At 43.7% G+C, this 457,727-nt stretch overlaps 1 protein-coding gene across 1 annotated transcript; it reads left to right on the forward strand.

Moving 5' to 3' along the window:
* Positions 1 to 625: 625 nt before the first annotated feature.
* LOC138642825 (lipoxygenase homology domain-containing protein 1-like) lies at positions 626 to 303,057 on the forward strand. The gene is made up of 28 exons (XM_069731356.1): positions 626 to 782; positions 3,045 to 3,264; positions 14,663 to 14,817; positions 27,347 to 27,560; positions 50,748 to 50,929; positions 57,719 to 57,926; positions 58,015 to 58,169; positions 77,886 to 77,964; positions 102,466 to 102,594; positions 113,273 to 113,454; positions 128,667 to 128,753; positions 132,048 to 132,180; positions 144,639 to 144,790; positions 154,905 to 155,163; positions 176,407 to 176,645; positions 184,311 to 184,437; positions 187,091 to 187,233; positions 213,572 to 213,770; positions 216,691 to 216,750; positions 218,744 to 218,916; positions 220,204 to 220,426; positions 248,816 to 248,964; positions 250,948 to 251,023; positions 251,166 to 251,241; positions 258,004 to 258,298; positions 282,077 to 282,155; positions 291,663 to 291,738; positions 302,179 to 303,057. The coding sequence occupies exons 1-28, from the start codon at positions 630 to 632 to the stop codon at positions 302,231 to 302,233; spliced, it is 4,278 nt and encodes a 1,425-aa protein (XP_069587457.1). The 5' UTR covers positions 626 to 629; the 3' UTR covers positions 302,234 to 303,057.
* Positions 303,058 to 457,727: the final 154,670 nt, after the last annotated feature.

The following is a 457,727-nucleotide window of genomic DNA, read 5'->3' on the forward strand; positions in this document are numbered from 1 at the left end:
CCTCCAGTCCGTTACTGCATCCCGCAACCTGCTCACACAAAAAAAATATCAAGTTAAGGTACCAGCATTTTTGTCCAGGCAATTTTCATTAGTGTTATTATTTTTCTGTTGAACCACAATTTTGAAGCAATGTCTGATTTTCATTAGTTGATATTCAGTGAAGATATTTGGAAAAATATTTTGTTAGCTTCAACTTATTTCAGTGACCATTGTGGGTTTTTCTTACTTTTACAGAAGATACCAACAATTACGTCCTTGTGTGTATATCACAGTACATAGCAGACTCCAGAATCAATTCACAGAGAATTTGTCTGATGGTGGGGCCTGTAGTTCGTATCTCTCTTGTCCTGAGCGATCCGCTCAGCTGATTTATGACCAAACAAAATGTTCAGCTGTTATCAGATGCAAACAGTAGTCCAACTGTATATTATAAGTTAATTGGATCCATTAACCAATGACATTACTCATTACACAAAGTTTTGCATAGTTTTCAAAAACAAGAATGTGTGAGACCAGGACCATTTTATACGTGTACTTTTGTAAAGCTGCCATTCCTACCTGTCTTTGTTATTATATATTATATATAATGGTCACATCCTATTCTATTTGTTGTAGGAAAACTTTGGAATATGCAAATAACAACCGCCAATGATTCCTTACGGAGTAATGAGATGAAAATTAATGTCATTATTTACGGATCAGATGGGAAAACAAAGGACATTTTTCTTTTGCAAAATTCTGAGATTCAATATTTATTTCCCGGCTCTACAGATGAGTTTTCGGTAAGTAAATACAGATTAGACAAGCATAAAACTATAATAGTTCAAACTAGCAGTGTGCCAAGGGTGCAGTAAAGGTAACACATATTTATTGTGATTGGTAACTGGCATAACAAAGAAAAACAATTAAAACAGTGTTTCTCTGCATTCCATAAAGGTAGAATAATTAGTATTAATCTAACAGCAGCTCGATCACAAAAACAAATAACAGGTATACTGTCCAAAAAATAAAAAGCAGTTGGACTATGAAAAGTCAAAAAATAAAAAAAATATTTTGGCTTACAGCTTCCCTCATTTGTACGGTATGTTCATACCTGCTATTTTAAATTTTTTTTTTTGTTCCTTCTTGGCACAAAAGTAGCATGCAGGCAAAAAAAATACAAAAAAAAAACAGGCGAAACACGACGTATTAGAAAAACTTTCGGCCTCATTCTGACGGCTGATTTTCGCATACATTTTATTATCCATGATTTCAAGGATAGAACGCGTACCAGTTATAATCTATGAAGCTGATCATATGACTTTTTTTTTTTTTGCATCTGTTCACAAAAAAATCAAGGAGACGTCTGTTTTTTTTTTTTTTTTATCACTGATGAAAACTAGCAGTCTTTGCAGTTTATTTACTTTTCCACACGGGAAAATCACTGATGAAATACTACTGGTAAATACTAGCCAAACTCTGATGAAATTTGGATGAAAAACACTGATGACACTCAGACTCAGTGACATCTGATTGAGGCCTTAGAGCCATAGTTATTGGATATTGATGGATATTGAGGACTAAGGAGCCGAACTTACACTCCCAGGCCCATATGATTCTGGAACTTGCCCTGCTAAGCCTCGTTGCTTGGGCCCACATAGTTATATTCCTTTAGAAGAAATGCTATATACTCAGCTTGTACTTATGTGACTGCTGTAAATGTGTAAAGTTATAGACTAAAAAGAAAAATCAGCTAAAATAACATTCAATAGTCCCTGTACAAAGTACCATGCATTCACTTAGTATGTTACTGGCCTTTTAATAGTATTATGGTGTCTATTGATCGTACACATATTGATTTGCTGTAGTATAAGTTACTGCATATTGCTTGTGTTCAGCTTCCACATGTTCTCAAATGACAAATGACATTATATTAATCCATTCACTTGACACGGCATGTTCTGAACACCAGACTGTTAACTGAATGCATCCTCCGTCTGTTTAGTAACTTACAGAAGAAAGCAGAGCTCATTATATCAGTTACATTTTATAGCAAAAAGAGCGATAATAGACTAATAAAGTCTAGCATGTGTATGGCTGGAAGGGCCCATTTTAGATGATTAGAAAACATATATTAACTGCCGGTATTATCATTTTTATTGAATAATTAAACAGCATTCACTGCAGACTATTCCAGGCCTATTTCCTACTGTATATGCCATTCACTGCACTTGTATCAGCCTTTACATTAGGCACTGATCTCAGCCTTAAAGATTCAATCCAGCCTTACTGAGCTAGCATAAATGGACAATCATGTCACCACAAGACAAGCCTAGGAAGATGGCAGAGAATGTCAGACTTGGATAAGCCAAAGATAATCTGAAAAATATTCTCTATACTTGTCAAGCAAAGGGTGACATAGACGGGGTCCAACACCAGGTTACCTACATTAACCTAAAGAACCGAGGGCTGAATGGGGATAAAGAGATAGAATTCAAAAAACATATGTTGTGCTTCCATTCATTATCCATAAAACTTTTTCTGCTTAATGATGTATGAACTATTAGTAGTAGTATAATATATCATGTGTTACTCAAATATAATAGACTGTCACCACATCACCCTCCACCTCAGACCTCAACGCTCGTTTCACCCCTACTTCATCTGGTACTCCTTGGTAATATTCCGCTATCTGGTGACTATGCTCTATACTGTAATCTTATTTGTATTATTTTGTGTCTCTCATCGACCTCCTGTTTCTTTCATCGTTCCTTGTTACATTTTATTGTTACTGTGTAATTGTGTCTCAATAAAATATTTATGGTGCGTATATATACATTTGTCTGATTTTTCTATTAATTGGTAGTAACACATAATATAGGAGGCTTTTTCTGTGTGTGTTTATCTATATTGGAAGGAATTATAGGATTATAGGCTTTTAACTCTCTCTTCCTTATTAGTATTATAGGAGTGAGGTTAGATCTCAAAGACATGTCAGTTTCAGAGAATGATATTTTATATTTCACAATTGAATTGACTCCACTAATTGTATGTAAAAAAAACAGGTAACAATCGAAGATATTGGAGAAATATATAAGCTGCGTCTAATCTGCGATCACTTACCCACTGCACCAGGATGGCATTTGGAAAAAATTCAAATGGTGAATGAAGAAACCAAACAGGATGTGCAGTTTGACTGTAACTCTTGGCTCCTTGTAGACTGTGAAGAAGAGGAAGCCATAAAAGAATTTCGGGTGATCGGTAATCAACAAGAACTTTTACCTGGTAAATATAAGTGAGACTACATTAAATGTTTGAATGTTACTGGAATTATTGTCAAAATCAAGGGCTTTGCTAGGGTCTTAAAATATCAGGGGCCAAAGTCCCAAGGGATAAGTCTCTCCATATGCTACCACTCCCTGGCCACCTAAAGTCAAAATATGTACTGTTCTGAACAAAACTCGCTATACAAAGACTGTTATTATCAATAATTTTTATATATAAGAGGCATCGTGATTACTCGCTAATCCCGCCCCCTGCACAGTAGCTCCGCCCCCTCCACATCACCACACATAATCCCACCCCCCACCTCATTACCACACATAATCCCGTCCACACACATTACCACACGAGGCTCCGTCCCCACAAATTACCTCACGAGGCTCTGTCCCCACACATTATCACACGAAGCTCCGTCCCCACACATTACCACACGTGGCTCCATCCCCACACATTACCACACGAGGCTCCATCCACACACATTACCACACGATGCTCCGTCCTCACACATTACCACACGATGCTCCGTCCTCACACATTACTACACGATGCTCCATCCTCACACATTACCACATGAGGATCCGTCCCCGCACATTACCACACGTGGCTCCGTCCCCACACATTACCACACGTGGCTCCATCCCAACACATTACCACACGAGGCTCCATCCACAAACATTACCACACGATGCTCCGTCCTCACACATTACCACACGATGCTCCATCCTCACACATTACCACACGAGGATCCGTCCCCGCACATTACCACACGAGGCTCCGTCATCACACATTACCACACGAGGCTCCGTCCCCACACATTACCGCACGAGGCTCCGTCCCCACACATTACCACACGAGGCTCCGTCCACACACATTACCACACGAGGCTCTGTCCACACACATTACCACACGAGGCTCCGTCATCACACATTACCACACGAGGATCCGTCCCCGCACATTACCACACGAGGCTCCGTCCCCACACATTACCACACGAGGCTCCGTCCCCACACATTACCACACGAGGCTCCGTCCCCACACATTACCACACGAGGCTCCGTCCACACACATTACCACACGAGGCTCCATCCACACACATTACCACACGAGGCTCCGTCATCACACATTACCACACGAGGCTCCGTCCCCCACATTACCACACAAGGCTCCGCCTCCCCACACATTACCACACGCAGCAATTCAACGACTTCAGCCAAGGTAAACGTACATTTAATTGCATAATCACCAGCAGCGTTAATTAGATATCAATGAGCGTGCCAAGCGTTAGCTGGCTGGAAACAGCTAGTACTTATATACAAGGCCATAATAATACTGTCTGACTGTATCACCTACCATTGCCACTACACAGTGAATACATAACACTGCTACAGAACAAAACATGCTGTACAAAGAGCAAAGACAAACTAACAATAATAAAACCAAAACACACACAGTATTACAATATAGTTTTATACAGTGACTTACAGGTGATGTTGGTTTTGATTGGGGTCATTTGCTTTCTCCATTTTGTTCTCATTTGGCTCAGACCACCATGGCAACTTCTTGATGACTTTCATCTTCAGAATTTGTAACACAGACACATTTCCATCATCATCCCCACCTACTCTAATCCTGAACAAACTCTCCATCCTGCTCCCCAAGAGACTAGACAATTGCACACCATGAAGACCATGGATTCACCTTTTTAGAGTTATTTTTTTTTGTATTGGCCAAGGAGTAATGCCCCCGGTGTGCCCTATTATAACTAACTAGATTGTGGCCCGATTCTGACGCATCGGGTATTCTAGAATATGCATGTCCCCGTAATATATGGACAATGATGATTCCAGAATTCGCGGCAGACTGTGCCCGTCGCTGATTGGTCGACGCAACCTTTATGACATCATCGTCGCCATGGCAACCATTATGACATCTACATCGATACTGTGCCCGTCGCTGAATCAGAAACGTGAGATGTCTACGTCCTTTATGACATCATCGTCGCTGTGCCCAGACAGACAGACAGACAGACAGAAAGACAGACGGAAAATCCCTTAGACAATTATATATATAGATCAGGAGGACTGGTCAATACAGAAGTGTCAGGAGGACTGATCAATACAGAAGTGTCAGGAGGACTGATCAATATAGAGGTATCAGGAGGACTGATCAATATAGAAGTGTCAGGAGGACTGATCAATACAGAAGTGTCAGGAGGACTGATCAATATAGAGGTGTCAGGAGGACTGATCAATATAGAAGTGTCAGGAGGACTGATCAATATAGAAGTGTCAGGAGGACTGATCAATATAGAAGTGTCAGGAGGACTGATTAATATAGAGGTATCAGGAGGACTGATCAATATAGAAGTGTCAGGAGGAATGATCAATACAGAAGTGTCAGGAGGACTGATCAATATAGAAGAGTCAGGAGGACTGATCAATATAGAAGTGTCAGGAGGACTGATCAATATAGAAGTGTCAGGAGGACTGATCAATATAGAAGTGTCAGGAGGACTGATCAATATAGAAGTGTCAGGAGGACTGATCAATATAGAAGTGTCAGGAGGACTAATCAATATAGAAGAGTCGGGAGGACTGATCAATACAGAGGTGTCAGGAGGACTGATCAATACAGAAGTGTCAGGAGGACTGATCAATATAGAGGTGTCAGGAGGACTGATCAATATAGAAGTGTCAGGAGGACTGATCAATACAGAAGTGTCAGGAGGACTGATCAATATAGAAGTGTCAGGAGGACTGATCAATACAGAAGTGTCAGGAGGACTGATCAATACAGAAGTGTCAGGAGGACTGATCAATATAGAGGTATCAGGAGGACTGATCAATATAGAAGTGTCAGGAGGACTGATCAATATAGAAGAGTCAGGAGGACTGATCAATATAGAGGTATCAGGAGGACTGATCAATATAGAGGTATCAGGAGGACTGATCAATATAGAAGTGTCAGGAGGACTGATCAATACAGAAGTGTCAGGAGGACTGATCAATATAGAGGTATCAGGAGGACTGATCAATATAGAAGTGTCAGGAGGACTGATCAATATAGAAGAGTCAGGAGGACTGATCAATATAGAGGTATCAGGAGGACTGATCAATATAGAGGTGTCAGGAGGACTGATCAATATAGAAGTGTCAGGAGGACTGATCAATATAGAATGTCAGGAGGACTGATCAATATAGAAGTGTCAGGAGGACTGATCAATACAGAAGTGTCAGGAGGACTGATCAATATAGAAGTGTCAGGAGGACTGATCAATATAGAAGTGTCAGGAGGACTGATCAATATAGAGGTATCAGGAGGACTGATCAATATAGAATGTCAGGAGGACTGATCAATATAGAATGTCAGGAGGACTGATCAATATAGAAGTGTCAGGAGGACTGATCAATACAGAAGTGTCAGGAGGACTGATCAATATAGAAGAGTCAGGAGGACTGATCAATACAGAAGTGTCAGGAGGACTGATCAATATAGAAGTGTCAGGAGGACTGATCAATATAGAGGTGTCAGGAGGACTGATCAATACAGAAGTGTCAGGAGGACTGATCAATATAGAGGTATCAGGAGGACTGATCAATATAGAAGTGTCAGGAGGACTGATCAATATAGAAGTGTCAGGAGGACTGATCAATATAGAAGTGTCAGGAGGACTGATCAATATAGAGGTATCAGGAGGACTGATCAATACAGAAGTGTCAGGAGGACTGATCAATATAGAAGTGTCAGGAGGACTGATCAATATAGAGGTATCAGGAGGACTGATCAATATAGAAGTGTCAGGAGGACTGATCAATACAGAAGTGTCAGGAGGACTGATCAATATAGAAGTGTCAGGAGGACTGATCAATATAGAAGTGTCAGGAGGACTGATCAATATAGAAGTGTCAGGAGGACTGATCAATATAGAAGAGTCAGGAGGACTGATCAATATAGAGGTGTCAGGAGGACTGATCAATATAGAGGTATCAGGAGGACTGATCAATATAGAAGTGTCAGGAGGACTGATCAATATTGAAGTGTCAGGAGGACTGATCAATATAGAAGTGTCAGGAGGACTGATCAATATAGAAGTGTCAGGAGGACTGATCAATACAGAAGTGTCAGGAGGACTGATCAATATAGAAGTGTCAATCAGACTGGCGGCCTCGACCAATCAGAGACGCGGGATTTCTACGTCGATGCTGTGCCGGTCTCTGATTGGTCGAGGCTCAATATAGAAGTGTCAGGAGGACTGATCAATATAGAATGTCAGGAGGACTGATCAATATAGAAGTGTCAGGAGGACTGATCAATATAGAAGTGTGAGGAAAACTGATCAATATAGAAGTGTCAGGAGGATTTATCAATATAGAGGTATCAGGAGGACTGATCAATACAGAAGTGTCAGGAGGATTTATCAATAAAGAGGTGTCAGGAGGACTGATCAATATAGAAGTGTCAGGAGGATTTATCAATATAGAGGTGTCAGGAGGACTGATCAATATAGAAGTTTCAGGAGGACTGATCAATATAGAATGTCAGGAGGACTGATCAATATAGAAGTGTCAGGAGGACTGATCAATATAGAAGTGTCAGGAGGACTGATCAATATAGAAGTGTCAGGAGGACTGATCAATATAGAAGTGTCAGGAGGACTGATCAATATAGAGGTATCAGGAGGACTGATCAATACAGAAGTGTCAGGAGGACTGATCAATATAGAAGTGTCAGGAGGACTGATCAATATAGAAGTGTCAGGAGGATTGATCAATATAGAAGTGTCAGGAGGACTGATCAATACAGAAGTGTCAGGAGGATTTATCAATAAAGAGGTGTCAGGAGGACTGATCAATATAGAAGTGTCAGGAGGATTTATCAATATAGAGGTGTCAGGAGGACTGATCAATATAGAAGTTTCAGGAGGACTGATCAATATAGAATGTCAGGAGGACTGATCAATATAGAAGTGTCAGGAGGACTGATCAATATAGAAGTGTCAGGAGGACTGATCAATATAGAAGTGTCAGGAGGACTGATCAATATAGAAGTGTCAGGAGGACTGATCAATATAGAGGTATCAGGAGGACTGATCAATACAGAAGTGTCAGGAGGACTGATCAATATAGAAGTGTCAGGAGGACTGATCAATATAGAAGTGTCAGGAGGATTGATCAATATAGAAGTGTCAGGAGGACTGATCAATATAGAAGTGTCAGGAGGACTGATCAATATTGAAGTGTCAGGAGGACTGATCAATATAGAAGTGTCAGGAGGACTGATCAATATAGAGGTATCAGGAGGACTGATCAATACAGAAGTGTCAGGAGGACTGATCAATATAGAAGTGTCAGGAGGACTGATCAATATAGAAGTGTCAGGAGGACTGATCAATATAAAAGTGTCAGGAGGACTGATCAATATAGAAGTGTCAGGAGGACTGATAAATATAGAAGTGTCAGGTTGACTGATCAATATAGAAGTGTCAGGAGGACTGATCAATATAGAAGTGTCAGGAGGACTGATCAATATAGAAGTGTCAGGAGGACTGATCAATATAGAGGTATCAGGAGGATTTATCAATACAGAAGTGTCAGGAGGACTGATCAATATAGAAGTTTCAGGAGGACTGATCAATATAGAAGTGTCAGGAGGACTGATCAATATAGAAGTGTCAGGAGGACTGATCAATATAGAGGTATCAGGAGGACTGATCAATATAGAAGTGTCAGGAGGACTGATCAATATTGAAGTGTCAGGAGGATTGATCAATATAGAAGTGTCAGGAGGACTGATCAATATAAAAGTGTCAGGAGGACTGATCAATATAGAAGTGTCAGGAGGACTGATCAATATAGAAGTGTCAGGAGGACTGATCAATATAGAAGTGTCAGGAGGACTGATCAATATAGAAGTGTCAGGAGGACTGATTAATATAGAAGTGTCAGGAGGACTGATCAATATAGAAGTGTCAGGAGGACTGATCAATATAGAAGTGTCAGGAGGACTGATCAATATAGAGGTATCAGGAGGACTGATCAATATAGAAGTGTCAGGAGGACTGATCAATATAGAAGTGTCAGGAGGACTGATCAATATAGAAGTGTCAGGAGGACTGATCAATATAGAAGTGTCAGGAGGACTGATCAATATAGAAGTGTCAGGAGGATTGATCAATATAGAAGTGTCAGGAGGACTGATCAATATAGAAGTGTCAGGAGGACTGATCAATATTGAAGTGTCAGGAGGACTGATCAATATAGAAGTGTCAGGAGGACTGATCAATATAGAGGTATCAGGAGGACTGATCAATACAGAAGTGTCAGGAGGACTGATCAATATAGAAGTGTCAGGAGGACTGATCAATATAGAAGTGTCAGGAGGACTGATCAATATAAAAGTGTCAGGAGGACTGATCAATATAGAAGTGTCAGGAGGACTGATAAATATAGAAGTGTCAGGTTGACTGATCAATATAGAAGTGTCAGGAGGACAGATCAATATAGAAGTGTCAGGAGGACTGATCAATGTAGAAGTGTCAGGAGGACTGATAATATAGAAGTGTCAGGAGGACTGATCAATATAGAGGTATCAGGAGGACTGATCAATATAGAGGTATCAGGAGGACTGATCAATATAGAAGTGTCAGGAGGACTGATCAATATAGAGGTATCAGGAGGACTGATCAATATAGAGGTGTCAGGAGGACTGATCAATATAGAAGTGTCAGGAGGACTGATCAATATAGAATGTCAGGAGGACTGATCAATATAGAAGTGTCAGGAGGACTGATCAATATAGAGGTGTCAGGAGGACTGATCAATATAGAAGTGTCAGGAGGAATGATCAATATAGAGGTATCAGGAGGACTGATCAATATAGAAGTGTCAGGACTGATCAATATAGAGGTATCAGGAGGACTGATCAATATAGAAGTGTCAGGAGGACTGATCAATACAGAAGTGTCAGGAGGACTGATCAATACAGAATGTCAGGAGGACTGATCAATATAGAAGTGTCAGGAGGACTGATCAATATAGAAGTGTCAGGAGGACTGATCAATATAGAAGTGTCAGGAGGACTGATCAATATAGAAGTGTCAGGAGGACTGATCAATATAGAAGTGTCAGGAGGACTGATCAATATAGAAGTGTCAGGAGGACTGATCAATACAGAAGTGTCAGGAGGACTGATCAATATAGAAGTGTCAATCAGACTGGCGGCCTCGACCAATCAGAGACGCGGGATTTCTACGTCGATGCTGTGCCGGTCTCTGATTGGTCGAGGCCTGGCGGCCTCGACCAATCAGAGAGCCGGGATTTCCAGGACAGACAGACAGACAGACAGACAGAAAGACAGACAGACAGACAGACGGAAAAACCCTTAGACAATTATATATATAGATCACTTTTCTAATATAGTTTCATTAAAAACTCCCTACCGTTCCTTCTGTCCCTCTTTACTCTATCTTACTGCTTTTTTTTATTTCCATTTTCATTACATTTTGTTTGCGAATTTCCAATAAAGGTTGGAACTCAAAGATGTTTCTAATAAAAGTATTTCCTGTTGTAAAGAAATGGCATTTTTACTTTGTCGCTATCAGGCTTTATTCCAGCAACTATTTATGTGTAATTTTTTTGAGAGAAAAATAGAGTAATATGTTAGTCGGTTAGATGCCTAATTTATGAGTTATTTTTTTGCTTTTCTTTGTATTTTAGGTGCTTAGTTTGAACAAAGAGTAAACCATTTTAAAAGGACTTCAGTAGCACTAATTGCACTATTTTATTGATAGATTATGTAAAAGGTTTTTCATTAATTAAAGAAGCACTCCCTTCATCAAAATGGTTATCCTCTTAATATATTGCAGTCATCATATTACACAGCACTGTGTACTTACAATTACTCATTTTGCCTTTCTACCCAGTTAATTATTCTCTTTTCTCTGTTCTATGTAGAAACAGGAAGTCTCTTGTTCCTGAATGTATCAGTCCCCTCTTTAACATCTGACTCAGCTGCTTTTATTTCCCCTGTTAGGGATTTTTGCAGTGATGCAGGGAAACTTGACCTCCTGTTTCTTTATAGATCTAATGGAAAACAGAAGAATTAACTGGATAGAAAGGCAGAATGAGGAATAGTTAGTGCACAATGCTATACAATCAGATGATGACAATATATTAAGAGGAAAAACATTTTCATAGGAGTGTTTCTTTAATATTTTGATGGTTAAGGACTCCAAAAATTAAAAATAACAAACTCAGCAACACAAATGGCTCAAACACTGTTTCTTCTCTGCTGCCCTTAATCTAGTTGCTAGGTATCATGACTACAGCACATGACTGCTGCAGCCAAACTCTTGGCTTGTGGATGATGCCAAGGTAATCTGTACAAATCACTAAACACAGTGATTAGCTGCAGGGGTCGTGCGCTCTGAAATCATGAATAGTGTTGAGCATTCCGATACCGCAAGTATCGGGTATCGGCCGCTACTTGCGGTATCGGAATTCCGATACCGAGATCCGATACTTTTGTGGTATCGGGTATCAGTATCGGATCCATAGTGAGGTGTAAAATAAAGAATTAAAATAAAAAATATTGATATATTCACCTCTCCGGCGGCCCCTGGACATCACGCGGGTAACCGGCAGGCTTCTTTGTTTAAAATGAGCGCGTTTAGGACCTGCGGAATGACGTCGCGGCTTCTGATTGGTCGCGTGCCGCCCATGTGACCGCGACGCGACCAATGAGAAGCCGCGACGTCATTCCTCAGGCCCTAAATTCCTAGAATGAGCGCGTTTAGGACCTGAGGAATGACGTCGCGGCTTCTGATTGGTCGCGTGCCGCCCATGTGACCGCGACGCGACCAATCAGAAGCCGCGACGTCATTCTCAGGCACTAAACTCCTCATTCTAGGAATTTAGGACCTGAGGAATGACGTCGTGGCTTCTGATTGGTCGCGTGGCGGTCACATGGGCGGCACGCGACCAATCAGAAGCCGCGACGTCATTCCGCAGGTCCTAAACGCGCTCATTTTAAACAAAGAAGCCTGCCGGTTACCCGCGTGACGTCCAGGGGCCGCCGGAGAGGTGAATATATCAATATTTTTTATTTTAATTCTTTATTTTACACATTAATATGGATCCCAGGGCCTGAAGGAGAGTTTCCTCTCCTTCAGACCCTGGGAACCATCAGAATACCTTCCGATACTTGGTGTACCATTGACTTGTATTGGTATTGGATATCGGTATCGGCGATATCCGATACTTTTCGGGTATCGGCCGATACTATCCGATACCGATACTTTCAAGTATCGCACGGTATCGCTCAACACTAATCATGAGTCATCGCTGCAGCCTGTCAACAAAGAAGTGGAGCAGCAGTGGAGAAACAGCACTGGAGCAAAGATAAGTAAATATAATTGTCTTTCTTGTATTTAACCTCAGAGAATCTTATCACTAAAAAAATGAATGCTAAGAAAACCCTTTATCTATGGATAAGATAGAAATGAGCTGTAGGGTATACAGTTGAAACTAGAAGTTTACATTCACAATATAAAAAGACACATATGCATGTTTTTCTCAGTACCTGACATGAAATCATCTATATAATTGTCTAAGGGTCACTTCCGTCTGTCCTTCTGTCTGTCTGTCTGTCACAGATATTCATTGGTTGTGGCCTCTGTGTATCATGGAAATCCAAGTCGCTGATTGGTCGCCGCAAAACAGCCATGACCAATCAGCGACGGGCACAGGCCCGAAGAAAATGGCCGCTCCATACTCCCCGCAGTCAGTGGCTGGCGCCCGCTCCATACTCCCCGCAGTCAGTGTCCCCTACGCTCCGCTCCCTGCAGTCAGTGTCCCCGGCGCTCCGCTCCCCGCAGTCAGTGTCCCCGGCGCTCCGCTCCGCACAGTCAGTGTCCCTGGTGCTCCGCTGCTTACTCCCCGCAGTCAGTGTCCACGGCGCCCGCTCCATATTCCCCTCCGGTCACCGCTAACACAGGGTTAATGCCGGCGGTAACAGACCGCATTATGCCATGGGTAACGCATTCCGTTACTGCCGCTATTAACCCTGTGTGTCCCCAACCTTTTACTATTGATGCTGCCTATGCGGCATCAATAGTAAAAAAAAGTTATGTTAAAAATAGTAAAAAAACCTGTAATACTCACCCTCCGTTGTCAGCTGAGGTGCTCGCGCCTGCCGCCATCTTCCTTTCCCAGCGATGCTTTGCGAAATTACTCAGAAGACCTAGCGGTCTCGCGAGACCGCTAAGTCATATGGGTAATTTCGCAAAGCATCCTGGGAACGCAAGATAGCGGCAGCCGTGCGCCCATCTGCACAGCGCCGTTGGATCCCAGGAGGCGGAGAGATGGGACGCTGAGGAGCAGCGACTAGAATGGTGAGTATGTTAAACTACAAGGGGCCTTCGGATCGTTAGGTGAGTATGTTTATTTTTTATTTTTTTAACCTGTGACATACTTGGCTCGGTAATATACTACGTCACTGGGCAATATACTATGTGGCTCTGTGCTGTATACTACAAGGCTGGGCAATATACTACGTCGCTGTGCAATATACTACGTGGCTCTCTGCTGTATACTATGTGGCTGGGCAATATACTACGTGGCTGGGCAATATACTACGTGACTGGGCAATATACTACGTCGCTGTGCAATATACTACATGGCTGGGCAATATACTACGTCGTTGGGTAATATACTACGTCGATGGGCAATATACTACGTGGCTGGGCAATATACTACGTGGCTGGGCAATATACTACGTTGCTGGGTAAGATACTACGTTGATGGGCAATATACTACGTGACTAGGCAAAATACTACGTGGCTGGGCAATATACTACGTGGACATGCATATTCTGGAATACCCGGTGCGTTAGAATCGGGCCAACATCTAGTATATTAATAATTATGGTAATCCGAATTGACCTAAAACGGGAAAGATCTATTCTGATTTCATGTCAGATATGGAGAAAAACATGCATATGTGTCTTTTTATATAGTGTATGTAAACTTCTGGTTTCAGCTGTAACTATTGTTTGTACACTTAAAAAATAAGGTTCACATATAAGCGTTCTCCATACAACATAAAGCTGTCCATTGAGAAAATTAATATATGACAGACACTGTAAAAAGCTGGAGAATTTATGAATAGCTTTATGCTGAATTTACTCCCAGATATGCTAAACTTTCAAGAATGTGTATTTCCAGATTTGTAATTTTCTATTTATTTTTCTTATGAATTGGAATGAGACCATTTGCTTACAAAAGTATCTGTTGTTGAGGAGGAATTGTAGACTTTATCCGTACTATAATAAGAGTTACATTAAGTCCCAAGAATTACAAATGATGTTTTCTTTTCTAGTGACTTTCTGACTCATTTCCTTTCAGTTAATCAGTATATAGTATCTGTGCACACTGGTGATCATTGGGGAGCAGAGACATTCGCTAATGTCTATATAACTCTCTACGGAGAGCGAGGAGACTCAGGTGCAAGAAAATTACAGAAATCATCCATCCCTGGAGACAAATTTACACGAAACAAGGTAAACTTGGGTTTTAATACTCAACTGTGTTATTTCCTTTACGTATGCTGTGGAACAATGTAGTGAGTGACTTCATTACTGTATTAAGAGGATAAATTGTAATCAATAAGTAACCATAAAAACATACAAAAATGACAAAAGCAGGGTAAGACTTATAATACATAAAGTGGAGGACAATAAATACCAGATAGTATAGTTTCCGTAACCATGAACAGCTACTGAGGAATATTGTAGCAATATTAAGCACTATATTTCTAAATTAGTAATTCATGGAATAACGTTATTCCCATAATCCTCAAGCAGCTGTATTAAGAGTAAAGTGCAAAAAGTGCCTACTACAGCGTTTTTAGCAATGGAAGATGCATATGCCCCCTATTTGAGGAAGCCAGTCAGGCGAAACGGCGCTGTCGGGGTCGTTGTGGAACTCTATTTACCAGATTGCTGACTATGTAAGTTTACCTTGCCTATACACTATAGGTCAGCTTTACACTATGTAATGTGCTTTGGGTAGTGGCGTTTTATTATATGGCAGGGTATGGAGCCCTATAGGAGTTAGCACTATGCAATTTTGCAGTATGCATCTTCCATTGCTAAAAACGCTGTAGTAGGCACTTTTTGCACTTTACTCTTAATACAGCTGCTTGAGGATTATGGGAATAACGTTATTCCATGAATTACTAATTTAGAAATATAGTGCTTAATATTGCTACAATATTCCTCAGTAGCTGTTCATGGTTACGGAAACTATACTATCTGGTATTTATTGTCCTCCACTTTATGTATTATAAGTCTTACCCTGCTTTTGTCATTTTTGTATGTTTTTATGGTTACTTATTGATTAAAATTTATTTTTAATATATTGAATATGCCCTCTTTTGTTCCTTGCTGATAGTTTGAGGAATATTGGTTTATGAATATGATTCTGAGGTGTGCTATATATTTGAGGACTTTTGATAAATTTGTATTAATAGGATGTAATAATATAGAGTCCTTACAAACTACCCCAGAAATCCAAACATTGTGTCACTACAGTTTTTTTGCCCAAAGATCACAAGATATTGTATCTAGTGTAGTCTTAGGCTTAAAAAGGTTGTCCACTAATTTTTCATTGATGACCTATTCAAATCAGTTGGAGGCGGATGTTCAGTACCCTGCCGTGGCGACTATCAGAAGACAGAGCAGTTCCGTAACTGAGCTGCTGTGGCCAGCGGCCACCACCGACCCCGAAAACAGCTGATTGGTGGGGGCGCCCTGACCATTCAGACATTGATGATGAATCCTAAGGATAGATCATCAATGAAACAGTAGAGGACATTTATTTATATACATATATTTAACGATAGTGGCGTAACTAGCGTCCGATAAACCCAGTGCAAAATTTGGACCTATTACCGCCCCCCCACATGTGGGTCAGAAGTATGGGCCCTTATAGCATTCTAAACCCTATAAAGACATAAATGTTAACCCCCAGTGTATATGCCCCATTCCTAGGCCCCTTCCTGGTATATACAGTCATGGCCGAAAGTGTTGGCGTCCTTGAAATTGTTTTATAAAAAGGAAGCATTTCTCCAAAAAAATTGTTGCAATTTCACATTTTCTTATTCACATAAAAAAGAAGCAAATTAGACATAATTTCACACAAAATCCCCAAAAAATGTCTCACAAAATTTTTGGCACATTTAATTTAATATTCAATTGCTTCCTATAACCATCAGCATGCTTTTTAAAACTCTCAACTGGAATTTTGGACCATTCTTCTTTTGCAAACAGTAAATGATGCGCTTTACCAATAAGCCTTACTTGGTCTCATCTGTCCACAAGACATTTTCCCGTAAGACTTTTCATCTAGTTTCAGGTGTGATTTTAATATTGCCCACACCTGTTACTTGCCACAGGTGAGTTTGAACAAGCATCACTTGCATGAAACAAAATTGTTTACTCACAATTTTGGAAAGATGCCAACAATTTTGCCCTGCCTTTTTTTGGGGTCTTGTGTGAAATTATATCCAATTGGCAATTTTTTCATTTTTTTGTGTGTTGTTCAAAGACTCTGGTATTGTGGTACATTGTTATACTGTTCAGAGACATCTGCACAAATATGGCCTTCATAGAGGACTCATGAGAAGAAAACCTCTCCTGTATCCTCACCACTAATAGTGTCAGAAGTATGCAATAGAATATCTTAACAAGTCTGATGCATTTTGAAAGTAAGTCCAGTGGACCGATGAGATTAAAATAGAACTCTTTAGTCACAATAATCAAAGGTATATGAGGATAAAAAGGGGCACCAAATTTCAGGAAAAGAACATCTCGCCAACCATTAAGCATGGGGGTGGATCTATCATGGTTTTGGGTTGTGTTACAGCCAATGGCACAGGGAAGATTTCACGAGAAGTGGGAAAAATGGATTCAATTAAATTTCAACAAATTCTTGATGCAAACATAACACAATCTGTAAAAAAGCTGAAGTTGAAAAGAGGATGGCTTCTACAAATGGATAATGATTCTAAATACAAGTCAAAATTCACAATAGATTACTTAAAAAAGGTGCAAGCTGTCATACTTTCAAAAGGGGGGTACTAACCATTCATGGTGCCAAACTTTTGCATCTTTTGCTGCCGACTTCTGATTATTCAATGGCATGCATTGCAGCCACATAGTCCAAGGACTCACATCCAGCACTGGCGTCGATGGCCCCCCCTCCAGCATGTTCCTGTTTGTGGTCGCAAATCATTACACCCATGCTTATGGAAACTTTCCAAGGAGTAAGAAGTATTTATCATTTCTCTGAGAAGTTAAAAATAATAACAGAAATGGCACCCACCCTCAATGATACTCCTTCGGCCCAATTCCGGCACTTGCCCGATTCCCACTAGTCTGCACGTTCTGTCCCTGTCTTCTATGCTGACGAAATGGCCAGAAATTCTCACTCAGCAAATCAATGACCAAAGATTTTTGGAGCCATGCATTGTTAAGCATGATGAAATGCAGGTACATGATACCTTGCTGACAGAATAGGTGGAAGAGCTTTCTTACCAAAGCAGAAAACCAGTTGCCCCAGGTAGAATAATGAAAGCATCATATATGCAAAAGATGAATAATACCAATACACCAAAAAGAAATGTGCCAGACACAAATAATACAAAATAAAAATATATATTTTATGCTTTATCTTGCATAACATTAAATAATGAAAAAAAAAACAGACCATTTAGACAGACAGAGAAATACTTGGGGACCCTAAAAAGTCCAGGCATAGCAAAGGCATGCTGAGTAAATAATAATGAGAAATCATGCATGTAGGTGATGTGCAGATGAACTCACTAGAAACTTGTGAAAGTGGTAACAAAAGTGCCAATAGGTATTGCAAATACAAAAGAAGTACATGACATAAAAAAATCATAAATGTAATTATATTATAGGCAGAACATACACTCACTGGAAATAAATATTAAAATAATGCAAATTTCAGGTTCCAAGAAGTAATGATACTAACCCTCAGCGATTCCCCTCTGGTCTCAATTCGGCACTTGCCCGGTCACCGTCTTTGCTCCCCGGTCCTGTGCGTGACACTACAGAAATAAACAGAAATTCTCAATCGTCCAATCACTAGATGAAATGTGTCGATCTTCATGCCCTGATTCATCATTTGCATTTTTTTCATTTGTCACATTCCTTTTTTGTCTTGTGGTATAAGTTACTTTTTTGGCACCAAATTCAAAATGGAGCAAGCGATTCATGAATTTGGCACAAAGATAAAAATGGTCTTTCTTTCTTTCTTGAAATGTTTTTGCTAATTTTGACTTCAAAAGTCGCAAAAAACTGTGTCCAAAGTTTTGCATCGCAAATTGATGAATCCGGCCGAATCATCTGGAATTACTAGACTCCTCCAACAAAGCAAAAAACAAACAAAAACAGGCTACCACATATAAAATAGACTTAAAAAAGCACAAATAGAATAATGAATTGGATGCAAAAAAATGTGCAAAATACACAAAACTAAACAAAAAAACAGGCGCAAAGACAATGATGAATCGGGACCTCTGTGTTTTCAAATCAGGATGAAAACCAGCTCCATAACACATTGGCGATAAAACAGATGGAATGAATTATTTGCCAACCAGAAACCAGTTGCCACAGGTAGCTAGTAATATGACGTATACTAGAGGAATGTACGTGGATAAATGATGAATGTCATGGAACAAGGAGAAAAAATACACCCACCGTGGGAACACACATCCAAAGCACAATTTGCTAAATATCTTTGTCCATATATTTAAATCCATTTTGCCCCAATAAATCAGATCTATAAAGCAACCAAGCTGCCCATGCTATGGAAAATACAGTTAATTCAAGACAAAAATCACCACTTTGTAGAATACTTTTTGTTAGAAAGTCCCCAAATAGTCAATTGGTGCTGGAACCCAATGAAAGGTCAGCAGTTATTTGGGCGGAACACAGCAGCAAGTGCTCAATTTTCGTGTGGTACTGCCACTTTGGAAATAAAACATTACAAGACCTCTTGAAGAGATAAGAGATATGTTTTATTACACTGTATAATGAATTGCACTACTTAAATATGAATTTGAAGGCCTGACAATTTGCATGCACTTAGTTGGGGAATAGATAGAATTAATAGTTGGGACTAGCCCAGACTGGGATGGGCTATGTGGGAAGACAGAAGACAACTTCATGATCTCTAATTAGTGCTCAGTGTTCAGCAAAGACAGATCTAAGGTGTGACAGTTTTTAGACTGACATGTTACATGTGATAGTGTGTTCTGTGTAAGGAAAGATGACAGGACATCAGATAGTACGTCCTAAGTACCAAGGAAATGTGAGGAGATATCTGACAGAGAGATTTGATAGAGAGACTCCACAGATTGAAACCTAGGCTAGGGAGGCCACCTAAACAGTAAGAAGCTTAATCAAGGTGAAGTAGGAGGCCCACTTAAGGTAAGTAGAACAAGAAGGCATTGTATCAGTAGGACTTTAGCAAACAGTTGTCTACAGTGAAAGGAAGCTCAATTGTGTGGATTGAAAGGAATCAATGGCCACAATATTGGGACTTAAACTCTCCTACGGAGAACAGTGGACTTTCAAGCTTCTACTGAGGAATCATACCGACATAAATCAAGCGGTCGGATCCTCATTAATTAGTTAGGAAGTGAGAGTAGCTGAGAGCGGCCATAGCGTTACACTTCGACATATGCGGCCCTTTCAGCAGAAGACAAAGTCTTCCCTAATTGTTTACTGGATTGTTATGAGAAGCAAGAGTGCGAAAAGAAAGAGAAATGAAGTGTTATTAAATGAAACTACGAAGAAACATGGCTATTATCTGATGTTCAGTAAACACAAGTTTATTGTTGGACTTTTGTCTCCTTCAATATGTTCTCTAACATCTGGTCCTGGCTTGCCCAACATAATAGCACCATGCGGTCTGCACAGGTGTATTGCTCAGCTAGCAAGAGCACACACACAGCCAGGAGCCCCATTTTCATGTAGCATGTCGGGGGCATGGAAGACGAGTTCCTCGACCACAGCGGCCGCCCTGCGCCACTTTACAGCCACTCTCAGATCTGGCCAATAAATGAAGGTCCTTATTGGATTTACCCACTTTATTAACTCCCCATTCAATAAAGAATATTTGAGAATACGTTTTATAAATAACACAACACCTTGAAAGTAATCCTATCATATCATAAAGCTATTATGATTAAAAACAAAGTTAAAGAGGCTGTTCTAAAAATAAAGAAGCAAATGTACAATTATTAAGGAAAAGTACACCAGTATATGAGTGCTGAAGAGTCATAGGACTAAGTGCGGCATATGATTGCTACAGCGATAGATTACTGCTGTACAGTCTCACAGCTGTTAATTGTATTATTCACTGTACTGCTGAACATTTACTATTAAACACTTTTTGTGCATGGTATATGATCACTTTTTCTATTGGTAAAAATGTATAAATATTGAAGTAAATGCAGAAGAACATTAGCATCTGATAGTGTATTCACTATAGTTTATTAACGTTAGGTCAGTCACGCATTATATTCAATGTTTAATGTCAGTAACGTTACAGAGTTTTACTACTGATGTATAGTGGTGCCACTCATGTATCAATGTGAACACTAATGTGTAGTTTCACTAAGGGAATCTGTCTACACAAAATCAAACAAACCAGCCTTCTCAGGATCCTGTAATGCCAAAGCTATCCATCAAAGCTGAGGAGGGCAGAGATAAATGATATGTAAGTGGTAAGGTGCACGGAGCTTTGAAAAGTCCTTTTTGTCCTGACGGGTTCCCTTTAACATTTTAAGTCAACATTTAATATTTGGACATAGATAAGGGCTATGTGTTTAGTATTGTTACATTGCATAACATTTTGATTATAATTGTGCAAACTGTCTCTTTAGAGAGGAAGACGACTAGAACTCTAGTGCCAGCTATAGGAAATAGCAATCTTAAAAGTCAAACTCGACCCTTTCATGAGGGTACTGCCCCTCATCAGTGAAAAGTGTGAGATCTGGTTTGGTTGTGTGAGAGGTGTCTGACCGAGATCCAAAGGATAAAGTTTCTCATTGCAGAGAGTGACACATTAAGCATGCTGAGATAAGAATACTTTTAAGCTGCAATGCTCCTCTGGGAAATTTGCAAATTGTCTCTTCAGAGAGGAATAGGACTAGAACGTTAGTGCCACCTATAGGAAGTAGCAATCCTAAAAGTCAATGTCGACCCTTTAATGAGCCTCCTCATCTCGGCATGCTCAACATGACACACTCTACAAGGAGAAGCATTAACTTGGATCCTTGTTATACAGTAATTGTAAATGTTAAAAGGGTTGTTCACTGCACAGACTGGAGTGGAGTTAAGAATAGGCTGTCTTAATTTTATACTAGGGAATATGGTGATTGAGAAGGGATTACCTTTGCACAACATCTTTAATGCATCAGGCAGAGCCATGGACAACAGTGCACATAAAAAACATATACAGCTTCATATAAGCAATGCTTAAGGAGAAAATATTAGTATACATACTGTGGTATATCGGCTCACTCGGTTGGACGCAGATGTAGAAACAAAACACTGTCTCTTTAAGAAAGTTCTTGGTTTTTTAAGTGTGGCATAGGCCAAGCTGAAAAAATAAACATGGCCCTCTGGGCAAAACAAAACAAGTGCAGGGATCAACCTGCTTAGGGTTAGCAATGTCCACTGTTCAGGTCCTTTAATACAAACACTTCTCTGGTGTGTTCCTCTCCAGACACTGAACAACTACTTAGAATGGAATGCAGCTATTTAAGCCCCAGACCACACCCTGAGGTGGAGATAAGGTGGACAACCTCCCACACTATGGTCATCCACTAAATATCCAGCCCTTGATTTAAATTTGCTTCTACCTCCTTGCAACACTTAGCGTGCTGAAGGAACAACTTCTGGGTCTCTAGATCACTGAAGCCATGAGCCTCAGCGAAACATATCTCCCCTCCAGCACCTTGCCATTGACTTTGTCACAATACAAAGAATAAAGGGGCATGGCATGAAGCAAAAATCATATATGCCTCTGCATGAAATTGGATTGATGTAATGTACTTAAATCATATTTTCTTTACCTGTTACACCCAGACATTTACCAATATCTAGCAAGCCTTTTACAAGTTTTCCCAAGTTGGATGCCAGCTCCTACACAAATGTGCTACTATGTCACATAAGACCAACCACTTGTATGACAAGGCCATTTGGCAGTCCATGAGACCACCCAGCCATTATCCTTCTCTAGAATTACTATTGACCATAATTAACACTGTTCACAAACAGAGTTTCCACCTCTTTCAGAGTGTCACTTCAATAGGAACTCAAGGTCCGACTTGACAGTAACTTTGCTATTACTATTTGCTCTTCTTCTTAATAGTAACTTTGATTTACTCTAAATTACCGACACTGCAATATTACCGGTAAGTCTGCACATGCCAGATTGATGAACCTTCAGGCTATGTGCACACGTTGCGGATTAGGCTTAGGAATTTCTGGTGCGGATTCTGCCTCTCCTGTCGAGTTTTCATCCAGCTAGAGGTGGTTAGAAGACTTCGGATTCCTGTCAGATCCCTGGAGACTCCTCGACAGATAGCTTCGGTCGATGGTCAACCCCTGCGGGAGTCTGTTACTCTGGTCACCGAAGAATTGGAACTACAGATCAGAGTCCGGCTCCGGGAGAGAATTGTCTTTTACATGCTACCCTCCTTGTCTCATGCTATTCTGCTCAGTCTTCCTTGGTTGAGAACACATGAGCCTACTCTCAATTGGCAGTCCGGGGACAATCTACGTTGGGGCAGTGCTGCCAGAACAAGTGCTTGCTTCCCGTCCAGTTTAAAGACTCCTCTCTGTCTAACTCATTGTTTCCAGATTTACCATCTGCTTATGTGGCTTTTGCAGATGTCTTCAGCAAAAAGATCCTTCCTCCGCATCGTCCATACGACTGCCCGATCGACCTTGTTCCAGGTTCTACTCCACCTAGGGGTCGGATTTACCCCCTATCCACTTCTGAGACACAAGCTATGACCGAATAGATCCAGGAAAATGTAACCAAAGGCTTTTTTCGAAAATCTTCTCCTGCTGGTGCTGGTTTCTTTTTCGTCAAGAAAAAAGATGGTTTCCTTCATCCTTGCATCAACTACCGAGGTCTCAACAATATCACAGTTAAAAACAAGTACCCACTTCCCCTCATTCCGGAAGTGTTTGACTGTCTCCAAGGAGCGTGAATCTTCATTAAATTGGATCTTCGTGGGGCTTACAACCTCATCCGAATACACCCCGCTGATGAGTGGAAGATTGCGTTCAACACCCAAGATGGCCATTACGAGTATCTCTTGGTGCCTTTTGCTTTGTGCAACGCTCCCGCTGTGTTTAAGGAGTTCATGAATGATGTTTTCCGGGATCTATTCTATTCTTTTGTGGTGATGATATTCTTATTTTCTCTCCAGATCTCTCTACCCAAAGAAGAGACGTCCGTCAAGTCCTTTTACGTCTAAGAGCAAATCGTCTTTATGCCAAGCTTGAAAAGTGCGCCTTCGAGCAATCTTCATTACTGTTTCTAGGGTATATCATATCTGACTCTGGCCTTCACATGGATCCGGAGAAAGTGTCTGCCGTACTGAACTGGCCATGTCCCCAGGGGGTCAAGGCGATCCAACCGTTCCTTGGTTTCGCTAACTACTACCGGCAGTTCAGACCACACTTTTCTACCCTGTCTAGTGCTATCTCCGCTCTGATCCGCAAGGGAGCCAATCCTGGCCTCCAGAGGCCAAAGATGCATTCCGGTCCTTGAAACAAGCCTTTGCTATGGCTCCTGTTCATCATCCTGAGATTAGCAAGCCCTTCGTTCTTGAGGTTGAAGCTTCGGCCATCGGAGCTAGTGTGGTGCTTTCCCAGAGGTCTTCCTCCGGTCGGCTTGTCACTTGCACCTTCTTCTCTAAGACCTTCTCGGCTGCTGAGAGAAACTATACCATCGGTTACAGAGAATTGCTTGCTATCAAATTGGCGTTGGAGGAATAGCGGTATTTGTTGGAGGGAGCCGTACATCCTTTTTAGATCTACACTGACCACAAGATTCTGGCATATATCCGCTCTGCACAAAGACTTAATCCTCGGCAAGCTAGGTGGTCGCTATTCTTTGCCTGGTTTGATTTTGAGTTACATTTTCATTCTGGTGATAAGAATTTCAAAGCAGATGCTTTATCCAGATCCTACCTGACTACGAATGTCGAGGAGAAACCCTCACATATCATGGATCCAAGCAAGGCCATCTTGGTTGCTCCCATCACTGTAACTTTTTTTTTTATATAGCGCTAACATATTCCACAGCACTTTACATTTTGCACACATTATCATCACTGTCCCCAATGGGTAACTTCTATACCCCCGGGTAAGACTTTTGTTCAAGAGTGCAACAGAAGGCAAGTTCTACGTTGGGGTCATGCCTTCAAGCTGGTGGATCATGTTGGTTTCAAGAAAACTCTTTCTTTGGTGTCATGTTACTACTGGTGGCCATCCCTTCCTCGAGACATCCAAAGTTTTGCTGCTTCCTGTCCATCTTGCGCCAAGAATAAGGTTCCTAGGCATCTGCCCTCGGGTCTTCTGCATCCGCTTCTGGTTCCCTCGGCTCCTTGGCAACACATTGCGATGGACTTTATCACCGATCTATCGCTTTCTTCAGGTCATACAGTTATCTTTGTAGTTGTGGATCGATTTTCCAAGATGGCTCACTTTGTTCCTCTTTCCGGATTACCGTCTGCCCCCTAATTGGCAAGAGTTTTCATGACTCATATTTTCCGGATACACCGCTTTCTTCAACACATAGTTTCGGACAGAGGAGTTCAGTTCACCTCGCGCTTCTGGCTTTCATTATGCAAATTGATGGATGTAACTCTGGATTTCTCCTCTGCCTACCATGCTCAAACTATTGGTCAGGCAGAGCGTACAAATCAAATCCTGGTCACCTATCTTCGTCATTTCTCTAACGTCCATCAAAACGACTAGTTCAGTTTACTCCCTTGGGCCAGTTTGCTTATAAAAACCACATCAGCGAATCCTCTTCCAAGTCACCTTTCTTTGTTGTTTATGGGCAACATCCTGGTGTTCCTCTGCCAGTACTCCCAGCCTCGGGTGTGCTGGCGGCCGATCTCCTGACCAAGGATTTTTCCAGGGTCTGGCAGGAGATCAAAACCGCACTCGAACAAGCTGGAAACAGAATTAAGAGACATGCCGACAAGAGACGATTGGACTTTCCATCTTTTCAACCGGGTGATAAAGTATGGTTATCTTCCAAGTTCATCCGCCTTCAGATTCCTTCGTATAATCTTGGTCCATGGTATATCGGTCCATTTGAGGTCTTAACTCATATTAACGAGGTTGCCTACAAGTTAAAGTTGCCCGTCTAGCTCCGCATCACCAACTCTTTCCACGTTTCTCTACTTAAGCCAGTCATACTCAATCAATTTCATGCCACCTCTGGTCAATCGCCTCTACTCATTTCTGATCAGGATGTCTTTGAAGTTAAGGACATTCTAGCTATGAAGAAATCTCATGGTAAAACTCTCTTTTTAATTGATTGGAAGGGTTTTGGTCCAGAGGAGAGGACTTGGGAGCCCCGTGAAAACATACAGGCTCCTCAGATTTTGGCCAAATTTCTTTCCGGTCTTAGAAGGAGAGGTGTAAGGGGAGGAGTACTGTCACGGTGCCAACTGCCGCCGCTCCTACTGCCGCGCCTGCCGCTCACTCTGCGCCGACATACTCACCCATCCCGGCGCGCTCCAGCGGTGTGCGCGCGCCTTCCGGTCTCTTCTCCTGATTTGCCACCAGTCCCCAGCCCTTGTCGGGTGCACGTGCGTGCCTCTCACTGCGCACGCACACTTCCTCTCTCTGGTCTGCAGACACTCCGTTCTTCCACTCTGATTCTGGAGGAACTTGACCTGGAAGTTCTGCAGCACTCGGTCTATTTAAGGTAACTTCTTCCTCTGCTCCATGCCTGATTGTCATTTGTCCTCACTTGAACCAGGTCCCTCTGTGCTTTGTTCTCTTCAGTGCGATACTCTGTCCGTCTTGTGTCTACACCTTACCCTGTCAGTCCTGGTCATCCCCAATATCCTGCTTGTCCAGCGTTTGCGCCATATCCAGTCTGTCCGCCATATCCTGCCCATCCTGTGTCTCTGCCATACCCTGTCTGTCCTGGGCGTCCACCATATCTAGTCTGTCCGCCATATCCTGCCCATCCTGTGTTTCCGCCATATCCTGCCTGTCCTGTGTTTGCGCCATATCCAGTCTGTCCGCCATATCCTGCCCATCCTGTGTCTCTGCCATACCCTGTCTGTCCTGGGCGTCCACCATATCTAGTCTGTCCGCCATATCCTGCTCGTCCTGTGTCTCCGCCATACCCTATTTGTCCTGAGTGTCCGACTTATCCAGTCCACTCTGTGTTTCAGTTACTGTCACTCTGTCCTGTGTCTCCGCCTTAGCCACTTCCGCGTCTTTCCTCTCCTACTTCCTGTTCCTTGGTATAAGCTTCTGCGACAATAGTCTCCCTTGGGCCTGCCCCTAACGCTCCCTGTATTGGGGGTGGTCCACCAGGCCAGCTCACCCTTGGGAGGTTCGTTGTCATGGTTCTGCGGGTTCACTTTTAGGAGATCCATAAGATCTGACACACTAATTGTAATATATCCTATAATTATGGGTATTGTCCTAAGAAAAATAGGGTATAAAACTCTACACTTCATGATCAATTCACTTTGTGCCCTTACACAATCCTCTTTTTGTTCTTCTTCATACATCATTTAGGTTCTATGTTGTCAAACAAGGGTGACAGAACCTGAAATGTCCGGTATGTAATGTATAGTAAATATGGCCAAATGGTTCCATCTGGTGCGCCGCCAAAATACATTTTTTTCTAAGCCTGATTCGATTTTTCACTTACAAAAATAGCCATCTTAACCTTATTTGTATGATTATACCTGTGTTGTTTTTCCTTTCTACTTCTCAGGTTGACAGTTTTGAACTGGAAGCCGTGTCTCTTGGTGAACTGAGGAAAGTTGTACTTGGACATGATAGAGAAGGGTATGGAGCAGGAATGTATCTGAAGATGGTCACAATTAAAGAATCTCAAGACTCGACTACTGAATGGGTTTTTCCACTTTGGAATTGGTTGGATAGTCATCTGGGTTTATGTCAGACAGTCTGCAAATTGTACACAACAGGTACAAATTCTATCCACACTAGTAAATATTTAGGAAGGCTTTAATAAGATCATGCAGTTCAGTTTATTCATTTTTTTAACCCCTTCACGATGTTTGACGGTTATGTATGTCAAAAGTTGTGTCCTTGTCTTTGATGGGGGTTCGCACACGGAGCCTGAGTCTTTCCTTGCACATAAAGGGTGATTTAATCAGACATGTGCCTTTAACAGCAGTGGGTAGAGCGGAGCACCTCCTGTGGCTGTGAACATGTTTAATGATGCTGTCAATCTGTGCCATGTATAGCACAGGAGATCAGACAATCTCAACTTCAAGTCCTCTAGGGGGACTAATACTATTAAATACAGTAAAAAGTGGAAAAACGAAAAGTTCAAATCATCCCCTTTTGCCCCATTAAAAATAAAAAAAATTAAAAATACACATATTTGGTATTGCTGTGTACAAAAAAGTCTCATCTATCAAAATATAAAATAAATTTATCAGATTGGTTCAAAAAGGTGTATTGAAAAGAAGATCAAAACACCAGAATTATGTTTTTTGGCCACGTCAATATTGCAATAAGAGGCAAACAAAACATTGTATCTACCACAAAATTGTATCAGTAAAACATCACTTCGTGGCACGAAAAGTAAGCCCTCACAATGCTCCATATCCCGAAAAATAAAAATGTTATGAGCCTTGGAAAATAGCAACAAAAGCAAAAAAATAATTTTGTTTACAAATTTTTGGAAAAAATTTGACACTTAACCCCTTTACCCCCCAAGGGTGGTTTGCACGTTAATGACCAGGCCAATTTTTACAATTCTGACCACTGTCCCTTTATGAGGTTATAACTCTGGAACGCTTCAACCGATCCTGGTGATTCTGACAGGGTTTTCTCGAGACACATTGTACTTCATGATAGTGGTAACATTCCTTTGATATTACCTGTGTTTATTTATGAAAAAAACGGAAATTTGGCGAAAAATTTGAAAATTTCGCAGTTTTCCAACTTTGAATTTTTATGCAATTAAATCACAGAGATATGTCACACAAAATACTTAATAAGTAGCATTTCCCACATGTCTACTTTACATCAGCACAATTTTGGAACCACAATTTTTTTTTGTTAGGGAGTTATAAGGGTTAAAATTTGACCAGCAATTTCTCATTTTTACAACACCATTTTTTTATGGACCACATCTCAAGTGTGACACCATTATAAAAGCTGCACCCCTCAAGGTGCTCAAAACCACATTCAAGAAGTTTATTAACCCTTCAGGTGTTTCACAGGAATTTTTAGAATGCTTAAATAAAAATGAACATTTAACTTTTTTTCACAAAAAATTTAATTCAGCTCCAATTTGTTTTATTTTACCAAGGGTAACAGGAGAAAATGGACCCCAAAGGTTGTTGTACAATTTGTCCTGAGTACGCTGATACCCCACACTGTTTGGGTGCATGGCAGAGCTCGGAAGCGAAGGAGCGCCATTTGACTTTTCAATGCAAAATTGACTGGAATTGAGATGGGATGCCGTGTTGCGTTTGGAGAGCCCCTGATGTGCCTAAACATTGAAACCCCCCACAAGTGACACCATTTTGGAAAGTAGACCCCTTAAGGAACTTATCTAGATGTGTGGTGAGCACTTTGACCCACCAAGTGTTTCACAGAAGTTTATAATGCAGAGCCGTGAAAATAAAAAATCTTTTTTTTCCCATAAAATTTATTTTTTAGCCCCCAGTTTTGTATTTTCCCAAGGGTAACAGGAGAAATAGGACCCCAAAAGTTGTTGTCCAATTTGTCCTGAGTACACTGATACCCCATATGTGGGGGGGGGACCACCGTTTGGGCGCATGGGAGAGCTCGGAAGGAGCGCCATTTGGAACGCAGACTTACATGGAATGGTCTGCGGCCATCACATTGCGTTTGCAGAGCCCCTAATGTAGCTAAACAGTAGAAACCCCCCACAAGTGACCCTATATTAGAAACTAGACCCCCCAAGGAACCTATCTAGATGTGTTGTGAGAACTTTGAACCCCCCAATGTTTCCCTACAGTTTATAACGTAGAGCCCTGAAAATAAAATATATTTTCTTTTTTCCACAAAAATTATTTTTTTAGCCCCGTTTTGTATTTTCCCAAGGGTAATGTGTCCTGAGTACGCTGATACCCCATATGTTGGGGTAAACCCCTGTGTGGGCACAAGGGAGAGCTCGGAAGGGAAGGAGCACTGTTTTACTTTTTCAACGCAGAATTAGCTGAAATTGAGATCGGACGCCATGTCGCGTTTGGAGAGCCCCTGATGTGCCTAAACAGTGGAAACCCCCAAATTATAACTGAAACCCTAATCCAAACACACCCCTAACCCTAATCTCAATGGTAACCCTAAACACACCCCTAACCCTGACACACCCCTAACCCTAATCCCAACCCTATTCCCAACCATAAATGTAATCCAAACCCTAACCCTAACTTTAGCCCCAACCCTAACTTTAGCCCCATCCCTAACTGTAGCCTTAACCCTAGCCCCAACCCTAACCCTAACCTTAGCCCTAACCCCAACCGTAGCCCTAACCCTAACCCTAACCATAACCCTAGCCCTAACCCTAGCCCTAACCCTAACCCTAGCCCTAACCCTAACCCCAATGGGAAAAAGGGAAAAATTAAAAAATGTAAAAAAATGTATTTATTTCCAAACTAAGTGGGTGATGAAGGGGGTTTTGATTTACTTTTATAGCGGGTTATTTAGCGGATTTTTATGATTGGCAGCCATCACACACTGAAAGACGCTTTTTATCGCAAAAAATATTTTTTGCGTTACCACATTTTGAGAGCTATAATTTTTCCATATTTTGGTTCACAGAGTCATGTGAGGTCTTGTTTTTTGCGGGACGAGTTGATGTTTTTATTTGTAACATTTTCGAGCACGTGACCATTTTTGATCGTTTTTTATTCCGATTTTTGTGAGGCAGAATGACCAAAAACCAGCTATTCATGAATTTCTTTTGGGGGAGCCGTTTATACCATTCCGCGGTTGGTAAAATGGATAAAGCATTTTTATTCTTCGGGTCAGTACGATTACAGCGATACCTCATTTATATAATTTTATCATATCATGTTTTGGTGCTTTTATACGATAAAACTATTTTATAGAAAAAATAATTATTTTTGCATCGCTTTATTCTGAGGACTATAACTTTTTTATTTTTTCACTGATGATGCTGTATGGCAGCTCGTTTTTTGCGGGACAAGATGACATTTTCAGCGGTACCTTGGTTATTTATTTCCGTCTTTTTTTGATCGCGTGTTATTCCACTTTTTGTTTGGCGGTATGATAGTAAAGCGTTGTTTTTTGCCTCATTTTTTTTTATTTTTACCGCGTTCACTGAAGGGGTTAATTAGCAGGACAGTTTTATAGGTGGGGTCGTCACGGACGTGGCGATACTAAATATGTGTACTTTTATTGTTTTTTTTAAATTTAGATAAAGAAATGTATTTATAGGAACAATATTTTTTTTTGGGGGGGGGGGAATTTGGGGGGGAATTTTTTTTAATTTTTTGTTACACATGTGAATATTTTTTTTTTACACCATAACATCGCCCCGTGGGGGGGGGGGCATCATGTTATAGTGTAAGATCACTGATCTGACACTTTGCTGTGCAGTGTGTCAGATCAGCGATCTGACATGCACAGCTGCAGGCTTCACAGTGCCTGCTCTGAGCAGGTGTTGTGAAGCCACCTCCCTCCCTGCAGGACCCGGATGCCCTGGCCATCTTGGATCTGGGCCTGCAAGGAGAAGGAGGAGGTAAGAGACCCTTGCAGCAATGCGATCACATCGTGTTGCTGTGGGGGTGTCAGGGAAGCCCGCAGGGAGCCACCTCCCTGCACGATGCTTCCCTATACCGCCGGCACACCGCGATCATGTTTGATCGCGGTGTGCCAGGGGTTAATGTCCCGGGAGCGGTCCGTGACCGCTCCTGGCACATTGTGCCGGATGTCAGCTGCGACAGGCAACTGACACCCGGCTGCGCTCCCCCCGTGAGCGTGGCCGATCGCTATGATGTACTATCCCATCGGTGGTCATATGGGCCCACCCCACCTCGACGGGATAGTATGTCATATGTCAGAAAGGGGTTAAAGGGAATCTGTCACCACTTTTTTTCGATATGAGATAAAAATATGGTTCAATTGTGCCTGAGCTCTGCTTTACAGCAGTACCTTTCATGTCCCCCAATTCCCCACCTTTGCTGAGAAAATACCTTTGTAATCTCTCCAATTTCATATGTAAATTACCCCTGTCCGGTCTCAGCAAAGGTGGGGAATCGGGGAATATGAAATGTCTTCGGTAAAGCAGAGCTCAGGCACAATTGAACCATATTTTTATCTCAAATCGAAAAAAGGGGTGACAGATTTCCTTTAACCCCTTTCTGATATTAGACGCACTATCCCGTCGAGGTGGGGTGGGCCCATATGCCCACCGACGGGATAGTACGTCATAGCGATCGGCCGCGCTCATGGTGGGAGCGCGGCTGATTGCGGCCGGGTGTCAGCTGACTATCACTGCTGACATCCGGCTTGGACCGCTCCTGGCACATTAACCCCCGAAACACTGCGATCAAACAGGGAAGCATCGTGCAGGGAAGGGGGCTCTTCGATGTGCTCGTGTTGTACCGAGCGTCTCCTCCCTGCAGGCCCCGGATCCAAAATGGCCACATGGCTGCACCCGGGTCCTGCAGGGAGGTGGCTTACCAGCGCCTGCTCAGAGCAGGCTCCGGGAAGCCTCTCTGCAGTGCACGTCAGATTGCTGATCTGACACAGTGCACAGCAAAGTGTCAGATCAGCGATCTTACACTATAACATGATGCCCCCCCCCCGGGGCAATGTTATAGTGTAAAAAAAAAAAATATTCAGATGTGTAAAAAAAATTTAAAAAATTCCTAAATAAAAAAATATATATACTGTATATATTGTTCCCATAAATACATTTCTTTATCAAAATAAAAAACAAACAATAAAAGTACACATATTTATTATCGCTGTGTCCGTAACGACCCAACCCATAAAACTGTCCCACTAGTTAACCCCTTCAGTGAACACCGTAAAAAAGAGGCAAAAAACAGCGCTTTATTATCATACCATCGAACAAAAAGTGGAATAACACACGATCAAAAATACAGATATAAATAGCCATGGTACTGCTGAAAACGTCATCTTGTCCTGCAAAAAACAAGCTGCCATACAGCATCATCAGCGAAAAAATAAAAAAGTTATAGTCCTCAGAATAAAGCGATGCAAAAATAATTATTTTTTTCTATAAAAAAGTTTTTTTTAAATAAAAGCGCCAAAACATAAAAAGTGATATAAATGAGGTATCGCTTAATCGTACTGACCCGAAGAATAAAACTGCTTTATCCATTTTACCAAACGCAGAACAGTATAAACGCCCCCCCCAAAAGAAATTCATGAATAGCTGGTTTTTGGTCATTCTGCTTCACAAAAATCGGAATAAAAAGCGATCAAAAAATGTCATGTGCCCGAAAATGTTACAAATAAAAACGTCAACTTGTCCCACAAAAAACAAGACCTCACATGACTCTGTGAACCAAAATATGGAAAAATTATAGCTCTCAAAATGTGGTAATGCAACAATATTTTTTGCAATAAAAAGCGTCTTTTAGTGTGTGACGGCTGCCAATCATAAAAATCCACTAGAAAACCCACCATGAATAGTAAATCAAACCCCCATTCATCACCCCCTTAGTTAGGGAAAAATTAAAAATGTAAAAAAATGTATTTATTTCCATTTTCCCATTAGGGTTAGTGATGTGAATTCTGCTCTTAGGTTCCCTCCGGTGGTTGTAGGTGGGAATGCAGTTGTCTCTGAGTCACAGTCCTGGCCAGGTGTATCTGATGATTACAATTCGGACTGAGATATTTAGGTGTGCAGGATCCTTTAGCCCGTCCCAGTTGTCAATGTTCCTTGTGAAGTGATGGATCACTTTCTGGCTTCTCCTGCTTGCTGCCAAATTCAGCAAAGATAAGTGTTTGGTTTTTTTGTATCTGTGGCACACTGCTGTGTGCTTGTTTCAGTTTTATTCCTGCTCTGATTGTAGGATTCACTGGAGTTGCAGATTTACGCTCCTACATCTATTAGTTAGATGTAGGAAGTTTTTGTAATTTCTGCTGTGGATGTTTTTGAAGGGTTTTAATACTGTCCGCACAGAACTCTGTCCTATCCTGTCCTATTTAGCTAGTGTGGCCTCCTGTGCTAAATCCTGTTTTCTGCTTGTGTGTTTTTTCCTCTCCGACTCACTGCCAATATTTGTGGGGGGCTGTCTATCCTTTGGGGATTTTCTCTGAGGCAAGATAGTATTCCTATTTCCACCTTTAGGGGTATTTAGCCCTCCGGCTGTGACGAGGTGTCTAGGATTGTTAGGTACACTCCACGGCTACTTCTAGTTGCGGTGTTAAGTTCAGGATTGCGGTCAGTACAGTGGCCACCTTCTCCAGTGAAAGTTCTCATGCAGCTCCAAGGTCACCGGATCATAACAGTACAACTGGCCAACAATGAGTTAAATGCATCTCAGAAGAAGGGAAGGAAGCTCTTGAGCCATTTTTTTCCCCAGTCTGTTTTGTGTTCTCCTCCCTCTTAATATCTGGGTGGCTGAGGAGCCTGGTGCAAGCATGAATGTTCAGGATTTAGCTTCTCGTGTAGACCAGATTGCTGCTAGGGTGCAAGGTATTTCTGATTATATTATTCAGACTCCTGCTTTAGAACCAAAGATTCCTACTCCTGATTTGTTTTCTGGTGACAGGTCTAAATTTTTGAGTTTCAAAAATAACTGTAGACTGTTTTTTGCCCTGAGACCTCGATCCTCTGGTGATTCCATTCAGCAGGTAAAGATCGTTATCTCCCTGCTGTGTGGCGACCCGCAGGAGTGGGCGTTCTCCCTGGAATCTGGGAATCCGGCTTTTCTTAATATTGACTCCTTTTTTCAGGCTTTAGGATTATTGAATGATGATCCTAATTCTGCGGATCAAGCTGAGAAGACCTTGTTGGCCCTGTCTCAGGGTCAAGAGGTGGCAGAATTGTATTGTCAGAAATTCAGAAAATGGTCTGTGTTGACTAAATGGAATAATGATGCTTTAGCAGCAATTTTCAGAAGGGGGCTTTCTGAATCCGTTAAAGATGTTATGGTGGGGTTTCCCACGCCTTCCGGTCAGAGTGAATCTATGTCTCTGGCCATTCAGATTGACCAACGCTTGCGGGAGCGCAGAACTGTGCGAGCTGTGGCGTTATCCCCAGAGCAAATTCCTGAGCCTATGCAATGTGATAGAATTCTGTCTAGAACGAAACGACAAGGTTTCAGATGTCAAAATAGGTTGTGTTATTATTGTGGCGATGCTTCTCATGTCATTTCTGTCTGCCCTAAGCGGACAAAGAGGATCGCCAGTTCAATTACCATCAGTACTGTACAACCTAAATTTTTGTTATCTGTGTCCTTGATCTGCTCATTGTCATCATTTTCTGTCATGGCGTTTGTGGATTCAGGCGCCGCCTTGAATTTAATGGATTTTGAGTTTGCCATGCGTTGTGGTTTTCCCTTGCAGCCTTTGCAGAACCCTATTCCTTTAAGGGGCATTGATGCTACACCCTTGGCTAAAAATAAGCCTCAGTTTTGGACACAGGTAACCATGCGCATGGCGCCAGCCCATCAGGAAGATTGTCGATTTCTGGTGTTGCATAACTTGCATGATGTTGTCGTGCTGGGTTTTCCGTGGTTACAGGTACATAATCCTGTGTTGGACTGGAAGTCCATGTCTGTGACTAGTTGGGGTTGTCAGGGGGTTCATAATGATGTTCCTTTGATGTCAATCTCTTCTTCTTCACCTTCTGAGATTCCAGAGTTTTTGTCTGATTTTCAGGATGTATTCGATGAGCCCAAATCCAGTTTCCTTCCACCGCACAGGGACTGTGATTGTGCTATTGACTTGATTCCAGGCTGTAAGTTTCCTAAGGGTCGACTTTTCAACCTATCTGTGCCTGAACATACCACCATGCGGAGCTATATTAAGGAGTCTTTGGAGAAAGGGCATATTCGGCCATCTTCTTCACCATTGGGAGCGGGGTTCTTTTTTGTTGCTAAAAAAGATGGTTCCTTGAGACCCTGTATAGATTATCGCCTCTTGAATAAGATCACGGTCAAGTTTCAATACCCTTTACCTTTGCTTTCCGATTTGTTTGCTAGGATTAAGGGAGCTAGTTGGTTTACGAAGATTGACCTTCGAGGGGCATATAATCTTGTTCGTATTAAGCAGGGTGATGAATGGAAAACTGCGTTTAACACGCCCGAAGGCCATTTTGAATACCTTGTGATGCCATTCGGACTCTCTAATGCTCCATCTGTTTTTCAGTCCTTTATGCATGATATTTTCCGGACTTATCTTGATAAATTCTTGATTGTATATTTGGACGATATTTTGATTTTTTCCGATAATTGGGAGTCTCATGTGCAACAGGTCAGGATGGTATTTCAGATCCTTCGTGACAATGCCCTGTTTGTGAAAAGGTCTAAGTGTCTCTTTGGGGTGCAGAAAGTCTCTTTTTTGGGCTTCATTTTTTCTCCCTCGTCTATAGAGATGGATCCGGTTAAGGTTCAGGCCATTCATGATTGGATTCAGCCCACATCCTTGAAGAGCCTTCAGAAATTTTTGGGTTTTGCAAATTTTTATCGCCGTTTCATTGCTAATTTTTCTAGCGTGGTTAAACCCTTGACCGATTTGACGAAGAAAGGCACTGATGTGGCGAATTGGTCCCCTGTGGCTGTCTCTGCCTTTCAGGAGCTTAAACGTCGATTTACTTCTGCTCCAGTGTTGCGCCAACCGGATGTTTCTCTTCCGTTTCAGGTTGAGGTTGACGCTTCTGAGATTGGGGCAGGGGCCGTTTTGTCTCAGAGGGATCCTGTTGGTTCCTTAATGAAACCGTGTGCCTTCTTTTCCCGTAAATTTTCACCTGCTGAACGTAATTATGATGTCGGCAATCGGAAGTTGTTGGCTATAAAGTGGGCATTTGAGGAGTGGCGACATTGGCTTGAGGGAGCTAAGCACCGTATTGTGGTCTTGATCATAAGAATTTGATTTACCTCGAGTCTGCTAGGCGGCTGAATCCTAGACAGGCTCAATGGTCCTTGTTTTTTTCCCGTTTTGATTTTGTGGTCTCGTATCTTCCGGGTTCTAAGAATTTTAAGGCTGATGCCCTCTCTAGGAGTTTTTTGCCTGATTCTCCTGAGGTCTTGGAGCCGGTCGGTATTCTGAAAGAAGGGGTGGTCCCTTCTGCCATTTCCCCTGATTTACGACGGGCTCTTCAGGAATTTCAGGCTGACAGACCTGACCGCTGTCCTGTGGGAAAATTGTTTGTTCCTGACAGATGGACTAGTAGAGTGATTTCTGAGGTTCACTGTTCCATGTTGGCTGGTCATCCTGGCATTTTTGGTACCAGAGATTTGGTTGGTAGGTCCTTTTGGTGGCCTTCATTGTCACGTGATGTGTGTTCTTTTGTGCAGTCCTGTGGGACTTGTGCACGGGCTAAGCCTTGTTGTTCCCATGCTAGTGGGTTGCTTTTGCCATTGCCAATCCCTGAGAGGCCCTGGACGCATATTTCGATGGATTTTATTTCTGATCTTCCGGTCTCCCAGAAGATGTCTGTTATCTGGGTTGTTTGTGACCGGTTCTCTAAGATGGTTCATTTGGTGCCCTTGCCTAAATTGCCTTCCTCTTCAGATTTGGTTCCGTTGTTTTTTCAGCATGTGGTTCGTTTGCATGGTATTCCAGAGAATATTGTGTCCGACAGAGGTTCCCAGTTTGTTTCTAGGTTTTGGCGGGCCTTTTGTGCTAGGCTGGGCATTGATTTGTCTTTTTCTTCTGCATTTCATCCTCAGACAAATGGCCAGACCGAGCGCACTAATCAGACCTTGGAGACTTATTTGAGATGCTTTGTGTCTGCTGATCAGGATGATTGGGTGGCTTTCTTGCCATTGGCCGAGTTTGCCCTTAATAATCGGGCTAGTTCTGCTACCTTGGTTTCGCCTTTCTTTTGTAATTTTGGTTTTCATCCTCGTTTTTCTTCTGGGCAGGTTGAGCCTTCTGACTGTCCTGGTGTGGATTCTGTGGTGAACAGGTTGCAGCAGATTTGGGCTCATGTGGTGGACAAGTTGTTGTTGTCTCAAGAGGAGGCTCAACGTTTTGCTAATCGTCGTCGGTGTGTTGGTTCCCGGCTTCGGGTTGGGGATCTGGTCTGGTTGTCCTCCCGTCATGTTCCTATGAAGGTTTCTTCTCCTAAGTTTAAGCCTCGGTTTATTGGTCCTGTGACAAAACACTCCGGGATCGCCTTTGCTGGGGTCAAAGGTCACGTGGTTTGTGCATTGAATTTCTGAGGCGTACAGCAGGTTTCCAAGTAGGCTGACCTCAGGTCAGATTTATTAAAGTGAAAGCAACACAGAAAAACAAACTAACTAAACAAACACGTTGCTAACTTAACAACTGGTGGGGCTTCTCCCACCCAGCTAACATCACACAATTCTTGAGCAGAGCTCTCACTCACGTTTGTCTCACACAGACAGGCAATCTGTGTGCCCCAGGCAGATGCTGGAAACCCCCAGCTGGTCATCTTTTATTCCTGCAATCATTAACCCATTAGCACCCTGAAGATACTGAGTGGCCTAATTCACATAGGACAAACACCTAGGCGAGATATACCTGCCTCCAACTACCACACCAGCATGAGTCTTACATATCCCCCCCCCTTGCTCAGGCCACTCCGGTCGAGCAAGAACACTCTTGAAACAGTGCACTCGGGATAGGGCATCGGCGTTCCCCATCTGCACCCCAGGTCGGTGCTCCACCGTAAAAGAGTAAGCCTGCAGGGCAAGGAACCACCGGGTTACCCGACTATTACGGTCTTTGTGGAGGTGCATTCACTTGAGAGGGGCATGGTCTGTGACCAGCCTAAACTTCCTACCGGCCAGGTAATACTTGAGGGAGTCGAGAGCCCATTTAATGGCTAGGCACTCTTTTTCAACCACTGCATACCTCTGCTCATGTACATTCAGTTTCCGACTGAGATAGAGGACCGGGTGTTCGACTCCGTCCCTCACCTGGGAAAGTACAGCTCCGACAGCAGTATCAGAGGCATCAGTTTGTACCACAAACTCGCTGCTGAAATCAGGAGTCACTAGTACGGGCTGAGAGCACAAAGCCCGTTTCAGGCTGTGGAAGGCCTCTTCAGCAGCTGAGGTCCATTTTACCATGACGGAACCCTTCCCCTTGGTAAGATCCATCAAGGGAGTAGCCATGGCTGCAAAATTGGGTATGAACCGGCGATAATAGCCGGCAATCCCCAGGAAAGCCTGTACTTGTTTTTTGCTCACTGGTTGTGGCCAGCCCTGAATTGCCTGTATTTTGTCGATCTGGGGTTTAACCACTCCTCGGCCAATCACGTAGCCCAAGTATCGGGCTTCTTCAAGCCCGATGTGGCATTTCTTGGGGTTTGCCGTTAAACCTGCATCTCGCAGGTCATCAATCACCGCTTGTACCTTCTGGAGATGAGTTTCCCAGTCCATGCTGTAAATTACGATGTCATCCAGGTAGGCAGAAGCGTACTGTCTGTGAGGCCTCAAGACTCGATCCATCAATCTCTGGAACGTTGCGGGAGCTCCGTGAAGTCCAAACGGCATATAGACATACTGGAACAGACCTTCCGGTGTAGCAAATGCCGTCTTCTCTCTGGCCGCCTCGGCCAGAGGAATCTGCCAGTACCCCTTTGTTAAATCCAGGGTCGTAATGTATCGGGCTTTACCAAGCCGGTCGATCAACTCATCGACCCGGGGCATAGGGTACGCATCAAATTTAGAAACTGCATTCAGTTTCCTAAAGTCATTACAAAACCGGATGGAGCCATCCGGTTTAGGTATCAACACAATTGGACTGGACCAGGCGCTGTGCGACTCCTCAATGACTCCTAAGTCCAACATTGCCATCACTTCCCGGGAGACGGCTTCACGGCGGGCTTCCGGAATCTGGTAGGGCTTCACATGAACGGTGACGCCAGGCTCTGTGACAATCTCATGTTTCACCAACTTAGTACGGCCAGGTTTTTCGGAGAAAAACTGTCGGTTCTGTAACAAAAATTGCTTAACCTCAGATTTTTGTCGTTCTGAGAGAGTCTCGGCAACTGCACCTCCGGTACAGTAGGTGAACAAACCGGACGGGGCAGATCCGCCGTTAGGGCAGAGCGGTCTTTCCAGGATTTTATCAGATTCACATGATAAATCTGTTCCGGTTTTCTCTTACCCGGCTGGTACACTTTATAGTTCACTTCACCAACTCTTTCTCGGACCTCAAATGGGCCCTGCCATTTCGCCAGGAATTTACTATCCACCGTAGGGATTAGGACCAACACCCTATCGCCGGGTGCAAATGTACGGACCTTAGCGCCTCTATCATAACTTTGCCTCTGGGCTCCCTGGGCCTGTAACATATGGTCCCTAACAATGGGCATGACAGCGGCAATACGATCCTGCATTTGTGTTACATGGTCGATCACCGTTTTAAAGGGAGTGACTTGACCTTCCCAGGTTTCTTTTGCGACGTCCAGCAGTCCCCGGGGACAACGGGCGTACAACAGTTCGAAAGGCGAAAACCCTGTGGAAGACTGGGGAACTTCCCTAATGGCAAACAGCAAATAGGGTAACAAGTAATCCCAGTTCTTCCCATCTTTGTCTATCGCCTTCCGGAGCATCTGTTTTAAGGTTTTGTTGAAGCGCTCAACCAGGCTATCTGTTTGAGGGTGATAGACAGACGTACGCAACGGTTCTATTTGTAAGAGCCTGCAGAGCTCCTTCATTACCCTCGAGTCGACATAAAGGGAGTCCCCTGGTCGGTGAGTATCAGTTTTGGAATTCCCACCCGACTAAACACTTGTACCAATTCCTTGGCGATCGTCTTGGTAGCTGTGTTACGCAAAGGGACGGCTTCCGGGTAACGAGTGGCATAGTCCACGATGACGAGGATATGTTGGTGCCCACGTGCGGATCGGGGAAGGGGCCCAACCAAATCCATCCCAATTCTCTCAAAAGGGACCCCGATGATAGGAAGGGGTACCAAAGGGCTACGGAACTGAGATTTAGGGGCCGCGATTTGGCACTCTGGACAGGACTCACAATAGTTACGCACATCATAATGTATTCCCGGCCACACAAAACAATGCAATAGCCTTTCTGTGGTTTTCTGTACCCCCAGATGTCCCCCCATAATATGTCCGTGGGCCAAATCCAGTACCTTCCGCCGATAAGGTTTGGGTACCACTAACCGTTGCACTGTGTCTTCCCCTTTTTTTTCTACCTGGTAGAGCAAATTATTTTCAAGAACCATATACAGGTACCCTAGCCTAGTGTCAGGTTCTACGGGTACCCCATCTATCATTTTTACATTTTTCCTAGCCGGAGTCAGGGTAGGATCTTTCATTTGCTCGCTGTGGAAGTCATCCACCTGGACTCCCAAATCTGGCAGGCAGGGTGCCGGATGGCTGTCTGCCTCCGCCTCTCACTGAGGTTCCTCAGTTTCCTCTGCTTCCCCCGCCATGACGGAGAAGGGGTACTGAAGGTTAGATTCACTAACCTCCCCAGCAACATCTTCCTGTGGGGTCTCCTCTAGGGACTCGGGACCTCCAGATGGCATGGGAGAAGATTCACGGGTACAGCTACCGTGAAGGAGCAACTGATTCTCCCACAACTGCCAGAAATAGGGAAAATCCCTGCCCAGGATTACATCCTGTAACAATGCGGGAACGAGTCCCACTTTGTGCTGCACTGACCCATAGGGAGTAGAAATACATATGACCGCTGTTAAGTACGAGCGGGTGTCACCATGCACACACGTCACAGAAAACTTGTCAGACGGACCAGACGGAAGTGCCACCAGACTAGCTTTCACCAGAGTCACCACACTTCCAGAGTCTAGTAATGCCACAACATTTTTCCCATCAACAGATAATTCACACAGGTGTTTCGCTGTATCATTTTGACCCGCATTCACACTCACTAGCTGTGTAACCAAAGACATGCGTTTTCTAGAGTCTATAATGTCGCATTGCATGGGTTCAGCGGTAACAGGACAGTTCGCCGAAACATGACCCTTCTCATGGCAGCGGAAACACCTAACAGGTCCCCTACTGAGACCACCGTCCAATACTCTCGGTCTCGGAGTGCGAGCAGTCCCGGACTCCTCCCCCACAGTTTTAAGCGATTTTCCTTCACCCGTGGTCCCTGGAACAGTCTTACCGATTCCACGAGGAGGAGGCACAGACCGGGGGTTGGCGGTGTTTTCGGGAAGTCCTTCTGCCACGGAATAACGCTCGACCAACTCCACAAGTTGATCCGCTGTCGTGGGATTTCCTTGGCTTACCCACCTTTTCATCGCTGGGGGTAGTACTCTCAGGTACTTGTCCAGGACAACCCGCTGGATTATTTCGGGTATTGTCAGTACCTCGGGTTGCAGCCATTTCTTTGTTAAGTAGATCAGGCCGAACATCTGAGACCGCGCCGGTTTATCTTGCTGGTATGTCCACTGATGTACCCTCTGTGCCCGGACAGCCGTCGTCACACCCAGCCGGGCCAGGATCTCAGCTTTCAGTTTCTCAAAGTCCTGAGCGACCTCCGGGTCCAAATCATGGTAAGCTTTTTGGGCCTCGCCGGAGAGAAACGGGCAATCAAATCGGCCCATAGTGCCTTCGGCCACTTCTCTCTCAATGCCGTCCGCTCAAACGTTGTCAGGTATGCCTCGACGTCATCTTCTGCAGTCAGCTTTTGCCAGTATCGACTCACATGGATCCTTCTGGACTCTGCTTCCGGGTCAGCGTCAGGCATGCTCACCAGGCGCTGCGCCACCTGTTGGAGAAGTTGGCGGTCTGCAACCGTCATGTCCACTAACTCCTTCAGCTGTGCGGCCATCAAGCGATTAGCTTCAAGCTGTGCGGCAGTGGCCTGCTGCTGTACGGCAGTGGACTGTACTAAGGCTTTCACCACGTCTTCCATGCTGTCGCCTGAGCCACGGTATGCCCTCATTCTCCACCACAATGTGACAAAACACTCCGGGATCGCCTTTGCTGGGGTCAAAGGTCACGTGGTTTGTGCATTGAATTTCTGAGGCGTACAGCAGGTTTCCAAGTAGGCTGACCTCAGGTCAGATTTATTAAAGTGAAAGCAACACAGAAAAACAAAACATAAAAATAAATCCTAGCCTGTCCGGCACTAACTAAACAAACACGTTGCTAACTTAACAACTGGGGGGGCTTCTCCCACCCAGCTAACATCACACAATTCTTGAGCAGAGCTCTCACTCACGTTTGTCTCACACAGACAGGCAATCTGTGTGCCCCAGGTAGACGCTGGAAACCCCCAGCTGGTCATCTTTTATTCCTGCAATCATTAACCCATTAGTACCCTGAAAATACTGAGTGGCCTAATTCACATAGGACAAACACCTAGGCGAGATATACCTGCCTCCAACTACCACACCAGCATGAGTCTTACAGTCCTTATAGGATTTCTGAGATTATTAATCCGGTGTCTTTTCAACTGGCGCTTCCGGCCTCTTTTGCTATCCATAATGTCTTCCATAGATCTTTGCTGCGGAAATATGTGGAGCCCGTTGTTCCCTCTGTTGATCCTCCGGCCCCTGTGTTGGTTGATGGGGAGTTGGAATATGTTGTTGAGAAGATTTTGGATTCCCGTTTTTCAAGGCGGAAGCTTCAGCACCTGGTCAAATGGAAGGGTTATGGCCAGGAGGATAATTCTTGGGTTTTTGCCTCTGATGTCCATGCTGCTGATTTGGTCCGTGCCTTTCATCTGGCTCGTCCTGATCGTCCTGGGGGCCCTGGTGAGGGTTCGGTGACCCCTCCTCAAGGGGGGGTACTGTTGTGAATTCTGCTCTTGGGTTCCCTCCGGTGGTTGTAGGTGGGAATGCAGTTGTCTCTGAGTCACAGTCCTGGCCAGGTGTATCTGATGATTACAATTCGGACTGGGATATTTAGGTGTGCAGGATCCTTTAGCCCTTTCCAGTTGTCAATGTTCCTTGTGAAGTGATGGATCACTTTCTGGCTTCTCCTGCTTGCTGCCAAATTCAGCAAAGATAAGTGTTTGGGTTTTTTTGTATCTGTGGCACACTGCTGTGTGCTTGTTTCAGTTTTATTCCTGCTCTGATTGTAGGATTCACTGGAGTTGCAGATTTACGCTCCTACATCTATTAGTTAGATGTAGGAAGTTTTTGTAATTTCTGCTGTGGATGTTTTTGAAGGGTTTTAATACTGACCGCACAGAACTCTGTCCTATCCTGTCCTATCTAGCTCGTGTGGCCTCCTGTGCTAAATCCTGTTTTCTGCCTGTGTATGTTTTTTCCTCTCTGACTCACCGCCAATATTTGTGGGGGGCTGTCTATCCTTTGGGGATTTTCTCTGAGGCAAGATAGTATTGCTATTTCCACCTTTAGGGGTATTTAGCCCTCCGGCTGTGACGAGGTGTCTAGGATTGTTAGATACACTCCACGGCTACTTCTAGTTGCGGTGTTAAGTTCAGGATTGCGGTTAGTACAGTGGCCACCTTCTCCAGTGAAAGTTCTCATGCAGCTCCAAGGTCACCGGATCATAACAGGTTAGGGCTAGGGTTAGGGCTCTGGTTAGGGCCAGGATTAGGGCTAGGGTTAGGTTTAGGGCTAGGGTAAGGGCTAGGGTTAGGATTACATTTACGGTTGAGATTAGGGTTAGGGGTGTGTCAGGGTTAGTGGTTTGGTTAGGGTTATGGTTGGGATTAGGGTTAAGGTTTGGTTAGGGTTGGGATTAGGGTTAGGGGTGTGCTGGGGTTAGGGGTGTGGTTTGGGTTAGGGTTGTGTTTGGGATTAGGGTTAGGGGTGTGTTTTGGTTAGGGTTTCAGTTAGAATTGGGGTGTTTCCACTGTTTAGGCACATCAGGGGCTCTCCAAATGCAATGTGGCGTCCCATCTCAATTCCAGTCAATTTTGCAACAACTTTTGGGATCCAATTTCTTCTCTTACCCATGGGAAAATAAAAAATTGGGGGCGAAAATATAATTTTTGTGAAAAAATATGATTTTCTATTTTTACGGCTCTGCATTATAAACTTGTGTGAAGGACTTGGTGGGTCAAAGTGCTCACCACACATCTAGATAAGTTCCTTAGGGGGTCTAGTTTTCAAAATGGTGTCACTTGTGGTGGGTTTCAATGTTTAGGCACATCAGGGGCTCTCCAGACCCGCAACATGGCGTCCCATCTCAATTCCAGTCAATTTTGCATTGAAAAAGTCAAATGGCGCTCCTTCCATTCCGAGCTCTGCCTTGCGCCAGAACAGTGGTTTACCCCCACATATGGGGTATCAGTGTACTCAGGACAAATTGTACAACAACGTTTGGGGTCCAATTTCTCCTGTTACCCTTGGTAAAATAAAACAAATTGGAGCTGAAGTAAATTTTTTGTGAAAAAAAGTTAAATGTTCATTTTTTTTAAACATTCCCAAAAAATTCATGTGAAACACCTGAAGGGTTAATAAACTTCTTGAATGTGGTTTTGAGCACCTTGAGGTGTGCAGTTTCTAGAATGGTGTCACAGTTGGTTATTTTCTATCATATAGACCCCTCAAAATGACTTCAAATGTGATGTGGTCCCTAAAAAAAAATGGTGTTGTAAAAATGAGAAATTGCTGGTCAAATTTTAACCCTTATAACTCCCTAATAAAAAAATGTTGGCTCCAAAATTGTGCTGATGTAAAGTAGACATGTGCAAAGTGTTACTTATTAAGTATTTTGTGTGACATATCTCTGTGATTCAAGAGCATAAAAATTCAAATTTGGAAAATTGCTAAATTTTCAAAATTTTCGCCAGATTTCCATTTTTTCACAAATAAACACAGGTAATATCAAGTAAATTTTACCACTATCATGAAGTACAATATGTCATGAGAAAACATTGTCAGAATCAGTGGGATCCATTGAAGTGTTCCAGAGTTATAACCTCATAAAGGGACAGTGGTCAGAATTGTAAAAATTGGCCTGGTCATTAACGTGCAAACCACCCATGGGGGTAAAGGGGTTAAGTAAAAAAAAAAAAAAGTATACATGTTTGGTATCTGTGGACTCATATTGACCTGTAGAATCATATTGTCAGAGCAGTTTTCCCATATAGTGAATAAGGAAAATAATTAAAAAAAAAAAACAGTTATGGAAATGCACCTTATTTGCAATTTCAACACACTTGGATCTTTTTCCCCATTTTCCAGTACATCATATGATAAAATGAATGATATAATTCAAAAGTACAACTTGTGCTGCAAAAAACAAGCCTTCTTATGGCTATATTGATGGAAAAATTAAAAAAGTTATGTCTTGGAGAAGGGAAGAAAACAACGAAAATGAAAAAAGGGAAAATAACCTGGGATTGAAGGGGCTATGGCTCAGTTCCCACTATGAGTATTTGGCTGGGGTCAGACTTGCAAGTTCAATGCAAGAAACTCGCATCAAGTCCCGGCACTGCCAACAGCACTCGGGACAGGAGCGTACAGCTACATAAAAATACATGCAGCTGCATGCTCTGGTCCCGAGTGTCGGCGGCAGTTTGGGACTTGATGCGAGAAGACTCGCTACACTCATCAGGAGGGCGTTAAACTAGAAGAAGAGGGGACGGGAAGAAAAACATTAGACTTGAACAAAGAAGATCCAGGAAAACATACTCAGAAGGGAGGTAAGAACATTTCTAAAACAATCCACAGCGAGGAGATTGGAACAAAACAAAATCCTCTAAACTGCATGCTCGCAAACGCCAGAAGCCTGACAAACAAGATGGAAGAACTAGAAGCAGAAATATCTACAGGTAACTTTGACATAGTGGGAATAACCGAGACATGGTTAGATGAAAGCTATGACTGGGCAGTTAACTTACAGGGTTACAGTCTGTTTAGAAAGGATCGTAAAAATCGGAGAGGAGGAGGGGTTTGTCTCTATGTAAAGTCTTGTCTAAAGTCCACTTTAAGGGAGGATATTAGCGAAGGGAATGAGGATGTCGAGTCCATATGGGTTGAAATTCATGGAGGGAAAAATGGTAACAAAATTCTCATTGGGGTCTGTTACAAACCCCCAAATATAACAGAAAGCATGGAAAGTCTACTTCTAAAGCAGATAGATGAAGCTGCAACCCATAATGAGGTCCTGGTTATGGGGGACTTTAACTACCCGGATATTAACTGGGAAACAGAAACCTGTGAAACCCATAAAGGCAACAGGTTTCTGCTAATAACCAAGAAAAATTATCTTTCACAATTGGTGCAGAATCCAACCAGAGGAGCAGCACTTTTAGACCTAATACTATCTAATAGACCTGACAGAATAACAAATCTGCAGGTGGTCGGGCATCTAGGAAATAGCGACCACAATATTGTACAGTTTCACCTGTCTTTCACTAGGGGGACTTGTCAGGGAGTCACAAAAACATTGAACTTTAGGAAGGCAAAGTTTGAACAGCTTAGAGATGCCCTTAATCTGGTAGACTGGGACAATATCCTCAGAAATGAGAATACAGATAATAAATGGGAAATGTTTAAGAACATCCTAAATAGGCAGTGTAAGCGGTTTATACCTTGTGGGAATAAAAGGACTAGAAATAGGAAAAACCCAATGTGGCTAAACAAAGAAGTAAGACAGGCAATTAACAGTAAAAAGAAAGCATTTGCACTACTAAAGCAGGATGGCACCATTGAAGCTCTAAAAAACTATAGGGAGAAAAATACTTTATCTAAAAAACTAATTAAAGCTGCCAAAAAGGAAACAGAGAAGCACATTGCTAAGGAGAGTAAAACTAATCCCAAACTGTTCTTCAACTATATCAATAGTAAAAGAATAAAAACTGAAAATGTAGGCCCCTTAAAAAATAGTGAGGAAAGAATGGTTGTAGATGACGAGGAAAAAGCTAACATATTAAACACCTTCTTCTCCACGGTATTCACGGTGGAAAATGAAATGCTAGGTGAAATCCCAAGAAACAATGAAAACCCTATATTAAGGGTCACCAATCTAACCCAAGAAGAGGTGCGAAACCGGCTAAATAAGATTAAAATAGATAAATCTCCGGGTCCGGATGGCATACACCCACGAGTACTAAGAGAACTAAGTAATGTAATAGATAAACCATTATTTCTTATTTTTAGTGACTCTATAGCGACAGGGTCTGTTCCGCAGGACTGGCGCATAGCAAATGTGGTGCCAATATTCAAAAAGGGCTCTAAAAGTGAACCTGGAAATTATAGGCCAGTAAGTCTAACCTCTATTGTTGGTAAAATATTTGAAGGGTTTCTGAGGGATGTTATTCTGGATTATCTCAATGAGAATAACTGTTTAACTCCATATCAGCATGGGTTTATGAGAAATCGCTCCTGTCAAACCAATCTAATCAGTTTTTATGAAGAGGTAAGCTATAGACTGGACCACGGTGAGTCATTGGACGTGGTATATCTCGATTTTTCCAAAGCGTTTGATACCGTGCCGCACAAGAGGTTGGTACACAAAATGAGAATGCTTGGTCTGGGGGAAAATGTGTGTAAATGGGTTAGTAACTGGCTTAGTGATAGAAAGCAGAGGGTGGTTATAAATGGTATAGTCTCTAACTGGGTCGCTGTGACCAGTGGGGTACCGCAGGGGTCAGTATTGGGACCTGTTCTCTTCAACATATTCATTAATGATCTGGTAGAAGGTTTACACAGTAAAATATCGATATTTGCAGATGATACAAAACTATGTAAAGCAGTTAATACAAGAGAAGATAGTATTCTGCTACAGATGGATCTGGATAAGTTGGAAACTTGGGCTGAAAGGTGGCAGATGAGGTTTAACAATGATAAATGTAAGGTTATACACATGGGAAGAGGGAATCAATATCACCATTACACACTGAACGGGAAACCACTGGGTAAATCTGACAGGGAGAAGGACTTGGGGATCCTAGTTAATGATAAACTTACCTGGAGCAGCCAGTGCCAGGCAGCAGCTGCCAAGGCAAACAGGATCATGGGGTGCATTAAAAGAGGTCTGGATACACATGATGAGAGCATTATACTGCCTCTGTACAAATCCCTAGTTAGACCGCACATGGAGTACTGTGTCCAGTTTTGGGCACCGGTGCTCAGGAAGGATATAATGGAACTAGAGAGAGTACAAAGGAGGGCAACAAAATTAATAAAGGGGATGGGAGAACTACAATACCCAGATAGATTAGCGAAATTAGGGTTATTTAGTCTAGAAAAAAGACGACTGAGGGGCGATCTAATAACCATGTATAAGTATATAAGGGGACAATACAAATATCTCGCTGAGGATCTGTTTATACCAAGGAAGGTGACTGGCACAAGGGGGCATTCTTTGCGTCTGGAGGAGAGAAGGTTTTTCCACCAACATAGAAGAGGATTCTTTACTGTTAGGGCAGTGAGAATCTGGAATTGCTTGCCTGAGGAGGTGGTGATGGCGAACTCAGTCGAGGGGTTCAAGAGAGGCCTGGATGTCTTCCTGGAGCAGAACAATATTGTATCATACAATTATTAGGTTCTGTAGAAGGACGTAGATCTGGGTATTTATTATGATGGAATATAGGCTGAACTGGATGGACAAATGTCTTTTTTCGGCCTTACTAACTATGTTACTATGTTACTATGTTACTAGTTTCTCCATTTGAAATTGCAAGTGTGACCCCAGCTTTTAGTGCATTTTTGATGCTTCAGAGTTTCTACAACAATTAGCATAAGTAGGCTACTTGCTTTTTTAAAGGGAACCTGTCACCTGAATTTGGCGGGACCGGTTTTCGCAATCTTGCCTTGTGCAGGCGTGTACTACGGAGGACAGAGAATGAACTTCAATCCAATATTGCGGCCAGCATGCAGCCAGAGGGTAAGGAAAGGGTGAATCAAACACCTGAAAACTCCGCCCATATGACCGAAAACTGGTCCCACCAAATTCAGGTGACAGGTTTCCTTTAATTGAGTTTTTAAGGTATGTAGTGTACACGTTAGGCAGCATTTTCAGAGCAAAATCTGGGCAGAACCTCCTAAGTTCCAAGTTTTTGAGAAATTATATTGTTTTTGAGGAGGTTTTTGGAGAGTTTCTTTGTAGTTTCTGCTCTAAAACTTCCTAAAAAGAAAATCTCTGTGATCGCATAGTGAGTTTTTTACATGAGTTTTATCGCATTTTTTTCTGTCCTGTTTTCTCTTTCTCTTCCTTTCTCCATTGCAGTGGACATCCAGGAGAAATCAGTGTTTGGAGTTTAGTCCCAACGCTAAGGCCAGGGTCACACTTTTGACTGCAATGCGAGAAACTTGCGTGAGTCTCTCGCCCCAATACCCGGAACTGCCGCCGGTGGTTCGGACCGGAGCATTTATCTACATAGAAATACATGGAGCTGCACACTCTAGTCCCAAGTGCCAGAGGCAGTGCTGGGTATTGAGGTGAGAGACTCGCTCGAGTTTCACACATTGCAGTCGCAAGTGTGACCCCAGCCTAAGTGTCCGGTATGAACCCAGATCTTTTAAGTTCGGATTCACTCTTCTGTAACTATGAACAATGCAAGCAGTGCTGTGCAGCTCAGTAACTGACCAGTTCTGTCCACCGCCAACACCGGGAACAGCTTATCGGCGGGGGTGTTATCAATGGGGGTGTCAGGTGTCGCACCCCCACCAATCAAACATTTATAACCTATCCTGCAGATGGCCTATCAATGTTAAAGTCCTAGACAACCCTTTAATTTTGGCCTTAATACTGTTGCCATAAATGAGCCCAGATGAGCCAAGATTTCGCTCTTGTGAACCTGGTCAGATTGTGAAGATTCTCTAATTTGCCAGCAGTTCTACTCCGGTGCTCTTTTTGCTCTTCCTGTTCTACAAAATTTCACATGAAAGCGAAAATATTCCTTTTTGATGGACAAAGTTACAACTGGGTATCTCACAAAGAAAAACTAAAAAGACCTGATTTGTCTAGGACAGTTTTCAAGAACTGTTGCCATGGTAACCATTAGTGCAAGACGTCTTAACCTGTAATGTGTCAAATAAATATTCCATGATTTTCTTACTCATTTTATGGTCTTTTTCTTGTATTTTTCTGTTTTCTCATGTTTAAGGCAGGAGATTATCAACAAGCCCCATACCTATCGCTCAGCTTGGCGGCTTATGGATAATTGATATTTCTGGCTCTGGATTTGAAAGTGCTGAGAATCTGAACAGTTTTTCTCTTTCATTTTATGGTAATGGGGGTAAAGAACAAATGGAAGTAACAATTAGTGGGAACACGCTGCAGGTCAAGGTATTTATAACTCACTAACAATGAATTACGCTGTATGAAAATATAAAGCAGACTTCTGTTGTATTACATCTCTTATATTTTGTGTGTTCAGGCTGTTCCTAGTTTCTACATTATAGTGATTTGTAAAAATGGGGTACGCATGCATTATGCAGCCTTGAAGGAGACTGCCATCATTTTTGTTATTTAAAGGGGTAGTGCAATAACTCACATACAGTGGGGGAAATAAGTATTTGATCCCATGCTGAGTTTGTAATTTTGACCACTGACAAAGACATGAACAGTCTATAATTTTAAGGGTAGGTTAATTTTTTAACATTGTAAGATAGAAATTCAAAAATAAAATCCAGAAAAACACATTGTATAAATTATATAAAATTATTTGTATTTTGCAGTGAGAAATAAGTTTTTGATCCCCTACCAACCATTAGTTGTAGAACAACCAGAACAAGCCAGAACAAGAGTTCTGGCTCCTACAGACCAGTTAGATGCTCCTAATCAGCTCTTTACCTGCATTAAAGACAGCTGTCTTACATAGTCACCTTTATAAAAGACTCCTGTCCACAGACTCAATTAATCAGTCAGACTCTAACCTCTATAAAATGGGCAAGACCAAAGAGCTTTATAAGGATGTCAGGGACAAGATCATAGACCTGCACAAAGCTGGAATGGGCTACAAAACCATGAGTAAGACATTGGGTGAGAAGAAGACAACTGTTGGTACAATAGTAAGAAAATGGAAGAAATACAAAATGACTGTCAATCGACATTGATCGGGGGCACCATGTAAAATCTCACCTCATGGGGTATCCATGATCATGAGGAAGGTGGGAGATCAGCCTTAAACTACATGGGAGGTACTTGATTATGATCTCAAGGCATCTGGAACCACAGTCACCAAGAAAACCATTGGTAACACATTACGCCGTAAAGGTTTAAAATCCTGCAGTGCCCGCAAGGTCCCCCTGCTCAAGAAGACACATGTGCAGGCCCATTTGAAGTTTGCCAGTGAACACCTGGATGATTCTGTGAGTGATTGGGAGAAGGTGCTGTGGTCAGATGAGACAAAAATTGAGGTCTTTGGCATTAACTCAACTCACTGTGTTTGGAGGAAGAGAAATGCTGCCTATGACCAAAGAACACATCCCCACTGTCAAGCATGGAGGTGGAAATATTATGTTTTGGGGGTGTTTCTCTGCTAAGGGCACAGGACTAGTTCACCGCATCAACGGGAGAATGGATGGAGTCATGTATAGTGTTGAGCATTCCGATACCGCAAGTATCGGGTATCGGCCGATACTTGCGGGATCGGAATTCCGATACCGAGATCCGATACTTTTGTGGTATCGGGTATCGGTATCGGATCAATAGGGATGTGTAAAATAAAGAATTAAAATAAAAAATATTGATATGCTCACCTCTCCGGCGGCCCCTGGACATCACGCTGGTAACCGGCCGGCTTCTTTGTGTAAAATGAGCGCCTTCAGGACCTGCGAATGACGTCGCGGCTTCTGATTGGTCGCGTGCCGCCCATGTGACCGGCACGCGACCAATCAGAAGCCGCGACATCATTCTCATTCACAAAACTCCTAATTCTAGGAATTAAGGACCTGCGAATGACGTCGCGGCTTCTGATTGGTCGCGTGCCGGTCACATGGGCGGCACGCGACCAATCAGAAGCCGCGACGTCATTCGCATGTCCTGAAGGCGCTCATTTTAAACAAAGAAGCCGGCCGGTTACCAGCGTGATGTCCAGGGGCCGCCGGAGAGGTGAGCATATCAATATTTTTTATTTTAATTTTTTATTTTACACATCCCTATGGATCCAAGGGCCTGAAGGAGAGTTTCCTCTCCTTCAGACCCTGGGAACCATGAGAATACCTTCCGATACTTGATGTCCCATTGACTTGTATTGGTATCAGATATCGGTATCGGCGATATCCGATATTTTTCGGGTATCGGCCGATACTATCCGATACCGATACTTTCAAGTATCGGATGGTATCGCTCAACACTAGTCATCTAATATATAATTGCCTAGAATACTACTTCCTGCAATTTGTGCCAACTTCCGTGGCTTTGTCCGGAGCTAATGTCCGGAGCTAATGTCCGGAGCTAATGTCCGGAGATTAATTGCCTAGAATACTACTTCCTGCAATTTGTGCCAACTTCCGTGGCTTTGTCCGGAGCTAATGTCCGGAGCTAATGTCCGGAGCTAATGTCCGGAGATAAGTGACGTCAACAGTGTCCAGTGTCTGATTGGTTGCCGCCTGCTGCGAGCGACCAATCAGAAACGTGCCGTACTGTGACACACTCCGCCCGCCATTTTGGTGTGATTTTTTAATTTTTACCTCACAGCAAGTTTCTACTGCGTGGAGGCGGGCCCAGTGACGTTGCTCTTCAAGCTCCTGCCGAATTTCGTCAAAAAAATGATAATACCATTTACCAAAACTATATATATTTAGTTGTGAAGTGGTTCAGTGACATTTTCACACCAATTTTGAACTTTTGTTTGGTGTTTTCTCCATATACTGCATATTATTTTTGTTCTTTCTTACTATTATTTATTAATTGTATTATTCTTACATTTGAATAAATAAAGTATATATGGATTCTAGACTCCCGATTCTTTAGAATCGGGCTGCCATCTAGTGTACCATAAAATCCTGAGTGATAACCTCCTCAGTATAGGGAAGCATCGCGCAGGGAGGAGGCTCCCTGCGGGCTTCCCTGAGACCCCCAGAGCAACGCGATGTGATCGCATTGCTCCAAGGGTCTCTTACCTCCTCCTCCATGCAGGCCTGGATCCAACATGGCCGCAGAGCTGCATCCGGGTCCTGCAGGGAGGTGGCTTACCAGTGCCTGCTCAGAGCAGGCGCCGGAAAGCCTCCTTGCTGTGCAAGTCAGATTGCTGATCTGTCACAGCGCACAGCAAAGTGTCAGATCAGCGATCTGTCACTGTACTGTGATGTCCCCCCTGGGGCAAAGAAAAAAAGGAAAAAAAAATATATTTATATGTGTAAGAAAAAAAAAATTCCTAAATAAATAATAATAAAAAAAAATTGTTCCAATAAATACGTTCCTTTATCTAAATAAAAAAAAACAATAAAAGTACACATATTTAGTATCGCCGCGTCCGTAACGACCCAATCTATAAAATTGTCCCACTAGTTAACCCCTTCAGTGAAAACCGTATAAAAAAAAAAGAGGCAAAAACAACGCTTTATTATCATACCGCCGAACAAAAAGTGGAATAGCACGCAATCAAAAAGACGGATATAAATACCCATGGTACCGCTGAAAACGTCATCTTGTCCTGCAAAAAAGATCTGTGATAGAGCATCATCGGCAAAAAAAAAAAAAAGTTATAGTCCTCAGAATAAAGCGATGCAAAAATAATTATTTTTTCTATAAAATAGTTTTTATCGTTAAAAATTGCCAAAACATAAAAAAATGATATAAATGAGGTATCGCTGTAATCGCACTGACCCGAAGAATAAAACTGCTTCATCCATTCGACCAAACGCGGAACGGTATAAATGCCCCCAAAAGAAATTCATGAATAGCTGTTTTTTGGTCATACTGCCTCACAAAAATTGGAATAAAAAGCGATCAAAAAATGTTACGTGCCCGAAAATGTTACCAATAAAAACGTCAACTTGACCCACAAAAAACAAGACCTCACATGATTCTGTGGACCAAAATATGGAAAAATTATAGCTCTCAAAATGTGGTAATGCAACAATATTTTTTGCAATAAAAAGCGTCTTTTAGTGTGTGACGGCTGCCAATCATAAAAATCTCCTAAATAACCCGCTATAAAAGTAAATCAAACCCCTCTTCAGGGCTAGGGTTAGGGTTAGGGCTAGGGTTTGGATTACATTTACGGTTATGATTAGGGTTAGGGGTGTGTTGGAGTTGGGGTTAGGGGTGTGGTTGGGATTAGGGTTAGGGGTATGTTTGGATTAGGGTTTCAGTTAGAATTGGGGGTTTCGACTGTTTAGGCACATCAGGGGCTCTCCAAACGCGACATGGCATCCGATCTCAATTCCAGCCAATTCTGCATTGAAAAAGTAAAACAGTGCTCCTTCTTTTCCGAGCTCTCCCGTGCGCCCAAACAGGGGTTTACCCCAACATATGGGGTATCAGCGTACTCAGGACAAATTGGACAACTTTTGGGGTCCAATTTCTTCTGTTACCCTTGGGAAAATACAAAACTGGGTGCTAAAAAAGAATTTTTGTGAAAAAAAAAAAAAAGAATTTTTATATTCACAGCTCTGCGTCATAAACTGTAGTGAAACACTTGGGGGTTCAAAGCTCTCACAACACATCGAGATAAGATCCTTAAGGGGTCTACTTTCCAAAATGGTGTCACTTGTGGGGGGTTTCAATGTTTAGGCACATCAGAGGCTCTCCAAATGCAACATGGCGTCCCATCTCAATTCCAGTCAATTTTGCATTGAAAAGTCAAAGTGCGCTCCATCCCTTCCGAGCTCTGCCATACGCCCAAACAGTGGTTTACCCCCACATATGGGGTATCGGAGTGCTCAGGAAAAATTGTACAACAACATTTGGGGTCTATTTTCTCCTGTTACCCTTGGTAAAATAAAACAAATTGGAGTTGAAATAAATTTTTGTGAAAAAAAATTAAATGTTCATTTTTTTAAAAACATTCCAAAAATTCCTGTGAAGAACCAGAAGGGTTAATAAACTTCTTGAATGTGGTTTTGAGCACCTTGAGGGGAGCAGTTTTTAGAATGGTGTCACACTTGGTTATTTTCTATCATATAGACCCCTCAAAATGACTTCAAATGTGATGTGGTCCCTAAAAAAAAAATGGTGTTGTAAAAATGAGAAATTGCTGGTCAAATTTTAACCCTTTATAACTCCCTAACAAAAAAAATGTTGTTTCCAAAATTGTGCTGATGTAAAGTAGACATGTGCGAAATGTTACTTATTAAGTATTTTGTGTGACATATCTCTGTGATTTAAGGGCATAAAAATTCAAAGTTGGAAAATTGCGAAAATTTTCAAAATTTTTGCCAAATTTCCATTTTTTTCACAAATAAACGCAGGTAGTATCAAAGAAATTTTACCACTATCATGAAGTACAATATGTCTCGAGAAAACACTGTCAGAATCACCAGGATCTGTTGAAGTGTTCCAGAGTTATAACCTCATAAAGGGACAGTGGTCAGAAATGTAAAAATTGGCCCAGTCATTAACGTGCAAACCACCCTCCGGGCTTAAGGGGTTAAATGAAAGAAGTTTGGGACCACCAGTAGTCTTCCTAGACCTGGCCGTCCATCCAAACTGAGAAATCGTGGGAGAAGAGCCCTGGTGAGAGAGGTTAAAAAGAACCCCAAGATCATTGTGGCTGAGCTCCAGAGATGCAGTAGGGAGATGCGAGAAAGTTCCACAAAGACAGCTATCACTGCAGCCCTCCACCAGTCGGGCCTTTATGGTAGAGTGGCCAGACGGAAGTCTCTCCTCAGAGCAAGACATATGAAAGCCCACATAGAGTTTGCTAAAAAAAAACACATGAAGGACTCCCAGACTATGAGAAATACGTTTCTCTGGTCTGATTAGATGAAGATAGATCTTTTTGGTGATAAGTCTAAGCGGTATGTGTGGAGAAAACCAAGCACTGCTCAATACCTGACCAATACAATCTCAAAAGTGAAACATGGTGGTGGCAGCATCATGCTATGGGGTGTTTTTCAGATACAGGGACATGATAACTGGTTGTCATTGAAGGAAACATGAATGCGGCCATGTACAGAGATATCCTGGATGAACACCTCTTCCAGAGTGCTCTGGACCTCAGATTTGGCCGTAGGTTCACCTTCCAACAAGACAATGACCCTAAGCACACAGGTAAAATAACAAAGCAGTGGCTTCAGAACAACTCTGTGAACATTCTTGACTGGCCCAGCCAGAGCCCTCACCTAAACCCAATTGAGCATCTCTGAGAGACCTGAAAATGTCTTTCTACCAACGTTCTCCATCCAACCTGACAGAACTGGAGAGGATCTGCCAGGAATAATGGCAGAGGGTCCCCAAATCCAGGTGTGAAAAACTTGTTGCATCATTCCCAAGAAGACTCAACGGCTGTACTAGCTCAAAGGGGGCTTCTACTCAATACTGAGCAAAGGGTCTGAATACTTATGACCATGTGATATTTCAGTTTTCTGATTTAACAAATTTGCAAAAATTACTACATTTCTGTTTTTTTCAGTCAAGATGGGGTGCAGAGTGTACATTAATGAGAAAAAAAAACTTTTTTGAGTTTACCAAATAGCTGCAATGAAACAAAGAGTGAAAAATTTAAAGGGGTCTGAATACTTTCCGTACCCACTGTAAATATAGAGAAAACAGTGCAGAATTTGGAACAAGCGCACTGTCACAATAGCTCATTTAGGTCAGCAGAAAGACAATGCTGAACCAGAATATGAGAATGCATAGCACACTAACGAAGAATGAAGACAAAGCAGATTGTTAAAATAAAGAAAACAAATGATTGCTTGCATTATAATGATTGAAGTATTGTATCTATCGGATTAGAAATTTAAGTTACCCTGTCATCCACATATCCGATTCCCATTGATTGAAATGAATAGGAGTAGTGGCTTTAACCTGCTGATGGTGCCACCTTCCTGGAAGGACCTGCCAACTCATCACCATCAGATTTACTTACCTCCCGATGCGGATATGATTGACACTGCACAACCCATTTTATTGTTTTTTCCTCTGGCATTTATTTAACCATTTACCCTCCTGTTTTAATTTCAGGATGAACTACAAGTTGGCACGTTCTTTAAGGTTCAGGCTTCTTGGTCACATACACAGGTGTTCCAGTCATGGCATTTATCCTCAATACACATGAAACACACAGTGACGAATCAGGAGATGTGGTTCAGTTTTCAATGCTGGATGAGACCTAATGAGGACAGATGTGTCGAAATACCGGCACTGTATCCATATAAAGATCCCCTCCCAGGTGAATATTGGCTTTTTCATTTTTCCATTACACATCCACATGGTGTGAAATTACATTTAATGAAAATGTGCATGAAAATTATTTCCAGTGGTGGAATACACAATTTCTATACACACCGGAGATCAAATGACTGGAAGGAGCGCAGGCCGAATGTACATCTGCATGCAAGGAGAACATGGAGAAACAGGAAAAAGAGTTCTCAATGTGTCTGGCAATGATGTCATTTCTTTAACCAAAGGACAGGTAATGCTCGGGGACAGTATTTTAGGTTGGCTGTGTAAATGTAATAAAGTAATTATGATAGTTCATTTAATTTCTCCACTCTATATGCCCATCTCAGTAGTTCATGAGTTGAATGCTCAAGGACCACACAAAAAACACAATATATTTCAATGTGTGAATGCTACCCGTGCTTTAAGTTTTGTAATTCCTCATTCTGTATTATTGGATACACCCAACTAGAGGGGTATTGATCTTCTTTTACCTTCACAACCGTAGCAATTCATCATACCCACAGATTCCATGCACACTGTCTAGATTCCTCTATCTGCCCCTGGTGAGTCGGCAGCCATGTATCCTGCAAAATAGAAATCCTCACACAACTCTGTCTACAGACAAAAAAAGTTATGGGTTTCAGAAAATGAAGACAGAGAATGATTTTTTAAAGATTTTTGTTTTGGCAAAGTAGTAAAAAAAACTAAATAAATTTGGTATTCTCATTATTATATAGACATGCAGAAAAAAGTGACATATTAATTCATTCTGCACTGGGAGTGGTATTTTAACCCCTTTACGACGTGCGTCGTACATGTACTGCGTATGTCGTGTCTCTCCCTTTGATGTGGGCTTCGGCGCTGAGCCCACATCTTTCCCTTCACGTCATCTGTTTTGCAACAGCTGACATGTGCCCCTAACAGCCACGGGTGGAATTACAATCCACCCGTGGCTATTAACCTGTTAAATGACGCTGTCAATCTGACAGTGGCATTTAATGTGATCACGCTGAAAGCGCATCACTAATCCCTCCCATTGCCACCTGTGTCACATGACCGCAGGTCGCAGATGGGTTGGCATGACAACCCGGGGTCTGTAGCAGACCCCTGTAATTGTCATTGCCAGATTGCTGTGAGCACCGCCCAGCGGTCAGCACTCATAGAAAGTGAGCATTTCTGCTACATGCAGGTGATCTAACCATCACCTGTGTGTAGCACAAGCAATTAGAAGATCAAAGCTTCTAGTCTTCCATCGAGACTATTGAAGCAAGTGAAAAGTAAAAAAAAATGTTTTTAAAAATACAAAAAATACAAAGTTCAAATCACATCCCTTTCGCCCCATTCACATTAAAACAATAATAAAAACTGCACATATTTGTTATTGCCATGTTCAGAATTGCTCGATCTATCAAGTAATAAAAAGAATTAATCTGATCGGTAAACGATGTAGCGAAAAAAAGTAAAAAAGCCAGAATTACATTTTTTTGGTCCCTGCAACATTGCATTAAGGCCGGTTTCACACGTCAGTGGCTCCGGTACGTGAGGTGACAGTTTCCTCACGTACCGCAGCCACTGACACACGTAGACATATTCAAATCAATGCATCTGTGCAGATGTCATTGATTTTTTGCGGACTGTGTCTCCGTGTGCCAAACACGGAGACATGTCAGTGTTCGTGGGAGCGCACGGATTACACGGACCCATTAAATTCAATGGGTCCATGTAAAACACGTACCGCACACGGACGTTGTCCGTGTGCAGTCCGTGTGCCATGCAGGAGACAGTGCTACAGTAAGCGCTGTCCCCCCCACATGGTGCTGAAGCCGCGATTCATATCTTCTCTGCAGCAGCGTTTGCTGTAGAGAAGATATGAATACTCCTTTTTTTTTTTTGTTTCTCGTGTTTAACATAAAGATCCATGTCCCCACCCCCCTCCCACCCCCTGTGCGCCTGCCCGCTGTTATTAAAATACTCACCCGGCTCCCTCGCTGGCATTGCTTCCTGTCCTGGCCGCAGCTTCTACTGTATGAGCGGTCACGTGGGGCCGCTCATTTACAGTAATGAATATGCGGCTCCACCCCTATGGGAGGTGGAGCTGCATATTCATGACTGTAATCGGCGGCCCCACGTGACCGCTCATACAGCGGACCTGTGAGGAGCAGGAGCTGGAAAACAGGAAATGCAGCAAGCAGGGTTTAAACCGCTGTCTGTCACATTTTTTTTCGTGGTGCTGAGGTTCCTTCCTCAACAAGTCCCCTTAGAGGACTAACAAATACAATACAAAGTGAGAACAATATTTTTAAAAGTATGAATAAAATTAAAAAAAAAAAATTTCAAATCACCCCCCTTTTGCCTCATTAAAAATAAAACGATTACAAAAATTCAATTATACACATATTTGTTATCGCTGCATTTGTAAAAGTTCAATCAATCAAAACATAAAATAATTGAATCCGATCAGTAAATAGCGTAACGAGAGAAAAAATCAAAATGTCAGAATTACATTTTTTTGTCAGCTGCAACATTGCAATAAAATGCAATAAGAGGCAATCAACACATTGTATCTATCCAAAATGGTATAGGTTAAAATGTCTGCTTAGAGCGCAAATATAAACCCTCACCATAACAAAAGAGAAAAAAATAGGTCATAAAGAGGGGATCACCAGACACAAGGACATAGTGTTAAATAGATAATTCTTTATTAACTTGACAACACAAGACAACATGCACAAAACATTAACCCCTTTACCCCCAAGCGTGGTTTGCACGTTAATGACCGGGCCAATTTTTACAATTCTGACCACTGTCCCTTTATGAGGTTATAACTCTGGAACGCTTCAATGGATCCTGGTGATTCTGACATCGTTTTCTCGTGACATATTGTACTTCATGACAATGGTAAAAATTATTTGATAGTACCTGCGTTTATTTGTGAAAAAAACGGAAATTTGGCGAAAATTATGAAAATTTCGCAATTTTCCAACTTTGAATTTTTATGTAATTAAATCACAGAGATATGTCACACAAAATACTTAATAAGTAACATTTCCCACATGTCTACTTTACATCAGCACAATTTTGGAACCAAAATTTTTTTTTGTTAGGGAGTTATAAGGGTTAAAAGTTGACCAGCAATTTCTCATTTCTACAACACCATTTTATTTTAGGGACCACATCTCATTTGAAGTCATTTTGAGGGGTCTATATGATAGAAAATACCCAAGTGTGACACCATTCTAAAAACTACACCCCTCAAGGTGCTCAAAACCATATTCAAGAAGTTTATTAACCCTTCTGGTGCTTCACAGGAATTTTTTGAATGTTTAAATAAAAATGAACATTTAACTTTTTTTCACAAAAAATTTAATTCAGCTCCAATTTGTTTTATTTTACCAAGGGTAAAAGGAGAAAATGGACCCCAAACATTGTTGTACAATTTGTCCTGAGTATGCCAATACCCCACATGTGGGGGTAAACCACTGTTTGGGCGCATGGCAGAGCTCGGAAGCGAAGGAGTGCCATTTGACTTTTCAATGCAAAATTGACTGGAATTGAGATGGGACGCCATGTTTCGTTTGGAGAGCCCCTGATGTGGCTAAACATTGAAACCCCCCACAAGTGACACCATTTTGGAAAGTAGACCCCCTAAGGAACTTATCTAGAGGTGTGGTGAGCACTTTGACCCAACAAGTGCTTCACAGAAGTTTATAATGTAGAACCGTAAAAATAAAAAATCATATTTTTTCACAAAAATTATCTTTTCGCCCCCAATTTTTTATTTTCCCAAGGGTAAGAGAGGAAATTGGACCCCAAAAGTTGTTGTACAATTTGTCCTGAGTACGCTGATAGCCCATATGTGGGGGTAAACCACTGTTTGGGCGGATGGGAGAGTTCGGAAGGGAAGGAGCGAGGTTTGACTTTTCAATGCAAAATTGACAGGAATTGAGATGGGACGTCATGTTGCGTTTGAAGAGCCACTGATGTGCCTAAACATTGAAACCCCCCACAAGTGACACCATTTTGGAAAGTAGACCCCCTAAGGAACTTATCTAGAGGTGTGGTGAGCACTTTGACCCACCAAGTGCTTCACAGAAGTTTATAATGTAGAACCGTAAAAATAAAAAATCATATTTTTTCACAAAAATTATCTTTTTGCCCCCAATTTTTTATTTTCCCAAGGGTAAGAGAAGAAATTGGACCCCAAAAGTTGTTGTACAATTTGTCCTGAGTACGCTGATACCCCATATGTGGGGGTAAACCACTGTTTGGGTGGATGGGAGAGCTCGGAAGGGAAGGAGCGCCATTTGACTTTTCAAAGCAAAATTGACAGGAATTGAGATGGGACGCCATGTTGCGTTTGAAGAGCCACTGATGTGCCTAAACATTGAAACCCCCCACAAATGACACCATTTTGGAAAGTAGACCCCCTAAGGAACTTATCTAGAGGTGTGGTGAGCACTTAGACCCACCAAGTGCTTCACAGAAGTTTATAATGCAGAGCCGTAAAAATAAAACAAAATTTTTTTCCCACAAAAATTATTTTTTTAGCCCCCAGTTTTGTATTTTCCTGAGGGTAACAGCAGAAATTAGACCCCAAAATTTGTTGCCCAATTTGTCCTGAGTGCGATGATACACCATATGTGGGGGGAACCACTGTTTGGGCACATGGGAGGGCTCAGAAGGGAAGGAGTGCCATTTGAATGCAGACTTAGATGGAATGGTCTGCAGGTGTCACATTGCGTTTGCAGAGCCCCTAATGTACCTAAACAGTAGAAACCCCCCACAAGTGACACCATTTTGGAAAGTAGACCCCCTTAGGAACTTATCTAGATGTGTGCTGAGCGCTTTGACCCACCAAGGGCTTCACAGAAGTTTATAATGGAGAGCCGTAAAAATAAAACAAAAATTTTTTCCCACAAAAATTATTTTTTAGCCCCCAGTTTTGTATTTTCCCGAGGGTAACAGGAGAAATTCGACCCCACAATTTGTTGTCCAATTTGTCCTGAGTGCGCTGATACCCCATATGTGGGGGGGAACCACTGTTTGGGCGCATGGGAGGGCTCGGAAGGGAAGGAGCTCCATTTGGAATGAGGACTTAGATGGAATGGTCTGCAGGTGTCACATTGCATTTGCAGAGCCCCTAATGTACCTAAACAGTAGAAACCTCCCATAAGTGACACCATTTTGGAAACTAGACCCCCTAAGGAACTCATCTAGATGTGTTGTGATAGCTTTGAACCCCCAAGTGTTTCACTACAGTTTGTAACGCAGAGCCGTGAAAATTAAAAAAAAAAATCTTTCCCCCCAAAATTATTTTTTAGCCCCCAGTTTTGTATTTTCCCGAGGGTAAGAGGAGAAATTCGACCCCAAAAGTTGTTGTCCAATTTGTCCTGAGTACGCTGATACCCCGTATGTTGGGGGAAACCAACGTTTGAGCGCATGGCAGAGTTCGGAAGGGAAGGAGCCCCATTTGGAATGCAGACTTAGATGGAATGGTCTGCAGACGTCACATTGCGTTTGCAGAACCCCTAATGTACCTAAACAGTAGAAACCCCCCACAAGTGACCCCATATTGGAAACTAGACCCCCCAGGGAACTAATCTAGATGTGTTGTGAGAACTTTGAACCCCCAAGTGTTTCACTACAGTTTATAACGCAGAGCCGTGAAAATAAAAAATCTTTTTTTTTCCCACAAAAAATATGTTTTAGCCCCGAGTTTTGTATTTTCCCAAGGGTAGCAGGAGAAATTGGACCCCAAAAGTTGTTGTCCTATTTGTCCTGAGTACGCTGATACCCCATATGTTGGGGTAAACCCCTGTTTGGGCACACGGGAGAGCTCGGAAGGGAAGAAGCACTGTTTTACTTTTTCAACGCAGAATTGGCTGGAATTGAGATCGGACGCCATGTCGCGTTTGGAGAGCCCCTGATGTGCCTAAACAGTGGAAACCCCCCAATTATAACTGAAACCCTAATCCAAACACATCTCTAACCCTAATCCCAACAGTAACCCTAACCACACCTCTAACCCTGACACACCCCTAACCCTAATCCCAACCCTATTCCCAACCGTAAATGTAATCTAAACCCTAACTGTAACTTTAGCCCCAACCCAAACTGTAGCCCTAGCCCTAACCCTAGCCCTAACCCTAATCCTAACCCTAGCCCTAACCCTAGCCCTAACCCTAACCCTAGCCCTAGCCCTAACCCTAGCCCTAACCCTAGCCCTAACCCTAACCCTAGCCCTAACCCTAGCCCTAACCCTAACCCTAGCCCTAACCCTAACCCTAACCCTAGCCCTAACCCTAGCCCTAACCCTAGCCCTAACCCTAGCCCTAACCCTAGCCCTAACCCTAGCCCTAACTCTAACCCTAGCCCTAATGGGAAAATGGAAATAAATACATTTTTTTAATTTTTCCCTAACTAAGGGGGTGATGAAGGGGGGTTTGATTTACTTTTATAGCGGGTTTTTTAGCGGATTTTTATGATTGGCAGCCGTCACACACTGAAAGACGCTTTTTATTGCAAAAAATATTTTTTGCGTTACCACATTTTGAGAGCTATAATTTTTCTATATTTTGGTCCACAGAGTCATGTGAGGTCTTGTTTTTTGCGGGACGAGTTGATGTTTTTATTGGTAACATTTTCGGGCACGTGACATTTTTTGATCGCTTTTTATTCCGATTTTTGTGAGGCAGAATGACCAAAAACCAGCTATTCATGAATTTCTTTTGGGGGAGGCGTTTATACCGTTCCGCGTTTGGTAAAATTGATGAAGCAGTTTTATTCTTCGGGTCAGTACGATTACAGCGACACCTCATTTATATAATTTTTTTATGTTTTGGCGCTTTTATACGATAAAAACTATTTTATAGAAAAAATAATTATTTTTGCATCGCTTTATTCTCAGGACTATAACTTTTTTATTTTTTTGCTGATGATGCTGTGTGGCGGCTCGTTTTTTGCGGGACAAGATGACGTTTTCAGCGGTACCATGGTTAGTTATATCTGTCTTTTTGATCGCGTGTTATTCCACTTTTTGTTCGGCGGTATGATAATAAAGCGTTGTTTTTTGCCTCGTTTTTTTTTTTTTTTCTTACGGTGTTTACTGAAGGGGTTAACTAGTGGGCCAGTTTTATAGGTCGGGCCGTTACGGACGCGGCGATACTAAATATGTGTACTTTTATTGTTTTTTTTTTTTTATTTAGATAAAGAAATGTATTTATGGGAATAATATTTTTATTTTTTTTTTCATTATTTTGGAATATTTTTTTTTATTTTTTTTTACACATTTGAAATTTTTTTTTTTTACTTTTTTACTTTGTCCCAGGGGGGGACATCACAGATCAGTGATCTGACAGTTTGCACAGCACTCTGTCAGATCACTGATCTGACATGCAGCGCTGCAGCCTTCACAGTGCCTGCTCTAAGCAGGCTCTGTGAAGCCACCTCCCTCCCTGCAGGACCCGGATCCGCGGCCATCTTGGATCCGGGGCTGGAGGGAGCAGGGAGGGAGGTGAGACCCTCGCAGCAACGCGATCACATCGCGTTGCTGCGGGGGGCTCAGGGAAGCCCGCAGGGAGCCCCCTCCCTGCGCGGTGCTTCCCTGTACCGCCGGCACATCGTGATCATCTTTGATCGCGGTGTGCCGGGGGTTAATGTGCCGGGGGCTGTCCGTGACCGCTCCTGGCACATAGTGCCGGATGTCAGCTGCGATAAACAGCTGACACCCGGCCGCGATCGGCGGCGCTCCCCCCGTGAGCGCTGCCGATCGCATATGACGTACTATTGTGTCCTTGGGAAGTAAAGCCCACCCCACATGGACGTCTAATGGCAGAAAGGGGTTAAAAACACTAAAAGTAGTCACACTTGTGACAATGATATCTGTAGACCAAAGGCTCATAATAGGGCCAACCGCCAATGACTCCAACAATAAATGTGCTATGCACAATAGTCTACTGCCTATATAAACAGCATATCAGGGGTCCTTGTACACAACAACTGTCAATGTGCACAATATTCTAGGCAAGGACTAACCTCTCAGAGCATCACTGTCAATTTGTGCCCTCCTGTGGCTTTATGAGGCAGAGGCCGTATTAGTGACACAAAACACAATAAACCAGTGTGAATGCACGGAATAATATGCAATGTGCAAAACATGAACAATGGCACTGTAGTGAGCAGCCTCCCTCTGTATAATGAAAAAGATGTTAAAGAGATACACGTTCAAAAAGCTGTCACTAATAAAAATCTAGGACTCTAGCAACAAAATTTAGGACATATGCAATGAGTGAGCCATTAGTCCAACCCAGGATGAGCACATAAAGGTTAAAAGCTCACACAAGATAGACCACCCATGGCCGATATCATGGAGTGGCACCAAAGATTAGAGGGAACCATAAGGAGTGGAGCCAAGGCAGAGCTGTTACCCAACGCGTGTCACCACCTTCAGTGGCTTCGTCAGTGGTACTAACCGCAAGTAATCTGTGTCATTTTATATACATCTTAATTGTAAATCTATCGCAGCTGTGCTGCTTACCAGGGAAGCGTGGAGAACGCTGTAATGGAGTCATCCATGAGCTGCATGCACTCAGTAGTATCAGCGCATGCGCCGATGACCGCAGCGTCGGAAACGCATCATCAAAGGCCCGGCATGATTACCAAGGCAACGCTTATACAAAAATGCTGTAGGCACACGGAACAGAGTAGTATAGATTACTAAGACCAATTCAGGTGCCTATATACGAAAGAGCCAATAGGCGGTGTTTAAACCATAATTTACAATGGACGTGCCATGGCAGTATAGTCCATGACTTGAGGTGACCAAAAGATTCCAAAAACTCATATGCATTAGCAACTTTTTAATAAAAAATGCTGATCCAGGTCCCAAGATATTAAATTGGCACAAGGCGGGGATAAAATCGATTCTTATGAACAACAAGTTGCATTGATGGATAACCATAATATTGGCTGTTAATAGTCACTTAAAGGGGCACTGATCTGGAGACTCATATTACCCGGTAAGTTTTACCATATAGTGAACATGGTAAATAAAAAACTTTTTTTTGCAATTTCCACACACTTGCAATTTTTTGCCTGATTTCCAGTTCATCATATGTTAAAATGAATGGTGTCATTCAAAAATAAAATTCAGCCCGCAAAAAAAAAATCCTTCATACAGCTATGTGGACAGAAAAATAAAAAGTTATGATTCTTGGAAGAAGGGGGGAAAAAACCCCCCCAAAAAACACAAGGTCATGAAGTGGTTAATATGTACAAAGAATAACTACACAACACAAAGAAATGATGGCCCCAAACTCATTTCATGTGAAGACTTGAGCCACATTGGACAATGTACTGGGTTAGCTGGGTAAGGACCAGACCGATACAGTAATGATAAGAAACAGAGCCAAGCAGCATCTCCGCTGGTTCCTACATATAATTACTCCATTTTATTAGTTCTACAGCATATTACTATTTAGAAATGAAAATCTGGTACTCTCGAATCTAATATTGTATATCTAACTCCACATCTAGAAATATGGCTTGAGATATGCGGCAAGGAAATTTCGTTTTGTCATGGCTTCCTTTCCTTGAAAATGATAAAAAAAATGATAATCTTTAGAAGCTGGCACATAGCAATGAAAAGACTTGTATTCATACGATTCTCTTAGGTTCATACAACACACGGGGTAAAGAATATGCACTGGTCTACTATTTGAAACCCACAGGCGAAGCAGTGGTGAGCGTGACTCCTTAGGAGCTGATTACTAGCAGTAGAATGGACACACATGGCTATGAACTGCTAGGTTATACTTCAACCTTCACATAAAACCTATATATACGGTGTACAGGCATTCTGCTTAGCGGCAGGAAGGTTTGTGAAGGTATATATTATTCTGTGGCGAGTCCAACAGCCTTGTGTATTATGTGATTTTCTAACATTCATAAGCTAGACAGGGAAATAACCCTACTCTTTAGCTGCATTATGTGAGCAAACAAATATATAACATCTAGAATAGGCCTAACATATTGTGAATAGATGGCTACAGATGTTTAATGGACCACTTCAGTCAAAGCTGCAAATGCAAATTAGAATAAAGACTCAGACCGGCCCAACTGAGTAACGACGAATCCCCTGGTGGGCCACTGAGCCGGGGCATAACTATTTGAGTTGCAGATGTTATAAGGGGGGCATAACTATTGCAGTCACAGATAGTGTAGAGGGGGCTTCCTGATACCAGCACTAGTTTCACCTTGGGTGCACATCCCGTTGAAAGGAAACATAGAGCAGAGAACCAATGACTCCCTGCTCCACAATACCTGTATATGCTGCCAGCCTATCAGAGGCCGATATCAGAAGGTGGCAATGGCACAATTATGACACTGCATTGTGCCGCCTGTGAGGTTCAATGGAGAGAGGAGAAAGAGCAGCTTATCATGGGAGCAGGAACAGGTGAGCGGAATGGTTCTTTTTTAATTGCCAGGTAAAGAGGGGGATATTATACTATATGGGGGCCGGCGAGGTGACATTATATTATATAGGAACCGGAGAGGGGAACATTAAACTAAATGGATACCAAAATGGGAGACATTAAATTGTATGGAAGCCAGAGAAGGAGACATTCACTATGGGGCCACAATGGTGGACATTATACTATACTAGATGGTGGCCCAATTCTAACGCATCGGGTTTTCTAGAATTTGTATGTATGTAGTTTATTTATGAAGATTTCAGAATAATGCAATGAATACACAGGATTTGGCTGGCCAGGCGCGGCCAATTAGCAAAGCGTGGTTCAAATCCCGTGCCAATTCGCAGCCGGACTGCATCTGTCGCTGACTGTTCGCGGCCGGCTGGGCGCCACCAATCAGTGAAGCCAGGGTCGGCTCCAGGTTTTTGAGGGCCCCGGGCAAAAGAGTCTCACAGCCCACGTAGCATATAACACAGCCCACGTAGTATATAGCACAGCCACATAGTATATAGCACAGCCACATAGTATATAGCACAGCCACATAGTATATAGCACAGCCACATAGTATATTGCACAGCCACGTAGTATATTGCACAGCCACGTAGTATATTGCACAGCCACGTAGTATATTGCACAACCCACGTAGTATATAGCACAGCCCAAGTAGTATATTGCACAGCTACATAGTATATAGCTCAGCCCATGCAGTATATAACACAGCCCACGTAGTATATAGCACAGCCCATGTCGTATTCTCCGAGAGAATCATTTTAAGGGAACTTTTGTGATCAAATCCTCAAGAATGTTTACAAGCAGTACTGTATGAAAGGGAACATATTAGATTGATCTTTTTCTGGATGCCTGTATGTGCCATCGATTACCTTCTATTAATGAATTGTTCTGGTTTTGAGGCACTATTTTAAATGTGTATTGTATATATGTTAATAAAGTCATAATTTTTAATTAAAATGACACTTCTTGATTCAGTGTAGTTTAATAACTAGCTCTGTAGTCAGTATGTTCATATATATATTGAAGTGTTGCCCATCCTCAGCGTAAGAAAATGGGCCTGAGCTATATGTTCATAACACTACCCATGTAGTATATAGCACAGCCACGTAGTATATTGCACAGCCATGTAGTACATTGCACAGCTCACGTAGAATATAGCACAGTGACGTAGTATATAACACAGCCCACACAGTATATAACACAGCCCACGCAGTATAAAACACAGCCCACGTAGTAGATAACAGAGCCCAAGTAGTATATAGCAATGTGGGCACCATATCCCTGTTAAAAAAAGAATTAAAATAAAAAATTGTTATATACTCACCTTCCGGCGGCTCCCGGATTCAGCCCAGGCCTTTAGCGATGCTCCTCGCAACGCTCCGTTCTCAGTAATGCCTTGCGGCAATAACCCGTGATCATGTAGCAGTCTCGCGAGACAGCTACGTCATCTGGGGTCATTGCCGCAATGCATTCTTGGGAGCGTCGCAAGGAGTGGGAAAGGCTGCCGCGGACGCCTGAAGGTGAGAATATAATGATTTTTTTATTATTATTTTGAACATTATATGTTTTTACTATTGATGCTGCATAGGCAGCATCAATAGTAAAAAGTTGGTCACACTTACAGGGGTAATGGCAGTGTTAACGGACTGCTTTAGACCGCATTATGCCACGGTGTAATGCAGTCTGTTTAACTGACTGCTAAATCGCTATGTGGGTGCTGACTGGAGAGGAGTATGGAGGGGGCACTGACTTGAGGGGAGTAAGGAGGGGCCAATTCATGCCCAGCTGGCCGCGACCAATCAGCAAAGCACGATTTCCGTGACAGAGAAACAGACAGACAGACAAACAGACGGAAGTGGACCTTAGACAATTATATAGATAGATGTGGACCAAAGAGAGGGACATAATAAGGTCACAACATTAACAATGCGCCTCATTGTGATGCAGTAAATTAACAATGTCTTCTTTGTGGCATTATCTACTATATAATTGTCTAAGGGTCACTTAGGTCTGTCTGTCTGTCTGTCTGTCTGTCACAGATATTCATTGGTCGCGGTCTCTGTCTGTCATGGAATCCAAGTCGCTGATTGGTTTCGCCAGCTGCCTGTAATGGCTGCCGCGACCAATCAGCGACGGCCACAATCCGATTAGTCCCTCCCTACTCCCCTGCCATCAGTGGCCGCTCCATACTCCCCGCAGTCACCACTCGCACAGGGTTAATGCCAGCGGTAACGGACCGCGTTATGCCGTGGGTAACTCACTCCATTACCGCCGCTATTTGCCCTGTGTGACCAAGTTTTTACTATTGATGCTGCCTAAATTTTTAGTTGTTGTTTTGCCGCATTTTGAACAAAAAAAGGCTGTAGTTTTACTTCAATTTACACAGAACCACAGTTTTGCTGGGATTATGGGCAAAAAGTGGAAAAAGCTCACAGACAAAAAAAATGAAAGGAGAAGCATGATAAACTTTATTCATTGGTTTATACAGCTGAATTGCTTGCCAGGCAGTAATTGTCCATTCCTCTCATACTCTACTTCCTGTACTTGTTCCTAGCGCCACCATCCTTCATTGATTGACAAAGTGTTTATACTGGTACGCAGTCACAGACGTGTCAATCAATCAAAAGTGGGCGGCACTAGACAGATAATAGAGTTTGAGGCTGAGGAGCTGGAAGTGCATCGTCACACCCAATGCACTTCCAGTCCTCCAGATTATAAAGGGAATAATGGCTAATCCATTTCATACATGGTTTGTTACGTTAGAAGTTTCTGAAAGGTTCTCTTTAAGAACCTGGCATTTTACTGATTTTATCAATTTGAGTAACTGTTACTAGAAGTTGTCCTTTTTTAGAAGGCCCATAATGTATAAAAATTTGAAAACCATTTTAATACAGAAATTAACCATTAAATGCATTTAAAGACATGATAAATTCATTAAAGATCCAAAGCTTGGATTGTAAACGTTGCACTCCTCACAACAACTGTAGGTACAGTGCTGCCATGGAGGCTTTGTAGATATCCACCAAGCACATGGATGTTCCCATATACACAAATACAATATTCCACCGCAGCCAGGAATACCAATTCTATACGTCTTCCCGTAGTTTCCGTGCCTCACTGGTATATAAGTATAGACTACAGGATCTGCTTCCTGTAAACAGCGGTAATTTCAGGGCTTTCACAAAACACGGGCTGTGATGAAAAAATAAAACCTGCGTACTCTCATGGGGACAGTTTATCCCTCTGTCTGAAAGATCTATTAATTAGGAATGAATAGCCGCTGATGCCCATAAACCTGAGGAACTGTTACAGGACTTTATCAGTAATTTGCAAATACGCTGGCAGCATACTGTATAAATGTTTTAAGGAATAGTAAAGCATTTAATAGCAGCCAAACCGAGCTGATGCTCCCATTATAGGACCATTAATCACAGGGAAGTATCTCATCCACACGTGAAGGAAGACAACTTTTATTCAGCTTCTGTTTTAGACAGATAACGGATATCATGTATTTTTTACACCTATTTTTTTACATAACTGTACCTAACATTATTTTTTAAGGTTTACATTTATTGAATAAGTGTAAATATATTGATTAATTCACCTTTTATGTCATCAGATTCATGCTGTCCTAACCACTGGCAGCATAAATCAGACAAAGGCGGCAGAATTGCATCTAGGTATTAAAGGGGATCTGTCAGCAGGTCTTTGCTACCTCACCTGAGAGCAGCATGATGTACAGTACTACTCCCCCTGTATATATACACTGCACAGCACCTCTCCTGTATATATACACTGTACAGCACCTTTCCTCCTGTATATATACACTGTACAGCACCTCTCCTCCTGTATATATATATACACTGCACAGCACCTCTCCCCCTGTATATATACACTGCACAGCACCTCTCCTCCTGTATATACACACTGTACAGTACCTCTCCCCTGTATATACACACTGCACAGCACCACTCCTCCTGTATATATACATTGCACAGTACTGCTCCTTCTGTCCTGTATATATACACTGCACAGTACCACTCCTCCTGTCCTGTATATATACACTGCACAGTACCGCTCCTTCTGTCCTGTTTATATACACTGCACAGTACCGCTCCTCCTGTCCTGTATATATACACTGCACAGTACCGCTCCTCCTGTCCTGTATATATACACTGCACAGTACCGCTCCTCCTGTCCTGTATATATACACTGCACAGTACCGCTCCTCCTGTCCTGTATATACACACTGCACAGTACCGCTCCTCCTGTCCTGTATATACACACTGCACAGTACCGCTCCTCCTGTCCTGTATATACACACTGCACAGTACCGCTCCTCCTGTCCTGTATATACACACTGCACAGTACCGCTCCTCCTGTCCTGTATATATACACTGCACAGTACCGCTCCTCCTGTCCTGTATATATACACTGCACAGTACCGCTCCTCCTGTCCTGTATATATACACTGCACAGTACCGCTCCTCCTGTCCTGTATATATACACTGCACAGTACCGCTCCTCCTGTCCTGTATATATACACTGCACAGTACCGCTCCTCCTGTCCTGTATATATACACTGCACAGTACCGCTCCTCCTGTCCTGTATATATACACTGCACAGTACCGCTCCTCCTGTCCTGTATATATACACTGCACAGTACCACTCCTCCTGTCCTGTATATATACACTGTACAGTACCACTCCTCCTGTCCTGTATATATACACTGTACAGTACCGCTCCTCCTGTCCTGTATATATACACTGCACAGTACCGCTCCTCCTGTCCTGTATATATACACTGCACAGTACCGCTCCTCCTGTCCTGTATATATACACTGCACAGTACCGCTCCTCCTGTCCTGTATATATACACTGCACAGTACCACTCCTCCTGTCCTGTATATATACACTGCACAGTACCACTCCTCCTGTCCTGTATATATACACTGTACAGTACCGCTCCTCCTGTCCTGTATATATACACTGCACAGTACCGCTCCTCCTGTCCTGTATATATACACTGCACAGTACCGCTCCTCCTGTCCTGTATATATACACTGCACAGTACCACTCCTCCTGTCCTGTATATATACACTGTACAGTACCACTCCTCCTGTCCTGTATATATACACTGTACAGTACCGCTCCTCCTGTCCTGTATATATACACTGCACAGTACCGCTCCTCCTGTCCTGTATATATACACTGTACAGTACCACTCCTCCTGTCCTGTATATATACACTGCACAGTACCACTCCTCCTGTCCTGTATATATACACTGTACAGTACCACTCCTCCTGTCCTGTATATATACACTGTACAGTACCGCTCCTCCTGTCCTGTATATATACACTGCAGAATTTACAATAGCTGTCACTCATAACAAGTGAAATCTGGCATTGTACTATACCTATATTTCTCTGCCATATCTGTGCATCATAAATCGGGGTATGCGTTAAAGGGGGGGGGGCCCACTGAGACTCTTTCACCTGGCGCCCTCAAAAACCTGGAGCCAGCCCTGCGCCTGTGTGTAGTAGAAATGCTCACTTGCTAAGAGAGCCGACCACTGGGCGGACCATTCTGACATAGATTTTCAGGGAAAATACAACCAGTCTCATTAGGACTAACATTTATTTAATAATTGATACAGTTTATATTGTTAAATGTGCTGACCGATCAGCCTTAAAAAAACATTAGTTTAATATAGAGGTGTTAGCTTTAGTATATCTGATGCTCCCTTTGGACAAACTGTCTATATTTGTAACTAGTATTATCCAGAATATTTATAGCGTTTACTAGTATTTTGCGGTGTAATTATAGGTGTACTAATATTGTATATAGCGCTTATGGAGTAGATTATTATACAGTGTAGTTACAGACTGCAAACATGTAATACAGTGAACTTACAGAATGTAATAGTATTATATAGTGTGTCTATGTGTTTATTTTATTACAATATTCAATATTGTAATGACAGAGTATATTAATATTATACAAATATTGTAATTACAGAGTGTACCACTTGAGGGAACTTTGAGACTGCATACATATATTGTTATTAAATGAAATCCATTAGTGGGGTCAACCCTCCTAAGCCATCTAGGCATGTAGAGCATGCAGGTTATAGAAGGTTGAATAAAATGTTACCATGATGCTTGCAATCTGATGTCTTATTCCATAGAAATCCATGTTTTTCTTAATATGTAAATTAGCTTTTAAGATCTATGGGTTGGACATAGATCTTGCTGAGAATCTGGCTCCATAGCTTATGTAAATGAAAGGCGCAGTTACCAGTGTGAGACGTAATGACTTAGGGTACCGTCACACTATAACATTTCGATCGCTACGACGGTACGATTCGTGACGTTCCAGCGATATCGTTACGATATCGCTGTGTCTGACACGCAGCAGCGATCAGGGATCCTGCTGAGAATCGTACGTCGTAGCAGATCGTTTAGAACTTTCTTTCATCGCTGGATCTCCCGCTGTCATCGCTAGATCGGTGTGTGTGACACCGATCTAGCGATCTAGCGATGCGATCCAGCGATGCGTTCGCTTGTAACCAGGGTAAACATCGGGTAACTAAGCGCAGGACCGCGCTTAGTTACCCGATGTTTACCCTGGTTACAAGCGTTAAACTAAAAAAAAAAAAAACAGCACATACTTACATTCTGGTGTCCGTCAGGTCCCTTGCCGTCTGCTTCCCGCACTGTGACTGCCGGCCGTAAAGTGAAAGCAGAGCACAGCGGCTGTGCTTTCACTTTCACTTTACGGCCGGCAGTCACTGAGTGCAGGAAGCAGACGGCAATGGACCTGACGGACACCAGAATGTAAGTATGTGCTGTTTTTTTTTTTTTAGTTTAACGCTTGTAACCAGGGTAAACATCGGGTAACTAAGCGCGGTCCTGCGCTTAGTTACCCGATGTTTACCCTGGTTACCCAGGGACCTCGGCATCGTTGGTTGCTGGAGAGCTGTCTGTGTGACAGCTCCCCAGCGACCACACTACGATTTACCTACGATCACAGCCAGGTCATATCGCTGGTCGTGATCGTAGGTAAATCGTATAGTGTGACGGTACCCTTACACTTTACTCTCATAATCACAAATAACCAAGGAGTGGGGCGGAGTAAAAGGTAAAATTGTTTCATCAAGTGTGGAAAGTATTGCCTCAGCAAGGATGCTGTGCACGAACTCCAGACCAGCTTATGGCCAGTGAAGGCAACAAGAGAAGAAAAATCCAGCATCCGCAGCAATGGGTAAAATATTAAAACATGACTTTTAATGGTGACATAATAAAAATATACATAAGAGCAAAAACATCTACAATCATAAAATATAAAAGGGGTGGGGGGAGAAAGAGAAGGACACGGATCTACACGTTTCAAGCTCAACTGCTCTTAGGCCTGACAATGTGCATGTCCAAGTCAAAAAGACTTGTAGGGAACAGGAAAAAGGAGGGACTAATAATGAGCGAACCTGCTCAGATAAGATGTTATCCGAGCATGCTCGGGTGCTAACCGAGTGTCTTCGGTGTGCTCGAAAAACATGTTTGAGGATCCGCGGCTGCATGTCTCGCAGCTGATCGATACCTGCAGTACATGCAGAGATTGCCTAACAAGACATCAGATCTCAGATATCAAGGTATCATTGAAATTGATGGCAGCAAAACATCTCAAAAAAGTTGGGACAGGGTTAACAAAAATCTGAAAAAGTGGTACTAATGTAAAAGAGATGGAGCATCAATGATCAACTACAGTTAGGTCCATATATATTTGGACAGAGACAACATTTTTCTAATTTTATTTATAGACATTACCACAATGAATTTTAAACAAAACAATTCAGATGCAGTTGAAGTTCAGACTTTCAGCTTTCATTTAAGGGTATCCACATTAAAATTGGATGAAGGATTTAGGAGTTTCAGCTCCTTAACATGTGCCACCCTGTTTTTAAAGGGACCAAAAGTAATTGGACAGATTCAATAATTTTAAATAAAACGTTCATTTTTAGTACTTGGTTGAAAACCCTTTGTTGGCAATGACTGCCTGAAGTCTTGAACTCATGGACATCACCAGACGCCGTGTTTCCTCCTTTTTGATGCTCTGCCAGGCCTTCACCGCAGTGGTTTTCAGTTGCTGTTTGTTTTTGGGCCTTTCTGCCTGAAGTGTAGTCTTTAACAAGTGAAATGCATGCTCAATTGGGTTGAGATCAGGTGACTGACTTGGCCATTCAAGAATATTCCACTTCTTTGCTTTAATAAACTCCTGGGTTGCTTTGGCATTATGTTTTGGGTCATTGTCCATCTGTAGTATGAAACGACGACCAATCAGTTTGGCTGCATTTGGCTGGATCTGAGCACACAGTATGTCTCTGAATACCTCAGAATTCATTCGGCTGCTTCTGTCCTGTGTCACATCATCAATAAACACTAGTGACCCAGTGCCACTGGCAGTCATGCATGCCCAAGCCATCACACTGCCTCCGCCGTGTTTTACAGATGATGTGGTATGCTTTGGATCATGAGCTATACCACGCCTTTGCCATACTTTTCTCTTTCCATCATTCTGGCAGAGGTTGATCTTGGTTTCATCTGTCCAAAGAAAGTTCTTCCAGAACTTTGCTGGCTTTTTTAGATGGTTTTTAGCATAGTCCAGTCTAGCCTTTTTATTCTTGAATCTTGTGAGTGGCTTGCACCGTGCAGTGAATCCTCTGTATTTACTTTCATGCAGTCTTCTCTTTATGGTAGATTAGAACATTGATATGCCGACCTCCTGGAGAGTGTTGGTCACTTGGTTGGCTGTTGTGAAGGGGTTTCTCTTCACCATGGAGATTATTCTGCGATCATCCACCAATGTTGTCTTCCATGGGCGCCCAGGTCTTTTTGCACTGATGAGTTCACCAGTGCTTTCTTTCTTTCTCAGGATGTACCAAATTATAGATTTTGCCACTCCTAATATTGTAGTAGTTTCTCGGATGGGTTTTTTCTGTTTTCACAGCTTAAGGATGGCTTGTTTCACCTGCACGGAGAGCTCCTTTGACCGCATGTTTACTTGACAGCAAAATCTTCCAAATGCAAGCACCACACCTCAAATCAACTCCAGGCCTTTTATCTGCTTAATTGAGAATGACATAACGAAGGGATTGCCCACACCTGTCCATGAAATAGCCTTGGAGTCAATTGTCCAATTACTTTTGGTCCCTTTAAAAACAGGGTGGCACATGTTAAGGAGCTGAAACTCCTAAACCCTTCATCCAATTTTAATGTGGATACCCTCAAATGAAAGCTGAAAGTCTGAACTTCAACTGCATCTGAATTGTTTTGTTTAAAATTCATTGTGGTAATGTCTATAACCAAAATTAGAAAAATGTTGTCTCTGTCCAAATATATATGGACCTAACTGTAAGTCACATTAGTAATTATAGGGTGTACTAAGTATTATACATTGTACATATGATTGTGTATTTACTTTTTAGGTGGATGTTTTTCCCATCAAAGCTGTATATCTTGGTCAACTACAGGAGATTGCTCTTGGTTTTAACAATTTAGAGTCAGGTATGTAAAATGCCACAATGGACAAACTCTTCCAGGGTTTCATGATTATATAGTTGTGTAGAAGCATGTAGTAAAGTAAATCTTTAGTTATAGGCTTAAAATTAGATGTACCGGACTACCTTCAAAATATAATTATATGCCCTTTATTTTCTTCTGTACTGCTATTTTTTTAGTTTCATTGTACTAACATGAGCTATAACCATTACGATCATTTAGTCACAGTGGAGCAATTTTATGAAAATTGTCTAATACTCAGACAGTGCAAATTTAGACTACAGAGTCATAAAATGCACCAGAATTATCAAAATGGTTCATGCTGTCTAATTTTAAGACTGTCCAGTTTACACTGACTAGTTTGCTTATTGTCACACCTCCTCCAGGACCTGTTCCTGCAACGTCTGCTTCTGTTGCTTTATACTGCCATGTTCATTCTATGTGTGGTGCTGGTGATAGAAGAGACGTCGAAACAAGAGGCTCTGGACGGCGCATGTGTTGTTCAACCAAAAAGATTGGGGTGGTTGGGATCTGCAGTGCCGTCCAATCTAACAGTATGGGTGTATGTGCTGTCCAGCTGGAGTTATCATCTCCTTGCTCCAGCCAATTGGAGAGCACCACACCCTACTTAACTCCTTCACACCCCTGCCTGTTTTCACATTCCTGACCAGTGTCACATGAGGCTACAACTTTGGAACGCTTCAATATATCCCAGTGATTCTGAGATAGTTTTTTGTGCCACATTGTGCTCCATGTTAGTGGTAAATTTTGGTCAACATGATTTGTTTATTTATGAAAATATAGAAAATTTGACAAAATTTTTTTAAAATTTAGCAATTTTCAAACTTTGAATTTTTTTTGCCCTTGAACCAGATAGTTATATCACACAAAGTAGTTAGCAAATAATATTTACCGCATAAAAATTATGGAAATCCCTTGGGGAAAGGAGAAAAATGTGGCGCTATCTAAGGCTACTTTCACACTAGCGTCGGATTCAGCCCGTCGCATTGCGTCGGGCCGAGATTCCGACGCTAGCGTTTGATGCGCCGCACAACGGGGTGCAGCGGATGCATTTCTCCGGCGCATCCGCTGCCCCATTGTGAGATGCGGGGAGGTGGGGGCGGAGTTCCGGCCGCGCATGCGCAGTCGGAAAAAGCGGTCCGTTGGCAGCAAAAAAACGTTACATTTAACGTTTTTTGCTCCCGGCGGTCCGCCACAACACGGCGCAACCGTCGTACGACGGTTGCAACGTGTGTCAATACGTCGCAATGCGTCGGTAATGTTACTCTATGGGGCAAAAACGCATCCTGCAAACAACTTTGCAGGATGCGTTTTTCCATTACGTCCCTCAGGCCAGCACCCTGGAGGACGTCCTTCCTTGACCTATAGCGGGACAGGATCATAGAGAGGTTAAAAGGACCCTCCCACCTCCACCCTCCAGTGTTTTTCCTGTCCCTACAGGGACGGTTGTATGAGAGGTTACCTGCCGGATGGTGTATTCCTTAGTTTCAACAATATATAACCCTTACTTGGGGTTAGACATCTAAGGATTTGGAATAGACGTGATCTCCTGGATGAGTAATGTGCGTACATCCCAATGCTCTGCCATTATCCATGTACTAACTGTTATTGGTTTGATCTTCCCGCAGTCCAGGGCCTCTGTCCTGCAGGTCTCCTTGTAGTACGGTAAGCTGGTCTGTAACCAAGGTTTAACCTGAGCCCAGAAGGACCGATGAAGGAACAGTCCCGTTATAAGCACATGGAGCTTATTATTGGTCGGTACAGTCCTCATGGTGTGGTGGCTGGGACTTTCACCATATTTTGCTGGGCAATAAGGTTTTCTAACCCTATTCTGGGGCTGTGATGTCTATAAGTATCTATCACAAAAAAAAAAATAACTTGCTGTGGTTCATTATTGGTATTGGAGTACAATGGGTGTATTTCACTCTCTACTTCTGATGCTTATTTCGTTTACCACATTTCATACTGAAATTGGCCATTATAGATGTATATCAGACACTACGGTGATTCTCTTTGCAGATCTCTTTAGATATCTATGGTTTTTCTGATCTTTCAGATCATTTATTTATCATCTAGTCCGGTTTTTGCCTTGGACTTTGATTCCTGGCTTTTGTACCCACCCTGGGAGAGTTGCTTTGGTATTCTCCAGGGTGCTGGCCTGAGGGACGTAATGGAAAAAGGGAATTACACTTACCGGTAATTCGGTTTCCAGGTAGTCCCTCAGGAAAGCACCCATAGTTCCCTCCTTTATGTTCCCTTTTTAGGCTTGCACGGGATTAAGCTACCGGCAGATCGTTCATCCTTTGGGTCACCATGGCTCGAAATTAAGATGGAGGCGTTAAAGGGTTTACTACACACGTGTTTGTAAGGGCATGTATAGACCATTTATTTCCATCCTTCGGTGGTACTTTGAAACAACACTGGAGGGTGGAGGTGGGAGGGTCCTTTTAACCTCTCTATGATCCTGTCCCGCTATAGGTCAAGGAAGGACGTCCTCCAGGGTGCTGTCCTGATGGACTACCTGGAAACCGAATTACCGGTAAGTGTAATTCCCTTTTTTACCCTAGACGACGCATTGCGACATATTCGAAAAAACGCCAGTGTGAAAGTAGCCTAAGTGTAGTGAGTGAATGTGTAATCATCAGGTGAGAAACAAATTGTGTGCTCACTTGAATGGGTTGTGCTAACTGAGGCACAACACTAGGAGTAATTTGCCCAAGATGCAAAGGGTGCAACAGACCTGCTGTGCTGCAGGAAGTTCCTCAAGTGAAGTGTGTGATGGCTGTGAATAATCCAGGTATGTGGCGCTCCCACAGTGGGAGGTAAAAAAAATGGACTATTGACAAAATTTTCTCCAATAAAAAAAGTTTAATCTTATTTTGAGAGTTTTAATTTTTCCATGTTTCAGCTGACAGTCATGTGAGAGCTTGTTTTTTGCGGGATGAGTTGACGTTTTTATTGGTACCATTTACTGGCGTATAACACTTTGATGTCACTTTCTACGTATTCTGATTTTTGAGAGGCAGATTGAACAAAATCCATGAATTCAGGAACGTTTTTTTAAGCTGTTCACTGAATGGTGAAAAAGTGATTATTCTTTGGGTCGGTACGATTACAGAGATACCACATTTATATAATTTATTGTATGTTTGCCGCTTTTATACAGCGAAAACTATTTTATAGGAAAATATTTGTTTTTGCATTGCTATATTCTGAGAGCTATAGCTTTTTTATTTCTCCGCTGATGGAGCTTTATGGCAGCTTATTTTTTACTGGCTGGGATGAGGTTTTCAGCTATACCATTTTTATTTTCATTTAACTTTTTGATTGTGCTTTATTCTACTTTTTGTTCGGCAGTATGGTTTGTTGCCAAGTTTTTAATTTTATTTACGGTGGTCACTGAAGGGGTTAACTAGTGTGACAGATTTATAGGTCAGGTCGTTCTGGACTCAGCAATACCAAGTATGTGTACTTTTTTTTTTTTTTACATGACAGCTGAGGCTCGGCTATCACGTAAGCCGAGCTCACAGTAGTGATCACATAGACACAGCTCCTGTGCCGCACACAATAGCCATGACTACTCATATGTCAAAGTTCGGGAACATCTATTCGACCATGATGAATGGGTATATTAAAGGCTGTAAATGGGTTAAGCTTTCAGCTTACTGCTGGAAGCTGACAGATATAGCCTTGTGTTCTTCTACTTTAGTACTATCCATCTCCTGTGTAGCGTATGTACCACTGGAGAGTGTGGACCCACTGTGCCACGGGCTGGCCTCATTCTGGAGGAGCATGACTAATTGTCTAAGTGACTAAGTGTCTACTGGGTCTTCACTAGAGCCCCTGATGGTAGGATAGGCGGGGCCGATGGTCGACATGAGGTACTACTCCAGGGCAGTCCCCTGGTCAGAAGTACCTGACTGGAAGGACAGAGACATGAGTATGAGGTACAGGAGGAAAGAGGGAAAGTCTTAGTCAGACAATCCAGGGCAGGACAGGCAGCATTTTATCAGTATAAAAAGTTGAGGTCAGGAGCAGAGAGGTCAGGATAAACCGCAAACGAGCTTGGATCAAATCAGGAGAGGCAGAACAAACATGAACCCACATGATCCAGAGAAAAGCAACTGGGAACCAATGATTGGGCAGGGAGTCATGGGAGGAGCTGCCTAATAAACCTGCTGCTGCCTAGGGATAGTCTGGGAAAGGCAAACCCTACAAGACACAGCACGGTTAAAGGGACTCTGTCACCTGAATTTGGAGGGAACAATTTTCAGCCATAGGGGCGGGGTTTTCGGGTGTTTGATTCACCCTTTCTTTACCCGCTGGCTGCATGCTGGCTGCAATATTGGATTGAAGTTCATTCTCTGTCCTCCATAGTACACGCCTGCGCAAGGCAAGATTGCCAGGACAGGATTCTCCTATTATTTGAAGTAAAGGTCTTATCCAGAGGGACATCTTTTACAAGAACAGGAGCCACTTCTATAATTTTAGCGGGGTTAAAGATGTGCTGTGATTCCTCCTCAGAATCAGACACTTCAAAGAATCAAGACAACACATGAGTCTCAGGCAAGGAAGGCAGGACTGAAGGCATGGAAGGAGTGGACTTGGGCAAAACCTTGGCAAGGCAGTTGGAAGAACACGGCAATCCCCATTGAAGCACCTGACCGGAGGTCCAATCAACAACCAGCACATGTTCACAAACTTATGGAAGACCCAGAAGAACAGAGTTTACAGAGCTAGATAGCATATAAAAAGAGATTCTCTAAGAGTGCTGGGTTCTAATCTGCAGGGTGACAGGCAGTGTGACATAATGAATAGACTGTGCCAGGGGTTGACCTTCAATGGAGGCAACAACAAGGAGATGAACTAGCTGTTGCATAGGAACCTGATGAAGCGGGTCGGGGTGAATGAGGTTGGCAACAGATCTGGAGTCTTAGTGGGTTGCCATGGAGAGATACCTTTCTCCCCAAACTAAGGTAGCTTGGGTCAAAAGTTTTGGAAAACTAACTTTCCCATCTAGGGCTGACTCTTCGACTGTCCCAAGGTACTCGAGGCCCCCGGGCCTCTCTGGTCACTGACAAACATAATGTCCCTCACTTCCACAGTACATGCACATATTGTGATGATACCTTTGCTGTCGCTCTTACACAGAGAGTTTGGCCCACTCTACCTGAGTGGCACTATAGCAGGAGATGGAACTTGTGGTAGCAAAGTTTACTGAAAGGTTGGAACCGACCTGGGAGGTTCCCCTGAAGAGAAAATACAAGTGAGCCTGTTTCAGAGCTTGCTCATGGAAATAGAGAGTAATCCTAGAAACACAACTGTCCCCTTGCTAGAAATTTGTATACCTGGCTGCTGTTCGTACAGGAACCCATCCTCCAACACATGTGTGGATGCCTGGCCTGATAATAGTGTGAATGGCCCTTGTTCCTTCTCCTCCTCCTGTGCCACCATCTCATACATCATCGCCCGAAGTGTTGTTTATCTAGGAGGCATAGAAGAGGGTTAGTAATGCTGATGATGGTGTCATCAGTACTGCCCACTTCATATCCACTTCAAGCTACTACCATCTACAAAGCCATCCATAATCTGTCTCCCCCATATATACCTGGACTAAACTTCATCTTCCTCTTCTGCCACCACCTTATCCATCATCACCTTAAGCATTTTTTTCAAGGAAGCATAGAAATGGGATAGTAACGCATCAGCGTTGGCCATGTTCATAGAGTACTTGAGGCAGTGCAAAATGACACTAACATCCCACATGGTGGCAAACTCATTAGTCATGAAGTGGTGTTGTTTCGCAGAGCGACTCACCTGTGTGTTCTGCAGCGCAAACTCCAGTATCGCCTGCTGCTGCTCACACAGTCTCTCCAGCATATGTAAGGTGAAGTTCCACCTTGTGGGGTAGGGAGGCACTAAGCAGGATGGCAGATGTGACACTGCATCACAGACAGGTGAGCAGCATCAGGATGAGAACGCCAAAAGCGCACACAGATTTCCCACACTTTCTCACCGGATGAGGAGATGGTGGAGGAAGCAGAGTAGGATGATGAGGCAACATGAACAGAGAAAAGGCTAGAGGTCAGCCTTGGTGCGCAGTAGCAGCCAAGTTTATGGCTGGAAGGCACCTTGGTGCTTTTGCACCATGCTCCCTCTTTTGCTGTGCAGCTGGGGCAGCGTGACCTTCACCTCTTCCTCTGAACTGCCCAAGTCACTTAGATGACCTTGACTCCATGTGGGGTGTACGACCTCATCATACCCCATAGCATCATCACACCTTTCCAGTCTGTCCGTAAAGGTACCGTCACACATAACGATATCGTTAACGATATTGTTGCTTTTTGTGACGTAGCAACGATATCGTTAAGGATATCGTTATGCGTGACAGCGACCAACGATCAGGCCCCTGCTGGGAGATCGTTGGTCGCTGAGGAAAGTCCAGCACTTTATTTCATCGCTGGATCTCCCGCTGACATCGCTGGATCGGCGTGTGTGACACCGATCCAGCGATGTCTTCACTGGTAACCAGGGTAAACAGCGGGTTACTAAGCGCAGGGTCGCGCTTAGTAACCCGATGTTTACCCTGCTTACCAGCGTAAACGTTAAAAAAACAAACACTACATACTTACCTTCAGCTGTCTGTCCCCGGCGCTGTGCTTCTCTGTACTCCTCCTGCATCCTGTGTCAGCGCCGGCCAGCTGGAAAGCACAGCGGTGACGTCACCGCTCTGCTTTCCGGCTGACCGCGCTGACAGTGCAGAGGAAAGCAGAGCGCCGGAGGACAGACAGCTGAAGGTAAGTATGTAGTGTTTGTTTTTTTAACGTTTACGCTGGTAACCATGGTAAACATCGGGTTACTAAGCGCGGCCCTGCGCTTAGTAACCCGATGTTTACTATGGTTACCGAGGACCTCGGCATCTGGTTGCTGGAGAGCTGTCTGTGTGACAGCTCTCCAGCGACCAAACAGCGATGCTGCAGCGATCGACATCATTGTCGGTATCGCTGCAGCGTCACTTAGTGTGAAGGTACCCTTACTCTGCTGCCCTGCTAATCCACTTTCATCCTTTGCTAATCAACTTCTGTCCTCGCTACTCCTCTGTTTCTCCCCTCTGCAAATCCCTGCTAGTCTCCTAATTCCACAATTTATCCACTTCAAGCTTCTAGCACGGTCCATAATCTATCTCCCTCATATATCTCTGAACTAATCTCCCATTATCTACCACGACATAATCTTTAGGTACCGTCACACATAGCGACGCTGCAGCGATACCGACAACGATCCGAATCGCTGCAGCGTCGCTGTTTGGTCGCTGGAGAGCTGTCACACAGACAGCTCTCCAGCGACCAACGATCCCGAGGTCCCCAGTAACCAGGGTAAACATCGGGTAACTAAGCGCAGGGCCGCGCTTAGTAACCCGATGTTTACCCTGGTTACCATCCTAAAAAGTAAAAAAACAAACGCTACATACTTACCTACCGCTGTCTGTCCTCGGCGCTCTGCTTCTCTGGTCTGGCTGTGAGCGCCGGGCAGCCAGAAAGCAGAGCGGTGACGTCACCGCTCTGCTTTCCGGCTGACCGACGCTCACAGCCAGAGCAGGAGGAGAGCAGAGCACAGCGCTGGAGGACAGACGGCTGTAGGTAAGTATGTAGTGTTTGTTTTTTTACTTTTAGGATGGTAACCAGGGTAAACATCGGGTTACTAAGCGCGGCCCTGCGCTTAGTTACCCGATGTTTACCCTGGTTACCAGCAAAGACATCGCTGAATCGGTGTCACACACGCCGATTCAGCGATGTCTACGGGGAGTCCAGCGACGAAATAAAGTTCTGGACTTTCTTCCCCGACCAGCGATCTCCCAGCAGGGGCCTGATCGCTGCTGCCTGTCACACTGGACGATATCGCTAGCGAGGACGCTGCAACGTCACGGATCGCTAGCGATATCGTCTAGTGTGACAGTACCTTTTGGTCCTCCCAAGACCTCCTTCTCTCCTCTACAATTGTACTTTCCTCATCCAATCGCCTGCAAGATTTTGCCTGAATATTGCCCCACTCTGTAGAATTCTGTGGCCCAACACATCCAATTATCTCTTACATTCGGAACTTTAAAGCGGAACTTGAAAACTCATGTCTTCAGAACAGCTTACAATGATCCAGCTGACACCTCACCAATAGGGTTGAGCGAAACGGGTCGGCAATTTTCAGAAGTCGCCGACTTTTGGCAAAGTCAGGTTTCATGAAACCCGACCCGACCCCTGTGTGGGGTCGGCCATGAAGTCGGCGATCTTCTGAATCTGGAATCGGAATTCCGATACCGATTCCCGATATGTTTAAGATATCGGGAATTGGTATCGGAATTCAGATTTAGGTGTAAAATAAAGAATTAAAATAAAAAATATCGCCATACTTACCCTCTGACGCGCCCTGGTACTAACCGGGAACCTTCCTTCCTTAGAATCAGCCTTCGAGGACCTTGCGGTGACGTCGCGGTGACGTCGCGGCTTGTGATTGGTCGCGCGGCCGCCCATGTGACCGCTCGCGCGACCAATCACAAGCCGCGACGTCACCGCGACGTCACCAAAGGTCCTGGAAGGGCTGATTCTTAGGAAGGAAGGCTGCCGGAAAGAAGCAGGGCGCGTCCGAGGGTGAGTATATTCCTATTAGGTATATACTCACCCTCGGACGCGCCCTGCTTCTTTCCGGCAGCCTTCCTTCCTAAGAATCAGCCCTTCCAGGACCTTCGGTGACGTCGCGGCTTGTGATTGGTCGCGCGAGCGGTCACATGGGCGGCCGCGCGACCAATCACAAGCCGCGTCGTCACCGCGACGTCACCGCAAGGTCCTGGAAGGCTGATTCTAAGGAAGGAAGGTTCCCGGTTAGTACCAGGGCGCGTCAGAGGGTAAGTATGGCGATATTTTTTATTTTAATTCTTTATTTTACACTTAAATATGGATCCCAAGGCCTGAAGGAGAGTTTCCGCTCCTTCAGACCCTGGGAACCATTGGAAACCCAATGCACTGCATTGGGTTTCGAGTTTCGACTGACCCCGACCCTGACTTTTTTATAGGATCGGCCGATTTCACTCGACCCGACTTTTGAAAAAGTCGGGTTTCGTGAAACCCGACCCGATCCTATAAAAGTAAAGGTCGCTCAACCCTACTCACCAACACCAGAACTGCTGGAACCCCTGAACCTCCTGTCTCCTTCCCCATTATCCTGTAGAGTGTAATGCCGTAAGTGTAGGGTCCTCTCCCCTCTGTACCTGTCTGTCAATATTAGTTTGGTCATTGTAATTTCTATTTGTGTCTTGTATGTAACCCCTTCTCATGTACATAACCATGGAATCAATGATGCTTTAAAAAAGAAATAATTATCCTCTCAGAGAAGTTTCACCCAGTCCTCACCTCTGCCCTCCTTGCCGGACTACACACAGCAGAAAGCTGCAGCAGTTGGCACCTGTGTTTCATCATCATCATCATCATCATCAGAGATGTGCTGTGGTGGTGCACTGACCATTTGCACTACCCCTCCCACTTTCTCATCCTCAAACAGAACAAGTGGTTGGGCATCAGTGCACTCAAACTCTTCCATTTGTGGGGCATGGCCAGCTGGATGGCCCATGCAACCACAGCCAGCACTGTTATTAAAAATCAGAAATGACTGACGCATGACTTGTGGTTCAGACTGCTTGCCTGATTTGCAAGGGGTTGAGGTGGCAGACAAATGCCCAAGGTCCCCATGTGCAAAATCTGCACTTTTAGCACGGGGCCAGGTGGAAGACAAAGCAAAAGAACTGAAGGTACTCTCCATCAACGAATCTAAAACCATCTCTATCAAGTCCAAAAAAAGAAGAAACAAAGTATACCCGCACTGCTGTCATTCGCGATCACCTATCGGCGTGCTACAATATGCTGTACCAGCCCCTATACCTCCTACTCAATGCATGGGCATAAGGGGTGCTCAACCAAAAAGATATATAATTCAAAAGCAAAAGAAAAAAAGTGGTTAGCACTCACCAAACCCGATGCTGTAAAAAGTCTTTATTTTGACATGGACATGGACAGGGAGAACATGATGTCTGAAGGATGACAGCTGTTTCGCGCTACATGCACTTCCACAGATCCCGATGTCAGAGGGGGGAAGTGAGGCAACTAATAAAGCAGCCCTAACACCTCCCCACTTCTGACACCACACCTGACACCTCCCATTGAACCAACTGTGATCGGGATCTGTGGAAGCGCATGTAGCGAGAAACAGCTGTCATCCTTCAGATGTGAGTGCTAACCACTTTTTTTCTTTTGCTTCTAAAACCATCTCTACTTGTTCTAACCTCACCATTCATCCAGCGATACTCAGGCCTACAAAATTACACAGAACATTCTGTAACCTGTATACACCGGAGGACGAAGATGTTCCTTTTGGTCGCATAGCAGGCATAGATCTACCACGGCCTCTCTCTCCCTGCAGCAGCTACACCACCACACCCCAGCAACATAGCTATATCCACAATTTGTTGCTCTCATTATTGTTTTCACCCAAAAAAAGAGTATTACAGTGTTTGTATACAGAGAGAGCATGGCCAGTAGATAATTACACTGCCCATTTTCAGAGTACCCCAAAAAAATCAATAGAAAAACCCAAACAGTACCTGCTCCACCTTCGACTCTTCCAATTACAATGCTATCTCCATCTCCTCCTCAACCTCCTCTTTCACTTGGACCTCCGCTTCCAAGTTCAAGATTATAATTTGTTCTTTTTTGTATTCTACATTATTTTAAGGCATTTCCATATTCACATTTGTTTGCAGGCCATTTATCCTGCTTTTATCCCCATTTAACTTTCTTTGATATCCATTTTAAAGCACCAAAGTTCAGCTTGCTATTGACTTCTATTGGATACGGGTTCGGGGTCAAGTTTGGGATTAAGTTTGGATACTGAATCAAACTTTAAACTCTACTTTAGCCGAATCTGAACATTCATAGGTTCATTCTTTCCTACCCATTACATCTCCAAGAATATCCTAATGTCATGAATCTTGGGACCCCCATGCTCCCATATGGGGTTTGCCCAGGCCAGGGCTTGTCTAGAAAGCAGAGAGACCAGGAATGCAAACTTGGTCTAGTCAAAAGGAAAAGATGAGCATGGAGAATGAAGTGGATCTGGCACTGGTTTAAGAAGCCGCAGCTCTTCTTGGGATCTCCATCAAAGCGGGACACAAGTGGAAGCTGAAGCTTAGATTCTTCACCAGACACTGGAACTCTGCAGTTCCCCTGCAAATGATGTAGACACTGAGGTAAGTGAACCTGTCATGCTTGAGCCACGACACAGAAGTGAACAAATCATGCAGCTGAGTTGCCACCCCACCACATTAATTGGCGGCATCAGTTGGTGTTGACGCTCCCATTGAGAACATACATCCTCGTACAAGACTTGTGCTAGAGACTTGGGGTCAAATGGTCTCGATTTGTCAGCAGGGACAATAGCCAGATTGTACTGGAATGCTGAAGGGTGTGGACCCACTGCCCCACAGGCCGGGTGTAGACCCACTGCGCCATAGGCTGGAATGGCATCAGTAAGTGATACAGGGTCTCCCCTAGGGCCTCTGATGGTGAGGATAGGCTGGGCCACTGGTATACACAAGGTACCACTCCAAGGCAGTCCCCAGGTCTACAGCAGCTGACAGAGGGTCAGAGACACGGGTAAAAGGTACAGAAGGACAGAGATAATGACATGGTCAGACAATCCGAGTCAGGGCAGGCAGCACAGTTTCAGTCTACAAAGCCAAGGTCTGGATAAACTGTAAATGATCCAGGTCAATTGCAGGGGAGACAGAACACACATGCACACACAGGGATCCAGAAACAAGCAACTGGAAACTAATGATCGAGCAAAGAGTAGTAGGAGGAGCTGCCTAATAAACCCGGTTGTAAAAATTATGTGGGTACTATGGAATATGATGAAACAGCTGCAGCTAGAAGTACCAAGCTGTTGCACAACTCTTTGGGTGGATAATAGAAAAGCAGCTAGAAGAGAATAACCCAATAGACTAAAACGTAACTTTTACTGTTAATATTAAAAAGTGGACAAAACAATACAACATATAAACAAAGTGCTCACGCCGAAAACCGTGCTCTATTAAAAAACTGGTTTGATCTCACCAATTATGGACGAAGGGTACCCAAACCGATGCAAAAGGGTCCCAGGGAGGGTCCAGTAGTCAGTGAGAAGTGAGTCAGCCTCACTTCTTGTGGCAGACACCACACAGGACTGCCGGTATTTGGAGGCTATACAGCCACTGCATATAGCTCCAACTTATGGACTGCTAACTACATTTATGGACTTGTAAGCTACATTTGGGCCTGTTGGCCACTGAAACTCCCCTGATGAATCTCCGAGATTGGAGAAGAAACGCGTAGGGAGGCGCTATACTACATCTTACACGGTGGAGGGGTGTCCATAGTGGGGCTGATTTGGGCCTGTCCTTGTTAGGACAGGAGTCATTGCTGGGGCACGACAGGGGATATAGGACAGAGATCCCCCGTTCCTTCATTCTTACCCCACAACTACTGGACCCTCCCTGGGACCCTTTTGCATCGGTTTGGGTACCCTTCGTCCATAATTGGTGAGATCAAACCAGTTTTTTAATAGAGCACGGTTTTCGGCATGAGCACTTTGTTTATATGTTGTATTGTTTTGTCCACTTTTTAATATTAACAGTAAAAGTTACGTTTTAGTCTATTGGGTTATGCTCTTCTAGCTGCTTTTCTACTATGGAATATGATAGTGTGGGAAAAATGAACCTGAGACCAAAGCTGAGGCAAACAAGTGTATTTAACAAAGTAAGAAGTGGAACAAAAACTAACAGAGATCTTTCTGCAATTGTAGCGAAGTACACAGCAAAATATAGAAATGTTCAGCAAACTGAATAGTGTGGCGCTACCGCTAATACAAACCAGTCCAGCAGTAATATAATGTAGGAGTGCACACAGCACTTAAACGAGGAAGTCCAGCAATAATATGAGTGAGAATGCACACAGCACTTAAACGTTGAAGTCCAGTAATAATATGATCACAAGCACGCACAGCACTTATATGTGGAAGTCCAGTAATACACTGGTGGAGCGTTAACAGGAGAAAGTCTCTAAATGTACCTTTAGGCTGAAAAGTCCCACTCAAGTCCAATACCGCAGCCCAACAGACACGGTCCGAGAAGAGATAATGATGTTAGGATTTCTTACGGACCACAATAAATCCAGAGGTGAGTAGCTCCTCACTAGCAGTCCGGACAATAGGTAACCCTGGTCAGGGTCAAGGAGCCGCACAGAGGACTGAAGGCAGCTGAATGTGGAGAGGTAGAGCACTGAGTAACAAGCAGCAGCAGGGAGTCAAGAAGCAAGGAGGATCTCCTGATCTGGACTAAAATAGCAGGACCAACAGGAAGTTCAAGGGCAGGGCGAAGTACCAGACTCCATCTTGGACAAGGGCAAAACAGGCTCCAAGGAACATCCAGAACCCTTGCACTGCTGCTGCGTACAGTTTGGCTGGGGAAGGCAAACCTTGCAGGACACAGCAGGGTTATATTACTGTAGGATCTGGCTCTGTTGCCCTAAAGTCAGGTGGAGATTCTCTTTGAGCAGAGCTGGCAGTGAGCTTAAGCAGCTCAGGTTGATGGGAAAGCAGAGTGGTGAATGCATTTAGTAGGGCAGCGTTGAGATAGCGTTCGAGACTCTGGTGTGACATGAATTTGTTTCCTGTTTTGACTGCATCTTGTTTTACTGACTATTCTTACATCTTCTGATTTTGTACTTTTCCTGCCCTCTTGGTTCTGATCCAGTTACCTGACCACTCCTGCAAGCCTGCACTATCGGATAGCTGCTTATCCTATGACCACTGCTCAGGGGCCCATGTTTAAGTCCAGATACCTTGTACAGCGATTAAAGGGTGAAAGTCAGGGAAACCCATGGGATCTGGTAAGCAGAGATGCTTACTTGTCCATGGTTTACTATTATAGAGCTGCCAGGCGACCACTGGCAGAGCCCCATTACACTTACTTTGCAGCAGAAACCTGCACCAGAATTTTGGCAAATATTTGCCTCCTTGTTCCACATGTTAATCCATGCTGCACTTTTCAACGAACCTCGTGCCCTAGTTGTTGGACAATAGATAAAAAGTGTCTAAAACACATAATTATGGTGCAAGCCATAAAAGACAGGTTTTTTTGCTGCAAATTACAGCACAATTCTCATACATTTTAGTTTGATTAATGAGCCTCAATGATTATCAGGAATCTGAAATCTAGCATACCCCCTGACCTGTGCTAACAGACATTCAAGCACTTTCTGACTGCGTTAGGCTTCTTTCACACTTGCGTCGGCAGTTTTTCAACGCATCCGCTGCCCATTCTGATGTCTGGGGAAGAGGGGGCGGATTTCTAGCCACGCATATGCAGTAGAAAATGGCGGACACGACGTACAAAAAAATGTTCCCTTGAACGTTTTTTCGTGACGACGGTCCACCAAAACATGATGGATCAATTGCACGATGGACGCGACGTGTGGCCATCCGTCGCTATTACAAGTCTATGGGAAAAAACTCATCCTGCGGGCACATTTGCAGGATCCGTTTTTTTCCCAAAACGACGGATTGCGACGAATGCCAAACGACGCAAGTGTGAAAGAAGCCTTATACTGTGATTTTGCTGTATCAGATTGGCTGATGTGTTTCTGTGTAAGCCCATTGTATGCTGAGAATTCTATTACAGCAAGAAGAGAATGATAACGAACTACAAGTACAGAAGTCGCAGCTGCCAACTTGACGGCTGACATATTATGTTTATGTTAATGTTGTAGCAGATCTCTGCTCTTTACGCTATCCATTTACCGTTGTCATTATTCTCATTTACTCCGAATAAGCAGTGCGCTCTGCAGACAACATAGGCAAGATACACTATTGCTTGTCTCAGACGCCAAGTCGATGGTTGCTACATCTGTAGACAGCTAACCAGTGAGAAAAGGCAGATCTTCAAGTGATTGGCACCTTATACCGAAGTAAACCCACTTTAGTACAGGAGATTTGATTTACATAAGTAATGTAAGAAAAAAAACTAACTAGCTCACCCTCAAGATTTGGCTATAGGGGAAGAAAAGTAAGTACCGGTACTAATTTTTCAGGGGAAGAAAAGTAAGTACCGGTACTAATTTTTCAGGGGAAGAAAAGTAATTTGACAAACTGATTTTTAGGCAAACTAATAAAATTATAGTATGAAATCACAAAAAGAAACTTTACTACAGCGGCAGCACCTCTCTTATTTGTAGGCTGCTTCCGGAATTGCAGTTCTTTACCATCTAAGTGAATATGGCCAAGCTGCAATGCTAGACAATAGTTAGCTTTTATAATAGAACCAGTCTCCTGAATTTAGGTAATACATGTAAAGTTTTATCTAAGGATTCATAACATTTCCAAATGCATTTCTATAGCTCTGCAATGTAATGTAATGCAAATGTACTGGTTAGAATTCCACCTGCTTTTCGTAGCATTTGAAGACCTTGCCGCCCCTGATTACATCATGTCGTGACCCTCTATTATACCAGGCTTAACCTATTTCTAATAGTTCATGCACTCAATCTGTTGAATAGTGAGATGATTATCACATATGAATACAAATAAGAAGTAAGATGAGCAATTTGACTAAAAGGCAAAAAATGTCCTGCATTCAATTTTATACATTTTTGTGTAATGGAAATAAGTGCTGGAAGAGTGGATACCAGTGTTTTGTAAAATCCTTGTGATTTTGCCGAATTTGTGGACTAAAATTGCATATACTGTACAATAACTCACTTGCAAAACTATCACTGCAATGGGGCAGATGCCATGACAGTGTGGAGATGATTTTGCCAGCTAATTCAATGAGAATCCTGAAGTGTTGCAGTGCATTTTTTCCTGCAGCTTGTCAATTCTTTGTGTGGACTTTTAGCGTTTTTCACCTATTGACTTCAATTGAGTCAGTCAAATCTGCAGCAAAAACGCAGGATTAAAAATGTTTACGGATTTGCTGAGTTTTTGTTTGCATTTTTACAGGCTTCCTATGGTGTTTCCCAAGCTGTCATCTGTGTGACAGGGTGGGAAACACCGGCGCGGTGGTACTGATCGGCAGTATTGTTACCGCCGGTAAGATCGCTACTGCCGTCAGAGCATTGCAGGGTCACATTATCAGATGTCGGCATGACCTCGCAGAGATACTGAGACCCGCAGTGGTGACCCGCGGTAAAAAGCTTACCACATGTCAGCAGGCGCCGACTGATGAGAGACTGCTCCTCCCATCAGGCTACATCTGCTGTCAATGATAACAGTGATAGCAGGAGCTACTGATTATTATTATTTATTTATATAGCACCATTAATTCCATGGTGCTGTACATGAGACGGGGTTACAAACAAAGTTATAGATATCGTTTACAGTAAACAAATTTACAATGACAGACTGGTACAGAGGGGAGAGTACCCTGTCCTTGCGGACTTACATTCTACGGGATAATGGGGAAGAGACAGAAGGTCGGGGGTGCAGCAGCTCCAGTGGTGGTGAGGGGGCAGCTTGGGTGGTGGTGAGGCGGCAGAATGGTTATTGCAGGCTGTAAGCTTTCTTGAAGAGATGGGTTTTCAGGTTCCATCTGAAGGATGCGATGGTGGTGGATAATCGGACGTGTTGAGGCATGGAATTCCAGAGGATGGGGGATATTCGGGAGCAGGGCCGGTTTTGGACAAAGTGGGGCCCTAGGTAAAAGTTTAAAATGAGGCCCCTAATGCTCACATATTGCACCATGACGCTCAAACATTTTGGTTGCATTTACATGCGTTGAGCTCAGACCGTTCAATGTGTGTGATTGACAATATTGAAGTCATTTGGCTCTTGCTTCTTGGCCTCTTTACACCGTCTGAGGAAGAATGATGGGGACAGAACACTAGTAGATCAATCTGTCCCCATATAGTATCATGTTATAAGCAGCAGGGCTGTATATACAGTATATATAAACTCTAGTCTGTTCAGCCAGCATTAAAAATGTGCATGGCACACACACACTCTCACACACTATTACTGTGTGTTTATACCCAGCCATCTACATATACTAATAACATATATTCAAGTTATAATAATGCAAAAAATTATATATATATATATATATATATATATATATCTTATATATAATTGTCTAAGGGTCACTTCTGTCTGTCTGTCTGTCCTTCTGTCACGGTTATTCATTCGCTGATTGGTCTCGCCAGCTGCCTGTCATGGCTGCCGCGACCAATCAGCAACATGGACAGTCCGGAAGAAAATGGCCACTCCTTACTCCCCGCAGTCAGTGCCCGGCGCCCGCATACTCCCCTCCGGTCACCGCTAACACAGGGTTAATGCCGGCGGTAACGGACTGCGTTATGCCGTGGGTAACGCACTCCGTTACCACCGCTATTAACCCTGTGTGTCCCCAACTTTTTATTATTGACGCTGCCTATGCGGCATCAATAGTAAAAAATGTAATGTTAAAAATAATTTTAAAAAAACCAAAACCTGCTATACTCACCCTCCATAGTCGCTAGCGCCGGCCGCCATCTTCCGTTGCAGGTTCCGGCGGTAAAGATGGTATGGGAGAATGGGAGGAGGACCTGCCATGACGTCACGGTCATGTGACCGTGACGTCATCACAGGCCCTGCGCGCCTGCGCGAGAAGGACCTGCCATGACGTCACGGTCATGTGACCGCAACGTCATCACAGGCCCTGCACGCCTGCGCTAGAAAGACCTGCCATGACGTCATGGTCATGTGACCACGACGTCATCACAGGTCCTGCGCTCATACCAACCCTGGGACTGGAAGCTGCCGTGGACTACAAGGGGCCCTCGGAAAGGTGAGTATATGTTTATTTTTTATTTTTTAACCTGTGACAAACCTGGCTGGGCAATATACTACGTAGCTGGGCAATTTACTACGTGACTGGCCAATATACTACATGGCTCTGTGCTCTATACTACTATTGCAATTTTAAAACGGAATAGTTACAATTGTACCTATTCACCCGGACGAAGGTTAATTATAAGAGCCTGGGAAGGAGAGTAGTAAGCTCCCAAAGCTGAAACAGTTCTAACATGCAGGCAGCGTAACTGGCTTCTTACCATCATTGACAGAAGTCCCAAGAGTGAAGTCCAAAGCAGGGGTGTCAAACTGCATTCCTCGAGGGCTGCAAACAGGTCATGTTTTCAGGATTTCCTTGTACTGCCCAGGTGATAATTTAATCACCAACTCATTATTTGTGTAGGTGATTAAATTATCACCTGTGCAGTACAAGGAAATCCTGAAAACATGACCTGTTTGCAGCCCTCGAGGAATGCAGTTTGACACCCCTGGTCCAAAGAGTGAGGGTTGCAGATGAGAGGTCCCTAGAGCTAAGATCCAGAGACAAGAGAATGGATTTGGAAGAATGGTGAAGTGAGCGGGGTTAAGTACGAGAGGAAGAATACCAGGTCACTGCAGAAAGGAACATCTGTGTGGGATGTTACTTCCAGCATAGACGAACGGTACAGAGTGTGGGATGGGGCAGAGCTCCGGCAACGGAGACTGCCAGTGTGACAAGCATGTTGCGCAGCAAATGACTCTCATATATAGGACTTGCACCTTAGTGGGAAATACCGGTGACCCTTGTAAGGGCCAGTAAAATGAGCAGAGTTTCTTAAAGGGAATACAATGATAATGGGTATAGTAGTGAGAATAACGTCCGGTGAACTGAAATAGGAATACTAAGCATACTGACCAACCACCATCTAACCACTAGATAATAAGAGCAATGTACATAAATAAAATGTTGAATACATATCATAGTGAGTTGCATCACCGTATTTTGATAGTGTAATAATACATTGTACAGTATTGACCTTGTTATTGTTTCCCACAATATTGTGCTGATTTTATGAATATAAATACTAATAACTGGATTTCCTTTTTGTGTTAGTCTAATAAATAGATTGTCTCTACATTGTCACGCACCTGTTTACAGTATAGGAGAAGTGTATAATTGTGTGCCATTAACATGCTGAACGACAAATCTGCTGATAGTTTTTTCCAGTTGGGACTTTAAAAAGAGAACAAGAAGGAGACCTAGGACTTAACACTGGAGTGAGAAAAGAAAGAAGAGCGAGAAAGAAAGATACATGAAAAGAGCAGTCAGAGAGGTTAACTAAGACAGAGCAGTATCCTCAAGGCCGGTAGAGCGAAGCAGAATGAGTTGGAGTCGGTGATCAAACACTGCAGTATTCCAGAAGAATTAGAAGATAGTAGTTGCCAATTCATTTAACCGTTGCTAGATGTTTAAAGACTCTAGTAAGGATTGCTCCTGTAGAGAGTATCGTGCATTTACACCAATAGAATTGGCTAAACACAGTTAGTAGGAGTAAACTTTAGTTTTAGTTTTTAGTCATGTAAAGTTTTGACGGCAGTGTTATGAAGGAGTATAACGCTCATTTGGTGGATTATCGGATCACTAATGCAGCATAGCACCCTGTATAAATATGGGATGTGCTGCTTGTAACATGAGACTGTATGGGAACAGACTATTTGTATTAGTATTTCTTCCTTCCATATCATTGTCAGCCTAAGCAAACAGGCCAGAAAACGAATATTGAATAACTTGTGCAAAGTTCCTCACTGTTCACAAATGGTGCATTGTCTGGCGATAGATTACTCATATAAATGCAGACACAACATTGGAGACACACTGATATTATGGGCAGGTTATTGTCAAATTATCCTTTTTGTCCGTTAGATCAACCCTGGCACTGCCTAGCATTTCTGGTTGATGTCATATACTTCTAGTGATGTCTAAGTTTGTCAACAAAGTTTAGAAACAAATTAAACATTATCACTGTGTCCAACATGTATGCTAAACCCCAACCTGGCATGGGCAATGGTTGTGGTAGGGCAATAGAATAAAAACCTAGTGTCACAGATAAGAATCTGTTAACCACTGTCGTTAGCAGAACCAAACACAGATCACATTTGGCCTACTTTGCCTCTGGCAAGCACATTAGTGGAAAGGAAGCAGAGGCCGTAAAGGAGTATATGTCTCATCACTCATGTCAACCACAGCAGGATGATGTTGCCTCTGACGGAGACACTTTCAACTGAAGTCAGTGTTCTGCTCAGCCTCCATAACACTTAATGTTGCTCATAGCAGAATCTCAAATATGTCACACCAAATTAAATTAATTAAGAGAAATTTTTATTAAAAAATTATCAATTATTTCCAAAATTGTTAGAAAATCTTATGAAGGGAGGAACTTGTGTATTATCCAGATAAATCTGTGTTCCATAACCAGGAGAAGCTTTTGCACAGTGGACCATTGCCAACTCCATGTGTGAACAGATGACCCCTTTCCAATGCCTGCACAGTCAACACTTCCACAGGTGCGAAACCTGTGTACAGGGCAGATCAAAAGGGCAACATTGTTTAAAATGATCACACCAAAATTATCCATTACTGTAATTTTATTTTTACAATATTAACAACTTGGGCAGCACAGTGACTCAGTGGTTAACACTGCTGCCTTGCAGCGCTGGAGTCCTGGGTTCAAATCCCACCAAGGACAACATCTGCAAGGAGTTTGTATGTTCTCCCCGTGTTTGCGTGGGTTTCCTCTGGTTACTACGGTTTCCTCCCACATTCAAAAGACATACTGATAGGGAATTTAGATTGTGAGCCCCATCGGGGACAGTGATGATAATGTGTGCAAACTGTAAAGCGCTGCGGAATATGTTAGCGCTATATAAAAATAAAGATTATTATTTAATTTCACAAATAACCCAAGCATCTGCAGTAGCTCCAATTAGAAGATATATGGCATGATAGCTCAGATAATTTATCTGCCAGTGCAAAACTTGATATACAGCAGTAAACATAGCTGCATCACCCAAATAGTCAGGTTCAGTTCTACCTGCAGTGTCCTTTCTCCAGCAGGTACCCTGAGCTCTAATCCCATGATTAAGATTGGATCAGTGGCAAGAACTCACCCAGTTTGCTTCGGGGGCCCTGCCATGTCCAACCTCCAGTCTACTGTTAGTAAGGGTGTTCAAAGTGGTTGGTGGCTTTGTCACACTAAAGCAGAGCAGGTTATCCATCACCCGACATTTGTCAAAATAAATCAGGAATCATTAGTGCTGAATTTCATTCACCTACAGCTGGTGTCAATGATTAAATTGGTCATGCCTCCTACCAGCCTGACTGTCCACTGTCTGTCTTCTAAATCATTCTGCCGTCAGTGCTAGAGGGCCATGCTCAGCTTGGCATCTACTCCCTGTCCATCATGTCATCTATACTGAAATACTGTTGCTACCAGGACTGACTAAACTGCCACACATGTCCTTGCATGCCACACCTGAATTCTCCACCCTATTGCTTCTGTTGCAGCCACTGCACAGTAAAACCAATCACACATTTCCTGACCACCCATTGTATGTTATAGTTCTAGACAGTAGTACTTATGCTGAGAAATTTACTCTTTTGAGGGTAAACAAACATGATACAGCTCCTAAAATAGGGTGCATTTTTGAAATGGCATGGTGTGAAGGCTCCGTACCTCGCCACCCGCCTGACGTCAATATCACATCAGCGGGGTCATGTCGTAAGGCTTCCCCAGTTGTACCAACATGACGTTGCACCTCCTGAGCACACATAAGGTTCAAATTGGTAAGGTTTTACACAGACACCCCCTGCCCACATGGGCCCAGGGAGGCACGGACAGTGAGATGATCTAGACCATGCAGACACTGATGTGGCATCGCACTCGTCCACAACCCTGACAGACTGAGAGGCCCCTCTCACTAGCACCAGTGTAACCTGGTCAGACCGGTAAGACTTCCCCCAGTTCCTCATTCGATATAAGCCTGGTGTGTTAACAAGGTTATATTGGTCCAGAAACCAGCCCCGGTATCATGGAAAATTAAACCGAAAAATAGACATTTGGATTAGTGGATCGAGATAAAAGAGCAGCCCAAGGTTAAATTATATATGTAATTGCCTTAAGGGCACAATAGACATTACACTATATACACAATGGTTATACATATACAGTAGTCACATATGCAAATACAACATCAGTAAGACAAAAGATATAAGATGGATCATGTCAATTACCGGGTGATGTTCAGTCATGTGTATGCTGGGCCTCAGGGGGCATCGCATTCCAGCTGGATCCTAGGTCCTTCACAGCACATTTCTTGATGTGACCCTGTTCGAAGTGGACTGCATATCTGAGAGAGAGAGACAGAGACCACATGGCCCTACACTAGCTTTTATCCCCTTTGGGTCACTCCCCTCCTGCCCTCTGGGCTGAACCTAAATCCCATCCCCTGGAGGTTTGTAGCAAAATCTCCCAAAACCTATGAAAGGTCATAACTCCTTTCTGGACAGTCCTAGGGTAGCAGTTCTGGCACCATGGGATCTGGTCAGGCCTCTGCTATTTCTTTAAGACCAAACACAGCTTTACTACCTGGCTTCTATTAGCTGTTCTATGTAGCTCCATACCCCTGGGTGCTAGAATGGATCGAGACTCTGGAAGGCATTCGGCCCGATCCAGAGATCATGAAAATGTAACCGTGTCCGGCCAGGGCACATGATAAACCCATATTATCCTTATGATATCCTAACTGTCTGAACAAATCAGGCGGGACCAGTTGCATCACCAGATGTCTTGTTACAGCTACACATGCTTACAGGACGATTGTGAGCTGCCATTACATCAGCCTATCCTTCACATGGTAACTATAAGGCTGCCGTCACACTAGCAGTATTTGGTCAGTATTTTACATCAGTATTTGTAAGCCAAAACCAGGAGTGGAACAAATAGAGGAAAAGTATAAACACATGCACCACTTCTGCATTTATCACCCACTCCTGGTTTTGGCTTACAAATACTGATGTAAAATACTGACCAAATACTGCTAGTGTGATGGCAGCCTCAGCCATAGCTTCTTCAATTTGAAAACAGCACTCCTGTTTAGTCTCCCATAAAAAGGGATCATTTTTATACATCTTGAGCCTTTGCAATTGCCTAATCATTTTGTTTTTTTGCAGCCCAGTTGTGAACACCCAAAAAGGGAATATTTTTACATTGTAGTTGTCAAATAATAACTTCTTCACGTTCAAAATAGTACATCTGTGTGTACCTAATTACAGTAAGACTATGTGCACACTTTCAGGATTTTTCGCAGAAAATTCCGGAGAAAAACCGGAAATTTTCTGCAAGAAATCTGCATGCGTTTTTGATGCGGTTTTGCCGCGTTTTTGCCGCGGTTTTTCCGGACATTTCCCAATGCTTTTTGTAGTGGGAAATCTGCAAAAAAAACACAAAATTAATTAAAATGCTGCGCTTTTTACCGCGATGCGTTTTTTTTGCAGAAAAAAACGCATCGTGTGCACAAAACATGCGGAATTCATTCTAAATGATGGGATACTTATTGTATGCGGGTTTTTTTGCAGTTTTATAGAGTTTTTATCGGGGAAAAACGCGAAAAAAACGCGAAAAAACAGCAACGTGTGCACACAGCCTTAATATAATTTTTGAACTGCTTGTGTAAAAAGCCTCCATTTGCACCGCCTGTTTAAAAAAAGCACAGCAACGCATGCATCTGCACCCTGTAAGAGATTTTTTAACTGTTTGTACAATATAAGGCTGCCGTCACACTAGCAGTATTTGGTCAGTATTTTACATCAGTATTTGTAAGCCAAAACCAGGAGTGGAACAATTAGAGGAAAAGTATAATAGAAACATATGCACCACTTCTGCATTTATCACCCACTCCTGGTTTTGGCTTACAAATACTGAGGTAAAATACTGACCAAATACTGAGCGTGTGACAGCAGCCTAAGTAGCTTAAAAAATGGGAAACTGCTGTGTGTTGTTAAATTGGCTGCTGGTTAACATCAGTTGCTATCTGTGTCCAGATAGGTTGAGATCATTTGGACATTACAAATGCTGTGTTTGCATTACTCACCTCAAGTTGAATAGATTCCAAGGGGAATTCAGAGTGGTATACACATATTTTCTAGGCAATTGGAGGATTGTTAACTATGCAATTTGCATAGAATAAATTCACTTCAAATCAAATTGTTAAGGAAAATTCACCAAATTTCAAAAGATCCGATCATCTCTAATTATTAACATAAAAAAAAGAAATAGGCATACATCACAAAATATCATCCGAATTACTATGATTTTCATAGCATTTTGCATGACTTTATAAAGCTTTATTTACTTACATTATTTACTTTATGAAGCTATTCTTTGGTGCAATAATGATTATCTAATCAAAGTAATAATAACAGAAAACTATATAGAGATATGGTTTTATCTAGTATATCTATCAGACCTACTAATGAGGAAATATGATTATCTGGAGACATTTTAAACATGAAAACTAATTTCCATTTGACAATTTTTTTTTGTTTAGATTTGTGGTTCCTAGAGAAAATCATTGTCAAAGAAGATTACTCTTGTACCTGTCACACATTTTATTACAATGACTGGATCACAAGCCTTTCGGGAGAAGAATTGACTGAATCTGTAATTATGCTGACAGGTAATGCCATAGTTAAGGCCCAAATTATGGTAGTTATAGCGGGTTATTCATTTTCATTCCAAATGTCTTGGTATGCTGGGTTATCTTTTTAAAAGAAACCTGTCAGCAGGATTGAGGTGAGTAACCTAAATACACTGTCAGATTGGCGCCATTATACTGATTAAAGTGATATCTTGATTGATGAAACCTGTCTTGTCGTTGTTTTTTAATCTTTATTTTCAGTTTTGAGTTAATGATATGCCTGTGCCGGCCTGTGGGGCAGGCCTTTATGTGGTGCTCTGTTTAGCTATTCATCTGTATGGCTTCTTACAGGTCATTGACCCATCAGTGACCTGCCCCTAGTTTACATAATAAATATTATATATATCTTGAAAAAAAAATCCTCTTCCGAAGACAGGCGTCACCGGTGGTGCCTGCACTGCAGCATCATCTCATATAGTGTATAACGTGTATATAATCTTTTTCTTTCATGTTATCCATAAATTCCTAAAAAAAAACAAAAAAAACAATTTTTAAATGGTGCCAGTCACGCCTGCGCTTGGCACCATCTTAGTGGAGACTAGCAATATGGATCACCAATAGCTGCTACTGCGCAGGCGCGGCCCACACCATTTTCAAACTGATTTTTTGTTTGTAAGAAATTTATGGATATCATGAAAGAAAAGGATTACATACACATTATACAGTACAGACCAAAAGTTTGGACACACCTTCTCATTTAAAGATTTTTCTGTATTTTCATGACTATGAAAATTGTACAGTGACACTGAAGGCATCAAAACTATGAATTAACACATGTGGAATTATATACTGAAACAACTGAAATTATGTCTTATATTCTAGGTTCTTCAAAGTAGCCACCTTTTGCTTTGATGACTGCTTTACACACCCTTGGCATTCTCTTGATGAGCTTCAAGAGGTAGTCAGCGGGAAGGGTCTTCTAACAATCTTGAATGAGTTCCCAGAGATGCTTGGCACTTGTTGCCCCTTTTGCCTTCACTCTGCGGTCCAGCTCACTCCAAACCATCTCGATTGGGTTCAGGTCTGGTGACTGTGGAGGCCAGGTCATCTGGCGTAGCACCCTATCACTCTCCTTCTTGGTAAAATAGCCCTTACACAGCCTGGAGGTGTGTTTGGGGTCATTGTCCTGTTGAAAAATTAATGATGGTCCAACTAAACGCAAACCGGATGGAATAGTATGCCGCTGCAAGATGCTGTGGTAGCCATGCTGGTTCAGAATGCCTTCAATTTTGAATAAATCCCCAACAGTGTCACAAGCAAAGCACCCCCACACCATCTCACCTCCTCCTTCATGCTTCACGGTGGGAACCAGGCATGTAGAGTCCATCCGTTCACCTTTTCTGCGTCACACAAAGACATGGTGGTTGGAACCAAAGTTCTCAAATTTGGACTCATTAGACCAAAGCACAGATTTCCACTGGTCTAATTTCCATTCCTTGTGTTCTTTAGCTCAAACTAGTCTCTTCTGCTTGTTGCCTGTCCTTAGCAGTGGTTCCTAGCAGCTATTTTACCATGAAGGCCTGCTGCACAAAGTCTCCTCTTAACAGTTGTTGTAGAGATGTGTCCGCTGCTAGAACTCTGTGTGGCATTGACCTGGTCTCTAATCTGAGCTGCTGTTAACCTGTGATTTTTGAGGCTGGTGACTCAGATAAACTTATGCTCAGAAGCAGAGTTGACCCTTGGTCTTCCTTTCCTGGGGCAGTCCTCATGTGAGCCAATTTCTTTGAAGCACTTGATGGTTTTTGCCACTGCACTTGGGGACACTTTCAAAGTTTGACCAATTTTCTAAACCGATTGACCTTCATTTCTTAAAGTAATGATGGCCACTCATTTTTCTTTACTTAGAATTTGTATTATGGCAAGAAAAAAGCAGCTAACAGTCTATTCAGTAGGACTATCAGCTGTGTATCCACCAGACTTCTGCACAACACAACTGATGGTCCCAACCCCATTTGTAAGGCAAGAAATCTCACTTATTAAACCTGACAGGGCACACCTATGAATTGAAAACCATTCCTGGTGACTACCTCTTGAAGCTCATCAAGAGAATGCCAAGAGTGTGCAAAGCAGTCATCAAAGCAAAAGGTGGCTACTTTGAAGAACCTAGAATATAAGACATAATTTCAGTTGTTTCACACTTTTTTGCTAAGTATATAATTCCACATGTGTTAATTCATAGTTTTGATGCCTTCAATATGAATGTACAATTTTCATAGTCATGAAAACACAGAGAAATCTTTAAATGAGATGGTGTGTCCAAACTTTTGGTCTGTACTGTATATCCCTGCCGAAGAATGCGGTCCCTGAGAATCTGCTTGGTGGCCTGATAAAAGGTCATCTAGGGCCGTAAATGGCCCTGGGGCCTGAGGTTTCCCACCCCTGCTCTATATCGTTCATTCTTGGCACATACAGCCCCCTCCTCACTATCTTATTGATGAGGGGACAGGTATGCGTCTCTGTCCTGAAATACTCTGTGCTGGAGATCCTGCCTTATGTATCTGTGTATGATTTCCCCCTTCCTCTATATCGTCCATCCTTGGCACATACAGTACAGCCCCCTCCTCACTATCTTATTGATGAGGGGACAGGTATGCGTCTCTCCTGAAATACTCTGTGCTGGAGATCCTGCCTTATGTATCTGTGTATGATTTCCCCCTTCCTCTATATCGTCCATCCTTGGCACATACAGTACAGCCCCCTCCTCACTATCTTATTGATGAGGGGACAGGTATGTGTCTCTCCTGAAATACCCTGTGCTGGAGACCCTGCCTTATGTACCTGTGTATTTTATCCCCCTTCCTCTATATCAGGGGTGGGGAATCTTTTTCTGCCAAGGGCCATTTGAATATTTATACTGTCCTTTGGGGGCCGTACAAACTCCACCCACAAAGTGCATTCTGACTCGGGCACTGGTGTCAGAACGCAATCTTTCATTGCATGCCCTTCAGTATTCAGTAGTGAAAATTGCATGTGTGTGCTAACAGAGCAAGAAGAAATTAATGAGCTGGTTGTAATCAAAATATAGCTCCCTGGGCAAGAATGCGGTCCTGAGAATCTACTTGGGGGCCGAATAAAAGGTCATCGAGGGCCGTAAATGGCCCTGGGGCCTGAGGTTCCCCACCCCTGACCTAACGGATCCATTTTTATACATTTCAATGTTAAAAAAACAGATCCAGTTAAAGTCAAGTTCTTTTACAGGACAAAAAAAATTGTGTCTGTGCAACTTTTTTGTCAATGCATTTCTTCTGGATTCATTTCAAATTAATGATAACTGAACATGTGAATTTAGACTAAGCAGGAGCTGAAACACAGGACTGAACCAGAGAAAGTAAACCTTTAACTGGCAGTGGGAATCAGAGGTTTAAGACTCGGGAAGGCGGTGTGTGTGCAAGCGTATCCTTCGTGCTTTCAGGTGGATTCTGGCTCTCTGATGGGTTGCCTCTTTTGGCAAGGGGGGGGGGTCGGCGCAGTTACTGCCTTACCTGTATACTCCATTCAAGGGGGCCTGCCTCAGGATGTGCTGTGGATGGGAGGTGGGATACCATTGCTTCCAGGTCTGATGCTATTCAGGTGACCAAGGACGAAGGATGCTGGTGTAACAAACCATAGTATACCCAGAGTCCAGATTATGCCCAGAGTTAAAGCGACCTAGGCTTCATTATACTCCAGGAATATTATGGCCTAGGCCAATTTATACTCCAGGGTATAAATTGGCAGAGGCCATTTCATACCCCCTTATGCCAGATTAAACCCTCCATGATATCAGCAGCATTGAGTGATATACACAAGAGATAAGGTACCTTCACACATAACGATATTGTTAACGATATCGTTGCTATTTGTGACGTAGCAACGATATCGTTAATGAAATCGTTATGTGTGACAGCAACCAACGATCAGGCCCCTGCTGGGAGATCGTTGGTCGCTGAATAAAGTCCAGAACTTTATTTCGTCGCTGGACTCCCTGGAGACATCGCTGGATCGGCGTGTGTGACACCAATCCAGCGATGTCTTCACTGGTAACCACGGTAAACATCGGGTAACTAAGCGCAGGGCCGCGCTTAGTAACCCGATGTTTACCCTGGTTACCATGCTAAAAGTAAAAAAAAAAAAACACTAGATACTTACCTACCGCTGTCTGTCCTCCAGCGCTGTGCTCTGCACTCCTCCTGTACTGTCTGTGAGCCGGAAAGCAGAGCAGTGACGTCACCGCTCTGCTTTCCGGCTCCCAGACAGTACAGGAGGAGAGCAGAGAAGCAGAGCGCAGCGCTGGAGGACAGACGGCTGTAGGTAAGTATCTAGTGTTTGTTTTTTTTACTTTTAGCATGGTAACCAGGGTAAACATCGGGTTACTAAGCGCGGCCCTGCGCTTAGTTACCCGATGTTTACCCTGGTTACCGGCATCGTTGGTCGCTGGAGAGCGGTCTGTGTGACAGCTCTCCAGTGACCAAACAGCGACGCTGCAGCGATTCGGATCGTTGTCGGTATCGCTGCAGCGTCGCTAAATGTGAAGGGGCCTATACTTCATTTTTCAACATCTTATTGAGGATTGAGATTGAGAAGTTATGTGAGAAGATAACTGGCTTAAATCTTAAAGTTCTAAGCACAATGAATTTATATGGTTCAAGTCTATCACTAAGAAGATTAGACTTCCTCAAAGATCTAGTGAGGTGAAAAATCCTACCGCACTTCTCAGTAGTTATACATTAAAATTAGCTGTGTGTCTGAGTATGAGAGAAAGAGATCTGCACAGTTTTCAACCAATCAGAGACAAGGTGAGAAAACCAATGAAGTGATAAGATCAAGTTACATTTGTATTCTAAAGTTAAAGCACTTATCCTAATGGACAACAATGTAGTCTCAGATGTAATAACTGTTATCAGTTACCAGTCACATTGTACTGTAACATCAATCTTCATCATGTGATTAACAACACAAATACCTTTCCACTACTATTTCCCTAGGCTATTTTACACCCATGAGTATAGTTTGGCATAGGATGGTTTATCCCCTGGGGTATTGGTAGTAAAAACATGGTGCCAAATTCATTTTTACACTTTTCCATATTGGCAGCAACAATTTTACCATTCAGCTTATGTACAGTGCCTTGCAAAAGTATTCGGCCCCCTGGAACTTTTCAACCTTTTCCCACATATCATGCTTCAAACATAAAGATACCAAATGTTAATTTTTGGTGAAGAATCAACAACAAGTGGAACACAATTGTGAAGTGAACAACATTTATTGGTTATTTAAAATTTTTGTGGAAATTCCAACACTGAAATGGGGGGCGTGTAATATTATTCGCCCCTCTAACTTAATACTTTGTTGCGCCACCTTTTAATGCAATTACAGCTGCAAGCCGCTTGGGGTATGTCTCTATCAGTTTTGTACATCGAGAGACTGAAATTCTTGCCCATTCTTCCTTGGCAAACAGCTCAAGCTCAGTGAGGTTTGATGGAGATCGTTTGTGAACAGCAGTTTTTAGCTCTTTCCACAGATTCTCGAGTAGATTGAGGTCTGGACTTTGACTTGGCCATTCCAACACCTGGATACGTTTATTTGTGAACCATTCCATTCTAGATTTTGCTTTATCTTTGGGATCATTGTCTTGTTGGAAGACAAATCACAGTCCTAGTCTCAGGTCTTTTGCAGACTCCAACAGGTTTTCTTCAAGAATGGTCCTGTATTTGGCTCCATCCATCTTCCCATCAATTTTAACCATCTTCCCTGTCCCTGCTGAAGAAAAGCAGGCCCAAACCATGATGCTGCCGCCACCATGTTTGACGGTGGGGAGGGTGTGTTCAGGGCCTTTATGCCAAACATATCATTTGGCATTGTTGCCAAAAAGTTCGATTTTGGTTTCATCTGACCAGAGCACCTTCTTCCACATGTTTGGTGTGTCTCCCAGGTGGCTTTTTGCAAACTTTGAACGACACTTTTTATGGATGTCTTTGAGAAATGGCTTTCTTCTTGCCACTCTTCCATAAAGCCAGATTTGTGCAGTGTACGGCTTATTGTTGTCCTATGGACAGACTGTCCCACCTCAACTGTAGAACTCTGCAGTTCATCCAGAGTGATCAGGGGCCTCTTGGCTGCATCTCTGATCAGTCTTCTTCTTGTTTGAGATGAAAGTTTAGAGGGACAGCCAGGTCTTGGTAGATTTGCAGTCGTATGATGCTCCTTCCATTTCAATATGATCGCTTGCACAGTGCTCCTTGGGATGTTTAAAGTTTTGGAAATCATTTTGTATTTAAATCCAGCTTTAAACTTCTCCACAACAGTATCACGGACCTGCCTGTTGTGTTCCTTGGTCTTCACAATACTCTCTGTTTTTCAAACAGAACCCTGAGACTATCACAGAGCAGGTGCATTTATACGGAGACTTGATCACACACAGGTGGATTATATTTATCATCATTAGGCATTTAGGACAACATTGGATCATTCAGAGATCCACAATGAACTTCTGGAGTGAGTTTGCTGCACTGAAAGTAAAGGGGCCGAATAATATTGCACGCCCCACTTTTCAGTTTTTGAATTTCCACAAAAATTTCAAATAAGCAATAAATTTCATTCAACTTCACAATTGTGTTCCACTTCTTGATTCTTCACATTTACATTTGGTATCTTTATGTTTGAAGCATGATACGTGGAAGAAGGGTTGAAAAGTTCCAGTGGGCCGAATACTTTCACAAGACACTGTAGATACAGCCAACTGTTTTGTTTTTTCTAGGAATTTCCGGAACACTTACAACACTAACTAGTCACAATTAGTAGTTGTTTTGGGACATCATCCACAGTTCCACATAAAATTTACAGTATGTATATTATTTCCAGTTTTACAATGAACTGTGCCTTTCTCATCTGGGTTTCATGTCATGTAACATTTTTGGGACAAGCCCTATTCCTCATTTTAGTTGCCCGCTTCTTGCTATAGCTGTGGACAACAAGTACAGTAGATAAATAAACGTGGATTATGTAGAGTTAGATAATGTTAATTGTACTTTATATGATCATAATTTCTGGAGTAGCTGAAAAACCCTTGTTAATTGCTGCAGGATTTTCAATTTCAGATTGATTTTCATTGCGGAGCCTAAATGAGCGGATCACCTGCTGTGCGAAATTCATGTCATCCATTTGCCTTATTGTTGACTTACATCTATACTAGCAATTTTATCAATTTTCTATGGGAACATATGGGAACTCTGTTTTCAGCAAATGAATCACTGACAATACTACAGCCAAAAAAATATTAATGTGTTACTAGACTCTTAATGAGGGGAATGACATACTAGCGAGTTTCTTCTGTGACTGTTCATAAAGATATTCCTAAAATCACAAAGTGGATGCCACACTAGCACCTGCAATAACAAATCTTAATAACTGATGACAGGGTCTACATTACAACACATCAAGAGAAATCCTAATTAAAAACCAACATCAAAACAAAAATCCTTGAGAATGATTAAAGCTAATGTGTACCATCGGTGAGAATTAATTAGAAAAACATGTCGTAAAATGCCGTTTTAATAATCCCTCATACAAAGATGTCATGAACATCATATTTATCGTTGTTGCCCTTTAATAAAGCAGTACAGGTAGTCCGTGCAAGTGCTATTGGACCCTGTAGGTTCCTCTTTGTTCATTGGGTAGTGAGAAGTTGTGTTGGATTCTCCCATATAAAAGAAACAATGTTAGCAAGTGGAGTGGGATGACCTTGGGGGGGCTTTCACATTGTGTTCTTGACCATGCTCAGTGGTTCTGTCAAGGCTTGCATCCGAACCTCCCACAAAATGGGATTTGGATGTATGCACCGACAGAGCCATTGACTAGAATGATGTCAACAGAGTAAATGCTCTGTAGTTCATCATGTTCAGCCATATACACCTACTGGATGTGGCACTCAGAAGTAGCAGAATGCACCTACATGTCTAGCTTCTGTTGGTGTATATGCCTGAAAATGATGCACGGCAGAGCACACGTTGACACCACTATAGTCAATGGCCAGGTCTGCACATGCGCCCAAATCCAATTTTGCCGGTGGTTCCGAAGCAAGACCAGATAAGCCCACTGAGTGTGGACAAGAACACAGTGTGAAAGAGACCTAAGGATCATGGAAATGACCAGAACTTTCTACTAATATAGGTCTTCAGAATGCCCTTAGCACAATCAGCAGTCTATGTAGCTATTGAAATAGGCACGCCGCCATAGTAGCTGAGCAATCCACCATTATTTGGTCTAGGTTTGGAGATGGGCAAAGCTCAACATTTTTTCCAATGAACCAGTTTTCTGTAGTGGAGAAAAGAAGGTCACATAAAAGACACCAGAATCTAAAATGGTGAAATACGGATCCATCTTTCAGCATCCATTCATATATATTTGAATGTAAAATTTGCTACTGAAGAACCTTCTCCACATTTTACTTACCGGTATTTATATTCAACAGGCTGTATCAAGATACCAAAGATCTGTTGACTCATCAATGTCAACATCAATGTTAATTCAACTGCTGCCCTGAGAGAACATATTTTTGGCAGATTTAGGATATAGATTACCTCCAACCAAATTTCATGAATCACACAATTGGGGAAGACACCACCAGACTGAAGGAAAAAAAAATTGGTCTCTGCTTTATTTTCTATTCGCTCATACGTTTGACTTGATATATATATATATATATATATATATATATATATATATACAGTTAGGGCCAGAAATATTTGGACAGTGACACAAGTTTTGTTATTTTAGCTGTTTACAAAAACATGTTCAGAAATACAATTATATATATAATATGGGCTGAAAGTGCACACTCCCAGCTGCAATATGATAGTTTCCACATCCAAATCGGAGAAAGGGTTTAGGAATCATAGCTCTGTAATGCATAGCGTCCTCTTTTTCAAGGGACCAAAAGTAATTGGACAATGGACTCTAAGGGCTGCAATTAACTCTGAAGGCGTCTCCCTCGTTAACCTGTAATCAATGAAGTAGTTAAAAGGTCAGGGGTGGATTCCAGGTGTGTGGTTTTGCATTTGGAAGCTGTTGCTGTGAGCAGACAACATGCGGTCAAAGGAACTCTCAATTGAGGTGAAGCAGAACATCCTGAGGCTGAAAAAAAAAAAAATCCATCAGAGAGATAGCAGACATGCTTGGAGTAGCAAAATCAACAGTTGGGTACATTCTGAGAAAAAAGGAATTGACTGGTGAGCTTGGGAACTAAAAAAGGCCTGGGCGTCCACGGATGACAACAGTGGTGGATGATCGCCGCATACTTAATTTGGTGAAGAAGAACCCGTTCATAACATCAACTGAAGTCCAGAACACTCTCAGTGAAGTAGGTGTATCTGTCTCTAAGTCAACAGTAAAGAGAAGACTCCATGACAGTAAATACAAAGGGTTCACATCTAGATGCAAACCATTCATCAATACCAAAAATAGACAGGCCAGAGTTAAATTTGCAGAAAAACACCTCAAGAAGCCAGCTCAGTTCTGGAAAAGTATTCTATGGACAGATGAGACAAAGATCAACCTGTATCAGAATGATGGGAAGAAAAAAGTTTGGAGAAGAAAGGGAACGGCACATGATCCAAGGCACACCACATCCTCTGTAAAACATGGTGGAGGCAACGTGATGACATGGGCATGCATGGCTTTCAATGGCACTGGGTCACTTGTGTTTATTGATGACATAAGAGCAGACAAGAGTAGCCGGATGAATTCTGAAGTGTACCGGGATATACTTTCAGCCCAGATTCAGCCAAATGCTGCAAAGTTGATTGGACGGCGCTTCATAGTACAGATGGACAATGACCCCAAGCATACAGCCAAAGCTACCCAGGAGTTCATGAGTGCCAAAAAGTGGAACATTCTGCAATGGCCAAGTCAATCTCCAGATCTAAACCCAATTGAGCATGCATTTCACTTGCTCAAATCCAGACTTAAGACGGAAAGACCCACAAACAAGCAAGACCTGAAGGCTGCGGCTGTAAAGGCCTGGCAAAGCATTAAGAAGGAGGAAACCCAGCGTTTGGTGATGTCCATGGGTTCCAGACTTAAGGCAGTGATTGCCTCCAAAGGATTTGCAACAAAATATTGAAAATAAAAATATTTTGTTTGGGTTATGTTTATTTGTCCAATTACTTTTGACCTCCTAAAATGTGGAGTGTTTGTAAAGAAATGTGTACAATTCCTACATTTTCTATCAGATATTTTTGTTCAACCCTTCAAATTAAACGTTACAATCTGCACTTGAATTCTGTTGTAGAGGTTTCATTTCAAATCCAATGTGGTGGCATGCAGAGCCCAACTCGCGAAAATTGTGTCACTGTCCAAATATTTCTGGCCCTAACTGTATACGTTTGTCAAAGAGAAGTTAGCATTTTTTTAATATTTTCAATAAAATAGGAATAGATATTTTAGTTCTTTGTTATCAACAAATCCCGAAGCATTCACAGTCCTAGAATTGTTCTCTTCCCATGTAGACTATTCAGCATCACTAATACAAACTGGTATAATATCCAATAACAAGATACAAATGTGAATTACTTGTTGTATAGCAGATCTGATTCCTGGATTAATATATTATTCATAAACTAAACACGTCTGTGTGTGCTTATGATGATTATGTCAAATCCCTGCATTCATTACTTTTTAGAATCCGCTGTGGAACTGAATAAGATAAATTCTTTCGACACATCAACAAAAGGAAAATGGCAACTACAAGTGCTGGGCACTCCAACATTAGAAGAGGACGTCGATTTGTCTGTCGTTGTCTTTGGCAAACGTGGGAAATCGTCACCGCAGAAAGTAACAAACATGAACTGGGATTCTTTTATGGTGCGAACTACCCTAACATTATATGTATCATGCTATATTTGCAGTTTATTAAACAGTATATGTAACATGTTCTTCTGATGTAAGATGGGTGAAGTAATGGTTCTCCTTAAAGAGACCAGCTGAAAGTTGAGTCTTACAGTTAAAGCTCCATGTAAGAAAAGTATGTAAATTGTCTTTCATAAACCTCTCAAGTACCATATGTTTGCAATATCTACACTATGTTAGTGTCTTATGGTCGACACGGTAATGAGCTTTGCAGCACAACCAAGTAAAGTACCAAGCCAAAAACTCTATTCCAGACAGATTTTTCTGGGCATTTGTCCACAATGTAGTGTACAGTCTGGCTTGGAAGATGTGCTGCCTCTATATTCTTCTGGTCTTTTTAAGGAGAATCAACACTTCACCATGTGGCATCAAGAGCTTTGCACTATTGAGCGGCAAACACCCTGTAGCAGGCCGTCTACAAATGAGTTTCTGGCTTGCCATCTATTCTTGGTCATGTCGTAAGGCTTGTTAAAGGGTCAAACATTGACTGATAGTTTATTTTCTCAGTTCCATTTCTTCTGTTGAAGCCTTTTCTCATTTGACTGCGATGCCCTCTCTCTAAATGTCATTATATCAGGATTATAAAATAACATGCACCGTAAGAAAATGACTCAAAATCAAAAAATTCAGATGTGACCATGTGTGACCAAAATGTATGGGTTGTTTCTTGGTGCTATCCTTACAGCGTTGCTGAGATAGAAACCTGCTCTTCAATATAGCAAAAAGATGACTACTGGTTATTTGTTTCCCTTAACAAAATTGTACCTCTAGAGAGAATAGATATATATTTTTATTCCTTAACAAGGCCCTAATTTTTATCCATTCGTAGGAAAAAGGCCATTTAATTCGCCAAGCAATCACTCATATGTTGGCTTTTTGGACCTTTATTAACCTGCCACAAATACATCTGAATGCTCATTTTTTATGGAATCTGTACCAAATACGCTGCTCATTTTATAAAAGCGTGTTTTAAATAATAAGGTTTGTCTATAAGGATTTCTAATATGCAACTTCCAATAAGATTAATCCACCAAAATCTACCGTATTTGTAATCATTTTTAAAATAATCGGAGCCTTTACAGTTTTGCATACTTAGGCTGTATGTATTCATTTCAATTATAATATATTTTCTAAAAATCCAACATAAAAAAAAAAATTATTTCAAATTTATGGCTTGGTGTTAAAGTTCCTCCTGCAATTGAGCAGAAGCAGGTCAGGTCTCTGGCTGTCATACACAAACAAATATACTGAAGAGAATACAGAAGCAGGTTATTAGTTCTTCTATGTTCTATTTCACTAACATCGGCACCTGCTTTTGTAAGACCTAGCAATCACATGATTGCTGGGTGTCTGCTGGCATAGCAGTGCTCCTGGGTCCCAGCAGACCCAGATCAGTTCTGTCAGTAGCTTATGTTACTGTAGTGTGCTGCTTTCCCCTTTAACTTGGACTCTATAGATGCCTAAGTTACAGTGGAAAAAATATCAGTAAAGTAAAAAAAAAAAAAAAATCAGATCTTTGATGATCTCCTGTGGAACAAATGATATGCAATATAAATATATACATAAAAACATGCAACAAAAAAATCCCCATTGCAAAGAAGTAATAAAATCAGATATTTTCATATTTTATACCTTTACAAATACATGCAAGAAAAAAAACCATACACATCAGGCATCTAGATGACCATAGTTACCTGTACAAGTAATTCAGCAGTTTTTTTGGTGTAAACTATGAACACTCTAAAATATATACCAAAGTTGAACAAAAAATCACTTTCTTCAATATGTGAATTACAAAATAAAATTATAAATTACATTTTTAATTTATATATACACCAAAACAGTGTTAAGAAGAAGAGTGATAACATTTCTCGGTCAGAAAACAAAGCCTTATGCAACAAGATCAGTGAAAAAATAAATAAAGTTATGGCTGCTGAAAAGCTATGGGCAAAACAAAAAAAATGTATGTCAGTAAGGTTACAGAAAAGTGGATTGACCAGAGGAGTATCAAATTCAAGTTGAATTTCCTTAAACTCATGGTTTCAACCAAATTTGAACACTTTGAAACTTAATTTGCAGAACAACAACAAAAATTTCCTGGCACCATTTCTCACACTGCTGAAGCATCAAAATGCTTTGTAGCTATGACATCTAGCAGATTATTGGGTCAGAATCTGGTCCATCACAGATCAGTGGAGCACAATTTGTACGGCAGAATTGTTTTCCATTTAAAGAGTCTCTAGGCAAGCCTCTTTCTACTGTAGAGTGTAAGATCTTATGGTCAACAGGTTCCTCCCTCCTGTAGAGTGTAAGCTCTTATGGTCAACAGGTTCCTCCCTCCTGTAGAGTGTAAGCTCTTATGGACAGTGGGGTCCTCTCTCTCCTGTAGAGTGCAAGTTCTTATGGTTTGCGGAGCTCTCTTCTATAAAGTGTAAGCGAGAAAATTTCACAAAACCAGCAAATTTGAATTTCCAAAAATCAACTGATCATTAATTAAGGTCCTTTTTGGCATAGTTATTATGGGGCAAAAAAGCTTAAAGAGAGAGCCAAAAAAAATAGCTCCTACATAGAAAAGATTTGCATAAACAGGATCAAGTGAGAAAATAATTATAATCACATAAAAATACATACCATAACACTACTATGGGATTCTATGATGTGTACAACTACAGAGGAGCCACAGGTCAAAGGCAAATGCTATGCAATCTAATTATACTTGCACCCTGTATTAACCTTAGAACATACACACAGAAGGTCCACTATATAATAGGACACAATATCACTATGCTAGTAAATAGCATCCAGCAAAAAAAAATCATAAAGGTTAAAGGGGAATTCCAAGGTTATTTGCAGCATATTTACCTCGGACCAGCGGTGCCACCACCCCTACGCGCATTTCTGCGTGCATGCCTTCTTCCGGCCAAAAAAAATTAGATCAGCATATGAAGCCATCTATTTTATGCTACAAAATTAGTGTTAGAGACCCAATTTTGTCCCAGAACCTGGATCCATCAGAGAACCCTCTCGTAGCCTGGGGGGTATGCTAACTCTACAAATGTAACTTTAACCGTGGCAAATGTAACTTTACTATTTCTATATTTTCACTTGTACAGTATTTAGGTTTGTGTGTATTCACAGTATTTAATCTCTTATCGCCCTATGAGGAATGTATAAGTCATGGAGCAAGTGAGGGGAGTGTGGATCATGTTCAGGAGCTAAGCTCAATCCACACATGGCAGATGCTGGCTAAGTTAACGAAAAAGAAAAAAAAAAGCCAGCTTACCTGTCCTCAGGAGAAGCACGGAACTCAATCTTGATGAATAGTGGAGTCCATGAAAAAAACAATGTTCCAGCTTCATATGAATAAAATGTAAACTCTTTAATTCAAAAATTTAAAAGATACATACTCCTTGGATCTCACCATTACCCCGTGAGGAGAACTCTCCTCACGGGGTCATGGTGAGATCCAAGGAGTATGTATCTTTTAAATTTTTGAATTAAAGAGTTTACATTTTATTCATAGGAAGCTGGAACATTTGCTTTTTCTAAGTTACATAGCCAGCATCTGCCTCTAACAGCCATGGCTGGAGCTTAACTCTGCTCACTCCTATCCATTTAGAGGTTGTTGTCAATCCCTCTAAGCCAGGCCTGAGCAAAGTGCTACCTGTGGGCCATATCTGGCCCTCTGGCTGTCTCAGTCCGGCCTGCAGACAAAGACAGCCATGGGCTGGAAATCAGAGGTCCACGGGCCGCATGGTGCCTGCCCGCTCGTTGTCTCCATGTGCAGCTCTGTTCTGCACCCACCACTGACCTCTTTGGTGCTGCACACATGGGGCAACATGGTACTGCACACATGGGGGGACATGGTGCTGCACACATGGGGCGACATGGTGCTGCACATGAGGCGGTGACATGCGGCACATGGTGCTGCATATGGAGGCAACATCCTTCACATAGGGAGGCTGTGTGGGGCTCAAGCAGTATATGGGGAGGCTGTGTGGGGCTCATGCAGTATATGGGGAGGCTGTGTGGGGCTCATGCTGTATATAAGGAGGCTGTGTGGGGCTCATGCAGTATATAGGGAGGCTGTGTGGGGCTCATGCTATTTATAGGGAGGCTGTGTGGGGCTCATGCTGTATATGGGGAGGCTGTGTGGGGCTCATGCAGTATATGGGGAGGCTGTATGGGGCTCATGCAGTGTATGGGGAGGCTGTGTGGGGCTAATGCAGTATATGGGAAGGCTGTGTAGGGCTCATGCAGTATATAGAGAGGCTGTGTGGGGCTCATGCAGTATATGAGGAGGCTGTGTAGGGCTCATGCTGTATATAGGGAGGCTGTGTGGGGCTCATGCAGTATATGGGGAGGCTGTGTGGGGCTCATGCAGTATATGGGGAGGCTGTGTGGGGCTCATGTTGTATATAGGGAGGCTGTGTGGGGCTCATGCAGAATATGGGGAGGCTGTGTGGGGCTCATGCAGTATATGGGGAGGGTGTGTGGAGCTCATGCTGTATATATAGGGAGGCTGTGTGGGGCTCATGCAGTATATGGGGAGGGTGTGTGGAGCTCATGCTGTATATATAGGGAGGCTGTGTGGGGCTCATGCAGTATATATAGGGAGGCTGTGTGGGGCTCATGCTGCATATTGGGGGAAAATGTGTGGGGCTCATGCCGCATATAGGGGGAGGCTGTGTGGGGCTCATGCAGTATATGAAGAGGCTGTGTGGGGCTCATGCAATATATAGGGAGGCTGTGTGGGGCTCATGCTGTATATGGGTAGGCTGTGTGGGGCTTATGAAGTATATGGGGAGGCTATGTGGGGCTCATGCAGTATATAGGGAGGCTGGGGGGCTCATGCAGTATATGAGGAGGCTGTGTGGGGCTCATGCAATATATAGGGAGGCTGTGTGGGGCTCATGCTGTGTATGGGGAGTGTTGTGAATTCTGTGGCCAAGCTCTCTCCTGTGGTCGAGAGTGGTACTTCGGCTGGTTCTGTCTATGAGCTTCCTTTGGTGGATGAGAGTGGTACTGCGGCTTCTGAGTTTCCTTCCTCAGGTGATGAGGTTAAGTCATTAGGTGCTGCTCTATTTAACTCCACCTGGTGCTTTGATCCTGGCCTCCAGTCAATGTTCTAGTATTGGTCTTGCTTCCTCCGGGATTGTTCCTGTGGCCTGTCTATCCTGCACAAGCTAAGTTTTGCTTGTGTTATTTTTGTTTGCTATTTTTTCTGTCCAGCTTGCTATATTGGTTTTTCTTGCTTGCTGGAAGCTCTGAGACGCAGAGGGAGCACCTCCGTACCGTTAGTCGGTGCGGAGGGTCTTTTTGCCCCTCTACGTGGTTGTTTGTAGGTTTTTGTGTTGACCGCAAGGCTATCTTTCCTATCCTCGGTCTATTCCGTAAGTCGGGCCTCACTTTGCTAAATCTATTTCATCTCTGTGTTTGTATTTTCATCTTACTCACAGTCATTATATGTGGGGGGCTGCCTTTTCCTTTGGGGAATTTCTCTGAGGCAAGGTAGGCTTATTTTTCTATCTTCAGGGCTAGTTAGTTTCTCAGGCTGTGCCGAGTTGCATAGGGAGCGTTAGGCGCAATCCACGGCTACCTCTAGTGTGGTGTGATAGGATTAGGGATTGCAGTCAGCAGAGTTCCCACGTCTCAGAGCTCGTCCTTGTTTTTTGGTAATTGTCAGGTCATTTTGTGTGCTCTGAACTTCTATGTCCATTGTGGTTCTGAATTACCTGTTCATAACAGTACTGGAGGCCCAAAGTACTAATGCTTCTCAATAGAGGGAAAAGAGAAGTTCTGAGACCATTTTTTTTTCTTTGCACTGTGTTCTGTCTTTCTTTTCCCCTTTACATCAGGGTGGTTCAGAACACAGGTGTGGACATGGACATTCAAGGTCTGTTCTCTTTGATGGATAATCTCGCTATAAATGTACAGAATATTCAAGATTTAGTGGTTCAGAATCCTATGTTAGAACCTAAAATTCCTATTCCTGAGTTATTTTCTGGAGATAGAGCTAAGTTTTTGAATTTTAAAAATAATTGTAAACTATTTCTGGCTTTGAAACCCCGCTCCTCTGGTGACCCAGTTCAACAAGTTAAGATCATTATTTCTTTATTACGTGGCGACCCTCAAGACTGGGCATTTTCCCTTGCGCCAGGAGATCCTGCATTATGTAATATTGATGCGTTTTTTCTGGCGCTCGGATTGCTGTACGACGAACCTAATTCAGTGGATCAGGCAGAGAAAAATTTGCTGGCTCTGTGTCAGGGTCAGGATGAGATACAGATTTATTGTCAGAAGTTTAGAAAGTGGTCCGTGCTCACTCAATGGAATGAATGTGCGCTGGCAGCTATTTTCAGAAAGGGTCTCTCTGAAGCCCTTAAGGATGTCATGGTGGGATTTCCTATGCCTGCTGGTCTGAATGAGTCTATGTCTTTGGCCATTCAGATCGGTCGACGCTTGCGCGAGCGTAAATCTGTGCACCATTTGGCGGTATTATCTGAGCATAAACCTGAGCCTATGCAGTGTGATAGGACTTTGACCAGAGCTGAAAGGCAAGAACACAGACGTCAGAATGGGCTGTGTTTCTACTGTGGTGATTCCACTCATGCTATCTCCGATTGTCCTAAGCACACTAAGCGGTTCGCTAGGTCTGCCACCATTGGTACGGTACAGTCAAAATTTCTTTTGTCCGTTACTTTGATCTGCTCTTTGTCTTCCTAGTCTGTCATGGCATTTGTGAATTCAGGCGCTGCCCTGAATTTGATGGACTTGGAGTTTGCTAGGCGCTGTTGGTTTGTCTTGGAGCCCTTGCAGTGTCCTATTCCATTGAGAGGAATTGATGCTACGCCTTTGGCCAAGAATAAGCCTCAGTATTGGACCCAGCTGACCATGTGCATGGCTCCTGCGCACCAGGAGGATATTCTCTTTCTGGTGTTGCATAATTTGCATGATGTGGTCGTGTTGGGGTTGCCATGGCTACAAGTCCATAACCCAGTATTAGATTGGAAATCAATGTCTGTGTCCAGCTGGGGTTGTCAGGGGGTACATGGTGATGTTCCTTTTTTGTCTATCTCATCATCCACCCCTTCTGAGGTTCTGAATTACCTGTTCATAACAGGGGAGGCTGTGTGGGGCTCATGCAGTATATGGTGAGGGTGTGTGGGGCTCATGCTGTATATAGGGAGGCTGTGTGGGGCTCATGCTGTATATAGGGAGGCTGCGTGGGGCTCATGCAGTACATAGGGAAGCTGTGTGGGGCTCATGCAGTATATGGGGAGGCTGTGTGGGGCTCATGCTGTATATAGGGAGGCTGTGTGGGGCTCATGCAGTACATAGGGAAGCTGTGTGGGGCTCATGCAGTATATGGGGAGGCTGTGTGGGGCTCATGCGTTATATGGGGAGGCTGTGTGGGGCTCATGCAGTATATAGGGAGGCTGTGTGGGGCTCATGCAGTATATGGGGAGGCTGTGTGGGGCTCATGCTGTATATAGGGAGGCTGTGTGGGGCTCATGCTGTATATGGGGAGGCTGTGTGGGGCTTATGCAGGATATGGGGAGGCTATGTGGTGCTCATGCAGTATATAGGGAGGCTGGGGGGCTCATGCAGTATATGAGGAGGCTGTGTGGTGCTCATGCAATATATAGGGAGGCTGTGTGGGGCTCATGCTGTGTATGGGGAGGCTGTGTGGGGCTCATGCAGTATATGGGGATGGTGTGTGGGGCTCATGCTGTATATAGGGAGGCTGTGTGGGGCTCATGCAGTATATGGGGAGGCTGTGTGGGGCTAATGCAGTATATGGGGAGGCTGTGTGGGGCTCATGCAGTATATGGGGAGGCTGTGTGGGGCTCATGCTGTATATAGGGAAGCTGTGTGGGGCTCATGCAGTATATGGGGAGGCTGTGTGGGGCTAATGCAGTATATGGGGAGGCTGTGTGGGGCTTATGCAGTATATGAGGAGGCTGTGTAGGGCTCATGCAGTATATAGGGAGGCTGTGTGGGGCTCATGCAGTATAAGGGCAGGCTGTGTGGGGCTCATGCTGTATATGGGGAGGCTGCGTGGAGCTCATGCTGCATATGGGGGAGGCTGTTTGGGGATCATGCTGTATATGGGGAGGCAGTGTGGGGTTTATGCAGTATATAGGGAGGCTGTGTGGGGCTCATGCAGTATATGGGAAGGCTGTGTGGGGCTCATGCAGTATATAGGAGGCTGTGCTGGGGCTCATGCAGTATATAGGGAGGCTGTGTGGGGCTCATGCTGTGTATGGGGAGGCTGTGTGGGGGTCATGCAGTATATGGGGAGGGTGTGTGGGGCTCATGCTGTATATAGGTTGGCTGTATGGGGCTCATGCTGTATATAGGGAGGCTGTGTGGGGCTCATGTTGTATATGGGGAGGCTGTGTGGGGCTCATGCAGCGTATGGGGAGGCTGTGTGGGGCTCATGCAGTATATAGGGAGGCTGTGTGGGGCTCATGCTGTATATAGGTTGGCTGTATGGGGCTCATGCTGTATGTAGGCTGGCTGTGTGGGGTTCATGCTGTATATAGGGAAGCTGTGTGGGGCTCATGCAGTATATGGGGAGGCTGTGTGGGGCTTAAGCAGTATATGGGGAGGCTGTGTGGGGCTCATGCAGTGTATATAGGGAGGCTGTGTGGGGTTCATGCAGTATATGGGGAGGCTGTGTGGGGCTCATGCTGTATATAGGGAGGCTGTGTGCGGCTCATGCAATATATATAGGGAGGCTGAGTGGGGCTCATGCAGTATATGGGGAGGCTATGTGGGGCTCATGCAGTATATATAGGGAGGCTGTGTGGGGCTCATGCAGTATATGGGGAGGCTGTGTGGGGCTCATGCAGTATATATAAGGAGGCTGTGTGGGGCTCATGCAGTATATGGGGAGGCTGTGTGAGGCTCATGCAGTATATAGGGAGGCTCTGTGGGGCTCATGCTGTATATAGGGAGGCTGTGTGGGGCTCATGCAGTATATGGGGAGGCTGTCTGGGGCTCATGCGTTATATGGGGAGGCTGTGTGGGGCTCATGCAGTATATAGGGAGGCTGTGTGGGGCTCATGCAGTATATGGGGAGGCTGTGTGGGGCTCATGCTGTATATAGGGAGGCTGTGTGGGGCTCATGCATTATATGGGGAGGCTGTGTGGGGCTCATGCATTATATGGGGAGGCTGTGTGGGGCTCATGCTGTATATAGGGAGGCTGTGTGGGGCTCATGCAGTACATAGGGAAGCTGTGTGGGGCTCATGCAGTATATGGGGAGGCTGTGTGGGGCTCATGCGTTATATGGGGAGGCAGTGTGGGGCTCATGCAGTATATAGGGAGGCTGTGTGGGGCTCATGCAGTATATAGGGAGGCTCTGTGGGGCTCATGCTGTATATAGGGAGGCTGTGTGGGGCTCATGCAGTATATGGGGAGGCTGTGTGGGGCTCATGCAGTATATATAGGGAGGCTTTGTGGGGCTCATTCTGCATATTGGGGGAGAATGTGTGGGGGCTCATGCAGTATATGGGGAGGCTGTGTGGGGCTCATGCGTTATATGGGGAGGCAGTGTGGGGCTCATGCAGTATATGGGGAGGCTGTGTGGGGCTCATGCAGTATATAGGGAGGCTCTGTGGGGCTCATGCTGTATATAGGGAGGCTGTGTGGGGCTCATGCAGTATATGGGGAGGCTGTGTGGGGCTCATGCAGTATATATAGGGAGGCTTTGTGGGGCTCATTCTGCATATTGGGGGAGAATGTGTGGGGGCTCATGCAGTATATGAAGAGGCTGTGTGGGGCTCATGCAATATATAGGGAGGCTGTGTGGGGATCATGCTGTATATGGGGAGGCTGTGTGGGGATCATGCTGTATATGGGAAGGCTGTGTGGGGCTTATGCAGTATATAGGGAGGCCGTGTGGGGCTCATGCTTTAAGCCTCGTTTCATTGGTCCATATAGGATTTCTGAGGTTCTTAATCCTGTGTCTTTTCGTTTGACTCTTCCAGCTTCTTTTTCCATCCATAACGTGTTCCATAGGTCATTGTTGCGGAGACACGTGGCACCTGTGGTTCCATCTATTGATTCTCCTGCTCCGGTTTTGGTTGAAGGGGAATTGGAGTATATAGTGGAGAAGATTTTGGATTCTCGTGTTTCGAGACGGAAACTCCAGTATCTGGTTAAGTGGAAAGGTTATGGTCAGGAAGATAATTCCTGGGTCTTTGCCTCTGATGTCCATGCTGCCGATCTGGTTCGTGCCTTTCATGTGGCTCATCCTGGTCGGCCTGGGGGCTCTGGTGAGGGTTCGGTGACCCCTCTTCAAGGAGGGGGGTACTGTTGTGAATTCTGTGGCCAAGCTCCCTCCTGTGGTCGAGAGTGGTACTTCGGCTGGTTCTGTCTATGAGCTTCCTTTGGTGGATGAGAGTGGTACTGCGGCTTCTGAGTCTCCTTCCTCAGGTGATGAGGTTAAGTCGTTAGGTGCTGCTCTATTTAACTCCACCTGGTGCTTTGATCCTGGCCTCCAGGGGAGGCTGTGTGGGGCTCATGCAGTATATAGGGAGGCTGTGTGGGGCTCATGCAGTATATGGGGAGGCTGTGTGGGGCTCATGCTGTATATAGGGAGGCTGTGTGGGGCTCATGCTGTATATGGGGAGGCTGTGTGGGGCTTATGCAGGATATGGGGAGGCTATGTGGTGCTCATGCAGTATATAGGGAGGCTGGGGGGCTCATGCAGTATATGAGGAGACTGTGTGGTGCTCATGCAATATATAGGGAGGCTGTGTGGGGCTCATGCTGTGTATGGGGAGGCTGTGTGGGGCTCATGCAGTATATGGGGAGGGTGTGTGGGGCTCATGCTGTATATAGGGAGGCTGTGTGGGGCTCATGCTGTATATAGGGAGGCTGCGTGGGGCTCATGCAGTATATAGGGAAGCTGCGTGGGGCTCATGCACTATATGGGGAGGCTGTGTGGGGCTCATGCTGTATATAGGGAGGCTGTGTGGGGCTCATGCAGTACATAGGGAAGCTGTGTGGGGCTCATGCAGTATATGGGGAGGCTGTGTGGGGCTCATGCGTTATATGGGGAGGCTGTGTGGGGCTCATGCAGTATATAGGGAGGCTGTGTGGGGCTCATGCAGTATATGGGGAGGCTGTGTGGGGCTCATGCTGTATATAGGGAGGCTGTGTGGGGCTCATGCAGTATATGGGGAGGCTGTGTGGGGCTAATGCAGTATATGGAGAGGCTGTGTGGGGCTCATGCAGTATATGGGGAGGCTGTGTGGGGCTCATGCTGTATATAGGGAAGCTGTGTGGGGCTCATGCAGTATATGGGGAGGCTGTGTGGGGCTAATGCAGTATATGGGGAGGCTGTGTGGGGCTTATGCAGTATATGAGGAGGCTGTGTAGGGCTCATGCAGTATATAGGGAGGCTGTGTGGGGCTCATGCAGTATAAGGGCAGGCTGTGTGGGGCTCATGCTGTATATGGGGAGGCTGCGTGGAGCTCATGCTGCATATGGGGGAGGCTGTTTGGGGATCATGCTGTATATGGGGAGGCAGTGTGGGGTTTATGCAGTATATAGGGAGGCTGTGTGGGGCTCATGCAGTATATGGGAAGGCTGTGTGGGGCTCATGCAGTATATAGGAGGCTGTGCTGGGGCTCATGCAGTATATAGGGAGGCTGTGTGGGGCTCATGCTGTGTATGGGGAGGCTGTGTGGGGGTCATGCAGAATATGGGGAGGGTGTGTGGGGCTCATGCTGTATATAGGTTGGCTGTATGGGGCTCATGCTGTATATAGGGAGGCTGTGTGGGGCTCATGTTGTATATGGGGAGGCTGTGTGGGGCTCATGCAGTGTATGGGGAGGCTGTGTGGGGCTCATGCAGTATATAGGGAGGCTGTGTGGGGCTCATGCTGTATATAGGTTGGCTGTATGGGGCTCATGCTGTATATAGGCTGGCTGTGTGGGGTTCATGCTGTATATAGGGAAGCTGTGTGGGGCTCATGCAGTATATGGGGAGGCTGTGTGGGGCTTAAGCAGTATATGGGGAGGCTGTGTGGGGCTCATGCAGTGTATATAGGGAGGCTGTGTGGGGTTCATGCAGTATATGGGGAGGCTGTGTGGGGCTCATGCTGTATATAGGGAGGCTGTGTGCGGCTCATGCAATATATATAGGGAGGCTGAGTGGGGCTCATGCAGTATATGGGGAGGCTATGTGGGGCTCATGCAGTATATATAGGGAGGCTGTGTGGGGCTCATGCAGTATATGGGGAGGCTGTGTGGGGCTCATGCAGTATATATAAGGAGGCTGTGTGGGGATCATGCTGTATATGGGGAGGCAGTGTGGGGTTTATGCAGTATATAGGGAGGCTGTGTGGGGCTCATGCAGTATATGGGAAGGCTGTGTGGGGCTCATGCAGTATATAGGAGGCTGTGCTGGGGCTCATGCAGTATATAGGGAGGCTGTGTGGGGCTCATGCTGTGTATGGGGAGGCTGTGTGGGGGTCATGCAGTATATGGGGAGGGTGTGTGGGGCTCATGCTGTATATAGGTTGGCTGTATGGGGCTCATGCTGTATATAGGGAGGCTGTGTGGGGCTCATGTTGTATATGGGGAGGCTGTGTGGGGCTCATGCAGTGTATGGGGAGGCTGTGTGGGGCTCATGCAGTATATAGGGAGGCTGTGTGGGGCTCATGCTGTATATAGGTTGGCTGTATGGGGCTCATGCTGTATATAGGCTGGCTGTGTGGGGTTCATGCTGTATATAGGGAAGCTGTGTGGGGCTCATGCAGTATATGGGGAGGCTGTGTGGGGCTTAAGCAGTATATGGGGAGGCTGTGTGGGGCTCATGCAGTGTATATAGGGAGGCTGTGTGGGGTTCATGCAGTATATGGGGAGGCTGTGTGGGGCTCATGCTGTATATAGGGAGGCTGTGTGCGGCTCATGCAATATATATAGGGAGGCTGAGTGGGGCTCATGCAGTATATGGGGAGGCTATGTGGGGCTCATGCAGTATATATAGGGAGGCTGTGTGGGGCTCATGCAGTTTATGGGGAGGCTGTGTGGGGCTCATGCAGTATATATAAGGAGGCTGTGTGGGGCTCATGCAGTATATGGGGAGGCTGTGTGGGGCTCATGCAGTATATAGGGAGGCTCTGTGGGGCTCATGCTGTATATAGGGAGGCTGTGTGGGGCTCATGCAGTATATGGCGAGGCTGTGTGGGGCTCATGCAGTATATATAGAGAGGCTTTGTGGGGCTCATTCTGCATATTGGGGGAGAATGTTTGGGGGCTCATACAGTATATGAAGAGGCTGTGTGGGGCTCATGCAATATATAGGGAGGCTGTGTGGGGATCATGCTGTATATGGGGAGGCTGTGTGGGGATCATGCTGTATATGGGAAGGCTGTGTGGGGCTTATGCAGTATATAGGGAGGCCGTGTGGGGCTCATGCTGTATATAAAGAGGCTGTGTGGGGCTCATGCTGTATATAGAGAGGCTGTGTGGGGCTCATGCTGTGTATGGGGAGGGTGTGTGGGCCTCATGTAGTATATAGGGAGGCTGTGTGGGGCTCATGTTCTATATGGGGAGGCTGTGTGGGGCTCATGCAGTGTATGGGGAGGCTGTGTGGGGCTCATGCAGTATATAGGGAGGCTATGTGGGGCTCATGCAGTATATAGGGAGGCTGTGTGGGGCTCATGCTGGATATAGGTTGGCTGTGTGGGGCTCATGCTGTATATAGGGAAGCTGTGTGGGGCTCATGCAGTATATGGGGAGGTTGTGTGGGGCTTAAGCAGTATATGGGGAGGCTGTGTGGGGCTCATGCAGTGTATATAGGGAGGCTTTGTGGGGCTCATGCAGTATATGGGGAGGCTGTGTGGGGCTCATGCAGTATATATAGGGAGGCTGAGTGGGGCTCATGCAGTGTATATAGGGAGGGTGTGGGGCTCATGCAGAATATATAGGAAGGCTGTGTGGGGCTCATGCTGCATATTGGGGGAGACTGTGTGGGGCTGTTGGGGAGGCTCATACGAGGGTCTGTGCTCGATTTTAAACGATTTATAGAGGGATGTCAGCATACTTAATTCTGCTCAATATTAAGTTATACAATTAATATAAATAAAATGATCAATAATATAATAATTATAATATATTGATATTAATACTGAGCAGAATTATTTTCGGCCTATTGGTTTGGCCATCCACAATGGTCATGGTCTCTCATGTAGCCCCTTGGGAAAATTAATTGCCCATGCCTGCTCTAAGCAGTATTTAAATGTAACACACAGAAATGCTCATGTGTACCACTTTCAGTATAGTATATAGTATACAGAACTGTATAAACTGTAATATCAAGCTCATTACTGTAGTATTGCAGTGTACACTAAAGTGACCAGGTAGTTGCAGGTTCAACTCCCCTGTGAAGATTAAAAAAAAAAAATATATATATATATATATATATATATATATATATATATTTAAATCACTACGTTTTCTTCCATTAAAAATACAGAAAATATAAATTAATTAACCCATACAGAAAAATCAGAATTTTCCCCCAAAAATGCAAATAGAAGATATCAAAATAGTATCAATAAAACCATCAAGCCACCACTTGCACTGACCTGGAGAATTTTGCTTTCATAATTCCGCAATTTTTACTGTGCAATGAATACTGGAAAAATAAAACCCCAAATATGACATTGGTTTCACTAGTTCATCGCAATTGGAACTTTTTTCAGATTTTTCAGTACATTGTATAGTAAAATGAATGAGGTCATTCAATATTACAATTCGTCCAGCAAACAAAACAAGACCTTATAAGTTATATGTCTATGTTGACAAAAAAATTAAAAAAGTATGCTTGGTAAAAGGGGAAATAAAAATGAAAGGGAAAAATTATCCAGTTGTTCAGCTTATAGCTAGTTAGAGGCATCCCTGATATTATCATATACCAAATTATGGATCTACAAAACATATTAACTTTATCAATATTTCTACCTTAGAAAATGACACTTACGGTACATAGATAACGTGCCATAATATTCAAAAAATTTTGCAATGTAAAAGACAAATTTTCCAGCTTCATAGAACAAATTCTATTACTTGCATTATTGTACCTAGTATTATACATAAATATTCTGATTTAGAAGTAATTTCTTATATGATCCCTTCTGACAGCTGAGTATTGGAGATATCGGGAATATAATAAAGGCCTCCTTCCTGTCCACGGGTCTGAGCTTTGAGAGAAGACTCCACTTACAGAAGGTACATGTCACGTTAATTGATTGTGATTGCTTGATAGAAATTCTACAGTGGTTCTCACCAGTAATTTCCTAAAAAGAAAAACTCTTTAAAGTCATATGCATTGCAATGAACAAATGCCCTTTGAATAATTTCCAGCCTGGTTAATACATAACAAATGAGCTTTAACTATGCACAAGATGTTCTTTTATGTCTTCCTATCATGCAGTATTCATCCGAAATACCACAGTGCAGAGAATATAGTTTTTATTGATGTCCATGCAATGGGCACTTTTTCTTTTTAACAATCAACATTTTCTTATATGTACAGTGGTTTGGAAAAGTATTAAAGCCATCCCGTCCCTGCTAGCTATCTTACGACCTGGAATTTCAGTTTTTTTGAGGGTTTGCACCAGTTCTTGTACAGAACATTGTCCACAATTGTGAACATTTGGTTTTCTTTTTATTGTGCAGCAAACAACAAATAGGATAAAATAACTGAAACTTCAGTGTGCATAACTATCCATCCCCCTAAAGTCAGTACTTTGTAGAGCCTCCCTTTGCAGCAATTACAGCTGCAACTCACTTTGGATACGTCTCTGTGACATTTCCACATCTTGCCACTGAAATTTTTGCCCTTTCTTCAAGACAAAACTACTTGAGCTCCTTTCTCCTGTCCCTGCTGCCAAAAAACATCCCAGCAGTATGATGCTGCCACCTCCCTGTTTCACAGTGGGAATGGTGTTCTTGGGGAGATGAGCTGTGTTGGTTTGGTGCCAGGCATAACACTTACCTTGCTGGCCAAAAAGTTAAATTTTGGTCTCATCTAACCACAGCACCTTCCTCCATACATTTGGTGAGTCTCCCAATTGTTTTTGGCAAACTCAAAATGAGCGTTACAAATTTGGGTGTAAGTAAAGGCTGTTTTCTGCCCTCTCTTCCATAAAGGCCACCTCTATGGAATGTACAGCTTTTTTTGGTCATATGGACAGATACTTCAGTCTCTGCAGCTCCATCAGGCATACCTTTGGTCTCTGTTCTGCCTCTCTGATTAATGCCCTCCTTGCCCTGGCTGAGAGTTTTGGTGGGCGGCCCTCTCTTGTACTTATACTCGAGTGTTAGTTGACCCGAGCATAAGCCGAGGCACCTAATTTTTCCATGAAAAACTGGGAAAACTTATTGACTTGAGTATAAGCCGGGTATGCATTGTCCCCTTATCCCTATCCTGGTATGCATGGCTCCCCATCCCCATCCTTGCATGCATGGCTCCCCATCCCCATATGCATGGCTCGCTGCCCTTGTATGCATGGCTCTCCGTCCTTGTGTAAGCAGGTTATGGGATCCAGTGACAGACAGAGGTAGAGCAAGGGTTAACGCAAAATTTTATTTTTCACAATAACTACTCCCCTCAGGGAGAAAACACAACAGGGATAATAGGTCAGCAGAACACAGAATCAGGAGCAAGGAAAAAATGTATGTGGAGGGAAAAAAAAGAGAAAAGAAAAAAAATTAGTTCCAGGGGAGAAAACAAAAATAATTTCTTCAACTACCGTCGACTTCAGGAAACCAGTCCGTTACAGAAAGTTTGTTGGTGTCAAAACTGTGCACATATATGTCCGTTATGATCCTCAGAATAATGACGTCTGTGATCCTGGCGATGGTATTAATACCTCAAGATCTGGAGTATTTTTCTTAATGTTGACGTGTATCCTCTTGATGGCGGTGGGGATTCCCCGGAGTACTGTCAGTGTGCAATCGATAGGGATGTGATGAGCCGGGTATCACACAATTTCTCTTTCCCTCAGCGTACCGAGATCTCGTGTTGCCTGTCTCTGTTGTCAAGGAAGACATCTCCTCAAAGCCAATATCTAATTTCCCCATCTAAGCATGTTGGTGATTTACGTACTGTCTCTGGGATATTTTCCTCATGGTGCACAATGTCGGCAGAAACCCAGTACATTGTGGTCGGTAGTCTCTATCTAAAGGCACGCGCACAGCCCCCGCTATATCTGTCAGTTTTGCACCTCAATGTAATGGGAGCCACCTCAGTCCAGCGAGCTTTTCATCCCCGTCCTGTCAGCCTAACCTTCTCTCTACCTGATGCGCATCCTTCTTTTTTACCGTTAACCAAGCTCCCCCCCTTTTGGTTCCCAACCGTGCGCTCTGCCTTCCCGCCAAATATACCTGGTCTCTCGCATGCTGCAGCCCTATTAGCTTGCCCATGCTCCCTTCTTCCCTGTATAACCTGTGTGACAGTACCATTGGTCCTGGACCCTTCACGGAAAAGATCTGCCTGGTTCGGGTCTTCTCCTTACACTTGTATGCATGGCTCCCCTTCCTTGTATGCATGGCTCCTTATTTCCTATCATTGTATGCATGGTTCCTATAGAAAAAAACACATCCTACTTACCTTTCCTGCGCGCCCTCGCTGCATCTCGTTCTGGCGCCAGCAGCTCTTCCAACCAAGCGATCACGTGTCCCCGCTCATTAAAGTAATGAATATTCACTCCACACCTATGAGAGTAGAGAGGGGTGAATATTCATTATCTTAACGAGCGGGGTACACGTGATTGCTCAGCCAGGAGACTGGCGTCGGAAAGAGATGCAGTGAGGGTGCACAGGGAAGGTATGTAGGCTGCGGCTGTGACTGTGCGTGCTAAGAGAAATTAATATATTCAGCGCAGTGAATATTCATTTCTCTTTAGCAGTGGGGAAAGTTACAGCTGCAGGCTCCTGCGTCTGTGACCCGCTGCTCCACCTCCCCACCATCTTTCTGGGTCAAAGATTTGTGTATAAGCCAAGGGTGGCGTTTTCAGCACAAAAAAAATGTACTGAAAAACTCGGCTTAAACACACGTACTGTATATACAGTTTGTTGTTGCTAGTTTTTACAGGGATTTTTTAATTTTAAGCATTTGCAACGATGAAGCAATGCCTTTAAATGAAACAGTACACACGTTTCATTCTATGTTTTTCATTACTGTGATTTCCTAAGACTACGCTGCATTTAAATTGCAGTCACTGATCGTATAGGAATCTAAACCTGTTTACATCAGTTATGGGGTGATGGATTCAAAATATTATTGCAAAATTATTTTTAGTAGAAACTTGATATCCACTTAAAGCAGCTCTGTCTGGTTTCATTAGTCTGAAATTAATCGTGTTCAAATTTTCACTAGATAACGTGTAATATTATGCTTAGCAATATCTTTAAATCAATTTTATTTAAAATCTAGATAAAAAAAAATGTGTGTATGACTGAAATAAGAAACAGTATTGTCACCCAGTTGATTTCTCAACAATATATTTCTCTATTAAGATCCGTATGAGAGATGTGGAAACCAACCAAGAAATAGGCTTTTATCCAGATAATGTCTACTTACCTGGTGATGATGGCACAGAGAACGTGGCCGAATTAGCAGCGGTTTTCCCCAACCAACCACCATTGGATGGTAAGGTTTTAAACTGAAAGGTGATCTGCACTTTCAATATGTCCTTTCCAAATGTGCTGTTTTAGGATGTAGGGTATTCTTATATAGCTGTGTCTTGCACCCAGCCTCCAGCTGTTCACAATATTGAAGAGCATCTGTATGTTACTGGGTTATACATTAACTTCAGTGAAACCAATCCATTCTTCTATATCCAGAGAAACCAGAGGGCTAAATGGCAAAACTCTGTAAGTTGACACAAACATGGCCTTCAATAAAGTGAGGATTCTGGGAATACATTTCCAACTCTAGTAAAATTATATCTCCTTGTGCATAACAGTTCATTTTCCTCTGTTTATTTTGGAGCCCGAGATGATGTAGTCCGGCAAATGCTGGCAAAAGAGGACCATACCTGTGTGGTGAACTGAAACACAGGCAAACGAGTGGACAATAGCCTCAGTAGTAAGCTTTTCAAGGCTCTACAGTCCAATTTTATGTTTCACCATGACCAAATGTACTTTACTTTACTTTATCCTTCCAAAAATCAGGCTCTCAGAATTTTGATGTTTTATTCTATGGTAAATGGAAAGAGTGTGGTTAAAGACTTGTGACGTTCCCTAAAAAGATGTGCAGCGCCCCAGAGACCTGGTCGTTGCAGTAATATCGCTCTGCCGCTAAGGAGAGTGATGGTACGTCTGATGGCACAAAAGGAGTTCATCTGACCAGGTATCACCAGCACACATTATACTTCACTCTCTGGCCACTAGGGGGAGCAAAGGGTTTTATTTATTAGGCCACTCCTCACACTGGTAAAACTAGGGGATGGATAGGAAGTTAGTCAGAAGCTGACTGGGTTTTGTTCAGGCAACATCCCGTGGCAGAGGGTGTTGCGGGGGAAGATTCAGGGAGGTCCCTGTCAGGCATAGGAACCTGGCAGGCACCTAGCGACAAGGACAGAATGTTACGGAGCCGCGCCTGCGCTATCTGCGGCGACATCCAAAGAAAGGACAAGAAGCGAAGGATATTGTGGACAGTGAGAAACAAGATCAAAGCACAAAGGAGAGCCAGTAGGAGTCGTGCCCGGAGAACGGCAACATCCTACTGAGGCGCGTAGCCGGTGCTCGGAACACCGAGGAAGTAACTGACTTTATGCCTTACTTCAAATACCGCAGGACAGTTAATTATAGGTTGGCTGTCTACCTTACATCACCTAAGCAGACATAGGGGGCAACACGTGGAGAGGGGCATCTCTAGGGTCCCGGAAGAGCTCTGAGCCTTCCTGGCAAACGGGTGCGTCCTAGCCATAACAAACCTGGGGGACGAAGAATAGAAAGAACTAAAAAGAACTGGAACGAACGAGAACAGAAGTTGTGAGGACTATCCCGAATGCTCAGCAGGGAAGCACTACAACACACAGGCGCTAGTGGTAGGCCACGATTTCCACCTGCAAAGGGAACTCTGGATGTGCCTTCGGACCGGCCGGTCTCAGACAGCCCTGTTAACCGTGCTCTGGCTTGCGGATCCTGAAGCCTTCAGTAAAGAGGTAAAGAGACTGCAACCTTGTGTCCTCGTTATTGACTGCACCTCACACCATCGCCACCTACATTATTGGGAAGCCCTGGGGACACACTTCACCTGTGGGAAGGTATACCATCTAGCTGCCATAACATCACCCCAGAGGACCCCAAGCAGCGTCGGTCTCACTGGCCGAATACCACAGGTGGCGTCACGAAACCTTGACAAACTACCATCACCCCTTTTATTGGACACCCCTTAGCAGGGTCACGGACCGGGTCCAGCCACCGTGACAACCCCAGAACTGAGACAGAGAGGACCGGTACTGAGTAACCTGTGGCCCTGTGTGGGTGGCACTCCAGATGACTTCTGACTTATAACTCTTGGAAAGCCCTGGATGACATATAGTTTAGGGGCACATGGGATCATGCTGCCCCCCCCCTCACTGCTACTCTACATTTTTCTATCTCTTTCCTTGTTTTGTGGTTACAGGGTTAATTTGTGTTATTAGATTTGTCATCGACAGGTGATTTCATTCCTGAAGTTACATGATTAGCTTCAGCATGGCAACAAGATTGTAATTGGCAGAGGGTATTTTGTTGGGCTCAAACATAGCTACTTAAAAATTCCACCTGCACGCCACTTCTGGGTAGTTTACTTCTGAGTTCTGGACGAAGAACAACAACATCATTCTGATGGAAGACCTTTTGAATCAGTTGCTGAGGAAAGCTTCGGTGAGCGGGGGTGAGAAGTGGCTCTAAAGATGCCTGCAGGAAAATGAAGCCCAACATTCCAGTCCCCCAGTGCGTTGCATGGGGAAGTTGTCACTGTAATGTCAGAGAGAAGAAACAAAGAGGCATCAAGAGAAGATGAAGGTTTGGAGGTTAATGAAGAGAAGTCGGAAGCAGCGCCATTGCTACTCACCTCCAAAGTCCAGGAAAAGAAGTCGAGGCAACCGAAGGTTCGATTCACCACCTGAGGTACGCGCTCATGAAGCAGAAAGTACAGGAGTAGTGGAGCAGAGCGTGTAGCCGAACCCACCAGCGGGTGAGATGTCAAGAGCACAGCATGATTTGTTTTTCTGCCTGCTAGTTAACAAGGATTTACATAAAACTGAAATAAAAAAGTGAAGTAGGAGGAGAAGAGTCAAAGTGTTGTAAAGTAATGTAATAATTGGTTGCTGGCATTATGCAGTTTTTCCATCTGTATTGGGAGAGAAGTGTCCTGAAAAATGTTCAGGTCTTTTCCAATATGTGGACAGCATATAGGAGCGCCTGGTTATTATATCATTACATGTTTAGGCAAAGGTTGGCAGTGCACCCTTCAATGAAATTGGGTAAAAAAGATGTGTGTCTTTGGGTTATGTTGATGCTACTAATACATCTACTTTTTGCAGGGGAATATGATTTGCCTTTAATGAGGCAATATAAGTGGCTTGAAAAGATCAGGAACATTTAAATAAGGGTATGGTGAAAATGCTCAGTTCTGTTGGAGATGTGCCATATTGGCATGTGGATTTAGAGGGTTTTTCATCAGGTTTATACAGATCGGATATGGTGCATTTGTGGGACATGCGGTTAGATATTTTTAAATGTTGACCTGCAGAATTTGGTTGAGAGAGCGTTGTTGTTGGGGGGTCTTCTCCAGTTGAAAAAACAGAGGCAGCTTGTGGGTGGTTGCCTAGCTGGACATTGATCTTAATGTGATTTTAATATGTTATTTTTTGGGATTGGGACGAATTGAAGATTTGAAAGTAATATTTAAAAATTTAATTGGTAGCCCAAAATAAACACCAAAGCCTTTTACTGCCAAATTCTGCTTTGTGTGTTGTGATTCTTGTCATGGGATGTGTGGGGGTGTAGTTACAATCCCATGGAAGCCCCTGGATAACGTATATTTTAGAGGCACATTGGGTCGTGCTACTCCCCCTCACTCCTACTTTCTATTTTTCTATCTTTCTCCTTTTTTTAGTGGTTGCAGGGTTAATTTGTGTTATAAGATTTATTATCTTCAAGTAACATAGTAACATAGTAACATAGTAAGGCCGAAAAAAGACATTTGTCCATCCAGTTCAGCCTATATTCCATCATAATAAATACCCAGATCTACGTCCTTCTACAGAACCTAATAATTGTATGATACAATATTGTTCTGCTCCAGGAAGACATCCAGGCCTCTCTTGAACCCCTCGACTGAGTTCGCCATCACCACCTCCTCAGGCAAGCAATTCCAGATTCTCACTGCCCTAACAGTAAAGAATCCTCTTCTATGTTGGTGGAAAAACCTTCTCTCCTCCAGACGCAAAGAATGCCCCCTTGTGCCCGTCACCTTCCTTGGTATAAACAGATCCTCAGCGAGATATTTGTATTGTCCCCTTATATACTTATACATGGTTATTAGATCGCCCCTCAGTCGTCTTTTTTCTAGACTAAATAATCCTAATTTCGCTAATCTATCTGGGTATTGTAGTTCTCCCATCCCCTTTATTAATTTTGTTGCCCTCCTTTGTACTCTCTCTAGTTCCATTATATCCTTCCTGAGCACCGGTGCCCAAAACTGGACACAGTACTCCATGTGCGGTCTAACTAGGGATTTGTACAGAGGCAGTATAATGCTCTCATCATGTGTATCCAGACCTCTTTTAATGCACCCCATGATCCTGTTTGCCTTGGCAGCTGCTGCCTGGCACTGGCTGCTCCAGGTAAGTTTATCATTAACTAGGATCCCCAAGTCCTTCTCCCTGTCAGATTTACCCAGTGGTTTCCCGTTCAGTGTGTAATGGTGATATTGATTCCCTCTTCCCATGTGTATAACCTTACATTTATCATTGTTAAACCTCATCTGCCACCTTTCAGCCCAAGTTTCCAACTTATCCAGATCCATCTGTAGCAGAATACTATCTTCTCTTGTATTAACTGCTTTACATAGTTTTGTATCATCTGCAAATATCGATATTTTACTGTGTAAACCTTCTACCAGATCATTAATGAATATGTTGAAGAGAACAGGTCCCAATACTGACCCCTGCGGTACCCCACTGGTCACAGCGACCCAGTTAGAGACTATACCATTTATAACCACCCTCTGCTTTCTATCACTAAGCCAGTTACTAACCCATTTACACACATTTTCCCCCAGACCAAGCATTCTCATTTTGTGTACCAACCTCTTGTGCGGCACGGTATCAAACGCTTTGGAAAAATCGAGATATACCACGTCCAATGACTCACCTTGGTCCAGTCTATAGCTTACCTCTTCATAAAAACTGATTAGATTGGTTTGACAGGAGCGATTTCTCATAAACCCATGCTGATATGGAGTTAAACAGTTATTCTCATTGAGATAATCCAGAATAACATCCCTCAGAAACCCTTCAAATATTTTACCAACAATAGAGGTTAGACTTACTGGCCTATAATTTCCAGGTTCACTTTTAGAGCCCTTTTTGAATATTGGCACCACATTTGCTATGCGCCAGTCCTGCGGAACAGACCCTGTCGCTATAGAGTCACTAAAAATAAGAAATAATGGTTTATCTATTACATTACTTAGTTCTCTTAGTACTCGTGGGTGTATGCCATCCGGACCCGGAGATTTATCTATTTTAATCTTATTTAGCCGGTTTCGCACCTCTTCTTGGGTTAGATTGGTGACCCTTAATATAGGGTTTTCATTGTTTCTTGGGATTTCACCTAGCATTTCATTTTCCACCGTGAATACCGTGGAGAAGAAGGTGTTTAATATGTTAGCTTTTTCCTCGTCATCTACAACCATTCTTTCCTCACTATTTTTTAAGGGGCCTACATTTTCAGTTTTTATTCTTTTACTATTGATATAGTTGAAGAACAGTTTGGGATTAGTTTTACTCTCCTTAGCAATGTGCTTCTCTGTTTCCTTTTTGGCAGCTTTAATTAGTTTTTTAGATAAAGTATTTTTCTCCCTATAGTTTTTTAGAGCTTCAATGGTGCCATCCTGCTTTAGTAGTGCAAATGCTTTCTTTTTACTGTTAATTGCCTGTCTTACTTCTTTGTTTAGCCACATTGGGTTTTTCCTATTTCTAGTCCTTTTATTCCCACAAGGTATAAACCGCTTACACTGCCTATTTAGGATGTTCTTAAACATTTCCCATTTATTATCTGTATTCTCATTTCTGAGGATATTGTCCCAGTCTACCAGATTAAGGGCATCTCTAAGCTGTTCAAACTTTGCCTTCCTAAAGTTCAATGTTTTTGTGACTCCCTGACAAGTCCCCCTAGTGAAAGACAGGTGAAACTGCACAATATTGTGGTCGCTATTTCCTAAATGCCCAACCACCTGCAGATTTGTTATTCTGTCAGGTCTATTAGATAGTATTAGGTCTAAAAGTGCTGCTCCTCTGGTTGGATTCTGCACCAATTGTGAAAGATAATTTTTCTTGGTTATTAGCAGAAACCTGTTGCCTTTATGGGTTTCACAGGTTTCTGTTTCCCAGTTAATATCCGGGTAGTTAAAGTCCCCCATAACCAGGACCTCATTATGGGTTGCAGCTTCATCTATCTGCTTTAGAAGTAGACTTTCCATGCTTTCTGTTATATTTGGGGGTTTGTAACAGACCCCAATGAGAATTTTGTTACCATTTTTCCCTCCATGAATTTCAACCCATATGGACTCGACATCCTCATTCCCTTCGCTAATATCCTCCCTTAAAGTGGATTTTAGACAAGACTTTACATAGAGACAAACCCCTCCTCCTCTCCGATTTTTACGATCCTTTCTAAACAGACTGTAACCCTGTAAGTTAACTGCCCAGTCATAGCTTTCATCTAACCATGTCTCGGTTATTCCCACTATGTCAAAGTTACCTGTAGATATTTCTGCTTCTAGTTCTTCCATCTTGTTTGTCAGGCTTCTGGCGTTTGCGAGCATGCAGTTTAGAGGATTTTGTTTTGTTCCAATCTCCTCACTGTGGATTGTTTTAGAAATGTTCTTACCTCCCTTCTGAGTATGTTTTCCTGGGTCGTCTTTGTTCGAGTCTAATGTTTTTCTTCCCGTCCCCTCTTCTTCTAGTTTAACGCCCTCCTGATGAGTGTAGCGAGTCTTCTGGCGAATGTGTGTTTCCCAGGTTTGTTGAGGTGTAGTCCGTCTCTGGCGAGGAGTCCATCATACCAGTAATTCACACCGTGGTCCAGGAATCCAAATCCTTGTTGTCTGCACCATCGTCTTAGCCAGTTGTTTGCATCAAGGATCCTGTTCCATCTCCTGGTGCCATGCCCGTCTACTGGAAGGATAGAAGAAAAAACTACCTGTGCATCCAGTTCCTTTACTTTCTTCCCCAACTCTTCAAAGTCCTTGCAGATTGTCGGTAGGTCCTTCCTTGCCGTGTCATTGGTGCCAACATGTATCAGAAGAAATGGGTGGACGTCCTTGGAGCTGAAGAGCTTTGGTATCCTATCGGTCACATCCTTGATCATCGCACCTGGAAGGCAGCATACTTCTCTTGCAGTTATGTCCGGTCTGCAGATGGCTGCTTCGGTGCCTCTCAGTAGTGAGTCTCCCACCACCACCACTCTTCGTTGCTTCTTGGCTGTACTTTTTGCTGTCACTTGTTGCTGTGTGCCCTTTTCTTTTTTGCTTGCTGGTATTGCTTCATTCTTAGGTGTGCCATCTTCATCCTCTACAAAGATTTGATATCGGTTCTTCAGTTGTGTGGTTGGTGATTTCTCCATGGTCTTCTTGCTTCTTTTGGTCACATGCTTCCACTCATCTGCTTTTGGAGGTTCTCTGACACTTTTTGCACCTTCTGTGACCAGTAGAGATGCTTCTGTTCTGTCTAGAAAGTCTTCATTCTCTTTGATGAGTTTCAAAGTTGCTATTCTTTCTTCCAGACCCCTCACCTTTTCTTCTAAAAGGGCCACTAGTCTACACTTCTGACAGGTGAAATTGGATTCTTCTTCTGGTCGATCTGTGAACATGTAGCACATGCTGCAGCTCACCATGTAGGTTGTCACATCTGCCATGTTGCTCCTAGATCCTGCTGACTTGCTGTGTGTTTTCCTTCTTGTGTAATCTACTCAGCCAAGCTCTCTTGCAATAATGTCCTACAGGCAAAAATCCCTGGTTTTTGGAACGAAGTGATTTCGTTCCTGGTGTAACGTGATTAGCTTCTGCATGGCAACAGGTTTCTGATTGTCTGAGGGTTTTTTTTGGCGAGCTGAAATATACAGTAGCCACTTAAACTCCTCCCATGCAAGCTGGTTTGAAGCAGTTTACCTCAGGATCCTGGAAGAAAAACATTGTCCCTCCCCTATGGTTGAAGAATGCATTGTCACGGTGTTTGTTATTGGGTGGTCGCCTATCTAATACTAGGTGGACATTGGTCTTAATGTGATTCTAATATGTTATTTATTGGGATTGAGATGAATTAATGGTTTTAAAGTACACTAGCCTGAAATTCCTGCTTAAGAGGTAGTACATTAGAGTGTTCAACACCCACTTGATGGCCAAACATTCCTTCTCCATTGTGGAGTAATTCTTCTTGCAGGATGACAGCTTCTGACTTGAATACATTATGGGGGGCTCTTCCCATCCACCTCTTGTGATAAGACAGCCCAACATCTGACGTGTCTGTTTGGACCACCAACTCCTTAGAGAAATCGAATGTTTACACAGGGCTTCAGTTCCTGGACAGCCGTCTCAGCTTCTGGAGACCACTTAGCCATAGTCAACTTTGTCCAATTAAGAAGTTTGCGAAGTTAGGGATGAACCAGCGGTAGTAGCCCACAATGCCCAGAAACGCCCTGATCTGCATATTTTGGAGAGGTTGTGGCCAACTCTGGATTGTGTCAACTTTATTTGAGACTATATTTTGCAACTATCTATGACATAGCCCAAATATTTAGCTTCCTCCATGCCCATGGCACATTTCCTTGCGTTCATGGAAAATCCTGCCTTCCATAGAGCTTCAAGTATCTCCTATTTTACTCAGATAACTTCCCAAATCCTGGCTGAAGATTATGATGTCATCCAGTTAGGCTGCTGCGTAATTCTTGTGGGGAGATAGGATACAGTCCATGGCTTTCTAGAAAATAGCAGGACCTTGCAACCCAAACAGCATCTTTGTGTACTGGAAACAATTGTCTGACATTGAGAAGGTCCCCTTCTCCTTGGCATCTTGAGACATAGGAATTTGCCAATACCCTTTCATGAGGTCAAGGGTGGTAATGCACTTGGCCGACTTTGGACTTGGCCACCAGACAGGTAGCTTCCATGGGGTTCTCTGCTCTGCCACCGCTTAATCAAAATGACACAGTAAACCTGGTAAAGCCTCCTTTTCCCTGGTTGGTGATCTTCCTAGTTGATTTCACCAATTTTCTCTACTACCTCATAGGAGACCTGCCACTTGGCCAGGAGCTTGCTCTCCACCATGTCTCACCATGGCTGACCTATTATACACCCTGGATTGTGCTTACTGTGCCTTGAGGAGATGCTCCTTCGCAATGGGCATCACGTTGGCAATCCTCTCTTGTTTATGGGTGAAACGCTCTAACACTCTTCTATAGGGTGTGATCTTACTTCCCAGGACGCTTTCACCACATCGAACAGTCCTCGAGGGTGCGGCCATAGAGTCATTCAAATGGGGAGAAGCCAGTGGGAGCTTGGAGACCTTCCCTGATAGAGAATAACAGATAGGGAGGCAGACAGTCCCAGTCTTGGCCGTCCTTCTCCACCACTTTCTTCAATATAGCCTACAAGGTTTTGTTAAACCTTTGTACTAGTCCATCTATCTAGGAATGGTACACTGAAATTGTGAGTTGTGAAATCTGCACTGTGTTGCACAATTCCCTCATGAGCTTCCACATGAAGGGGGTCCCTTTATCCATTAGTATCAACTTCAGCAGACCTGTTCAGGTGAAGATGTGGAGGGGTACTGTGTAGCATAATCCAGGACCACCAATATATATTGATGTGCTCTTGCGAACTTCACCAGGGGTCCCACCAAATCCATTGATATGTGTTCGAATAGAATCTCGATGACGGACAACGGTGCTAGGGGACTGCAGCAGTGGGTCAGGAGGTAGGTTAGCTGGCATGTGGGGAATGAACAGCAATAGCCCATAATTTCCCTGTAGCACCCAGTAGAGTCTCAGAAGAATCCATTCCTGGTTATTATCTGCCCCAGGTGACCAACTAACACATGGGAATAAGCTATGTCTAACACCCTGCATCTATAGGGCAGTGTCACCAGTAACTACTCTATCACCTCATCCCTTGACTTGGTTACTCTATATAGGAGATCCCCATTCATAGCAAAATGAGGGAACCAACGATCGTCTCACAACTCCTGAGGCACCCCATTTAACACCGTCACATTTTCAAACCCTTTAAGAGTTATGTCTCTGAGTTGGGCAGTCCAAAAATTTCCCTTGCACACCTCCATCTCAGAGATGGTGGCCTCAGGGAATGCTACCTCATCCTCATCGCCAATAGGCACACACAAGAGAAACTCATCTGCCACGGACTGCAATAAGGTTTCTTTAGGGGTGATCTGGTTTTGGACCGAGCAACCAGGGGTCGTTGCTTTCCCCCACAAGTCCCTGAACAATACAAAGTCCCATCCAATGATTATGGGGTATGAAAAGTCCTTCATGACTCCCACTTCCTGTGAGGCGGTCCACAGTCCATTTTTACATCCACCTGGGCCACATTAGCATCCTCATGGATACACAAACACGCACAAACTTTCTGAGTTCAAAAGTCCAATCACTCTCATCCTGTTTACAGACACTGAGATGGCCTGAGGATCCTCGCAAGGCTGAGGAGCCATGCTACAGGTGGGCTAGGCAAAATAGATGCAACACCGGCCTTTGCTGCAGTCTATTGACTCTGAATTAATGGGACACTGGGTGGCTATTTGGCCAGGGGCATGATATCTCCCACAGAAAACAGCATGGGACTGATTATTTCCACTGCTTTGGTGGCACTCTCTCATGGTCCACCACTCTCTCAACCATGGCCAGGAATGCCTCGATGTCATACCCTGGAGTAATATTTGCAAAGCCCCTTGTAGTGCCAGCATTCCTGCCAGAGGAGAGTAGCAGCGTGCTTACTCACTCACCACCATGGCCCCCATCCTGCACTTTCTCCAATAACACGCACATCCCCTTGAACTGTGCTTAGGTTGCATGTGACAATGGCTGGGAGACACTTATTATTTAAAGCAACTCCACCTGCCTTATCACTTCAGCCTTGAGGCAATGCAGCTTCTCTGACACGGACGGCCTCTGCCAGGAGCGTCATGAGTTCATGCTACTGTCATTGCTGCAGCTATGTTAGTGGCTGTATAAGGAGGTGGCGGAGACCCTTAGTTGCCTTCTCTCTCCTACACACCGAGCCCATGCGGCACCCTGATGGCTCACTAATGTTGTATATTGATATGTTGTGTATTAATGTGTAATGTGTCATGTGCTGTGTTTGTTATGCCTGTTCTTATATTGTGAATACTGTAATGTGCTGTGTTTCTTATGCGCAAGCTTAGGCAATATAGATTTAAAAATTGTTGAGAAGAGTTAAAAGAGGGAAGGTGCAAAGCCTCTGGACTTATGGAAGGCACATCCTGCTCTTAAGACAGACGGCACTTTGCCCAGGACAGGACATGCACCACAATGAGAACAGAGGATTCCCCGGTCATGGGGATAACAGCTGCCCTAGATTGATGATTGATGGTGCAGTGTGGACGAAAACTGGCTCAGCGAGATCAAGCCCAGGAGAAATACAGGGCTCGGAACCAGGACAGGAGCTGCTGTCCTACAGTTTATTTACCACAGGGAAAGAGCAAGAAGCATTGTCTTATTTGCACCGTGTTCAGTAAAGTTTTGCCATTGGAGCAGAACTTTGCTGTTTTCCTGAGATTTCATCCCCTGCATCCTAAGTGACTGTGAGCTGAAGGTAACTGACTGCACTGCAGGACTGGAACTTCACCTGTCGTTTTATGTGCAAGGGGCCGGGGTACTCACTGACTGTGACTTAAGAGGCTCGCCCACAACTACTACCCGTGCCACCTTGTTACAGCTGCTATAGATGGAATTATTGTATCAAAAGCTTGTTGGTCTCCTGCTGAGCTTGCTGCTGCTGCAGATTTTCTCCTGTGCCAGCTGTTTAATCAGCTCCTCCATGGTTGTAGGCTGCCCTTGCACTGCTATGGCTGCCTTGTCCTAGGGCATGCAGTTACCAGGCAAGTAATCACATGTCCTCTGGGACTGAGGATCAGCTCTATTGCAGACACTGGTTCACAACCAGGATTCAGTTTGTCGATTTAAAACAAACAGGTGGGTTATTAAATGTTCATCCACCATCTGGTTTAATAAATTTAACCAGCCTCTTCCAGGTGCGAAAAGGTATAACAGAACAAAAATGGAAAATAATCTGGTTCTCATGGTCCTACATCACAGAGGCTTGGCACCTCAGGGACACATACCTCACATCCACAGCCTGTCCAGCTGCTACCTTACACTGCATACTCGTACTGACTTGGAGAATGATATTGCCAGGTCAGTTTTACCATATAGTGAACATGGTAAATAACCCCCTCCATAGAAAAGAAAAACTGAGAAATTGCACCTTTTTTCAATTTCAATGCTTTTGGAAGCACAGGAGGAAAAAATGAAAGTGTAAAATGGGTTAAGTATCCATCACAAACTTCAGGGGAAAAACCGAATACAGCAGGTTACCATACAAAAAAGTATATGCGGTATCTTGCCAATAAATTCCTGAACGACCCCATTAATGGTTGGTATTTGATCAAGACTGAGCAGGACAGCTTATATCTTCCACAGTCTTTGAGCTGACAGCTCGCTTGTTTCATGAGAGCCATGTTGAAAACTAAAAATATGTATTTCATAATCTGAGGTGTTTTTTGGAATGTGACAACTTTATAGGTTTTGATAATATTTCTAGAACTAAGCTCATATTCTATCTTTGTCTATTTGTAGAAGTGACTTATTCAGTTTACATCAGGACAGGAGATTTCCCTGCATCTAGTACAGATGCAGATGTTTTTATTATAATATTTGGAGAAAATGGAGATTCAAGCAAAAGACAGTTGATAACAAAAGCATTACCTACAATATTTGACAAGGGAAAGGTATGTATGTTTGATGTCAAGTTTAGCATCATGGGTAAAAGCTAATGTCAAACAGGGCCCTGTTGTGTGTGGTTGTAAGGGGCTCTGAGGACTCGCACCTACCCCTTTAAGAATCGATCCGTTTTCATTGTAATATGTGAATGTTCTATATGGTTGAAATTGCTGTTATGTTCATGTTTGCTGCTATGTGGCCGTATTTGATATGCCATTTTATGTGCTGCTGGACAATGTATATTACTTTATTTTAGGAAAAGTGCAATACCTCAAGTGGAACACTAGATGGGGCACAGTAGTGTATATAATTAACTAATAGGAGGAGTCTGCTGTGGGTAAGCGAGGAGTATTTCCTGTTTAGAGTCAGTGTAGACATGGAGCTGGGACAGCTTAGAGGAGTCCCAGGCGTCCCGGAGGGCTTAAGAGCCCGGGACAGTGCAGCAGCTCCGAAACGTTTGAAGAAAAGGGCCCAGCCATCCAGTGCCAGTGGGTCAGCAATTAAAGAATTGCAGCAGGATAAAGGCGCAGGTCGCTTCAAGATGTGGCAGCTTTCTATGTGGGCAGATGAGCTGTCTGGGGCGAAACAGACGAAGAGTAGTCATGCTGAACAGCGAGGATGCTGCAGTAACAAACGGGTTGGTACATTCCAGGGAAACCCTAGGAGGAATAAGTGAAGACATAGGAAAAGGAAAGGATGTGAACGATGTCGTACTCAGTGTTGATGCTATAACAGAGGTGGATGTGCTGCGATTGGAACCCAGTAAAGTTCTTCGCTTAAAGTTTGAATTGGACTCTGTCTCTTTGGGCACAACAACACCAGCAGCAGAACCTCAGACAGTCCAATGGGACCCTGATGGTGCAGAGGGTGCAGCAGAAGGTACGCAAGGAAAGGGACATTGTTTATATGTGGCGGGAGGCCAGGGCACGCCCTGGCGCTGCCTCTCACATGGTATCAGTGAGATGACTGTAGATCAGGACACTCCAAACTTATTTCAGATGAAAACCCACATTCACACATTTAAGAATGATGCAGAGCCATATTTTGTAGAACAAGGAACCTGACATTTTGGCAGCATGTATCAGGCTCTATGATTGCAGCCATATACATTTGATTTATAGAAAAACATACTTTAAAAGCCACTGGGGACCGAGGTGCACAGGAAACTAGTCGAACAGGTGGATCCCCAATGGCTTCTCCCCGCCTTTTGCCAATGACTGACAGGTTTGTTTCTATATACACACAGAAAGAGACCAGTCACTTAAGGAGAGAGGGTAAGGAGAAACCGCCAGGGATCCATCTGTCCAACTAGTCTCCTCTGCGTTCAGTCTCCAGCTAAAATTGCACTTTTCTATGAAATGCCGCAGCATTTCAGAGTAAAATATTCATGGTCTAAATCATACAGCCAGGGTCAGAAACATACTGTGCGTGGATCGGGCATTAAGCATCAGGTGTCAGGATATATTTTTAAAAAATACTGAATCCAAATAAATGTTACACTTAGGCTGCTGTCACGCTATCAGTATTTGGTAAGTATTTTACATCAGTATTTGTAAGCCAAAACCAGGAGTTGGTGATAAATGCAGAAGTGGTGCATATGTTTCTATTATACTTTTCCTCTATTTGTTCCACTCCTGGTTTTGGCTTACAAATACTGATGTAAAATACTGACCAAATACTGATAGTGTGACGGCATAACTACACAGCAAGACCCATAAAACGTAACAGGGCACAAAGAACTGGATATATTATATGAACAACATCAAGAAAAAAACAGTATAGGCTGCCAATAAAAAACAACATTTATTTAGACATGATTAAAAACCATAATAGCATACATGGTAACTGCATTCCAAAACGGGAGAAGCCACTACACAGATTGTAGTCCTCTATGTGCTTTACTAGGAATATTATAACAAAAGCCTTAAGTACCGTATACTATTTGTGGGATATATTGTTCCCTTGCATGAGTCTGGCTATAGTAAAGTAAATCAAAGCACTTACGTTGGTACAGAGTCTGTGTATGGCGTCCCCCACTGCCGGGCTTCTCCCGTTTGGAATGCAGTTACCATGTATGCTACTATGGTTTTTAAGTCTGAATAATGTCTAATGTCATAATAATGTCATGTCTAAATAAAGGTTGTTTTTTATTGGCACCCTATACTGTTTTTTTCTTGTTGTTGTTCATATAGTGTGATGGCAGTCTTATAATTTGCATTCAATTAATTAGAAAACGACCAAATCCATGGGTATAGTGATTTGTTCATATACAGGTGCATCTCACAAAATTAAAATATCATTAAAAAGTTAATTTATTTCAGTACTTCAATACAAGAAGAGAACAACTCATATATTATATATAGAGTCATTATAGACAGAGTGATCTATTTCATGTGTATATTTCTGTTAATGTTGATGATTATGGTTTACAGCCAATGAAAACCCAAAAGTCATTATCTCAGTAAATTAGAATACTTTATTACACCAGTTTGAAAAAAATTATTTTGAAATCCGAAATGTTGGCCTACTTAAATATATATTTAGTAAATGCACTCAATACTTGATTGTGGTTCCTTTTTCATCAATTACTGCATCAATGTGGTGTGGTATGGAGGTGATCAGCCTGTGGCACTGCTGAGATGTTATGGAAGCCCAAGTTGCTTTAATTGCAGCTTTCAACTTGTCTGCATTGTGAGGTCTGGTGTCTTTCATCTTCCTCTTTACAATACCCCATAGGGTTAAGGTCAGGTGAGTTTGCTGGCCAATCAAGCACAGTGATGCTGTTGTTTTTAAACCAGGCACTGGTACTTTTGGCAGTGTGGACAGGTGCCAAGTCCTGCTAGAAAATTACATTTCCAACTCCAAAAAGCTTGTTGGCAGAGGGAAGCATGAAGTGTGAAGTATCCACAATCAATGATGGTTTGGGGAGCCATGTCATCTGCTGGTGTAGGTCCACTGTGTTTTATCAAGACCAAAGTCAGCGCAGCTGTCTACCAGGAAATTTTAGAGCACTTCATGCTTCACTCTGCCAACAAGCTTATTGGAGATGGAAACTTCAGATGACCTGAAGGCTGCTATCAAGGCAACCTGGGCTTCCATAACACCTCAGCAGAGCCACAGACTGATCACCTCCATGCCATGCCGCATTAATGCAGTAATTGATGGAAAAGGAGCCCTGACCAAGTATTGCGTGCATTTACTGAACATACATTTCAGTAGGCCAACATTTTGGATATTGAAATAATTTTTCAAGTTGGTGTTATAAAGTATTGTAATTTACTGAGATAATAACTATTGGGTTTTCATTGGCTGTAAGCCACAATCATCAACATTAACAGAAATAAACACTTGAAATAGATCACTCTGTTTTTAATGACTATCTAATATATGAGTTTCACTTTTTGTATTGAAGAACTAAAATAAATTAACTTTTTGATGATAATCTAATTTTGTGAGATGCACCTGTACATGTGTCAAAGTTGAAATCCTCTTTAAAAGGATGGTGTTATCTAAAAAAAACACCTTATTTTTTCCCCATAGATATCTATCTATCAATCTATAAAAATCATGTCATTTTTGTTCTGGACGCTAACTAATTTTAGACTAAAGGTACCTTCACACTCAGCAACTTTGCAACGAGAACGACAATGATCCGTGACGTTGCAGCGTCCTGGATAACGATCTCGTTGTTTTTGACACGCAGCAGCGATCTGGATCCCGCTGTACCATCGCTGGTCGGAGCTAGAAGTCCAGAACTTTATTTTGTCGTCAGGTCGGCGTGTATCGTCATGTTTGACATCAAAAGCAACGACGCCAGCAATGTTTTACATGGAGCTAACAACCAGCGAGAACGAGAAGTGAATCGCCATTACGTCACTGGATCGCTCCTGCATCGTTCTGGAGTTGCTGTGTTTGACGTCTCTACAGCGACGCTCCAGCGATCTAGTTTAAGTCGGCTCGTTGTCTATATCGCTGCAGCGTCGCTGAGTGTGACGGTACCTTTATACATCTTTTTCTGTAGAAATCCCTTTTCAGCAGTCAACTTATTATCTTTGCAGACAGGATTGCAATGATAGGTAACACAGTATATATACAGTTAGGGCCAGAAATATTTGGACAGTGACACAAGTTTTGTTATTTTAGCTGTTTACAAAAACATGTTCAGAAATACAATTATATATATAATATGGGCTGAAAGTGCACACTCCCAGCTGCAATATGATAGTTTCCACATCCAAATCGGAGAAAGGGTTTAGGAATCATAGCTCTGTAATGCATAGCGTCCTCTTTTTCAAGGGACCAAACGTAATTGGACAATGGACTCTAAGGGCTGCAATTAACTCTGAAGGCGCCTCCCTCGTTAACCTGTAATCAATGAAGTAGTTAAAAGGTCAGGGGTGGATTCCAGGTGTGTGGTTTTGCATTTGGAAGCTGTTGCTGTGAGCAGACAACATGCGGTCAAAGGAACTCTCAATTGAGGTGAAGCAGAACATCCTGAGGCTGAAAAAAAAAGAAAAAATCCATCAGAGAGATAGCAGACATGCTTGGAGTAGCAAAATCAACAGTTGGGTACATTCTGAGAAAAAAGGAATTGACTGGTGAGCTTGGGAACTCAAAAAGGCCTGGGCGTCCACGGATGACAACAGTGGTGGATGATCGCCGCATACTTAATTTGGTGAAGAAGAACCCGTTCACAACATCAACTGAAGTCCAGAACACTCTCAGTGAAGTAGGTGTATCTGTCTCTAAGTCAACAGTAAAGAGAAGACTCCATGACAGTAAATACAAAGGGTTCACATCTAGATGCAAACCATTCATCAATACCAAAAATAGACAGGCCAGAGTTAAATTTGCAGAAAAACACCTCAAGAAGCCAGCTCAGTTCTGGAAAAGTATTCTATGGACAGATGAGACAAAGATCAACCTGTATCAGAATGATGGGAAGAAAAAAGTTTGGAGAAGAAAGGGAACGGCACATGATCCAAGGCACACCACATCCTCTGTAAAACATGGTGGAGGCAACGTGATGGCATGGGCATGCATGGCTTTCAATGGCACTGGGTCACTTGTGTTTATTGATGACATAAGAGCAGACAAGAGTAGCCGGATGAATTCTGAAGTGTACCGGGATATACTTTCAGCCCAGATTCAGCCAAATGCTGCAAAGTTGATTGGACGGCGCTTCATAGTACAGATGGACAATGACCCCAAGCATACAGCCAAAGCTACCCAGGAGTTCATGAGTGCCAAAAAGTGGAACATTCTGCAATGGCCAAGTCAATCTCCAGATCTAAATCCAATTGAGCATGCATTTCACTTGCTCAAATCCAGACTTAAGACGGAAAGACCCACAAACAAGCAAGACCTAAAGGCTGCGGCTGTAAAGGCCTGGCAAAGCATTAAGAAGGAGGAAACCCAGCATTTGGTGATGTCCATGGGTTCCAGACTTAAGGCAGTGATTGCCTCCAAAGGATTTGCAACAAAATATTGAAAATAAAAATATTTTGTTTGGGTTATGTTTATTTGTCCAATTACTTTTGACCTCCTAAAATGTGGAGTGTTTGTAAAGAAATGTGTACAATTCCTACATTTTCTATCAGATATTTTTGTTCAACCCTTCAAATTAAACGTTACAATCTGCACTTGAATTCTGTTGTAGAGGTTTCATTTCAAATCCAATGTGGTGGCATGCAGAGCCCAACTCGCGAAAATTGTGTCACTGTCCAAATATTTCTGGCCCTAACTGTACAGTAGATAACACAAGATTACACCTTTTATAGTATTTGATGATTACAGCACATGTCTTATCTCTCTCTGCACAATGACCTCTGCACAGATCACAGGCTGCAAAACTCTTCTATAGATGTTAATGAGTCAGATTCTGACTATTGTGGTCAGTTATCCATGAAGCTGCTGTAAAACCTATATGTAAATATTGTTGGTAGCAACTCAGGCAAGATGGAAGCCTATAATCATGTGTATAAAATAGGTAATATAAAACAGATTAAAAAAACAACACAATGCATCACAATCCGGTTTTAATTATTAGACTATAATACAGAGGATACATTCCATTTATATTACTTTATCAGCATCTATGAATGTTAAGGTACCGTCACACTTAGCAACGCTGCAGCGATACCGACAACGATCCGGATCGCTGCAGCGTCGCTGTTTGGTCGCTGGAGAGCTGTCACACAGACCGCTCTCCAGCGACTAACGATCCCGAGGTCCCCGGTAACCAGGGTAAACATCGGGTAACTAAGCGCAGGGCCGCGCTTAGTAACCCGATGTTTACCCTGGTTACCATCCTAAAAGCAAAAAAAAACAAACGCTACATACTTACCTACCGCTGTCTGTCCTCGGCGCTCTGCTTCTCTGCTCTGGCTGTGAGCGCCGGGCAGCCGGAAAGCAGAGCGGTGACGTCACCGCTCTGCTTTCCGGCCGCTGTGCTCACAGCCAGACCAGAGAAGCAGAGCGCTGAGGACAGACAGCGGTAGGTAAGTATGTAGCGTTTGTTTTTTTTTTGCTTTTAGGATGGTAACCAGGGTAAACATCGGGTTACTAAGCGCGGCCCTGCGCTTAGTTACCCGATGTTTACCCTGGTTACCAGCGAAGACATCGCTGAATCGGTGTCACACACGCCGATTCAGCGATGTCTGCGGGGAGTCCAGCGACGAAACAAAGTTCTGGACTTTCTTCCCCGACCAGCGACAGCACAGCAGGGGCCTGATCGCTGCTGCCTGTCACACTGGACGATATCGCTAGCGAGGACGCTGCAACGTCACGGATCGCTAGCGATATCGTCTAGTGTGACAGTACCTTAACTCTTGGGCCAAGCTCCCAATTAAAGGCTCACTCATAACACAGACTGTACACTAATCAGTGTTTCCCTCTCGGCTGATTGACCCTTTAATCCTATGTCTGTTGCAATAAGGAGAAAGGCTGAAAGACATATGTGGCTCCTGAGCCCACAGCTAGGCAGCCGAGCAGTTACAAAACATAACTTAACATTCATTTCCACAAATCAAGTTAAAATGGAGCCGAATGTTTCCAGCTTTTTGTTAAATTCATATCACAAATAAAATGTTTATTTCTGATGACGAGTACCTCTACAAGGCTGTAAAATGGTACCTACCAATGTAGCTACTGTATTATCAGAAATCTATTCACTTTACACAAATGCCAAAATGTCAGTCACATTTGTCATCACGGTGACACATCACAGTACATATTTCCAAAATCTTCCTTAAAATGAACCACATGTTAAATAATACGTAATATCTTGGTATCTGCTATGTTATAACAGCGCTACCCATAAAAAATCATATGTGTACAAAGATGATAGGACAAAACAAAGGGTATAAAATGACATCATCAGCAAATGATATCCTGCCCCACATGTCCCAAGATCCGGCCCCATGTGTCCCATGATCCTGTCCAATGTGTCTCCATCCTGCCCCATGAGTCCCATGATGCTGCGGCTGCCCCATCTGTCTCCATCCTGCCCCATCTGTCTCCATCCTGCCCCATCTGTCTCCATCCTGCCCCATCTGTCTCCATCCTGCCCCACGTGTCCCATGATGCTCCGGCTGCCCCATCTGTCTCCATCCTGCCCCATCTGTCTCCATCCTGCCCCATCTGTCTCCATCCTGCCCCATCTGTCTCCATCCTGCCACATGTGTCCCATGATGCTGCAGCTGCCCCATCTGTCTCCATCCTGCCCCATCTGTCTCCATCCTGCCCTATGTGTCCCATGATCCTGCCTAATCTGCCCAGATATTGTGGCTTACCACTTTAAGTAAAAAAACAAAACAAAAACACTTTCTCCTTTATGGGCCTTGGTCGAGCGACGTAGTCTCCTCTATGTATATGAAGCGCCGACTAGCCGGCACATGACAATTACGTCATACGCCGGCGACGTACTGCCAATATCAGCTGCCGGCCGGTGATTGGCTGGCGGCTTTTAATTATTGCCATGCAGACCCACGCGGCTATAGTTTTTATCTGAACGTGGACACACGTTCAGTTACTGACCCATCAGGATCCTCTTGCCCCTGGGGACCAGTGAGCAGAGGGGGGTCCGGTCCAGTAATGCCTTGATGGCGATCCTGATCCCAGGACTATCTTGATATTCCTTTGAAGCCCAACAATAGACTGGCTTTCATAAGATAACAGTGTAATACTGTGGTATGGCAATATGCAGAACAAGCAAGCAAACAATTGCAGCTTTAAGTACTCTATGGGGATTAAGATATTAAGTGAAAATAAAAATAAAATGCTGTTAAACGTATAAAACTATGGTTCATCCCCTTTTCCTTATCCAATAATAAGGAAGTAACATAAAATAAAAATACCTTATTTGGTATTTCCATGCTCATAAAATTTATATCCACCAAAAGGTAATAATAACCCATAATGTAAAGGTGATAAAAAAAACTGAAACACCAAAACTACCATTTTTTAATTGCCACATCATACCCTGAAACATTCATTATAAAATGATCAATAAAAGTTAAAGCGTGGTACACAAAAAGGAAGCTCTCAAATAGCTCTATTAATGGAATAATTTTTTTTTTTAAAGTTTAAGAAATGGACGAATCAAAATATTTTTCAGCCACTAATATTATAGAAACTGTATAAGGCCGGTTTCACACGTCAGTGCCTCCGGTACGTGTAGTGAAACTTTTCTCACGTACCGGAGACACTGACACACGTAGACCCATTCAAATGAATGGGCCTATGCAGATGTCAGCGTGTTTTGATGGACCGTGTGTCCGTGTGCAACTGTCTTTACCCGGATACACGGCCCGCCAAACGTTCTGCACACATGCACACGCATTAGCATCGCTCCCGGTTGTAAACTGTACATTCCTCTAGATATGGATTACTACGTGGGACTGACTGTACGCGGGACAGGTATGGGTATATTGTTGATCTATTATTTTGCCATTTTTTCCAGGAGATGAGGGCTTCGTTTGGAATGGCAGACTAATAAAGATGGAAAAAATTTGTATATTGTTTTATTTCATTAAAAGAGTTTTTTCTAACTGTGTGGTGTGTTTGATTAACCCTTTAAAAACTATAGGATTAGTAAAGGAAAGGTGTCTTATTCACAGCTCTCCATTACTATGCCGGCTTAATGTCACCTTACAATAGGAAGGTGACATTAACCCCTCATTACCCACTTGCCACCGCTACTGGGCAAGTAGGGAGAACCGGGCAAAGCTCCAGAATTGGCATATCTAATAGATGTGTCTTTTCTGAGCAGCTGCGGGCTGCTTTTTTTAGGCTGGGGGCCCATATCCATGGCCCCTTACCAGCCTGAGAATAGCAGCCCGCACTGGTGAGTTTTGCCTAGTTGGTTTATAAATATAAGAGGGACCCCACGTCGTTTTTTTCTTTCCTCCATTCTCCCCTGCTCGTGCTGCTCGCCGGCCGAGCAGGGAAGAACAGATGACAGTCAGCTTTAGCCCCACATGCAGGGGAACAGTGCTTTTGTAGCGCTGCTTCCCGGCGGCCGTCCGTGTGGTCCTGATGTGGCACACGGCTGCCACACGGATGTATCACACGGACATCTCCGGTATCGTGTTTACTGGTACCGGAAATATAAGGACGTGTGAAGCTGGTCTAAGTTAGGGTATTCTTATGACCCCGTGGTCCTCAAGAATCCTGTTGTCAGGAATCTTTTGCTTCACAATGAATGCCATAAAATCAAAACTCAACAAAGGCAGAATTTCATTTTTTTCACCATTTCATATGTGGTAAAATTAGTGGAGGATTTAAAAAATTAAAAACTATATCTCATCCTCCAAAAAAAAAAACCTGTGATGGGGGAATGTCGACAATAGAATAAAAAAGATATGGCTCTTGGAAAAAGAGGAAGAAAGAAATGATTGCGAAAAAAAATTGGTTACATCATTAAGGGGCTAAAAATATTACTTTAAAGGTGCACTTTGAGGCCATGCCTCAAGGAATAGGATATGAATTGGACTCTGAGAAATTAGCTCATGCATTTGTGTCAATTTTTCGCCTAAGCTTAAGATACTTTTTCCATTTTTTGGGTTGATTGTCTTTTAAATATAGACCTAATTCCAAGTTTGTATCTTTCATTTATTGTAGGTAAACGTCTTTAGAATAAAGGCTGTGGACCTGGGCATGCTGACTGGCATACATATTGGACACGATGCTGTTGGTTACGGAGCTGGATGGTATCTAGATCAAATCACCATACAGGAGTCAGATAAGGCGGATATTAAATACCTGTTTCCATGCCAACGCTGGTTAGACACCGCAATAAATGACAAACATACTGACTGTAAGTTAAAGCTTCTTGGAAAATTCAACAGAACTAATGAAAAACTACTTACATCCACTGAAGGTAAATTTTAACCTTTAAATTAAGACAATCAGACCAGTAATCCAATCTTCTGAATGTTCTGTATGGCCACTTTACAATACAACACTTAGGCGTTACATGCTACGTAATGTAGAAAATAAATGTTACCAGTAAAAAAAATATCACAAAGTCTTGTAGTAAAATAGTCCATGTATGTGCACAGCCACTGTCAATGGGCTGCTTTAGTAAAAACTTCACAATCCTTATTAAGAAACCCTAAGGACTTATTCAGATGTCCGATCACATTGTGGCCTGAGTGTCATCCATATTTCTCGTACATGGCAACTTTTTCTACCTTGTACTATGGGAAAGTCTGTGAAGCAATGCTTGGCTCTGATGATTTCACACACCCATATACTTGCATTTCTGATTTTGATCCGACAAACTTTTAGGGTATGTGCACACGATGCGGATTTTGTTGCGGATCCGCAGCGGTTTTGATGCCGCAGATTCGCAGCTGTTTTCCATGAGTTTACAGTACCATGTAAACCTATGGAAAACAGAATCCGCAGTGAACATGCTGCAGAAAAAAACATGCGGAAACGCTACGTTGTTTATTCCACAGCATGTTCATTCTTTGTGCGGATTCCGCAGCGGTTTACACCTGCTCCATAATAGGAATCCGCAGGTGTAAAACCGCAGGTGGAATCCGCACAAAAACCGCATAAAATCCGTGGTAAATCCGCAGGTAAAACACAGTGCTTTTTACCTGCGGATTTCACAAAACAGGTGTGGAAAAATCTACGTGTGCACATACCCTTAGGGTATGTGCACACGTTGAGTAAAAATTCTGCCCCATTTCGGTATCTCTTGGCAGCTGAAAGAAACGCACATTTTTGCCTGTGATTTCCCCCTGCATTTTTTACTGATTTGAGTGAAGTCAATGGTGAAAAACGCACAGAAAATTGACATGCTGCAGATTATTTTCTGCACAAATCCGCAAGTCAAAAGTACTCAGAGTGAGCTCATGATACTTCAGGTTTCTCTTTTACTTTGCTGGCATCAGGATTTCTTCAGGTTTTTTTTATCTAGAAAAACTGCAAGGAAAAAATGCACCAAATTTCCACTGTGTGAACACAGCCTTAGAGTTTCTACTTAATAAGGTTTTTTTGGAGTTTTTTGGAGCAGGTTCACTCCAAAACGCACCTGAATTATCATGTAAAAACATTTGAAGGATTCTTCAATTTAATTTGTATTGTAAAGCCACATTGCTGATCATATGTGCAGTGATTTAAGTAATTTTTTTCCACTTCAGGTTATAAAAACACCTGGTGAAAGAAAAAACTAATGAGCATGCCAATGTCCAATCAATAGGCTGCATGAGAAAAAAAACTCTTCCAAAACTCTTCAAAAGACATTAGGGAATGCTTTAGTAAATGAAAAAAGCCTCCAAAACTCCCCAAAAGAAATAATTTTTTTAAGTGGCTTCCAGTCGACGTTTTTGAATGCCTTTGATAAAATAAAAACCTTTACTTCTCTTGCCTGATCTTGTGCAAATCTATATTAAGATTGTATTTAAGGCAAAAGCTCAGACAAATCAGGAGATTCACTATAATCATTTAATAGAAAACCATTTTTGTATAAACTGAAATAGTGAAAGAAAAAAAGAATGAAGCAAAACAACCAATATATTTTTATGAACGTCTGATAGGATGCCATCTATTTGTCTGCCTTCCACCTTGTTTTGCTTACCAGTTTGTTGAGGAAATAGCAGTATATAAAGCGGGGGGAGGGGGGCTGTAATGGGCGCAGCTAGAAGGAAGCCCCCACATGACTGCTTTGCCAAGAGGAGGAATGGAAAGTTTTAAAAGTAAATAAGTATTGTCCCGGGATTGGTGGGGTTATGAATGGGGGGGGGGCGTTTTGTTGGGACAAGGAGGCGGGGGCTAGGAAAAGTGAGGGACGGGATCACTACTGCGGTGCCAGTGGAAGCGAGAAGACCTGCTGCCACAGCATGACTTACCATGGCCAAGGTGGACAGCCTGGTCACACAGCTTAGGAGAGAGGCATGGTCCAGGAGGGTTGGATGGCTGGAGGAGCAGCTCACCGGGCATCTCGGAGACAGTGGGAGCCGAGGCAGCAGGACCAGGAGGACGAGGCCGCCTGAGAGACGCCCCCCAACATGACACCGTGCGGCAGACGCAGGCCACGGAGCCCCTCCCGGGGCCCTGCGGGGGCTGTGGGATGTGGTATAGCAACCCCGCCCGCTCCCCCCTCAGGCAGGAATTCACCTGGCAGCTCTGCCAGCATGAGTCGGTGGTGCGCGGCGAGTACTGTGCAGGTGCGGCCGGACGCCAGGGCCGCACCGGAAGTGCGGCCTTGTCTCGGGCGCGACGGGGCTTCGGCGCCCGGGAGTGGATCCAGGACCTGCCGGGGAGCAGCGCAATCGGCTGCGGCGACAGTGCATGGGAGGAGCCCAGTGGGGACAGCAGCGATGAGGAGTTCGGAGGCTGGTGGTGCAGCGGCGGGCGCACCGGGACCACGTTCCCCAGGTGTACTTGGCTCGGGAACCGGTCGGCAGAGTAGGGTGATGGGCAGGCCGAATGCAGCGTTTCGGCAGGGCTCGGGACGCGGGAGCGGCAGCTAGCGGGGCCAGTCCGGCTGAAGGGCGCAGAGGACTTCTGGAGATTGCCAGGTCTAGATCCAGCAGGAGGTCAAGGGATCGGTCGGTTTCACCAGTCTCGGTCCCCCCTGGTGATGTGGAGGCCAGGGGCACGGGCCTGGGGCAGCAGAGTGGAAGCGACGACTCCGGATCCGGGAGCGATCATCGAGACGATGGAAAGCGGCGGGATTCAGGAGGCACGGCTGGTGGGGACACAGCACCCGTGCAGCCTCGTGAGTATATGTCTAGTCCTTTTCCGGTGCCGGGTGTGGCGGGGAGTGGGGAGGGGATGGTAGCTCAGGATTTCCGGGCGTTAGAGAGCTTTTGGTGGGTATGTCGCATATTTTGAGGAGATTGGATGGTGGGGTGGTGGATAGTGTGGGAGGGTCACCCGCAGGGGCTTGGTTGACAGATTCTGGTTGCGGAGTGGGGGGGCTGGCGAGATAGCGAGGTCTTGTGGCGCGTCACCGACTCCTGCGGCTGGGGTGTCGGTTCAAGCTGAAACAGGGAAGAGTGATGCGGTCAAATTAGATGATAGGGCAAAAGGGGAGGTCTACATGTGTTTTGAGGGCCCGCTCGGGGCCCATTTGAAGAAAGAGGTGAAAGAAAAAATTTGGAAAGATGAATACGTGGAGATTTTCTCTCTCCTTTCTTTGGAAAAATTTAACTTGGACAAAGGAAAGAAAGATGATAGCAAAAAGGAAGAGGAGGAAAAGAGACGTTGGCGCCTGATTCCTCAAACGTTTGTAAACTGGCAGCAAGCTTTTGCTATTATGGCAAGTGTTATAGGGGAGAAATTCCCAGAAAATTGCTCGGGTCTTTTTTGTTACTTGGATGCCATTGGGGAAGCACATCGTACGTATGGGGGCCAGGCGTGGCTGCGCTACAATGAGCAGTTTAGACAGCGGAAGGCGGTTAGGCCTGAGATTAAATGGGATCAAAAGGACATTGGATTGTGGTTGAAGGTGATGGCCCCCGATGCGGTATGGTCAGTCCTTTCAGGGGGCGGGGGGTAGCGGTCAGCAGCCAGGACAAGGCGGAGGAGGACAGGAGTCACAGGGGTCAAAAGAGAAAACGGGTACGTGTTGGCAATTTAATGACGGCCAGTGCAAGTATGGCAATACCTGCAAGTTTAAACACGTATGCTCCCATTGTAATGGGGCCTCGCATGGGGCATCTAAGTGTTTTAAAAAATCAAGGGGCAAGCCACCAGTGGGTGGCGGCCAGGGGGGTGACACCAGTGAGGCTTCAAAAGATGGCCCCCTATCTAAATAGATACCCGGACCATCTAAAGGCAGAGGTTATTAGGGAAAGTTTTCTTGAAGGTTTTAAGATTCCTCAACCGACTCATGTGATCCCCTTTTCTACGAAAAATTTGAGGTCGGCAAGTTTACATGCTGATGTTGTTACGGCTAAGTTGGCGAAAGAGGTCGAGTTGGGAAGAATGGCGGGGCCATTTAGTTTGTTGCCCATGGAAGGGGTAATTGTTTCCCCATTGGGAGTGGTAACTAAGAAGGAACCGAATAAGTTTCGTCTAATTGAGCATCTGTCATATCCCAAGGGATGCTCTGTGAATGATGGGATCGTGGAAGAATTGTGCTCCGTTGTATATACGTCATTTGATGCGGCGGTACAGTGGGTGCGTAGGTACGGGGCCGGGGCCTTGCTGGCGAAGACAGACATTGAGTCAGCTTTTAGGCTCCTGCCGGTGCAACCGGAGAGCATTCATTTATTAGGTTGCTGTTGGGACGGAGGGTTTAATTTGGACAGGTGTTTGCCTATGGGCTGTTCGCTTTCTTGTTCATTGTTCAAGATTTTCAGCACTTTTCTGGAATGGGTTGTTAGAGACGTTTCGGATGTTCCTTCGGTCATTCATTACTTGGATGATTTTTTGTTTGTAGGTCCACCGGATTCTGCCACATGTGGACATTTACTGGCTACCATGGAATGGGTGGCTGGACATTTCGGTGTTCCTTTGGTGCAGGATAAAACTAAGGGCCCCTGCACAGTTTTGAGTTATCTAGGGATACTTATTAATTCGGGAAAAATGGAGTGCAGGTTGCCGGATGACAAGTTGTTGTTGCTTACGCAGGAGTTGTTCAGGATTGGAAAATTGCGAAAAACAACATTGAAGGAGTTGCAGTCGTTGCTTGGCCACCTGAATTTTGCGTGCCGTATTATGCCGATGGGCAGGATTTTTTGCCGCAGATTGTACAGAGCTATGGCGGGGGTCCGGATGGCTCATCATTTTATCCATTTGAGTAGAGAGCATAAGGAGGATTTGCTCGTTTGGCAGCGTTTCTTGGAAAATTATAACGGCAGGTCGCTGATTCAGCAGGAGGATTTGAATGCGAGATCTACATGGACGCAGCAGGTGGAGTTGGTTATGGTGCCTATTGTGGCGGTAAATGGAGTGTCGGGGTGTGGCCAGAAGACTGGCAGAAAAATGGGCTTACCAAGAATTTGGCGTTGTTGGAGTTGTTCCCAATTGTGGTGTCGGTGTTTATTTGGGGCGACATTTTTAGGGACCGCCACGTACGTTTTCATTGTGATAACTTGAGCGTGGTGTCAGTGATTAACAGCCTATCTTCTTCCTCCCCCCCGGTGATCAGGTTGGTAAGGGAATTGGTGTTGAAGTGCCTGGATTTGAATGCATGGATTTTGGTGGTACACGTGCCAGGTGTTCAAAACTCTATAGCCAATGCTTTGTCTCGTTTGCAGTGGGAACGATTCCAGGAGTTGGCACCAGATTCGGAGGCTACAGGAGCAGGATGTCCTTCGCATTTGTGGCAGATTGTTGCGGACGGGGAGGTCGGTTGATCCAAGCTTTGGTGTCGAGCAGGACATAGTCAGATTATACAGCAGCATGGGGTATGTGGGAAAGGATAGGACACTGGCGTTATTGTCGCTGATAGGTAAGGTGGTTGAATGGGGTTGGTCTGTGTCAAGGTTAAACAAATTTATTGCGGGTTTGGCTTTCGGTTTTCAGCTGCAAAGGTCGAGGGATGTGACGAATGATTTTGTGATAAGGCAAGAATTGAAGGGTTTTCGAAAAGGCAATGTGACTTTTGATAAGCGTAGGCCCATTTCCTTTGGGATGTTGCAGCGGTGGGGTGAGGCCTTGGGGAACATTTGTTGCTCTCAGTTCGAGGTGGTACTTTTTTGGTTAGCATTTTCGTTAGCATTTTTTGGGGCTTTGCATTTGGGGGAGTTGGTTTCCCCGAGCAAAGACAAGGTGGGTGGTCTTCTAGCGGAAGATGTCGATTTTTGGGCTGATGGTATCGTTTTCTGGATCAGGCGTTCAAAGACCGATCAGCTGGGTAGGGGAAAGTGGGTGGTGTTGGGAAGAGTTGTCGGTAGCGGGATGTGCCCGCAACATTGTTTGGAAGCATACTGGAGTCTGTGGCCGGTTCGGTCAGGCCCTTTGTTAAGACACCAAAAGGGGGATTTTTTGTTGCATTTTCAATTTATGGCCATATTAAAAAAAGGTTTGGGATTTCTGGGTGTGGAGTCCGGGATTGATAACTTTTGAAGTGATGACGGAGTGCATCTCAATGATATAGGTATGGATTTGTGGGCGCTCGGTTTACTGGAATGAGTCGAAAGAGCTATGGTGGTGGTGGGGCACTCACGAGCCTGAGGTGGTCAGGGCTGTTCGTGTGTGGCGGGGGTGGGATTCTTGGAGTTGGTGATGATGCCTATGGGGTTGATCTGGCTTTTGTTACGGGCTCTGGATGGGGAGTTTACCTCAGGAGCTTTGGGGTTTGTTTGCCCGAAACGGGTTACATGGTGCCCTCGAGCTGGTGGTTACGGCAGAGGGTAAAAAAGTGTTTTTGGTTTAAAATGTTGTGGTGGCTTTCTGCCTATTGTGAGCCAGATTTTTTAGCTCCAAGAACCCTCCCCTCAAGGTTTTTTACATTTGCAATGGTATACATGTTGTTATTCATGTAATTGTTTGTTTAATAAAAATGGCCACTGTGGCCAAATTATCCAAAGAAATTAATGTGTTTCGTTTTAATTTCAATGGTTGGCAAGTGGCGTTTTTTAGGGGCAGGGTAGTTGGGGCGGAAGATTACTTACGGAAAGGACCCAGTATTGGCGATACGCGGTCATGTTTTGGATTTTTTTTTCTTTAGCCAAAGCTAATTATTTCTTATCTACTAATTGTTTTAGGAAAATTCAGTGAAATCAAAATTGCAGTGCATGAAACTGGCTTACAGCAGTGTTCACACTTTGCATTTTCATGCAGTACTTGCAAAAGCAGCATTTTTAAAGCTAATACTGGAGAGGCAACTTTAAGGACTTTTTGAACTGTTTTTAAGAATGGCTACAATTTAAAATATGTTTATGACTTGTTAAACAAATGACAGCATTTTTTACAAATATGTTTGCTGCCGGTGTTGAAACACTTAAAAAGTCGCCTGAATTTGAGAGAAATTTTCTTTAACTTTCTTTATACACAGAAATGATATGGCAGAAATTCATGAGTAAAAATCACGTACAGTATACAGTCCATTTTTCATGCTTTCAATGCAGTCATTCTGCTCATTGAAATCAGTAGAAAACACATCCATTATTCAAGCCATGTGGCCATGTAAAGACCTTGAAGAATAGATCTTTTTTGCTGGGTTGCATTAGGCCACGGCAATATGTGTCATGCGACACTGAAATGGCAGTGACACAATGTTGGCCAGGTGCCCACGATCCAGAACTAGCAGCGCTGCCATTTATTGAACGCAGGTAAATCCGCATGTGTTTACTGAAGCGTGCAGTGTCACTGCGTTCAATACATTTCTATTGATGTAGTTTCTGTTGCAGAGACTTCGTTGGGGTCTGGAAAGACACGCCGCATGTCCATCTCCGTGGATGATCCACGGGTGTCTGAGGAAGCACAGTGGACATGGGATTTCTTGAAATGACATCCACTATGCTGTAACATCTCAATACTGTGGGTTTCACACTTCATAGGTACGCAGCGTCCAACCCGCAGCAACTCCGGATCGTGGGCACGTACCCGGACTTCTGACTTCTTATGGTTTTTCGTTATGACCTGTGACATACTACAACTGTTACACAAAGTGGTAAATGTTTCTATGGGCAGGTACAGATGACCGTATATTCTCACATCCGAGAGAATTGAGTCGATTTATGCAAATCATACTCTGATCAAACTCTAATTAGAGTGCGATCATAGTGTTTTCAACAGCAGAAAAAAAAGGCAGCATCACTTACCTGCCCAGATCTTGAAACAAATGCACTGCAGGGTGCAGCCAGCCCATAAAGCAAAATGTTAGCAACACAGGTGCAAAATACCAGATCAACAGCCACTCTCCACATACCCACTCATGGAGGGGGTGACTGCACAGTATACACGTTCAGTCTCGCATGAGGGGTGTTCGCACTGGGATGCATTGAGAATGTGCTGGCCAGCCCGCCTAATCGAAAAGTAGGGGCGTGACTAATAGGCTGTGAACCAGACACTATGCAGTACCATTGTGTGAACAATGCCCTATGTGGACCTTTGTGCACTTGTATACTGGGCAGTATGGGTGATGAGAAGAAGTAGAAACACATTTCTTCCATCTTCTCCATTCTGTTTATGAAAATCGGACTGCACTCAAACGTCATCCGTGTTCAGTCCAATGGTCTCCGCAGACTCAATAACTTGCATGGCCTAATGCAATCTGAATATCGGATCAATCTGTGGCCTTTGGTGATATTTTTTTTTCCTCAGACTGGTTGTGTCTGAGGAAAAAATTTGACTTGTGTACAGACCCACAGAATAACATTGGTCCCAGTGCGATCTGATGTTTTGTCTGATATTCAATTACTGGTTGCAGGTCGCAAGGGAATCACTTGCTATAGACTTTATTGCAAGTTGCAGGAATATTACTTATCTGCTTCTTCACTGTTGCTTCACAATTTATTTGCTGCAAATTCACAGCTCTAAAAAAAAGTTGCACAAATTTTGGAACGTGATTTTAGTGAGAAGTGCTGAAAATGTATGCTGTGTAGCATCAGCCTTAATAAGATTTCTGAAATCCTGTTTGCTACAATGTAACAATAAATTATTGGAAAGAGAAGGAGATCCAGCTCAACGAAATAGTGAAAAATCCATAGTTTATTTCACTTAAAATATAGTGAAAGGACAAAACATCAGCATACAAAAAAATTGATTAAGGGTGCTTAGTCACCGGAAACGCGTTGACCTTGGTTTTAAAATATTTTTTTGTATGCTGATGTTTTGTCCTTTCACTATATTTTAAGTGAAATAAACTATGGATTTTTCACTATTTCGTTGAGCTGGATCTCCTTCTCTTTCCTGTTCGTCTACGCCCTGACACAGCGGTTCCGTGCTCCGAGCTCTTGGGAATGTCGGTATGGTGAGCTGGATTTTGTTTTAACAATAAATTATTACAGTAATTGAAACACGTGTAAACACACCCTCCATTTAGGCTCAGCTTTTGGCTAAAAGGATAGCTAAAATGTAACATACTATTAGGAAACTGCAGAATGTGAGCTTGGCCTAAATATACTGTAGCTACATTTCTGGCAGTCAAATACACTGCACAAAAGAATAAAGGGAACACTTAAACAACAGAATATAACTCCAAGTTAATCAAACTTCTGTGAAATCAAACTGTCCACTTAGGAAGCAACACTGATTGACAATTTCACATGCTGTTGTGCAAATGGAAGAGACAACAGATGGAAATTATTGGCAATTATCAAGACACACTCAATAAAGAAGTGGTTCTGCAGGTGGGGACCACAGACCTCATCTCAGTACTAATGCTTTCTGGCTGATGTTTTGGTCACTTTTGAATGTTGGTTGTGCTTTCACGCTCGTGGTAGCATGAGACGGACTCTACAACCCACACAAGTGGCACAGGTAGTGCAGCTCATCCAGGATGGCACATCAATGCGAGCTGTGGCAAGAAGGTTTGCTGTGTCTGTCAGCATAGTGTCCAGAAGCTGGAGGCGCTGCCAGGAGACAGGCCAATACACCAGGAGACGTGGAGGTGGCAAAAGGAGGGCAACAACCCAGCAGCAGGACCGCTGCCTCAGCCTTTGTGCAAAAAGGAACAGGAGGAGCACAGCCTGAGCCCTGCAAAATGACCTCCAGCAGGCCACAAATGTGCATGTGTCTGCACAAACGGTTAGAAACTGACTCTATGAGGATGGTCTGAGTGCCTGACGTTCACAGATGGGGGTTGTGCTCACAGCCCAACACCGTGCAGGATGCTTGGCATTTACCACAAAACACCAGGATTGGCAAATTTGCCCCTGTGCTCTTCACAGATGATAGCAGGTTCACACTGAGCACATGTGACAGATGTGACAGAGTCTGGAGATGCCATAGAGGGCGATCTACTGCCTGCAACATCCTTCAGCATGACCGGTTTGGCAGTGGGTCAGTAATGGTGTGTAGTGCCACTTCTTTGGAGAGCTGCACAGCCCTCTATGTGCTCGCCAGAGGTAGCTTGACTGCCATTAGGTATCGAGATGAGATCCTCAGACCCCCTGTGAGACCATGTGCTGGTGCGGTTGGCCCTGGGTTCCTACTAATGCAGGACAATGCCAGACCTCATGTGGCTGGAGTGTGTCAGCAGTTCCTGCAAAATGAAGGCATTGAAGCTATGGACTCGCCCGCCCATTCCCCAGACCTGAATCCGATTGAACACATCTGGGACATCATGTCTCGCACCATTTACCAATGTCACGTTGTGCCACAGACTGTCCAGGAGTTGGCATATGCTTTAGTCCAGGTCTGGGAGGAGATCCCTCAGAAGACCATCTGCCGCCTCATGAGGAGTATGCCCAGGCATTGTAGGGAGGTCATACAGGCACAAGGAGGCCACACACACTACTGAGCATCATTTCCTTGTCTTGAGGCATTTTCACTGAAGTTGGATCAGCCTGTAACTTCATTTTCCACATCGATTTTGAGCATCATTCCAACTCCAAACCTCCGTGGGATATTAGTTGTGATTTACGTTGATAATTTTTAGGTTTTATTGTTCTCAACACATTCCACTACGTAGTGAATAAAAATTTACAACTTGAATATTTCATTCAAGATATCTAGGATGTTGGATTTTAGTGTTCCCTTCATTTTTTTGAGCAGTGTATAATACCTCAGAGCAGAAAAGGACGATCATTTAGTCAACTCACATTATGTGTTAGCGATGGTTCAGTGGACAGCGTAAAAAGGAGAAACTAACATAGGAATGCAATTTGTGATATAAATATCTTAAAACTGGAGTATTTAGTGACTTGTTACAGGTCCCGGTGGACTTGTGTCAGAGTGAAATATACAAACAGTTTGCTATAACGCTCCATAAAACACATTTAATAATGTACCACAAACACACAAACTTTTTATATATGTGACATAAATTTGCTGCTGATAATTCTCAGTTACACTTCGAGATGACAAACCATCATAGCTGAGAAATTACCGCTGTGAAATCATCCCAACTGCAGCCCTCGACTTTCCACATATGCATCAATGTAATAGAATTCAATCAATTTTAAAAGCTTGCAAAGTCTCTCTCTTTCTCTCGCATATACTGTATACAGTGATGGCTGGCAGTGTTGGCACACTTAAAATTGTTTCAGAAAAGGATGCATTTCTCTCAGAAAATGATTGCAGTTACACATGTTATGCTATACACACGTTTATTTCCTGTCACGATTGGACTGGCGAGTAAACTGGGACCAGGGGCACCTTTCCTGGTCCTAGCTCTAGGGGGCGCCCTAACTCGCCCTGTTCCCCGGGATACCTCAGATGGTGAGGATGCCGGGGCCTCCGCCCTCGCCCTGTCTCCTGACTGCGCTGCCCTGCGTCTGTCCCCCTCTTCACCCGGGGAAGAGAGGCGCTATAGTGTACAACAGTACATCAACCGGACAAACAGGGGAACAAGGACAAGGGTATAAAGAAAATTCCACTCACACAAAATATGCTCACACAAATAACAAAGGTATCCACCAGGGTGTGAAGGACGGGGAGGGTAAATAAAGCAGGTAAGGATGAGGAATATTCTAAGCGTACAAACCATACAACTGTCGCACAATAAATTCCTCCAGCTCTCCAAACACCATCTCCTCACTACTCCAGGTCTATCAAGCAAGTGCTATTTCAGACAAGGATCTAATCAGAAAGCCTAGCTCTTATAGGAGAAAGGAGTGGCTAACCGAGCACAGCTGAAAGCAGGAATTTCCACAAGGCCTATTGTGTCCTGCTGAAAGAAAACAAAACACCTTTAATACACAGGAGAAGTGCTTCTCCTCAGCGATATAGCAGAAGCCGTCAGACACCGTGGTCTTCTGGTATTGCTCTGTCGCAGTAACTCCGTGACATTTCATTTGTGTGTATTGGATCAACAGAAAAAAACTGTGAAAAACACAAATTGGACATAAATTCACACTAATCCCCCAACATGGGCAGGTCAAAATTGTTGGCAACTTCAGCTTAATATTTAGCTGCACACCATTAGGAATAAATAACTGCAATCAGTCACTTTCTATAAACCATCAATAAACTTCTTAGACCTCACATCTGGAATTTTGGACCACTCTTCTTTTGCAAACAGCAATTTTAAGATCTCCCCACAGATGTTCAATGGGATTTAGAGCCAGACTTATTGCTAGCTACTTCAGGTCTATGAGACTGTGAGGTGTCTCATAGACCCCACTCCATTACTAAACTGTGGACTTGATGTCACCTGACAATACAAAGGACATCAACCCCACAAATGTGAACCCCACTTGCCGCCGCTATATAGCAAGTGGGAAGAGCCAGGCAAAGCACCAGAATTTCCGCATCTAATAGATTTTCTGGGCAGCTGCAGGCTGCTATTTTTAGGCTGGGGGCCAATATCCATCACCTCTGTAGTGCAGCGGTGTCCTCACAGTGCAGTGACGAGGCAGTGACCCAGGAAAGTTCAAAGTTGATGTAGTTTTAATGTCCAAAAGCTCACAAACAAAATAAACATTTTGGAAACAAGACAGTCCGTAAATACGTCTTGTTGCCGAGGGCGACTGCAACACCGTATCATGCAGCAAGGTGCCAGGAGTTTACTCCACTTGGCTCTGTGTTCCCTCACTCAGGCTGAGCTTTTGAAAAACCAACTGCTCTGCGACTTGCAAACTCCACACTGACACACCCAAGCCTCTGCTGCAAGGGTTTTTCACAATAACCTGTGGCCGTAGGCCACATGGAAAACCCACTACGGGGAGGAAACAAACTGCCCCACTACCTTCCTGTAGTCTGTTTCAAAAATAAAAGCCCAGGACAGGTTTTCCTAAATCTGCTTTGGACAGATAGCTTGTCCAAAGCCAACACTCACTTTTCTTCTACATTGCAATCACAGCTATGCCTGTTACTGCAATGCACTCCCATGGCCTCAATATGCTTGTGTGCGCATCCTAGGAGACACATAATGACCCTTGCATATGACCCTCATCACTGCCTCACACCCCTTACCATCCTGAGAATACCAGCCCCAGTTGTTTGCTTTAGCAAGGCTGGTTGTCAAAAATGGCGGGACCTCATGTAATTTTTTTAAATTATTTATTTAAATAATTAAAAAATATGGCGTAGGGAGTCGGGACCCCTCAATTCTTGATAACCAGCCTTGCTGAAGCTGACAGTGGAGGGTTGCCCCCAGCTGTGAGTTTTGCCTGGCTGGTTATCAAAAATACAGGGGAACCCAGGCCATGTTTTTTTTTTTTTTAATTATTTATTTACAGCGCAGGAGCCGGCTAATGAATGCACCCATCAGCCTCTCCTGCTCTCGCTGTTATTAGCAGCAGCAGGTGTCGGATGATGGGAGCTGTAGTCCTATCAGCTGACACCAGTGACCGGAGGTAAACTTTACACCTCTGATCACGGCTGAGCGCTCATGCTGTCTATTGGTAGTGTGGGAACCGCGGCTCTCTGACCGGCGGGGATGATTTCACTGCCAATCAGAAGCGGTGTTTGTCTCGCTGTCATGCCCATTACAGAGTGACAAACACTCCTGGTGAAGTCTGTGTTCAGTGTACGTGCCCGAACAGTAGGTGTTCGGTACGGACGCCGAACTTTACTGTTCGGATTTTCCCATCTCTACTGCCTTTTTATTGCTGCTCTTTTGTTGTCTCCTGTGCCTGCTGATAAAGTTTAGTGGCCTATATAAAAGTTGTGATTTAAGTTCTTTAGGTTTTTGCACCAAAAACGCAGCAAAAACTGATGCCTGCATTTTTTGCACTTACTCATTTTTTCCTATTGGTGAAAAAACGCTGCAAATACGCAGAAAAATAGCTGAAAGAAATTACATGCTACAGTTTGCAAAAACGCAGCAGTTTTTTTTTTTTTTTTTTTAATCTTACAGGAAAGATATATATCTTGGTACAGTGTTAGCCAGTAGATAAAAAAATATTTAGAATTGAGAGTCCTCAGCGGTTGATACCTTTAACAAGGTATCAACCGCTGAGGACTCTCAATTTAAAATCTTACAGACTTTGCTGGTACTGTAAAACGCAACTTAAAATTTGCAATAAAAAAATGCTGCAAATATGCAATGTCTGAACATAGCCTTAAACCCCTGGGTCTCTGACTTCTACTGCAAGTCAATTAGTTTTGCTACCTGACTTGTGCTCCAGTCTGTGCTTCTGCTATTTTCCTGATTCCTCCTGTTTTCTGACGTTGGCATGTATTTTAACCATCCTCTTGTTTTATGACTTTGTTCCTGATGTAACCCCCTGGAACTGACCCGGCTACCTGGCTATCAGTCTTGCAAGCTTGCGCCACCAAACAGTAGCTGACTCTATGGCTTTTGGCCTGGGGCATGTATGTGAGTCCAGATGCCTATACTAGGCTTAAATGGTGAAGGCCAGGGCAACCCCTAGATTCTGTGTAGTAGTTTAGTGTAGTAGCTTGAGCCAAGCCTGTTTGCGGTTGCTTGTTTTGGAGTTGACAGGCGACTACGAACAGAACCAACGTGGCACTCAGGTTTTGTGACATTTCTCTTCTAACTGGTGCCTTAGCTGACAACATGAAATGGGAAGGGGTATTTATTGTTAAATAACTGCCTTGTATTCTTGTTAATTATAATTTTGTTGTCTAAACTTTAGCTTTATACCTTAAGGTACCGTCACATCCGCTGCAGCGATGTAGACAACGATGCCGATCGCTGCAGCGTCACTGTTTAGGTCGCTGTAGAGACGTCAAACACTGTAACAGCTGAACGATGCAGGGGCGATCCAGTGACGTACTTATCGTTCTCGCTGGTTGTTAGCTCCATGTAAAAACATTGTAGGCATCGTTGCTTTTGCTGTCAAACATGACGAATCACGCCGACCTGACGACCAAATAAAGTTCCCGACTTTCAGCTACGACCAGCGATGTCACAGCAGGATCCTGATCGCTGCTGTGTGTCAAACACAACGAGATCGCTATCCAGGACGCTGCAACGTCACGGATCGTTGTCATTCTCGTTGGTAAGTTGCTTAATGTGACGGTACCTTTAGACATTCATTGGGATGTCCTCATTTTGCAACATGGTCTTGAATGAATTAGTTAGGAAAATTACTTGTTTGCAATCAATGTCCCAAATTTGTTGATTTATTTTGTAGTATGGTATTTCATAAAAAATGATGATTCTGAAAGGAAGCTAAAGGTTTTCTGACAAATCTGTCGAGGTTATATATATTATAGATTGATAAATAAAGTATGCTTTTATATTCAATTTGCATCTTTACTTTCTATATCATATACTGTAAGTCAACAAAATAATTAATCTAGTCTACCTTCGTCCATTGATTGAAATGAAGCTTTCAAGAAATTTTGCATAAATCAATATTATAAGCTAATATAAGATAATGTGTAATATATGTTTCTTTCCCCACTTATGAGCTACTTCTTCCTCTTGCACTCGCCTCCTTAGCTTGTCTACCACTCTGGAATAACAGCTGACATCTGAACTGCTATGTCACTGTGGTGCAGTGTTAAGGTACCTTCACACTAAACGACGCTGCAGCGATCCAGACAACGATCCGGATCGCTGCAGCGTCACTGTTTGGTCGCTGGAGAGCTGTCACACAGACAGCTCTCCAGGGACCAACGATGCCGGTAACCAGGGTAAACATCGGGTTACTAAGCGCAGGGCCGCGCTTAGTAACCCGATGTTTACCCTGGTTACCATCCTAAAAAAAAACCAAACGCTTCATACTTACCTTCCGCTGTCTGTCCTCGGCGCTTTGCTTCTCTGTACTGGCTGTGAGCACAGCGGCCGGAAAGCAGAGCGGTGACGTCACCGCTCTGCTTTCCGGCCGCTGTGCTCACAGTGAGTGCAGGAAAGCACAGCGCCGGAGGACAGACAGCTGAAGGTAAGTATGAAGCGTTTGTTTTTTTTACTTTTAGGATGGTAACCAGGGTAAACATCGGGTTACTAAGCGCGGCCCTGCGCTTAGTAACCCGATGTTTACCCTGGTTACCAGCGAAGGCATCGCTGAATCGGTGTCACACACGCCGATTCAGCGATGTCAGCGGGAGAGCCAGCGACCAAATAAAGTTCTGGCCCTCTAGCCCCGACCAACGACATCACAGCAGGATTCTGATCGCTGCTGCGTGTCAAACTGAACGATATCGCTAGCGAGGATGCTGCAATGTCACGGATCGCTAGCGATATCGTTTAGTGTGAAGGTACCTTTACACAGCGCAGTACAGTCATTACAGAGTGGGGGTTACGAGGCATGAGGAGCAGACAGGGGGAGACGCTAAAAGATCTCTCTGAGATTTCTAACAAATCTAATACCACACATTAGAGCTTGATTCACATCCATATAGCCCAGTACTCTTCTAAAAATTCCTTTCTGCTGCTGCTTCTATCTGTGTGTTGAAACCGGAATGAGGAGCAAGAATGCCTCTATGTTGTGGTGTGTATGGGAAATATCATAGCAGCTATTCACCCACCTCCCACTCAGGGCCCAATGTTAATTGAGAGAAAGAGAAAGCACCTACAGATGGGGGAAAACTGGGGAAAACGCAGGATACAAGTCATACAATGGCCAGTTATATTGTTATCCCTAATGTACTCATACAGAACAGTTTATTCTGAAATGCTACCTGAAAGTATAGTTACCCTTTAAAGGGAATCTGTCAGCAAGTTTTTGCTATGTAATCTGAAGACAGCAGGAGATAGGGGCTGAAACACAGAATTCAGAGATGTGTCACTTGTCAAAGGGCATGCTGTTATTTACTAACTGTGAAGGATTTATCACTAAGAGATTAACATTGCTGGACTAGTCCAGCAACTAAGCATGTCACTGTCTATGGACTTTGTACACTGAGAGCCTAGTGTGGGTGGAGTTAGCTTACTCCGCTCTGCTTCATTCTAAATATGAAAACTGATTGTGTCAGAACGGCTGCACCTTGAATGCGATAAATCATTGGATTCAGCTTCTCTTTGTCTACATCAAGCTGCTCTCAGATGAGGTAGCAAAAACTTTCTGACAGTATCCCTTTAAAGCGTTCCTATAATTTCAGGCGAACTTGCAGCAGGATTGCTGTGTCTGCCCCTAGCTCCTTCCCCTCCACTCTCCATAGAACTTTGGGAGTAACCAGCCGCCATTGTTTATCTCAATAATGGAAAAGTCTGTGCTCACAGAAGGCAGATTTTTACCTGATAGATAAGAATATTGAAGCAGTTTCTAATCTGCAGCAAGTCAACTATTTTAATGTGTTTTTGACCAATTAAATGAGTGTGAAAAAATTGCATCAAAATACACGCAAAAATGTACATATTTTACAGTGTTTTTCCCACCAACATTTCAGTATTTGCAACAGATTTATCTGCTGCAAATATTAGATGTGTGCATAAATTTTTTTCAGGCTGATGAAGTTTTTCCAGAGAAAGATGCTTCAGAAAATACCTGCTTTTTTCCTTAAGTGCCTTTATCAAATTTACTTTCTGTTTTTGGAGTGCTTTTTCAATGTTTTTGACCCGGTGCATTTTTCTTACCATTTTTCCAGTGTTTTTGTGGCATTGTTTGCACTAGCATTTTCAAGACATTTTTTTAACTCCATTCAACAATGAAAAAACTGATGTCAGTTTTTGAAGCAAAAGAGCTGTCAAAATGTTCAAAAGGATGCCTGGGCATCTTTCGGGCCTTTTGATTCTTCCAATTGATTTCTATTATAAAGTATAGTTCGTCTTCAGAGGGGAAAACTTCTGAAAAATGGTTAACTGCTTGGCATCTTTGGAAAAGTTAATGCTTTGTGCACACGTTGCAGATTTAGATGCATTTCCGCAGCGTTTGTGGACGCGTGGAATTACCTCAAATTCGCAGAGCATTGTGCACACAATGTTAATCAATGGAAAATACAAAAATGCTGTGCACATGCTGCGGAAAAAAAGCGCGGAATCGCAGCGTTTTATTTTCCGTAGCATGTCAATTCTTTTTGCGGATCTGCAGCATTTCAGCACCCATTGACTTCCATTGATTCAGTCAAATCTGCAGCAAAACCGAAGGTTTAAAAAGATCTGCGGTTTTGCTGCGGAGTTGCGTGCCCGAAACGCTGCATATCGGGAGGGGCTGATCTGTGTTGGGATGTGCCGGGGTCTGTGGGGCTGTGTGGGTGTGTGTGTCTGTGTGCGGGGGTCTGTGGAGCTGTGCGGGGATGTGCAGGGGTCTGCGGGGCTGTGTGTGAGTCTGTGTGCGAGGGTCTGCGGGGGGGTGTGTCTGTGTGGGTGGGTGTGCGTGGGTGTGTGCGGGACTGTGTGTGTGGGGGGGCTGTGTGTGTGCGAGTCTGTATGTAGGCAGACATCATTTGATGGCTCTACTAGTCCCATCCGGCTATGCCTGCTACAGTGACAGGTAGCCAGATGATGGGACAGTATAGTCCCATCATCCGGCTACTGTGTTCAAGTGTAAAAAAAAACACAACACATACACACATACAGTACAGACAGTACATACAAGAAACAGTACATACTCACCTAGTCCCCGAAGCCCTCGATCACCTATAAGAAATATAAAAATAATAAACCAACAATATACTCCCTGACCCGCAGTAATCCGTGTAATAATGAGTGTCCCACGACGATCTCCCATAGAGAGCTATCGCATCAGCAGATTCAACCGCTCTCCAGTGGCACCGATGATACATTGACGGAAGGTATCCTTCGGCACTGTATCTCTTCGCCGCTGTGAGTACAGTAAAGTTCATACTGTCACTTGCGGCCCAGCTGCGTGGGAAAAGTCTCACGCAGCAGTGCCGTAAAGTAAGAGCAAGGAACTCATTGAACCCTCAGTGATAACACTGCAGGAGCCATTGTCTCCTGTCAGTGTGTCACTGTAGGCCTATAGATCTCCTGATGTGACTGCTCTATAGGTGAGATCGTCGCGGGACACTCGTTATTAATTGGACTGCGTCAGAGTATACGGTTGGTTTATTATTTTTTATTTTTTGCAGGCAATTGATGGCTTTGGGGAATTAGACATGGTTGTAAGTATCTTGAAATTAAGAATATTAAAATACTTTTTTCTGGCTGTGTCTTTTTTTTAATTCTTTCACTTCTATAGGATTAGTAATGGATAGGTGTCTTATTGACGCCTCTCCATTACTAATCGGGCTTGATGTCACGTTACAATACAATGATTACATTAACCCCTTATTACCCCATATGCCACCACTACAGGGAGTGGGAAGAGAGAGGCTAAACGCCGGAATTGGTGCATCTTACAGATGCGCCATTTCTGGGGTGGCTGGGAGCTGGTATTTGTAGCCAGGGGGGCCAATATCTATGGCCCTTTCCTAGGCTATGAATATCAGCCCGCAGCTGTCTCCACAGCCATTCTGGCTATTAATTATAGCTGAATGCTCCGGTCCCAGTGCCGACGGCAGTGCCAGGTATTGAGGTGCGAGACTCGTGCAAGTTTCTCGCAAGTGTGAACCTGACCAATAGAGATTTTGTGTGTGTGTCTTTATTTAACTCTTTATGTACCATTTTATTATGTTTATTACTAAACATCGGGCTTGGTATTATCTATCTATCGACAGATCTCTATCTATAGATATATCTATCTATAGATCTATCTATAGACCTATCTCTCTATTTATCTATAGATATATCTATATATCCATCTACATATCTATCTACTGTATCTATCTATAGATCTATCTGTTTATTATCTATCTGTGTGTGTAAACATTCTTCTTCAATGGAGTATGTAAATTAAGAGGTTGGACAAGAAATGACATCACAATTCTTTTTTTTTTTGTTCAATAATAGATCTTTATTTAGCTTTCATACAAATCCGCACAAAAAAAAGCATAAAAAACGCACCAAAAACATGCAGATTTTTAGCTGCGTTTTCCGACAAGAGATGCAGATTCTGTGCGGAAAAATCTGCAGGCAAATCCGTAACGTGTGCACATAGCCTAAAAGCCTGAACATTTGAACAACAAGTACAGTAGTGTTTACATGGAAGCACATATGATCATTCTTTTCAGTGTAGTTAGCACATTTTAAAGCAGTTTCTGGACAGGAATCCACTTGGAAAAGATGTTATAAGAACATAACCTAATGATAGGTTCAGACAGAGGTGCTGGACACACACATAAAAATCTGATATGCTTGTTTTTTTTCTTTTCCTGAAGGATTTTATGAACTGATTGTGAAGTTTTTGAAGAAACTTTTGAAACTTACAAAAAACACTCCCATTGAAATTTGAATCATTCTAATATACTGTATTGCAGTCATCATATTATATAGCACTGTGTACTTAAAATTGATCATTTTGCCTTTCTACCCAGCTAATTCTTCTCTTTTCCATTATGTCTATGACATCACCTGATTAAAAAATGACTAACTGAGTCTCCCTAAGCTCTGTGCAGAATCAGGAAGTCTCTTTTCATTGCTTGAGTCATTACTGTAAAGACCCTGGCAGTGGGGGAAGGAGGAAACAGTTGCATCAGGAGTTGAAGTGGGGATGACTCATGAAGGGAAAAGAGATTTCCTGTTTCTACATAGAGAAGAATCAGTTGGGAAGAAAGGCAAAATGAGCAATTGTAAGTACACAGTGCTATATAATGGTTGCAATATATTAAAAGGATAAAAACTTAGATGGAAGTGCTTCTTCACCTTTAAGTGTTTGTTTTGAAAACTTTTTACTTGAGAGTGTCAAATTTGGAGACGATTCTATGAGGAATCCACATCATAGAAGTGATGGCTTTCCTTTCTTTCCATGCAGCGTTCTTAAAATCCTCATTAGAAAAAAAAAATACTCACAAATCTCATCATCCTCGTATGAACAGCAAAGTGAAGTTTACATTGAAATTTTAAAATGTTCCAAGCACATTTGAAGTGGGTTTTTTTTTAGGAAAACCAGGGAAGACAGTGATCGATAAATAGTTTTATGTACTTGCGCTACATAACATACATAATTAGGAGGGTTTAGCAAAAAAAAGTTTACAGAACTGCTTAAGAGACAATGTGATTACTGTGCAATTTGCCAGGAGACATCATTTATCAGTTGTGGGAAGTTGTTGCATCATCAGTATAGTAAATGTGTTCTTTACAGTTAACTTTGCAGTGAGACAGTAATGACAAAAATTGTATTAACTGTTTATACAGGGACGATCGATGTCGTTCTGCTAACAGAAAATGTTTACAACCTTGTAAATAATTCTACTGTGTCTTTAACAATTTGCTGTAAATATGGAAATTATAAACCTGTCGAATATGCAAAAGAAGAACTAACCGGGGGTGAATCCATACACACAGTAGAGATCAACGGTAGTCTTGGATCTATCCAAAAAGTGCGACTTGAAATGGAGGATGACCAAAAAGATAATAGCTGGTTCTGTAAAATGGTAAGTGACACTAATTGTGGCCTAAATCAAACGTTACTGCCTGCATTAGACTATGGAGTTATTACTGTAATGTTACTGATCGTCTGACATTTTGTACTAACAAGTGAAAGTGAGAACCTGTATTTCTAATGATTCTCAGAAGGTTAACCTCATTCATCACTGTACGTATTAAGCAGCTTCCAGTACTATAGACCTTTAAAGCAGTGTGAAGGGATAGATACCTACTATACCAGCATTGAGAAGCACAGATTTGTGGGACAAGACACATAGACGATATTAACAGTGTGACGGGCAAGGCATAGGTAGGTTGCAATTGCCATGTTTAGGCCATATGTACACAAAATAGGATCGCACTGCGTTTTTTGCAGCATTTTACCAAAATCGGGATAACAGCTTGACACTTTTAGTGATTTTGTTCTGAGTTGTATGGATGAACTTTGGCTTTTAAATATAACCTATCATTTCTGAGAAAAACACAAGATAAAACTAGATTCTCAACTTTCCTTAAATACATAACATTATCAAATCGGATAGTTTTCCTAAGTATTGCATTTTGTATTTATTTTACCAGTGTGAACACAAATTCTGGGGAGATTCTCTTTTCTTGAAGGCATCAACTGCTGTGTGTGTGTGTGGGGGGGGATTAAAAACAGTATTTAGATGGTAACTAGAGCTTTGTGCTCAGATTTTGCACGATTTTACCTGTTTTGTAATATGGTCGAGTCGCTGCTCTATATAATGCCAAAAGCAAAGTAGAAACATGATGAAATAATGTATAAAAATAAAGATTATTATTATTATTATGTATCAGAAAGACTGCAAATCAGCAAAAGGCAAATTAAGGAAACCTTTTTCTCACCTCCCCCTAGGCTCCTGAATTTTTCTCAATGCAAAATATTGATATATGTCAACCATGTGATAAGATGCCCCTTGTTCTTTGAACCCCAGATAAACGTAAAAGACTCATATGCTTCTAAAGACATGCCATAGTTGCTTTTAAAGAACTAATGTGCACAAGGAGGACAAGGTTGCTTCTAAAGAGTCAATTTACTAGAATTGGACCAAGCAGCTTATAAAGGTGTTATCTAAGTCTCTCAGTACAAAAAGACAGTGCCCACAGCAGACACTTTGAGGAGCTATGAAACCTTTTATGTTTGCAACTTTTTTTTATCTTATTAATCCCTTTGATGATCTATGATACCAGGAATCCATCTTATATTGCTTCATAAATTAAAGGGGACCTGTAAACAGCAAATAAGGCTAATAACTTGCAGATATGGGCTTAATCTGCAGGTCAGTAGCGTTACTAACCTGTCTAACACCTGCACTTTGCTGGACACTGCAAGGAGAAAGTTAACTTTATTCTCCCTGGCAACGTTCAGTATCAGTCACCGGGGCTGCGCCGGCACTGGTTCAGTTACCGCTCTGAGAATACAGAGCAGTGGCTTTAGCTCTGGAAGGGACCATCATGTTTAACCCCCTGCTCAATGCAAAATTAATTCAACCATCTCAGACAGATGTCTGTACTGTACAGCCTCTGTTTCTAAACTTGAATTTTTGAATTGAAGGAGAACTCACCACCTCTGCTAGCAGCCTGTTCCACTCATTGATCACCCTCACTGTCAAGAAGATTTTCCTAATATCTAATCTGCATCTTCTCCCATTTCAGCTTCATTCTATTGCTTCTTGTGTTTCCATGTGTAAATGATAGTAAGGATGATCCCTCTATATGTGACATTCCTAGACAGCTATAAAGTCTCATCTCAGCCTTCTTTTTTGCAAGCTAAACATTCCCAGATCCTTTAACTGTTCCTCGTAGGACATAGTTTGCAGTCCGATCACTATCTTTTGTAGCTCTTCTCTGAACTTGCTCCAGTTTTCTATGTCCTTTTTTTTAAACGTGGGGCCCAGAACTGGAGGGGGATAATCACTTCATGTGCTCTAGACTCTATGCTTCTCTCAACCCCTTTCTGACATTAGACGTACTATCCAGTCGAGGTGGGGTGGGCCCGTATGACCACCGATGGGATAGTACGTCATATGCGATCGGCCGTGCGTCAGCTGACTATCGCAGCTGACATCCGGCACTATGTGCCAGGAGCGGTCACGGACTGCCCCCCGCACATTAACCCCTGGCACACTGCGATTAAACATGATCGCAGTGTTCCGGCGGTATAGGGAAGCATCGCGCAGGGAGGGGGCTCCCTGCGTGCTTCCCTGAGACCCCCAGAGCAACGCGATGTGATCGCATTGCTGCGAGGGCCTCTTACCTCCTCCCTGCAGCAGGCCAGGATCCAAAATGGCAGCGGGGCTGCATCCGGGTCCTGCAGGGAGGTGGCTTACCAGCGCCTGCTCAGAGCAAGCGATGGTAAGCCTGCAAGAGTGCATGTCATGTGTGACAGCTGCCAATCATAAAAATCCGCTAAAAAACACGCTATAAAAGTAAATCAAACCCTCCTTCACCCCCTTAGTTAGGGTAAAATTAAAAAATTAAAAAAATGTATTTATTTCCATTTTCCCATTAGGGTTAGGATTAGGGCTAGGGTTAGGGTTAAGGTTGGGACTAGGGTTAAGGCTACAGTTAGGGTTGGGGCTAAAGTTAGGGTTAGGGTTGGAGCTAAAGTTATGGTTAGGGTTTGGATTACATTTACGGTTGGGAATAGGGTTGGGATTAGGGTTAGGGGCGTGTCTGGGTTAGAGGTGTGGTTAGGGTTACCGTTGGGATTAGGGTTAGGGGTGTGTTTGGATTAGGGCTTCAGTTGTAATTGAGGGGTTTCCACTGTTTAGACACATCAGGGGCTCTCCAAACGCGACATGGCGTCCGATCTCAATTCCAGCCAATTCTGCGTTGAAAAAGTAAAACAGTGCTCCTTCCCTTCCGAGCTCTCCCATGCGCCCAAACAGGGGTTTACCCCAACATATGGGGTATCGACGTACTCAGGACACATTGGACAATAACTTTTGGGGTCCAATTTCTCCTGTTACTTTTGGGAAAATACAACACTGGAGGCTAAAAAATAATTTTTGTGGAAAAAAAAAAGATTTTTCATTTTCACGGCTCTGTGTTATAAACTGTAGTGAAACACTTGGGGGTTCAAAGTTCTCACAACACATCTAGATAAGTTCCTTGGGGGTCTAGTTTCCAATATGGGGTCACTTGTGGGGGTTTCTACTGTTTAGGTACATTAGAGGCTCTGAAACGCAATGTGACGCCTGCAGACCAATCCATCTAAGTCTACATTCTAAATGATGCTCCTTCCCTTCCGAGCTCTGCCATGCGCTCAAACGATGGTTCCCCCTCCCCACATATGGGGTATCAGCGTATTCAGGACAAATTGGACAACAACTTAAACTGTTGTTTCTTAACCCCTTAGTGCCAGCTGATGGAATAGTTTGTCAGCTGGCAGTATCCCCCTCTTTGAGGTGGGCTCCGGAGGTAAGCCCACCTCAAAGCCGCAACATGTCAGCTGTTTTTAACAACTGACATCGCGATTCGCCTGCGCCTATTAAGTAGTTAAATGCCGCTGTCAAACTCTGACGGCATGCATTTAAATGCACTTCCGGATGCCAGTCCCGAATTATGTCCCGAATTACGTGCAGCGATGACCCCGTCACATGATCTAGGGTCATCGCTGCGTTGCCATCACAACCAGAGGTCTCTTCGAGACCTCTATGGTTGTTGATGGCAGATTGCTATGAGCGCCATCCTGTGGTCGGTGCTCATAGCAAGCCTGTAATTCTGCTGCATAGAGGTGATCTGAGCATCACCTCTATGTAGCAGAGGCGATCGCTTTCTGGCAGCTTCTAGCCTCCTATGGAGGCTATTGAAGCATGGCAAAAGTTAAACAAAAGTGTTTAAAAATATAAAAAAAACATAAAAGTTCAAATCACCCCCCTTTCGCCCCAATCAAAATAAACCAATGAAAAAAATCAAACCTACACATATTTGGTATCGCCGCATTCAGAATCGCCCGATCTATCTATAAAAAAAAAAGAATTAACATGATCGCTAAACAGCGTAGTGATAAAAAATCAAAACTCAATAACGGGCAAACAAAAGAATCTGTCTGCACAAAAGTGGTATCATTAAAAACGTCAGCTCGTCCCGCAAAAAATAAGCTCTCACACGGCCATATTGACGGAAAAATAAAAAAGTTATGGCTCTGGAAATAAGGGGAATGAAAAATCGAAAAAGCTCCGGTGATGAAGGGGTTAAAAACCTTACGTGATGCAGACTTTTGGAGCAAATATTCGTGTTCAGCATATCAAAATCTATAAGATACAATAACATTTTCTCAGGGGACAAGAACTTCCCTGAAATTTGTTGCTCTCCTGGGAAGGGGAGGAAGCAAAAAGGTATACAGACAAGACAGAACCGGATCGCAAATATATCTTTCTTTGGGGTAAAACATTTTTTTAAAAACAGGAAGGGAAATGCTTTATCTCAGTGCTAAGGCAAGTAACCTGCTTCTGAAGTTAGTCAGAGAGAAGTCAGAGTCTGAAGACTACAGCAAAGGAGATGACAGGACAGTGAGGTAGCTTGACTACGAACTGAAAGAAGAGGCAGAGTGGCCTTCTACCTTAGGAGTCCTTGTAAAGGACGACATTTCACAAGACACCCTGAGCTTGATAAATGCCAAAGAAGGTACTGATCTAAAGAGGACTGAGACTGTGGGATTAGTGAGGGTCCCGAGCAGTAGATCCATAGCGATAGGATGCGGAGCCGCTGAGCGGGTGTAGAAAAACTCGCTGAACTGTACTTTGGAGACAAGCCAGGCTGTGACAAAGTAGGGCAAAACAGTGTGCTGTACCAACCCTAGAGTAGACTATAGTGGAAGGAAACAATGTCAATGACAAGGCTCCTTGCTGTGAATGAAAAGTGCTTAAGGCTGTGTACTCGCTATCCCTTGTATATAACCCTCATCAAGTTCAGTATAGTTCCTATGTTTGAACAGAAGTCTCCTTTACTAATCTGTGAAACTCGTGGTCCTGGCCAGCCAATACCATCAGCTACCAGCGGCCTGTACTGGCCCAAGGTCCTCACAACACTAACACCCAGCCAGGACCCACAATTGTCTGTAAAGTGCCATGGGGTTTCGGACACATGACACTCACCTGTGGCTACCACTCTGGGCACCCTTACAAACATGTCAGTTATCCGGTCTTACTCAGTCAACAGTGACATCTCATCTCGTAAGTACCTTAGTGCACTATTGATTAAAGGAAAACAAACAAATGATGGACATGGCTCTTTTCCTGGACTACAGAGGAAGCCCCCAAACTCTAATTAAAGAACAATGTATCCAGAGAAGATTTCCTCTACCTTGAGAGATAGAATTACTTGAGATGGTGAAAGAAAGATAGTAGACTAATGGACTCCATCCAGATGCACAAGTAGTCAGTAATATCACACAGTTCTGCTCTGCTCCAGACACTTTGTAATCACACACAGCTTTGCAGTTAGATGAGAGGGGTGATCAGACAGTCTTACATTATATGTCTCTTACTGAAAAGCTGCTCTAAGTTTTGTGGGGGTGTGTTCTTTTTTCCCTTGTGCATTGCTGCCTGCTTATGATTGGTCAACCTCATGCAGGGTAAGAAGTACACTCCACCAGTGAAAAATCTTGGGTAATGAGTAATGACCTAAATTTTGCAAGATAATGTGTGCATAACTGAGAATAGAAATTGGAAGAAAAGTATGCTTTACTCAGCTCAGCTCTGCAGCCACTATTCCGTGATGTGGCCAGTTCAATGTGCTCAAAGTAGTGAAAGGTTCACTTTAAATAAGCGCTGTTTCAGGGCAAATACTATTAGAACCGGATTAGTAAAACCAGTTTAAAGAATATTTGTTGTGCAAAATGCCAAAGTTATTGCATGTACAGTTCATTGAGATTCAGGATCATTAATGGAAGCCACTAACGAAAAATATGAAGGAAAACTCCAGTCCCTTCCCACTTAGGACGGAGAACATCATGTAAGGCGTCTCCTATCTGCACGACTGAGGCCACATACTTACAGAAACGTTCCCTAATCACAATATAATACCCCATTATCAGGCCATCACCGTGATGCAATATTTTCTAACATACATTTTACAAGTCTCCAGGGTACACTTAAAACAAAGAAAATATCACACTAAAGGTAGGACTGTTTTTCTAGACAGTGCAGCTTACATTACTAAAGTTTATCACCGTGGGGAAGGTATTTTCCAACAGAGATTACACATCCAGTAATGGGCAAACTGTTAGTAATGAAGTCAAATTGAAAGAAATAAGAGCAGAATTGATAGTGTTTATACCGCCACCCCTGGCATGTTCCTTTTGTGATGTTATATATAATGAGAACAACAAGTGCGGCTGCAAAGAGTTCACAAATGTTTATATGCTCTTAAATAAAATCATTCAGAGGTCTCTGGAATAAACCGGCTGGAATGTGAGAGTCTGGGATCATTATGATGTGAGATTTGTTACTAACGATGAGGATAATCGCTGAAATGTAGCATTGTTTTACCATGAACTCTATAGGTATGGTCAGGTCACACATGCAGGTAGTGATGAGACCCACAGGGGCATCACTACTATGACATAAAAGAATGGGCTAAAAATGTCTTTAGAAAATTGTTTTATATAAAATTTTAGCAGAAAAGCAAGGATTTTCGGGAGGTTGCCCAGCATTAGAAAATAAAGGATCTGCTATGTCCATCAACGGCTTCCCATTTATCCAAGGGATGTGTTTGGATTTTCAGCACAGTACCGTTTATTTGAATAATAATGACACAGATACAATATTTTTGGACAACCCTTTTAATGCAGCATTTTTCGGGCTCGTGCAGACAATCGTATTTTCAGTCCGAGTGCGATCTGACAAAACAACAGATTGCACGCAGACCAATACAACCAAAGTCTGGGTACAAAGAAAGACACCACTCAAAAGTGTATAAAATCTAAAAATGTTTATTAAGGATTAAATGTGAAAAAGGCATGAACCAGAGAGTAAATGGGACATTTAAGAGGATTCAAAAGGGGATAAAATCAAGTAGATAAAAGTGGGAGGGGTTTTTTACAAAAAGTTAAGGGTAGCAAGGCAGTCCATATCAGACAAAGCAGGGAATATTTATGAACTTCATGATTCACGTAAGAATTTGCATGTAAGGCATGATACCGTAAATCATAGAACACACTATTAATACAGTATAGTGACAAAAATAATCAGTGCTCCTATATGAATATCATGCAGTATAATATTAGAAAACAAGATAAAAAGGCTTAATCATCAGTCCATATGTAATATAAAGGTAGTATAGAGCTTACCCATATTGAGGTGCAGGGACTCCACATATAATCACCAGTGCCCTAATGCATGTGGGGTCCCTTCACCTCAATAAGCATAAGCTCTATTCCCCCAGCCTTCCACATAGTAATAATTAATGTCAGCACATCCAGACTAACTGTAACCAGTGCTGTTGTGATCTAGATGTGTTATGTCTAGAAGCATCTGCAAAGCTTCAAGTGCTGGACGTGCATACGGGATTTGAGATTATTGAGAATGTGCTACCTCTTTTAAAAACTCTAAATGAAAATGTATAAGGTCCATGTTCTGATGCGGAGTCTGGTATGTTTCATCGTACGCTACTTCTGACCAGCTTTTTGTCCTTATGTTGTGCAGGTGCAGTTAAAGCATTCACAAAGTGGAGAGATTCTAGAATTTCCATTTCTACAGACTTTTGGTAGTAAAGAAAACAACTTGGCAGCTGAACTACCAGTTTTGAAACCTTCTGGACCTTTACTAACAGGTTTTTAATAATGATTTCAAAAATATACATCTTCTAGAATACACATAATAAAGAAGAGCAGTTCATTGCATTCCAGGCTCAAATTAATCTTATCTAGTAACGATTTAGGACCAACTGGGATACAGTCCTGGAAGACTATCATACTATTAATAGTATGTACTATAGTATTATAGTAATATATACATCGGGTTACTAAGTGCAGGGCCGCACTTAGTAACCCGATATTTACCCTGGTTACCATTGTAAAAGTAAAAAAAAAAAAACAGTACATACTTACATTCCAATGTCTGTCACGTCCCCCGGCGTCAGCTTCCCTGCACTGTGTAAGCGCCGGCCATAAAGCAGAGCGGTGACGTCACCGCTGTGCTCTGCTTTATGGCCGGCCGGCGCTGACACAGTCAGTGCGGGAAGCTGACGCCTGGGGACGTGACATACATCGGAACGTGAGTATGTACTGTTTTTTTTTTTTTTCTTTTACAATGGTAACCAGGGTAAATATCGGGTTACTAAGCGCGGCCCTGCGCTTAGTAACCCGATATTTACCCTGGTTACCAGTGAACACATCGCTGGATCGGCGTCACACATGCCGATTCAGCGATGGCAGCGGGTGATCAGCGACCAAAAAAAGGTCCTGATCATTCCCCAGCGACCAACGATCTCCCAGCAGGGGCCTGATCGTTGGTCGCTGTCATGCATAACGATTTCGTTAACGATATCGTTGCTACGTCACAAAAAGCAACAATATCGTTAACGAAATCGTTATGTGTGAAGGTACCTTTAGCTATTTATTTAAGTGCCTTTAATTTCCGTAATTTAAGGTGTTAGGAAAATACAATATGAAAAATGAACAACAAGAATGTAATTTAGAATGACGATTAAAAATTAATGTGTATTAAACAGGAAATGTTATGTATCAAAAGCAGTAAAAATAATAGCGCAAGTAAAAATGCTCAAAATACCTAAAAATGGGTAAAAAACTAAAAAATCTTATGGGACATAACAATGCGCTAAGGCAATAAACACAAAATGTTCTTCTTTCTCAAGGCCAAAATGAACCACATTCTTAAACCCTGGGTGATTTTTCATTTTTGCACTTCTGGTTCTTTCTCCAAGAGCCCATGACTATGGTTCTTGCAGATGCTATCAGACAGATCCCCAATGGTGTGTGCACACAACTTCTTTTTCAAGTAGATTACATCTGGAACTCACCTGAAAAACCAAAGCGAAACCGACACAAGCAAAAGGAAAAAACAACATTGCTGTGCACACGTTCAGTCTTTTGTTGCTTGTTTTAACCGCTTGATTATTCTTTGGGAAGCAGCCTGTTAGTTGTAGCTTGAATTATAGAAAACGAACCCTGCCTGAAGGGAAAACTGGCAGCAAAGATGCTCCCGGAAAAAAAGCGCCTATCCTGAAGCAGCGGTACCTAGGTAAACCTTCTCCAGTGCCCCAGCGTCTTAAGGACTTTGTGTGCACATACTCTAAATGCTGTTATTAGAGAAGAACAACAGCTCAGGCAAAAGTTTCCCTACAATCATGTACAAAAGAAAAGTAAAAGTGTACAATAAAAAAATGAAAACATATTGGAGAAAGAAAAGTCAGCATCAGGTTCTAAATAGATAATAAAATATATCGATTGTGAAAACCTAAAGGTTAACTATTATTTTAATTTTTATTGCATAAATGAATAGTACCCAGGAAAATAAAGAACTTTGTTATAAATAAAAAAAAAATCTGGTTCTTTCTTCATTCATTTTCAAAACTCTGAATTCCTGGGTAAAATCTGTATTCAGTGAAGACAGATTTTTACATAATATTTAAGAGAGGAGATGGCATTTGTTACTGAAAATATTGTATACAGAGGAGTGGAGAAGGAGGGAAGATCTACAGGCAGAGCTCCTCCCAATCTCATCTACATAGAATCTTATCAGTAGCAGCCGCCATGGCTTATCCCAGTAATGGAAAAATCTGTCTTCACTGAATTAAGACTTTACCAGGGAATTGAGAGTTTTTGAAAATGATGAGTCCTGATAACACATATTGAAAAGTTTCTCATTTGTACATGTACTGTTGATTTATGAAGTACAAATTAAAACAATGGTTACTCTTTAAAGGTTTGGGGCAGATTAAGGATAGCCAGGGCCACTCCCAAAAACATCATGTGACATGTCACGTGATATATTGGGTGTTTGGGGGAAGGACCACGCACTCTAAATTGCCCGGGACTCTGGCTGTTGATGGGTGAATTTTATGTAGGGTTTTAGGGACAGCAAGGGAAAGTCTACGTTGACTTGGGCACCACAACTTTTGTAGCTTCTAGGTGCCAACCTCCGCAGCTAGGCAGTACTAGACAATAGAGCTGCTTAGTGACAAATTCTTTATCTCCCATCAAACCTATATCCTTCAATAAGTTGTTTATATCCGGTCTTGTGGGTATATGTTAGTTTTCCTTTTTATACATATCTAATAAAATTAGTGTTTTACCCTTAATGAAGGGTATTTTTCTGATACTAGTGAGCACCTTTTAATTTTTTCCCCCATATATACTTTTCATACATTAAGGTATCGTACAAATCTGAAATTAACTTGTATTTCTTACAACGAAAGAAAGAATATCAATGCTGAAAAATAATATTTTTTTTTATTTTCACAGTAAAGTCCTATAAAATTTCTATCGCCATCAGTCAAGTTCCAAAGCTAGCTACAGACACAGATTTGTTCATTACCTTGTCTGGAACGATGGGCAACACTGGAAGAAGAAAGGTTAAATGCAAACGGAAAGCATTGTCTTCTAAGGTATAATGTTTTAATTAAATTAATAATTCAAGTTTCCATAAAAAGTTAACAATGGGTAGTAATAATGGTCTTTAAGCAGAACAAAGTGCCTCATTCCCTTCATTGTTTACCCAGTGAAAGCGATGTAAAGCATTTGTGGCTTTAGTCCCATCAATTACCGTCCATAATGCATTGGCACATTTAACAAATCACCGACAAACAACAAATGCCTGACTTAATAAAAAAATATTTTTCATTTTTATCCTCCATCCATCACTTCAATAAAACACATGGAAATAGATAAAAAGCACAAGCAAGGAGGACATAATAAAACACCATGATGGATACTTAACATAGCTGGCACAAAAAATTACAGGAGATCTTCTTAATGCTATTTTCAGTTTGCCTTCCACAAGTTGCACTTTGCTTGTTACAGGCATGTTTAACCAGTTCATGACTAGGCCATTCACCCTCATTCCTGACCAGGCATATTTTGTGTTATTTTTATACTGGCAGTTTTTTTCTCATTCAGATGTTCAAATCATTATTGCATCTTTTTTTATGATATGCGTGGCTTAAATTTTTTTGTTATTTTTCCCATTTTTTCCCCATGTTCTAGGATGATATCAGAGGGGAAAAAAGGAAATACGAGTCTGTTTTTCACATATTTTTTTACCACAAAGAACCACTGAAATACATTTTAAAATATGTTCACTTTTCCCTATCAATTGTTTTTAAGCTATCTTTTTCCTACTTTTTATTTATTCGTGTATTTTTTGTTATTTTATATATTGTGTCCCCAATAAGATTATAAAAGACCATTGATGGGACATTACTATATTTACATACGTTATTATTTATTTGATTTCCCCTGTAACTGGGGATGATATATTAGTCACAGTTACAGAGGATATGCAGCCTCCTGGCAGCATAACAGGGCTGAATGGGTCTTCTAGGACCAAGCAGCTTCTGTTCCCTCCCTGCACTTAGTGATACCATAACTGCTGGGTCCGGAGGAGGACACCCTTAGCGCTTCCTGTTTCTGTATACAGAGTTCTTGTTTGATGCTATGTATATAGCGATCGGGAAGGCAAAGACGGTATCAAACCATCTCTGCCTTCTCTATGTGAAGTCCAGCTATGCCTATCAGCTGGCTCCCTGCTCCCACAGCTGCACGATGTTGTGTAATTGCTCTACTAAGTAGTGATGTTTTAGAGTATCACTGCAGAGAAGAAGGCCGACTGCCTGGAGATTCATCACCTATGGGCATTCTGGAAGTAGTTAATGAATGAGACATGAAATTAAGCATATGGTTTTAGGACATACTACTACGGATGCAGCATTTCTTCACATAACACACATACCCTAATGTAGCAAGTTATCATGGGGCAAAAAAGTGTAATTTGACACCTAACGTAACATGCTCAATGGATTTTGCTCTATTAAAATGAGCTGTACTTTGCATTAATTAATAATAAAGGTTAACATAAGGAATATGTTGTAATATGTTGTATGTTGTAATATATCTTGTCAAATAAATCTGCTTCTTTCCCCATATATTCCCGTTCTGGCTGCATTCTGAACTTATCATATGCTCAGAAACAAACAGCTCAATTCCATCTTGCTCAGACAGGATGGCTATATGTTCCTACGATGAGTATTATGGGTGTAGCAACATGTAACGAGTTATATAGTGTTATATCTGTATGTCAGTATTTCTAGTCACCTGCATTATATTTTTTGTACTAGCTGTACAATCAAATGTCAGACTTGCTTTTTACTCCTTCCTATGTTTGGATTTTTTAAGTGATTCATTAATAAAGATTAAATTTGTTTATTATTAATGAAGCACTCCTCCAATCAATGTTTTTATTTTCATTGCAATCATCATATTATATATCACTGTGTACTTACAATTGCTCATTTTGCCTTTCTACCCAGCTAATTATTCTCTTTTCCAGTAGATCTATGACATCCCATGATTAAAAACTGACTAGCTGAATCATGCTAAGCTCTATGTAAAAAAAAAGTGGGTACATTTTCCCTGTAAAAGTCATGATTCACTGCAAATGTCCCTGGCAGCGGGAGGAGCAGAGCAGCTGGGTCAGGAGTTGAAGATGGGGAATGATAGATGCAGGGACAAGAGACATTCTATTTCTACATAGAACAGAGAAAAGAGAACAATTAGCTGGGTAGAAAGGCAAAATGAGCAATTGTAAGTACACAGTGCTATGTAATGTGATGATTGCGATATAATAAGAGGATAAAACTTTGATGAGAGAGTTTCTTTATGTCCGGCGTTTGTTCCTTGCTGGTGATTTGTTAAATGATAGCTTTCTGAGCTTAATAAAAGGAACCTGTCACCCCTGGGACGCTCTTAAGCTATTACTATGGGTATACAGCAGAGGCGTAGCTAGGGTTTTGGTTCAGGGGGGCGAAGCTTCTGAGTGGGCCCCTAACTAGGTAACCTTCATTACATAGTAACATAGTAACATAGTTAGTAAGGCCGAAAAAAGACATTTGTCCATCCAGTTCAGCCTATATTCCATCATAATAAGTACCCAGATCTACGTCCTTCTACAGAACCTAATAATTGTATGATACAATATTGTTCTGCTCCAGGAAGACATCCAGGCCTCTCTTGAACCCCTCGACTGAGTTCGCCATCACCACCTCCTCAGGCAAGCAATTCCAGATTCTCACTGCCCTAACAGTAAAGAATCCTCTTCTATGTTGGTGGAAAAACCTTCTCTCCTCCAGACGCAAAGAATGCCCCCTTGTGCCCGTCACCTTCCTTGGTATAAACAGATCCTCAGCGAGATATTTGTATTGTCCCCTTATATACTTATACATGGTTATTAGATCGCCCCTCAGTCGTCTTTTTTCTAGACTAAATAATCCTAATTTCGCTAATCTATCTGGGTATTGTAGTTCTCCCATCCCCTTTATTAATTTTGTTGCCCTCCTTTGTACTCTCTCTAGTTCCATTATATCCTTCTTGAGCACCGGTGCCCAAAACTGGACACAGTACTCCATGTGCGGTCTAACTAGGGATTTGTACAGAGGCAGTATAATGCTCTCATCATGTGTATCCAGACCTCTTTTAATGCACCCCATGATCCTGTTTGCCTTGGCAGCTGCTGCCTGGCACTGGCTGCTCCAGGTAAGTTTATCATTAACTAGGATCCCCAAGTCCTTCTCCCTGTCAGATTTACCCAGTGGTTTCCCGTTCAGTGTGTAATGGTGATATTGATTCCCTCTTCCCATGTGTATAACCTTACATTTATCATTGTTAAACCTCATCTGCCACCTTTCAGCCCAAGTTTCCAACTTATCCAGATCCATCTGTAGCAGAATACTATCTTCTCTTGTATTAACTGCTTTACATAGTTTTGTATCATCTGCAAATATCGATATTTTACTGTGTAAACCTTCTACCAGATCATTAATGAATATGTTGAAGAGAACAGGTCCCAATACTGACCCCTGCGGTACCCCACTGGTCACAGCGACCCAGTTAGAGACTATACCATTTATAACCACCAATTACAATTCGGTGATGCACCCAAATAGTGGAGGAGAACCTCAGCAGATGATTGCGCTATTACTAAAGATAAACTCTACATACAACCAACATGGATATTACCGCCATATGGTCAGTGGTAGATACCAGCCCTACAGAACATGTAAGAGATCACAGCACAGCTACAGATAATGTCTTACTGCTGATGTTCTCTGATGGAATTGTTCACTTTTCCCATCTTTTCCATCTGGCCCAGACCAACATGACAACTTCTTCCAGCTCAGACTCGTTTACAGAGAACATAACTAAGACACATTTCACTTCTCATATTCCAGCCCCATCACCATCTATTCCCAACCTGCATAAACTGCTCATCCTGCTGATATCCCAATACTGAGCCGCTGCTGCCGTATGTGTCCCTATTACTGCACCTGATACCCCGATACTGAGCCGCTGCTGCCGTATGTGTCCCTATTACTGCACCTGATACCCCAATACTGAGCCGCTGCTGCCGTATGTGTCCCTATTACTGCACCTGATACCCCAATACTGAGCCGCTGCTGCCGTATGTGTCCCTATTACTGCACCTGATACCCCAATACTGAGCCACTGCTGCCATATGTGACCCTATTACTGCCCCGATACCCCAATACTGAGCCACTGCTGCCGTATGTGTCCCTATTACTGCCCCTGATACTCCAATACTTAGCCGCTGCTGCCATATGTGTTCCTATTACTGCACCTTATACCCCAATACTGAGCCGCTGCTGCCGTATGTGACCCTATTACTGCACCTGCTGTGTGGTTTTCTGCACCTTCTAAATTCTAAAGCAACCCTCTAGAATATAGTAATGCTGGGTGCAAGTGCCCTAGAAAACAGTGCCCACATTTTGCTCCCTAGAAAGTAATATTGCCATGTGTGCCCCTTTGATATTCACAGTAACCTGAGATCCCTTATTACAAAAAGTGCCCACTTTACATTTAATAATGTCCCGAGTCTTCCCCCCCGTACAGCTCCCCTATGCAGTATAATGCCCCCTCATTGTATAGTACCATCCACACAGTATACTGACCCCTTAGCAGACCTCAAACTGTTTGATGGCTCCAACACTGTATGATGGCCCCTTCACTGTAATCTCCACACTGTATGATGGCCCACTAGATGGCCTCCATATAGTATAATGCACCAGATCATCCTAAATATAGTATAATGCACTCCCCATCGGTCTCCATATAGTATAATGCACTCCCCATAAGCCTCCATATAGTATAATGCACTCCCCATAGGACTACATATAGTTTAATGCACTCCCCATAGGACTCCATATAGTATAATGCACTCCCCATAGGACTACATATAGTTTAATGCACTCCCCATAGGACTCCACATAGTATAATGCACTCCCCATAGGCCTACTCTATAGCACAAGACAGCACCCCCATAGACAGATCCTGTAGTATAAGACAGCACCCCATAGGCAGATCCTGTAGTATAAGGCAGCACCCCATAGGCAGATCCTGTAATATAAGGCAGCACCCCATAGGCAGATTCTGAAGTATAAGGCAGCACCCCATAGGCAGACCCTGTAGTATAAGGCAGCACCTCATAGGCAGACTCTAGTAAAAGGCAGCACCACATAGGCAGACCCTATAGTAAAAGGCAGCACCCCCATAGGCAGATTCTGAAGTATAAGGCAGCACCCATATAGGCAGATCCTGAAGTATAAGGCAGCCCCCTATAGGCAGATCCTGAAGTATAAGGCAGCCCCCCTATAGGTAGATCCTGAAGTATAAGGCAGCACCCCTATAGGCAGATCCTGAAGTATAAGGCAGGCCTCCTATAGGCAGATTCTGAAGTATAAGGCAGCACCCTTATATGCAGATCCTGAAGTATAAGGCAGCCCCCTATAGGCAGATCCTGAAGTTTAAGGCAGCACCCTTATAGGCAGATCCTGAAGTATAAGGCAGCCCCATAAATAAAGCAATAAATAAATTCTCACCTCTCTTCCTCCTTGTTCCAGCGGTGCTCCGACCTCCCGCTCATCTTCTGACAGCGGGCACCAGGTGGTGATGTCATCGAGTCCACTGTCAGCGTCGGTGACGCCATACGCTGACAGCAGGGGATGAAGGCAAAAGGAGGGCAGCGCAGCGCTCCTTCCCTCATCAGTATGGTGAAGGGCGGGGGGCCTACTACTGGCACTGGGCCCCCCGGCCTGCTCAGGGGCCCCATAGCAGGCGGCAGAGTAGTGAGATCGATTTTCCCTGCTCTGCCGCAGAAGGTAACTGATACAGTTACAGTAGCGCAGCTCCGGGTGGGCCCCCTCTGAGCTCTGGGCCTGGGGCGATGGCCCCCTCTGCCCCCCCCCCCCCCGGTAGCTACGCTACTGGTATACAGGTGATAGAATGGTTAAACTAGTCTTACCTGTATGACTCATAGATGTGGTCTAGATGTGATCTATTATGCTAATGATTCCTTCCAGGCTCCAGGGCGTGGGGTGCCTGGAAGAAATCTCTGCCTCTTGTCTTCATTACAATACCACCCCCTTCCATGCACGTCACACTTCCCTGTGACGTGCAGTTGTGGTGCCGTAATCCCGCGCATGCGCCATGCACTAGTGCGGTTATGAGTACCTTATCTGCCCTTCTATGGGCAATATCTTCATCCTGCTGCTGTGCAGGTGCTTGCGAGTCACTGCGCAGTAGCAGTGCCTAGCCTGCTGCCTGCACAGAGGCATACAGGTAAGAGTAGTTTAACCATTCTATTATCTGTATGCCCATAGCAATAGCTCAAGAGATTCCCTTTAATTACTGTTTATTGCATGCATTAGGTAAAAGTAATTTGGGACACACAATGTACTCTGTTTTTCTCCCTAGTTTGGGATGAGTACTTAAATATTTTGCTTAGTGAAAGAAGACACAATCTCATCGCCAATCTATCTAATAAAAGCTTCTCTAAGAAAAGCCATATGGACTGGTCAGGTGTCTAAAGCTAGAAATATAGCATGTGTCTTTCAGCTTAGATTTATTTCATCAAAAGTAGTTATTTAGTTTTCTGCGCACCAAAATAGAAGTAAACAGCTGTAATATCTTCAGCCGAGGACTTCAGGATTTGAAAATGCTGATGTTTTCTAATCAGCCACGTAGAATGCCGGATGATGTTAAGGTACCTTCACACATAACGATATTGTTAACGATATCGTTGCTATTTGTGACGTAGCAACGATATCGTTAATGAAATCGTTATGTGTGACAGCGACCAACGATCAGGCCCCTGCTGGGAGATCGTTGGTCGCTGAATAAAGTCCAGAACTTTATTTCGTCGCTGGACTCCCTGGAGACATCGCTGGATCGGCGTGTGTGACACCGATCCAGCGATGTCTTCACTGGTAACCAGGGTAAACATCGGGTAACTAAGCGCAGGGCCGCGCTTAGTAACCCGATGTTTACCCTGGTTACCATGCTAAAAGTAAAAAAAAACAAACACTAGATACTTACCTAACGCTGTCTGTCCTCCAGCGCTGTGCTCTGCACTCCTCCTGTACTGGCTGTGAGCCGGAAAGCAGAGCGGTGACGTCACCGCTCTGCTTTCCGGCTCCCAGACAGTACAGGAGGAGAGCAGAGAAGCAGAGTGCAGCGCTGGAGGACAGACAGCTGTAGGTAAGTATCTAGTGTTTGTTTTTTTTTACTTTTAGGATGGTAACCAGGGTAAACATCGGGTAACTAAGCGCGGCCCTGCACTTAGTTACCCGATGTTTACCCTGGTTACCGGCATCGTTGGTCGCTGGAGAGCGGTCTGTGTGACAGCTCTCCAGCGACCAAACAGCGACGCTGCAGCGATCCGGATCGTTGTCGGTATCGCTGCAGCGTCGCTAAATGTGAAGGGGCCTTTAATTAGTAATTTTGTTCTCTAAAGTAAATGATATGGCTTTACCTCACATCATAATGCTAAAGCAATTCTGCAATTCTCCTTGAATATGCCAGAAAGGCTTGCTTAAAATAAAAGCCAACCTGTCAGGGTATCCTCTTCTACATTCTTCATTGGTCTATCAGTTTGGTTGCTTGTTTCATTATTATGTTGTTTTTGTTATAAGTCAAAGGTGATCATTATTTTGCTACAAAATCCCTTCACATATTTATTTTCAATGCCTGAACCTCTCTAGCATATTAAAGGGTTATTTCCAAAATAACAAGTTATTCCCTATACTTGAATAACTTGCTAATCACTGAGGAGCCACCTGCCGACCATCAGCGATCCCAAGAATGGGACTTTGAAACCCCCAGCGGTTTGCCCAAACAGTAGTTTCTGACCACAAATGAGGTATTGCTGCATTCAGGAGAAATTGCTTAACAATTTTCAGGGTCCCATTTTAGCTTGTAGTCTTTGTAGAACTGAAATTTAAGGTTAAAACAACATATCAGTGGTTAAAATTTAATGTTTCTATCTTCATGGCCCATTGGTGTAAAATTCCTTAAAACACCTGTATTGTTAACATGCTCACTGCACCACTAGATGAAGTTTCAAGAGTGTAGTTTGTTAAATGGGATCACTTTTGGGGGAGGTTTGCTGTCCTGGCAACTTGAGGGCTCTGCTAATGTGACGTAAGGCTCACAAATCATTCCATCAAAATCTGCACACCAAAAATGTGTTCCTTCCCATCTGAGCTTTGTAGTGTTCACGAGCAGCACTTAGTGTCCACATATGGCATACTCAGGAGAAACTAGGTAACAAATTATGGGGTTGACTTCCCGCTTTACCCTTTGTGATAATCAAAATATGAACCTAAAGCAATATTTTAGTAGGAAAAATGTTATTTTTCATTGTCACTGCTTTATTAAATTTTGCAAATCACCTGTGGGCACATTATGCTCACTAGACACCCTGAGAGAGGCCATAGCCGAAACGCGCATCGAGGTGGATGTTATTTTTGCAGGAAGAAAGCATGCGAGTTACCGCAGTGACAATTTATACAAGTGCTGGCATTATACCATTATGTATAATTGACTTCCCATGATACACCGTACTTTACAAATTCTGGGTGTGCACTCCTCTATTTATGAATCTTTGTATTCTTAGCGTTACCGTCCTGATCCTTAATAAAGGATGATTATATTTTAATATATATTTTTGTTTATACTGGGCTTTTATGGTCAGTCAGTTTTTTGTCCTCCTTCCTATTGTTATTATACCGACTGTCCATGTTTTTGCCATCACTGTAATGTGCACCACTGGGAGGTGGAATTATTTATATATACTTATTCACTACATTAATTTTGTCACACCCATTTGCTAATTTCCTTACTTCTCCTTACCTAGATGGAGTTGTGTAGTTTCCAAAATGGGGTCACATGTGGGGGTTTCTGCTGTTTTGGTACTTTGCGAACTCTTCAAAAGTAACATGGCATCTACAATCTCTTCCAGCCAAACTTACGCACCAAAAGTTAAATAGTGGTCCTTCCTTTCTGAGTTCTTCGATTTGGCCAAATAATAGTTTCCAACCACAATTTGAGTATCAGCGTACAATGTGAAGCCTGTTTTTTAAAGTTACCCTTGTGAAAATGAAATAGTAGAGAGAAACATCATTTTTAATTTCCACGTTATAAATTCGATGAAGTACCTGTGGGTTCATAAAACTCACAACACCCACAGATGAATTCCTTGAGGGTTGTAGTTTAAAAAATGCTGTCACTTCTGGTAGAACTCTGCTGTTTTAGCATTTTGGGGGCTTTTCAAATGCAATATGGTGTCCAAAATCTAGTCCAGACAAAATTACAGCCAAATAAATAGTGCTCCGTCCCTTCTGAGCCCTATGGTGTGCCTAAACAATAGTTTCTGGCTACATATTGGGTATCTGCTCATTTAGGAGAAACTGTACAACAAATTGTTGCCTTTTTTATTACTCTTGTGACAATGACAAAATTAGAGCTAAAATAACACTCTTGGGAGGAGGGGGAATAACAATACATTTTTTCATTCCCTTAGAATTAATTCCTAAAAAGATAACCTTCATGAATGCTTTTTTTTATTACTTTGAGAGGTGCAGCTTAAAATGCAGTCTTTTGGATTTTTTTTCCTAACATATACATCCCTGAAAGTTTCTTCAGAAGTAAAGCATTCCTTAAAAAGATAGCTTTTGTAAATTAAAAAAAAAATGCCTGGACTGAAACCATGACTATTAAGTAAAAATATTCAAAGTTTATTAAGTACAAATATGAAATGTTCGTAAAATCCAAAGTATAGATACAAAGACACATTGGTGAGCAAGAAACTGAAGGGACCCAAAAACAAAGTTTTCTCCTTGGCCCATGACAGCTCCACAGAGAGAGGGGATCCACCCATCAGGGCAGGAAACCTACAGATAAAAAGGGCGGTACCTCTCTCCCACATCAGTTGATTTCCTGTCCCTGATGGGGAACCTACAGTCGGCGTACAAGGAACATACCTGAGGATCGTCATGGGATGCCAGGCCCAGCCAGACCGATCCAGGCACCGGGGGTTCCCTGCCTTGGCTGATGCGGTATCCTGAGGGTGTGCGGGGTGAGGCAACAGAGAAGAGGATTGCCGCATGCTACCTCTCCCAGAATCTTCTCCAGCCCAGGTACAAGCAACCACTGGGGCTGAGACCAGGGAATGCCAGGCCCGCCTAGACAAATCCAGGAGAGGTCCCCTGCTGTGGCCGATGCGGTATCCTGAGGCACCACTGCTGAGGTCAGTGGGCTTTTAGGGTGTGTGGAGAGAGGCAGCAGAGAAGAGGATCGCTGCATGCTGCCTCTCCCAGAATCTTCTTCAGCCCGGGTACAAGCAGCCGATGAGGGGCTGGTACCGGCAGACTCGCTCCCGGCACTTCCAGGTGTGGGTACGCACTCACGGTGTGGGCCAAGGAGCAAAGATCATACATTTTGATAAAATTATACATTTTATAAATATTGGCAGTTAACAGTACAATATAGAATCATGGATTATAATAGTATTATGGGTCATGATATCAGAGAAACCACAGGCATAACTATCAAATGGGAGCTTATGAGATATGCTTGTCTTCATATATCAATATAATAACTATACTGCATCCAATCATATTATTATGTTGTAAATGTGCTGAAAAAACAGCAACAAAAAATAATAAAATGTATAGGCAGTAGGAAAATAGTCCTTTTGCTTAAAGATAGTATTGCCCTAATACAGAATCATAAATGAATGCTAAAGCGCCCATATCATATAGCAATAGATAATGTACCTGTGGTCATAATAAGTGGAATCGGCACTGCCAGAAAGAAAACACATGGAGGGCAGGCAGGCGTCTTAGGCTTCTTTCACACTAGCGTCGGAATCTCCCCGTCGCAATGCGTCGGGGAGAGATTCCGACGCTAGCGTTTAGCGCATTGCACAATGGAGGCAGCGGATGCATTTCTCCGGCGCATCCACTGCCCCATTGTAAGGTGCGGGGAGGTGGGGGCGGAGCGTGGGGGCTCCATGGGGGCGGAGGTGGGGGCGTCAGGAGCAAAAAACGTTACATGTAGCGTTTTTTGCTCCCGACAGTCCGCCAAAGCACGACGCATTCGTCGCTCGACGGATGCGACGTGTGGCAATCCGTCGCAAATGCGTCGTCAATGCAAGTCTATGGGGAAAAAACGCATCCTGCAAGCACTTTTGCAGGATGCGTTTTTTCTGCAAAACGACGCATTGTGACGGATTGCAGAAAACGCTAGTGTGAAAGTAAAGTGCCATGGAATAAATGGCGCTATAACAATAAATAATAAAAATAATAATAATAAAGTAGCCTTAGATGGTGCATTAGACGTGGGGGCAAGAAGCATTTTTAAACACAGGAAGCACTAAGGACACTGCTTCTATTGTGGGCTCTGGCAGGCTTCCCCCTAGCCATGAGCGATCAGCATTTAGAAATGCAGACTGCAGGGTTGGTCAGCACAGCAGCAGCAGCAGTGGCTGTCACAGCAGAAAGAAAAATGAGCAGATCAAGGGGACCCGTCCCATCACCAGGAGCATGGTAACAATGGGAGTAGGCATTCCCAGCGCAGCAAGAACTCCAGTGTGGCATTGAGCGCAAGTGAGAATTCATCTCTAAGAGTTGTTACTCCTCCTAACCGGGTACCCCTTCTTCCGTCAGAATGGTAAGTGATCTACGTGAACGTCCACCTTATAATTAGGGCCCCATGTTCTTTTCTCCCTTTAAGGAAGGGAAAGTACGTGCAAGACTAGGCAGAGGACCTGTGCGCTCTGCATGTAAGTGTTACCCACTACGTGTGAAAAAAAAGCTCTGCAACTCCTGCATAGAGCAAATAATCTGAGAAGAGAGCCTGAGATTTGCCTCAGTTCTTAGATCCCTAATAAAATCGCAGGTAGGAAATGCCCCTGAGGCCGGGTCTAGTAGTGCAGAGAGTGGAGAAGGGACTCAGATATATCCAGTTCATCATCATCGGGGGGGGGGGGAGGAGTGGTTGCAGCTCTTTTCTCTTAGAGGAGACCGATAGCCTTATCTAGGCGCCCAGACCCTCGCCAAAAAAAAAAGGATTTTTTTCCCCTAAATGAGAAATTTCCATCCCTAATTTACCGTAAAAGGTGGAAGAAACTAGAGAGAAAGAACCTTCTACTCCCAAAAAGGAAATTTCCATTTGGGTTTCTGTTCCCTTTGAGCCATGGGGTGTTAAAGGACCCCATGGACAAAAAAAGCAGATATGTTTCTGAAGGGTTCATGGGAGGCCACCAGCTGGATTCACAGCTAAAGGAGAAAACCTCTAGGGACACAGCGGACTCGGTCAGGCTAGCTGCCAGATCTGCAGTCTTCTCCAATGCAGCTCGATGAGCCCTATGGCTTAGGTGTTGGCCAGGAGATCTCCAGACAAAATCAATACTTTGCTCCATCTCCTGTGAGGGAGAGTTCTTGATTGGGCCCATGCCTGATGATATTCTGGTTATCCCAATGAGAGTTTTCCCGGGGGGGTTGTGTCTCTTTCTCCCGGCCTGGTAAGAATATCAACAGCGCATGGATATAGGACCTGATAAAAATCCGTTCTAAATCTTTATTTCCTCTCTCCTCCCCATCCTGTTTTAAGGAAACTGAACAAGCTGCTGAAAGTTCAAATCTTCAGGATGGAAACAATAAAGGCATTAGAAAAAGGCTGTTTCCATTCTGTTTCATGATTGTTCTGGAGTTAAACGACACATACTATCACGTCCCCATCCACAAAGACCATCGGAATTTTCTCAGGATGATATTCCCAATAAATGAGGTGATAAAACACTATCAGTTCATGGCCTTCCCATTCAGTCTAGCCATAGCTCCAAGGGTGTGCACCAATTAGTGGTGGAGGTGATGGCACATTTGAGGGAACAAGATACCATAACTGTCCCGTACCTAGACGATTTTCTGACAGTAGACCCCGGCGTGGCAAGAACCAATTAGCCAATTAGAAAAAGTCATGGGTTCCTTGACCAGCTTAGGATAACTTTTGAATCTAAGGAAATCCAAACTGTGGCGAGCCAAGTACAGGAATACCTGAGTATCATTCTAGATTCAAACAAACAGGAGTGTCGCCTTCTGTCGGAAAAAGTTCTGAAAATCATAGGCCGGGTATCTCAAACAAGGGACTTCCCCTCTGTGGTTTTGCAGGAAGCAATGTCCCTCCTAGGCTACAGGACATCCTGTATTCCAGTCGTTCATTGGGCTCAGGTACACACCAGAGAGTTGCAGTGGGAAATTTTGGTCAGTCAAAAGCTCTCTAAAAGGCAATTTAGAAGGGCAATTTACTGTATCATCAAAAACTGTACTCTTGCCAGAATAGTGGATGAGGATAATCAACTTAACCAGAGACATTCCGTGGTTTACTCCAATCTCTCAGGTCCCCACCACACACGTAAGCCCCAGGGGTTGGGGGGCTTTCCTGAATGACCAGATAATTCAAAGGGTCTGGACAGAGGACTTAAGATCAGTATCCTCAAACATGAAGGAACTATTGGCATTGAAGTTCGCCCTCCTAGATTTCTTGAACACTCTTCAGGGTCACCATGTAACAGTACTCTCAGATGACCGAGTTCTGGTATCTTACTTAAATCACCAGGGACCCAGCTGACACAGGGCAAGGGGAACTGAATTGGGCAGTGTTCGATCAGATTGCAGAAGGTGAGGTTGTCCACTCATAGATCTGTTCACCAACAGTCAGAACAAGAAGGCAATAGACCCTAAAGGGAACCCCATTGAATTGGATGCCTTCATGATCCCAGGGGACCACCTTCTAGTGTATGCTTTTCCCCCGATTGCCCTGATTCTGGTGGTTCTGAAGGAAATTCGGGAAGACAGGGCAAAAGTGATCTTAATAGCCCCTTCTGAGTCTGGGTAATAGGGGTTTTTCACCAAACTTAATCTCTACATTGCTACAAAGTAGGGAACCTGTAACCACCAATCTGTATGTAAGTCGTGGCTTTAGGGGCCCCATACAATCACAAACGGGCTAGCAATCAGTAGATATCCAGGTTCATCAAAACATCAGCCAGGTCTAAACCCATTCCTTTCTTGGAGAACTGCTCCTGGGGATTTAAACTTGGTCCTTACAAAGCCCTAACCAAACCTCCTTTCGAACCCCTGACAGAAGCTTCACTGAGAATCCTGTCTTCTAAAATGTCACATCTAGTAGCTCTCGTATGGGTAAGGTCAGTGACCTTCAGGCATAGTTGGCCAGCCCTCCTTTCACACAAATCTCGGTGGAGTGGGTTATTCTTAAGAATGACCCGGCCTACCTACCGAAAGTGGTGTCGCATTTCCATAGATAGGAGATTTCCCTCCCTTATTTCTGTCCCAAACCCAAAAATAGAGAAGGAAAAGAATTACATACACTAGATGTCAGAACGTGCTTAATTCAATACCTAGCGGCCATAAGAGAGTGAAGGAAGGATAGGTCTCTCTTACTGTGATTTTAGGGTCCTCAAAAGGGGGCAAAAAGCTTCTAAGTGCATGCTGGCAAGATGGATAAGAACGCCATCACCCGGTCATACTCCTTGCGTGGGGTGGTCATCCCTGAGAAAACAAAGGCCCACTCAACAAGAGCGATATTGACTTCCTAAGCCCATGACGGCACCCGTACATTTCCTCTATTCACATGTGGGTGTGCACACTTAGTTTAGTTGATATTATGTTTGAGGTTGCCACGCGGTGTCTCCATTAAGCTTCATAGGAATGATAAATATTTTTTCTGTTATGTTATCAAGCTGAAGTTCCTCTAGTGCTCTGTAAGTAACTGATGTGGGAGAGAGGTACCGCCCTTTTTATCTGTAGGTTTCCTGTCCCTGATGGGCGGATCCCCTCTCTCCGTGGTGCTGTCATGGGCTCAGAGAAATAACATTATCGGTAAGTACTGTAACTACATTTTTACCTTTTATAGAGCAATTTAGATGTACCGAACAATCATATAAGTATGATGCAATAAGCCTGTGGTTACAATGCACAATCAGTCAGTATGAATAACCATATACATATATCTGGTATACAAAATATATATATATCCCACAGTTGAAGGCATTACAACGATAATCCTATATACCGTAACAAATTTTACTTAGTACGGAAACTCACCCAATGCGCTTTTCACAAATGCTTTCAGTCTTGGCATTTTTTGCTTAGTTTTGGGGTTTTTCCGTGTCTTATAGTGCCTTTTGGAACACATTACCTTCATCTGAGTTTTTTTTCAGATTTCTGATGTTTTTCTTGTACATTTTTCTCACTTCTCTCATCCTACCAAAAAAAAGACATTTCAAAAATTAAGTTGATGTAAAGTAGACATATATTAAGTGTTATTTATTTACTATTACTATCTATCTTAAGGGCATAAAATGTCAAAATTAAAAATTTGCCATTTTTCTTCATTTTTTATAAAAAATTTTGAGTTTTACAAATAAAAACAAATCATATTGATCTAAGTTTGCCACTGACATAAAATACACGATGTCATGAAAAATCAATCTCAGTACCACTATGATATGTAGAAGCATTCCTATTCTCATTTTTGGAAGGATATCTTAAGTTAAAAATAATTTATTTAATTGCTTTCTTTTAATTTATAACATCTCCACTTTTCATTTTTCACCTGTTTTTATAACTTTTTTTTCCACTAAGCCAAAACTCAAAATAACTTGAACGTCAAAATGTGAATGTATTTGGAAAATAAAAAGGCCACCTAAAATAATGTCACCTCTTATTAAGTGGCCACTCATGTCTTCATTAAAGCTGTTAATGAAACTTGGGCTGAAAGGTGGCAGATGAGGTTTAACAATGATAAATGTAAGGTTATACACATGGGAAGAAGGAATCAATGTCACCATTACACACTGAATGGGAAACCACTGGGTAAATCTGACAGGGAGAAGGACTTGGGGATCCTAGTTAATGATAAACTTACCTGGAGCAGCCAGTGCCAGGCAGCAGCTGCCAAGGCAAACAGGATCATGGGGTGCATTAAAAGAGGTCTGGATACACATGATGAGAGCATTATACTGCCTCTGTACAAATCCCTAGTTAGACCGCACATGGAGTACTGTGTCCAGTTTTGGGCACCGGTGCTCAGGAAGGATATAATGGAACTAGAGAGAGTACAAAGGAGGGCAACAAAATTAATAAAGGGGATGGGAGAACTACAATACCCAGATAGATTAGCGAAATTAGGATTATTTAGTCTAGAAAAAAGACGACTGAGGGGCGATCTAATAACCATGTATAAGTATATAAGGGGACAATACAAATATCTCGCTGAGGATCTGTTTATACCAAGGAAGGTGACGGGCACAAGGGGGCATTCTTTGCGTCTGGAGGAGAGAAGGTTTTCCACCAACATAGAAGAGGATTCTTTACTGTTAGGGCAGTGAGAATCTGGAATTGCTTGCCTGAGGAGGTGGTGATGGCGAACTCAGTCGAGGGGTTCAAGAGAGGCCTGGATGTCTTCCTGGAGCAGAACAATATTGTATCATACAATTAGGTTCTGTAGAAGGACGTAGATCTGGGAATTTATTATGATGGAATATAGGCTGAACTGGATGGACAAATGTCTTTTTTCGGCCTTACTAACTATGTTACTATGTTACTATGTTACTATGTTACATTTTATTTAAATGCCGTTCAGTATATTGTGAAAATAATGTAAGATCTGCAATGCCTTCTTTTCATGTCTTTCATCTCCTTTCTAAGGAACTTAATTGCCTTTTTGAATGCGTTATCTACATAAAGCAGACCTTGATAGAGGAGAATGTGTCCCCCTGGGGGGTATACAGTTATTTTAAAGAGTCGCCAGTCTAAGTTGTAAATCTAAATTCAATATGATGGTCCCAAAATTTACTCGAAGAAATGCCATATGTTTCTTCATTATGTCTATATCTTTGTGCTGCTTTGATATAATTAAAAATAATAAATGGAAAGTCAACTTATAAAAAAATCCTATTGTAGGACAGTCAGTCAAATGTAAGCGAAAGGGGGTGACCCACTATTGGGACCATCTATAGAGAGTACAGCAGCAAGTGTTCATTTTCTCTGCATCACCACATAGGGCATTGCATGATGATTATTAAAATTTAAAGGGCTGCATGAAAATATAGGATCCTCCAAAGAAAGAGCTCCTTGGAGCCATTTTTATCTCCAGTTAATAGACGATGATTAGTTCTATTAAAACAGAATTCTTACAGTATTTTAAATTGGGTGTACAAAGAAGACATCCTCTTTAAAGTTACTCTTCAGTAGTACCATTGAGAAAAAAAATCTACTGTAGATCTGACCATCTTCAAACCTGTCATTTTCTAGGTTAACGTTAACTTTTTTTTTGCATGAGCAGAACGTATCAAGTTTACGAGTGATAGAGATACATTCATTAAATGTAGTAAATGGAAAATGGAACAATGATTCTATTTGTTTGTCTAATTATTCTTTAAAACTTGAATCTTTCTAGTTCTTGATGTTATCGTTGATTCTACCCTATATTTAGATACAATACACCTAGTGATGATGGTACCATAGCAACTGCAGTCTCGGAGGGAAATATTAGCAAAACTTGATCTTTGCTTTTCTAGCTTATTGCTTCTCATTATTTCTATAAATGCTAAAAGTGTTTGTTTTTCTTCTAATCATTAAGAGGATTTTAGTCTTTTATGTAATCTTAAATCATATTTTCATAGTCAAGATAAAAATCAAAAAGTATAATTGATGTCTTAGAGAAGCAAAATCGTGTTAGCGAAACTGGAAAAGTACACTGATCAATCCAAAGTATCTACGGTTCATTGTGAACATCATCTCAGATCTAAGGACACAAATGTGTGCATTGTCCTAAGACTGGGCTTACCGATTGCAGTACATGTACCCCATGCCCGTTCTGTGGAAGGTGAAGGCACCATACCTTTGTTGTACAGCAATATGTATCATAATCTAATTTATTACTGTTGGGGGTACTGTATCTGTCGGCAAAAAAAAATCACATAAATATTTCATTAATCTTTTTATCCTATTTTTTTCATGCTGCAAACTACATATATACAGTACAGACCAAAAGTTTGGACACACCTTCTCATTTAAAGATTTTTCTGTATTTTCATGACTATGAAAATTGTACATTCACACTGAAGACATCAAAACTATGAATTAACACATGTGGAATTATATATTTAACAAAAAAGTGTGAAACAACTGAAATTATGTCTTATATTCTAGGTTTTTCAAAGTAGCCACCTTTTGCTTTGATGACTGCTTTGCACACTCTTGGCATTCTCTTGATGAGCTTCAAGAGGTAGTCACTGGGAATGGTCTTCCAACAATCTTGAAGGAGTTCCCAGAGATGCTTAGCACTTGTTGGCCCTTTTGCCTTCACTCTGCGGTCCAGCTCACCCCAAACCATCTCGATTGGGTTCAGGTCTGATGACTGTGGAGGCCAGGTCATCTGGTGTAGCACCCCATCACTCTCCTACTTGGTCAAATAGCCCTTACACAGCCTGGAGGTGTGTTTGGGGTCATTGTCCTGTTGAAAAATAAATGATGGTCCAACTAAACGCAAACCGGATGGAATAGCATGCCGCTGTAAGATGCTGTGGTAGCCATGCTGGTTCAGAATGCCTTCAATTTTGAATAAATCCCCAACAGTGTCACCAGCAAAGCACCCCCACACCATCACACCTTCTCCTCCATGCTTCACGGTGGGAACCAGGCATGTAGAGTTCATCCGTTCACCTTTTCTGCGTCGCACAAAGACACGGTAGTTGGAACCAAAGATCTCAAATTTGGACTCATCAGACCAAAGCACAGATTTCCACTGGTCTAATGTCCATTCCTTATGTTCTTTAGCCCAAACAAGTCTCTTCTGCTTGTTGCCTGTCCTTAGCAGTGGTTTCCTAGCAGCTATTTTACCATGAAGGCCTGCTGCACAAAGTCTCCGCTTAACAGTTGTTGTAGAGATGTGTCTGCTGCTAGAAATCTGTGTGGCATTGACCTGGCCTCTAATCTGAGCTGCTGCTAACCTGCGATTTCTGAGGCTGGTGACTCGGATAAACTTATCCTCAGAAGCAGAGGTAACTCTTGGTCTTCCTTTCCTGGGGCGGTCCTCATGTGAGCCAGTTTCTTTGTAGCGCTTGATGGTTTTTGCCACTGCACTTGGGAACACTTTCAAAGTTTTGCCAATTTTTCGGACTGACCGACCTTCATTTCTTAAGGTAATGATGGACACTCGTTTTTCTTTACATAGCTGCTTTTTTCTTGTCATCATACAAATTCTAATAGTCTATTCAGTAGGACTATCAGCTGTGTATCCACCAGACTTCTGCACAACACAACTGATGGTCCCAGCCCCATTTATAAGGCAAGAAATCCCACTTATTAAACCTGACAGGGCACACCTGTGAAGTGAAAACCATTCTTGGTGACTACCTCTTGAAGCTCATGAAGAGTGTGCAAAAGAAAAGGTGGCTACTTTGAAGAACCTAGAATATAAGACATAATTTCAGTTGGTTCATACTTTTTTGTTAAGTATATAATTCCACGTGTGTTAATTCGTAGTTTTGATGCCTTAAGTGTGAATGTACGATTTGACAACTTGTTGCAGCAGGAGCCTCCCCTTGTACCATGTCTGCATTACTACATAACATTTATTTTTTAGTCCGTCTAAATTCTATTCTTTAACTTATTTACCAGGTCAAATTTAAATATGAGGAGAAGTTCTTTACTTACATACTTAAAAGCAGCTACCATGGAACTATAATTCTAGTAATTTATTAACAAAGTACTTTTAAGTTAAGTCTGTCAGCAGTATTTTATGTAATCCGAGAGCAGCATGAGATAGGGACTGAGACACTGATTTCAGCGATTTGTCACTTATTAGGCTGGGTGCTGTTTCAATACTATCAGTGTTTTATCAGCAGGAGATTATCACTGCTGGACCCGCTGTCCACGTGCCTCCTGGTCCAACCCTGCAACCAGGGTTACTGTACATAGAAAACTGTGGTGTGGGCAGGGTTAGCTTTCTTATCACAGCTATATCTTCAGCAGAGAAAACACTGATTATGTCCCAACTGCTGCACCCATCACTGGAATCAGGGTGTTAGGAGTCGAGTTTCCTCTGCTGCACAGGGGGAATCTCGATCCGTGTCTGCTGCGGTCTCCCATTCGGTATCGGCCGCAGTGGGCTCTGCTCAGCGGAGACGTCGCTCCCAGCGTCTCGCTGGGGCTGATTCGGTGCATAGGGTCACTACTGCCTTTTCTGGCTTTCCTATGGTACCCTGCACTGATCTGCGGCGAGCGAGCCTCTCTGGGACTAAGTCCTTGTTTACTCACACTGAGCATGCCCAGGGCAGGGTCTCCCATTGGAGGTCGAGGGCCACATGTTCGGTCACATGCTCAGGTGCTGCAGTACATTCCATTGGTCCTTCTGGAAGGTCCTGAAAGGGCAAAAACTTCAGTAGCAGCTTCCTGTGCTGCAACTATATAAACTGCGCATGACCGCACGGCCATGCGCTAGTATCGTCTGTTGCTATATGCTTTGCGCCAATGTGGTCATGTGTTTGTATGTGTTCAGGGACCCGGCTGAAATAAGCCCCTAGAATGCTGGCACCTCCGGTGAGGAGATTGTGTATAAGTGTGTTCAGGGACCCGGCTGAAATAAGCCCCTAGAATGCTGGCTCCTCCGGCGAGGAGGTTGAGTATGCATGCATGACCACTCACTGCTCACATCTGGGTAGTTGGCCTGTGCCTCTGTGAAAGTCTAACAGGGCACAGAGCTCACCTCTCGCGGTTACTCTGTGAAGCTAACAGAGTTAGTATATACCGCCATATAGAGCCGCCATTATTTAGCAGCAGGTACTTTCCTGCACGGTGGTTCCCTGGTTGCGAACGCACCAATTCCTTTTAATAAACAATATATTTGGTGCGTTCCGCCAACCCTAACAGTATACTAGCGCCAGGATCTGGCTAAGTAATGGCGGATGAACAGTGATTGCAGGGGTACATCCAGCTGCTGGAGGGGCGGTTGGCGTCTCTTGAGCGTGCAACCTCGGCGGTGGATGTTACCGCAATAGCTGTTCAGGCTGCTAGCGTGGCTGCAGCAGCTTTACCCACTGCCACCTCTGTTCCGACCCTATCTCACCTTCCTTTGCCTGAGAGATACTCTGGGGACAGTAAGTCCTGTAGGGGTTTCGTGAGCCAATGTGGTATACACCTCGAGCTTCTGGCTGCACGTTTCCCTACTGAGCGGGCAAAGGTGGGATTCATAATCTCTCTCCTGTCGGACAGAGCGTTGGAGTGGGCTACGCCGCTGTGGGAGCGCAACGATCATGTGGTGCGGAGTGTTCCTAGGTTTCTGGACACTCTGAAACAGGTCTTTTTAGGACCTCAAGTCACCCATGATACAGCGCTCCAACTGCTGGCTTTGACTCAGGGTTCAACCATGGTCAGCCATTTTGCTGTTCACTTCCGGACATTAGCGTCTGAGTTGGAATGGCCAGATAAAACCCTCATTCCCGTATTTTGGAGGGGGCTGGCTGACCATGTGAAGGACGCTTTGGCCACTAGGGAGATTCCCGCCACACTGGAGGAGCTCATAGCCGTATCTACTCGCATAGACCTTCGTTTTCACGAGCGAAGGCTGGAGCGAGCCCAGTGTAGGCAGAGGTTTCGGCTGGCTCCCACCTTCGCCAAACCTTTGGAATCTCCAGTCCAGGCGTCCGAGTCACATGAGGCCTTACAGGTGACACAAGTGGGATCCAAGTCTCAGTCCGCCCGTGCACATAAGGTCCATCATGTTTGCCAGCAGTTAGGACATCTTGCCTCCAAGGGTCCTCAGCGGTCGGGGAAACGTCAGCGTCTAGTGGCAGTTGGAGGAGGTACACTAGACACGGCGACGTTTGCCTCAAAGTTGTCCTTCAAGGGGACAATTACCATAGGCCCATCCACTCTTATGGTCGAGCTATGCGTGGATTCTGGGGCAGAGGGTAACTTTATGTCTTCCGCTTTTGCCCAGCGTCACGCAATACCCTTGGTGATGCTCGCCAAGCCAGTAACCGTTCGAGTGGTAAACGGGTCAACACTACCTTCACAGATTACCCACCAAACCATTCCTTTCACGCTATCTGTGTCTCCATCACATCAGGAGATAATCTCCCTATTAGTCATTCCTGAGGGAATTGATGAGGTCCTGTTGGGGATACCATGGCTTCGCTACCATTCTCCTCATATTGAGTGGTCCTCTGGGAGAATTTTGGGATGGAGTAAATCCTGCGAGGGTAGATGTCAGAGGGAGTGCGTTCAGGTTGCTACTACACAGGTACCCGCAGATCTTTCCTCTCTCCCCAAGCACTATTGGCCCTATGCAGACGTGTTCTCCAAAAGAGCTGCGGAGACCCTTCCGCCTCACCGCCCCTATGAATGTCCTATTGACCTCTTGCCTAGTGCTGAGCCTCCCCGGGGTCGAGTCTATCCGTTATCTCTCCCGGAGACGGAGGCAATGTCCCAGTACATCCAAAAGAATCTGGCAAGAGGATTCATTAGGAAGTCAGTGTCACCGGCAGGGGCTGGGTTCTTCTTCGTACAGAAGAAGACTGGAGACTTACGTCCATGCATAGACTACAGGGGTCTTAACGCCATCACCGTTAAGAACAAGTACCCATTACCCCTAATATCTGAGCTTTTTGATAGGCTACGGGGAGCAAGGGTATTTACAAAGTTAGATCTGCGGGGTGCTTACAACCTGATTCGCATCCGTGAGGGGGATGAATGGAAGACGGCTTTTAACACCAGGGATGGGCACTATGAATATCTGGTGATGCCCTTCGGGCTCTGTAATGCCCCAGCCGTTTTCCAAGACTTTGTGAACGACATCTTCCGAGATATGCTCACCACCTCGGTCGTAGTCTATCTGGATGATATTCTCATCTACTCTCCAGATATTGACTCCCATCGGAGAGATGTTCGCAAAGTCTTCGACCTCTTACGGGCAAACTCCCTCTACGCCAAGTTGGAGAAGTGTGTGTTTGAGCAGGAGTCCTTGCCTTTCCTGGGCTATATCATCTCTGCCCAGGGTTTGGCTATGGATCCTGCTAAGCTACAGGCTGTAATGGACTGGCAGGAACCCCATTCTCTTAAAGCGGTGCAGCGCTTTATGGGGTTCATCAATTACTATCGCCAGTTCATTCCACACTTCTCAACTTTGGTAGCTCCCTTGGTTGCCCTCACCAAGAAGGGAGCAAATCCCAAGTTGTGGTCAGAGGAGGTCTCCAAGGCCTTTCTCTCGATTAAGTCACACTTCGCTAGCGCTCCCATCCTACATCGCCCCGATGTTGATAAGCCATTTATCTTGGAGGTGGATGCCTCATCCGTTGGTGCTGGAGCAGTCCTTTTCCAAAAGGATGCTCAAGGTCGGAAGCATCCTTGCTTCTTCTTCTCCAAGACCTTCACACCAGCGGAGAGGAATTATTCCATCGGGGACAGGGAGTTGCTAGCCATGAAGTAGGCTTTTTCAGAGTGGAGACACTTCTTGGAGGGAGCTCGCTTTCCCTTCCAAGTATTCACTGACCACAAGAACTTGGTGTATATACAGACGGCCCAGCGGCTGAATTCTCGCCAGGCTAGATGGTCCCTGTTCTTCTCCCGGTTCCATTTTACTCTCCATTTTCTCTCCGGGGAGAAGAACGTTCGTGCCGACGCTCTCTCCCGCTCCGTAGTGTCATCTGAGGAGGAGGAGCCTCGGCTTATTGTCCCTTCTGAGAGCCTGAGAACTGTAGCTCCGGTTTCGCTAGAGTCTGTGCCCCCGGGCAAGACTTTCGTGCCAGCTAACTTGCGACCGGAGGTTCTCTCTTGGGCTCACTCCTCCAGAGTGGGTGGGCATTTTGGGACCAAGAGGACATCTGAGCTTTTGGCGAGAACATACTGGTGGCCGCATATGGCCCGAGATGTCAGGGACTATATTCAGGCGTGCGTTTCTTGCGCCCAGAATCGGTCTCCTCGGCAACGGCCTGCTGGGTTGCTTTACCCTCTGCCGGTGGCAGACAGGCCCTGGGAGATGGTCGGGATGGACTTTGTGGTGGGTCTACCCAAGTCGCGTGGCTGCTCCATTATTTGGGTTGTCACCGACCATTTCTCCAAGATGGTGCATTTGGTGCCGCTTCCTCGGTTACCCTCAGCACGGGCCTTGGCGGTGTTGTTCATTAAACACGTTTTCCGTTTGCATGGTATGCCTGATAAGATTGTCAGCGATCGGGGTCCCCAGTTCGCATCTCGGTTTTGGAGAGAGCTCTGCCGTTTACTCAGCATAGAGTTAAACCTCTCCTCTGCATACCATCCCGAGACGAATGGGTTGGTGGAGAGAACCAACCAGACTCTGGTGACATATTTGCAACAATTTGTCTCTGCTAGGCAGGATGACTGGGCATCTTTGCTACCTTGGGCGGAATTTGCCCTGAACAACGCCGTAGCCGATTCCACTGGTCAAACTCCTTTTCTCCTTAATTACGGCCAGCATCCGCGTGTCCCTGTGCCCATGCCCGTGTCATCCACCGATTCTAGGGTGGCAGACTGGGCGGTGGAGGCACGTGACATCTGGGACCGCACACAGGATGCAATCCGGGCCTCCAAGGAGAGAATGAGGGTTTCGGCTGATACACACCGGCGACCCGCTCCGGTCTTTGCTCCTGGCGACTTAGTGTGGCTCTCCGCCCGTAACATCAGGCTGCGAGTTGAGTCCACTAAGTTTGCTCCTCGCTACATTGGCCCGTTTAAGGTTCTGGAACAGGTCAACCCTGTGGTCTACCGTTTGGCTATTCCTCCACGCCTTGGTATCACCGATACTTTCCACGTTTCCCTCTTAAAGCCCGTTCATTTGTCCCGGTTTTCCGAGTCATCTGCTGGGACATCGGGTTCATCCACGGATGAGTTTGAGGTGAATGCTATTGTGGGGTGCAAGTTGGTACGTGGCAAGAAATTTTATCTGGTGGACTGGAAGGGTCACGGCCCAGAGGATAGAACCTGGGAGCCTGTGGAGCACATTCGGGCTCCGCTGCTTATCGCAGCTTTTGAGCGTAGTGAGGCTCAAGGAGGGGGGGCCCTAGGAGGGGGGGGTAATGTTAGGAGTCGAGTTTCCTCTGCTGCACAGGGGGAATCTCGATCCGTGTCTGCTGCGGTCTCCCATTCGGTATCGGCCGCAGTGGGCTCTGCTCAGCGGAGACGTCGCTCCCAGCGTCTCGCTGGGGCTGATTCGGTGCATAGGGTCACTACTGCCTTTTCTGGCTTTCCTATGGTACCCTGCACTGATCTGCGGCGAGCGAGCCTCTCTAGGACTAAGTCCTTGTTTACTCACACTGAGCATGCCCAGGGCAGGGTCTCCCATTGGAGGTCGAGGGCCACATGTTCGGTCACATGCTCAGGTGCTGCAGTACATTCCATTGGTCCTTCTGGAAGGTCCTGAAAGGGCAAAACATGCTCAGGTACTGCAGCACTTTCCATTGGTCCTTCTGGAAGGTCCTGAAAGGGCAAAAACTTCAGTAGCAGCTTCCTGTGCTGCAACTATATAAACTGCGCATGACCGCACGGCCATGCGCTAGTATCGTCTGTTGCTATATGCTTTGCGCCAATGTGGTCATGTGTTTGTATGTGTTCAGGGACCCGGCTGAAATAAGCCCCTAGAATGCTGGCACCTCCGGCGAGGAGATTGTGTATAAGTGTGTTCAGGGACCCGGCTAAAATAAGCCCCTAGAATGCTGGCTCCTCCGGCGAGGAGATTGAGTATGCATGCATGACCACTCACTGCTCACATCTGGGTAGTTGGCCTGTGCCTCTGTGAAAGTCTAACAGGGCACAGAGCTTACCTCTCGCGGTTACTCTGTGAAGCTAACAGAGTTAGTATATACCGCCATATAGAGCCGCCATTATTTAGCAGCAGGTACTTTCCTGCACGGTGGATCCCGGGTTGCGAACGCACCAATTCCTTTTAATAAACAATATATTTGGTGCGTTCCGCCAACCCTAACACAGGGTCTCTTTCCCTACGTTAGGCTGCTCTCAGATAAAGTTTGCACTGAATGTATATGCACCATAATTCAATTATAATTGTATTATAATAAAAAAAGATAGATACTTTGTAGCATTTTTTTCTACACCTGTCTAAAACTTTTGCATCTTACTGAGTACATTATACACATTGTAGATATACTGTGTGGAAAGGATTAATGTAATTAAACTGTCATTTAATGTATATGGCTTTTGCATTTGCTAAATGAGAGAAGCAATAGACGGATTAGTGATCAAAGAGAAGACTCTTAAGTGTCCTACTACTCTGAGCGACTCATGAACATCATGTCCCCATGCTTTTATTGATCAGACGGTTGGATTTCAATTGGAAACTGTTGACATTGGTGTAATACACGAGCTGGTCATAGAGAAAGAACAGCAAACTAATTTACAGCTGGAGAAAGCTGTGGTGGAGGAAGGATCATTCATCAAGAACAAATACATCTTTATAGCCCAGCCGTGGAAGAAAGAAAAAACCAAAATGATGTCCATGACTCTACAAGTGACAGGTCAGAATAATGTGAAAAATAAGTGCTGAAAGGGAAAGTTTTATTGTTTTGTTTTCTTTTATCCTTGTTTGCGGTGGCCATATCCTGAATTAAATTTAGCATGTTCCTTGCAAAATGTGCCAATAGTCTGTGTAACAAGCTCAAAATGCATCCCACTAAGAGCTCAGCCAAATATATTCCACTTTAAGTAAAGTTACTTTCCAGTGTTTAGCTCTTAGGCAGGACTGGGCCGCCAAGGCCCCACATTTTAGCTACATGCAAATATGACTTTAGCCTCATTCACAAAATTTCATAGCAATAAACTGGATTGATTGACAAATTAATAAGATTTTGCCTTTGCCTGTATATAGTGAATCAAGTGTATTGTGCCAATTACTGCTCATATAAGTGGGTGGCGGCTCATTCCGGTACAAAGGCCCACCGGAGGATTCTCCTGTTCTCCGGTGGGCCAGTCCGAGCCTGCTTTTAGGTGTAAAACTGTAATAATCCCGTCAAGAGCACTTTGTTCTAAGTTCAAGTGAGTGTTATCAGAAAGCAACTCATACATGGCGAAGAGGTGCAGCCTCCAATTAAAACACCCACTTGAATTTAACTAAAGTTAACTCATTAGGTACCAACTACTTTAATGGCTAATCTCTGCAAAGTAATAATAATAATCTTTATTTTTATATAGCGTTAACATATTCCGCAGCGCTTTACAATTTGCACACATTTTTCATTGCTGTCCCCGATGGGGCTCACAATCTAAATTCCCTATCAGTATGTCTTTTGGAATGTGGGAGGAAACCGGAGTGCCCGGAGGAAACCCACACAAACACGGAGAGAACATACAAACTCCTTGCAGATGTTATCCTTGGTGGGATTTGAACCCAGGACCCCAGCGCTACAAGGCTGCAGTGCTAACCACTGCGCCACCGTGCTTTAGAGGTGAAATTAAAAATTAACGTTTTTATTCCACTCTCCAGTCATTATTACATCATGTACAGCTCTGGCAAAAATTAAGAGACCACTGCAAAATGTTCAGTTTGTCAGATTTTTCTCTTTATAGGTATATTTTTGAGTAAAATGTAAATTGTTCTTTTATTCTATAAACTTCTGACAACATGTCTCCGAATTTCCAAGCAATAAATTTTGTATTTTTTTTCTGAAATGGAAAAATGGACAAATGAAAAAAAAAACCAGTGCTTTCAGACCTCAAATAATGCAAAGAAAACAAGTTCATAATTATTTAGAAACAACAATACTAATGTTTTAACTCAGTAAGAGTTCAGAAATCAATATTTTGTGGAACAACCATGATTTTTAATCACAGCTTTCATGCGTCTTGGCATGTTTTCCACCAGTCTTTCACACTGCTTCTGGGGCAAAAATGTAAGCCGTTCTTCTTTGTTTGATGGCTTGTGACCATCCATCATCCTCTTGATTACATTCCAGAGGTTTTCAAAGGGGTTCAGGTCTAGAGATTGGGCTGCCCATGACAGGGTTTTGATGTGGTGGTCTCTTAATTTTTGCCAGAGCTGTATCTGTTAATGAAAGATCATTAACTGACGAGTTGTAGTTCATTTTGGAAAATGAAAAAATAAAATGCTGTGAAATTGAGAAAAAAGAACCCAGTGCAATTGAGCCATTGCCTTTTGGGGTTTGATTTTACACTGTTAATTGTGTAAAAAAATGACCTGATAACAGGACTCTCCAGGTTAGCATAATTACAGTGATTTCAAACTCCTCCAGTTGTTTTTAATTTTTTTGTTTTGAAAAACTTTCGGAAATTTGTTTAAAAAAAATATCCTGCTATTTTCTGAGATGTGCACCATTTTCATTTTTATGTCAATGTTGATATGTGAAAAAGAAGCTAAAATGGCCCAAAAAAACTCAGGGCATTATCTAGAGAGACGCATTAATGTGATGCGACAACTGCAAACTTGGTTGAGTTGTGAGGAAGCGCAACTCTTAAAGGGCTCAATAGTACATCCAGCTGCTGCTCCGCTGGTTGGAGGATCCAACGTAGAAATCAAGCCATAGAACGGAAAAGCAGATGAGCTGCACTGCTCGTAAATAAATAAGAAAGAATGCATTTGGCCTCAACGCGTTTCGAAGTCTACTCAACTTCTTCCTCAGTCAGACTTCGAAACGCATCGCGACCAAACCCCATTTTATTCCTTGCATCAAGAAACTCTAAATTTCTTATTTATTTCGCAGCAGCGTAGCACATCCGCTTTTCCATTTTATTTCGGACTATAGTTATATAGTTGCGTGAGCGTTTTTGCGACCTGACATTTTTATTGATACCATTTTTTTTTTATTTTTGAGGCAATTGTTAAATGGAAATTCCAAAGTTTACATTTTTCTTCTTCTTTCTGGAATCAATATCCATATTTGATCACCCATCCACCTGCATGCACCGTAAAAATACATTTGTGTGATTATCCACATATCCATCTACATATATATGTTTGTGTATGTGCTATTTACACATGAACACAGATGAACATACATAAGATGAACGTGAGTGATCTTGACAAGCGATCATGAAACTTGGCAGATAACCTTAAATAATTGTACATTTTCAAATGGGAAGTTTGCCCTCAAAAACAACAAGTGACAGGTTTGGTAGACAGGACAGATAGCAGAGATCCTTTTTTTCACACTGAGTTGACCCTAAAATCAGTTATTACCGCAAAATGCCAATTTCAGTCATTCCTTTGAATCTAATGTGCTGTTTGATGAAATCTCATTATATTTGAATCTCTTAGCTGAATCATTTTTATTTTGATGTTGCATTGATTTTTTTTGCGCAATAATTACACTTATTAATAACGTACAATGTTTTCTTTTAGGATAGATCTGAAATAGTGAGTAGGTATAACATATGTTGTCACATGTTTGGATATCTAAGTGTTGAGTTGCTTTATTCATACAGAAACGAGGAATGACCGCAGCTCTGGCGCTCTTCTCAATGAGATTCAATCAATGACTTCAGGTAACAGACACAATATTATAGGATTTATTTGAAAGTCACTTGATGTACAGCATGTTTACTGTGATAATCTTCAGTAATCCATCTGGGACAACCCTTCCTACAGATTACAATAATAAAAAGTATGGGAATTTAGTTTTAAGTAAAAATTGGAAAACAGTGAGACGCTACTAATTTATCACAGCTGGCCCTGAGCAATAGTTTTTTTTATATTAGTATTTATTTATTTTCCTTTTCTAATATAGGGCCATCATATTCCGCTGCATTTTACACACATTATCATCACTGTCTCAATTGTGTCTCACAATCTAACGTCCCTATCAGTATGTCTTTGGAATGTGGGAGGAAACCTGAGAACCCGGAGGAAACGCACATAAACAAGGGGAGAACATACAAACTCTTTGCAAAAGGGCTGAGATAGATGGAAAACAAGCAGGTGAAGGTGTGACGGTGCACTAATAGACACAATCCTCCCATCAAAGTTTTTATCCTCTTAATGGATTGCAGTCCTCATATTATATAGCACTGTAAACTTACAATTGCTCATTTTGCCTTTCTACCCAGCTAATTATTCTTTTTATGTAGAAGCATTTTCTCTGCATAAATCATCCAACTCCTCAATTCCTGACCCAGCTGCTCTGCTCTACCCTCTGCCAGGGACTTGTACAGTGACTCATGACTGGTATATAGATCTTAGCATGATTCAGTCAGTTTTCATGTGATGTCATAGACCTAATGGAAAACAGAAGAATTATCTGGGTAGAAAGGCAAAATGAGCAATTGTAAGTACACATAAGTGCTATATAATATGATGACTGCAATATATTAAGAGGATAAAAGCTTTGATGGAGTGCATCTTTTGTTCGGCCCTACCCTGGTGCACCAAGCACTTGTACTTGTTTGAACAGTCATTCTGCGCTGATAGAGTCCCTTTAATCACTCCCTGACAGATTTCCCAACAGTCAATGACTGATTGCTCAGGTACAAGCAACAGAGAATATGTGATTAGCTTGTAAAGCCAAATGGAGCTGATACACCTACTGTAATTACTGACAAGAGTAGATATTTATTTTTTCATTTAAGAGGTGACAAAAAAAATCAGAAGTGTAAAAATAAATTTGATTTGTGCTGCCATTGTCGAATACCCTGATGGAATGTTTTTTTGTTTTTTTTTTGCATGGCAAGCAGATGATATTGATAGAATTTTGGGGTACATACACTTTTTATTTCATTTTTTAATGGGGTACTGATACCTAAAGAAGGCCAGTCTGAATTTTTTTAACGGTTTTATTTTTTAACATTTTCTGTTTCCTTTTTCTTTTCTCTTTAAGTTCCCTTAGAGCCTGCAATAGTTTGGTCACTTATTCAAAATTACATTCTTCTATCAATGTAGTCAAAATGATGTTTGCCTATAATGGCCAGATACGGCAGGAAGGTTGTCTTCAGTAGGCCCCTGTTTGCCATAAAAACCCAACTGCCCTCCTCGTTCATGCCATGTAAGATGATTGGAGTTAGTACCCGTGCGCCATTTCAATGCCTCAGTCAGTGATTAACAGCAGCATTTAAATGGTTAAACAGCAGTGATTGGAGCTAGCTCCTGTCATACCTGTGAGATGCAAATGCTGACTGTGTAACACAGCTGGCATCTACTGGACATGGTGCGTGCTCAGCTCCTGATTCCGCACACTTCTGGGGACTTGACATAGGACTATTACTTTTTATGTCAGGAAGGGATTAAGGGCTTAAATAGTTGTTTCAGCGGTATTTAAAAAAAATAGTTTGTAGAAATGATGTTATCCCCAGCTACACCACTATCTGCATTGTTAGTGTTTGATTATACAGTCTATCCAGGTTTAGTTCTCATTACTCGGCAAAAATATATGTTAAATAGTTCACAATAAAATGTTCCTTGGGATCTAAGAATTAGTACTCTCAGAAATGGGTATGGCTGAAGGTGTATTGTTTTAAAGTTAATATTTTTTTTTATTTAACACAGATGGAGAATGGAACATTTATTTGTATACTTCCAGTAAAGTAGTCCAAATTTCAGAAACTCAACAACATAATCTACAATGGCTTATTGTGTTCTATGGAGACAAAGGCAGGTCAAACCCACTCAGAATGGAAGCACAAAACTTAGATCAGTGGAAGGACCGTCTGATTTGCAAGGTATGGCATTACATCATTGTAGCTAAACAGGTTATGGATTGTATTTCCCAGTCTAGAAATATGATGTAGACACACCACATGGCTCTGCTGAGCTTAATTGTATAGCATCAAAGAGCAGAAACGTAGTTAGGCCCTCATTCACAAAGGGGAATTATTCATTTAGGCCACCTCCCCAACCGGAGTCTTTCATTGCCCCTAACCAACACCACCCTCTGTTGACTTGAAAGGATATGGGTAGCCGTTTCCTCCATGGCTTCTAGACAAAGCTGTTGGGCCACAGTGCTAATGGGCTCCATTTTCAGGATCAAGGAACAAAAGTGTGTCAACACTTGAATATATGTAACTGCAGTAACCCTCGTTCCACCAAACCATTGCATGACCAACTCTACCTTCACCTACTGTGTCCTCACCCATCCCTTGTAGATTGTGAGCCCTCGCGGGCAGGGTCCTCTTTCCTCCTGTGCCAGTCATGACTTGTATTGTTTAAGATTACTGTACTCGTTTACATTATGTATACCCCTCCTCACATGTAAAGCGCCATGGAATAAACGACTCAACGATGACACCAAACCTTCTTATTCTGGAAGTAGCCCAAGTACTGTCAAAGATCAATGTCATTTGTGTGTGAGATCTAGTGAGCGAAAAATCAAAACCAAATGCGATGATTGCAAGAAATGTATATACAGTGAACATCATAAGATATGTGATTCTTGTTTTTTCATAGCACATAAGTAGATGTTTAAATTTATTTGACTACTAAACATTTTAGATGATCATTTAGCTAAGATGTTGAAGCTTAAGTTTCTATATAAAATAAAAATTCTTCAATATATGTTAATTTTACAATATGAGAACTGGGGTCCCATGTACCCCACGCGACTAATAGTGTAAGTATTTTGGTGCGACTAAATGAAGGTTAAAAGGGTTGTCCGGGTAAAGGGTTCTAGTCTGCAGTCACTGTATGTCACTGCAGACTTGTGAACCCTAACAGTGTGTGCCCTGCGCATTGTGAGGATACTACGGTGCCGTCAGACTTCCACCCTAAGGCGGGACGACACCTTTAATAAAAATAGAATATCAAGCATGTCTGTGGGAATTGCCGATGATATATCTGCCACCTTCCTCCCATTAACTAATTAAAAAAATAACCTTTAATTGGTTTTAGAAATATTAGTTTATAAGCAGATCAGGCACAAACCTCAGTTAATTGCACAGTATTCATGGGTTAGTTAGGCATCCATCAGTGTTATAAGCTGCACGTTAACAGAAACGTTCGCCTTTTTCTAGGTAAATCTCACCCATGATCTCGGAGAGTTATTTAAAGTGAGGCTGGGCATTGAGAACTGGCATGAAGACCTGGGCAGGTTATCTTTGCAACACTTAAAAATGCAGAATACAAGAACCCTGGATACATTTAACCAGTCAATAAACAAAACACTTCCTCTTACATTAAGTGGAGACAGATGGATTGAAGTCCCGGTAGAATGGCCTCTAAGAGCCTCACTTTATGGTATGTTCAAAGTAAACTATTATGTACTTCATTCTAAGCTGGCACTTAGCTGTAGTGGCATATGCAAATAATGAGAAAAAACTGGAAATTGCTCCTATCATGTGCTAGAGTTGGTTACATAAACCCATGTAAAACGCATAAAAAGGATAAATAGATAGTTAAAGGGGTTGTGTCATTGATTCCTGCTTGGTAGAGCTTTGTGCGCTCCTGATTGATTAACAGTTTGGTCCAGCTGCAGGGGTGCACCACTAACCTGAAATGTGTGTTGTTACATTCTTCAAGCATGGGCCTCTGCAGCTTCGGAGGACTGCAGCTGTACTGAAGCTGGCCAAATCCAACAACTTGGTTACTTTCAGAGCAGCGCTTACATACTCTATAGCATAAAGCTTGCAAGCGCTTTACCCCTTGCCTAGAAGACCTTAAAAAAAACATTTATTCTTGTCAACAGTCACGATTTTTAAGAATGAGTAATTCGAAAAGTTACTTGTTTTTACAAACCCTTTGCAATTTTACACATTTAATATTGAGACAATCCCTTTAGGCATTTGGGAATTTATATGAGAATCAATTAGGGTAAATCTCAACCCATATATAATCATATCTTTACCTGCTATGAATATACAAAATTGACCTAGAACATACATATGTGCTTCCTGGGTATATTTTATATAGGCCGGCATTTCCTAAGATTGCGTTTAATACAAGGTACATTACAAAAAAGGAAGACTTTGTGCTCTTTAGATATGTTTTTGTCTGCGTGTGTGATTCCTGTTAGTGATTAAGGGTGGTTTCACACTTGCGTTTTTGTCTGCAGCGTTTTTTGCACAAAAAAAGCATGCGTTTTTTTTTCTATATTTAACATTGAACATGCGTTTTTTTGCTGCATGCGTTCTTTTTCAGAAATGCAACTTGTAGTATTTTTGAGAGGCGTTTTTTTGACACATAAAAACGCATGCGTTTTCATGCATTTTTTTTGTGTCAAAAAATACATTGGAGTCAATGGAAACGCATGCGTTTTTAAGCACATGCGTTTGTTTGCTTTAAAAACGCATGCGTTTTTATTAAAAAAAAACAGAAAACACACTGATATGCCACCCCCCACCATAAAGGTGATAAAGGGATCCTAACCCTAACCCTAAAGGGATCCTAATTAGTGTTGAGCGATACCATCCGATACTTGAAAGTGTCGGTATCGGATAGTATCGGCCGATACCCGAAAAATATCGGATATCGCCGATACCGATATCCGATACCAATACAAGTCAATGGGACATCAAGTATCGGAAGGTATTCTCATGGTTCCCAGGGTCTGAAGGAGAGGAAACTCTCCTTCAGGCCCTGGGATCCATAGGGATGTGTAAAATAAAGAATTAAAATAAAAAATATTGATATATTTACCTCTCCGGCGGCCCCTGAACTCAGCGTGGGTAACCGGCAGGCTTCGTTGTTCAAAATCAGCGCTTTTAGGACCTGAGAATCACGTCCCGGCTTCTGATTGGTCGCGGGCCGTCCATGTGACCGCCACGCGACCAATCACAAGCCGCGACATCACCGCAAGCTATTAACGCGCTCATTTTTAAAAATGAGCGCGTTAATGGCTTTCAAAGACGTAGCGGCTTGTGATTGGTCGCGGCCACGCGACCAATCACAAGCCGCGACGTCACCGCAAGCTATTAACGCGCTCATTTTTAAAAATGAGCGCGTTAATGGCTTTCAAAGACGTAGCGGCTTGTGATTGGCCGCGTGGCCGCGACCAATCACAAGCCGCTACGTCTTTGAAAGCCATTAACGCGCTCATTTTTAAAAATGAGCGCGTTAATAGCTTGCGGTGACGTCGCGGCTTGTGATTGGTCGCGTGGCCGCGACCAATCACAAGCCGCTACGTCTTTGAAAGCCATTAACGCGCTCATTTTTAAAAATGAGCGCGTTAATAGCTTGCGGTGACGTCGCGGCTTGTGATTGGTCGCGTGGCGGTCACATGGGTGGCCCGCGACCAATCAGAAGCCGGGACGTGATTCTCAGGTCCTAAAAGCGCTGATTTTGAACAACGAAGCCTGCCGGTTACCCGCGCTGAGTCCAGGGGCCGCCGGAGAGGTAAATATATCAATATTTTTTATTTTAATTCTTTATTTTACACATCTCTATGTATCCGATACCGATACCCGATACCACAAAAGTATCGGATCTCGGTATCGGAATTCCGATACCGCAAGTATCGGCCGATACCCGATACTTGCGGTATCGGAATGCTCAACACTAATCCTAATCCTAACCCTAAAGGGATCCTAACCCAAACCCTAACCCTAAAGGGATCCTAACCCTATCCCTAACTCTATCCCTAACCCTACCCCTAACCCTAAAGGGATCCTAACCCTAACCCTAAAGGGATCCTAACCTTATTTCTAACCCTATCCCTAACCCTACTCCTAACCCTAACCCTACCCCTAACCCTAAAGGGATCCTAACCCTAACCCTACCCCTAACCCTAAAGGGATCCTAACCCTAACCCTACCCCTAACCCTAACGCTAAAGGGATCCTAACCCTACCCCTAACCCTAATCCGTTTAGGGTTAGGATCCCTTTAGGCTTAGGGTTAGGGGTAGGGTTAGGGTTAGGATCCCTTTAGGGTTAGGGTTATGATCCCTACCCCTAACCCTAACCCTAACTATTTCTGTTTATAGTGGGTTTTTTACTTTATTTTGATGATTGGCAGCTGTCACACATTTCTCAGCATGCGTTTAAAAAACGCAAACGCATGAAAAAACGCATGTAAACGCGTCAAAACGCTGCGTTTTTTTCACCACATGCAAAAACGCATGCGTAAAAAAAACGCAGCGTTTGCACGCGTTTACATGCGTTTTTTCACCATGCGTTTTTTTTTAAACGCATGCGTTTTGAAACGCAAGTGTGAAACCAGCCTAAGCAATAATAGTTTGAGAAAAATTTATAAGAGTTTTACTGTCTCACCCCCGTGCTGGATTCACAGCAATGCTGCTCAAATAATGTCTCCGGTGCTGTGACTGCTGCTTCTGAGTATACGAGAAAGACATTTAGGAGAGCAAGACATGTGCATGTGTATGGGAGATAAAGAAGTCTCCGGCCACTATATGGCAGAAGTTATATAATGCACGGAAATACTGTTATTCATCACGTAAACACATATGCTAGTTTACTTTGAAAAAGTCTCCCGAAATTATAGCTACATGTAAAATATTCACGCAGTTTTCACACTCGGCACTTACAATCGGCTGACACATTCCATTCCCTGCAACTAAGTTACAGCTGTGATGTATAGACTTGGACAGGGTTAGCAGAGGACACTATACAGAGGAATATAACTACAATAAGTGCAGTGGTTGCAATCTCATCTTGGCCCTAGAGCCTAAGGGGTCCAAAAAGTATTTTTGGCCTATATGAAAAGACTTAGTGTTAAAGGCTTGCAATAATTGGGGGCCATGTTGGAGCTAGTGCATTGGGATCCATGAGCTTCAAATTAGGCCACTGACTACTGGTCACTGCATACGTCAACTGTGGTCTCTGTGGCAGGGACTGTTCTTCACTTCCATGAGAGACTATAGCAGGTAACTGCCTGCTGACTCTCATTTATTTCAAATGCCATGAAATGCACAGTCCTTATGTTATGGATGTTCTCACCGGCAATGAGAGAACAACAGCCATCAGCTTGTTTTTGCCCAAACTGGGTAGTGGGTCAAAGGTCTCTGGTATTCACCTGTAACCTGAATGCAGGAATCTAGACTTTACTGCAGAGAGTTGCCCAGATGTGTTTAGTAATAAAATTACTGCAACCTACTAATATACTGTAATTTCATTCTTAAAGGGACTCTGTCACCTGAATTTGGAGGGAACAATTTTCAGCCATAGAGGCGGGGTTTTTGGGTGTTTGATTCACCCTTTCCTTACCCGCTGGCTGCATGCTGGGTGCAATATTGGATTGAAGTTCATTCTCTGTCCTCCGTAGTATACGCCTGCACAAGGCAATCTTGCCTTGCGCAGGCGTGTACTACGAAGGACAGAGAATGAACTTCAATCCAATATTGCAGCCAGCATGCAGCCAGCGGGTAAGGAAAGGGTGAATCAAACACCCGAAAACCCTGCCCCTATAGCTGAAGATTGTTCCCTCCAAATTCAGGTGACAGAGTCCCTTTAAGGTCCATTAATGCACTGCTTGCTTCCCAGGTTCTGGCACCATTGCTTGTCTTGCTTTGACATATAAGAGTGCTTACTTTTCTCTGTCTGGGTTGGTGATGTGCCTGCAGGTAGCTGATGTTCAGGTTCATTTCTGTAGCTACTAATACTACTACTATTACTACCTAACTAGCTAGCTAAGACCTAGTACGAGCTGGACTAGCTATTAAAATTTGCCTGACTGCCAAAACCGTGCAAGCTTCTCACTGACACAGGAAGGAGAAAGTAAGGTGTCGGGACCCAATAGTTGTATTTTGACTCCATAACTAAGCTGAGAATGTAGGGTGGTTTCAGACACCATTTCTATGGCTGTCTCTATGTACCGTTACTCACAAAGTGATATCGTCAGATGAACTCGACTGCATGAGGCACATTTGAAGATTCCAGAAGAAGGTTTATTTTCCAGCTGAATTCTTATAGTACTGCACACATACCGCAGGTAAAAAGACTTTTCTGAACCAGCAATGCAAATACATGAGCATCTAAGATGGCTGACAGACAGTGAATGAGGAAGAAGGGAATGGTCACTGACATCAGAGCTACGTCAGAGAGAGATGGGGAGAGAGGAAGGACAGAATTCTAAAGAAGGCAAATCTTATTGCATAGAAACAAATCAGCACAATATAATAAAACAATTGTAATATATCACCGTCTGATTCCAAAATCATGGGACATGACAAGTTGTAAAAACATTGTTGGACCTGTTTGGATCATAATTTATTATTATATATTAATTACCGTATATACTCGAGTATAAGCCGACCCGAGTATAAGCCGACCCCCTAATTTTGCCACAAAAAAACTGGGAAAACTTATTGACTCAAGTATAAGCCTAGGGTGGAAAATGGAGCAGCTACCGGTTAATGTCAAAAATAAAAATAGATACCAATAAAAGTAAAATTAATTGAGACATCAGTAGGTTAAGTGTTTTTGAATATCCATATTGAATCAGGAGCCCCATATAATGCTCCATACAGTTCATTATTGCCCCATAGATGCTCCATATAAAGCTGTGCCCCATATACAATGCTCTGCACCGTTCATTATTGCCCCATAGCTGTGCCATATAGTGCTCTGCACCGTTCATTATTGCCCCATAGCTGTGCCATATAGTGCTCTGCACCGTTCATTCTTGCCCCATAGCTGTGCCATACATTGTTCTGCACCGTTCATTATTGCCCCATAGCTGTGCCATATAGTGCTCTGCACCGTTCATTATTGTCCCATAGCTGTGCCATATAGTGTTCTGCACCTTTCATTTTTGTCCCATAGCTATGCCATATAGTGCTCTGCACCGTTCATTATTGCCCCATAGCTGTGCCATATAGTGCTCTGCACCGTTCATTATTGCCCCATAGCTGTGCCATATAGCGCTCTGCACCGTTCATTTTTGTCCCATAGCTATGCCATATAGTGCTCTGCACTGTTCATTATTGCCCCATAGCTGTGCCATATAGTGCTCTGCACCGTTCATTATTGCCCCATAGCTGTGCCATATAGTGCTCTGCACCATTCATTATTGCCCCATTGATGTACCATAGAAAGCTCTGCCGTTGCTGCTGCTGCAATAAAAAAAAAATGCCATACTCACCTCTCTTGCTTGCAGCTCCTCAGCGTCCCGTCTTGGCGTCTCTCCGCACTGACTGATCAGGCAGAGGGCGGCGCGCACACTATATGCATCATCGCGCCCTCTGACCTGCACAGTCAAAGCGGAGAGACGCCGGGAAGATGGAGCGGCGCCGGGAAGATGGAGCAACGCCCGGCGTGTGGAACGGGGATAGGTAGATATTACATACTTACCTGCTCCCAGCGTCCCGCTCCTTCTCCCGGACAGCTGGTCTTCGGTGCCGCAGCCTCTTCCTCTGTCAGCGGTCACCGTTACTGCTGATTAGAGAAATGAATATGTGGCTCCACCCCTATGGGAGTGGAGTCCATATTCATTTTTCTAATGAGCGGTCCCACATGACCGCTGAAGAGGGGAAGAGCTGCAGCACCCGAAGACCGTGGGATGGCAGGGGGAGCATCAGGATCGCCGGGACGAGGTAAGTATGCCTCAGCGCCCTCTCCCGCTCACCCGCCGACCATGCCACCCACCGTGACTCGAGTATAAGCCGAGAGAGGCACTTTCAGCCCAAAAATTTGGGCTGAAAATCTCGGCTTATACTCGAGTATATACGATAATTTTAATACACATCTAATGCAATTTTTATTTAGCAGCTCAGCTCCTTTGAAACATTAATCCAGTGGGTTTTTTTATTTTAGCACTGGAATGGTTCTACTAATCTAAGTTCCCTGAGCTTAGTATTATACTTACCAGCCACCATCTTCAGCTCTTGCCGGTGCCACTCTGGTTCTGTGCGACCACTTTGTGACCGCAACGTCCAACTGACCTAAAATTAGAGATAATAGTCACAATCTCTCCATGTAAGTCCATGAGAACCTCGTTCTAGCCTCGTTCTGGCTCTCATAGACTTACATTGTGACTTTTGGATTCCCCAGCAAACATTGAAGCGATCTGGCAGGTCAGAAACTGCTGGAGACCGATAGGAGTGGCACCGGGGACAGCTGAAAATAGTAGCTGGTAAGTATAAGACAAGGGACAAGGAGCCTAGATTAGTAGCACCACTCCAGTGCTGCAATTAAAAAATGCTAATGTTGGAGTGGTGCTTTAATAAAATGCATTACGAGTTCACAAAACTCAAACCCAAATACCTTACTAAATCGGCTGTTAAAATTCGATCTGATTTTTTTTCTAGTCTATATCTTATTGATGATGAACCGTCGCAAATAGGTAAAGTCTTTCACGGGTGTGAAAGTGGCCAGAAACATCACTGAATAGATTAATAAGAGCACTCAGCTGGTATCTACAGGTATCACATCAAATCTATGAGCAAACAAGAGCTAGGCTCACAATACAAATCAATGCATGCTGTAGAAACTTTTAATGGAAAGCTGTCATTGTCCAGACTATGAAACTTTCATAAACCGGAGATCAAGTGATTGAGCTGAGTGGCAGCTCTGTGCTTTGATGAACAGTATTGATTTCACATCCATGAAAGACATGAAAGTCACTTGGACTCAGGAGTGTTTGTCTTCGGCAGATAGACTCACATCTGTCAGAGGTTCCACAATATACCAGAGCTGTACAAGTACTGGTGGAGGAGAGCTCAGAGCACTGCTTCATACCTGTCAGCCACCCCTGATTTCCAATTAAGATTGGTCCATGGACATATTACTGACCAAGTTCACACTGTCACCTTTTTATAGTTCAGCTCCTATTTATTTTTTATGTCTGGTGTATATCTTCATGTTCTAGAATTCAATATAATGGCTTCTGTTCAGAGAAGATATGCACTGCTGATACACTGTATACTCTTATTACTCTTATACCTTTTATTCCTGTTTAGATTTATATATTGTATTGTACAATATAAGAGGGCAGAGCTATTACTATACATGGGGAGCTAAAAGAAAGTCCACAGCCGCTCCAGTCCAGCGTTTTTATTTTCACTGACCGAATCTGTGTATGAAAGAAATGATAGCATGCACTAGTTTCTTCCATTTGTCAGATAATACTCATTCAAATCTATGGGTGAACAAAAAAAATCGTATGCCATACGGAGTCGCAGTCACATAGGAGACTGCAAATGGTCTTCTAAATGATTAATAGCTGCTGTTGTAAAAAATGGATTCTATGCGAACTGCACACAGCTGACAAGTAAAGAAAGAATCGTTTGAGTATCCTGGATGAAATTCTGATGATTTTTTGTACGTTCATGTGAACTTAGCCTTAAATGTCTAAGCAGCTGATCTGCTATACAATTCGTCACCACACAAGGAGAAATGTGTGTGAGAAGTCAGTGGGATCACAGATCCATAAAGCAACTGTGTTTTTTTTACATAGAGAGAGGGAATCCAACCTTCAAGGACTGGAAACCTACAGAATAAAAAGGCGGAACCTCTCCCACACATCAGTTGGTTTCCTGTCCTTGATGGTGGAACCTACATCTGAAGTGATGTAATGGTGTAGAGCCTAGAAGAAAGAAGATCAACTTACCCAGGCCTGAACGGTCATCTGCGACATCAGCTATGTGCCTGCTGCCGCCGCTGCAGGATTCCTGTAAGCAATGCAGCAGGTCCATATGGGTCTTGACTGGCATGCGGTCGTGAGCAGCAGTACCATTTTTCATTGGTCTGCCGGCCGCAGCATTGTCTCAGTTCTACACATGAGCAGGATGCACCGAGGAGCAGGAGCGCCCTGATGACGCATGCGCTGGTGACGTTTGACTTTACAGTGTTCTGTCACTTCCAAGTGGGGCCGGAAGAGGAGAAAAGCGGAGGGACATGCCTTGTTCAGCTGGTCTCGCATTTAAAGTGCGGAAGAAACAGCCGGTAGAGCGGGTCTTTTTGCTCCGGCAGTCCCTCCAGCTTAAAGATGGAGCAAAAGTTGCAGCAACAGCTGCAAAGCAGAGGCATTGACAATCACACCGGTGGGAAACGTGGCACCAGAAGCTATAGAAGCCAAAACTGCTGCAAAGTGGATCAGGTTCGAATGGACAAATCCACAGTCTCCAGAGGGGATTACTAGGGGGTGATATAATTCCGCCTCCAAATCCAATACTTTTGCAAGCTACTGAGTGGTGAGTGATCTTTGTGAATGTTCACTTTATAATTTAGGTTTTCTCTTGTCATTTGTGCTTGTCCGGAAAAACCTAGAAAGTGTGTGGTAAAGGCTAAGCTAAACATAGGACATGTGCTCTCTGCAAGGATGGGTTGCCTAGCTCTTGGCAGAAGAAATGCTCAGACCTGACACCCAAGATGGTGCACCACCACATTATGGGTGTCAGGTCCGAGCATTCCTACATGAACAGCTTCCTGGGTCGTCGAGGACCAGTTGATTGGTCTCCCGATCTGATCCCCTTAGACTTTTATCTTTGGGGTCATCTGAAGGCAATTGTCTATGCTTTGAAGATACGAGATGTGCAGCATCTGAAACAATGGACACTGCAAGCCTGTGCTATCATTTTTTCTGCAGTGTTGCTATCAGTGTGTCAAGAGTGGGAGAGGAGGGTTGCATTGATAATCCAACACAATGGGCAACACTTTGAACACATTTTATAAGTGGTCATAAACTTGTAAATGACTCATGAAAGAATAAAGTTACGTTAAAACCAAGCACGCCATTGTTTTTCATGTGAAATTCTTAATAAGTTTGATGTGTCACATGACCCTTTTCTCATTGAAAAAAATAAAGTTGGATGCAAAATGGCCGACTTCAAAATGGCTGCCATGGTCACCACCCATCTTGAAAAGTTTTCCCCCTCCCATATACTAATGTGCCACAAAGATTAATATCACCAACCATTTTCATTTTAATTAGGTCTATACGTATAAATGGCCCACCCTGTAGTTAAAAAAGACACAAAATCTGTCGAAGATAGTACGTTTGGGGGTCTGAACAGAGAAAATGAATGATCTTCCCTGTAAATGATAAAATCCTGACCCCTCATCAAGAAAGAATGGATGAAGCCTGAAAGGAGAGGTTCATTACCATTATAATACAAAAGAAAATATCCCTTCAAAGAAGATTCTTCATCTTTATGGGATAATGCCCCGATAATAGATGTGGCTGCTTCGAGGGCATCTAATAAATTCAAATTGCCCTTTTGTGGATATGGGAATGCTTAAGGATCCCCTAGACAGAAAAGCAAATGGTTTTCTTAAAAATATCTGGGAATCTTCATCAGGAACCCTATAGCCAGCCATTTCAGCGACCTGTAAGGCCATGTCTATGATGTGCAAGAGCAGAAAAGATGCAGCACTCACCAATGAGTCACCAATGAGCTGTTTTAATGAAGTCCTTTATTAAACCATTGTGGATCTGTGGACAAAGCTCATGGGACAGGCAGGTGCAGGAGGAATGTGGGGAAGGACGACGACCGTTTCGCGTCAAAGACGCTTCTACGGTGGTGGTGATAAGGCTCTCACTCTTTTTCCCTGCCTGGTCAAATATCTTTTCAAGCAGCTGGAACCTCAATATAGTGGAATCTGGTCTAATGCTGCAACTTCCAGCTGTTCCCCTGTAGAAGTTTGTAGTAACAGCTCCTCTGACTTCTCTGAGGGAACAGCTAGCCCTGGAATCAGAGGTTCTAGAGTAGGTACAGAATTCTATCTTAATAGAGGTTCCTGTACAAGAAAAATGGGAAGGGTTTTATCCCCCTCTCTTTTTGATGAACAAAAAGCTGCTTGGGACATTCAGAACTAATCAATCTGAAGAGACTGAACAAATTGTTAAAACTCTGGGCATTCAAAATGGAGTCCATAAGATCAGCCTTAAAGCTGATTGCTATATGATTGTCCTAGATCTAAAGGAAGTGAACTATTATGCTCCTATTCATGTGATGTACCAGAAGTTCCTGAGAGTTGCTTTGGCCATAAAAGGGAAGGTCAATCACTTACAAGTCATAGGTCACCTTTGAGAAAAGGATGCTCTAGTGGTTCCATATTTGGAATGATTTATAGATGATAGGCAGATCAGTTGATCATTGCAACTCCTAATTAACAGATGTCAGAGTAGGAAGATGGATCGGCTAGTGGTCTGTCTTGCATGTCCAGGCCGGCACTGTCGGGGCTGTTACCATTGTTGCCGGGGGAAGGACTTTCTGACTAGAGCAGGCCTTTGAACCTGACTGTTGGGGGCAGGTCTAATATGAAAGAGACTGAGCGCACGAGAACGGGGCTTTTGACGGGTATCTAGTGTGTGCGACAAGAGAAGGTTGACTCCCTCTCCGCTGACCGACTCCAACCTGCAGGCCCACGTTACACCCTTTGATTCCTATGCAGACAGACTGTGTACCTCCAGAGACCATTTCCCCACTGCCCTCTGACCTCAACAGTGCTAACCGGTCTGTACCGCTGACAACTGCCGACACGCTACGCAGTACTGATCCTACGGTGCACGCTGATTGTAGTAGCGAGACTGCGTCCTCCACTCTGGGACTTTGTACACCATTTGCAGTGCTCCAGGCCTCCCTTCGGTCAGTACCTCGTTCCAGGACCACAAGACCACATGTAGGAAGGCCAGGATACTTTGCCGCTGTTCAGAGACAGTGCTTCACTTTCCTTCAGGACCGGCTCAGACTTCTCTCGTCACTTACAGCACTATTGTGGTTTATTAACGGAGTAAGATACAACCTCTCCTATTCACTGATCAACTAGTGCCTAATAGTGAGATTGGAGTCGAGCCATCATTTTTGGGGACAACGGTTGGGAATCCATCTCATGGAAATTTCTTTCTGAGCTCAGTATCAACCAAGACCTAGTGGATCACAGTGATGTTTAGAACATAACAAATCATGCTCTGTGATGCACTATACATCTTAATAGATGTTTGATTATACTTTTAAATTATGTAAAATATTTCGGATTTAGATCAATAAAGGTTACGTTTTAATTTACATTTCCTTCCCCTTCTTCTCCTTGTATTTAAAATTTTGGTGGTGTTCACCCTATTATTTGGTCTGTTGAGACCGGATTCTTGCTAATTGATTACACATCCCTTCCCAATTCTTCACCCCTTTTCACTTCCTCATGTACAAAAAGAAAAAAAGAAAAAAAAAAAAGAGCATGAACCGCACATCCCAAAAATCATACGTCGATCTAAAGCCGCTAGGCAAAAATTTATATACTGAACATGAGGTTCTTAGTTTAACATTCTGATCAGAGTGTATGAAGCCCACTGCCACTTCACGGCAAACCTCATAGTGGGTCCTATCGCCCTAACGGAGCGGAGCCGTGCGGCAACCACCGCCACAGCGGCCATGCACCAGCAGGGTGGACGGCCAGTTGCCCCACAGCACCCATGCTGCGAGACTGAGCCCCCATGACTCCAGACCACGCCACCCCACTAGCACAAAGCCACAGCAACAATGGCCGCCACACAGCACCAGCACCAAAATGAAAGGAGCATTGAAACTAACCTTCCTCCAGCTCTTCAGTGAGAGCCAAAAAGGGCTAGACCCCTTACTTTGCAGTCTCCTGCTAATTAAAATCACCTGTGCCAAATGGGAGGAGTGCTGGTCCAAGAAAGACAAAAACATGCTTTGTACAAAAAGAAAAAAAAAAAAGAGCATGAACCGCACATCCCAAAATCATACGTTGATCTAAAGCCGCTAAGCAAAAATTTATATACTGAACATTCTTAAATTTTATTCCAAATGTGTAAAAATGATTTAATGATTTAGCAATAAAACGATGGTATTCCAAATAGACCTTGCACAAAAAGAAAAAAAAGTCCCTTTATTTTAGTCCATAGTTGTTTATGCGTTTTGAGGCAGATACCTCTTAGGCCGGCGTCACACCTAACGTATCAAAATAAAGTCCCTTTTTTACCCTTTTTTATGTCCGAGATACGCAGAAAATTTCCTGAACAGTGATCCGTATTCAATGCGAGGATGTGATTTTTTTTCTCCAAAAATTATCGGTGTGTCATCCGTATGGCATCCGCACAGCGAGATTTTCTGCCGGCTTGCAAAATGGACATAGAATAGATCCACGGGCTCAAATATTCGTGAAAACATATATACAGTCTCTCTCTCTCTCTCTCTCTCTCTCTCTATATATATATATATATACAGTATATATATATATATATATATATATATATATATATATATACCGTATATACTCGAGTATAAGCCGAGATTTTCAGCCCAAATTTTTGGGCTGAAAGTGCCCCTCTTGGCTTATACTCGAGTCAAGGTGGGTGGCAGGGTCGGCGGGTGAGGGGGAGAGGGCGCTGAGGTATACTTACCTAGTCCCAGCGATCCTGGCGCTCCCCCTGCCGTCCCACGGTCTTCTGTGCTGCAGCTTCTTCCCCTCTTCAGCGGTCACGTGGGACCGCTCATTAGAGAAATGAATAGGCGGCTCCACCTCCCATAGGGGTGGAGCCGCCTATTCATTTCTCTAATCAGCGGTAACGGTGACCGCTGATAGAGAAAGAAGCTGCAGCACAGAGGACCGTGGGACAGGCAGAGGGAGCCGGATGTCGGGACCCGGTAAGTATGTCATATTTACCTGTCCGCGTTCCAGCCGCCGGCTGGACAGGCAGAGGGAGCCGGACGTCGGGACCAGGTAAGTATGTCATATTTACCTGTCCGCGCTCCATCTTCCCGGCGTCGCTCCATCTTCCCGGCGTCTGCGCTCTGACTGTTCAGGTCAGAGGGCGCGATGACGCATATAGTGTGCGCGGCGCCCTCTGCCTGATCAGTCAGTGCAGAGACGCCGGGAAGATGGAGGCGCCGGGACCGGACGCCGGAACGAGACGCCGGGAGCTGCAATCAAGAGAGGTGAGTATGGCTTTTTTTTTTTTTTATTGCAGCAGCGGCACAGATTTATGTGGAGCATCTATGGGGGCAGTATGAACGGTGCAGAGCATCTATGGGGGCAGTATGAACGGTGCAGAGCATCTATGGGGGCAGTATGAACGGTGCAGAGCATCTATGGGGGCAGTATGAACGGTGCAGAGCATCTATGGGGGCAGTATGAACGGTGCAGAGCATCTATGGGGGCAGTATGAACGGTGCAGAGCATCTATGGGGGCAGTATGAACGGTGCAGAGCATCTATGGGGGCAGTATGAACGGTGCAGAGCATCTATGGGGGCAGTATGAACGGTGCAGAGCATCTATGGGGGCAGTATGAACGGTGCAGAGCATATATGGGGCAGTATGAACGGTGCAGAGCACTGTATGGGGCACAAATATGGGGGCAGTATGAACGGTGCAGAGCATCTATGGGGGCAGTATGAACGTTGCAGAGCATATATGGGGCAGTATGAACGGTGCAGAGCATATATGGGGCACAGATATGGGGCAGTATGAACGGTGCAGAGCACTATATGGGGCAGTATGAACGGTGCAGAGCACTATATGGGGCAGTATGAACGGTGCAGAGCATACAGGGCACAGATATGGGGCAATATGAACGGTGCAGAGCACTATATGGCAGAGCTATGGGGAAATATGAACGGTGCAGAGCACTATATGGCACAGCTATGGGGCAATAATGAACGGTGCAGAGCACTATATGGCACAGCTATGGGGCAATAATGAACGGTGCAGAGCACGATATGGCACAGCTATGGGACAATAATGAACGGTGCAGAGCACGATATGGCACAGCTATGGGACAATAATGAACGGTGCAGAGCACTATATGGCAGAGCTATGGGGAAATATGAACGGTGCAGAGCACTATATGGCACAGCTATGGGGAAATAATTATCTATTTTTATTTTTGAAATTCACCGGTAAATGCTGCATTTCCACCCTAGGCTTATACTCGAGTCAATAGGTTTTCCCAGTTTTTTGTGGCAAAATTAGGGGGTCGGCTTATACTCGGGTCGGCTTATACTCGAGTATATACGGTAATTAATATATAATAATAAATTATGATCCAAACAGGTCCAACAATGTTTATTAACAATGAATATGTAAAAATATAAAGGATATGAAATGGTTTACTGTATGTAAACCATGTCTCATATCCTGTCTGGTTTGATAAGGAGATAGCAAAAGCCGGCAATTGAATTACTGGCTTTTAAGCTATCTAGCTCTGTATTAAATATAAATATATATATATATATATATATATATATATGTGTGTTTCTCACTGACATATATACGGTGTATATATACCTATTCTATGTGTCCACATTTATTTTAGCTATTCTATTCTAACCTGTCAGTGTGATTTTACTGTACACCGCACTGAATTGCCGGCTTTTCTATAGAACACCGCTGCGTATTTCTCGCAAGTCACACGCATGGTCCGTGTGTAATCCGTATTTTTCTCGCCTCCATAGACTTTCATTGGTGGATTTTTTGCGCAATACGCTGACAAACGCAGCATGCAGTGATTTTCTCAGCCCGTAAAATACAGCCGAGAAATATATGGCTATGAGAGCTGCCCCATAGAGAATCATTGGTCAGTGTGCAATGCGTTGTTTTTGCGCCTCTCACTCGTCCATATTCCTCTCTAGTGTGACGCCGGCCTTACTCATAACCTCTTATGAGTAAGAAGCGTCTGCCTCGAAACGCGTCCACAACTAAAGGGACTTTTTTCTTTTTGCGCAAGGTCTATTTAACACACCATCCTTTTATTGCTAAATAATTTTTATACATTTGGAATACACTTGAGTATGTTGTAGATATGTTGGATCTCTTTTTTCGACTTTCTAGATCATTCAGCCAGTGCCTGAAACATGCTGCCCACTGACAGGCAGTATGAATCAGACAGGTTCACTTTAACTTTAAACTTCCAAACTGTGCTTCCAAATTTTATCACCAGAAACAATGTCTTTGCTATATTTTTACATCCTTTCCAGTGTTTGTAAAAGGCAATGATCTTTTCTTTCAACTTTTTGGACTACTCTGTAGACAACCCCAGAATATTAGTGAGGTGGAAGCCATTGCCCAAGATTCCTTGGAAATGATACCAGAATGATGATTGGTAATGCATCACATTTGCAGCATGGCAAAACAGCCGAAGGATGTTCTACTAAATACTAAGAGTGCTTGTCAAGAAGTGGTTGATTATTCTGAGACTGCAGTCGCCTTTCAAAACGTAGTTGTGTGATGAATTTGGAAAAAACACTTACTATAACTAGATATGTTGAGGTATCTATATTGTTCTTGTTTCATTGGTTTATTGCAAATGAAGGAAAGTTTGTACATTTTCCTATTAAACTGAATTTGCAATTCTACATCCGTATATTAAAGGTGGGCAGGCCTCATACTCTTCTGGTATTACTCAGGGGCGGACACCGACAGCTTGGGTCCCCTGTGCATGAAATGTATTTTGGCCTACCTCATTTTATGGCGCCATTTTCCTGAAGACCACCACCAACTGAATCTGTGATTCACAACCTTGATGGCGCCACCCCAAAATGTAAATGACGAAGATGATGAATACAACAGAGGCTTGGAGGGGCCGTGGCTGATCCCTCTGAGCTGAAAACCCTACCCACAGTCTCGCCCACAAGTGCCGCCCCGATGCACGCAGAGATGAAGAAAACAATATTTATCATGATGATTTAATGAAAACCAGGCTAAAGGTATGTATTAAATCAGTATGACAGCGCCATTCTGCCCATACCTTTAGTTTGACATGGATATTCCAGCTGACAGTTTCTCTTTAAATTCACACATTTTTCAATAACTAAGCCAACCTTGTTCGTTATCTACTGTATATATTGGCAATGAAAACTAAAAGAACAGGACATCCTCCAGTTCACATAGCAATAATAATGTGCCAAATCAGCTGTCAAATCAGCTAAACATCGTTTTCCAAGTGGACTGCTCCTTTAATTAAAATCTTTTAATAAATTATTTTTTATGTTCAAACATGGTCTAAAACATTTTGTGTGCAAGCTGTAACTATGCCCCCCTAACATAAAAATACTGTATATAAACGCAAATCAAGGGTCACCAGAACAGCAGTGAGGTTAACTGCTTTCATATAGGCCCCATGGGACAACGGAGCTTCAGTAGAATTCTGGAAATAAAAAGATTAACAATAAAGTAATGAAATCAGTTGCTCTCCTATGATATTATTACGCTGGCTCATGAGACTTGCTGCTGGATCATGACCAGCATTTTATGAGAATTATAGCTGCAATTTATGTGATCCACATACACAATCAGCACAAACGCAGAAAAGATTATTTAAAGATTGTACCCATGGATCTGACAACAAGTACATCTAGAAAGAATATTCTTATGTGCATGTTCCAATAGAAAATTGCTCTGAAATTGTATGGGGGAAATGTATTTGGAATTATCAGGATTGACAAGCTGCAATATATAGAGAAGAAAGAATGGCAAAAAATTCTGTAAAAATCTATGCAATTGATGGAATATTAGAAAAGATTCACGATATGTCAAATTCTTGTACAATACTATCTGGACACAGGCAGGTAGCTATAGAAGTGTAGAGGTAGCCGTCCCACCCAGACCCTAATGCCTGAGTTAGGTTAAAAGCATCTCTAACACATGATAAGAACAACCCAGTATTACAAATGGCACATTATATGTGGGGGCTCTATAGATCTCGCATTGGGGCACAAGAGTTTAAGTCAAGCATGTGGGATGATTTCAAATCTCCATTATGGAGCTGTTGCTTTTAGCTTCTATTGACAAAGGAAACCAAAGCATAGACTTTAAGGCCATGATGTTACAAAAGGTCCCTACGGGGTTCACATTAATGAAGTGTCCTGGAGATCCGTATTCCAGCAAGAATACCTTTTATTGAGTCAAGTAATCTTTACTAAATTGGTTAGCCATTTGCAATGTCAGGTGACCTGATTGCTTTATTATACTGTCACAGATTTTTATGACCACTAAACAATCTAGGCTCGGCATTGTTTCAACATTTCATTTATCTAAGCTTCCAATATCCTGGTTGAAACCAAACCCAAACCATGGACAGCCGAGAAATATCAAGACAAGGATTATATAATAAAATATATTTTATTCAGATAATATAATAATAAAAAATATGACAAAAAGTGGCACTATAAAAATGTGCGCGTATCAAGATACATGAAAATACATGAAAAATACCATCAAAATAAGGAGAAAATTACATATAAATAATTTATATATATAAAACCCAATATTACAATCGGTGGATAAAAGGTATAACATCACCAAAAAATATATTACATAACCAAATGAAACCGTAAAGGGGGAAAAGGCACCAAAAAGGAGAGAATCTAATAATCCTAATGGGAGTGCTAAGAAAAAAAGGAAGCCTCAGGGAAGGGCAACCTAAAGTGCATAAAGTGTCACAATATAAGTGGCATAAAAGATAATCCTATATTATGTCATGAGTGAAATAAAAAATGAGTTAATTATTCCATAATAATGTGAAAACAAATAAAAAAATTGCACAGATGTCAAAGAGTAAATGCCTCAATAATTTACAAAAAGTGCATGGTGCTCAGGTGCCAAAGAATATGATAAAAAAGTGGGGGATGTGCCTTTAAGGCTATGTTCACACTTTGCGGATTCCACTGCGGATTTTTCCGCAGCAGAATTCCAAAATCCGCAGTGAAAACCCGTCGCGGTTTTTACTGCGGATTTATTGCGGTTTTTACTGCGGTTTCTTCCGCGGATTTACATCTGCAGATTCCTATTGGAGCAGGTGAAAATCCGCAGAAAAAAAGTGACATGCTGCGGAATGCAATCCGCAGCGTTTCCGCGCGTTTTTTTCTGCAGCATGTGCACAGCGTTTTTTGTTTCCCATAGGTTTACATTGTACTGTAAACTCATGGGAAACTGCTGCGGATCCGCAACGGTCAAATCCGCTGCGGATCCGCAGCAAAATCCGCGAAGTGTGAACATAGCCTAAGAGTCGCCCGGTCTTGATGCCGCGCACCCCCTATTTTATCATATTCTCCTGGGCGTGAGAACATGGAAAGAGGGTTGACTAGTCTGGGCAACTAACAAGTCACCTACTAGTCAAAGCCCTCATTAGCATAGCAAATGGGAACAATATAAATGCATTTCTTAAACTTCATTTTGTACAGGAAAATGTTATACAGGGCTGGTTAAGCATGGAATTTACTCAAAAATAAGTGAATACTGCTGGGTTGGAGGGCATGGGGACCTGACAGGATCCCTAGTAGCAGGAGGTTATTATCTCCTTATCCCAGCACCTCCTCCCTCCCCACTCATCTCAGCTGAAGACTTTGAATCATTTTTCAAGCAGAAGATTGATAACATCAGAAACAGTTTTGGTCAACAACCCCCAGAGCCCTTCCTCCCGACTTCCCAGCCCTCCACCTCCAAAACCAACTTCTCCATCATTACAGAAGATCGACTCTCCACTCTACTCTCACGATCACATCTCACCACCTGTGCACTTGACCCGATCCCATCCCACTTCATCCCAAACCTCACCACAGTCTTCATCCCAACCCTAACCCATCTCTTCAACCTATCACTAACAACTGGTGTTTTCCACTCAAGCTTTAAGCATGCCTCCATCACACCTATCCTCAAAAAGCCCTCTCTTGACCCATCCTCTGTATCTAGCTATCGCCCTATATCACTTCTCCCCTATGCCTCCAAGCTACTGGAACAACACGTCTACCTAGAACTGTCCTCCCATCTCTCTTCTTGCTCCCTCTTTGACCGCTTACAATCTGGCTTCCGGTCACACTACTCCACTGAAACTGCCCTTACTAAGGTCACCAATTACCTCTTAACCTCCAAGAGCAAGCAACACTACTCAGGGGTGAACCTAGCCTCTCTGCTGCCTGAGGCGAACGGAAAAATGGCGCCCCCCCCCCCCCCCACAGTCCTGCCTCACTGCCTGTGCACACACATCCCTCCACCAGACCCGGTAATCGCGGCTCGCAGTGGCATACTGGCAGAGGTGTATCTAGGGTTTCTGGCACCAGGGACAAGAATTCATTTTGGTGCCCCCCCTCCACCAAGGACATATGTGATTTGCACACTTAGTCATGTACCGACGAGCCGCTCTCCCTAATGCTCTCAATGTTCAGTGAAAAACTGAGAGAAGCAGGAAGAGAAGCTCATTGTCACAGGACCATAAGTATGAAAATCGCATATGAGTGAAGTGTCCATGTGACGACTACTGGAACCTGCAGAGCTGAATCCTGACATCGCAGCTTCTGAATTCTCACAACGCATGCACTGCACACTACTAGGATTCTCCCTTGCCGGTGGATGGTCATGTCAGCACAAGCATGCGATTTGTATACTTCTGACCACATTCCGCCTAGACGTGCCTGGCCTCGCTTAGTTCATTTTCAATGACGGAGGCTACACATGTCTAGTCAGCACGTGACCACGTGTATGTAAATCACCAGCACGAGAGAATCCTGACAGCGTGCAGTTCGCACTGTGAGAAGTCAGAAGTCTGCAGTCACAAAGAATGACTGCAGACTCATTACAAACCTGGACATCCCCTTTAAAGCTCCTAACATAAATAAAAACATGAGAATTAGTTAGTATCACAAATAACATTTACATCCAGGTACCTTATAGATGGCGTTGACTCTGGGGCCGTTCTTCTTTTCTTCATCTTGTCCAGACCCCATGATGAGTTTTCTCAGCCACAGCCGTCTCTGCAGACTTCCATCTTTTCCGCTCTTTTGCAGAAAATCTCCACAAGACACCCTTAAAGATACAAGTGTCATTATAATGCTCCGGAATAAAAAATTGCTCCTCACTATATTGTCTGCACAAAATATGACCCCCACAATGCCCCTCTTATGGTACATGCTCTTCACACTGACCTCTCCTTTGAATACCGGCCCCCTCTTCACACTGTCCTCTCACACTGTGTCCCCCCTATAGGGCCTAGCATTTATAATCCATATTTATACTCCATCCACCCACCCTGTGTGCATGGCTCCCCCATCCTTCTCCCCTGTGTGCATGGCTCCTCTATCCTCCCACCCTGCGTGCATGGCTCCCCCATCCTTCTCCCCTGCGTGCATGGCTCCATCCTTCTCCCATGTGTTCATGGCTCCCCCATCCTTCTCGCCTGCGTTCATGGCTCCCCCATCCTTCTCCCCTGCGTTCATGGCTCCCCCATCCTTCTCCCCTGCGTTCACGGCTCCCCCATCCTTCTCCACTGTGTTCACGGCTCCCCATCCTTCTCCCCTGCATTCGCGGCTCCCCATCCTTCTCTCCTGCGTTCATTGCTCCCCCATCCTTCTCCCCTGCGGGCTTGGCTCCCCTATCCTTCTCCCCTGCGTGCATGCCTCCCCTATCCTCCCACCCTGCGTGCATGGCTCCCCATCCTTTTTCCCTGTCATACTCACCTCTCACCGTGCAGCACAGAACAGAACTTCCTGGCATCTCTTCTGCAGCGTCTTCCTTCCTGTCTTCAGCGGTCACATGATAGCGCTAATTAAGGTCATGAATATGCGCATATTCATGACCTTAAATGAGCGGTACCATGTGACCGCTGAAGACAGGACGCGCTGCCGGCGCTGAGACACAGTTGCAGCCACCGCTGGAGGAAGGTGAGTATTACGTCTTCAGGGAGGGGGGGCGGGAAGCAGGGAGGGAGGAGGGGGGGCGGTAAGGAGGGAGGGAGGAGGGGGGACGGGCACTTGACCTCAGAGTTTTATTTAAAAAAAACAAAAAAAAACCTAGCAGCACAAATCCAGTTACTACGGAATCTGCCGCCCCCTCTCTTCTGCCACCTGAGCCAAAGGGCTCAAATCGCCTAATGGAAGCAGCGTCCCTGACACTACTCTGTCCTCCTCCTCCTGGACCTGTCGGCTGCCTTTGACACAGTGGACCATTCCCTATTATTATAGACCCTCTCATCCCATGGCATCACAGACTTGGCCCTATCCTGGATCTCATCATACCTAACAGACCGGACATTCAGCGTCTCCCACTCACACACCACCTCCTCACCTCGCCCCCTATCTGTCAGAGTCCCACAAGGTTCAGTCCTAGGGCCCCTGCTCTTCTCCATTTACACCTTTGGCCTGGGACAGCTCGTAAAATCTCATGGCTTTCAGTATCATCTCTATGCTGATGACACACAGATCTACATCTCTGGACCAGATATCACCTCCCTACTAACCAGAACCCCTCAATGTCTGTCCACTATTTCATCCTTCTTCTCCGCTAGATTTCTGAAAATTAACATGGACAAAACAGAATTCATCATCTTTCCCCATCTCACGTGACCCCCCCAACGAACCTATCCATTACAGTAAATGGCTGTCCACTTTCCTCAGTCCCACAAGCTCGCTGCCTCGGGGTAATCCTTGACGCTGATGTCTCCTTCAAACCACATATACAAGCCCTTTCCACTTCCTGCCGACTTCAACTCAAAAATATTTCACGAATCCGTTCATTCCTCAACCAAGAATCTGCAAAAACCCTAGTCCATGCCCTCATCAACTCTCGCCTTGACTATTGCAACCTCCTGCTCTGTGGCCTCCCCTCGAACACTCTTGCACCCCTCCAATCTATTCTAAACTCTGCTGCCCGACTAATCCACCTGTCCCCCGCTATTCCCCAGCTTCTCCCCTCTGTCAATCCCTTCACTGGCTCCCCATTGCCCAGAGACTCCAGTACAAAACCCTAACCATGACATACAAAGCCATCCACAAACTGTCTCCTCCATACATCTGTGACCTCGTCTCCCGGTACTTTCCTGCACGCAACCTCCGATCCTCACAAGATCTCCTTCTCTACTCCCCTCTTATCTCCTCTTCCCACAATCGCATACAAGATTTATCTCGCGCATCACCCCTACTCTTGAACTCTCTACCACAACATATCAGACTCTCACCTAACATCGAAACCTTCAAAAAGAGCCTGAAGACCCACCTCTTCCGACAAGCCTATAACCTGCAGTAACCACCAATTGACCAAACCGGTGCATGACCAGCTCTACCCTCACCTACTGTATTCTCACTCATCCCTTGTAGATTGTGAGCCTTCGCGGGCAGGGTCCTCTCTCCGCCTGTACCAGTTATGACTTGTATTGTTTAAGATTATTGTACTTGTTTTTATTATGTATACCCCTCCTTACATGTAAAACGCCATGGAATAAATGGCACTATAACAATAAATAATAATAATCACTAGAGACCAGGGTCGTACTGGCCCACCGGAGAATTTTCCGGTGGGACCAGGCACTTACACGTGCTGGCATACTCGCCAGCAGCTGCCTGGGGCACCCACTGCTCCAGGGGCCCCCAGCCAATGGTGTGTCACTGATAGCGGCACACCCAGCTGCTATGGGGCCCTCCTGGTACCAGAGAGCAGCAGCTGGAGACAGGAGCATGTCCCTGCTGCTAAAGAGAAATTAATATTGCTGCTTCCCCATTCCCCCATGGGTGTGGAGAGTAGTGAATACCATTTCACTTTAATAGTGGGCAGCGTTCGCCGCAGGCTGCAGCTAACACCGCCCGCCGATGCTGCTGAATCGGGCCCCTAAAGGGTGGCAAACCCTGATTGTAATCACTGCAGCTTGGGACCGAAGAGAAGCTGCAGGGATCCGACGTCGTCCTCCTTCCTGCCCGCCTGCCCGGCATTCCCTGTCTGACTCAGTGCAGCTAGATGATGTCATCATTCAGCACAGCTGTTTCTGAGAGAAAGCTGCCGGGATGTGCTGCGGCTGCTGACAACGTGCGGAGAGGTGAGTGGGTGCTGTGTGTGTCTCTTCCTGCATGTGTGCGGCTTTGTGTGTATGTGGTGCGGCGCTTTGTGTGTGTTTGTGTGAGAGAGAGTGGTGCGGTGCTGTCTGTGTGTAGTGTTGTATGTGTGATAGTGGTGTGTGTGTATTGAAGATTGGCAATGATGGGGGTGGTGGAGAGAAGGCAATGATGGTGGTGGGGGGAGGCAATGATGATGGTGGTGGGAGAGGCAATGATGATGGTGGTGGAGGCAATGATGATGGTGGTGGGGAAGGCAATGATGATGATGGTGGGGGAGGCGATGATGGTGGTGGGGGGAGGCAATGTTGGAGGTGGTGGAATGGGCAATGATGGGGTGGTGGGGGAGAAAGCAATGATGGTGGGGGAGGCAATGATGATGATGGTGGGGGGGAGGCAATGATGGAGATGGTGGAATGGGCAATGATGGGGTGGTGGAGAAGGCAATGATGGTTGTGGTGGAAAAGACTATGGGGGGGCTGCCTTATGAGGGGGATGCATTATACTCTGAGGGGGCAACATTATATTCTGTGGAGGGGCTGCATTATACTATATGAGAGGGGCTGCATTATGCCATATGAAGGTGCTACATTATTTTCTATGGGGGGCTGCATTATACCTTATGAGGGGCTTGCATTATATTTTGTGGAGTGCTGTATTATACCCTATGAGGGGGGCTGCAAGATATTCCATGAGGGAGGCTACATTATAATATGCATTATATTATACTTAGAATGTAAGTCGTCAAGGACAGGGTCCTCTCCCCTCTGTACCAGTCTGTCACTGTAAATTTGTGTACTGTAAACGATATCTATAACTCTGTATGTAGCCCCTTTCTCATGTACAGCACCATGGAATTAATGGTGCTATATAAATAATAATAATAATAATATTCTATGAGGGGGCTACTTTATATTCTATGAGGGGGCAACTCTAATCCTGCTACATAATTAGGACATGTACTACCTTATATTATACCCTGATATTAGCTTGTTTTACCGCACAATTGATGTTCTTGAATTTATTTCTATGTATCTACATAGTGGGCCCCAAGATGATTTTCTCTGATGGGCCCAAGGTGCTCCAGTCCGACGCTACTAGAGACTGGTAAACCTGTTGCAGAGTAGTCCTTCTTATTCATGAGCTCTGAATGACCCCGTCCCCACCACTCATTGGCTGCTTTCTGTCTATGCACAGCGTACACCAAAAGCTGCCATAGATGGTGTGGGCAGGGTTAAAACAATGCAGATAAAACAATGATTTTATCCAAACTTCAGCAAGCAGATCAGAAAGTGATACATCACTGGAATCAGGGTCTCTGCCATTACATCATGCTGCTCTCAGATGGGGTAACAATATCTGGTGACAGGTTCCTTTTAAGGGAGAATAACATCATCTACATGTTAAGTTTACATTTTTGGGAAGATCCTCCATTGCCTACCCCAATGAGTGTATAGGAGTATACAAAAAGTTCTGTACTGGGACGGGCATTGCCTCCCTCACAGATGTCTATATTTTATCACTGCTGTGGAGTGGGACATCAATCAGCCTAGGGGAGTAATTTATCTTACCTGTACTTAGAACAGGAATTATACTGCACTTTCTCAGCTATTTTCCTTCAGTAAGATTGACTTTTGTGATAAGGCGCACCACACACATTCTGTTCAGCAGAAGGGATGTAAAAATATAATGTAACGTAATATTACCACAGCGCTCTCACTTTAAAGCACCTGCTCTGAAGAGAGGAATAAAGTTGTGCTCTCGGAAGAGTCGCATTATATAGAGTCATTTTATAGACTGTTTGGTTATACATGAGCCACAGTGGTATAAAAGCAGATGGAGATCACCAGTGTGACAAATTGTGAGCAGGGCTATATCTATATCTCTGAACAATAAAGAATATTTAGGAGAAATTCTAGACTCGTGCTCCAGAATACTAATGTGACTACAATAATCGTTCGAAATTACAGCAGTCAGCAAGTTTACAGACTGATCTCTATGAAGGTTTCCAGTTATGTAGTGCGAAAGCTTAAACTATATGAAATTGGTATACTTTGTAAAATATAAGACTATTTTAAGGACATTAAAAGCAATGAAACGTTTGGAATATTCAGTACAACGCTTCCATTATGGTTACATAGGGTGAAAAGAGACCTAGGTCCATGAAGTTCAACCTTCCCCCACCAACTGTCACTAAATTAACTATAACCCACAATGTCATGTGTACTGAGGAAATCAGCCCTTTATGGGAGTCATTGGAGCTTGTACGGTACTCGATAATTATAAGTCTTGATAATCTTACGAGAAGGTAAAAGTTGACATAAAGGGATACAACCTTTAGGAATGGAAACAAAGGAAGTGTATCACATTTTATTTTTTGTTTAATCAATTAGATCTTAAGACATAGATGATATATTAGGTTTGGTCTTCTTTCAATGGTAGAGCTGTGTATTTTAATATATAAAACCTTTCCTGGGGGTGACCACATTGGTGACGCCTACTACCTTTCTGTACATTCCGTATAGTCAGTATAGCAGGGTGTCTGCACTTTATGGCAGCTAAAATCGATTGGAATCAATTGATAGAAAATGTCATGAAATTTTTTAGGTCTTTAACCCCTTCACCCCCGGAGCTTTTTTCGTTTTGTCGTTTTCATTTTTCGCTCCCCTCCTTCCCAGAGCCATAACTTTTTTATTTTTCCATCAATATGGCCATGTGAGGGCTTATGTTTTGCGGGATGAGATGTACTTTTGAACAATACCATTGGTTTTACCATGCCGTGTAGCAGAAAAAAGGGAAAAAATTTCAAGTGCGATGAAATTGCAAAAAAAGTGCAATCTCACACTTGTTTTTTGTTTGGCTTTTTTGCTAGGTTCACCAAATGCTAAAACTAACCAGCCATTATGTTTTTCCAGGTCATTATGACTTCATAGACACCAAACATGTATAGGTTCTCTTTTATCTAAGTGGTAAAAAAAAAATCCAAAGTTTGCTAAAAAAAAAAAAATTGCGCCATTTTTCGATACCCATAGCGTCTCCAATTTTCGGGATCTGGGGTCGGGTGAGGTCTTATTTTTTGTGTGCCGAGCTGGCATTTTTAATGACACCATTTTGGGGCAGATACGTTCTTTTGATCGCCCGTTATTGCATTTTAATGCAATGTCGTGGTGACCAAAAAACGTACACCATTTAGCGATGAGGTTAATACTTTGTTTTTATTGATAGATCGGGCGATTCTGAATGCGGCAATACCAAATATGTGTAGGTTTCATTTTTTTATTGTTTTATTTTGATTGGGGCGAAAGGGGGGTGATATGAACTTTTATATATTTTTTATTTTTTATATTTTTAAACACTTTTTTTTAAATTTTGGCATGCTTCAATCGGCTCCACAGGAGGCTAGAAGCATGCACAACTCGATCGCCTCTGCTACATAGAGGTGAAGCACAGATCACCTCTATGTAGCAGAAATGCAGCATTGCTATGAGCGCCGACCACAGGATGGTGCTCAAAGCAATCAGCCATCAACAACCATAGAGGTCTCAAGGAGACCTCTGGTTGTTATGGCAATGCACCGATGACCCCCGATCATGTGACGGGGTTCAGCGGTGCGAGCAGCACCAGCCGCACGTCCGGGAGCGCTAGTTAAATGCCGCTGTCAGCGTTTGACAGCGGCATTTAACTAGTTAATGGGCGCAGGCGGATCGCGATTCCGCTCACGCTCATTGCGCGCACATGTCAGCTGTACAAAACATCTGACATGTCGCGGCTTTGAGGTGGGCTCACCGCCGCAGGGGATCTGCCAGCTGACGTACTATTCCGTCAAGTGTCAGAAAGGGGTTAAAGTCCTCGAGACACATCCTGACTCTCCCCACATAGATATCAGGGTGAGAAAAGGATCAGGAAGTTTAAATGTAGACATTGTAAACTTTTATTCAAATTATTGTTCAAAGCCAAACAGGAATAATAGTTGTTGATTACATATTTGACCGAGAATTACCTAAGGTTTTAGGGGTCCATATATACAGTGGGTTAAAAAGTATTTACTCAGCCACCAATTGTGCAAGTTCTCCCACTTAAAAAGACGAGAGAGGCCTGTAATTGACATCATAAGTAGACCACAACTATGAGAGTCAAAATGAGAAAATAAATCCAGAAAATCACCTTGTCTGATTTGGCAAGATTTATTTAGCAAATTATGGTGGAAAATAAGAACAATAAAGAACCCTCTAGGTTGTGGTGTGAAGAGAAATATGGTATATACGAAAATTGCCTCAAAATGTGAGAAAGAAACTGGATGTAACATTTAACAAACTTCAGGCTGAGGAGGAGTCATGAGGAATCAGTAGCTATAGTTTCAACATTTATCATATGTAGCACACTGAACAAAATATGACTCCGAGGGTAAAGGCCAAGGATGACCCCACTACTCAAGGGCCTAAACAACAGCAACTGAACTTTGCCCAAAATTAAATAGACAAACCACATTTTTTGGGGAAAACATTTTTTTATAAAACCAAACTAGTGCCCTTTGCCAATACATAGTAGAGTTACATTTATTGATTTCTAAATAAAGCCTATAAAGAAAATTTCACCCTACCTACAGTGAAATATGGTGGAGGATCCATAATGATGCGTGGCTGTAGATTTTTAATGTGTCACAAAAATTTGGATATCAGAGGATTATCAGAGCATTTCAGATCAAAATATGCTCCAAAGTAAATGAAAACTGAGTTTGAAAGGAGTCCTACAGCAAAATCATAACTTAACACATATATATATTAACCATCCGTATATTTGATTTGTCCAAATATATAAACTAAGAGTGCAAATATTGTTGACCACAACTGTATTATCTTTCACTTTATTGTAAAGAGTTTGGCTGATTTAATTTCACCTTTGCTAATAAATGATAACCCCCACCTGTTATTCTCATTGTATTTGTATTGGTTTATTTTGCAGCTGCTTCTTATGCTGTAACTGTTTTTGTCTCTGATATGGAGGAGCAGAAAGATAAATTACATATTGGTATTTGTTTACATGGGAAACATGGAGACACAGGGCACAGATATATAAAATGGCAGCATGTGATGAATGGAAATGATGAAGAGGTAAGGCTAAGTTTACTTACATTTCAGCCCAAATGTAAAGTATAGTTTATAAGGATGTGGGATGTAAAATGATATGTAATTCGTTACCCCTGGGTAATGGCCACATATGGATAATTAAAACAAACCTAATGTATAATCAGTGTCTCACAGTCTCCTGGGAGGTGGGTTGTGAAATCCAAATGTTTTCTCACTAACTATTGAAACTTTTTTCCCTCCTCATGCTATATACTGCAGTGCTGCTTACTCAGATTGGCTCTTGTGTATAAGCACAAGCCCAGAACAATCATGCAACTACTCAATAATACCATGTTTCATACTGCCTCTGGCGGCAACAGCAGCTAAACAGCTTTTTAAGAGATTTAAGAGATTTTATTGGAAGGGTTACCCATGGCCGAGCAGCTGCATTAAGTATGAAACCACCATGAACAATGTCCACTAACTGAAATGGTGGAGGACAATTGTGCCATGTAAGGCAGATGTAACCACGACATCATACAATGATGTTCAGAACATTGTTTTGGTTGACTTTAAAGGGTTTATGCAGGACTATTTATTCATTATGGGCCTAAAAACAGATAGGTAGTTGCTAACTACTTGCCTGTTCTTCTCGCCGCCAGCACAGAGCGGTCATTGACCACCACTGCCGTCAACAGAACTCTTCCGTACAGCTCTGTTGATGGACCATGACTATCGACATCATTGACAGCTGCCTCCCTGCAGTTAGGCGTAAAAAATCACTACCATTTTCTTTTAGCAGTTATGACATAATAACATTTCCCTTACACTGTGTTGGAACATCGTCTGTTGGTCGTCCTCACAATCCAAACATATATGCATTATTATCATACTACATGTCCACCGACTATAGCAGACTGCCCTTTAGTAATTCTGGATCACATTCATTCCTCTGTAACTTTGCAGGCTGTGGATTCAACTTTTACCCTATTGAATATTACCAGTTGTACACTACAAAAGTATTACTTTATTGTTAGCAAAAAAGGCTTTAAACGTGCCCCTTTTCTGAGACTTAGATGCATTTCCATTTCCAGTACCTGGCTGACAGACATTCTTCTGCTATGTGTCCTGTAAGCAAAGTCCTGTACAGTGCTGTATCTAACCCTATTCTTAATATTGAATCTGTTCTACACTTTAGATCACGCTTTATTTGTAGAGCCAAACTTTTTAACCACTCTGAAAAAAAACAAATGAAAAAAAAAAAAGTTGGTCACATAGAAGTGGATAGTAAGTTGGTTTAGTAAAATATTGCCACTGAACTCCTATGAAAAGGCTAAATGAATAACCATTTGTGTGCTTTAGTCTCAAAAATACAGTAATTATTAGTTCATGGAAGATACAGAAAAAATATACATCTTTGTACCGCGTTAGCCAGTAGATAGAAAAAATGTAAAATTTTAGAGTTCTCGTGGTTGATACCCTTTAATGACTAACTGGAAAGATGGTAACAAATTGTAAGCTTTCGAGACTACGTAGGTCCCTTCATCAGGCATAGACATGCCTGATGAAGAGACCTGTGTAGTCTCGAAAGCTTGCAATTTGTTACCATCTTTCCAGTTAACCATTAAAAGGTATCAACCACTGAGAACTCAAAAAATTTAATATTTTTCATGGAATATGCACATTTATTTTACTGTTTGCAGTCAGTATGAAGAATAATTCGCATTACTGACCTGTCCTATATTGATACTTGTCACTGAAGCTTTGTCACATTATTTTTTGGCTGTATATCTTCCTGTAACCAGTCTTTGTTTTTAGCTTTTATATCACACAAGATTTTCTCTGAGCAGGATGAGAGCATCTTATGGTGTGTGACACTGCGAGAGCGGATGTGTGACAAATGCATTACATTCAATTACTTCCACCTATAGGTGGACTTAATTAAAATGTTGTGATGTGAGCGAGACATGCACATGTTCCTCTTGATATTTAGGCCTTCACAATAAACAGACTTCTGTTTCTTCACAGTCATTTACAGCTGTATTAGATGCGGTTGAACTTGGGGAAGTACATCAGGCTGACATTTCAATGAGCAGCAGCGACGGTACGTTTCACTTAATTTTCATGCAAAGTACAAAATAAATTGCCACTATTAAGTATTTCTTTAGGAAATAAAGCTCATTTGGCGCTGTTATCTGTGCTGCCGCATTGTATAAAGAAAAATATCTCTGTTAAAATCTATACAGATTGCCAGCTGTATATCAAAAGGATCCATGTCAAGGAGTCTTCAAAGAGCAAGATCTACGTATTTAATGTGGACGAGTAAGTTCAATCTTTAAACATTTAGAGATTCACTGAAACCTCATATTTTATCAGAAATTTTGAAAGTGATGAAATGATTTAGATAACTTTCCATTCTACACGTCTATGAAATTCACTGCTGCACCGATAGAGAAGAGAGAGGGGCAATTTGACAGATGGCACCCTGTCCTGGAAGTGTTTTGTGTGTGTGTGGGTTTGTATGAGCGTGTGTTCCTATGTGTATGAGCATGTGTGTGTGTTTTTATGTGTGAGTGTGTGTGTTATTCTGTGTATGAGTATGTGTGTGTTTGTTTGCGTCTGTGTGTGTGTGTTTCTATGTGTGTGGGAGAATTTATGTTTGTGTTTCTATGTGAGTGTGAGTCGCCCTACCAGAGCAGCGGGGTACTCGATACCGGGTCCGGTAGCTATTAAAGGGGATGTCACGGTGGCTGCGACCCGGTCCGTGGCCCTGGGCGCCCAATTAAAGGGAAAGGTCTTTAAGGGGATTTGTGAATAATGTATATTGTTCGTGACGCCACCTGTGGTGTTCGGTCAGTGGGGACCGATGCTGCTTAAAGGGGTCCTCTGGGGTGATGGTACGCAGCATGATGGTGATGCTTCCCACAGGTGAAGCGGGGTCCCCAGGACTTCCCAAGTGTAGGGCACCGATGGTGTGGTGGATGGTATAGCAAAGAACGAGGACACGGGTTTGCAGTCTTTACCTGGTTTATTGATGGTAGTAGTCCTCAGTCCAGGGTACCAAGTGCAGGGTAGCTGTAGTCCGGCCGGCTTGGAGGCAATAGGAGATCCCTCTCACAGGTTAGGTCCATAAGCCTTTCCTACTTGCGCTATTTAGTTGATTAGGTCCCTGCCGCTTGAAGCTTATTGCAAGTCCCCTCTCTCCTGTCCTAAGACAGATGTCTGTACGATAGGCAGTTCGAGCCTGTTTATAGGATCTCTATCATGACCCGGGCTCTAAGGTCACTGCTTCACCTCAGAGTTGATGCAGGCAATTGACATACAGTCCTATGCCCTCTGGATCTGTCGTGCATCCTGGAGAACAACACGAACTCGGGCTCCCGTTACCTGGTTTCTGCGCTATGGCTCCTAGAGCGTCCTTCCGCTGTTCCTCTCCTGAGCCTCTTCCTCCTCTGTGCTTCTTCCCTCTAAGCTCCTCCACTATTCAACTCTCCTTCAAATTCTACTTCTTTCCAGGGGTAGCAGCTCCCTCGTGGCTGCTCGGCCTCTACATCTGATCCAGACATCCTTCTACTCTCCTCTCATCTCTCAGACTGACTGGCTCCTCCTCCAGACCAGGATACATAAAGTGTAAGGAAGCTCCCCTGAATCCGGGTCCTGAGCTCCCCTTCCTGGCCTAGATTCATATGTATTGAATGTGAGTGCCTTCCTTACCTGATAGAGAGAATCTCCCTTGCCTTCAAGCATGACATCACCCTCCTTGAAGGGAAGGCAACATCACTGCAACAACCAGTTATCTGGGGTGTTGCAAGTGTGTGTGTTTCTCTGTGTATTTGTGTGTTTCTATGTGTTTGTCTGTTTCTGTGAATGTTTGTGTATGTCTGTGTGTTTCTACGTGTGTGTGAGTTTCTATGTGTGTGTTTGTTTCTGGTTGTTTCTGTGTGAGTTTGTGTCTATGTGTGTATGTGTATGTTTCTATGTGTGTGTTTTGGTGTGTGTTTATTTGTGTGTGTATTAGGTTCTGTGTGTGTTTCTATGTGTGAATGTGGATTTATGGTGCCATGTAATGGGCAGAAGAACATGCAATATGTGGCTATGTTCACACATTGCATTTGTAATGCGTCTTTTTCTATTTGCAAAACCATGGCAATAAAGAAGATGCTTACAAAATGCAGGTTTGGCTGCACTTTTATTTTCTCTTCAAAACACCTCATGAACAAAAGAGACATCACAGTAATAGTATGATTAGATCTAATATTAGTATACTGCGATATTATATAGCTATGGACGTAAATGGAACAAAGTCGCAATAGCCATAGACAACGAAGAAAAACAGCGACACACAACTTCCAATATAATTTAAATAATCAGCATTAAATTTATTAAATAACCAGGTATAGATGACAAGGGAAAAAGGGGGGGGGGTTACACCTACTAGCACATGCCAAGATTAGGATACTCACAGAACAAAGATTATACTAGCAACATAGGCTTATGGGTCCAGTATAATTATGGCATATAATCACATACATTGCACATTATCCATATGGCCAATAGCATTGGTAACCCGGCACACATAATATAAAACACAAAGAGGCAGCTGCAACAGCTGCTATTATTACCAATAAAGCCAGGAATATGTCCGTGAGCATGCTCCCCGACGCGCGTTTCGGCAGTGTAGCCTTTCTCAATGTCTGTGTGTTTCTATGTGTGTGTGAGTTTCTATGTGTGTGTTTGTTTCTGTGTGTTTCTTTGTGAGTGTGTGTGTTTCTATGTGTGTGTGTTTCTATGTGTGTATGTGTATGTTTCTATGTGTGTGTTTCGGTGTGTGTGTGTTTATATGTGTGTGTATTAGTTTCTGTGTGTGTTTCTATGTGTAAATATGGATTTATGGTGCCATGTAATGGGCAGAAGAACATGCAATATGTGGCTATATTCACACATTGCATTTGTAATGCGTCTTTTTCTACTTGCAAAACCATGGCAATAAAGAAGCTGCTTACAAAAAGCAGGTTCGGCTGCGCTTTTATTGTCCCTTGTCCATGCTGATAAAGTTTAGTCCCCCTCCCCCCCCCCCCAAAAACAAAAAACCATGATGCAACTTCCTCAAAGTTTTTGAATAAAAAACACAGCAAAACCTGATACTTGTGGGGTTTTTTGCTTCATTTTTGCACTTATTCTTTGCTGTCAATAGGTGAAAAATGCTGAAAGAAGTGACATTCTGCAGTTTGCAAAAACGCAGCAGTTTTCCAAATCAGTCAGGGAAAAAAAATAAGCTGTGTGCATGAGATTTTTGAAATCTCATAGACTTTGCTGCTACTATAAAACGCAGCTTAAAATTTTCATTAAAGAAACGCAGCAAAACTCAACATGTCAAAACAGCCTTAACATATTTTTATGGCGGTCAATATGTGACCTTAATCCTTAGCGCCACTTTTTCACAACAGCAAGGATTAAGTGTATAAGCACCCCAGAGGCGAAAATCCGGATGACACCTGCATATGAGAGTTAACACCAGTTTTAAAATGAATTGGGGCTGATTAACCCCTTAAATGCTGCTGTCAATAACTACAGCAGCGCATAAGTGGTTAAAAGACCCCCTTTACCCTTCTTCCCTTCACTCTTATCCTTCCTTCTCCTTTCCTCCCCTCCTTTCATTCCCCTCCCCCTCCCCTCCAGGTTAAAATATAAAATCCCAATAAAGTTCTTTGGAAAAAAAAAAAAAAAAGACCCCCTTTAACACCATCGGCCCCTAGGTATAGTAATCGCAGGTGCCGATAGTTCTCATTGCAACCCAAGGTCATCTAATGACCACAGGGTACCTGTGACCTGTTAGATCCAACTATAAACCATATCGAACAGTCTGTCAGTGAGATAGTAACAGGTCTCAGGCACTACTGCAGTACATGAGTACTACAATGCATGAGATCAACTATCAAAGTGTCCCACTGTGGTACTAAGTGAAAAAAAATTTAAATAAAATATGAAAAAAGTTAAAAAAAAACACAAAGGCGGACAAAAATCATGAAAAGCCAATTCGTAAAACAAATTGGTATCACAGCATTCCAAATGACCTGAACAATAAAATGGTCACATTATTTATTTTGTACGACAAACACCATGGTCTCTGTTCCGGCAGTGTCTCATCATTTTAGACTTTTTTTTACTGCACAAGTGTGGGCAACCACTGATCTGTACACGACTAAAAAGATGGATACCACTGGAACACACGTCAAACGTTGTCCCTATCTCTCCATCTGCCTCATTATAGTGAGTGGTTTCGTAGGGGTTGACTCGCAGGCTAAGCCTGCACAATGCCCGACAGATAACTCTTGAGTTATCTGCTGGGTATACTGCGGGCTCAGCCCAGCTGTAGGTGTTGTCCAACCTTTTGCTAAAAGTTTGCTGTTACTCATTGTCTGATTGCTTGTACTATTTCAAGAGAGTTCTATGTGACTGCAGACTTCAGAATCCTCACAAATTCACAATGTGCAACACACGCTGTTAGGATTTTCCGCTGTTGACGTTGAGTGGGCAGTCATGTGACCACAAGTAGATGAATTCTATCCTTCCGGCCACAATCCAACTAGACGTGTGTTGAGCAATACTTCGCACGTCTAGTCTAAATGTGTCCAAAAGTATGGAAAACACATACTTGTGGTCACATGACTGCCCACTCTAACCATCAACAATGCAGAGTCCTTACAGCAGGTGATGCACGCTGTGAGGTTTCAAATGTCTGCAGTGACAGAGTGTCTGCAGACTTTTAGTAAAAGCCTGGACAGCCCTTTTAACAATGTACCAGCATAGGGGTGCATTCATCTAAGTGCCCATCGGCTGCCCTGCAATATGCAGGCAGCCAGGGGTCTGTTGAAAACCCCCATGCATGCTATCACAGGGGTCTGTTGAAATTCAGCTGCATCTGGGCTTCAAAGATGACCTTTGCTATATAGAGCAATACTGAGATATTACGGTATATTGCACCAGTGATCAGACAATCACAGGTTCAATGAGAACATAGTAGTGCTTGGCCAAACAGTCTCATCCATCAGCTGTCTAATGTTTATGGGAAATTAATGTTTTACCAAGCTTGAAAGACATCCCCTATTAAAGGATAGGGAATAACTTGCCGATTGTTGGATGTCTACCACTGAGTCTCCCACCGATCCCAAAAATAGCGCTCTGAAGAGACCCATGTGAATGGAGCTGAGGTTGAGCATAAGCAACAGCACTCTATCAATTCACAATTGGAGTGTAGGAGATAAGTGAGTTCTGAGCTCGCCTCTTTCTAGCACTTCCATTAAAAATAAATAGAGTGGAGGTGCGCATGGTCACTTGCTCCCTTCTAACAGGGCCATACAAAACCCTCTTCACAAGATCAATGGGGTTCTCAGTGGTTGGTCCCCCCAGCATTCAGAAAGTTATCCCCTATTCTGCCGATAGGTAAACTTGGTACAACACGATTAAAGGGAACCTGTCACCCGCAAAATGGAAGTTGAGCTAAGCCCACTGGCACCAGGGGCTTATCTACAGCATTCTGGAATGCTGTAGATAAGCCCCCGATGTATCCTGAAAAATGAGAAAAAGAGGTTATATTATACTCACCTAGGGGCGTTCCCGCTGCGATCCGGTCCGATGGGGGTCACTGTCCGGTCCAGCACCTCCTATCTTCATAAGATGACGTCCTCTTCTTGCCTTCACGCTACGGCCCCTCTGACCTTTCCCGGCGCCTGCGCACTGCAGTACTTTGCTCTGCCCTCAACAGGGCAGACAAAGAACGCCTGCGCCGGAGCTGCGGCATGAAGACAAGAAGAGGACGTGATCGTAAGAAGATGGGAGGCCCCGAACCGGACCGCGACGCCCATCGGATCAGACCGCCCGCCCAGGTGAGTATAATATAACCTCTTTTTCTCATCTTTCAGATTACATCGAGGGCTTATCTACAGCATTACAGAATGGGGTGGGGGTGATAGGTTCCCTTTAATACTTACTGAGTTACAATAAACACTATCACTCCAGGTGAACATAACATAACATAGGCCCACATGCACATTAGATGGTGGTTGGCCGAGTGATGGTTTCACCAAACAGCCATCTCATCCAACTCTCCCATACACAGAAGATCTCGCTCAGTTGGTCACAACCATGTGTTCTATGATAAAGCCACCAGTTGACATGATCTCTGGCAGAACAATAAGTCAATAACTCCCCAAAGAAAGCGGGCTTCCTGAAGCAGTTTCATCTAAAAAAAATTGGCATTTTTGCCTTCCTCAAAAAAAACTCTATGTGTGCAAAGCCTTATTTTCAACATCTCTGCAAACATTATCACACTTGACATCTGAGTTAACACCAAGCTACTATTCATATGAAACATCTGCATTGTGCGTGCACTCACCCATAAATGTACATTGTACATGCTAATCAAAGGGGGGTTGTCCAGATCTTAGATTGATGACCTATCTGTATCCTTATCATTTGGATAAATCATCCATATCAGATGGTTTGGGGGTCTGACACCCCATGTTCAGCTGTATGCAGGTCTCTATTCAGCCAGAAGTGAAGCAGATCACAGCTCCATACACTGTGTAGGGTTCCTGCCATATACAAATATGCAGCTTATGTATTCTAACTACGGGGGCACCAAAGAGCATTGTTGCACAGGACATCATTCAGCCTAAGGTTGGCCCTGCATGTGTTCAATACTTTTTTCCTGTGTTATTTTTCATTATTACACATAACTTAATTTATGAAGATCTATGGTTTCATTTTTTTTGTTTGTGCAGATTGGCTGAGTTGTCGCCGACATCTGGTGAGAATTTCATGCCAATAGCACCTTTAGAAAAATTGGTGACGTGTTCAATACTTATGTCACCCGCTGTATATACATTCATATTAGTGGGATATTTAAGTACTGTATCTATGATATACACAACTAGCTTGTTTTTATTTGCATTTTTAAAGTAAAATTAGCCTTGTAATCCTCCTTAATAGTAAAATCAGTAATTAAAATAGGTTTTGAGTAGCTAACATGTTAGAATTGTTTGTTTTTATAACCCTTTCTTCTGGATTTGATAATGTGCCTAGGAACTTTTCAATTGAGAGCGAAAAAACCGAGACAAGAAAAGAAGTTTGCATTTCTCAAGTTGCTCATGACCAGGCAGAGGAAACTGGTAATGACTTGTTACTGACCTCCAATCATACAGGAACTGATGAAGAACATATAGAGACACTTAGGATTCTCATATATACGGGGGACATAAGCAGAGTAGGCACCGATGCCAATGTATTCATCGTTTTATTTTCTGATAATGGAAATTCGTTTGGACCTGTACAGCTTAAACAACCACTGGGAGATATCAAACCCTTTCAAAACGGGAAGGTAAGAGAAAAAATGTTCTACACAAAAATGTTGTGTTTCTCTTTTAGGAGTGTGAGAGTTACATACACTAAGAACACAGTCATGTACGTCCTTAGATCATTTTCTTGTGGATAGAAAATGCACATTGCCGTCATCTCTAATTTTCCACTACCTGTCTAATCAAATGATTAAGGTTCATAGCGCTACAATTCCAGATATCTACAGCTCTGGCAAAAATTAAGAGACGAACACATCAAAACCCTGTCATGGGCAGCCCAATCTCCAGACCTGAACCCCATTGGAAACCTCTGGAAAGTAATCAAGAGGATGATGGATAGTCACAAGCCATCAAACAAAGAAGAACTGCTTACATTTTTGCGCCAGGAGCAGTGTGAAAGACTGGTGGAAAGCATGCCAAGACGCATGAAAGCTGTGGTTAAAAATCATGGTTATTCCACAAAATATTGATTTCTGAACTCTTCCTGAGTTAAACCATTAGCATTTTTGTATCTCAATGATTATGAACTTGTTTTCTTTGCATTATTTGAGGTCTGAAAGTACTGTTTTTTTTTTTAATTTTTACCATTTTTCTTTGTCAGAAAAAAATATAAAGTTTATTGCTTGGAAATTCGGAGACATGTCCGAAGTTTATAGACTAAAAGAACAATTTATATTTTACTCAAAAATATACCTATAAAGAGAAAAATCAGACAAACTGAACATTTTCCAGTGGTCTCTTAATTTTTGCCAGAGCTGTATTTGGGAATTACAATACTACTAGTGATGAGCGAATAGCATTGTTGCTCGGGTGATCTCCGAGTATTTTGTAGTGCTCGGACATTTAGGCTGCCGTCACACTCGCAGTATTTGGTCAGTATTTTACATCAGTATTTGTAAGCCAAAACCAGGAGTGGAACAATTAGAGGAAAAGTATAATAAGAACACATGCACCACTTCTGCATTTATCACTCACTCCTGGTTTTGGCTTACAAATACTGATGTAAAATACTGACCAAATACTGCTAGTGTGACGGCAGCCTTAGTTTTCCTCACCTCAGCTGCATGATTTATGGCTGCTAGCCAGGCTGAATACATGTGAGGATTGCCTGTTTGTTAAGGAATTCCCACATGTATTCAGGCTGTCCAGCAGCTGAAAAATCATGCAGCTGAGGAGAGGAAAACTAAATGTCCGAGCACTACAAAATACTCGGAGATCACCTGAGCATGCTCGGGGAGATTCGAGCAACAATGCTATTCGCTCTTCATGAAATACTACCTGACTTTGAACTGACCACTTTGACCCTGAAAATGGCCTCTTCTTGTAACTCAGGAAACTAGCAGGACTGACCTTGGTCTTGTAGCAGCTCTACTATCCAAGACAGACATATTGCGATTGTGTGATGCTTCTGTTCGCTACATACAGCAACAATCATTGAGCACTATGCAGTTGAGAGGACAAAAATGGTGAGCAATGGTCCCCAGCTCTCCATGACAGCTTGCAATCCAACTTGTTTGAATAGATAACAGGAGCAGGAACTTCAATCCTGCACCATAAATTTACAATGGTGTGGGATTTAAGCCCATTATTGACCAAGCTCCATAATTTACAGCTTTTGGTCATTATCAGGTTAAATGATTTAGTGTCTAATTCAATAGGAGCATCACTTTAAGGTTTATATTAAAACCATTCATGCTCTGCCCTGGTCACAGTTAAATCCCAAGTGTTGTTCCTCCAAGCAAATCATTGTTTTTTTAATTCAATCCCCCGAGCCCTAGATCCAAGATGTTCAACGTTTTGTATCTTTACCCTGGATAGTGTACAGTATTCCTATAGGGTTTACTTGCCATGTCCCATGCTAAATTCACATGGTTAGTTAATCAACATGGTAGTTTATCAACTACTAGTTCCATCAATTTTTCAGATGAGACTCGGCCATAGATTTCAATTAGTGTGTAAAAAAAACCTCATACTATACGTGCACAATCCATATTGACTCCATTTTTAATGTATCCATTGTAAATATGACGTAGTAAACAGAATTTAGCCTAGTATTTTTTTATTTGCGGATGTAAAAAAATGAATGGCAAACATGGTCATATGGATGGCACACGGGCCACCATATAGATCAAAAAAGCTTCTGGTTTATTGGACAAGAAACAGATAATTTTTCATATGCACATGTGAACTTAGCCTTTGGCTGGGTTCACATGACCATAATAAAACTCAGGCTATGTCTGTGCAACATTTTCCTGGGCCGTGGGGTACTCGGAACTGGGTCAGATGGTTCTTAAAGGGGTGGTCATGGCAGTGGTGACCCGGTCTGTGGCCCTGGGCGTGCAATCAGAAGGGGGATTAATGATAGAAATAAAGTTATTATAGGGAAAGGGGATTGTTCATGACGCCACCCATGGTGTTCTGCCAGGGATAGCCGATGCTGTGGTGCAGATCCTCTGAGACAGATGGTGATGTAGCAGAGTTGGTACAGCTCTCCACGGGTAGAGCTAGGCCCCAGGGCAGCTATGGTGTCAAAAGTGATGGTGAGCTTTGTGGTGCAGGGCAGGTGGCGCGGCAATAATTCAGACAGTGGGGTGCAGTTTCCACACTTTTATTCACAGTTCTTCATGGCACCCAGCCGGGTGTGCCATATATGTGCCTTTCCTGGCAGACTCACTGCGCTGGCTCTCTCCTCTCCTGCCCTGTGCTGCGCACCCAGTGTCTCAAGCCAGTAGTCGCGGGTCCTGTCGGGCAACATCTTCACTGTCGCCTGGACCCTCTGTGTCTACCTTTTCAGTTAAATAGATGTGCATGTGGTTGTCACACTTGCAGACATGACAGCCTCCAGGTTCCTAGCTGGAACTTGCAGTTCCTCCACTAGATTAGGGGCCAGTTCCCCTACTGCGATGTGGTCCCTCCACCTGGTGATGGTCAGCGTGGATACGGGCCCCACGGGTGGACTTCTCACTACCCGTGCCCCTAGGACCCCATCTTTCTCTCTCACTTTCTGCAACTTATCTCTCTCTGTCTTCTGGTACTGGGATGAGCTCCTCACTCCTCGAGTCCCCAGCTCCTCGAGTCCCCAGCTCTCTAACTCCCTCCTCCCTCCTGTTTCCATGACCACCCTACTCTCTCCACCTACACTCTCTACCTAGTCCCTCCCTGTGCCTGAGAAGTCTGGTGTTGGATGCGAGTGTCTGGGTTCTGGGTAGTGCCCTCCCTTACCTGAGAGCAGGGTACCACACCTCTGGCTGAGGTGCAGTACCTCTGTGGCGACTTGGACCCTCAGGGGCACCACATCTGCAGTTTTGAGTGTCTGGCAACATAGTGTACAAGCGAGAGAGCTGCCTCCTATTGACATCCACAAGCTTGGTCCGTAATCCAGTCCAGATTAGTGCATGATGTCATTTGTTCACACAAACCATTGTTCCTTATGAAAAATTGCTTGTGTGCATCAACAGACTACTGTTTTATAGAGTCGGTGTGCTGTCCATTGAACAGGTGAATAACACGCTGACAATATATGCTGTACGCTCATCTGAACAAGTTCTTATGCTGTGCTTTAAATATATATTGCAAAATGTGTTATTATATTCTTGTGGATAATTTAATTTTAGAAGGGGTGGTTGCCATGCATAAAAATATTGAGAAATTCCATGCTAGAAACAATTAATGCAATTAAAGTTACCCACAATAGAACAGCTTCTCATTGCTAACATTCAGAGTTATCTATACAACCCACGCTTCCTTTAGGTTGGGTCAATTTTTGGCAGTCTTTTGGCAACATCAAATTTCAGGAGCACACACTTCTCTGGCAAGCAGGAGGCAGGGGATTGATGATTGCCAATTTTATCAAGCGGCCTTGTCCTACGGTTGGCCTGACCCCTGAGTCCTCCAATGCTGCAAGCAGAGGCAGTGTTTTCATTGCAGGATCAGAGGAGTATAGCGACATTGATGCTGGCTGGATTGAGTGGAGATTTCGAGCTCTATAGAACAGAGCTTATAATGACTGCACTTCTTACCTAGGAGACCACAGCAGTGACACTGTCAGTAGTACTGGACTACCGGCCAGACGGACAGGCAGGCGAGGGGAGGTCAGGAAAGTCGTATCAAGGCAGAATTGTCATGCAATAGGGTAGTCAGAGATCAAGCAAGGGTCAATAACAAGAGATATACTAATACAGCAGGATATACAACAGAACCAGTAGCAAAGCTATAACTGTCTGCTGAGGGTTATAATAGCAAGGAATCCAGCCCCTGGCCCCAGCAGAGAACTAACTGAAGTTGACCACTGAAGTACCAAAACAAAACAGAAAAATGGGAAGGACACAATTAAGCAGGACGAGGCTTTAGCTGAGCAACACTTGCGCTGCCCATCTACAATCGGCCTTAATGCTGCGCCACCTAGTGGACGTTACAAGCAATATCCGGGAAACTGGGCAGTACGTAAACAGGATAAATTTCCCTCCGTTCTTGCAAATATGATTATTAAAAAAGAAAGTCAATGTAATGTTTTATTTGTTCTGTATGTTGATGTTTAAAGGGACTCTGTCACCTGAATTTGGCGGGACTGGTTTTGGGTCATATGGGCGGAGTTTTCAGGTGTTTGATTCACCCTTTCCTTACCCGCTGGCTGCATGCTGGCTGCAATATTGGATTGAAGTTCATTCTATGTCCTCCATAGTACACGCCTGCGCAAAGCAATCTTGCCTTGTGCAGGCGTGTACTATGGAGGACAGAGAATGAACTTCAATCCAATATTGCAGCCAGCATGCAGCCAGCGGGTAAGGAAAGGGTGAATCAAACACCCGAAAACTCCGCCCATATGACCCAAAACCAGTCCCGCCAAATTCAGGTGACAGGTTCCCTTTAACAAGTAAACTTTTCAGCTGCAAATCTCAAGTTCAGCCCCAATGTGCATATGAAAATAACAATTGTGCACACTTACAAAGAGGATAGATATTACAAATTAGTCTTTGAAAGCATAAACCGTGCATTAAAAGGAGGAACATGTATGAGCTTCACAGCAAATGGTGTCACACTGCGACCAGATCTTTTACTCCAACCATATTTTTTCTTTAGTTATATCATCCTGACTTTACAAGCGCAGACTGTGTAGATGCAGACAACATATTCTGGCCGGAATTCCCTAGACTGTACTCGTGAGTAGTGTTGAGCGATACCGTCCGATACTTGAAAGTATCGGTATCGGATAGTATCGGCCGATACCCGAAAAGTATCGGATATCGCCGATACCGATATCCGATACCAATACAAGTCAATGGGACACCAAGTATCGGAAGGTATCCTGATGGTTCCCAGGGTCTGAAGGAGAGGAAACTCTCCTTCAGGCCCTGGGATCCATATTAATGTGTAAAATAAAGAATTAAAATAAAAAATATTGATATATTCACCTCTCCGGCGGCCCCTGGACATCACCGCGGGTAACCGGCAGGCTTCTTTGTTTAAAATGAGCCGCTCATGTGACCGCCACGCGACCAATCAGAAGCCGCGACGTCATTCGCAGATCCTAAATTCCTAGAATGAGGAGTTTAGTGCCTGAGAATGACGTCGCGGCTTGTGATTGGTCGCGTGGCGGTCACATGAGCGGCACGCGACCAATCAGAAGCCGCGACGTCATTCTCAGGTCCTAAACGCGCTCATTTTAAACAAAGAAGCCTGCCGGTTACCAGCGGTGATGTCCAGGGGCCGCCGGAGAGGTGAATATATCAATATTTTTTATTTTAATTCTTTATTTTACACATCACTATGGATCCGATACCGATTCCCGATTCCACAAAAGTATCGGAACTCGGTATCGGAATTCCGATACCGCAAGTATCGGCCGATCCCCGATACTTGCGGTATCGGAATGCTCAACACTACTCGTGAGTCACTAATTAGAGTCGAGTATTTTGAGCTGATATAACAAACACATGAAGCTTAATACAGAAATCACACAGTGAAATAATTTGTATCTGCATTTTGTTACTTTCTCCCCATTTAGAATATTTTGCATTTATAGTTCACAGCTGGTAAAATTTATTTGCCCATTAAAAGTACTTGATGCCTCTCAATAATTATTTCTGCTAGCATACATTAGGCAATTCAAGATAGACTAAAGACGATTATAAGAGGACAATCACTGATGTTTGCCACTTGCTGTTTTGCATTTTGTTCTCATTGACAGATTTTTATGAAATATAGTGGCTCATGGAAATAATGTTCCAAGATTACTGATTTTCTTTATTATTCATAGATTTTTTTTCATAATTATCAGACTGTAATTACTATATATGATTTTTTCATTGCTGCCACAGCTGCAATCTTTGGAAGAAATGAGCAAATCTTATGTACCGTAATTCTAATTTGCCAGATTTGTCGCATTTTTAAAAAAAAATCATTTCACAGTAAATCAAGTAAATGCGAATCACAATACTTCAAAGCTTCCAATTGCCCATAAAAGACATGTGCATCCTAGGACTGTATTTAACCCCTGTCAACCACTTTATTGCTAACACAGCCTTAGTAATGTCCAAGTGACCTCAATATACATGACTATTAATAAATGCTGGATTATAACCAGTGATAACTTATAGCCTATTTAATAACACTGGTGTTGTGCTTCCAAATCTTAATGAACATGACCGCTGGAGTAAGATGCACCTAATTCATTAAAAAGCACACGCCACTTCAAGGAGGTATTTTGCTACTAATTTAAACCCCTTGAGTAACAGCAGTCTGAGCATACATGCTCAGATCAGACTTCACTCTACTCTCTGTCTAAATGCAGATTTGAAGTGCCATTCGTACAGCTAACAAGCCAAGCAATGTGCTGATCATTAGAAAGTATATCACAGGGCTTGTCAGCTGAAGGCATGGCACTTCAAAGCAGCAGTTAGGTACCGAACCCCAGACAAGGACTTCTTACTGTACGTCTGTGTTTCTGCTCAGTTCAGCAGCCTAATAAAGCTTGTTGAATAGCTGCAGCATAGCCAATCAACTATCTTTAAGGCTGTGGGCACTGTTATGACCTGGTGGTCAGGACAATAATGGACCTGGTGGTTAAGAGCACACGGAATGACCTGATAGTTACTGATAATATAGGACGAGCTCTGGGACGTGGGAACTCTGCTGACCGCAATCCCTAATCCTATCACACACATTAGAAATAGCCGTGGATTGCTCCTAACGCTCCCTATGCAACTCGGCACAGCCTAAGAAACTAGGTAGCCCTGAAGATAGAAAAATAAAGCCTACCTTGCCTCAGAGAAATTCCCCAAAGGAAAAGGCAGCCCCCCACATATAATGACTGTGAGTAAAGATGAAAATACAAACACAGAGATGAAATAGATTTAGCAAAGTGAGGCCCGACTTACTGAACAGACTGAGGATAGGAAAGGTAGCTTTGCGGTCAGCACAAAAACCTACAAAAAGACCACGCAGAGGGCGCAAAAAGACCCTCCGCACCGACTCACAGTGCGGAGGCGCTCCCTCTGCGTCCCAGAGCTTCCAGCAATCAAGACAACAATCAAAATAGCAAGCTGGACGGAAAAATAGCAAACCAGAGAAAAACAAGCAGGCACTTAGCTTCTGCTGGGAAGACCGGTCACAAGAACGATCCAGGAGTGAACTAGACCAATACTGGAACATTGACAGGTGGCATGGAGCAAAGATCTAAGTGGAGTTAAATAGAGCAGCCAGCTAACAAATTAACCTCGTCACCTGTGGAAGGAAACTCAGAAACACCCACAGCCACCAGAGGAATTCCATGGACAGAACCAGCCGAAGTACCATTCATGACCACAGGAGGGAGCCCGACTACAGAATTCACAACAGTACCCCCCCTTGAGGAGGGGTCACCGAACCCTCACCAGAGCCCCCAGGCCGACCAGGATGAGCCAAATGAAAGGCATGAACCAGATCGGCAGCATGAACATCAGAGGCAAAGACCCAGGAATTACTGGAGTTTCCACCTCGAAGTACGAGAATCCAAAATCTTCTCCACCACATACTCCAACTCCCCCTCAACCAACACCGGGGCAGGAGGATCAACGGATGGAACCACAGGCGCCACGTATCTCCGCAACAATGACCTATGGAATACATTATGGATGGCAAAAGAAGCAGGAAGGACCAAACGAAATGACACAGGATTGATAACCTCAGAAATCTTATATGGACCAATGAAACGAGGCTTAAATTTAGGAGAGGAAACCTTCATAGGAACATAACGAGACGACAACCAAACCAAATCCCCAACACGAAGTCGGGGACCCACACAGCGCCGGCGGTTAGCGAAACGTTGAGCCTTCTCCTGGGACAATGTCAAATTGTCCACCACATGAGTCCAAATCTGCTGCAACCTATACACCACAGTATCTACACCAGGACAGTCCAAAGACTTAACCTGCCCTGAAGAGAAACACGGATGGAAACCAGAATTGCAGAAAAACGGCGAAACCAAAGTAGCCGAGCTGGCCCGATTATTAAGGGCGAACTCAGCCAACGGCAAAAAGAACACCCAATCATCCTGATCAGCAGAAACAAAGCATCTCAGATATGTTTCCAAAGTCTGATTAGTTCGTTCGGTTGGCGAATTGTCTGAGGATGGAAAGCAGAGGAAAAAGACAAATCAATGCCCATCCTAGCACAAAAAGATCGCCAAAACCTCGAAACAAACTGGGAACCTCTGTCAGAAACGATGTTCTCCGGGATACCATGTAAACGAACCACATGCTGGAAAAATAATGGCACCAAATCAGAGGAGGAAGGCAATTTAGACAAAGGTACCAAATGGACCATCTTAGAAAAGCGATCACAAACCACCCAAATGACCGACATCTTTTGAGAGACGGGGAGATCCGAAATAAAATCCATAGAAATATGCATCCAGGGCCTCTTCGGGACCGGCAAGGGCAAAAGCAACCCACTGGCACGAGAACAGCAGGGCTTAGCCCGAGCACAAGTCCCACAGGACTGCACAAAAGAACGCACATCCCGCGACAAAGACGGCCACCAAAAGGATCTTGCCACCAAATCTCTGGTACCAAAGATTCCAGGATGCCCAGCCAACACTGAACAATGAATCTCAGAGATAACTCTACTAGTCCATCTATCAGGGACAAACAGTTTCTCCGCTGGGCAACGGTCAGGTCTATCAGCCTGAAATTTTTGCAGCACCCGCCGCAAATCAGGGGAGATGGCAGACAAAATTACCCCCTCTTTGAGAATACCTGCCGGCTCAGGAACACCCGGAGAGTCAGGCACAAAACTCCTTGACAGGGCATCAGCCTTCACATTCTTAGAGCCCGGAAGGTACGAAACCACAAAATCAAAACGGGAGAAAAATAACGACCATCGAGCCTGTCTCGGATTCAACCGCTTGGCAGACTCAAGATAAGTCAAATTCTTGTGATCTGTCAAGACCACCACGCGATGCTTGGCTCCTTCAAGCCAATGACTCCACTCCTCGAATGCCCACTTCATGGCCAACAACTCTCGATTACCAACATCATAATTAGGCTCAGCAGGCAAAAACTTTCTAGAAAAGAAAGCACATGGCTTCATCACCGAGCCATCAGAACTTCTTTGCGACAAAACAGCCCCAGCTCCAATCTCAGAAGCATCAACCTCCACCTGAAACGGGAGCGAAACATCTGGCTGGCACAATACAGGGGCAGAAGAAAAACGACGCTTCAACTCCTGAAAAGCCTCTACAGCCGCAGAAGACCAATTGACCACATCAGCACCCTTCTTGGTCAAATCAGTCAACGGTATAGCAACACTAGAAAAATTAGTGATGAAGCGCCGATAAAAATTAGCAAAGCCCAGGAACTTTTGCAGGCTCTTCACAGATGTCGGCTGAGTCCAATCGTAAATGGCCTGGACTTTAACAGGGTCCATCTCGATAGTAGAAGGGGAAAAAATGAACCCCAAAAATGAAACCTTCTGAACTCCAAAGAGACACTTTGACCCCTTCACAAACAAGGAATTCGCACGAAGGACCTGGAACACCATTCTGACCTGCTTCACATGAGACTCCCAATTATCCGAAAAGACCAAAATATCATCCAAATACACAATCAGGAATTTATCCAGGTACTCTCGGAAGATGTCATGCATAAAGGACTGAAATACTGATGGAGCATTGGAAAGCCCGAATGGCATAACCAGGTACTCAAAATGGCCCTCGGGCGTATTAAATGCTGTTTTCCATTCATCGCCTTGTTTAATACGCACAAGATTATACACCCTCGAAGATCTATCTTGGTGAACCAACTAGCCCCTTTAATACGAGCAAACAAATCAGACAGCAACGGCAAAGGAAACTGAAATTTGACTGTAATTTTATTGAGAAGGCGGTAATCAATACAAGGTCTCAAAGAACCATCCTTCTTGGCCACAAAAAAGAACCCTGCTCCTAACGGTGATGACGACGGACGAATATGGCCTTTCTCCAAGGATTCCTTTATATAACTCCGCATAGCGGCGTGTTCTGGCACAGATAAATTGAACAATCGGCCCTTAGGAAACTTACTACCAGGAATCAAATTAATTGCACAATCGCAATCCCTATGAGGAGGTAGGGCACTGGCTTTGGGCTCATCAAATACATCCCGATAATCCGACAAAAACTCTGGAACTTCAGAAGGAGTGGAAGACGAAATAGACAAAAATGGAACATCACCATGTACCCCATGGCAACCCCAGCTGGACACAGACATAGATTTCCAGTCCAATACTGGATTATGAACCTGTAGCCATGGCAACCCCAAAACGACCACATCATGCAGATTATGCAACACCAGAAAGCGGATATCCTCCTGATGTGCAGGAGCCATGCACATGGTCAATTGGGTCCAGTACTGAGACTTATTCTTGGCCAAAGACGTAGCATCAATTCCTCTCAATGGAACAGGATACTGCAAGGGCTCCAAGAAAAAACCACAGCGCCTAGCATACTCCAAGTCCATCAAATTCAGGGCAGCGCCTGAATCCACAAATGCCATAACAGAATAGGATGACAAAGAGCAAATCAGAGTAACGGACAATAGAAATTTAGACTGTACCGTACCAATGGTGGCAGACCTAGCGAACCGCTTAGTGCGCTTATGACTATCGGAGATAGCATGAGTGGAATCACCACAGTAAAAACATAGCCCATTCCGACGTCTGTGTTCTTGCCGTTCAGCTCTGGTCAAAGTCCTATCACATTGCATAGGCTCAGGCCCATGCTCCGCCAAATGGTGCACAGCTTTACACTCACGCAAGCGTCGATCGATCTGAATGGCCAAAGACATAGACTCATTCAGACCAGCAGGCATGGGAAATCCCACCATGACATCCTTAAGGGCTTCAGAGAGACCCTTTCTGAAGATTGCTGCCAGGGCACATTCATTCCACTGAGTGAGCACAGACCACTTTCTAAACGACTGACAATATATCTCCGCTTCATCCTGACCCTGACACAGAGCCAGCAAGATTTTCTCTGCCTGATCCACTGAATTAGGTTCGTCATAAAGCAATCCAAGTGCCAGGAAAAACGCATCAACATCACGCAATGCCGGATCTCCTGGCGCAAGGGAAAATGCCCAGTCTTGAGGGTCACCACGTAACAAAGAAATAATGATTTTCACTTGTTGAACAGGGTCACCTGAGGAGCGAGGTTTCTTTTTTTTTTTTTTTTTTTTTTAACCATTCAATTTTTATTGAGAAAACAGAGTACAATTAAAATGCAACATGGGAAGGAAAAAGGGGGAGGAAGGGGGAGGGGAAGAGGCAGACATAAATGTAAATATCCACGATCAAGAATGAAACAAAAAAAAATTACAATACATGGGCGCATACATAGCTATGATATCAAACAATTGAGTCAGCTGGCAGAAGAAGGGGGATGGTGGTCAGGCGAGGAAATAAAAGGTGAGGAGACCCAAGGGTCCCACCACGTAAGGACCTTATTCTTTTTTGCAAGACAGTCCGCAGTAATCGACTCATAACTAAAGTGCAGATTAATTTTGGATATCAATTCAGGTCTGGAGGGAATATTAGAAGATTTCCAATGCTTTGCAATACATTGTCGGGCCGCCACAAGAATATTAGAAATAATGGGTTGAAGGGAAGATGGGAAGTCCAAGAGAGATATACCCAATATTGCTAAAGGGCCAGTTAGGTTGATAGGAAGATGGGTCACCTCTGAAAGAATCGCTTCAACCTGACGCCAAAATATTTGCACACTAGGGCAACTCCACCATACATGAGCCAGCGAACCAGAAACACCACAATTTTTCCAGCATAATGGGGAAGAGGAGGGATAAAATTTAGCTAATTTAACAGGAGTGAAGTACCATAGGAGCTGAATTTTTTTGCTTTGTTCGAGGTGACCAAGACACGAAGAGAATTTGGAAGGATGCAGCATAGCCATGCTCCAATCCTCCGGGGAAGCCTCGAATGCAAGGGCACCCTCCCAAGTGGACATAAATGGGAGTCTCTCAGAGAAATCATGGGAGAGGAGGGATTTATAAATGATGGAAATGCCATGATCAATCCACGTGTTTGGTCTGAAAAATCTGTGGATTGGGGTCTCCATACCCAGGGGGGACACGGCCACACCGAAGGAGTTACAGTGTTTAAGGAGGCTACGAATTTGGAAATACTGAAAAAAAGCCCTAGGAGGCAAGTTATAGCGAGCAGTGAGGTCCGCAAATGATCTCAGGCCCGACTCATTATAGAGATCATTCACTCGGTGTATTCCGCAGTCCCCCCAGGCAGAGAGAGACAAACCATCTATTGCGTATTCTAATGCTTGAATAGAGACGTAGTCAAATATAAAAGGGAGGTAAGTAGGGCAGAGACTTGTCCAGACCTTAGTGGCGGAGCAAATTGTTTTAAGAGGGGAGCTCCGACTGGGCGGCTGGAGCAAACAGATCTCCAGCAAAAGTTTGAGGGAACTCAAAGCACGACTCAATATGGAACCACTGGAGGTAGGAGTTCCCCTCCCACCAAATCTTAAGGGGGTCTAGGAGAGCAGCTTTGTGGTAAAGGTGGATATTAGGGGCACCAAGACCTCCCCTGGCATATGGGAGAGACATTAGAGAGCGTTTTATTCTATGTGGCTTGTTATTCCAAATAAAACGGTCAATAATTGCTTGAAAAGCAGAGAGGTACTTAGAGGGGATAGCGAAGGGGAGGTATCTAAAAAGATATATAAGTTTAGGGAGAATTAACATCTTAGACGTTTGTATCCTAGCCATCCAGGATAGATGAGAGCAGGCAAGCTGGTCAATTTCTTTTTTAATTTCGTGGAGGGTTGAATCACAGTTAAGGCGAACAATGTTTTTAATATGGGTAATTTGAATACCTAGATAAGTGAATCCGAGTGGAGACCATATAAAAGGGTAAATATTTTGGATTTGAAGTTGGAGAGAGGAAGAGATAAATAGGGGAAAAATTGTGGACTTGGACAGATTTAGCTTATAATAGGAGGCTTCAGCAAATTGGGTAAGAATGGAAGACACTGCAGATAGTGACTGTAGAGGAGCAGAGCAAGACAACACCACATCGTCGGCGTAGAGGCCAATTTTGTGTTCCTGACTTCCCACCATTACCCCCCTAATGTCAGGGCATTGCCTCACCGCAGCCGCCAGGGGCTCCATGACTAAAGCAAAGATGATGGGGGAGAGGGGGCAACCCTGCCGGGTCCCATTTGAAATAGAAAATATACGGGATTTAAAGCCGGCTGAGCGAACTGAGGCACAAGGATTGGAATACAAAGCCAAAATAGCTGAAAAAATCTGGCCAGTAAGACCAAATTTGTGCAATGTAGATGCTATATAGCCCCAGTGCACCCGATCGAATGCCTTTTCCGCGTCGAGAGATAGGAACACACTGGGGAGGCTCCGCCTCTCCACCACATCCAGCAGGTCGATCAAGCGTCTCGTACCATCTCTAGTTTGCCTACCCGGGACAAACCCAACCTGGTCTGAGTGAACCAAGGATGGGAGCACCGATAATAACCTATTGGCCCAGACCTTAGCATATATTTTTACATCGCAATTTAAAAGGGCGATGGGACGAAAATTGCCAGGAGAGGTCATAGGTTTCCCAGGTTTAGGAAGTGTCGAAATACAAGCCTCCAGACCCTCTCTCTCAATAGTACCCATAGAGCGCCAGTAGTTAAATAAACGAATGAGAAAAGGAGAGAGGATAGTGAGAAAATGAGAGTAGTATGAGAAGGAAAAGCCGTCTGGACCCGGGGCAGAGCGTTTTTTGGCCTCTTTGATTATTTGGGAGATTTCAATTGCTTCTATAGGGCCGTTAAGGAGCGACAACTGCTCCGGATTAACAGTGGGGAGATTCGCTTTATTCAAAAAAGCGTTAATTGAGTCCTGAGAAGGTTGAGGAGTATTTACGTCAGAATCTAGGTTATATAATGAGGAGTAGTATGAGGCAAATTCTTCAGCAATATGAATTGGGTTGTAAATCCGAGAACCATCTGACTTAAGAAGATAAGCAATTTTGGTTTGGGCTTCTTTTTTTTTAACGCCTTTAGCTAGTAAGGCGCCTGCCCTGTCACCCATGGAGTAGAATTTGGCTTTCGATTTCCTGAGCGAATTTTCTGCTCTATGGAGGAGGAGCTGGCGAAGGCGCAGGCGTGCATCAGAAAGATTGGAAAATAATTGAGGGGAGGGGCAGGCTTTGTGGCAAGACTCCAGCCGGGCCACTTCAGCCAAGGCAGATTGAAGATTTAAGTTATACTTGCGTTTAGCTGTCGCAGCCATCTTAATGAAAAGGCCACGAGCCACTGCCTTGTGAGCGAACCAGAGGGAGTCCTCACGCACATCCGCCGAGTCATTAAAGGCAAAGAATTCCTGCAAAGAGTTTTCAATTAGTGTAAAGTTCGCTTGCTCAGAGAGAAGGTGGTCATTAAGGCACCAGTGTGAAGGGGGTCTGATTGCAAGAGGGTCTTCTAGGGAGACTGACACAGGAGCATGATTAGACCAAGTGATATTACCTATATTTGCAGACATGCAGTGGGGGAGAGCGACATCATCTACTAAAATATAATCAATTCTACTGTAAGAACCGTGACGAGGGGACCAAAATGTGTAGTCTCTCTCATTACAATGGAGATATCTCCAGATATCGTGTAAATTGTAGGAGCTAATCAGCTGGGCCACATCACCCCTGGCCACGGCCGACGATGAACAGTCCAGATTCTTGGATACTGGAATGTTGAAGTCTCCGGCAACTAATTTATGACCATGCTGATAATTACCTAAGATTTGAAATAAATTATTTAGAAATTTAACCTGACCAAAATTTGGGCCATACACAGAGGCAATGGTGTAAGGGGTATTGTTGATTAAACATAAAATTATAATGTATCTGCCCACAGGGTCGGCTGTAGAACTAATTAGCTGGAAAGAGTTAGCCTTGCTAAAAAAAATTGCCACCCCAGCATTTTTGGTCTTCCCATTCGCAAAAAATTGGTGGGGGTATAGATTCGAATACATTCTTATATTGTCCCGTTCTAGTAAATGAGTCTCCTGTAAGCATATAATATCGTGTTTGGATTTAGCGAGCTGACGCCAGACAATCGATCTCTTACCAGGGGAGTTGAGGCCGTTAACATTAATAGAATATAAAGAAACACTCATTGTAATATGTTACACAATTTGCTGAAGAAGATACGCAAACCCATTACCCACAAAAAAAGCATAAACATGTCGTGGGATACCTCGCAAACTCCATCTGCGACGAGGGGGGGGGAAGAGGGAAAGGAGGGGGGAGAGGGAGGGAAGGGGGAGAAGGGAAAAACAAACATACAAAATCCAAACATTTAAACAAGGGAACATCCAGGGAAATCCTGAGTCTGAGGTGAAAATAGAAAACAGTTCACCAATGGGGCAATATGCTGAGCAGAGTCCTGCCAGGAACCAGCCTCAGCAAAAAACTCAGCAAGCAAAAAGAAGAGAAAAAAAAAAAAAAAAACGAGAACTAGAACTGAGTGGGAAAAAGGAAAAAATAAATTCTTCCAGCCAGAAAATGGTTAAAATAGACACTTCAGGCGACCTTCCAGTCAGCGGTAATACGGCGTCTCCGGGGACCAGATCCTCCAGGTTTGGTGGAAGCAGAGGCAGGAGTGGGCGCGGGAGGGTCAAAACCCCATTGGGACAGGGTCTTGGCTGCTTGCGACGGGGATAGGCACGTGGTAAATGAACCGTCTTTACGAATGCAAAGTTTGGTGGGGAAACCCCAGCGGTATAATATACCCTTTTCCCTCAGGATTGAGGTGTATGGTGCAAAAGCCCTGCGGAGGGCTAGAGTTCCTGGAGACAGATCAGGGAAAACTGCAATGGTAGCAAATCGTTCAGGTAGCGACGGCTTCGATCTTAGTGCTTGCAGAAATTCCTCCTTCATAACAAAAAAATGGATGCGAGCTAGTACATCTCTGGGTACCGCAGGGTCAAGGCCTGAGGGTTTAGGGATCCGATGAATACGGTCGATCACAACGTCATCTTTGGAATAAAGTGGGAGAACAGATATGACAAAGTCTTGTAGAAAGACTCTGAGATCATCAGCCCCAATTGATTCAGCAATGCCTCTTAGTTTCACATTATTTCTCCTGGATCTGTCTTCCAAATCCAGGGTTTTAGCATGAGTTTTGGTAACAAGCAGCTGCAGGTTATCATGAGCTTCCCACAAATCATTGTGAGAAGCTACCAGTTCGGACATTTTATTTTCAAGATGATCCGTGCGGCCTCCCAGCTCCTCCACCTCCCCCCTGAGCTCTGCCATCATGGAACGCATATCCTCCTGCAGGGAGGTACGGAGGTCACCAAGCATGTCTCTGAGCAGCGTTGCTGTAACTGGAGCCTCTGCGAGATCAGCTGCTGCTGTGCTTGAGGCAGAAGACTGAGAGCCTCGGCGTGCAGCTCTGGAGGATCTAGGAGAAAGCGGCGCCATCTTAGGCCTCTGAGGCTGCTGAGGGGTGGCTGCAAAGAAGTCCACAATGCGCCTGGAAGGGTCCCCTGCGCCGGCTTTAGATTTCCCCATACACTCACCGAACGGTAAGGAGCAGGAGTGGGGAGTTCTGGAGGAGAAAGCACCGTCTGTGCACTGCTGTGTGCCGCTTTATGAGTCCTGGGAATGGAGCTCCCATACTATGCAACCTGCACCATCAGAAGTCAGGCCACACCCCCGAGGAGCGAGGTTTCAAGGCAAGAAACAATTTACAATTATTTTTGAAATTCAAGAACTTAGATCTATCACCAAAAAACAAATCAGGAATTGGAATCCTAGGCTCTGACATCGGATTCTGAACCACAAAATCTTGAATGTTCTGTACACTTATAGTGAGATTATCCATCAAAGAGGACAGACCTTGTATCTCCATGTCTACACCTGTGTTCTGAACCACCCAGATGTAAAGGGGAAAAGAGAGACAAAACACACTGCAAAGAAAAAAAAATGGTCTCAGAACTTCTCTTATCCCTCTATTGAGATGCATTAGTACTTTGGGCCACCTGTACTGTTATGACCTGGTGGTCAGGACAATAATGGACCTGGTGGTTAAGAGCACACGGAATGACCTGATAGTTACTGATAATATAGGACGAGCTCTGGGACGTGGGAACTCTGCTGACCGCAATCCCTAATCCTATCACACACACTAGAAATAGCCGTGGATTGCTCCTAACGCTCCCTATGCAACTCAGCACAGCCAAAGAAACTAGCTAGCCCTGAAGATAGAAAAATAAAGCCTACCTTGCCTCAGAGAAATTCCCCAAAGGAAAAGGCAGCCCCCCACATATAATGACTGTGAGTAAAGATGAAAATACAAACACAGAGATGAAATAGATTTAGCAAAGTGAGGCCCGACTTACTGAACAGACTGAGGATAGGAAAGGTAGCTTTGCGGTCAGCACAAAAACCTACAAAAAGACCACGCAGAGGGCGCAAAAAGACCCTCCGCACCGACTCACAGCGCGGAGGCGCTCCCTCTGCGTCCCAGAGCTTTCAGCAAGCAAGACAACAATCAAAATAGCAAGCTGGACGGAAAAATAGCAAACCAGAGAAAAATAAGCAGGCACTTAGCTTCTGCTGGGAAGACCGGTCACAAGAACGATCCAGGAGTGAACTAGACCAATACTGGAACATTGACAGGTGGCATGGAGCAAAGATCTAAGTGGAGTTAAATAGAGCAGCCAGCTAACGAATTAACCTCGTCACCTGTGGAAGGAAACTCAGAAACACCCACAGCCACCAGAGGAATTCCATGGACAGAACCAGCCGAAGTACCATTCATGACCACAGGAGGGAGCCCGACAACAGAATTCACAACAGGGCACTTCTGGCCCCATCACAGCCATGCCAAGTAATGGCCACCGCACCGCATGACCTGGCCTGACAGTGTAAAATAAATAAATCATCTTTTTAAATGATGTGCGGACCCCCTTTTTATTTAACAACCAGCCAAAGGAAAGCAGACAGCTCTGAGCTGGTCTTATTATGCTTGGAAGAGGCCAATATCCATGGTCCTTCCCAGCCTATTAATAACAGCCTCCAGCTGCCTGCTTTTCCTTTGCTGGTTATTAAAAATGACAGAGCGTCACATGTCCCCACATCACATCCTCAGTGGTGATAGTGTCACATGTCTCCACATCACATCCACAGAGGTGATAATGTCACATGTCCCCACAGAACATTAGCAGTGGTGATAATGTCACATGTCCCCACAGAACATTAGCAGTGGTGATAATGTCACATGTCCCCACAGAACATTAGCAGTGGTGATAGACCATCACGTTTCCACTTTACCCCTGACATAGGAGTACTGTGAACATAAGAGTCTGTGGGGATGGGTGGGGATATATGTACATGTATACCACATAATGCACTTCAGCTGCTGCAGAACCTCAGTCTATAGTGATGTGTGTGTATGGATGTGTGTGGGGTTGGATGGATGTATGTGCGTGCGTGCGTGCGTGCGTGCGTGTGTGCGTGTGTGTGTGTGTGTGTGTGTGTGTGTGTGAATGGATGGATATACAGCTCTGGCAAAAATTAAGAGACCACTGCAAAATGTTCAGTTTGTCTGATTTTTCTCTTTATAGGTATATTTTTGAGAAAAATGTAAATTGTTCTTTTATTCTATAAACTTCTGACAACATGTCTCTGAATTTCCAAGCAATAAATTTTGTATTTTCTTTCTGAAAATGAGAAATGGTCAAAATTTAAAAACCCAGTGCTTTCAGACCTCAAATAATGCAAAGAAAACAAGTTCATAATACTTTAGAAACAACAATACTAATGTTTTAACTCAGGAAGAGTTCAGAAATCAATATTTTGTGGAATAACCATGATTTTTAATCACAGCTTTCATGCGTCTTGGCATGCTTTCCACCAGTCTTTCACATTGCTCCTGGTGCAAAAATGTAAGCAGTTCTTCTTTGTTTGATGGCTTGTGACTATCCATCATCCTCTTGATTACATTCCAGAGGTTTCAATGGGGTTCGGGTCTGGAGAATGGGCTGCCCATGACAGGGTTTTGATGTGGTCGTCTATTAAATTTTGCCAGAGCTGTATGTGTGTGTATGGATGTATATGTCTGTATGGATGGATGTCTGTGTATGGATGGATGGATGTGTGTGAGTGGATGGTTAGAGAGATGAGGGAGGGATGGATGCACACTGCACATTATACTGTTCTATGTAGAAGCCTTTTCCTTACTGGTTTGTCCAATCAGCTGAGTTATTCCCCTGCTGCCTGTCACTGCAGGGCGATTGGAGGGGCTGGACAGGAGGCAGGAGGGGGAGGGTCTGGCAGAGACTGGGGGCATTTAAGAATAGTCTCTGCCAGACAGGAAAACTCTAGTCAAGGAGTGAGCAGCTCATCCAGAATCAGAAGAAAGCTTGTATAGAACAAACTGTCAGCATTCTGCATCCTAGGCATAGACACAAATTATACAGAAAGCACTTTTCAAAAATTTGCAGACCTCCCAAACATCCAGGATCCTTTGGGTCAGTTCCAATATTGAGACTCTGTCCCACTGTCCCAGCCGGGATCTTACTTTTCCCTCCTACACTGAGGTTGTATCAGCCTCAGAAAAAACAACAGAAGCAGGGCATGGACACGTGGGTCACGTTTCTGCCAGAACTTGTCTAGTCGGGATCCTGAACCTCGCTCCCTCTAGTGACGTCACTCGCCTATTTCCACTGCATCCGGAAGCTGCAGGAGCTCGGAGTCACTGATGAGGAATCTTCATTCTCCTCACACAGTGCCCGGTCTGCCTGTCCTGTGGCATCTGTCTATGTTACTGGGGGTGCTGTGTCGTTACCGGAGCCACTCCTGACGCGCTCCCTCCTGAAATGAAGAAGCAGTGTCAGTAATCTGTGGTAAAACTACTACTTCCAGCATGCAGTGTCAGTAATCTGTGATAAATCTACTATCCCAGCAAGCGGTGTCAGTAATCTGTGGTTAAACTACTACTCCCAGCATGCAGTGTGAGTAATCTGTGGTAAAACTACTACTCCCAGCATGCAGTGTCAGTAATCTGTGGTAAAACTACTACTCCCAGCGTTTGGAGACCTCCTATTCTGCCTAAACAAACGTCAGAATTATGTTTTTTGGTTGCCTAGACATTGCATTAAAATGCAATAACGGGATGAAAAGATTTTATCTGCACCAAAATTGTATCATTAAAAACATCAGCTCGGCACGCAAAAAATAAGCCCTCACCCAACCCGAGATCACGAAAAAAGGAGACGCTACGGGTATCAGAAAATTGCGCAATTTTTTTCACCACTTAGATAAAAAAAACAATAGCAGGTCACTTTAAGAATTTAGTGAACCTAGTAAAAAAAAGCCAAACAAAACTGTCGGATTGCACTTTTTTGCAATTTCACCACACTTGGAATTTTGTTCCCATTTTCACTGCAGAGTAAAGTGCTGCAGTGCGCAGGCGCTGGGAAAGGTCCAAGAGGCACTGCACTACTTTACTCTCCCCTCAACAGGACAGAGAAGTACGCCTGCGCAGGAGCGCTGATGCCGGAGAGCGAGGAAGAAGCAGGAGGGCGGTGTCGCAAGAAGATGGGAAGCGCCGGACCCAGACCTGTGACACCCATTGGACCGGACCGCCCCCCGGGTGAGTATAATACAACTTATTTTTCTTCTCTTGCAGGTCGGACCGGGGACTTATCTACAGCATTATAGGATACTGTAGATAAGCCCTGAAAGGCGGTGGCCACATCTTATAGTGTCAAAATCTACTGACATGTTTCCTTTAATTAAACAGTGATATACACACATCATCATCACTGTCACTCACTATCACTATGCCTTTGGAATATGGGAGGAATCCCACATACACACGGGGAGAACATACAAACTCCTTTCAGATGTTGCTCTTATTGGGATTTGAACCCAGAACTTCAGCACTGCAAGGCAAAAGTGCCAACCACTGAGCCACCATGTTGCAAGCATACTGTGTTACCCTTGGATGTGTCATTATTTATTTTTAGTCCTAGTGACCACTGTGAAAGCTGATTACTGAAACACTATAGGTAGGTTCACGTAACCGATTTCTTTACATACAAGAAAAAACGGACCTATTATTCTGATCAGACTTTGATCAGAGTTTGATCAGAATTGCATCAGTTTTTCTCATACATGGAGAGACAAAAATTAAAGTTTCTCCCCCTTCTCCTTTCTGTCCATCAAAATTGAGTGGATCTATAGACGAGCTTTGCTGATTTTGATCTGACCCCTCGGATCAAAATTGAACATGTCTCCAGTTTTTGTGCACAGGACTATAGAATAAATAGGTATGAGTGGTATCTGTAAAAAACACGGATAGCACTTGTTTGAGAAAATTGGTTGTGTTCATGAGCCCTAAGGGTGTAGAGTGACAATTTGGTATCTATGGAGGCAGTATGTGGTGTTTGGCATTAGACAGAAGCTAGCCCTGGCATTAATTCATACAGTGTACCAGCATTTAGTTCATGACTAATCTTTCTCCGTTCTGGTCACTCTTGTGGGGTGCACACCAGCCTCTACAGTTCTATTCAGCAGCAACTCAATCTTCGTTTTCTTTTATGCTAGGAACACTGTTATCTAGATATTACTGCATACCAATATGAACTGGGGCACAGACTGGTGTGCATGCAGCATGTTGTTTTTCAGTCTGTTTTCCATCATGTGCATGTAAATATGTGTCCTGCCTTTTCTTTGAGCTGGGTATTATATTGATGCGTCTACTAGCTGGGTCCAGTCCTTCTCAGTTCTTATCCACATGCATGTCAATTGACAAACGGTAAGGATTTTAATATTAGAGTTAGGACTGTCCCAATTAGGGTCACCGTGAAGTGGTGGGATGGCTTTTGCATTGTTTTGATCAAAAACATGTTAACTAAATATCATATATTATTTTCATGCACAATGCTGTTCATTTATTTACTGCAGGGTATTTAATTGTTATGTTTCTGTCTTTGTTTTTTTTACATACCAATAATGTATCAAAAATTACATTTTAGCCTATAGACATGTTTCTCAGTCCTTTTGATTTATTTGTCAGTGTTTTCATCCAGGTCAAAACCTTATTGAAATATGCATGTCTTACTAAAATATACATGACTGATCAGATAAGCTATGGAGTCTATGAGTCAGACTATTCTGGACCCTGTAGTAAACTGAGTTCCAGCAAAAGTAAAGATAAATACTGGACTTAGATTAGAACATCACATTGTGCTTTTTGTCAGTTCCTTGATGACCATATGTTAGGCGTCGAGTTCCCGCCGCTGCACAGGGGGAATCTCAAGCCACCTCCGCTACTGTCTCCCATTCTTCTCCAGCCACAGTGGAACCTGCTCAGCGGAGACATTGGTCCCAGCGTCTGGCTCAGTCAGATACTGTGCGCTTGGTTACTGCTGATCTTCCAGGCTCAGCCATTGTAACCAGCACTGTTCAGCGGCGAGCAGACGCTTCAGGGACTAAGTCCTGCTTTTCCACTACTGAGCATGCCCAAGGTACGACATCTCATTGGAGGTTGGGGGTCACATGCTCAGGTCCTGAAGCAGTTCCTATTGGACCACTTGGAAGGTCCTGGAGAGCTTTCTCTATAAAAAGTTTGCATGGCCACACGGCCATACGCTAGTATCAACTTATGTTTATGAGATTAGCTACTTTGTGGTCTGTGTCAGCAAGTGCTCATGGTCTGCTGTATAGCCACTATAATTCCGGCATCTCCGGAGAGGAGTTTGTGTGTGTGTGAATTTAGGGCTGGGGTATAGCCACTAGAATTCCGGCACCTCCGGACAGGAGTTGTTTGTGTGCTGTTGCTGACTGAATCACCACTGTATGCTACCTGCTCCGTTAGTGAGCTGTGATCCTCTGTGAGGTTAACAGAGCACAGCGTTACCTCTAATCCTGGCGACTCTGTGAAGCAACAGGGTTCGCTCCTATACAGACCAGGTGACTGAACTAGTGTCTATTCATGCGTAGTACCGCCATATAGTGCAGCCATCTACTAGCAGCAGGTTCCACTCCTGCACGGTGGACCCCGGGCTGCGAACGCACCTATACTATCTCCATATTTACTCGGTGCGTTCCTCCAGCCCTAACACCATATGTGTGAATTTTACTTTAATTTTATTATGAATGTATCCTATTGGGCTGCTGCTTTATATGAAATTATTTGAATACTGTGAACTAAAACATCAAAGCTCAGATATTTACAGTTTACATTGTAAATCTATCACTTATTTTTGATTGTTGTGCATCATATATTTTACATTTTCTGTAAACAGGTTGATACATTTATAATCACAGCAAAGAATGTAGGAAGAATCTCACATATTCAAATAAGCCATGATGGAAAAGGATTAGGTGAGTTCTCTTTGTGTTCTAATACATATACAGAATGATTGCATTGTAAAATATGTGACCTGTCATATCAGCACCACATCAATATAGTACTGGTCAGAAGTTTGGACACACCTGTTCACTGTTCACCTGCTGTACTTATTGGAACATTGCAGATTCTCACTGAAGGCACCAAACCATAAAGCAACAGATATGGAAACGAGTCGTGAAATAAACCAGAATATGTAAACCTTGGATTCCTTTCACTCTAATTCAAACTTTACAATATCAAAATTTTCTAGAGCAACTTTATCTCATGGTCACCTAGAACAACTTTCCAACAATCTTGCATGAGTTTCCATCAGGTGCGGAGAACTTGTTGGGTGCTTTTCCTTTCCTCTGCAATCCAACCCTTACAAGTACAAACCAGATGGGATTGCAAGTCATTGCTATCTTGGGTATTTGTGCCTTCAATTTGGAATAAATCACTATCATTGTCCTAAGTAAAGCACTCCCACACCAACACACCTCCACTCCATGCTTCATAGTGGGCAGCAAACATGTAGAAACCATTGGTTCACTTTTTCTGAGTCTCACATTAACATGGCGGTTGGTACCAAAAATCTATAATTTTAACTCATTAGAGCACAATATAGATTTCCACTGATCTAATGCCTGGTCCTAGAGTTGATTGGCCACACAAGTCTTTTCAATTTGTATGCTGCCCTTAGTAGTTTTTTGCATAATGATGGACTGCTATTTCCATAAACTTAGTTGAGCGGCTCTTACCTGGCTTAGAACAGTTGGGGAATAGGGCTCAGCACTGTATGAAACTAATTACCAACACTGACTCTGAAAAACAAAGCTCATAGTCGCAAACCTGATAGTTTCTGAAAGTTGGCAAGTCCACAAATGAACTCTTGGCAAAAATATAAACTGTCATGTGCAGACCTCGGGATTCCAAATCATATTTTATTAATACCAATGCGTTTCTTCATCGGACCAGTCCCCTTCTCAAGGTATAAAAACCAAATGTGCACTGTGCAGGGTAGACCAACTGGAGACTTTAAACAGGAAGTTTTTGTACCTTAGGTTTCTTTTACACTTACCGTGGTTTTGCATCCTATTTTTGCAGCCCCAATAGATTTCTATGGGGCCGCAAAAAGGGGCTGCAATAATTCCACGAAGTGCCGTACGCCGTATGGTTGTGAGGGCTGTATTTACGGCTGTGAAAAATATCGAGCCTACTTGATCTTTTTTATGGCTTACAAACACGGCCTCCATTGAAAATCAATGGGGCTGCAAAAACAACAGAAGCTTGTTTTTGCGGTGCACCGTGACTTCCGATTTTGCAGAACGCCATTTTTTTTTTCAATACTTTTTCCATAGTATTGGAAACCAGAAAAACGGCGATCTGCAAGTTTTTTGTGGTCTGTTATTGCGGTAAATGTAAAAGAAGCCTTACACAATTGTTTTTTATACCTTGAGAAAGGTGCCGGTCTGGCACAGAAATGGGTTTGTATTAATAAAAAACTATTTGGAATACCAAGGGTCTTCATTCCTCCAGCGCCGACCACCTAATAATGTCAGTGTCCATTTTTTCCATTATATATCGGAGGGCGCAACACCACAGGGAAGCAGCAGTGACTTTCCATGCTTTATAGGTGTTGTGCTTGAACACAACATCTTCAAGTGAATGCGACCATCGCTTATACTTATCTTTTACAAACAGTATTGCCCTATTCTGTGTGCACTTCTGTCCATCTCCAGAGCTTCAGAAATGAATTTTTGGCATATGTATGCGTTGGAGAATGCCAAGAAGGAATAGCATTTGCATCAGAGTTAATTTGAGGAATTTAAGGTTCAGCACATATTTTGGTTTGCTTCACACGTGTTTCTAAACTCATTGTTTCCATATATGTTCCTGATTTTGTTGCTTTCAGTCAGAATCTGCATATTCTAATAAAAAAAAAGGAAAACCATTGCTTAAACAAGTGTGTCCAAGTTATTGTCTTGGACTGTATGTATTGGAATTTAGTATGCAAGTAAAAGTTCTAAGAGTGAAATGTAATGAACAAAGTTACAATGGATTGTCTAATCAACTGATGTAATTGCAAGCTATGTTTATTACTTCCATTAAAAATCAGTATGAAATTCAGTGAATAATGCTTTTTATCAGTTATTTTCATATGCATTTTCAAAGTTAGTACACCAGCCATATCTGGTTTTGGATCTATGCATTTTGTATAGTGAAAACTCATGTCAGACAAACAAGGAATAGACCTATAAGGGTCATTTGGATGTTTTGGGTTGTCATTATGATTTAGAAAGAGAAAACACAGTAGTTTGACAGTAAATGGCTTCACCCAACCACTAACCATGAGTGTAGAAAAAGTTTTGGTGTTATATTCATATCCTCTAAAAAAAAGGCCAAGAAAGCAAAAATTCTGCCGTAGTATGTAAACTTTTGAGCACAACTGTACATAATGTGTGCTTAGCAGAGCTGTGTAAGTATACAGTGGATGCAAAAAGTCTACCAGATTTTTGTCATGTCACAAAAAATCATATCAAGAAGAATAACTTCAGCACTTTCTCCATCTTTAATGGCACTCCTAATCTGTACAATTCCCATGAGAAACAAACGGAAATCAATTGAAGGTGGGGAATAAAAATCACAAAACTAAAATAATGTGGCTGCATAAGTGTGAACACCCTCATATAAATAGAAATGTAGTTTTGTTCAGAATTAGCCAATCACATTTAAACTCATATTGAATATTAGAAAGTACACAGTAGGATTTTTCTGACATTCACATAGTTGCATTTTACAGCAAAAGCCATGGTGCATAAACAGCTTTCAACACAGCAAAGAGATATCATTGTTGAAAGTTATCAGTCAGGGAAAGGGTACAAAAAAATGACCAAGGCATTAGGTATATTATGGAATAATGTGAAGATGGTCATTAAGAATGGGCCTAAATTTGTCACATCAGTGACATTACCTAGAACTGGACATCCCTCAAATCTTGATGAAAAGACAAGAGTAAAATTGGTTCAGAAGGCTGATAAAAGGCCTTCAGCAACATTTAAGGAGCTACAGGAAATTCTGGCAAGTCTTGATTGTGTACTGCATGTGACAACAATCTCCCGTATTCTTCATATTTCTAGCCAGTGGGATAGAGTGGCAAAACTGAATCATTTTCCTAAAAAGAGAAACATACAAGCCCAGCTGCATTTTTTCAAAGCCTACATCAAGTCTGCCAAAAGCATGTTGGAAAATGTTTTATAGTCTGATAAGACTTTTTGTTATAATTCAAAAGGTATGCTTGTGACAAAGCCAACACCATGCATCACAAAAAGAACACCATGCCCTCAGTGAAGCATGGTGGAAGCAGCACTAGCTATGGGGCTGTTTTTCAGTAGCTAAAACTTTGACTTTTGTCAAGTTAGAGGGAAGTTTGAACAGTTCCAAATATCAGTCAATTTTGCATTAAAACCTTCAGGCCTCTGCTAAAAAAAGGTGACGCTGAAAAGGAATTTCACCTTTCAGTACGACAATGACCCTAAGCATACATTACAGCAAAAAAAATAAGTGTAAACCCTTATTGTACATTTCACATTCCACTACTGGATCAAAAACTGTATTGGCAGTTGTCTTTTGTGTGTGAAACCGTTTTTTATTGTTTTTATAATGAAATTTTAACCAAATTAATCAATTACTTTAATACTACAATTCTTACTGGATTAGGAACAGTATCCTTCTTCTTTACCATCACATACGGCAGTGAATTTTCAAATCCTTATATACTTTGAGATATCATAATACATGAGCAACAGTATAACACATCTCCAAAGACAATCATCTAAGTCTTCTTCTCCTTTCCCATTGGGGTCAGTAACATCAACAAGATGAATAGGTATTTATCCATGTCGCGCAGCAGAAATGCCTTTTGATCCCTTTAGACGCTTCTAGCTTTCCGTAAGCATCTTAAAAAGCCATTTACCTCTAACACTATCTGTCTCTTATGGATCAGAAATACAGTTAGGGCCAGAAATATTTGGACAGTGACACAAGTTTTGTTATTTTAGCTGTTTACAAAAACATGTTCAGAAATACAATTATATATATAATATGGGCTGAAAGTGCACACTCCCAGCTGCAATATGATAGTTTCCACATCCAAATCGGAGAAAGGGTTTAGGAATCATAGCTCTGTAATGCATAGCGTCCTCTTTTTCAAGGGACCAAAAGTAATTGGACAATGGACTCTAAGGGCTGCAATTAACTCTGAAGGCGTCTCCCTCGTTAACCTGTAATCAATGAAGTAGTTAAAAGGTCAGGGGTGGATTCCAGGTGTGTGGTTTTGCATTTGGAAGCTGTTGCTGTGAGCAGACAACATGCGGTCAAAGGAACTCTCAATTGAGGTGAAGCAGAACATCCTGAGGCTGAAAAAAAAAGAAAAAATCCATCAGAGAGATAGCAGACATGCTTGGAGTAGCAAAATCAACAGTTGGGTACATTCTGAGAAAAAAGGAATTGACTGGTGAGCTTGGGAACTCAAAAAGGCCTGGGCGTCCACGGATGACAACAGTGGTGGATGATCGCCGCATACTTAATTTGGTGAAGAAGAACCCGTTCACAACATCAACTGAAGTCCAGAACACTCTCAGTGAAGTAGGTGTATCTGTCTCTAAGTCAACAGTAAAGAGAAGACTCCATGACAGTAAATACAAAGGGTTCACATCTAAATGCAAACCATTCATCAATACCAAAAATAGACAGGCCAGAGTTAAATTTGCAGAAAAACACCTCAAGAAGCCAGCTCAGTTCTGGAAAAGTATTCTATGGACAGATGAGACAAAGATCAACCTGTACCAGAATGATGGGAAGAAAAAAGTTTGGAGAAGAAAGGGAACGGCACATGATCCAAGGCACACCACATCCTCTGTAAAACATGGTGGAGGCAACGTGATGGCATGGGCATGCATGGCTTTCAATGGCACTGGGTCACTTGTGTTTATTGATGACATAAGAGCAGACAAGAGTAGCCGGATGAATTCTGAAGTGTACCGGGATATACTTTCAGCCCAGATTCAGCCAAATGCTGCAAAGTTGATTGGACGGCGCTTCATAGTACAGATGGACAATGACCCCAAGCATACAGCCAAAGCTACCCAGGAGTTCATGAGTGCCAAACAGTGGAACATTCTGCAATGGCCAAGTCAATCTCCAGATCTAAACCCAATTGAGCATGCATTTCACTTGCTCAAATCCAGACTTAAGATGGAAAGACCCACAAACAAGCAAGACCTGAAGGCTGTGGCTGTAAAGGCCTGGCAAAGCATTAAGAAGGAGGAAACCCAGCGTTTGGTGATGTCCATGGGTTCCAGACTTAAGGCAGTGATTGCCTCCAAAGGATTTGCAACAAAATATTGAAAATAAAAATATTTTGTTTGGGTTATGTTTATTTGTCCAATTACTTTTGACCTCCTAAAATGTGGAGTGTTTGTAAAGAAATGTGTACAATTCCTACATTTTCTATCAGATATTTTTGTTCAACCCTTCAAATTAAACGTTACAATCTGCACTTGAATTCTGTTGTAGAGGTTTCATTTCAAATCCAATGTAGTGGCATGCAGAGCCCAACTCGCGAAAATTGTGTCACTGTCCAAATATTTCTGGCCCTAACTGTACTTTATTGCCCTATACTGGCCACTCTAACCAGCCCAATAAAGTTATTTCCTTAGTGATTCATCAGAATCTATCCATTTTCTTTAGCATTTCAGACCAAAGCTCAGCAAGCACAAATGGCCACTATTCCTCCTATCAATCCAGTAGCATTACTCCCATTTGGCTGACACATCATCCTTGTGGTCACTACCTTTTTAGTATATTGGAACAATGATAAATAATTTCACAGCCATCTGATAATTCTGAATTGTACTTGGCGACAACGCTGACTGAATTATACCATCTTAATTTGGAATACTTTGCAAACCTACTCTGTCTATGGCCTTATTACTTTTTTTTTCAATTACTGATTTCGAAGCCAATATGTCACGATCTATGTTTGGATCTGTGGCAGATCTGGTTTCCTTCAGATTAAAACGTTTTTTCCTTTCTGGTCATTGGGGTTTAATGCAGTTTTCTCCCCCCGGTGGCTGCTGGTGATATTGCATTGCATTGCTGCTGGGTCAGCTGAAGTTTGTTACCACTCCCACCTTCTTTTAAAAGGTCACCTGGTGCATAAGCTGACTGTTGGTTATACAGGTCCTTTGGATACCAACCTTGCTGGAATTGCTGCTTGCTAAGTGCTTTGGTTCTGCAGCTGAATCCTCATTCCTGGTGCCTTACTCTGCTGTGTAGTGCATTGCAGCAGAGAAAGTTAAGTGTGCTGTTATTGTTTCTTTGTCCCTTTGTTGTGTAACTCTCCTTGTGTTGTATTAGTGCAGCGGTGGGACCAGTGTTCTCACCTGCCAGTTCCCTACATAGAGATTAGAGCAGGGCAAGTGAGGGACAAGGTATCCTGGTCGGCGACGGGTTGAAAGAACCCGTATAGGGATGGTAGTAAGATCAGGGCACAGCCTCAGGTGAGTGCAGGAGGTGCCCATTCTCCGTTCCCTACCGTCAGGGCCCACCGTTGTTAAAGTGTCCCCGGTGTACCCTTGTGTGTTCCGTCATTTTGTGACCGACCTGTCAGGTCGTGTTACACCAGGACAGTCACTTCGTGACACAATAGTTTCAAAATTAGTACGAGATCGGAAAATGCCCACGAAATTCAAAAATCGCGTGCACCATTTTGATGAATTTAATGCAAAATGGCAACTAATACCATAACGCAAACAAGGAAAAAAACTCAAACTATGAATTGGGACCTAAGTATATCAATAGAAACAACAGTCTCTAAAACAGTTATGAGTATAAAAAAGTGCATCATCTGAAATGCGTCAAAGATTGTACATGCATTTTTGATGTTTTTCATGTTGCGTGAGGCTTAATAAAGGATACAGGGTTTTAACAGAAGAAACAGACAACATTCTTTTCTCATCCTGGAGTAAATACAGATTGGTAGAAATGTAAAAATCTAAAGAGAAGTATTCCATGAATGGCGGAATAACCTAATGTGAACTCATCGTCTGCCAGAAAAGGATAGAACTCATTGTAACTTCCTACATTATTAATGCTCAGTGTCACAAAAGGTGAACTGGACATTCGGAGACTCCAGCGAATCCTGGACAAACGGGCGAGCTTAGAAGGGAAATCATTTTACTAATAAGCTTTAAGGTAGAGATCCTCAGGCGCAGCCAGTTGAGAGAAGCGAAGCGAGCAAAGCTATTTACTGGGAGAGAAAATTAACTGAAATCAAACAAAGCATTGCAAGAAATAATCGAGTACCTGTTCATTCTGTTAATCAATAAAATAGCACAAAGTTATACAACACATAAATACTAGGAAAAAGAATACTTCTATAGATATTTGATTGGTTTTGTTATTGTTATTCTTTGTATTAACTTTAAGTACGGGATACTCATTTACTTTAGATTTATTATTTGTGCATTAAAATATTTGCAAATTCACAGTCAGTTTCTAAAATGTAACATTATACATTTTAATACAGTTGTATTGTGGGTATCGCTTAAAATATTGATTTAAGGGTAAGTTCACACTGGTTTTTGAGGGAGATCGTTCCAGAAGAAGAAACGCTTAAAAGAATCTTACTATTCATTTGTAAGGGAAATCAACTTGGTGTTTATATGTTCAGTATTTTGGGCAACTTTAATGTGCTTCAAGTATTCAAAAACACGTGGTGGGAGAAAAAGAAAGTGGATGTCACTTCTTTGAAGCATCTGATGGGATATGCTACAAAGGAGACAATGACCAATCAAAGATCTGCAAAAAATGCCTTAGAAACTCTTCAAAAGCTTTAGGAAACTTTCTCCAAAACAACCTAAGAGTTTGCACACTATAAGTCTTTTTGCTAACAGTTTACAATGGAAAATGAGCAGATAGTCCAAGTTCTTGAGTTTTGCATTTTTGAGGAGGACTTGGCGAATTTCCTCTCAGTGTCTTCTCCAAAAAACTGAGTGCTTATCCCTCAAAGATGGTGAGTTTCCTAAAACTGTTTCTACCAGAAAGTTTCTGTTTTTTGATTGGCAGATGTATCAGTATGTGCACACTGAGTTTTTTTTAATTCCACTTGAACATATTGAGTATTTGTTGAGTTTTTTTTACCTCAGTATTTGTAAGCCAAAACCAGAAGTAGAACAGTTAGAGGAAAAATATAATAGAAACCCATCACCACTTGTGGATTTATCACCCACTCCTGTTTTTGGCTTACAGATACTGAGGTTAAAAACTCAACGAAACTCCATGTATGCACACGACCTAAAAGTTTTCCATCTGGCAACTCTCCAAAACCTTCTCAAATAAATGCAAAACTCCTCAAAAAATAGGGGGCTTCTGTTCAATTTCCACACTAAAAATAACAGTAAAAAGACTTATCGTGTGGTATGTGCTCATAGAGTTTTTCTGAGGCATTAAAAAGCTGAGTTTTCAAGTGGAAATTTCATCAGGAAACACGCATAATATAGGGAGTATTTTTGAGGAGTTTTTTGTTTCCTGAAGTCCTTTTTACTGAAGAAGTGGTGTTGCAGAGTTTCTTAAGTGTTTGGTGGAGCTGATTCAACAAAGTGACATGCACTTTACAAACCTAAAGCGAAAATAAAATGCTCAAAACCCAGAATATATGGACCATAAACTGGTTTCACAATAGAAATTCATAAGAAGGACCTTTCAAGTATTGTTAAGCTATTTTCAGGCAATTTTTGAAGATGACCCGCTCGGAAAAACTCCATTTGCACATACTAAGATGAAGGACATTTTATCAATTAGCTTGTAACTTTCATTTAAAGGGGTTTTCCCCACAAACAAAAGTTCACTTTAATTAATAGACCTTTGAATATTAATAATTTCCACAATTGGATGTGTTTAAATATAATGGTCCTGTGCTGAGATAATCTTATATATGCGCCCCTGCTGTGTACTGTGTAATGGCTGTGTCTGACCGTACAGGAACATGGTCTGATCATACCACAGCTCCTGAGTAGGGGAGGAAGCAAAAGAGCATACAGACATTACAGCATGAGATCACAGCTGATTCTTTTTGTGAGGTAAAACATTTCACTAACTGTTTTTTTAAACAATGTTTTACTTCAATGAAAGAATCATTTGTGATCCCATACTAAAATATCTGTATACTTTTTTCTCCGCTCCCCTTCCCAGGAGCTGCGGTATGATCAGACCATGTTCCTGTAGTGTCAGACACGGCCATTACACAGTACACAGCAGGGGCACATTTATAAGATTATCTCAGCACACAAACATTTTATTTAATCACATTCAATTGTGGAAATTATTATTATTCAAAGATCTATTGATTGCAATGAACTTTTCTTCGTGAGAAAACACCTTGAAGTAGGAATGTTTTAGGCAAATACATGAGTTTAATTACATATCATTTTGCTGAGCAGGTAATGGCTGGTTCCTGGAAAAGTTGGAGATTGTAACAGAATCTACAAACGAAACAGCACTGTTCTCTTGCAACAGGTAAATTATAATGGAAATCCATTCCGTTTTTGTCTCTTGTTTTCTTACATTGAATACTATGACGTGTATAATAACAGCTAAAATGGGTGTGTCCAGATGTTTTCAACTAGTCAACTTGGGAGGGATGCTTAATCCGGTACCTTCCGCTGAGCCTAGTCCATATGCTACAGTGGCTGATAAGGGTGCGGGCCACAGTACTGTATGAGCCCAATGTGGCTCAGCAAATATAAACTGGCAAAAAGAGGGTCTACCGTGAGCGGGAGAGTATATGCTGGTAAGGTGGGTTGCACAAGTCTATCCAGTACTCGGTTCTCTCTTTGCGGCACGAGCGCTGTTCTCACGGTCATGAAGCACATGGCACCTCGATCTCTGTCAGCTACTGGGTGCACTGCACTCTTCTCACTATGCTGCATACTGCCTGCTCATGCCAAGACTGAAGCACCGACAACCACTGGGCGCACTGCTTCTCCGGTGGGGTGCTGCACCTGATCTCTCTCTGGCAGCACGCAAACAGTACTCTTTAGCCTGAAACATTCAGCACCTTGCTCCATGGTGATCAACGGGCACCCTGCACTTCTCTCCTCACAGTCTCTCTCAGCAGTGGCTGTGGGGGTGCTTGAGCACGGGGCTGCGCTATATGGATGCTCCGAGACACCGCACTCACTGGTCTCTGCTGCTGGCGGCAGGAGACAATGGACGCTGATATGCGCATGGCTGGTGCTCCCAGGACGGAGCACTTCTCTCCCTGGCTGCTGCTGAACACACGGCTTCCCTGTGCGCAGCAGTCTCTCTCTCTCTCTGGATTGCTGCAGCACTCCCTGCCTCTCTCTTTCTCTGGTGCAGCCATTTTGCAGTCGCTGGGGGCTGCCGCAGAGCCAGTACTCGTGGGGGGAACGGGAAGCAGAGTGTGCTGCTCACCTCTTTGCGATCTGCCCTGGGTTGGTGCCAAACTACTATGCTGTGCGCGCTTTCCCCTTTTATATCCCCGCCCCCCTCGGTGAGGAGGAAGTTCTCCCTCACTCCAGCTTCTCCCAAGCACCAGAGGAAGGTCCGGCTCACTAAAGCTTTCCCCCCCCCCTGGGAACAGAGGATGCAGCCTTATCAGTTCTGAACCCAGCACACAGGTAGCCGCTGTCTGGTGATCCCCCTTACAAGAGAGCTCTGGGGTCAGGCTGTCAGATGTCAGAGTGACCCCGCAGGTGTGACTGTGATCGGTGGTTAAAAGCATACCGCAGGTCACAGACATCGGCTGATGAGAGACTGCTACTCCCATCAACCGATACCTCCTGTCACTGATATCAGAGGAAGCAGGCGGCAGCTGAAGGGCGCAGTCATCAGCCGCTGCCTGTGCTCAAAGTAAAAACAAAAGGTAAAAGAAATAATTATTGACATAAAAATAAAAAACACAGTATACTCACCTTAACGGCTAATCCCAGATGCCCATGTCACCAGGAATAAAGAAAAAATAATAAACCACCATATCTCTCACTTATCCGCCGTAATCTATAATATCCCGGCGATGATTCCGATCTCTTGTAGAGCAGTCACATCAGCTGATGTGACTGCTCTACCAGGCAGCCGACGACACTCTGGCAGGAGAATCTAACTACTCCTCATTTACTCCTGCAGAACTGAGATGAGAAAGTTCACCGGAGTTCATCAGCTGATAAGCCCCAGTGTCCTCACTAATGGCACCACTGCATGAGAAACTTCTCACACAGCAGAGGTGCTGTAAGTCGGATCACGTCATCCCTCAATCCACTGAAGCAAACATCTTCTGTAAATGAATTAAAATAATAAACAACAATATTCCTCAATATTCACTGAGCTTGGAATTTTTTTCCAGTAACTTTTTCCCAAAAAAACAGCCCTCCTATGGCTATGTCAGTGAAAAGATAAAAAAATAGTTATGACTCTTGGCAGAGGAGAGCAAAAAGCAAGCATGCAAATATAGAAATTTACCCTTCCATGAAGACATTAAAAGATGCATGCTAGTGATGATCGAGCACTAAAATGCTCGAGTGTTCGGTACTCAAATCGAGCAGGTCGGATGCACGTATGGGCTCAACTGTGTACCGAGTATAATGGAAGACAATGAGAAATTCAAGCATTTTTCCTGAACAACGCTAACAAGAGGGCTGGGGGGCAGGAAAATCACTGAAATGGATGGAAACAGCTCTCAAATGGAATGGGAACAGCATGGGGTAGATACCTGGATGCATCTTTAACTCCCAGGTCGCTAATGGGAAAACATTTTTTCTGAGTATTTCTCCACTTTTGCAGACTGACAATAAAACATATAAAACCAAAAGATAAAATGGATTTTACAGGAAAAAAATGTTAGGAAACATTCTTTTCTGCATAATGACTTGTATATAAGGCAAAATTAAAAAGGGAAAAAAACTCCTCCACCCTGTAGTAGCTGGGCAATCTCTCACTGTATTTCTTCATTGCCTATGACTATAGTAGATGACATAGTAGAGGAGGAAATAAAACTACTCCCATCGGTGATCACTGGTAAATGTAGTTTTAACATGTTACCACCTTATATGGGCATGTGGTGTAGGTTACATGGTCAGACACATCCTGTTTAATGTATGAAGGAGGGAGTCTGAACCTCGCAAAGCCTATGAGGACAATGCAAAAACTGCCAAAAATTAGAACTCTGTATTAGACTTAAAGGAGGGCCTCACACACATCCTGTTAAAATTGTTAGGCAGTGGGACTCCTAAACACATAAAACCTTTGGACTAAGTGCAAGGACTGCCAAAAATAAGGAGTGACTACCATACACCCTGGAAGACATGTAGAGGAGGGCCTCAGAAAACATTTGCTTTCCATTTTTAAAGAGTGGGATTCCTAGGGTGCTAAAGTCTAAGCACTAAGTGCAAGAGCTGAAAGACATTTACAATTATATTAGTACTAGCTATTGAACCCGTTCTACGCCCGGGTGGCGAGCATTTATATTGGTATATGGTCTCCATCCTGATATGTGCTGCTCCATCCTGCGTCCCCATCCTGTCATGTGCTGCTCCATCCTGCGTCCCCATCCTGTCATGTGCTGCACCCATCCTGCGTCCCCATCCTGTCATGTGCTGCTCCCATCCTGCGCCCCCATTCTGACATGTGCTGCTCCCATCCTGCGCCCCCATTCTGACATGTGCTGCACCCATCCTGCGCCCCCATTCTGACATGTGCTGCACCCATCTTGCGCCTCCATTCTGACATGTGCTGCACCCATCCTGCGCCTCCATTCTGACATGTGCTGCACCCATCCTGCGCCTCCATTCTGACATATGCTGCACCCATCCTGCGCCTCCATTCTGTCATTTGCTGCTCTCATCCTGCGCCCCCATCCTGTCATGTGCTGCTCCCATCCTGCGCCCCCGTTCTGTCATGTGCTGCTTCCATCCTGTGCCCCCGTTCTGTCATGTGCTGCTGCCATCCTGCGCCCCCGTTCTGTCATGTGCTGCTGCCATCCTGCGCCCCCGTTCTGTCATGTACTGCTTCCATCCTGTGCCCCCGTTCTGTCATGTGCTGCTGCCATCCTGCGCCCCCGTTCTGTCATGTGCTGCTGCCATCCTGCGCCCCCGTTCTGTCATGTGCTGCACCCATCCTGCGCCCCTGTTCTGTCATGTTCTGCTCCCATCCTGCACCCTGTTCTGTCATGTGCTGCCCTATTCTGTCATGTGCTGCTCCCATCCTGCGCCCCCGTGCTGTCATGTGCTGCTCCCATCCTGCGCCACCGTTCTGTCATGTGCTGCTCCCATCCTGCGCCTCCTTCCTGTCCTGTGCTGCTCTTATCCTGCGCCCTCATCCTGTCATGTGCTGCTCCCATCCTGCGCCCCCGTTCTGTCATGTGCTGCTCCCATCCTGCGCCACCATTCTTTAATTTGCTGCTCCCATCCATATGCCCCATACGCTGCTCCATAAAGGTTTATGGCCCCCATAAGATGCTCCATAGTATATGCCCCGTACACTGCTCCATAAAGTTTGATGGCCCCCATAAGATGCTCCATAGTATATGCCCCCGTACACTGCTCCATAAAGGTTTATGGCCCCCATAAGATGCTCCATAGTGTATGCCCCGTACGCTGTTCCATAAAGGTTTATGGCCCCCATAAGATGCTCCATGGTATATGCCCCCGTACACTGCTCCATTATGGTTTATGGCCCCATAAGATGCTCCATGGTATATGCCCCCGTACACTGCTCCATTATGGTTGATGGCCCCATAAGATGCTCTATAGTATATGCCCCCTTACACTGCTCCATTATGGTTTATGGCCCACATAAGATGCTCCATTGTATACGCCCCCGTACACTGCTCCATTATGGTTTATGGCCCCCATAAGATGCTCCATTGTATATGCCCCCATACACTGCTCCATTATGGTTTATGGCCCCATAAGATGCTCCATAGTATATGCCCCCATACACTGCTCCATTATGGTTTATGGCCCCCGTACACTGCTCCATTATGGTTCATGGCCCCCATAAGATGCTCCATTGTATACGCCCCCATACACTGCTCCATTATGGTTTATGGCCCCCATAAGATGCTCCATTGTATATGCCCCCATACACTGCTCCATTATGGTTTATGACCCCATAAGATGCTCCATAGTGTATGCCCCCATACACTGCTCCATTATGGTTTATGGCCCCCGTACACGGCTCCATTATGGTTTATGGCCCCCATAAGATGCTCCATACTATATGCCCCCATACACTGCTCCATTATGGTTTATGGCCCCATAAGATGCTCCATACTATATGCCCCTGTACACTGCTCCATTATGGTTTATGGCCCCATAAGATGCTCCATACTATATGCCACCGCACACTGCTCCATTATGGTTTATGGCCCCATAAGATGCTCCATAATATATGCCCCGTATGCTGCTGCAATATATAAAAAAAATAAACCATACTCACCTATCGTCGCTGGGCGCCGAGTGCTGGGGGGCCTGAGCAGGCGGGGACACCGGTGCGCTGTGGGGGTCAGGTGCCGGTATCGCCGCCAGCTCAGGCCCCCAAGCACCTGCTATATTCACCTGGCCCCATTCCACCGCTGCGCACCGCCATCTTCCGGGCCCTCTGGCTGTGACTGGTCAGTCAGAGGGCGGCGCCGGCGCGCATTAAGCGCGTCATCGCGCCCTCTGAACTGAACATCAGAGGCAGAGGACCGGGACACAGAGACGTAGCTGCACGCAGCGCTGGAACGGGGACAGGTGAATATAGCCGATACTTACCCTCCTGGCGGTCCCTGCTTCTCTGTTGGAGATCGCGGTGTGCGTTCAGTGTTTACGCATACCGCGATCTCCTGGGAGCGTCACTCTGTGGGGGCCAGACTGCGCCGGCGCTTGCGCAGTCTATAAAGGCTTCGGACAGAGTGACGCTCCCAGCGTTATATTATAGATGTATGTGTAAGAAAATTGTAGAGGTAGGCGTCATACACATCCTGTAAAAATTATTAAGGAAGGCATCATAAAACCCTGGAAAAAGTAAGAGCGAGGGTCGCATGATGAACCTCTAAAAAGTTTGAGCGACAGCTGCCTGATGACCCTCTAAAACTTATGAGTGAGAGCCACCTGTTTACCCTCTAAAAATTATTAGTGAGGGCCACATGATAACCCACTAAAAATGATGAGCGAGGGCAGCCTGATGACCCCCTAAATATTATGAATGAGGGATGCCTTTTTACCCCCTAAAAACTTGGAGTGAGGCTCGCATGATGACCCTCTAAAAATTTGGTGTTAGGGCCACACGATGACTGTTATGTTGTTATAGTGGAGAAGAGGACAAGAATTAGAAGAAACCATGAACCATGTACCTTTTCTGGTGGAAGAGGTTAATGAGAATACACCAGAAAAAAGGAATATTTGAATAGGCTTTATGCCCTGTTGGTGTAATGCGGTTAAGTTGAGAAGTCTGGGCCCATGGCCTCGGCCTGTGCGTGCACCATCAGCAGCATATCCATTTCCATGTCCCTTGCATCAATGATAGCCAAATGTGCAAGTGCCAGTGTAAACCAAATAATTTTCTGCAAACTAGAACTCATTATAGTCAGTGATCAACAATAGTAGCTAGCAAGATCTACTTAATCATGTTTAAAGTGCACTGTAGTTTTACTTGCAGCCATAAGTGTAGAGTCTGCATGTATGAGGTAGCCATGATACATGCTGACTTTTTAATGTTGATCACTGACTATAATCAGTTCTAGGTTGCACAACATTCTTTGGTTTATACTGGCACTTGCACTTTAAATTGATTATCATTGATGTTTCTGCATTTAGATCGATATTTGTGCTTTTTTTTTCAGCTACTCATCTGCATATAATTTTACATACAATACATCTATGCATGATATCTGTATGCTACAACTGGGTAATCCTTGATTATTTTTAATGTACTCAAATTTTATGTGAATTTTCAATAAAGAATATATATTTTAATAATATGTGCAGAATATGTGCCTTCTTAACTGGAGATTGAATATCTCATGTAGTGGTTTTGACTGTATTTTAAATTAGGTATATAATGTATGCCGGCAAACTTTCCGGGACTAATAGGGAAAAGAAAATATGTAGCCTTGAAAGGACTTTTGTTTTTAGGTTGCTGCAGCAGTATACCTATAGAAGGCCAGTAAGGCAATAAACCCTGCCTTTATGCCTCTAATCCAAAACTATCCCTCCTCCACCAGCTATCTCTACACTGAGTGCAGGCAACAGTGGTTTTATTAGAGAAAGGACAGTATGCAGTGCAGGGTGACCAGAAAAATGCACACAGGAAAATTGCACACAGGAAAATTGCCCACAGGAAAAATGCCCACAGGAAAAATGCCCACAGGAAAATTCCCCACACGGTAAATTCCCCACACGGAAAATTGCCAATTGCATCATCACAAAGTTTCAGATCTATGATTTTTCAGGTGCAAGGTTCACATGATAAGTGAAAAGTGCCCACAGACATGAATACTCACAGGAAAACAGTAGAGAGTTATAGGTGAGATGCTCTGCAGAACAGAGAATAGCATAGAGCTATAGGCTAAATGCTCTGCAGGACAGGGGGATAGTATTCAGGTATATGTGAGATGCTCTGCAGGGCAGGAGAACAATATAGAATTATAGGTGAGATGCTCTGCAGATCATGAGAATAATATAGAATTATAGGTGAGATGCTCTGCAGATCAGGAGAACAATATAAAATTGTAGGTGAGATGCTCTGCAGGGCAGGAGAATAATATAGAATTATAGGTGAGATGCTCTGCAGGGCAGGAGAATAATATAGAATTATAGGTGAGATGCTCTGCAGGGCAGGAGAATAATATAGAATTATAGGTGAGATGCTCTGCAGTCAGGAGAACAATATAGAATTATAGGTGAGATGCTCTGCAGATCAGGAGAACAATATAGAATTATAGGTGAGATGCTCTGCAGGGCAGGAGAATAATATAGAATTATAGGTGAGATCCTCTGCAGGGCAGGAGAACAATATAGAATTATAGGTGAGATGCTCTGCATGGCAGGAGAACAATATAGAATTATAGGTGAGATGCTCTGCAGATCATGAGAATAATATAGAATTATAGGTGAGATGCTCTGCAGATCATGAGAATAATATAGAATTATAGGTGAGAGGCTCTGCAGATCTGGAAAACAATATAGAATTATAGGTGAGATGCTCTGCAGGGCAGGAGAACAATATAGAATTATAGGTGAGATGCTCTGCAGGGCAGGAGAATAATATAGAATTATAGGTGAGATGCTCTGCAGATCAGGAGAATAATATAGAATTATAGGTGAGATGCTATGCAGATCATGAGAATAATATAGAATTATAGGTGAGATGCTCTGCTGGGTACAGGTCCTCTGGGTACGGGCGCCTGCTTCTGCTGTATCTGCGTCTTCACTGAAGATGCAGATCCAGATGACATGCATCATGTTGCAGAGACCCGTGGGGTCCCTGCACTGCGATACATGCTGCCGGCGCGTTAGCTGTGAGCTGACATCAGAGGTGCAGCCACAGGGAGCGGTGCATGAAATGGCGCACACTCCGATGTCAGCTGCCGGGCTGTGCGGTGGCTACAAAAGACACTGGGCGACGTGGGAGCAGAGGAAAGGTAAGTAGAATGTTATTGTTTTTAATTATGCATTAGGGTCAGAACGGGGACACATACACTAGGATTGGGGACCATGTAAACCAGGATAGGGACATATATACCAGAAAGGGGGCATAAATACCAGGATGGAGATCATGTGGACCATACATACTAGGATGGGGACCATATATACCAGCATTAGGACATATATACCAGGATGCAGACATATTCACCAGGATGATGGGCATATATACCAGTATGGGGGACATTACTACATAATGAAGGGGGAGAGGGGCAATTCATATGTCTTTATAGAATTTAGAACACTACAGGGGGCCATACATCTGACCAACGTGTGTGTGGGGGGGAAGGGCCAAATTTCACACTGGGGCCCATCGGACTCCACTGCAAAAGCATATCATACATTCTCAGCAAGAACACAAAGTGGTACAAGTGACAGAATCTCACCTTTCTGCTGTGCCTTCTGGGCTTCCAGGACCAACTATCTCTGCCAGCAGCAGTGATACTTTTGTGAGCACTGATAGCAGTGATGACTCCTCTGGATCACACTGCTGCTGGTTCTGCATGTGCTGCTGTTTTGGGCTGGTGGGAGGAGTAAGGCAGAATCAGTGAGAGATGAGAGCAGACTAGATCTATCTATTGCTGATAATGACAAACTGCTACAAACCACAGATCATCATTTTTGCAGTTTTGCACTAGGTCAGCTGTAAATAACAAGTTGTTCACATATTATGTGAACATCCTCACCTTGCACCTTAAATATCATATAGCTGAAACTTTTGTGATGCTTTAATTGGCAATTTTCCGTGTGGGGAATTTTCCGTGTGGGGAAGTTTCCATGTGGGGAAGATTCCGTGTGGGGAATTTTCCGTTTGGGGAATTTTCCATGTGGGGAATTTTCTGTGTGGGGAATTTTCCTGTGAGCATTTTTCCTGTGGGTAATTTTCCTGTGTGCAATTTTCCTGTGTGCATTTTTCAGGGAACCGCAGTGCAGCAGCGGTATATAATTACTGAAATAGCAATTAAATACTGCCTATATACATACTCTAATCTAACCTCTCCCTCCTAGATCAACTCTCCCTGAACAGCTTCCAGAGGAGAGTGTGCTGAGCATCGTGTAACCGGATCTTATATAAGAACTGAAGATGCAATGCAGCCAACCAATGACAGTAATGCCAGTACTAGTGATGAGTGAATATACTCGTTACTCGAGATTTCCCAAGCATGCTCGGGGGTCCTCCGAGTATTTTTCAGTGCTCGGAGATTTAGTTTTTCTTGCCGCAGCTGAATGATTTACATCTGTTAGCCAGAATAAGTACATGTGGGGGTTGCCTGGTTGCTAGGGAATCCCCACATGTACTTATGCTGGCTAACAGATGTAAATCATTCAGCTGCAGCAAGAAAAACTAAATCTCCGAGCACTGAAAAATACTCGGAGGACCCCCGAGCATCCTCGGGAAATCTCGAGTAACGAGTATATTCGCTCAACACTAGCCAGTACCCAACATGGCTATGGCATTACCGTGTATGGCAGGCAATCACCACATTTTTATTAAAAACAAAAGAGGAAAAGGATCTCCATGTGGAGGTCTCTTTGGTCAAAGGTGAAGGTAGGGATGTACCACACTCACCTCCGATGGTTGTGCTTGTCGAGGCACAACACTGTCTTTAGCAATCAGCTGTTGGTGATCCTGGAGCGCTGCTGCACCTTCCGACCGCTCCAAAGCCGAAGGCAGGAGCTATGTTCCAAGGGAGGAATAATGATGCATAGAGCGGATGAAATCAGGACGCTGCGCTCTGGTAGTTGTGCTAATTCAAGCACAGCGGTGTCTATAACAGTTCAATAGCTGTCTCGAGGGCAAAGTAATCTGGATGTTGCAATGCACATGGAAAGATCAGCCATTTTTATTGGCTCTCTAACAGCCGCAAAACATGTAGGGCGAGGACTCGAGCATGGCGCACGAGCACCCGTGATACTCGATTAAGTAACAAGCGTACCCTGAGCACCCACAAAACTCGATCAAGTAACAAGCGTACCCCGAGCACTTGCGATACTCGATCAAGTAAGAAGCGTACCCCGAGCACTTGCGATACTCGATCAAGTAACAAGCGTACCCGAGCACCCACGATATTCGATCTATAGTATCGAAGTATCGAGCAGTCGCTTGCACGCTCGCTTACCACTAATATGGGCAAAAAAAATAACAGAATTTTTTTAGATGGTTATATTTGTTTCCATTACCAGAAAATAAGACATTACCAATCCCAGTGTTATTGTGATATTACATCTGACATCCCTGTTTTTGTCATTTAAGGTGGCTTGCTGAAGATGAAGAGGATGGAAGCACAGTCGTACAGCTTTATCGTTAACTAGTATTTATATAAAAAAAAAGACTCCATTTATTTCTTCAAACATCTGTTCAACGATTTCCTGATGATTTCTTGTAATCATTTTCTCATCATATGTGTACTGAAGGCTGACTACCTAGGCAATTATGTCACTTTACCATACTTTGTACTCATGTCTTCACTTTACCATCAGAAATTGATCTATTGTTTAAATCAGGTTTTTGTGTGAAAGATTTTTTTTGAATTTTTGACAATGTTTTTCTTTCCAAATCACAATCTCTGTTTAAAATAAAGATGAGAAATATTTCAATTTTCACACTGCCCACTGGTGATATTTAAGAGATATACTTCCTGTTGTGTCATTAAATTTAAATGTACATTAACAGCAATAAACCCTATCAGACCCTATCATTTCCATTGCAGCATCCAATGTGGATGTGCAAAGGTCATTGTGAAGGGAGGGGGAGCCGTGACTTCACCGATTGGGAATGGTGGATCCATTGATCAACTGTGTATTGAGATGTTTCTTGTCATTGTAATCTTGCCTGTTATGATAATGATGAAAAATTTTCCTGGTGGGATAGGAAGTATGAGCCCAATTCATCAAGCCCGAGGTTGTTCAAGCCAGTTTTGATGAAGGGGCGTGCTGGAGTCTAAAGCTCCTAATTCATGAAGAGGTCCATGCTCAACAGTCTCATAGGCATATATGTCAAGTTCAGGTCCAGTGACCCATGGACAGTCCGTGCGTTGCGGCCCGTGCTCAGACCAAGTCATGCTTTTGATGCTTAATTTTTTATTTCTTGTTGATATGTCTTGTTTTAAATAAAGCTGCTTTGCTTTTGATACTTCCTTGTATTTGGCTTTGACAAAACTTTATTGATACAATCGTGTGGATTACATCACACGATTGTATCAATTCGTGGATTACACGACTGAGGGGCGATCTAATAACCATGTATAAGTATATAAGGGGACAATACAAATATCTCGCTGAGGATCTGTTTATACCAAGGAAGGTGACGGGCACAAGGGGGCATTCTTTGCGTCTGGAGGAGAGAAGGTTTTTCCACCAACATAGAAGAGGATTCTTTACTGTTAGGGCAGTGAGAATCTGGAATTGCTTGCCTGAGGAGGTGGTGATGGCGAACTCAGTCGAGGGGTTCAAGAGAGGCCTGGATGTCTTCCTGGAGCAGAACAATATTGTATCATACAATTAGGTTCTGTAGAAGGACGTAGATCTGGGGATTTATTATGATGGAATATAGGCTGAACTGGATGGACAAATGTCTTTTTTCGGCCTTACTAACTATGTTACTATGTTACTATGTTACATGCATTTCTTTCCACCTCAGAAATGTACTAAAAATGCATGAGCGTTTTTCACCTGCGGATCTTCCCGCATCTAATACACATCTATGGGAAAAACCCACACATAATTTCAGTGTACCCTCAAGACAAATTGTCATGCTGCGGATTTGAAACCCGCAACGCAGGTCAGTTTACGCAAATTAAAGAAGAAGCACTGTGGGCATGACACAATTATAAGAAAAAGTTTGGGCACCCCTATTAATCTTAAGCTTAATGTTTTATAAAAATTGTTTCTTTTTGCAACAGCTATTTCAGTTTCATATATCTAATAACTGTTGGACACAGTAATGTTTCTGCCTTGAAATGAGGTTTATTGTACTAACAGAAAATGTGCAATCTGCATTTACACAAAATTTGACAGGTGCATAAGTATGGGCACCCCACCAAAATAGTGACCATTAATATTTAGGAGATCCTCCTTTTGCAAAAATAACAGCCTCTAGTCGCTTCCTGTAGCTTTTAATGAGTTCCTGGATGAAGGTATTTTTGACCATTCCTCTTTACAAAGCAATTCCAGTTCAGTTAAGTTTGATGGTCGCCGAGCATGGACAGCCCTCTTCAAATGATCCCACAGATGTTCAATGATATTCATGTCTGGGGACTGGGATGGCCATTCCAGAACAGTGTAATTGTTCCTCTGCATGAATGCCTGAGTAGATTTGGAGCAATGTTTTGGATCATTGTCTTGCTGAAAGATCCATCCCCTGCGTAACTTCAACTTTGTCACTGATTCATGAACATTATTGTCAAGAATCTGCTGATACTGAGAGGAATCCATGCGTCCCTCAACTTTAACAAGATTCCCGGTGCCGGCATTGGCCACACAGCCCCAAAGCATGATGGAACCTCCACCAAATTTTACTGTGGGTAGCAAGTGTTTTTCTTGGAATGCTGTGTTCTTTGGCTGCCATGCATAACGCCTTTTTGTATGACCAAACAAATCAATCTTTGTTTCATCAGTCCACAGGACCTTCTTCCAAAAAGAAATTGGCTTCTCCAAATGTGCTTTTGCATACCTCAGCCGACTCTGTTTGTGGCGTGCTTGCAGAAATGGCTTCTTTCGCATCACTCTCCCATACAGCTTCTCCTTGTCCAAAGTGCATTGTATAGTTGGCCGATGCACAGTGACACCATCTGCAGCAAGTTGATGCTCTCTGGAGGTGGTCTGAGGATTGTCCTTGACTGATCTCATCATTCTTCTTCTCTGCCTTTCTGATGTTTTTCTTGGCCTGCCACTTCTGGCCTTAACAAGAACTCTACCTGTGTTCTTCCATTTCCTTACTATGTTCCTCACAGTGGAAATTGACAGGTTAAATCTCTGAGACAGCTTCTTGTATCCTTCCCCTGAACAACTATGTTGAATAATCTTTGTTTTCAGATCATTAGACAGTTGTTTTGAGGAGCCAATGATGCCACTCTTCAGAGGAGATTCAAACAGGAGAACGACTTGCAAGTGGCCACTTTAAGTAGCTTTTCTCATGATTGCATACACCTGGCTATGAAGTTCAAAGCTCAATGAGGTTAGAAAACCAAAAAAAGTGCTTTAGTAAGTCAGAAAACAGTAGGTAGGAGTATTTAAAACAAGAAAATGATAAGGGTGCCCATACTTATGCACCTGTCAAATTTTGTTTGAATGCAGATTGCACATTTTCTGTTAGTACAATAAACCTCATTTCAAGGCAGAAACATTACTGTGTCCAACAGTTATTAGATATATGAAACTGAAATAGCTGTTGCAAAAAAAACAATTTTTATAAAACATTAAGCTTAAGATTAATAGGGGTGCCCAAACTTTTTCATATAACTGTATAAACCAATAAATGTGTGACAACTCACAACCAATTGATACACATGGCAACCAGAGAAATACACAAAGTAATCTTATATGCAGAATAAATACAATGCATGGTCAAATAATATTGACAATTGAAAACAAATTCACACCTGGGGGATTTGAAAAGTAAATACATAGCCCTCAGGTGTCAAATCAATTGTGGCAAGGTGTATGGTGAAACCAGACTCACAAAATGTGTGTACAATCCAATTGCCTATATGTAAAGTTACATGGTCCAACCCATGGAGCAAGTGAAAAACACAGCTTACATAAAAAGCAAGATGTCTTTTGAGCAAAGTTCCATGCTAGGAAGGCAGTGTGTGAGAAGCAGGGTAGAGCCGAGGGAAGAACCCAACGCGTGTCGCCGTTTACCTAACGGCTTCATCAGGGGAAGTGAGCACTAAGCTGTCAAGAAAACATTTATATACCTATATAGCTTTTCAGTTTTATAATGATTATGCTGGTGGTGTATGTACCTTATAGTGGTTTCTTTTTCTTTCTTTTAATTGACACTTCTCATTATCATCACAGGTAGGATTACATATAGATAACATCAAAACTACCATTCATAATAGGTGATGGTCTCAGGTTGCCCCATGTTGTACAATTATATCTGCACAGGTAACAGAGAGTGCATAGAAAACTCTCCCATAGAAGTTAATGAACATCTTGTCTTTCAGTCTGTGGTTTCCTATGAAGTAATGGAGAAAACACGGCACTTCTGGAATTCTGGTGGTGCACAAGTAGGATAACCAAATCCATCAGCTGTGATGTAGAAATACTTGGCAAGCTGTGGTTTCCTATGGACTAAGTGGCTGTTATAAACCGCATTTATAATTGCTGCTAACAGCGGCTCCCATAATCATGGACAAATAAAATAATTACAATCAGGAAATAAAAACAGATTAAAATAAGTGGGTTTTAGTTTATGGTTCTAATTAATGGAAAAAAACATAGACAATGCATTTCCTTTAACCTCTTGTCTCTGCAACCAATTTTCATTTTTACGTTTGTTTTTTTCCCTCCCCTTCTTCAAAGAGCAATAACTTTTTTATACCATCCATTTTTTCATACAATGTACTGAAATAGACACCATGGGATCTCACAATTAAATATTAAACTCTACACATACTATACCACAAAAACCCCAATTATGAGAGTTTTTTTATGAAAATATAAATACTTTATTACAAAATTCAAAATTTCACATATGAGAGGACAGAGTACTACACACCAAACAGGTGTAATAGGGGAACAAAAAACAGGTCCATAGTAAATGACAATTTCCATAACATAAACACATTCAATATATGTTGTTAGAAGGCCCAGACCATAGCGACGGTTTTTGTATATATATGGAAGTATTTTGTACAAAAGGCAATTTTAGCAATAAACCATAAGAACCCGAATGCTATGTCTGGCCCTTTAAGGAAAAGCACTTAAAAGGGCAGTGTTATTTATAAACCTCTACACTAAACCATAGTGCTAATTATAGCACCTGGGAATCTTAGTGAGCAGGCTGCAAGTGCAGCGTAATGACTCCACTGATAGTGCTGGTAATAACATAACTAATATGCCCAATATAACTTACTTTTCTAATAAGGACCTGGACCCCCACCTGGCGCCTCGACGCGCGTTTCGCCGATCTTCTTCAGGAGGCGTGGCTTACTATTGATCTCACATCCGTATATATGGTACTAGGGGACCAATGAGGGAGTCCTATTGCAAAATGATATCAGCCGATGTGCGGCGCATGCGCGAATATTCCCGGCCCCACACGGACACTCCCTCCTTCGCTCCTGAAGCGCAAGCGATCCACCGCTGCCTAGCAGCGGGGGCCGCCAGCGCGTCACATGAGCGAATCAGGAACATCCGGGCTCGGGAATCTCCGGGCATGCGCACTAGCTGAAAAGCAGGACTTAGACGGCAATCCAAAACACGTTGGATTGAAGGACTATCAAGCATAATTTTTAATATTCGCGCATGCGCCGCACATCGGCTGATATCATTTTGCAATAGGACTCCCTCATTGGTCCCCTAGTACCATATATACGGATGTGAGATCAATAGTAAGCCACGCCTCCTGAAGAAGATCGGCGAAACGCGCGTCGAGGCGCCAGGTGGGGGTCCAGGTCCTTATTAGAAAAGTAAGTTATATTGGGCATATTAGTTATGTTATTACCAGCACTATCAGTGGAGTCATTACGCTGCACTTGCAGCCTGCTCACTAAGATTCCCAGATGCTATAATTAGCACTATGGTTTAGCGTAGAGGTTTATAAATAACACTGCCCTTTTAAGTGCTTTTCCTTAAAGGGCCAGACATAGCATTCGGGTTCTTATGGTTTATTGCTAAAATTGCCTTTTGTACAAAATACTTCCATATATATTAAAAAACCGTCGCTATGGTCTGGGCCTTCTAACAACATATATTGAATGTGTTTATGTTATGGAAATTTTCATTTACTATGGACCTGTTTTTTGTTCCCCTATTACACCTGTTTGGTGTGTAGTACTCTGTCCTCTCATATGTGAAATTTTGAATTTTGTAATAAAGTATTTATATTTTCATAAAAAAACTCTTTACCTCATTGATTAAGTTCATAATTGGGGTTTTTGTGGTAATGTACTGAAATACAAGAAAAAAAATCCAAATGGTAAAACAAATTGCAATTCTGCCATTTGTTTTTTTGGAATTTGTTTTTACAGCAGTCATTGGGTTGGGGGTGTGAAAAGGTCAATGAAGACATCGTGGCAACAGGTAGGTTGAAATGATGTTATTTGAAGTTTGATATGTTTATGTGTGATAAAATATTTTATTCTATTCCTAAGGTCGGTGTTGTTTTTGGTTCTCCTATACCCTTTGCCTTATGGCCGTCCCTGGGAATGTGGGAGGTCTGTCCACTAGGGGAACCACACTAGGTATAGCAATATAGTTTGCACTACAGATGGATTTGGATAGTTAATAGAGCTGGGATTAGCCCATAGTCTGGGAAGGGCTAGATGGAGTTTTTGTAGACATAGTTTTCCCGGGTTAGTCAGTGAGTGTACTTCGGATGTGCCCTCATGCTGTGGGGAAACCTGGACTAACAGCACCCATTTGGCTCTGCTGCATCTGCCCTTTCTTGCACCTACTCATATTGTTTTGTCCAGCTTCACTCTCCACTCCACTCCAGGACTCAGTACAAATGTAGGGGATGTGAAAGTATTGTTGTTTCCTCTTCTCCCCAATCCCTTTAAGAATGAAATGTTGTATATTACACTGGTCAACAGCATTTTTGGTGCCAAAGATATTTCATCGAATTTAGGGTAACTTTGGGGTGCTGATTCTGAATATGCTATCAGTTTTGCCAGATTGGCTCAAGTTTTTGAGATTTTTGGTATCTTATTTATAGCACTTGTTGGTAAATGCGACGCATCATCTCATTAATTTCTTTGGATTAGTACTTGAACTGAGCAGTTCTCAATATAGTTTTGTGTTAATTAGTGTTCTAAAAGTTTGTTCATAGCTTGATTTTTGCACTAACTTTATGTTGTTGTCTGTTTTCCAGTGAAAAGCATGAACTCATCAAGAAGAAGTTGTCTTAACGATCCAGACTCATTCTGTTACATTTGTGGTGAATACACACTGCCAAAACATAGAAGAAACATAACAGACTTCGTAAAAAAAGTGTATTTTGCCTATTTTGGGGTTATGCTTGGGGACCAAGACAAGTTTTGGGCACCACACATAGTGTGCAAAGCATGTATCGAATTATTACGAAAATGGAGCAAAGGACAAAGAAAAAGCTTCAAATTTGGTGTTCCAATGGTGTGGAGAGAGCAAAAAAATCATCATGATGACTGTTATTTCTGTGCAGTGCAAGTGCAAGGATTCAATAAGCATAAGAAACGAAAATGGGAGTAACCTAACATGGAATCTGCAAGAAGGCCTGTCCCTCATTGTGAAGATGTGCCTGTACCTGTGGTTACCATGTTACCTGACCTTCCCCCACCTGATGATGATGAAGTGTGTATTGGCAGTGTGTATTCACCACAAATGTAACAGAATGAGTCTGGATCGTTACGACAACTTCTTCTTGATGAGTTCATGCTTTTCACTGGAAAACAGACAACAACATAAAGTTAGTGCAAAAATCAAGCTATGAACAAACTTTTAGAACACTAATTAACACAAAACTATATTGAGAACTGCTCAGTTCAAGTACTAAGGCCGGCGTCACACACAGCGTAAAACAATACGGTCCGTATATTACGGCCGTAATACGCTGAAAAGTCCCGAAAAAAGTGGTCCGTAGCTCCTCCGTAGGCAGGGTGTGTCAGCGTTTTTTGCGCATGGCATCCTCCGTATGTAATCCGTATGGCATCCGTACTGCGTGGTTTTCTCGCAGGCTAGCAAAACCAACATACCGCTATAGAAGTGATCCATGTGTCCCAAAAAGAAAAGAAAATATATATATACTGTCTATATATATATATATATATATATATATATATATATATATATCAGTAGACACATATATTAGAGAGAAAAGCCGGTAATTCAGTGCGGTGTACAGTAAAATCACACTGACAGCTTACAGTAGAATAGGTAGAATAAATGTGTACACATAGAATAGGTATATATATATATATATGTCAGTGAGACACATATATGTATATATATTAATATTTATTCCAGCGCTAGACAGCTTGAAAGCCGGTAATTCAATTACCGGCTTTTTCCTTCTCCTTCCTAAAACCCGACATGATTTGAGACATGGTTTACATACAGTAAACCATGTCTTCTCTCCATTTTTTTTGCAGATTCCACACTACTAATGTCAGTAGTGTGTATCTGCAAAATTTGGCCGTTCTAGCTCTTAAAATAAAGGGTTAAATGGCGGAAAAAATTGGCGTGGGCTCCCGCGCAATTTTCTCCGCCAGAGTAGTAAAGCCAGTGACTGAGGGCAGATATTAATAGCCTGGAGAGGGTCCACGGTTATTGGCCCCCCCCTGGCTAAAAATATCTGCCCCCAGCCACCCCAGAAAAGGCACATCTGGAAGATGCGCCTATTCTGGCACTTGGCCACTCTCTTCCCATTCCCGTGTAGCGGTGGGATATGGGGTAATGAAGGGTTAATGCCACCTTGCTATTGTAAGGTGACATTAAGCCTAATTAATAATGGAGAGGCGTCAATTATGACACCTATCCATTATTAATCCAATACTAGTAAAGGGTTAAATAAAACACAAACACATTTTTTAAAATTATTTTAATGAAATAAAAACAATGGTTGTTGCAGTATTTTATTCTACGCCCAATCCAGTCACTGAAGACCCTCGTTCTGTGAGTAAAAAAACATAATAAACCAACAATATACTTACCCTCCGCAGATCTGTAACGTCCAACGATGTAAATCCTTCTGAAGGGGTTAAAACATTTTGCAGCAAGGAGCTGTGCTAATGCAGGCTGCTCCTCTGCAAAACCCCAGGGAATGAGGCTAAAAATAGATCAATGATCTATATTTAGCTTCATTTGCGGTGAGGCGCCCTCTGCTGGCTGTTCATAGATCGTGGGAAATTACCTAGAAAGCTCCCTGGCTTTCTAGGTAATTTCCCACGATCTATGAACAGCCAGCAGAGGGCGCCTCACCGCAAATGAAGCTAAATATAGCTCATTGATCTATATTTAGACTCATTCCCTGGGGTTTTGCAGCGAGGAGCAGCCTGCATTAGCACAGCTCCTTGCTGCAAAATGTTTTAACCCCTTCAGAAGGATTTACATCGTTGGACGTTACAGATCTGCGGAGGGTAAGTATATTGTTGGTTTATTATGTTTTTTTACTCACAGAACGAGGGTCTTCAGTGACTGGATTGGGCGTAGAATAAAATACTGCAACAACCATTGTTTTTATTTCATTAAAATAATTTTAAAAAATGTGTTTGTGTTTTATTTAACCCTTTACTAGTATTGGATTAATAATGGATAGGTGTCATAATTGACGCCTCTCCATTATTAATTAGGCTTAATGTCACCTTACAATAGCAAGGTGGCATTAACCCTTCATTACCCCATATCCCACCGCTACACGGGAATGGGAAGAGAGTGGCCAAGTGCCAGAATAGGCGCATCTTCCAGATGTGCCTTTTCTGGGGTGGCTGGGGGCAGATATTTTTAGCCAGGGGGGGGCCAATAACCGTGGACCCTCTCCAGGCTATTAATATCTGCCCTCAGTCACTGGCTTTACTACTCTGGCGGAGAAAATTGCGCGGGAGCCCACGCCAATTTTTTCCGCCATTTAACCCTTTATTTTAAGAGCTAGAACGGCCAAATTTTGCAGATACACACTACTGACATTAGTAGTGTGGAATCTGCAAAAAAAATGGAGAGAAGACATGGTTTACTGTATGTAAACCATGTCTCAAATCATGTCGGGTTTTAGGAAGGAGAAGGAAAAAGCCGGTAATTGAATTACCGGCTTTCAAGCTGTCTAGCGCTGGAATAAATATTAATATATATACATATATGTGTCTCACTGACATATATATATATATACCTATTCTATGTGTACACATTTATTCTACCTATTCTACTGTAAGCTGTCAGTGTGATTTTACTGTACACCGCACTGAATTACCGGCTTTTCTCTCTAACAGCGCTGCGTATTTCTCGCAAGTCACACTGCTTGTCCGTGTGTAATCCGTATTTTTCACGCTTCCATAGACTTTCATTGGCGTATTTCTTGCGCAGTACGGTGACAAACGCAGCATGCTGCGATTTTGTACGGCCGTAGAAAGCCGTATAATACTGATCAGTAAAATACGGCAAATAGGAGCAGGGGCATAGAGAATAATTGTGCCGTATTTTTTGCGAGTTTTACGGACGTAGATTCTGCGCTCTTACGTCCGTAAAACTCGCATGTGTGACGGCGGCCTAATCCAAAGAAATTAATGAGATGATGCGTCGCATTTACCAACAAGTGCTATAAATAAGATACCAAAAATCTCAAAAACTTGAGCCAATCTGGCAAAACTGATAGCATATTCAGAATCAGCACCCCAAAAATACCCCAAATTCATTAAAATATTTTGGACACCAGAAAAAAAAAATTTTTTTGTTGACCTGTGTTATTAATGTGTTCGTACACGGTGGTACTGCTACACATAAAGTGTATTACCACCATGTACAAGAGTACTGCTACACCTCATATGTATTGCGCTGTATATTTGATTGCTTACATGTTTTACACATTTACAAACATATAGTTTATAGGGGAAGTTTGTCCCTGGGTCCAGTATAGTGATAGGGGCATAGTGTTCATAGTTGGCCATTAGAGGGGGCACTGTAGCTTATAGCTAGAGTAGGAGGGGGCACAGTGGAATAAGAATAGTTGAGCTTCCTGGTTTTAGTCAGTCATGGCCTGGGTGCCCGTGCAGCTCAATGGGCTGCCTAGCCAGAAGTCACTGTGCCCCACAACGTTGAAGAAAGGGGCCCAGCATAGAACAGCACACTAAAGATTCATCAAGGAGGAAAGGAGAACAGAAATGCTGCAGACGCAGCTAAAGGAATCTGTCCCCATAGAGAGAGAAAGAAAATTGTTCAGCCCGGCAGCACAAGCAAGATGTGGCAGATCTTTGTCTGGGCGGCAGTTCTTATAACCGGGGCCATGCGGTGTAGGACTCCCTCATGTGAGGCAAGAATTCTGGAATAGATTGTGCGGGACCAGAAGATACGGTCTGACTCGCGGCTGAGCGTAGTGAAGGAAAGGCCAAAGAAGGGACAGAAAGGAATAAATCAACTGTGATACTTGATGTGCCTGTATTTGAACAAGCTGTGCTGAGTAAAAGAGTTAACATTGAAGTTGATACAGGGATTGCTGTCGGCCATGGCTACCTCCCTGGCTCCCCCCTCCTACAAAAGTTCAATTTCAGAGTGGAGTCTAGTCAGTGAAGGAGAGTGGAGAGTGAAGCTGGACAAGACAATGTTATCAGGTGCAAGAAGGGACAGATGCAGCAGAGCCAAAGAGGTGCTGTCAGTCCAGGTTTCTCCACAGCATGAGGGCACATCCGAAGTTTCATCTGGATGCCAGGACTGTCTTGGGCTTGAGGTCCGGAAGAGGTATTAAGTGTCATACCCCTGTTTCCCGCTGAAAAGAAGTTATCGGCCAGGTTGCAGAAAAAGGAAGGATGGTAGTCCCCAGAGAAGCTGTTATGCCAGAAGGAGTGTCCCGAGAGTCAGCAAGTGTGCTGTTCCATGTAAGTTATGCTCCTCAGTTTCTATGTATTGTATTTCTCATGCTATGTATGTTCTTATATTTTACTCTGCTGCCACCTTTTTCCGTATGGCAGATTGCTATTCATTAGTTTTATGGGCATGCCTTTCACATCCAGTTCAAGGGTCTTCTTCCTGCTGGCAGCCATTTCGTTTTAGTTTACTTGCTGCTGTGAAAGGTCATGCTTGAACCGGGCTTAGGAAGACATCAGTCTTCGACCTCTTGGTGCTTCATCTTGCTGTACCTTGTCTGTACCTGCATTTCCAGAGAAAGTACTGAATTACCAATTATACGCTGTATTGTCTAGATTTACAAATAAACAAGTCTGGATTGCACAATCCTTGGTGTGCATCATCTTCCTGGACGCTGAGCAGCATTGGTCCTGTCTGCCCTGCATCGAGGAAACTGAAGGTACGAATCTCTCACAACCCATATAAATCAACCATACCTCCATTCGCCTCATGTGGGGACAGAATAGTCGAAAGACTGCCTTGAAACCCGTCCAGAATCATCCTTATATCCCTATCCATGTGCCCGTGCTCTGCTTGCTCACATACTGCAGCCCTGCTCTGCTAAGAAATCTCCTGCAGCATCACCTCAGACCACATTGTGCATAAAGACTCTCTGTATATTATACCACATAGCTGCAGATTGTCGGACTGCAGAACCCCACAATTCTCCAAAAACACTTTGGAATCTTATCAGGGGGTCTCAACAAAGCTGCACCACGATTTCCAGTCCCAATTCAAAAGTTCAGTTTCTTAAAGAGACAGCGCACCTTAAATCAAAATGGCCAAAAAGAACCTTACGCAGTTCCTGAATGCTGAAAAAGAGCAAATACAACCCGATACTGCCCATTATGAAGACCGGGAAGCAGAGCCTACTCCCGAAACAGACTAAGATGCACGACCAGTATGCTCCCTCAAGCCAACAAAAAATCCTCGAGAACTACCATTCCACAAGGGATGAGTTTAATGACAACTTGGATGACCTATGCGAGCGAGTCGCCTCCCTCATGTCAAGTGTCCAACGCCACAAAGATGATGCAGCGAGTTTACAGGACACTATAAGATGGCTAGACACAGCCCACGGCAGATACAAGAGACTGTCCGCAAGGTACGCCACCATCCTAAAAGACTCCAATATTGACGAAACCCTATCAGAGTTAAGCAAAGCAGATTCCACAGACAGAGAAAGGGATGCCGCCATGCAAGATGCCAAAGATAAAGCGGAGCTTTGTATCGCCCATCTGCAAGAAACTAGATCGCACAGGTCAGCCTTGTCTAAACACTCTGTTCAGTCATACAAATCATCCTGCTCAAGAACTTCATCCCTCAGTGACAGAATTCTAGAGGCCCGTTTAACCGCAGAGCGATCCAAACTAAGACGTTCATACACAGAAAAGAAAGTAGAAGCAGAGGCTCGAGCAAAGATTCTTCAAGCTGAAGCAGAGGCGAAAGCAGAAGCCAGGAAAGCAGAAGCAGATGATCAAGCAAAGATTCAGTGACTACATGCAGAAACAGATACCTGCAGCACACACCTTCTCCAGCGACGTTCAACCTAACATTGCAGAAACATCCAAGTCAGCCCAACTAATGGTGTCAGTGTCACCCACAGTCCCTGCGGAGGCTCAAGACCAATGCCATGATGTGTCCCCTCAGGAGCAGTCATCACTGCAAGACGACCACAAGGCGCACTCCAGCCCGCCACAACAGTTAAAGCAGCAGTCATCAGAATCTCCAGAGGTTAACCCACAGCTCAACCCTGCAGCAATATCATTTTACCCGGGAACAATTCACCCTTCCACACCACACAGCTTATATGCCCGAGGGGCACCACAAGCTAATACAGTAACAAGGAGTGAAGGATCAGACATGTCCAAGTTTGCCAGGTTCATGGTGAGCAGGGAGCTAATCAACACCAGCCTCTCAAAATTCGACAATTGTGCAGAGAACTACAGAGCCTGGAAAGCAACCTTCAAGGCCGCCATTGCTGATCTCAACCTATCCGCGGAGCAGGAGGTCGACCTCATGGTAAAATGGTTGGGTCATGAATCCACAAACCGTATCAAGAGTCTTAGGACTGTCTATGTGGGGCAAGCTGAAGCAGGTCTCGCTGCGGCCTGGCAGGGACTCGAAAGAACCTATGGCAGCGCTGAAGCCATAGAAAAGTCCCTATTCAAGAGACTGCAGAATGTTCCACGGATCAACCTTAAGGAAGCCCTCAAGCTTCTGGACTTAAGTGATCTGCTTATGGAACTGGAACTTGCTAAAAGAGACCCTCGTCTGTCTGGGCTGTGCTACCTGGACACTGCCCATGGATTGAACCCAATCGTCTAAAAGCTGCCACATAGTCTGCAAGAGAAGTGGGCAGTGTGTGTCTCCAAGTATAAAAGGTCACATGACATCACCTTTCCTCCGTTCATTCAGTTCTGCAAGTTCATTGATGAACAAATGAGGAACAACCCTAGCCTCGACTTCCTAGAGTCTAACACTGCAAATCCAACAACACCGTCATCAAGATATGAAAGTGTCACACATAGATGCAAGGACTTGAGAAACAGTGTAAGCATCAGAAAGATTGACCTGCCACCACCCTGAGCACCTGCCAATAACAGGACACTATTCTATCGAGGGATGTCTTTCAATCGTGAGTGTCCCATCCACAAAAAACACACACTCATTGAACAAGTGTAGAGGCTTCAGGTCCAAAACCATGCAGGAGCGCGAGAAAATCCTCAGCGAACTTAGGGTATGTTTCAAGTGCTGCATTTCATCAGAACACATGGCCAAGGACTGTAACTCTGCCTTAAAGTGTGAAGAGTGTCATAGCGGCAGACACCCACCAGCCTTGCACTCAACCTCAGCTACCAGCGATCCAGCAGTCGCAGTTACCTCTAGTCCCGCTGCAAGCCATGGCAGGGAGCCACAGAATCATGCCAAGCCCACCACAGCTCTTTCCTGCTCATGCTCAGAGGTATGTGGGGATAATCAAAGTGCTAAATGCTGTGCCCAGATATGCCTAATCAGAGTCTATCCAAAAGGGCAACCAGAGAAGGCAGTAAAAATGTATGCCATCATTGACGATCAGAGCAATCGATCCCTAGCTGGACCTAAATTCTTTGAAGCCTTTAGAATAAAAGGACCAGCAACACCCTACACTTTGAATACTTGCTTGGGGGGCATAGAAACTAGCGGCAGAAGAGCACAAGGTTTCATTGCTTCTATCAACGGAGACGTAGAAATACCCCTACCTACGCTAATCGAATGTGATCAAATACTCGACCAAAGTGATGAGATCCCTACCCCGGAAGCTGCATTCCACCAACCACACTTAAGGCACCTAGCCAGTGTTATCCCACCTATGGGCACAGATGCTGAAATCTTACTTCTGCTCGGCATAGACAATTTGAGGATATATAAGATCTGTCAACAATGTAATGGTCCTGACTATGCCCCCTATGCCCAGAGACTTGGGGTGGGTAGTCATAGGAAATGTATGCTTGGACCGAATAGGAGTCTATTCCTTTAAGACCTATGTATGCCAGGATGGACGCACTACTTTCTGCAAACCATGCCCTCGTCACTGTGAGATGAAAGAGAAACCTCCAGATCCCTTACAGCTGCCTTATGTCATCCCTTCTCCCTATGCAGATGACTTGGGAAGATCGGTGTTTCGTACCACTAAGGATGACAACAAAGTAGCCCTATCTATGGAAGACAAGAAATTCATCAGGATAATGGACAGTGAGTTCTATAAGGTTGAGACTAATCACTGGGTCTTTCCCCTACCCTTCCAAGCTACCAGGGTAATGTTCCCGAACAATTGTGAACAAGCCTTGTCCAGATTCAACTCTCTCCAGCGCACACTAAGCAACAAACCGGAGATGAAAGAACACATCGTCAACTTTATGGGCAAAATATTCCATAACAACCATGCGGAGCCAGCGCCTCCTTTAAAGGTAAAAGAGGAGTGCTGATATTTGCCTTCATTTGGAGTATATCACCTGCGGAAACCTAAGAAAATTAGAGTTGTCTTTGATTCAAGCGCCAAACACCAAGGCGTATCTCTCAGTGATTTCCTCTTCACAGGTCCTAATCTGACAAAAAAACTAGTGGGAGTGTTGATGAGGTTGAGGAAAGAGTTCATTGCCATCACCGCCGACATTGAACAGATGTTCCACTGTTTCATATTCAAAAAGGACAACAGGAATTTCCTCAGGTTCCTGTGGTACAAGGACAATGACCCCAGCAAAGAGATGGTGGAGTATCGAAAGAGGGTGCACAAATTCGGGAAGAGCCCTTCACCCGCAGTGGCAACTGCACTAGAAGGAGAGTTTGAGTATGGAACAGACACCAGAGACTTTGTAGAGAAAGACTTCTACGTAGATAATGGACTAAAATCTCTACCCACAGAAGAAGCGGCAATCGGCCTACTTAAAAGGACCCAAGGTATGGTGTACCGAGCCAAGCTTAGACTGCACAAAATTGCTTAAAGCCTTTGAATCAAGTGACCAGGCACCTGGATTCAAGGACATAGACCTGGGTTCAGACCATCTGCCTGTGCAGAGGAGCTTAGGCCTGAGGTGGAACCTGTCAGACGATGCCTTCGGTTTCCAAATCAACTGTGCAGACAAACTATTCACTAAACATGGTGTCCTGTCAGTGATAAATAGCTTATACGATCCACTGGGATTCGTTGGACCAATTACCATACAAGGTAAATCCCTTCTGAGACAGCTTTCTGAAACCATCATAGACTGGGATGCCCCACCCCCCTCATGATAAGGAACCAAAATGGGAAACCTGGAAGCAGTCTTTGTGCGCCTTGGATAAAATCCACATACCGAGATGCTACGCCGGAATCTCACTTGCTGCTAGCACTAGGATGGAACTCCATGTGTTCTCGGATGCATCCACGGAGGCCATTGCAGCTGTTGCCTACCTGAAGGTGACGGGATCCGACAATCGAGATCATGTTGGGTTTGTTTTCGGCAAGGTTAAGTTGGCTCCCAAAGCCTGGCCACACTATTCCCAGGCTTGAACTCTGTGGGACCGTGCTTGCAGTAGAACTCGCAGACTTTATACAGCATGAGCTGGACACCGACATAGATGATGTACAATACTACAGTGACAGTAAAGTCGTCTTAGGTTACATGTACAACCAAACAAGGCACTTCTATGTGTACGTCAGTAACCACATCGAGAGAAAAAGAAGGTCTTCCAAACCTGAACAGTGGCACTATATCCCATCTAAACTTAATCCAGCTGACCATGCCACTAGGCCTATGTCTATAAAAAATTTTGCTAAAGGTACCTTCACACATAACGATATTGTTAACGATATCGTTGCTATTTGTGACGTAGCAACGATATCGTTAATGAAATCGTTATGTGTGACAGCGACCAACGATCAGGCCCCTGCTGGGAGATCGTTGGTCGCTGAATAAAGTCCAGAACTTTATTTCGTCGCTGGACTCCCTGGAGACATCGCTGGATCGGCGTGTGTGACACCGATCCAGCGATGTCTTCACTGGTAACCAGGGTAAACATCGGGTAACTAAGCGCAGGGCCGCGCTTAGTAACCCGATGTTTACCCTGGTTACCATGCTAAAAGTAAAAAAAAACAAACACTAGATACTTACCTAACGCTGTCTGTCCTCCAGCGCTGTGCTCTGCACTCCTCCTGTACTGGCTGTGAGCCGGAAAGCAGAGCGGTGACGTCACCGCTCTGCTTTCCGGCTCCCAGCCAGTACAGGAGGAGAGCAGAGAAGCAGAGCGCAGCGCTGGAGGACAGACAGCGGTAGGTAAGTATCTAGTGTTTGTTTTTTTTTACTTTTAGGATGGTAACCAGGGTAAACATCGGGTTACTAAGCGCGGCCCTGCGCTTAGTTACCCGATGTTTACCCTGGTTACCGGCATCGTTGGTCGCTGGAGAGCGGTCTGTGTGACAGCTCTCCAGCGACCAAACAGCGACGCTGCAGCGATCCGGATCGTTGTCGGTATCGCTGCAGCATCGCTTAATGTGAAGGGGCCTTAACTCTTCTTGGCTTTCAGGTCCAAAGTTTCTGCTAGAACAGAAGGGAAGTGAATGTTTCCAGGAAGTCTTCAGCATCCAGGATCCGGATGATGTTCCACAAGTCCACTCCGAGGTCAGTGCTCTGGCCACGAATGCTTAACCAATCTCCACCCATCGGTTGTCAGTGCTTCGAACGTTTCTCCAATTGGATGAAACTCGTCAAGACTATCGCAAGGTTAGTCCACATTGCGAGATTTTATCACAACTCACATGGAAACAAAGACTGTCATGGTTGGCACGTCTGCCAAAAACCACTCTCTGCTGAGGACATTTCTCACTGCGAGTCCTTTATAATACTTTATGTCCAGCAGAGTGTATTCAGTACAGAATGGGAATGCTTTCAGTCTGTCTAGGAGGCCTATAGTAAACATCTACAATAGTATACTTTCTGTTCTTCTCTCCTTGTATTCTTACCCAAACAGTTTCTGCAGGGCTAGCATTCAATGAAGCTAGGATCTTTGTGGAGATATATATATTTTCCTAACATACAATGCAACACCTCCTCCCCTCTTTTTAATCCTGTTTCTAATAAATAAGTTGTAGCCTTTAAAGTTGGTATTTAGTGATCAGCGAGTGTACTCGTTGCTCGGGTTTTCCCGAGCACTCTCCGGTGACCTCCGAGTATTTGTTATTGCTCGGAGATATAGTTTTCATTGCCTCATTTGCATGATTTTTGGCTTCCAGATACGCTGAATACATGTGAGGAATGCCTGTTAGGGAATTCCCACATGTATTCAGCGTATCTGGAAGCCATAAATCATGCAACTGAGGTGATGAAAACTATATCTCCGAGCAATAACAAATAATCAGATGTCACCCGAGCGTGCTCAGGTAAACCCGAGCAACGAGTACACTCGCTCATCACTATTGGTATTCCAATTTTGTGTATCATCCCATCAAGTTTCAGTGATGCCTATGACATCATATCTCTCTTCCTGTGTTAGCAGCTCCAATGTTCCTGGTTTCCTGTGCTCTGTGCATTTTATATAGACTCATTATAGTTTGCAGTCAGTTTCTCTTGCTCCTCTATTTTCATTCAGAATTTGCTGTTTTTGTTCTTTATTTGCACTTCTAATAGCATTATTCTCAAAATAATTCATTAGCTGCATATTTTTTCTTGGCCGTATATTTCCCATCCCCAATTGCTCTAGTTTAAAGCTCTCCTGAGGAGTGTAGCAAGGCATCTACCCAATATGTGTTTTCCTGTTTTCGCAAGTTGCAACCCATCTCTAGCAAGGAGCCTATCATACAGGTAATTTACTCCATGGCCAAGAAGCCAAAAATATTGCTTATGGCACAAATTACGTAGTTTGTTGTTCACCTGTACAATACTTTTTAATGTCCTTGGTCCATGTCCACTTGGAGGATGGATGAGAAGACGACCTACACTCCCAGTTCCTTCACTTTCCAACCTGTGTCTTCAAAATCTCTGCATATAGTTTCCAGGTCCTTTATTGCTGTATCATTTGTTCCTGCGTGTATTAGCAGGCATTGGTAGTCGTCTGTAGTAGAGTTGAGCGACCTTGACCTTTTTAGAGTCGAGCCGGGTTTCGCGAAACCCGACTATCTCAAAAGTCGGGTCGAGTGAAATCGGCCGATTATGACGTAAAGTCGGGATCGACCGAAACACGAAACCCAATGCAAGTCAATGGGGCAGCATAGTCGGCAGTGAGTGGGGGCCAGGAAAACACCTAGAGTGCCCATTTTAATGTCAAAACCATCCATTCTTCTTAATGAAGCTTGTCAAGCGTAATTTACCTTATAATAATTGGAAGGCATTTGAAATTGGGGTTCATTTGGCTAAAGTTGTGGTGGGTAGGGCTGGTTCAAGTAATTAGTGGGCCCAGGAAATCTGGACCACGTCACGGCAGTGGAGCAGGGAGAGGTAAGTATTTCAACTTTGCAAGTGCTGTGAACCTGAGCAAGCAGGGGGGGCCCACTCGTTGGCATTGGCACTGGCACAGGGCCCCTCAAAGTACAGCGGTGTGTTTGCACGGCGGGGGCGCCTCCCACCGGCAGCAACACTTTTGCGTACTATGAGAGGCCCTGTGCCAGTGACGTCGCCAACTAGTATTCCTCCCCCCACCTGATGAAGGAACCTGCACTTTCATCTGCACCTTCCTGTTTGTCCCCGTGTAAGGTGGTATGGTATGCGGGAAGGGGGACCTGACTTTCAGCAGGGTCACAATCTTGCAGTGTAGCGTGCACGGGAAATGTTGCGTTATGGGTCAATGTACCAGCAGACTCATCTATCACTGGCTGGGCAATGGGCAGGATGAGGAGGAAACACAGATATAGGCCCAAAGAATAAAGTGGGCTAAATGCAGTTCAAAATTGGTAACACAGGACTAATCAGGGGGCATTGCAGTGGAGGACAACTGGAATGAGAGGCTGACACAGAGAGTAGGCCCAAATCAGTAAGTAGTCAAAATGCAGTTCAAAATTGGCAACAGTAGTAAACAGGCGGCACAGCTTTGTTCAGTGGAGGAGAACAGCAAGGAGTGGCAGACACCGATAGTAGGCCCCAACCCAACTAGTAGGCCAAATGCAGTCTAACATTAACAACTACTTAACGAGCGCCTGAAAACGGAATTTCAGGACAGGAAACCAGCAGAACAGCAAGGAGTGGCAGACACCGATAGTAGGCCCCAAACCAACTAGTACGCCAAATGCAGTTGTTCCGTTTAACCACAATTTAATGAGAGCCTGAAGATAGAAGTTCAGGAAAGGCAACCTGGAGAACACCTTGGAGTGGAACACACCATCTCTCTACACCCCATACCCAATTTGTAGGTCTAATGCAGCGTAGTTTCCAACAACTACTAAACGAGAGCATGATGATCGAAGCATTGGCGAGGAAACCTGGGGAACACCTTGGAGTGGAACACACCATCTCTCTACACCCCATACCCAATTTGTAGGCCTAATGCAGCGTAGTTTCCAACAACTACTAAACGAGAGCCGGAAGATCGAAGCTCAGGAAAGGCAACCTGGAGAACACCTTGGAGTGGAACACACCATCTCTCTACACCCCATACCCAATTTGTAGGCCTAATGCAGTGTAGTTTCCAAGAACTACTAAACGAGAGCCGGAAGATCGAAGCTCAGGAAAAGCAACCTGGAGAACACCTTGGAGTGGAACACACCATCTCTCTACACCCCATACCCAATTTGTAGGCCCAATGCAGCGTAGTTTCCAACAACTACTAAACGAGAGCATGATGATCGAAGCATTGGCGAGGAAACCTGGGGAACACCTTGGAGTGGAACACACCATCTCTCTACACCCCATACCCAATTTGTAGGCCTAATGCAGCGTAGTTTCCAACAACTACTAAACGAGAGCATGATGATCGAAGCATTGGCGAGGAAACCTGGGGAACACCTTGGAGTGGAACACACCATCTCTCTACACCCCATACCCAATTTGTAGGCCTAATGCAGCGTAGTTTCCAACAACTACTAAACGAGAGCATGATGATCGAAGCATTGGCGAGGAAACCTGGGGAACACCTTGGAGTGGAACACACCATCTCTCTACAGTGGAACACACCATCTCTCTACACCCCATACCCAATTTGTAGGCCTAATGCAGCATAGTTTCCAACAACTACTAAACGAGAGCCGGAAGATCGAAGCTCAGGAAAGGCAACCTGGGGAACACCTTGGAGTGGAACACACCATCTCTCTACACCCCATACCCAATTTGTAGGCCCAATGCAGCGTAGTTTCCAACAACTACTAAACGAGAGCATGATGATCGAAGCATTGGCGAGGAAACCTGGGGAACACCTTGGAGTGGAACACACCATCTCTCTACACCCCATACCCAATTTGTAGGCCTAATGCAGCGTAGTTTCCAACCAGGCGCGGACTGGCCCAGGTGGCAGGAGTGTATATGCCCCCCGGGCCGGTGCCTAAGCAGCTGCACAGGGCCGCTGGAGGACTAGCAGTAGCAGTGATTGCAATACATAGCGCCACCTGTAGTGCGCGGTGGCGTCATCCCGCCATAGCAGTCGACATGCAGGCTGCAGGGGTATGTGATGAGCAGGTTCCTGTGCGGCGCTGCCACTCTGAGGGATTGAGCCAGCAGCAATCAAGATGAAAGGTCAGCGACTCAGCATACCTCCTGTGTGTGCATGGAGCTCCGGCTTCTCCTGCTCTTATCTGCTATCCTGGCAGAGAAGGAGAGACGGGGGAGGTGCCCGGACAGTGCAGAACTGTGAGCAGGAGAAACTGAAGAGCTGCACATGGACATCAGCCGCCCCTGCACCACAGAGGAGATTGTGTGATGTGTGTATGAGCCTGGTATCTGGTGTGTTGTATGTGTGATGGCTGCGTGTGTGTGATGGCTGCATATGTGTGATGGCTGCATATGTGTGTGATGGCTGCATGTGTGTGTGATGGCTGCATGTGTGTGTGATGGCTGCGTATGTGTGTGATGGCTGCGTATGTGTGTGATGGCTGCATGCATGTGTGTGATGGCTGCATGCGTACGTGTGATGGCTGCATGCGTACGTGTGATGGCTGCGTATGTGTGATGGCTGCGTATGTGTGATGGCTGCGTGTGTGTGGTGGCTGCATGTGTGTGATGGCTGCATATGTGTGATGGCTGCATATGTGTGATGGCTGCGTGTGTGTGATGGCTGCATGTGTGTGATGGCTGCGTATGTGTGATGGCTGCATGTGTGTGATGGCTGCATGTGTGTGATAGCTGCGTATGTGTGATGGCTGCATGCATGTGTGTGATGGCTGCATGTGTATGTGTGATGGCTGCGTATGTGTGATGGCTGCGTATGTGTGATGGCTGCATGTGTATGATGGATGCATATGTGTGATGGCTGCATGTGTGTGATGGCTGCGTGTGTGTGATGGCTGCATGTGTATGTGTGATGGCTGCATGTGTATGTGTGATGGCTGCATATGTGTGATGGCTGCGTGTGTGTGATGGCTGCATGTGTGTGATGGCTGCATGCATGTGTGTGATGGCTGCGTGACCAGGGGCAGATTATAAGAGGGTCAATATGGGCGGTAGCCCAGGGCCAAGTGGTGTGAGGGAGGCCCTGGGCTACCGCACAGATTGCCCGCCGCCATCAGGGCATTACTGCCCGTGCCCTGACTGGCGTATCATTTATGGGCCCGGGTTGGCAGAGAGAGGGGGCTCGCATCGGGCCCCGTCTCATCTGCTCACCGGGCCCCTACCGGTGCTGCGGCGGTTTCCTATTGACATGAGGGCGCGTCCCCGCACGTCAATAGTTAACAACAGCCGCCAGCCAATTGGAGGCTGGCAGCTGAAGTCGGCCGCAGGCGCACGCGCAGCGCACACGTCGCTGGCGTCTGACGTCATTGTCAGTCGCCGGCGAATGCGTGCTGCTGGAGGGAGCTCGCCGCCTGGAGCGCTGGTAAGGTGAGGAGAACTCAGTTTGTTGTTTTTGTTTTTTTTTGCTAACCTAACGATTGCTGGAGACACTGGGGCAGATTGCTGGAGACACTGGGGCAGATTGCTGGAGACACTGGGGCAGATTGCTGGAGACACTGGGGCAGATTGCTGGAGACACTGGGGCAGATTGCTGGAGACACTGGGGCAATGCTGGAGACACTGGGGCAATGCTGGACACACTGGAGCAGATTGCTGGACACACTGGGGGTAATATGCTGGACACACTGGGGCAGATTGCTGGACACACTGTCTGGGGGCAATGCTGGACATACTGGGGCAGATTGCTAGACACACTGGGGGCAATGCTGGACACTCTGGGGCAATATGCTGGAGATACTGGGGCAGATTGCTGGACACTGGGGCAATATGCTGGACATACTGGGGCAATATGCTGGACATACTGGGGCAATATGGTGGACATACTGGGGCAATATGCTGGACACACTGGGGCAATATGCTGGACACACTGGGGTAATATGCTGGACACACTGTCTGGGGGCAATGCTGGACACTCGGGCAAACTGCTGGACACTGGGGGCAATATGCTGGAGTCAGACACTGGGGCAGATTGCTGGACACACTGGGGGCAATGCTGGACACACTGGGGCAATATGCTGTACATACTGGGGCAGATTGCTGGACACACTGGAGCAGATGATTGCTGGACACTGGGGGTAATATGCTGGACACACTGTTTGGGGGCAATGCTGGACATACTGGGGCAGATTGCTGGACATACTGGGGCAGATTGCTGGACATACTGGGGCAGATTGCTGGACACACTGGGGGTAATATGCTGGACACACTGGGGCAGATTGCTGGACACACTGGGGCAATATGCTGGAGTCAGACACTGGGGCAGATTGCTGGACTGTTATGAACAGGTGATTCAGAACCACAATGGACCTAGTGGTTAAGAGCACACAAAGTGACCTGATAGTTACTAACATAGGACGAGCTCTGAGACGTGGGAACTCTGCTGACCGTAATCCCTAATCCTATCATACCACACTAGAGGTAGCCGTGGATTGCGCCTAACGCTCCCTATGCAACTCGGCACAGCCTGAGAAACTAACTAGCCCTGAAGATAGAAAAATAAGCCTACCTTGCCTCAGAGAAATCCCCCAAAGGAAAAGGCAGCCCCCCACATATAATGACTGTGAGTTAAGATGAAAATACAAACACAGAGATGAAATAGATTTTAGCAAAGTGAGGCCTGACTTACTGAATAGACCGAGGATAGGAAAGATAGCTTTGCGGTCAACACAAAAACCTACAAACAACCACGCAGAGGGGCAAAAAGACCCTCCGCACCGACTAACGGTACGGAGGTGCTCCCTCTGCGTCTCAGAGCTTCCAGCAAGCAAGAAAAACCAATATAGCAAGCTGGACAGAAAATATAGCAAACAAAAGTAACACAAGCAGAACTTAGCTTACGCAGAGCAGACAGGCCACAAGAACGATCCAGGAGAGAGCCAGACCAATACTGGAACATTGAATGGAGGACAGGAACAAAGAACTAGGTGGAGTTAAATAGAGCAGCACCTAACGACTTAACCTCATCACCTGAGGAAGGAAACTCAGAAGCCGCAGCCCCACTCACATCCACCAGCGGAAGCTCATAGACAGAACCAGCCGAAGTACCACTCATGACCACAGGAGGGAGCTTGACCACAGAATTCACAACACTGGACACACTGTCTGGGGGCAATATGCTGTACATACTGGGGCAGATTGCTGGACACACTGGGGGTAATATGCTGGACACACTGGGGCAAATTGCTGGACACACCGGGTTGGTCGAAGAAATCCACTGGGACTATATACATACTTTGTATCCACTTGGACTATATTTATTCTATGTATGTATTCTCTCCCCTATATGTGCATTTGTGTAGGGCAGGGGTGTCAAACTGCATTACTCGAGGGCCGCAAACCATGCGTGTTTTCAAGATTTCCTTTGCATTACACAAGGTGCTGGAATCATTCTGTGCAGGTGATTAAATTATCACCTGTGCAATACAAGGAAATCCTGAAAACATGACCTGTTTGCGGCCCTCGAGGAATGCAGTTTGACACCCCTGGTGTAGGGGGATGATATTATGGACTTTGGCCATCCCCTTGCCCACTATTGTAAAATCAATTCCATTCTTGAGCGATGTTTTTCTATCTGTATGTCAACCGAGATATTAACTATGATGATCACCTTTATAGCATGCTGCTACTGTTTTACTGTCCTTCTGTGTACTGGTTGGGTGTTGTGTATAGTTAGTTTTGCTATATGTGTATATCCACACTTGTGTTATTACTCTATGGTGGGTGGGCTATCATAGTAACACATCATTTGACAGATATTGGGATGATCTGCATATTGATAGCGATACATGGTCGCAATATTAGTTGGGTATTTCCCTCTCATATGAGTGGCTAGAGTGCTAGTATATGGGCCGATGGGTAGTTTAATTTGCCCTGTTGTTTATTTTTCTGGACACCCTATTGAGTTCCCTGTTAGCCTTACCTACATGGCTGTCTTCATCAATATGGCCGTAATGCTTCCATCTGCGCATGTCCGGCTACATCAAAATGGCCGCCCCCATGTTTTATGTTTCAGCCTTCACCAACATAGCCGCGCTGTTTTCTCTGCGCATGACAGGCTTCATTAATATGGCCGCAATGCTAAGTGGGGGTATAGTCTTCATGATCATGGCCGCTTGGCGCGATGTGCGCAGGTGCGGGCGCCCTATGACCGCATAACAATCCGGTGTTACTTTCTGTCCCCGGTCTCATGACGCTATTTCTGTGGAGACGCATGGGGCCCCATGTGTTCTCTGATGAGTGGTGTTCAGGTGTATTGGGAGCAAAGTATTAAGGTACTCCGAGGCTATTGGTCAGTCCTGTAATTTTAGCCCCACCAGTTTGTGCCCTTCTTCCTTTATATACTGAACCCAGCACTACACTAGTGTACCCCTTGAGAAAGGCATCAGCCGAAACGCGCGTCGGGGGGGACAGGGGTGAGGTGCCAGTCCACGTCGGGATTGATCCCCGCACTAACCGGTATGTATAACAATGATATTCATTGTGCATGTGCTTTTTTTTTATATATCTCTCTGGACCTGTGTGTCCAATGTATGTAGCTATACTTAATTAGTCTGGCACAATTTTTTGATTGTCTTATAATACCTGTTTTGGGTTACTGCGTAGATCCCTTTGTATTGGAGGCACCTGTCCCTTGTCCGTTTAGGTGCGTGCTGAGTACAGCATGGGGATTGTTTCCCTCTGTCGTTTTTTATCTGGTATGATTATTAATAAAGTGTGTGCGTGAGCTGTGTGCGTGTGTGTGAGCTGCATGCGTGTGTGTGAGCTACGTGCGTGTATGTCATTATATAGTGGGGCTGTGCGTGTGTGTGTGTCATTATACAGTGGGGCTGTACGTGTGTGTCATTTTACAGTGGTGCTGTGCGTGCGTGTGTCATACAGTATGGCTGTGCGTATGTGTCATTATACAGTGGGGCTGTGCGTGTGTGTCATTATACAGTGGGGCTGTGCGTGTGTGTCATTATACAGTGGGGCTGTGCGTGTGTGTCATTACACAGTAGGGCTGTGTGTGTCATTATACAGTGGGGCTGTGCGTGTGTCTGTCACTATACAGTGGGGCTGTGCGTGTGTGTCATTATACAGTGGCGCTGTGCGTGTGTGTCATTATACAGTGGGGCTGTGCGTGTGTCATTATACAGTGGGGCTGTGCGTGTGTGTCATTATACAGTGGGGCTGTGCGTGTGTGTCATTATACAGTGGGGCTGTGCGTGTGTGTCATTATACAGTGGGGCTGTGCGTGTGTGTCATTATACAGTGGGGCTGTGCGTGTGTGTCATTACACAGTGGGGCTGTGCGTGTGTGTCATTACACAGTAGGGCTGTGCGTGTGTGTCATTATACAGTGGGGCTGTGCGTGTGTCTGTCACTATACAGTGGGGCTGTGCGTATGTGTCATTATACAGTGGCGCTGTGCGTGTGTGTCATTATACAGTGGGGCTGTGCGTGTGTCTGTCACTATACAGTGGGGCTGTGCGTATGTGTCATTATACAGTGGGGCTGTGCGTGTGTGTCATTATACAGTGGGGCTGTGCGTGTGTGTCATTACACAGTAGGGCTGTGTGTGTCATTATACAGTGGGGCTGTGCGTGTGTCTGTCACTATACAGTGGGGCTGTGCGTATGTGTCATTATACAGTGGCGCTGTGCGTGTGTGTCATTATACAGTGGGGCTGTGCGTGTGTCATTATACAGTGGGGCTGTGCGTGTGTGTCATTATACAGTGGGGCTGTGCGTGTGTGTCATTACACAGTAGGGCTGTGTGTGTCATTATACAGTGGGGCTGTGCGTGTGTCTGTCACTATACAGTGGGGCTGTGCGTGTGTGTCATTATACAGTGGGGCTGTGCGTGTGTGTCATTATACAGTGGGGCTGTGCGTGTGTGTCATTATACAGTGGGGCTGTGCGTGTGTGTCATTATACAGTGGGGCTGTGCGTGTGTGTCATTATACAGTGGGGCTGTGCGTGTGTGTCATTATACAGTGGGGCTGTGCGTGTGTGTCATTATACAGTGGGGCTGTGCGTGTGTGTCATTACACAGTGGGGCTGTGCGTGTGTGTCATTATACAGTGGGGCTGTGCGTGTGTCTGTCACTATACAGTGGGGCTGTGCGTATGTGTCATTATACAGTGGCGCTGTGCGTGTGTGTCATTATACAGTAGGGCTGTGCGTGTGTCTGTCACTATACAGTGGGGCTGTGTGTGTGTGTCATTGGTGCATTCACTCTGTGTCATTCTATGTGACTGCAGACTTGTGCATCTCACATTGCTGGCAGTGCTGTGGTCATTTGGCGGGTGTCTGGCTGCAAGTTTGTGATTTGCATACATGCGGTCACATGCCGACAACACTTGCATGGCGAATGCAACTGTATTGAACAAGGCCCAAAACAGTCTAGTCGAAATGTGGCTGGGAATATATATTGCATGATTGTGGTCACAAGACCACCTGTTGCCGGCACCAGAGAATCTTCACAGCGCACAGTGCGCACGATATGAGGATTCACACATAGTGACTGTAGACATGTAGCATAAGATCCAACAACCCCTTTAAGGATGAGCCGCTCCTCATGGGCCACTGCTGTGTGCTTGCCCCCCAGGCCAAAATTTGCCAGTCAGCCCCTGTTTCCAACAACTACTAAACGAGAGCATGATGATCGAAGCATTGGCGAGGAAACCTGGGGAACACCTTGGAGTGGAACACACCATCTCACTACACCCCATACCCAATTTGTAGGCCTAATGCAGCGTAGTTTCCAACAACTACTAAACGAGAGCCGGAAGATCGAAGCTCAGGAAAGGCAACCTGGGGAACACCTTGGAGTGGAACACACCATCTCACTACAGTGGAACACACCATCTCTCTACACCCCATACCCAATTTGTAGGCCTAATGCAGCGTAGTTTCCAACAACTACTAAACGAGAGCCGGAAGATCGAAGCTCAGGAAAGGCAACCTGGAGAACACCTTGGAGTGGAACACACCATCTCTCTATACCCCATACCCAATTTGTAGGCCTAATGCAGCGTAGTTTCCAACAACTACTAAACGAGAGCATGATGATCGAAGCATTGGCGAGGAAACCTGGGGAACACCTTGGAGTGAAACACACCATCTCTCTACAGTGGAACACACCATCTCTCTACACCCCATACCCAATTTGTAGGCCTAATGCAGCGTAGTTTCCAACAACTACTAAACGAGAGCCGGAAAATCGAAGCTCAGGAAAGGCAACCTGGAGAACACCTTGGAGTGGAACACACCATCTCTCTACACCCCATACCCAATTTGTAGGCCTAATGCAGCGTAGTTTCCAACAACTACTAAACGAGAGCCGGAAGATCGAAGCTCAGGAAAGGCAACCTGGGGAACACCTTGGAGTGGAACACACCATCTCTCTACACCCCATACCCAATTTGTAGGCCCAATGCAGCGTAGTTTCCAACAACTACTAAACGAGAGCATGATGATCGAAGCATTGGCGAGGAAACCTGGGGAACACCTTGGAGTGGAACACACCATCTCTCTACACCCCATACCCAATTTGTAGGCCTAATGCAGCGTAGTTTCCAACAACTACTAAACGAGAGCCGGAAGATCGAAGCTCAGGAAAGGCAACCTGGGGAACACCTTGGAGTGGAACACACCATCTCTCTACACCCCATACCCAATTTGTAGGCCCAATGCAGCGTAGTTTCCAACAACTACTAAACGAGAGCATGATGATCGAAGCATTGGCGAGGAAACCTGGGGAACACCTTGGAGTGGAACACACCATCTCTCTACACCCCATACCCAATTTGTAGGCCTAATGCAGCGTAGTTTCCAACAACTACTAAAGGAGAGCATGATGATCGAAGCATTGGCGAGGAAACCTGGGGAACACCTTGGAGTGGAACACACCATCTCTCTACAGTGGAACACACCATCTCTCTACACCCCATACCCAATTTGTAGGCCTAATGCAGCGTAGTTTCCAACAACTACTAAACGAGAGCCGGAAGATCGAAGCTCAGGAAAGGCAACCTGGAGAACACCTTGGAGTGGAACACACCATCTCTCTACACCCCATACCCAATTTGTAGGCCTAATGCAGCGTAGTTTCCAACAACTACTAAACGAGAGCCAGAAGATCGAAGCTCAGGAAAGGCAACCTGGGGAACACCTTGGAGTGTAACAAACCCTCTCTCTACACCACGGAAGGGCTGATTCTTAGGAAGGAAGGCTGTCGGAAAGAAGCAGGGCGTGTCCGAGGGTGATTATATTCTTATTAGGTATATACTCACCCTCGGACGCGCCCTGCTTCTTTATTTGTAATGAATGTTTATTTGCAATGTGGTTTTGACTTACTCTATTTTTTTGGTAAATAATGATTTTATTATTTTCATTGTTTTGCATCTTCTTGGCAATAATATAAAGAAGACGCGACAGGACAACACTCGGTGGATGCCATATCTGTGTTTAAAATTGAAAAAACCTTTCAGTTAACTACTTGCAGGAGAAAGTTATTGTAGCTGGTGGCCATTTTTAGTACTGTACCAGATTTTTGTTGTATGTGTTTGTTTTTAATGTTAAAATGTCTGCATTTGATATCTCTCCAGTATTTTCTTTTTTATAAGCAAAATACTTATCTTTATATTTTCTGATGTTGGTTCCAGGGGTACACGGGCAGCAGTGGTGTGGTCAGTGGAGGCCTAGTGGAAGGAGTGACTGCAGACAGGCATCGAAGGCCTAAAATAATAACACATGGCTGTAGGCAATTTTAAATTGGTTCCAGGGGTACACGGGCAGCAGTGGTGTGGTCAGTGGAGGCCTAGTGGAAGGAGTGACCGCAGACAGGCATCGAAGGCCTAAAATAATAACACATGGCTGTAGGCAATTTTAAATTGGTTCCAGGGGTACACGGGCAGCAGTGGTGTGGTCAGTGGAGGCCTAGTGGAAGGAGTGACCGCAGACAGGCATCGAAGGCCTAAAATAATAACACATGGCTGTAGGCAATTTTAAATTGGTTCCAGGGGTACACGGGCAGCAGTGGTGTGGTCAGTGGAGGCCTAGTGGAAGGAGTGACCGCAGACAGGCATCGAAGGCCTAAAATAATAACACATGGCTGTAGGCAATTTTAAATTGGTTCCAGGGGTACATGGGCAGCAGTGGTGTGGTCAGTGGAGGCCTAGTGGAAGGAGTGACCGCAGACAGGCATCGAAGGCCTAAAATAATAACACATGGCTGTAGGCAATTTTAAATTGGTTCCAGGGGTACACGGGCAGCAGTGGTGTGGTCATTGGAGGCCTAGTGGAAGGAGTGACCGCAGACAGGCATCAAAGGCCTAAAATAATAACACATGGCTGTAGGCAATTTTAAATTGGTTCCAGGGGTACACGGGCAGCAGTGGTGTGGTCAGTGGAGGCCTAGTGGAAGGAGTGACCGCAGACAGGCATCGAAGGCCTAAAATAATAACACATGGCTGTAGGCAATTTTAAATTGGTTCCAGGGGTACACGGGCAGCAGTGGTGTGGTCAGTGGAGGCCTAGTGGAAGGAGTGACCGCAGACAGGCATCGAAGGCCTAAAATAATAACACATGGCTGTAGGCAATTTTAAATTGGTTCCAGGGGTACACGGGCAGCAGTGGTGTGGTCAGTGGAGGCCTAGTGGAAGGAGTGACCGCAGACAGGCATCGAAGGCCTAAAATAATAACACATGGCTGTAGGCAATTTTAAATTGGTTCCAGGGGTACATGTGCAGCAGTGGTGTGGTCAGTGGAGGCCTAGTGGAAGGAGTGACCGCAGACAGGCATCGAAGGCCTAAAATAATAACACATGGCTGTAGGCAATTTTAAATTGGTTCCAGGGGTACACGGGCAGCAGTGGTGTGGTCATTGGAGGCCTAGTGGAAGGAGTGACCGCAGACAGGCATCAAAGGCCTAAAATAATAACACATGGCTGTAGGCAATTTTAAATTGGTTCCAGGGGTACACGGGCAGCAGTGGTGTGGTCAGTGGAGGCCTAGTGGAAGGAGTGACCGCAGACAGGCATCGAAGGCCTAAAATAATAACACATGGCTGTAGGCAATTTTAAATTGGTTCCAGGGGTACACGGGCAGCAGTGGTGTGGTCAGTGGAGGCCTAGTGGAAGGAGTGACCGCAGACAGGCATCGAAGGCCTAAAATAATAACACATGGCTGTAGGCAATTTTAAATTGGTTCCAGGGGTACACGGGCAGCAGTGGTGTGGTCAGTGGAGGCCTAGTGGAAGGAGTGACCGCAGACAGGCATCGAAGGCCTAAAATAATAACACAAGGCTGTAGGCAATTTTAAATTGGTTCCAGGGGTACACGGGCAGCAGTGGTGTGGTCAGTGGATGCCTAGTGGAAGGAGTGACCGCAGACAGGCATCGAAGGCCTAAAATAATAACACATGGCTGTAGGCAATTTTAAATTGGTTCCAGGGGTACACGGGCAGCAGTGGTGTGGTCAGTGGAGGCCTAGTGGAAGGAGTGACCGCAGACAGGCATCGAAGGCCTAAAATAATAACACATGGCTGTAGGCAATTTTAAATTGGTTCCAGGGGTACACGGGCAGCAGTGGTGTGGTCAGTGGAGGCCTAGTGGAAGGAGTGACCGCAGACAGGCATCGAAGGCCTAAAATAATAACACATGGCTGTAGGCAATTTTAAATTGGTTCCAGGGGTACATGGGCAGCAGTGGTGTGGTCAGTGGAGGCCTAGTGGAAGGAGTGACCGCAGACAGGCATCGAAGGCCTAAAATAATAACACATGGCTGTAGGCAATTTTAAATTGGTTACAGGGGTACACGGGCAGCAGTGGTGTGGTCAGTGGAGGCCTAGTGGAAGGAGTGACCGCAGACAGGCATCGAAGGCCTAAAATAATAACACATGGCTGTAGGCAATTTTAAATTGGTTCCAGGGGTACACGGGCAGCAGTGGTGTGGTCAGTGGAGGCCTAGTGGAAGGAGTGACCGCAGACAGGCATCGAAGGCCTAAAATAATAACACATGGCTGTAGGCAATTTTAAATTGGTTACAGGGGTACACGGGCAGCAGCGGTGTGGTCAGTGGAGGCCTAGTGGAAGGAGTGACCACAGACAGGCATCGAAGGCCTAACATAACAAAAATGTCAATACAATGGTATTGTCAGTGGCAGGCATTGAAGGATGTCAGCGCATAGACTAAACATTGGTGGAGCTGTGAGATAATTTTGCAAGTGGTAGAGCACTGTTTGAGCTGGGGTGGGGGGAAACTGTCTTGTGGCCGGCGGTACAGGCCCAGGGCCCCTCATATTACAACGGTGTGTCTGACGTTGGGTGCGCACCACCACCGCCAGAGACACTTTATTGTACTAGGAGGGACCCAGTGGCAGTGCCGTCGACCAAAAGCAGGCACACCCACCTCTTCAGACAAACTGCACTCTCACGGGTGCTGTCGCCAAGTGTCGATACCACGGCCCCGTGTGGGGAGTTTGGCCATTTAGTGAGGTGTAAACATGTCGTATGCTGGACAATCAGGTGCAGAAAATTACGAGATTGGAAAAGGCATTCAGAATAGTCCACAGGCAAGACCTTTTCATAGGAAAGCTAGGTGTCAGCCGGGCAAGGTGGGGCAAAAGATTTCGAAATCCAGTTGTGGTTCATTTTAATGAAGGTTAGATCATCTACATTTTGGGTAGCCAGACGAGTCCTTTTTTCTGTTAGTATTGAACCTGCAGCACTGAATACTCTTTCTGATAGGACACTAGCTGCCGGGCAAGCAAGCTCCTGCAATGCATATTCTGCCAATTCTGGCCAGGTGTCTAATTTTGATGACCAGTAATCAAATGGGAATGACGGTTGAGGGAGAACATCGATAAGGGATGAAAAATAGTTTGTAACCATACTGGACAAATGTTGTCTCCTGTCACTTTGAATTGATGCTGCAGTACCTGTCCTGTCTGCGGTCATAGCAAAATCACCCCACAACCTGGTCAGAAAACCCCTCTGGCCAACGCCACTTCTGATTTCTGCCCCTCTAACTCCTCTGGTCTGCTGGCCCCTGCAGCTCGTGTGAGAACGATCACGGGCGCTGTGTGCAGGGAATGCCAGAAGCAAACGGTCAACAAGAGTTGATTGTTTGATTGCTAATATTAGTTCCAAGTTCTCATGTGGCATAATATTTTGCAATTTGCCTTTATAGCGAGGATCAAGGAGGCAGGCCAACCAGTAATCGTCATCATTCATCATTTTAGTTATGCGTGTGTCCCTTTTGAGGATACGTAAGGCATAATCCGCCATGTGGGCCAAAGTTCCAGTTCTCAAATCTGCGGTTGTGCTTGGTTGAGGGGCAGTTTCAGGCAAATCCACGTCACTTGTGTCCCTCCAAAAACCAGAACCCGGCCTTGCCGCGCCACCAATTTCCAGTGGCCCCGGAAAAGCTTCCTCATTAAAAATATAATCATCCCCATCATCCTCCTCGTCCTCCTCCTCCTCTTCGCCCGCTAACTCGTCCTGTACACTGCCCTGGCCAGACAATGGCTGACTGTCATCAAGGCTTTCCTCTTCCTCAGCTGCAGACGCCTGATCCTTTATGTGCGTCAAACTTTGCATCAGCAGACGCATTAGGGGGATGCTCATGCTTATTATGGCGTTGTCTGCACTAACCAGCCGTGTGCATTCCTCAAAACACTGAAGGACTTGACACATGTCTTGAATCTTCGACCACTGCACACCTGACAACTCCATGTCTGCCATCCTACTGCCTGCCCGTGTATGTGTATCCTCCCACAAAAACATAACAGCCCGCCTCTGTTCGCACAGTCTCTGAAGCATGTGCAGTGTTGAGTTCCACCTTGTTGCAACGTCTATGATTAGGCGATGCTGGGGAAGGTTCAAAGAACGCTGATAGGTCTGCATACGGCTGGAGTGTACGGGCGAACGGCGGATATGTGAGCAAAGTCCACGCACTTTGAGGAGCAGGTCGGATAACCCCGGATAACTTTTCAGGAAGCACTGCACCACCAGGTTTAAGGTGTGAGCCAGGCAAGGAATGTGTTTCAGTTGGGAAAGGGAGATGGCAGCCATGAAATTCCTTCCGTTATCACTCACTACCTTGCCTGCCTCAAGATCTACAGTGCCCAGCCACGACTGCGTTTCTTTCTGCAAGAACTCGGACAGAACTTCCGCGGTGTGTCTGTTGTCGCCCAAACACTTCATAGCCAATACAGCCTGCTGACGTTTGCCAGTAGCTGCCCCATAATGGGAGACCTGGTGTGCAACAGTGGCAGCTGCGGATGGAGTGGTTGTGCGACTGCGGTCTGTGGACGAGCTCTCGCTTCTGCAGGAGGACGAAGAGGAGGAGGAGGGGGTGCGAACGGCTACAGCCAATTGTTTCCTAGACCGTGGGCTAGGCAGAACTGTCCCAAACTTGCTGTCCCCTGTGGACCCTGCATCCACCACATTTACCCAGTGTGCCGTGATGGACACGTAACGTCCCTGGCCATGCCTACTGGTCCATGCATCTGTTGTCAGGTGCACCTTTGTGCTCACAGATTGCCTGAGTGCATGGACGATGCGCTCTTTAACATGCTGGTGGAGGGCTGGGGTGGCTTTTCTGGAAAAAAAGTGTCGACTGGGTAGCTCGTAGCGTGGTACAGCGTAGTCCATCAGGGCTTTGAAAGCTTTGCTTTCAACTAACCGGTAGGGCATCATCTCTAACGAGATTAGTCTAGCTATGTGGGCGTTCAAACCCTGTGTACGCGGATGCGAGGCTAAGTACTTCCTTTTTCTAACCATAGTCTCATGTAGGGTGAGCTGGACTGGAGAGCTGGAGATCGTGGAACTAGCGGGGGTGCCGGTGAACATGGCAGACTGAGAGACGGTGGGAGATGGTATTGTTGCCGCCGGTGTCCTAGATGCAGTGTTTCCTACTACGAAACTGGTGATTCCCTGACCCTGACTGCTTTGGCCTGGCAAAGAAACCTGCACAGATACTGCAGGTGGTGCGGAAAATGGTGGCCCTACACTGCCGGAAGGGATGTTGCGTTGCTGACTAGCTTCATTGGACGAGGGTGCTACAACCTTAAGGGACGTTTGGTAGTTAGTCCAGGCTTGCAAATGCATGGTGGTTAAATGTCTATGCATGCAACTTGTATTGAGACTTTTCAGATTCTGTCCTCTGCTTAAGGTAGTTGAACATTTTTGACAGATGACTTTGCGCTGATCAATTGGATGTTGTTTAAAAAAATGCCAGACTGCACTCTTTCTAGCATCGGATACCTTTTCAGGCATTGCAGACTGAGCTTTAACCGGATGGCCACGCTGTCCTCCAACAGGTTTTGGCTTTGCCACGCGTTTTGGGCAAGATACGGGCCCGGCAGATGGAACCTGTTGCGATGTTGATGCCTGCTGCGGCCCCTCCTCCTCCGCTTCAGAACTGCTGCCGCCTGCACCCTGTTCCCCCAATGGCTGCCAATCGGGGTCAAGAACTGGGTCATCTATTACCTCTTCTTGTAGCTCGTGTGCAACTTCGTCTGTGTCACCGTGTCGGTCGGTGGTATAGCGTTCGTGATGGGGCAACATAGTCTCATCAGGGTCTGATTCTTGATCATTACCCTGCGAGGGCAATGTTGTGGTCTGAGTCAAAGGACCAGCATAGTAGTCTGGCTGTGGCTGTGCATCAGTGCACTCCATGTCAGATTCAACTTGTAATGGGCATGGACTGTTAACTGCTTCACTTTCTAAGCCAGGGACGGTATGTGTAAAGATCTCCATGGAGTAACCCGTTGTGTCGCCTGCTGCATTCTTCTCTGTTGTTGTTTTTGCTGAAGAGGACAAGGAAGCGACTTGTCCCTGACCGTGAACATCCACTAACGACGCGCTGCTTTGACATTTACCAGTTTCACGAGAGGAGGCAAAAGAGCTAGAGGCTGAGTCAGCAAGATAAGCCAAAACTTGCTCTTGCTGCTCCAGCTTTAAAAGCGGTTTTCCTACTCCCAGAAAAGGGAGCGTTCGAGGCCTTGTGTAGCCTGACGACGAACCTGGCTCCACAGCTCCAGACTTAGGTGCAATATTTTTTTTCCCACGACCAGCTGATGCTCCACCACTACCACTACCCTCATTACCAGCTGACAATGAACGCCCCCGGCCACGACCTCTTCCACCATACTTCCTCATTGTTTTAAAAACGTAAACAAACTAACGGTATTTGTTGCTGTCACACAAATTACACGGTGAGCTATAGCTTCAGTATGATTTAGCTACCCCTTTACAGGTGAGTGAGACCACAACGAAAATCAGGCACAATGTTGCACACTCTGTTGTTGGTGGCAACAAATGAGAGAGATGCCACACACGCAGGACTGTCACTGAAGCACAAATGTAAATATTAATCTGGCACACAAGCAGAAAGGGCAATATTAATCTCCCACTGATTTGTTTTTTTTTGTTTTTTTTCAGGGAGACTTTAGGAAAAAAAAATAGAATAAAATGATTTTTTCAGGAAGAATTTAGAAACCAAATAAAATAAAATGATTTTTTCAGGGAGAATTTAGAAAACAAATAAAACAAAAAAAGGCTTTCTATGACCCACTGAGTGAGAGATGACGCACACAGGAGTCAGGAGTGGCACACAAGCCCAGAGGCCAATATTTATCTCCCACTGATTGATGTAGTGATTTTTTCAGGTAGATTTTGGAACCCAAATCAAGCTAAAAAAGTAATAGGCTTTCTATGGCCCACAATTGGAGAGAGAGAGAGAGATGGCACACCCAGGAGTCAAGACTGGCACACAAGCAGAAAGGGCAATATTAATCTCCCACTGATTTGTTTTTTTTTGTTTTTTTTCAGGGAGACTTTAGGAAAAAAAAAATAGAATAAAATGATTTTTTCAGGAAGAATTTAGAAACCAAATAAAATAAAATGATTTTTTCAGGGAGAATTTAGAAAACAAATAAAACAAAAAAAGGCTTTCTATGGCCCACTGAGTGAGAGATGACGCACACAGGAGTCAGGAGTGGCACACAAGCCCAGAGGCCAATATTTATCTCCCACTGATTGATGTAGTGATTTTTTCAGGTAGATTTTGGAACCCAAATCAAGCTAAAAAAATAATAGGCTTTCTATGGCCCACAATTGGAGAGAGAGAGAGATGGCACACCCAGGAGTCAAGACTGGCACACAAGTAGAAAGGGCAATATTAATCTCCCACTGATTTGTTTTTTTTTGTTTTTTTCAGGGAGACTTTAGGAAAAAAAAAATAGAATAAAATGATTTTTTCAGGAAGAATTTAGAAACCAAATAAAATAAAATGATTTTTTCAGGGAGAATTTAGAAAGCAAATAAAACAAAAAAAGGCTTTCTATGGCCCACTGAGTGAGAGATGACGCACACAGGAGTCAGGAGTGGCACACAAGCCCAGAGGCCAATATTTATCTCCCACTGATTGATGTAGTGATTTTTTCAGGTAGATTTTGGAACCCAAATCAAGCTAAACAAATAATAGGCTTTCTATGGCCCACAGTTGGAGAGAGAGAGATGGCACACCCAGGAGTCAAGACTGGCACACAAGCAGAAAGGGCAATATTAATCTCCCACTGATTTGTTTTTTTTTTGTTTTTTTTCAGGGAGACTTTAGGAAAAAAAAAATAGAATAAAATGATTTTTTCAGGAAGAATTTAGAAACCAAATAAAATAAAATGATTTTTTCAGGGAGAATTTAGAAAACAAATAAAACAAAAAAAGGCTTTCTATGGCCCACTGAGTGAGAGATGACGCAAACAGGAGTCAGGAGTGGCACACAAGCCCAGAGGCCAATATTTATCTCCCACTGATTGATGTAGTGATTTTTTCAGGTAGATTTTGGAACCCAAATCAAGCTAAAAAAATAATAGGCTTTCTATGGCCCACAATTGGAGAGAGAGAGAGAGATGGCACACCCAGGAGTCAAGACTGGCACACAAGCAGAAAGGGCAATATTAATCTCCCACTGATTTGTTTTTTTTTTTTTTTTTCAGGGAGACTTTAGGAAAAAAAAATAGAATAAAATGATTTTTTCAGGAAGAATTTAGAAACCAAATAAAATAAAATGATTTTTTCAGGGAGAATTTAGAAAACAAATAAAACAAAAAAAGGCTTTCTATGGCCCACTGAGTGAGAGATGACGCACACAGGAGTCAGGAGTGGCACACAAGCCCAGAGGCCAATATTTATCTCCCACTGATTGATGTAGTGATTTTTTCAGGTAGATTTTGGAACCCAAATCAAGCTAAAAAAATAATAGGCTTTCTATGGCCCACAATTGGAGAGAGAGAGAGAGATGGCACACCCAGGAGTCAAGACTGGCACACAAGCAGAAAGGGCAATATTAATCTCCCACTGATTTGTTTTTTTTTTTTTTTTTTCAGGGAGACTTTAGGAAAAAAAAATAATAGAATAAAATGATTTTTTCAGGAAGAATTTAGAAACCAAATAAAATAAAATGATTTTTTCAGGGAGAATTTAGAAAACAAATAAAACAAAAAAAGACTTTCTATGGCCCACTGAGTGAGAGATGACGCACACAGGAGTCAGGAGTGGCACACAAGCCCAGAGGCCAATATTTATCTCCCACTTTTTTTTTTTGTTCCAGGGAAAATTTATAAACCCAATAAAAAAAATAATAAATAGGCTTTCTATGGCCCACTATCTGAGAGACAGAGAGAGATGGCACGCTTAGGACTGGCACACAAGCCCAAAGGCCAATATTAATCTCCCTTTTTTTTTAAGGGAGAATTTATAAAACCAAAAAAAAAAAAAATAAATAGGCTTTCTATGGCCCACTATTTGTGAGAGAGATGGCACGCTCAGGACTGGCACACAAGCCCAGAGGCCAATATTAATCTCCCACTTTTTTTTTTTTTTCCAGGGAAAATTTGTAAACCCAATAAAAAAAAATAAATAAATAGGCTTTCTATGGCCCACTATCTGAGAGAGAGAGATGGCACGCTTAGGACTGGCACACAAGCCCAAAGGCCAATATTAATCTCCCACTGATTGATTTATTGATTTTTTCAGGAAGAATTTAGAACCCAAATAAAGCAAAAAAAAAAAAAATGGGCTTTCTATGGCCCACTGAGTGAGTGATGATGCACACAGGAGTCAGGAGTGGCACACAGGCCCTGAGGCCAATATTTTTCTCCCACTGATTGATGTAGTGATTTTTTCAGATACATTTTAGAACCCAAATCAAGCAAAAAAATAAATAGGCTTTCTATGGCCCACTATTTGTGAGAGAGATGGCACGCTCAGGACTGGCACACAAGCCCAGAGGCCAATATTAATCTCCCACTTTTTTTTTTGGTTCCAGGGAAAATTTATAAACCCAATAAAAAAATAAATAAATAGGCTTTCTATGGCCCACTATCTGAGAGAGAGAGATGGCACGCTTAGGACTGGCACACAAGCCCAAAGGCCAATATTAATCTCCCACTGATTGATTTATTGATTTTTTCAGGTAGAATTTAGAACCCAAATAAAGCAAAAAAAAAAAAAAAAATGGGCTTTCTATGGCCCACTGAGTGAGTGATGATGCACACAGGAGTCAGGAGTGGCACACAAGCCCTGAGGCCAATATTTTTCTCCCACTGATTGATGTAGTGATTTTTTCAGGTAGATTTTAGAACCAAAATCAAGCAAAAAAATAAATAGGCTTTCTATGGCCCACTGACTGAGAGATGGCACACACAGGAGTCAAGAGTGGCACACAAGCCCTGAGGCCAATATTTTTCTCCCACTGATTGATGTAGTGATTTTTTCAGGTAGATTTTATAACCCAAATCAAGCAAAAAAATAAATAGGCTTTCTATGGCCCACTGAGTGAGAGATGACACAGACAGGGATGGCACTCTAGCAGAAATGTCAATCTTAATCTCCCACAAAAAAAAAAAAAAAACAGGGAGTGTCCTTCAATTACTATCTCCCTGCAGTAATCTCAGCCAGGTATGGCAGGCAGCAATAAGGAGTGGACTGATGCACAAATTAAATAAAAAGTGTGGACAAACAAAAAAGATAGCTGTGCAGAAAGGAAGGAACAAGAGGATTTGTGCTTTGAAAAAAGCAGTTGGTTTGCACAGCGGCGTACACACAGCAATGCAGCTATCAGGGAGCCTTCTAGGGCAGCCCAATGAGCTACAGCGCTGAGGGGAAAAAAAAAAAATGTAGCTTCCACTGTCCCTGCACACCGAAGGTGGTGTTGGGCAGTGGAAATCGCTACAGCACAAGCGGTTTGGTGGTTAATGGACCCTGCCTAACGCTATCCCTGCTTCTGACGAAGCGGCAGCAACCTCTCCCTAAGCTCAGATCAGCAGCAGTAACATGGCGGTCAGCGGGAACTCCCCTTTATAGCCCCTGTGACGCCGCAGACAGCAAGCCAATCACTGCAATGCCCTTCTCTAAGATGGTGGGGACCAGGACCTATGTCATCACGCTGCCCACACTCTGCGTTTACCTTCATTGGCTGAGAAATGGCGCTTTTCGCGTCATTGAAACGCGACTTTGGCGCGAAAGTCGCGTACCGCATGGCCGACCCCGCACAGGGGTCGGATCGGGTTTCATGAAACCCGACTTTGCCAAAAGTCGGCGACTTTTGAAAATGAACGACCCGTTTCGCTCAACCCTAGTCTGTAGCACTGAAGAACATTGATACTCTGTCAGACACATCTTTAATTTTGGCACCTGAAAACAGCACACTTCACATGAGGTAATGTCCAGTCAACAGATAGTGGCTTCTGTTCCTCTCAGTAGGGAATCCCCCACGACCAACAATCTCCTTTCTTTCTTCACCACAAAGCTTCCTTTTCTCCCTTCAAGAGGCTTCTGATTTGGAGTGTTCTTTGTGGGCAAATCATTTTTTTATGTACATCTTCATAGTTGTCCTGCATGAGAGTCTGGCAGCGGTTCTTCAGCGGTATGGGTGCTGACTGCCTTCTCATCCTCCTGCTTCTTTGGGTCACATGCTTCTGTGACGCCCGAGAGACCGGGGTACCCAGCACCGGACCAATGGGGTCTGTCTCTTGAGGGGGATGTCACGGGTGGCTTGACCCGGTGCTGTGGCCTCAGGCAATGCACAGTGTAAAGGGTATCGTGAGGGAACAGGCACTTACTTGATCAGCAGCAGGTTCTCCCAGCGGTGATGATCCCAATCCTGGATAGATGGCTATTGTCCAAATGAAAGACTGAGGCACTGAAACGTTTAACCAGTTTACTTTAACAAAAAAGGATTTACAACCAGTCCTGTCACCGGAGTCTGTATGGGAACTCTGAGTTACTTTGACCCTGCCGGGGTCTTCGCCTCTTATTGTACGCAATATCTGTGTGGCCCTGCTGCTGTATGTGAACTGGCTGCCGGCCCAATCTGTCCCCTCCGGGTCCTGGTTCGACGGGCAACCCGAGTCCTTTTATCGGCTTACCCCCTCCAGGAGTACCGCTGAACTCTGTGTCTGTTGCTGCGTCTGACCCTAGTGAAGCTGATATCACCTCACGTTTTTCCGGTTGCTGTATTATATGTAATGAATACAGCCACGGATCCGGTATCCGTCTTTGCGCCTGTTCTGGGTAGTGATTAATGCTACCCGGTTCTCACAATGTCCTTTTTCTCTATCCCTCTTCTCCTCAGGCTGGTGATTTAGGCCTGGTAACAGTCACAGGACTGTTAGAAATTCAGCTGTATGACCTCTCACTTTCAGCTCCTTAGCCCAACTGCCATTTCTTCTCTCAGACCAGAATGGATCAAGGGGAGTCTCTGGAGCTCCCCCTTCTGGCCGGAGGTGGTAGTGCAGTCTTGCTATTTTAGTATTTGCATTTACTGTCAGTAACTATTTTTGTGGCAAATACCCCTAGGGGTGCCACATTCCCCCTTAGTTAAGAACAGTACTCCGGGACTGTGGGACAATAACATTTTGAAATAACAATTAATATGTACAGAGTCTTAAAAATGAAAAGTTACAAAAACCACTCGAGGAAACAAAAATATAGTTCTGTACAAAGTCACTTCAAATAGCGTCCATTAATACAGTTCTATCCTTGAAGGTATTAGGAAAGGCACTGTACTTAGTGTCCAGGAATTTAGTTCCATTTTTCCAACGGAGTTATCAATATAAAGTCTAAAGAAAGTTCAAAAAGAGCAAAAAGCAAAGTTCAAAAAGCAGTCTTTCCGGAGCTTTGATTTAGTGCCTCCGGGCTGATAAAAAGTTCAAGAATATGCAATAAGTTCATACAGACAAGTCTCTGTAGGCACTGGGCTTAAACGTTGCAGACTGATAACAATGACTATACTACATTTTCTGTTTAACTATATACGGCATAACATATATACAATTCACATTATGAGCTTTATAGTTGGTAATCTGCATACCTGGCCGGTAATTGACCCTGGGTACTACGCTGTGATCTACGTAATAGCGGTGTCTCTTCATGTGGTGTACTACTGTCTACTGCGGATGTAGTATCTGCCCGCTCTGCTAAAGATAATTCCACGACTATGGAGTTGGCAAGTCCACCGTGAATGGGATTACTCTGACCAGGAATCTGTTCTTCCTGGCCTGGAACCTCCTGTAGTACGGCGTCAGCCTCTTCCTGTCTTGGGACTTCTGGTATTGGGTTTGGTGTTGGGTAAAAGGCCACCATGGGAACCACTACTGCACCATGGTATGTTAGTAGGGTTTTGGGAAAGTCTCCTATACAGGTGTGATACACTTCTTCTTCTTTTTCCTTTACTGGTTGAACCTGTATGGGTTGAATAACTTCTGGTTCTGGCTGGACAACGTCTGGCTCTTTCAATGCTTCCGGACATAATTTAAGATTGTCTCTTGACACTAGTACAGATGTTAAGCCTCCGTTTTTGCTAATGAGACACATTTTAGGATTATCCACTCTTGTTGGTAAAACTGTGTAGGGTACGGCTTCCCACTGATTGTCCAGTTTATTGGTTCGACGATTTCTCTTGAGCACTTGGTCACCTGGTCTTAATGGGGTCGCTAGAGCATTCTGGTTGAAAGTTCGCTCTTGTCTTTCTCTAGTTTGCTGAAGGCTTCTTTCCACACTCTCTTGCACTTGGCGATACTGCTTTTGCCGCATGATATCCCAATTGGAGTCTTGGACTTCTGCGTCTGGTTTCAGAATTCCCATTTCTAGATCGATTGGTAATTGGCCGGGTCTTGCACGCATAAGGTAAGCTGGGGTGCAATTGGTGGAACTCACCGGGACATGATTATACGGATCCACCAAGTCAGGCAATTTCTCTGGCCATTGATTCCTTTCTGCCTCAGGTAAAGTCTTTAGTAGTTCTATTACAATATGGTTCATCTTCTCGCATAAGCCGTTTGTTTGTGGATGATAGGCCGTCGTCCGGATCTTTTTGCAACCATACATATTACAGAATTCTCTGAAGATCTCTGATTCAAAGGCTGTACCTTGGTCGGTGAGAACCTGTTCCGGATATCCATGGGGTCTACAAAAGTACGTTTGGAACGCTTTGGCTGCTGTTTTTGCTGTCAGATCTTTTACGGGTACTACTACCAAGAAGCGTGAATAATGGTCCACGATGGTCAAGGCATAGACATAGCCAGACCGGCTTGGTGTCAACTTCACGTGGTCCATGGCTACAAGTTCAAGTGGTTGTTTGGTGATTATGGGCTGCAGTGGTGCTCTTTGGTTCTTTTGATCGTTTCTTCTGAGGTTGCACGGGCCACAATTTCTGCACCACTGTTCGATTGATTTTCTCATCCCGACCCAATAAAATCTTTCTCTTAGAAGTACTTCTAACTTTTTCCAACCGAAGTGACCAGCACCATTATGGTAAGCTTCGAGGACCATCTTGACATCTTGTTTAGGCACGATAATCTGCCAAACCAATTCATGTGTTTTCGGATTGGTGTACCTTCTACAGAGCTTCCCTTGATACAGGAACATTTTGCCTCTCTCTTTCCAGAGTTGATGCGTCTCTTCTGGGGCATCCTCATCGGGATATGCACTTTGCTCAGTTAACAGTTCCTTCACCAACTTCACAGCCGGATTGCTGTCTTGGGTGTCAGCCCATCTATGGTGTGCTAACGGATTTAAATTCACCTCTTGTTGTTTCTGATAGGTACTTGACTGATGATGTTTTGCCTTGGGATGATGGAAGGCTGGTAGTTCAATTTCTTCAAGCTCCCCCATTTCTTCTTCTACATCTCTCAAGTGTGGCATCCGGGATAGGGCATCGGCATTTCCATTCTTGCGACCTGCTCGATACTTGATCTTGAAGTTGTAATTAGATAACCGGGCTATCCATCGCTGTTCTAACGCACCTAATTTGGCTGTGTCCAGGTGGGTCAACGGATTGTTGTCAGTATAGACAATAAATTCTGCAGCGGCCAGATAGTGTTTGAAATGTTCAGTCACAGCCCAAACTACTGCCAGTAGTTCCAATTTGAAGGAGCTGTAATTTTCTGAATTTCTTTCAGTAGGCCGGAGCTTTCTACTTGCAAAGGCGATGACTTTCTCCCGACCTTCTTGCTTTTGTGACAGCACCGCTCCTAGTCCCACATTACTGGCATCGGTGTAGAGGATGAAAGGTTGATGGTAATCTGGGTATGCCAGAACCTCTTCTCCGGTTAGTGCCTTCTTTAGTTGTTCAAAGGAGTCTTCCCTTTCGTCGTTCCACTGAAAAGGAGGGTTTCGGTTTGAAGGTTTCTTCGTCTGCCCTACCAAGGTGTCTTGCAAGGGTGCTGCCAACTTGGTAAATCCTTTTATAAATCTGCGATAGTAACCCACCAATCCCAGGAATTGTCTCACTTCTTTTGCGCTGGTAGGTCTTGGCCAATCCCTTATGGCGCTTATTTTCTCGGGATCTGGTGCTACTCCCTCCGAACTCACGATGTGTCCCAGGTACTGTACCTTTGGCTTGAGAAGGTGACATTTGGATGGCTTGACTTTCATGCCATACCTGGATAAGGCTTCGAACACTTCTGCCAGGTCTATTAAGTGTTGTTCGTAAGTCTTTGAGTAGACGATCACATCATCTAGGTACAGGAGGACGGTCTCGAAGTTCTTGTGTCCGAGGCAGCATTCCATCAGCCGCTGGAAGGTACCGGATGCGTTGCAGAGTCCGAACGGCATGCGATTAAATTCACATAGACCCATTGGTGTGGTGAATGCCGTCTTTTCCTTATCTCGCTCAGCCACAGGGACTTGCCAATACCCGCTTGTTAAGTCTAAGGTGGAAAAATAATTAGCAGATTTCAAAGCAGTTAAGGACTCTTCTATCCTAGGCAAGGGGTAGGCGTCTTTATGGGTGATGTTATTAATCTTCCGGTAGTCTACACACATTCTCATGGTTCCGTCCTTTTTTTTGACAATCACTAGAGGGGCCGCCCAGGGGCTACAGCTGTCTCTTATTACCCCGGCCTGTTTCATCTCCCTCAGCATATCTTTTGCACATTGATAGTGAGCGGGCGGTATGGGTCTATATCTTTCTTTTATTGGGGGATGGTCACTGGTGGGGATTGTGTGTTCTACCCCTTCTATCCACCCGAAGTCCAATGGGTGTTTACTGAAGACTTGTTCATATTCCGTCACTAGCCTATACACCCCTTGTTTTTGATGGGTAGGTGTTGAATTTATGCCCACGTGTAGCTGTTGGCACCAATCCTCCATTTCTCCATCTGAGCCATTGCCTTCCACCTGACAGGTTGGTTCTAAGGGCTCAATGGTTGTGATGGCATTGTTGTCAACAGTATATAGCTTTGCCATTGTAGCATACCTTGGCAAAGTGACCTCTTCCTCTCCACAGTTCAAAAGTCGTACCGGCACTCGTCCCCGGTGTACCTCGACTATCCCTCGTGCTGTGAGTATAGTGGGCCTGCTGTCGGTGTACACTGGTTCTATTAAGGCTTGATAATCTCGTCCCTTAGTACCAATGGCTGCTCTACACCATACCAGCATTTCTGTTTTTGGTGGGATTACAATAGATGTTGGATCACTTACCCTCACACTGCCGATTTCTCCACCTGCAACTTCTACCTGTTGCCTTAACATCAATACTTTTATTTCCCTTTGGAGAACTCTCTGCTGGCAGGATTGGGCAGTTTCAGCAATTTGCTGTAAGACAGAAATAACTTCGGAAAAGCAGTTCTCTAACACATTCATTCCTATCAATACAGTTGGTTCACAGTTCCGCCGGTCAACATCAACAACAATTATACCCTGTTTCTTCAATTCTACTTTACCAATCTTTATGGTCATCTCCCTGAATCCTAGTTTCGGTACCAACTTACCATTACTGGCCCATATATCTAGTTCAACATCAGAGGACCCTTTATCAATATCTGCATCAGCCCAGTACCTCTTATAAAGGATATACGGTATAGATGAAATCTGGGAACCTGTGTCCAGCAAAGCGTTGAGGGGCATTCCGTCCAGCACGATAGGGATAATGGGTCGTCCTCCGATGTACCTGTCGTGCCAGGGTGTTGGGCCTTGAAAGTTCATTCCTGCGAAGCGGCCCGCATTCCCAGGGGATTCCCGTTTAAATCACAATCTCGTGCAAAGTGGCCTGGCTGCTGGCAACGGCGGCAAATGGGCTGTCCATCCGGTTGGTAGCGGTCGCGGGGTCGTCCTCTCCATGTCGGGTATCTCCGGGGTCTCATCCATGGAACACCTTCTCTACGGTTTGACAACTCCATCTTGGGTCCTCTCATCTCCTGCATGGTTTTAGCCATTGAAGCAACAACATCAGTTAAAGAGTCAAGCTTTTGTTGAAGAGCCTCATTAGTACTGGGCCCCAGGGGCTTAGCAATGGCCCCGGACATAGCTGATGTCACTGGTACTCCATGTTGTTGAGGAGCCTCTGCCATGAGTTGCGCAGGATCCTGATCCCGAGGTGCCTCTGCCAGCTGGAGACGTATAACGCTCTCCTTTAATTGGGCAAATGTCAATTCAGGGTTCTTAAAAACAAGCATGCTCACATGCCCCCGGTGAGAAGGGGTGTAGAGTCCCTCAATAAATTGATCTCTTAGCAGTTTATCCGCTCCGGTGTTAAAAATGGGTTCAGCCAGTGTAAGTGATTTAAGGGCTTCCTGCAGGTTTAAGGCAAAGTCTCTCACGCCCTCATTAACTTTTTGTTTGCAATTAAAGAATCGTACTTTAGCTTTGCTGCTGGCAGTGGTTTCAAATGTAGCTTTTAATCCAGCAAATATGCGTTCAACAGTGCCTTTTAGATCAGCTGCCCATGCTGTGACTTCTCGCTTAGCATGGCCACTTAACTGCATCATCAGGAGACTAACACGCTGAACTTCACCCACAGGGAACATGTCAAAATGGGCCAGAATCTTTTCTCTGAAATCGTCAAGGGTATTAGGCTCACCTTCATACATTGGAAGCCATGGGCCACCCGGGGTATATGGCATCAGCACCGGCATGATGGGCGCCACTCCTTGCACCGCTGCGCTACCGGACTCTCTATCGACACTCTGTCTTTCAGCTGCATTAGCGTCGCCGGGTGCTGCGGCGTCTCCGTGCTGCGACATACTGTGCCCCCTTAGTTAATCCGGACCCTTCCGGTCCTCCGCTTCCGTCGGGATAGTGTAGATTCGTTCCGCTGTGCAGCAGGATCGATTTTCCCCTTGCTCTGATGTCAGAGCGCTCAGCTTGGTGCCGCCCACAATGACACGCCCCCTGCTGCTCCCACCCACCGCGCTCTGTAATGGCGGATTCTGAAGTTTTTCAGTTAGACTGGGGCTCAGGTGATGGCGTAGCTCAATTAACAGTCTCGTGCCTAACGGTTATGAAGTGATTACCTCAGGGGATGGCGGCCATCTTTACTCCATTATAACCAATGGGGAAAAGTCACTTTCAATAGTTTTCAATGGAGAATGGATTTTTCTTTAATAAAGTCAATTTTCAAGATTTTTCATCCAAGTTTTCACAGTTTTGGGCTCCAATCACGGCACACAATACCCGGTATGCGGGCTGGCTAGATCCTGTTCGTGACGCCAATTGTGACGCCCGAGAGACCGGGGTACCCAGCACCGGACCAATGGGGTCTGTCTCTTGAGGGGGATGTCACGGGTGGCTTGACCCGGTGCTGTGGCCTCAGGCAATGCACAGTGTAAAGGGTATCGTGAGGGAACAGGCACTTACTTGATCAGCAGCAGGTTCTCCCAGCGGTGATGATCCCAATCCTGGATAGATGGCTATTGTCCAAATGAAAGACTGAGGCACTGAAACGTTTAACCAGTTTACTTTAACAAAAAAGGATTTACAACCAGTCCTGTCACCGGAGTCTGTATGGGAACTCTGAGTTACTTTGACCCTGCCGGGGTCTTCGCCTCTTATTGTACGCAATATCTGTGTGGCCCTGCTGCTGTATGTGAACTGGCTGCCGGCCCAATCTGTCCCCTCCGGGTCCTGGTTCGACGGGCAACCCGAGTCCTTTTATCGGCTTACCCCCTCCAGGAGTACCGCTGAACTCTGTGTCTGTTGCTGCGTCCGACCCTAGTGAAGCTGATATCACCTCACGTTTTTCCGGTTGCTGTATTATATGTAATGAATACAGCCACGGATCCGGTATCCGTCTTTGCGCCTGTTCTGGGTAGTGATTAATGCTACCCGGTTCTCACAAGGTCCTTTTTCTCTATCCCTCTTCTCCTCAGGCCGGTGATTTAGGCCTGGTAACAGTCACAGGGCTGTTAGAGATTCAACTGTATGACCTCTCACTATCAGCTCCTTGGCCCAACTGCCCAACTGCCATTTCTTCTCTCAGACCAGAATGGATCAAGGGGAGTCTCTGGAGCTCCCCCTTCTGGCCGGAGGTGGTAGTGCAGTCTTGCTATTTTAGTATTTGCATTTACTGTCAGTAACTATTTTTGTGGCAAATACCCCTAGGGGTGCCACATTTCCATATCAGTGCTGGTCTTTGTATGTAAATGTATTTTTAGTAACAGTGCAATCATCTCCTGAGGTTCTCCTGTACCCACAATAAGGGTTCCATACCTAAGTTGTAATCATGGTTACTTGGTCAGGGGCCCACTCAGGAGTGTGCCCTCCCTCCCCCCCCTGAGCTGAACCCCTAGCTACACCTCTGGTTCAAGTCTAATGTCTCTGTACCCAAGAACTGTAACCATTGCCATCAAGTGATTAAAGTCTTCACCTCCATCAAGGGTCAGTGTATCTAAACATCGCTAATGTATACCCCTTACGCAAATGTCAATGTGCCCCCAAACATTCACAGCCAGTCCAGGTATAATTGGAAAGTGATGAAATGCTGCAATAATATAGGCATCAAATGTACTATAGAAATAAATCTAGTTAATAATTTATTAGCCTAAATGTATAGATAATAAAATAGTGGCATGCAAAGTTATCAGCAAATATATGTGGAGTGCCGGGCATCCAAGCATCACACAGTCATTTTGTGGAGTCACAATAGATATCTTCCATCCTAAATAGTTTTATTGTAATTTTCTTTCAATATCCTTCATCAAATTCAATTACATATCATTTCTTCATATTACGTAAGATTTTGGAATGAGGATTATATAACACGAGCCCCGCATGTCTCCAGTGTATTTTGACTTAGAATCCAACCTCTATTTAGAGGCTTTCATTAACCCCTCTCTGACCTTAGACGTACTATCCCGTCGAGGTGCCCTGGGCCTATCTGACCCTCGACGGGATAGTACGTCATAGCGATCGGCCGCACTCACGGGGGGAGTGCGGCCGATCGTGGCCGGTATCAGCTGCCTATCGCAGCTGACATCCGGCACTATGTGCCAGGAGCGGTCACGGACCGCACCCGGCACATTACCCCCGACACACCACGATCAAACATGATCGCGGTATGCCGGCGGTATAAGGAAGCATCGTGCAGGGAGGGGGCTCCCTGCCGGCTTCCCTGAGCCCCCCGCAGCAACGCGATGTGATCACGTTGCTGCGAGGGTCTCCTTACCTCCCTCCCTGCTCCAGGCCTGGATCCAAGATGGCCGCGGCATCCGGGTCCTGCAGGGAGGGAGGTGGCTTACCAAGTGCCTGCTCAGAGCAGGCGCTTGGTAAGCCTGCAGCACTAGTCAGATCGGTGATCTGACAGAATGCTGTGCAAACTGTTAGATCACCGATCTGTGATGTCCCACAAATACATTTCCCATAAATACATTTCCCATAAATATTCCCATAAATACATTTCTTTATCTAAATAAAAAAACAAAAACAATAAAAGTACACACATTTAGTATCGCCACGTCCGTAGCGACCCCAGCTATAAAACTATATCACTAGTTAACCCCTTCAGTGAACACCGTTAAAAAAAGAAAAAAAACGAGGCAAAAAACGCTTTATTATCATACTGCCGAACAAAAAGTGGAATAACACACGATCAAAAAGACGGATATAAATAACCATGGTACCGCTGAAAACGTCATCTTGTCCCGCAAAAAACGAGCTGCCACACAGCATCATCAGCGAAAAATTAAAAAAGTTATAGTCCTCAGAATAAAGCGATGCAAAAATAATTATTTTTTCTGTAAAATAGTTTTTATCGTATAAAAGCGCCAAAACATAAAAAAATGATATAAATGAGGTATAGCTGTAATTGTACTGACCCGAAGAATAAAACTGCTTTATCCATTTTACCAAACGCGGAACGGTATAAACGCCTCCCCCAAAAGTTCATGAATAGCTGGTTTTCGGTCATTCTGCCTCACAAAAATCGGAATAAAAAGCGATCAAAAAATGTCATGTGCCCGAAAATGTTACCATTAAAAACATCAACTCGTCCCGCAAAAAACAAGACCTCACATGACTCTGTGGACTCAAATATGGAAAAATTATAGCTCTCAAAATGTGGTAATGCAAAAAATAGTTTTTGCAATAAAAAGCGTCTTTCAGTGTGTGATGGCTGCCAATCATAAAAATCCGCTAAAAAAACTGCTATAAAAGTAAATCAAACCCCCCTTCATCACCCCCTTAGTTAGGGAAAAATAAAAAAAATTAAAAAAATTTATTTATTTCCATTTTCCCATTAGGGTTAGGGCTAGGGTTAGGGTTAGGGCTAGGGTTAGGGCTAGGGTTAGGGTTAGGGCTAGGGTTAGGGTTAGGGCTAGGGCTAGGGTTAGGGCTAGGGTTAAGGCTACAGTTAGGGTTGGGGCTAAAGTTAGGGTTAGGGTTGGGGCTAAAGTTAGGGTTAGGGTTTGGATTACATTTACGGTTGGGAATAGGGTTGGCATTAGGGTTAGGGGTGTGTCTGGGTTAGGGGTGTGGTTAGGGTTACCGTTGGCATTAGGGTTAGGGGTGTGTTTTGATTAGGGTTTCAGTTATAATTGGGGGTTTCCACTGTTTAGGCACATCAGGGGCTCTCCAAATGGCGTCCGATCTCAATTCCATGGCGATCCGATCCAATTACATGGCGTCCGATCTCAATTCCAGCCAATTCTGCGTTGAAAAAGTAAAAGAGTGCTCCTTCCCTTCCGAGCTCTCCCGTGTGCCCAAACAGGGGTTTACCCCAACATATGGGGTATCAGCGTACTCAGGACAAACTGGACAACAACTTTTGGGGTCCAATTTCTCCTGTTACCCTTGGGAAAATACAAAACTGGGGGCTAAAAAATAATTTTTGTGGGAAAAAAAGATTTTTTATTTTCTCGGCTCTGCGTTATAAACTGTAGTGAAACACTAGGGGGTTCAAATTTCTCACAACACATCTAGATAAGTTGCTTGGGGGGTCTAGTTTCCAATATGGGGTCACTTGTGGGGGGTTTCTACTGTTTAGGTGCATTAGAGGCTCTGCAAACGCAATGTGACGCCTGCAGACCAATCCATCTAAGTCTGCATTCCAAATGATGCTCCTTCCCTTCCGAGCTCTGCCATGCGCTCAAACGGTGGTTCTTCCCCACATATGGGGTATCAGCGTACTCAGAACAAATTGGTGTCACTTGTGTGGGGTTTCAATGTTTAGGCACATCAGTGGCTCTCCAAATGCAGCAGGGCATTCTGTCTCAATTCCTGTCAATTTTGCATTGAAAAGTCAAATGGCGCTCCTTCCCTTCCGAGCTCTCCCATGCGCCCAAACAGTGGCTTACCGCCACATATGGGGTATCACTGTACTCAAAAGAACTTGGACCCCAAAAGTTGTTGTACAATTTGTCCTCTTACCCTTGGGAAAATAAAAAATTGGAGGCAAAAAGATGATTTTTGTGAAAAAATATGATTTTTTATTTTTACGGTTCTGCATTATAAACTTCTGTGAAGCACTTGGTGGGTCAAAGTGCTCACCACACCTCTAGATAAGTTCCTTCGGGGGACTACTTTCCAAAATGGTGTCATTTGTGGGGGTTTCAACTGTTGAGGCACATCAGGGGCTCTCCAAACGCAACATGGCGTCCCATCTCAATTCCTGTCAATTTTGCATTGAAAAGTCAAATTGCCCTCCTTTGCTTCCGAGCTCTGTCATGCGCCCAAACAGTGGTTTACCCCCACATATGGGGTATCGGCATACTCAGGACAAATTGTACAACAACTTTTGGGGTCCATTTTCTCCTGTTACCCTTGGTAAAATAAAACAAATTGAAGCTGAAGTAAATTTTTTGTGAAAAAAGTTAAATGTTCATTTTTATTTAAACATTCCAAAAATTCCTGTGAAACACCTGAAGGGTTAATAAACTTCTTGAAAGTGGTTTTGAGCACCTTGAGGGGTGCAGTTTTTAGAATGGTGTCACACTTGGGTATTTTCTATCATATAGACCCCTTAAAATGACTTCAAATGAGATGTGGTCCCTAAAAAAAATATGGTGTTGTAAAAATGAGAAATTGCTGGTCAACTTTTAACCCTTATAACTCCCTAACAAAAAAAAATTTTGGTTCCGAAATTGTGCTGATGTAAAGTAGACATGTGGGAAATGTTACTTATTAAGTATTTTGTGTGACATATCTCTGTGATTTAATTGCATAAAAATTCAAAGTTGGAAAATTGCAAAAATGTTTAAAATTTTCGCCAAATTTCTGTTTTTTTCACAAATAAACGCAGGTAATAGCAAAGAAGTTTTACCACTATCATGAAGTACGATATGTCACGAGAAAACAATGTCAGAATCACCAGGATGCATTGAAGTGTTCCAGAGTTATAACCTCATAAATGGACAGTGGTCAGAATTGTAAAAATTGGCCTGGTCATTGACGTGCAAACCACCCTTGGGGGTAAAGGGGTTAACAGGGGGAACTTATGATTAATGTGCTAAGAATTATGTATGTTGTTAGACAGCGGAGCATTAATGTGTTGACATACAGTAGTGAATACATGGCGCCTTGTTCCTAATATTTCGACAAAACTATACACTAGAAGTAAGGTATTTTTTATGTTGATTGCTCTGTATGGCTGTAAAAAAACTCTGCTTGCTGTGATTTTTAGGACTTTCCTACTCAAACATCACCAAATAAAAATCCTGAACCTGAAATCATAAAATTGTCATATTTTTCATGGAGAATATTTCCCTAACACACTAACAAAGAAAATGCATGGCCCTTGTGTAGAACCCTAAAGAATTACAACACTGAACCCTTGAATTATCCTCTTCTATGTCTTCATTCTAGTTGCTAAAAATTATCGTTTTGGCCATTTTGTTACATCTCCTCTAAAAGTTTGATTTCAACACATATGGCCATCAGAATAGCTTCTACAGAGATTGTCTTACAGAATTCCAGACTGTAAATCTAATTATGCAGTAATACAGAAAGCTTGATGCCAACATGTGTAGCACCAGGAATATTAGTTACCACCCAGATTTAAAAAAACAGAAACTGTGTAAGAGGAAAAAATAGAATTGTTTTTAAGAAATTGCTTGGTGAAAACAAGGTAACAAGTAGACATTTATAGCCATTTTTTTTAAAAGAGATATGTTTGTTAAAGGGGTTGTCCGGTCGAAATTGATAAGACTGCAGTCACTCTGTGTGACTGCAGACTTATGAATCCCTCCCAGTGCACACACTGTGCACTGTGAGGAGTCACCGGTTTCTGACCCGGGCTTGGAGGGTATGTATGAGTTATACATACTCCCGGCCAGTGGGTGCAGCTTCGCTTCCATATGCTTCCATATGCTTCCATACACTAATAGGCTACACCCACAGGACGAGCGCATCACTAGACGAGGCAGGGCCTCGCTCTATACACGTGTATGGAGTGAGGCCACGTCCACCAGACCTCTTCTGCCAGGGAGTATGTGTAATGCACATATACCCTCTGGTCCTGTGTCAGAAACTGGCGAATCTCCGCAGTGCACAGTGCTTACGCTGGGGGGATTCTTAAATTTGCAGTCACACAGAGTGACTGCAGACTTATCAATTTGGTCCAGACAATCCCTTTAACCTTTTGCAGATCACACCTTGACTTTATACATCAGGGCTATTAAGAAATAGTACAGACCTGCAAGAATGTACAAATAACTGTTGCATGAGAAGGTGAAATAAAGGAAAAAACCTGGCTCCATCAACCAACTTTCCCCTCCAAGCAGCAGACATTCACAAAAAAAATTCACGTAACAAGACATTGGGTGTGTGAATGGTAACACAATAGGCTTCACATAGATGATGGAGGAACAGCGCCCATTGAAGCGCCAGATGGCGATGACCAATCATCATCCTGTAAGGATTCCATTCACCCCGTAACCCCATGTTTTAACTTTGTCAAATAAAGAGAAGACGTTTTAAGGACGGTGAGTGCGACTGTTTTTTCCATTTTCTATGTGTTGCATGAGAATTGCTAGAAGTTAACAAAAACTATCATTCAGTATAAATCTCTGCTTATGTAACACACGCTGGGTTACTGCCACTTCTCGATCATTTCCAGGTGACAATGAAAAATGTAAAATTGTCTACAAAGTTGACTAAGTATGATCATTAGCAGGGGTTAGCATAGCTTTTACCTATTAGAACAAAACGTTTGCCGTAATAGTTTTATACCTGCTTCTAGATCTGAGTTTCCAAACCTGCAGTCCTCACGGCCCCCCAACACGTCATTTGTTATCAGGATTTCCTTACTATTGCACAGGTGATAGAAGTATCATCGAGATATCACAAACTGCGCAAGACTAAGAAAATCCAGAAAACGTGATCTGTTGGGGGCAGGAGTTTTAGGACGGGAGTTTTTGAAAGAGTGTTGTAGATGAACCATTTTTGAAGAAGACACAGAAATAAATTATGAAAAGAAGAAAAAAATGTCCATGCTGTTTGCCAGTCTGTAAAATGCTCTCTAGCTTTTACACTATTGCACAGATTTTTTTTATGGTCATTTGCTTCCTAAATGCAAAATAAATCAACTTTCTAAATAGTCTTTAAAGGGAACCTATCGTGTTGGATAACCTACATATATAGGGTTAATCTGCAGGTTAATAGTGATAGACAGGTGCCTGGCTACCATATTGAAATTGTAGCATTCAAGAGAAAATAAACTTTATTCCTCTTGGGAGCCACAGGCTGTCAGCCATACAAGTATGCCCATTTGCCGACAGTCATCACTCACATCATGTTGGTGGTGGCTGTTAGTCAAAATGCCTGGGTGTAATTATAATCTCAGCTCACAGTGCAGTGGACGTTGACTGTGACCATGCCGGTATGACTGAAAAATTAAATGTTCATTCACGGTTCTAATTAATTGGACAAATACAAAATATCTGCCAAGAGTGAATAGATATTTCGGCAACTGTTCTGTGCAACAGCGTCACTCAGAACACCTCTTCCCCAAATGAATTTGATGGATATTAGCCAGACTGACTATGCAACTACTCTTAGAAATAGTCATATTTATATGAAAAAGATATTTAGAAAATGTTGCAAATACAGTGTGTATAAAATGGTTCAGTAGGATTTCCTGACTCATAAGGTTACATGCTAGCTAGACACTGCCAAGTTGTAGTTGAAGGCCCAGATTTCCATCCTGAAATATCCAAAGAACCTGTAAACATCATAAAACAAATGAACCTATAAATTGTCTCCCATGTACATATTCACCATTGATATTAATGTTCATTTGATGCTTTTACGCGCTAATATTGTTTGTTGAGCGCCGGCCCCATTTTCAATAGCTCAGGTAAATCACAAAAGCTCTCCGTACGTTTTCATTCGAGTACTCCATGCTGTTTCATGCATTTCAGGAAATACAATCATGTTCATTGAAATATCTATGTATGCCACTAATACCATACAATTATTGACATAAAGTAATTGCTTCTGTGCGCTGAGATGTCAGTCAATATGTTATACAAGAGTAAACGGCTTCAATAGAATATAATGTGATGTGATTTCCGCTGTGCTCGTTACTATGTTTTAGTTATTTAAGGCCATAGTTACAGGAAGCTTGAGTTAAAGCCTAAGTGGTGACTTATACAAAACCACTGACATAAGGTTAATATCCGAGGAGCATTGCATACAGCCTGACTAAGGCACTTATTTGTAAAACCCAGTAAAACTTATGCAGCAAAGGGAAGAAAATTCCTCAGTTTATCCCTGGATAATTTTATGGGCCAGGTCGTGAAAGACCGGACAAGAGATGATGTTCTGTTGGATTTGGTCATTTCTAATAATGTCAAGCTAATTGAAAATGTTGATGTTGAAAACCAAATCATTTATTTAAGCATACATTGTAAAAAACATACTCAGGTGAGGAAAGTATAAGTGTTTGTTAAAATAAAAAGGCATACAGTCAGATTGAGAAGGGCAAAGAGAAAAAAACCGCACCAGATGATTTCCATAAAAATTAAAATGTTGTCTTTTTATTTAAACCATAGCTTGTAAAAAGTTAAAAGCGTACGTGTCATTAAATGTCAAAGGGCAAACATCCCCCGCACGATTGACGCATTTCGGACTTTATGTCCTTACTCATAGGCATCTAAAAGATTCCAGCCACATTGAACCTGGCACCTGTGGTCCGGTGATACTCTGGTGAGCATTGAGTTAATTCCTTTCCCCCTTTCCTCTGTTGAGATTGAGAAGGGGTTATTCCTATACAGTGGGGAAAATAAGTATTTGATACATTATCAATTTTGTAAGTTTTCCCACCTAACAAGAATGGAGAGGTTTGTATTTTTTATCATAGGTATACTTCAAGTGTGAGAGACAGAATCAAAACATAAAAAACAAAAAATCATATTGCATATTATTTTTTTGCATGAAATTAGTATTTGCTCACCTACCAACCAGCAAGAATTTTGTCTCTCACAGACCTGTTAGTTTTTTTTAAGAAGCCCTCCTGCTCTGCACTCATTACCTGTATTAATTGCACCTATTTGAACTTGTTACCTGTATAAGAGACACCTGTCCACACACTCAATCAATTATACTTCAACGTCTCCATCTCCACCATGGCCAAAACCAAAGAGCTGTCAAAGGACACCAGGGACAAAATTATAGTTCTGCACATGGCCGGAATGGGCTACAAGATGACAGGCAAGTAGTTTGGTGAGAAGGCAACAACTGTTGGCACAATCATTAGAAAATGGAAGAAACACAAGATGTCTGTCAATGTTCCTCTGTCAGGGGCTCCATGCAAGATCTTGCAACTTAGGGTAAGGATGATTCTGAGAAAGATGAGCAACATGGGAGGACCTGGTCAATGATGTGAAGAGAGCTGGGACCACAGTCTCAAACATTACCATTAGTAAGACTAAGACGTTCTAGATTTAAATCCTGCAGGACACGCAAAGTCCCCATGCTCATGCTAGCACATGTCCAGGCACGTTTAAAGTTCACCAATGACTAGCTGGATGATCTAAAAGAAGCATTGGAAAAGATCATGTGGTAAGATGAGACAAAAATAAAACGTTTTGGTATCAACGCCACTCGCCATGTTTGGAGGAAGTAGGATGAGTACAATCCCAAGAACACCATCCCAACTGTGAAGCTTGGTGGGGAAACATCATACTTTGGGGACGCTCTTCTGCAAAGGGGGCAGGACGAGTGCACTGTATTAAAGGGAGGATGGATGGGGTCATGTTTTGCAAGATTTTGGCCAACAACCTCCTTCCCCAGTAAAAGCATTGAAGATAGGTCCTGGGTTTCCAGCATGACAATGACCCAAAACACACAGCCATGGCAACTAAGGAGTGGCTCCGTAAGAAACATTTAAAGGTCCTGAGTGGCCTAGTCAGTCTCCAGACCTGAACCTGATAGAAAATCTTTAGAGGGAGCTGAAACTCAATGTTACCCAGCGACAGCACTGAAATCTGAAAGATCTGGAGAAGATCTGTATGGAGGAGTGCGCCAAAATGCCTGCTGCAGTGTGTGCAAACTACAGGAAACTACATTGCAAACAAAAGTTTTTATGTACCAAAGTTCTATTTTTTTATTGTATCAAATACTTAGTTCATGCAATAAAATGCAAATTAATTATGTAAAAATCATACACTTTGATTTTCTGGCTTTTTTTAAGATTCTGCTTTTCACAGTTGAAGTGTAGCTACAATAAATATTACAGACCTCTCCATACCTTGTAGGACAGAAAACGTAGACAGCGTATCAAATACTTTCCCACTGTAGGTAACCTATTGGTAACACGTGTAGACAGCAACAATTAAACCTCAAGGCTATGTTCACATTGCGTTAGGGCAGTCCGTTTGGCGCATAGTGCTACGCACTGCGCTAACGCACTGTCCCAAAAGGGATCGCATTTGCTGATCCCGCTAGTGCAGATGCCCGATCTGCGCTAGCGAGGAATGGACTCAAATGACGGCACATCGCTAGCGATGCATTCGCCATTACAAACAATTGCGGTGTTAACGGACTACGTTAAGCCGGGACCAGCTGCTTCGAAAGCATCACCAAACCAATTTTTGCCTGTAGGACATTATTGCAAGAGAGCTTGGCTGAGTAGATTACACAAGAAGGAAAACACACAGCAAGTCAGCAGGATCTAGGAGCAACATGGCAGATGTGACAACCTACATGGTGAGCTGCAGCATGTGCTACATGTTCACAGATCGACCAGAAGAAGAATCCAATTTCACCTGTCAGAAGTGTAGACTAGTGGCCCTTTTAGAAGAAAAGGTGCGGGGTCTGGAAGAAAGAATAGCAACTTTGAAACTCATCAAAGAGAATGAAGACTTTCTAGACAGAACAGAAGCATCTCTACTGGTCACAGAAGGTGCAAAAAGTGTCAGAGAACCTCCAAAAGCAGATGAGTGGAAGCATGTGACCAAAAGAAGCAAGAAGACCATGGAGAAATCACCAACCACACAACTGAAGAACCAATATCAAATCTTTGTAGAGGATGAAGATGGCACACCTAAGAATGAAGCAATACCAGCAAGCAAAAAAGAAAAGGGCACACAGCAACAAGTGACAGCAAAAAGTACAGCCAAGAAGCAACGAAGAGTGGTGGTGGTGGGAGACTCACTACTGAGAGGCACAGAAGCAGCCATCTGCAGACCGGACATAACTGCAAGAGAAGTATGCTGCCTTCCAGGTGCGATGATCAAGGATGTGACCGATAGGATACCAAAGCTCTTCAGCTCCAAGGACGTCCACCCATTTCTTCTGATACATGTTGGCACCAATGACACGGCAAGGAAGGACCTACCGACAATCTGCAAGGACTTTGAAGAGTTGGGGAAGAAAGTAAAGGAACTGGATGCACAGGTAGTTTTTTCTTCTATCCTTCCAGTAGATGGGCATGGCACCAGGAGATGGAACAGGATCCTTGATGCAAACAACTGGCTAAGACGATGGTGCAGACAACAAGGATTTGGATTCCTGGACCACGGTGTGAATTACTGGTATGATGGACTCCTCGCCAGAGACGGACTACACCTCAACAAACCTGGGAAACACACATTCGCCAGAAGACTCGCTACACTCATCAGGAGGGCGTTAAACTAGAAGAAGGGGGGACGGGAAGAAAAACATTAGACTCGAACAAAGACGACCCAGGAAAACATACTCAGAAGGGAGGTAAGAACATTTCTAAAACAATCCACAGTGAGGAGATTGGAACAAAACAAAATCCTCTAAACTGCATGCTCGCAAACGCCAGAAGCCTGACAAACAAGATGGAAGAACTAGAAGCAGAAATATCTACAGGTAACTTTGACATAGTGGGAATAACCGAGACATGGTTAGATGAAAGCTATGACTGGGCAGTTAACTTACAGGGTTACAGTCTGTTTAGAAAGGATCGTAAAAATCGGAGAGGAGGAGGGGTTTGTCTCTATGTAAAGTCTTGTCTAAAGTCCACTTTAAGGGAGGATATTAGCGAAGGGAATGAGGATGTCGAGTCCATATGGGTTGAAATTCATGGAGGGAAAAATGGTAACAAAATTCTCATTGGGGTCTGTTACAAACCCCCAAATATAACAGAAAGCATGGAAAGTCTACTTCTAAAGCAGATAGATGAAGCTGCAACCCATAATGAGGTCCTGGTTATGGGGGACTTTAACTACCCGGATATTAACTGGGAAACAGAAACCTGTGAAACCCATAAAGGCAACAGGTTTCTGCTAATAACCAAGAAAAATTATCTTTCACAATTGGTGCAGAATCCAACCAGAGGAGCAGCACTTTTAGACCTAATACTATCTAATAGACCTGACAGAATAACAAATCTGCAGGTGGTTGGGCATTTAGGAAATAGCGACCACAATATTGTGCAATTTCACCTGTCTTTCACTAGGGGGACTTGTCAGGGAGTCACAAAAACATTGAACTTTAGGAAGGCAAAGTTTGAACAGCTTAGAGGTGCCCTTAATCTGGTAGACTGGGACAATATCCTCAGAAATGAGAATACAGATAATAAATGGGAAATGTTTAAGAACATCCTAAATAGGCAGTGTAAGTGGTTTATACCTTGTGGGAATAAAAGGACTAGAAATAGGAAAAACCCAATGTGGCTAAACAAAGAAGTAAGACAGGCAATTAACAGTAAAAAGAAAGCATTTGCACTACTAAAGCAGGATGGCACCATTGAAGCTCTAAAAAACTATAGGGAGAAAAATACTTTATCTAAAAAACTAATTAAAGCTGCCAAAAAGGAAACAGAGAAGCACATTGCTAAGGAGAGTAAAACTAATCCCAAACTGTTCTTCAACTATATCAATAGTAAAAGAATAAAAACTGAAAATGTAGGCCCCTTAAAAAATAGTGAGGAAAGAATGGTTGTAGATGACGAGGAAAAAGCTAACATATTAAACACCTTCTTCTCCACGGTATTCACGGTGGAAAATGAAATGCTAGGTGAAATCCCAAGAAACAATGAAAACCCTATATTAAGGGTCACCAATCTAACCCAAGAAGAGGTGCGAAACCGGCTAAATAAGATTAAAATAGATAAATCTCCGGGTCCGGATGGCATACACCCACGAGTACTAAGAGAACTAAGTAATGTAATAGATAAACCATTATTTCTTATTTTTAGTGACTCTATAACGACAGGGTCTGTTCCGCAGGACTGGCGCATAGCAAATGTGGTGCCAATATTCAAAAAGGGCTCTAAAAGTGAACCTGGAAATTATAGGCCAGTAAGTCTAACCTCTATTGTTGGTAAAATATTTGAAGGGTTTCTGAGGGATGTTATTCTGGATTATCTCAATGAGAATAACTGTTTAACTCCATATCAGCATGGGTTTATGAGAAATCGCTCCTGTCAAACCAATCTAATCAGTTTTTATGAAGAGGTAAGCTATAGACTGGACCACGGTGAGTCATTGGACGTGGTATATCTCGATTTTTCCAAAGCGTTTGATACCGTGCCGCACAAGAGGTTGGTACACAAAATGAGAATGCTTGGTCTGGGGGAAAATGTGTGTAAATGGGTTAGTAACTGGCTTAGTGATAGAAAGCAGAGGGTGGTTATAAATGGTATAGTCTCTAACTGGGTCGCTGTGACCAGTGGGGTACCGCAGGGGTCAGTATTGGGACCTGTTCTCTTCAACATATTCATTAATGATCTGGTAGAAGGTTTACACAGTAAAATATCGATATTTGCAGATGATACAAAACTATGTAAAGCAGTTAATACAAGAGAAGATAGTATTCTGCTACAGATGGATCTGGATAAGTTGGAAACTTGGGCTGAAAGGTGGCAGATGAGGTTTAACAATGATAAATGTAAGGTTATACACATGGGAAGAGGGAATCAATATCACCATTACACACTGAACGGGAAACCACTGGGTAAATCTGACAGGGAGAAGGACTTGGGGATCCTAGTTAATGATAAACTTACCTGGAGCAGCCAGTGCCAGGCAGCAGCTGCCAAGGCAAACAGGATCATGGGGTGCATTAAAAGAGGTCTGGATACACATGATGAGAGCATTATACTGCCTCTGTACAAATCCCTAGTTAGACCGCACATGGAGTACTGTGTCCAGTTTTGGGCACCGGTGCTCAGGAAGGATATAATGGAACTAGAGAGAGTACAAAGGAGGGCAACAAAATTAATAAAGGGGATGGGAGAACTACAATACCCAGATAGATTAGCGAAATTAGGATTATTTAGTCTAGAAAAAAGACGACTGAGGGGCGATCTAATAACCATGTATAAGTATATAAGGGGACAATACAAATATCTCGCTGAGGATCTGTTTATACCAAGGAAGGTGACGGGCACAAGGGGGCATTCTTTGCGTCTGGAGGAGAGAAGGTTTTTCCACCAACATAGAAGAGGATTCTTTACTGTTAGGGCAGTGAGAATCTGGAATTGCTTGCCTGAGGAGGTGGTGATGGCGAACTCAGTCGAGGGGTTCAAGAGAGGCCTGGATGTCTTCCTGGAGCAGAACAATATTGTATCATACAATTATTAGGTTCTGTAGAAGGACGTAGATCTGGGGATTTATTATGATGGAATATAGGCTGAACTGGATGGACAAATGTCTTTTTTCGGCCTTACTAACTATGTTACTATGTTACTATGTTACACCGCGTTATGCCGCGGTGTAATGTAGTCCATTAAACGGGTTCACACAACGCAGTGTGAACCTAGCCTAAGCAGCTGCCTAGCACTCTGAAAATAAAAATGTTGGAGACCCACAAAGCAGGAGAAGGCTATAAGATAGGAAAGCATTTTCAAGTTGCCCTTTCCTCAGTTAGAATTGTAATCAATAAATGGCAGTTATCAAGAAAATTGTAGGTCAAGACAAGGTCTGGAAGACCAAGAAAAAATTTTCAGTGAGAGCTGCTCGCAAGATCGCTAGCAAGACAAGTCAGACCCCTCGCTTGACTGCAAAAGACATTCAGAAAGATTTAGCAGATTCTGGAGTTGTGTTACATTGTTGTACTGTTCAGAGACACCTGCACAAATATGGCCTTCATGGAAGAGTCATCAGAACAATACCTTGCCTGGGTTCTCACTATAAAATTCAGCATCGGAGTTAGGCAAAAGAGCATCTAAACAATCCTAATACATTTTACAAACAAGTTCTGTGGACCTGTTACGGCCATACTAAAGCTGTGTCATCATCTTAATTGTCTGTTGCCAAATTGTATATCAGAGAGATTTATGTGCACGCGGAGAAAAACTACTAGTAGTGATTGAACAGAAAATCCAGCAAAATCACATTCTTATATAGATTATCACTTATCATATTGATCATTGGTAAAACCTCCTAATTTCTCCTCCCTCAGGAGGGGTTTAATCAATATTCATCAGCTTTTATGGTTATGTTTTTCTCCTAAGTATTACTTCATTATTTATTTATATAAAGTTGACACGCTATCATATCAAAGTCCACATAAGTGTTCTAAAACTACTGACAGATATGATTTGTAGCACGTAAACACATACCATATTTTTCGGACTGTAAGATGCACCAGACTATAAGGCGCACCCAGGTTTTAGAGGTGGAAAATAGGGAAAAAAATATTTGAAGCAAAAAAATGTGGTAAAATATTTAATAACATAAATAACATACTATTATATGTGGTGTTATTATATATAATAGTATGTTATTATGTTGGAAGCTGCGGGACCAGTGTGGTGTCTGTACAGTACTATATGAAGATGCTGGAGGGTGAGTACAAGAATGGGGGCACGGCTTATATTGAAAGCACCACTCCAGCGCTGCAAAATAACACTGGAGTGCTACTTTAAAATCCCATGGGAGAACTATAACTCCCAGCATGTCCTGCAGATCCTATGACATGCTGGGAGTTATAGTTCACCAAAGGAGTGGCAGAGTGCTTTATTGTGTTTTGTAAAGACTAACCTCTTAAATGTGGCAGCCAGCCACACTGTGGTGAGGTAAAAGCATCCCATGACTGCACACACAGAGCCTTCCCTCGTTTCCTTTCCACAGCACAGGTTATGAGGAAGCTGCAGATTCTAGTGGAGAGCCTGAAGGACCTGTGATGATGTCAAGAAGAGGGAGGGCTCTGAGTTGCCATGTGATGCTCCAGCCCACCCACTCCTGACATCAAACAGGTCCTGTTTGTGCACAGCACTTGGCGTCCAGCCCAGGCATGGCAGGCAGGTATGCAGCGATCTCCTCTCTCCTCTGGCCCCTGCTGCTGCCTCCTCTCCCCCGGACACACAGACCTCCCCAGCTGCTGCAGGAATCAGCGCTGGAGAAGCCATGTGTGTCCCTGCTTAAGTGCAGTATTCATTTGCTGCTCCAGGCTCACCGCTCAGCTGATAGGTGGGCGGGGAGCCACTAATGAATATTCACTGCACTTAATCATCAGGACCACATGGTTTCTCCAGCGCTGATTCTGGGCAGCGGGGACATCCTGAAGTGGCATAACAGTGCGATCCCACTCACTGCTGCCCCCCTCCCCACATGCTACATCCGTACCATAAGACGCACCCACACTTTCCTCCCAAATTTGGAGGAAAAAAGTGCGTCTTATGGTCGGAAAAATACGGTAATTAGTCTCTTTGGATCGTAATGTTCATATAAGCGTCCATTTGTACATATATATATGCTAGCCACCTTAGGGAGAGACCCAAGTTGGGCTAAATGTAGCGGGACGAAAGAGACCGAAAAGCCCTCTACTTAAAGGAAATACATAGTGGATGCTTTCCTGAAACGGAAAGTACTTGCAAGCAGCATAATACAAAGAATAGCAGGTTTACCCAGAATCCTTTGCAGTAGGCGGAGCTATGCAAATAATCTCTTTCCACCCCTGTCTAATCCACAGCGCTTGGAACCGCCAAGCGTGCAATGCTGCGGATTAGTTTCTAAATTTACACAGCCAACCAATTCCTACCTGTGGACACGTGTTTCGGGCTTTAGGCCCTCATCAGCACAGGGCTGGAAATGGTTGGCTGTATGGAGTGGGGCTCGGTGAGCAAGCGATACATATATGCTAGCCACCTTAGGGAGAGACCCAAGTTGGGCTAAATGTAGCGGAACGAAAGAGACCGAAAAGCCCTCTACTTAAAGGAAATACATAGTGGATGCTTTCCTGAAACGGAAAGTACTTGCAAGCAGCATAATACAAAGAATAGCAGGTTTACCCAGAATCCTTTGCAGTAGGTGGAACTATGCAAATCATCTCTTTCCACCCCTGTCTAATCCACAGCGCTTGGAACCGCCAAGCGTGCAATGCTGCGGATTAGTTTCAGGAAAGCATCCACTATGCATTTGTACATATGCATTCATTTTGGATATCTTTAATCAAATACATATATATACAGACCGGTAAGGTTAAAATAGAATTCTTTGGCCACAATGATCAAAAGTATGTGTGGAGAAAAAGGGCACAGAATTTCAGGAAAAGAACATCTTGCCAACCATTTAGCATGGGGATGGATCAATCTTGCTTTGGAATTGTGTTGCAGCAGCCAATGACACTGGGGACATTTTATGGGTAGATGAAAGAATGGATTGAATGAAATTTCAACAAATTCTTGATGTAAACATAACACCATCTGTAAAAAAGGTTAAGTTGCAAAGAGTGTGGCTTCTACAAATTGATAATGATCCTAAACACACATCAATATCCACAATAGACTACCTCAAAAGGCTCAAGCTGAAGATTTTCCAATGGTCCTCACAGTCCCCTGATCTGAACGTCTTTGAAAATCTGTGGCTAGACCTCAATATAGCAGTGCATGCAAGACGACGAAGGAATCTCACAGAACTAGAAGAATTTTCCAAGGAAGAATGGATGAAAATCCCTGAAACAAAAATCAAAAGAGTCTTGGCTGCCAAAAAAGCATTTACAAGCTGTGATACTTCCAAAAGAGGGTGCTACTAGGTGATAATCATGCAGGGTGCCCAAACTTTTGAATTGGCCCATTTTCCTTTTTGTAATTTTTAAAATGGAAACATTTAAAATATATACAGTATATATTTGCCTAAAATACAAAGAAAAAAATGTGTCATCTTTAACTTTAGACCTTTTAGAGATAGTTGCATCTCCAACTTGCTTAACTGGTTACACTTATAGCAAATAAAGCTAGTTCCAATTTAAGGTGCATAGTGCTTTAACGTACCATAAAACCAAGTGGTAAGCATGATCAATATGTTTTAAATCAGATGCATAGACTTGGGCAAGGTTCAGAGACAGTCAAAGCTTGTTGTGCAAGCCTGCATCAATGTTATGTGTATTGGGAAAATAATCCAGTAATCCAGCCCTTTTTTTTCCAACTTCTCATCATATGAGAGGCCTTCCTTCCCTTGTAATATTCTAGTGGCTCGCTCGAAATTACTCTAACTTCTGAATATCCTATTTAAAATGTGGAGCCCAAAATTGGATTCCATATTGCAGATGTGGCCTCACAAGTGATTTATAGAGGGGTCACAATACGTTGGGATTGTGGGATTTTATCTCTCTTTTCATACACTCTATAACCTTGTTTACTTTTGTGGCTGCTGCTTGATATTGAGTATTGCTACTCGTCTTGCTTGCAACCAAGTCCTTCTACTGTTCTGAAATCCCGAGCATGCCTCCATGTAATGTATATGCAGAAATAGGATTACTCCATCCTAGGTCCATTACTCTACATTTATCTATATTAACCATCATTTGCCAAGTGTTTGCCCATTCAGTCATCTTATCAAGATCGTTTTGCAATATTGTAATGTCAAGGTCAGATTTTAATATCCTAAATAGTTTGGTGTCGTCAGAGGTTAAAAAGAATCGGTCCTAGCACAGATCCCTGTGGAACCCCTCTGCTGACTATATCCTATTTATAGAACATACCATTTATGATGACTCTTTTGTTTCCTGTCATTTAGCCAATTCCCTACCCAGCTGCATATAGTTTCCTCTAGTCCTTGCTTCTGGAGCTTCAGTATAAGTCTGTTATGTGGTACAGCATCAAATGCCTTTGCAATGTACAGATAAATCACATCAGCTGCATTACCAACATCCAGTTTTGACAGTTTTAATATCTCAGCCTTTTCTTTGCCCTCTATAATTATCTTGTTATTATCGTCTTTTAGGGGGCAGTTTTTTCTTTTTAGTATTAATGTATTTGTAACACTTTTGGGGATATATTTTTATGTTCCTGGCAATTTTTTTCTCTGTAGATAACTTTGCTAGCTTGATTTATTTTTTACATTTCTTATTTAGATTATTATACTCCTGAAGTGCTGTTTCTGTATTTTCATCCTTCAAGATTATGACTGCCCTTTGTATTGTCTTATTTATCCATAAAGGTTTATTTTTATTCCTTGACCTTTTTTGTTACCAGAGGGTAAACGTTTTCTTCAGGATTCTTGTAGCATTTGCTTTAACATGCCCCATTTATGTTCAGTATCCCAAGTTACTATGACATGGTCCCAGTCAACCCGATTAAGCTCTTTCCTTAATTTGTTTCAATCAGCTTTCCTAAAGTTTCAGGTTTCTGCATTTTCTTCGATTTAATATTACATTGTAAGCTACCATACTATGGTTGCTACATCCCAAATGCTCCCTGACCTGTAAATCTGAAATTGTATCTAGTCTATTTTATAGAAATAGATCCAGTAGATTACCTCCCCTGATTGGTTAATTTACCAGCTGAGAGAGGTAATTGTCCTGAACTGCGGATAAGAACTTGCAGCTTTTAGCACAGCCAGAAGATTCTATGTCCCATTGAAGGTCTGGATAGTTAAAGCCCCCATAATTAGGACCCTGTTATTATTTGCTACCTTTTTAATTTGTTGCAGCATTTCTTCCTCTACCTGTTCAACTATATTAGGAGACTTCTAGCAAACTCCAATTAGCAGCTTTCCATTATTGCCATCCCCACGTATATTTACCCATACTAACTCTACATTGTCGCAGCTCCCCCCAATGTCATCACTGAGCACAAGTTTTAAGTTGGATTTTACGAAAATAAAAACCTTTTATAGAATCTGTTGAAAAGTAGAAAATGGAATGCGGATAGCCGAGGAAAGCAAGACAAATCCCAAGAATTTCTTTAAAGAAGAACTCCCTTCTATACATTTTTTTAAATGTGCAATGTAATGTAGTTTGAGCGTATTAATTGTCACTCAGAAGTGCGGCAGAGTGGTTCTAGACACTGGAAAGCGCAGATGTAGGTGAATATATAATAATGCGAACATGGGAGAATAAACACGGCAGCACTCACCAATCCTGTAGTTCAAGTGTCCTTTATTGAAACACACGGAAACACATCTTCACGGCTCAGGGGAGTGAAACAAGCAAGGAGTGCGGCAGATGGGACCCGTCTGCCGCACTCCTTGCTTGTTTCACTCCCCCGAGCCGTGAAGATGCCATTTTTATTGTATGTCCTACTCTTAAAGCACACTTATAACTGTAATGTTATTGCTTTGTACTAATTTTTCCCTTGTTTTTTTCACAGATTCCTTGCAACTGGAGAATCCCTTTTGTCACTCCATTTCCAGTACAGACTCCGGAATTGTGAAGCACACCTGCCATGCATTGTGGGACTCTTTACATGGTTAATTTATACCACAACCCACAACGGAGAGTTGGCTGGAAAAAGCTGAAAAATTCCAACAAATCTGTCAGTTTCCCAATTGCTTGGGTGCAGTGGATGGGAAACATATCAGCATCATCGAACCTGCTGGATCTGGATCTGAATATTTTAACTATAAAAAATATTTCTCCATTGTGCTCATGGCCATCGCAGACGCAAATTTATAGCAGTCGATATTGGGGCCTATGGCCGCTCCAATGATTCACAAGTTTTTAAAGTGTCTGCAATGGGGCATCATCTCTATGGAAACACCTTCCAATTTCCACCCCAAGACCGCTGCCTGAAACCTCTGGACCACCAATGCCATTTGTATGTGTTGGAGATGAAGCCTTCCAACTCTCGGAACACCTGCTGAAGCCATACTCCAGTAGTGAATTGACGGCAACTAAAAGAATTTTTAATTACGGCCTAACACGAGCACGAAGAATGGTGGCGTGCGCTCAACCTGAAGACTAAGACTGTTGACGAGCTGGTGAAAGCTTGTGTGGTCCTGCACAATTTTGTTATATGCAAGGAACAGATATCCATTGATGACCACTCTGAAGAAACCACCTTGTATGATTATCAGAACATTACTTTTAGAAGTTCTGTGTCAGTTTCCAGAATGAAGGACAAATTTGCTGAATACTTTATTTCACCTCAAGGAAGAGTAGACTGGCAGCATGAGAGAGTTTGAAAATTTTGTCTTGGACCTTGTTACCAAAAGTATTTGACCTTGTTTTACCCAAAGTATTGTACCTGGTTGGGTTTTGCCCAAAGTATTTTACATGTTTTACTCAAAGTATTGTACTTGGTTGGGATTTACCCAAAGTATTGTACCTGGTTGGGTTTTACCCAAAGTATTGTACCTTTTTTACCCAAAATATTGTACCTGATTGGGTTTTACCCAAAGTATTTTACATGTTTTACCCAAAGTATTGTATCTGGTTGGGTTTTAACAAAAGTATTGCACCTTTTTTACCCAAAGTATTGTACCTGGTTGGGTTTTACCCAAAGTATTGTACCTTTTTACCCAAAGTATTGTACCTGGTTGGGTTTTAGCCAAAGTATTGTACCTGTTTTACCCAAAGTATTTAACCTCATAATTTAATAAATGAAAGACAAAATTTTGAAACAAAAAAAAACGGTTTTATTTACAACATTTTTATAAATTTAAAAAGTGTGGGGTGGAGATAATACTGGAAGGGCTGTCAGATTGGGACATTTCGACATTGGAGTGTGGAGAGAGGATTGTTGTGGAGACGGATCAGGAGGAAAAACAGAAGGTGAAGGGGTGGAGAAAGAAAGAAAATGTGTGGACATGAAACCGGGTGTAGTGTTGGGAATTTGGAAGGTTGGAGGGATGGAATGGAGTGATTGGGATCTGCTCACCATCGTCGACCGGAAGAAGGACATGGCCCTAGCATATTTATATTTGCTCCTGCGTCCTCCCGATCCACTCGGGGCCTGCATCTCTTTGTTCAATTCCTTCTTGAAGCGATCCCTGACGGCCACCGCTTGACAACTCTTTTGCCTATAAAGTGAAAGCACAAATTGGTTAGTATACAACACATTACATCCAACAACATAACTTACTGAACTGTGAATGCTTACGTGCTTGATTCTGGGCCCGAACATCAAGGTCCTCCGTGTGGTCCACTACTTCGTGGCACACTTGCTCCCAGAGCCGACGGGTCACAACAATATCGGCGTGGTGGCGGTCCCCCATATTCCACAGCGGCTCACACTCTCGGATTAGATCGATGAGGAGGTCGACGTTTAGCCCAGCCTCCTCACTGTCCGAGTCAGGAGCACGCTGTGAAGCCTGTTAAAAAAGATAAAAAACAAAGACATTAGACTCAAAACAACAACATAAAGTGGAAAAAAAGGTACTTACTCGATGGCGACCACCCTGACCCTCACACCAACGACCCTGGGGGAAGCTTTGAGGACCTCTAGATTGAAAAAAAAATTAAGTGCTTGGATGTAGGCTTATGTATTGTGCGTACGGTGATGTCTGTAATGATCTGTTTTTGTATTGTGTGTACTGTGATGTCTGTGATGATGTGGTTCTGTGATGCATGTAAGAAACTTTTCAATTGCGAGCCCACTCTGGGAATTTCACCACCCCGTCCGTCTCCTTCTGGAAGCACCTCTGATGCTGCAGCTTCCTGTTATACAAAAATGATATATTAATAATATGTACAGTACAGACCAAAAGTTTGGATACACCTTCTCATTTAAAGATTTTTCTGTATTTTCATGACTATGAAAATTGTACATTCACACTGAAGGCATCAGAACTATGAATTAACACATGTGGAATTATATACTTAACAAAAAAGTGTGAAACAACTGAAATTATGTCTTATATTCTAGGTTCTTCAAGGTAGCCACCTTTTGCTTTGATGACTGCTGTGCACACTCTTGGAATTCTCTTGATGAGCTTCAAGAGGTAGTCTTGCTGCTCTTCCAGCAATCTTGAAGGAGTTCCCAGAGATGCTTAGCACTTGTTAGCCCTTTTGCCTTCACTCTGAGGTCCAGCTCATCCCAAACCATCTCGATTTGATTCAGGTCTGGTGATTGTGGAGGCCATGTCATCTGGCACCCCATCACTCTCCTTCTTGGTCAAATAGCCCGTATACAGCTTGGCGGTGTGTTTGGGGTCATTGTCCTGTTGAAAAATAAATGATGGTCCAAATAAACGCAAACCCGATGTTTGCCAATGATCATGCCACTGCAAGATGCTGTGGTAGCCATCAGTGATGTCTATTTTGGAGGCACAGCTAGTCCTGCTCACCTGGTAATGCATCGACTGTAAATTCTGACGCAAACTCAGTATGAGCTCCCTGTGCTATATTCCTTTGAATGCAGAGTGACAGTGCGCTCCCTTGCTGGCTCTAAGGAGACGAGGTGACCCAGCAGGGACCAGTCCTGTCCTCTGAAACAGATGATGCTTTATTTCACGGTGGGGAAAGCAGCTATGGCAGTGACCGCATCCTCTGCCCTCTGATGATGTCCCGTGTGAGTACCCCAAAATGCACTGGGATTCTTTAAAAAAATGTCATTGAAAGTTAAAAAAAACACAAGCAGACAAGAAGTTAGAATAGAGAGGGAATGTTATAACATTTTTAACTGAAATATATTAGAAAAGTGATTAGATTATTGAAAGAAATTTAGTATGAATGTCACCTTTGGTTTCGGATCACCCTTTAATTCTGCATAATATTAATTTTTTCACTGTATAAAAAACAGTTGCTTATGTGATGAATTTTACATGAGCGTATAAAAAAATTGTTATTTTCATCCAGAAAAAGACGATTTTCCATCTGTATTTTCATCCGTATGGCATCCATTTTTATACATCATAAGTGAATAAAATTTTAAAAAAGAAATACAGTGTCCTGTGTTAGTAATGAAAATGTATTAATAAAAATCGGATGCTATATGGATGATTCATATGGGATCCAATTTTTTTATTTTTGCACATACATAGACTTCAACAGGCGAGTCTGATCTGAAAAACAGAAGAGACCGATGGGTGCTGTGACATTTCTCACACAATAAACAAAATTCACCGCACTCTCTATAGATCAATTATGCAAAAGGTGCTGAAATTTATTGACATAAACTAGGAGCGTAACAGAATATTGCAGTATATGCGATTAACAACGTTTCGGCTCAACCAGAGCCTTTATCATGTATCGCTTGTTCCAGTAATGGAATAGAGTGTAGAGAGGGGAAAAAAATGACCAGACACACGCGGCACCAGAGCAAAGCGCGGGAGGGCCGCTCTAACACAGGTCCATACCATCCACTAGTGAGCTTCTGCAAGCGTAGCTATTACATTGCTGCAAGGTCCACATTTCCTGAAGGGAGCCTCTATAAGCGTACTCTAGGCGTACTCAGGGCATTGCTTAAGAGCTTACACTTTATTGCTGGGATTTTTTTCCCCTCTCTACACTCTATTCCATTACTGGAACAAGCGATACGTGATAAAGGCTCTGGTTGAGCCGAAACGTTGTTAATCGCATATACTGCAATATTCTGTTACGCTCCTAGTTTATGTCAATAAATTTCAGCACCTTTTGCATAATTGATCTATAGAGAGTGCGGTGAATTTTGTTTCTCTATTGTATTCGGGCCTTTGGTCCATTACACCAGCACCTCGCCCTATACAGGCTGAGTGCACGCCAAATAACCCCTTTACAATTCTCACACAGACATTTTCAAGTTGTAATCTAAATAGCTCAATTACATAACACTGCTCCTAGTGCTCTGTCTGAGGTTGAGGTTTTTTTTTTCACAGAGAGCACTTGGACAAATATTACAGTTGTGTGAACATAGCCTGACAATACTTGTTGCAATGAAGCTTAGCGTAACACGTAATACAGTTGATCAAGCAATAGATTGGGAACATTGGAAAAACGTTTTTCTCCCACCTCCACATGCATAGATCCACATCACATATGGACAGGAGCTGACAGGCAAGGAGTGGGAATCCTTATTGCAGTCTATGGAGTGGGTGTGATAAGCCACAGATCACAGGGGGAGCTCTATAGGGGACTTAACCCTTACCTCTGCTGCACAGGACATACAACAGTACAAGCTGGGAGCAAAGAGGGATGTAAGGGTTAACTCTCACATACAAAGGTGAGGGCTCCAGCTCTCTATCTGTGAGTGTCAGAGGGCCACACAGGAACACTCAGGGTGCGGATGTGGCCCGTGGGGTCGTAGTTTGCCCAGGCCTGATATAGAATCATTACAAACAGAGTGATCTATTTCAAGTGTTTATTTCGGTTAATGTTCATGATTATGCATTACAGCCAATGAAAACACAAAAGTCATTATCTCAGTAAATTAGAAAGCTGGCTAAAGAAGCTGGCTGTATCCAAGCATATTAATGGAAAGTTCAGTGGGACAAAAAAGTGTGATAGAAAAAGGTGCACAAGCAACCAGGATAACCAGGATAAGAAAAGGCCATTCAAAAATTGGGGGAAGATTCACAAGGAGTGGACTGCTGCTGGAGTCATTCATTCAAGAGTAGTGTTGAGCGATACCGTCCGATACTTGAAAGTATCGGTATCGGATAGTATCGGCCGATACCCGAAAAGTATCGGATATCGCCGATACCAATATCCGATACCAATACAAGTCAATGGGACATCAAGTATCGGAAGGTATCCTGATGGATACCAGGGTCTGAAGGAGAGGAAATTCTCCTTCAGGCCCTGGGATCCATAGTGAGGTGTAAAATAAAGAATTAAAATAAAAAATATTGTTATATTCACCTCTCCGGCGGCCCCTGGAACATCACCGCGAGGAACCGGCGTCCGGCAGGCTTCTTTGTTCAAAATGAGCGCCTTTAGGACCTGCGAAATGACGTCGCGTCTTCTGATTGCTCGCGTGCCGCCCATGTGACCGCCACGCGACCAATCAGAAGCCGCGACGTCATTCCACAGGTCCTAAAGGCGCTCATTCTAGGAATTTATCTGAGGAATGACGTCGCGGCTTCTGATTGGTCGCGTGGCGGTCACATGGGCGGCACGCGACCAATCAGAAGCCGCGACGTCATTCCGCAGGTCCTAAAGGCGCTCATTTTGAACAAAGAAGCCTGCCGGACGCCGGTGACTCGCGGTGATGTTCCAGGGGCCGCCGGAGAGGTGAATATAACAATATTTTTTATTTTAATTCTTTATTTTACACCTCCGATACTGATACCCGATACCACAAAAATATCGGATCTCGGTATCGGAATTCCGATACCGCAAGTATCGGCCGATACCCGATACTTGCGGTATCGGAATGCTCAACACTATTCAAGAGCCATCACATACAGACATATCCAGGACATGGGCTAGAAGTGTTGGTTTCCTTGTGTCAAGACACTCATGACTAATAAACAACGCCAGAAGTGTCTTACCTGGGCCAAGAAGAAAAAGAACTGTTGCTCAGTGGTCCAAGGTGTTGTTTTCAGATGAAAGTAGATTTGCATTTCATTTGGAAATCAAGGACCCAGAGTCTGGAGGAAGAGTGGAGAGGCACACAATCTAAGCTGCTTGAAGTCTAGTGGGAAGTTTCCACAATCAGTGATGGTTTGGGGAACCATATCATCTGCTGGTGTAGGTCCTCTGTGTTTTATCAAGACCAAAGTCAGCGCCGCTGTCCACCAGGAAATTTTAGAGCACTTCATGCTTCCCTCTGCCAACAAGCTTTTCGGAGATGGAAATGTTATTCTCAATCAGGACTTGGCACCTGTCCACACTGCCAAAAGTACCAATACCTGGTTTAAAAACAAAAGTATTTCTGTGTTTTATTGGCCAGAAAACTCGCCTGACCTTAACTCCATAGAGAATCTATGGGGTATTGTCAAGAGGAAGATGAGAGACACCAGACCCAACAATGCAGATGAGTTGAAGGCTGCTATCAAAGCAACCTGGGCTTCCCTAACACCTCAGCAGTGCCACAGGCTGATCGCCTCCATGCCACGCCACATTGATGTAGCAATTGATGCAAAAGGAGCCCTGAGCAAGTATTAAGTCCATTTGCTGAACATACATTTCAGTAGGCCAACATTTGGGATTTTAAAGTCATTTTTCAAGCTGGTGTTATAAAGTATTCTAATTTACTGGGATAATGACTGTTAGGGTTGGCGGAACGCACCGAATATATTTATTAGATGAGATAGGTGCGTTCGCAACCCGGGATCCACCGTGCAGGAAAGAACCTGCTGCTAAGTAAGGCGGTGAAGTAAATTAGTATAAACGAACTCTGTTACTTCATAGAGCCCGTAGACAGTGGTCATGCAGTCCCAACCAAACATGCTGCTCCTCTCCGGGGGAGCCGGAATTCTAATGGCTATTAGCCAGCCCTGAATTCACTCATGAGAAACTCCTCGCCGGAGGTGCCAGCATTCTAGGGGCTTATTTCAGCCGGGTCCCTGACTGCATACACACAAAAACTCCTCGCCGGAGGTGCCAGCATTCTAGGGGCTTATTTCAGCCGGGTCCCTGACCACAGACACGACCACACTGGCGCTGAGCTCATACATATTTGATACTAGCGAATGGCTGTGCGGTCATGAGAACCTTTTATAGCTGCAGCAACTTTAGGACCTTCCTGGAGGACCAATGGAAGTTGCTGCAGTACCTGAGCATGTGACCCTAGACCTCCACTGAGAGATCTTACCCTGGGCATGCTCAGTGTGTGCAAAGCAGGACTTAGTCCCAGAAAAGCCTGCTCATCGCAGACCAGTGCAGGGTACAATAGCAGAGCCTGGAGAGGCAGCAGTAACCCTTTGCACAGTATCAGATTCAATAAGACGCTGGGACCGACGTCTCCGCTGAGCAGGCTCCACTGCGGCCGATGCAGAATGGGAGACCGCAGCAGACACAACTCGAGATTTCCCCTATGCAGCGGCGGGAACTCGACTCCTAACAATGACTTTTGGGTTTTCATTGGCTGTAAGTCATAATCATCAACATTAACATAAATAAGCACTTGAAATAGATCACTCTGTTTGTAATGCCTCTATAAAATATATGAGTTTCACTTTTTGTATTGAAGAACTGAAATAAATGAACTTTTTGATGATATTGTAATTTAGTGAGAAGCACTTGTACATGTACTGTATTTTTCGGACTATAAGACGCACTGAACCATAAGACGCACCTAAGTTTTAGAGGAGGAATTTAGGGGGAAAAAATTGAATAAATAAAGCTCAATTCTGTACTTAATATCCCCATCCTGATTTTTATGGTCCCCTCATTCCCATTCTGATACACATGGCCCTCATCCTTATCCTGGTATGCATGGTCCCTCATCCCTATCCTGGTATGCATGGCCCCCTCATCCCTATCCTGGAATGCATGGCCCCTCAATCCTATCCTGGTATGCATGGCTCTCTTATCCCTATCCTAGTATGCATGACCCCCTCATCCCTATCCTGGTAGGAATGATCACCCTCATCCCTATACTGGTATGCAGGGTCCCCATCATTATCCTGGTATGCAGGGCCCTATTCTCAACCTGATATGATTGGCCCCCATCTCAGTCCAGGTATGCATGGCCTCATCCTTATCCTGGTATGATTGGTCCTATCCCTGTACTAGTATGCATGGCCCCATCCTTACCCTGGTATGATTGGCACCATCCTGGTCCTGGTATGCATGGCCCCATCCTTATCCTGGTATGATTGGCACCATCCCGTTCCTTGTTTGATTGGTCCCATCCTTATTCTGGTATAATTGGCCCCATCACGGTCCTGGTTTGATTGGTCCCATCTTTATTCTGATATAATTGGCTCCATCCCGTTCCTGGTAAGATTGGTCCCATCCTTATTCTGGTATAATTGTCCCCATCAAGGTCCTGGTATGATTGTTCCCATCCTTATTTTGGTATGATTGACTCCATCAAGGTCTTGGTATGATTGGTCCCATCCTTATTCTGGTATAATTGGCCCCATCCCATTCCTGGTATGATTGGTCCCATCCTTATTCTGGTATGATTGACCCCATCAACGTCCTGGTATGATTGGTCCCATCCTTTTTCTGGTATAAATGGCCCCATCCTGTTCCTGGTATGATTGGTCCCATTCTTTTTCTTTTATAATTGGCCCCATCCCATTCCTGGTATGCATGACCCCATCAGGAAAGATAAAAAACAAAACAAAAAAACATTACACTGACCTTCCTCTGCTCCCTCGCAGTGGGAGTGTCCTGCTCCGGTGCCAGCAGTTGCTTAATGCTTGTAAGCAGAGCAGTGCAGGGATGTCATGTGCAGCTCACAAGCAGAGCACAGCTGCCAGAATACTCATCGCAGAGAGCGGTGAGTATCCATATTCCTCTTCAGTAGCGCGCAGTGTCACACAGCGGCTTCCTGCTGCTGCGGAGGTCATGTGTGCTCAGAATATTCATATTCTGACACTGCGCGCTAATGAAGAGGAATATGGATACTCACCGCTCTCTGCAATGAACGGTCCCGGTGAGTTTTCCAGCAGCTGCTGGCACCGGAGCAGGACACTGCGAGCGAGCAGAGGAAGGTAAGTGTAATGTTTTGTTTTTTTTAGTCTTTTCTGATCAATCATACCAGGACGCCTGAAAGAAATGAATATTCATTAGCCTCCACGCCCATGGACGTGGAATGCAGTGCATATTCATTTCTCTTTAGCAGTAGGCACATGAGTTAGCCTGAGCCGCCGACTCCAACTTCCTGTGACCCGATGCTCTGCCGAAACCACTCCTCCACCTCCCCACCACAGCCAGAGCCCATGCATCCGGACTCTAAGACGCACTCCCCATTTTCCTCCACATTTTAGAAAAATACGGTAATTAGATCTAATCATGAAGGATATAATGTTTCTTAGCATTTTTTCCTTTAAAAAATATTGTGGTTTGGTTTGGTAGGTCTTTTAAAAAATCCATAAAACCAGTGCAGTAGTCTGACAACATTATTCCCAGATACCATATGTGAGTCAGATAGCCATGCAGGGATCTTCTCCATGCTGTTTACATTTAGTTTTAGCTCTTTCCTATCCATTTCAGCTTTTCTCTCATGCCCCCAGACCTGTCCAGCAGAAAAATATTCAGATTTCCCAATGACTTGCATTGGATTCGTTATTCGGTACGAATACACGGATATTAGAAATTATTTGTGCCGATTTTCCCGAATCCGAATATTTCACTATTTGATCACTAGTTTTTATGTTTTACTGCTGTCAAACACTAAAATACTTTTTTTTTGCAAAAACAAGTTTTTGCATCGCCATATTTTCAGAGCTATAATTTTTCCATATTCCAGCTGACAGAGTCATGTGATGTCTTAATTTTTGCACAATGCGTTGATGTTTTTATCAGTACCATTTTTAGGAATGTGACTTTTTTTTATTGTTTTCTATTCCAATTTTTGAGAGGCAGAATGAACAAACCTCAGGAATTCAGGAATTTTTTTTTTATTTTATGCCATTTCGTGTGTGGTAAAATCGACAAGCCAGCTGCATAGTCTTCGGGTCAATAAGATTACAGCGATATCACATTTATACAGTTTTTTTTAATGTTTTTACACATTAAAAAAAAAGAAAAAAAGATTTATTTTTGCATTGATTTATTCTGATAGCTATAACTTTTTTATTTTTCTGCTGATTGAATTGCATAGCTGCTTGTTTTTTGCAGGACAAGATAAAGTTTTCAGCAATACAATTTTTATTTACATTCATCTTTTTGATCACGTTTTATTCTACTTTTAGGTCGGCAGTACCAAATATGTGTCCTTGTTTTCATACAGATATTTATTTATGGGTATAATGTATTTTTCAGTTTTATTATTTTGTGATTTTTTAAAAAAAATAATACTTTTACAACTTTTTTTTACTTTTTTACTTAATCCCTTAGAATTTGACTTTCTGCAGTCTGATCGCAGTTATAAGGTATAGCAATGCCACATCATTGCTATATCTTATAGCCTGTCAGCCCTGCAGACACAAGTTATTTTGATCATGCGCTAGGCAAGTCCAGCCTTAATGAAAATAGCTTCTGCATATATATTGAAGAGAAATGGTGACAAGATGCAGCCTTGTCTGACTCCTTGCTCTACTTTGAACCATGCCGTATCGCTGTATTCTGTTCGGACTGTTGCTTCTTGTTCAGTGTAAAGGTTGCTAATGAGACTGAGCAGATGGTTTAGTACACCAATATCCTTCATAGTATTCAAAAGTTGGTGGTGATCAACACATTCAAAGGCTTTGCTGTAGTCGATGAAGCACAAATAGATCTCCTTGTTGTATTAATTGGCCTTTTCCATTATCCATCTAATGTTACCAATCACATCTCTTGTTCCTCTGCCTTTTCTGAATCCTGCTTGTTCCTCTGGCAGCTCTTTATTAAAGTAAGGCTGTAGCCTTTTTGTAGGATCTTCACTTGTATTTTGCTGGCATAAGGTATGAGTGCAATACTCCGATAGTTCCCACAATCAGTAGCAGCTCCCTTTTTTAGAATAGGATGTTTTCCAGTCCTTCAGCCATTTACCAGTAGTCCATATCAGTTGACACAGGCATGTGATGACATCAACTGCTGCTTCAGAAGACTTTATTAGCTCTTTTGGAATATTGTCACATCCAAGCGCTTTTTTTTTTCACAGTAGCTCTACCGCAGGAACGACTTCGTCTTTCAAGATGTTCGGTTCACTATAATTTTCAATCTCAGTTTCTTCCTGTATCACTGATTCGCTCTTGTAAAGGTACAATGTGTATTCTTTCCAACTTTCCTTGATCTGTTGTGGTTCAGTTAGTTAGTTCCCATTGGCTTCTTTCAACATTCCCACTCTTGGTTGAAACTTTCGTCGTATCTCTTTGATCTTTTGGTATGCCTTTCTTGTTTTGCCCTTCAAATATTCACTTTCTATCAACGTACATATCGTTTGGTAATAAAGTTTTTTGTCTGCTCGAATGGCTTTTTTTAGTCTTTTACTGATGTTGTTTGCATCCTGCATGTTACCTTTTGCCATTTTTCTTTCTTTGATGATCTTGAGGATCTCTTCTGTTACACATGTCTGCAGGGGTCTATTCTGCTTCTTGTTTATTGTTTTTTATGGCTTCTTCAGTAATCATAGTCTTTGTATGTGTCCATAACTCCTCAGGCTTTCCTTCATCCATGTCCAGTGCTATAAATCGGTTGTGCAGACTGTTCCAAAAAATGTCAGATATGTTACAAATCGAAGTTGTAAATGACATGTTGCTGTCAATAGCAAATCTTTGCTGTCAAAAGTTCATGATCAGTTCCACAGTTAGCTTCTTGGCTTGTTTTCGCTGTAATGATCATCGACCTCCATCTTTGGCGAGCACATATGTAGTCAATCTGATTTTTATAGGTCCCATTTGGGGATGCGTATAGTCTCCATTTGTAATTTTAGAAGGTGATCATGATGGACAGTTGATTTGTCATAAAAAAGTCAGTGAATTTTCCACCATTCTTGTTTTGTTCACCAAGTCGAAAGGTTTCCAACAGCAGTTCCATGTTTGCTGCGGCCCACTTTGACATTCAAGTCTCCCATAATAATGAGTAAGTCTTGTTTTGGTGTCTTGTTTTCTTGTTGCAATTGATAGTAAAATAGTTAAAGGACCTCCTTCTGAACATCTGTTGTTGAGAAGACTTGTATAACTGTGACATGAATAGGCGATCCTTGTAGTCGTATCAAGATTACTCTATCACTGATTGCATTGTTTTTTAGGACAGTGCCGGCTAATCTTTGGTTGAGAATAAAAATGACACAATTTCTTCTTTTATTATAATTGCCAGAATAGTAGACGCAATGTTCATTTGAATGGAAATGTCCAGAATGAGTCCATCTTAGTTTGCTAATTCCAAGTCAAGTCCTGTTCTGTCCAAATCGGCATTGACGATGTCGAGTTTGGCTTAGTTTAAGGCTTAGTAAATTCCTAGTTCTGACCTTTATGATATCTTTTTAGTTTTTGATCTTCCCTTTCAACCAAGCAATATCATCACCAAGACATCCTTGTGGCTCTGATCCTGGCCTATCATGAACATTGGCCATACTCAGGTCAACCATAGGCTCTTCCCCAGAAGCTTGTTGAGTGCCTTCCGACCTAGAGATGCATCTTCCAGCACTATATCAAATTCCTTTGGTTACACTCTCTATCAAGTTTTCTTGGCATAATATGGAAGTAGATTGCCAGGTTTTTCTTCCATGCAGTAATGTGACTCCTTCGAAGGAGCCACACTGAATCAGAGTTGAATGGTGTCAATGTAAACTGCCTCATCGTGCAACATCCTGTAGCCGACGCTGGCACTGGGTAGTATGCTTTGTTTGGTACCTCAGTTTAAACCAGTTCACCTGGGGTGTCCCTGATGGCAAAAAATGTTGCCAATGGCATAGCTTTCAACATCACTGAAACACACAATACAGACATAAAAATCACAATACATACATCAAATACACAATACATTCAATAAATGCGCAATACAGACAAATATACAATACAGACATCAATTATACAATACAGACAAATACACAATACAGACAGCAAAAACACAATACAGGCAACAAATTCATGGTACAGACATTAGACACACAATACAGACAACAATGCAGAATATACACAACAAATACACGGTAACGCCTCACTCACTATACAGTGCTAAAATAATTCCAATATACAGAGCCCAATTAATCACCTCCATTTTCAGGACCTACAGTAGGACAACAACACAAGAGACAAACAAGTAGGAAAGTAAGAAGACTGATTAACTCTTTGCAGAAAGTGGCAGTCTGCTCTTATGTCTTTTTTTTTCATTCCCCGTCCTCCTTATACTCTTCCTGAGTGAATATTTTTTAAAATGTATATTTTTTTACGTGAGAATTTAAATTAAAATAAAGTGTACAAATTGGATTCTTATTACCGAAATCTCATACACACGCCTGGTTTTTCTCCCTGACTGAATTTGAGAACTGCAGTGTTTTTCAAATCTGCAGGATATAAATTCTTTCCGCATTTTTTCAACTATAGAAAGCAATGAGAAATATAACAAACTATTTTTCATCATATTTTGCAGCATTTTTAGTTAATAAATTTTGTTTTATTAAACATATATCTCTTAGAGATCAAATAAAATCCATAAAAACATCTCAAGAGACAGGACATATCACCCTCACATTGAACATTTGGAATTAATTATAACTGGGACGTGAGAAACTAATTATGACTGGGGAAGAGAGAATTGTATTTGAACAACACAAGAAAACAAAGAGAAAAAATGGTGAACTGGCCATAATTTCACACAAAACCTCAAAAATGGGCAGAACAAAATTGTTGGTACCTTTCCAAAAATATGGGTAAACCACTCAATATGGGCAATATGAAAATCACACCTGAAATCAGGTAAAAAGGGAACAATCTGAGGACTTGAGATCCAATATTGTTGAAAAATGTCAACAATCTCAATGTTACAAGTCCATCTCCAGAGATCTTGGTGTTCCATTGCCCAAGGTGTGCAACAAAATGAAGAAGTTTACAACGCATAGCACTGTAGCTAATCACTCAGGAAGTAGACGGCAGAGAAATATTGATGAAAGGTTGCAACACACGATAGTCCAGATGGTGGATAAGCAGCTCCAATCAAATTCCAAAGAAATGCAAGCTGTCCTGCAGACTCAGGGTGCACCAGTGTCAACGTGAACTACCCATTGTCATTTGAATTAAATCAAATACTATGACAGGAGACCCAGGAGGACCCCACTGCTGACCCAGAGACACAGAAACGCTAGACTGCAGTTTGCCAAAATGTACGTGAGTAAGCCAAAATGCTTCTGGTAAAGCATGTTGTGGATAAATGAGACCAAGATAGAGTGTCTGGGTAAAGCACATCATTCTACTGTTTACCAAAAACAGAGAGAGGCCTACAAAGAAAAGAACACAGTACCTACAGTCAAATATGTTGGAGGTTCAAAGATGTTTTGGGGTTGTTACACTACACTGGGTGCCTTGACTGGGTTCAATCAAAAGATTCCGAAAGGATTTTGAATCGCACCGTAGTGCCCAGTGTCAGAAAGCTGGTTTGTGTCGTAGGTCATGGGTATTCTGGCAGGACACTGACCACAAACATACTTCAAGAAGCACCCAGAAATGGATGGAAACAAAGCACTGGAGAGTTCTGAAGTGACCAGCAATGAGTCTGAATTTAAATTCCATTGAATAGCCATGGAGAGATCTTAAAATTGTTGGGGAAGGCACCCTTCAAATGTGAGAGACCTGGAGCAGTTTACAAAAGAAGAATGGTCCAAAAATCTAGTTGAGTGGTGTAATAAGCTTGTTTATAGTTATAGGAAGCGATTGATTGTAGTTATCTATTCCAAATATCCAAATATTAAGTTGAGGGTGGCAGCAATTTTGTCCTGCCCATTTTGGGAGCTTTGTGTGAAATTATGCACTATGCTTACTTTTTTTCTGTTTTTTTTTTTTTGTGTGCTGTTCCAATACACACAAAGGAAATAAATGTGTATAGCAAAACATGTGTAACTACAATAATTTTCTGGGAGAAATACTTCATTTTCTGATGTTATTTAAAGCGCCAACACTTTCAGCCGTGATTGTATATATAGTCTATGTGCTGGAATCGGAAGTATATATACCATATATACAGTGGGTATGGAAAGTATTTATACCCCTTTAAATTTGTCACTCTTTGTTTCGTTGCAGCCATTTGGTAAATTCAAAAAAGTTCATTTTTTTTCACATTAATGTACACTCTGCACCCCATCTTGACTGAAAAAAAAACTGAAATGTGGAAATTTTTGCAAATTTAATTTAAAAAAAATTGAAATATCACATGGTCATAAGTATTCAGACCCTTTGCTCAGTATTGAGTAGAAGCACTGTCAAAATCCATTTTTGGGATTTGTGGCAGCTCTGGTTCCACTCAGTTTAAAACTTTTTTCCTTATGGACCATTGGGGGTTAATGTCAGTTTCTTTCCCCTGCTGGCAATCTGATGTTACTGCAGTGCTGCTGGGTCAGCTGATGCAGGTGGTGACCACTCCTACCATCCCTTAAAAGGTCACTTGATGCATCAGCTGACTGTTGGTGATACAGTTTCTTTCTGGAGACCAGCCAAGCAGGATCAGCTATCTGGTGTCAGCCACATCTGGTGATTGGAGTCCAGTTGCTGTTGTTATCTCCGGTGTGGAGCTTATCAGCCGAGTTCATAAGCTAAGTGTGGTGTTTTTGTTACATTGTCCCTTTTTGTGTTTGTCACTTTCCCCTGTGTGTATTATCTGCAGAGGTGAGGCTAGTGCTCCTTGCCTGCCAGTGCACTAGCCAGGGCAGTAATAGGTGACTACTAGGAACAAGGTATCCTGACGGAGGAAGGACCCGCATAGGGCATTAGGGGAGTGCAGGGACAGGTTCCAGCTTGAGCTCAGGTGGTGACCATTCCTTATGAGTAGTGCCTTCCTCTCACCTATACCATCCCTGTTGTACAGTCATGGACAAAAATTTTGAGAATGATACAAATATTAATTTTTCCAAAGTCTACTGCTTCATTTTTTCTAATGGCAATTTGCATATACTCCTGAATGTCAGAGTGATCAGCTTAACAGCAATTACTGTACTTGCAAAGTCAATATTTGCCCAGAAAATGAACTTTAACCCCCAAAACACGTTTCAACATCATTGCAGTCCTGCCTTAAAAGGTGTGGGTGTTGATGAGGAAAGGGCTGGCGATCAATTAGTCATGATTAAGTAAGAATGACATCACTGGACACTTTAAAAGGAGGCTGGTGCTTGGTATCATTGTTTCTCTTCTGTTAACCATGGTTATCTCTAAAGAAACATGTGCAGCCATCATTGCACTGCACAAAAATGGCCTAACAGGGAAGAGTATCGCAGCTACAAAGATTGCACCTCAGTCAACAATCTATCGCATCATCAAGAACTTCAAGGAGAGAGCTTCCATTGTTGTCAAAAAGGCTCCAGGGCGCCCAGGAAAGACCAGCAAGCGCCAGGACCGTATCTTAAAACTGTTTCAGCTGCGGGATCGGACTACCAGCAGTGCCGAGCTTGCTCAGGATTGGCAGCAGGCTGGTGTGAGTGCTTCTGCACGCACTGTGAGGCGGAGACTCTTTGAGCAAGGCCTGGTTTCAAGGAGGGCAGCAAAGAAGCCACTTCTCTCCAGAAAAAACATCAGGGACCGACTGATATTCTGCAAAAGGTACAGGGAGTGGACTGCTGAGGACTGGGGCAAAGTCATTTTCTCTAATGAATCCCCTTTTCGATTTTTTGGGACATCTGGAAAACAGCTTATTCAGAGAAGAAGAGGTGAGCGATACCACCGGTCTTGTCTCATGCCAACTGTAAAGCATCCTGAAACCATTCATGTGTGGGGTTGCTTCTCAGCCAAGGGAATTGGTTCACTCACAGTCTTGCCTAAAAACACAGCCATGAATAAAGAATGGTACCAGAATGTCCTCCAAGAGCAACTTCTCCCAACCATCCAAGAGCAGTTTGGCGCCCAACAATGCCTTTTCCAGCATGATGGAGCACCTTGTCATAAAGCAAAGGTGATAACTTAATGGCTCATGGAACAAAACAGAGATTTTTGGTCCATGGCCTGGAAACTCCCCAGATCTTAATCCCATTGAGAACTTGTGGTCAATCATCAAGAGACGGGTGGACAAACAAAAACCAACAAATTCTGGCAAAATGCAAGCATTGCTTATGCAAGAATGGACTGCTATCAGTCATGATTTGGTCCAGAAGTTGATTGAGAGCATGCCAGGGAGAATTGCAGAGGTCTTGAAGAAGAAGGGTCAACACTGCAAATATTGACTTGCTGCATTAACTCATTCTAACTGTCAATATAACCTATTGGTACTCATAATATGATTGCAATTATATTTCTGTATGTGATATAAACATCAGACAACACTAATAAAAACCAGAGGGCAGCAGATCATGTGAAAATATAATTTTGGTGTAATTCTCAAAAATTTTGGCCATGACTGTATGTGTATTGTGCCGTTAGCTGACCGACCATCCGTTGGGTCAAGTCACACCATAACAAGCACCCCTTTGAGCTGATACAGTCATGAGACTTCTTGAATAATGATGCAACAAGTTTTTCACACTTGGATTTGGGGATCCTCTGCCATTCGTCCTTGCAGATCCTCTCCAGTTCCGACAGGTTGTATGGTAAACATTGGTGGACAGCCATCTTCAGGTCTCTCCAGAGATGCTCAATTGGATTTAGGTCAGTGCTCAGGCTGGGCCAGTCAAGAATGGTCACAGAGTTATTCTGAAGCAACTCCTTTGCCTCCTCTCTTCAGGACGCTGTTCACATGGTTACATGTGGCACCTCATGATTTATTAATGTTCATACACTGTGATGTCTTGTAACTGTCATGGAATGTAATGTTTACAGTATATAATGTGTCTGTGATATGCTGTGTATAGGATTAGGGTTAGTATAGGATCTTAGGAAATATAGAACAATAAGGGTTAGAATAGAGGGGGGCACATTAGCGATAGAGTATAGTTTAGAATAGAGAAGGACACTGGCAGCACATGGGTTAACCTGATGGGAGGGGCAGTGCAGAGCAGAGTATTTTTAGTTAGGATACTTCCTGGTTCTGTGAGAAGATTAGGCAGCTTGCCCATGGGCAGGACGTGTGCACAGTGACAGAATTGAGGCTGTGGGAATAAAGCTGACATATCAGTAAGGGGCCCCAAGCTGAGGATGGTGTTGATGTGCACCAGCTAGAAGGATTACCTCTAAGCAGGATCCGCAGTCTAAAAACGAGGCAGGAGCCACAGTGAAAGCGCTCCTAGTACCTCTTCCCATTGGAGCTCAGCAAGGGGCTGATAAAGAGCTGGTGACAGGAAGGAACAGGAGGGACACGGATTGTCCACAAGGATACGGCCGGGATTGCCGGGTAGGAGAAGCTATTGATAAAAGAAGATGGGGTCTATCAGGATGACAGGGAAAGCGCAGGATGTGAAAATCTGTGTGAAAAGTGCTGCCTATGAGATGAAAATGCTGTTGCCCAGTAAAGTTATGTTGTTGCGAAGAGTTGTGACTCTGAGATATTTTATTCAGCCGGAGTGATGGGACCTGAGAAGAATCTGGCATTATGTAAGTGTTTTGTCACACACTCCACAGAGAGGACTTGTTGCTTCATCTGTGAGGCGTCAGGTTGTGGGAACCGTAATGCTAGTTGCCACGACTATCACACTGGCCGCCTTAGGGTAAGTTCATAAACTTGGCACTCATTATCAGAAAAATAGAAGTTCCTTTTTATTGTGCACCCAGACAGAAATGATGAATGTTTTCGGTCCGTCACAGGACCTTCATCAGAACATTCTTATATTTGAGCTGGATATCAAGGAACACTCCTGTAAGCTAAAGTAGCGTCAGAGTAGTGGAAGCCTGCCATGAAGGATGTGTGCTGAGAGCACCACAAGGCGAGAAAACGCGCATGAGAATGGGCAACACAGTTACAAATAGGAAGTGCTTAGTGCCCAGGTTATTATCTAGGGTCTTTCTATACAAAAGGTAAAAAGAATACCTCACTGCTTTACTATCTAACCCCTGCAGCCTACTGTCCGTTCCTCCTGCCCAAGGACACACAACGTCCTCTTCATTTCTTACATAATCTGCACTTGGTGCTGTGGATTCCAGCACCAGGTAACCCAGTCATAACAATCCGCAACACCTGAGGTGCTTTCTAGCCTTGGGAGATACACATCATGATGTCATGACTTTACATTGTGTGTTATGAGGACAGAGGCCCGCTCAGTACCAGATGCCCCAGCACTGAGTGAAGATGCTTTAAAAGAAGTAGAAGACAGAGGAAGCTGCGCAGAGGACCAGATTAGCACTGTGGCAGTGGGACAGGTAATCCAGTCATCACAATCTGCAGCACCTGAGGTGCTTACTAGACTTGGAAGTTACACATCATGATGTCATGACTTTACATTGTGTGTTGTGATGGCAGAGGCCTGCTCAGTGTCAGAAGTCCTGGTGCTGAGTGAAGATGCTAGAAGAGAAGTAGAAGACGGAGGAAGCTGTGCAGAGGACCAGATTGGCGCTGTGGCAGTGGGACAGGTAATCAGTGAGATATTTTTATTTTTCGGACAACAAAGAAAAAAAGGTACATGCATACAAGCAGGCATCACCCAAATATTTTAAATAAAGATACAAATTTTTATTTCAAGACCCAAAAATACACACACATAAAAACATTTAAAAATATCCTTGGTATAATTTACACACAAAACAATTATCCATAATGTTGAGTTAAATGTTCTCAAATACCCATAGACCAAATCCGACTAAGGTTAAATAACAAAATCAATACAAATGAGGACGATCCACTGAGCTGATGCTCCCAGCCCAACAGGGCCTGTGAAAAAAATCAGTGTAAGGGCCACTCCACTTGTGTGAGAAAAAAACGGTCCGATTTACGGACTGAAAAAACTGATGTAACGTCTGCGAGTGCCATGCGAGTGCCATGCGAGTGTCATGCGAGTGTGATGCAATTTTTTTATCGCAACATCCGTATGACATCCGTATTGCTGTCCGATTTTTACGCACGGGTCTCCTTAGAAAAGCCGGCAATTCAGCGCAGAGTACAGTAAAATCACACTGACAGGTTAGATTACAGTAGATATATACACATAGAATAGGTATATATACATATATATATATGTCAGGGAGACACCTATATATATATATTTATATTTAATGCAGCGTGAGAGAGCTTTAAAGCTGGTAATTCAATTACCGGCTTTTGCTTTCTCCTTCACAAACCCGACATGATATGAGACCTGGTTTACATACAGTAAACCATCTCATATCACCATTTTTTTTTGCATATTCCACACTACTAATGTCAGTAGTGTGTATATGCAAAATTTGGCCGTTCTAGCTATTATATTTAAGGGTTAAATGGCGGAAAAAATTGGCGTGGGCTTCCGCGCAATTTTCTCCGCCAGAGTAGTAAAGCCAGTGACTGAGGGCAGATATTAATAGCCTGGAGAGGGTCCACAGTTATTGGCCCCCCCCTGGCTAAAAATACCTGCCCCCAGCCACCCCAGAACAGGCACATCTGGAAGATGCGCCTATTCTGGCACTTGGCCACTCTCTTCCCATTCCCGTGTAGCGGTGGGATATGGGGTAATGAAGGGTTAATGCCACCTTGCTATTGTAAGGTGACATTAAGCCTAATTAATAATGGAGAGGCGTCAATTATGACACCTATCCATTATTAATCCAATTGAATGAAAGGGTTAAAAAAACACACACACACATTATTAAAAATTATTTTAATGAAATAAAAACAAAGGTTGTTGTAATATTTTATTTAACGCCCAATCCAATCACTGAAGACCCTCGATCTGTAAATAAAAAAACATAATAAACCAACAATATACATACCTTCCAAGGATTTGTAAAGTCCAACGATGTAAATCCTTCTGAAGGGGTTAAAACATTTTGCAGCAAGGAGTTCTGCTAATGCAACGCTACTCCTCGCTGCAAAACCCCAGGGAATGAAGGTAAAGTAGGTCAATGACCTATATGTACCTGCATTTGCGGTGAGGCGCCCTCTGCTGGCTGTTCATAGATCGTGGGAGCTTTCCTTGAATTTCCTGAATTGCGCGGGAGCCCACGCCAATTTTTTCCGCCATTTAACCCTTAAATATAATAGCTAGAACGGCCAAATTTTGCATATACACACTACTGACATTAGTAGTGTGGAATATGCAAAAAAAATGGTGATATGAGATGGTTTACTGTATGTAAACCAGGTCTCATATCATGTCGGGTTTAGGAAGGAGAAAGCAAAAGCCGGTAATTGAATTACCAGCTTTAAAGCTCTCTCACGCTGCATTAAATATAAATATATATATATAGGTGTCTCCCTGACATATATATATATGTATATATACCTATTCTATGTGTATATATCTACTCTAATCTAACATGTCAGTGTGATTTTACTGTACTCTGCGCTGAATTGCCGGCTTTTCTAAGGACACGGGTGCGTAAAAATCGGACAGCACTCGCATGGTGCGAGTGCTGTGCGTTTTTTTTCTCGCACCCATTGACTTGCATTGGCGAGTCTCGTCCGAGAATCTCCGCAATACGCAGCATGCTGCGATTTTTTTCTCAGCCGACACAGATTTTTCTCAGTCCGATTTCGGCTGGGAAAAAAATCGCAAATGGAGTGTCACCTATTGATTAACATTGGTCCGAGTGCAATCCGATTTTTTATCGGATTGCACTCGTCCGTTTTCCTCACAAGTGGAGATGAGCCCTAACATACATAGATCACCCTTATGCGTGCAAGGTTACAATAAACCTATATGCAAAGTTTGTATTCGTTCTATGAAATAAGGGCTGTGTGGAGTAAAGTCCTAGTGCACTGTGTTCCCAGTTAAGAATAAATGGACAGAGAACACTGCACATTTATAATCACGGACAAAAAATATAAAGACAATGGTCCATACTCAGCCCTGACACAGTCAGATGGTCCCCCAATGAGATGTCCGGTCTAGAGGGTACATGGACCCATGCGTTCGGACACACACAGTGTCTTTTTCAATGTAGATGTACGTTGGTCTCATTTGTTTGCTTTAAATAGGAAATAAATCAAGATCAAATCATACCAGCTGGTTTGTAGCGGCGACATGGTGGGCATCATGGTTCATCCACGTTGTTGCATGAGATGCCAAGTGAGCAGTGAGCTGGATATGACGGATAAGAGTTCAGATAACAAGAGCCCATGCGCACGCTACAGGGAAGTCGGAAGTCATAACTCTGTATTTTTATTTTTCCCCAACTTTCTACAAATCAGTAATTTGCACAAAGAAAATCACCAAAAAATCGGATTCAGGAATATGCTCATTTTAAAATAAAAAATTGAGTCAAATTCAATTTGCCTTAAACCAATGCTCTCATCTTTAGCAACTTGTCCTCTTTAAGAACCAATCCCACCGCAAACTGTAGATATGTAGCAAGCACTAATATTACTGGTGTATGTAGTTTTCAGTAATGTAGTAATGGATATTTGTGCTTTATTACTTACGGTAAGAATAGAACTGACTCTTTATTTCTAATGTTCATATCATCGTGCATTCTCATTATATTATTTGCTATTGCTATTTTGATATTGAAGATATGATATTTTGAGCACAATCTCCACTCCCACAGCGCTCACAGGCTTGTAGGCATTTGCACTTTAGCTGAACACGTCTCTTTCTTTTCACTCATAATGTGAAGAACAATAAGACTGTTCCGTTTGTGACTGGATAGAGCCTATTTGTTCGCTTTATTATCATCTGTGGCATCTGGCTGGTAACATTGAATAACTATTATGAGACGGTACTCAGGCTCAGGTGACATTAAATGAATATCAGTCTGGAAAATATGAATTTATATATAAAGGAGCAATATGACCCTGATGTAATGACTCCTAGAAAACACATAAAAGCAGAAGTGCGGCATATAAAATCTTGACTGCACTGAATCTGCGCAAGGCTTACACTAACTACAGTATGGAGTGAGACAATAAGAGTTTATGCAGGACCTGGGCATAAATATTGTGCATCTGGGCACATTGGAAAAAGATAAACAAATATTTACCATCTATAAAGAGTTTTTGACACAAGCAATAAAGGTGTCAGGATAGAAAGTCAAAAGTTCAAAGCATTGCTACCGTTTTGCTCGTCATTGTTTGTAGCAATCTTGTTGAAGTATACGACAGCTAAAGCAGTAGTGGAGAATCTTTTTTTCCCCCAAGAGCCATTTGGTTATTTATAACATAATTTGTGGGCCATTCAAATTTATTAGCTTCAAATTTATCCTGTTATATTTGGTCAAACGTTTAAATTACTCACCCCTATGTGATGTTTGGAACTGATTCTCTTTTGTGAGGCGAGTGATGTTGGATGATATGGATAATATTGCTACTTAAAACTGATTTTCCAGGTTTGCGTCAGTCTGAAGCGCAGTCAACTCTTTGCGATGAGTTTTGACACTACGACTGCTGTATGTATATCACATAGGAGACACTGTGTCTGCTGGAGCACATGACGTACAAAACACCAAGACTGCTATATACTGTATACATCACATTGGAGACACTGAGACTGTTGTTTGCATGACATAGGATACACCAAAGTTGCTGTATTTACTGCATATCACATAGGAGACACTGAAACTGCTGTATACATCACGTAGGAGACACAGACACTGCAGTATACAGAGCAATTATAGGGCCACCCATCGGAGCACTGCAATACCCGAGAATCTGCCTGAGGGCCGGAGAAAAGAACTACAGGCCCTGAACTGCAGTCTTATACTGAAGGAACTTTTCTTGAACAGACAGCAGATAGCAAAATGTTATTTGTTAGAGTTTGTAAATGCTGTACTGTGTGACTTCTCAGTTGTTTGTATGTCAGTTCTTTATTGTATCCTCCATAATTACAGATTATCTGGTTACCTTATATCACAGGAAAAACAGTTCCTTCTCCCACTATGTCCGAGTGCCATTGATTTGGTAAGTTTGCTCTTCATGTTGTGCCATTGATTCTGCAAAAATCTGAAATGGGCAAAACACCTGACCCCAAACTCATTGCGTTTTTGTGCTTTTTAGACTACATGACATGTAAGTATATATATTTTTTAATTCTGACATATCTTAATATAATGTTTTTTCACATAGGTGCTCTAAAACAGTTGATTTTAACCTAACTTATACACTTAGTAACATTGCTTAAATTTGTGATAATTATTAAATACTAGAAATAGGACCAATGCTATTGCATCGGTAGTGCGGTGAAATTAACATCAGTGTATGTTTAGTGGTGCTGACAAGAGCAGCGGACATGTCTCACACCGTTTGTGCTTTCCAACATACCGTATGTTAGGTCTAGCGGAACGCACCGAGTAAAAGGTACATAGCTACAAGGTGCGTTCGCAGCCCGGGATCCACCGTGCAGAGATATCTACTACTAAGTAAAGGAAAAAAAAACAAATCAGCACCCCCAATGTGAACACGTGCAAGCTGCAAACTGCAACAAACATATAAAAAAGACCACAGCAGCACATGTACATGAATCGGCCATGTGAAAACACAGACAAATATACATTTCACAAAAATATTTTTTCATAAAAAAATTTTTGAAAATTTTTTTTTCATAAAACTTACAGTTAAAATGGAGATTCTTAGCGCATAAATTGGCCAATTCGTGTATGCCCATCAACCACGGCAAGGTGATCTCCCCCGGATGGGTCCTACTCTACTGTATATGCCACTCTTGGGCCACCAGCCTACAACTTCGGACAAACATGTCACTCTGGGCTAAACCTACAATTTATGGGCAGGTAGAGTTGATTACCACCACCTGCAAGGTCAATGGGGGGGAGTGCAAGATAAGTCTGGATGTTGCCACATCCATACAAATAGAGGAAAAAAAACAAATCAGCACCCCCAATGTGAACACGTGCAAGCTGCAAACTGCAACAAAAAGATAAAAAAGACCACAGCAGCACATGTACATGAATCGGCCATGTGAAAACACAGACAAATATACATTTCACAAAAATATTTTCAAAAAAATACTGCTAAGGCGGATGGACTCTGAGCTCACACGTGGGTTAAGCTTCACCCCGTGTGAACTGATAGCGAACTCTGTTGCCTCACAGAATCGCGCTGTACACAAAACTAAAACCCTAACTAGGGTTGTTCTTGCTCCGGAACTCTTCTGTGCTAACCGCACACATGAAGGAACCAAATGCTAAGCCAATGGCTAATTGCCCCCACTGAAGCTAGCTGCCTGCCTGAGTGTACAGCCCCAATGCTACAGCTTCACACCACATAAGAACGGAGTGGTATAGTATCCACTGGCATAAGCCAAAACACATTTGATACTAGCGTATGGCTGTGCGGCCATGCGAGCCTTAAATAGTTACAGCACGTACAGGGCCTTAAAAGAAGGACCAATGGAATTGCTGCAGTACCTGAGCATGTGACCCTAAATCTCCACTGAGAGATCTTGCCCTGGGCATGCTCAGTGTGTGCAAAGCAGGACTTAGTCCCAGAAAAGCCTCCTCGCCGCAGATCAGTGCAGGGTACAATAGCAGAGCCTGGAGAGGCAGTAGTAACCCTTTGCACAGTATCAGTCTCAGTGAAACGCTGGGAGCGACGTCTCCGCTGAGAAGGCTGCACTGCGGCCGATGCAGAATGGGAGACCGCAGCAGACATGGATCAAGATTCCCCCTGTGCAGCAGAGAAAACTCGACTCCTAACACTGTATTTTTTGGATTATAAAATGCTCCGGATTATAAGATGCACCCCGAATTTTGAGGAGAAAAATAAGAAAAAAATATTTTTTTATAAAATGGTGGTGCTTCTTATTCTTGCATCTTATTGCTTACCGGGGGTGGTGGCTGCGGTGAAGTGGGGTCCCAGGGTCGCTGCTGGAGGAGGCAGGAGTAGGATGATGCTGCAGGCCACAAGCAGGGATGAGGGGGGCTGCTGCAGTGGTCTTGTACTGCTGCCAGGTATCTCCGGGTGCCTGGCGGTTACTGGCTGGTGTTGCGGGTGTCTTCGGTGCTCAGCGGTGCTGCGTGGGTGTCCAGCACTGCCCGGATGAGATCTCAGCGCTGAAATCTCATCTCTCGAGATCTTGGTTCCAAGATCACCATCTGCACATGCGCCGCCCCGGGCGGCGGCCATATTCCCGGAGACCATCGCACATGGAACCGTGGAATTGAAACACCGACGCAGCACCGCTGGTCACCGGAGACACCCACAGCACATGCCAGCAACCGCCGGACACCCTGTATGTCACTTTGCAGGCGCAGTTCGTGACAATGCCACAGTGCCTTATGGGATTTAGGGACAGCGGCCGGAAGTCCCAACTGGCGATTATTATATAGGATTATGGATTGCTATGCTTTTTTTAACCTAACTTATACATTTAGTAACATTCCTTAAATTTGTGATAATTATTAAATATTATGGATTGCTATGCTCTAGCATGCAAACCCATGGGCGTTCAGCTGATTACCTATGCCACTTTCATATGAGGAGGTTAGGTCTACAAAGAATGACCCTATACTGCACTGGCAGTTGTAACTAGCAATGTCACTTCATAAATGTACAAACTGTAAACCAGGAGCTCTGAATGACTGAGAGTACATGGCTGGTAAAACAGAGGATCACATTCTGCATCATTGACAACCACTATGGATTTTCAGATCAGACACAGTTTTCTGATTTCTGGTTAATTGGCAATGATTGATCAAATGTCATCTGCCACATTGCAAGTTTGTAAACTACTGGTCCTTTGGGTATATTCACACATTCATTTCCATTTTTACATTTGTGTTGCTTCTGTTTTTTGCCATCATTTTTAAAAACTGAAGAGGTTGACTGCCTAATTTTTTTTTTAAATCTATTGACTCTTAACAATGAATCAGTTAAATACAATACAGATGGAACACTGAAGTAAAAAGAATGTCTTTTGTTTCATCCATTTTAAACCCTTAAGGATCAGAGTCATTTTTGTTTTTGCATTTTCATTTTTTGCTCCCCTTCATCCCAGAGCCATAACATTTTTTATTTTTGGGTCAAAATGGCTATATGAGGGGTTTTTTTTTGTAGGATGCTTATAGTTTTGAACGACACCGTTGGTTTTAACATATTGTGTACTGGAAAACAGGACAAAAATTCTAAGTGTGGTGAAATTGCCAAAAAAGTGCAATCCCACAGTTGTTTTTTTTTACCATGTTCACTAAATACTCAAATTGATCAGCCATTATGATTCTCCAGATCATTACAAGTTCACAGACACCAAATTTGTAAGGTAATTCTTTATTTAACCCCTTTACCACCAAGGCTGGTTTGCATGTTAATGACCAGCCCAAATTTTACAATTCTGACCACTGTCGATTTATGAGGTTATTACTCTGGAACGCTTCAACGGATCCTGCTGATTCTGACTTTGTTTTTTTGAGACATATTGTACTTCATGTTGTTGCTAAAAAAAATTTGATATGACTAGCGTTTATTTGTGAAAAAAATTTTCCAACTTTGAATTTTCATGTTTTTAAATCACAGAGATATGTCACACAAAATACTTAATAATTAACATTTCCAACATGTCTACTTTACATCAGCACAATTTTGGAACCAAAATGTTTTTGGGTTAGGAAGTTGACCAGTGATTTCTCATTTCTTCTAGGGACCACATCACATTTGAAGCCACTTTGAGGGGGTCTATATGATAGAAAATACCCCAAAGTGACACCATTCTAAAAACTGCACCCCTTAGGGTGCTCAAAGCTACATTCAAGAAGTTTTTTAACTTCAGATGCTTCACAGGAATTTTTGGAATGTTTAAAAACAAAAATGAACATTTAAATTTTTTTCACAGAAAATTAATTCAGATCCAATTTGTTATATTTTACCAAGGGTAACAGGAGCAATTAGACAACAAAAGTCGTTGGACAATTTGTCCTGAGTACGCCGATATCCCATGTGTGGGGGTAAACCACTGTTTGGGTGCATGGCAGAGCTCGGAAGGGAAGGAGCGCTGTTTGACTTTTCAATGCAAAATTGTCTGGAATTGAGATTGAACGCCATGTTTCGTTTGGAGAGCCCCTGATGTGCCTAAACAGTGAAAACCCCCACAAGTAACACCATTTTGAAAAGTAGACCCCCTAAGGAACTTATCTAGATGTGTGGTGAGCACTTTTTCACAAAAATGATATTTTTGCCCCCAATTTTTTATTTTGCCAAGGGTAAAAGGAGAAATTGGTCCCCATCAGTTGTTGTGCAATTTGTCCTGAGTACACTGATACCCTATATGTTGGGGTAAACCACTGTTTTGGCGCATGGTAGAGCTCGGAAGGGAAGGAGCACCATGTCGCATTTGGAGAGCCCCTGAAGTGCCTAAACAGTGGAAACCCCCCACAAGTGACCCCATTGGAAATTAGACCACTCAAGAAACTTATCTAGATGTGTGGTGAGCACTTTGAACCCCCAATTGTTTCACTTAAGTTTATAATGTAGAGCCGTGAAAATAAAAAAATCTTTTTTTTTTTTACAAAAAAGATAGCCTTTTAGCCTGCAATTTTTTATATTACGCTGATACCGCATAAGTGGGGGGGACCACTGTTTGGGCACATGGCAGAGCTCGGAAGGGAAGGAGCGCCATTTTGGAATGCAGACTGGAATGGTCTGTATGTAAGAGGGTGAACTGTAGTCCCACTGAGAGAGCACTAGGACCCTGTGGTTTTTGCCTGTTGCAGCAGAGGACAGACCTCCCAGAGACAATGTGTGCTGCGGGGTGGGGTCTAGTGTCTCGAGTGTAAAGTGAAAGTGAGAAGTGAGAGCTGAGAGAGAAAAGGCGGGAAGAAAAGGAGAAGCTGCTGTGAGATCTTAAAAAGAGACTGTGTGGATTTACTGCAAGTGTTTTTGGAGGAAAAGAAGCTTTTGAGAGACTTTTTGTTGCTAACGTTCCCCTGGAGAAGAGCTAACCTTTTGTTTAACTCTGTGAGAGACTTGTGTTGCTAACGTTTCCTGGAGAGGAGCTAACCCTTTATCTAAGAAAAGACGGAGACTTTGCTAAGAACCCAGTACGAATTTGGAAGTCTGTGGATTCCCTGTGCATTGAGTGGAGGAACAAGTCTGGACAGACTGCTGATACAGAGACGGACGGATTGTCGTGGAAGCATTCCTAGGAGCTACAGAAGCAGAGACTACATCGTGAGACCACTAACTAAGTCCCCGGCGTTTGGGCTCGGCATCGGCCGACAAGACAAGAGGAGCTTGCTGTAACTTATTGGCGCTGAAGATAAGGATTGGCTGCAGCCTGTGCGGATTCCTGCCTGAGAGGAAATCCATTTCAGGATACGGTACCATAGTTATAGATACCCGGGTATCTCTGCTCAGAGTGTTAAATTGTTACTTTAGAGGTGTATCTTATATTAGAGTTGTGTAAGTTATACCCAATGTGCCGTTCCAGGGGCTCCCTTGATAACACTACATTCAATTTACACTTGTTCCTGTTTTTAGTTGCCTGTTAGGTAAATTTCTTACTAGTCTGTTGTAGTATACAGTTCTCAGGAGACCTTGGAGTGGCACAGTGATTTCAGCTGCTGCTGAGCTAGTGTATCTTTGGGGTGCATCTGCCTTAATATTCTCCATATTACCTTGATTAATTTGCCTTTGAGTAAATACCATTGGAGATTTCTGCCTTGGTCTTGGTTTGTGACTCACTGGATCTTATTCGGACCTCTGGTCATTACATTTAGGTGTCACATTGTGTTTGCAGAGCTCCTGATGTACCTAAACAGTAGAAATCCCACACAATTGACCCCATATTAGAAACTAGACCCCCCGAAGAAACGTATCTAGATGTGTTGTGAGAATTTTGAACCCCCAAGTGTTTCACTAAAGTTTATAATGCAGAGCCGTGAAAATAAAAAAATCATTTTTTCCCACAAAAATATTTTTAGCCCCCAAATTTTTATTTTCACAAGGGTAACAGGAGAAATTGGACTAGAAAAGTTGTTGTCTAATTTGTCCTGAGTATGCTGATAACCCATATGTGGGGTAAACCACGGCAGAGCTTGGAAGGGAAGGAGCACCAATTTACTTTTTCAAAGCTGAATTGGCTGGAATTGAGATCAGACGCCATGTCGCGTTTGGAGAGCCCCTGATGTGCCTAAACAGTGGAAACTCTGAATTCTAACTCCACCCCTAACCCTAATCTCAACCCTAACCACACCCCTAACCCTAAAACACCCCTAACCCCAACACACCCCTAATCCCAACCCTAACCATAACCACACCCCTAACCCTGACACACCCTAACCCTAATCCCAACCCTAACCCTAATCCCATCCGTAAATGTAATCCAAACCCTAACTCCAACTCTAGGCCCAACCCTAACCTTAACTTTAGCCCCAACCCTAACCATAACTTTAACCCCAACACTAACCTTAGCCCTAACCCTAATGTTAAAATGGAAATAAATACTTTTTTATTTTATTATCTTTGTACTATTTATAGCGGGTTTTTATAGCGGGTTTTATGTTTGGCAGCTGTCACACTAAAAAATGCTTTTTATTGCAAAAATTTTTTTTGCATCACCACATTTTGAGAGCAATAATTTTTCCATATTTTGGCCAACAGAGTCATGTGAGGTCTTGTTTTTTGTGGGACGAGTTGATGTTTTTATTGGTACCATTTTCGGGCACATGACATTTTTTGATCGCTTTTTATTCTGATTTTTGTGAGGCAGAATGAACAAAAATCAGCAATTCATTAATTTCTTTTTTGGCTGGGGCATTTATACCTTTCTGCATGTGGTTAAATTGATAAAGCAGTTTTATTATTTGGGTCAGTACGATTACAGCGATACCTCATTTATATCATTTATTATATTTTGACGCTTTTATACAATAAAAACTATTTTATATAAAAAAAAAATAATTATTTTTGCATTGCTTTATTCTGAGAGCTCCGACTCCGGGAGGGTATGTGCTTGTAGGAGCTTTACTTCAGCACATGCCGAAATACGATGGGCGCAATATGGCGTTGCAAGATTGGGCTGAGAGAATCCGGAGTATTCTGCGCATGTGTAATTTGACCCCCGCGTTACGCGCTGAGCTGGCATTAAATGCACTGGAGGGTGATATTAGGCGTATGGTGATGGTGCGCCCAGAATCAGAGAGGGATACATTAGAAAAGATTTTGGAACTGTTAGAGGGGAGTTTGGGGGGCCGAGCGCGTGTGGCCCAGCTTCGGTCCCTATTCTTTAATCGTCCCCAGAGAGAGTGTGAGTCCCTGATGCAGTACTCTAATATTTTACAAGAGATGTTGAATGAGATGCAGCGACTAGACCCGGGGGCCATGGGGGCATTCCGGGAGGTAGACCGCTTGCTCCGGGACCAATTCATCACCGGTTTAGCCCATAGACTTCTCCGGGACAAGCTGTTGGAAATGGCCCGGGTTGCACCAGAGTTATCTTTCTGGCAGATTTACCGAGCTGCAGTGGAAAGGGAAGAGAAATCAGCCTATGTTCCTGAGGGGTCAGTGAACAGTGCCCAGCTGGAGGAAGGTGGGTCATCAGGGTCGGGGGGAGAGGGGCTGGTAAGCGTGGTACAAGCTTTGCGTGCTGAGGTGAAGGAGTTGAAGCTGAAATTGTCTCAACTGACAGTTGATCCCGCCTCTACCTCCTCACGGGAACCTCCTGCCCCACCCCCTGGAACGGTGACCCCGCAAATGGCCAGGTCGTCCTATCAGAATGAGTCAAGCCCTCGCCCACGAGGAACAATCACCTGCTGGAAGTGTGGCCGCCAGGGACACATCTCGCGTTACTGCCGGGTGCTTACAGCCCCAGAAACCCCGTCGCCGGCTTTAAACTTCCGGCCGCTGCCATGAGAGGGCAAGCAGCAGCGGCCCCACCCACACAAAGCCCTCGACGGAATGAACAAGATTTGTTTGCATGTAATCCAGTGATAGAAGCAGAGTTTGAAGGGCGGAAGATGAGGTGCTTGGTTGACACGGGATCCGAATGTACTATAATGCCTCTAGAAGTATATGAGAGATACTTCAGTCGACTAGTGATTCCAGAGGATGGCCGAGTGATACGACTGACCGCCGCAAATAATGGTCAATTGTCAGTCAAAGGGATCGTGTGGATGCAACTAAAAATGTTTGGTCAAGAGCTGGGGCAGAAAGGGGTAGTACTGGTGGATCACCCCCCTAGAAGAGGGATGGAAGTGACGCTCGGAATGAACGTGCTGCGAGATTTGAATCACCAGATGTATGCCAGTGAAGGACCCCGATACTGGGCCCGTGCGACAAGACACCGACCCACACAGAGAATTCCACACCGTCTAGTGCTGAGTTGCGACTTGCTGAAAAGTGCGGTCCCAGGTGGACGGGTGGGCCGGGTCCGAGTGACTTCGAGGGCCCCGATCCTGCTGGGACCCAGACAAGAGGAACTCTTAATGCTGCCTGTGGGAGCTGCACAGAGATTGAATGGGCTTGAAGTGCTACTTGAGCCCGCCCGAGAGGGTTCCTCATTTGCCAAGGTACATGTGGCCCGGTCTTTGGCGATTGTGAAGAATGGACGAGTGCCGGTCCGATGCATCAATGTTTTAGATGAAGCTGTTGCAATTCCCGCTGGGACCATACTGGCTGAACTGTTCGTGCCGGCAGAGAAGGTGCCGGAAAATGCAGGGTTCGAATTGCGACCAGACCAACAGTCATCCTGGACATTCGCGGTCGAGGTAGGCCGGACTGAACCTCCTACGGAGGAATGGAATGTTCATGTGATCATGGAGCAGATGGGAATGGATCGGGAGAAGCTGACCCCCGTGCAGTTGGAGCAGTTGGAGAGAGTTTTGTGGGAACATCAAGAGACATTTTCCCGACATGGAGAGGACTTCGGGTGTACCCAGACGATTGAGCATGAGATTCCAACGGGGGATACTCCACCCATTAGAGAAAGATATCGTCAAATTCCTCCGGCGCTCTATCAAGAGGTGAAGAGCATGGTGGCCAGTATGCTGGACAACCAAGTGATCCGAGAGAGCCGGAGTCCCTGGGCGGCCCCTGTAGTCTTGGTCCGCAAGAAGGATGGGACACTCCGATTTTGTGTGGACTATCGGAAATTGAATGCCCACACCGTACGGGACGCATATCCTTTACCCCGTATTGAAGAATCCCTGTCGGCCCTGGGTCGGGCCAAGTATTTCTCAACGTTGGATTTGGCAAGCGGGTACTGGCAGGTCCCAATGGCTGAAAAAGATCGGGCCAAGACGGCGTTTGTCTTGCCAATGGGGCTCTTTGAGTTCAACCGGATGCCCTTTGGCCTCGCTACCGCCCCAGGAACCTTCCAACGCCTGATGGAACATTGCTTGGGCGATCTAAATTTTGAATCAGTCCTGATATATCTAGACGACATTGTGGTGTTCGGAACCTCATTTGAAGATCATCTGGAGAAGCTGCGTCAAGTTCTCCGGCGGCTCAAGAGCTACGGCCTGAAAATAAAGCCAAAAAAATGTCAACTGTTACGAAACCAGATTGAATATTTGGGGCATCTGGTGACCCCGGACGGGGTACTACCTTTAGCCAGTAAGATTAAGGCAGTACAAGAGTGGCCACCTCCTTGTGACCTGCGAGAAGTGCGGGCCTTCCTGGGCCTAGCAGGATACTATCGGCGGTTTGTGCCTAAATTCTCACAAGTGGTGAGTCCCTTGAATGAACTTTTGAGAGGGACAGCGCTGGGTCCTCGAAATCGCCCCATTCCATGGGGGCCCCTACAGAAAAAGGCATTTGATGGAGTGAAAACCGCCCTAACGAGTGCCCCATTGCTGGCCTACGCCCGGTTTGACACCCCTTTTTTGTTGTATACCGATGGTAGTCTTCATGGGTTGGGGGCAGTACTAGCACAGGTGCAGGACGGCCGAGAACGAGTGATTTCTTATGGCAGCAGATCTTTAAGAGACTCCGAGCGAAATCCGGCTAACTACAGCTCATTCCGACTGGAATTGCTGGCCCTGGTGTGGGCAATGACAGAACGCTTCGCCGAGTATCTAACAGGAGCTGAGGTGCTAGTCATGACAGATAACAACCCGCTAGCTCACTTAGAGAATGCAAAACTGGGGGCGTTGGAGCAGCGGTGGGTCACCAGACTGGCCAAGTTCAATTACCGCATTAAATTTCGCTCTGGTCGAGAGAACGGCAATGCAGATGCATTGTCAAGGGTGCCCCTTGGGTCATCCGGGGAAGATGTTGACGAACAACTTGAGGATACTGAAACTCCAGCTTTGGGGCAGATACCTATCTTCCAAAGTGTGGTACACTCAAGTGGGGTGGCCACCGGGATGCCCTGTGTCCTGGGTAAAACACCCTCAGATTGGACAAGAGTCCAGGATGAGTGTCCGGACATTGCACTTGTGCGCCGTTGGGTACAAAACAAGGCCTGGCCCAGTGCAGAGGACAAGGCTCAGTTGTCCATGGAAGGAATGAAACTCCTTCGACAATGGGATAAATTGTGTGTGGAGCAAGGTCTTTTGTATCGTAAGGTGCACCTGCCATCGGAGCTGCAGCATCGGTACCAACTGATAATTCCTGTGGGGATGGGGCCGGTGGTCGCTCGTGAGGCGCATGAGAAGGGGGCCCATTTTGGAAGTGAAAAGACACTTCAGTGGTTGCAGCGAGTCCTCTACTGCCCTGAGTTGGGAGGGATGGTGGCCGACGCATGTCGGCAGTGCCGAATTTGTGGGCTCAACAAAAGCCCTGAGCAGCGGGCTCCCACACAGTCTATTAAGACTTCAGCTCCACTGGAGCTACTCATGATTGACTACGTGTTGATAGGGTACTCTACGTCAGGGTACTCCTATTGCCTGGTGATGACAGATCACTTTACCAAGTATGCTGTAGCAGTGCCGACAAGAGATCAGACGGCCAAGTCGGCGGCTGAGGCAGTGTGCCGACATTTCTTCCAAGTGTTCGGGTGTCCGCAGAGAATACATTCAGATCAAGGGGCCTGCTTTCAGGGGACGCTGATGAAAGAGTTGCACCAGCTCTATGGTATCGAGCAGTCGAGAACAACGCCTTACCACCCTCAGGGTAACGGGGCGTGTGAGCGTTTTAATCGGACCCTGTTGCAAATGTTGAGGTCCTTAGAGAGTCAGCAACAGATATGCTGGCCTGAGTATCTCCCCGAATTGATGTGGGCTTACAATAACAGGGTGCACAGTACTACTGGTTACTCACCACACATGTTGATGTTTGGTAGACCTGGCCGAGACATTGAGGATTTGAACATGCCAGATCCCTCCTCCGCCCCCCTTCGGACTGCATCCGAGTGGGTACGAGAGCATCGGCGGCGGTTGAGGGTGGTGCATCAGGTGGTGGGCGACCGCCTTCGACAGGTGGTCCATAAGGACACGCGACCTGTACAAACAGAGCTGTTCTCTCCGGGGGACAGAGTGTTGGTGAGGACAAAACGACGGTCAGGAAAGCTGAGTGACCGATGGGAGGCGATACCGTATCTGGTAAAAAAACAGGTGAACCCTGAGATTCCAGTGTACGAGGTCAAACCGGTGGGGACAGGGGGGCCAACCCGTAATTTGCATCGTAACATGTTACAACGGTGCTGGTTTGAAGATTCGGCGCCTACTCCCCTAGAGCCAGAGGCCATGTTCTAAGGGGCGGAAGCTCTGAATGATCTTGAGTTTGATGGTGTGCTTACTCCTGCGCCTGCTTATTTGCCCCCTGTGACCGATCTGGCCTCGGGTGATGAGAATGTTGGGGATATGGAGGATGTTGTTGAGGAGAGTGCATCAGGTCAACTGCATGGTCCTGACGCTGTATCACAGGACATCGAGCCGCAGGAGGAGACAACTCCACTTACGCCCACTAACACGACCACGGAAGAGACTCTAGCTCCCTCTAAGGTCGCACCTGTTGATGTAGGACTCAGGAGAACTACACGATCTACGGCAGGAATACCGCCTCAGCGATATGCTCAAGATGAATTTGAGTGGGAAGGTATGTCGAGGACGCCAACCTCTAGTGGGGTGGCATGTAAGAGGGTGAACTGTAGTCCCACTGAGAGGGCACTAGGACCCTGTGGTTTTTGCCTGTTGCAGCAGAGGACAGACCTCCCAGAGACAATGTGTGCTGCGGGGTGGGGTCTAGTGTCTCGAGTGTAAAGTGAAAGTGAGAAGTGAGAGCTGAGAGAGAAAAGGCGGGAAGAAAAGGAGAAGCTGCTGTGAGATCTTAAAAAGAGACTGTGTGGATTTACTGCAAGTGTTTTTGGAGGGAAAGAAGCTTTTGAGAGACTTTTTGTTGCTAACGTTCCCCTGGAGAAGAGCTAACCTTTTGTTTAACTCTGTGAGAGACTTGTGTTGCTAACGTTTCCTGGAGAGGAGCTAACCCTTTATCTAAGAAAAGACGGAGACTTTGCTAAGAACCCAGTACGAATTTGGAAGTCTGTGGATTCCCTGTGCATTGAGTGGAGGAACAAGTCTGGACAGACTGCTGATACAGAGACGGACGGATTGTCGTGGAAGCATTCCTAGAAGCTACAGAAGCAGAGACTACATCGTGAGACCACTAACTAAGTCCCCGGCGTTTGGGCTCGGCATCGGCCGACAAGACAAGAGGAGCTTGCTGTAACTTATTGGCGCTGAAGATAAGGATTGGCTGCAGCCTGTGCGGATTCCTGCCTGAGAGGAAATCCATTTCAGGATACGGTACCATAGTTATAGATACCCGGGTATCTCTGCTCAGAGTGTTAAATTGTTACTTTAGAGGTGTATCTTATATTAGAGTTGTGTAAGTTATACTCAATGTGCCGTTCCAGGGGCTCCCTTGATAACACTACATTCAATTTACACTTGTTCCTGTTTTTAGTTGCCTGTTAGGTAAATTTCTTACTAGTCTGTTGTAGTATACAGTTCTCAGGAGACCTTGGAGTGGCACAGTGATTTCAGCTGCTGCTGAGCTAGTGTATCTTTGGGGTGCATCTGCCTTAATATTCTCCATATTACCTTGATTAATTTGCCTTTGAGTAAATACCGTTGGAGATTTCTGCCTTGGTCTTGGTTTGTGACTCACTGGATCTTATTCAGACCTCTGGTCATTACATTTAGGTGTCACATTGTGTTTGCAGAGCTCCTGATGTACCTAAACAGTAGAAATCCCACACAATTGACCCCATATTAGAAACTAGACCCCCCGAAGAAACGTATCTAGATGTGTTGTGAGAATTTTGAACCCCCAAGTGTTTCACTAAAGTTTATAATGCAGAGCCGTGAAAATAAAAAAAATCATTTTTTCCCACAAAAATATTTTTAGCCCCCAAATTTTTATTTTCACAAGGGTAACAGGAGAAATTGGACTAGAAAAGTTGTTGTCTAATTTGTCCTGAGTATGCTGATAACCCATATGTGGGGTAAACCACGGCAGAGCTTGGAAGGGAAGGAGCACCAATTTACTTTTTCAAAGCTGAATTGGCTGGAATTGAGATCAGACGCCATGTCGCGTTTGGAGAGCCCCTGATGTGCCTAAACAGTGGAAACTCTGAATTCTAACTCCACCCCTAACCCTAATCTCAACCCTAACCACACCCCTAACCCTAAAACACCCCTAACCCCAACACACCCCTAATCCCAACCCTAACCATAACCACACCCCTAACCCTGACACACCCTAACCCTAATCCCAACCCTAACCCTAATCCCATCCGTAAATGTAATCCAAACCCTAACTCCAACTCTAGGCCCAACCCTAACCTTAACTTTAGCCCCAACCCTAACCATAACTTTAACCCCAACACTAACCTTAGCCCTAACCCTAATGTTAAAATGGAAATAAATACTTTTTTATTTTATTATCTTTGTACTATTTATAGCGGGTTTTTATAGCGGGTTTTATGTTTGGCAGCTGTCACACTAAAAAATGCTTTTTATTGCAAAAATTTTTTTTGCATCACCACATTTTGAGAGCAATAATTTTTCCATATTTTGGCCAACAGAGTCATGTGAGGTCTTGTTTTTTGTGGGACGAGTTGATGTTTTTATTGGTACCATTTTCGGGCACATGACATTTTTTGATCGCTTTTTATTCTGATTTTTGTGAGGCAGAATGAACAAAAATCAGCAATTCATTAATTTCTTTTTTGGCTGGGACATTTATACCTTTCTGCATGTGGTTAAATTGATAAAGCAGTTTTATTATTTGGGTCAGTACGATTACAGCGATACCTCATTTATATCATTTATTATATTTTGACGCTTTTATACAATAAAAACTATTTTATATAAAAAAATAATTATTTTTGCATTGCTTTATTCTGAGAGCTATAACTTTTTTATTTTTCCAGTGATGGAGCTATATGATGGCTTGTTTTTTGCGGGACAAGATGACGTTGTCAGTGGTGCCATGATTATTTATATCCGTCTTTTTGAGCATGTGTTATTCCACTTTTTTTTCGGCAGTAAGATAATAAAGGATTGTTTTTTGTCGTTTCTTTTTAATGGTGTTCACTAAAGGGGTTAACTAGTGGGACAGTTTTATAGGTCGGGTCGCTATGAACACAGCGATAAAATATGTGTACTTTTATTGTTTAGAATTTTTTATTCAAATATTTATTTATTGATGGAATAAATATTGATTTTTGTATTATCATTTTTTATTTTTTTATTTTAATATTTTTGCAGCGCCCCAGAGATCTGGTCGTTGCAGTAACGTCGCTCTGCCACTAAGGGGAGTGATGGTACGTCTGATGGCACTAAAGGAGTTCATCTGACCAGGTATCACCAGCACACATTACACTTCACACTCCGGCCACTAGGGGGAGCAAAAGGTTTTATTTATTAGGCCACTCCTCACACTGGTAAAACTAGGGGTTGGATAGGAAGTTAGTCAGAAGCTGACTGGGTTGGATTCAGGCAACATCCCGTGGCAGGGGGTGTTGCAGGGAGAAGATTTAGGGGGGTCCCTGCCAGGAGTGGGAACCTGGCAGGTAACTAGCGACAAGAACAGAACGTTACGGAACCGCGCCTGCACTACCCGTGGCGGTATCCTAGGAAAGAGACACGAAGCAAAGGATATTGTGGACAGTGAGAAACGAGATCAAGCACAAAGGAGAGCCAGTAGGAGTTGTGCCCGGAGAACGGCAACATCCTACTGAGGCGCATAGCCGGTGGCCGGAACACCGAGGAAGTAACTGACTCTATGCCTTACTTCAAACTCCGCAGGACAGTTGATTATAGGTTGGCTGTCTACCTTACATCACCTAAGCAGACATAGGGAGACTCAGTAAAGAGGTAAAGAGACTGCAACCCTGTGTCCTCGTTATTGTCTGCACCCCACACCATCACCATCCATCATACTGGGAAGCCCTGGGGACATACTTCACCTGTGGGAAGGTATACCATCTAGCTGCCATCACATCACTCCAGTGGACCCCAAGCAGCGTCGGTCACCCTGACCGAATACCACAGGTGGCGTCACTAAACCTTGACAGACTCGTATCACCTTTCATTGGACTCCCCTTAGCAGGGTCACGGACCGGGTCCAGCCACCGTGACATCCCCAGAACTGAGCCAGCAGAGGACCGGTACCGAGTCACCCGCGGCCCTGCGCCTGGGGGCGCTCCATTTTTACAATTATTTAAAAAAAGTCTTAATTCATTCTTACTTTTGCACTGTGTCCCACTATGGGACACTCATTTTGTGCAGGCTGATCGATTCTATTGCATGCAGATAAAGCAGCATCTGCATGCTATAAAAGCTGTTAGCGCTGCAATCCATGCACACTGACCTTAGAGACTTCCTGACAGGCACTGTGCATGACAGGAAGTCTCTCAGCTCTGGTAACCTGGATGTCATCATGACGACATCGGGTTACCATGGGAGCGATCGGCACCTCGCGTCATGCCGCCGGGTCTCTGATCCAAAGGCAGAAGGGCTGTCAGCTGTGTCATTTTTCACAGACTAACAGAATGGAAAAGGTGGAGAAACTTTTTTTTTCCACCTCCAAGAAACTGATGCCACTCCAATCAAACTCTGATTAAAATCATCGGACAGAGAGAAAACGGTCATCTGCACCTACCCTATGTGTGAGACCACATGGTACGTCTAACAGTGTGGCACAAACTTTACCAACCTGATTGTGTCAATAACAGCACGATTTGTCCCATTGGATGCTATGCTGGGATGAAATTCATTGCTTTTATGCAATGAAGCCGATGCTGCAACTGTGAACACTCACCACGCAACCCAATAAGCAATACAACATTATCATTGCACACAAAAATACCAAATCATTTTACGTTAAATGGGTATTTCCATCTCCAAGATGCTATCCCAATATGTAGTAGATGTAATAGTAATAATACAAGTGCTTCTCACTAAATTAGAATATCATCAAAAAGTTAATTTCAGTTCAATACAAAAAGTTAAACTCCTATATTCTATAGAGTCATTACAAACAGAGTGATCTATTTTAAGTGTTCATTTCTGTTACTGTTGATGATTATGGCTTACAGCCAATGAAAACCCAAAAGTCATTATCTCAGTAAATTAGAATTATTTATAACACCAGCTTGAAAAATTATTTTAAAATCCGAAATGTTGGCCTACTGAACTGTAGGCTCAGTAAATGCACTCAATACTTGGTCGGGGCTCCATTTGCATCAATTACTGCATCAATGCCATGTGGCATGAAGGCGATCAGCCTGTGGCACTGCTGAGGTGTTATGGAAGACCAGGTAGATTTGATAGCAGCCTTCAGCTCATCTGCATTGTTGGGTCTGGTGTCTCTCATCTTCCTATATGGGGTTAAGATCAGGCGAGTTTGCTGGCTAATCAAGCACAGTGATACTGTTGTTTTTAAACCAGGTTTTGGTACTTTTGGCAATGTGGACAGGTGCCAAGTCCTGCTGGAGAATGAATTGTCCATCTCCAAAAAGGTTGTCGGCAGAGAAGCAAGAAGTGCTTTAAAATTTCCTGGTAGACGGCTGCGCTGATTTTGGTCTTGATAAAACACAGTGGACCTACACCAGCAGATGATATGGATCCCCAAACCATCACTGATTGTGGAAACTTCACACTAGACCTCCAGCAGCATGAATTGTGTGCCTCTTCACTCTTCCTCCAGACTCTGGGACCCTGATTTCCAAATGAAAAGCAAAATTTACATTCACCTAAAAACAACAACTTGGACCACTGACAACAGTCCAGTTCTTTTTCTCCTTGGCCCAGGTAAGATTCTGACATTGTCTATTGGTCATGAGTGGCTTGATACAAGGAATGCGACACTTGTAGCCCATGTCCTGGATACATCTGTGTGTGGTCGATCTTGAAGCAATGACTCCAGCAGAAGCACTCGTTATGAATCTCCCCCCAATTTTTGAACAGACTTTTCTTAACAATCCTTTTAAAACTGTGGATATCCCGGTTACTTGTGCACCTTTTTCTACACTTTTTCCTTCCACTCAACTTTCAATTAATATGGTTGGATACAGCACTCTGTGAACAGCCAGCTTCTTTAGCATTGATCTTTTGTGGCTTACTCTCCTTATGGAGTGTGTCAATGACTGCCTTCTGGACATCTGTCAAGTCAGCAGTCTTTCCCATGATTGTGGAGCCTACTAAAACAGACTAAGGGAACTATTTAAACACTTAGGAAGCCTTTGCTGGTGTTTTTGTTAATTATTCTAATTTACTGAGATAATGACTTTTGGGTTTGCATTAGCTGTAAGCCATAACCATCAACATTAACAGAAATAAACACTTGAAATAGATAACTCTGTTTGTAATGACTCTATACAATATATGTTAGGTGTCGAGTTCCCACCTCTGCACAGGGGGAATCTCGAACCATCTCTGCTGTGGTCTCCCATTCTTCTCCAGCCGCAGTGGAGTCTGCTCAGCGGAGACGTCGCTCCCAGCGTCTTGCTCAGTCTCACTCTGTGCATTCTGAGCATGCCCAGGGCAAGATCTCCCGTTGGAGATTGAGGGTCACATGCTCAGATACTGCAGCAGATCCCATTGGTCCTCCAGGAAGGTCCTGAAGGTGCTCAACTTCTGTGGCAGCCTCCCATTGGTCCTTCTGGGAAGGTCATGTACATGCTGCAGCTATATAAGGTTTGCATGACCGCACGGCCATGCGCTAGTGTACATTTGTAAACGTGTGTGTTGTGAGTGAAAGTCGTTCTTTAAAATCCCCTCCCTATTGAATGACTGCTCGTGGAAGGTGGATGATTGCTGTCTAGCACCCGACTAAGCCACCATCACGTTACACACCATACAGCGTCTAATTGCTGTGACCGCCAGTGCGGCGCCGTGCGCTTTCACAGCGCTTTCCTGACCAAAGCTTGGGTGGTTAGTGGCGTCCGCTAGACTCGGATCCCAAGTATTGGGACTGAGCTCGGTGACTCCTTGCTTACGCTCTTGTGTGCGGTACCGTTGCCCTGTGACTTAACAGCAGAGGCGTAGCTAAGGGTTCAGCTCAGGGGGGGCGAACCATCTGAGTGGGCCCCTAAACCTTGATTATAACTATGGTGGCACACTTTAATCATGGGTATAGGGGGAACTTCAGCATATGATCCTGCTGTGATTTAAAATATATAATGGCCCCCGCATTTGCCCCCACATTGTATCTCCCTTGGATTCTGGTTTCTGTCCCTTTCTGTTGACTGCAAATTGCAGAAAATAAAAACAATAAGTAAATGCGTATAGAGTCCACCATATAGGAATAGGTCCCTGAATGAATCCAGGTAACCCTAAAAAGAATACTCTTGTCTGGACAAGACCCTAAAGAGGTGAATGGAAAGAAAGAGGAAAGCAGAAGAAAGGGGGGGGGGGGTGTAATATATCACACAATGAAAGAAGAAAGTGCGTCCCACTGTATGTCATCTCTTCTTTTTTTTGCTTCTCCCCATTTGTGGGCCATGTTGTTCAGACTGAGTATACATATGCATCTATATGTGATTGTGATTATCTATACTCACCTACTGGCTGTTAGGGTTGGCGGAACGCACCAAATATATTGTTTATTAAATGGAATTGGTGCGTTCGCAACCCGGGATCCACCGTGCAGGAAAGTACCTGCTGCTAAATAATGGCGGCTCTATATGGCGGTATATACCAACTCTGTTAGCTTCACAGAGTAACCGCGAGAGGCAGGCTCTGTGCCCTGTTAGACTTTCACAGAGGCACAGGCCAACTACCCAGATGTGAGAAGTGAGTGGTCATGCATGCATACACAATCTCCTCGCCGGAGGAGCCAGCATTCTAGGGGCTTATTTCAGCCGGGTCCCTGAACACACTTATACACAATCTCCTCGCCGGAGGTGCCAGCATTCTAGGGGCTTATTTCAGCCGGGGCCCTGAAATGTATTCTCTAGCCTTCTGATTGAGCACTCCCGCCTCCTAGTCACAGGTGTTTTAATTACAGCAGGTCCCATACCCCTCCACAGAGAGAGAGAATTTTAGTCTAAGAAGAGGTTTCACATGTACCCATTCAGATGGAGACGTTTATTCTCAGCGAGGAAAGGCAAGTTTAGGACCTGGTATAAGAGAGATGCCCTAATGTGGCTACCAGGTACACATAAAATTGGCCATTTTTATGCGCTAAAGGCTCTCATTTTTCATATTTCTAGTGCAGTAATGCAGTTCAATTTTCGTATTTCATGTTTGCATGTTTCAGCGCTGCAGTGTGCTGCCTTATTTACTTAACTGTTGTGAATTCAGCTTTTGGGCTCCCTCTGGTGGTTGTAGAGGGTAATGCAGTTGTGCCTGGACTGCAGGACTGGACAGGTGTATCTACTAATTGCAAAACTGACTGGGTTATATAGCTTTGCAGGACTCTTTAGTCCCTGCCAGTTGTCCATTGTTTTTGGAGGATTCACTTCCCTGCTGGTCTCTCCTGTTTGCTGTGCTTTTCTACAAAGATAAGTCCTGGCTTTGTTTTTGCTGTCCACCTGCTGTGGACCTTATAGTTCTGTGCATATTCATGTTTTGTCTTGTCCAGCTTTGTCTGTGAAGGATTTTTTGCAGCCAAGCTGTGTCTCTGGAGATGCAGATATACCCTCCATGTCTTTAGTCAGATGTGGTGATTTGTATTTTCTGTGGTGGATATTTTCTAGTGTTTTAATACTGACCGCATAGTACTCTGTTCTATTCTTTCTTTTTAGCTAGTATGGCCTCCTATGCTAAATTCTGATTTCATGTCTGCGTATGTTATTTCCCTCTCCTCTCACAGTCAATATTTGTGGGGGGCTATCTATCCTTTGGGGAATTTCTCTGAGGCAAGATAGGTTTCCTGTTTCTGTCTTTAGGGGAAGTTAGATCTCAGGCTGTGTTGAGGGGTCTAGGGAGTGTTAGGTACCCCCCACGGCTACTTCTAGTTGCGCAGCTAGGTTCAGGGTTTGCGGTCAGTACAGGGACCACCTTCTCCAGAGTCCGTCTCATGCTGCTCCTAGGCCACCAGATCATAACACTTAACTATATACGAGTTGGCAACTTTAGGTTCAGCACCTGTTCACACTTAGTCTATGTTTGGATGTGACGGTCAGGTTTTTTGAAATGTATTCTCTAGCCTTCTGATTGAGCACTCCCGCCTCCTAGTCACAGGTGTTTTAATTACAGCAGGTCCCATACCCCTCCACAGAGAGACAGAATTTTAGTCTAAGAAGAGGTTTCACATGTACCCATTCAGATGGAGACGTTTATTCTCAGCGAGGAAAGGCAAGTTTAGGACCTGGTATAAGAGAGATGCCCTAATGTGTCTACCAGGTACACATAAAATTGGCCATTTTTATGCGCTAAACGCTCTCATTTTTCATATTTCTAGTGCAGTAATGCAGTTCAATTTTCGTATTTCATGTTTGCATGTTTCAGCGCTGCAGTGTGCTGCCTTATTTACTTATCCAATTACATAGTTACATAGTTATTAAGGTTGAAGGAAGACTATAAGTCCATCTAGTTCAACCCATAGCCTAACCTAACATGCCCTAACATGTTGATCCAGAGGAAGGCAAAAAAAACCATGTGGCAAGAGTAAGCTCCACATTGGGGAAAAAAATTCCTTCCCGACTCCACATACGGCAATCAGACTAGTTCCCTGGATCAACACCCTATCAAGGAATCTAGTGTATATACCCTGTAACATTATACTTTTCCAGAAAGGTATCCAGTCCCCTCTTAAATTTAAGTAATGAATCACTCATTACAACATCATGCGGCAGAGAGTTCCATAGTCTCACTGCTCTTGCAGTAAAGAATCCACGTCTGTTATTATGCTTAAACCTTTTTTCCTCCAAACGCAGAGGATGCCCCCTTGTCCCGGTTTCAGGTCTATGATTAAAAAGATCATCAGAAAGGTCTTTGTACTGTCCCCTCATATATTTATACATTAACATAAGATCACCCCTTAGTCTTCGTTTTTCCAAACTAAATAGCCCCAAGTGTAATAACCTATCTTGGTATTGCAGACCCCCCAGTCCTCTAATAACCTTGGTCGCTCTTCTCTGCACCCGCTCTAGTTCAGCTATGTCTTTCTTATACACCGGAGACCAGAACTGTGCACAGTATTCTAAGTGTGGTCGAACTAGTGACTTGTATAGAGGTAAAATTATGTTCTCCTCATGTGCATCTATGCCTCTTTTAATGCATCCAATTATTTTATTTGCCTTTGTAGCAGCTGCCTGACACTGGCCACTGAATATGAGTTTGTCATCCACCCATACACCCAGGTCTTTTTCATTGACAGTTTTGCCCAGAGTTTTAGAATTAAGCACATAATTATACATCTTATTTCTTCTACCCAAGTGCATGACCTTACGTTTATCCCCATTAAAGCTCATTTGCCTTTTATCAGCCCAAGCTTCTAGTTTACATAAATCATCCTGTAATATAAAATTGTCCTCCTCTGTATTGATTACCCTGCAGTTTAGTGTCATCTGCAAATATTGAAATTCTACTCTGAATGCCCCCTACAAGGTCATTAATAAATATGTTAAAAAGAAGAGGGCCCAATACTGACCCCTGTGGTACCCCACTGCTAACCGCTACCCAGTCCGAGTGTGCTCCATTAATAAACACCCTTTGTTTCCTATCCCTGAGCCAGCTCTCAACCCACTTGCACATATTTTCCCCTATCCCCATTATTCTCATTTTATGTATCAACCTTTTGTGTGGCACCGTATCAAAAGCTTTTGAAAAGTCCATATACACTACATCCACTGGGTTCCCTTGGTCCAATCCAAAACTTACCTCTTCATAGAAACTGATCAAATTAGTCTGACATGAACGGTCCCTAGTAAACCCGTGCTGATACTGGGTCATGAGGTTATTCCTCTTCAGATACTCCAGTATAGCATCCCTTAGAATGCCCTCCAGGATTTTACCCACAGTAGAGGTTAAGCTTACTAGCCTATAATTTCCGAGTTCAGTTTTTGTCCCCTTTTTGAATATTGGCACCACATTTGCTATACGCCAGTCCTGTGGTACTGACCCTGTTATTATGGAGTCTTTAAAGATTAAAAATAATGGTCTATCGATGACTGTACTTAATTCCTGCAGTACTCGAGGGTGTATCCCATCCGGGCCCGGAGATTTGTCAATATTAGTGATTTTTAGACGCCGCCGCAATTCCTGCTGGGTTAAGCAGGTGACATTTAATGGGGAATTTTTATCACTAGTCATTTTGTCTGCCATGGGATTTTCCTGTGTAAATACTGATGAAAAAAAGTCATTTAGCATATTGGCCTTTTCCTTATCCTCATCCACCATTTCACCCAGACTATTTTTAAGGGGGCCAACACTATCATTTTTTAGTTTCTTACTATTTATGTAGTTAAAGAATATTTTAGGATTATTTTTACTCTCTCTGGCAAGGAGTCTCTCTGTCTCAATCTTTGCTGCCTTGATTTGCTTTTTACAGAATTTATTTAATTTTTTGTATTTATTTAATGCCTCCTCACTACCTACTTCCTTTAATTCTCTAAATGTTTTCCTTTTGTCACTTATTGCGCCCCTTACAGCTCTATTTAGCCATATTGGTTTCCTCCTATTCCTAGTATGTTTATTCTCATACGGTATATACTGTGCACAGGTCCTATCCAGGATGCTAATAAATGTCTCCCATTTTCTTTGTGTATTTTTGTGTCTCAGGATATCGTCCCAGTTAATTGCACCAAGATCCTCTCTCATCCGTTGGAAATTTGCCCTCCTGAAGTTTAGTGTCCTTGTAACCCCTCTATTACACATCTTTTTAAAGGATACACGAAAACTTATTATTTTGTGATCGCTATTTCCCAAGTGACCCCCAACCCTTATATTTGATATGCGGTCTGGCCTGTTGGTTAATATTAGGTCTAGCAGTGCCCCCCTTCTTGTTGGGTCCTGAACCAGTTGTGAAAGGTAATTGTCTCTCAGAGTTGTCAAAAACCGATTACCTTTGCTGGAACTACAGGTTTCTGTTCCCCAATCTATTTCAGGGTAATTGAAGTCCCCCATAATAATGACTTCTCCTTGAGTCGCAGCTTCATCTATTTGCTTTACGAGGATATTCTCCATTGCTTCCATTATTTTTGGAAATTTATAACAAACCCCATCAGTAATTTATTATTTTTCCCCCTCCCCTTATCTCCACCGACAGGGATTCTACATTTTCATTAAATTCACCTATATTATCACGCAGGATGGGTTTTAAGGATGATTTTACATATAGACACACCCCTCCCCCTCGCTTATCTGTACGGTCATTTCTGAACAGGCTATAGCCCTGCAAGTTAACAGCCCAGTCATGGCTCTCATCCAGCCATGTCTCAGATATCCCCACCATGTCATAATTATGCTCCAACAACATTAGTTCTAATTCGTCCATTTTGTTGGCGAGGCTTCTGGCATTAGTATACATACATTTTATGTATCTCTCTGCACCTCTATTCTTTCTTAAATTATTAACTGTTGTAACCCCAACCCCCATGCCACCGCCACCCCCAACTTCCTTATTTGTGCCCAGGTCTCCATCTGCACTATCTTCCCCTCCTATAAAATGAATACCCTCCCCCCCAATTCCTAGTTTAAACACTCCTCCAACCTTCTAGCCATTTTCTCCCCAACACAGCTGCACCCTCCCCATTGAGGTGCAGCCCGTCCCTAGCGTAGAGCCTGTAGCCAACTGAGAAGTTGGCCCAGTTCTGCAGGAACCCAAACCCCTCCTTCCTACACCAATTCTTGAGCCACGTATTAACCTCCCTAATTTCCCGTTGCCTCTCTGGCGTGGCACAGGCAGTATTTCGGAAAATACCACGTTGGAGGTCCTTGCTTTCAGCTTGCGGCCTAATTCCCTGAAATCATCTTTAAGGACCTTCCACCTACCTCTAACTTTGTCATTAGTGCCAATGTGCACCATGACCGCTGGGTCCTCACCAGCCCCTCCCAATAATCTGTCCACCCGATCAGCGATGTGTCGGACTCGAGCACCAGGTAGGCAGCACACCGTGCGACGATCCCTGTCTTTGTGACAGATTGCCCTATCTGTTCCCCTAATAATTGAGTCCCCCACTACCAGCACCTGTCTGGCCTGCACTGCTCTCCTATTTCCCTCCTTACTGGAGCAGTCACTCCTCCGGCTTTCAGAAGACATGCCTGGCTGCAGCAGTGCTACCCCTGTACTGGCAACCCCCTCATCTGCCAACTTAGCAAACTTATTGGGGTGTTCCAGATCAGGACTAGCCTCCCTGGCACTCTTCCCTCTACCCCGCTTACTAACTGTCACCCAGCTTGCTACTTCATCGTCCTGCAGCTCCATCCCACCATCCCCCCCCTCATCTGTCCCATTGAGCGTCTGCTCCGTGAGCAGAAGACTCCTCTCCATATTGTCTATGGATCTCAGTGTTGCCAGCTGCACACTTAGATTCAGAATCTGGTTTTCCAAATGCACAACGTGCTCACATCTCGCACAGCAGTATGCACCCTCGATCGGCTGCTCAAGGACTGCATACATGTGGCAAGATGTGCACTGGATGGCATTAACAAGAGTGGAGCACATTTCCTAATGGGGATTGCACCAGACAAAAGTTAAATAAAAAAAAATAAAAAATAAATACAAAGTATTAATTAAAAAAAAAAAAACAGACAGCAATTCAGTACTTCCTCCCTTGGAAACTCCCTGACTCCAAAGTCACTGAATCACAAGTCACACTTACCGCCGTTCACAATTACGCTCAGGTCACACTCAGCTCGCTCACACTCGCTATGCTGAAGATTTATAGATTTTTTATTTTTTTTCTCTAGTTCCCTTAACAGCAATCCACCTTGCTGTCCAAATGCACTTCCAAAAAGGACTGGAGCCCCAAACAGCTGCCCCTTATAAACCCTTAACTATGAGCCCCGACCCTAAGTTAACCCCTTATGAATATAGCTACCCCAATTCAGCAACTCACACAGGTATCTGTTAAAGGCTTTCCAAATACCTCTTCACTGAATCACAAGTCACACTTACCGCCGTTCACACTTACGCTCAGATCACACTCAGCTCGCTCACACTCGCTATGCTGAAGATTTATAGATTTTTTTTTCTCTAGTTCCCTTAACAGCAATCCACCTTGCTGTTCAAATGCACTTCCAAAAAGGAATTAGGAATGTAGTATAGTTTTTCTGATTCTCCAGGTCTCTTTCCTCATGTGCAGGCATTGCAGGACCTTTCCGATCCATGGTTACGACCACTAGCAACTAGTTAACTAACTGTCCCTTTATCAGTGGTCATAACCATGGATATCTAAGGTCCTGCAATGCCTGCACATGAGGAAAGAGACGAATGAAAGAAACTATACTACATTTCTAATTGGAGGTATTTGCCAATATTATTATTATTATTACACCTACTACATATTGGGATAGGATCTTGGCGAGGGGAATACCCCTTTAAATAATATTAAAGGCTAATGTATCTCCAATTGCAGAAATGAGCAGTTACTACTGTATATTGTCACTTAATATAATGCAAATTGCTTTAACATATATAATGTAATGGACAAGGATGTGTGAATGTCTGGGGCATGCGTGGGATGATGAAAATATCTCCTTTTCTGCCCACACACTTCTGCCTTGTGAAAATGAAGCCCTTTACTACATAAGTACCATGCTGTGTTGTCGATCTACGCCTAATTATTTATACAAAAGTGATTAGTGAAGTGGTGAACACACCGAAATGTTCTTTCCATCACATTACCATGGCTCGGTGTAGTAATAACAAGACATTGATCACGCAAATATTCTTATAGGACTAAGGGGAGGCAAACAACAACAGTCAATGTGTACGAGCACTAATCTTGTAAACTAGACAGCCCATGTATCTGCTGCGTCGGCGCTGTCACTGCTGAGCGCAGGAAATTGACCAGCTGCTCTCTAGTCACTGAAGAACTATAACTTCCACCATATTGTAGGCTTACATACAGATCACACTTGCAGTCTAATATTAACAGCCCCGGGGTATACACAGACAGCAGGGGTCACAGTGCAAGAACAATATATGGGGGAATTATGTCTTATACTGTCAATTTGTTATAGAATTTTAACATTTTAACTAAGAAAAATCCTCAACTAAATCACTACAAAATATTTGTAATTGGATTAACAAATCCTTAATCACAGGAATACACTGCAATAGACAGTAGAGCGCTGCTATCTGCTATTAGGTGCTAATAGACCCCTCCCCCCCCCGTACATCTTTATCTTCCATGTTAAAGGGAATCTGTCAGTAGGATCAACCCTCCTAAGCCGTCTATATGACATGTAGGTCATAGAAAGCTGAATAATATGATACAGTGATATTTGCGATCCAATGTCTTATTTCCAAAAAAATTAACATTGTTCTTAATATGTAAATGAGCTGTTCAGGACTATGGGTTGGACATAGATCTCCCTGAGAATCTGCCTTCTGAGTTAATGTAAATAAAAGGGAGCATTACCAGGGTGAGACATGTAAGGGCTGACAGTCTGGTCTCTTGATCTAAATGTCTCACACTGGTAAGGAGAAAAAAGAAATGCCAGCAGCCAGGTAAATCAGTCCATTGTAATTCTCATTCCATCTTGGACTATCACATAAAGTAATAATAATAATAATAGACATGACGAACAACGACCATTTCATGCTTCATTTGCGCTTCTACCGGTCCATGTTCTTTAGTGCATCACACTGGTAATGCCCCCTTTTATTTAAAATAAGCTCTGGAGGCAGATTCTCAGGGAGATCTATGTCCTGCCCATAGATCTTAGCAGATCATTTACATAATGAAAAAATGTGGATTTCTCTGGAATGAGACATCGAATCACAGATATCAAGGTATCATTTTATTCAGCTTCCAAAGATCTACATGCCCATATAGACGGCTTAGGATGCTTGATCTTTCTGACAGATTCCCTTTAACCCCTTTCTGCCATATGATGTACTATCCCGTCGAGGTGACCTGGGACTTAATTCCCAGGGATCGGATAGTACGTCATGGGGAGCACTATCAGGAGTAATGATTATTACAGCTGATATATGTGCCAGGAGCGGTCACGGAACATGATCACAGCGTTCCGGCGACATAGGTAGGCATTGCGCAGGGAGGGGCCTCCCTGTGTGCTACCCTGAGACTCTTGGAACAACGTAATGTGATCGTGTTGTTCCAAGCGTCTCCTCCCTGCAGGCCCTGGATCCAAAATGGCCATGGGGCTCCTTCTTCCGGGTCCTGCAGGGAGGTGGCTTGCAAGCACCTGCTGAGAGCAGGCGGCGGCAAGCCTGCAGCACTGCCTGTCAGATCGATGATCTGACACAGTGCTTTGCAAAGTGTCAGATCAGCACTGACACTATACAGTCATGTACCACCCTGGGACAAAGTAAAAAAAAAATATTTACATGTATAAAAAAAAAATCCTAAATAAAGAAAAAATAAACATTGTTCCAATAAATACATTTCTTTATCTAAATAAAAGAAAACAATAAAAGTACACATATTTAGTATCGCCGCGTCCGTAACGACCCTAACAATAAAACTGTCCCACTAGTTAACCCCTTCAGTGAACACCGTAAAAAAAGGGCAAAAAACAAAGCTTTATTATCATACCGCCGAACAAAAAGTGGAATAACACACAATCAAAAAGACGGATAAAAATAACCATGGTACCGCTGAAAACATCATCTTGTCCCGCAAAAACAAGCTGCCGTACAGCATAATCAGCGAAAAAATAAAAAAATCAGAGTCCTCAGAATAAAGTGATGCAAAAATAATTCTTTTTTATATAAAGTAGTTTTTATCATATAAAAGGGCCAAAACATAAAAAAATTAATTGTACTGACCCGAAGAATAAAAATGCTTTATCAATTTTACCAAACGTGGAACGGTATAAATGCCTCCCCCAAAAGAAATTCATGAATAGCTGGTTTTTGGTCATTCTGCCTCACAAAAATCGGAATAAAAAGTGATAAAAAAATGTCAGGTGCCTGTGAAAAACTGGTAGCTGACTAAATACAATGCTGAAAGTGGATCATAAACAGTACGTAACCAAAAAGACTTAGTGTCTGAAATAAACGGTGATAACTATCACCAGAATATACAGGTCCTTCTCAAAAAATTAGCATATAGTGTGAAATTTCATTATTTACCATAATGTAATGATTACAATTAAACTTTCATATATTATAGATTCATTATCCACCAACTGAAATTTGTCAGGTCTTTTATTGTTTTAATACTGATGATTTTGGCATACAACTCCTGATAACCCAAAAAACCTGTCTCAATAAATTAGCATATTTCACCCATCCAATCAAATAAAAGTGTTTTTTAATAACAAACAAAAAAACCAACAAATAATAATGTTCAGTTATGCACTCAATACTTGGTCGGGAATCCTTTGGCAGAAATGACTGCTTCAATGCGGCGTGGCATGGAGGCAATCAGCCTGTGACACTGCTGAGATGTTATGGAGGCCCAGGATGCTTCAATAGCGGCCTTAAGCTCATCCAGAGTGTTGGGTCTTGCGTCTCTCAACTTTCTCTTCACAATATCCCACAGATTCTCTATGGGGTTCAGGTCAGGAGAGTTGGCAGGCCAATTGAGCACAGTAATACCATGGTCAGTAAACCATTTACCAGTGGTTTTGGCACTGTGAGCAGGTGCCAGGTCGTGCTGAAAAATGAAATCTTCATCTCCATAAAGCATTTCAGCCGATGGAAGCATGAAGTGCTCCAAAATCTCCTGATAGCTAGCTGCATTGACCCTGCCCTTGATGAAACACAGTGGACCAACACCAGCAGCTGACATGGCACCCCACACCATCACTGACTGTGGGTACTTGACACTGGACTTCAGGCATTTTGGCATTTCCTTCTCCCCAGTCTTCCTCCAGACTCTGGCACCTTGATTTCCGAATGACATGCAAAATTTGCTTTCATCAGAAAAAAGTACTTGGGACCACTTAGCAACAGTCCAGTGCTGCTTCTCTGTAGCTCAAAAGTGGCTTTACCTGGGGAATGCGGCACCTGTAGCCCATTTCCTGCACACGCCTGTGCACGGTGGCTCTGGATGTTTCCACACCAGACTCAGTCCACTGCTTCCTCAGGTTCCCCAAGGTCTGGAATCGGTCCTTCTCCACAATCTTCCTCAGGGTCCGGTCTCCTCTTCTCGTTGTACAGCGTTTTCTGCCACATTGTTTCCTTCCAACAGACTTACCATTGAGGTGCCTTGATACAGCACTCTGGGAACAGCCTATTTGTTGAGAAATTTCTTTCTGGGTCTTACCCTCTTGCTTGAGGGTGTCAATGATGGCCTTCTTGACATCTGTCAGGTCGCTAGTCTTACCCATGATGGGGGTTTTGAGTAATGAACCAGGCAGGGAGTTTATAAAAGCCTCAGGTATCTTTTGCATGTGTTTAGAGTTAATTAGTTGATTCAGAAGATTAGGGTAATAGGTCGTTTAGAGAACCTTTTCTTGATATGCTAATTTATTGAGACAGGTTTTTTGGGTTATCAGGAGTTGTATGCCAAAATCATCAGTATTTAAACAATAAAAGACCTGACAAATTTCAGTTGGTGGATAATGAATCTATAATATATGAAAGTTTAATTGTAATCATTACATTATGGTAAATAATGAAATTTAACACTATATGCTAATTTTTTGAGAAGGACCTGTACTGGATATAGACCCATGTAATGCAATGGTAGCTATACTAATGAAAGTGCAAACAGTGCTTTGTAAACTACTACACATAGCAGCCATTACAGATTATCAGTGCCAGAACCAGCCTGTGCTGAAAGGGTTTTTCACCTTTTCTGTGCCCTCTTTTTGACATTTTTTAATGGAGACTTAGTTAGGGTGCTGTACATGGCTCTGTATTTGCAGTTTTATTTTCCATGTGTATCTTGCTGAGGACAGTATACTTTTTATCCTTGATATATGTTATGTATGTAAAAAACTTTTTTTGCTTGCATCTACCTAATAAATATATTGGTTTTAGATACTTTTGACATCTGCTTCCTAGATTCTCTTTTTTGGTTTGGCTTTTATGTCTAGAGGTCTATGCAGTTTGTTTAAAAAACAACAACTATGCTTTACTGATCATCATCATCTGATCCTGCGCTATGTCTTCACGGCAGCTCGCAGTGTTGATGGTACAAGCCGTTGAGCCCAATGATTTGCCCTTAGCCGATGTTTTTATCGATATATATTTTGGGTACATACAATGTTTTCATTGCCTTTTATTGTTTTGCATTTTTTGTCAAGTTCAGTGGGCACACCACCCCCTTCCCCACAATTCTGGCGTTTCTATTTTAATTGTACACTTAATAACTCATACTTTTTGGGACACGACGATACTAAATATGTTTATGGTGTTACTAAATATGTTTACTTTTTAAATTACTTTATTTTTAATGGTGATTTTAATTTTTAGACATTTTGATATCGTTTTAAAACCTTTTTTTTCTCCATTTATTTTTTTAGTCCCCTTAGGGGACTTCAATCTGCAATTGATTACTTATACTATATAATGCAACAAGGTGGTATTGTATCTATACAGGAAAACCATGGCTAAATATCTGAGATAGTGGCATATAAGTGGTAAAAGGGAACCTGTCATCATAAAAATGCAGTCCAATCTGCAGGTACCATGTCATAGAGCAGGGGGAGCTGAGAGGATCGATATATGGATTTATGAGAAAAGATTCAGTATAACCTGTGATTCAAGCATGTAATCCTCTGTCCTTTCTGTGATTTTTGGTCCAGTGGGCGGTCCTATCAGTGACTGACAGCCTTCCTTGTATCAGTCTAGATACAGAGACAGCTGTCAGTCACTGAAAGGACCGCCCACTGGACCGAAAATCACAGAAAGGACAGAGGATTACATGCTTGAATCACAGGTTACCGTATACTGAACCTTTTCTCAGAAAACAACATATCATCTTGCTCCCCCTGCTCTATAACATGGTGCCTGCAGATGGACGGCTTTTTCATGGTGACAGATTGTTTATACTTTCCTTATTGACCGATGATTAACATGCACGTCCATACTCTAATCAGTTAGAGTACAATAACAAGAAGACTAATGACTATTGAAACTAAAAGGAATCCATTTCATTGTACAAACAGCCTGATTTGTGTACAATATGTTATAAAACAGGTGGATCTGAACAGGTTAATACACAGTTTTGTAAGAAAAAGTCCAGTATATTATTGCATTTCATTCATTCAAATCTCTGCTCTTCTTTAGGAGTCCAGTGGGCGGAGCTAAACAATGCTAATCACCTATGTATCTTCATATGCTATAATAGTGAAGCCTATCAATCCTTCTAAGCAAAGAACCAGCAATTTATAAGTCATATTGAGGATTATGTTAAGCATTTGGCCTCGGGTAGTGGATGCAATATTTAACCTCTTCTTTGCCATCAGTAATAGTGACTTGTTAGATGTTAGTAGTCACTTTACAAGTAAGCTCACCACCCAGTGTACTTACCCTCCATTCTCTACTATTACTAGTCATTAAACCCTCTAGAGCAGGGGTGGGCAATTAATTTTCCTGAGGGGCCACATGAGAGACCATGACTGTTGCCGAGGGCCGAACCAATAGGTCCAAATTAATTCTACTCAATATTAATATCAATATAGTATAATTATGCTAATGATAATTATATTAATTGTATCACTTAATATTGAGCAGAATTGAGTGGCCTGTGTTCGGCGCTCATAGCAAGCCTGTAATTCAGCTACATAGCAGCGATCTGATGATCGCTTCTATGTAGCTAAGCCGATCAGGCTATGCCAGCTTCTAGCCTCCCATGGAGGCTATAGAAGCATGGCAAAAGTTTAAAAAAAAGTTTTAAAAAATATGAAAAAAATAAAAAAAAATATATAAAAGTTTAAATCACCCCCCTTTCGCCCCATTCAAAATAAAACAATTAAAAAAAAAAAATCAAACATGCACATATTTGGTATTGCCGCGTTCAGAATCGCCCGGTCTATCAATTAAAAGAAAGGATTAACCTGATCGCTAAACGGCGTAGCGAGAAAAAAATTAAAAACGCTAAAATTATGTTTTTTTGGTGGCCGCGACATTGCATTAAAATGCAATAACGGGCGATCAAAAGAACGTATCTGCACAAAAGTGGTATCATTAAAAACGTCATCTCGGCGCACAAAAAATAAGCCCTCATGTGACCCAATATCCTGAAAAATGGAAACGCTACGGGTATTGGAATTTTTTTCCCGTGTTTTAGTACAAGACATGGTAAAACCAATGGTGTCGTTCAAAAGTACAACTTGTCCCGCAAAAAATAAGCCCTCACATGGCGATATTGACGGAAAAATAAAAAAAAGTTATGGCTCTGAGAAGGAGGGAAGTGAAAAACAAAAACGAAACAGGGCTGCATCTATATTGTTTGAACCCAAGTACAGCCCCTTCTGCATATCATATGAGCCCCCCTTATATACTGTAAGAGCCCCCACACAGCCTCCCTATATCCAGCATGAGCCCCACACAGCCTCCTTATATACAGCATGAGCCCCACATAGCCTCCCTATATACAGCATAAGCCCCACATAGCCTCTCTATATCCAGCATGAGCCCCACACAGCCTCCCTATATACTGCATGAGCCCCACATAGCCTCCCTATATACAGCATGAGCCCCACACAGCCTCCCTATATCCAGCATGAGCCCCACACAGCCTCCCTATATACAGCATGAGCCCCACACAGCCTCCCCATATACTGCATGAGCCCCACATAGCCTCCCTATATACAGCATAAGCCCCACATAGCCTCCCTATATACAGCATGAGCCCCACATAGCCTCTCTATATACAGCATGAGCCCCACACAGCCTCCCTATATACTGCATGAGCCCCACACAGCCTCCCTATATCCAGCATGAGCCCCACACAGCCTCCCTATATCCAGCATGAGCCCCACACAGCCTCCCCATATACTGCATGAGCCCCACATAGCCTCCCTATATACAGCATAAGCCCCACATAGCCTCCCTATATACAGCATAAGCCCCACATAGCCTCCCTATATACAGCATGAGCCCCACACAGCCTCCCTATATACTGCATGAGCCCCACATAGCCTCCCTATATACAGCATAAGCCCCACACAGCCTGCCTATATCCAGCATGAGCCCCACACAGCCTCCCCATATACTGCATGAGCCCCACATAGCCTCCCTATATACAGCATGAGCCCCACACAGCCTCCCTATATCCAGCATGAGCCCCACACAGCCTCCCTATATACAGCATGAGCCCCACACAGCCTCCCTATATACTGCATGAGCCCCACATAGCCTCCCTATATACAGCATAAGCCCCACATAGCCTCTCTATATACAGCATGAGCCCCACATAGCCTCTCTATATCCAGCATGAGCCCCACACAGCCTCCCTATATACTGCATGAGCCCCACATAGCCTCCCTATATACAGCATAAGCCCCACATAGCCTCTCTATATCCAGCATGAGCCCCACACAGCCTCCCTATATACTGCATGAGCCCCACATAGCCTCCCTATATACAGCATGAGCCCCACACAGCCTCCCTATATCCAGCATGAGCCCCACACAGCCTCCCTATATCCAGCATGAGCCCCACACAGCCTCCCTATATACAGCATGAGCCCCACACAGCCTCCCTATATACTGCATGAGCCCCACATAGCCTCCCTATATACAGCATAAGCCCCACATAGCCTCTCTATATACAGCATAAGCCCCACACAGCCTCCCTATATACTGCATGAGCCCCACATAGCCTCCCTATATACAGCATAAGCCCCACACAGCCTGCCTATATACAGCATAAGCCCCACACAGCCTCCCCATATACTGCATGAGCCCCACATAGCCTCCCTATATACAGCATAAGCCCCACATAGCCTCCCTATATACTGCATGAGCCCCACATAGCCTCCCTATATACAGCACAAGCCCCACACAGCCTCCCTATATACTGCATGAGCCCCACATAGCCTCCCTATATACAGCATAAGCCCCACATAGCCTCTCTATATCCAGCATGAGCCCCACACAGCCTCCCCATATACTGCATGAGCCCCACACAGCCTCCCTATATACAGCATGAGCCCCACACAGCCTGCCTATATACAGCATGAGCCCCACACAGCCTCCCTATATACTGCATGAGCCCCACATAGCCTCCCTATATACAGCATAAGCCCCACATAGCCTCTCTATATACAGCATAAGCCCCACACAGCCTCTTTTACATAATGTACATCATGAGCCCCACACAGCCTCCCTATATACTGCATGAGCCCCAACCAGCCTCCCTATATATACTGCATGAGCCCCACACAGCCTCCCCATATATACTGCATGAGCCCCAACCAGCCTCCCTATATATACTGCATGAGTGTCACATAGCCTCCCTATATACACTTCATGAGTTACATAGTTATTAAGGTTGAAGGAAGACTATATGTCCATCTAGTTCAACCCATAGCCTAACCTAACATGCCCTAACATGTTGATCCAGAGGAAGGCAAAAAAAAACCCATGTGGCAAAGAGTAAGCTCCCCATTGGGGAAAAAAATTCCTTCCCGACTCCACATACGGCAATCAGACTAGTTCCCCGGATCAACGCCCTATCAAGGAATCTAGTGTATATACCCTGTAACATTATACTTTTCAAGAAAGGTATCCAGTCCCCTCTTAAATTTAAGTAATGAATCACTCATTACAACATCATACGGCAAAGAGTTCCATAGTCTCACTGCTCTTACAGTAAAGAATCCGCGTCTGTTATTATGCTTAAACCTTTTTTCCTCCAAACGCAGAGGATGCCCTCTTGTCCCTGTTTCAGGTCTATGATTAAAAAGATCATCAGAAAGGTCTTTGTACTGTCCCCTCATATATTTATACATTAAAATAAGATCACCCCTTAGTCTTCGTTTTTCCAAACTAAATAGCCCCAAGTGTAATAACCTATCTTGGTATTGCGGACCCCCCAGTCCTCTAATAACCTTGGTCGCTCTTCTCTGCACCCGCTCCAGTTCAGCTATGTCTCTATTATACACCGGAGACCAGAACTGTGCACAGTATTCTAAGTGTGGTCGAACTAGTGACTTGTATAGAGGTAAAATTATGTTCTCCTCATGAGCACCTATGCCTCTTTTAACCCCTTCATGACCCAGCCTATTTTGACCTTAAAGACCTTGCCGTTTTTTGCAATTCTGACCAGTGTCCCTTTATGAGGTAATAACTCAGGAACGCTTCAACGGATCCTAGCGGTTCTGAGATTGTTTTTTCGTGACATATTGGGCTTCATGTTAGTGGTAAATTTAGGTCAATAAATTTTGCGTTTATTTGTGATAAAAACGGAAATTTGGCGAAAATTTTGAAAATTTCGCAATTTTCACATTTTGAATTTTTATTCTGTTAAACCAGAGAGATATGTGACACAAAATAGTTAATAAATAACATTTCCCACATGTTTACTTTACATCAGCACAATTTTGGAAACAAAATTTTTTTTTGTTAGGAAGTTATAAGGGTTAAAATTTGACCAGCGATTTGTCATTTTTACAACGAAATTTACAAAACCATTTTTTTTAGGGACCACCTCACATTTGAAGTCAGTTTGAGGGGTCTATATGGCTGAAAATACCCAAAAGTGACACCATTCTAAAAACTGCACCCCTCAAGGTACTCAAAACCACATTCAAGAAGTTTATTAACCCTTCAGGTGCTTCACAGCAGCAGAAGCAACATGGAAGGAAAAAATGAACATTTAACTTTTTAGTCACAAAAATTATCTTTTAGCAACAATTTTTTTATTTTCCCAATGGTAAAAGGAGAAACTGAACCACGAAAGTTGTTGTCCAATTTGTCCTGAGTACGCCGATACCTCATATGTGGGGGTAAACCACTGTTTGGGCGCACGGCAGGGCTTGGAAGGGAAGGAGCGCCATTTGACTTTTTGAATCAAAAATTGGCTCCACTCTTTAGCGGACACCATGTCACGTTTGGAGAGCCCCCGTGTGCCTAAAAATTGGAGCTCCCCCACAAGTGACCCCATTTTGGAAACTAGACGCCCCAAGGAACTTATCTAGATGCATAGTGAGCACTTTGAACCCCCAGGTGCTTCACAAATTAATCCGTAAAAATGAAAAAGTACTTTTTTTTCACAAAAAAATTCTTTTAGCCTCAATTTTTTCATTTTCACATGGGCAACAGGATAAAATGGATCCTAAAATGTGTTGGGCAATTTCTCCTGAGTACACCAATACCTCACATGTGGGGGTAAACCACTGTTTGGGCACATGGTAAGGCTCGGAAGGGAAGGAGCGCCATTTGACTTTTTGAATGAAAAATTATCTCCATCGTTAGCGGACACCATGTCGCGTTTGGAGAGCTCCTGTGTGCCTAAACATTGGCGCTCCCCCACAAGTGACCCCATTTTGGAAACTAGACCCCCCAAGGAACTTATTTAGATGCCTAGTGAGCACTTTAAACCCTCAGGTGCTTCACAAATTGATCTGTAAAAATGAAAAAGTACTTTTTTTTCACAAAAAAATTATTTTCGCCTCAATTTTTTCATTTTCACATGGGCAGTAGGGTAAAATGGATCATAAAATTTGTTGGGCAATTTCTCCCGAGTACGTCGATACCTCATATGTGGGGGTAAACCACTGTTTGGGCACTCGGCAGGGCTCGGAAGGGAAGGCGCGCCATTTGACTTTTTGAATGGAAAATTAGCTCCAATTGTTAACGGACACCATGTCGCGTTTGGAGAGCCCCTGTGTGCCTAAACATTGGAGCTCCCCCACAAGTGACCCCATTTTGGAAACTAGACCCCCCAAGGAACTTATCTAGATACATATTGAGCACTTTAAACCCCCAGGTGCTTCACAGAAGTTTATAACGCAGAGCCATGAAAATAAAAAATAATTTTTCTTTCCTCAAAAATGATTTTTTAGCCTGGAATTTCCTATTTTGCCAAGGATAATAGGAGAAATTGGACCCCAAATATTGTTGTCCTGTTTGTCCTGAGTACGCAGATACCCAATATGTGGGGGTAAACCACTGTTTGGGCGCACGGCAGGGCTCGGAAGGGATGGCACGCCATTTGGCTTTTTAAATGGAAAATTAGCTCCAATCATTAGCGGACACCATGTCACGTTTGGAGAGCCCCTGTGTGCCTAAACATTGGAGATCCCCCAGAAATGACACCATTTTGGAAACTAGACCCCCAAAGGAACTAATCTAGATGTGTGGTGAGGACTTTGAACCCCCAAGTGCTTCACAGAAGTTTATAACGCAGAGCCATGAAAAAAAAAAAAAATTATTTTCTCAAAAATGATCTTTTAGCCTGCAATTTTTTATTTTCCCAAGGGTAACAGGAGAAATTTGACCCCAAAAGTTGTTGTCCAGTTTCTCCTGAGTACGCTGATACCCCATATGTGGGGGTAAATCACTGTTTGGGCACATGCCGGGGCTCGGAAGTGAAGTAGTGACGTTTTGAAATGCAGACTTTGATGGAATGCTCTGTGGGCGTCACGTTGCGTTTGCAGAGCCCCTGATGTGGCTTACCAGTAGAAACCCCCCACAAGTGACCGCATTTTGGAAACTAGACCCCGAAAGGAACTTATCTAGATGTGTGGTGAGCACTTTGAACCCCCAAGTGCTTCATAGAAGTTTATAATGCAGAGCCGTGAAAATAATAAATACGTTTTCTTTCCTCAAAAATAATTATTTAGCCCAGAATTTTTTATTTTCCCAAGGGTTACAGGAGAAATTGGACCCCAAAAGTTGTTGTCCAGTTTCTCCTGAGTACGCTGATACCCCATGAGTGGGGGTAAACCACTGTTTGGGCACACGTCGGGGCTCAGAAGGGAAGTAGTGACTTTTGAAATGCAGACTTTGATGGAATGGTCTGCGGGTGTCACGTTGCGTTTGCAGAGCCCCTGGTGTGCCTAAACAGTAGAAACCCCCACAAGTGACCCCATTTTAGAAATTAGACCCCCCAAGGAACTTATCTAGATATGTGGTGAGCACTTTGAACCCCCAAGTGCTTCACAGACGTTTACAACGCAGAGCCGTGAAAATAAAAAATCATTTTTCTTTCCTCAAAAATTATGTTTTAGCAAGCATTTTTTTTGATTCACAAGGGTAACAGGAGAAATTGGACCCCAGTAATTGTTGCGCAGTTTGTCCTGAGTATGCTGGTACCCCATATGTGGGGGTAAACCACTGTTTGGGCACACGTCAGGGCTCGGAAGTGAGGGAGCACCATTTGACTTTTTGAATACGAGATTGGCTGGAATCAATGGTGGCGCCATGTTGCGTTTGGAGACCCCTGATGTGCCTAAACAGTGGTAACCCCTCAATTCTACCTCCAACACTAACCCCAACACACCCCTAACCCTAATCCCAACTGTAGCCATAACCCTAAACACAACCCTAACCGCAACACACCCCTAACCATAACCACAACCCTAATTCCAACCCTAACCCTAAGGCTATGTGCCCACGTTGCGGATTCGTGTGAGATATTTTCGCACCATTTTTGAAAAATCCGCGGGTAAAAGGCACTGCGTTTTACCTGCGGATTTTCCGCGGATTTCCAGTGTTTTTTGTGCGGATTTCACCTGCGGATTCCTATTGAGGAACAGGTGTAAAACGCTGCGGAATCCGCACAAAGAATTGACATGCTGCGGAAAATACAACGCAGCGTTTCCGCGTGGTATTTTCTGCACCATGGGCACAGCGGATTTGGTTTCCATATGTTTACATGGTACTGTAAACCTGATGGAACACTGCTGCGAATCCGCAGCCAAATCCGCACCGTGTGCACATAGCCTAATTCTAAAGGTATGTGCACACGCTGCGGAAAACGCTGCGGATCCGCAGCAGTTTCCCATGAGTTTACAGTTCAATGTAAACCTACGGGAAACAAAAATCGCTGTGCCCATGCTGCGGAAAAACTGCACGGAAACGCAGCGGTTTACATTCCGCAGCATGTCACTTCTTTGTGCGGATTCCGCAGCGGTTTTACAACTGCTCAAATAGAAAATCGCAGTTGTAAAACCGCAGTGAAATGCGCAGAAAAACCGCGGTAAATCCGCCATAAATCCGCAGCGGTTTAGCACTGCGGATTTATCAAATCCGCAGCGGAACAATCCGCAGAGGACCAGAATACGTGTGCACATACCGAAACCCTAACCCTAGCCCTAACCCTAACCCTACCCCTAGCCCTAACCCTACCCCTACCCCTAACCCTACCCCTAGCCCTAACCCTAACCCTAGCCCTAACCCTACCCCTAACCCTAACCCTACCCCTAACCCTAACCCTATTCTAACATTAGTGGAAAAAAAAAAAATTCTTTATTTTTTTATTGTCCCTACCTATGGGGGTGACAAAGGGGGGGGGGTCATTTATTATTTTTTTTATTTTGATCACTGAGATAGATTATATCTCAGTGATCAAAATGCACTTTGGAACGAATCTGCCGGCCGGCAGATTCGGCGGGCGCACTGCGCATGCGCCCGCCATTTTGGAAGATGGCGGCGTCCAGGGAGAAGACGGACGGGACCCCGGCTGGATCGGTAAGTATGATGGGGTGGGGGGGGACCACGGGGGGGGGGGGGATCGGAGCACGGGGGGGGAATCGGAGTGCGGGAGGGGTGGAACGGAGCACGGGGGGCGTGGAACGGAGCACGGGGGGGCTGGAATGGAGCACGGGGGGGTGGAACGGAGCACCGGGGGGGTAGATCGGAGTGCAGGGGGGGTGATTGGAGCACGGGGGGGTGATTGGAGCACGGGGGGAGCGGACAAGTGCACGGGGGGGAGCGGAGCACTGGACGGAGGGGAGCCGGAGCAGTGTACCGGCCAGATCGGAGGGCTGGGGGGGCGATAGGAGGGGTGGGGGCACACTAGTATTTCCAGCCATGGCCGATGATATTTCAGCATCGGCCATGGCTGGATTGTAATATTTCACCCGTTATAATGGGTGAAATATTACAAATCGCTCTGATTGGCAGTTTCACTTTCAACAGCCAATCAGAGCGATCGTAGCCACGAGGGGGTGAAGCCACCCCCCCCTGGGCTAAACTACCACTCCCCCTGTCCCTGCAGATCGGGTGAAATGGGAGTTAACCCTTTCACCCGATCTGCAGGGACGCGATCTTTCCATGACGCCGCATAGGCGTCATGGGTCGGAATGGCACCGACTTTCATGACGCCTACGTGGCGTCAAAGGTCGGGAAGGGGTTAATGCATCCCATTATTTTATTTGCCTTTGTAGCAGCTGCCTGACACTGGCCACTGAATATGAGTTTGTCATCCACCCATACACCCAGGTCTTTTTCATTGACGGTTTTGCCCAGAATTTTAGAATTAAGCACATAGTTATACATCTTATTACTTCTACCCAAGTGCATGACCTTACATTTATCCCCATTAAAGCTCATTTGCCATTTATCAGCCCAAGCTTCTAGTTTACATAAATCATCCTGTAATATAAAATTATCCTCCTCTGTATTAATTACCCTGCAGAGTTTAGTGTCATCTGCAAATATTGAAATTCTACTCTGAATGCCCCCTACAAGGTCATTAATAAATATGTTAAAAAGAAGAGGGCCCAATACTGACCCCTGTGGTACCCCACTGCTAACCGCTACCCAGTCCGAGTGTGCTCCATTAATAAACACCCTTTGTTTCCTATCCCTGAGCCAGCTCTCAACCCACTTGCACATATTTTCCCCTATCCCCATTATTCTCATTTTATGTATCAACCTTTTGTGTGGCACCGTATCAAAAGCTTTTGAAAAGTCCATATACACTACATCCACTGGGTTCCCTTGATCCAACACGGAACTTACCTCTTCATAGAAACTGATCAAATTAGTCTGACATGAACGGTCCCTAGTAAACCCGTGCTGATACTGGGTCATGAGGTTATTCCTCTTCAGATACTCCAAAGAAAACGACAACAAGCAAATCTGGATATGGAATAATCAATATATAAAAGAATATATAAAAGACACAGAAAAGCATATGATATTAATTAAAATAGCCTTTATTCGAATTTTTGGCAAAATGGCACTTATCACATGTGCCTGTACTTGAAAAATTATAATAAATCTCAGGATGGACAATCATACATATCAATCAATATATGGACACAGGGTGTAAAAAAAAAACTACTATATTTCCACATAAAAAATGTAAAAAAGAGAAATTATGTATGTATATAAATATATATAATAGTACCTCAAAAATAATTAATAATTGAATAAAGTGCAAGGTGCTATATGTGCTAAATAATAACAAGACCAACACTATGTGTATATTTAAAGTGCAACCGTGCTTGTATAACTGCCAAAAAAAGAGAGGGCAGTATTATAACCAGACGTGTGGGGGTTAAATCTATCTGTCTAAGTCATACTCATACATATAATATATAATACATGTGGGAAGAAAAGTATATAAGTGGGGAAATATGAGACTAAGAGAGACTATATACTGAAAAGCTGTGGGCCTATAATAGGAAGAATACACCGCGGTCCTCAAAATGACAAGCCATGCATAACATAGGGCAACAATAAAACTACCTGATGGCTGATGATGTCCATCCTTGAGGGACCCCCTTTTGGGGTGCGCTGTACTTGTGGGACGGACATCATCAGCCATCAGGTAGTTTTATTGTTGCCCTATGTTATGCATGGCTTGTCATTTTGAGGACCGCGGTGTATTCTTCCTATTATAGGCCCACAGCTTTTCAGTATATAGTCTCTCTTAGTCTCATATTTCCCCACTTATATACTTTTCTTCCCACATGTATTATATATTATATGTATGAGTATGACTTAGACAGATAGATTTAACCCCCACACGTCTGGTTATAATACTGCCCTCTCTTTTTTTGGCAGTTATACAAGCACGGTTGCACTTTAAATATACACATAGTGTTGGTCTTGTTATTATTTAGCACATATAGCACCTTGCACTTTATTCAATTATTAATTATTTTTGAGGTACTATTATATATATTTATATACATACATAATTTCTCTTTTTTACATTTTTTATGTGGAAATATAGTAGTTTTTTTTTTTACACCCTGTGTCCATATATTGATTGATATGTATGATTGTCCGTCCTGAGATTTATTATAATTTTTCAAGTACAGGCACATGTGATAAGTGCCATTTTGCCAAAAATTCGAATAAAGGTTCTTTTAATTAATATCATATGCTTTTCTGTGTCTTTTATATATTCTTTTATATATTGATTATTCCATATCCAGATTTGCTTGTTGTCGTTTTCTTAGTACCCAGAGTGGTTTTTCCACTCACCTTCTTTATGTATCAGTAAATCCCGCCCACTTGTATATATACATCTATACAATGTTTTATTGATTATTTATGAATGGATTAATAGTCTGGTGGGTCTACATATATATATTTATATATATATATATATATATATATATATATATATTTATTTTACTGTGTACATATATTTTTTACTCTTCAGATACTCCAGTATAGCATCCCTTAGAATGCCCTCCAGGATTTTACCCACAGTAGAGGTTAAGCTTACTGGCCGATAATTTCCGAGTTCAGTTTTTGTCCCCTTTTTGAATATTGGCGCCACATTTGCTATACGCCAGTCCTGTGGTACAGACCCTGTTATTATGGAGTCTCTAAAGATTAAAAATAATGGTCTATCGATGACTGTACTTAATTCCTGCAGTACTCGAGGGTGTATCCCATCCGGGCCCGGAGATTTGTCAATTTTAGTGATTTTTAGACGCCGCCGCACTTCCTGCTGGGTTAAGCCGGTTACATTTAATTGGGAATTTTTATCACTAGTCATTTTGTCTGCCATGGGATTTTCTTGTGTAAATACTGATGAAAAAAAGTAATTTAGCATATTGGCTTTTTCCTCATCCTCATCCACCATTTCACCCAGACTATTTTTAAGGGGGCCAACACTATCATTTTTTAGTTTCTTACTATTTATGTAGTTAAAGAATATTTTAGGATTATTTTTACTCTCCCTGGCAATGAGTCTCTCTGTCTCAATCTTTGCTGCCTTGATTTGCTTTTTACAGAATTTATTAAATTTTTTGTATTTATTTAATGCCTCATCACTACCTACTTCCTTTAATTCTCTAAACGCTTTCTTTTTGTCACTTATTGCGCCCCTTACAGCTCTATTTAGCCATATTGGTTTCCTCCTATTTCTAGTATGTTTATTCCCATATGGTATATACTGTGCACAGGTCCTATCCAGGATGCTAATAAACGTCTCCCATTTTCTTTGTGTATTTTTGTGTCTCAGGATATCGCCCCAGTTAATTGCACCAAGATCCTCTCTCATCCGTTGGAAATTTGCCCTCCTGAAATTTAGTGTCCTTGTAACCCCTCTATTACACATCTTTTTAAAGGATACATGAAAACTTATTATTTTGTGATCGCTATTTCCCAAGTGACCCCCAACCCTTATGTTTGCTATGCGGTCTGGCCTGTTGGTTAATATTAGGTCTAGCAGTGCCCCCCTTCTTGTTGGGTCCTGAACCAGTTGTGAAAGGTAATTGTCTCTCATAGTTGTCAAAAACCGATTACCTTTGCTGGAACTGCAGGTTTCTGTTCTCCAATCTATTTCAGGGTAATTGAAGTCCCCCATAATAATGACTTCTCTTTGAGTCGCCGCTTCATCTATTTGCTTTACAAGGATATTCTCCATTGCTTCCATTATTTTTGGAGATTTATAACAAACCCCTATCAGTAATTTATAATTTTTTCCCCCTCCCCTTATCTCCACCCACAGGGATTCTACATTTTCATTAAATTCACCTATATTATCACGCAGGATGGGTTTTAAGGACGATTTTACATATAGACACACCCCACCCCCTCGCCTATCCATTCGGTCATTTCTGAACAGACTATAACCCTGCAAGTTAACAGCCCAGTCATGGCTCTCATCCAGCCATGTCTCAGATATCCCCACCATGTCATAATTATGCTCCAACAACATTAGTTCTAATTCGTCCATTTTGTTGGCGAGGCTTCTGGCATTAGTATACATGCACTTGATGTTCCACTCTGTACCTCTATTCTTTCTTAAATTATTAACTGTTCTAACCCCACCCCCCATGCCACCGCCACCCCCAACTTCCTTATTTGTGCCCAGGTCTCTGTCTGCACACAGAGTGTCACACAGCTTCCCGATATATACTGCACAAGCTCCACACAGCCTCCCCATATAGAGCATAAGCCCCACACAGTCTCCCCATATATACAGCACAAGCCCCACACAGCCTCCTATATACAGCATGAGCCCCACACAGACTCTCTATATATGCTGCATGAGCCCCACACAGCCTCCTCATATACTGCATGAGCCCCACACAGCCTCCCTATATACAGCATGAGCCCCACACAGCCTCCCTACATGACGCCCCCATAGCCTCCCCTTGTGCAGCACAATGCCCCATAGCCTCCCCTTGTGCAGCACGACACCCCCCCATAGCCTCCCCTTGTGCAGCACGATGCCCCCATAGCCTCCCCTTGTGCAGCACAAGGCCCCCATAGCCTCCCCTTGTGCAGCATGATGCCCCCATAGCCTCCCCTTGTGCAGCACCATGCCCCCATAGCCTCCCCTTGTGCAGCACCATTCCCCCATAGCCTCCCCTTGTGCAGCACCATTCCCCATAGCCTTCCCTTGTGCAACACCATGCCCCATAGCCTCCCCTTGTGCAGCACGACCCCCCCATAGCCTTCCCTTGTGCAGCATGACGCCCCATAGCCTCCTCTTGTGCAGCACGATGCCCCCATAGCCTCCCCTTGTGCAGCACGATGCCCTCATAGCCTCCCTTTGTGCAGCACGATGCCCCATAGCCTCCCCTTGTGCAGCACCATGCCCCCATAGCCTCCCCTTGTGCAGCACCATGCCCCCATAGCCTCCCCTTGTGCAGCACCATGCTCCATAGCCTCCTCTTGTGCAGCATGATGCCCCCATAGCCTCCCCTTGTGCAGCACGATGCCCCCATAGCCTCCCCTTGTGCAGCACGATGCCCCCATAGCCTCACCTTGTGCAGCACAACGCCCCCATAGCCTCCCCATGTGCACCATGATGCCCCAATAGCCTCCCGATGTGCACCGTGTCACCCCCATTGCCTCCCAATGTGCACCATGTCACCCCCATAGCCTCCCGATGTGCTCCATGTCACCCCCATTGCTTCCCGATGTGCACCATGTCACCCCCATAGCCTCCCGATGTGCTCCATGTCACCCCCATAGCCTCCCGATGTGCTCCATGTCACCCCCATTGCCTCCTGATGTGCACCATGTCACCCCCATAGCCTCCCGATGTGCAGCATGTCACCCCCATAGCCTCCACTTGTGCAGCACAACACCCCATAGCTTCCCCTTGTGCAGCATAACACCCCATAGCCTCCCCTTGTCCAGCACAACACCCCCATAGCCACCCCTTGTTGAGCACGACACCGCCATAGCCTCCCCATGCCCACCCAAACATTCCATACACATAAAAAATGAACCCCACATACTCACCTCGGTCCCGTTCCCCGGAGCTCTGCTTCTCTCCCTGCCTTCGGTCCGCTTACTCTCCGCAGCACACAGGTGACGTGATGAAATGACATCATTGCGTCAGCTGTTGCACACGCTGATTGGTGGAGGAAGAGACTGGAGGCAGATGGAGCGCAGATGGAAACAGCGAGCGGACGATCACAGTGCGGGTCGTGGACCTCTGTTTTCCTGCTCCTCGGCTGTCTCGGTCCACGGACCAGACTGAGACAGTCAAAGGGCCGGATGTGGCCCGCGGACCGCACTTTGTCCAGGTCTGCTCTAGGGTATACCGTTCTGCTTACCTCCCTTGTATGAGATATTGATGTTGATCATGTTGGTCGGCATACATAGTAGTCTGCAGCCATGCCGTCAATGTGATTGTCCACACCAGTTCATGAGCTCGTTACACCAGACATGTCCTATAATTGCTTATTAAATAAATGAGATAAATGAAGTAACTTTACAATGTCCGTGATCTCATCAATTACCATCCTGAAGTCCCTCATGGAGGAGATCATATTTGGTCCATTTGTGGCATCAGCTGAACTTGCAGAATGTGATTCGGTCTATTACACATGGCAGCTGACAAATACTCGGGATGGAAATGCAGCTAAATGACAGGATTAATTGTCTCAGTCAGTCCTCACCTGGCCGCTGCTTCCTGCTCAGCTGTGGAATTATGGAGCTTGGAGTGTGCAATTCATAAATCAGCCGTATAATGGCGTTACATGTCAGCGCCTCTACTCAGAGCTGGACTTCTTGTGCTATAAAAATACTGATTATGTGGTCACTTACATGAGCATAGCCTGATATACCTGTGTACTGTACAGGGGTGGGGTCCCGGCTGCAGTGGACCTATGGAGAAGCTGTGATTTTATGCAAATATATGCCAGAACTTTAGAAAAGAGAGCCATGTAGCGCACATCCAGAAATCACATATTCATCTGTCGATAAGCAAACATTTACAAAATTGAACATGAGGTTCTTAGCTTAACATTCTGATCAGACTGTATGAAGTCAACTTTCACATCACGTCACGGTGGACGTCTCAGTGGGTTCCTTGCCTTAAGGGTGCGGCGTTGTGAGCAGACCATCATCTCTGCAGGGCGGGCAACCTGGTGCCTCACAACACCCATGCTGTAAGGCTGGGTCCCATTGAGTCCAGATCACCCCACCCCACAGCAACAATGGCCTCCACACAGCACCAACACCAGAGCTTTGGGGCTCTGTACAGTTTTATAATCTGGAGGATCTGCTACTCCTAACATTTTTAAAGGTAACCTGTCATCAGGATTGTGCACAGTAACCTACAGTGTCAGGTCGGCGCCGTTATACTGATTAAAATGATATCTTGGTTGATGAAATCCAACGTATGGTTGTTCTTTAACCCCTCTGTGACCTTAGACGTACTATCCCGTCGAGGTGCCCTGGGCTTATCTGACCCTGGACGGGATAGTACGTCATAGCCGATCGGCCGCGCTCACGGGGGGAGCGCGGCCGATCGCGGCCGGGTGTCAGCTGCTTATCGCAGCTGACATCCGGCACTATGTGCCAGGAGCGGTCACGGACCGCCCCCGGCACATTAACCCCTGGCACACCGCGATCAAACATGATCGCGATGTGCCGGCGGTGCAGGGAAGCATCGCGCAGGGAGGGGGCTCCCTGCGGGCTTCCCTGAGACCCCCGGAGCAACGCGATGTGATCGCGTTGCTGCGAGGGTCTCACCTCCCTCCCTGCTTCCTCCAGCCCCGGATCCAAGATGGCCGCGGATCCGGGTCCTGCAGGGAGGGAGGTGGCTTCACAGAGCCTGCTCAGAGCAGGCACTGTGAAGGCTGCAGCGCTGCATGCCAGATCAGTGATCTGACAGAGTGCTGTGCAAACTGTCAGATCACTGATCTGTGATGTCCCCCCCTGGGACAAAGTAAAAAAGTAAAAAAAAATTTTTCCAAATGTGTAAAAAAAAATAAAAAAAAATATTCCAAAATAATGAAAAAAAAAAAAATATATTATTCCCATAAATACATTTCTTCACCTAAATAAAAAAAAAACCCAATAAAAGAACACATATTTAGTATCGCCGCGTCCGTAATGACCCGACCTATAAAACTGTCCCACTAGTTAACCCCTTCAGTAAACACCGTAAGAAAAAAAAAAAAACGAGGCAAAAAACAACGCTTTATTATCATACCGCCGAACAAAAAGTGGAATAACACGCGATCAAAAGGACAGATATAAATAACCATGGTACCGCTGAAAGCATCATATTGTCCCGCAAGAAACGAGCCGCCATACAGCATCATCAGCAAAAAAATAAAAAAGTTATAGTCCTGAGAATAAAGCGATGCAAAAATAATTATTTTTTCTGTAAAATAGTTTTTATCGTATAAAAGCGCCAAACCATAAAAAAATGATATAAATGAGGTATCGCTGTAATCGTACTGACCCCGAAGAATAAAACTGATTTATCAATTTTACCAAACGCGGAACGGTATAAACGCCTCCCCCACTAGAAATTCATGAATAGCTGGTTTTTGGTCATTCTTCCTCACAAAAATCGGAATAAAAAGCGATCAAAAAATGTCACGTGCCCGAAAATGTTTTCAGTAAAAATGTCAACTCGTCCCGCAAAAAACAAGACCTCACATGACTCTGTGGACCAAAATATGGAAAAATTATAGCTCTCAAAATGTGGTATTGCAAAAAATATTTTTTGCAATAAAAAGCGTCTTTCAGTGTGTGACGGCTGCCAATCATAAAAATCCGCTAAAAAACTCGCTATAAAAGTAAATCAAATCCCCCTTCATCACCCCCTTAGTTAGGGAAAAATAAAAAAAATGTATTTATTTCCATTTTCCCATTAGGGTTAGGGCTAGGGTTAGGGCTAGGGTTAGGGCTAGGGCTAGGGTTAGGGCTAGGGTTAGGGCTAGGGCTAGGGCTAGGGTTAGGGCTAGGGTTAGGGCTAGGGTTAGGGTTAGGGCTAGGGTTAGGGCTAGGATTAGGGCTAGGGTTAGGCCTAGGATTAGGGCTAGGGTTAGGGCTAGGGTTAGGGTTGGGGCTACAGTTAGGGTTGGGGCTAAAGTTAGGGTTAAGGTTTAGATTACATTTACAGTTGGGAATAGGGTTGGGATTAGGGTTAGGGGTGTGTCAGGGTTAGAGGTGTGGTTAGGGTTACCGTTGGAATTAGGGTTAGGGGTGTGTTTAGATTAGGGTTTCAGTTATAATTGGGGGGTTTCCACTGTTTCGGCACATCAGGGGCTCTCCAAACACGACATGGCGTCCGATCTCAATTCCAGCCAATTCTGCGTTGAAAAAGTAAAACAGTGCTCCTTCCCTTCCGAGCTCTCCCGTGTGCCCAAACAGGGGTTTACCCTCACATATGGGGTATCAGCGTACTCAGGACAAATTGGACAACAACTTTTGTGGACCAATTTCTCCTGTTACCCTTGGGAAAATACAAAACTGGGGCCTAAAAATAATTTTTGTGGGAAAACAAAAAGATTTTTTATTTTCACGGCTCTGCGTTATAAACTGTAGTGAAACACTTGGGGGTTCAAAGTTCTCACAACACATCTAGATAAGTTCATTGAGGGGTCTAGTTTCCAATATGGGGTCACTTGTGGGGGGTTTCTACTGTTTAGGTACATTAGGGGCTCTGCAAACGCAATGTGACGCCTGCAGACCAATCCATCTACGTCTGCATTCCAAATGATGCTCCTTCCCTTCCGAGCCCTCCCATGCGCCCAAACGGTGGTTCCCCCCCACATATCAGGTATCAGCGTACTCAGGACAAATTGGACAACAACATTTAGGGTCCAATTTCTCCTGCTAACCTTGGAAAAATACAAAACTGGGGGCTAAAATATAATTTTTGTGGAAAAAAAAATTTTTTTTATTTGCACGGCTCTGCGTTATAAACTGTAGTGAAATACTTGGGGGTTCAAAGCTCTCACAACACATCAAGATGAGTTCCTTAGGGGGTCTACTTTCCAAAATGGTGTCACTTGTGGGGGGTTTCTACTGTTTAGGCACATTAGGGGCTCTGCAAACGCAATGTGACGCCTGCAGACCATTCCATCTAAGTCTGCATTCCAAATGGCGCTCCTTCCCTTCCGAGCCCTCCCATGCGCCCAAACGGTGGTTCCCCCTCACATATGGGGTATCAGCGTACTCAGGACAAATTGGACAACAACTTTTGGGGTCCAATTTCTCCTGTTACCCTAGGGAAAATACAAAACTGGGGGCTAAAAAATAATTTTTGTGGGAAAAACATTTTGTTTTATTTTTATGGCTCTGCATTATGTACTTCTGTGAAGCCCTTGGTGGGTCAAAGTGCTCACCACACATCCAGATAAGTTCCTTAGGGGGTCTACTTTCCAAAATGGTGTCACTTGTGGGGGGTTTCAATGTTTAGGCACATCAGTGGCTCTCCAAACGCAACATGGCGTCCCATCTCAATTCCTGTCAATTTTGCATTGAAAAGTCAAACGGCGCTCCTTCCCTTCCGAGCTCTCCCATGCGCCCAAACAGTGGTTTACTGCCACATATGGGGTATCAGCGTACTCAGGACAAATTGGACAACAACTTTTGGGGTCCATTTTCTCCTGTTACCCTTGGTAAAATAAAACAAATTGGAGCTGAAGTAAATTTTTTGTGTAAAAAAGTTAAATGTTCATTTTTATTTAAACATTCCAAAAATTCCTATTAAACACCTGAAGGGTTAATAAACTTCTTGAATGTGGTTTTGAGCACCTTGAGGGGTGAAGTTTTTAGAATGGTGTCACACTTGGGCATTTTCTATCATATAGACCCCTCAAAATGACTTCAAATGAGATGTGGTCCCTAAAAAAAAATGGTGTTGTAAAAATGAGAAATTGCTGGTCAACTTTTAACCCTTATAACTCCCTAACAAAAAAAAAATTTGGTTCCAAAATTATGCTGATGTAAAGGAGACATGTGGGAAATGTTACTTATTAAGTATTTTGTGTGACATATCTCTGTGATTTAATTGCATAAAAATTCAAAGTTTGAAAATTGCGAAATTTTCAAAATTTTCGCCAAATTTCCGTTTTTTTCGCAAATAAACGCAGGTACTATCAAAGAAATTTTACCACTATCATGAAGTACAATATGTCACGAGAAAACAATGTCAGAATCACCAGGATCCGTTGAAGCGTTTCGGAGTTATAACCTCATAAAGGGACAGTGGTCAGAATTGTAAAAATTGGCCTGGTCATTGACGTGCAAACCACCCTTGGGGGTAAAGGGGTTAATCTTTATTTTCAGTTTGTAGTTAATGAAATGCTCATGCCCTAAGATGGGCCTGGAAGGGGGTCTTCATGTGGTGCTCTGATTAGGTATTCATAATGCAGACTGCTGACAGGTCACTGATCCCTCACTGACCTGCCCACTAGTTTGCATAATGAATACCTAACATACTGAAGAAAGAGACAAAAATCGCTTCTGCAGGCAGGTGCCAGCCGTGGCACCTGCTCTGCAAAATAATCGCATATTTAGTGTGCCAATAATACATTTTCTTGATGTTATCCAGCTAGGGAAAAAAATAAATAAAACAATCTGAAAATGGTGCCGCCAGCGCATGCGCAGTAGCAGCTATTGGTGTCTATAGCTGTGATCCGAGAGCTGCTACTGCACAGGCGGCGCCATCTTACTGGAGAAGAAAAAAAATTCCTCCACCAAGATGGCGCCACCCGCGCCTGCGCAGTAGCAGCTCTCGGTACTTTTTCTCCACTTATGGTTATTGGTTGGGTGAAGCCATTTATTGTCAAACTACTGTGTTTTCTCTTTTTAAATCATAATGACAACCCAAAACATCCAAATGATCCTGATGAAAAGTTTACATACCCTATTTCTTATTACCGTGTATTGCCCTCTCTAACATCAGTGACAGCTTGAAGTCTTTTGTGGTAGTTGTGGATGAGGTTCTTTACTTTCTCAGATGGTAAAACTGACCACTCTTCTTAGCAAAAAGCCTCCAGTACCTGTAAATTCCTGGGCTGTCTAGCATGAACTGCGTGCTTGAGATCTCTCCAGAGTGGCTCAATGATATTAAGGTCAGGAGACTGAGATGGCCACTCCAGAACCTTCACTTTGATCTGCTGTAACCAATGACAGGTCGACTTGGCCTTATGTTTTGGATCGTTGTCATATTGGAACATCCAAGCACGTCCCATGCGCAATTTCGGGGCTGATGAGTGCACATTTGCCTCCAGTATTTGCTGATAACGTGCTGCATTCATCGTTCCTTCAACTTTGTCCAGATTTCCTGTGCCTTTGTAGCTCACACATCCCCAAAACATCAGCGATCCAACTCTGTGATTTACAGTAGGAATAGTGTTCCTTTCATCATAGGTCTTGTTGACCTCTCTCCAAATGTAACGTTTATGGCTGTGGCCAAAAAGTTCAATTTTGGTCTCATCACTCCAAATTACCTTGTTCCAGAAGTTTTGAGGCTTGTCCCTGTGCTGTTTTGCGTATTGTAGGCGAGATACTTTGTAGCATTTGTGCAGTTTTTTTCTGGCGACTCGATCACGCAGCCCATTTTTCTTCAAGTGCCTCCTTATTGTGCATCTTGAAACAGCCACACCGCTAGCTTTCAGAGAGTCATGCATTTCAGCTCATGTTATTTGTGGGTTTTTCTTTGCATCCCAAACAATTTTCCTAGCACTTGTGGATGACATTTTTGTTGGTCTACTTGACTGTGATTTTGTTTTACAGAGCCCCTTATTTTCTATGTGTTAATTACAGTTTGAACATTGGTTAGTGGCATTATCAATTCCTTGGATATTTTTTTGTATCCCTTTCCTGTTTTATATAGGCAGGGTAGGACATGAACGAACGATAGTTCTTAATTAAATTGATGATACTTATCAGACTGTAGTCGTCTTCTTTGCGGTGTCTCTGGGTTCCAATAGTGGCACCGACAACAACGGCATGTGACGTCTCAGCGAAGTCTATAACAGGTGGGTATCCAACGGTGGCACCGACAACAGCGGCACTTGACGTCTCAGCGAAGTCTATAGCAGGCGGGAATCCAACGGTGGCACCGACAACAGCGCGCGTGACGTCTCATCACAGTCTCTGGGAGCTAGTGGATTTCCCGTACTTAAAGGTGTCTAGCACGGTACTGAGTCCAACATAAGAGATCGCCGGAACGGGACTTCGCTCTGCGGCCTACACTGGTCCTGTGTGACAGGGCTCGGGCCTAGTTACTTGCCTCTCTTGGCGTTGCACACCTGATACAGTCCCCGATGTCAAGTCTACATCTCCTCCAGTCGCGGAGGATGGCGGGGGTCAATCACCTAATAGTACATCAGCGGTGGGCCTATGTGAGTACTGTCGGGTCGGGCTATATGCACGGCACGCTCTGCCCTGTCAGCAGACACTGCACCCGACTCACCAATTGGCTTTCCTGCCCCAGCTCTGCTCTGTGCACATAGCTCTGCACGGCTTCACTGGCACACTAATCCCCCCAGCACTACAGCTCCTTTCCTCCTGGACGGCAGCAACGCGGCCTATCACAGGCCTGGTACTCTCAGATGGGGGAAGGGGCAGCTCAGCGTGCCACTCACTGTTCTCCTCCGTGCTACCCTCCGTGCTGCTCTGTGCCAGCTTCTGACTGACTGGCTTTGCGCACTTTTTCCCTTTTTGTCTCCGATGCTGCGTGCTCTCCAATGGCTCTTCCCGCCCCTTCTGTCAGCAGGAAGCTCCGTCTTGCAAGTCCTTCCCCTCGGCTGCAGAGGAAGGTCCGCCTCCTTAAAGCTTTCCCCGGGAACAGAGGATGCAGCACTTTCAGTTCCGGACTCGGCATGCAGGTACCCGCAGTCCAGTCTATCTCCTTACATTATCAGACCCAAATCACCAGGGTATGTGAACTTTTGATCAGGGTCATAGAATCATAGAATGATAGAGTTGGAATGGACCTCCTTGGTCATCTGGTCCAACCCCCTGCTCAAAGCAGGATTCACTAAATCATATGGATCATTTGGATGTTTTGGGTTGTCATTATGATTTAAAAAGAGAAAACACAGTAGTTTGACAATAAATGGCTTCACCCAACCACTAACCATGAGTGGAGGAAAAGTTTTGGTGTTATCATTGATATTCTCTGAAAAAAGGCCAAGAAAGCACAAATTATGCCGACATATGTAAACTTTTCAGCACAACTGTACATCACTGGAGACACTGGGCTGGGGCATATCTATCACCGGAAACACTGGGCTAGGGCATATACATCACTGGAGACACTGCATTGGGGCATATGCATCACTGGAGACACTGGGCTGGAGCATTTACATCACCGGAGACACTGGGCTGGGGCATATACATTGCTGGAGACACTAGGTTGGGGCATATGCATCACTGGAGACACTGGGCTGGGGTATATCTATCACTGGAAACACTGGGATGGGACATATACATCACTGGAGACACTGGGACGGGGCATATAGATCACTGGAGACACTGGGCGGGGCATATACATCACTGTAGACACTGCATTGGGGCATATACATCACTGGAGACACTGGGATGGGGCATATACATCACCGTAGACAATGCGCTGGGACATATACATCACCGGAGACACTGGACACTGGGCTGGAGCATATACATCACCGGAGACACTGGGCTGGGGCATATACATCGCTGGAGACACTGGGTTGGGGCATATGCATCACTGGAAACACTTGGCAGGGCACATACATCACTGGAGACACTGGGCTGGGCACATACATCACTGGAGACACTGGGCTGGGGCATATGCATCGCTGGAGATACTGGGCTGGGGCATATACATTGCTGGAGATACTGGGCTGGGGCATATACATCACTGGAGACACTGGACTGGGCATATACTTCACTGGAGACACTGGGCTGAGGCATATACATCACTGGAGACACTGGGCAGGGCATATACTTCACTGGAGACACTGGGCTGGGCATATACATCACTGGAGACACTGGGCTGGGGCATATTCATCATTAGAGACACTGGGCTGGGGCATATACATCATTGGAGACACTGGGCTGGGGCATATACATCACTGGAGACACTGGGCGGGGCATATACTTCACTGGAGACACTGGGCTGGGCATATACATCACTGGAGACACTGGGCTGTGCATATACATCACTGGAGACACTGGGCTGGGTATATGCTATACATCACTGCAGAGACTGGGCTGGACATATACTTCACTGGAGACACTGGGCTGGGGCATATACATCACTGGAGACACTGGGCTGGGTATATGCTATATACTGTATCACTGGAGACACTGGGCTGGGCATATACTTCACTGGAGACACTGGGCTGAGGCATATACATCACTGGAGACACTGGGCAGGGCATATACTTCACTGGAGACACTGGGCCGGGCATATGCATCACTGGAGACACTGGGCTGGGGCATATGCATCATTGGAGACACTGGGCTGGGGCATATATATATCACTGGAGACACTGGGCTGGGGCATATATATATCACTGGAGACACTGGGCTGGGCATATACTTCACTGGGGACACTGGGCTGGGCATATACTTCACTGGAGACTCTGCTGCTGTCTCCTTCTGTGGGACGGGAGTGCATATACGTTTCCTCCATCAACATAGTATTTCCTGATCTCCGTGGGCAGGAGGTTCCCCATCCCTGATCTATAGAGTGGTGACCTATAGAGAAGTGATCTATAGGGTGAGTCTGAGTCTATATGCCACAATATTCTCCTAAATATAATGTCTGTAGAGGTGTCATACAGATGATGATAGTGTGATACCAGGAAAAAGAAACTGAACCCACCCCATACACTTCGGATATCTCGGCTCATCGACTGGCAGCTACCTCATCAGACTTGCCCATACACAGGAGCGCTCTCTGCTGAGGGTGCCTGGGCTCTATAAGAGACAACTGCTACCGGACATTGCTGCTGGGGGCTTATCTCTTAGAGGACAATCGGACCAGCAGTTCTAAATTGGACATGTCAGACCCTTCCGTTTCACAACATCATCTTTCAGGGGTCTCCATACATATTAGTATGTCGGATGAATCCGTTGATATATGTCAGTGTATGATGTGTATGTAGAAAAGCCGTGGAGACACCATAACGTGTTTCTCAATGCAAGCAATAAATGGCCAGGTCTTTCACCGGGAAGGAACAACCACTGGAAAGGCAGCAGTGCCTAGTAAAAGGACTATAAACATAAAGATGAATGACCTCGGGGAGATCAAAACATCCAACACCGCGGAGACACCATCACATGTTTCTCAATGCAGTGATCCAGAACACTGCCCCCATCCCTTATGGGAAATATGCAAATGCATGTAGAAAAGCCGCGGAGACACCATCACGTGTTTCTCAACGCAAGCAATAAATAGCCAGGTCTTTCACCGGGAAGGAACAACCACGGGAAGGGCAGCATCCAAAAGGAAAACCACCTATGCCAAAACATGGTATCCATCCACAGACAGCTGTTTCAGGGTATTTGCCCCTCATCAGTGTGGAGTCGGAAACTGGCTATTAGGAGCAGTGCCTGGTAGGACTATAAACATAAGGATGAATGACCTCGGGGAGATCAAAACATCCAACACTGCGGAGACACCATCACGTGTTTCTCAACGCAGTGATTCCAGAACACTGCTCCCATCCCTTATGGGAAATATGCAAATGCATGTAGAAAAGCCGCGGAGACACCAACACGTGTTTCTCAATGCAAGCAATAAATAGCCAGGTCTTTTACCGGGAAGGCAGATAGTGAATTATATCGTGGCACAGCTGCATCGGTGCACAAGATAGGTTCCCCAAATCAGTGAACATATAATAATTTGGCACTCAACTTGTAGGCAGTAGTAGCTTTGAAGAAGTAAATTTATTGCAGTCCAAAATAAAAACATTTCAGTCCAAAAAAGACCTTCTTCAGTAAACCGACTGCTCTTGTGGTATAAAGTAGGCAGCAATATGGGTCCATGTACATGGAGAACAAATTAGAGAGAATATCTATGAAGAGTGATCTACTAGGTGTATCATAATGTATAATGGATAAACCAAATATGGAGATCCACCTAATACCTGAAGCTTGGTCGTATCAGAGCCAAGAAGTGAGGGGAATCAGACCCTGTTAGTAGAGTTCACTTGTAATAGATATAATTTAGAGAAGAGATGGCATTCCAATATACATGGGGCAAACCAATAGTAACCTGTATTGTCACGCTACAAATGCGGTGTCCGCCGCTATATGGATGTAAGCGTGCTAGGTAGATGGGTGTTCCTAAAGTGGACCTGTGGAGCTGCACAGATAACGCAGTGTCCGCGCGCTGTTAGGGTCATGCAGTGATCCAGAACACTGCTCCTAATAGCCAGTTTCCTGCTCCACACTGATGAGGGGCAAATACCCTGAAACAGCTGTCTGTGGATGGATACCATGTTTTGGCATAGGTGGTTTTCCCTTTTTGGATGCTGCCCTTCCCGTGGTTGTTCCTTCCCAGTGAAAGACCTGGCTATTTATTGCTTGCGTTGAGAAACACGTGATGGTGTCTCCGCGGCTTTTCTACATGCATTTGCATATTTCCCATAAGGGATGGGAGCAGTGTTCTGGATCACTGCGTTGAGAAACACATGATGGTGTCTCCGCGGTGTTGGATGTTTTGATCTCCCCGAGGTCATTCATCCTTATGTTTATAGTGTATGATGTGTGTCCTACAGAGATGTTATGATGGAAGATGTGTGTCCTACACTACAGTATATTGAATACCGTATTTCTAATAGTGTGTTATAGGTAGTGCTCAACGTCATAGTGAATGAGGAGCATCCTACAGGGATGTTGTGATGGATGATGAATATCCTAGAGTGGATGAAGAGTGTCCTGTAGTGAATGATAAGTGTCCTATAGGGGGTGCTCAATGCCATAGTGGATGATGAGTTTCCTACAGGGATGTTATAATAGATGATGAGCACCTTGCAGGTGTTGATCAATGACATAATGAATGATGAGCTTCCTGTAGTGGATGATGAGTGTCCAAGAGTGGATCTTCTGCCTCCTATAGTGGATGATGAGTGTCTTAAAGAGAATGTTGGGTGTCTTGGAGTTTATATTGGGTGATTTATAGTGGATGATAGGCTTCTTGAAGAGAATGTTTGGTGTCCTATAGTGGATGATGAGCATCATGCAGAGAATGTCGGGTGCATTGTCTAGCCACCAATGGCATCAGGCCATGGAAGCCATGAGCCAGGAGACCCGGTGTCAGCGCCAACACCAGCCCCCATCACCCGTAATTGCACATTCAACTGTATCGGCGCCCTGGACGTCAATGCAGTTGTATAATGATAAGAGATTCTTCCTTGACATCTGACGTCTTAGCGCAGCGGGCGTTACAACGTCACTACATGGCGCCCACTGTAGTTAGGTGTGCGGGCTCTTCAGAACGCTCGCTACAGAGACTGGAGCAGCAGGGGAATGAGGAGATGTGAGCATTGTATTTTTTTTTATCAAAAACAGTCTTAAAGTTCCTAAAGGAGAAAAAAATGTGGCGCTCTCTAAGCATAGTATGGTATAATCAATTGAGAAGGTGAATATCTATAGGAAATTGCTCACCTGATGCGGTTGTGCAGAGGCACAGCTCCCGCTTGTAGTATGGATGTATTTGCAAGAGACTGCTGCCGACCTGTTGAGGAGGGATTGGACCCCACAATGTAGATGCCAGATGCCATCCTACCATGTTCTTTTATAATCATAAATATTCTGAACGACAAACTGGAACAAGTTGGATCATCAACGTCACAAGTACTTTCGGTTATGAGTCTTAGTATTTCAATGTGTATATACTGTATATACAGGGCCGGCTCCAGGTTTTTGAGGGCCCCGGGTGAAAGAGTCTCAGTTGGACCTTCCCCCCCCCTTTAACACGTCCCACGATTCATGATGCACAGACACAGCAGAGAAATATAGGTATAATACAATGCCAGATTTTACTTCTTACATGAGTGATAGCTATTGTACATTTTACAATACCATACAGCAGACGGGCTTTATATAAGTCCAGCCCTTATATGCCATTTTTTGTGACCTACTCCCTCTTCCTCAGTTACCAGTAGGCATTTTATTGTTAGCTGAACTTGCTGCAAAGAAAAACCAGCTTACATTGAATATGACAATTTTTTAATGAAAAATTTTTAAACATTAGAAAGTATGAACATTTGTAAAAGTGCAAAATGGGTAGCATATAGCACAGCCACGTAGCATATAGCACAGCCATGTAGTATATATAGCACAGCCACATAGTATATAACACAGCCCACGTAGCATATAACACAGCCCACGTAGTATATAGCACAGCCACGTAGTATATAACATATAGTACATAACATATAGTACATAGCACAGCCACGTATTATATAGCATAGCACAGCCACATAGTATATAGCACAGCCACGTAGTATATAACACAGCCACGTAGTATATAACACATAGTATATAGCACAGCCACGTAGTATATAGCTCAGCCACGTAGTATATAACACAGCCCAAGTAGTATATAGCACTGCCACATAGTATATAACATAGCCCACGTAGTATATAACACAGCCATGTAGTATATAGCACAGCCCTTAGTATATAACACAGCCAAGTAGTATATAACACAGGCCACGTAGTATATAGCAGCCACATAGCATATAACACAGCCCACGTAGTGTATAACACAGCCCACGTAGTATATAGCAGAGCCACATAGCATATAACACAGCCCACATAGTATATAACACAGTCCATGTAGCATATAGCATAGCCATGTAGTATATAGCACAGCCACATAGTATATAACACAGCCCACGCAGTATATAGCACAGCCACGTAGTATATATCACAGCCTGCATCTCCCCACCGAGAATGGCCCCACAGTCCGTTACTCACTGTTATAGTAAAATAAAACAACACTCCTCACCTCTCCCCGTGCCCGCGCTGCTGCCTGCTCCTGTCTCAGCGGCTGCACTGCCTGGCACAATGAATGCGAGATGACGTCATCACGCACCCGCAGTGTCAAGGACAGATGGGAAAAGATGGGAGAGGGAGCGTCAGCTGACGCTCTCTCCTCCATCATTGCTTTGAACTATACCAGCAGACACCGTTATAGATCAATGCGGCGGCAGCAAAGGCCCCACAGTGGCCACATAGCGACTGCATGATGTGCCGCTAGCTGAGGGCCCCTGGGGGAGCGGGGGCCCTAGGCAGCTGCCTGCCCCTAGCGTCCTGCAGTGATGTGGGGCGTCCTGCAGTGATGTGGGGCGTCCTGCAGTGATGTGGGGCGTCCTGCAGTGATGTGGGGTGTCCTGCAGTGGGTGTGGGGCGTCCTGCAGTGATGTGGGGCGTCCTGCAGTGATGTGGGGCGTCCTGCAGTGATGTGGGGTGTCCTGCAGTGGGTGTGGGCGTCCTGCAGTGATGTGGGGTGTCGTGCAGTGGATGCTGGGTGTCCTGCAGTGATGTGGGGCATCCTACAGTGGGTGTGGGGCGTCCTGCAGTGATGTGGGGTGTCCTGCAGTGATGTGGGGTGTCGTGCAGTGGATGCTGGGTGTCCTGCAGTGGTTGTGGGGTGTCCTGCAGTGATGTGGGGCGTCCTGCAGTGATGTGGGGCGTCCTGCAGTGATGTAGGGTGTCGTGAAGTGGGTGTGGGGCGTCCTGCAGTGATGTGGGGTGTCCTGCAATGATGTGGGGCGTCCTGCAGTGATGTGGGGCGTCCTGCAGTGATGTGGGGCGTTCTGCAGTGATGTGGGGTGTCCTGCAGTGGGTGTGGGGCATCCTGCAGTGATGTGGGGCGTCCTGCAGTGATGTGGGGTGTCCTGCAGTGATGTGGGGCGTCCTGCAGTGGGTGTGGGGCGTCCTGCAGTGATGTGGGGCGTCCTGCAGTGATGTGGGGTGTCCTGCAGTGGGTGTGGAGCGTCCTGCAGTCATGTGGGGCATCCTGCAGTGGGTGTGGGGCATCCTGCAGTGATGTGGGGCGCCCTGCAGTGATGTGGGGTGTCCTGCAGTGGGTGTGGGGCGTCCTGCAGTGGGTGTGGGGCGTCCTGCAGTGATGTGGGGCGTCCTGCAGTGATGTGGGGTGTCCTGCAGTGGGTGTGGGGCGTCCTGCAGTGATGTGGGGCGTCCTGCAGTGGGTGTGGGGCGTCCTGCAGTGATGTGGGGCGTCCTGCAGTGATGTGGGGTGTCCTGCAGTGCGTGTGGGGCATCCTGCAGTGGGTGTGGGGCGTCCTGCAGTGATGTGGGGCGTCCTGCAGCGATGTGGGGCGTCCTGCAGTGATGTGGGGCGTCCTGCAGTGATGTGGGGCGTCCTGCAGTGATGTGGGGTGTCCTGCAGTGGGTGTGGGGTGTCCTGCAGTGATGTGAGGCGTCCTGCAGTGATGTGGGGCGTTTCGCAGTGATGTGGGGCGTCCTGCAGTGATGTGGGGCGTCCTGCATTGATGTGCGGCGTCCTGCAGTGATGTGGGGCGTTCCGCAGTGATGTGGGGCGTCCTGCAGTGATGTGGGGCGTCCTGCAGCGGTGTGGGGCGTCCTGCAGTGGGTGTGGGGCATCCTGCAGTGATGTGGGGTGTCCTGCAGTGGGTGTGGGGTGTCCTGCAGTGATGTGGGGTGTCCTGCAGTGATGTGGGGTGTCCTGCAGTGATGTGGGGTGTCCTGCAGTGGGTGTGGGGTGTCCTGCAGTTGGTGTGGGGTGTCCTGCAGTGGGTGTGGGGTGTCCTGCAGTGGGTGTGGGGCGTCCTGCAGTGATGTGGGGTGTCCTGCAGTGGGTGTGGGGTGTCCTGCAGTGATGTGGGGTGTCCTGCAGTGATGTGGGGTGTCCTGCAGTGATGTGGGGTGTCCTGCAGTGGGTGTGGGGTGTCCTGCAGTGGGTGTGGGGCGTCCTGCAGTGATGTGGGGTGTCCTGCAGTGGGTGTGGGGTGTCTTGCAGTA

This window comes from Ranitomeya imitator, chromosome 6 (genome assembly GCF_032444005.1).
Source record: "Ranitomeya imitator isolate aRanImi1 chromosome 6, aRanImi1.pri, whole genome shotgun sequence".
NCBI lineage: Eukaryota > Metazoa > Chordata > Amphibia > Anura > Dendrobatidae > Ranitomeya > Ranitomeya imitator.

Bases quoted from the DNA above. Each gene is read 5' to 3' on its own strand.
- LOC138642825 (XM_069731356.1), top strand. From the start codon at position 630: ATGCAAATAACAACCGCCAATGATTCCTTACGGAGTAATGAGATGAAA. The intron at 77,965-102,465 runs GTATGTAAAATG...TTTTTTGTTTAG, and splicing joins TTTTAACAATTTAGAGTCAG to ATTTGTGGTTCCTAGAGAAA. The intron at 258,299-282,076 runs GTAAGAGAAAAA...TTCTGTAAACAG, and splicing joins AACCCTTTCAAAACGGGAAG to GTTGATACATTTATAATCAC.